Source organism: Gorilla gorilla, chromosome Y (genome assembly GCF_029281585.2).
Source record: "Gorilla gorilla gorilla isolate KB3781 chromosome Y, NHGRI_mGorGor1-v2.1_pri, whole genome shotgun sequence".
In the NCBI taxonomy this organism is placed as follows: domain Eukaryota; kingdom Metazoa; phylum Chordata; class Mammalia; order Primates; family Hominidae; genus Gorilla; species Gorilla gorilla.
Window position 1 is genome coordinate 59730245 of NC_073248.2, and position 576716 is coordinate 60306960.

Here is a 576716-nt window from a genome sequence, read left to right on the forward strand (position 1 = left end):
GTACATAAAATATCAAATTTCATCAAATATATATTATATACTGTACATAAAATATCAAATTTCACCAAATATGTATTATATACTGTACATAAAATATGACAATTCACTACATATATATTATATACTGTACACGAAATATCACATTTCACGAAATACATAGTTTATACTGTACATAAAATATCAAACTTCAAAAAATATATAATACACTGTACATAAAATATAAAATTACACAAAATATGTATTATATACTGTACATAAAGTATGAAAGAACACTAAATATATATTATATACTGTACATAAAATATCAAATTTCAACAAATATATATTACATTCGGTATGTAAAATATTAAATTTCACCAAATATACATTATATACTGTACATAAAATATCAAATTTCACAAACTATGTATTATATACTGTACGTAAAGTATGAAAGAACACTAAATATATATTACATACTGTACATAAAATATCAAATTTCACCAAATATGTACTAAATACTGTACATAAAATATCAAATTTCACCAAATATATATTATATACTGTATATAAAATATAAAATTTCATCAAATATGTATTATATACTATACATAAAATATGAAAGTACACTACATATATATTATATACTGTACATGAAATATCACATTTCACCAAATATATAGTTTATACTGTAGATAAAATATCAAACTTCAAAAAATATATAATATACTGTACATAAAATATCAAATTACACAAAATATGTATTATATACTGTACATAAAGTATGAAAGAACACTAAATATATATTATATACTGTACATAAAATAGCAAATTTCACCAAATATATATTACATACTGTCTGTAAAATATCAAATTTCACCAAATATATATTATATACTGTACATAGAATATCAAATTTCACCTAATATGTATTAAATACTATACATAAAATATGAAAGTACACTACATATATATTATATACTGTATATAAAATATCAAATTTCTCCATATATGTTATAGGACGTATATAAAATATGAAATTTCAGGAAATATGTATTATATACTGTACAAAAAGTATGAAAGAACACTAAATATATATTATATACTGTACATAAAATATCAAATTTCACCAAATATATATTACATACTGTACATAAAATATCATATTTCACCAAATATATATTATATACTGTACACAAAATATCAAATTTCACCAAATATATATTATATACTTTACATAAAATATCAAATTTCACCAAATATGTATTATATACTATACATAAAATATGACAATACACTACATATATATTATATACTTTACACGAAATGTCACAGTTCACCAAATATATAGTTTATACTGTACATAAAATATCAAACTTCACCTAATATGTATTAAATACTATACATGAAATATGAAAGTACACTACATATATATTATATACTGTATATAAAATATCAAATTTCTCCATATATGTTTTATGACGTATATAAAATATGAAATTTCACAAAATATGTATTATATACTGTACAAAAAGTATGAAAGAACACTAAATATATATTATATACTGTACATAAAATATCAAATTTCACCAAATATATATTACATACTGTACATAAAATATCAAATTTCACCAAATATATATTACATACTGTACATAAAATATCAAATTACACAAAATATGTATTATATACTGTACAGAAATTATGAAAAACACTAATTATATATTATATACTGTACATAAAATATCAAATTTCACCATATATATTATATAACGTACATATAATGTCAAATTTCACAAAATATATATGATATACTGTACATAAAGTATGAAAGAACACTAAATATATATTATATGCTGTACATAAAATATCGAATTTTACCAAATATATATTACACACTGTCCATAAAATATCAAATTTCACCAAATATATATTATATACTGTACATAAAATATCAAATTTCACCAAATATGTATTATATACTGTACATAAAATATGACAATTCACTACATATATATTATATACTGTACACGAAATATCACATTTCACAAAATATATAGTTTATACTGGGCATAAAATATCAAACTTCAAAAAATATATAATATACTGTACATAAAATATCAAATTACACAATATATGTATTATATACTGTACATAAAGTATGAAAGAACAATAAATATATATTATATGCTGTACATAAAATATCAAATTTCACCAAATATATATTACATACTGTACATAAAATATCAAATTTCACCAAATACATATTATATACTGTACACAAAATATCAAATTTTACCAAATATGTATTATATACTATACATAAAATATGACAGTACACTACATATATATTATATACTGTAAACGAAATATCACAGATCACCAAATACATAGTTTATACTGTACATAAAATATCAAACTTCAAAAAATATATAATATACTGTACATAAAATATCAAATTACACAAAATATGTATTATATACTGTACATAAAGTATGAAAGAACACTAAATATGTATTATATACTGTACATTAAATATCAAATTTAACCAAATATGTATTATATACTATACATAAAATATGAAAGTACACTACATATATATTATATACTGTACACGAAATATCACATTTCACCAAATATATAGTTTATACTGTACATAAAATATCAAACTTCAAAAAATATATAATATACTGTACATAAAATATCAAATTACACAAAATATGTATTATATACTGTACATAAAGTATGAAAGAACACTAAATATATATTATATACTGTACATAAAATAGCAAATTTCACCAAATATATATTACATACTGTCTGTAAAATATCAAATTTCACCAAATATATATTTTATACTGTACATAGAATATCAAATTTCACCTAATATGTATTAAATACTATACATAAAATATGAAACTACACTACATATATATTATATACTGTATATAAAATATCAAATTTCTCCATATATGTTATAGGACGTATATAAAATATGAAATTTCAGGAAATATGTATTATATACTGTACAAAAAGTATGAAAGAACACTAAATATATATTATATACTGTACATAAAATATCAAATTTCACCAAATATATATTACATACTGTACATAAAATATCATATTTCACCAAATATATATTATATACTGTACACAAAATATCAAATTTCACCAAATATATATTATATACTTTACATAAAATATCAAATTTCACCAAATATGTATTATATACTATACATAAAATATGACAATACACTACATATATATTATATACTTTACACGAAATGTCACAGTTCACCAAATATATAGTTTATACTGTACATAAAATATCAAACTTCACCTAATATGTATTAAATACTATACATAAAATATGAAAGTACACTACATATATATTATATACTGTATATAAAATATCAAATTTCTCCATATATGTTTTATGACGTATATAAAATATGAAATTTCACAAAATAAGTATTATATACTGTACAAAAAGTATGAAAGAACACTAAATATATATTATATACTGTACATAAAATATCAAATTTCACCAAATATATATTACATACTGTACATAAAATATCAAATTTCACCAAATATATATTACATACTGTACATAAAATATCAAATTACACAAAATATGTATTATATACTGTACAGAAATTATGAAAAACACTAAATATATATTATATACTGTACATAAAATATCAAATTTCACCATATATATTATATAACGTACATATAATGTCAAATTTCACAAAATATATATGATATACTGTACATAAAGTATGAAAGAACACTAAATATATATTATATGCTGTACATAAAATATCGAATTTTACCAAATATATATTACACACTGTCCATAAAATATCAAATTTCACCAAATATATATTATATACTGTACATAAAATATCAAATTTCACCAAATATGTATTATATACTGTACATAAAATATGACAATTCACTACATATATATTATATACTGTACACGAAATATCACATTTCACAAAATATATAGTTTATACTGGGCATAAAATATCAAACTTCAAAAAATATATAATATACTGTACATAAAATATCAAATTACACAATATATGTATTATATACTGTACATAAAGTATGAAAGAACAATAAATATATATTATATGCTGTACATAAAATATCAAATTTCACCAAATATATATTACATACTGTACATAAAATATCAAATTTCACCAAATACATATTATATACTGTACACAAAATATCAAATTTTACCAAATATGTATTATATACTATACATAAAATATGACAGTACACTACATATATATTATATACTGTAAACGAAATATCACAGATCACCAAATACATAGTTTATACTGTACATAAAATATCAAACTTCAAAAAATATATAATATACTGTACATAAAATATCAAATTACACAAAATATGTATTATATACTGTACATAAAGTATGAAAGAACACTAAATATGTATTATATACTGTACATTAAATATCAAATTTAACCAAATATGTATTATATACTATACATAAAATATGAAAGTACACTACATATATATTATATACTGTACACGAAATATCACATTTCACCAAATATATAGTTTATACTGTACATAAAATATCAAACTTCAAAAAATATATAATATACTGTACATAAAATATCAAATTACACAAAATATGTATTATATACTGTACATAAAGTATGAAAGAACACTAAATATATATTATATACTGTACATAAAATAGCAAATTTCACCAAATATATATTACATACTGTCTGTAAAATATCAAATTTCACCAAATATATATTATATACTGTACATAGAATATCAAATTTCACCTAATATGTATTAAATACTATACATAAAATATGAAAGTACACTACATATATATTATATACTGTATATAAAATATCAAATTTCTCCATATATGTTATAGGACGTATATAAAATATGAAATTTCAGGAAATATGTATTATATACTGTACAAAAAGTATGAAAGAACACTAAATATATATTATATACTGTACATAAAATATCAAATTTCACCAAATATATATTACATACTGTACATAAAATATCATATTTCACCAAATATATATTATATACTGTACACAAAATATCAAATTTCACCAAATATATATTATATACTTTACATAAAATATCAAATTTCACCAAATATGTATTATATACTATACATAAAATATGACAATACACTACATATATATTATATACTTTACACGAAATGTCACAGTTCACCAAATATATAGTTTATACTGTACATAAAATATCAAACTTCACCTAATATGTATTAAATACTATACATAAAATATGAAAGTACACTACATATATATTATATACTGTATATAAAATATCAAATTTCTCCATATATGTTTTATGACGTATATAAAATATGAAATTTCACAAAATAAGTATTATATACTGTACAAAAAGTATGAAAGAACACCAAATATATATTATATACTGTACATAAAATATCAAATTTCACCAAATATATATTACATACTGTACATAAAATATCAAATTTCACCAAATATATATTACATACTGTACATAAAATATCAAATTACACAAAATATGTATTATATACTGTACAGAAATTATGAAAAACACTAAATATATATTATATACTGTACATAAAATATCAAATTTCACCATATATATTATATAACGTACATATAATGTCAAATTTCACAAAATATATATGATATACTGTACATAAAGTATGAAAGAACACTAAATATATATTATATGCTGTACATAAAATATCGAATTTTACCAAATATATATTACACACTGTCCATAAAATATCAAATTTCACCAAATATATATTATATACTGTACATAAAATATCAAATTTCACCAAATATGTATTATATACTGTACATAAAATATGACAATTCACTACATATATATTATATACTGTACACGAAATATCACATTTCACAAAATATATAGTTTATACTGGGCATAAAATATCAAACTTCAAAAAATATATAATATACTGTACATAAAATATCAAATTACACAATATATGTATTATATACTGTACATAAAGCATGAAAGAACAATAAATATATATTATATGCTGTACATAAAATATCAAATTTCACCAAATATATATTACATACTGTACATAAAATATCAAATTTCACCAAATACATATTATATACTGTACACAAAATATCAAATTTTACCAAATATGTATTATATACTATACATAAAATATGACAGTACACTACATATATATTATATACTGTAAATGAAATATCACAGATCACCAAATACATAGTTTATACTGTACATAAAATATCAAACTTCAAAAAATATATAATATACTGTACATAAAATACCAAATTACACAAAATATGTATTATATACTGTACATAAAGTATGAAAGAACACTAAATATGTATTATATACTGTACATTAAATATCAAATTTAACCAAATATGTATTATATACTATACATAAAATATGAAAGTACACTACATATATATTATATACTGTACACGAAATATCACATTTCACCAAATATATAGTTTATACTGTACATAAAATATCAAACTTCAAAAAATATATAATATACTGTACATAAAATATCAAATTACACAAAATATGTATTATATACTGTACAGAAAGTATGAAAGAACACTAAATACATATTGTATACTGTACATAAAATATCAAATTTCAACAAATATATATTACATACTGTACATTAAATATCAAATTTCACCAAATATGTATTATACACTATACATAAAATATTACAATACACTACATATATATTATATACTGTACACGAAATATCACATTTCACGAAATATATAGTTTATACTGTACATAAAATATCAAAATTCAAAAAATATATAATATACTGTACATAAAATATCAAATTACACAAAACATGTATTATATACTGTACAGAATGTATGAAAGATCACTAAATATATATTATATACTGTACATAAATTATCAAATTTCAGCAAATATATATTACATTCGGTATGTAAAATATTAAATTTCTCCAAATATACATTATATACTGTACATAAAATATCAAATTTCACAAACTCTGTATTATATACTGTACGTAAAGTATGAAAGAACACTAAATATATATTACATACTGTGCATAAAATATCAAATTTCACCAAATATGTACTAAATACTGTGCATAAAATATCAAATTTCACCAAATATATATTATATACTGTATATAAAATATAAAATTTCATCAAATATGTATTATGTACTATACATAAAATATGAAAGTACACTACATATATATTATATACTGTACATGAAATATCACATTTCACCAAATATATAGTTTATACTGTAGATAAAATATCAAACTTCAAAAAATATATAATATACTGTACATAAAATATCAAATTACACAAAATATGTATTATATACTGTACATAAAGTATGAAAGAACACTAAATATATATTATATACTGTACATAAAATAGCAAATTTCACCAAATATATATTACATACTGTCTGTAAAATATCAAATTTCACCAAATATATATTATATACTGTATATAAAATATCAAATTTCACCTAATATGTATTAAATACTATACATAAAATATGAAAGTACACTAAATATATATTATATACTGTATATAAAATATCAAATTTCTCCATATATGTTATAGGACGTATATAAAATATGAAATTTCAGGAAATATGTATTATATACTGTACAAAAAGTATGAAAGAACACTAAATATATATTATATACTGTACATAAAATATCAAATTTCACCAAATATATATTACATACTGTACATAAAATATCAAATTTCACCAAATATATATTATATACTGTACACAAAATATCAAATTTCACCAAATATGTATTATATACTATACATAAAATATGACAGTACACTACATATATATTATATACTGTACACGAATTATCACAGTTCACCAAATACATAGTTTATACTGTACATAAAATATCAAACTTCAAAAAATATATAATATACTGTACATAAAATATCAAATTACACAAAATATGTATTATATACTGGACATAAAGTATGAAAGAACACTAAATATATATTATATACTGTACATAAAATATCAAATTTCACCAAATATATATTATATACTGTATGTAAAATATCAAATTTCACCAAATATATATTATATACTGTACATAAACTATCAAATTTCACCATATATATTATATAACGTACATATAATATCAAATTTCATAAAATATATATTATATACTGTACATAAAGTATGAAAGAACACTAAATATATATTATATGCTGTACATAAAATATCGAATTTTACCAAATATATATTACACACTGTACATAAAATATCAAATTTCATCAAATATATATTATATACTGTACATAAAATATCAAATTTCACCAAATATGTATTATATACTGTACATAAAATATGACAATTCACTACATATATATTATATACTGTACACGAAATATCACATTTCACGAAATATATAGTTTATACTGTACATAAAATATCAAACTTCAAAAAATATATAATACACTGTACATAAAATATAAAATTACACAAAATATGTATTATATACTGTACATAAAGTATGAAAGAACACTAAATATATATTATATACTGTACATAAAATATCAAATTTCAACAAATATATATTACATTCGGTATGTAAAATATTAAATTTCACCAAATATACATTATATACTGTACATAAAATATCAAATTTCACAAACTCTGTATTATATACAGTACGTAAAGTATGAAAGAACACTAAATATATATTACATACTGTGCATAAAATATCAAATTTCACCAAATATTTACTAAATACTGTACATAAAATATCAAATTTCACCAAATATATATTATATACTGTATATAAAATATAAAATTTCATCAAATATGTATTATGTACTATACATAAAATATGAAAGTACACTACATATATATTATATACTGTACATGAAATATCACATTTCACCAAATATATAGTTTATACTGTAGATAAAATATCAAACTTCAAAAAATATATAATATACTGTACATAAAATATCAAATTACACAAAATATGTATTATATACTGTACATAAAGTATGAAAGAACACTAAATATATATTATATATTGTACATAAAATAGCAAATTTCACCAAATATATATTACATACTGTCTGTAAAATATCAAATTTCACCAAATATATATTATATACTGTACATAAAATATCAAATTTCACCTAATATGTATTAAATACTATACATAAAATATGAAAGTACACTAAATATATATTATATACTGTATATAAAATATCAAATTTCTCCATATATGTTATAGGACGTATATAAAATATGAAATTTCAGGAAATATGTATTATATACTGTACAAAAAGTATGAAAGAACACTAAATATATATTATATACTGTACATAAAATATCAAATTTCACCAAATATATATTACATACTGTACATAAAATATCAAATTTCACCAAATATATATTATATACTGTACACAAAATATCAAATTTCACCAAATATGTATTATATACTATACATAAAATATGACAGTACACTACATATATATTATATACTGTACACGAATTATCACAGTTCACCAAATACATAGTTTATACTGTACATAAAATATCAAACTTCAAAAAATATATAATATACTGTACATAAAATATCAAATTACACAAAATATGTATTATATACAGGACATAAAGTATGAAAGAACACTAAATATGTATTATATACTGTACTTTAAATATCAAATTTAACCAAATATTTATTATATACTATACATAAAATATCACAGTACACTACATATATATTATATACTGTACACAAAATATCACATTTCACCAAATAAATAGTTTATACTGTACATAAAATATCAAACTTCAAGAAATATATAATATACTGTACATAAAATATCAAATTACACAAAATATGTATTATACACTATACAGAAAGTATGAAAGAACACTAAATATATATTATATACTGTACATAAAATATCAAATTTCAACAAATATATATTACATACTATACATAAAATATCAAATTTCACCAAATATGTATTATACACTATACATAAAATATTACAATACACTACGTATATATTATATACTGTACACGAAATATCACATTTCACCAAATATATAGTATACACTGTACATAAAATATCAAGCTTCAAAAAATATATAATATACTGCACATAAAATATCAAATTACACAAAGTATGTATTATATACAGTACAGATAGTATGAAAGAACACTAAATATATATTATATACTGTACATAAAATATAAAATTTCAGTAAATATATATTATATACTGTACATAAAATATCTAAATTCACTAAATATATATTATATACTGTACATAAAGTATCAAATTTCACCAAATATGTATTATATACTATACATAAAATACGACAGTACACTACATATATATTATATACTGTACACGAAATATCACATTTCACGAAATATATAGTTTATACTGTACATAAAATATCAAACTTCAAAAAATATATAATATACTGTACATAAAATATCAAATTACACAAAATATGTATTATATACTGTACAGAAAGTATGAAAGAACACTAAATATATATTATATACTGTACATAAAATATCAAATTTCACCAAATATATATTATATACTGCATTTAAAATATCAAATTTCACCAAATATATATTATATACTGTACATAAAATATCAAATTTCATCATATATATTATATAACATACATATAATATCAAATTTCACAAACTATATATTATATATTGTACATAAAGTATGAAAGAACACTAAATATATATTATATGCTGTACATAAAATATCGAATTTTACCAAATATATATTACACACTGTACATAAAATATCAAATTTCACCAAATATATATTATATACTGTACATAAAATATCAAATTTCACCAAATATGTATTATATACTGTACATAAAAAATGACAATTCACTACATATATATTATATACTGCACACGAAATATCACATTTCACGAAATATATAGTTTATACTGTACATAAAATATAAAACTTCAAAAAATATATAATATACTGTACATAAAATATCAAATTACACAAAATATGTATTATATACTGTACATAAAGTATGAAAAAATACTAGATATATATTATATACTGTACATAAAATATCAAATTTCACCAAATATATGTTACATTCTGTCGGTAAAATATCAAATTTCACCAAATATATATTATATACTGTACATAAAATATCAAATTTCACCTAATATGTATTAAATACTATACATAAAATATGAAAGTACAGTACATATATCTTATATACTGTATATAAAATATCAAATTTCTCCATATATGTTTTATGAAGTATATAAAATATGAAATTTCACAAAATATGTATTATATACTGTACAAAAATTATGAAAGAACACTAAATATATATTATATACTGTACATAAAACATCAAATTTCACCAAATATATGTTACATACTGTACATAAAATATCAAATTTCACCAAATATATATTATATACTGTACACAAAATAACAAATTTCACCAAATATGTATTATATACTATACATAAAATATGACAGTACACTACATATATATTATATACTGTACACGAAATATCACAGTTCACCAAATACATAGTTTATACTGTACATAAAATATCAAACTTCAAAAAATATATAATATACTGTACATAAAATATCAAATTACACAAAATATGTATTATATGCTGTAGATAAAGTATGAAAGAACACTAAATATATTTTATATACTGTAGATAAAATATCAAATTTCACCAAATATATATTATATACTTTACATAAAATATCAAATTTCACCTAATATGTATTAAATACTATACATAAAATATGAAAGTACAGTACATATATCTTATATACTGTATATAAAATTTCAAATTTCTCCAGATATGTTTTATGAAGTATATAAAATATGAAATTACACAAAATATGTATTATATACTGTACAAAAAGTATGAAAGAACACTAAATAAATATTATATACTGTACATAAAACATCAAATTTCACCAAATATATATTACATACTGTGCATAAAATATCAAATTTCACCAAATATATATTATATACTGTACACAAAATAACAAATTTCACCAAATATGTATTATATACTATACATAAAATATGACAGTACACTACATATATATTATATACTGTACACGAAATATCACAGTTCACCAAATACATAGTTTATACTGTAAATAAAATATCAAACTTCAAAAAATATACAATATACTGTACATAAAATATCAAATTACACACAATATGTATTATATGCTGTACATAAAGTATGAAAGAACACTAAATATATTTTATATACTGTAGATAAAATATCAAATTTCACCAAATATATATTATATACTGTACAAAAAATATCAAATTTCACCTAATATGTATTAAATACTATACATAAAATATGAAAGTACAGTACATATATCTTATATACTGTGTATAAAATATCAAATTTCTCCATATATGTTTTATGAAGTATATAAAATGTGAAATTTCACAAAATATGTATTATATACTGTACAAAAAGTATGAAAGAACACTAAATATATATTATATACTGTACATAAAACATCAAATTTCACCAAATAAATATTACATACTGTACATAAAATATCAAATTTCACCAAATATATATTATATACTGTACACAAAATAACAAATTTCACCAAATATGTATTATATACTATACATAAAATATGACAGTACACTACATATATATTATATACTGTACACGAAATATCACAGTTCACCAAATACATAGTTTATACTGTACATAAAATATCAAACTTCAAAAAATATATAATATACTGTACATAAAATATCAAATTACACAAAATATGTATTATATGCTGTACATAAAGTATGAAAGAACACTAAATATATTTTATATACTGTAGATAAAATATCAAATTTTACCAAATATATATTTCACACTGCACATAAAATATCAAATTTCACCAAATATATATTATATACTGTACATAAAATATCAAATTTCACCAAATATGTATTATATACTGTACATAAAATATGACAATTCACTACATATATATTATATACTGTACACGAAATATCACATTTCACGAAATTTATAGTTTATACTGTACATAAAATATCAAACTTCAAAAAATATGTAATATACTGTACATAAAATATCAAATTTCACAAAATATATATTATATGCTGTACATAAAGTATGAAAGAACACTAAATATATTATATATACTGTACATAAAATATCAAATTTCAGCAAATATATATTACATACTGTATGTAAAATATCAAATTTCACCAAATACATATTATATACTGTACATACAATATCAAATTTCACCAAATATGTATTATATACTACACATAAAATATGAAAGTACACTACATATGTATTTTATACTGTACATAAAATATCAAATTTCACCAAATATGTATTATATACTGTACATAAAATATGACAATTCACTAAATATATTTTATATACTCTACACAAAATATCACATTTCACCAAATATATAGTTTATACTGTACATAAAATAACAAACGTCAAAATATATATAATATACTGTACATAAAATATCAAATGACACAAAATATGTATTATATACTGTACATAAAGTATGAAAGAACACTAAATATATATTATATACTGTACATAAAATATCAAATTTCACCAAATATGTATTACATACTTTATGTAAAATATCCAATTTCACCAAATATATATTATATACTGTACATAAAATATCAAATATCACCAAATATGTATTATATACTATACATAAAATATGAAAGTACACTACATATATATTATATACTGTACATAAAATATCAAATTTCACCATATATATTATATAACGTATATAAAATATCAAATTTCACAAAATAGGTATTATATACTGTACATAAAGTATGAAAGAACACTAAATATATATTATATACTGTACATAAAATATCAAATTTCACCAAATATGTATTACATACTGTATGTAAAATATCAAATTTCACCAAATATATATTATATACTGTACATAAAATATCAAATTTCACATAATATGTACTATATACAATACATAAAATATGAAAGTACACTTCATATATAATATACTGTACATAAAATATCAAATTTCACCATATATATTATATAACATGCATAAAATATCAAATTTCACAAACTATGTATTATATACTGTACATAAAGTATGAAAGAACACTAAATATATATTATATACTGTACATAAAATATAAATTTAAACAAATATATATTACATACTGCACATAAAACAACAAATTTCACAAAATATATATTATATACTGTACATAAAATATCAAATTTCACCAAATATGTATTATATACTATGCATAAAATATGACAGTACACTACATATATATTATATACTGTACACGAAATATCACATTTCAACAAATATATATTACATTCGGTATGTAAAATATCAAATTTCACCAAATATATATTATATACTGTACGTAAAATATAAAATTTCACCAAATATGTATTATATACTATACATAAAATATGACAGTAGACTACATATACATTATATACTGTACACGAAATATCACATTTCACCAAATATATAGTTTATACTGTTCATAAACATAACTTCAAAAAATATATAATATACTGTACATAAAATATCAAATTACACAAAATATGTATTATATACTGTACATAAAGTATGAAAGAACACTAAATATATATTATATACTGTACATAAAATATCAAATTTCAACAAATATATATTACATACTGTATGTAAAATATCAAATTTCACCAAATATATATTATATACTGTACATAAAATATCAAATTTCACCTATTATGTACTATATACTATACATAAAATATGAAAGTACACTACATATATATTATATACTGTATATAAAATATCAAATTTCACCATATATGTTATATAACCTATATAAAATATCAAATTTCACAAAATATGTATTATATACTGTACAAAAAGTATGAAAGAACACTAAATATATATTACATACTGTACATAAAATATCAAATTTCACCAAATATATATTATATACTGTACATAAAATATCAAATTTCACCAAATATGTATTATATACTATACATAAAATATGAAAGTACACTACATATATATTATATACTGTACACAAAATATCACATTTCACCAAATATATAGTTTATACTGTACATAAAATAACAAACGTCAAAATATATATAATATACTGTACATAAAATATCAAATGACACAATATATGTATTATATACCGTACATAAAGTATGAAAGAACACTAAATATATATTATATACTGTACATAAAATATCAAATTTCACCAAATATGTATTACATACTTTATGTAAAATATCAAATTTCACCAAATATATATTATATACTGTACATAAAATATCAAATATCACCAAATATGTATTATATACTATACATAAAATATGAAAGTACACTACATATATATTATATACTGTACATAAAATAACAAATTTCACCATATATATTATATAACGTATATAAAATATCAAATTTCACAAAATAGGTATTATATACTGTACATAAAGTATGAAAGAACACTAAATATATATTATATACTGTACATAAAATATCAAATTTCACCAAATATGTATTACATACTGTATGTAAAATATCAAATTTCACCAAATATATATTATATACTGTACATAAAATATCAAATTTCTCATAATATGTATTATATACTATACATAAAATATGAAAGTACACTTCATATATAATATACTGTACATAAAATATCAAATTTCACCATATATATTATATAACATGCATAAAATATCAAATTTCACAAACTATGTATTATATACTGTACATAAAGTATGAAAGAACACTAAATACATATAATATACTGTACATAAAATATAAATTTAAACAAATATATATTACATACTGCACATAAAACAACAAATTTCACAAAATATATATTATATACTGTACATAAAATATCAAATTTCACCAAATATGTATTATATACTATACATAAAATATGACAGTACACTACATATATATTATATACTGTACACGAAATATCACATTTCAACAAATATATATTACATTCGGTATGTAAAATATCAAATTTCACCAAATATATATTATATACTGTACATAAAATATAAAATTTCACCAATTATGTATTATATACTATACATAAAATATGACAGTTGACTACATATACATTATATACTGTACACGAAATATCACATTTCACCAAATATATAGTTTATACTGTTCATAAACATAACTTCAAAAAATATATAATATACTGTACATAAAATATCAAATTAGACAAAATATGTATTATATACTGTACATAAAGTATGAAAGAACACTAAATATATATTATATACTGTACATAAAATATCAAATTTCAACAAATATATATTACATACTGTATGTAAAATATCAAATTTCACCAAATATATATTATATACTGTAAATAAAATATCAAATTTCACCTATTATGTACTATATACTATACATAAAATATGAAAGTACACTACATATATATTATATGCTGTATATAAAATATCAAATTTTACCATATATGTTATATAACGTATATAAAATATCAAATTACACAAAATATGTATTACATGCTGTACATAAAGTATGAAAGAACACTAAATATATATTATATACTGTACATAAAATATCAAATTTCACCAAATATATATTACATACCGTATGTAATATATCAAATTTCACCAAATACATATTATATACTGTACATAAAATATCAAATTTCACCAAATATGTATTATATACTATACATAAAATATGAAAGTACACTAGATATATATTATATACTGTACATAAAATATCAAATTTCACCATATATATTATATAATGTACATAAAATATCAAATTTCACAAACTATGTATTATATACTGTACATAAAGTATGAAAGAACACTAAATATGCATTATATACTGTACATAATATATAAATTTCAACAAATATATATTACATACTGTACATAAAATATCAAATTTCACCAAATATATATTATATACTGTACATAAATTATCAAATTTCACCAAATATGTATTATATACTATACATAAAATATGAAAGTACACTACTTATATATTATATACTGTACACGAAATATCACATTTCACCAAATATATAGTTTATACTGTACATAAAATATCAAAATTCAAAAAATATATAATATACTGTACATAAAATATCAAACTACACAAAATACGTATTACATACTGTACATAAAGTCTGAAAGAACACTAAATATATATTATATACTGTACATAAAATATCAAATTTCACCAAATATGTATTACATACTTTATGTAAAATATCAAATTTCACCTAATATGTACTATATACTATACATAAAATATGAAAGTACACTACATACATATTATATACTGTATATAAAATATCAAATTTCACCATATATGTTATATAACGTATATAAAATATCAAATTTCACAAAATATGTATTATATACTGTACAAAAAGTATGAAAGAACACTAAATATATATTACATACTGTACATAAAATATCAAATTTCACCAAATATATATTATATACTGTACATAAAATATCAAAATTCACCAAATATGTATTATATACTATAAATAAAATATGACAGTACACTACATATATATTATATACTGTACACGAAATATCACAGTTCACCAAATATATAGTTTACACTGTACATAAAATATCAAACTTCAAAAAATATATAATACACTGTACATAAAATATCAAATTACACAAAATATGTATTATATACTGTACATAAAGTATGAAAGAACACTAAATATGTATTATATACTGTACATAAAATAGCAAATTTCACCAAATATATATTACATTCGGTATGTAAAACATCAAATTTCACCAAATATATATTATATACTGTACATAAAATACTAAATTTCACCAAATATGTATTATATACTAAACCTAAAATATGAAAGTACACTACATATATATTATATACTGTACATAAAATATCAAATTTCACCATATATGTTATGTAAGGTACATAAAATATCAAATTACACAAAATATGTATTATATACTGTACATAAAGTATGAAAGAGCACTAAATATATCTTATATACTGTACATAAAATATCAAATCTCACCAAATATATAATACATACTGTAAGTAATATATCAAATTTCACCAATTACATATTATATACTGTACATAAAATATCAAATTTCACCAAATATGTATTATATACTATACATAAAATATGAAAGTACACTAGATATATATTATATACTGTACATAAAATATCAAATTTCACCTTATATATTATATAACGTACATAAAATATCAAATTTCACAAACTATGTATTATATACTGTACATAAAGTATGAAAGAACACTAAATATACATTATACACTGTACATAAAATATAAATTTCAACAAATATATATTACATACTGTACATAAAATATAAAATTACACCAAATATATATTATATACTGTACATAAAATATAAAATTTCACCAAATATGTATTATATACTATACATAAAATATGAAAGTACACTACATATATATTATATACTGTATATGAAATATCACATTTCACCAAATATATAGTTTATACTGTAGATAAAATGTCAAACTTCAAAAAATATATAATATACTGTACATAAAATATCAAATTACACAAAATATGTATTATATACTGTACATAAAGTATGAAAGAACACTAAATATATATTATATACTGTACATAAAATATCAAATTTCACCAAATATGTATTACATACTTTATGTAAAATATAAAATTTCACCAAATATATATTATATACTGTACAAAAAATATCAAATATCACCAAATATGTATTATATACTATACATAAAATATGAAAGTACACTAATATATATTATATACTGTACATAAAATATCAAATTTCACCATATATATTATATAACATACATAAAATATCAAATTTCACAAACTATGTAGTATATACTGTACATAAAGTTTGAAAGAACTCTAAATATATATTATATACTGTACATAAAATATAAATTTCAACAAATATATATTACATATTGTACATAAAATATCAAATTTCACCAAATATATATTATATACTGTACATAAAATATCAAATTTCACCAAATATGTATTATATACCATACATAAAATATGACAGTACACTACATATATATTATATAATGTACACGAAATATCACTTTTCACCAAATATATAGTTTATACTGTACATAAAATATCAAACTTCAAAAAATATATAATACACTGTACATAAAATATCAAATTACACAAAATATGTATTATATACTGTACAGAAAGTATGAAAGAACACTAAATATATATTATATACTGTACACAAAATATCAAATTTCACCAAATATATATTACGTACCGTATGTAAAATATCAAATTTCACCAAATATATATTATATACTGTACATAAAATATCAAATTTCACCAAATATGTATTATATACTAAACATAAAATATGAAAGTACACTACATATATATTATATACTGTACATAAGATATCAAATTTCACCATATATGTTATATAAGGTACATAAAATATCAAATTACACAAAATATGTATTATATGCTGTACATAAAGTATGAAAGAACACTAAATATATATTATACACTGTACATAAAATATCAAATTTCACCAAATATATATTACATACAGTATGTATTATATCAAATTTCACCAAATACATATTATATACTGTACATAAAATATCAAATTTCACCAAATATGTATTATATACTATACATATAAAATATGAAAGTACACTAGATATATATTATATACTGTACATAAAATATCAAATTTCACCATATATATTATATAACGTACATAAAATATCAAATTTCACAAACTATGTATTATATACTGTACATAAAGTATGAAAGAACACTAAATATGCATTATATACTGTACATAAAATATAAATTTCAACAAATATATATTACATACTGTACATAAAATATCAAATTTCACCAAATATATATTATATACTGTAGATAAATTATCAAATTTCACCAAATATGTATTATATACTATACATAAAATATGAAAGTACACTACTTATATATTATATACTGTACACGAAATATCACATTTCACCAAATATATAGTTTATACTGTACATAAAATATCAAAATTCAAAAAATATATAATATACTGTACATAAAATATCAAATTACACAAAATACGTATTATATATTGTACATAAAGTCTGAAAGAACACTAAATATATATTATGTACTGTACATAAAATACCAAATTTCACCATATATGTATTACATACTTTATGTAAAATATCAAATTTCACCAAATATATATTATATACTGTACAAAAAATATCAAATATCACCAAATATGTATTATATACTATACATAAAATATGAAAGTACACTAATATATATTATATACTGTACATAAAATATCAAATTTCACCATATATATTATATAACATACATAAAATATCAAATTTCACAAACTATGTAGTATATACTGTACATAAAGTTTGAAAGAACACTAAATATATATTATATACTGTACATAAAATATAAATTTCAACAAATATATATTACATATTGTACATAAAATATCAAATTTCACCAAATATATATTATATACTGTACATAAAATATCAAATTTCACCAAATATGTAATATATACTATACATAAAATGTGAAAGTGCACTACATATATATTATATACTGTACATAAAATATCAAATTTCACCAAATATATATTAAATACTGAGCACATAATATCAAATTTCACCAAATATATATTACATAATGTACATAAAATATCAAACATCACCAAATATATAATACACTGTACATAAAATATCAAATTACACAAAATATGTATTATATACTGTACAGAAAGTATGAAAGAACACTAAATATATATTATATACTGTACATAAAATATCAAATTTCACCAAATATATATTACGTACCGTATGTAAAATATCAAATTTCACCAAATATATATTATATACTGTACATAAAATATCAAATTTCACCAAATATGTATTATATACTATACATAAAATATGAAAGTACACTACATATATATTATATACTGTACATAAGATATCAAATTTCACCATATATGTTATATAAGGTACATAAAATATGAAATTTCACAAAATATGTATTATATACTGTACATAAAGTCTGAAAGAACACTAAATATATATTATATACTGTACATAAAATATCAAATATCACCAAATATGTATTATATACTATACATAAAATATGAAAGTACACTACATATATATTATATACTGTACATAAAATATCAAATTTCACCATATATATTATATAACATACATAAAATATCAAATTTCACAAACTATGTATTATATACTGTACATAAAGTATGAAAGAACACTAAATATATATTATATACTGTACATAAAATATAAATTTCAACAAATATATATTACATACTGTACATAAAATATCTAATTTCACCAAATATATATTATATACTGTACATAAAATATCAAATTTCACCAAATATGTATTATATACTATACATAAAATATGACAGTACACTACATATATATTATATAATGTACACGAAATATCACATTTCACCAAATATATAGTTTATACTGTACATAAAATATCAAACTTCTAAAAATATATAATACACTGTATATAAAATATTAAATTACACAAAATATGTATTATATACTGTACAGAAAGTATGAAAGAACACTAAATATATATTATATACTGTACATAAAATATCAAATTTCACCAAATATATATTATGTACCGTATGTAAAATATCAAATTTCACCAAATATATATTATATACTGTATATAAAATATCAAATTTCACAAAATATGTATTATATACTGTACAAAAAGTATGAAAGAACACTAAATATATATTACATACTGTACATAAAATATCAAATTTCACCAAATATATATTATATACTGTACATAAAATATCAAATTTCACCAAATATGTATTATATACTCAATATAAAATATGAAAGTACACTTCATATATATTGTATACTGTAGATGAAATATCACATTTCACCAAATATATAGTTTATACTGTACATAAAATATCAAACTTCAAAAAATATATAATATACTGTACATAACATATCAAATTACACAAAATATGTATTATATACTGTACATAAAGTATGAAAGAACACTAAATATATATTATATACTGTACCTATAATATCAAATTTCACCAAATATATATTACATACTGTATGTAAAATATCAAATTTCACCAAATATATATTATATACTGTACATAAAATATCAAATTTCACCAAATATGTATTATATACTATACATAAAATATGAAAGTACACTAGATATATATTATATACTGTACATAAAATATCAAATTTCACCACATATATTATGTAACATACATAAAATATCAAATTTCAGAAAATATATATTATATACTGTACATTAAGTATGAAAGCACACTAAATGTATATTATATACTGTACATAAAATATCAAATTTCACCAAATATATATTACATACTGTAGATAAAATAGGAAATTTCACCAAATATATATTATATACTGTACATAAAATATCAAATTTCACCAAATATATATTAAATACTGTGCACATAGTATCAAATTTCACCAAATATATATTATATAATGTACATAAAATATCAAACTTCACGAAATATATATTATATGCTGTACATAAAATATCAAACTTAACAAAATATATATTATTTAATGTACACAAAGTACCAAATTAAACAAAATATATAATATACTGTACATAAAATATCAAATTTCACCAAATATATATTATATACTGTACATAAAGTATGAAAGTGCCCTAAATATACATTATAAACTGTACATAAAATATCAAATTTCACCAAATACATATATTATACTGTACGTAAAATTTCTCATTTTAACAAATATATATTTAATACTGTATATAAAATATCAAATTTCAACAAATATTTATTATGTACTGCACATGAAATATCAAATTTCACCAAATATGTATTACATACTGTACATAATATATCAAATTTCACCAACTATGTATAATATACTGTACAAAAAATATGAAAGTACCGTAAATATATAATTTATACTGTATATAAAATATCACATTTCACCAAATATATATTATATACTGTACATAAAATATGAAATTTAAGCAAATATTTATTATATACTGTACATAAAATATCAAATTTCACCAAATACATAATATATACTCTACATAAAATATCAAACTTCACCAAATATATATTATATACTGTACATAAAATATCAAATTACACCAAATACATATTACATACTGTACATAAAATATCAAATTTGATCAAATATATATTATACACTGTACATAAAATATCAAAGTAAACCAAATATATATTATATGCTGTACACGAAATATCAAATTTCACCAAACATATAGTTTATACTGTACATAAAATATCACGTTTCATCAAATGTATATTAAATACTATACACAGAATATCAAATTTCAACAAATCTTTATTATATACTGTACATAAAATATCAAATTTCACCAAATATATATTATATACTGTACATGAAATATCATATTTCACCAAATATGTAATATATACTATACATAAAATATGAAAGTACACTACATATATATTATATACTGTACATAAAGTATCAAATTTCACCAAATATATATTAAATACTGTGCACATAATGTCAAATTTCACCAAATATATATTACATAATGTACATAAAATATCAGACTTCACCAAATATATATTATATGCTGTACATAAAATATCAAACTTCACAAAATATATATTATTTAATGTACATAAAGTACCAAATTTCACCAAATATATAATATACTGTACATAAAATATCAAATTTCACCACATATATATTATATACTGTACATAAAGTATGAAAGTGCGCTAAATATACATTATTAACTGTACATAATATATCAAATTTCACCAAATACATATTTTATACTGTACATAAAATTTCACATTTCAACAAATATATATTTAATTCTGTACACAAAATATCAAATTTCAACAGATATTTATTATATACTGTACATAAAATATGAAATTTCACCAAATATGTATTTCATACTGTACATAAAATATCAAATTTCACCAACTATGTATAATAAACTATACATAAAATATGAAACTATCATAAATATATAATTTATACTGTACATAAAATATCAAATTTCACCAAATATATAGTGTATACTGTACATAAAATATGAAATTTCACCAAATATGTATTATATACTGTACATAAAATATCAAATTTCACCAAATACATAATATATACTATACATAAAATTTCAAACTTCACCAAATAAATATTATACACTGTACATAAAATATCAAAGTACACCAAATACATATTACATACTGTACATAAAATATCAAATTTGACCAAATATATATTATATACTGTACATAAAATATCATAGTACACCAAATATATATTATATGCTGTACACGAAATATCAAATTTCACCAAATATATGGTTTATACTGTACATAAAATATCACGTTTCATCAAATGTATATTAAATACTATACATAAAATATCAAATTTCAACAAATATTTATTATATACTGTACATAAAATATCAAATTTCCCCAAACATATATTATATACTGTACATAAAATATCAAATTTCACCAAATATGTAATATATACTATACATAAAATGTGAAAGTGCACTACATATATATTATATACTGTACATAAAATATCAAATTTCACCAAATATATATTAAATACTGAGCACATAATATCAAATTTCACCAAATATATATTACATAGTGTACATAAAATATCAAACTTCACCAAATATATATTACATGCTGTACATAAAATATCAAACTTCACAAAATATATATTTTTTAATGTACATAAAGTACCAAATTTCACAAAATATATAATATACTGTACATAAAATATCAAACTTCACAAATATATATTATGTACTGTACATAAAATATGAAAGTGCACTAAATATACATTATAAACTGTACATAAAATATCAAATTTCAGCAAATACATATTTTATACTGTACATAAAATTTCACATTTCAACAAATATATACTTAATACTGTACATAAAATATCAAATTTCAACAGATATTTATTATATACTGTACATAAAATATCAAATTTCACCAAATATGTATTACATACTGTACATAAAATATCAAATTTCACCAACTATGTATAATAAACTGTACATAAAATATGAAAGTACCGTAAATATATAATTTATACTGTACATAAAATATCAAATTTCACCAAATATATATTATATACTGTACATAAAATATGAAATTTAAGCAAATATTTATTATATACTGTACAAAAAATATCAAATTTCACCAAATACATATTATATACTGTACATACAATATCAAATTTCACCAAATATGTATTATATACTACACATAAAATATGAAAGTACACTACATATGTATTTTATACTGTACATAAAATATCAAATTTCACCAAATATGTATAATATACTGTACATAAAATATGACAATTCACTACATATATATTATATACTGTACGCGAAATATCACATTTCATGAAATTTATAGTTTATACTGTACATAAAATATCAAACTTCAAAAAATATGTAATATACTGTACATAAAATATCAAATTTCACAAAATATGTATTATATGCTGTACATAAAGTATGAAAGAACACTAAATATATTTTATATACTGTACATAAAATATCAAATTTCAACAAATATATATTACATACTTTATGTAAAATATCAAATTTCACCAAATACATATTATATACTGTACATACAATATCAAATTTCACCAAATATGTATTATATACTACACATAAAATATGAAAGTACACTACATATGTATTTTATACTGTACATAAAATATCAAATTTCACCATATATATTATATAACGTACGTAAAATATCAAATTTCACAAAATATATATTATATACTGTACATAAAGTATGAAAGAACACTAAATATATACTATATACTGTACATAAAATATCAAATTTCACCAAATATATATTACATACTGTATATAAAATATCAAATTTCACCAAATATATATTATATACTGTACATAAAATATCAAATTACACCAAATATGCGTTATATACTATACATAAAGTATGACAGTACACTACATATATATTATATACTGTACACGAAATATCACAGTTCACCAAATACATAGTTTATACTGTACATAAAATATCAAACTTCAAAAAATATATAATACACTGTACATAAAATATCAAATTACACAAAATATACATTATATACTGTACATAAAGTTTGAAAGAACACAAAATATATATTATATACTGTACATAAAATATCTAATTTCAACAAATATATATTACATTCGGTATGTAAAATATCAAATTTCACCAAATATACATTATATACTGTACATAAAATATCAAATTTCACCAAATATGTATTATACACTATACATAAAATACGAAAGTACACTACATATATATTATATAGTGTACATAAAGAATCAAATTTCACCATATATATTATATAATGTACATAAAATATCAAATTTCACAAAATATATATTATATACTGTACATAAAGTATGAAAGAACACTAAATATATATTATATACTGTACATAAAATATCAAATTTCACCAAATATGCATTAGATACTGTACATAAAATATCAAAGTTCACCAAATATATATTATATACTGTTCATAAAATGTCAAAATTCACCAAATATGTATTATATACTATACATAAAATCTGAAAGTACACTACATATATATTATATACTGCATTGAAATATCACATTTCACTAAATATATAGTTTATACTGCACATAAAATATCAAACTTCAAAAAATATATAATATACAGTACATAAAATATCAAATTAAACAAAATATGTATTATATACTGTACATAAAGTATGAGAGAACACTAAATATATATTATATACTTTACATAAAATATCAAATTTCACCAAATATATATTACATACTGTCTGTAAAATATCAAATTTCACCAAATATATATTATATACTGTACATAAAATATCATATTTCACCAAATATGTGTTATATACTATACATAAAATATGAAAGTACACTACATATATATTATATACTGTATATAAAATATCAAATTTCACCATATATGTTATATAACGTATATAAAATATCAAATTTCACAAAATATGTATTATATACTGTACAAAAAGTATGAAAGAACACTAAATATATATTACATACTGTACATAAAATATCAAATTTCACCAAATATATATTATATACTGTACATAAAATATCAAATTTCACCAAATATGTATTATATACTCAACATAAAATATGAAAGTACACTTCATATATATTGTATACTGTAGATGAAATATCACATTTCACCAAATATATAGTTTATACTGTACATAAAATATCAAACTTCAAAAAATATATAATATACTGTACATAACATATCAAATTACACAAAATATGTATTATATACTGTACATAAAGTATGAAAGAACACTAAATATATATTATATACTGTACCTATAATATCAAATTTCACCAAATATATATTACATACTGTATGTAAAATATCAAATTTCACCAAATATATATTATATACTGTACATAAAATATCAAATTTCACCAAATATGTATTATATACTATACATAAAATATGAAAGTACACTACACATATATTATATACTGTACATAAAATATCAAATTTCACCACATATATTATGTAACATACATAAAATATCAAATTTCAGAAAATATATATTATATACTGTACATTAAGTATGAAAGCACACTAAATGTATATTATATACTGTACATAAAATATCAAATTTCACCAAATATATATTACATACTGTAGATAAAATAGGAAATTTCACCAAATATATATTATATACTGTACATAAAATATCAAATTTCACCAAATATATATTAAATACTGTGCACATAGTATCAAATTTCACCAAATATATATTACATAATGTACATAAAATATCAAACTTCACCAAATATATATTATATGCTGTACATAAAATATCAAACTTCACAAAATATATATTATTTAATGTACACAAAGTACCAAATTTCACAAAATATATAATATACTGTACATAAAATATCAAATTTCACCAAATATATATTATATACTGTACATAAAGTATGAAAGTGCCCTAAATATACATTATAAACTGTACATAAAATATCAAATTTCACCAAATACATATATTATACTGTACGTAAAATTTCACATTTCAACAAATATATATTTAATACTGTATATAAAATATCAAATTTCAACAAATATTTATTATGTACTGCCCATGAAATATCAAATTTCACCAAATATGTATTACATACTGTACATAATATATCAAATTTCACCAACTATGTATAGTATACTGTACAAAAAATATGAAAGTACCGTAAATATATAATTTATACTGTACATAAAATATCAAATTTCACCAAATATATATTATATACTGTACATAAAATATGAAATTTAAGCAAATATTTATTATATACTGTACATAAAATATCAAATTTCACCAAATACATAATATATACTCTACATAAAATATCAAACTTCACCAAATATATATTATATACTGTACATAAAATATCAAATTACACCAAATACATATTACATACTGTACATAAAATATCAAATTTGACCAAATATATATTATACACTGTACATAAAATATCAAAGTAAACCAAATATATATTATATGCTGTACACGAAATATCAAATTTCACCAAACATATAGTTTATACTGTACATAAAATATCACGTTTCATCAAATGTATATTAAATACTATACATAAAGTATCAAATTTCAACAAATCTTTATTATATACTGTACATAAAATATCAAATTTCACCAAATATATATTATGTACTGTACATGAAATATCATATTTCACCAAATATGTAATATATACTATACATAAAATATGAAAGTACACTACATATATATTATATACTGTACATAAAGTATCAAATTTCACCAAATATATATTAAATACTGTGCACATAATGTCAAATTTCACCAAAAATATATTACATAATGTACATAAAATATCAGACTTCACCAAATATATATTATATGCTGTACATAAAATATCAAACTTCACAAAATATATATTATTTAATGTACATAAAGTACCAAATTTCACCAAATATATAATATACTGTACATAAAATATCAAATTTCACCACATATATATTATATACTGTACATAAAGTATGAAAGTGCACTAAATATACATTATTAACTGTACATAATATATCAAATTTCACCAAATACATATTTTATACTGTACATAAAATTTCACATTTCAACAAATATATATTTAATTCTGTACATAAAATATCAAATTTCAACAGATATTTATTATATACTGTACATAAAATATCAAATTTCACCAAATATGTATTTCATACTGTACATAAAATATCAAATTTCACCAACTATGTATAATAAACTATACATAAAATATGAAACTATCATAAATATATAATTTATACTGTACATAAAATATCAAATTTCACCAAATATATAGTGTATACTGTACATAAAATATGAAATTTCACCAAATATGTATTATATACTGTACATAAAATATCAAATTTCACCAAATACATAATATATACTATACATAAAATATCAAACTTCACCAAATAAATATTATATACTGTACATAAAATATCAAAGTACACCAAATACATATTACATACTGTACATAAAATATCAAATTTGACCAAATATATATTATATACTGTACATAAAATATCATAGTACACCAAATATATATTATATGCTGTACACGAAATATCAAATTTCACCAAATATATAGTTTATACTGTACATAAAATATCACGTTTCATCAAATGTATATTAAATACTATACATAAAATATCAAATTTCAACAAATATTTATTATATACTGTACATAAAATATCAAATTTCACCAAACATATATTATATACTGTACATAAAATATCAAATTTCACCAAATATGTAATATATACTATACATAAAATGTGAAAGTGCACTACATATATATTATATACTGTACATAAAATATCAAATTTCACCAAATATATATTAAATACTGAGCACATAATATCAAATTTCACCAAATATATATTACATAATGTACATAAAATATCAAACTTCACCAAATATATATTACATGCTGTACATAAAATATCAAACTTCACAAAATATATATTTTTTAATGTACATAAAGTACCAAATTTCACAAAATATATAATATACTGTACATAAAATATCAAACTTCACAAATATATATTATGTACTGTACATAAAATATGAAAGTGCACTAAATATACATTATAAACTGTACATAAAATATCAAATTTCAGCAAATACATATTTTATACTGTACATAAAATTTCACATTTCAACAAATATATACTTAATACTGTACATAAAATATCAAATTTCAACAGATATTTATTATATACGGTACATAAAATATCAAATTTCACCAAATATGTATTACATACTGTACATAAAATATCAAATTTCACCAACTATGTATAATAAACTGTACATAAAATATGAAAGTACCGTAAATATATAATTTATACTGTACATAAAATATCAAATTTCACCAAATATATATTATATACTGTACATAAAATATGAAATTTAAGCAAATATTTATTATATACTGTACAAAAAATATCAAATTTCACCAAATACATATTATATACTGTACATACAATATCAAATTTCACCAAATATGTATTATATACTACACATAAAATATGAAAGTACACTACATATGTATTTTATACTGTACATAAAATATCAAATTTCACCAAATATGTATAATATACTGTACATAAAATATGACAATTCACTACATATATATTATATACTGTACACGAAATATCACATTTCACGAAATTTATAGTTTATACTGTACATAAAATATCAAACTTCAAAAAATATGTAATATACTGTACATAAAATATCAAATTTCACAAAATATGTATTATATGCTGTACATAAAGTATGAAAGAACACTAAATATATTTTATATACTGTACATAAAATATCAAATTTCAACAAATATATATTACATACTTTCTGTAAAATATCAAATTTCACCAAATACATATTATATACTGTACATACAATATCAAATTTCACCAAATATGTATTATATACTACACATAAAATATGAAAGTACACTACATATGTATTTTATACTGTACATAAAATATCAAATTTCACCATATATATTATATAACGTACGTAAAATATCAAATTTCACAAAATATATATTATATACTGTACATAAAGTATGAAAGAACACTAAATATATACTATATACTGTACATAAAATATCAAATTTCACCAAATATATATTACATACTGTATATAAAATATCAAATTTCACCAAATATATATTATATACTGTACATAAAATATCAAATTACACCAAATATGCATTATATACTATACATAAAGTATGACAGTACACTACATATATATTATATACTGTACACGAAATATCACAGTTCACCAAATACATAGTTTATACTGTACATAAAATATCAAACTTCAAAAAATATATAATACACTGTACATAAAATATCAAATTACACAAAATATACATTATATACTGTACATAAAGTTTGAAAGAACACAAAATATATATTATATACTGTACATAAAATATCTAATTTCAACAAATATATATTACATTCGGTATGTAAAATATCAAATTTCACCAAATATACATTATATACTGTACATAAAATATCGAATTTCACCAAATATGTATTATACACTATACATAAAATACGAAAGTACACTACATATATATTATATAGTGTGCATAAAGAATCAAATTTCAGCATATATATTATATAATGTACATAAAATATCAAATTTCACAAAATATATATTATATACTGTACATAAAGTATGAAAGAACACTAAATATATATTATATACTGTACATAAAATATCAAATTTCACCAAATATGCATTAGATACTGTACATAAAATATCAAAGTTCACCAAATATATATTATATACTGTTCATAAAATGTCAAAATTCACCAAATATGTATTATATACTATACATAAAATCTGAAAGTACACTACATATATATTATATACTGCATTGAAATATCACATTTCACTAAATATATAGTTTATACTGCACATAAAATATCAAACTTCAAAAAATATATAATATACTGTACATAAAATATCAAATTAAACAAAGTATGTATTATATACTGTACATAAAGTATGAGAGAACACTAAATATATATTATATACTTTACATAAAATATCAAATTTCACAAATATATATTACATACTGTCTGTAAAATATCAAATTTCACCAAATATATATTATATACTGTACATAAAATATCATATTTCACCAAATATGTATTATATACTATACATAAAATATGAAAGTACACTACATATATATTATATACTGTATATAAAATATCAAATTTCACCATATATGTTATATAACGTATATAAAATATCAAATTTCACAAAATATGTATTATATACTGTACAAAAAGTATGAAAGAACACTAAATATATATTACATACTGTACATAAAATATCAAATTTCACCAAATATATATTATATACTGTACATAAAATATCAAATTTCACCAAATATGTATTATATACTCAACATAAAATATGAAAGTACACTTCATATATATTGTATACTGTAGATGAAATATCACATTTCACCAAATATATAGTTTATACTGTACATAAAATATCAAACTTCAAAAAATATATAATATACTGTACATAACATATCAAATTACACAAAATATGTATTATATACTGTACATAAAGTATGAAAGAACACTAAATATATATTATATACTGTACCTATAATATCAAATTTCACCAAATATATATTACATACTGTATGTAAAATATCAAATTTCACCAAATATATATTATATACTGTACATAAAATATCAAATTTCACCAAATATGTATTATATACTATACATAAAATATGAAAGTACACTACATATATATTATATACTGTACATAAAATATCAAATTTCACCACATATATTATGTAACATACATAAAATATCAAATTTCAGAAAATATATATTATATACTGTACATTAAGTATGAAAGCACACTAAATGTATATTATATACTGTACATAAAATATCAAATTTCACCAAATATATATTACATACTGTAGATAAAATAGGAAATTTCACCAAATATATATTATATACTGTACATAAAATATCAAATTTCACCAAATATATATTAAATACTGTGCACATAGTATCAAATTTCACCAAATATATATTACATAATGTACATAAAATATCAAACTTCACCAAATATATATTATATGCTGTACATAAAATATCAAACTTCACAAAATATATATTATTTAATGTACACAAAGTACCAAATTTCACAAAATATATAATATACTGTACATAAAATATCAAATTTCACCAAATATATATTATATACTGTACATAAAGTATGAAAGTGCCCTAAATATACATTATAAACTGTACATAAAATATCAAATTTCACCAAATACATATATTATACTGTACGTAAAATTTCACATTTCAACAAATATATATTTAATACTGTATATAAAATATCAAATTTCAACAAATATTTATTATGTACTGCACATGAAATATCAAATTTCACCAAATATGTATTACATACTGTACATAATATATCAAATTTCACCAACTATGTATAGTATACTGTACAAAAAATATGAAAGTACCGTAAATATATAATTTATACTGTACATAAAATATCAAATTTCACCAAATATATATTATATACTGTACATAAAATATGAAATTTAAGCAAATATTTATTATATACTGTACATAAAATATCAAATTTCACCAAATACATAATATATACTCTACATAAAATATCAAACTTCACCAAATATATATTATATACTGTACATAAAATATCAAATTACACCAAATACATATTACATACTGTACATAAAATATCAAATTTGACCAAATATATATTATACACTGTACATAAAATATCAAAGTAAACCAAATATATATTATATGCTGTACACGAAATATCAAATTTCACCAAACATATAGTTTATACTGTACATAAAATATCACGTTTCATCAAATGTATATTAAATACTATACATAAAATATCAAATTTCAACAAATCTTTATTATATACTGTACATAAAATATCAAATTTCACCAAATATATATTATATACTGTACATGAAATATCATATTTCACCAAATATGTAATATATACTATACATAAAATATGAAAGTACACTACATATATATTATATACTGTACATAAAGTATCAAATTTCACCAAATATATATTAAATACTGTGCACATAATGTCAAATTTCACCAAATATATATTACATAATGTACATAAAATATCAGACTTCACCAAATATATATTATATGCTGTACATAAAATATCAAACTTCACAAAATATATATTATTTAATGTACATAAAGTACCAAATTTCACCAAATATATAATATACTGTACATAAAATATCAAATTTCACCACATATATATTATATACTGTACATAAAGTATGAAAGTGCACTAAATACACATTATTAACTGTACATAATATATCAAATTTCACCAAATACATATTTTATACTGTACATAAAATTTCACATTTCAACAAATATATATTTAATTCTGTACATAAATATCAAATTTCAACAGATATTTATTATATACTGTACATAAAATATGAAATTTCACCAAATATGTATTTCATACTGTACATAAAATATCAAATTTCACCAACAATGTATAATAAACTATACATAAAATATGAAACTATCATAAATATATAATTTATACTGTACATAAAATATCAAATTTCACCAAATATATAGTGTATACTGTACATAAAATATGAAATTTCACCAAATATGTATTATATACTGTACATAAAATATCAAATTTCACCAAATACATAATATATACTATACATAAAATATCAAACTTCACCAAATAAATATTATATACTGTACATAAAATATCAAAGTACACCAAATACATATTACATACTGTACATAAAATATCAAATTTGACCAAATATATATTATATACTGTACATAAAATATCATAGTACACCAAATATATATTATATGCTGTACACGAAATATCAAATTTCACCAAATATATAGTTTATACTGTACATAAAATATCACGTTTCATCAAATGTATATTAAATACTATACATAAAATATCAAATTTCAACAAATATTTATTATATACTGTACATAAAATATCAAATTTCACCAAACATATATTATATACTGTACATAAAATATCAAATTTCACCAAATATGTAATATATACTATACATAAAATGTGAAAGTGCACTACATATATATTATATACTGTACATAAAATATCAAATTTCACCAAATATATATTAAATACTGAGCACATAATATCAAATTTCACCAAATATATATTACATAATGTACATAAAATATCAAACTTCACCAAATATATATTACATGCTGTACATAAAATATCAAACTTCACAAAATATATATTTTTTAATGTACATAAAGTACCAAATTTCACAAAATATATAATATACTGTACATAAAATATCAAACTTCACAAATATATATTATGTACTGTACATAAAATATGAAAGTGCACTAAATATACATTATAAACTGTACATAAAATATCAAATTTCAGCAAATACATATTTTATACTGTACATAAAATTTCACATTTCAACAAATATATACTTAATACTGTACATAAAATATCAAATTTCAACAGATATTTATTATATACGGTACATAAAATATCAAATTTCACTAAATATGTATTACATACTGTACATAAAATATCAAATTTCACCAACTATGTATAATAAACTGTACATAAAATATGAAAGTACCATAAATATATAATTTATACTGTACATAAAATATCAAATTTCACCAAATATATATTATATACTGTACATAAAATATGAAATTTAAGCAAATATTTATTATATACTGTACAAAAAATATCAAATTTCACCAAATACATAATATATACTCTACATAAAATATCAAACTTCACCAAATATATATTATATACTGTACATAAAATATCAAAGTACACCAAATACATATTACATACTGTACATAAAATATCAAATTTGACCAAATATATATCATACACTGTACATAAAATATCAAAGTACACCAAATATATATTATATACCGTACATAAAATATCAAAGTACACCAAATATATACTATATACTGTACATAAAATATCAATGTACACCAAATATATGTTACATACTGTACATAAAATATCAAATTTCACCAAATATGTATTATATACTATACATAAAATATGAAAGTACACTACATATATATTTTATACTGTACATAAAATATCAAATTTTACCATATATATTATATAACGTACATAAAATATCAAATTTCACAAAATATGTATTATGTACTGTACATAAAGTATGAAAGAACACTAAATATATATTATATACTGTACATAAAATATCAAATTTCACCAAATATATATTACATACTGTACATAAAATATCAAATTTCACCAAATATATATTATATACTGTACACAAAATATCAAATTTCACCAAATATGTATTATATACTATACATAAAATATGACAGTTGACTACATATACATTATATACTGTACACGAAATATCACATTTCACCAAATATATAGTTTATACTGTTCATAAACATAACTTCAAAAAATATATAATATACTGTACATAAAATATCAAATTACACAAAATATGTATTATATACTGTACATAAAGTATGAAAGAACACTAAATATATATTATATACTGTACATAAAATATCAAATTTCAACAAATATATATTACATACTGTATGTAAAATATCAAATTTCACCAAATATATATTATATACTGTAAATAAAATATCAAATTTCACCTATTATGTACTATATACTATACATAAAATATGAAAGTACACTACATATATATTATATACTGTATATAAAATATCAAATTTCACCATATATGTTATATAACGTACATAAAATATCAAATTACACAAAATATGTATTACATGCTGTACATAAAGTATGAAAGAACACTAAATATATATTATATACTGTACATAAAATATAAATTTCAACAAATATATATTACATACTGTACATAAAATATCAAATTTCACCAAATATATATTATATACTGTACATAAAATATCAAATTTCACCAAATATGTATTATATACTATACATAAAATATGACAGTACACTACATATATATTATATACTGTACACAAAATATCACATTTCACCAAATATATAGTTTATACTGTACATAAAATAACAAACGTCAAAATATATATAATATACTGTACATAAAATATCAAATGACACAATATATGTATTATATACCGTACATAAAGTATGAAAGAACACTAAATATATATTATATACTGTACATAAAATATCAAATTTCACCAAATATGTATTACATACTTTATGTAAAATATCAAATTTCACCAAATATATATTATATACTGTACATAAAATATCAAATATCACCAAATATGTATTATATACTATACATAAAATATGAAAGTACACTACATATATATTATATACTGTACATAAAATATCAAATTTCACCATATATATTATATAACGTATATAAAATATCAAATTTCACAAAATAGGAATTATATACTGTACATAAAGTATGAAAGAACACTAAATACATATTATATACTGTACATAAAATATCAAATTTCACCAAATATGTATTACATACTGTATGTAAAATATCAAATTTCACCAAATATATATTATATACTGTACATAAAATATCAAATTTCACATAATATGTATTATATACTATACATAAAATATGAAAGTACACTTCATATATAATATACTGAACATAAAATATCAAATTTCACCATATATATTATATAACATGCATAAAATATCAAATTTCACAAACTATGTATTATATACTGTACATAAAGTATGAAAGAACACTAAATACATATTATATACTGTACATAAAATATAAATTTAAACAAATATATATTACATACTGCACATAAAACTACAAATTTCACAAAATATATATTATATACTGTACATAAAATATCAAATTTCACCAAATATGTATTATATACTATACATAAAATATGACAGTACACTACATATATATTATATACTGTACACGAAATATCACATATCAACAAATATATATTACATTCGGTATGTAAAATATCAAATTTCACCAAATATATATTATATACTGTACATAAAATATAAAATTTCACCAAATATGTATTATATACTATACATAAAATATGACAGTTGACTACATATACATTATATACTGTACACGAAATATCACATTTCACCAAATATATAGTTTATACTGTTCATAAACATAACTTCAAAAAATATATAATATACTGTACATAAAATATCAAATTAGACAAAATATGTATTATATACTGTACATAAAGTATGAAAGAACACTAAATATATATTATATACTGTACATAAAATATCAAATTTCAACAAATATATATTACATACTGTATGTAAAATATCAAATTTCACCAAATATATATCATATACTGTAAATAAAATATCAAATTTCACCTATTATGTACTATATACTATACATAAAATATGAAAGTACACTACATATATATTATATACTGTATATAAAATATCAAATTTCACCATATATGTTATATAACGTACATAAAATATCAAATTACACAAAATATGTATTACATGCTGTACATAAAGTATGAAAGAACACTAAATATATATTATATACTGTACATAAAATATAAATTTCAACAAATATATATTACATACTGTACATAAAATATCAAATTTCACCAAATATATATTATATACTGTACATAAATTATCAAATTTCACCAAATATGTATTATATACTATACATAAAATATGAAAGTACACTACTTATATATTATATACTGTACACGAAATATCACATTTCACCAAATATATAGTTTATACTGTACATAAAATATCAAAATTCATAAAATATATAATATACTGTACATAAAATATCAAACTACACAAAATACGTATTACATACTGTACATAAAGTCTGAAAGAACACTAAATATATATTATATACTGTACATAAAATATCAAATTTCACCAAATATGTATTACATACTTTATGTAAAATATCAAATTTCACCTAATATGTACTATATACTATACATAAAATATGAAAGTACACTACATACATATTATATACTGTTTATAAAATATCAAATTTCACCATATATGTTATATAACGTATATAAAATATCAAATTTCACAAAATATGTATTATATACTGTACAAAAAGTATGAAAGAACACTAAATATATATTACATACTGTACATAAAGTATCAAATTTCACCAAATATATATTATATACTGTACATAAAATATCAAATTTCACCAAATATGTATTATATACTATAAATAAAATATGACAATACACAACATATATATTATATACTGTACACGAAATATCACAGTTCACCAAATATATAGTTTACACTGTACATAAAATATCAAACTTCAAAAAATATATAATACACTGTACATAAAATATCAAATTACACAAAATATGTATTATATACTGTACATAAAGTATGAAAGAACACTAAATATGTATTATATACTGTACATAAAATAGCAAATTTCACCAAATATATATTACATTCGGTATGTAAAACATCAAATTTCACCAAATATATATTATATACTGTACATAAAATACTAAATTTCACCAAATATGTATTATATACTAAACCTAAAATATGAAAGTACACTACATATATATTATATACTGTACATAAAATATCAAATTTCACCATATATGTTATGTAAGGTACATAAAATAACAAATTACACAAAATATGTATTATATACTGTACATAAAGTATGAAAGAGCACTAAATATATATTATATACTGTACATAAAATATCAAATCTCACCAAATATATAATACATACTGTATGTAATATATCAAATTTCACCAATTACATATTATATACTGTACATAAAATATCAAATTTCACCAAATATGTATTATATACTATACATAAAATATGAAAGTACACTAGATATATATTATATACTGTAAATAAAATATCAAATTTCACCATATATATTATATAACGTACATAAAATATCAAATTTCACAAACTATGTATTATATACTGTACATAAAGTATGAAAGAACACTAAATATACATTATACACTGTACATAAAATATAAATTTCAACAAATATATATTACATACTGTACATAAAATATAAAATTACACCAAATATATATTATATACTGTACATAAAATATCAAATTTCACCAAATATGTATTATATACTATACATAAAATATGAAAGTACACTACATATATATTATATACTGTATATGAAATATCACATTTCACCAAATATATAGTTTATACTGTAGATAAAATGTCAAACTTCAAAAAATATATAATATACTGTACATAAAATATCAAATTACACAAAATATGTATTAAATACTGTACATAAAGTATGAAAGAACACTAAATATATATTATATACTGTACATAAAATATCAAATTTCACCAAATATGTATTACATACTTTATGTAAAATATAAAATTTCACCAAATATATATTATATACTGTACAAAAAATATCAAATATCACCAAATATGTATTATATACTATACATAAAATATGAAAGTACACTAATATATATTATATACTGTACATAAAATATCAAATTTCACCATATATATTATATAACATACATAAAATATCAAATTTCACAAACTATGTAGTATATACTGTACATAAAGTTTGAAAGAACTCTAAATATATATTATATACTGTACATAAAATATAAATTTCAACAAATATATATTACATATTGTACATAAAATATCAAATTTCACCAAATATATATTATATACTGTACATAAAATATCAAATTTCACCAAATATGTATTATATACCATACATAAAATATGACAGTACACTACATATATATTATATAATGTACACGAAATATCACTTTTCACCAAATATATAGTTTATACTGTACATAAAATATCAAACTTCAAAAAATATATAATACACTGTACATAAAATATCAAATTACACAAAATATGTACTATATACTGTACAGAAATTATGAAAGAACACTAAATATATATTATATACTGTACACAAAATATCAAATTTCACCAAATATATATTACGTACCGTATGTAAAATATCAAATTTCACCAAATATATATTATATACTGTACATAAAATATCAAATTTCACCAAATATGTATTATATACTATACATAAAATATGAAAGTACACTACATATATATTATATACTGTACATAAGATATCAAATTTCACCATATATGTTATACAAGGTACATAAAATATCAAATTACACAAAATATGTATTATATGCTGTACATAAAGTATGAAAGAACACTAAATATATATTATACACTGTACATAAAATATCAAATTTCACCAAATATATATTACATACAGTATGTAATATATCAAATTTCACCAAATACATATTATATACTGTACATAAAATATCAAATTTCACCAAATATGTATTATATACTATACATATAAAATATGAAAGTACACTAGATATATATTATATACTGTACATAAAATATCAAATTTCACCATATATATTATATAACGTACATAAAATATCAAATTTCACAAACTATGTATTATATACTGTACATAAAGTATGAAAGAACACTAAATATGCATTATATACTGTACATAAAATATAAATTTCAACAAATATATATTACATACTGTACATAAAATATCAAATTTCACCAAATATATATTATATACTGTAGATAAATTATCAAATTTCACCAAATATGTATTATATACTATACATAAAATATGAAAGTACACTACTTATATATTATATACTGTACACGAAATATCACATTTCACCAAATATATAGTTTATACTGTACATAAAATATCAAAATTAAAAAAATATATAATATACTGTACATAAAATATCAAATTACACAAAATACGTATTATATACTGTACATAAAGTCTGAAAGAACACTAAATATATATTATATACTGTACATAAAATATCAAATTTCACCAAATATGTATTACATACTTTATGTAAAATATCAAATTTCACCAAATATATATTATATACTGTACAAAAAATATCAAATTTCACCAAATATGTATTATACACTATACATAAAATATGAAAGTACACTACATATTTATTATATAGTGTACATAAAGAATCAAATTTCACCATATATATTATATAATGTACATAAAATATCAAATTTCACAAAATATGCATTAGATACTGTACATAAAATATCAAAGTTCACCAAATATATATTATATACTGTTCATAAAATGTCAAAATTCACCAAATATGTATTATATACTATACATAAAATATGAAAGTACACTACATATATATTATATACTGCATTGAAATATCACATTTCACTAAATATATAGTTTATACTGCACATAAAATATCAAACTTCAAAAAATATATAATATACTGTACATAAAATATCAAATTAAACAAAATATGTATTATATACTGTACATAAAGTATGAGAGAACACTAAATATATATTATATACTTTACATAAAATATCAAATTTCACCAAATATATATTACATACTGTCTGTAAAATATCAAATTTCACCAAATATATATTATATACTGTACATAAAATATCATATTTCACCTAATATGTATTATGTACTATACATAAAATATGAAAGTACACTAAATATATATTATATACTGTATATAAAATATCAAATTACACAAAATATATATTATATACTGTACAGAAAGTATGAAAGAACACTAAATATATATTATATACTGTACATAAAATATCAAATTTCAACAAATATATATTACATACTGTACATAAAATATCAAATTTCACCAAATATATATTATATACTTTACATAAAATATCAAATTTCACCAAATATGTATTATATACTATACATAAAATATGACAATACAATACATATATATTATATACTTTACACGAAATATCACAGTTCACCAAATATATAGTTTATACTGTACATAAAATATCAAATTTCACCTAATATGTATTAAATACTATACATAAAATATGAAAGTACTCTACATATATATTATATACTGTATATAAAATATCAAATTTCTCCATATATGTTTTATGACGTATATAAAATATGAAATTTCACAAAATATGTATTATATACTGTACAAAAAGTATGAAAGAACACTAAATATATATTATATACTGTACATAAAATATCAAATTTCACCATATATATATTACATACTGTACATAAAATATCAAATTTCACCAAATATATATTACATACTGTACATAAAATATCAAATTACACAAAATATGTATTATATACTGTACAGAAATTAGGAAAGAACACTAAATATATATTATATACTGTACATAAAATATCAAATTTCACCAAATATATATTACATACTGTATATAAAATATCAAATTTCACCAAATATATATTACATACTGTACATAAAATATCAAATTACACCAAATATGCATTATATACTATACATAAAATATGACAGTACACTACATATATATTATATACTGTACACGAAATATCACAGTTCACCAAATACATAGTTTATACTGTACATAAAATATCAAACTTCAAAAAATATATAATACACTGTACATAAAATATCAAATTACACAAAATATACATTATATACTGTACATAACGTATGAGAGAACACTAAATATATATTATATACTGTACATAAAATATCAAATTTCACCAAATATATATTACATACTGTCTGTAAAATATCAAATTTCACCAAATATATATTATATACTGTACATAAAATATCATATTTCACCTAATATGTATTATGTACTATACATAAAATATGAAAGTACACTAAATATATATTATATACTGTATATAAAATATCAAATTTCACCATATATGTTATATAACGTATATAAAATATCAAATTTCACAAAATATGTATTATATACTGTACAAAAAGTATGAAAGAACACTAAATATATATTACATACTGTACATAAAATATCAAATTTCACCAAATATATATTATATACTATACATAAAATATCAAATTTCACCAAATATGTATTATATACTATAAATAAAATATGACAATACACTACATATATATTATATACTGTACACGAAATATCACAGTTCACCAAATATATAGTTTATACTGTACATAAAATATCAAACTTCAAAAAATATATAATACACTGTACATAAAATATCAAATTACACAAAATATGTATTATATACTGTACATAAAGTATGAAAGAACACTAAATATGTATTATATACTCTACATAAAATAGCAAATTTCACCAAATATATATTACATTCGGTATGTAAAATATGAAATTTCACCAAATATATATTATATACTGAACATAAAATACCAAATTTCACCAAATATGTATTATATACTAAATATAAAATATGAAAGTACACTACATATATATTATATACTGTACATAAAATATCAAATTTCACCATATATGTTATATAAGGTATATAAAATATCAAATTACACAAAATATGTATTATATACTGTACATAAAGTACGAAAGAACACTAAATATATATTATATACTGTACATAAAATTTCAAATTTCACCAAATATATAATACATACTGTATGTAATATATCAAATTTCACCAAATACATATTATATACTGTACATAAAATATCAAATTTCACCAAATATGTATTATATACTATACATAAAATATGAAAGTACACTACATATATATTATATACTGTACATAAAATATCAAATTTCACCATATATTATATAACATACATAAAATATCAAATTTCACAAACTATGTATTATATACTGTACATAAAGTATGAAAGAACACTAAATATATATTATATACTGTACATAAAATATAAATTTCAACAAATATATATTACATACTCTACATAAAATATCAAATTTCACCAAATATATATTATATACTGTACATAAAATATCAAATTTCTCCAAATATATATAAAATACTGTGCACATAATATCAAATTTCACCAAATAAATATTACGTAATGTACATAAAATATCAAACTTCACCAAATATATATTATATACTGTACACGAAATATCACATTTCACCAACTATATAGTTTACACTGTACATAAAATATCAAACTTCAAAAAATATATAATATACTGTACATAAAATATCAAATTACAAAAAATATATATTAAATACTGTGCACATAATATCAAATTTCACCAAATATATATTACATAATGTACATAAAATATCAAACTTCACCAAATATATATTATATGCTGTACATAAAATATCAAACTTCACAAAATATATATTTTTTAATGTACATAAAGTACCAAATTTCACAAAATATATAATATAGTGTACATAAAATATCAAATTTCATGAAATATATTTTATATACTGTACATAAAGTATGAAAGTGCACTAAATATACATTATAAACTGTACATAAAATATCAAATTTCACCAAATACATATTTTATACTGTACATAAAATTACACATTTCATCAAATATATACTTAATTCTGTACATAAAATATCAAATTTCAACAAATATTTATTATATACTGTACATAAAATATCAAATTTCACCAAATATGTATTACATACTGTACATAAAATATCAAATTTCACCAACTATGTATAATATACTGTACATAAAATATGAAAGTACCATAAATAGATAATTTATACTGTACATAAAATATCAAATTTCACCAAATATATATTATATACTGTACATAAAATATGAAATTTAAGCAAATATTTATTATATACTGTACAAAAAATATCAAATTTCACCAAATACATAATATATACTCTACATAAAATATCAAACTTCACCAAATATATATTATATACTGTACATAGAATATCAAAGTACACCAAATACATATTACATACTGTACATAAAATATCAAATTTGACCAAATATATATTACATACTGTACATAAAATATCAAATTTAACCAAATATATTTTATATACTGTACATAAAATATCAAAGTACAACAAATATATATTATATGCTGTACACGAAATATCAAATTTCACCAAATATATAGTTTATGCTGTACATAAAATATCACGTTTCATCAAATGTATATTAAATACTATACATAAAATATCAAATTTCAACAAATATTTATTATATACTGTACATAAAATATCAAATTTCACCAAATATATATTATATACTGTACATAAAATATCAAATTTCACCATATATGTAATATATACTATACATAAAATATGAAAGTACACTACATAAATATTATATACTGTACATAAAATATCAAATTTCTCCAAATATATATTAAATACTGTGCACATAGTATCAAATTTCATCAAATATATATTACATAATGAACATAAAATATCAAATTTCACCCAATATGTATGACATATTGTTCATAAAATATCAAATTTCACCAACTATGTATAATATACTGTACATAAAATATGAAAGTACCGTAAATATTTAATTTATACTATACATAAAATATCAAATTTCACCAAATACATAACATATACTCTACATAAAATATCAAACTTCACCAAATATATATTATATACTGTACATAGAATATCAAAGTACCCAAATACATATTACATACTGTACATAAAATATCAAATTTGACCAAATATATATTATATACTGTACACAAAATATCAAAGTACACCAAATATATATTATATGCTGTACACGAAATATCAAATTTCACCTAATATATAGTTTATGCTGTACATAAAATATCACGTTTCATCAAATGTATATTAAATACTATACATAAAATATCAAATTTCAACAAATATTTATTATATACTGTACATAATATATCAAATTTCACCAAATATATATTATATACTGTACATAAAATATCAAATTTCACCAAATATGTATTATATACTATACATAATATATGAAAGTACACTGCTTATATATTATATACTGTACACGAAATATCACATTTCACCAAATATATAGATTATACTGTACATAAAATATCAAAATTCAAAAAATATGTAATACACTGTACATAAAATATCAAATTTCACCAAATATATATTATATACTGTACATAAAATATCAAATTTCTCCAAATATATATTAAATACTGTGCAAATAGTATCAAATTTCACCAAATATATATTACATAATGTACATAAAATATCAAACTTCACCAAATATATATTATATGCTGTACATAAAATATCCAACTTCAAAAAATATATATTATTTAATGTACATGAAGTACCAAATTTCACAAATATATAATATACTGTACATAAAATATCAAATTTCACCAAATATATATTATATACTGTACATAAAGTATTAAAGTGTACTAAATATACATTATAAACTGTACATAAAATATCAAATTTCACCAAATACATATTTTATACTGTACATAAAATTTCACATTTCAACAAATATATATTTAATACTGTACATAAAATATCAAATTTCAACACATATTTATTATATACTGTACATAAAATATCAAATTTCACCAAATATGTATTACATATTGTACATAAAATATCAAATTTCACCAACTATGTATAATATACTGTACATAAAATATGAAAGTACCGTAAATATTTAATTTATACTGTACATAAAATATCAAATTTGACCAAATATATATTATATACTGTACATAAAATATCAAAGTACACCAAATATATATTATATGCTGTACACGAAATATCAAATTTCACCAAATATATAGTGTATACTGTACATAAAATATGAAATTAAAGCAAATATGTATTATATACTGTACATAAAATATCAAATTTCACCAAATACATAATATATACTCTACATAAAATATGAAACTTCACCAAATATATATTATATACTCTACATAAAATATCAAAGTACACCAAATATATATTATATGCTGTACACGAAATATCAAATTTCACCAAACATATAGTTTATACTGTACATAAAATATCACGTTTCATCAAATGTATATTAAATACTATACATAAAATATCAAATTTCAACAAATATTTATTATATACTGTACATAAAATATCAAGTTTCACCAAATATATATTATATACTGTACATAAAATATCATATTTCACCAAATATGTAATATATACTATACATAAAATGTGAAAGTACACTACATATGTATTATATACTGTATATAAAATATCAAATTTCACCAAATATATATTAAATACTGTGCACATATTGTCAAATTTCACCAAATATATATTATATAATGTACATAAAATATCAAACTTCACCAAATATATGTTATAAGCTGTACATAAAATATCAAACTTCACAAAATATATATTATTTAAAGTACATAAAGTACCAAATTTCACCAAATACATAATATGCTGTACATAAAATATCAAATTTCTCCACATATATATTATATACTGTACATAAAGTATGAAAGTGTACTAAATATACATTATAAACTGTACATAAAATATCAAATTTCACCAAATACATATTTTATACTGTACATAAAATTTCACATTTCAACAAATATATATTTAATACTGTACATAAAATATCAAATTTCAACAGATATTTATTATATACTGTACATAAAATATCAAATTTCTCCAAATATGTATTTCATACTGTACATAAAATATCAAATTTCACCAACTATGAATAGTAAACTGTACATAAAATATGAAATTATCGTAAATATATAATTTCTACTGTACATAAAATATCAAATTTCACCAAATATATATTATATACTGTACATAAAATATGAAATTTAAGCAAATATGTATTATATACTGTACATAAAATATCAAATTTCACCAAATACATAATATACACTCTACATAAAATATCAAACTTCACCAAATATATATTATATACTGTTCATAAAATATCAAAGTACACCAAATACATACAGTACATAAAATATCAAATTTCACCAAATATATATCATATACTGTACATAAAATATCAAAGTACACAAAATATGTATTATATGCTGTACAGAAAGTATGAAAGAACACTAAATATATATTATATACTGTACATAAAATATCAAATTTCAACAAATATATATTACATACTGTATGTAAAATATCAAATTTCACCAAATACATATTAAATACTGTACATAAAATATCAAATTTCACCAAATATGTATTATATACTATACATAAAATATGAAAGTACACTACATATATATTATATACTGTACATAAAATATCAAATTTCACCATATGTATTATATAACGTACATAAAATATCAAATTTCACAAAATATGTATTATGTACTGTACATAAAGTATGAAAGAACACTAAATATATATTTTATACTGTACATAAAATATCAAATTTCACCAAATATATATAACACACTGTACTTAAAATAGAATATTTCACCAAATATATATTATATACTGTACATAAAATATCAAATTTCACCAAATATGTATTATATACTATACATAAATTACGACAGTACACTACATATATATTATATACTGTACACGAAATATCACATTTCACGAAGTATATAGATTATACTGTACATAAAATATCAAACTTCATAAAATATATAATATACTGTTCATAAAATATAAAATTACACAAAATATGTATTATATACTGTACAGAAAGTATGAAAGAACACTAAATATATATTATATACTGTACATACAATATCAAATTTCAGCAAATATATATTATATACTGTACATAAAATATCTAATTTCACCAAATATATATTATATACTGTACATAAAATATCAAATTTCACCAAATATATATTACATACTGTAGATAAAATAGGAAATTTCACCAAATATATATTATATACTGTACATAAAATATCAAATTTCACCAAATATATATTAAATACTGTGCACATAGTATCAAATTTCACCAAATATATATTTCATAATGTACATAAAATATCAAACTTCACCAAATATATATTATATGCTGTACATAAAATATAAAATTTCACCAAATATGTATTATATATTATACATAAAATATGAAAGTACACTACATATATATTTTATACTGTACATGAAATATCACATTTCACCAAATATATAGTTTATACTGTACATAAAATATCAAACTTCAAAAAATATATAATATACTGTATATAAAATATCAAATTACACAAAATATATATTATATACTGTACAGAAAGTATGAAAGAACACTAAATATATATTATATACTGTACGTAAAATATGAAATTTCACCAAATATATATTACATACTGTAGATAAAATAGGAAATTTCACCAAATATATATTATATACTGTACTTAAAATATCAACTTTCACCAAATATATATTAAATACTGTGCACATAGTATCAAATTTCACCGAATATATATTACATAATGTACATAAAATATCAAACTTCACCAAATATATATTATATGCTGTACATAAATTATAAAATTTCACCAAATATGTATTATATATTATACATAAAATATGAAAGTACACTACATATATATTATATACTGTACATGAAATATCACATTTCACCAAATATATAGTTTATACTGTACATAAAATATCAAACTTCAAAAAATATATAATATACTGTATATAAAATATCAAAATACACAAAATATATATTATACACTGTACAGAAAGTATGAAAGAACACTAAATATATATTATATACTGTACATAAAATATCAAATTTCAACAAATATATATTACATACTGTACATAAAATATCAAATTTCACCAAATATATATTATATACTTTACATAAAATATCAAATTTCACCAAATATGTATTATATACTATACATAAAATATGACAATACACTACATATATATTATATACTTTACACGAAATATCACAGTTCACCAAATATGTGGTTTATACTGTACATAAAATATCAAATTTCACCTAATATGTATTAAATACTATACATAAAATATGAAAGTACACTACATATATATTATATACTGTATATAAAATATCAAATTTCTCCATATATGTTTTATGACGTATATAAAATATGAAATTTCACAAAATATGTATTATATACTGTACAAAAAGTATGAAAGAACACTAAATATATATTATATACTGTACATAAAATATCAAATTTCACCAAATATACATTACATACTGTATGTAAAATATCAAATTTCACCAAATATATATTATATACTGTACATAAAATATCTAATTTCTCCAATTATGTATTATATACTATACATAAAATAGAAAGTACACTACATATATATTATACAGTGTACATAAAATATCAAATTTCACCATATATATTATATAATGTACATAAAATATCAAATTTCACAAAATATATATTATACACTGTACATAAAGTATGAAAGAACACTAAATTTATATTATATACTGTACATAAAATATCAAATTTCACCAAATATATATTACCTACTATACATAAAATAGAATATTTCACCAAATATATATTATATACTGTACATAAAATATCAAATTTCACCAAACATGTATTATATACTCAACATAAAATATGAAAGTACACTACATATATATTGTATACTGTAGATGAAATATCACATTTCACCAAATATATAGTTTATACGGTACATAAAATATCAAACTTCAAAAAATATATAATATACTGTACATAAAATATCAAATTACACAAAATATGTATTATATACTGTACATAAAGTATGAAAGAACACTAAATATATATTATATACTGTACCTATAATATCAAATTTCACCAAATATATATTACATACTGTATGTAAAATATCAAATTTCACCAAATATATATTATGTACTGTACATAAAATATCAAATTTCACCAAATATGTATTATATACTATACATAAAATATGAAAGTACACTACATATATATTATATACTGTACATAAAATATCAAATTTCACCGCATATATTATGTAACATACATAAAATATCAAATTTCAGAAAATATATATTATATACTGTACATTAAGTATGAAAGCACACTAAATGTATATTATATACTGTACATAAAATATATATTATATACTGTACATTAAGTATGAAAGCACACTAAATGTATATTATATACTGTACATAAAATATCAAATTTCACCAAATATATATTACATACTGTAGATAAAATAGGAAATTTCACCAAATATATATTATATACTGTACATAAAATATCAAATTTCACCAAATATATATTAAATACTGTGCACATAGCATCAAATTTCACCAAATATATATTACATAATGTACATAAAATATCAAACTTCACCAAAAATATATTATATGCTGTACATAAAATATCAAACTTCACAAAATATATATTATTTAATGTACATAAAGTACCAAATTTCACATAATATATATAATATACTGTACATAAAAATCAAATTTCACCAAATATATATTATATACTGTACATAAAGTATGAAAGTGCCCTAAATATACATTATAAACTGTACATAAAATATCAAATTTCACCAAATACATATATTATACTGTACATAAAATTTCACATTTCAACAAATATATATTTAATACTGTACATAAAATATCAAATTTCAACAAATATTTATTATGTACTGCACATAAAATAACAAATTTCACCAAATATGTATTACATACTGTACATAATATATCAAATTTCACCAACTATGTATAATATACTGTACATAAAATATGAAAGTACCGTAAATATATAATTTATACTGTACCTAAAATATCAAATTTCACCAAATATATATTATATACTGTACATAAAATATGAAATTTAAGCAAATATTTATTATATACTGTACATAAAATATCAAATTTCACCAAATACATAATATATACTCTACATAAAATATCAAACTTCACCAAATATATATTATATACTGTACATAAAATATCAAAGTACACCAAATACATATTACATACTCTACATAAAATATCAAATTTGACCAAATATATATTATATACTGTACATAAAATATCAAAGTACACCAAGTATATATTATATGCTGTACACGAAATATCAAATTTCACCAAACATATAGTTTATACTGTACATAAAATATCACGTTTCATCAAATGTATATTAAATACTATACATAAAATATCAAATTTCAACAAATCTTTATTATATACTGTACATAAAATATCAAATTTCACCAAATATATATTATATACTGTACATGAAATATCATATTTCACCAAATATGTAATATATACTATACATAAAATATGAAAGTACACTACATATATATTATATACTGTACATAAAATATCAAATTTCACCAAATATATATTAAATACTGTGCACATAATGTCAAATTTCACCAAATATATATTACATAATGTACATAAAATATCAGACTTCACCAAATATATATTATGTGCTGTACATAAAATATCAAACTTCACAAAATATATATTATTTAATGTACATAAAGTACCAAATTTCACCAAATATATAATATACTGTTCATAAAATATCAAATTTCACCACATATATATTATATACTGTACATAAAGTATGAAAGTGCACTAAATATACATTATTAACTGTACATAATATATCAAATTTCACCAAATACATATTTTATACTGTACATAAAATTTCACATTTCAACAAATATATATTTAATACTGTACATAAAATATCAAATTTCAACAAATATTTATTATGTACTGCACATAAAATAACAAATTTCACCAAATATGTATTACATACTGTACATAATATATCAAATTTCACCAACTATGTATAATATACTGTACATAAAATATGAAAGTACCGTAAATATATAATTTATACTGTACCTAAAATATCAAATTTCACCAAATATATATTATATACTGTACATAAAATATGAAATTTAAGCAAATATTTATTATATACTGTACATAAAATATCAAATTTCACCAAATACATAATATATACTCTACATAAAATATCAAACTTCACCAAATATATATTATATACTGTACATAAAATATCAAAGTACACCAAATACATATTACATACTCTACATAAAATATCAAATTTGACCAAATATATATTATATACTGTACATAAAATATCAAAGTACACCAAGTATATATTATATGCTGTACACGAAATATCAAATTTCACCAAACATATAGTTTATACTGTACATAAAATATCACGTTTCATCAAATGTATATTAAATACTATACATAAAATATCAAATTTCAACAAATCTTTATTATATACTGTACATAAAATATCAAATTTCACCAAATATATATTATATACTGTACATGAAATATCATATTTCACCAAATATGTAATATATACTATACATAAAATATGAAAGTACACTACATATATATTATATACTGTACATAAAATATCAAATTTCACCAAATATATATTAAATACTGTGCACATAATGTCAAATTTCACCAAATATATATTACATAATGTACATAAAATATCAGACTTCACCAAATATATATTATGTGCTGTACATAAAATATCAAACTTCACAAAATATATATTATTTAATGTACATAAAGTACCAAATTTCACCAAATATATAATATACTGTTCATAAAATATCAAATTTCACCACATATATATTATATACTGTACATAAAGTATGAAAGTGCACTAAATATACATTATTAACTGTACATAATATATCAAATTTCACCAAATACATATTTTATACTGTACATAAAATTTCACATTTCAACAAATATATATTTAATTCTGTACATAAAATATCAAATTTCAACAGATATTTATTATATACTGTACATAAAATATCAAATTTCACCAAATATGTAATTCATACTATACATAAAATATCAAATTTCACCAACTATGTATAATAAACTATACATAAAATATGAAAGTATCGTAAATATATAATTTATACTGTACATAAAATATCAAATTTCACCAAATATATAGTGTATACTGTACATAAAATATGAAATTTAAGCAAATATGTATTATATACTGTACATAAAATATCAAATTTCACCAAATACATAATATATACTCTACATAAAATATCAAACTTCACCAAATAAATATTATATACTGTACATAAAATATCAAACTACACCAAATACATATTACATACTGTACATAAAATATCAAATTTGACCAAATATATATTATATACTGTACATAAAATATCATAGTACTCCAAATATATATTATATGCTGTACACGAAATATCAAATTTCACCAAATATATAGTTTATACTGTACATACAATATCACGTTTCATCAAATGTATATTAAATACTATACATAAAATATCAAATTTCAACAAATATTTATTATATACTGTACATAAAATATCAAATTTCACCAAATATATATTATATACTGTACATAAAATATCAAATTTCACCAAATATGTAATATATACTATACATAAAATATGAAAGTGCACTACATATATATTATATACTGTACATAAAATATCAAATTTCACCAAATATATATTAAATACTGAGCACATAATATCAAATTTCACCAAATATATACTACATAATGTACATAAAATATCAAACTTCACCAAATATATATTACATGCTGTACATAAAATATCAAACTTCACAAAATATATATTTTTTAATGTACATAAAGTACCAAATTTCACAAAATATATAATATACTGTACATAAAATATCAAACTTCACAAATATATAATATGTACTGTACATAAAATATGAAAGTGCACTAAATATACATTATAAACTGTACATAAAATATCAAATTTCAGCAAATACATATTTTATACTGTACATAAAATTTCACATTTCAACAAATATATACTTAATACTGTACATAAAATAACAAATTTCAACAGATATTTATTATATACTGTACATAAAATATCAAATTTCACCAAATATGTATTACATACTGTACATAAAATATCAAATTTCAGCAACTATGTATAATAAACTGTACATAAAATATGAAAGTATCATAAATATATAATTTATACTGTACATAAAATATCAAATTTCACCAAATATATAGTGTATACTGTACATAAAATATGAAATTTAAGCAAATATGTACTATATACTCTACATAAAATATCAAATTTCACCAAATACATAATATATACTCTACATAAAATATCAAACTTCACCAAATAAATATTATATACTGTACATAAAATATCAAACTACACCAAATACATATTACATACTGTACATAAAATATCAAATTTGACCAAATATATATTATATACTGTACATAAAATATCATAGTACACCAATTATATATTATATGCTGTACAGGAAATATCAAATTTCACCAAATATATAGTTTATACTGTACATAAAATATCACGTTTCATCAAATGTATATTAAATACTATACATAAAATATCAAATTTCAACAAATATTTATTATATACTGTACATAAAATATCAAATTTCACCAAATATATATTATATACTGTACATAAAATACCAAATTTCACCAAATATGTAATATATACTATACATAAAATATGAAAGTGCACTACATATATATTATATACTGTACATAAAATATCAAATTTCACCAAATATATATTAAATACTGAGCACATAATATCAAATTTCACCAAATATATATTACATAATGTACATAAAATATCAAACTTCACCAAATATATATTACATGCTGTACATAAAATATCAAACTTCACAAAATATATATTTTTTAATGTACATAAAGTACCAAATTTCACAAAATATATAATATACTGTACATAAAATATCAAACTTCACAAATATATATTATGTACTGTACATAAAATATGAAAGTGCACTAAATATACATTATAAACTGTACATAAAATATCAAATTTCAGCAAATACATATTTTATACTGTACATAAAATTTCACATTTCAACAAATATATACTTAATACTGTACATAAAATATCAAATTTCAACAGATATTTATTATATACTGTACATAAAATATCAAAGTACACCAAATACATATTACATACTGTACATAAAATATCAAATTTCACCAACTATGTATAATAAACTGTACATAAAATATGAAAGTACCGTAAATATATAATTTATACTGTACATAAAATATCAAATTTCACCAAATATATATTATATACTGTACATAAAATATGAAATTTATGCAAATATTTATTATATACTGTACAAAAAATATCAAATTTCACCATATACATAATATATATTCTACATAAAATATCAAACTTCACCAAATATATATTATATACTGTACATAAAATATCAAAGTACACCAAATACATATTACATACTGTACATAAAATATCAAATTTGACCAAATATATATTATACACTGTACATAAAATATCAAAGTACACCAAATATATATTATATACTGTACATAAAATATCAAAGTACACCAAATATATACTATATACTGTACATAAAATATCAATGTACACCAAATATATGTTTCATACTTTACATAAAATACCAAATTTCACCAAATATGTATTATATACTATACATAAAATATGAAAGTACACTACATATATATTTTATACTGTACATAAAATATCAAATTTCACCATATATATTATATAACGTACATAAAATATCAAATTTCACAAAATATGTATTATGTACTGTACATAAAGTATGAAAGAACACTAAATATATATTATATACTGTACATAAAATATCAAATTTCACCAAATATATATTACATACTGTAAATAAAATATCAAATTTCACCAAATATATATTATATACTGTACACAATATATCAAATTTCACCAAATATGTATTATATACTCTACATAAAATATGACAGTGCACTGCATATATATTATATACTGTACACAAAATATCACATTTCACCAAATATATAGTTTATACTATACGTAAAATATCAAACTTCAAAAAATATGTAATATACTGTACATAAAATATCAAATTACACAAAAAATGTATTATATACTGTACATAAAGTACGAAATAACACTAAATATATTTTATATACTGTACATAAAATATCAAATTCCACCAAATATGTATTAAATACTGTACATAAAATATCAAATTTCACCAAATATATATTATATACTTTACATAAAATATCAAATTTCACCAAATATGTATTATATACTATACATAAAATATGACAATACAATACATATATATTATATACTTTACACGAAATATCACAGTTCACCAAATATATAGTTTATACTGTACATAAAATATCAAACTTCAAAAAATATATAATATACTGTATATAAAATATCAAATTACACAAAATATATATTATATACTGTACAGAAAGTATGAAAGAACACTAAATATATATTATATACTGTACATAAAATATCAAATTTCAACAAATATATATTACATACTGTACATAAAATATCAAATTTCACCAAATATATATTATATACTTTACATAAAATATCAAATTTCACCAAATATGTATTATATACTATACATAAAATATGACAATACAATACATATATATTATATACTTTACACGAAATATCACAGTTCACCAAATATATAGTTTATACTGTACATAAAATATCAAATTTCACCTAATATGTATTAAATACTATACATAAAATATGAAAGTACACTACATATATATTATATACTGTATATAAAATATCCAATTTCTCCATATATGTTTTATGACGTATATAAAATATGAAATTTCACAAAATATGTATTATATACTGTACAAAAAGTATGAAAGAACACTAAATATATATTATATACTGTACATAAAATATCAAATTTCACCAAATATATATTACATACTGTACATAAAATATCAAATTTCACCAAATATATATTACATACTGTACATAAAATATCAAATTACACAAAATATGTATTATATACTGTACAGAAATTAGGAAAGAACACTAAATATATATTATATACTGTACATAAAATATCAAATTTCACCATATATATTATATAACGTACATATAATGTCAAATTTCACAAAATATATATGATATACTGTACATAAAGTATGAATGAACACTAAATATATATTATATGCTGTACATAAAATATCGAATTTTACCAAATATATATTACACACTGTACATAAAATATCAAATTTCACCAAATATATATTATATACTGTACATAAAATATCAAATTTCACCAAATATGTATTCTATACTGTACATAAAATATGACAATTCGCTACATATATATTATATACTGTACACGAAATATCACATTTCACAAAATATATAGTTTATACTGGGCATAAAATATCAAACTTCAAAAAATATATAATATACTGTACATAAAATATCAAATTACACAATATATGTATTATATACTGTACATAATGTATGAAAGAACAATAAATATATATTATATGCTGTACATAAAATATCAAATTTCACCAAATATATATTACATACTGTACATAAAATATCAAATTTCACCAAATACATATTATATACTGTACACAAAATATCAAATTTCACCAAATATGTATTATATACTATACATAAAATATGACAGTACACTACATATATATTATATACTGTAAACGAAATATCACAGTTCACCAAATACATAGTTTATACTGTACATAAAATATCAAACTTCAAAAAATATATAATATACTGTACATAAAATATCAAATTACACAAAATATGTATTATACACTGTACATAAAGTATGAAAGAACACTAAATATGTATTATATACTGTACATTAAATATCAAATTTAACCAAATATGTATTATATACTATACATAAAATATGAAAGTACACTACATATATATTATATACTGTACACGAAATATCACATTTCACCAAATATATAGTTTATACTGTACATAAAATATCAAACTTCAAAAAATATATAATATACTGTACATAAAATATCAAATTACACAAAATATGTATTATATACTGTACATAAAGTATGAAAAAATACTAGATATATATTGTATACTGTACATAAAATATCAAATTTCACCAAATATATGTTACATTCTGTCTGTAAAATATCAAATTTCACCAAATATATATTATATACTGTACATAAAATATCAAATTTCACCTAATATGTATTAAATACTATACATAAAAGATGAAAGTACAGTACATATATCTTATATACTGTATATAAAATATCAAATTTCTCCATATACGTTTTAAAAGGATATAAAATATGAAATTTCACAAAATATGTATTATATACTGTACAAAAAGTATGAAAGAACACTAAATATATATTATATACTGTACATAATACATCAAATTTCACCAAATATATATTACATACTGTACATAAAATATCAAATTTCACCAAATATATATTATATACTGTACACAAAATAACAAATTTCACCAAATATGTATTATATACTGTACATAAAATATGACAATTCACTACATATATATTATATACTGTACACGAAATATCACTGTTCACCAAATACATAGTTTATACTGTACATAAAATATCAAACTTCAAAAAATATGTAATATACTGTACATAAAATATCAAATTACACAAAACATGTATTATATACTGTACATAAGGTATGAAAGAACACTAAATATGTATTATATACTGTACATTAAATATCAAATTTAACCAAATATGTATTATATACTATACTTAAAATATGACAGTACACTTCATATATATTATATACTGTACACGAAATATCACATTTCACCAAATATATAGTTTATACTGTACATAAAATATCAAACTTCAAAAAATATATAATATACTGTACATAAAATATCAAATTACTCAAAATATGTATTATATACTGTACAGAAAGTATGAAAGAACAGTAAATATATATTATATACTGTACATAAAATATCAAATTTCAACAAATATATATTACATACTGTACATAAAATATCAAATTTCACCAAATATATATTATATACTCTTCATAAAATATCAAATTTCACCAAATATGTATTATATACTATACATAAAATATGACAATACACTACATATATATTATATACTTTACACGAAATATCACAGTTCACCAAATATATAGTTTATACTGTACATAAAATATCAAATTTCACCTAATATGTATTAAATACTATACATAAAATATGAAAGTACACTACATATATATTATATACTGTATATAAAATATCAAATTTCTCCATATATGTTTTATGACGTATATAAAATATGAAATTTCACAAAATATGTATTATATACTGTACAAAAAGTATGAAAGAACACTAAATATATATTATATACTGTACATAAAATATCAAATTTCACCAAATATATATTACATACTGTACATAAAATATCAAATTACACAAAATATGTATTATATACTGTACAGAAATTATGAAAGAACACTAAATATATATTATATACTGTACAGAAATTAGGAAAGAACACTAAATATATATTATATACTGTACATAAAATATCAAATTTCACCAAATATATATTACATACTGTATATAAAATATCAAATTTCACCAAATATATATTACATACTGTACATAAAATATCAAATTACACCAAATATGCATTATATACTATACATAAAATATGACAGTACACTACATATATATTATATACTGTACACGAAATATCACAGTTCACCAAATACATAGTTTATACTGTACATAAAATATCAAACTTCAAAAAATATATAATACACTGTACATAAAATATCAAATTACACAAAATATACATTATATACTGTACATAACGTATGAGAGAACACTAAATATATATTATATACTGTACATAAAATATCAAATTTCACCAAATATATATTACATACTGTCTGTAAAATATCAAATTTCACCAAATATATATTATATACTGTACATAAAATATCATATTTCACCTAATATGTATTATGTACTATACATAAAATATGAAAGTACACTAAATATATATTATATACTGTATATAAAATATCAAATTTCACCATATATGTTATATAACGTATATAAAATATCAAATTTCACAAAATATGTATTATATACTGTACAAAAAGTATGAAAGAACACTAAATATATATTACATACTGTACATAAAATATCAAATTTCACCAAATATATATTATATACTATACATAAAATATCAAATTTCACCAAATATGTATTATATACTATAAATAAAATATGACAATACACTACATATATATTATATACTGTACACGAAATATCACAGTTCACCAAATATATAGTTTATACTGTACATAAAATATCAAACTTCAAAAAATATATAATACACTGTACATAAAATATCAAATTACACAAAATATGTATTATATACTGTACATAAAGTATGAAAGAACACTAAATATGTATTATATACTCTACATAAAATAGCAAATTTCACCAAATATATATTACATTCGGTATGTAAAATATGAAATTTCACCAAATATATATTATATACTGAACATAAAATACCAAATTTCACCAAATATGTATTATATACTAAATATAAAATATGAAAGTACACTACATATATATTATATACTGTACATAAAATATCAAATTTCACCATATATGTTATATAAGGTATATAAAATATCAAATTACACAAAATATGTATTATATACTGTACATAAAGTACGAAAGAACACTAAATATATATTATATACTGTACATAAAATTTCAAATTTCACCAAATATATAATACATACTGTATGTAATATATCAAATTTCACCAAATACATATTATATACTGTACATAAAATATCAAATTTCACCAAATATGTATTATATACTATACATAAAATATGAAAGTACACTACATATATATTATATACTGTACATAAAATATCAAATTTCACCATATATTATATAACATACATAAAATATCAAATTTCACAAACTATGTATTATATACTGTACATAAAGTATGAAAGAACACTAAATATATATTATATACTGTACATAAAATATAAATTTCAACAAATATATATTACATACTCTACATAAAATATCAAATTTCACCAAATATATATTATATACTGTACATAAAATATCAAATTTCTCCAAATATATATAAAATACTGTGCACATAATATCAAATTTCACCAAATAAATATTACGTAATGTACATAAAATATCAAACTTCACCAAATATATATTATATACTGTACACGAAATATCACATTTCACCAACTATATAGTTTACACTGTACATAAAATATCAAACTTCAAAAAATATATAATATACTGTACATAAAATATCAAATTACAAAAAATATATATTAAATACTGTGCACATAATATCAAATTTCACCAAATATATATTACATAATGTACATAAAATATCAAACTTCACCAAATATATATTATATGCTGTACATAAAATATCAAACTTCACAAAATATATATTTTTTAATGTACATAAAGTACCAAATTTCACAAAATATATAATATAGTGTACATAAAATATCAAATTTCATGAAATATATTTTATATACTGTACATAAAGTATGAAAGTGCACTAAATATACATTATAAACTGTACATAAAATATCAAATTTCACCAAATACATATTTTATACTGTACATAAAATTACACATTTCATCAAATATATACTTAATTCTGTACATAAAATATCAAATTTCAACAAATATTTATTATATACTGTACATAAAATATCAAATTTCACCAAATATGTATTACATACTGTACATAAAATATCAAATTTCACCAACTATGTATAATATACTGTACATAAAATATGAAAGTACCATAAATAGATAATTTATACTGTACATAAAATATCAAATTTCACCAAATATATATTATATACTGTACATAAAATATGAAATTTAAGCAAATATTTATTATATACTGTACAAAAAATATCAAATTTCACCAAATACATAATATATACTCTACATAAAATATCAAACTTCACCAAATATATATTATATACTGTACATAGAATATCAAAGTACACCAAATACATATTACATACTGTACATAAAATATCAAATTTGACCAAATATATATTACATACTGTACATAAAATATCAAATTTAACCAAATATATTTTATATACTGTACATAAAATATCAAAGTACAACAAATATATATTATATGCTGTACACGAAATATCAAATTTCACCAAATATATAGTTTATGCTGTACATAAAATATCACGTTTCATCAAATGTATATTAAATACTATACATAAAATATCAAATTTCAACAAATATTTATTATATACTGTACATAAAATATCAAATTTCACCAAATATATATTATATACTGTACATAAAATATCAAATTTCACCATATATGTAATATATACTATACATAAAATATGAAAGTACACTACATAAATATTATATACTGTACATAAAATATCAAATTTCTCCAAATATATATTAAATACTGTGCACATAGTATCAAATTTCATCAAATATATATTACATAATGAACATAAAATATCAAATTTCACCCAATATGTATGACATATTGTTCATAAAATATCAAATTTCACCAACTATGTATAATATACTGTACATAAAATATGAAAGTACCGTAAATATTTAATTTATACTATACATAAAATATCAAATTTCACCAAATACATAACATATACTCTACATAAAATATCAAACTTCACCAAATATATATTATATACTGTACATAGAATATCAAAGTACCCAAATACATATTACATACTGTACATAAAATATCAAATTTGACCAAATATATATTATATACTGTACACAAAATATCAAAGTACACCAAATATATATTATATGCTGTACACGAAATATCAAATTTCACCTAATATATAGTTTATGCTGTACATAAAATATCACGTTTCATCAAATGTATATTAAATACTATACATAAAATATCAAATTTCAACAAATATTTATTATATACTGTACATAATATATCAAATTTCACCAAATATATATTATATACTGTACATAAAATATCAAATTTCACCAAATATGTATTATATACTATACATAATATATGAAAGTACACTGCTTATATATTATATACTGTACACGAAATATCACATTTCACCAAATATATAGATTATACTGTACATAAAATATCAAAATTCAAAAAATATGTAATACACTGTACATAAAATATCAAATTTCACCAAATATATATTATATACTGTACATAAAATATCAAATTTCTCCAAATATATATTAAATACTGTGCAAATAGTATCAAATTTCACCAAATATATATTACATAATGTACATAAAATATCAAACTTCACCAAATATATATTATATGCTGTACATAAAATATCCAACTTCAAAAAATATATATTATTTAATGTACATGAAGTACCAAATTTCACAAATATATAATATACTGTACATAAAATATCAAATTTCACCAAATATATATTATATACTGTACATAAAGTATTAAAGTGTACTAAATATACATTATAAACTGTACATAAAATATCAAATTTCACCAAATACATATTTTATACTGTACATAAAATTTCACATTTCAACAAATATATATTTAATACTGTACATAAAATATCAAATTTCAACACATATTTATTATATACTGTACATAAAATATCAAATTTCACCAAATATGTATTACATATTGTACATAAAATATCAAATTTCACCAACTATGTATAATATACTGTACATAAAATATGAAAGTACCGTAAATATTTAATTTATACTGTACATAAAATATCAAATTTGACCAAATATATATTATATACTGTACATAAAATATCAAAGTACACCAAATATATATTATATGCTGTACACGAAATATCAAATTTCACCAAATATATAGTGTATACTGTACATAAAATATGAAATTAAAGCAAATATGTATTATATACTGTACATAAAATATCAAATTTCACCAAATACATAATATATACTCTACATAAAATATGAAACTTCACCAAATATATATTATATACTCTACATAAAATATCAAAGTACACCAAATATATATTATATGCTGTACACGAAATATCAAATTTCACCAAACATATAGTTTATACTGTACATAAAATATCACGTTTCATCAAATGTATATTAAATACTATACATAAAATATCAAATTTCAACAAATATTTATTATATACTGTACATAAAATATCAAGTTTCACCAAATATATATTATATACTGTACATAAAATATCATATTTCACCAAATATGTAATATATACTATACATAAAATGTGAAAGTACACTACATATGTATTATATACTGTATATAAAATATCAAATTTCACCAAATATATATTAAATACTGTGCACATATTGTCAAATTTCACCAAATATATATTATATAATGTACATAAAATATCAAACTTCACCAAATATATGTTATAAGCTGTACATAAAATATCAAACTTCACAAAATATATATTATTTAAAGTACATAAAGTACCAAATTTCACCAAATACATAATATGCTGTACATAAAATATCAAATTTCTCCACATATATATTATATACTGTACATAAAGTATGAAAGTGTACTAAATATACATTATAAACTGTACATAAAATATCAAATTTCACCAAATACATATTTTATACTGTACATAAAATTTCACATTTCAACAAATATATATTTAATACTGTACATAAAATATCAAATTTCAACAGATATTTATTATATACTGTACATAAAATATCAAATTTCTCCAAATATGTATTTCATACTGTACATAAAATATCAAATTTCACCAACTATGAATAGTAAACTGTACATAAAATATGAAATTATCGTAAATATATAATTTCTACTGTACATAAAATATCAAATTTCACCAAATATATATTATATACTGTACATAAAATATGAAATTTAAGCAAATATGTATTATATACTGTACATAAAATATCAAATTTCACCAAATACATAATATACACTCTACATAAAATATCAAACTTCACCAAATATATATTATATACTGTTCATAAAATATCAAAGTACACCAAATACATACAGTACATAAAATATCAAATTTCACCAAATATATATCATATACTGTACATAAAATATCAAAGTACACAAAATATGTATTATATGCTGTACAGAAAGTATGAAAGAACACTAAATATATATTATATACTGTACATAAAATATCAAATTTCAACAAATATATATTACATACTGTATGTAAAATATCAAATTTCACCAAATACATATTAAATACTGTACATAAAATATCAAATTTCACCAAATATGTATTATATACTATACATAAAATATGAAAGTACACTACATATATATTATATACTGTACATAAAATATCAAATTTCACCATATGTATTATATAACGTACATAAAATATCAAATTTCACAAAATATGTATTATGTACTGTACATAAAGTATGAAAGAACACTAAATATATATTTTATACTGTACATAAAATATCAAATTTCACCAAATATATATAACACACTGTACTTAAAATAGAATATTTCACCAAATATATATTATATACTGTACATAAAATATCAAATTTCACCAAATATGTATTATATACTATACATAAATTACGACAGTACACTACATATATATTATATACTGTACACGAAATATCACATTTCACGAAGTATATAGATTATACTGTACATAAAATATCAAACTTCATAAAATATATAATATACTGTTCATAAAATATAAAATTACACAAAATATGTATTATATACTGTACAGAAAGTATGAAAGAACACTAAATATATATTATATACTGTACATACAATATCAAATTTCAGCAAATATATATTATATACTGTACATAAAATATCTAATTTCACCAAATATATATTATATACTGTACATAAAATATCAAATTTCACCAAATATATATTACATACTGTAGATAAAATAGGAAATTTCACCAAATATATATTATATACTGTACATAAAATATCAAATTTCACCAAATATATATTAAATACTGTGCACATAGTATCAAATTTCACCAAATATATATTTCATAATGTACATAAAATATCAAACTTCACCAAATATATATTATATGCTGTACATAAAATATAAAATTTCACCAAATATGTATTATATATTATACATAAAATATGAAAGTACACTACATATATATTTTATACTGTACATGAAATATCACATTTCACCAAATATATAGTTTATACTGTACATAAAATATCAAACTTCAAAAAATATATAATATACTGTATATAAAATATCAAATTACACAAAATATATATTATATACTGTACAGAAAGTATGAAAGAACACTAAATATATATTATATACTGTACGTAAAATATGAAATTTCACCAAATATATATTACATACTGTAGATAAAATAGGAAATTTCACCAAATATATATTATATACTGTACTTAAAATATCAACTTTCACCAAATATATATTAAATACTGTGCACATAGTATCAAATTTCACCGAATATATATTACATAATGTACATAAAATATCAAACTTCACCAAATATATATTATATGCTGTACATAAATTATAAAATTTCACCAAATATGTATTATATATTATACATAAAATATGAAAGTACACTACATATATATTATATACTGTACATGAAATATCACATTTCACCAAATATATAGTTTATACTGTACATAAAATATCAAACTTCAAAAAATATATAATATACTGTATATAAAATATCAAAATACACAAAATATATATTATACACTGTACAGAAAGTATGAAAGAACACTAAATATATATTATATACTGTACATAAAATATCAAATTTCAACAAATATATATTACATACTGTACATAAAATATCAAATTTCACCAAATATATATTATATACTTTACATAAAATATCAAATTTCACCAAATATGTATTATATACTATACATAAAATATGACAATACACTACATATATATTATATACTTTACACGAAATATCACAGTTCACCAAATATGTGGTTTATACTGTACATAAAATATCAAATTTCACCTAATATGTATTAAATACTATACATAAAATATGAAAGTACACTACATATATATTATATACTGTATATAAAATATCAAATTTCTCCATATATGTTTTATGACGTATATAAAATATGAAATTTCACAAAATATGTATTATATACTGTACAAAAAGTATGAAAGAACACTAAATATATATTATATACTGTACATAAAATATCAAATTTCACCAAATATACATTACATACTGTATGTAAAATATCAAATTTCACCAAATATATATTATATACTGTACATAAAATATCTAATTTCTCCAATTATGTATTATATACTATACATAAAATAGAAAGTACACTACATATATATTATACAGTGTACATAAAATATCAAATTTCACCATATATATTATATAATGTACATAAAATATCAAATTTCACAAAATATATATTATACACTGTACATAAAGTATGAAAGAACACTAAATTTATATTATATACTGTACATAAAATATCAAATTTCACCAAATATATATTACCTACTATACATAAAATAGAATATTTCACCAAATATATATTATATACTGTACATAAAATATCAAATTTCACCAAACATGTATTATATACTCAACATAAAATATGAAAGTACACTACATATATATTGTATACTGTAGATGAAATATCACATTTCACCAAATATATAGTTTATACGGTACATAAAATATCAAACTTCAAAAAATATATAATATACTGTACATAAAATATCAAATTACACAAAATATGTATTATATACTGTACATAAAGTATGAAAGAACACTAAATATATATTATATACTGTACCTATAATATCAAATTTCACCAAATATATATTACATACTGTATGTAAAATATCAAATTTCACCAAATATATATTATGTACTGTACATAAAATATCAAATTTCACCAAATATGTATTATATACTATACATAAAATATGAAAGTACACTACATATATATTATATACTGTACATAAAATATCAAATTTCACCGCATATATTATGTAACATACATAAAATATCAAATTTCAGAAAATATATATTATATACTGTACATTAAGTATGAAAGCACACTAAATGTATATTATATACTGTACATAAAATATATATTATATACTGTACATTAAGTATGAAAGCACACTAAATGTATATTATATACTGTACATAAAATATCAAATTTCACCAAATATATATTACATACTGTAGATAAAATAGGAAATTTCACCAAATATATATTATATACTGTACATAAAATATCAAATTTCACCAAATATATATTAAATACTGTGCACATAGCATCAAATTTCACCAAATATATATTACATAATGTACATAAAATATCAAACTTCACCAAAAATATATTATATGCTGTACATAAAATATCAAACTTCACAAAATATATATTATTTAATGTACATAAAGTACCAAATTTCACATAATATATATAATATACTGTACATAAAAATCAAATTTCACCAAATATATATTATATACTGTACATAAAGTATGAAAGTGCCCTAAATATACATTATAAACTGTACATAAAATATCAAATTTCACCAAATACATATATTATACTGTACATAAAATTTCACATTTCAACAAATATATATTTAATACTGTACATAAAATATCAAATTTCAACAAATATTTATTATGTACTGCACATAAAATAACAAATTTCACCAAATATGTATTACATACTGTACATAATATATCAAATTTCACCAACTATGTATAATATACTGTACATAAAATATGAAAGTACCGTAAATATATAATTTATACTGTACCTAAAATATCAAATTTCACCAAATATATATTATATACTGTACATAAAATATGAAATTTAAGCAAATATTTATTATATACTGTACATAAAATATCAAATTTCACCAAATACATAATATATACTCTACATAAAATATCAAACTTCACCAAATATATATTATATACTGTACATAAAATATCAAAGTACACCAAATACATATTACATACTCTACATAAAATATCAAATTTGACCAAATATATATTATATACTGTACATAAAATATCAAAGTACACCAAGTATATATTATATGCTGTACACGAAATATCAAATTTCACCAAACATATAGTTTATACTGTACATAAAATATCACGTTTCATCAAATGTATATTAAATACTATACATAAAATATCAAATTTCAACAAATCTTTATTATATACTGTACATAAAATATCAAATTTCACCAAATATATATTATATACTGTACATGAAATATCATATTTCACCAAATATGTAATATATACTATACATAAAATATGAAAGTACACTACATATATATTATATACTGTACATAAAATATCAAATTTCACCAAATATATATTAAATACTGTGCACATAATGTCAAATTTCACCAAATATATATTACATAATGTACATAAAATATCAGACTTCACCAAATATATATTATGTGCTGTACATAAAATATCAAACTTCACAAAATATATATTATTTAATGTACATAAAGTACCAAATTTCACCAAATATATAATATACTGTTCATAAAATATCAAATTTCACCACATATATATTATATACTGTACATAAAGTATGAAAGTGCACTAAATATACATTATTAACTGTACATAATATATCAAATTTCACCAAATACATATTTTATACTGTACATAAAATTTCACATTTCAACAAATATATATTTAATTCTGTACATAAAATATCAAATTTCAACAGATATTTATTATATACTGTACATAAAATATCAAATTTCACCAAATATGTAATTCATACTATACATAAAATATCAAATTTCACCAACTATGTATAATAAACTATACATAAAATATGAAAGTATCGTAAATATATAATTTATACTGTACATAAAATATCAAATTTCACCAAATATATAGTGTATACTGTACATAAAATATGAAATTTAAGCAAATATGTATTATATACTGTACATAAAATATCAAATTTCACCAAATACATAATATATACTCTACATAAAATATCAAACTTCACCAAATAAATATTATATACTGTACATAAAATATCAAACTACACCAAATACATATTACATACTGTACATAAAATATCAAATTTGACCAAATATATATTATATACTGTACATAAAATATCATAGTACTCCAAATATATATTATATGCTGTACACGAAATATCAAATTTCACCAAATATATAGTTTATACTGTACATACAATATCACGTTTCATCAAATGTATATTAAATACTATACATAAAATATCAAATTTCAACAAATATTTATTATATACTGTACATAAAATATCAAATTTCACCAAATATATATTATATACTGTACATAAAATATCAAATTTCACCAAATATGTAATATATACTATACATAAAATATGAAAGTGCACTACATATATATTATATACTGTACATAAAATATCAAATTTCACCAAATATATATTAAATACTGAGCACATAATATCAAATTTCACCAAATATATACTACATAATGTACATAAAATATCAAACTTCACCAAATATATATTACATGCTGTACATAAAATATCAAACTTCACAAAATATATATTTTTTAATGTACATAAAGTACCAAATTTCACAAAATATATAATATACTGTACATAAAATATCAAACTTCACAAATATATAATATGTACTGTACATAAAATATGAAAGTGCACTAAATATACATTATAAACTGTACATAAAATATCAAATTTCAGCAAATACATATTTTATACTGTACATAAAATTTCACATTTCAACAAATATATACTTAATACTGTACATAAAATAACAAATTTCAACAGATATTTATTATATACTGTACATAAAATATCAAATTTCACCAAATATGTATTACATACTGTACATAAAATATCAAATTTCAGCAACTATGTATAATAAACTGTACATAAAATATGAAAGTATCATAAATATATAATTTATACTGTACATAAAATATCAAATTTCACCAAATATATAGTGTATACTGTACATAAAATATGAAATTTAAGCAAATATGTACTATATACTCTACATAAAATATCAAATTTCACCAAATACATAATATATACTCTACATAAAATATCAAACTTCACCAAATAAATATTATATACTGTACATAAAATATCAAACTACACCAAATACATATTACATACTGTACATAAAATATCAAATTTGACCAAATATATATTATATACTGTACATAAAATATCATAGTACACCAATTATATATTATATGCTGTACAGGAAATATCAAATTTCACCAAATATATAGTTTATACTGTACATAAAATATCACGTTTCATCAAATGTATATTAAATACTATACATAAAATATCAAATTTCAACAAATATTTATTATATACTGTACATAAAATATCAAATTTCACCAAATATATATTATATACTGTACATAAAATACCAAATTTCACCAAATATGTAATATATACTATACATAAAATATGAAAGTGCACTACATATATATTATATACTGTACATAAAATATCAAATTTCACCAAATATATATTAAATACTGAGCACATAATATCAAATTTCACCAAATATATATTACATAATGTACATAAAATATCAAACTTCACCAAATATATATTACATGCTGTACATAAAATATCAAACTTCACAAAATATATATTTTTTAATGTACATAAAGTACCAAATTTCACAAAATATATAATATACTGTACATAAAATATCAAACTTCACAAATATATATTATGTACTGTACATAAAATATGAAAGTGCACTAAATATACATTATAAACTGTACATAAAATATCAAATTTCAGCAAATACATATTTTATACTGTACATAAAATTTCACATTTCAACAAATATATACTTAATACTGTACATAAAATATCAAATTTCAACAGATATTTATTATATACTGTACATAAAATATCAAAGTACACCAAATACATATTACATACTGTACATAAAATATCAAATTTCACCAACTATGTATAATAAACTGTACATAAAATATGAAAGTACCGTAAATATATAATTTATACTGTACATAAAATATCAAATTTCACCAAATATATATTATATACTGTACATAAAATATGAAATTTATGCAAATATTTATTATATACTGTACAAAAAATATCAAATTTCACCATATACATAATATATATTCTACATAAAATATCAAACTTCACCAAATATATATTATATACTGTACATAAAATATCAAAGTACACCAAATACATATTACATACTGTACATAAAATATCAAATTTGACCAAATATATATTATACACTGTACATAAAATATCAAAGTACACCAAATATATATTATATACTGTACATAAAATATCAAAGTACACCAAATATATACTATATACTGTACATAAAATATCAATGTACACCAAATATATGTTTCATACTTTACATAAAATACCAAATTTCACCAAATATGTATTATATACTATACATAAAATATGAAAGTACACTACATATATATTTTATACTGTACATAAAATATCAAATTTCACCATATATATTATATAACGTACATAAAATATCAAATTTCACAAAATATGTATTATGTACTGTACATAAAGTATGAAAGAACACTAAATATATATTATATACTGTACATAAAATATCAAATTTCACCAAATATATATTACATACTGTAAATAAAATATCAAATTTCACCAAATATATATTATATACTGTACACAATATATCAAATTTCACCAAATATGTATTATATACTCTACATAAAATATGACAGTGCACTGCATATATATTATATACTGTACACAAAATATCACATTTCACCAAATATATAGTTTATACTATACGTAAAATATCAAACTTCAAAAAATATGTAATATACTGTACATAAAATATCAAATTACACAAAAAATGTATTATATACTGTACATAAAGTACGAAATAACACTAAATATATTTTATATACTGTACATAAAATATCAAATTCCACCAAATATGTATTAAATACTGTACATAAAATATCAAATTTCACCAAATATATATTATATACTTTACATAAAATATCAAATTTCACCAAATATGTATTATATACTATACATAAAATATGACAATACAATACATATATATTATATACTTTACACGAAATATCACAGTTCACCAAATATATAGTTTATACTGTACATAAAATATCAAACTTCAAAAAATATATAATATACTGTATATAAAATATCAAATTACACAAAATATATATTATATACTGTACAGAAAGTATGAAAGAACACTAAATATATATTATATACTGTACATAAAATATCAAATTTCAACAAATATATATTACATACTGTACATAAAATATCAAATTTCACCAAATATATATTATATACTTTACATAAAATATCAAATTTCACCAAATATGTATTATATACTATACATAAAATATGACAATACAATACATATATATTATATACTTTACACGAAATATCACAGTTCACCAAATATATAGTTTATACTGTACATAAAATATCAAATTTCACCTAATATGTATTAAATACTATACATAAAATATGAAAGTACACTACATATATATTATATACTGTATATAAAATATCCAATTTCTCCATATATGTTTTATGACGTATATAAAATATGAAATTTCACAAAATATGTATTATATACTGTACAAAAAGTATGAAAGAACACTAAATATATATTATATACTGTACATAAAATATCAAATTTCACCAAATATATATTACATACTGTACATAAAATATCAAATTTCACCAAATATATATTACATACTGTACATAAAATATCAAATTACACAAAATATGTATTATATACTGTACAGAAATTAGGAAAGAACACTAAATATATATTATATACTGTACATAAAATATCAAATTTCACCATATATATTATATAACGTACATATAATGTCAAATTTCACAAAATATATATGATATACTGTACATAAAGTATGAATGAACACTAAATATATATTATATGCTGTACATAAAATATCGAATTTTACCAAATATATATTACACACTGTACATAAAATATCAAATTTCACCAAATATATATTATATACTGTACATAAAATATCAAATTTCACCAAATATGTATTCTATACTGTACATAAAATATGACAATTCGCTACATATATATTATATACTGTACACGAAATATCACATTTCACAAAATATATAGTTTATACTGGGCATAAAATATCAAACTTCAAAAAATATATAATATACTGTACATAAAATATCAAATTACACAATATATGTATTATATACTGTACATAATGTATGAAAGAACAATAAATATATATTATATGCTGTACATAAAATATCAAATTTCACCAAATATATATTACATACTGTACATAAAATATCAAATTTCACCAAATACATATTATATACTGTACACAAAATATCAAATTTCACCAAATATGTATTATATACTATACATAAAATATGACAGTACACTACATATATATTATATACTGTAAACGAAATATCACAGTTCACCAAATACATAGTTTATACTGTACATAAAATATCAAACTTCAAAAAATATATAATATACTGTACATAAAATATCAAATTACACAAAATATGTATTATACACTGTACATAAAGTATGAAAGAACACTAAATATGTATTATATACTGTACATTAAATATCAAATTTAACCAAATATGTATTATATACTATACATAAAATATGAAAGTACACTACATATATATTATATACTGTACACGAAATATCACATTTCACCAAATATATAGTTTATACTGTACATAAAATATCAAACTTCAAAAAATATATAATATACTGTACATAAAATATCAAATTACACAAAATATGTATTATATACTGTACATAAAGTATGAAAAAATACTAGATATATATTGTATACTGTACATAAAATATCAAATTTCACCAAATATATGTTACATTCTGTCTGTAAAATATCAAATTTCACCAAATATATATTATATACTGTACATAAAATATCAAATTTCACCTAATATGTATTAAATACTATACATAAAAGATGAAAGTACAGTACATATATCTTATATACTGTATATAAAATATCAAATTTCTCCATATACGTTTTAAAAGGATATAAAATATGAAATTTCACAAAATATGTATTATATACTGTACAAAAAGTATGAAAGAACACTAAATATATATTATATACTGTACATAATACATCAAATTTCACCAAATATATATTACATACTGTACATAAAATATCAAATTTCACCAAATATATATTATATACTGTACACAAAATAACAAATTTCACCAAATATGTATTATATACTGTACATAAAATATGACAATTCACTACATATATATTATATACTGTACACGAAATATCACTGTTCACCAAATACATAGTTTATACTGTACATAAAATATCAAACTTCAAAAAATATGTAATATACTGTACATAAAATATCAAATTACACAAAACATGTATTATATACTGTACATAAGGTATGAAAGAACACTAAATATGTATTATATACTGTACATTAAATATCAAATTTAACCAAATATGTATTATATACTATACTTAAAATATGACAGTACACTTCATATATATTATATACTGTACACGAAATATCACATTTCACCAAATATATAGTTTATACTGTACATAAAATATCAAACTTCAAAAAATATATAATATACTGTACATAAAATATCAAATTACTCAAAATATGTATTATATACTGTACAGAAAGTATGAAAGAACAGTAAATATATATTATATACTGTACATAAAATATCAAATTTCAACAAATATATATTACATACTGTACATAAAATATCAAATTTCACCAAATATATATTATATACTCTTCATAAAATATCAAATTTCACCAAATATGTATTATATACTATACATAAAATATGACAATACACTACATATATATTATATACTTTACACGAAATATCACAGTTCACCAAATATATAGTTTATACTGTACATAGAATATCAAATTTCACCTAATATGTATTAAATACTATACATAAAATATGAAAGTACACTACATATATATTATATACTGTATATAAAATATCAAATTTCTCCATATATGTTTTATGACGTATATAAAATATGAAATTTCACAATATATGTATTATATACTGTACAAAAAGTATGAAAGAACACTAAATATATATTATATACTGTACATAAAATATCAAATTTCACCAAATATATATTACATACTGTACATAAAATATCAAATTACACAAAATATGTATTATATACTGTACAGAAATTATGAAAGAACACTAAATATATATTATATACTGTACATAAAATATCAAATTTCACCAAATATATATTACATACTGTCTGTAAAATATCAAATTTCACCAAATATATATTATATACTGTACATAAAATATCAAATTTCACCAAATATGTATTATATACTATACATAAAATATGAAAGTACACTACACATATATTATATACCGTACATAAAATATCAAATTTCACCGCATATATTATGTAACATACATAAAATATCAAATTTCAGAAAATATATATTATATACTGTACATTAAGTATGAAAGCACACTAAATGTATATTATATACTGTACATAAAATATCAAATTTCACCAAATATATATTACATACTGTAGATAAAATAGGAAATTTCACCAAATATATATTATATACTGTACATAAAATATCAAATTTCACCAAATATATATTAAATACTGTGCACATAGTATCAAATTTCACCAAATATATATTACATAATGTACATAAAATATCAAACTTCACCAAATATATATTATATGCTGTACATAAAATATAAAATTTCACCAAATATGTATTATATATTATACATAAAATATGAAAGTACACTACATATATATTATATACTGTACATGAAATATCACATTTCACCAAATATATAGTTTATACTGTACATAAAATATCAAACTTCAAAAAATATATAATATACTGTATATAAAATATCAAATTACACAAAATATATATTATATACTGTACAGAAAGTATGAAAGAACACTAAATATATATTATATACTGTACATAAAATATCAAATTTCAACAAATATATATTACATACTGTACATAAAATATCAAATTTCACCAAATATATATTATATACTCTTCATAAAATATCAAATTTCACCAAATATGTATTATACACTATACATAAAATATTACAAAACACTACATATATATTATATACTGTACACAAAATATCACATTTCACGAAATATATAGTTTATACTGTACATAAAATATCAAACTTCAAAAAATATATAATATACTGTACATAAAATATCAAATTACACAAAACATGTATTATATACTGTACAGAATGTATGAAAGAACACTAAATATATATTATATACTGTATATAAAATATCAAATTTCAGCAAATATATATTATATACTGTACTTAAAATATCTAATTTCACCAAATATATATTATATACTGTACATAAAGTATCAAATTTCACCAAATATGTATTATATACTACACATAAAATACGACATTACACTACATATATATTATGTACTGTACACGAAATATCACATTTAATGAAATATATAGTTTATACTGTACATAAAATATCAAACTTCAAAAAATATATAATATACTGTACATAAAATATCAAATTACACAAAATATGTATTATATACTGTACAGAACGTATGAAAGAACACTAAATATATATTATATACTGTACATAAAATATCAAATTTCACCAAATATATATTATATACTGTATGTAAAATATCAAATTTCACCAAATATATATTATATAGTGTACATAAAATATCAAATTTCACCATATATATTATATAACGTACATATAATATCAAATTTCACAAACTATATATTATATATTGTACATAAAGTATGAAAGAACACTAAATATATATTATATGCTGTATATAAAATATCGAATTTTACCAAATATATATTACAGACTGTACATAAAATATCAAATTTCACCAAATATATATTATATACTGTACATAAAATATCAAATTTCACCAAATATGTATTAAATACTGTACATAAAAAATGACAATTCACTACATATATATTATATACTGGACACGAAATATCACATTTCACGAAATATATAGTTTATACTGTACATAAAATATCAAACTTCAAAAAATATATAATATACTGTACATAAAATATCAAATTACACAAAATATGTTTTATATACTGTACATAAAGTATGAAAAAATACTAAATATATATTATATACTGTACATAAAATATCAAATTTCACCTAATATGTATTAAATACTATACATAACATATGAAAGTACAGTACATATATCTTATATACTGTATATAAAATATCAAATTTCTCCATATATGTATTATGAGGTATATAAAATATGAAATTTCACAAAATATGTCTTATATGCTGTACAAAAAGTATGAAAGAACACTAAATATATATTATATACTGTACATAAAACATCAAATTTCACCAAATATATATTACATACTGTACATAAAATATCAAATTTCTCCAAATATATATTATATACTGTACACAAAATAACAAATTTCACAAAATATGTATTATATACTATACATAAAATATGACAGTACACTACATATATATTATATACTGTACACGAAATATCACAGTTCACCAAATACATAGTTTATACTGTATATAAAATATCAAACTTCAAAAAATATATAATATACTGTACATAAAATATAAATTACACAAAATATGTATTATATGCTGTACATAAAGTATGAAAGAGCACTAAATATATTTTATATACTGTAGATAAAATATCAAATTTCACCAAATATATATTATATACTGTACATAAAATATCAAATTTCACCTAATATTTATTAAATACTATACATAAAAGATGAAAGTACAGTACATATATCTTATATACTGTATATAAAATATCAAATTTCTCCATATATGTTTTATGAAGTATATAAAATATGAAATTTCACTATATATGTATTATATACTGTTCAAAAAGTATGAAAGAACACTAAATATATATTATATACTGTACATAAAACATCAAATTTCACCAAATATATATTACATACTGTACATAAAATATCAAATTTCACCAAATATATATTATATACTGTACACAAAATAACAAATTTCACCAAATATGTATTATATACTATACATAAAATATGACAGTACACTACATATATATTATATACTGTACACGAAATATCACAGTTCACCAAATACATAGTTTATACTGTACATAAAATATCAAACTTCAAAAAATATATAATATACTGTACATAAAATATCAAATTACACAAAATATGTATTATATGCTGTACATAAAGTATGAAAGAACACTAAATGTATTTTATATACTGTAGATAAAATATCAAATTTCACCAAATATATATTATATACTGTACATAAAATATCAAATTTCACCTAATATGTATTAAATACTATACATAAAATATGAAAGTACAGTACATATATCTTATACACTGTATATAAAATATCAAATTTCTCCATATATGTTTTATGAAGTATATAAAATATGAAATTTCACAAAATATGTATTATATACTGTACAAAAAGTATGAAAGAACACTAAATATATATTATATACTGTACATAAAACATCAAATTTCACCAAATATATATTACATACTGTACATAAAATATCAAATTTCACCAAATATGTATTATATACTATACATAAAATATCAAATTTCACCACATATAACATATAACGCATATAAAATATCAAATTTCACAAAATAGGTATTATATAGTGTACATAAAGTATGAAATAACACTAAATATTTATTATATACTGTACATAAAATATCAAATTTCACCAAATATGTATTACATACTGTATGTAAAATATCAAATTTCACCAAATATATATTATATACTGTACATAAAATATCAAATTTCACCAAATATATATTATATACTATACATAAAATATGACAGTACACTACATATATATTATATACTGAACACGAAATATCACATTTCACCAAATATATAGTTTACACTGTACATAAAATATCAAACTTCCAAAAATATATAATACACGGTACATAAAATATCAAATTACACAAAATATGTATTATATACTGTACATAAAGTATGAAATAACACTAAATATATATTATATACTGTACATAAAATATCAAATTTCACCAAATATATGTTACTTACTGTATGTAAAATATCAAATTTCACCAAATATATATTATATACTGTACATAAAATATCAAATTTCACTAAACATGTATTATATACTATACAAAAAATATGAAAGTACACTACATATATATTATATACTGTACATAAAATATCAAATTTCACCATATATATTATATAACGTACATAAAATATCAAATTTCACAAATGATATATACTGTACATAAAGTATGAAAGAACACAACTTATATATTATATACTGTACATAAAATATCAAATTTCACCAAATATATATTACATACTGTAGATAAAATATCAAATTTCACAAAATATATATTATATACTGTACATAAAATATCAAATTTCACCAAATATGTATTATATACTATACATAAAATATGAAAGTACACTACTTATATATTATATACTGTACATAAAATATCAAATGTCACCCTATATATTATATAACGTACATAAAGTATCAAATTTCACAAAATATATATTATATACTGTACATAAAGTATGAAAAAACACTAAATATATATTATATACTGCACAAAATATATCAAATTTCCCCAAATATATATTACATTCAGTATGTAAAATATCAAATTTCACCAAATATATATCATATACTGTACATAAAATATAAAATTTCACCAAATATGTATTACATACTATACATAAATTATGACAGTACACTACATATATATTATATATTGTACACGAAATATCATAGTTCAAGAAATACATAGTTTATACTGAACATAAAATATCAAACTTCAAAAAATACATAATATACTGTACATAAAATATCAAATTACACAAAATATGTATTATATACTGCACATAAAGTATGAAACAACAATAAATATATATTATATACTGTACATAAAATATCAAATTTCCCCAAATATATATTACATTCAGTATGTAAAATATCAAATTTCACCTAATATATATTATATAGTGTACATAAAATATAAAATTTCACCAAATATGTATTATATACTATACATAAAATATGACAGTACACTACATATATATTATATACTGTACATGAAATATCACATTTCACCAAATATATAGTTTATACTGTAGATAAAATAACAAACTTCAAAAACATATAATATACTGTAAATAAAATATCAAATTACACAAAATATGTATTATATACTGTACATAAAGTATGAAAGAACACTAAATAAATATTATATACTGTACATAAAATATCAAATTTCAACAAATGTATACTACATACTGTACATAAAATATCAAATTTTACCAAATATATATTAAGTACTGTTCATAAAATATCAAATTTCACCAAATATGTATTATATACTATACATAAAATATGAAAGTACACTACATATATATTATATACTGTACACGAAATATCACATTTCACCAAATATATAGTTTATACTGTACATAAAATAACAAACTTCAAAAAATATATAATATACTGTACATAAAATTTCAAATTACACAAAATATGCATTATATACTGTACATAAAGTATGAAAGAACACAAAATATATATTATATACTGTACATAAAATATCTAATTTCACCAAATAAATATTACATACTGTATGTAAAATATCAAATTTCACCAAATATATATTATATACTGTACATAAAATATCAAATTTCACCTAATATGTATTATATACTATACATAAAATATGAAAGTACACTACATATATATTATATACTGTAAATGAAATATCAAATTTCACCATATATAACATATAACGTAAATAAAATATCAAATTTCACAAAATAGGTATTATATACTGTACATAAAGTATGAAAGAACACTAAGTATATATTATATACTGTACATAAAATATCAAATTTCACCAAATATGTATTACATACTGTATGTAAAATATCAAATTTCACCAAATATATATTATATACTGTATATAAAATATCAAATTTCACCAAATATGTATTATATACTATACATAAAATATGACAGTACACTACATATATATTATATACTGAACACGAAATATCACATTTCCCCAAATATATAGTTTATACTGTACATAAAATATCAAACTTCCAAAAATATATAATACACTGTACATAAAATATCAAATTACACAAAATATGTATTATATACTGTACATAAAGTATGAAAGAACACTAAATATATATTATATACTGTACATAAAATATCAAATTTCACCAAATATGTATTACATACTTTATGTAAAATATCAAATTTCACCAAATATATATTATATACTGTACATAAAATATCAAATTTCACTAAACATGTATTATATACTATACAAAAAATATGAAAGTACACTACATATATATTATATACTGCACATAAAATATCAAATTTCACCATATATATTATATAACGTACATAAAATATCAAATTTCACAAATGATATATTATATACTGTACATACAGTATGAAAGAACACTACATATATATTATATACTGTACATAAAATATAAAATTTTACCAAATATATATTACATACTGTAGATAAAATATCAAATTTCAACAAATATATATTATATACTGTATATAAAATATCAAATTTCACCAAATATGTATTATATACTATACATAAAATATGACAGTACACTACATATATAATATACTGTACACGAAATATCACAGTTCACCAAATACATAGTTTATCCTGTACATAAAATATCAAACTTCAAAAAATATATAATATACTGTACATAAAATATCAAATTACACAAAATATGTATTATATACTGTACATAAAGTATGAAAGAACACTAAATATATATTATATACTGTACATAAAATATCAAATTTCAACAAATATATATTATATACTGTACATAAAATATAAAATTTCACCAAATATGTATTATAAACTATACATAAAATATGAAAGTACACTACATATATATTTTATACTGTACATGAAATATCACATTTCACCAAATATATAGTTTATACTGTACATAAAATAATAAACTTAAAAACATATAATATACTGTACATAAAATATCAAATTACACAAAATATGTATTATATACTGTACATAAACTATGAAAGAACAGTAAATATATATTATATGCTGTACATAAAATATCATATTTCAACAAATATATATTACATACTGTACATAAAATATCAAAGTTCACCAAATATATATTATGTACTGTACATAAAATATCAAATTTCACCAAATATGTATTATATACTATACATAAAATATGAAACTACACTACATATATATTATATACTGTACACGAAATATCACATTTCACCAAATATATAGTTTATACTTTACATAAAATAACAAACTTCAAAATATATATAATATACTGTACATAAAATATCAAATTACAAAAAATATGTATTATATACTGTACATAAAGTATGAAAGAACACTAAATATATATTATATACTGTACATGAAATATCAAATTTCACCAAATATGTATTACATACTTTATGTAAAATATCAAATTTCACCAAATATATATTATATACTGTACATAAAATATCAAATATCACCAAATATGTATTATATACTATACATAAAATATGAAAGTACACTACATATATAATATACTATAAATAAAATATCAAATTTCACCAAATATATTATATAACGTATATAAAATATCAAATTTCACAAAATAGGTATTATATACTGTACATAAAATATGAAAGAACACTAAATATACATTATATACTGTACATAAAATATAAATTTCAACCAATATATATTACATACTGCACATAAAATATCAAATTTCACCAAATATATATTATATACTGTACATAAAATATCAAATTTCACCAAATATGTATTATATACTATACATAAAATATTAAAGTACACTACATATATATTATATACTGTAAATAAAATATCAAATTTCACCATATATAACATATAACGTATATAAAATATCAAATTTCACAAAATAGGTATTATATACTGTACATAAAGTATGAAAGAACACTAAATATATATTATATACTGTACATAAAATATCAAATTTCACCAAATATGTATTACATACTGTATGTAAAATATCAAATTTCACCAAATATATATTATATACTGTATATAAAATATCAAATTTCACCTAATATGTATTATATACTATACATAAAATATGAAAGTACACTACATATATATTATATACTGTACATAAAATATCAAATTTCACCATATATACTATGTAACATGCATAAAATATGAAATTTCACAAACTATGAATTATATACTGTGCATAAAGTATGAAAGAACACTAAATATATATTATATACTGTAGAAAAAATATAAATTTCAACAAATATATATTACATACTGCACATAAAATATCAAATTTCACCAAATATATATTATATACTGTACATAAAATATCAAAATTCACCAAATATGTATTATATACTATACATAAAATATGACAGTACACTACATATATATTATATACTGTACACGAAATATCACATTTCACCAAATATATAGTTTATACTGTACATAAAATATCAAACTTCAAAAAATATATAATACACTGTACATAAAATATCAAATTACACAAAATATGTATTATATACTGTACATAAAGTATGAAATAACACTAAATATATATTATATACTGTACATAAAATATCAAATTTCACCAAATATATATTACATACTGTATATAAAATATCAAATTTCACCAAATATATATTATATACTGTACATAAAATATCAAATTTCACCAAACATGTATTAAATACTATACAAATAATATGAAAGAACACTACATTTATATTATATACTGTACATAAAATATCAAATTTCACCATATATATTATATAACGTACATAAAATATCAAATTTCACAAATGATATATTATATACTGTACATAAAGTATGAAAGAACACTACATGTATATTATATACTGTACATAAAATATCAAATTTTACCAAATATATATTACATACTGTGCATAAAATATCAAATTTCACCAAACATGTATTACATACTTTATGTAAAATATCAAATTTCACCAAATATATATTATATACTCTACATAAAATATCAAATATCACCAAATATGTATTATATACTATACATAAAATATGAAAGTACACTACATATATATTATATACTGTAAATAAAATATCAAATTTCACCATATATATTATATGACGTATATAAAATATCAAATTTCACAAAATAGGTATTATATACTGTACATAAAGTATGAAAGAACACTAAATATATATTATATACTGTACATAAAATATCAAATTTCACCAAATATGTATTACATACCGTATGTAAAATATCAAATTTCACCAAATATATATTATATACTGTACATAAAATATCAAATTTCACCTAATATGTATTATATACTATACATAAAATATGAAAGTACACTACATATATATTATATACTGTACATAAAATATCAAATTTCACCATATATATTATATAACATGCATAAAATATCAAATTTCACAAACTATGTATTATATACTGTACATAAAGTATGAAAGAACACTAAATATATATTATATACTGTACATAAAATATAAATTTCAACAAATATATATTACATACTGCACGTAAAATATCAAATTTCACCAAATACATATTATATACTGTACATAAAATATCATTTTTCACCAAATATGTATTATATACTATACATAAAATATGGAAGTACACTACATATATATTACATACTGTACACGAAATATCACATTTCACCAAATATATAGTTTATACTGTACATAAAATAACAAACTTCAAAATATATATAATATACTGTACATAAAATATCAAATTACACAAAATATGTATTATATACTGTACATAAAGTACGAAAGAACACTAAATATATATTATATACTGTACATAAAATATCAAATTTCACTAAATATGTATAACATACTTTATGTAAAATATCAAATTTCACCAAATATATATTATATACTGTACATAAAATATCAAATATCTCCAAATAAGTATTATATACTATACATAAAATATGAAAGTACACTACATATATATTACATACTGTAAATAAAATATCAAATTTCACCATATATATTATATAACGTATATAAAATATCAAATTTCACAAAATAGGTATTATATACTGTACATAAAGTATGAAAGAACACTAAATATATATTATATACTGTACATAAAATATCAAATTTCAACAAATATGTATTACATACTATATGTGAAATATCAAATTTCACCAAATATATATTATATACTGTTCATAAATTATCAAATTTCACCATATATATTATATAACATGCATAAAATATCACATTTCACAAACTATGTATTATATACTGCACATAAATTATGAAAGAACACTAAATATATATTATATACTGTACATAAAATATAAATTTCAACAAATATATATTACATACTGCACATAAAATATCAAATTTCACCAAATATATATTCTATACTGTACATAAAATATCAAATTTCACCAAATATGTATTATATACTATACATAAAATATGACAGTACAGTACATATATATTATATACTGTACATGAAATATCACATTTCAACAAATATATATTACATTCGGTATGTAAAATATCAAATTTGACTGAATATATATTATATACTGTACATAAAATATCAAATATCACCAAATATGTGTTATATACTATACATAAAATATAAAAGTACACTACATATATATTATGTACTGTACATAAAATATCAAATTTCACCATATATTATATAACATACATAAAATATCAAATTTCACAAACAATATATTATATACTGTAGATAAAGTATGAAAGAACACTAAATATATATTATATACTGTACATAAAATATCAAATTTCACCAAATATGCATTAGATACTTTACATAAAATATCAAAGTTCACCCAATATATATTATATACTGTACATAAAATATCAAATTTCACCAAATATGTATTATATACTATACATAAAATATGAAAGTACACTACATATATATTATATACTGTACACGAAATATCACATTTCTCCAAATATATTGTTTATTCTGTACATAATATATCAAACTTAAAAATATATATAATATACTGTACATAAAATATCAAATTACACAAAATATGTATTATATACTGTACATAAAGTATGAGAGAACACTAAATATATATTATATACTGTACATAAAATATCAAATTTCACAAAATATGTATTATATACTGTACAAAAAGTATGAAAGAACACTAAATATATATTACATACTGTACATAAAATATCAAATTTCACCAAATATATATTATATACTGTACATAAAATATCAAATTTCACCAAATATGTATTATATACTATACATAAAATATGACAATACACTACATATATATTATACACTGTACAGGAAATATCACAGTTCACCAAATTCATAGTTTATCCTGTACATAAAACATCAAACTTCAAAAAATATATAATAAACTGTACATAAAATATCAAATTACACAAAATATGTATTATATACTGTACATAAAGTATGAAAGAACACTAAATATGTATTATATACTGTACATAACATACCAAATATCACCAAATATATAATACATTCGGTATGTAAAATATCAAATTTCACCAAATATATATTACATACTGTACATAAAATACCAAATTTCACCAAATATGTATTATATACTATAAATAAAATATGAAAGTACACTACATATATATTATATACTGTACATAAAATATCAAATTTCACCATATATGTTATATAAGGTACATAAAATATCAAATTACACAAAATATGTATTATATACTGTACATAAGGTATGAAAGAACACTTAATATATATTATTTACTGTACATAATATATCAAATTTCACCAAATATATATTACATACTGTCTGTAAAATATCAAATTTCACCAAATATATACTATATACTGTACATAAAATATCATATTTCACCTAATATGTATTATATACTATACATAAAATATGAAAGAACACTACATATATATTATATACCGTATATAAAATATCAAATTTCACCATATATGTTATATAACGTATATAAAATATCAAATTTCAAAAAATATGTATTATATACTGTACAAAAAGTATGAAAGAACACTAAATATATATTACATACTGTACATAAAATATCAAATTTCACCAAATATATATTATATACTGTACATAAAATATCAAATTTCACCAAATATGTATTATATACTATACATAAAATATGACAATACACTACATATATATTATACACTGTAAAGGAAATATCACAGTTCACCAAATTCATAGTTTATACTGTACATAAAATATCAAACTTCAAAAAATATATAATACACTGTACATAAAATATCAAATTACACAAAATATGTATTATATACTGTACATAAAGTATGAAAGAACACTAAATATGTATTATATACTGTACATAACATAGCAAATATCACCAAATATATAATACATTTGGTATGTAAAATATCAAATTTCACCAAATATATATTACATACTGTACATAAAATACCAAATTTCACCAAATATGTATTATATACTATACATAAAATATGAAAGTACACTACATATATATTATGTACTGTACATAAAATATCAAATTTCACCATATATGTTATATAAGGTACATAAAATATCAAATTACACAAAATATGTATTACATACTGTACATAAAGTATGAAAGAACACTAAATATATATTATATACTGTACATAATACATCAAATTTCACCAAATATATATTACATACTGTCTGTAAAATATCAAATTTCACCAAATATATATTATATACTGTACATAAAATATCATATTTCACCTAATATGTATTATATACTGTACATAAAATATGAAAGAACACTACATATATATTATATACTGTATATAAAATATCAAATTTCACCATATATGTTATATAACGTATATAAAATATCAAATTTCACAAAATATGTATTATATACTGTACAAAAAGTATGAAAGAACACTAAATATATATTACATACTGTACATAAAATATCAAATTTCACCAAGTATATATTATATGCTGTACATAAAATATCAAATTTCACCAAATATGTATTATTTACTATACATAAAATATGACAATTCACTACATATATATTATACACTGTAAAGGAAATATCACAGTTCACCAAATATATAGTTGATACTGTATATAAAATATCAAACTTCAAAAAATATATAATACACTGTACATAAAATATCAAATTACACAAAATATGTATTATATACTGTACATAAAGAATGAAAGAACACTAAATATTTATTATATACTGTACATAACATAGCAAATATCACCAAATATATAATACATTCGGTATGTAAAATATCAAATTTCACCAAATATATATTACATACTGTACATAAAATACCAAATTTCACCAAATATGTATTATATACTATACATAAAATATGAAAGTACACTACATATATATTATATACTGTACATAAAATATCAAATTTCACCATATATGTTATATAAGGTACATAAAATATCAAATTACACAAAATATGTATTATATACTGTACATAAAGTATGAAAGAACACTAAATATATATTATATACTGTACATAAAATATCAAATTTCAACAAATATATATTACATACTGTACATAAAATATGAAATTTCTCCAAATATATATTTCATACTGTACATAAAATATCAAATTTCACCGAATATGTATTATATACTATACATAAAATATGAAAGTACACTACATATATATTATATACTGTACATGAAATATCACATTTCACCAAATATATAGTTTATACTGTACATAAAATATCAAACTTCAAAAAATATATAATATACTGTACATAAAATATCAAATTACACAAAATATGTATTATATACTGTACATAAAGTATGAAAGAACACTAAATATATATTATATACTGTAGATAAAATATCAAATTTCACCAAATATGTATTACATACTTTATGTAAAATATCAAATTTCACCAAATATGTGTTATATACTGTACATAAAATATCAAATATCACCAAATATGTATTATATACTATTCATAAAATATGAAAGTACACTACATATATATTATATACTGTAAATAAAATATCAAATTTCACCATATATATTATATAACGTATATAAAATATCAAATTTCACAAAATAGGTGTTATATACTGTACATAAAGTATGAAAGAACACTAAATATATATTATATACTGTACATAAAATATCAAATTTCACCAAATATGTATTACATACTGTATGTAAAATATCAAATTTCACCAAATATATATTATATACTGTACATAAAATATCAAATTTCACCTAATATGTATTATATACTATACATAAAATATGAAAGTACACTACATATATATTATATACTGTACATAAAATATCAAATTTCACCATATATATTATATAACATGCATAAAATATCAAATTTCACAAACTATGTATTATGTACTGTACGTAAAGTATCAAAGAACACTAAATATATATTATATACTGTACATAAAATATAAATTTCAACAAATATATATTACATACTGCACATAAAACATCAAATTTCACAAAATATATATTATATACTGTACATAAAATATCAAATTTCACCAAATATGTATTATATACTATACCTAAAATATGACAGTACACTACATATATATTGTATACTGTACGGGAAATATCACATTTCAACAAATATATATTACATTCGGTATGTAAAATATCAAATTTCACCAAATATATATTATATACTGTACATAAAATATAAAATTTCACCAAATATGTATTATATACTATACATAAAATATGAAAGTGTACTACTTATATATTATATACTGTACACGAAACATCACATTTCACCAAATATATAGTTTATACTGTACATAAAATATCAAACTTCAAAAAATATATAATACACTGTACATAAAATATCAAATTACACAAAATATGTATTATATACTGTTCAGAAAGTATGAAAGAACACTAAATATATATTATATACTGCACATAAAATATCAAATTTCACCAAATATATATTACGTACAATATGTAAAATATCAAATTTCACCAAATATATATTATATACTGTACATAAAATATCAAATTTCACCAAATATGTATTATATACTATACATAAAATATGAAAGTACACTACATATATATTACATACTGTACATAAGATATCAAATTTCACCGTATATGTTATATAAGGTACATAAAATATCAAATTACACAAAATATGTATTATATGCTGTACATAAAGTATGAAAGAACACTAAATATATATTATATACTGTACATAAAATATCAAATTTCACCAAATATATATTACATACTGTATGAAATATATCAAATTTCACCAAATACATATTATATACTGTACATAAAATATCAAATTTCACCAAATATGTATTATATACTATACATAAAATATGAAAGAACACTACATATATATTATATACTGTACATAAAATATCAAATTTCACCATATATATCATATAACGTACATAAAATATCAAATTACACATAATATGTATTATATACTGTACATAAAGTATGAAAGAACACTAAATATGCATTATATACTGTACATTAAATATCTAATTTAACCAAATATGTATTATATACTATACATAAAATATGAAAGTACACTAAATATATATTATATACTGTACACGAAATATCACATTTCACAAAATATATAGTTTATACTGTACATAAAATATCAAACTTCAAAAAATATATAATATACTGTACATAAAATATCAAATTACACAAAATATGTATTATATACTGTACAGAAAGTATGAAAGAACACTAAATATATATTATATACTGTACATAAAATATCAAATTTCACAAACTATGTATTATATACTGTACATAAAGTATGAAAGAACACTAAATATGCATTATATACTGTACATAAAATATAAATTTCAACAAATATATATTACATACTGTACATAAAATATCAAATTTCACCAGATATATATTATATACTGTACATAAAATATCAAATTTCACCAAATATGTATTATATACTATACATAAAATATCACAGTACACTACATATATATTATATACTGTACACGAAATATCACATTTCAACAAATATATATTACATTCGGTATGTAAAATATCAAATTTCACCAAATATATATTATATACTGTACATAAAATATCAAATTTCACCAAATATGTATTATATACTATACATAAAATATGAAAGTACACTACATATATATTATATACTGTACATAAGATATCAAATTTCACCATAGATATTATATAACATACATAAAATATCAAATTTCACAAACTATGTATTATATACTGTACATAAAGTATGAAAGAACACTAAATATATATTATATACTGTACATAAAATATAAATTTCAACAAATATATATTACATACTGTACATAAAATATCAAATTTCACCAAATATATATTATATACTGTACATAAAATATCAAATTTCACCAAATATGTATTATATACTATACATAAAATATGACAGTACACTACATATATATTATATACTGTACACGAAATATCACATTTCACCAAATATATAGTATATACTGTACATAAAATATCAAACTTCAAGAAATATATAATACACTGTACATAAAATATAAAATTACACAACATATGTATTATATACTGTACATAAAGTATGAAAGAACACTAAATATATATTATATACTGTAAATAAAATATCAAATTTCAACAAATATATATTACATTCTGCATGTTTAATATCAAATTTCACCAAATATACATTATATACTGTACATAAAATATCAAATTTCACAAACTATGTATTATGTACTGTACATAAAGTATGAAAGAACACTAAATATATATTATATACTGTACATAAAATATCAAATTTCACCAAATATGTATTAAATACTGTACATAAAATATCAAATTTCACCAAATATATATTATATACTGTACATAAAATATAAAATTTAACCAAATATGTATTATATACTATACATAAAACATGAAAGTACACTACATATATATTATACACTGTACATGAAATATCAAATTTCACCAAATATATAGTTTATAATGTACATAAAATATCAAACTTCAAAAAATATATAATATACTGTACATAAAATATCAAATTACTCAAAATATGTATTATATACTGTACAGAAAGTATGAAAGAACACTAAATATATATTATATACTGTACAAAAAATATCAAATTTAACCAAATATATATTACATACTGTCTGTAAAATATCAAATTTCACCAAATATATATTATATACTGTACATAAAATATCAAATTTCACCTAATATGTATTAAATACTATACATGAAATATGAAAGTACACTACATGTATATTATATACTGTATAAAAAATTTCAAATTTCTCCATATATGTTATATGACATACATAAAATATGAAATTTCACAAAATATGTATTATACTCTGTACAAAAAGTATGAAAGAACACTATATATATATTATATACTGTACATAAAATATCAAATTTCACCAAATATATATTACATACTGTACATAAAATATCAAATTTCACCAAATATATATTATATACTGTACACAAAATATCAAACTTCACCAAATATGTATTATATACTATACATAAAATATGACAGTACACTACATATATATTATATACTGTACACAAAATATCACAGTTCACCAAATACATAGTTTTTACTGTACATAAAATATCAAACTTCAAAAAATATAAAATATACTGTACATAAAATATCAAATTACACAAAATATGTATTATATACTGTACATAAAGTATTAAAGAACACTAAATATGTATTATATACTGTACATTAAATATCTAATTTAACCAAATATGTATTATATACTATACATAAAATATGAAAGTACACTACATATATATTACATACTGTACATAAGATATCAAATTTCACCATATATGTTATATAAGGTACATAAAATATCAAATTACACAAAATATGTATTATATGCTGTACATAAAGTATGAAAGAACACTAAATATATATTATCTACTGTACATAAAATATCAAATTTCACCAAATATATATAAAATACTGTATGTAATATATCAAATTTCACCAAATACATATTATATACTGTACAAAAAATATCAAATTTCACCAAATATGTATTATATACTATACATAAAATATGAAAGTACACTAGATATATATTATATACTGTACATAAAATATCAAATTTCACCATATATATTATATAACGTACATAAAATATCAAATTTCACAAACTATGTATTATATACTGTACATAAAGTATGAAAGAACACTAAATATGCATTATATACTGTACATAAAATATAAATTTCAACAAATATATATTACATACTGTACATAAAATATCAAATTTCACCAAATATATATTATATACTGTACATAAAATATCAAATTTCACCAAATATGTATTATATACTATACATAAAATATGACAGTACACTACATATATATTATATACTGTACACGAAATATCACATTTCACCAAATATATAGTATATACTGTACATAAAATATCAAACTTCAAGAAATATATAATACACTGTACATAAAATATAAAATTACACAACATATGTATTATATACTGTACATAAAGTATGAAAGAACACTAAATATATATTATATACTGTAAATAAAATATCAAATTTCAACAAATATATATTACATTCTGTATGTTTAATATCAAATTTCACCAAATATACATTATATACTGTACATAAAATATCAAATTTCACAAACTATGTATTATGTACTGTACATAAAGTATGAAAGAACACTAAATATATATTATATACTGTACATAAAATATCAAATTTCACCAAATATGTATTAAATACTGTACATAAAATATCAAATTTCACCAAATATATATTATATACTGTACATAAAATATAAAATTTCACCAAATATGTATTATATACTATACATAAAACATGAAAGTACACTACATATATATTATACACTGTACATGAAATATCACATTTCACCAAATATATAGTTTATACTGTACATAAAATATCAAACTTCAAAAAATATATAATATACTGTACATAAAATATCAAATTACACAAAATATGTATTATATACTGTACAGAAAGTATGAAAGAACACTAAATATATATTATATACTGTACAAAAAATATCAAATTTCACCAAATATATATTACATACTGTCTGTAAAATATCAAATTTCACCAAATATATATTATATACTGTACATAAAATATCAAATTTCACCTAATATATATTAAATACTATACATGAAATATGAAAGTACGCTACATGTATATTATATACTGTATATAAAATATCAAATTTCTCCATATATGTTATATGACGTATATAAAATATGAAATTTCACAAAATATGTATTATACTCTGTACAAAAAGTATGAAAGAACACTATATATATATTATATACTGTACATAAAATATCAAATTTCACCAAATATATATTACATACTGTACATAAAATATCAAATTTCACCAAATATATATTATATACTGTACACAAAATATCAAACTTCACCAAATATGTATTATATACTATACATAAAATATGACAGTACACTACATATATATTATATACTGTACACGAAATATCACAGTTCACCAAATACATAGTTTTTACTGTACATAAAATATCAAACTTCAAAAAATATAAAATATACTGTACATAAAATATCAAATTACACAAAATATGTATTATATACTGTACATAAAGTATGAAAGAACACTAAATATGTATTATATACTGTACATTAAATATCTAATTTAACCAAATATGTATTATATACTATACATAAAATATGAAAGTACACTACATATATATTATATACTGTACACGAAATATCACATTTCACAAAATATATAGTTTATACTGTACATAAAATATCAAACTTCAAAAAATATATAATATACTGTACATAAAATATCAAATTACACAAAATATGTATTATATACTGTACAGAAAGTATGAAAGAACACTAAATATATATTATATACTGTACATAAAATATCAAATTTCACAAACTATGTATTATATACTGTACATAAAGTATGAAAGAACACTAAATATGCATTATATACTGTACATAAAATATAAATTTCAACAAATATATATTACATACTGTACATAAAATATCAAATTTCACCAGATATATATTATATACTGTACATAAAATATCAAATTTCACCAAATATGTATTATATACTATACATAAAATATGAAAGTACACTACTTATATATTATATACTGTACACGAAATATCACATTTCACCAAATATATAGTTTATACTCTACATAAAATATCAAAATTCAAAAAATATATAATATACTGTACATAAAATATCAAATTACACAAAATATGTATTATATACTGTACATAAAGTCTGAAAGAACACTAAATATATATTATATACTGTACATAAAATATCAAATTTCACCAAATATGTATTACATACTTTATGTAAAATATCAAATTTCACCAAATATATATTATATACTGTACATAAAATATCAAATACCACCAAATATGTATTATGTACTATACATAAAATATGAAAGTACACTACATATATATTATATACTGTACATAAGATATCAAATTTCACCATAGATATTATATAACATACATAAAATATCAAATTTCACAAACTATGTATTATATACTGTACATAAAGTATGAAAGAACACTAAATATATATTATATACTGTACATAAAATATAAATTTCAACAAATATATATTACATACTGTACATAAAATATCAAATTTCACCAAATATATATTATATACTGTACATAAAATATCAAATTTCACCAAATATGTATTATATACTATACATAAAATATGACAGTACACTACATATATATTATATACTGTACACGAAATATCACATTTCACAAAATATATAGTATATACTGTACATAAAATATCAAACTTCAAAAAATATATAATACACTGTACATAAAATATAAAGTTACACAAAATATGTATTATATACTGTACAGAAAGTATGAAAGAACACTAAATATATATTATATACTGTACATAAAATATCAAATTTCACAAACTATGTATTATATACTGTACATAAATTATGAAAGAACACTAAATATGCATTATATACTGTACATAAAATATAAATTTCAACAAATATATATTACATACCGTACATAAAATATCAAATTTCACCAGATATATATTATATACTGTACATAAAATATCAAATTTCACCAAATATGTATTATATACTATACATAAAATATGAAAGTACACTACTTATATATTATATACTGTACACGAAATATCACATTTCACCAAATATATAGTTTATACTGTACATAAAATATCAAAATTCAAAAAATATATAATATACTGCACATAAAATATCAAATTACACAAAATATGTATTATATACTGTACATAAAGTCTGAAAGAACACTAAATATATATTATATACTGTACATAAAATATCAAATTTCACCAAATATGTATTACATACTTTATGTAAAATATCAAATTTCACCAAATATATATTATATACTGTACATAAAATATCAAATATCACCAAATATGTATTATATACTATACATAAAATATGAAAGTACACTTCATATATATTATATACTGTATATAAGATATCAAATTTCACAATAGATATTATATAACATACATAAAATATCAAATTTCACAAACTATGTATTATATACTGTACATAAAGTATGAAAGAACACTAAATATATATTATATACTGTACATAAAATATAAATTTCAACAAATATATATTACATACTGTACATAAAATATCAAATTTCACCAAATATATATTATATACTGTACATAAAATATCAAATTTCACCAAATATTTATTATATACTATACATAAAATATGACAGTACACTACATATATATTATATACTGTGCACGAAATATCACATTTCACAAAATATATAGTTTATACTGTACATAAAATATCAAACTTCAAAAAATATATAATATACTGTAAATAAAATATCAAATTACACAACATATGTATTATATACTGTACATAAAGTATGAAAGAACACTAAATATATATTATATACTGTAAATAAAATATCAAATTTCAACAAATATATATTACATTCTGTATGTTTAATATCAAATTTCACCAAATATACATTATATACTGTACATAAAATATCAAATTTCACAAACTATGTATTATGTACTGTACATAAAGTATGAAAGAACACTAAATATATATTATGTACTGTACATAAAATATCAAATTTCACCAAATATGTATTAAATACTGTACATAAAATATCAAAATACACAAAATATGTATTATATACTGTACAGAAAGTATGAAAGAACACTAAATATATATTATATACTGTACAAAAAATATCAAATTTCACCAAATATATATTACATACTGTCTGTAAAATATCAAATTTCACCAAATATATATTATATACTGTACATAAAATATCAAATTTCACCTAATATGTATTAAACACTATACATGAAATATGAAAGTACACTACATGTATATTATATACTGTATATAAAATATCAAATTTCTCCATATATGTTATATGACGTATATAAAATATGAAATTTCACAACTTATGTATTATACTCTGTACAAAAAGTATGAAAGAACACTATATATATATTATATACTGTACATAAAATATCAAATTTCACCAAATATATATTACATACTGTACATAAAATATAAAATTTCACCAAATATATATTATATACTGTACACAAAATATCAAACTTCACCAAATATGTATTATATACTATACATAAAATATGACAGTACACTACATATATATTATATACTGTACACGAAATATCACAGTTCACCAAATACATAGTTTTTACTGTACATAAAATATCAAACTTCAAAAAATATAAAATATACTGTACATAAAATATCAAATTACACAAAATATGTATTATATACTGCACATAAAGTATGAAAGAACACTAAATATGTATTATATACTGTATATTAAATATCTAATTTAACCAAATATGTATTATATACTATACATAAAATATGAAAGTACACTACATATATGTTATATACTGTACACGAAATATCACATTTCACAAAATATATAGTTTATACTGTACATAAAATATCAAACTTCAAAAAATATATAATATACTGTACATAAAATATCAAATTACACAAAATATGTATTATATACTGTTCAGAAAGTATGAAAGAACACTAAATATATATTATATACTGTACATAAAATACCAAATTTCACAAACTATGTATTATATACTGTACATAAAGTATGAAAGAACACTAAATATGCATTATATACTGTACATAAAATATAAATTTCAACAAATATATATTACATACTGTACATAAAATATCAAATTTCACCAGATATATATTATATACTTTACATAAAATATCAAATTTCACCAAATATGTATTATATACTATACATAAAATATGAAAGTACACTACTTATATATTATATACTGTACACGAAATATCACATTTCACCAAATATATAGTTTATACTCTACATAAAATATCAAAATTCAAAAAATATATAATATACTGTACATAAAATATCAAATTACACAAAATATGTATTATATACTGTACATAAAGTCTGAAAGAACACTAAATATATATTATATACTGTACATAAAATATCAAATTTCACCAAATATGTATTACATACTTGATGTAAAATATCAAATTTCACCAAATATATATTATATACTGTACATAAAATATCAAATATCACCAAATATGTATTATATACTATACATAAAATATGAAAGTACACTACATATATATTATATACTGTACATAAGATATCAAATTTCACCATAGATATTATATAACATACATAAAATATCAAATTTCACAAACTATGTATTATATACTGTACATAAAGTATGAAAGAACACTAAATATATATTATATACTGTACATAAAATATAAATTTCAACAAATATATATTACATACTGTACATAAAATATCAAATTTCACCAAATATATATTATATACTGTACATAAAATATCAAATTCCACCAAATATGTATTATACACTATACATAAAATATGACAGTACACTACATATATATTATATACTGTACACGAAATATCACATTTCACCAAATATATAGTATATACTGTACATAAAATATCAAACTTCAAAAAATATATAATACACTGTACATAAAATATAAATTTACACAAAATATGTATTATATACTGTACAGAAAGTATGAAAGAACACTAAATATATATTATATACTGTACATAAAATATCAAATTTCACAAACTATGTATTATATACTGTACATAAATTATGAAAGAACACTAAATATGCATTATATACTGTACATAAAATATAAATTTCAACAAATATATATTACATACGGTACATAAAATATCAAATTTCACCAGATATATATTATATACTGTACATAAAATATCAAATTTCACCAAATATGTATTATATACTATACATAAAATATGAAAGTACACTACTTATATATTATATACTGTACACGAAATATCACATTTCACCAAATATATAGTTTATACTGTACATAAAATATCAAAATTCAAAAAATATATAATATACTGTACATAAAATATCAAATTACACAAAATATGTATTATATACTGTACATAAAGTCTGAAAGAACACTAAATATATATTATATACTGTACATAAAATATCAAATTTCACCAAATATGTATTACATACTTTATGTAAAATATCAAATTTCACCAAATATATATTATATACTGTACATAAAATATCAAATATCACCAAATATGTATTATATACTATACATAAAATATGAAAGTACACTACATATATATTATATACTGTACATAAGATATCAAATTTCACCATAGATATTATATAACATACATAAAATATCAAATTTCACAAACTATGTATTATATACTGTACATAAAGTATGAAAGAACACTAAATATATATTATATACTGTACATAAAATATAAATTTCAACAAATATATATTACATACTGTACATAAAATATCAAATTTCACCAAATATATATTATATACTCTACATAAAATATCAAATTTCACCAAATATTTATTATATACTATACATAAAATATGACAGTACACTACATATATATTATATACTGTACACGAAATATCACATTTCACAAAATATATAGTTTATACTGTACATAAAATATCAAACTTCAAAAAATATATAATATACTGTAAATAAAATATCAAATTACACAACATATGTATTATATACTGTACATAAAGTATGAAAGAACACTAAATATATATTATATACTGTAAATAAAATATCAAATTTCAACAAATATATATTACATTCTGTATGTTTAATATCAAATTTCACCAAATATACATTATATACTGTACATAAAATATCAAATTTCACAAACTATGTATTATGTACTGTACATAAAGTATGAAAGAACACTAAATATATATTATATACTGTACATAAAATATCAAATTTCACCAAATATGTATTAAATACTGTACATAAAATATCAAATTTCACCAAATATATATTATATACTGTACATAAAATATAAAATTTCACCAAATATGTATTATATACTATACATAAAACATGAAAGTACACTACATATATATTATACACTGTACATGAAATATCACATTTCACCAAATATATAGTTTATACTGTACATAAAATATCAAACTTCAATAATATATAATATACTGTACATAAAATATCAAATTACAAAAAATATGTATTATATACTGTACAGAAAGTATGAAAGAACACTAAATATATATTATATACTGTACAAAAAATATCAAATTTCACCAAATATATATTACATACTGTCTGTAAAATATCAAATTTCACCAAATATATATTATATACTGTACATAAAATATCAAATTTCACCTAATATGTATTAAATACTATACATGAAATATGAAAGTACACTACATGTATATTATATACTGTATATAAAATATCAAATTTCACCATATATGTTATATGACGTATATAAAATATGAAATTTCACAACATTTGTATTATACTCTGTACAAAAAGTATGAAAGAACACTATATATATATTATATACTGTACATAAAATATCAAATTTCACCAAATATATATTATATACTGTACACAAAATATCAAACTTCACCAAATATGTATTATATACTATACATAAAATATGACAGTACACTACATATATATTATATACTGTACAAGAAATATCACAGTTCACCAAATACATAGTTTTTACTGTACATAAAATATCAAACTTCAAAAAATATAAAATATACTGTACATAAAATATCAAATTACACAAAATATGTATTATATTCTGCACATAAAGTATGAAAGAACACTAAATATGTATTATATACTGTAAATTAAATATCTAATTTAACCAAATATGTATTATATACTATACATAAAATATGAAAGTACACTACATATATATTATATACTGTATACGAAATATCACATTTCACAAAATATATAGTTTATACTGTACATAAAATATCAAACTTCAAAAAATATATAATACACTGTACATAAAATATCAAATTACACAAAATATGTATTATATACTGTTCAGAAAGTATGAAAGAACACTAAATATATATTATATACTGTACATAAAATATCAAATTTCACAAACTATGTATTATATACTGTACATAAAGTATGAAAGAACACTAAATATGCATTATATACTGTACATAAAATATAAATTTCAACAAATATATATTACATACTGTACATAAAATATCAAATTTCACCAGATATATATTATATACTGTACATAAAATATCAAATTTCACCAAATATGTATTATATACTATACATAAAATATGAAAGTACACTACTTATATATTATATACTGTACACGAAATATCACATTTCACCAAATATATAGTTTATACTGAACATAAAATATCAAAATTCAAAAAATATATAATATACTGTACATAAAATATCAAATTACACAAAATATGTATTATATACTGTACATAAAGTCTGAAAGAACACTAAATATATATTATATACTGTACATAAAATATAAAATTTCACCAAATATGTATTACATACTTTATGTAAAATATCAAATTTCACCAAATATATATTATATACTGTACATAAAATATCAAATATCACCAAATATGTATTATATACTATACATAAAATATGAAAGTACACTACATATATATTATATACTGTACATAAGATATCAAATTTCACCATAGATATTATATAACATACATAAAATGTCAAATTTCACAAACTATGTATTATATACTGTACATAAAGTATGAAAGAACACTAAATATGTATTATATACTGTACATTAAATATCTAATTTAACCAAATATGTATTATATACTATACATAAAATATGAAAGTACACTACATATATATTATATACTGTACACGAAATATCACATTTCACAAAATATATAGTTTATACTGTACATAAAATATAAAACTTCAAAAAATATATAATATACTGTACATAAAATATCAAATTACACAAAATATGTATTATATACTGTACAGAAAGTATGAAAGAACACTAAATATATATTATATACTGTACATAAAATATCAAATTTCACAAACTATGTATTATATACTGTACATAAAGTATGAAAGAACACTAAATATGCATTATATACTGTACATAAAATATAAATTTCAACAAATATATATTACATACTGTACATAAAATATCAAATTTCACCAGATATATATTATATACTGTACATAAAATATCAAATTTCACCAAATATGTATTATATACTATAAATAAAATATGAAAATACACTACTTATATATCATATACTGTACACAAAATATCACATTTCACCAAATATATAGTTTATACTGTACATAAAATATCAAAATTCAAAAAATATATAATATACTGTACATAAAATATCAAATTACACAAAATATGTATTATATACTGTACATAAAGTCTGAAAGAACACTAAATATATATTATATACTGTACATAAAATATCAAATTTCACCAAGTATGTATTACATACTTTATGTAAAATATCAAATTTCACCAAATATATATTATATACTGTACATAAAATATCAAATATCACCAAATATGTATTATATACTATACATAAAATATGAAAGTACACTACATATATATTATATACTGTACATAAGATATCAAATTTCACCATAGATATTACATAACATACATAAAATATCAAATTTCACAAACTATGTATTATATACTGTACATAAAGTATGAAAGAACACTAAATATATATTATATACTGTACATAAAATATAAATTTCAACAAATATATATTACATACTGTACATAAAATATCAAATTTCACAAAATATATATTATATACTGTACATAAAATATCAAATTTCACCAAATATGTATTATGTACTATACATAAAATATGACAGTACACTACATATATATTATATACTGTACACGAAATATCACATTTCACAAAATATATAGTATATACTGTACATAAAATATCAAACTTCAAGAAATATATAATACACTGTACATAAAATATAAAATTACACAACATATGTATTATATACTGTACATAAAGTATGAAAGAACACTAAATATATATTATATACTGTAAATAAAATATCAAATTTCAACAAATATATATTACATTCTGTATGTTTAATATCAAATTACACCAAATATACATTATATACTGTACATAAAATATCAAATTTCACAAACTATGTATTATGTACTATACATAAAGTATGAAAGAACACTAAATATATATTATATACTGTACATAAAATATCAAATTTCACCAAATATGTATTAAATACTGTACATAAAATATCAAATTTCACCAAATATATATTATATACTGTACATAAAATATAAAATTTCACCAAATATGTTTTATATACTATACATAAAACATGAAAGTACACTACATATATATTATACACTGTACATGAAATATCACATTTCACCAAATATATAGTTTATACTGTACATAAAATATCAAACTTCAAAAAATATATAATATACTGTACATAAAATATCAAATTACACAAAATATGTATTATATACTGTACAGAAAGTATGAAAGAACACTAAATATATATTATATACTGTACAAAAAATATCAAATTTCACCAAATATATATTATTTACTGTACATAAAATATCAAATTTCACCTAATATGTATTAAATACTATACATGAAATATGAAAGTACACTACATGTATATTATATACTGTATATAAAATATCAAATTTCTCCATGAAATATGAAAGTACACTACATATATATTATATACTGTATATAAAATATCAAATTTCTCCATATATGTTATATGACGTATATAAAATATGAAATTTCACAAAATATGTATTATACTCTGTACAAAAAGTATGAAAGAACACTATATATATATTATATACTGTACATAAAATATCAAATTTCACCAAATATATATTACATACTGTACATAAAATATCAAATTTCACCAAATATATATTATATACTGTACACAAAATATCAAACTTCACCAAATATGTATTATATACTATACATAAAATATGACAGTACACTACATATATATTATATACTGTACACGAAATATCACAGTTCACCAAATACATAATTTTTACTGTACATAAAATATCAAACTTCAAAAAATATAAAATATACTGTACATAAAATATCAAATTACACAAAATATGTGTTATATACTGTACATAAAGTATGAAAGAACACTAAATATGAATTATATACTGTACATTAAGTATCTAATTTAACCAAATATGTATTATATACTATACATAAAATATGAAAGTACACTACATATATATTATAAACTGTACACGAAATATCACATTTCACAAAATATATAGTTTATACTGTACATAAAATATCAAACTTCAAAAAATATATAATATACTGTACATGAAATATCAAATTACACAAAATATGTATTATATACTGTACAGAAAGTATGAAAGAACACTAAATATATATTATATACAGTACATAAAATATCAAATTTCACAAACTATGTATTATATACTGTACATAAAGTATGAAAGAACACTAAATATGCATTATATACTGTACATAAAATATAAATTTCAACAAATATATATTACATACTGTACATAAAATATCAAATTTCACCAGATATATATTATATACTGTACATAAAATATCAAATTTCACCAAATATGTATTATATACTATACATAAAATATGAAAGTACACTACTTATATATTATACACTGTACACGAAATATCACATTTCACCAAATAAATAGTTTACACTGTACATAAAATATCAAAATTCAAAAAATATATAATATACTGTACATAAAATATCAAATTACACAAAATATGTATTATATACTGTACAGAAAGTATGAAAGAACACTAAATATATATTATATACTGTACAAAAAATATCAAATTTCACCAAATATGTATTACATGCTGTCTGTAAAATATCAAATTTCACCAAATATATATTATATACTGTACATAAAATATCAAATTTCACCTAATATGTATTAAATACTATACATGAAATATGAAAGTACACTACATGTATATTATATACTGTATATAAAATATCAAATTTCTCCATATATGTTATATGACGTATATAAAATATGAAATTTCACAAAATATGTATTATACTCTGTACAAAAAGTATGAAAGAACACTATATATATATTATATACTGTACATAAAATATCAAATTTCACCAAATATATATTACATACTGTACATAAAATATCAAATTTCACCAAATATATATTATATACTGTACACAAAATATCAAACTTCACCAAATATGTATTATATACTATACATAAAATATGACAGTACACTACATATATATTATATACTGTACACGAAATATCACAGTTCACCAAATACATAGTTTTTACTGTACATAAAATATCAAACTTCAAAAAATATAAAATATACTGTACATAAAATATCAAATTACACAAAATATGTATTATATACTGTACATAAAGTATGAAAGAACACTAAATATGTATTATATACTGTACATTAAATATCTAATTTTACCAAATATGTATTATATACTATACATAAAATATGAAAGTACACTACATATATATTATATACTGTACACGAAATATCACATTTCACAAAATATATAGTTTATACTGTACATAAAATATCAAACTTCAAAAAATATATAATATACTGAACATAAAATATCAAATTACACAAAATATGTATTATATACTGTACAGAAAGTATGAAAGAACACTAAATATATATTATATACTGTACATAAAATATCAAATTTCACAAACTATCTATTATATACTGTACATAAAGTATGAAAGAACACTAAATATGCATTATATACTGTACATAAAATATAAATTTCAACAAATATATATTACATACTGTACATAAAATATCAAATTTCACCAGATATATATTATATACTGTACATAAAATATCAAATTTCACCAAATATGTATTATATACTATACATAAAATATGAAAGTACACTACTTATATATTATATACTGTCCACGAAATATCACATTTCACCAAATATATAGTTTATACTGTACATAAAATATCAAAATTCAAAAAATATATAATATACTGCACATAAAATATCAAATTACACAAAATATGTATTATATACTGTACATAAAGTCTGAAAGAACACTAAATATATATTATATACTGTACATAAAATATCAAATTTCACCAAATATGTATTACATACTTTATGTAAAATATCAAATTTCACCAAATATATATTATATACTGTACATAAAATATCAAATATCACCAAATATGTATTATATACTATACATAAAATATGAAAGTACACTACATATATATTATATACTGTACATAAGATATCAAATTTCACCATAGATATAATATAACATACATAAAATATCAAATTTCACAAACTATGTATTATATACTGTACATAAAGTATGAAAGAACACTAAATATATATTATATACTGTACATAAAATATAAATTTCAACAAATATATATTACATACTGTACATAAAATATCAAATTTCACCAAATATATATTATATACTGTACATAAAATATCAAATTTCACCAAATATGTATTATATACTATACATAAAATATGACAGTACACTACATATATATTATATACTGTACACAAAATATCACATTTCACCAAATATATAGTATATACTGTACATAAAATATCAAACTTCAAGAAATATATAATACACTGTACATAAAATATAAAATTACACAACATATGTATTATATACTGTACATAAAGTATGAAAGAACACTAAATATATATTATATACTGTAAATAAAATATCAAATTTCAACAAATATATATTACATTCTGTATGATTAATATCAAATTTCACCATATATACATTATATACTGTACATAAAATATCAAATTTCACAAACTATGTATTATGTACTGTACATAAAGTATGAAAGAACACTAAATATATATTATATACTGTACATAAAATATCAAATTTCACCAAATATGTATTAAATACTGTACATAAAATATCAAATTTCACCAAATATATATTATATACTGTACATAAAATATAAAATTTAACCAAATATGTATTATATACTATACATAAAACATGAAAGTACACTACATATATATTATACACTGTACATGAAATATCACATTTCACCAAATATATAGTTTATACTGTACATAAAATATCACACTTCAAAAAATATATAATATACTGTACATAAAATATCAAATTACACAAAATATGTATTATATACTGTACAGAAAGTATGAAAGAACACTAAATATATATTATATACTGTACAAAAAATATCAAATTTCACCAAATATATATTACATACTGTCTGTAAAATATCTAATTTCACCAAATATATATTATATACTGTATATAAAATATCAAATTTCACCTAATATGTATTAAATACTATACATGAAATATGAAAGTACACTACATGTATATTATATACTGTATAAAAAATATCAAATTTCTCCATATATGTTATATGACATATATAAAATATGAAATTTCACAAAATATGTATTATACTCTGTACAAAAAGTATGAAAGAACACTATATATATATTATATACTGTACATAAAATATCAAATTTCACCAAATATATATTACATAATGTACATAAAATATCAAATTTCACCAAATATATATTATATACTGTACACAAAATATCAAACTTCACCAAATATGTATTATATACTATACATAAAATATGACAGTACACTACATATATATTATATACTGTACACGAAATATCACAGTTCACCAAATACATAGTTTTTACTGTACATAAAATATCAAACTTCAAAAAATATAAAATATACTGTACATAAAATATCAAATTACACAAAATATGTATTATATACTGTACATAAAGTATTAAAGAACACTAAATATGTATTATATACTGTACATTAAATATCTAATTTAACCAAATATGTATTATATACTATACATAAAATATGAAAGTACACTACATATATATTACATACGGTACATAAGATATCAAATTTCACCATATATGTTATATAAGGTACATAAAATATCAAATTACACCAAATATGTATTATATGCTGTACATAAAGTATGAAAGAACACTAAATATATATTATATACTGTACATAAAATATCAAATTTCACCAAATATATATTACATACTGTATGTAACATATCAAATTTCACCAAATACATATTATATACTGTACATAAAATATCAAATTTCACCAAATATGTATTATATACTGTACATAAAATATCAAATTTCACCTAATATGTATTAAATACTATACATGAAATATGAAAGTACACTACATGTATATTATATACTGTATATAAAATATCAAATTTCTCCATATGTGTTATATGACGTATATAAAATATGAAATTTCACAAAATATGTATTATACTCTGTACAAAAACTATGAAAGAACACTATATATATATTATATACTGTACATAAAATATCAAATTTCACCAAATATATATTACATACTGTACATAAAATATCAAATTTCACCAAATATATATTATATACTGTACACAAAATATCAAACTTCACCAAATATGTATTATATACTATACATAAAATATGACAGTACACTACATATATATTATATACTGTACACGAAATATCACAGTTCACCAAATACATAGTTTTTACTGTACATAAAATACCAAACTTCAAAAAATATAAAATATACTGTACATAAAATATCAAATTACACAAAATATGTATTATATACTGTACATAAAGTATGAAAGAACACTAAATATGTATTATATACTGTACATAAAATATCAAATTTCACAAACTATCTATTATATACTGTACATAAAGTATGAAAGAACACTAAATATGCATTATATACTGTACATAAAATATAAATTTCAACAAATATATATTACATACTGTACATAAAATATCAAATTTCACCAGATATATATTATATACTGTACATAAAATATCAAATTTCACCAAATATGTATTATATACTATACATAAAATATGAAAGTACACTACTTATATATTATATACTGTACACGAAATATCACATTTCAACAAATATATAGTTTATACTGTACATAAAATATCAAAATTCAAAAAATATATAATATACTGTACATAAAATATCAAATTACACAAAATATGTATTATATACTGTACATAAAGTCTGAAAGAACACTAAATATATATTATATACTGTACATAAAATATCAAATTTCACCAAATATGTATTACATACTTTATGTAAAATATCAAATTTCACCAAATATATATTATATACTGTACATAAAATATCAAATATCACCAAATATGTATTATATACTATACATAAAATATGAAAGTACACTACATATATATTATATACTGTACATAAGATATCAAATTTCACCATAGATATTATATAACATACATAAAATATCAAATTTCACAAACTATGTATTATATACTGTACATAAAGTATGAAAGAACACTAAATATATATTATATACTGTACATAAAATATAAATTTCAACAAATATATATTACATACTGTACATAAAATATCAAATTTCACCAAATATATATTATATACTGTACATAAAATATCAAATTTCACCAAATATGTATTATATACTATACATAAAATATGACAGTACACTACATATATATTATATACTGTACACGAAATATCACATTTCACCAAATATATAGTATATACTGTACATAAAATATCAAACTTCAAGAAATATATAATACACTGTACATAAAATATAAAATTACACAACATATGTATTATATACTGTACATAAAGTATGAAAGAACACTAAATATATATTATATACTGTAAATAAAATATCAAATTTCAACAAATATATATTACATTCTGTATGTTTAATATCAAATTTCACCAAATATACATTATATACTGTACATAAAATATCAAATTTCACAAACTATGTATTATGTACTGTACATAAAGTATGAAAGAACACTAAATATATATTATATACTGTACATAAAATATCAAATTTCACCAAATATGTATTAAATACTGTACATAAAATATCAAATTTCACCAAATATATATTATATACTGTACATAAAATATAAAATTTAACCAAATATGTATTATATACTATACATAAAACATGAAAGTACACTACATATATATTATACACTGTACATGAAATATCACATTTCACCAAATATATAGTTTATACTGTACATAAAATATCACACTTCAAAAAATATATAATATACTGTACATAAAATATCAAATTACACAAAATATGTATTATATACTGTACAGAAAGTATGAAAGAACACTAAATATATATTATATACTGTACAAAAAATATCAAATTTCACCAAATATATATTACATACTGTCTGTAAAATATCTAATTTCACCAAATATATATTATATACTGTATATAAAATATCAAATTTCACCTAATATGTATTAAATACTATACATGAAATATGAAAGTACACTACATGTATATTATATACTGTATAAAAAATATCAAATTTCTCCATATATGTTATATGACATATATAAAATATGAAATTTCACAAAATATGTATTATACTCTGTACAAAAAGTATGAAAGAACACTATATATATATTATATACTGTACATAAAATATCAAATTTCACCAAATATATATTACATAATGTACATAAAATATCAAATTTCACCAAATATATATTATATACTGTACACAAAATATCAAACTTCACCAAATATGTATTATATACTATACATAAAATATGACAGTACACTACATATATATTATATACTGTACACGAAATATCACAGTTCACCAAATACATAGTTTTTACTGTACATAAAATATCAAACTTCAAAAAATATAAAATATACTGTACATAAAATATCAAATTACACAAAATATGTATTATATACTGTACATAAAGTATTAAAGAACACTAAATATGTATTATATACTGTACATTAAATATCTAATTTAACCAAATATGTATTATATACTATACATAAAATATGAAAGTACACTACATATATATTACATACGGTACATAAGATATCAAATTTCACCATATATGTTATATAAGGTACATAAAATATCAAATTACACCAAATATGTATTATATGCTGTACATAAAGTATGAAAGAACACTAAATATATATTATATACTGTACATAAAATATCAAATTTCACCAAATATATATTACATACTGTATGTAACATATCAAATTTCACCAAATACATATTATATACTGTACATAAAATATCAAATTTCACCAAATATGTATTATATACTGTACATAAAATATCAAATTTCACCTAATATGTATTAAATACTATACATGAAATATGAAAGTACACTACATGTATATTATATACTGTATATAAAATATCAAATTTCTCCATATGTGTTATATGACGTATATAAAATATGAAATTTCACAAAATATGTATTATACTCTGTACAAAAACTATGAAAGAACACTATATATATATTATATACTGTACATAAAATATCAAATTTCACCAAATATATATTACATACTGTACATAAAATATCAAATTTCACCAAATATATATTATATACTGTACACAAAATATCAAACTTCACCAAATATGTATTATATACTATACATAAAATATGACAGTACACTACATATATATTATATACTGTACACGAAATATCACAGTTCACCAAATACATAGTTTTTACTGTACATAAAATACCAAACTTCAAAAAATATAAAATATACTGTACATAAAATATCAAATTACACAAAATATGTATTATATACTGTACATAAAGTATGAAAGAACACTAAATATGTATTATATACTGTACATTAAATATCTAATTTAACCAAATATGTATTATATACTATACATAAAATATGAAAGTACACTACATATATATTATATACTGTACACGAAATATCACATTTCACAAAATATATAGTTTATACTGTACATAAAATATCAAACTTCAAAAAATATATAATATACTGTACATAAAATATCAAATTACACAAAATATGTATTATATACTGTACAGAAAGTATGAAAGAACACTAAATATATATTATATAGTGTACATAAAATATCAAATTTCACAAACTATGTATTATATACTGTACATAAAGTATGAAAGAACACTAAATATGCATTATATACTGTACATAAAATATAAATTTCAACAAATATATATTACATACTGTACATAAAATATCAAATTTCACCAGATATATATTATATACTGTACATAAAATATCAAATTTCACCAAATATGTATTATATACTATACATAAAATATGAAAGTACACTACTTATATATTATATACTGTACACGAAATATCACATTTCACCAAATATATAGTTTATACTCTACATAAAATATCAAAATTCAAAAAATATATAATATACTGTACATAAAATATCAAATTACACAAAATATGTATTATATACTGTACATAAAGTCTGAAAGAACACTAAATATATATTATATACTGTACATAAAATATCAAATTTCACCAAATATGTATTACATACTTTATGTAGAATATCAAATTTCACCAAATATATATTATATACTGTACATAAAATATCAAATATCACCAAATATGTATTATATACTATACATAAAATATGAAAGTACACTAGATATATATTATATACTGTACATAAGATATCAAATTTCACCATAGATATTGTGTAACATACATAAAATATCAAATTTCACAAACTATGCATTATATACTGTACATAAAGTATGAAAGAACACTAAATATATATTATATACTGTACATAAAATATAAATTTCAACAAATATATATTACATACTGTACATAAAATATCAAATTTCACCAAATATATATTATATACTGTACATAAAATATCAAATTTCACCAAATATGTATTATATACTATACATAAAATATGACAGTACACTACATATATATTATATACTGTACACGAAATATCACATTTCACCAAATATATATTATATACTGTACATAAAATATCAAACTTCAAGAAATATATAATACACTGTACATAAAATATAAAATTACACAACATATGTATTATATACTGTACATAAAGTATGAAAGAACACTAAATATATATTATATACTATAAATAAAATATCAAATTTCAACAAATATATATTACATTCTGTATGTTTAATATCAAATTTCTCCAAATATACATTATATACTGTACATAAAATATCAAATTTCACAAACTATGTATTATGTACTGTACATAAAGTATGAAAGAACACTAAATATATATTATATACTGTACATAAAATATCAAATTTCACCAAATATGTATTAAATACTGTACATAAAATATCAAATTTCACCAAATATATATTATATACTGTACATAAAATATAAAATTTCACCAAATATGTATTATATACTATACATAAAACGTGAAAGTACACTACATATATATTATACACTGTACATGAAATATCACATTTCACCAAATATATAGTTTATACTGTACATAAAATATCAAACTTCAAAAAATATATAATATACTGTACATAAAATATCAAATTACACAAAATATGTATTATATACTGTACAGAAAGTATGAAAGAACACTAAATATATATTATATACTGTACAAAAAATATCAAATTTCACCAAATATATATTACATACTGTCTGTAAAATATCAAATTTCACCAAATATATATTATATACTGAACATAAAATATCAAATTTCACCTAATATGTATTAAATACTATACATGAAATATGAAAGTACCCTACATGTATATTATATACTGTATATAAAATATCAAATTTCTCCATATATGTTATATGACGTATATAAAATATGAAATTTCACAAAATATGTATTATACTCTGTACAAAAAGTATGAAAGAACACTATATATATATTATATACTGTACATAAAATATCAAATTTCACCAAATATATATTACATACTGTACATAAAATATCAAATTTCACCAAATATATATTTTATACTGTACACAAAATATCAAACTTCACCAAATATGTATAATATACTATACATAAAATATGACAGTACACTACATATATATTATATACTGTACACGAAATATCACATTTCACAAAATATATAGTTTATACTGTACATAAAATATCAAACTTCAAAAAATATATAATATACTGTACATAAAATATCAAATTACACAAAATATGTATTATATACTGTACATAAAGTATGAAAGAACACTAAATATATATTATATACTGTACATAAAATATCAAATTTCACAATCTATGTATTATATACTGTACATAAAGTATGAAAGAACACTAAATATGCATTATATACTGTACATAAAATATAAATTTCAACAAATATATATTACATACTGTACATAAAATATCAAATTTCACCAGATATATATTATATACTGTACATAAAATATCAAATTTCACCAAATATGTATTATATACTATACATAAAATATGAAAGTACACTACTTATATATTATACACTGTACACGAAATATCACATTTCACCAAATATATAGTTTATACTGTACATAAAATATCAAAATTCAAAAAATATATAATATACTGTTCATAAAATATCAAATTACACAAAATATGTATTATATACTGTACATAAAGTCTGAAAGAACACTAAATATATATTATATACTGTACATAAAATATGAAATTTCACCAAATATGTATTACATACTTTATGTAAAATATCAAATTTCACCAAATATATATTATATACTGTACATAAAATATCAAATATCACCAAATATGTATTATATACTATACATAAAATATGAAAGTACACTACATATATATTATATACTGTACATAAGATATCAAATTTCACCATAGATATTATATAACATACATAAAATATCAAATTTCACAAACTATGTATTATATACTGTACATAAAGTATGAAAGAACACTAAATATATATTATATACTGTACATAAAATATAAATTTCAACAAATATATATTACATACTGTACATAAAATATCAAATTTCACCAAATATATATTATATACTGTACATAAAATATCAAATTTCACCAAATATGTATTATATACTATACATAAAATATGACAGTACACTACATATATATTATATACTGTACACGAAATATCACATTTCACCAAATATATAGTATATACTGTACATAAAATATCAAACTTCAAGAAATATATAATACACTGTACATAAAATATAAAATTACACAACATATGTATTATATACTGTACATAAAGTATGAAAGAACACTAAGTATATATTATATACTGTAAATAAAATATCAAATTTCAACAAATATATATTACATTCTGTATGTTTAATATCAAATTTCACCAAATATACATTATATACTGTACATAAAATATCAAATTTCACAAACTATGCATTATGTACTGTACATAAAGTATGAAAGAACACTAAATATATATTATATACTGTACATAAAATATCAAATTTCACCAAATATGTATTAAATACTGTACATAAAATATCAAATTTCACAAAATATATATTATATACTGTACATAAAATATAAAATTTAACCAAATATGTATTATATACTATACATAAAACATGAAAGTACACTACATATATATTATACACTGTACATGAAATATCACATTTCACCAAATATATAGTTTATACTGTACATAAAATATCAAACTTCAAAAAATATATAATATACTGTACATAAAATATCAAATTACACAAAATATGTATTATATACTGTACAGAAAGTATGAAAGAACACTAAATATATATTATATACTGTACAAAAAATATCAAATTTCACCAAATATATATTACATACTGTCTGTAAAATATCAAATTTCACCAAATATATATTATATACTGTACATAAAATATCAAATTTCACCTAATATGTATTAAATACTATACATGAAATATGAAAGTACACTACATGTATATTATATACTGTATAAAAAATATCAAATTTCTCCATATATGTTATATGACATATATAAAATATGAAATTTCACAAAATATGTATTATACTCTGTACAAAAAGTATGAAAGAACACTATATATATATTATATACTGTACATAAAATATCAAATTTCACCAAATATATATTACATACTGTACATAAAATATCAAATTTCACCAGATATATATTATATACTGTACATAAAGTATCAAATTTCACCAAATATGTATTATATACTATACATAAAATATGAAAGTACACTACTTATATATTATATACTGTACACGAAATATCACATTTCACCAAATATATAGTTTATACTGAACATAAAATATGAAAATTCAAAAAATATATAATATACTGTACATAAAATATCAAATTACACAAAATATGTATTATATACTGTACATAAAGTCTGAAAGAACACTAAATATATATTATATACTGTACATAAAATATCAAATTTCACCAAATATGTATTACATACTTTATGTAGAATATCAAATTTCACCAAATATATATTATATACTGTACATAAAATATCAAATATCACCAAATATGTATTATATACTATACATAAAATATGAAAGTACACTACATATATATTATATACTGTACATAAGATATCAAATTTCACCATAGATATTATGTAACATACATAAAATATCAAATTTCACAAACTATGTATTATATACTGTACATAAAGTATGAAAGAACACTAAATATATATTATATACTGTACATAAAATATAAATTTCAACAAATATATATTACATACTGTACATAAAATATCAAATTTCACCAAATATATATTATATACTGTACATAAAATATCAAATTTCACCAAATATGTATTATATACTATACATAAAATATGACAGTACACTACATATATATTATATACTGTACACGAAATATTACATTTCACCAAATATATAGTATATACTGTACATAAAATATCAAACTTCAAGAAATATATAATACACTGTACATAAAATATAAAATTACACAACATATGTATTATATACTGTACATAAAGTATGAAAGAACACTAAGTATATATTATATACTGTAAATAAAATATCAAATTTCAACAAATATATATTACATTCTGTATGTTTAATATCAAATTTCAACAAATATACATTATATACTGTACATAAAATATCAAATTTCACAAACTATGTATTATGTACTGTACATAAAGTATGAAAGAACACTAAATATATATTATATACTGTACATAAAATATCAAATTTCACCAAATATGTATTAAATACTGTACATAAAATATCAAATTTCACCAAATATATATTATATACTGTACATAAAATATAAAATTTAACCAAATATGTATTATATACTATACATAAAACATGAAAGTACACTACATATATATTATACACTGTACATGAAATATCACATTTCACCAAATATATAGTTTATACTGTACATAAAATATCAAACTTCAAAAAATATATAATATACTGTACATAAAATATCAAATTACACAAAATATGTATTATATACTGTACAGAAAGTATGAAAGAACACTAAATATATATTATATACTGTACAAAAAATATCAAATTTCACCAAATATATATTACATACTGTCTGTAAAATATCAAATTTCACCAAATATATATTATATACTGTACATAAAATATCAAATTTCACCTAATATGTATTAAATACTATACATGAAATATGAAAGTACACTACATGTATATTATATACTGTATAAAAAATATCAAATTTCTCCATATATGTTATATGACATATATAAAATATGAAATTTCACAAAATATGTATTATACTCTGTACAAAAAGTATGAAAGAACACTATATATATATTATGTACTGTACATAAAATATCAAATTTCACCAAATATATATTACATACTGTACATAAAATATCAAATTTCACCAAATATATATTATATACTGTACACAAAATATCAAACTTCACCAAATATGTATTATATACTATACATAAAATATGACAGTACACTACATATATATTATATACTGTACACGAAATATCACATTTCACAAAATATATAGTTTATACTGTACATAAAATATCAAACTTCAAAAAATATATAATATACTGTACATAAAATATCAAATTACACAAAATATGTATTATATACTGTACATAAAGTATGAAAGAACACTAAATATATATTATATACTGTACATAAAATATCAAATTTCACAAACTATGTATTATATACTGTACATAAAGTATGAAAGAACACTAAATATGCATTATATACTGTACATAAAATATAAATTTCAACAAATATATATTACATACTGTACATAAAATATCAAATTTCACCAGATATATATTATATACTGTACATAAAATATCAAATTTCACCAAATATGTATTATATACTATACATAAAATATGAAAGTACACTACTTATATATTATATACTGTACACGAAATATCACATTTCACCAAATATATAGTTTATACTGTACATAAAATATCAAAATTCAAAAAATATATAATATACTGCACATAAAATATCAAATTACACAAAATATGTATTATATACTGTACATAAAGTCTGAAAGAACACTAAATATATATTATATACTGTACATAAAATATCAAATTTCACCAAATATGTATTACATACTTTATGTAGAATATCAAATTTCACCAAATATATATTATATACTGTACATAAAATATCAAATATCACCAAATATGTATTATATACTATACATAAAATATGAAAGTACACTACATATATATTATATACTGTACATAAGATATCAAATTTCACCATAGATATTATGTAACATACATAAAATATCAAATTTAACAAACTATGTATTATATACTGTACATAAAGTATGAAAGAACACTAAATATATATTATATACTGTACATAAAATATAAATTTCAACAAATATATATTACATACTGTACATAAAATATCAAATTTCACCAAATATATATTATATACTGTACATAAAATATCAAATTTCACCAAATATGTATTATATACTATACATAAAATATGACAGTACACTACATATACATTATATACTGTACACGAAATATTACATTTCACCAAATATATAGTATATACTGTACATAAAATATCAAACTTCAAGAAATATATAATACACTGTACATAAAATATAAAATTACACAACATATGTATTATATACTGTACATAAAGTATGAAAGAACACTAAGTATATATTATATACTGTAAATAAAATATCAAATTTCAACAAATATATATTACATTCTGTATGTTTAATATCAAATTTCACCAAATATACATTATATACTGTACATAAAATATCAAATTTCACAAACTATGTATTATGTACTGTACATAAAGTATGAAAGAACACTAAATATATATTATATACTGTACATAAAATATCAAATTTCACCAAATATGTATTAAATACTGTACATAAAATATCAAATTTCACCAAATATATATTATATACTGTACATAAAATATAAAATTTAACCAAATATGTATTATATACTATACATAAAACATGAAAGTACACTACATATATATTATACACTGTACATGAAATATCACATTTCACCAAATATATAGTTTATACTGTACATAAAATATCAAACTTCAAAAAATATATAATATACTGTACATAAAATATCAAATTACACAAAATATGTATTATATACTGTACAGAAAGTATGAAAGAACACTAAATATATATTATATACTGTACAAAAAATATCAAATTTCACCAAATATATATTACATACTGTCTGTAAAATATCAAATTTCACCAAATATATATTATATACTGTACATAAAATATCAAATTTCACCTAATATGTATTAAATACTATACATGAAATATGAAAGTACACTACATGTATATTACATACTGTATAAAAAATATCAAATTTCTCCATATATGTTATATGACATATATAAAATATGAAATTTCACAAAATATGTATTATACTCTGTACAAAAAGTATGAAAGAACACTATATATATATTATGTACTGTACATAAAATATCAAATTTCACCAAATATATATTACATACTGTACATAAAATATCAAATTTCACCAAATATATATTTTATACTGTACACAAAATATCAAACTTCACCAAATATGTATAATATACTATACATAAAATATGACAGTACACTACATATATATTATATACTGTACACGAAATATCACATTTCACAAAATATATAGTTTATACTGTACATAAAATATCAAACTTCAAAAAATATATAATATACTGTACATAAAATATCAAATTACACAAAATATGTATTATATACTGTACATAAAGTATGAAAGAACACTAAATATATATTATATACTGTACATAAAATATCAAATTTCACAATCCATGTATTATATACTGTACATAAAGTATGAAAGAACACTAAATATGCATTATATACTGTACATAAAATATAAATTTCAACAAATATATATTACATACTGTACATAAAATATCAAATTTCACCAGATATATATTATATACTGTACATAAAATATCAAATTTCACCAAATATGTATTATATACTATACATAAAATATGAAAGTACACTACTTATATATTATACACTGTACACGAAATATCACATTTCACCAAATATATAGTTTATACTGTACATAAAATATCAAAATTCAAAAAATATATAATATACTGTACATAAAATATCAAATTACACAAAATATGTATTATATACTGTACATAAAGTCTGAAAGAACACTAAATATATATTATATACTGTACATAAAATATGAAATTTCACCAAATATGTATTACATACTTTATGTAAAATATCAAATTTCACCAAATATATATTATATACTGTACATAAAATATCAAATATCACCAAATATGTATTATATACTATACATAAAATATGAAAGTACACTACATATATATTATATACTGTACATAAGATATCAAATTTCACCATAGATATTATATAACATACATAAAATATCAAATTTCACAAACTATGTATTATATACTGTACATAAAGTATGAAAGAACACTAAATATATATTATATACTGTACATAAAATATAAATTTCAACAAATATATATTACATACTGTACATAAAATATCAAATTTCACCAAATATATATTATATACTGTACATAAAATATCAAATTTCACCAAATATGTATTATATACTATACATAAAATATGACAGTACACTACATATATATTATATACTGTACACGAAATATCACATTTCACCAAATATATAGTATATACTGTACATAAAATATCAAACTTCAAGAAATATATAATACACTGTACATAAAATATAAAATTACACAACATATGTATTATATACTGTACATAAAGTATGAAAGAACACTAAGTATATATTATATACTGTAAATAAAATATGAAATTTCAACAAATATATATTACATTCTGTATGTTTAATATCAAATTTCACCAAATATACATTATATACTGTACATAAAATATCAAATTTCACAAACTATGTATTATGTACTGTACATAAAGTATGAAAGAACACTAAATATATATTATATACTGTACATAAAATATCAAATTTCACCAAATATGTATTAAATACTGTACATAAAATATCAAATTTCACCAAATATATATTATATACTGTACATAAAATATAAAATTTAACCAAATATGTATTATATACTATACATAAAACATGAAAGTACACTACATATATATTATACACTGTACATGAAATATCACATTTCACCAAATATATAGTTTATACTGTACATAAAATATCAAACTTCAAAAAATATATAATATACTGTACATAAAATATCAAATTACACAAAATATGTATTATATACTGTACAGAAAGTATGAAAGAACACTAAATATATATTATATACTGTACAAAAAATATCAAATTTCACCAAATATATATTACATACTGTCTGTAAAATATCAAATTTCACCAAATATATATTATATACTGTACATAAAATATCTAATTTCACCTAATATGTATTAAATACTATACATGAAATATGAAAGTACACTACATGTATATTACATACTGTATAAAAAATATCACATTTCTCCATATATGTTATATGACATATATAAAATATGAAATTTCACAAAATATGTATTATACTCTGTACAAAAAGTATGAAAGAACACTATATATATATTATGTACTGTACATAAAATATCAAATTTCACCAAATATATATTACATACTGTACATAAAATATCAAATTTCACCAAATATATATTTTATACTGTACACAAAATATCAAACTTCACCAAATATGTATAATATACTATACATAAAATATGACAGTACACTACATATATATTATATACTGTACACGAAATATCACATTTCACAAAATATATAGTTTATACTGTACATAAAATATCAAACTTCAAAAAATATATAATATACTGTACATAAAATATCAAATTACACAAAATATGTATTATATACTGTACATAAAGTATGAAAGAACACTAAATATATATTATATACTGTACATAAAATATCAAATTTCACAATCCATGTATTATATACTGTACATAAAGTATGAAAGAACACTAAATATGCATTATATACTGTACATAAAATATAAATTTCAACAAATATATATTACATACTGTACATAAAATATCAAATTTCACCAGATATATATTATATACTGTACATAAAATATCAAATTTCACCAAATATGTATTATATACTATACATAAAATATGAAAGTACACTACTTATATATTATACACTGTACACGAAATATCACATTTCACCAAATATATAGTTTATACTGTACATAAAATATCAAAATTCAAAAAATATATAATATACTGTACATAAAATATCAAATTACACAAAATATGTATTATATACTGTACATAAAGTCTGAAAGAACACTAAATATATATTATATACTGTACATAAAATATCAAATTTCACCAAATATGTATTACATACTTTATGTAGAATATCAAATTTCACCAAATATATATTATATACTGTACATAAAATATCAAATATCACCAAATATGTATTATATACTATACATAAAATATGAAAGTACACTACATATATATTATATACTGTACATAAGATATCAAATTTCACCATAGATATTATGTAACATACATAAAATATCAAATTTCACAAACTATGTATTATATACTGTACATAAAGTATGAAAGAACACTAAATATATATTATATACTGTACATAAAATATAAATTTCAACAAATATATATTACATACTGTACATAAAATATCAAATTTCACCAAATATATATTATATACTGTACATAAAATATCAAATTTCACCAAATATGTATTATATACTATATATAAAATATGACAGTACACTACATATATATTATATACTGTACACGAAATATCACATTTCACCAAATATATAGTATATACTGTACATAAAATATCAAACTTCAAGAAATATATAATACACTGTACATAAAATATAAAATTACACAACATATGTATTATATACTGTACATAAAGTATGAAAGAACACTAAGTATATATTATATACTGTAAATAAAATATCAAATTTCAACAAATATATATTACATTCTGTATGTTTAATATCAAATTTCACCAAATATACATTATATACTGTACATAAAATATCAAATTTCACAAACTATGTATTATGTACTGTACATAAAGTATGAAAGAACACTAAATATATATTATATACTGTACATAAAATATCAAATTTCACCAAATATGTATTAAATACTGTACATAAAATATCAAATTTCACCAAATATATATTATATACTGTACATAAAATATAAAATTTAACCAAATATGTATTATATACTATACATAAAACATGAAAGTACACTACATATATATTATACACTGTACATGAAATATCACATTTCACCAAATATATAGTTTATACTGTACATAAAATATCAAACTTCAAAAAATATATAATATACTGTACATAAAATATCAAATTACACAAAATATGTATTATATACTGTACAGAAAGTATGAAAGAACACTAAATATATATTATATACTGTACAAAAAATATCAAATTTCACCAAATATATATTACATACTGTCTGTAAAATATCAAATTTCACCAAATATATATTATATACTGTACATAAAATATCAAATTTCACCTAATATGTATTAAATACTATACATGAAATATGAAAGTACACTACATGTATATTATATACTGTATAAAAAATATCAAATTTCTCCATATATGTTATATGACATATATAAAATATGAAATTTCACAAAATATGTATTATACTCTGTACAAAAAGTATGAAAGAACACTATATATATATTATATACTGTACATAAAATATCAAATTTCACCAAATATATATTACATACTGTACATAAAATATCAAATTTCACCAGATATATATTATATACTGTACATAAAGTATCAAATTTCACCAAATATATATTATATACTATACATAAAATATGAAAGTACACTACTTATATATTATATACTGTACACGAAATATCACATTTCACCAAATATATAGTTTATACTGAACATAAAATATCAAAATTCAAAAAATATATAATATACTGTACATAAAATATCAAATTACACAAAATATGTATTATATACTGTACATAAAGTCTGAAAGAACACTAAATATATATTATATACTGTACATAAAATATCAAATTTCACCAAATATGTATTACATACTTTATGTAGAATATCAAATTTCACCAAATATATATTATATACTGTACATAAAATATCAAATATCACCAAATATGTATTATATACTATACATAAAATATGAAAGTACACTACATATATATTATATACTGTACATAAGATATCAAATTTCACCATAGATATTATGTAACATACATAAAATATCAAATTTAACAAACTATGTATTATATACTGTACATAAAGTATGAAAGAACACTAAATATATATTATATACTGTACATAAAATATAAATTTCAACAAATATATATTACATACTGTACATAAAATATCAAATTTCACCAAATATATATTATATACTGTACATAAAATATCAAATTTCACCAAATATGTATTATATACTATACATAAAATATGACAGTACACTACATATACATTATATACTGTACACGAAATATTACATTTCACCAAATATATAGTATATACTGTACATAAAATATCAAACTTCAAGAAATATATAATACACTGTACATAAAATATAAAATTACACAACATATGTATTATATACTGTACATAAAGTATGAAAGAACACTAAGTATATATTATATACTGTAAATAAAATATCAAATTTCAACAAATATATATTACATTCTGTATGTTTAATATCAAATTTCACCAAATATACATTATATACTGTACATAAAATATCAAATTTCACAAACTATGTATTATGTACTGTACATAAAGTATGAAAGAACACTAAATATATATTATATACTGTACATAAAATATCAAATTTCACCAAATATGTATTAAATACTGTACATAAAATATCAAATTTCACCAAATATATATTATATACTGTACATAAAATATAAAATTTAACCAAATATGTATTATATACTATACATAAAACATGAAAGTACACTACATATATATTATACACTGTACATGAAATATCACATTTCACCAAATATATAGTTTATACTGTACATAAAATATCAAACTTCAAAAAATATATAATATACTGTACATAAAATATCAAATTACACAAAATATGTATTATATACTGTACAGAAAGTATGAAAGAACACTAAATATATATTATATACTGTACAAAAAATATCAAATTTCACCAAATATATATTACATACTGTCTGTAAAATATCAAATTTCACCAAATATATATTATATACTGTACATAAAATATCAAATTTCACCTAATATGTATTAAATACTATACATGAAATATGAAAGTACACTACATGTATATTACATACTGTATAAAAAATATCAAATTTCTCCATATATGTTATATGACATATATAAAATATGAAATTTCACAAAATATGTATTATACTCTGTACAAAAAGTATGAAAGAACACTATATATATATTATGTACTGTACATAAAATATCAAATTTCACCAAATATATATTACATACTGTACATAAAATATCAAATTTCACCAAATATATATTTTATACTGTACACAAAATATCAAACTTCACCAAATATGTATAATATACTATACATAAAATATGACAGTACACTACATATATATTATATACTGTACACGAAATATCACATTTCACAAAATATATAGTTTATACTGTACATAAAATATCAAACTTCAAAAAATATATAATATACTGTACATAAAATATCAAATTACACAAAATATGTATTATATACTGTACATAAAGTATGAAAGAACACTAAATATATATTATATACTGTACATAAAATATCAAATTTCACAATCCATGTATTATATACTGTACATAAAGTATGAAAGAACACTAAATATGCATTATATACTGTACATAAAATATAAATTTCAACAAATATATATTACATACTGTACATAAAATATCAAATTTCACCAGATATATATTATATACTGTACATAAAATATCAAATTTCACCAAATATGTATTATATACTATACATAAAATATGAAAGTACACTACTTATATATTATACACTGTACACGAAATATCACATTTCACCAAATATATAGTTTATACTGTACATAAAATATCAAAATTCAAAAAATATATAATATACTGTACATAAAATATCAAATTACACAAAATATGTATTATATACTGTACATAAAGTCTGAAAGAACACTAAATATATATTATATACTGTACATAAAATATGAAATTTCACCAAATATGTATTACATACTTTATGTAAAATATCAAATTTCACCAAATATATATTATATACTGTACATAAAATATCAAATATCACCAAATATGTATTATATACTATACATAAAATATGAAAGTACACTACATATATATTATATACTGTACATAAGATATCAAATTTCACCATAGATATTATATAACATACATAAAATATCAAATTTCACAAACTATGTATTATATACTGTACATAAAGTATGAAAGAACACTAAATATATATTATATACTGTACATAAAATATAAATTTCAACAAATATATATTACATACTGTACATAAAATATCAAATTTCACCAAATATATATTATATACTGTACATAAAATATCAAATTTCACCAAATATGTATTATATACTATACATAAAATATGACAGTACACTACATATATATTATATACTGTACACGAAATATCACATTTCACCAAATATATAGTATATACTGTACATAAAATATCAAACTTCAAGAAATATATAATACACTGTACATAAAATATAAAATTACACAACATATGTATTATATACTGTACATAAAGTATGAAAGAACACTAAGTATATATTATATACTGTAAATAAAATATGAAATTTCAACAAATATATATTACATTCTGTATGTTTAATATCAAATTTCACCAAATATACATTATATACTGTACATAAAATATCAAATTTCACAAACTATGTATTATGTACTGTACATAAAGTATGAAAGAACACTAAATATATATTATATACTGTACATAAAATATCAAATTTCACCAAATATGTATTAAATACTGTACATAAAATATCAAATTTCACCAAATATATATTATATACTGTACATAAAATATAAAATTTAACCAAATATGTATTATATACTATACATAAAACATGAAAGTACACTACATATATATTATACACTGTACATGAAATATCACATTTCACCAAATATATAGTTTATACTGTACATAAAATATCAAACTTCAAAAAATATATAATATACTGTACATAAAATATCAAATTACACAAAATATGTATTATATACTGTACAGAAAGTATGAAAGAACACTAAATATATATTATATACTGTACAAAAAATATCAAATTTCACCAAATATATATTACATACTGTCTGTAAAATATCAAATTTCACCAAATATATATTATATACTGTACATAAAATATCAAATTTCACCTAATATGTATTAAATACTATACATGAAATATGAAAGTACACTACATGTATATTACATACTGTATAAAAAATATCACATTTCTCCATATATGTTATATGACATATATAAAATATGAAATTTCACAAAATATGTATTATACTCTGTACAAAAAGTATGAAAGAACACTATATATATATTATGTACTGTACATAAAATATCAAATTTCACCAAATATATATTACATACTGTACATAAAATATCAAATTTCACCAAATATATATTTTATACTGTACACAAAATATCAAACTTCACCAAATATGTATAATATACTATACATAAAATATGACAGTACACTACATATATATTATATACTGTACACGAAATATCACATTTCACAAAATATATAGTTTATACTGTACATAAAATATCAAACTTCAAAAAATATATAATATACTGTACATAAAATATCAAATTACACAAAATATGTATTATATACTGTACATAAAGTATGAAAGAACACTAAATATATATTATATACTGTACATAAAATATCAAATTTCACAATCCATGTATTATATACTGTACATAAAGTATGAAAGAACACTAAATATGCATTATATACTGTACATAAAATATAAATTTCAACAAATATATATTACATACTGTACATAAAATATCAAATTTCACCAGATATATATTATATACTGTACATAAAATATCAAATTTCACCAAATATGTATTATATACTATACATAAAATATGAAAGTACACTACTTATATATTATACACTGTACACGAAATATCACATTTCACCAAATATATAGTTTATACTGTACATAAAATATCAAAATTCAAAAAATATATAATATACTGTACATAAAATATCAAATTACACAAAATATGTATTATATACTGTACATAAAGTCTGAAAGAACACTAAATATATATTATATACTGTACATAAAATATCAAATTTCACCAAATATGTATTACATACTTTATGTAGAATATCAAATTTCACCAAATATATATTATATACTGTACATAAAATATCAAATATCACCAAATATGTATTATATACTATACATAAAATATGAAAGTACACTACATATATATTATATACTGTACATAAGATATCAAATTTCACCATAGATATTATGTAACATACATAAAATATCAAATTTCACAAACTATGTATTATATACTGTACATAAAGTATGAAAGAACACTAAATATATATTATATACTGTACATAAAATATAAATTTCAACAAATATATATTACATACTGTACATAAAATATCAAATTTCACCAAATATATATTATATACTGTACATAAAATATCAAATTTCACCAAATATGTATTATATACTATATATAAAATATGACAGTACACTACATATATATTATATACTGTACACGAAATATCACATTTCACCAAATATATAGTATATACTGTACATAAAATATCAAACTTCAAGAAATATATAATACACTGTACATAAAATATAAAATTACACAACATATGTATTATATACTGTACATAAAGTATGAAAGAACACTAAGTATATATTATATACTGTAAATAAAATATCAAATTTCAACAAATATATATTACATTCTGTATGTTTAATATCAAATTTCACCAAATATACATTATATACTGTACATAAAATATCAAATTTCACAAACTATGTATTATGTACTGTACATAAAGTATGAAAGAACACTAAATATATATTATATACTGTACATAAAATATCAAATTTCACCAAATATGTATTAAATACTGTACATAAAATATCAAATTTCACCAAATATATATTATATACTGTACATAAAATATAAAATTTAACCAAATATGTATTATATACTATACATAAAACATGAAAGTACACTACATATATATTATACACTGTACATGAAATATCACATTTCACCAAATATATAGTTTATACTGTACATAAAATATCAAACTTCAAAAAATATATAATATACTGTACATAAAATATCAAATTACACAAAATATGTATTATATACTGTACAGAAAGTATGAAAGAACACTAAATATATATTATATACTGTACAAAAAATATCAAATTTCACCAAATATATATTACATACTGTCTGTAAAATATCAAATTTCACCAAATATATATTATATACTGTACATAAAATATCAAATTTCACCTAATATGTATTAAATACTATACATGAAATATGAAAGTACACTACATGTATATTATATACTGTATAAAAAATATCAAATTTCTCCATATATGTTATATGACATATATAAAATATGAAATTTCACAAAATATGTATTATACTCTGTACAAAAAGTATGAAAGAACACTATATATATATTATATACTGTACATAAAATATCAAATTTCACCAAATATATATTACATACTGTACATAAAATATCAAATTTCACCAGATATATATTATATACTGTACATAAAGTATCAAATTTCACCAAATATATATTATATACTATACATAAAATATGAAAGTACACTACTTATATATTATATACTGTACACGAAATATCACATTTCACCAAATATACAGTTTATACTGAACATAAAATATCAAAATTCAAAAAATATATAATATACTGTACATAAAATATCAAATTACACAAAATATGTATTATATACTGTACATAAAGTCTGAAAGAACACTAAATATATATTATATACTGTACATAAAATATCAAATTTCACCAAATATGTATTACATACTTTATGTAGAATATCAAATTTCACCAAATATATATTATATACTGTACATAAAATATCAAATATCACCAAATATGTATTATATACTATACATAAAATATGAAAGTACACTACATATATATTATATACTGTACATAAGATATCAAATTTCACCATAGATATTATGTAACATACATAAAATATCAAATTTCACAAACTATGTATTATATACTGTACATAAAGTATGAAAGAACACTAAATATATATTATATACTGTACATAAAATATAAATTTCAACAAATATATATTACATACTGTACATAAAATATCAAATTTCACCAAATATATATTATATAGTGTACATAAAATATCAAATTTCACCAAATATGTATTATATACTATACATAAAATATGACAGTACACTACATATATATTATATACTGTACACGAAATATTACATTTCACCAAATATATAGTATATACTGTACATAAAATATCAAACTTCAAGAAATATATAATACACTGTACATAAAATATAAAATTACACAACATATGTATTATATACTGTACATAAAGTATGAAAGAACACTAAGTATATATTATAAGCTGTAAATAAAATATCAAATTTCAACAAATATATATTACATTCTGTATGTTTAATATCAAATTTCACCAAATATACATTATATACTGTACATAAAATATCAAATTTCACAAACTATGTATTATGTACTGTACATAAAGTATGAAAGAACACTAAATATATATTATATACTGTACATAAAATATCAAATTTCACCAAATATGTATTAAATACTGTACATAAAATATCAAATTTCACCAAATATATATTATATACTGTACATAAAATATAAAATTTAACCAAATATGTATTATATACTATACATAAAACATGAAAGTACACTACATATATATTATACACTGTACATGAAATATCACATTTCACCAAATATATAGTTTATACTGTACATAAAATATCAAACTTCAAAAAATATATAATATACTGTACATAAAATATCAAATTACACAAAATATGTATTATATACTGTACAGAAAGTATGAAAGAACACTAAATATATATTATATACTGTACAAAAAATATCAAATTTCACCAAATATATAATACATACTTTATGTAAAATATCAAATTTCACCATATATATATTATATACTGTACATAAAATATCAAATTTCACCTAATATGTATTAAATACTATACATGAAATATGAAAGTACACTACATGTATATTATATACTGTATAAAAAATATCAAATTTCTCCACATATGTTATATGACATATATAAAATATGAAATTTCACAAAATATGTATTATACTCTGTACAAAAAGTATGAAAGAACACTATATATATATTATGTACTGTACATAAAATATCAAATTTCACCAAATATATATTACATACTGTACATAAAATATCAAATTTCACCAAATATATATTATATACTGTACACAAAATATCAAACTTCACCAAATATGTATTATATACTATACATAAAATATGACAGTACACTACATATATATTATATACTGTACACGAAATATCACATTTCACAAAATATATAGTTTATACTGTACATAAAATATCAAACTTCAAAAAATATATAATATACTGTACATAAAATATCAAATTACACAAAATATGTATTATATACTGTACATAAAGTATGAAAGAACACTAAATATATATTATATACTGTACATAAAATATCAAATTTCACAAACTATGTATTATATACTGTACATAAAGTATGAAAGAACACTAAATATGCATTATATACTGTACATAAAATATAAATTTCAACAAATATATATTACATACTGTACATAAAATATCAAATTTCACCAGATATATATTATATACTGTACATAAAATATCAAATTTCACCAAATATGTATTATATACTATACATAAAATATGAAAGTACACTACTTATATATTATATACTGTACACGAAATATCACATTTCACCAAATATATAGTATATACTGTACATAAAATATCAAAATTCAAAAAATATATAATATACTGTACATAAAATATCAAATTACACAAAATATGTATTATATACTGTACATAAAGTCTGAAAGAACACTAAATATATATTATATACTGTACATAAAATATGAAATTTCACCAAATATGTATTACATACTTTATGTAAAATATCAAATTTCACCAAATATATATTATATACTGTACATAAAATATCAAATATCACCAAATATGTATTATATACTATACATAAAATATGAAAGTACACTACATATATATTATATACTGTACATAAGATATCAAATTTCACCATAGATATTATATAACATACATAAAATATCAAATTTCACAAACTATGTATTATATACTGTACATAAAGTATGAAAGAACACTAAATATATATTTTATACTGTACATAAAATATAAATTTCAACAAATATATATTACATACTGTACATAAAATATCAAATTTCACCAAATATATATTATATACTGTACATAAAATATCAAATTTCACCAAATATGTATTATATACTATATATAAAATATGACAGTACACTACATATATATTATATACTGTACACGAAATATCACATTTCACCAAATATATAGTATATACAGTACATAAAATATCAAACTTCAAGAAATATATAATACACTGTACATAAAATATAAAATTACACAACATATGTATTATATACTGTACATAAAGTATGAAAGAACACTAAATATATATTATATACTGTACATAAAATATCAAATTTCACCAAATATGTATTACATACTTTATGTAAAATATCAAATTTCACCAAATATATATTATATACTGTACATAAAATATCAAATATCACCAAATATGTATTATATACTATACATAAAATATGAAAGTACACTACATATATATTATATACTGTACATAAGATATCAAATTTCACCATAGATATTATATAACATACATAAAATATCAAATTTCACAAACTATGTATTATATACTGTACATAAAGTATGAAAGAACACTAAATATGTATTATATACTGTACATTAAATATCTAATTTAACCAAATATGTATTATATACTATACATAAAATATGAAAGTACACTACATATATATTATATACTGTACACGAAATATCACATTTCACAAAATATATAGTTTATACTGTACATAAAATATCAAACTTCAAAAAATATATAATATACTGTACATAAAATATCAAATTACACAAAATATGTATTATATACTGTACAGAAAGTATGAAAGAACACTAAATATATATTATATACTGTACATAAAATATCAAATTTCACAAACTATGTATTATATACTGTACATAATGTATGAAAGAACACTAAATATGCATTATATACTGTACATAAAATATAAATTTCAACAAATATATATTACATACTGTACATAAAATATCAAATTTCACCAGATATATATTATATACTGTACATAAAATATCAAATTTCACCAAATATGTATTATATACTATAAATAAAATATGAAAATACACTACTTATATATTATATACTGTACACGAAATATCACATTTCACCAAATATATAGTTTATACTGTACATAAAATATCAAAATTCAAAAAATATATAATATACTGTACATAAAATATCAAATTACACAAAATATGTATTATATACTGTACATAAAGTCTGAAAGAACACTAAATATATATTATATACTGTACATAAATTATCAAATTTCACCAAGTATGTATTACATACTTTATGTAAAATATCAAATTTCACCAAATATATATTATATACTGTACATAAAATATCAAATATCACCAAATATGTATTATATACTATACATAAAATATGAAAGTACACTACATATATATTATATACTGTACATAAGATATCAAATTTCACCATAGATATTACATAACATACATAAAATATCAAATTTCACAAACTATGTATTATATACTGTACATAAAGTATGAAAGAACACTAAATATATATTATATACTGTACATAAAATATAAATTTCAACAAATATATATTACATACTGTACATAAAATATCAAATTTCACCAAATATATATTATATACTGTACATAAAATATCAAATTTCACCAAATATGTATTATGTACTATACATAAAATATGACAGTACACTACATATATATTATATACTGTACACGAAATATCACATTTCAGAAAATATATAGTATATACTGTACATAAAATATCAGACTTCAAGAAATATATAATACACTGTACATAAAATATAAAATTACACAACATATGTATTATATACTGTACATAAAGTATGAAAGAACACTAAATATATATTATATACTGTAAATAAAATATCAAATTTCAACAAATATATATTACATTCTGTATGTTTAATATCAAATTACACCAAATATACATTATATACTGTACATAAAATATCAAATTTCACAAACTATGTATTATGTACTATACATAAAGTATGAAAGAACACTAAATATATATTATATACTGTACATAAAATATCAAATTTCACCAAATATGTATTAAATACTGTACATAAAATATCAAATTTCACCAAATATATATTATATACTGTACATAAAATATAAAATTTCACCAAATATGTATTATATACTATACATAAAACATGAAAGTACACTACATATATATTATACACTGTACATGAAATATCACATTTCACCAAATATATAGTTTATACTGTACATAAAATATCAAACTTCAAAAAATATATAATATACTGTACATAAAATATCAAATTACACAAAATATGTATTATATACTGTACAGAAAGTATGAAAGAACACTAAATATATATTATATACTGTACAAAAAATATCAAATTTCACCAAATATATATTATTTACTGTACATAAAATATCAAATTTCACCTAATATGTATTAAATACTATACATGAAATATGAAAGTACACTACATGTATATTATATACTGTATATAAAATATCAAATTTCTCCATGAAATATGAAAGTACACTACATATATATTATATACTGTATATAAAATATCAAATTTCTCCATATATGTTATATGACGTATATAAAATATGAAATTTCACAAAATATGTATTATACTCTGTACAAAAAGTATGAAAGAACACTATATATATATTATATACTGTACATAAAATATCAAATTTCACCAAATATATATTACATACTGTACATAAAATATCAAATTTCACCAAATATATATTATATACTGTACACAAAATATCAAACTTCACCAAATATGTATTATATACTATACATAAAATATGACAGTACACTACATATATATTATATACTGTACACGAAATATCACAGTTCACCAAATACATAGTTTTTACTATACATAAAATATCAAACTTCAAAAAATATAAAATATACTGTACATAAAATATCAAATTACACAAAATATGTATTATATACTGTACATAAAGTATGAAAGAACACTAAATATGTATTATATACTGTACATTAAATATCTAATTTCACCAAATATGTATTATATACTATACATAAAATATGAAAGTACACTACATATATATTATATACTGTACATGAAATATCACATTTCACAAAATATATAGTTTATACTGTACATAAAATATCAAACTTCAAAAAATATATAATATACTGTACATAAAATATCAAATTACACAAAATATGTATTATATACTGTACAGAAAGTATGAAAGAACACTAAATATATATTATATACTGTACATAAAATATCAAATTTCACAAACTATGTATTATATACTGTACATAAAGTATGAAAGAACACTAAATATGCATTATATACTGTACATAAAATATAAATTTCAACAAATATATATTACATACTGTACATAAAATATCAAATTTCACCAGATATATATTATATACTGTACATAAAATATCAAATTTCACCAAATATGTATTATATACTATACATAAAATATGAAAGTACACTACTGATATATTATATACTGTACACGAAATATCACATTTCACCAAATATATAGTTTACACTGTACATAAAATATCAAAATTCAAAAAATATATAATATACTGTACATAAAATATCAAATTACACAAAATATGTATTATATACTGTACATAAAGTCTGAAAGAACACTAAATATATATTATATACTGTACATAAAATATCAAATTTCACCAAATATGTATTACATACTTTATGTAAAATATCAAATTTCACCAAATATATATTATATACTGTACATAAAATATCAAATATCACCAAATATGTATTATATACTACACATAAAATATGAAAGTACACTACATATATATTATATACTGTACATAAGATATCAAATTTCACCATAGATATTATATAACATACATAAAATATCAAATTTCACAAACTATGTATTATATACTGTACATAAAGTATGAAAGAACACTAAATATATATTATATACTGTACATAAAATATAAATTTCAACAAATATATATTACATACTGTACATAAAATATCAAATTTCACCAAATATATATTATATACTGTACATAAAATATCAAATTTCACCAAATATGTATTATATACTATACATAAAATATGACAGTACACTACATATATATTATATACTGTACACGAAATATCACATTTCACCAAATATATAGTATATACTGTACATAAAATATCAAACTTCAAGAAATATATAATACACTGTACATAAAATATAAAATTACACAACATATGTATTATATACTGTACATAAAGTATGAAAGAACACTAAATATATATTATATACTGTAAATAAAATATCAAATTTCAACAAATATATATTACATTCTGTATGTTTAATATCAAATTTCTCCAAATATACATTATATACTGTACATAAAATATCAAATTTCACAAACTATGTATTATGTACTGTACATAAAGTATGAAAGAACACTAAATATATATTATATACTGTACATAAAATATCAAATTTCACCAAATATGTATTAAATACTGTACATAAAATATCAAATTTCACCAAATATATATTATATACTGTACATAAAATATAAAATTTCAACAAATATGTATTATATACTATACATAAAACATGAAAGTACACTACATATATATTATACACTGTACATGAAATATCACATTTCACCAAATATATAGTTTATACTGTACATAAAATATCAAACTTCAAAAAATATATAATATACTGTACATAAAATATCAAATTACACAAAATATGTATTATATACTGTACAGAAAGTATGAAAGAACACTAAATATATATTATATACTGTACATAAAATATCAAATTTCAGCAAATGTATATTACATACTGTCTGTAAAATAAAAAATTTCACCAAATATATATTATATACTGTACATAAAATATCAAATTTCACCTAATATGTATTAAATACTATACATGAAATATGAAAGTACACTACATGTATATTATATACTGTATATAAAATATCAAATTTCTCCATATATGTTATATGACGTATATAAAATATGAAATTTCACAAAATATGTATTATACTCTGTACAAAAAGTATGAAAGAACACTATATATATATTATATACTGTACATAAAATATCAAATTTCACCAAATATATATTACATACTGTACATAAAATATCAAATTTCACCAAATATATATTATATACTGTACACAAAATATCAAACTTCACCAAATATGTATTATATACTATACATAAAATATGACAGTACACTACATATATATTATATACTGTACACGAAATATCACAGTTCACCAAATACATAGTTTTTACTGTACATAAAATATCAAACTTCAAAAAATATAAAATATACTGTACATAAAATATCAAATTACACAAAATATGTATTATATACTGTACATAAAGTATGAAAGAACACTAAATATGTATTATATACTGTACATTAAATATCTAATTTAACCAAATATGTATTATATACTATACATAAAATATGAAAGTACACTACATATATATTATATACTGTACACGAAATATCACATTTCACCAAATATATAGTTTATACTGTACATAAAATATCAAACTTCAAAAAATATATAATATACTGTACATAAAATATCAAATTACACAAAATATGTATTATATACTGTACAGAAAGTATGAAAGAACACTAAATATATATTATATACTGTACAAAAAATATCAAATTACACAAAATATGTATTATATACTGTACATAAAGTCTGAAAGAACACTAAATATATATTATATACTGTACATAAAATATCAAATTTCACCAAATATGTATTACATACTTTATGTAAAATATCAAATTTCACCAAATATATATTATATACTGTACATAAAATATCAAATATCACCAAATATGTATTATATACTACACATAAAATATGAAAGTACACTACATATATATTATATACTGTACATAAGATATCAAATTTCACCATAGATATTATATAACATACATAAAATATCAAATTTCACAAACTATGTATTATATACTGTACATAAAGTATGAAAGAACACTAAATATATATTATATACTGTACATAAAATATAAATTTCAACAAATATATATTACATACTGTACATAAAATATCAAATTTCACCAAATATATATTATATACTGTACATAAAATATCAAATTTCACCAAATATGTATTATATACTATACATAAAATATGACAGTACACTACATATATATTATATACTGTACACGAAATATCACATTTCACCAAATATATAGTATATACTGTACATAAAATATCAAACTTCAAGAAATATATAATACACTGTACATAAAATATAAAATTACACAACATATGTATTATATACTGTACATAAAGTATGAAAGAACACTAAATATATATTATATACTGTAAATAAAATATCAAATTTCAACAAATATATATTACATTCTGTATGTTTAATATCAAATTTCTCCAAATATACATTATATACTGTACATAAAATATCAAATTTCACAAACTATGTATTATGTACTGTACATAAAGTATGAAAGAACACTAAATATATATTATATACTGTACATAAAATATCAAATTTCACCAAATATGTATTAAATACTGTACATAAAATACCAAATTTCACCAAATATATATTATATACTGTACATAAAATATAAAATTTAACCAAATATGTATTATATACTATACATAAAACATGAAAGTACACTACATATATATTATACACTGTACATGAAATATCACATTTCACCAAATATATAGTTTATACTGTACATAAAATATCAAACTTCAAAAAATATATAATATACTGTACATAAAATATCAAATTACACAAAATATGTATTATATACTGTACAGAAAGTATGAAAGAACACTAAATATATATTATATACTGTACAAAAAATATCAAATTTCTCCAAATATATATTACATACTGTCTGTAAAATATCAAATTTCAGCAAATATATATTATATACTGTACATAAAATATCAAATTTCACCTAATATGTATTAAATACTATACATGAAATATGAAAGTACACTACATGTATATTATATACTGTATAAAAAATATCAAATTTCTCCATATATGTTATATGACATATATAAAATATGAAATTTCACAAAATATGTATTATACTCTGTACAAAAAGTATGAAAGAACACTATATATATATTATATACTGTACATAAAATATCAAATTTCACCAAATATATATTACATACTGTACATAAAATATCAAATTTCACCAAATATATATTATATACTGTACACAAAATATCAAACTTCACCAAATATGTATTATATACTATACATAAAATATGACAGTACACTACATATATATTATATACTGTACACGAAATATCACATTTCACAAAATATATAGTTTATACTGTACATAAAATATCAAACTTCAAAAAATATATAATATACTGTACATAAAATATCAAATTACACAAAATATGTATTATATACTGTACAGAAAGTATGAAAGAACACTAAATATATATTATATACTGTACATAAAATATCAAATTTCACAAACTATGTATTATATACTGTACATAAAGTATGAAAGAACACTAAATATGCATTATATACTGTACATAAAATATAAATTTCAACAAATATATATTACATACTGTACATAAAATATCAAATTTCACCAGATATATATTATATACTGTACATAAAATATCAAATTTCACCAAATATGTATTATATACTATACATAAAATATGAAAGTACACTACTTATATATTATATACTGTACACGAAATATCACATTTCACCAAATATATAGTTTATACTGTACATAAAATATCAAAATTCAAAAAATATATAATATACTGTACATAAAATATCAAATTACACAAAATATGTATTATATACTGTACATAAAGTCTGAAAGAACACTAAATATATATTATATACTGTACATAAAATATCAAATTTCACCAAATATGTATTACATACTTTATGTAAAATATCAAATTTCACCAAATATATGTTATATACTGTACATATAATATCAAATATCACCAAATATGTATTATATACTATACATAAAATATGAAAGTACACTACGTATATATTATATACTGTACATAAGATATCAAATTTCACCATAGATATTATATAACATACATAAAATATCAAATTTCACAAACTATGTATTATATACTGTACATCAAGAATGAAAGAACACTAAATATATATTATATACTGTACATAAAATATAAATTTCAACAAATATATATTACATACTGTACATAAAATATCAAATTTCACCAAATATATATTATATACTGTACATAAAATATCAAATTTCACCAAATATGTATTATATACTATACATAAAATATGACAGTACACTACATATATATTATATACTGTACACGAAATATCACATTTCACCAAATATATAGTATATACTGTACATAAAATATCAAACTTCAAGAAATATATAATACACTGTACATAAAATATAAAATTACACAACATATGTATTATATACTGTACATAAAGTATGAAAGAACACTAAATATATATTATATACTGTAAATAAAATATCAAATTTCAACAAATATATATTACATTCTGTATGTTTAATATCAAATTTCACCAAATATACATTATATACTGTACATAAAATATCAAATTTCACAAACTATGTATTATGTACTGTACATAAAGTATGAAAGAACACTAAATATATATTATATACTGTACATAAAATATCAAATTTCACCAAATATGTATTAAATACTGTACATAAAATATCAAATTTCACCAAATATATATTATATACTGTACATAAAATATAAAATTTAACCAAATATGTATTATATACTATACATAAAACATGAAAGTACACTACATATATATTATACACTGTACATGAAATATCACATTTCACCAAATATATAGTTTATACTGTACATAAAATATCAAACTTCAAAAAATATATAATATACTGTACATAAAATATCAAATTACACAAAATATGTATTATATACTGTACAAAAAGTATGAAAGAACACTAAATATATATTATATACTGTACAAAAAATATCAAATTTCTCCAAATATATATTACATACTGTCTGTAAAATATCAAATTTCAGCAAATATATATTATATACTGTACATAAAATATCAAATTTCACCTAATATGTATTAAATACTATACATGAAATATGAAAGTACACTACATGTATATTATATACTGTATAAAAAATATCAAATTTCTCCATATATGTTATATGACATATATAAAATATGAAATTTCACAAAATATGTATTATACTCTGTACAAAAAGTATGAAAGAACACTATATATATATTATATACTGTACATAAAATATCAAATTTCACCAAATATATATTACATACTGTACATAAAATATCAAATTTCACCAAATATATATTATATACTGTACACAAAATATCAAACTTCACCAAATATGTATTATATACTATACATAAAATATGACAGTACACTACATATATATTATATACTGTACACGAAATATCACATTTCACAAAATATATAGTTTATACTGTACATAAAATATCAAACTTCAAAAAATATATAATATACTGTACATAAAATATCAAATTACACAAAATATGTATTATATACTGTACAGAAAGTATGAAAGAACACTAAATATATATTATATACTGTACATAAAATATCAAATTTCACAAACTATGTATTATATACTGTACATAAAGTATGAAAGAACACTAAATATGCATTATATACTGTACATAAAATATAAATTTCAACAAATATATATTTCATACTGTACATAAAATATCAAATTTCATCAGATATATATTATATACTGTACATAAAATATCAAATTTCACCAAATATGTATTATATACTATACATAAAATATGAAAGTACACTACTTATATATTATATACTGTACACGAAATATCACATTTCACCAAATATATAGTTTATACTGTACATAAAATATCAAAATTCAAAAAATATATAATATACTGTACATAAAATATCAAATTACACAAAATATGTATTATATACTGTACATAAAGTCTGAAAGAACACTAAACATATATTATATACTGTACATAAAATATCAAATTTCACCAAATATGTATTACATATTTTATGTAAAATATCAAATTTCACCAAATATATATTATATACTGTACATAAAATATCAAATATCACCAAATATGTATTATATACTATACATAAAATATGAAAGTACGCTCCATATATATTATATACTGTACATAAGATATCAAATTTCACCATAGATATTATATAACATACATAAAATATCAAATTTCACAAACTATGTATTATATACTGTACATAAAGTATGAAAGAACACTAAATATATATTATATACTGTATATAAAATATAAATTTCAACAAATATATATTACATACTGTACATAAAATATCAAATTTCACCAAATATATATTATATACTGTACATAAAATATCAAATTTCACCAAATATGTATTATATACTATACATAAAATATGACAGTACACTACATATATATTATATACTGTACACGAAATACCACATTTCACCAAATATATAGTATATACTGTACATAAAATATCAAACCTCAAAAAATATATAATACACTGTACATAAAATATAAAATTACTCAAAATATGTATTATATACTGTACAGAAAGTATGAAAGAACACTAAATATATATTATATACTGTAAATAAAATATCAAATTTCAACAAATATATATTACATTCTGTATGTTTAATATCAAATTTCAACAAATATACATTATATACTGTACATAAAATATCAAATTTCACAAACTATGTATTATGTACTGTACATAAAGTATGAAAGAACACTAAATATATATTATATACTGTACATAAAATATCAAATTTCACCAAATATGTATTAAATACTGTACATAAAATATCAAATTTCACCAAATATATATTATATACTGTACATAAAATATAAAATTTCACCAAATATGTATTATATACTATACATAAAACATGAAAGTACACTACATATATATTATACACTGTACATGAAATATCACATTTCACCAAATATATAGTTTATACTGTACATAAAATATCAAACTTCAAAAAATATATAATATACTGTACATAAAATATCAAATTACACAAAATATGTATTATATACTGTACAGAAAGTATGAAAGAACACTAAATATATATTATATACTGTACAAAAAATATCAAATTTCACCAAATATATATTATTTACTGTACATAAAATATCAAATTTCACCTAATATGTATTAAATACTATACATGAAATATGAAAGTACACTACATGTATATTATATACTGTATATATAATATCAAATTTCTCCATATATGTTATATGACGTATATAAAATATGAAATTTCACAAAATATGTATTATACTCTGTACAAAAAGTATGAAAGAACACTATATATATATTATATACTGTACATAAAATATCAAATTTCACCAAATATATATTACATACTGTACATAAAATATCAAATTTCACCAAATATATATTATATACTGTACACAAAATATCAAACTTCACCAAATATGTATTATATACTATACATAAAATATGACAGTACACTACGTATATATTATATACTGTACACGAAATATCACAGTTCACCAAATACATAGTTTTTACTGTACATAAAATATCAAACTTCAAAAAATATAAAATATACTGTACATAAAATATCAAATTACACAAAATATGTATTATATACTGTACATAAAGTATGAAAGAACACTAAATATGTATTATATACTGTACATTAAATATCTAATTTAACCAAATATGTATTATATACTATACATAAAATATGAAAGTACACTACATATATATTATATACTGTACACGAAATATCACATTTCACAAAATATATAGTTTATACTGTACATAAAATATCAAACTTCAAAAAATATATAATATACTGTACATAAAATATAAAACTACACAAAATATGTATTATATACTGTACAGAAAGTATGAAAGAACACTAAATATATATTATATACTGTACATAAAATATCAAATTTCACAAACTATGTATTATATACTGTACATAAAGTATGAAAGAACACTAAATATGCATTATATACTGTACATAAAATATAAATTTCAACAAATATATATTACATACTGTACATAAAATATCAAATTTCACCAGATATATATTATATACTGTACATAAAATATCAAATTTCACCAAATATGTATTATATACTATACATAAAATATGAAAGTACACTACTTATATATTATATACTGTACACGAAATATCACATTTCACCAAATATATAGTTTATACTGTACATAAAATATCAAAATTCAAAAAATATATAATATACTGTACATAAAATATCAAATTACACAAAATATGTATTATATACTCTACATAAAGTCTGAAAGAACACTAAATATATATTATATACTGTACATAAAATATCAAATTTCACCAAATATGTATTACATACTTTATGTAAAATATCAAATTTCACCAAATATATATTATATACTGTACATAAAATATCAAATATCACCAAATATGTATTATATACTATACATAAAATATGAAAGTACACTACACATATATTATATACTGTACATAAGATATCAAATTTCACCATAGATATTATATAACATACATAAAATATCAAATTTCACAAACTATGTATTATATACTGTACATAAAGTATGAAAGAACACTAAATATATATTATATACTGTACATAAAATATAAATTTCAACAAATATATATTACATACTGTACATAAAATATCAAATTTCACCAAATATATATTATATACAGTACATAAAATATCAAATTTCACCAAATATGTATTATATACTATACATAAAATATGACAGTACACTACATATATATTATATACTGTACACGAAATATCACATTTCACCAAATATATAGTATATACTGTACATAAAATATCAAACTTCAAGAAATATATAATACACTGTACATAAAATATAAAATTACACAACATATGTATTATATACTGTACATAAAGTATGAAAGAACACTAAATATATATTATATACTGTAAATAAAATATCAAATTTCAACAAATATATATTACATTCTGTATGTTTAATATCAAATTTCACCAAATATACATTATATACTGTACATAAAATATCAAATTTCACAAACTATGTATTATGTACTGTACATAAAGTATGAAAGAACACTAAACATATATTATATACTGTACATAAAATATCAAATTTCACCAAATATGTATTAAATACTGTACATAAAATATCAAATTTCACCAAATATATATTATATACTGTACATAAAATATAAAATTTAACCAAATATGTATTATATACTATACATAAAACATGAAAGTACACTACATATATATTATACACTGTACATGAAATATCACATTTCACCAAATATATAGTTTATACTGTACATAAAATATCAAACTTCAAAAAATATATAATATACTGTACATAAAATATCAAATTACACAAAATATGTATTATATACTGTACAGAAAGTATGAAAGAACACTAAATATATATTATATACTGTACAAAAAATATCAAATTTCACCAAATATATATTACATACTGTCTGTAAAATATCAAATTTCACCAAATATATATTATATACTGTACATAAAATATCAAATTTCACCTAATATGTATTAAATACTATACATGAAATATGAAAGTACACTACATGTATATTATATACTGTATAAAAAATATCAAATTTCTCCATATATGTTATATGACATATATAAAATATGAAATTTCACAAAATATGTATTATACTCTGTACAAAAAGTATGAAAGAACACTATATATATATTATATACTGTACATAAAATATCAAATTTCACCAAATATATATTACATACTGTACATAAAATATCAAATTTCACCAAATATATATTATATACTGTACACAAAATATCAAACTTCACCAAATATGTATTATATACTATACATAAAATATGACAGTACACTACATATATATTATATACTGTACACGAAATATCACATTTCACAAAATATATAGTTTATACTGTACATAAAATATCAAACTTCAAAAAATATATAATATACTGTACATAAAATATCAAATTACACAAAATATGTATTATATACTGTACAGAAAGTATGAAAGAACACTAAATATATATTATATACTGTACATAAAATATCAAATTTCACAAACTATGTATTATATACTGTACATAAAGTATGAAAGAACACTAAATATGCATTATATACTGTACATAAAATATAAATTTCAACAAATATATATTACATACTGTACATAAAATATCAAATTTCACCAGATATATATTATATACTGTACATAAAATATCAAATTTCACCAAATATGTATTATATACTATACATAAAATATGAAAGTACACTACTTATATATTATATACTGTACTCGAAATATCACATTTCACCAAATATATAGTTTATACTGTACATAAAATATCAAAATTCAAAAAATATATAATATACTGTACATAAAATATCAAATTACCCAAAATATGTATTATATACTGTACATAAAGTCTGAAAGAACACTAAATATATATTATATACTGTACATAAAATATCAAATTTCACCAAATATGTATTACATACTTTATGTAAAATATCAAATTTCACCAAATATATATTATATACTATAAATAAAATATCAAATATCACCAAATATGTATTATATACTATACATAAAATATGAAAGTACACTACATATATATTATATACTGTACATAAGATATCAAATTTCACCATAGATATTATATAACATACATAAAATATCAAATTTCACAAACTATGTATTATATACTGTACATAAAGTATGAAAGAACACTAAATATATATTATATACTGTAAATAAAATATAAATTTCAACAAATATATATTACATGCTGTACATAAAATATCAAATTTCACCAAATATATATTATATACTGTACATAAAATATCAAATTTCACCAAATATGTATTATATACTATACATAAAATATGACAGTACACTACATATATATTATATACTGTACACGAAATATCACATTTCACCAAATATATAGTATATACTGTACATAAAATATCAAACTTCAAGAAATATATAATACACTGTACATAAAATATAAAATTACACAACATATGTATTATAAACTGTACATAAAGTATGAAAGAACACTAAATATATATTATATACTGAAAATAAAATATCAAATTTCAACAAATATATATTACATTCTGTATGTTTAATATCAAATTTCACCAAATATACATTATATACTGTACATAAAATATCAAATTTCACAAACTATGTATTATGTACTGTACATAAAGTATGAAAGAACACTAAATATATATTATATACTGTACATAAAATATCAAATTTCACCAAATATGTATTAAATACTGTACATAAAATATCAAATTTCACCAAATATATATTATATACTGTACATAAAATATAAAATTTAACCAAATATGTATTATATACTATACATAAAACATGAAAGTACACTACATATATATTATACACTGTACATGAAATATCACATTTCACCAAATATATAGTTTATACTGTACATAAAATATCAAACTTCAAAAAATATAAAATATACTGTACATAAAATATCAAATTACACAAAATAAGTATTATATACTGTACAGAAAGTATGAAAGAACACTAAATATATATTATATACTGTACAAAAAATATCAAATTTCACCAAATATATATTACATACTGTCTGTAAAATATCAAATTTCACCAAATATATATTATATACTGTACATAAAATATCAAATTTCACCTAATATGTATGAAATACTATACATGAAATATGAAAGTACACTACATGTATATTATATACTGTATAAAAAATATCAAATTTCTCCATATATGTTATATGACATACATAAAATATGAAATTTCACAAAATATGTATTATACTCTGTACAAAAAGTATGAAAGAACACTATATATATATTATATACTGTACATAAAATATCAAATTTCACCAAATATATATTACATACTGTACATAAAATATCAAATTTCACCAAATATATATTATATACTGTACACAAAATATCAAACTTCACCAAATATGTATTATATACTATACATAAAATATGACAGTACACTACATATATATTATATACTGTACACGAAATATCACAGTTCACCAAATACATAGTTTTTACTGTACATAAAATATCAAACTTCAAAAAATATAAAATATACTGTACATAAAATATCAAATTACACAAAATATGTATTATATACTTTACATAAAGTATTAAAGAACACTAAATATGTATTATATACTGTACATTAAATATCTAATTTAACCAAATATGTATTATATACTATACATAAAATATGAAAGTACACTATATATATATTATATACTGTACACGAAATATCACATTTCACAAAATATATAGTTTATACTGTACATAAAATATCAAACTTCAAAAAATATATAATATACTGTACATAAAATATCAAATTACACAAAATATGTATTATATACTGTTCAGAAAGTATGAAAGAACACTAAATATATATTATATACTGTACATAAAATATCAAATTTCACAAACTATGTATTATATACTGTACATAAAGTATGAAAGAACACTAAATATGCATTATATACTGTACATAAAATATAAATTTCAACAAATATATATTACATACTGTACATAAAATATCAAATTTCACCAGATATAAATTATATACTGTACATAAAATATCAAATTTCACCAAATATGTATTATATACTTTACATAAAATATGAAAGTACACTACTTATATATTATATACTGTACACGAAATATCGCATTTCACCAAATATATAGTTTATACTCTACATAAAATATCAAAATTCAAAAAATATATAATATACTGTATATAAAATATCAAATTACACAAAATATGTATTATATACTGTACATAAAGTCTGAAAGAACACTAAATATATATTATATACTGTACATAAAATATCAAATTTCACCAAATATGTATTATATACTGTACATAAAATATCAAATTCCACCAAATATGTATTACATACTGTACATAAAATATCAAATTTCACCAAATATGTATTATATACTGTACATAAAATATCAAATTTCACCAAATATATATTACATACTGTACATAAAATATCAAATTTCACCAAATATATATTATATACTGTACACAAAATATCAAACTTCACCAAATATGTATTATATACTATACATAAAATATGACAGTACACTACATATATATTATATACTGTACACGAAATATCACATTTCACAAAATATATAGTTTATACTGTACATAAAATATCAAACTTCAAAAAATATATAATATACTGTACATAAAATATCAAATTACACAAAATATGTATTATATACTGTACAGAAAGTATGAAAGAACACTAAATATATATTATATACTGTACATAAAATATCAAATTTCACAAACTATGTATTATATACTGTACATAAATTATGAAAGAACACTAAATATGCATTATATACTGTACATAAAATATAAATTTCAACAAATATATATTACATACTGTACATAAAATATCAAATTTCACCAGATATATATTATATACTGTACATAAAATATCAAATTTCACCAAATATGTATTATATACTATACATAAAATATGAAAGTACACTACTTATATATTATATACTGTACTCGAAATATCACATTTCACCAAATATATAGTTTATACTGTACATAAAATATCAAAATTCAAAAAATATATAATATACTGTACATAAAATATCAAATTACCCAAAATATGTATTATATACTGTACATAAAGTCTGAAAGAACACTAAATATATATTATATACTGTACATAAAATATCAAATTTCACCAAATATGTATTACATACTTTATGTAAAATATCAAATTTCACCAAATATATATTTTATACTATACATAAAATATCAAATATCACCAAATATGTATTATATACTATACATAAAATATGAAAGTACACTACATATATATTATATACTGTACATAAGATATCAAATTTCACCATAGATATTATATAACATACATAAAATATCAAATTTCACAAACTATGTATTATATACTGTACATAAAGTATGAAAGAACACTAAATATATATTATATACTGTACATAAAATATAAATTTCAACAAATATATATTACATGCTGTACATAAAATATCAAATTTCACCAAATATATATTATATACTGTACATGAAATATCAAATTTCACCAAATATGTATTATATACTATACATAAAATATGACAGTACACTACATATATATTATATACTGTACACGAAATATCACATTTCACCAAATATATAGTATATACTGTACATAAAATATCAAACTTCAAGAAATATATAATACACTGTACATAAAATATAAAATTACACAACATATGTATTATAAACTGTACATAAAGTATGAAAGAACACTAAATATATATTATATACTGTAAATAAAATATCAAATTTCAACAAATATATATTACATTCTGTATGTTTAATATCAAATTTCACCAAATATACATTATATACTGTACATAAAATATCAAATTTCACAAACTATGTATTATGTACTGTACATAAAGTATGAAAGAACACTAAATATATATTATATACTGTACATAAAATATCAAATTTCACCAAATATGTATTAAATACTGTACATAAAATATCAAATTTCACCAAATATATATTATATACTGTACATAAAATATAAAATTTAACCAAATATGTATTATATACTATACATAAAACATGAAAGTACACTACATATATATTATACACTGTACATGAAATATCACATTTCACCAAATATATAGTTTATACTGTACATAAAATATCAAACTTCAAAAAATATAAAATATACTGTACATAAAATATCAAATTACACAAAATAAGTATTATATACTGTACAGAAAGTATGAAAGAACACTAAATATATATTATATACTGTACAAAAAATATCAAATTTCACCAAATATATATTACATACTGTCTGTAAAATATCAAATTTCACCAAATATATATTATATACTGTACATAAAATATCAAATTTCACCTAATATGTATTAAATACTATACATGAAATATGAAAGTACACTACATGTATATTATATACTGTATAAAAAATATCAAATTTCTCCATATATGTTATATGACATACATAAAATATGAAATTTCACAAAATATGTATTATACTCTGTACAAAAAGTATGAAAGAACACTATATATATATTATATACTGTACATAAAATATCAAATTTCACCAAATATATATTACATACTGTACATAAAATATCAAATTTCACCAAATATATATTATATACTGTACACAAAATATCAAACTTCACCAAATATGTATTATATACTATACATAAAATATGACAGTACACTACATATATATTATATACTGTACACGAAATATCACAGTTCACCAAATACATAGTTTTTACTGTACATAAAATATCAAACTTCAAAAAATATAAAATATACTGTACATAAAATATCAAATTACACAAAATATGTATTATATACTTTACATAAAGTATTAAAGAACACTAAATATGTATTATATACTGTACATTAAATATCTAATTTAACCAAATATGTATTATATACTATACATAAAATATGAAAGTACACTATATATATATTATATACTGTACACGAAATATCACATTTCACAAAATATATAGTTTATACTGTACATAAAATATCAAACTTCAAAAAATATATAATATACTGTACATAAAATATCAAATTACACAAAATATGTATTATATACTGTTCAGAAAGTATGAAAGAACACTAAATATATATTATATACTGTACATAAAATATCAAATTTCACAAACTATGTATTATATACTGTACATAAAGTATGAAAGAACACTAAATATGCATTATATACTGTACATAAAATATAAATTTCAACAAATATATATTACATACTGTACATAAAATATCAAAATTCACCAGATATAAATTATATACTGTACATAAAATATCAAATTTCACCAAATATGTATTATATACTTTACATAAAATATGAAAGTACACTACTTATATATTATATACAGTACACGAAATATCGCATTTCACCAAATATATAGTTTATACTCTACATAAAATATCAAAATTCAAAAAATATATAATATACTGTATATAAAATATCAAATTACACAAAATATGTATTATATACTGTACATAAAGTCTGAAAGAACACTAAATATATATTATATACTGTACATAAAATATCAAATTTCACCAAATATGTATTATATACTGTACATAAAATATCAAATTCCACCAAATATGTATTACATACTTTATGTAAAATATCAAATATCACCAAATATGTATTATATACTATACATAAAATATGAAAGTACACTACATATATATTATATACTGTACATAAGATATCAAATTTCACCATAGATATTATATAACATACATAAAATATCAAATTTCACAAACTATGTATTATATACTGTACATAAAGTATGAAAGAACACTAAATATATATTATATACTGTACATAAAATATAAATTTCAACAAATATATATTACATACTGTACATAAAATATCAAATTTCACCAAATATATAATATACTGTACATAAAATATCAAATTTCACCAAATATGTATTATATACTATACATAAAATATGACAGTACACTACATATATATTATATACTGTACACGAAATATCACATTTCACCAAATATATAGTATATACTGTACATAAAATATCAAACTTCAAAAAATATATAATACACTGTACATAAAATATAAAATTACACAAAATATGTATTATATACTGTACAGAAAGTATGAAAGAACACTAAATATATATTATATACTGTACATAAAATATCAAATTTCACAAACTATGTATTATATACTGTACATAAATTATGAAAGAACACTAAATATGCATTATATACTGTACATAAAATATAAATTTCAACAAATATATATTACATACGGTACATAAAATATCAAATTTCACCAGATATATATTATATACTGTACATAAAATATCAAATTTCACCAAATATGTATTATATACTATACATAAAATATGAAAGTACACTACTTATATATTATATACTGTACACGAAATATCACATTTCACCAAATATATAGTTTATACTGTACATAAAATATCAAAATTCAAAAAATATATAATATACTGTACATAAAATATCAAATTACACAAAATATGTATTATATACTGTACATAAAGTCTGAAAGAACACTAAATATATATTATATACTGTACATAAAATATCAAATTTCACCAAATATGTATTACATACTTTATGTAAAATATCAAATTTCACCAAATATATATTATATACTGTACATAAAATATCAAATATCACCAAATATGTATTATATACTATACATAAAATATGAAAGTACACTCCATATATATTATATACTGTACATAAGATATCAAATTTCACCATAGATATTATATAACATACATAAAATATCAAATTTCACAAACTATGTATTATATACTGTACATAAAGTATGAAAGAACACTAAATATATATTATATACTGTACATAAAATATAAATTTCAACAAATATATATTATATACTGTACATAAAATATCAAATTTCACCAAATATATATTATATACTGTACATAAAATATCAAATTTCACCAAATATGTATTATATACTATACATAAAATATGACAGTACACTACATATATATAATATACTGTACACGAAATATCACATTTCACAAAATATATAGTTTATACTGTACATAAAATATCAAACTTCAAAAAATATATAATATACTGTAAATAAAATATCAAATTACACAACATATGTATTATATACTGTACATAAAGTATGAAAGAACACTAAATATATTTTATATACTGTAAATAAAATATCAAATTTAAACAAATATATATTACATTCTGTATGTTTAATATCAAATTTCACCAAATATACATTATATACTGTACATAAAATATCAAATTTCACAAACTATGTATTATGTACTGTACATAAAGTATGAAAGAACACTAAATATATATTATATACTGTACATAAAATATCAAATTTCACCAAATATGTATTAAATACTGTACATAAAATATCAAATTTCACCAAATATATATTATATACTGTACATAAAATATAAAATTTAACCAAATATGTATTATATACTATACATGAAACATGAAAGTACACTCCATATATATTATACACTGTATATGAAATATCACATTTCACCAAATATATAGTTTATACTGTACATAAAATATCAAACTTCAAAAAATATATAATATACTGTACATAAAATATCAAATTACACAAAATATGTATTATATACTGTACAGAAAGTATGAAAGAACACTAAATATATATTATATACTGTACAAAAAATATCAAATTTCACCAAATATATATTACATACTGTCTGTAATATATCAAATTTCACCAAATATATATTATATACTGTACATAAAATATCAAATTTCACCTAATATGTATTAAATACTATACATGAAATATGAAAGTACACTACATGTATACTATATACTGTATATAAAATATCAAATTTCTCCATATATGTTATATGACGTATATAAAATATGAAATTTCACAAAATATGTATTATACTCTGTACAAAAAGTATGAAAGAACACTATATATATTATATACTGTACATTAAATATCTAATTTAACCAAATATGTATCATATACTATAAATAAAATATGAAAGTACACTACATATATATTATATACTGTACACGAAATATCACATTTCACAAAATATATAGTATATACTGTACATAAAATATCAAACTTCAAAAAATATATAATATACTGTACATAAAATATCAAATTACACAAAATATGTATTATATACTGTACAGAAAGTATGAAAGAACACTAAATATATATTATATACTGTACATAAAATATCAAATTTCACAAACTATGTATTATATACTGTACATAAAGTATGAAAGAACACTAAATATGCATTATATACTGTACATAAAATATAAATTTCAACAAATATATATTACATACTGTACATAAAATATCAAATTTCACCAGATATATATTATATACTGTACATAAAATATCAAATTTCACCAAATATGTATTATATACTATACATAAAATATGAAAGTACACTACTTATATATTATATACTGTACACGAAATATCACATTTCACCAAATATATAGTTTATACTGTACATAAAATATCAAAATTCAAAAAATATATAATATACTGTACATAAAATATCAAATTACACAAAATATGTATTATATACTGTACATAAAGTCTGAAAGAACACTAAATATATATTATATACTGTACATAAAATATCAAATTTCACCAAATATGTATTATATACTGTACATAAAATATCAAATTTCACCAAATATGTATTACATACTTTATGTAAAATATCAAATATCACCAAATATGTATTATATACTATACATAAAATATGAAAGTACACTACATATATATTATATACTGTACATAAGATATCAAATTTCACCATAGATATTATATAACATACATAAAATATCAAATTTCACAAACTATGTATTATATACTGTACATAAAGTATGAAAGAACACTAAATATATATTATATACTGTACATAAAATATAAATTTCAACATATATATATTACATACTGTACATAAAATATCAAATTTCACCAAATATATATTATATACTGTACATAAAATATCAAATTTCACCAAATATGAATTATATACTATACATAAAATATGACAGTACACTACATATATATTATATACTGTACACGAAATATCACATTTCACCAAATATATAGTATATAATGTACATAAAATATCAAACTTCAAAAAATATATAATACACTGTACATAAAATATCAAATTACACAAAATATGTATTATATACTGCACAGAAAGTATGAAAGAACACTAAATATATATTATATACTGTACATAAAATATCAAATTTCACAAACTATGTATTATATACTGTACATAAATTATGAAAGAACACTAAATATGCATTATATACTGTACATAAAATATAAATTTCAACAAATATATATTACATACGGTACATAAAATATCAAATTTCACCAGATATATATTATATACTGTACATAAAATATCAAATTTCACCAAATATGTATTATATACTATACATAAAATATGAAAGTACACTACTTATATATTATATACTGTACACGAAATATCACATTTCACCAAATATATAGTTTATACTGTACATAAAATATCAAAATTCAAAAAATATATCATATACTGTACATAAAATATCAAATTACACAAAATATGTATTATATACTGTACATAAAGTCTGAAAGAACACTAAATATATATTATATACTGTACATAAAATATCAAATTTCACCAAATATGTATTACATACTTTATGTAAAATATCAAATTTCACCAAATATATATTATATACTGTACATAAAATATCAAATATCACCAAATATGTATTATATACTATACATAAAATATGAAAGTACACTACATATATATTATATACTGTACATAAGATATCAAATTTCACCATAGATATTATATAACATACATAAAATATCAAATTTCACAAACTATGTATTATATACTGTACATAAAGTATGAAAGAACACTAAATATATATTATATACTGTACATAAAATATAAATTTCAACAAATATATATTATATACTGTACATAAAATATCAAATTTCACCAAATATATATTATATACTGTACATAAAATATCAAATTTCACCAAATATTTATTATATACTATACATAAAATATGACAGTACACTACATATATATTATATACTGTACACGAAATATCACATTTCACAAAATATATAGTTTATACTGTACATAAAATATCAAACTTCAAAAAATATATAATATACTGTAAATAAAATATCAAATTACACAACATATGTATTATATACTGTACATAAAGTATGAAAGAACACTAAATATATTTTATATACTGTAAATAAAATATGAAATTTCAACAAATATATATTACATTCTGTATGTTTAATATCAAATTTCACCAAATATACATTATATACTGTGCATAAAATATCAAATTTCACAAACTATGTATTATGTACTGTACATAAAGTATGAAAGAACACTAAATATATATTATATACTGTACATAAAATATCAAATTTCACCAAATATGTATTAAATACTGTACATAAAATATCAAATTTCACCAAATATATATTATATACTGTACATAAAATATAAAATTTCACCAAATATGTATTATATACTATACATAAAACATGAAAGTACACTACATATGTATTATACACTGTACATGAAATATCACATTTCACCAAATATATAGTTTATACTGTACATAAAATATCAAACTTCAAAAAATATATAATATACTGTACATAAAATATCAAATTACACAAAATATGTATTATATACTGTACAGAAAGTATGAAAGAACACTAAATATATATTATATACTGTACAAAAAATATCAAATTTCACCAAATATATATTACATACTGTCTGTAATATATCAAATTTCACCAAATATATATTATATACTGTACATAAAATATCAAATTTCACCTAATATGTATTAAATACTATACATGAAATATGAAAGTACACTACATGTATACTATATACTGTATATAAAATATCAAATTTCTCCATATATGTTATATGACGTATATAAAATATGAAATTTCACAAAATATGTATTATACTCTGTACAAAAAGTATGAAAGAACACTATATATATTATATACTGTACATTAAATATCTAATTTAACCAAATATGTATCATATACTATAAATAAAATATGAAAGTACACTACATATATATTATATACTGTACACGAAATATCACATTTCACAAAATATATAGTATATACTGTACATAAAATATCAAACTTCAAAAAATATATAATATACTGTACATAAAATATCAAATTACACAAAATATGTATTATATACTGTACAGAAAGTATGAAAGAACACTAAATATATATTATATACTGTACATAAAATATCAAATTTCACAAACTATGTATTATATACTGTACATAAAGTATGAAAGAACACTAAATATGCATTATATACTGTACATAAAATATAAATTTCAACAAATATATATTACATACTGTACATAAAATATCAAATTTCACCAGATATATATTATATACTGTACATAAAATATCAAATTTCACCAAATATGTATTATATACTATACATAAAATATGAAAGTACACTACTTATATATTATATACTGTACACGAAATATCACATTTCACCAAATATATAGTTTATACTGTACATAAAATATCAAAATTCAAAAAATATATAATATACTGTACATAAAATATCAAATTACACAAAATATGTATTATATACTGTACATAAAGTCTGAAAGAACACTAAATATATATTATATACTGTACATAAAATATCAAATTTCACCAAATATGTATTATATACTGTACATAAAATATCAAATTTCACCAAATATGTATTACATACTTTATGTAAAATATCAAATATCACCAAATATGTATTATATTCTATACATAAAATATGAAAGTACACTACATATATATTATATACTGTACATAAGATATCAAATTTCACCATAGATATTATATAACATACATAAAATATCAAATTTCACAAACTATGTATTATATACTGTACATAAAGTATGAAAGAACACTAAATATATATTATATACTGTACATAAAATATAAATTTCAACAAATATATATTACATACTGTACATAAAATATCAAATTTCACCAAATATATATTATATACTGTACATAAAATATCAAATTTCACCAAATATGTATTATATACTATACATAAAATATGACAGTACACTACATATATATTATATACTGTACACGAAATATCACATTTCACCAAATATATAGTATATACTGTACATAAAATATCAAACTTCAAAAAATATATAATACACTGTACATAAAATATCAAATTACACAAAATATGTATTATATACTGTACAGAAAGTATGAAAGAACACTAAATATATATTATATACTGTACATAAAATATCAAATTTCACAAACTATGTATTATATACTGTACATAAATTATGAAAGAACACTAAATATGCATTATATACTGTACATAAAATATAAATTTCAACAAATATATATTACATACGGTACATAAAATATCAAATTTCACCAGATATATATTATATACTGTACATAAAATATCAAATTTCACCAAATATGTATTATATACTATACATAAAATATGAAAGTACACTACTTATATATTATATACTGTACACGAAATATCACATTTCACCAAATATATAGTTTATACTGTACATAAAATATCAAAATTCAAAAAATATATAATATACTGTACATAAAATATCAAATTACACAAAATATGTATTATATACTGTACATAAAGTCTGAAAGAACACTAAATATATATTATATACTGTACATAAAATATCAAATTTCACCAAATATGTATTACATACTTTATGTAAAATATCAAATTTCACCAAATATATATTATATACTGTACATAAAATATCAAATATCACCAAATATGTATTATATACTATACATAAAATATGAAAGTACACTACATATATATTATATACTGTACATAAGATATCAAATTTCACCATAGATATTATATAACATACATAAAATATCAAATTTCACCAAATATGTATTAAATACTGTACATAAAGTATGAAAGAACACTAAATATATATTATATACTGTACATAAAATATAAATTTCAACAAATATATATTATATACTGTACATAAAATATCAAATTTCACCAAATATATATTATATACTGTACATAACATATCAAATTTCACCAAATATTTATTATATACTATACATAAAATATGACAGTACACTACATATGTATTATATACTGTACACGAAATATCACATTTCACAAAATATATAGTTTATACTGTACATAAAATATCAAACTTCAAAAAATATATAATATACTGTAAATAAAATATCAAATTACACAACATATGTATTATATACTGTACATAAAGTATGAAAGAACACTAAATATATCTTATATACTGTAAATAAAATATCAAATTTCAACAAATATATATTACATTCTGTATGTTTAATATCAAATTTCTCCAAATATACATTATATACTGTACATAAAATATCAAATTTCACAAACTATGTATTATGTACTGTACATAAAGTATGAAAGAACACTAAATATATATTATATACTGTACATAAAATACCAAATTTCACCAAATATGTATTAAATACTGTACATAAAATATCAAATTTCACCAAATATATATTATATACTGTACATAAAATATAAAATTTAACCAAATATGTATTATATACTATACATAAAACATGAAAGTACACTACATATATATTATACACTGTATATGAAATATCACATTTCACCAAATATATAGTTTATATTGTACATAAAATATCAAACTTCAAAAAATATATAATATACTGTACATAAAATATCAAATTACACAAAATATGTATTATATACTGTACAGAAAGTATGAAAGAACACTAAATATATATTATATACTGTACAAAAAATATCAAATTTCACCAAATATATATTACATACTGTCTGTAATATATCAAATTTCACCAAATATATATTATATACTGTACATAAAATATCAAATTTCACCTAATATGTATTAAATACTATACATGAAATATGAAAGTACACTACATGTATACTATATACTGTATATAAAATATCAAATTTCTCCATATATGTTATATGACGTATATAAAATATGAAATTTCACAAAATATGTATTATACTCTGTACAAAAAGTATGAAAGAACACTATATATATTATATACTGTACATTAAATATCTAATTTAACCAAATATGCATCATATACTATAAATAAAATATGAAAGTACACTACATATATATTATATACTGTACACGAAATATCACATTTAACAAAATATATAGTATATACTGTACATAAAATATCAAACTTCAAAAAATATATAATATACTGTACATAAAATATCACATTACACAAAATATGTATTATATACTGTACAGAAAGTATGAAAGAACACTAAATATATATTATATACTGTACATAAAATATCAAATTTCACAAACTATGTATTATATACTGTACATAAAGTATGAAAGAACACTAAATATGCATTATATACTGTACATAAAATATAAATTTCAACAAATATATATTACATACGGTACATAAAATATCAAATTTCACCAGATATATATTATATACTGTACATAAAATATCAAATTTCACCAAATATGTATTATATACTATACATAAAATATGAAAGTACACTACTTATATATTATATACTGTACACGAAATATCACATTTCACCAAATATATAGTTTATACTGTACATAAAATATCAAAATTCAAAAAATATATAATATACTGTACATAAAATATCAAATTACACAAAATATGTATTATATACTGTACATAAAGTCTGAAAGAACACTAAATATATATTATATACTGTACATAAAATATCAAATTTCACCAAATATGTATTACATACTTTATGTAAAATATCAAATTTCACCAAATATATATTATATACTGTACATAAAATATCAAATATCACCAAATATGTATTATATACTATACATAAAATATGAAAGTACACTACATATATATTATATACTGTACATAAGATATCAAATTTCACCATAGATATTATATAACATACATAAAATATCAAATTTCACCAAATATGTATTAAATACTGTACATAAAGTATGAAAGAACACTAAATATATATTATATACTGTACATAAAATATAAATTTCAACAAATATATATTATATACTGTACATAAAATATCAAATTTCACCAAATATATATTATATACTGTACATAACATATCAAATTTCACCAAATATTTATTATATACTATACATAAAATATGACAGTACACTACATATGTATTATATACTGTACACGAAATATCACATTTCACAAAATATATAGTTTATACTGTACATAAAATATCAAACTTCAAAAAATATATAATATACTGTAAATAAAATATCAAATTACACAACATATGTATTATATACTGTACATAAAGTATGAAAGAACACTAAATATATCTTATATACTGTAAATAAAATATCAAATTTCAACAAATATATATTACATTCTGTATGTTTAATATCAAATTTCTCCAAATATACATTATATACTGTACATAAAATATCAAATTTCACAAACTATGTATTATGTACTGTACATAAAGTATGAAAGAACACTAAATATATATTATATACTGTACATAAAATACCAAATTTCACCAAATATGTATTAAATACTGTACATAAAATATCAAATTTCACCAAATATATATTATATACTGTACATAAAATATAAAATTTAACCAAATATGTATTATATACTATACATAAAACATGAAAGTACACTACATATATATTATACACTGTATATGAAATATCACATTTCACCAAATATATAGTTTATATTGTACATAAAATATCAAACTTCAAAAAATATATAATATACTGTACATAAAATATCAAATTACACAAAATATGTATTATATACTGTACAGAAAGTATGAAAGAACACTAAATATATATTATATACTGTACAAAAAATATCAAATTTCACCAAATATATATTACATACTGTCTGTAATATATCAAATTTCACCAAATATATATTATATACTGTACATAAAATATCAAATTTCACCTAATATGTATTAAATACTATACATGAAATATGAAAGTACACTACATGTATACTATATACTGTATATAAAATATCAAATTTCTCCATATATGTTATATGACGTATATAAAATATGAAATTTCACAAAATATGTATTATACTCTGTACAAAAAGTATGAAAGAACACTATATATATTATATACTGTACATTAAATATCTAATTTAACCAAATATGCATCATATACTATAAATAAAATATGAAAGTACACTACATATATATTATATACTGTACACGAAATATCACATTTAACAAAATATATAGTATATACTGTACATAAAATATCAAACTTCAAAAAATATATAATATACTGTACATAAAATATCACATTACACAAAATATGTATTATATACTGTACAGAAAGTATGAAAGAACACTAAATATATATTATATACTGTACATAAAATATCAAATTTCACAAACTATGTATTATATACTGTACATAAAGTATGAAAGAACACTAAATATGCATTATATACTGTACATAAAATATAAATTTCAACAAATATATATTACATACTGTACATAAAATATCAAATTTCACGAGATATGTATTATATACTGTACATAAAATATCAAATTTCACCAAATATGTATTATATACTATACATAAAATATGAAAGTACACTACTTATATATTATATAATGTACACGAAATATCACATTTCACCAAATATATAGTTTATACTGTACATAAAATATCAAAATTCAAAAAATATATAATATACTGTACATAAAATATCAAATTACACAAAATATGTATTATATACTGTACATAAAGTCTGAAAGAACACTAAATATATATTATATACTGTACATAAAATATCAAATTTCACCAAATATGTATTATATACTGTACATAAAATATCAAATTTCACCAAATATGTATTACATACTTTATGTAAAATATCAAATATCACCAAATATGTATTATATTCTATACATAAAATATGAATGTACACTACATATATATTATATACTGTACATAAGATATCAAATTTCACCATAGATATTATATAACATACATAAAATATCAAATTTCACAAACTATGTATTATATACTGTACATAAAGTATGAAAGAACACTAAATATATATTATATACTGTACATAAAATATAAATTTCAACAAATATATATTACATACTGTACATAAAATATCAAATTTCACCAAATATATATTATATACTGTACATCAAATATCAAATTTCACCAAATATGTATTATATACTATACATAAAATATGACAGTACACTACATATATATTATATACTGTACACGAAATATCACATTTCACCAAATATATAGTATATACTGTACATAAAATATCAAACTTCAAAAAATATATAATACACTGTACATAAAATATCAAATTACACAAAATATGTATTATATACTGTACAGAAAGTATGAAAGAACACTAAATATATATTATATACTGTACATAAAATATCAAATTTCACAAACTATGTATTATATACTGTACATAAATTATGAAAGAACACTAAATATGCATTATATACTGTACATAAAATATAAATTTCAACAAATATATATTACATACGGTACATAAAATATCAAATTTCACCAGATATATATTATATACTGTACATAAAATATCAAATTTCACCAAATATGTATTATATACTATACATAAAATATGAAAGTACACTACTTATATATTATATACTGTACACGAAATATCACATTTCACCAAATATATAGTTTATACTGTACATAAAATATCAAAATTCAAAAAATATATAATATACTGTACATAAAATATCAAATTACACAAAATATGTATTATATACTGTACATAAAGTCTGAAAGAACACTAAATATATATTATATACTGTACATAAAATATCAAATTTCACCAAATATGTATTACATACTTTATGTAAAATATCAAATTTCACCAAATATATATTATATACTGTACATAAAATATCAAATATCACCAAATATGTATTATATACTATACATAAAATATGAAAGTACACTACATATATATTATATACTGTACATAAGATATCAAATTTCACCATAGATATTATATAACATACATAAAATATCAAATTTCACAAACTATGTATTATATACTGTACATAAAGTATGAAAGAACACTAAATATATATTATATACTGTACATAAAATATAAATTTCAACAAATATATATTATATACTGTACATAAAATATCAAATTTCACCAAATATATATTATATACTGTACATAACATATCAAATTTCACCAAATATTTATTATATACTATACATAAAATATGACAGTACACTACATATATATTATATACTGTACACGAAATATCACATTTCACAAAATATATAGTTTATACTGTACATAAAATATCAAACTTCAAAAAATATATAATATACTGTAAATAAAATATCAAATTACACAACATATGTATTATATACTGTACATAAAGTATGAAAGAACACTAAATATATCTTATATACTGTAAATAAAATATCAAATTTCAACAAATATATATTACATTCTGTATGTTTAATATCAAATTTCTCCAAATATACATTATATACTGTACATAAAATATCAAATTTCACAAACTATGTATTATGTACTGTACATAAAGTATGAAAGAACACTAAATATATATTATATACTGTACATAAAATATCAAATTTCACCAAATATGTATTAAATACTGTACATAAAATATCAAATTTCACCAAATATATATTATATACTGTACATAAAATATAAAATTTAACCAAATATGTATTATATACTATACATAAAACATGAAAGTACACTACATATATATTATACACTGTATATGAAATATCACATTTCACCAAATATATAGTTTATACTGTACATAAAATATCAAACTTCAAAAAATATATAATATACTGTACATAAAATATCAAATTACACAAAATATGTATTATATACTGTACAGAAAGTATGAAAGAACACTAAATATATATTATATACTGTACATAAAATATCAAATTTCACAAACTATGTATTATATACTGTACATAAAGTATGAAAGAACACTAAATATGCATTATATACTGTACATAAAATATAAATTTCAACAAATATATATTACATACTGTACATAAAATATCAAATTTCACCAGATATATATTATATACTGTACATAAAATATCAAATTTCACCAAATATGTATTATATACTATACATAAAATATGAAAGTACACTACTTATATATTATATACTGTACACGAAATATCACATTTCACCAAATATATAGTTTATACTGTACATAAAATATCAAAATTCAAAAAATATATAATATACTGTACATAAAATATCAAATTACACAAAATATGTATTATATACTGTACATAAAGTCTGAAAGAACACTAAATATATATTATATACTGTACATAAAATATCAAATTTCACCAAATATGTATTATATACTGTACATAAAATATCAAATTTCACCAAATATGTATTACATACTTTAAGTAAAATATCAAATATCACCAAATATGTATTATATTCTATACATAAAATATGAAAGTACACTACATATATATTATATACTGTACATAAGATATCAAATTTCACCATAGATATTATATAACATACATAAAATATCAAATTTCACAAACTATGTATTATATACTGTACATAAAGTATGAAAGAACACTAAATATATATTATATACTGTACATAAAATATAAATTTCAACAAATATATATTACATACTGTACATAAAATATCAAATTTCACCAAATATATATTATATACTGTACATCAAATATCAAATTTCACCAAATATGTATTATATACTATACATAAAATATGACAGTACACTACATATATATTATATACTGTACACGAAATATCACATTTCACCAAATATATAGTATATACTGTACATAAAATATCAAACTTCAAAAAATATATAATACACTGTACATAAAATATCAAATTACACAAAATATGTATTATATACTGTACAGAAAGTATGAAAGAACACTAAATATATATTATATACTGTACATAAAATATCAAATTTCACAAACTATGTATTATATACTGTACATAAATTATGAAAGAACACTAAATATGCATTATATACTGTACATAAAATATAAATTTCAACAAATATATATTACATACGGTAGATAAAATATCAAATTTCACCAGATATATATTATATACTGTACATAAAATATCAAATTTCACCAAATATGTATTATATACTATACATAAAATATGAAAGTACACTACTTATATATTATATACTGTACACGAAATATCACATTTCACCAAATATATAGTTTATACTGTACATAAAATATCAAAATTCAAAAAATATATAATATACTGTACATAAAATATCAAATTACACAAAATATGTATTATATACTGTACATAAAGTCTGAAAGAACACTAAATATATATTATATACTGTACATAAAATATCAAATTTCACCAAATATGTATTACATACTTTATGTAAAATATCAAATTTCACCAAATATATATTATATACTGTACATAAAATATCAAATATCACCAAATATGTATTATATACTATACATAAAATATGAAAGTACACTACATATATATTATATACTGTACATAAGATATCAAATTTCACCATAGATATTATATAACATACATAAAATATCAAATTTCACAAACTATGTATTATATACTGTACATAAAGTATGAAAGAACACTAAATATATATTATATACTGTACATAAAATATAAATTTCAACAAATATATATTATATACTGTACATAAAATATCAAATTTCACCAAATATATATTATATACTGTACATAACATATCAAATTTCACCAAATATTTATTATATACTATACATAAAATATGACAGTACACTACATATATATTATATACTGTACACGAAATATCACATTTCACAAAATATATAGTTTATACTGTACATAAAATATCAAACTTCAAAAAATATATAATATACTGTAAATAAAATATCAAATTACACAACATATGTATTATATACTGTACCTAAAGTATGAAAGAACACTAAATATATCTTATATACTGTAAATAAAATATCAAATTTCAACAAATATATATTACATTCTGTATGTTTAATATCAAATTTCTCCAAATATACATTATATACTGTACATAAAATATCAAATTTCACAAACTATGTATTATGTACTGTACATAAAGTATGAAAGAACACTAAATATATATTATATACTGTACATAAAATATCAAATTTCACCAAATATGTATTAAATACTGTACATAAAATATCAAATTTCACCAAATATATATTATATACTGTACATAAAATATAAAATTTCACCAAATATGTATTATATACTATACATAAAACATGAAAGTACACTACATATATATTATACACTGTACATGAAATATCACATTTCACCAAATACATAGTTTTTACTGTACATAAAATATGAAAATTCAAAAAATATAAAATATACTGTACATAAAATATCAAATTACACAAAATATGTATTATATACTGTACATAAAGTATGAAAGAACACTACATATGTATTATATACTGTACATTAAATATCTAATTTAACCAAATATGTATTATATACTATACATAAAATATGAAAGTACACTACATATATATTATATACTGTACACGAAATATCACATTTCACAAAATATATAGTTTATACTGTATATAAAATATCAAACTTCAAAAAATATATAATATACTGTACATAAAATATAAAATTACACAAATTATGTATTATATACTGTACAGAAAGTATGAAAGAACACTAAATATATATTATATACTGTACATAAAATATCAAATTTCACAAACTATGTATTATATACTGTACATAAAGTATGAAAGAACACTAAATATGCATTATATACTGTACATAAAATATAAATTTCAACAAATATATATTACATACTGTACATAAAATATCAAATTTCACCAGATATATATTATATACTGTACATAAAATATCAAATTTCACCAAATATGTATTATATACTATACATAAAATATGAAAGTACACTACTTATATATTATATACTGTACACGAAATATCACATTTCACCAAATATATAGTTTATACTGTACATAAAATATCAAAATTCAAAAAATATATAATATACTGTACATAAAATATCAAATTACACAAAATATGTATTATATACTGTACATAAAGTCTGAAAGAACACTAAATACATATTATATACTGTACATAAAATATCAAATTTCACCAAATATGTATTACATACTTTATGTAAAATATCAAATTTCACCAAATATATATTATATACTGTACATAAAATATCAAATATCACCAAATATGTATTATATACTATACATAAAATATGAAAGTACACTACATATATATTATATACTGTACATAAGATATCAAATTTCACCATAGATATTATATAACATACATAAAATATCAAATTTCACAAACTATGTATTATATACTGTACATAAAGTATGAAAGAACACTAAATATATATTATATACTGTACATAAAATATAAATTTCAACAAATATATATTACATACTGTACATAAAATATCAAATTTCACCAAATATATATTATATACTGAACATAAAATATCAAATTTCACCAAATATGTATTATATACTATACATAAAATATGACAGTACACTACATATATGTTATATACTGTACACGAAATATCACATTTCACCAAATATATAGTATATACTGTACATAAAATATCAAACTTCAAAAAATATATAATACACTGTACATAAAATATAAAATTACACAAAATATGTATTATATACTGTACAGAAAGTATGAAAGAACACTAAATATATATTATATACTGTACATAAAATATCAAATTTCACAAACTATGTATTATATACTGTACATAAATTATGAAAGAACACTAAATATGCATTATATACTGTACATAAAATATAAATTTCAACAAATATATATTACATACTGTACATAAAATATCAAATTTCACCAGATATATATTATATACTGTACATAAAATATCAAATTTCACCAAATATGTATTATATACTATACATAAAATATGAAAGTACACTACTTATATATTATATACTGTACACGAAATATCACATTTCACCAAATATATAGTTTATACTGTACATAAAATATCAAAATTCAAAAAATATATAATATACTGTACATAAAATATCAAATTACACAAAATATGTATTATATACTGTACATAAAGTCTGAAAGAACACTAAATATATATTATATACTGCACAAAATATATCAAATTTCACCAAATATGTATTACATACTTTATGTAAAATATCAAATTTCACCAAATATATATTATATACTGTACATAAAATATCAAATATCACCAAATATGTATTATATACCATACATAAAATATGAAAGTACACTGCATATATATTATATACTGTACATAAGATATCAAATTTCACCATAGATATTATATAACATACATAAAATATCAAATTTCACAAACTATGTATTATATACTGTACATAAAGTATGAAAGAACACTAAATATATATTATATACTGTACATAAAATATAAATTTCATCAAATATATATTACATACTGTACATAAAATATCAAATTTCACCAAATATATATTATATACTGTACATAAAATATCAAATTTCACCAAATATGTATTATATACTATACATAAAATATGACAGTACACTACATATATATTATATACTGTACACGAAATATCACATTTCACCAAATATATAGTATATACTGTACATAAAATATCAAACTTCAAAAAATATATAATACACTGTACATAAAATATAAAATTGCACAAAATATGTATTATATACTGTACAGAAAGTATGAAAGAACACTAAATATATATTATATACTGTACATAAAATATCAAATTTCACAAACTATGTATTATATACTGTACATAAATTATGAAAGAACACTAAATATGCATTATATACTGTACATAAAATATAAATTTCAACAAATATATATTACATACTGTACATAAAATATCAAATTTCACCAGATATATATTATATACTGTACATAAAATATCAAATTTCACCAAATATGTATTATATACTATACATAAAATATGAAGGTACACTACTTATATATTATATACTGTACACGAAATATCACATTTCACCAAATATATAGTTTATACTGTACATAAAATATCAAAATTCAAAAAATATATAATATACTGTACATAAAATATCAAATTACACAAAATATGTATTATATACTGTACATAAAGTCTGAAAGAACACTAAATATATATTATATACTGTACATAAAATATCAAATTTCACCAAATATGTATTACATACTTTATGTAAAATATCAAATTTCACCAAATATATATTATATACTGTACATAAAATATCAAATATCACCAAATATGTATTATATACTATACATAAAATATGAAAGTACACTACATATATATTATATACTGTACATAAGATATCAAATTTCACCATAGATATTATATAACATACATAAAATATCAAATTTCACAAACTATGTATTATATACTGTACATAAAGTATGAAAGAACACTAAATATATATTATATACTGTACATAAAATATAAATTTCAACAAATATATATTACATACTGTACATAAAATATCAAATTTCACCAAATATATATTATATACTGTACATAAAATATAAAATTTCACCAAATATGTATTATATACTATACGTAAAATATGACAGTACACTACATATATATTATATACTGTACACGAAATATCACATTTCACAAAATATTTAGTTTATACTGTACATAAAATATCAAACTTCAAAAAATATATAATATACTGTACATAAAATATCAAATTACACAACATATGTATTATATACTGTACATAAAGTATGAAAGAACACTAAATATATATTATATACTGTAAATAAAATATCAAATTTCAACAAATATATATTACATTCTGTATGTTTAATATCAAATTTCAGCAAATATACATTATATACTGTACATAAAATATCAAATTTCACAAACTATGTATTATGTACTGTACATAAAGTATGAAAGAACACTAAATATATATTATATACTGTACATAAAATATCAAATTTCACCAAATATGTATTAAATACTGTACATAAAATATCAAATTTCACCAAATATATATTATATACTGTACATAAAATATAAAATTTCACCAAATATGTATTATATACTATACATAAAACATGAAAGTACACTACATATATATTATACACTGTACATGAAATATCACATTTCACCAAATACATAGTTTTTACTGTACATAAAATATGAAAATTCAAAAAATATAAAATATACTGTACATAAAATATCAAATTACACAAAATATGTATTATATACTGTACATAAAGTATGAAAGAACACTACATATGTATTATATACTGTACATTAAATATCTAATTTAACCAAATATGTATTATATACTATACATAAAATATGAAAGTACACTACATATATATTATATACTGTACACGAAATATCACATTTCACAAAATATATAGTTTATACTGTATATAAAATATCAAACTTCAAAAAGTATATAATATACTGTACATAAAATATAAAATTACACAAATTATGTATTATATACTGTACAGAAAGTATGAAAGAACACTAAATATATATTATATACTGTACATAAAATATCAAATTTCACAAACTATGTATTATATACTGTACATAAAGTATGAAAGAACACTAAATGTGCATTATATACTGTACATAAAATATAAATTTCAACAAATATATATTACATACTGTACATAAAATATCAAATTTCACCAGATATATATTATATACTGTACATAAAATATCAAATTTCACCAAATATGTATTATATACTATACATAAAATATGAAAGTACACTACTTATATATTATATACTGTACACGAAATATCACATTTCACCAAATATATAGTTTATACTGTACATAAAATATCAAAATTCAAAAAATATATAATATACTGTACATAAAATATCAAATTACACAAAATATGTATTATATACTGTATATAAAGTCTGAAAGAACACTAAATACATATTATATACTGTACATAAAATATCAAATTTCGCCAAATATGTATTACATACTTTATGTAAAATATCAAATTTCACCAAATATATATTATATACTGTACATAAAATATCAAATATCACCAAATATGTATTATATACTATACATAAAATATGAAAGTACACTACATATATATTATATACTGTGCATAAGATATCAAATTTCACCATAGATATTATATAACATACATAAAATATCAAATTTCACAAACTATGTATTATATACTGTACATAAAGTATGAAAGAACACTAAATATATATTATATACTGTACATAAAATATAAATTTCAACAAATATATATTACATACTGTACATAAAATATCAAATTTCACCAAATATATATTATATACTGTACATAAAATATCAAATTTCACCAAATATGTATTATATACTATACATAAAATATGACAGTACACTACATATATATTATATACTGTACACGAAATATCACATTTCACAAAATATATAGTTTATACTGTACATAAAATATCAAACTTCAAAAAATAAATAATATACTGTACATAAAATATAAAATTACACAACATATGTATTATATACTGTACATAAAGTATGAAAGAACACTAAATATATATTATATACTGTAAATAAAATATCAAATTTCAACAAATATATATTACATTCTGTATGTTTAATATCAAATTTCACCAAATATACATTATATACTGTACATAAAATATCAAATTTCACAAACTATGTATTATGTACTGTACATAAAGTATGAAAGAACACTAAATATATATTATATACTGTACATAAAATATCAAATTTCACCAAATATGTATTAAATACTGTACATAAAATATCAAATTTCACCAAATATATATTATATACTGTACATAAAATATAAAATTTCACCAAATATGTATTATATACTATACATAAAACATGAAAGTACACTACATATATATTATACACTGTACATGAAATATCACAGTTCACCAAATACATAGTTTTTACTGTACATAAAATATCAAACTTCAAAAAATATAAAATATACTGTACATAAAATATCAAATTACACAAAATATGTATTATATACTGTACATAAAGTATGAAAGAACACTAAATATGTATTATATACTGTACATTAAATATCTAATTTAACCAAATATGTATTATATACTATACATAAAATATGAAAGTACACTACATATATATTATATACTGTACACGAAATATCACATTTCACAAAATATATAGTTTATACTGTACATAAAATATCAAACTTCAAAAAATATATAATATACTGTACATAAAATATCAAATTACACAAAATATGTATTATATACTGTACAGAAAGTATGAAAGAACACTAAATATATATTATATACTGTACATAAAATATCAAATTTCACAAACTATGTATTATATACTGTACATAAAGTATGAAAGAACACTAAATATGCATTATATACTGTACATAAAATATAAATTTCAACAAATATATATTACATACTGTACATAAAATATCAAATTTCACCAGATATATATTATATACTGTACATAAAATATCAAATTTCACCAAATATGTATTATATACTATACATAAAATATGAAAGTACACTACTTATATATTATATACTGTACACGAAATATCACATTTCACCAAATACATAGTTTATACTGTACATAAAATATCAAAATTCAAAAAATATATAATATACTGTACATAAAATATCAAATTACACAAAATATGTATTATATACTGTACATAAAGTCTGAAAGAACACTAAATACATATTATATACTGTACATAAAATATCGAATTTCACCAAATATGTATTACATACTTTATGTAAAATATCAAATTTCACCAAATATATATTATATACTGTACATAAAATATCAAATATCACCAAATATGTATTATATACTATACATAAAATATGAAAGTACACTACATATATATTATATACTGTACATAAGATATCAAATTTCACCATAGATATTATATAACATACATAAAATATCAAATTTCACAAACTATGTATTATATACTGTACATAAAGTATGAAAGAACACTAAATATATATTATATACTGTACATAAAATATAAATTTCAACAAATATATATTACATACTGTACATAAAATATCAAATTTCACCAAATATATATTATATACTGTACATAAAATATCAAATTTCACCAAATATGTATTATATACTATACATAAAATATGACAGTACACTACATATATATTATATACTGTACACGAAATATCACATTTCACCAAATATATAGTATATACTGTACATAAAATATCAAACTTCAAAAAATATATAATACACTGTACATAAAATATAAAATTACACAAAATATGTATTATATACTGTACAGAAAGTATGAAAGAACACTAAATATATATTATATACTGTACATAAAATATCAAATTTCACAAACTATGTATTATATACTGTACATAAAGTATGAAAGAACACTAAATATGCATTATATACTGTACATAAAATATAAATTTCAACAAATATATATTACATACTGTACATAAAATATCAAATTTCACCAGATATATATTATATACTGTACATAAAATATCAAATTTCACCAAATATGTATTATATACTATACATAAAATATGAAAGTACACTACTTATATATTATATACTGTACACGAAATATCACATTTCACCAAATATATAGTTTATACTGTACATAAAATATCAAAATTCAAAAAATATATAATATACTGTACATAAAATATCAAATTACACAAAATATGTATTATATACTGTACATAAAGTCTGAAAGAACACTAAATATATATTATATACTGTACATAAAATATCAAATTTCACCAAATATGTATTACATACTTTATGTAAAATATCAAATTTCACCAAATATATATTATATACTGTACATAAAATATCAAATATCTCCAAATATGTATTATATACTATACATAAAATATGAAAGTACACTACATATATATTATATACTGTACATAAGATATAAAATTTCACCATAGATATTATATAACATACATAAAATATCAAATTTCACAAACTATGTATTATATACTGTACATAAAGTATGAAAGAACACTAAATATATATTATATACTGTACATAAAATATAAATTTCAACAAATATATATTACATACTGTACATAAAATATCAAATTTCACCAAATATATATTATATACTGTACATAAAATATCAAATTTCACCAAATATGTATTATATACTATACATAAAATATGACAGTACACTACATATATATTATATACTGTACACGAAATATCACATTTCACCAAATATATAGTATATACTGTACATAAAATATCAAACTTCAAAAAATATATAATACACTGTACATAAAATATAAAATTACACAAAATATGTATTATATACTGTACAGAAAGTATGAAAGAACACTAAATATATATTATATACTGTACATAAAATATCAAATTTCACAAACTATGTATTATATACTGTACATAAATTATGAAAGAACACTAAATATGCATTATATACTGTACATAAAATATAAATTTCAACAAATATATATTACATACTGTACATAAAATATCAAATTTCACCAGATATATATTATATACTGTACATAAAATATCAAATTTCACCAAATATGTATTATATACTATACATAAAATATGAAAGTACACTACTTATATATTATATACTGTACACGAAATATCACATTTCACCAAATATATAGTTTATACTGTACATAAAATATCAAAATTCAAAAAATATATAATATACTGTACATAAAATATCAAATTACACAAAATATGTATTATATACTGTACATAAAGTCTGAAAGAACACTAAATATATATTATATACTGTACATAAAATATCAAATTTCACCAAATATGTATTACATACTTTATGTAAAATATCAAATTTCACCAAATATATATTATATACTGTACATAAAATATCAAATATCACCAAATATGTATTATATACTATACATAAAATATGAAAGTACACTACATATATATTATATACTGTACATAAGATATCAAATTTCACCATAGATATTATATAACATACATAAAATATCAAATTTCACAAACTATGTATTATATACTGTACATAAAGTATGAAAGAACACTAAATATATATTATATACTGTACATAAAATATAAATTTCAACAAATATATATTACATACTGTACATAAAATATCAAATTTCACCAAATATATATTATATACTGTACATAAAATATCAAATTTCACCAAATATGTATTATATACTATACATAAAATATGACAGTACACTACATATATATTATATACTGTACACGAAATATCACATTTCACCAAATATATAGTATATACTGTACATAAAATATCAAACTTCAAAAAATATATAATACACTGTACATAAAATATAAAATTACACAAAATATGTATTATATACTGTACAGAAAGTATGAAAGAACACTAAATATATATTGTATACTGTACATAAAATATCAAATTTCACAAACTATGTATTATATACTGTACATAAATTATGAAAGAACACTAAATATGCATTATATACTGTACATAAAATATAAATTTCAACAAATATATATTACACACTGTACATAAAATATCAAATTTCACCAGATATATATTATATACTGTACATAAAATATCAAATTTCACCAAATATGAATTATATACTATACATAAAATATGAAAGTACACTACTTATATATTATATACTGTACACGAAATATCACATTTCACCAAATATATAGTTTATACTGTACATAAAATATCAAAATTCAAAAAATATATAATATACTGTACATAAAATATCAAATTACACAAAATATGTATTATATACTGTACATAAAGTCTGAAAGAACACTAAATATATATTATATACTGTACATAAAATATCAAATTTCACGAAATATGTATTACATACTTTATGTAAAATATCAAATTTCACCAAATATATATTATATACTGTACATAAAATATCAAATATCACCAAATATGTATTATATACTATACATAAAATATGAAAGTACACTACATATATATTATATACTGTACATAAGATATCAAATTTCACCATAGATATTATATAACATACATAAAATATCAAATTTCACAAACTATGTATTATATACTGTACATAAAATATGAAAGAACACTAAATATATATTATATACTGTACATAAAATATAAATTTCAACAAATATATATTACATACTGTACATAAAATATCAAATTTCACCAAATATATATTATATACTGAACATAAAATATCAAATTTCACCAAATATGTATTATATACTATACATAAAATATGACAGTACACTACATATATGTTATATACTGTACACGAAATATCACATTTCACCAAATATATAGTATATACTGTACATAAAATATCAAACTTCAAAAAATATATAATACACTGTACATAAAATATAAAATTACACAAAATATGTATTATATACTGTACAGAAAGTATGTAAGAACACTAAATATATATTATATACTGTACATAAAATATCAAATTTCACCAAATATGTATTACATACTTTATGTAAAATATCAAATTTCACCAAATATATATTATATACTGTACATAAAATATCAAATATCACCAAATATGTATTATATACTATACATAAAATATGAAAGTATACTACATATATATTATATACTGTACATAAGATATCAAATTTCACCATAGATATTATATAACATACATAAAATATCAAATTTCACAAACTATGTATTATATACTGTACATAAAGTATGAAAGAACACTAAATATATATTATATACTGTACATAAAATATAAATTTCAACAAATATATATTACATACTGTACATAAAATATCAAATTTCACCAAATATATATTATATACTGTACATAAAATATCAAATTTCACCAAATATGTATTATATACTATACATAAAATATGACAGTACACTACATATATATTATATACTGTACACGAAATATCACATTTCACCAAATATATACTTTATACTGTACATAAAATATCAAACTTCAAAAAATATATAATACACTGTACATAAAATATCAAATTACACAACATATGTATTATATACTGTACATAAAGTATGAAAGAACACTAAATAAGCATTATATACTGTACATAAAATATAAATTTCAACAAATATATATTACACACTGTACATAAAATATCAAATTTCACCAGATATATATTATATACTGTACATAAAATATCAAATTTCACCAAATAGGTATTATATACTATACATAAAATATGAAAGTACACTACTTATATATTATATACTGTACACGAAATATCACATTTCACCAAATATATAGTTTATACTGTACATAAAATATCAAAATTCAAAAAATATATAATATACTGTACATAAAATATCAAATTACACAAAATATGTATTATATACTGTACATAAAGTCTGAAAGAACACTAAATACATATTATATACTGTACATAAAATATCAAATTTCACCAAATATGTATTACATACTTTATGTAAAATATCAAATTTCACCAAATATATATTATATACTGTACATAAAATATCAAATATCACCAAATATGTATTATATACTATACATAAAATATGAAAGTACACTACATATATATTATATACTGTACATAAGATATCAAATTTCACCATAGATATTATATAACATACATAAAATATCAAATTTCACAAACTATGTATTATATACTGTACATAAAGTATGAAAGAACACTAAATATATATTATATACTGTACATAAAATATAAATTTCAACAAATATATATTACATACTGTACATAAAATATCAAATTTCACCAAATATATATTATATACTGTACATAAAATATCAAATTTCACCAAATATGTATTATATACTATACATAAAATATGACAGTACACTACATATATATTATATACTGTACACGAAATATCACATTTCACCAAATATATAGTATATACTGTACATAAAATATCAAACTTCAAAAAATATATAATACACTGTACATAAAATATAAAATTACACAAAATATGTATTATATACTGTACAGAAAGTATGAAAGAACACTAAATATATATTGTATACTGTACATAAAATATCAAATTTCACAAACTATGTATTATATACTGTACATAAATTATGAAAGAACACTAAATATGCATTATATACTGTACATAAAATATAAATTTCAACAAATATATATTACACACTGTACATAAAATATCAAATTTCACCAGATATATATTATATACTGTACATAAAATATCAAATTTCACCAAATATGTATTATATACTATACATAAAATATGAAAGTACACTACTTATATATTATATACTGTACACAAAATATCACATTTCACCAAATATATAGTTTATACTGTACATAAAATATCAAAATTCAAAAAATATATAATATACTGTACATAAAATATCAAATTACACAAAATATGTATTATAGACTGTACATAAAGTCTGAAAGAACACTAAATATATATTATATACTGTACATAAAATATCAAATTTCACCAAATATGTATTACATACTTTATGTAAAATATCAAATTTCACCAAATATATATTATATACTGTACATAAAATATCAAATATCACCAAATATGTATTATATACTATACATAAAATATGAAAGTACACTACATATATATTATATACTGTACATAAGATATCAAATTTCACCATAGATATTATATAACATACATAAAATATCAAATTTCACAAACTATGTATTATATACTGTACATAAAATATGAAAGAACACTAAATATATATTATATACTGTACATAAAATATAAATTTCAACAAATATATATTACATACTGTACATAAAATATCAAATTTCACCAAATATATATTATATACTGAACATAAAATATCAAATTTCACCAAATATGTATTATATACTATACATAAAATATGACAGTACACTACATATATGTTATATACTGTACACGAAATATCACATTTCACCAAATATATAGTATATACTGTACATAAAATATCAAACTTCAAAAAATATATAATACACTGTACATAAAATATAAAATTACACAAAATATGTATTATATACTGTACAGAAAGTATGAAAGAACACTAAATATATATTATATACTGTACATAAAATATCAAATTTCACCAAATATGTATTACATACTTTATGTAAAATATCAAATTTCACCAAATATATATTATATACTGTACATAAAATATCAAATATCACCAAATATGTATTATATACTATACATAAAATATGAAAGTATACTACATATATATTATATACTGTACATAAGATATCAAATTTCACCATAGATATTATATAACATACATAAAATATCAAATTTCACAAACTATGTATTATATACTGTACATAAAGTATGAAAGAACACTAAATATATATTATATACTGTACATAAAATATAAATTTCAACAAATATATATTACATACTGTACATAAAATATCAAATTTCACCAAATATATATTATATACTGTACATAAAATATCAAATTTCACCAAATATGTATTATATACTATACATAAAATATGACAGTACACTACATATATATTATATACTGTACACGAAATATCACATTTCACCAAATATATAGTTTATACTGTACATAAAATATCAAACTTCAAAAAATATATAATACACTGTACATAAAATATCAAATTACACAACATATGTATTATATACTGTACATAAAGTATGAAAGAACACTAAATATGCATTATATACTGTACATAAAATATAAATTTCAACAAATATATATTACACACTGTACATAAAATATCAAATTTCACCAGATATATATTATATACTGTACATAAAATATCAAATTTCACCAAATAGGTATTATATACTATACATAAAATATGAAAGTACACTACTTATATATTATATACTGTACACGAAATATCACATTTCACCAAATATATAGTTTATACTGTACATAAAATATCAAAATTCAAAAAATATATAATATACTGTACATAAAATATCAAATTACACAAAATATGTATTATATACTGTACATAAAGTCTGAAAGAACACTAAATACATATTATATACTGTACATAAAATATCAAATTTCACCAAATATGTATTACATACTTTATGTAAAATATCAAATTTCACCAAATATATATTATATACTGTACATAAAATATCAAATATCACCAAATATGTATTATATACTATACATAAAATATGAAAGTACACTACATATATATTATATACTGTACATAAGATATCAAATTTCACCATAGATATTATATAACATACATAAAATATCAAATTTCACAAACTATGTATTATATACTGTACATAAAGTATGAAAGAACACTAAATATATATTATATACTGTACATAAAATATAAATTTCAACAAATATATATTACATTCTGTACATAAAATATCAAATTTCACCAAATATATATTATATACTGAACATAAAATATCAAATTTCACCAAATATGTATTATATACTATACATAAAATATGACAGTACACTACATATATGTTATATACCGTACACGAAATATCACATTTCACCAAATATATAGTATATACTGTACATAAAATATCAAACTTCAAAAAATATATAATACACTGTACATAAAATATAAAATTACACAAAATATGTATTTTATACTGTACAGAAAGTATAAAAGAGCACTAAATATATATTATATACTGTACATAAAATATCAAATTTCACAAACTATGTATTATATACTGTACATAAATTATGAAAGAACACTAAATATGCATTATATACTGTACATAAAATATAAATTTCAACAAATATATATTACATATTGTACATAAAATATCAAATTTCACCAGATATATATTATATACTGTACATAAAATATCAAATTTCACCAAATATGTATTATATACTATACATAAAATATGAAAGTACACTACTTATATATTATATACTGTACACGAAATATCACATTTCACCAAATATATAGTTTATACTGTACATAAAATATCAAAATTCAAAAAATATATAATATACTGTACATAAAATATCAAATTACACAAAATATGTATTATATACTGTACATAAAGTCTGAAAGAACACTAAATATATATTATATACTGTACATAAAATATCAAATTTCACCAAATATGTATTACATACTTTATGTAAAATATCAAATTTCACCAAATATATATTATATACTGTACATAAAATATCAAATATCACCAAATATGTATTATATACTATACATAAAATATGAAAGTACACTACATATATATTATATACTGTACATAAGATATCAAATTTCACCATAGATATTATATAACATACATAAAATATCAAATTTCACAAACTATGTATTATATACTGTACATAAAGTATGAAAGAACACTAAATATATATTATATACTGTACATAAAATATAAATTTCCACAAATATATATTACATACTGTACATAAAATATCAAATTTCACCAAATATATATTATATACTGTACATAAAATATCAAATTTCACCAAATATGTATTATATACTATACATAAAATATGACAGTACACTACATATATATTATATACTGTACACGAAATATCACATTTCACCAAATATATAGTATATACTGAACATAAAATATCAAACTTCAAAAAATATATAATACACTGTACATAAAATATAAAATTGCACAAAATATGTAATATATACTGTACAGAAAGTATGAAAGAACACTAAATATATATTATATACTGTACATAAAATATCAAATTTCACAAACTATGTATTATATACTGTACATAAATTATGAAAGAACACTAAATATGCATTATATACTGTACATAAAATATAAATTTCAACAAATATATATTACATACTGTACATAAAATATCAAATTTCACCAGATATATAATATACTGTACATAAAATATCAAATTTCACCAAATATGTATTACATACTATACATAAAATATGAAGGTACACTACTTATATATTATATACTGTACATGAAATATCACATTTCACCAAATATATAGTTTATACTGTACATAAAATATCAAAATTCAAAAAATATATAATATACTGTACATAAAATATCAAATTACACAAAATATGTATTATATACTGTACATAAAGTCTGAAAGAACACTAAATATATATTATATACTGTACATAAAATATCTAATTTCACCAAATATGTATTACATTCTTTATGTAAAATATCAAATTTCACCAAATATATATTATATACTGTACATAAAATATCAAATATCACCAAATATGTATTATATACTATACATAAAATATGAAAGTACACTACACATATATTATATACTGTACGTAAGATATCAAATTTCACCATAGATATTATATAACATACATAAAATATCAAATTTCACAAACTATGTATTATATACTGTACATAAAGTATGAAAGAACACTAAATATATATTATATACTGTACATAAAATATAAATTTCAACAAATATATATTACATACTGTACATAAAATATCAAATTTCACCAAATATATATTATATACTGTACATAAAATATAAAATTTCACCAAATATGTATTATATACTATACATAAAATATGACAGTACACTACATATATATTATATACTGTACACGAAATATCACATTTCACAAAATATATAGTTTATACTGTACATAAAATATCAAACTTCAAAAAATATATAATATACTGTACATAAAATATCAAATTACACAACATATGTATTATATACTGTACATAAAGTATGAAAGAACACTAAATATGCATTATATACTGTACATAAAATATAAATTTCAACAAATGTATATTACATACTGTACATAAAATATCAAATTTCACCAGATATATATTATATACTGTACATAAAATATCAAATTTCACCAAATAGGTATTATATACTATACATAAAATATGAAAGTACACTACTTATATATTATATACTGTACACGAAATATCACATTTCACCAAATATATAGTTTATACTGTACATAAAATATCAAAATTCAAAAAATATATAATATACTGTACATAAAATATCAAATTACACAAAATATGTATTATATACTGTACATAAAGTCTGAAAGAACACTAAATACATATTATATACTGTACATAAAATATCAAATTTCACCAAATATGTATTACATACTTTATGTAAAATATCAAATTTCACCAAATATATATTATATACTGTACATAAAATATCAAATATCACCAAATATGTATTATATACTATACATAAAATATGAAAGTACACTACATATATATTATATACTGTACATAAGATATCAAATTTCACCATAGATATCATATAACATACATAAAATATCAAATTTCACAAACTATGTATTATATACTGTACATAAAGTATGAAAGAACACTAAATATATATTATATACTGTACATAAAATATAAATTTCAACAAATATATATTACATACTGTACATAAAATATCAAATTTCACCAAATATATATTATATACTGAACATAAAATATCAAATTTCACCAAATATGTATTATATACTATACATAAAATATGACAGTACACTACATATATGTTATATACTGTACACGAAATATCACATTTCACCAAATATATAGTATATACTGTACATGAAATATCAAACTTCAAAAAATATATAATACACTGTACATAAAATATAAAATTACACAAAATATGTATTATATACTGTACAGAAAGTATGAAAGAACACTAAATATATATTATATATTGTACATAAAATATCAAATTTCACAAACTATGTATTATATACTGTACATAAATTATGAAAGAACACTAAATATGCATTATATACTGTACATAAAATATAAATTTCAACAAATATATATTACATATTGTACATAAAATATCAAATTTCACCAGATATATATTATATACTGTACATAAAATATCAAATTTCACCAAATATGTATTATATACTATACATAAAATATGAAAGTACACTACTTATATATTATATACTGTACACGAAATATCACATTTCACCAAATATATAGTTTATACTGTACATAAAATATCAAAATTCAAAAAATATATAATATACTGTACATAAAATATCAAATTACACAAAATATGTATTATATACTGTACATAAAGCCTGAAAGAACACTAAATATATATTATATACTGTACATAAAATATCAAATTTCACCAAATATGTATTACATACTTTATGTAAAATATCAAATTTCACCAAATATATATTATATACTGTACATAAAATATCAAATATCACCAAATATGTATTATATACTATACATAAAATATGAAAGTACACTACATATATATTATATACTGTACATAAGATATCAAAATTCACCATAGATACTATATAACATACATAAAATATCAAATTTCACAAACTATGTATTATATACTGTACATAAAGTATGAAAGAACACTAAATATATATTATATACTGTACATAAAATATAAATTTCAACAAATATATATTACATACTGTACATAAAATATCAAATTTCACCAAATATATATTATATACTGAACATAAATTATCAAATTTCACCAAATATGTATTATATACTATACATAAAATATGACAGTACACTACATATATGTTATATACTGTACACGAAATATCACATTTCACCAAATATATAGTATATACTGTACATAAAATATCAAACTTCAAAAAATATATAATACACTGTACATAAAATATAAAATTACACAAAATATGTATTATATACTGTACAGAAAGTATGAAAGAACACTAAATATATATTATATACTGTACATAAAATATCAAATTTCACAAACTATGTATTATATACTGTACATAAATTATGAAAGAACACTAAATATGCATTATATACTGTACATAAAATATAAATTTCAACAAATATATATTACATATTGTACATAAAATATCAAATTTCACCAGATATATATTATATACTGTACATAAAATATCAAATTTCACCAAATATGTATTATATACTATACATAAAATATGAAAGTACACTACTTATATATTATATACTGTACACGAAATATCACATTTCACCAAATATATAGTTTATACTGTACATAAAATATCAAAATTCAAAAAATATATAATATACTGTACATAAAATATCAAATTACACAAAATATGTATTATATACTGTACATAAAGTCTGAAAGAACACTAAATATATATTATATACTGTACATAAAATATCAAATTTCACCAAATATGTATTACATACTTTATGTAAAATATCAAATTTCACCAAATATATATTATATACTGTACATAAAATATCAAATATCACCAAATATGTATTATATACTATACATAAAATATGAAAGTACACTACATATATATTATATACTGTACATAAGATATCAAATTTCACCATAGATATTATATAACATACATAAAATATCAAATTTCACAAACTATGTATTATATACTGTACATAAAGTATGAAAGAACACTAAATATATATTATATACTGTACATAAAATATAAATTTCAACAAATATATATTACATACTGTACATAAAATATCAAATTTCACCAAATATATATTATATACTGTACATAAAATATCAAATTTCACCAAATATGTATTATATACTATACATAAAATATGACAGTACACTACATATATATTATATACTGTACACGAAATATCACATTTCTCCAAATATATAGTATATACTGTACATAAAATATCAAACTTCAAAAAATATATAATACACTGTACATAAAATATAAAATTACACAAAATATGTATTATATACTGTACAGAAAGTATGAAAGAACACTAAATATATATTGTATACTGTACATAAAATATCAAATTTCACAAACTATGTATTATATACTGTACATAAATTATGAAAGAACACTAAATATGCATTATATACTGTACATAAAATATAAATTTCAACAAATATATATTACACACTGTACATAAAATATCAAATTTCACCAGATATATATTATATACTGTACATAAAATATCAAATTTCACCAAATATGTATTATATACTATACATAAAATATGAAAGTACACTACTTATATATTATATACTGTACACGAAATATCACATTTCACCAAATATATAGTTTATACTGTACATAAAATATCAAAATTCAAAAAATATATAATATACTGTACATAAAATATCAAATTACACAAAATATGTATTATATACTGTACATAAAGTCTGAAAGAACACTAAATATATATTATATACTGTACATAAAATATCAAATTTCACCAAATATGTATTACATACTTTATGTAAAATATCAAATTTCACCAAATATATATTATATACTGTACATAAAATATCAAATATCACCAAATATGTATTATATACTATACATAAAATATGAAAGTACACTACATATATATTATATACTGTACATAAGATATCAAATTTCACCATAGATATTATATAACATACATAAAATATCAAATTTCACAAACTATGTATTATATACTGTACATAAAATATGAAAGAACACTAAATATATATTATATACTGTACATAAAATATAAATTTCAACAAATATATATTACATACTGTACATAAAATATCAAATTTCACCAAATATATATTATATACTGAACATAAAATATCAAATTTCACCAAATATGTATTATATACTATACATAAAATATGACAGTACACTACATATATGTTATATACTGTACACGAAATATCACATTTCACCAAATATATAGTATATACTGTACATAAAATATCAAACTTCAAAAAATATATAATACACTGTACATAAAATATAAAATTACACAAAATATGTATTATATACTGTACAGAAAGTATGAAAGAACACTAAATATATATTATATACTGTACATAAAATATCAAATTTCACCAAATATGTATTACATACTTTATGTAAAATATCAAATTTCACCAAATATATATTATATACTGTACATAAAATATCAAATATCACCAAATATGTATTATATACTATACATAAAATATGAAAGTATACTACATATATATTATATACTGTACATAAGATATCAAATTTCACCATAGATATTATATAACATACATAAAATATCAAATTTCACAAACTATGTATTATATACTGTACATAAAGTATGAAAGAACACTAAATATATATTATATACTGTACATAAAATATAAATTTCAACAAATATATATTACATACTGTACATAAAATATCAAATTTCACCAAATATATATTATATACTGTACATAAAATATCAAATTTCACCAAATATGTATTATATACTATACATAAAATATGACAGTACACTACATATATATTATATACTGTACACGAAATAACACATTTCACCAAATATATAGTTTATACTGTACATAAAATATCAAACTTCAAAAAATATATAATACACTGTACATAAAATATCAAATTACACAACATATGTATTATATACTGTACATAAAGTATGAAAGAACACTAAATATGCATTATATACTGTACATAAAATATAAATTTCAACAAATATATATTACACACTGTACATAAAATATCAAATTTCACCAGATATATATTATATACTGTACATAAAATATCAAATTTCACCAAATAGGTATTATATACTATACATAAAATATGAAAGTACACTACTTATATATTATATACTGTACACGAAATATCACATTTCACCAAATATATAGTTTATACTGTACATAAAATATCAAAATTCAAAAAATATATAATATACTGTACATAAAATATCAAATTACACAAAATATGTATTATATACTGTACATAAAGTCTGAAAGAACACTAAATACATATTATATACTGTACATAAAATATCAAATTTCACCAAATATGTATTACATACTTTATGTAAAATATCAAATTTCACCAAATATATATTATATACTGTACATAAAATATCAAATATCACCAAATATGTATTATATACTATACATAAAATATGAAAGTACACTACATATATATTATATACTGTACATAAGATATCAAATTTCACCATAGATATTATATAACATACATAAAATATCAAATTTCACAAACTATGTATTATATACTGTACATAAAGTATGAAAGAACACTAAATATATATTATATACTGTACATAAAATATAAATTTCAACAAATATATATTACATACTGTACATAAAATATCAAATTTCACCAAATATATATTATATACTGAACAAAAAATATCAAATTTCACCAAATATGTATTATATACTATACATAAAATATGACAGTACACTACATATATGTTATATACTGTACACGAAATATCACATTTCACCAAATATATAGTATATACTGTACATAAAATATCAAACTTCAAAAAATATATAATACACTGTACATAAAATATAAAATTACACAAAATATGTATTTTATACTGTACAGAAAGTATCAAAGAGCACTAAATATATATTATATACTGTACATAAAATATCAAATTTCACAAACTATGTATTATATACTGTACATAAATTATGAAAGAACACTAAATATGCATTATATACTGTACATAAAATATAAATTTCAACAAATATATATTACATATTGTACATAAAATATCAAATTTCACCAGATATATATTATATACTGTACATAAAATATCAAATTTCACCAAATATGTATTATATACTATACATAAAATATGAAAGTACACTACTTATATATTATATACTGTACACGAAATATCACATTTCACCAAATATATAGTTTATACTGTACATAAAATATCAAAATTCAAAAAATATATAATATACTGTACATAAAATATCAAATTACACAAAATATGTATTATATACTGTACATAAAGTCTGAAAGAACACTAAATATATATTATATACTGTACATAAAATATCAAATTTCACCAAATATGTATTACATACTTTATGTAAAATATCAAATTTCACCAAATATATATTATATACTGTACATAAAATATCAAATATCACCAAATATGTATTATATACTATACATAAAATATGAAAGTACACTACATATATATTATATACTGTACATAAGATATCAAATTTCACCATAGATATTATATAACATACATAAAATATCAAATTTCACAAACTATGTATTATATACTGTACATAAAGTATGAAAGAACACTAAATATATATTATATACTGTACATAAAATATAAATTTCAACAAATATATATTACATACTGTACATAAAATATCAAATTTCACCAAATATATATTATATACTGTACATAAAATATCAAATTTCACCAAATATGTATTATATACTATACATAAAATATGACAGTACACTACATATATATTATATACTGTACACGAAATATCACATTTCACCAAATATATAGTATATACTGTACATAAAATATCAAACTTCAAAAAATATATAATACACTGTACATAAAATATAAAATTGCACAAAATATGTAATATATACTGTACAGAAAGTATGAAAGAACACTAAATATATATTATATACTGTACATAAAATATCAAATTTCACAAACTATGTATTATATACTGTACATAAATTATGAAAGAACACTAAATATGCATTATATACTGTACATAAAATATAAATTTCAACAAATATATATTACATACTGTACATAAAATATCAAATTTCACCAGATATATATTATATACTGTACATAAAATATCAAATTTCACCAAATATGTATTACATACTATACATAAAATATGAAGGTACACTACTTATATATTATATACTGTACATGAAATATCACATTTCACCAAATATATAGTTTATACTGTACATAAAATATCAAAATTCAAAAAATATATAATATACTGTACATAAAATATCAAATTACACAAAATATGTATTATATACTGTACATAAAGTCTGAAAGAACACTAAATATATATTATATACTGTACATAAAATATCTAATTTCACCAAATATGTATTACATACTTTATGTAAAATATCAAATTTCACCAAATATATATTATATACTGTACATAAAATATCAAATATCACCAAATATGTATTATATACTATACATAAAATATGAAAGTACACTACACATATATTATATACTGTACGTAAGATATCAAATTTCACCATAGATATTATATAACATACATAAAATATCAAATTTCACAAACTATGTATTATATACTGTACATAAAGTATGAAAGAACACTAAATATATATTATATACTGTACATAAAATATAAATTTCAACAAATATATATTACATACTGTACATAAAATATCAAATTTCACCAAATATATATTATATACTGTACATAAAATATAAAATTTCACCAAATATGTATTATATACTATACATAAAATATGACAGTACACTACATATATATTATATACTGTACACGAAATATCACATTTCACAAAATATATAGTTTATACTGTACATAAAATATCAAACTTCAAAAAATATATAATATACTGTACATAAAATATCAAATTACACAACATATGTATTATATACTGTACATAAAGTATGAAAGAACACTAAATATGCATTATATACTGTACATAAAATATAAATTTCAACAAATATATATTACATACTGTACATAAAATATCAAATTTCACCAGATATATATTATATACTGTACATAAAATATCAAATTTCACCAAATAGGTATTATATACTATACATAAAATATGAAAGTACACTACTTATATATTATATACTGTACACGAAATATCACATTTCACCAAATATATAGTTTATACTGTACATAAAATATCAAAATTCAAAAAATATATAATATACTGTACATAAAATATCAAATTACACAAAATATGTATTATATACTGTACATAAAGTCTGAAAGAACACTAAATACATATTATATACTGTACATAAAATATCAAATTTCACCAAATATGTATTACATACTTTATGTAAAATATCAAATTTCACCAAATATATATTATATACTGTACATAAAATATCAAATATCACCAAATATGTATTATATACTATACATAAAATATGAAAGTACACTACATATATATTATATACTGTACATAAGATCAAATTTCACCATAGATATTATATAACATACATAAAATATCAAATTTCACAAACTATGTATTATATACTGTACATAAAGTATGAAAGAACACTAAATATATATTATATACTGTACATAAAATATAAATTTCAACAAATATATATTACATACTGTACATAAAATATCAAATTTCATCAAATATATATTATATACTGAACATAAAATATCAAATTTCACCAAATATGTATTATATACTATACATAAAATATGACAGTACACTACATATATGTTATATACTGTACACGAAATATCACATTTCACCAAATATATAGTATATACTGTACATGAAATATCAAACTTCAAAAAATATATAATACACTGTACATAAAATATAAAATTACACAAAATATGTATTATATACTGTACAGAAAGTATGAAAGAACACTAAATATATATTATATATTGTACATAAAATATCAAATTTCACAAACTATGTATTATATACTGTACATAAATTATGAAAGAACACTAAATATGCATTATATACTGTACATAAAATATAAATTTCAACAAATATATATTACATATTGTACATAAAATATCAAATTTCACCAGATATATATTATATACTGTACATAAAATATCAAATTTCACCAAATATGTATTATATACTATACATAAAATATGAAAGTACACTACTTATATATTATATACTGTACACGAAATATCACATTTCACCAAATATATAGTTTATACTGTACATAAAATATCAAAATTCAAAAAATATATAATATACTGTACATAAAATATCAAATTACACAAAATATGTATTATATACTGTACATAAAGCCTGAAAGAACACTAAATATATATTATATACTGTACATAAAATATCAAATTTCACCAAATATGTATTACATACTTTATGTAAAATATCAAATTTCACCAAATATATATTATATACTGTACATAAAATATCAAATATCACCAAATATGTATTATATACTATACATAAAATATGAAAGTACACTACATATATATTATATACTGTACATAAGATATCAAATTTCACCATAGATATTATATAACATACATAAAATATCAAATTTCACAAACTATGTATTATATACTGTACATAAAGTATGAAAGAACACTAAATATATATTATATACTGTACATAAAATATAAATTTCAACAAATATATATTACATACTGTACATAAAATATCAAATTTCACCAAATATATATTATATACTGAACATAAAATATCAAATTTCACCAAATATGTATTATATACTATACATAAAATATGACAGTACACTACATATATGTTATATACTGTACACGAAATATCACATTTCACCAAATATATAGTATATACTGTACATAAAATATCAAACTTCAAAAAATATATAATACACTGTACATAAAATATAAAATTACACAAAATATGTATTATATACTGTACAGAAAGTATGAAAGAACACTAAATATATATTATATACTGTACATAAAATATCAAATTTCACAAACTATGTATTATATACTGTACATAAATTATGAAAGAACACTAAATATGCATTATATACTGTACATAAAATATAAATTTCAACAAATATATATTACATATTGTACATAAAATATCAAATTTCACCAGATATATATTATATACTGTACATAAAATATCAAATTTCACCAAATATGTATTATATACTATACATAAAATATGAAAGTACACTACTTATATATTATATACTGTACACGAAATATCACATTTCACCAAATATATAGTTTATACTGTACATAAAATATCAAAATTCAAAAAATATATAATATACTGTACATAAAATATCAAATTACACAAAATATGTATTATATACTGTACATAAAGTCTGAAAGAACACTAAATATATATTATATACTGTACATAAAATATCAAATTTCACCAAATATGTATTACATACTTTATGTAAAATATCAAATTTCACCAAATATATATTATATACTGTACATAAAATATCAAATATCACCAAATATGTATTATATACTATACATAAAATATGAAAGTACACTACATATATATTATATACTGTACATAAGATATCAAATTTCACCATAGATATTATATAACATACATAAAATATCAAATTTCACAAACTATGTATTATATACTGTACATAAAGTATGAAAGAACACTAAATATATATTATATACTGTACATAAAATATAAATTTCAACAAATATATATTACATACTGTACATAAAATATCAAATTTCACCAAATATATATTATATACTGTACATAAAATATCAAATTTCACCAAATATGTATTATATACTATACATAAAATATGACAGTACACTACATATATATTATATACTGTACACGAAATATCACATTTCACCAAATATATAGTATATACTGTACATAAAATATCAAACTTCAAAAAATATATAATACACTGTACATAAAATATAAAATTGCACAAAATATGTAATATATACTGTACAGAAAGTATGAAAGAACACTAAATATATATTATATACTGTACATAAAATATCAAATTTCACAAACTATGTATTATATACTGTACATAAATTATGAAAGAACACCAAATATGCATTATATACTGTACATAAAATATAAATTTCAACAAATATATATTACATACTGTACATAAAATATCAAATTTCACCAGATATATATTATATACTGTACATAAAATATCAAATTTCACCAAATATGTATTATATACTATACATAATATATGAAGGTACACTACTTATATATTATATACTGTACATGAAATATCACATTTCACCAAATATATAGTTTATACTGTACATAAAATATCAAAATTCAAAAAATATATAATATACTGTACATAAAATATCAAATTACACAAAATATGTATTATATACTGTACATAAAGTCTGAAAGAACACTAAATATATATTATATACTGTACATAAAATATCTAATTTCACCAAATATGTATTACATACTGTCTGTAAAATATCAAATTTCACCAAATATATATTATATACTGTACATAAAATATCAAATATCACCAAACATGTATTATATACTATACATAAAATATGAAAGTACACTACATATATATTATATACTGTACATAAGATATCAAATTTCACCATAGATATTATATAACATACATAAAATATCAAATTTCACAAACTATGTATTATATACTGTACATAAAGTATGAAAGAACACTAAATATATATTATATACTGTACATAAAATATAAATTTCAACAAATATATATTACATACTGTACATAAAATATCAAATTTCACCAAATATATATTATATACTGTACATAAAATATCAAATTTCACCAAATATGTATTATATACTGTACATAAAATATGACAGTACACCACATATATATTATATACTGTACACGAAATATCGCACTTCACCAAATATATAGTATATACTGTACATAAAATATCAAACTTCAAGAAATATATAATACACTGTACATAAAATATAAAATTACACAACATATGTATTATATGCTGTACATAAAGTATGAAAGAACACTAAATATATATTATATACTGTAAATAAAATATCAAATTTCAACAAATATATATTACATTCTGTATGTTTAATATCAAATTTCACCAAATATACATTATATACTGTACATAAAATATCAAATTTCACAAACTATGTATTATGTACTGTACATAAAGTCTGAAAGAACACTAAATATATATTATATACTGTACATAAAATATCAAATTTCACCAAATATGTATTACATACTTTATGTAAAATATCAAATTTCACCAAATATATATTATATACTGTACATAAAATATAAAATTTCACCAAATATGTATTATATACTATACATAAAACATGAAAGTACACTACATATATATTATACACTGTACATGAAATATCACATTTCACCAAATATATAGTTTATACTGTACATAAAATATCAAACTTCAAAAAATATATAATATACTGTACATAAAATATCAAATTACACAAAATATGTATTATACACTATACAGAAAGTATGAAAGAACACTAAATATATATTATATACTGTACAAAAAATATCAAATTTCACCAAATATATATTACATACTGTCTGTAAAATATCAAATTTCACCAACTATATATTATATACTGTACATAAAATATCAAATTTCACCTAATATGTATTAAATACTATACATGAAATATGAAAGTACACTACATGTATATTATATACTGTATATAAAATATCAAATTTCTCCATATATGTTATATGACGTATATAAAATATGAAATTTCACAAAATATGTATTATACTCTGTACAAAAAGTATGAAAGAACACTATATATATTATATACTGTACATAAAATATCAAATTTCACCAAATATATATTACATACTGTACATAAAATATCAAATTTCACCAAATATGTATTATATACTGTACACAAAATATCAAACTTCACCAAATGTGTATTATATACTATACATAAAATATGACAGTACACTACATATATATTATATACTGTACACGAAATATCACAGTTCACCAAATACATAGTTTTTACTGTACATAAAATATCAAACTTCAAAAAATATAAAATATACTGTACATAAAATATCAAATTACACAAAATATGTATTATATACTGTACATAAAGTATGAAAGAACACTAAATATGTATTATATACTGTACATTAAATATCTAATTTAACCAAATATGTATTATATACTATACATAAAATATGAAAGTACACTACATATATATTATATACTGTACACGAAATATCACATTTCACCAAATATATAGTTTATACTGTACATAAAATATCAAACTTCAAAAAATATATAATATACTGTACATAAAATATCAAATTACACAAAATATGTATTATATACTGTACAGAAAGTATGAAAGAACACTAAATATATATTATATACTTTACAAAAAATATCAAATTTCACAAACTATGTATTATATACTGTACATAAATTATGAAAGAACACTAAATATGCATTATATACTGTACATAAAATATAAATTTCAACTAATATATATTACATACTGTACATAAAATATCAAATTTCACCAAATAGGTATTATATACTATACATAAAATATGAAAGTACACTACTTATATATTATATACTGTACACGAAATATCACATTTCACCAAATATATAGTTTATACTGTACATAAAATATCAAAATTCAAAAAATATATAATATACTGTACATAAAATATCAAATTACACAAAATATGTATTATATACTGTACATAAAGTCTGAAAGAACACTAAATATATATTATATACTGTACATAAAATATCAAATTTCACCAAATATGTATTACATACTTTATGTAAAATATCAAATTTCACCAAATATATATTATATACTGTACATAAAATATCAAATATCACCAAATATGTATTATATACTATACATAAAATATGAAAGTACACTACATATATATTATATACTGTACATAAGATATCAAATTTCACCATAGATATTATATAACATACATAAAATATCAAATTTCACAAACTATGTATTATATACTGTACATAAAGTATGAAAGAACACTAAATATACTTTATATACTGTACATAAAATATAAATTTCAACAAATATATATTACATACTGTACATAAAATATCAAATTTCACCAAATATATATTATATACTGTACATAAAATATCAAATTTCACCAAATATGTATTATGTACTATACATAAAATATGACAGTACACTACATATATATTATATACTGTACACGAAATATCACATTTCACCAAATATATAGTATATACTGTACATAAAATATCAAACTTCAAGAAATATATAATACACTGTACATAAAATATAAAATTACACAACATATGTATTATATACTGTACATAAAGTATGAAAGAACACTAAATATATATTATATACTGTAAATAAAATATCAAATTTCAACAAATGTATATTACATTCTGTATGTTTAATATCAAATTTCACCAAATATACATTATATACTGTACATAAAATATCAAATTTCACAAACTATGTATTATGTACTGTACATAAAGTATGAAAGAACACTAAATATATATTATATACTGTACATAAAATATCAAATTTCACCAAATATGTATTAAATACTGTACATAAAATATCAAATTTCACGAAATATATATTATATACTGTACATAAAATATAAAATTTCACCAAATATGTATTATATACTATACATAAAACATGAAAGTACACTACATATATATTATACACTGTACATGAAATATCACATTTCACCAAATATATAGTTTATACTGTACATAAAATATCAAACTTCAAAAAATATATAATATACTGTACATAAAATATCAAATTACACAAAATATGTATTATATACTGTACAGAAAGTATGAAAGAACACTAAATATATATTGTATACTGTACAAAAAATATCAAATTTCACCAAATATATATTATATACTGTACATAAAATATCAAATTTCACCTAATATGTATTAAATACTATACATGAAATATGAAAGTACACTACATGTATATTATATACTGTATATAAAATATCAAATTTCTCCATATATGTTATATGACGTATATAAAATATGAAATTTCACAAAATATGTATTATACTGTGTACAAAAAGTATGAAAGAACACTATATATATTATATTCTGTACATAAAATATCAAATTTCACCAAATATATATTACATACTGTACATAAAATATCAAATTTCACCAAATATATATTATATACTGTGCACAAAATATCAAACTTCACCAAATATGTATTATATACTATACATAAAATATGACAGTACACTACATATATATTATATACTGTACACGAAATATCACAGTTCACCAAATACATAGTTTTTACTGTACATAAAATATCAAACTTCAAAAAATATAAAATATACTGTACATAAAATATCAAATTACACAAAATATGTATTATATACTGTACATATAGTATGAAAGAACACTAAATATGTATTATATACTGTACATTAAATATCTAATTTAACCAAATATGTATTATATACTATACATAAAATATGAAAGTACACTACATATATATTATATACTGTACATGAAATATCACATTTCACAAAATATATAGTTTATACTGTACATAAAATATCAAACTTCAAAAATATATAATATACTGTACATAAAATATCAAATTACACAAAATATGTATTATATACTGTACAGAAAGTATGAAAGAACACTAAATATATATTATATACTGTACATAAAATATCAAATTTCACAAACTATGTATTATATACTGTACATAAAGTATGAAAGAACACTAAATATGCATTATATACTGTACATAAAATATAAATTTCAACAAATATATATTACATACTGTACATAAAATATCAAATTTCACCAAATATATATTATATACTGTACATAAAATATCAAATTTCACCAAATATGTATTATATACTATACATAAAATATGACAGTACACCACATATATAATATATACTGTACACGAAATATCACACTTCACCAAATATATAGTATATACTGTACATAAAATATCAAACTTCAAGAAATATATAATACACTGTACATAAAATATAAAATTACACAACATATGTATTATATACTGTACATAAAGTATGAAAGAACACTAAATATATATTATATACTGTAAATAAAATATCAAATTTCAACAAATATATATTACATTCTGTATGTTTAATATCAAATTTCACCAAATATACATTATATACTGTACATAAAATATCAAATTTCACAAACTATGTATTATGTACTGTACATAAAGTATGAAAGAACACTAAATATATATTATATACTGTACATAAAATATCAAATTTCACCAAATATGTATTAAATACTGTACATAAAATATCAAATTTCACCAAATATATATTATATACTGTACATAAAATATAAAATTTCACCAAATATGTATTATATACTATACATAAAACATGAAAGTACACTACATATATATTATACACTGTACATGAAATATCACATTTCACCAAATATATAGTTTATACTGTACATAAAATATCAAACTTCAAAAAATATATAATATACTGTACATAAAATATCAAATTACACAAAATATGTATTATATACTCTACAGAAAGTATGAAAGAACACTAAATATATATTATATACTGTACAAAAAATATCAAATTTCACCAAATATATATTACATACTGTCTGTAAAATATCAAATTTCAACAAATATATATTATATACTGTACATAAAATATCAAATTTCACCTAATATGTATTAAATACTATACATGAAATATGAAAGTACACTACAGGTATATTATATACTGTATATAAAATATCAAATTTCTCCATATATGTTATATGACGTATATAAAATATGAAATTTCACAAAATATGTATTATACTCTGTACAAAAAGTATGAAAGAACACTATATATATTATATACTGTACATAAAATATCAAATTTCACCAAATATATATTACATACTGTACATAAAATATCAAATTTCACCAAATATATATTATATACTGTACACAAAATATCAAACTTCACCAAATATGTATTATATACTATACATAAAATATGACAGTACACTACATATATATTATATACTGTACACGAAATATCACAGTTCACCAAATACATAGTTTTTACTGTACATAAAATATCAAACTTCAAAATATATAAAATATACTGTACATAAAATATCAAATTACACAAAATATGTATTATATACTGTACATAAAGTATGAAAGAACACTAAATATGTATTATATACTGTACATTAAATATCTAATTTAACCAAATATGTATTATATACTATACATAAAATATGAAAGTACACTACATATATATTATATACTGTACATGAAATATCACATTTCACAAAATATATAGTTTATACTGTACATAAAATATCAAACTTCAAAAAATATATAATATACTGTACATAAAATATCAAATTACACAAAATATGTATTATATACTGTACAGAAAGTATGAAAGAACACTAAATATATATTATATACTGTACATAAAATATCAAATTTCACCAACTATGTATTATATACTGTACATAAAGTATGAAAGAACACTAAATATGAATATATACTGTACATAAAATATAAATTTCAACAAATATATATTACATACTGTACATAAAATATCAAATTTCACCAGATATATATTATATACTGTACATAAAATATCAAATTTCACCAAATAGGTATTATATACTATACAGAAAATATGAAAGTACACTACTTATATATTATATACTGTACACGAAATATCACATTTCACCAAATATATAGTTTATACTGTACATAAAATATCAAAATTCAAAAAATATATAATATACTGTACATAAAATATCAAATTACACAAAATATGTATTATATACTGTACATAAAGTCTGAAAGAACACTAAATATACATTATATACTGTACATAAAATATCAAATTTCACCAAATATGTATTACATACTTTATGTAAAATATCAAATTTCACCAAATATATATTATATACTGTACATAAAATATCAAATATCACCAAATATGTATTATATACTATACATAAAATATGAAAGTACACTACATATATATTATATACTGTACATAAGATATCAAATTTCACCATAGAGATTATATAACATACATAAAATATCAAATTTCACAAACTATGTATTATATACTGTACATAAAGTATGAAAGAACACTAAATATATATTATATACTGTACATAAAATATAAATTTCAACAAATATATATTACATACTGTACATAAAATATCAAATTTCACCAAATATATATTATATACTGTACATAAAATATCAAATTTCACCAAATATGTATTATGTACTATACATAAAATATGACAGTACACTACATATATATTATATACTGTACACGAAATATCACATTTCACCAAATATATAGTATATACTGTACATAAAATATCAAACTTCAAGAAATATATAATACACTGTACATAAAATATAAAATTACACAACATATGTATTATATACTGTACATAAAGTATGAAAGAACACTAAATATATATTATATACTGTAAATAAAATATCAAATTTCAACAAATGTATGTTACATTCTGTATGTTTAATATCAAATTTCACCAAATATACATTATATACTGTACATAAAATATCAAATTTCACAAACTATGTATTATGTACTGTACATAAAGTATGAAAGAACACTAAATATATATTATATACTGTACATAAAATATCAAATTTCACCAAATATGTATTAAATACTGTACATAAAATATCAAATTTCACCAAATATATATTATATACTGTACATAAAATATAAAATTTCACCAAATATGTATTATATACTATACATAAAACATGAAAGTACACTACATATATATTATACAATGTACATGAAATATCACATTTCACCAAATATATAGTTTATACTGTACATAAAATATCAAACTTCAAAATATATATAATATACTGTACATAAAATATCAAATTACACAAAATATGTATTATATACTGTACAGAAAGTATGAAAGAACACTAAATATATATTGTATACTGTACAAAAAATATCAAATTTCACGAAATATATATTATATACTGTACATAAAATATCAAATTTCACCTAATATGTATTAAATACTATACATGAAATATGAAAGTACACTACATGTATATTATATACTGTATATAAAATATCAAATTTCTCCATATATGTTATATGACGTATATAAAATATGAAATTTCACAAAATATGTATTATACTGTGTACAAAAAGTATGAAAGAACACTATATATATATTATATACTGTACATAAAATATCAAATTTCACCAAATATATATTACATACTGTACATAAAATATCAAATTTCACCAAATATATATTATATACTGTGCACAAAATATCAAACTTCACCAAATATGTATTATATACTATACATAAAATATGACAGTACACTACATATATATTATATACTGTACACGAAATATCACAGTTCACCAAATACATAGTTTTTACTGTACATAAAATATCAAACTTCAAAAAATATAAAATATACTGTACATAAAATATCAAATTACACAAAATATGTATTATATACTGTACATATAGTATGAAAGAACACTAAATATGTATTATATACTGTACATTAAATATCTAATTTAACCAAATATGTATTATATACTATACATAAAATATGAAAGTACACTACATATATATTATATACTGTACACGAAATATCACATTTCACAAAATATATAGTTTATACTGTACATAAAATATCAAACTTCAAAAATATATAATATACTGTACATAAAATATCAAATTACACAAAATATGTATTATATACTGTACAGAAAGTATGAAAGAACACTAAATATATATTATATACTGTACATAAAATATCAAATTTCACAAACTATGTATTATATACTGTACATAAAGTATGAAAGAACACTAAATATGCATTATATACTGTACATAAAATATAAATTTCAACAAATATATATTACATACTGTACATAAAATATCAAATTTCACCAAATATATATTATATACTGTACATAAAATATCAAATTTCACCAAATATGTATTATATACTATACATAAAATATGACAGTACACCACATATATATTATATACTGTACACGAAATATCACACTTCACCAAATATATAGTATATACTGTACATAAAATATCAAACTTCAAGAAATATATAATACACTGTACATAAAATATAAAATTACACAACATATGTATTATATACTGTACATAAAGTATGAAAGAACACTAAATATATATTATATACTGTAAATAAAATATCAAATTTCAACAAATATATATTACATTCTGTATGTTTAATATCAAATTTCACCAAATATACATTATATACTGTACATAAAATATCAAATTTCACAAACTATGTATTATGTACTGTACATAAAGTATGAAAGAACACTAAATATATATTATATACTGTACATAAAATATCAAATTTCACCAAATATGTATTAAATACTGTACATAAAATATCAAATTTCACCAAATATATATTATATACTGTACATAAAATATAAAATTTCACCAAATATGTATTATATACTATACATAAAACATGAAAGTACACTACATATATATTATACACTGTACATGAAATATCACATTTCACCAAATATATAGTTTATACTGTACATAAAATATCAAACTTCAAAAAATATATAATATACTGTACATAAAATATCAAATTACACAAAATATGTATTATATACTGTACAGAAAGTATGAAAGAACACTAAATATATATTATATACTGTACAAAAAATATCAAATTTCACCAAATATATATTACATACTGTCTGTAAAATATCAAATTTCACCAAATATATATTATATACTGTACATAAAATATCAAATTTCACCTAATATGTATTAAATACTATACATGAAATATGAAAGTACACTACAGGTATATTATATACTGTATATAAAATATCAAATTTCTCCATATATGTTATATGACGTATATAAAATATGAAATTTCACAAAATATGTATTATACTCTGTACAAAAAGTATGAAAGAACACTATATATATATTATATACTGTACATAAAATATCAAATTTCACCAAATATATATTACATACTGTACATAAAATATCAAATTTCACCAAATATATATTATATACTGTACACAAAATATCAAACTTCACCAAATATGTATTATATACTATACATAAAATATGACAGTACACTACATATATATTATATACTGTACACGAAATATCACAGTTCACCAAATACATAGTTTTTACTGTACATAAAATATCAAACTTCAAAAAATATAAAATATACTGTACATAAAATATCAAATTACACAAAATATGTATTATATACTGTACATAAAGTATGAAAGAACACTAAATATGTATTATATACTGTACATTAAATATCTAATTTAACCAAATATGTATTATATACTATACATAAAATATGAAAGTACACTACATATATATTATATACTGTACACGAAATATCACATTTCACCAAATATATAGTTTATACTGTACATAAAATATCAAACTTCAAAAAATATATAATATACTGTACATAAAATATCAAATTACACAAAATATGTATTATATACTGTACAGAAAGTATGAAAGAACACTAAATATATATTATATACTGTACATAAAATATCAAATTATACCAACTATGTATTATATACTGTACATAAAGTATGAAAGAACACTAAATATGAATATATACTGTACATAAAATATAAATTTCAACAAATATATATTACATACTGTACATAAAATATCAAATTTCACCAGATATATATTATATACTGTACATAAAATATCAAATTTCACCAAATAGGTATTATATACTATACATAAAATATGAAAGTACACTACTTATATATTATATACTGTACACGAAATATCACATTTCACCAAATATATAGTTTATAGTGTACATAAAATATCAAAATTCAAAAAATATATAATATACTGTACATAAAATATCAAATTACACAAAATATGTATTATATACTGTACATAAAGTCTGAAAGAACACTAAATATATATTATATACTGTACATAAAATATCAAATTTCACCAAATATGTATTACATACTTTATGTAAAATATCAAATTTCACCAAATATATATTATATACTGTACATAAAATATCAAATATCACCAAATATGTATTATATACTATACATAAAATATGAAAGTACACTACATATATATTATATACTGTACATAAGATATCAAATTTCACCATAGATATTATATAACATACATAAAATATCAAATTTCACAAACTATGTATTATATACTGTACATAAAGTATGAAAGAACACTAAATATATATTATATACTGTACATAAAATATAAATTTCAACAAATATATATTACATACTGTACATAAAATATCAAATTTCACCAAATATATATTATATACTGTACATAAAATATCAAATTTCACCAAATATGTATTATGTACTATACATAAAATATGACAGTACACTACATATATATTATATACTGTACACGAAATATCACATTTCACCAAATATATAGTATATACTGTACATAAAATATCAAACTTCAAGAAATATATAATACACTGTACATAAAATATAAAATTACACAACATATGTATTATATACTGTACATAAAGTATGAAAGAACACTAAATATATATTATATACTGTAAATAAAATATCAAATTTCAACAAATGTATATTACATTCTGTATGTTTAATATCAAATTTCACCAAATATACATTATATACTGTACATAAAATATCAAATTTCACAAACTATGTATTATGTACTGTACATAAAGTATGAAAGAACACTAAATATATATTATATACTGTACATAAAATATCAAATTTCACCAAATATGTATTAAATACTGTACATAAAATATCAAATTTCACCAAATATATATTATATACTGTACATAAAATATAAAATTTCACCAAATATGTATTATATACTATACATAAAACATGAAAGTACACTACATATATATTATACACTGTACATGAAATATCACATTTCACCAAATATATAGTTTATACTGTACATAAAATATCAAACTTCAAAATATATATAATATACTGTACATAAAATATCAAATTACACAAAATATGTATTATATACTGTACAGAAAGTATGAAAGAACACTAAATATATATTGTATACTGTACAAAAAATATCAAATTTCACGAAATATATATTATATACTGTACATAAAATATCAAATTTCACCTAATATGTATTAAATACTATACATGAAATATGAAAGTACACTACATGTATATTATATACTGTATATAAAATATCAAATTTCTCCATATATGTTATATGACGTATATAAAATATGAAATTTCACAAAATATGTATTATACTGTGTACAAAAAGTATGAAAGAACACTATATATATATTATATACTGTACATAAAATATCAAATTTCACCAAATATATATTACATACTGTACATAAAATATCAAATTTCACCAAATATATATTATATACTGTGCACAAAATATCAAACTTCACCAAATATGTATTATATACTATACATAAAATATGACAGTACAATACATATATATTATATACTGTACACGAAATATCACAGTTCACCAAATACATAGTTTTTACTGTACATAAAATATCAAACGTCAAAAAATATAAAATATACTGTACATAAAATATCAAATTACACAAAATATGTATTATATACTGTACATATAGTATGAAAGAACACTAAATATGTATTATATACTGTACATTAAATATCTAATTTAACCAAATATGTATTATATACTATACATAAAATATGAAAGTACACTACATATATATTATATACTGTACATGAAATATCACATTTCACAAAATATATAGTTTATACTGTACATAAAATATCAAACTTCAAAAATATATAATATACTGTACATAAAATATCAAATTACACAAAATATGTATTATATACTGTACAGAAAGTATGAAAGAACACTAAATATATATTATATACTGTACATAAAATATCAAATTTCACAAACTATGTATTATATACTGTACATAAAGTATGAAAGAACACTAAATATGCATTATATACTGTACATAAAATATAAATTTCAACAAATATATATTACATACTGTACATAAAATATCAAATTTCACCAAATATATATTATATACTGTACATAAAATATCAAATTTCACCAAATATGTATTATATACTATACATAAAATATGACAGTACACCACATATATATTATATACTGTACACGAAATATCACACTTCACCAAATATATAGTATATACTGTACATAAAATATCAAACTTCAAGAAATATATAATACACTGTACACAAAATATAAAATTACACAACATATGTATTATATACTGTACATAAAGTATGAAAGAACACTAAATATATATTATATACTGTAAATAAAATATCAAATTTCAACAAATATATATTACATTCTGTATGTTTAATATTAAATTTCACCAAATATACATTATATACTGTACATAAAATATCAAATTTCACAAACTATATATTATGTACTGTACATAAAGTATGAAAGAACACTAAATATATATTATATACTGTACATAAAATATCAAATTTCACCAAATATGTATTAAATACTGTACATAAAATATCAAATTTCACCAAATATATATTATATACTGTACATAAAATATAAAATTTCACCAAATATGTATTATATACTATACATAAAACATGAAAGTACACTACATATATATTATACACTGTACATGAAATATCACATTTCACCAAATATATAGTTTATACTGTACATAAAATATCAAACTTCAAAAAATATATAATATACTGTACATAAAATATCAAATTACACAAAATATGTATTATATACTGTACAGAAAGTATGAAAGAACACTAAATATATATTATATACTGTACAAAAAATATCAAATTTCACCAAATATATATTACATACTGTCTGTAAAATATCAAATTTCACCAAATATATATTATATACTGTACATAAAATATCAAATTTCACCTAATATGTATTAAATACTATACATGAAATATGAAAGTACACTACAGGTATATTATATACTGTATATAAAATATCAAATTTCTCCATATATGTTATATGACGTATATTAAATATGAAATTTCACAAAATATGTATTATACTCTGTACAAAAAGTATGAAAGAACACTATATATATATTATATACTGTACATAAAATATCAAATTTCAACAAATATATATTACATACTGTACATAAAATATCAAATTTCACCAAATATATATTATATACTGTGCACAAAATATCAAACTTCACCAAATATGTATTATATACTATACATAAAATATGACAGTACACTACATATATATTATATACTGTACACGAAATATCACAGTTCACCAAATACATAGTTTTTACTGTGCATAAAATATCAAACGTCAAAAAATATAAAATATACTGTACATAAAATATCAAATTACACAAAATATGTATTATATACTGTACATATAGTATGAAAGAACACTAAATATGTATTATATACTGTACATTAAATATCTAATTTAACCAAATATGTATTATATACTATACATAAAATATGAAAGTACACTACATATATATTATATACTGTACATGAAATATCACATTTCACAAAATATATAGTTTATACTGTACATAAAATATCAAACTTCAAAAATATATAATATACTGTACATAAAATATCAAATTACACAAAATATGTATTATATACTGTACAGAAAGTATGAAAGAACACTAAATATATATTATATACTGTACATAAAATATCAAATTTCACAAACTATGTATTATATACTGTACATAAAGTATGAAAGAACACTAAATATGCATTATATACTGTACATAAAATATAAATTTCAACAAATATATATTACATACTGTACATAAAATATCAAATTTCACCAAATATATATTATATACTGTACATAAAATATCAAATTTCACCAAATATGTATTATATACTATACATAAAATATGACAGTACACCAAATATATATTATATACTGTACACGAAATATCACACTTCACCAAATATATAGTATATACTGTACATAAAATATCAAACTTCAAGAAATATATAATACACTGTACATAAAATATAAAATTACACAACATATGTATTATATACTGTACATAAAGTATGAAAGAACACTAAATATATATTATATACTGTAAATAAAATATCAAATTTCAACAAATATATATTACATTCTGTATGTTTAATATTAAATTTCACCAAATATACATTATATACTGTACATAAAATATCAAATTTCACAAACTATGTATTATGTACTGTACATAAAGTATGAAAGAACACTAAATATATATTATATACTGTACATAAAATATCAAATTTCACCAAATATGTATTAAATACTGTACATAAAATATCAAATTTCACCAAATATATATTATATACTGTACATAAAATATAAAATTTCACCAAATATGTATTATATACTATACATAAAACATGAAAGTACACTACATATATATTATACACTGTACATGAAATATCACATTTCACCAAATATATAGTTTATACTGTACATAAAATATCAAACTTCAAAAAATATATAATATACTGTACATAAAATATCAAATTACACAAAATATGTATTATATACTGTACAGAAAGTATGAAAGAACACTAAATATATATTATATACGGTACAAAAAATATCAAATTTCACCAAATATATATTACATACTGTCTGTAAAATATCAAATTTCACCAAATATATATTATATACTGTACATAAAATATCAAATTTCACCTAATATGTATTAAATACTATACATGAAATATGAAAGTACACTACAGGTATATTATATACTGTATATAAAATATCAAATTTCTCCATATATGTTATATGACGTATATAAAATATGAAATTTCACAAAATATGTATTATACTCTGTACAAAAAGTATGAAAGAACACTATATATATATTATATACTGTACATAAAATATCAAATTTCACCAAATATATATTACATACTGTACATAAAATATCAAATTTCACCAAATATATATTATATACTGTACACAAAATATCAAACTTCACCAAATATATATTATATACTATACATAAAATATGACAGTACACTACATATATATTATATACTGTACACGAAATATCACAGTTCACCAAATACATAGTTTTTACTGTACATAAAATATCAAACTTCAAAAAATATAAAATATACTGTACATAAAATATCAAATTACACAAAATATGTATTATATACTGTACATAAAGTATGAAAGAACACTAAATATGTATTATATACTGTACATTAAATATCTAATTTAACCAAATATGTATTATATACTATACATAAAATATGAAAGTACACTACATATATATTATATACTGTACACGAAATATCACATTTCACCAAATATATAGTTTATACTGTACATAAAATATCAAACTTCAAAAAATATATAATATACTGTACATAAAATATCAAATTACACAAAATATGTATTATATACTGTACAGAAAGTATGAAAGAACACTAAATATATATTATATACTGTACATAAAATATCAAATTTCACCAACTATGTATTATATACTGTACATAAAGTATGAAAGAACACTAAATATGAATATATACTGTACATAAAATATAAATTTCAACAAATATATATTACATACTGTACATAAAATATCAAATTTCACCAGATATATATTATATACTGTACATAAAATATCAAATTTCACCAAATAGGTATTATATACTATACAGAAAATATGAAAGTACACTACTTATATATTATATACTGTACACGAAATATCACATTTCACCAAATATATAGTTTATACTGTACATAAAATATCAAAATTCAAAAAATATAAAATATACTGTAAATAAAATATCAAATTACACAAAATATGTATTATATACTGTACATATAGTATGAAAGAACACTAAATATGTATTATATACTGTACATTAAATATCTAATTTAACCAAATATGTATTATATACTATACATAAAATATGAAAGTACACTACATATATATTATATACTGTACATGAAATATCACATTTCACAAAATATACAGTTTATACTGTACATAAAATATCAAAATTCAAAAAATATAAAATATACTGTACATAAAATATCAAATTACACAAAATATGTATTATATACTGTACATAAAGTATGAAAGAACACTAAATATGTATTATATACTGTACATTAAATATCTAATTTAACCAAATATGTATTATATACTATACATAAAATATGAAAGTACACTACATATATATTATATACTGTACACGAAATATCACATTTCACCAAATATATAGTTTATACTGTACATAAAATATCAAACTTCAAAAAATATATAATATACTGTACATAAAATATCAAATTACACAAAATATGTATTATATACTGTACAGAAAGTATGAAAGAACACTAAATATATATTATATACTGTACATAAAATATCAAATTTCACCAACTATGTATTATATACTGTACATAAAGTATGAAAGAACACTAAATATGAATATATACTGTACATAAAATATAAATTTCAACAAATATATATTACATACTGTACATAAAATATCAAATTTCACCAGATATATATTATATACTGTACATAAAATATCAAATTTCACCAAATAGGTATTATATACTATACAGAAAATATGAAAGTACACTACTTATATATTATATACTGTACACGAAATATCACATTTCACCAAATATATAGTTTATACTGTACATAAAATATCAAAATTCAAAAAATATAAAATATACTGTAAATAAAATATCAAATTACACAAAATATGTATTATATACTGTACATATAGTATGAAAGAACACTAAATATGTATTATATACTGTACATTAAATATCTAATTTAACCAAATATGTATTATATACTATACATAAAATATGAAAGTACACTACATATATATTATATACTGTACATGAAATATCACATTTCACAAAATATACAGTTTATACTGTACATAAAATATCAAAATTCAAAAAATATAAAATATACTGTAAATAAAATATCAAATTACACAAAATATGTATTATATACTGTACATATAGTATGAAAGAACACTAAATATGTATTATATACTGTACATTAAATATCTAATTTAACCAAATATGTATTATATACTATACATAAAATATGAAAGTACACTACATATATATTATATACTGTACATGAAATATCACATTTCACAAAATATACAGTTTATACTGTACATAAAATATCAAAATTCAAAAAATATAAAATATACTGTACATAAAATAGCAAATTACACAAAATATGTATTATATACTGTACATATAGTATGAAAGAACACTAAATATGTATTATATACTGTACATTAAATATCTAATTTAACCAAATATGTATTATATACTATACATAAAATATGAAAGTACACTACATATATATTATATACTGTACATGAAATATCACATTTCACAAAATATATAGTTTATACTATACATAAAATATCAAACTTCAAAAATATATAATATACTGTACATAAAATATCAAATTACACAAAATATGTATTATATACTGTACAGAAAGTATGAAAGAACACTAAATATATATTATATACTGTACATAAAATATCAAATTTCACAAACTATGTATTATATACTGTACATAAAGTATGAAAGAACACTAAATATGCATTATATACTGTACATAAAATATAAATTTCAACAAATATATATTACATACTGTACATAAAATATCAAATTTCACCAAATATATATTATATACTGTACATAAAATATCAAATTTCACCAAATATGTATTATATACTATACATAAAATATGACAGTACACCACATATATATTATATACTGTACACGAAATATCACACTTCACCAAATATATAGTATATACTGTACATAAAATATCAAACTTCAAGAAATATATAATACACTGTACATAAAATATAAAATTACACAACATATGTATTATATACTGTACATAAAGTATGAAAGAACACTAAATATATATTATATACTGTAAATAAAATATCAAATTTCAACAAATATATATTACATTCTGTATGTTTAATATTAAATTTCACCAAATATACATTATATACTGTACATAAAATATCAAATTTCACAAACTATGTATTATGTACTGTACATAAAGTATGAAAGAACACTAAATATATATTATATACTGTACATAAAATATCAAATTTCACCAAATGTGTATTAAATACTGTACATAAAATATCAAATTTCACCAAATATATATTATATACTGTACATAAAATATAAAATTTCACCAAATATGTATTATATACTATACATAAAACATGAAAGTACACTACATATATATTATACACTGTACATGAAATATCACATTTCACCAAATATATAGTTTATACTGTACATAAAATATCAAACTTCAAAAAATATATAATATACTGTACATAAAATATCAAATTACACAAAATATGTATTATATACTGTACAGAAAGTATGAAAGAACACTAAATATATATTATATACTGTACAAAAAATATCAAATTTCACCAAATATATATTACATACTGTCTGTTAAATATCAAATTTCACCAAATATATATTATATACTGTACATAAAATATCAAATTTCACCTAATATGTATTAAATACTATACATGAAATATGAAAGTACACTACAGGTATATTATATACTGTATATAAAATATCAAATTTCTCCATATATGTTATATGACGTATATAAAATATGAAATTTCACAAAATATGTATTATACTCTGTACAAAAAGTATGAAAGAACACTATATATATATTATATACTGTACATAAAATATCAAATTTCACCAAATATATATTACATACTGTACATAAAATATCAAATTTCACCAAATATATATTATATACTGTACACAAAATATCAAACTTCACCAAATATGTATTATATACTATACATAAAATATGACAGTACACTACATATATATTATATACTGTACACGAAATATCACAGTTCACCAAATACATAGTTTTTACTGTACATAAAATATCACACTTCAAAAAATATAAAATATACTGTACATAAAATATCAAATTACACAAAATATGTATTATATACTGTACATAAAGTATGAAAGAACACTAAATATGTATTATATACTGTACATTAAATATCTAATTTAACCAAATATGTATTATATACTATACATAAAATATGAAAGTACACTACATATATATTATATACTGTACACGAAATATCACATTTCACCAAATATATAGTTTATACTGTACATAAAATATCAAACTTCAAAAAATATATAATATACTGTACATAAAATATCAAATTACACAAAATATGTATTATATACTGTACAGAAAGTATGAAAGAACACTAAATATATATTATATACTGTACATAAAATATCAAATTTCACCAACTATGTATTATATACTGTACATAAAGTATGAAAGAACACTAAATATGAATATATACTGTACATAAAATATAAATTTCAACAAATATATATTACATACTGTACATAAAATATCAAATTTCACCAGATATATATTATATACTGTACATAAAATATCAAATTTCACCAAATAGGTATTATATACTATACATAAAATATGAAAGTACACTACTTATATATTATATACTGTACAGGAAATATCACATTTCACCAAATATATAGTTTATACTGTACATAAAATATCAAAATTCAAAAAATATAAAATATACTGTAAATAAAATATCAAATTACACAAAATATGTATTATATACTGTACATATAGTATGAAAGAACACTAAATATGTATTATATACTGTACATTAAATATCTAATTTAACCAAATATGTATTATATACTATACATAAAATATGAAAGTACACTACATATATGTTATATACTGTACATGAAATATCACATTTCACAAAATATATAGTTTATACTGTACATAAAATATCAAAATTCAAAAAATATAAAATATACTGTACATAAAATATCAAATTACACAAAATATGTATTATATACTGTACATATAGTATGAAAGAACACTAAATATGTATTATATACTGTACATTAAATATCTAATTTAACCAAATATGTATTATATACTATACATAAAATATGAAAGTACACTACATATATATTATATACTGTACATGAAATATCACATTTCACAAAATATATAGTTTATACTGTACATAAAATATCAAACTTCAAAAATATATAATATACTGTACATAAAATGTCAAATTACACAAAATATGTATTATATACTGTACAGAAAGTATGAAAGAACACTAAATATATATTATATACTGTACATAAAATATCAAATTTCACAAACTATGTATTATATACTGTACATAAAGTATGAAAGAACACTAAATATGCATTATATACTGTACATAAAATATAAATTTCAACAAATATATATTACATACTGTACAAAAAATATCAAATTTCACCAAATATATATTATATACTGTACATAAAATATCAAATTTCACCAAATATGTATTATATACTATACATAAAATATGACAGTACACCACATATATATTATATACTGTACACGAAATATCACACTTCACCAAATATATAGTATATACTGTACATAAAATATCAAACTTCAAGAAATATTTAATACACTGTACATAAAATATAAAATTACACAACATATGTATTATATACTGTACATAAAGTATGAAAGAACACTAAATATATATTATATACTGTAAATAAAATATCAAATTTCAACAAATATATATTACATTCTGTATGTTTAATATTAAATTTCACCAAATATACATTATATACTGTACATAAAATATCAAATTTCACAAACTATGTATTATGTACTGTACATAAAGTATGAAAGAACACTAAATATATATTATATACTGTACATAAAATATCAAATTTCACCAAATATGTATTAAATACTGTACATAAAATATCAAATTTCACCAAATATATATTATATACTGTACATAAAATATCAAATTTCACCAAATATGTATTATATACTATACATAAAACATGAAAGTACACTACATATATATTATACACTGTACATGAAATATCACATTTCACCAAATATATAGTTTATACTGTACATAAAATATCAAACTTCAAAAAATATATAATATACTGTACATAAAATATCAAATTACACAAAATATGTATTATATACTGTACAGAAAGTATGAAAGAACACTAAATATATATTATATACTGTACAAAAAATATCAAATTTCACCAAATATATATTACATACTGTCTGTAAAATATCAAATTTCACCAAATATATATTATATACTGTACATAAAATATCAAATTTCACCTAATATGTATTAAATACTATACATGAAATATGAAAGTACACTACAGGTATATTATATACTGTATATAAAATATCAAATTTCTCCATATATGTTATATGACGTATATAAAATATGAAATTTCACAAAATATGTATTATACTCTGTACAATAAGTATGAAAGAACACTATATATATTATATACTGTACATAAAATATCAAATTTCACCAAATATATATTACATACTGTACATAAAATATCAAATTTCACCAAATATATATTATATACTGTACACAAAATATCAAACTTCACCAAATATGTATTATATACTATACATAAAATATGACAGTACACTACATATATATTATATACTGTACACGAAATATCACAGTTCACCAAATACATAGTTTTTACTGTACATAAAATATCAAACTTCAAAAAATATAAAATATACTGTACATAAAATATCAAATTACACAAAATATGTATTATATACTGTACATAAAGTATGAAAGAACACTAAATATGTATTATATACTGTACATTAAATATCTAATTTAACCAAATATGTATTATATACTATACATAAAATATGAAAGTACACTACATATATATTATATACTGTACACGAAATATCACATTTCACCAAATATATAGTTTATACTGTACATAAAATATCAAACTTCAAAAAATATATAATATACTGTACATAAAATATCAAATTACACAAAATATGTATTATATACTGTACAGAAAGTATGAAAGAACACTAAATATATATTATATACTGTACATAAAATATCAAATTTCACCAACTATGTATTATATACTGTACATAAAGTATGAAAGAACACTAAATATGAATATATACTGTACATAAAATATAAATTTCAACAAATATATATTACATACTGTACATAAAATATCAAATTTCACCAGATATATATTATATACTGTACATAAAATATCAAATTTCACCAAATAGGTATTATATACTATACATAAAATATGAAAGTACACTACTTATATATTATATACTGTACACGAAATATCACATTTCACCAAATATATAGTTTATACTGTACATAAAATATCAAAATTCAAAAAATATATAATATACTGTACATAAAATATCAAATTACACAAAATATGTATTATATACTGTACATAAAGTCTGAAAGAACACTAAATATATATTATATACTGTACATAAAATATCAAATTTCACCAAATATGTATTACATACTTTATGTAAAATATCAAATTTCACCAAATATATATTATATACTGTACATAAAATATCAAATATCACCAAATATGTATTATATACTATACATAAAATATGAAAGTACACTACATATATATTATATACTGTACATAAGATATCAAATTTCACCATAGATATTATATAACATACATAAAATATCAAATTTCACAAACTATGTATTATATACTGTACATAAAGTATGAAAGAACACTAAATATATATTATATACTGTACATAAAATATAAATTTCAACAAATATATATTACATACTGTACATAAAATATCAAATTTCACCAAATATATTTTATATACTGTACATAAAATATCAAATTTCACCAAATATGTATTATGTACTATACATAAAATATGACAGTACACTACATATATATTATATACTGTACACGAAATATCACATTTCACCAAATATATAGTATATACTGTACATAAAATATCAAACTTCAAGAAATATATAATACACTGTACATAAAATATAAAATTACACAACATATGTATTATATACTGTACATAAAGTATGAAAGAACACTAAATATATATTATATACTGTAAATAAAATATCAAATTTCAACAAATGTATATTACATTCTGTATGTTTAATATCAAATTTCACCAAATATACATTATATACTGTACATAAAATATCAAATTTCACAAACTATGTATTATGTACTGTACATAAAGTATGAAAGAACACTAAATATATATTATATACTGTACATAAAATATCAAATTTCACCAAATATGTATTAAATACTGTACATAAAATATCAAATTTCACCAAATATATATTATATACTGTACATAAAATATAAAATTTCACCAAATATGTATTATATACTATACATAAAACATGAAAGTACACTACATATATATTATACACTGTACATGAAATATCACATTTCACCAAATATATAGTTTATACTGTACATAAAATATCAAACTTCAAAAAATATATAATATACTGTACATAAAATATCAAATTACACAAAATATGTATTATATACTGTACAGAAAGTATGAAAGAACACTAAATATATATTATATACTGTACAAAAAATATCAAATTTCACCAAATATATATTACATACTGTCTGTAAAATATCAAATTTCACCAAATATATATTATATACTGTACATAAAATATCAAATTTCACCTAATATATATTAAATACTATACATGAAATATGAAAGTACACTACATGTATATTATATACTGTATAAAAAATATCAAATTTCTCCATATATGTTATATGACATATATAAAATATGAAATTTCACAAAATATGTATTATACTCTGTACAAAAAGTATGAAAGAACACTATATATATATTATATACTGTACATAAAATATCAAATTTCACCAAATATATATTATATACTGAACATAAAATATCAAATTTCACCAAATATGTATTATATACTATACATAAAATATGACAGTACACTACATATATGTTATATACTGTACACGAAATATCACATTTCACCAAATATATAGTATATACTGTACATAAAATATCAAACTTCAAAAAATATATAATACACTGTACATAAAATATAAAATTACACAAAATATGTATTATATACTGTACAGAAAGTATGAAAGAACACAAAATATATATTATATACTGTACATAAAATATCAAATTTCACAAACTATGTATTATATACTGTACATAAATTATGAAAGAACACTAAATATGCATTATATACTGTACATAAAATATAAATTTCAACAAATATATATTACATATTGTACATAAAATATCAAATTTCACCAGATATATATTATATACTGTACATAAAATATCAAATTTCACCAAATATGTATTATATACTATACATAAAATATGAAAGTACACTACTTATATATTATATACTGTACACGAAATATCACATTTCACCAAATATATAGTTTATACTGTACATAAAATATCAAAATTCAAAAAATATATAATATACTGTACATAAAATATCAAATTACACAAAATATGTATTATATACTGTACATAAAGTCTGAAAGAACACTAAATATATATTATATACTGTACATAAAATATCAAATTTCACCAAATATGTATTACATACTTTATGTAAAATATCAAATTTCACCAAATATATATTATATACTGTACATAAAATATCAAATATCACCAAATATGTATTATATACTATACATAAAATATGAAAGTACACTACATATATATTATATACTGTACATAAGATATCAAATTTCACCATAGATATTATATAACATACATAAAATATCAAATTTCACAAACTATGTATTATATACTGTACATAAAGTATGAAAGAACACTAAATATATATTATATACTGTACATAAAATATAAATTTCAACAAATATATATTACATACTGTACATAAAATATCAAATTTCACCAAATATATATTATATACTGTACATAAAATATCAAATTTCACCAAATATGTATTATATACTATACATAAAATATGACAGTACACTACATATATATTATATACTGTACACGAAATATCACATTTCACCAAATATATAGTATATACTGTACATAAAATATCAAACTTCAAAAAATATATAATACACTGTACATAAAATATAAAATTGCACAAAATATGTAATATATACTGTACAGAAAGTATGAAAGAACACTAAATATATATTATATACTGTACATAAATTATCAAATTTCACAAACTATGTATTATATACTGTACATAAATTATGAAAGAACACTAAATATGCATTATATACTGTACATAAAATATAAATTTCAACAAATATATATTACATACTGTACATAAAATATCAAATTTCACCAGATATATATTATATACTGTACATAAAATATCAAATTTCACCAAATATGTATTATATACTATACATAAAATATGAAGGTACACTACTTATATATTATATACTGTACATGAAATATCACATTTCACCAAATATATAGTTTATACTGTACATAAAATATCAAAATTCCAAAAATATATAATATACTGTACATAAAATATCAAATTACACAAAATATGTATTATATACTGTACATAAAGTCTGAAAGAACACTAAATATATATTATATACTGTACATAAAATATCAAATTTCACCAAATATGTATTACATACTTTATGTAAAATATCAAATTTCACCAAATATATATTATATACTGTACATAAAATATCAAATATCACCAAATATGTATTATATACTATACATAAAATATGAAAGTACACTACATATATATTATATACTGTACATAAGATATCAAATTTCACCATAGATATTATATAACATACATAAAATATCAAATTTCACAAACTATGTATTATATACTGTACATAAAGTATGAAAGAACACTAAATATATATTATATACTGTACATAAAATATAAATTTCAACAAATATATATTACATACTGTACATAAAATATCAAATTTCACCAAATATATATTATATACTGAACATAAAATATCAAATTTCACCAAATATGTATTATATACTATACATAAAATATGACAGTACACTACATATATGTTATATACTGTACACGAAATATCACATTTCACCAAATATATAGTATATACTGTACATAAAATATCAAACTTCAAAAAATATATAATACACTGTACATAAAATATAAAATTACACAAAATATGTATTATATACTGTACAGAAAGTATGAAAGAACACTAAATATATATTATATACTGTACATAAAATATCAAATTTCACAAACTATGTATTATATACTGTACATAAATTATGAAAGAACACTAAATATGCATTATATACTGTACATAAAATATAAATTTCAACAAATATATATTACATATTGTACATAAAATATCAAATTTCACCAGATATATATTATATACTGTACATAAAATATCAAATTTCACCAAATATGTATTATATACTATACATAAAATATGAAAGTACACTACTTATATATTATATACTGTACACGAAATATCACATTTCACCAAATATATAGTTTATACTGTACATAAAATATCAAAATTCAAAAAATATATAATATACTGTACATAAAATATCAAATTACACAAAATATGTATTATATACTGTACATAAAGTCTGAAAGAACACTAAATATATATTATATACTGTACATAAAATATCAAATTTCACCAAATATGTATTACATACTTTATGTAAAATATCAAATTTCACCAAATATATATTATATACTGTACATAAAATATCAAATATCACCAAATATGTATTATATACTATACATAAAATATGAAAGTACACTACATATATATTATATACTGTACATAAGATATCAAATTTCACCATAGATATTATATAACATACATAAAATATCAAATTTCACAAACTATGTATTATATACTGTACATAAAGTATGAAAGAACACTAAATATATATTATATACTGTACATAAAATATAAATTTCAACAAATATATATTACATACTGTACATAAAATATCAAATTTCACCAAATATATATTATATACTGAACATAAAATATCAAATTTCACCAAATATGTATTATATACTATACATAAAATATGACAGTACACTACATATATGTTATATACTGTACACGAAATATCACATTTCACCAAATATATAGTATATACTGTACATAAAATATCAAACTTCAAAAAATATATAATACACTGTACATAAAATATAAAATTACACAAAATATGTATTATATACTGTACAGAAAGTATGAAAGAACACTAAATATATATTATATACTGTACAGAAAATATCAAATTTCACAAACTATGTATTATATACTGTACATAAATTATGAAAGAACACTAAATATGCATTATATACTGTACATAAAATATAAATTTCAACAAATATATATTACATATTGTACATAAAATATCAAATTTCACCAGATATATATTATATACTGTACATAAAATATCAAATTTCACCAAATATGTATTATATACTATACATAAAATATGAAAGTACACTACTTATATATTATATACTGTACACGAAATATCACATTTCACCAAATATATAGTTTATACTGTACATAAAATATCAAAATTCAAAAAATATATAATATACTGTACATAAAATATCAAATTACACAAAATATGTATTATATACTGTACATAAAGTCTGAAAGAACACTAAATATATATTATATACTGTACATAAAATATCAAATTTCACCAAATATGTATTACATACTTTATGTAAAATATCAAATTTCACCAAATATATATTATATACTGTACATAAAATATCAAATATCACCAAATATGTATTATATACTATACATAAAATATGAAAGTACACAACATATATATTATATACTGTACATAAGATATCAAATTTCACCATAGATATTATATAACATAAATAAAATATCAAATTTCACAAACTATGTATTATATACTGTACATAAAGTATGAAAGAACACTAAATATATATTATATACTGTACATAAAATATAAATTTCAACAAATATATATTACATACTGTACATAAAATATCAAATTTCACCAAATATATATTATATACTGTACATAAAATATCAAATTTCACCAAATATTTATTATATACTATACATAAAATATGACAGTACACTACATATATATTATATACTGTACACGAAATATCACATTTCACCAAATATATAGTATATACTGTACATAAAATATCAAACTTCAAAAAATATATAATACACTGTACATAAAATATAAAATTGCACAAAATATGTAATATATACTGTACAGAAAGTATGAAAGAACACTAAATATATATTATATACTGTACATAAAATATCAAATTTCACAAACTATGTATTATATACTGTACATAAATTATGAAAGAACACTAAATATGCATTATATACTGTACATAAAATATAAATTTCAACAAATATATATTACATACTGTACATAAAATATCAAATTTCACCAGATATATATTATATACTGTACATAAAATATCAAATTTCACCAAATATGTATTATATACTATACATAAAATATGAAGGTACACTACTTATATATTATATACTGTACATGAAATATCACATTTCACCAAATATATAGTTTATACTGTACATAAAATATCAAAATTCAAAAAATATATAATATACTGTACATAAAATATCAAATTACACAAAATATGTATTATATACTGTACATAAAGTCTGAAAGAACACTAAATATATATTATATACTGTACATAAAATATCTAATTTCACCAAATATGTATTACATACTTTATGTAAAATATCAAATTTCACCAAATATATATTATATACTGTACATAAAATATCAAATATCACCAAATATGTATTATATACTATACATAAAACATGAAAGTACACTACATATATATTATATACTGTACATAAGATATCAAATTTCACCATAGATATTATATAACATACATAAAATATCAAATTTCACAAACTATGTATTATATACTGTACATAAAGTATGAAAGAACACTAAATATATATTATATACTGTACATAAAATATAAATTTCAACAAATATATATTACATACTGTACATAAAATATCAAATTTCACCAAATATATATTATATACTGTACATAAAATATCAAATTTCACCAAATATGTATTATATACTATACATAAAATATGACAGTACACCACATATATATTATATACTGTACACGAAATATCACACTTCACCAAATATATAGTATATACTGTACATAAAATATCAAACTTCAAGAAATATATAATACACTGTACATAAAATATAAAATTACACAACATATGTATTATATACTGTACATAAAGTATGAAAGAACACTAAATATATATTATATACTGTAAATAAAATATCAAATTTCAACAAATATATATTACATTCTGTATGTTTAATATCAAATTTCACCAAATATACATTATATACTGTACATAAAATATCAAATTTCACAAACTATGTATTATGTACTGTACATAAAGTCTGAAAGAACACTAAATATATATTATATACTGTACATAAAATATCAAATTTCACCAAATATGTATTACATACTTTATGTAAAATATCAAATTTCACCAAATATATATTATATACTGTACATAAAATATAAAATTTCACCAAATATGTATTATATACTATACATAAAACATGAAAGTACACTACATATATATTATACACTGTACATGAAATATCACATTTCACCAAATATATAGTTTATACTGTACATAAAATATCAAACTTCAAAAAATATATAATATACTGTACATAAAATATCAAATTACACAAAATATGTATTATATACTGTACAGAAAGTATGAAAGAACACTAAATATATATTATATACTGTACAAAAAATATCAAATTTCACCAAATATATATTACATACTGTCTGTAAAATATCAAATTTCACCAACTATATATTATATACTGTACATAAAATATCAAATTTCACCTAATATGTATTAAATACTATACATGAAATATGAAAGTACACTACATGTATATTATATACTGTATATAAAATATCAAATTTCTCCATATATGTTATATGACGTATATAAAATATGAAATTTCACAAAATATGTATTATACTCTGTACAAAAAGTATGAAAGAACACTATATATATTATATACTGTACATAAAATATCAAATTTCACCAAATATATATTACATACTGTACATAAAATATCAAATTTCACCAAATATGTATTATATACTGTACACAAAATATCAAACTTCACCAAATGTGTATTATATACTATACATAAAATATGACAGTACACTACATATATATTATATACTGTACACGAAATATCACAGTTCACCAAATACATAGTTTTTACTGAACATAAAATATCAAACTTCAAAAAATATAAAATATACTGTACATAAAATATCAAATTACACAAAATATGTATTATATACTGTACATAAAGTATGAAAGAACACTAAATATGTATTATATACTGTACATTAAATATCTAATTTAACCAAATATGTATTATATACTATACATAAAATATGAAAGTACACTACATATATATTATATACTGTACACGAAATATCACATTTCACCAAATATATAGTTTATACTGTACATAAAATATCAAACTTCAAAAAATATATAATATACTGTACATAAAATATCAAATTACACAAAATATGTATTATATACTGTACAGAAAGTATGAAAGAACACTAAATATATATTATATACTTTACAAAAAATATCAAATTTCACAAACTATGTATTATACATGTACATAAATTATGAAAGAACACTAAATATGCATTATATACTGTACATAAAATATAAATTTCAACAAATATATATTACATACTGTACATAAAATATCAAATTTCACCAAATAGGTATTATATACTATACATAAAATATGAAAGTACACTACTTATATATTATATACTGTACATGAAATATCACATTTCACCAAATATATAGTTTATACTGTACATAAAATATCAAAATTCAAAAAATATATAATATACTGTACATAAAATATCAAATTACACAAAATATGTATTATATACTGTACATAAAGTCTGAAAGAACACTAAATATATATTATATACTGTACATAAAATATCTAATTTCACCAAATATGTATTACATACTTTATGTAAAATATCAAATTTCACCAAATATATATTATATACTGTACATAAAATATCAAATATCACCAAATATGTATTATATACTATACATAAAATATGAAAGTACACTACATATATATTATATACTGTACATAAGATATCAAATTTCACCATAGATATTATATAACATACATAAAATATCAAATTTCACAAACTATGTATTATATACTGTACATAAAGTATGAAAGAACACTAAATATATATTATATACTGTACATAAAATATAAATTTCAACAAATATATATTACATACTGTACATAAAATATCAAATTTCACCAAATATATATTATATACTGTACATAAAATATCAAATTTCACCAAATATGTATTATATACTATACATAAAATATGACAGTACACCACATATATATTATATACTGTACACGAAATATCACACTTCACCAAATATATAGTATATACTGTACATAAAATATCAAACTTCAAGAAATATATAATACACTGTACACAAAATATAAAATTACACAACATATGTATTATATACTGTACATAAAGTATGAAAGAACACTAAATATATATTATATACTGTAAATAAAATATCAAATTTCAACAAATATATATTACATTCTGTATGTTTAATATCAAATTTCACCAAATATACATTATATACTGTACATAAAATATCAAATTTCACAAACTATGTATTATGTACTGTACATAAAGTCTGAAAGAACACTAAATATATATTATATACTGTACATAAAATATCAAATTTCACCAAATATGTATTACATACTTTATGTAAAATATCAAATTTCACCAAATATATATTATATACTGTACATAAAATATAAAATTTCACCAAATATGTATTATATACTATACATAAAACATGAAAGTACACTACATATATATTATACACTGTACATGAAATATCACATTTCACCAAATATATAGTTTACACTGTACATAAAATATCAAACTTCAAAAAATATATAATATACTGTACATAAAATATCAAATTACACAAAATATGTATTATATACTGTACAGAAAGTATGAAAGAACACTAAATATATATTATATACTGTACAAAAAATATCAAATTTCACCAAATATATATTACATACTGTCTGTAAAATATCAAATTTCACCAACTATATATTATATACTGTACATAAAATATCAAATTTCACCTAATATGTATTAAATACTATACATGAAATATGAAAGTACACTACATGTATATTATATACTGTATATAAAATATCAAATTTCTCCATATATGTTATATGACGTATATAAAATATGAAATTTCACAAAATATGTATTATACTCTGTACAAAAAGTATGAAAGAACACTATATATATTATATACTGTACATAAAATATCAAATTTCACCAAATATATATTACATACTGTACATAAAATATCAAATTTCACCAAATATGTATTATATACTGTACACAAAATATCAAACTTCACCAAATGTGTATTATATTCTATACATAAAATATGACAGTACACTACATATATATTATATAATGTACACGAGATATCACAGTTCACCAAATACATAGTTTTTACTGTACATAAAATATCAAACTTCAAAAAATATAAAATATACTGTACATAAAATATCAAATTACACAAAATATGTATTATATACTGTACATAAAGTATGAAAGAACACTAAATATGTATTATATACTGTACATTAAATATCTAATTTAACCAAATATGTATTATATACTATACATAAAATATGAAAGTACACTACATATATATTATATACTGTACACGAAATATCACATTTCACCAAATATATAGTTTATACTGTACATAAAATATCAAACTTCAAAAAATATATAATATACTGTACATAAAATATCAAATTACACAAAATATGTATTATATACTGTACATAAAGTCTGAAAGAACACTAAATATACATTATATACTGTACATAAAATATCAAATTTCACCAAATATGTATTACATACTTTATGTAAAATATCAAATTTCACCAAATATATATTATATACTGTACATAAAATATCAAATATCACCAAATATGTATTATATACTATACATAAAATATGAAAGTACACTACATATATATTATATACTGTACATAAGATATCAAATTTCACCATAGAGATTATATAACATACATAAAATATCAAATTTCACAAACTATGTATTATATACTGTACATAAAGTATGAAAGAACACTAAATATATATTATATACTGTACATAAAATATAAATTTCAACAAATATATATTACATACTGTACATAAAATATCAAATTTCACCAAATATATATTATATACTGTACATAAAATATCAAATTTCACCAAATATGTATTATGTACTATACATAAAATATGACAGTACACTACATATATATTATATACTGTACACGAAATATCACATTTCACCAAATATATAGTATATACTGTACATAAAATATCAAACTTCAAGAAATATATAATACACTGTACACAAAATATAAAATTACACAACATATGTATTATATACTGTACATAAAGTATGAAAGAACACTAAATATATATTATATACTGTAAATAAAATATCAAATTTCAACAAATATATATTACATTCTGTATGTTTAATATCAAATTTCACCAAATATACATTATATACTGTACATAAAATATCAAATTTCACAAACTATGTATTATGTACTGTACATAAAGTCTGAAAGAACACTAAATATATATTATATACTGTACATAAAATATCAAATTTCACCAAATATGTATTACATACTTTATGTAAAATATCAAATTTCACCAAATATATATTATATACTGTACATAAAATATAAAATTTCACCAAATATGTATTATATACTATACATAAAACATGAAAGTACACTACATATATATTATACACTGTACATGAAATATCACATTTCACCAAATATATAGTTTACACTGTACATAAAATATCAAACTTCAAAAAATATATAATATACTGTACATAAAATATCAAATTACACAAAATATGTATTATATACTGTACAGAAAGTATGAAAGAACACTAAATATATATTATATACTGTACAAAAAATATCAAATTTCACCAAATATATATTACATACTGTCTGTAAAATATCAAATTTCACCAACTATATATTATATACTGTACATAAAATATCAAATTTCACCTAATATGTATTAAATACTATACATGAAATATGAAAGTACACTACATGTATATTATATACTGTATATAAAATATCAAATTTCTCCATATATGTTATATGACGTATATAAAATATGAAATTTCACAAAATATGTATTATACTCTGTACAAAAAGTATGAAAGAACACTATATATATTATATACTGTACATAAAATATCAAATTTCACCAAATATATATTACATACTGTACATAAAATATCAAATTTCACCAAATATGTATTATATACTGTACACAAAATATCAAACTTCACCAAATGTGTATTATATTCTATACATAAAATATGACAGTACACTACATATATATTATATAATGTACACGAGATATCACAGTTCACCAAATACATAGTTTTTACTGTACATAAAATATCAAACTTCAAAAAATATAAAATATACTGTACATAAAATATCAAATTACACAAAATATGTATTATATACTGTACATAAAGTATGAAAGAACACTAAATATGTATTATATACTGTACATTAAATATCTAATTTAACCAAATATGTATTATATACTATACATAAAATATGAAAGTACACTACATATATATTATATACTGTACACGAAATATCACATTTCACCAAATATATAGTTTATACTGTACATAAAATATCAAACTTCAAAAAATATATAATATACTGTACATAAAATATCAAATTACACAAAATATGTATTATATACTGTACATAAAGTCTGAAAGAACACTAAATATACATTATATACTGTACATAAAATATCAAATTTCACCAAATATGTATTACATACTTTATGTAAAATATCAAATTTCACCAAATATATATTATATACTGTACATAAAATATCAAATATCACCAAATATGTATTATATACTATACATAAAATATGAAAGTACACTACATATATATTATATACTGTACATAAGATATCAAATTTCACCATAGAGATTATATAACATACATAAAATATCAAATTTCACAAACTATGTATTATATACTGTACATAAAGTATGAAAGAACACTAAATATATATTATATACTGTACATAAAATATAAATTTCAACAAATATATATTACATACTGTACATAAAATATCAAATTTCACCAAATATATATTATATACTGTACATAAAATATCAAATTTCACCAAATATGTATTATGTACTATACATAAAATATGACAGTACACTACATATATATTATATACTGTACACGAAATATCACATTTCACCAAATATATAGTATATACTGTACATAAAATATCAAACTTCAAGAAATATATAATACACTGTACATAAAATATAAAATTACACAACATATGTATTATATACTGTACATAAAGTATGAAAGAACACTAAATATATATTATATACTGTAAATAAAATATCAAATTTCAACAAATGTATATTACATTCTGTATGTTTAATATCAAATTTCACCAAATATACATTATATACTGTACATAAAATATCAAATTTCACAAACTATGTATTATGTACTGTACATAAAGTATGAAAGAACACTAAATATATATTATATACTGTACATAAAATATCAAATTTCACCAAATATGTATTAAATACTGTACATAAAATATCAAATTTCACGAAATATATATTATATACTGTACATAAAATATAAAATTTCACCAAATATGTATTATATACTATACATAAAACATGAAAGTACACTACATATATATTATACACTGTACATGAAATATCACATTTCACCAAATATATAGTTTATACTGTACATAAAATATCAAACTTCAAAAAATATATAATATACTGTACATAAAATATCAAATTACACAAAATATGTATTATATACTGTACAGAAAGTATGAAAGAACACTAAATATATATTGTATACTGTACAAAAAATATCAAATTTCACCAAATATATATTATATACTGTACATAAAATATCAAATTTCACCTAATATGTATTAAATACTATACATGAAATATGAAAGTACACTACATGTATATTATATACTGTATAAAAAATATCAAATTTCTCCATATATGTTATATGACATATATAAAATATGAAATTTCACAAAATATGTATTATACTCTGTACAAAAAGTATGAAAGAACACTATATATATATTATATACTGTACATAAAATATCAAATTTCACCAAATATATATTACATAATGTACATAAAATATCAAATTTCACCAAATATATATTATATACTGTACACAAAATATCAAACTTCACCAAATATGTATTATATACTATACATAAAATATGACAGTACACTACATATATATTATATACTGTACACGAAATATCACAGTTCACCAAATACATAGTTTTTACTGTACATAAAATATCAAACTTCAAAAAATATAAAATATACTGTACATAAAATATCAAATTACACAAAATATGTATTATATACTGTACATATAGTATGAAAGAACACTAAATATGTATTATATACTGTACATTAAATATCTAATTTAACCAAATATGTATTATATACTATACATAAAATATGAAAGTACACTACATATATATTATATACTGTACATGAAATATCACATTTCACAAAATATATAGTTTATACTGTACATAAAATATCAAACTTCAAAAATATATAATATACTGTACATAAAATATCAAATTACACAAAATATGTATTATATACTGTACAGAAAGTATGAAAGAACACTAAATATATATTATATACTGTACATAAGATATCAAATTTCACCATAGATATTATATAACATACATAAAATATCAAATTTCACAAACTATGTATTATATACTGTACATAAAGTATGAAAGAACACTAAATATATATTATATACTGTACATAAAATATAAATTTCAACAAATATATATTACATACTGTACATAAAATATCAAATTTCACCAAATATATATTATATACTGTACATAAAATATCAAATTTCACCAAATATGTATTATGTACTATACATAAAATATGACAGTACACCGCATATATATTATATACTGTACACGAAATATCACATTTCACCAAATATATAGTATATACTGTACATAAAATATCAAACTTCAAGAAATATATAATACACTGTACATAAAATATAAAATTACACAACATATGTATTATATACTGTACATAAAGTATGAAAGAACACTAAATATATATTATAAACTGTAAATAAAATATCAAATTTCAACAAATGTATATTACATTCTGTATGTTTAATATCAAATTTCACCAAATATACATTATATACTGTACATAAAATATCAAATTTCACAAACTATGTATTATGTACTGTACATAAAGTATGAAAGAACACTAAATATATATTATATACTGTACAAAAAATATCAAATTTCACCAAATATATATTACATACTGTCTGTAAAATATCAAATTTCACCAAATATATATTATATACTGTACATAAAATATCAAATTTCACCTAATATGTATTAAATACTATACATGAAATATGAAAGTACACTACAGGTATATTATATACTGTATATAAAATATCAAATTTCTCCATAAATGTTATATGACGTATATAAAATATGAAATTTCACAAAATATGTATTATACTCTGTACAAAAAGTATGAAAGAACACTATATATATATTATATACTGTACATAAAATATCAAATTTCACCAAATATATATTACATACTGTACATAAAATATCAAATTTCACCAAATATATATTATATACTGTACACAAAATATCAAACTTCACCAAATATGTATTATATACTATACATAAAATATGACAGTACACTACATATATATTATATACTGTACACGAAATATCACAGTTCACCAAATACATAGTTTTTACTGTACATAAAATATCAAACTTCAAAATATATAAAATATACTGTACATAAAATATCAAATTACACAAAATATGTATTATATACTGTACATAAAGTATGAAAGAACACTAAATATGTATTATATACTGTACATTAAATATCTAATTTAACCAAATATGTATTATATACTATACATAAAATATGAAAGTACACTACATATATATTATATACTGTACACGAAATATCACATTTCACAAAATATATAGTTTATACTGTACATAAAATATCAAACTTCAAAAAATATATAATATACTGTACATAAAATATCAAATTACACAAAATATGTATTATATACTGTACAGAAAGTATGAAAGAACACTAAATATATATTATATACTGTACATAAAATATCAAATTTCACCAACTATGTATTATATACTGTACATAAAGTATGAAAGAACACTAAATATGAATATATACTGTACATAAAATATAAATTTCAACAAATATATATTACATACTGTACATAAAATATCAAATTTCACCAGATATATATTATATACTGTACATAAAATATCAAATTTCACCAAATAGGTATTATATACTATACATAAAATATGAAAGTACACTACTTATATATTATATACTGTACACGAAATATCACATTTCACCAAATATATAGTTTATACTGTACATAAAATATCAAAATTCAAAAAATATATAATATACTGTACATAAAATATCAAATTACACAAAATATGTATTATATACTGTACATAAAGTCTGAAAGAACACTAAATATATATTATATACTGTACATAAAATATCAAATTTCACCAAATATGTATTACATACTTTATGTAAAATATCAAATTTCACCAAATATATATTATATACTGTACATAAAATATCAAATATCACCAAATATGTATTATATACTATACATAAAATATGAAAGTACACTACATATATATTATATACTGTACATAAGATATCAAATTTCACCATAGATATTATATAACATACATAAAATATCAAATTTCACAAACTATGTATTATATACTGTACATAAAGTATGAAAGAACACTAAATATATATTATATACTGTACATAAAATATAAATTTCAACAAATATATATTACATACTGTACATAAAATATCAAATTTCACCAAATATATATTATATACTGTACATAAAATATCAAATTTCACCAAATATGTATTATGTACTATACATAAAATATGACAGTACACCACATATATATTATATACTGTACACGAAATATCATTTCACCAAATATATAGTATATACTGTACATAAAATATCAAACTTCAAGAAATATATAATACACTGTACATAAAATATAAAATTACACAACATATGTATTATATACTGTACATAAAGTATGAAAGAACACTAAATATATATTATATACTGTAAATAAAATATCAAATTTCAACAAATGTATATTACATTCTGTATGTTTAATATCAAATTTCACCAAATATACATTATATACTGTACATAAAATATCAAATTTCACAAACTATGTATTATGTACTGTACATAAAGTATGAAAGAACACTAAATATATATTATATACTGTACATAAAATATCAAATTTCACCAAATATGTATTAAATACTGTACATAAAATATCAAATTTCACCAAATATATATTATATACTGTACATAAAATATAAAATTTCACCAAATATGTATTATATACTATACATAAAACATGAAAGTACACTACATATATATTATACACTGTACATGAAATATCACATTTCACCAAATATATAGTTTATACTGTACATAAAATATCAAACTTCAAAATATATATAATATACTGTACATAAAATATCAAATTACACAAAATATGTATTATATACTGTACAGAAAGTATGAAAGAACACTAAATATATATTGTATACTGTACAAAAAATATCAAATTTCACGAAATATATATTATATACTGTACATAAAATATCAAATTTCACCTAATATGTATTAAATACTATACATGAAATATGAAAGTACACTACATGTATATTATATACTGTATATAAAATATCAAATTTCTCCATATATGTTATATGACGTATATAAAATATGAAATTTCACAAAATATGTATTATACTGTGTACAAAAAGTATGAAAGAACACTATATATATATTAAATACTGTACATAAAATATCAAATTTCACCAAATATATATTACATACTGTACATAAAATATCAAATTTCACCAAATATATATTATATACTGTGCACAAAATATCAAACTTCACCAAATATGTATTATATACTATACATAAAATATGACAGTACACTACATATATATTATATACTGTACACGAAATATCACAGTTCACCAAATACATAGTTTTTACTGTACATAAAATATCAAACTTCAAAAAATATAAAATATACTGTACATAAAATATCAAATTACACAAAATATGTATTATATACTGTACATATAGTATGAAAGAACACTAAATATGTATTATATACTGTACATTAAATATCTAATTTAACCAAATATGTATTATATACTATACATAAAATATGAAAGTACACTACATATATATTATATACTGTACATGAAATATCACATTTCACAAAATATATAGTTTATACTGTACATAAAATATCAAACTTCAAAAATATATAATATACTGTACATAAAATATCAAATTACACAAAATATGTATTATATACTGTACAGAAAGTATGAAAGAACACTAAATATATATTATATACTGTACATAAAATATCAAATTTCACAAACTATGTATTATATACTGTACATAAAGTATGAAAGAACACTAAATATGCATTATATACTGTACATAAAATATAAATTTCAACAAATATATATTACATACTGTACATAAAATATCAAATTTCACCAAATATATATTATATACTGTACATAAAATATCAAATTTCACCAAATATGTATTATATACTATACATAAAATATGACAGTACACCACATATATATTATATACTGTACACGAAATATCACACTTCACCAAATATATAGTATATACTGTACATAAAATATCAAACTTCAAGAAATATATAATACACTGTACATAAAATATAAAATTACACAACATATGTATTATATACTGTACATAAAGTATGAAAGAACACTAAATATATATTATATACTGTAAATAAAATATCAAATTTCAACAAATATATATTACATTCTGTATGTTTAATATTAAATTTCACCAAATATACATTATATACTGTACATAAAATATCAAATTTCACAAACTATGTATTATGTACTGTACATAAAGTATGAAAGAACACTAAATATATATTATATACTGTACATAAAATATCAAATTTCACCAAATATGTATTAAATACTGTACATAAAATATCAAATTTCACCAAATATATATTATATACTGTACATAAAATATAAAATTTCACCAAATATATATTATATACTATACATAAAACATGAAAGTACACTACATATATATTATACACTGTACATGAAATATCACATTTCACCAAATATATAGTTTATACTGTACATAAAATATCAAACTTCAAAAAATATATAATATACTGTACATAAAATATCAAATTACACAAAATATGTATTATATACTGTACAGAAAGTATGAAAGAACACTAAATATATATTATATACTGTACAAAAAATATCAAATTTCACCAAATATATATTACATACTGTCTGTAAAATATCAAATTTCACCAAATATATATTATATACTGTACATAAAATATCAAATTTCACCTAATATGTATTAAATACTATACATGAAATATGAAAGTACACTACAGGTATATTATATACTGTATATAAAATATCAAATTTCTCCATATATGTTATATGACGTATATAAAATATGAAATTTCACAAAATATGTATTATACTCTGTACAAAAAGTATGAAAGAACACTATATATATATTATATACTGTACATAAAATATCAAATTTCACCAAATATATATTACATACTGTACATAAAATATCAAATTTCACCAAATATATATTATATACTGTACACAAAATATCAAACTTCACCAAATATGTATTATATACTATACATAAAATATGACAGTACACTACATATATATTATATACTGTACACGAAATATCACAGTTCACCAAATACATAGTTTTTACTGTACATAAAATATCAAACTTCAAAAAATATAAAATATACTGTACATAAAATATCAAATTACACAAAATATGTATTATATACTGTACATAAAGTATTAAAGAACACTAAATATGTATTATATACTGTACATTAAATATCTAATTTAACCAAATATGTATTATATACTATACATAAAATATGAAAGTACACTACATATATATTACATACTGTACATAAGATATCAAATTTCACCATATATGTTATATAAGGTACATAAAATATCAAATTACACAAAATATGTATTATATGCTGTACATAAAGTATGAAAGAACACTAAATATATATTATATACTGTACATAAAATATCAAATTTCACCAAATATATATTAAATACTGTATGTAATATATCAAATTTCACCAAATACATATTATATACTGTACATAAAATATCAAATTTCACCAAATATGTATTATATACTATACATAAAATATGAAAGTACACTAGATATATATTATATACTGTACATAAAATATCAAATTTCACCATATATATTATATAACGTACATAAAATATCAAATTTCACAAACTATGTATTATATACTGTACATAAAGTATGAAAGAACACTAAATATGCATTATATACTGTACATAAAATATAAATTTCAACAAATATATATTACATACTGTACATAAAATATCAAATTTCACCAAATATATATTATATACTGTACATAAAATATCAAATTTCACCAAATATGTATTATATACTATACATAAAATATGACAGTACACTACATATATATTATATACTGTACACGAAATATCACATTTCACCAAATATATAGTATATACTGTACATAAAATATCAAACTTCAAGAAATATATAATACACTGTACATAAAATATAAAATTACACAACATATGTATTATATACTGTACATAAAGTATGAAAGAACACTAAATATATATTATATACTGTAAATAAAATATCAAATTTCAACAAATATATATTACATTTTGTATGTTTAATATCAAATTTCACCAAATATACATTATATACTGTACATAAAATATCAAATTTCACAAACTATGTATTATGTACTGTACATAAAGTATGAAAGAACACTAAATATATATTATATACTGTACATAAAATATCAAATTTCACCAAATATGTATTAAATACTGTACATAAAATATCAAATTTCACCAAATATATATTATATACTGTACATAAAATATAAAATTTCACCAAATTTGTATTATATACTATACATAAAACATGAAAGTACACTACATATATATTATACACTGTACATGAAATATCACATTTCACCAAATATATAGTTTATACTGTACATAAAATATCAAACTTCAAAAAATATATAATATACTGTACATAAAATATCAAATTACACAAAATATGTATTATATACTGTACAGAAAGTATGAAAGAACACTAAATATATATTATATACTGTACAAAAAATATCAAATTTCACCAAATATATATTACATACTGTCTGTAAAATATCAAATTTCACCAAATATATATTATATACTGTACATAAAATATCAAATTTCACCTAATATGTATTAAATACTATACATGAAATATGAAAGTACACTACATGTATATTATATACTGTATATAAAATATCAAATTTCTCCATATATGTTATAAGACGTATATAAAATATGAAATTTCACAAAATATGTATTATACTCTGTACAAAAAGTATGAAAGAACACTATATATATAATATACTGTACATAAAATATCAAATTTCACCAAATATATATTACATACTGTACATAAAATATCAAATTTCACCAAATATATATTATATACTGTACACAAAATATCAAACTTCACCAAATATGTATTATATACTATACATAAAATATGACAGTACACTACGTATATATTATATACTGTACACGAAATATCACAGTTCACCAAATACATAGTTTTTACTGTACATAAAATATCAAACTTCAAAAAATATAAAATATACTGTACATAAAATATCAAATTACACAAAATATGTATTATATACTGTACATAAAGTATGAAAGAACACTAAATATGTATTATATACTGTACATTAAATATCTAATTTAACCAAATATGTATTATATACTATAGATAAAATATGAAAGTACACTACATATATATTATATACTGTACACGAAATATCACATTTCACCAAATATATAGTTTATACTGTACATAAAATATCAAACTTCAAAAAATATATAATATACTGTACATAAAATATCAAATTACACAAAATATGTATTATATACTGTACAGAAAGTATGAAAGAACACTAAATATATATTATATACTGTACATAAAATATCAAATTTCACCAACTATGTATTATATACTGTACATAAAGTATGAAAGAACACTAAATATGAATATATACTGTACATAAAATATAAATTTCAACAAATATATATTACATACTGTACATAAAATATCAAATTTCACCAGATATATATTATATACTGTACATAAAATATCAAATTTCACCAAATAGGTATTATATACTATACATAAAATATGAAAGTACACTACTTATATATTATATACTGTACACGAAATATCACATTTCACCAAATATATAGTTTATACTGTACATAAAATATCAAAATTCAAAAAATATATAATATACTGTACATAAAATATCAAATTACACAAAATATGTATTATATACTGTACATAAAGTCTGAAAGAACACTAAATATATATTATATACTGTACATAAAATATCAAATTTCACCAAATATGTATTACATACTTTATGTAAAATATCTAATTTCACCAAATATATATTATATACTGTACATAAAATATCAAATATCACCAAATATGTATTATATACTATACATAAAATATGAAAGTACACTACATATATATTATATACTGTACATAAGATATCAAATTTCACCATAGATATTATATAACATACATAAAATATCAAATTTCACAAACTATGTATTATATACTGTACATAAAGTATGAAAGAACACTAAATATATATTATATACTGTACATAAAATATAAATTTCAACAAATATATATTACATACTGTACATAAAATATCAAATTTCACCAAATATATATTATATACTGTACATAAAATATCAAATTTCACCAAATATGTATTATGTACTATACATAAAATATGACAGTACACTACACATATATTATATACTGTACACGAAATATCACATTTCACCAAATATATAGTATATACTGTACATAAAATATCAAACTTCAAGAAATATATAATACACTGTACATAAAATATAAAATTACACAACATATGTATTATATACTGTACATAAAGTATGAAAGAACACTAAATATATATTATATACTGTAAATAAAATATCAAATTTCAACAAATGTATATTACATTCTGTATGTTTAATATCAAATTTCACCAAATATACATTATATACTGTACATAAAATATGAAATTTCACAAACTATGTATTATGTACTGTACATAAAGTATGAAAGAACACTAAATATATATTATATACTGTACATAAAATATCAAATTTCACCAAATATGTATTAAATACTGTACATAAAATATCAAATTTCACCAAATATATATTATATACTGTACATAAAATATAAAATTTCACCAAATATGTATTATATACTATACATAAAACATGAAAGTACACTACATATATATTATACACTGTACATGAAATATCACATTTCACCAAATATATAGTTTATACTGTACATAAAATATCAAACTTCAAAAAATATATAATATACTGTACATAAAATATCAAATTACACAAAATATGTATTATATACCGTACAGAAAGTATGAAAGAACACTAAATATATATTGTATACTGTACAAAAAATATCAAATTTCACCAAATATATATTATTTACTGTACATAAAATATCAAATTTCACCTAATATGTATTAAATACTATACATGAAATATGAAAGTACACTACATGTATATTATATACTGTATATAAAATATCAAATTTCTCCATATATGTTATATGACGTATATAAAATATGAAATTTCACAAAATATGTATTATACTGTGTACAAAAAGTATGAAAGAACACTATATATATATTATATACTGTACATAAAATATCAAATTTCACCAAATATATATTACATACTGTACATAAAATATCAAATTTCACCAAATATATATTATATACTGTACACAAAATATCAAACTTCACCAAATATGTATTATATACTATACATAAAATATGACAGTACACTACATATATATTATATACTGTACACGAAATATCACAGTTCACCAAATACATAGTTTTTACTGTACATAAAATATCAAACTTCAAAAAATATAAAATATACTGTACATAAAATATCAAATTACACAAAATATGTATTATATACTGTACATATAGTATGAAAGAACACTAAATATGTATTATATACTGTACATTAAATATCTAATTTAACCAAATATGTATTATATACGATACATAAAATATGAAAGTACACTACATATATATTATATACTGTACATGAAATATCACATTTCACAAAATATATAGTTTATACTGTACATAAAATATCAAACTTCAAAAAATATATAATATACTGTACATAAAATATCAAATTACACAAAATATGTATTATATACTGTACAGAAAGTATGAAAGAACACTAAATATATATTATATACTCTACATAAAATATCAAATTTCACAAACTATGTATTATATACTGTACATAAAGTATGAAAGAACACTAAATATGCATTATATACTGTACATAAAATATAAATTTCAACAAATATATATTACATACTGTACATAAAATATCAAATTTCACCAAATATATATTATATACTGTACATAAAATATCAAATTTCACCAAATATGTATTATATACTATACATAAAATATGACAGTACACCACATATATATTATATACTGTACACGAAATATCACACTTCACCAAATATATAGTATATACTGTACATAAAATATCAAACTTCAAGAAATATATAATACACTGTACATAAAATATAAAATTACACAACATATGTATTATATACTGTACATAAAGTATGAAAGAACACTAAATATATATTATATACTGTAAATAAAATATCAAATTTCAACAAATATATATTACATTCTGTATGTTTAATATCAAATTTCACCAAATATACATTATATACTGTACATAAAATATGAAATTTCACAAACTATGTATTATGTACTGTACATAAAGTATGAAAGAACACTAAATATATATTATATACTGTACATAAAATATCAAATTTCACCAAATATGTATTAAATACTGTACATAAAATATCAAATTTCACCAAATATATATTATATACTGTACATAAAATATAAAATTTCACCAAATATGTATTATATACTATACATAAAACATGAAAGTACACTACATATATATTATACACTGTACATGAAATATCACATTTCACCAAATATATAGTTTATACTGTACATAAAATATCAAACTTCAAAAAATATATAATATACTGTACATAAAATATCAAATTACACAAAATATGTATTATATACTGTACAGAAAGTATGAAAGAACACTAAATATATATTGTATACTGTACAAAAAATATCAAATTTCACCAAATATATATTATTTACTGTACATAAAATATCAAATTTCACCTAATATGTATTAAATACTATACATGAAATATGAAAGTACACTACATGTATATTATATACTGTATATAAAATATCAAATTTCTCCATATATGTTATATGACGTATATAAAATATGAAATTTCACAAAATATGTATTATACTGTGTACAAAAAGTATGAAAGAACACTATATATATATTATATACTGTACATAAAATATCAAATTTCACCAAATATATATTACATACTGTACATAAAATATCAAATTTCACCAAATATATATTATATACTGTGCACAAAATATCAAACTTCACCAAATATGTATTATATACTAAACATAAAATATGACAGTACACTACATATATATTATATACTGTACACGAAATATCACAGTTCACCAAATACATAGTTTTTACTGTACATAAAATATCAAACTTCAAAAAATATAAAATATACTGTACATAAAATATCAAATTACACAAAATATATATTATATACTGTACATATAGTATGAAAGAACACTAAATATGTATTATATACTGTACATTAAATATCTAATTTAACCAAATATGTATTATATAGTATACATAAAATATGAAAGTACACTACATATATATTATATACTGTACATGAAATATCACATTTCACAAAATATATAGTTTATACTGTACATAAAATATCAAACTTCAAAAATATATAATATACTGTACATAAAATATCAAATTACACAAAATATGTATTATATACTGTACAGAAAGTATGAAAGAACACTAAATATATATTATATACTGTACATAAAATATCAAATTTCACAAACTATGTATTATATACTGTACATAAAGTATGAAAGAACACTAAATAAGCATTATATACTGTACATAAAATATAAATTTCAACAAATATATATTACATACTGTACATAAAATATCAAATTTCACCAAATATATATTATATACTGTACATAAAATATCAAATTTCACCAAATATGTATTATATACTATACATAAAATATGACAGTACACCACATATATATTATATACTGTACACGAAATATCACACTTCACCAAATATATAGAATATACTGTACATAAAATATCAAACTTCAAGAAATATATAATACACTGTACATAAAATATAAAATTACACAACATATGTATTATATACTGTACATAAAGTATGAAAGAACACTAAATATATATTATATACTGTAAATAAAATATCAAATTTCAACAAATATATATTACATTCTGTATGTTTAATATCAAATTTCACCAAATATACATTATATACTGTACATAAAATATCAAATTTCACAAACTATGTATTATGTACTGTACATAAAGTATGAAAGAACACTAAATATATATTATATACTGTACATAAAATATCAAATTTCACCAAATATGTATTAAATACTGTACATAAAATATCAAATTTCACCAAATATATATTATATACTGTACATAAAATATAAAATTTCACCAAATATGTATTATATACTATACATAAAACATGAAAGTACACTACATATATATTATACACTGTACATGAAATATCACATTTCACCAAATATATAGTTTATACTGTACATAAAATATCAAACTTCAAAAAATATATAATATACTGTACATAAAATATCAAATTACACAAAATATGTATTATATACTGTACAGAAAGTATGAAAGAACACTAAATATATATTATATACTGTACAAAAAATATCAAATTTCACCAAATATATATTACATACTGTCTGTAAAATATCAAATTTCACCAAATATATATTATATACTGTACATAAAATATCAAATTTCACCTAATATGTATTAAATACTATACATGAAATATGAAAGTACACTACAGGTATATTATATACTGTATATAAAATATCAAATTTCTCCATATATGTTATATGACGTATATAAAATATGAAATTTCACAAAATATGTATTATACTCTGTACAAAAAGTATGAAAGAACACTATATATATATTATATACTGTACATAAAATATCAAATTTCACCAAATATATATTACATACTGTACATAAAATATCAAATTTCACCAAATATATATTATATACTGTACACAAAATATCAAACTTCACCAAATATGTATTATATACTATACATAAAATATGACAGTACACTACATATATATTATATACTGTACACGAAATATCACAGTTCACCAAATACATAGTTTTTACTGTACATAAAATATCAAACTTCAAAATATATAAAATATACTGTACATAAAATATCAAATTACACAAAATATGTATTATATACTGTACATAAAGTATGAAAGAACACTAAATATGTATTATATACTGTACATTAAATATCTAATTTAACCAAATATGTATTATATACTATACATAAAATATGAAAGTACACTACATATATATTATATACTGTACACGAAATATCACATTTCACAAAATATATAGTTTATACTGTACATAAAATATCAAACTTCAAAAAATATATAATATACTGTACATAAAATATCAAATTACACAAAATATGTATTATATACTGTACAGAAAGTATGAAAGAACACTAAATATATATTATATACTGTACATAAAATATCAAATTTCACCAACTATGTATTATATACTGTACATAAAGTATGAAAGAACACTAAATATGCATTATATACTGTACATAAAATATAAATTTCAACAAATATATATTACATACTGTACATAAAATATCAAATTTCACCAGATATATATTATATACTGTACATAAAATATCAAATTTCACCAAATAGGTATTATATACTATACATAAAATATGAAAGTACACTACTTATATATTATATACTGTACACGAAATATCACATTTCACCAAATATATAGTTTATACTGTACATAAAATATCAAAATTCAAAAAATATATAATATACTGTACATAAAATATCAAATTACACAAAATATGTATTATATACTGTACATAAAGTCTGAAAGAACACTAAATATATATTATATACTGTACATAAAATATCAAATTTCACCAAATATGTATTACATACTTTATGTAAAATATCAAATTTCACCAAATATATATTATATACTGTACATAAAATATCAAATATCACCAAATATGTATTATATACTATACATAAAATATGAAAGTACACTACATATATATTATATACTGTACATAAGATATCAAATTTCACCATAGATGTTATATAACATACATAAAATATCAAATTTCACAAACTATGTATTATATACTGTACATAAAGTATGAAAGAACACTAAATATATATTATATACTGTACATAAAATATAAATTTCAACAAATATATATTACATACTGTACATAAAATATCAAATTTCACCAAACATATATTATATACTGTACATAAAATATCAAATTTCACCAAATATGTATTATATACTATACATAAAATATGACAGTACACTACATATATATTATATACTGTACACGAAATATCACATTTCACCAAATATATAGTATATACTGTACATAAAATATCAAACTTCAAGAAATATATAATACACTGTACATAAAATATAAAATTACACAACATATGTATTATATACTGTACATAAAGTATGAAAGAACACTAAATATATATTATATACTGTAAATAAAATATCAAATTTCAACAAATATATATTACATTCTGTATGTTTAATATCAAATTTCACCAAATATACATTATATACTGTACATAAAATATCAAATTTCACAAACTATGTATTATGTACAGTACATAAAGTATGAAAGAACACTAAATATATATTATATACTGTACATAAAATATCAAATTTCACCAAATATGTATTAAATACTGTACATAAAATATCAAATTTCACCAAATATATATTATATACTGTACATAAAATATAAAATTTCACCAAATATGTATTATATACTATACATAAAACATGAAAGTACACTACATATATATTATACACTGTACATGAAATATCACATTTCACCAAATATATAGTTTATACTGTACATAATATATCAAACTTCAAAAAATATATAATATACTGTACATAAAATATCAAATTACACAAAATATGTATTATATACTGTACAGAAAGTATGAAAGAACACTAAATATATATTATATACTGTACAAAAAATATCAAATTTCACCAAATATATATTACATACTGTCTGTAAAATATCAAATTTCACCAAATATATATTATATACTGTACATAAAATATCAAATTTCACCTAATATGTATTAAATACTATACATGAAATATGAAAGTACACTACATGTATATTATATACTGTATATAAAATATCAAATTTCTCCATATATGTTATAAGACGTATATAAAATATGAAATTCACAAAATATGTATTATACTCTGTACAAAAAGTATGAAAGAACACTATATATATATTATATACTGTACATAAAATATCAAATTTCACCAAATATATATTACATACTGTACATAAAATATCAAATTTCACCAAATATATATTATATACTGTACACAAAATATCAAACTTCACCAAATATGTATTATATACTATACATAAAATATGACAGTACACTACATATATATTATATACTGTACACGAAATATCACAGTTCACCAAATACATAGTTTTTACTGTACATAAAATATCAAACTTCAAAAAATATAAAATATACTGTACATAAAATATCAAATTACACAAAATATGTATTATATACTGTACATATAGTATGAAAGAACACTAAATATGTATTATATACTGTACATTAAATATCTAATTTAACCAAATATGTATTATATACTATACATAAAATATGAAAGTACACTACATATATATTATATACTGTACATGAAATATCACATTTCACAAAATATATAGTTTATACTGTACATAAAATATCAAACTTCAAAAAATATATAATATACTGTACATAAAATATCAAATTACACAAAATATGTATTATATACTGTACAGAAAGTATGAAAGAACACTAAATATATATTATATACTGTACATAAAATATCAAATTTCACAAACTATGTATTATATACTGTACATAAAGTATGAAAGAACACTAAATATGCATTATATACTGTACATAAAATATAAATTTCAACAAATATATATTACATACTGTACATAAAATATCAAATTTCACCAAATATATATTATATACTGTACATAAAATATCAAATTTCACCAAATATGTATTATATACTATACATAAAATATGACAGTACACCACATATATATTATATACTGTACACGAAATATCACACTTCACCAAATATATAGTATATACTGTACATAAAATATCAAACTTCAAGAAATATATAATACACTGTACATAAAATATAAAATTACACAACATATGTATTATATACTGTACATAAAGTATGAAAGAACACTAAATATATATTATATACTGTAAATAAAATATCAAATTTCAACAAATATATATTACATTCTGTATGTTTAATATCAAATTTCACCAAATATACATTATATACTGTACATAAAATATCAAATTTCACAAACTATGTATTATGTACTGTACATAAAGTATGAAAGAACACTAAATATATATTATATACTGTACATAAAATATCAAATTTCACCAAATATGTATTAAATACTGTACATAAAATATCAAATTTCACCAAATATATATTATATACTGTACATAAAATATAAAATTTCACCAAATATGTATTATATACTATACATAAAACATGAAAGTACACTACATATATATTATACACTGTTCATGAAATATCACATTTCACCAAATATATAGTTTATACTGTACATAAAATATCAAACTTCAAAAAATATATAATATACTGTACATAAAATATCAAATTACACAAAATATGTATTATATACTGTACAGAAAATATGAAAGAACACTAAATATATATTATATACTGTACAAAAAATATCAAATTTCACCAAATATATATTACATACTGTCTGTAAAATATCAAATTTCACCAAATATATATTATATACTGTACATAAAATATCAAATTTCACCTAATATGTATTAAATACTATACATGAAATATGAAAGTACACTACAGGTATATTATATACTGTATATAAAATATCAAATTTCTCCATATATGTTATATGACGTATATAAAATATGAAATTTCACAAAATATGTATTATACTCTGTACAAAAAGTATGAAAGAACACTATATATATATTATATACTGTACATAAAATATCAAATTTCACCAAATATATATTACATACTGTACATAAAATATCAAATTTCACCAAATATATATTATATACTGTACACAAAATATCAAACTTCACCAAATATGTATTATATACTATACATAAAATATGACAGTACACTACATATATATTATAAACTGTACACGAAATATCACAGTTCACCAAATACATAGTTTTTACTGTACATAAAATATCAAACTTCAAAATATATAAAATATACTGTACATAAAATATCAAATTACACAAAATATGTATTATATACTGTACATAAAGTATGAAAGAACACTAAATATGTATTATATACTGTACATTAAATATCTAATTTAACCAAATATGTATTATATACTATACATAAAATATGAAAGTACACTACATATATATTATATACTGTACACGAAATATCACATTTCACAAAATATATAGTTTATACTGTACATAAAATATCAAACTTCAAAAAATATATAATATACTGTACATAAAATATCAAATTACACAAAATATGTATTATATACTGTACAGAAAGTATGAAAGAACACTAAATATATATTATATACTGTACATAAAATATCAAATTTCACCAACTATGTATTATATACTGTACATAAAGTATGAAAGAACACTAAATATGCATTATATACTGTACATAAAATATAAATTTCAACAAATATATATTACATACTGTACATAAAATATCAAATTTCACCAGATATATATTATATACTGTACATAAAATATCAAATTTCACCAAATAGGTATTATATACTATACATAAAATATGAAAGTACACTACTTATATATTATATACTGTACACGAAATATCACATTTCACCAAATATATAGTTTATACTGTACATAAAATATCAAAATTCAAAAAATATATAATATACTGTACATAAAATATCAAATTACACAAAATATGTATTATATACTGTACATAAAGTCTGAAAGAACACTAAATATATATTATATACTGTACATAAAATATCAAATTTCACCAAATATGTATTACATACTTTATGTAAAATATGAAAGTACACTACATATATATTATATACTGTACATAAGATATCAAATTTCACCATAGATATTATATAACATACATAAAATATCAAATTTCACAAACTATGTATTATATACTGTACATAAAGTATGAAAGAACACTAAATATATATTATATACTGTACATAAAATATAAATTTCAACAAATATATATTACATACTGTACATAAAATATCAAATTTCACCAAATATATATTATATACTGTACATAAAATATCAAATTTCACCAAATATGTATTATATACTATACATAAAATATGACAGTACACTACATATATATTATATACTGTACACGAAATATCACATTTCACCAAATATATAGTATATACTGTACATAAAATATCAAACTTCAAGAAATATATAATACACTGTACATAAAATATAAAATTACACAACATATGTATTATATACTGTACATAAAGTATGAAAGAACACTAAATATATATTATATACTGTAAATAAAATATCAAATTTCAACAAATATATATTACATTCTGTATGTTTAATATCAAATTTCACCAAATATACATTATATACTGTACATAAAATATCAAATTTCACAAACTATGTATTATGTACAGTACAAAAGTATGAAAGAACACTAAATATATATTATATACTGTACATAAAATATCAAATTTCACCAAATATGTATTAAATACTGTACATAAAATATCAAATTTCACCAAATATATATTATATACTGTACATAAAATATAAAATTTCACCAAATATGTATTATATACTATACATAAAACATGAAAGTACACTACATATATATTATACACTGTACATGAAATATCACATTTCACCAAATATATAGTTTATACTGTACATAAAATATCAAACTTCAAAAAATATATAATATACTGTACATAAAATATCAAATTACACAAAATATGTATTATATACTGTACAGAATGTATGAAAGAACACTAAATATATATTATATACTGTACAAAAAATATCAAATTTCACCAAATATATATTACATACTGTCTGTAAAATATCAAATTTCACCAAATATATATTATATACTGTACATAAAATATAAAATTTCACCTAATATGTATTAAATACTATACATGAAATATGAAAGTACACTACATGTATATTATATACTGTATATAAAATATCAAATTTCTCCATATATGTTATATGACGTATATAAAATATGAAATTTCACAAAATATGTATTATACTCTGTACAAAAAGTATGAAAGAACACTATATATATATTATATACTGTACATAAAATATCAAATTTCACCAAATATATATTACATACTGTACATAAAATATCAAATTTCACCAAATATATATTATATACTGTACACAAAATATCAAACTTCACCAAATATGTATTATATACTATACATAAAATATGACAGTACACTACGTATATATTATATACTGTACACGAAATATCACAGTTCACCAAATACATAGTTTTTACTGTACATAAAATATCAAACTTCAAAAAATATAAAATATACTGTACATAAAATATCAAATTACACAAAATATGTATTATATACTGTACATAAAGTATGAAAGAACACTAAATATGTATTATATACTGTACATTAAATATCTAATTTAACCAAATATGTATTATATACTATACATAAAATATGAAAGTACACTACATATATATTATATACTGTACACGAAATATCACATTTCACAAAATATATAGTTTATACTGTACATAAAATATCAAACTTCAAAAAATATATAATATACTGTACATAAAATATCAAATTACACAAAATATGTATTATATACTGTACAGAAAGTATGAAAGAACACTAAATATATATTATATACTGTACATAAAATATCAAATTTCACCAACTATGTATTATATACTGTACATAAAGTATGAAAGAACACTAAATATGCATTATATACTGTACATAAAATATAAATTTCAACAAATATATATTACATACTGTACATAAAATATCAAATTTCACCAGATATATATTATATACTGTACATAAAATATCAAATTTCACCAAATATGTATTATATACTATACATAAAATATGAAAGTACACTACTTATATATTATATACTGTACACGAAATATCACATTTCACCAAATATATAGTTTATACTGTACATAAAATATCAAAATTCAAAAATATATACTATACTGTACATAAAATATCAAATTACACAAAATATGTATTATATACTGTACATAAAGTCTGAAAGAACACTAAATATATATTATATACTGTACATAAAATATCAAATTTCACCAAATATGTATTACATACTTTATGTAAAATATCAAATTTCACCAAATATATATTATATACTGTACATAAAATATCAAATATCACCAAATATGTATTATATACTATACATAAAATATGAAAGTACACTACATATATATTATATACTGTACATAAGATATCAAATTTCACCATAGATATTATATAACATACATAAAATATCAAATTTCACAAACTATGTATTATATACTGTACATAAAGTATGAAAGAACACTAAATATATATTATATACTGTACATAAAATGTAAATTTCAACAAATATATATTACATACTGTACATAAAATATCAAATTTCACCAAATATATATTATATACTGTACATAAAATATCAAATTTCACCAAATATGTATTATATACTATACATAAAATATGACAGTACACTACATATATATTATATACTGTACACGAAATATCACATTTCACCAAATATATAGTATATACTGTACATAAAATATCAAACTTCAAGAAATATATAATACACTGTACATAAAATATAAAATTACACAACATATGTATTATATACTGTACATAAAGTATGAAAGAACACTAAATATATATTATATACTGTAAATAAAATATCAAATTTCAACAAATATATATTACATTCTGTATGTTTAATATCAAATTTCACCAAATATACATTATATACTGTACATAAAATATCAAATTTCACAAACTATGTATTATGTACTGTACATAAAGTATGAAAGAACACTAAATATATATTATATACTGTACATAAAATATCAAATTTCACCAAATATGTATTAAATACTGTACATAAAATATCAAATTTCACCAAATATATATTATATACTGTACATAAAATATAAAATTTCACCAAATATGTATTATATACTATACATAAAACATGAAAGTACACTACATATATATTATACACTGTACATGAAATATCACATTTCACCAAATATATAGTTTATACTGTACATAAAATATCAAACTTCAAAAAATATATAATATACTGTACATAAAATATCAAATTACACAAAATATGTATTATATACTGTACAGAAAGTATGAAAGAACACTAAATATATATTATATACTGTACAAAAAATATCAAATTTCACCAAATATATATTACATACTGTCTGTAAAATATCAAATTTCACCAAATATATATTATATACTGTACATAAAATATCAAATTTCACCTAATATGTATTAAATACTATACATGAAATATGAAAGTACACTACATATATATTATATACTGTATATAAAATATCAAATTTCTCCATATATGTTATACGACGTATATAAAATATGAAATTTCACAAAATATGTATTATACTCTGTACAAAAAGTATGAAAGAACACTAAATATGTATTATATACTGTACATTAAATATCTAATTTAACCAAATATGTATTATATACTATACATAAAATATGAAAGTACACTACATATATATTATATACTGTACACGAAATATCACATTTCACAAAATATATAGTTTATACTGTACATAAAATATCAAACTTCAAAAAATATATAATATACTGTACATAAAATATCAAATTACACAAAATATGTATTATATACTGTACAGAAAGTATGAAAGAACACTAAATATATATTATATACTGTACATAAAATATCAAATTTCACAAACTATGTATTATATACTGTACATAAAGTATGAAAGAACACTAAATATGCATTATATACTGTACATAAAATATAAATTTCAACAAATATATATTACATACTGTACATAAAATATCAAATTTCACCAGATATATATTATATACTGTACATAAAATATCAAATTTCACCAAATATGTATTATATACTATACATAAAATATGAAAGTACACTACTGATATATTATATACTGTACATGAAATATCACATTTCACCAAATATATAGTTTATACTGTACATAAAAAATCAAAATTCAAAAAATATATAATATACTGTACATAAAATATCAAATTACACAAAATATGTATTATATACTGTACATAAAGTCTGAAAGAACACTAAATATATATTATATACTGTACATAAAATATCAAATTTCACCAAATATGTATTACATACTTTATGTAAAATATCAAATTTCACCAAATATATATTATATACTGTACATAAAATATCAAATATCACCAAATATGTATTATATACTATACATAAAATATGAAAGTACACTACATATATATTATATACTGTACATAAGATATCAAATTTCACCATAGATATTATATATCATACCTAAAATATCAAATTTCACAAACTATGTATTATATACTGTACATAAAGTATGAAAGAACACTAAATGTATATTATATACTGTACATAACATATAAATTTCAACAAATATATATTACATACTGTACATAAAATATCAAATTTCACCAAATATATATTATATACTGTACATAAAATATCAAATTTCACCAAATATGTATTATATACTATACATAAAATATGACAGTACACTACATATATATTATATACTGTACACGAAATATCACATTTCACCAAATATATAGTATATATTGTACATAAAATATCAAACTTCAAGAAATATATATTACACTGTACATAAAATATAAAATTACACAACATATGCATTATATACTGTACATAAAGTATGAAAGAACACTAAATATATATTATATACTGTAAATAAAATATCAAATTTCAACAAATATATATTACATTCTGTATGTTTAATATCAAATTTCTCCAAATATACATTATATACTGTACATAAAATATCAAATTTCACAAACTATGTATTATGTTCTGTACATAAAGTATGAAAGAACACTAAATATATATTATATACTGTACATAAAATATCAAATTTCACCAAATATGTATTAAATACTGTACATAAAATATCAAATTTCACCAAATATATATTATATACTGTACATAAAATATAAAATTTCACCAAATATGTATTACATACTATACATAAAACATGAAAGTACACTACATATATATTATACACTGTACATGAAATATCACATTTCACCAAATATATAGTTTATACTGTACATAAAATATCAAACTTCAAAAAATAAATAATATACTGTACATAAAATATCAAATTACACAAAATATGTATTATATACTGTACAGAAAGTATGAAAGAACACTAAATATATATTATATACTGTACAAAAAATATCAAATTTCACCAAATATATATTACATACTGTCTGTAAAATATCAAATTTCACCAAATATATATTATATACTGTACATAAAATATCAAATTTCACCTAATATGTATTAAATACTATACATGAAATATGAAAGTACACTACATGTATATTATATACTGTATATAAAATATCAAATTTCTCCATATATGTTAGATGACGTATATAAAATATGAAATTTCCCAAAATATGTATTATACTCTGTGCAAAAAGTATGAAAGAACACTATATATATATTATATACTGTACATAAAATATCAAATTTCACCAAATATATATTACATACTGTACATAATATATCAAATTTCACCAAATATATATTATATACTGTACACAAAATATCAAACTTCACCAAATATGTATTATATACTATACATAAAATATGACAGTACACTACATATATCTTATATACTGTACACGAAATATCACAGTTCACCAAATACATAGTTTTTACTGTACATAAAATATCAAACTTCAAAAAATATAAAATATACTGTACATAAAATATCAAATTACACAAAATATGTATTATATACTGTACATAAAGTATGAAAGAACACTAAATACGTATTATATACTGTACATTAAATATCTAATTTAACCAAATATGTATTATATACTATACATAAAATATGAAAGTACACTACATATATATTATATACTGTACACGAAATATCACATTTCACAAAATATATAGTTTATACTGTACATAAAATATCAAACTTCAAAAAATATATAATATACTGTACATAAAATATCAAATTACACAAAATATGTATTATATACTGTACAGAAAGTATGAAAGAACACTAAATATATATTATATACAGTACATAAAATATCAAATTTCACAAACTATGTATTATATACTGTACATAAAGTATGAAAGAACACTAAATATGTATTATATACTGTACATAAAATATAAATTTCAACAAATATATATTACATACTGTACATAAAATATCAAATTTCACCAGATATATATTATATACTGTACATAAAATATCAAATTTCACCAAATATGTATTATATACTATACATAAAATATGAAAGTACACTACTTATATATTATATACTGTACACGAAATATCACATTTCACCAAATAAATAGTTTACACTGTACATAAAATATCAAAATTCAAAAAATATATAATATACTGTACATAAAATATCAAATTACACAAAAATATGTATTATATACTGTACAGAAAGTATGAAAGAACACTAAATATATATTATATACTGTACAAAAAATATCAAATTTCACCAAATATATATTACATACTGTCTGTAAAATATCAAATTTCACCAAATATATATTATATACTGTACATAAAATATCAAATTTCACCTAATATGTATTAAATACTATACATGAAATATGAAAGTACACTACATGTATATTATATACTGTATATAAAATATCAAATTTCTCCATATATGTTATATGACGTATATAAAATATGAAATTTCACAAAATATGTATTATACTCTGTACAAAAAGTATGAAAGAACACTATATATATTATATACTGTACATAAAATATCAAATTTCACCAAATATATATTACATACTGTACATAAAATATCAAATTTCACCAAATATATATTATATACTGTACACAAAATATCAAACTTCACCAAATATGTATTATATACTATACATAAAATATGACAGTACACTACATATATATTATATACTGTACACGAAATATCACAGTTCACCAAATACATAGTTTTTACTGTACATAAAATATCAAACTTCAAAAAATATAAAATATACTGTACATCAATTATCAAATTACACAAAATATGTATTATATACTGTACATAAAGTATGAAAGAACACTAAATATGTATTATATACTGTACATTAAATATCTAATTTAACCAAATATGTATTATATACTATACATAAAATATGAAAGTACACTACATATATATTATATACTGTACACGAAATATCACATTTCACAAAATATATAGTTTATACTGTACATAAAATATCAAACTTCAAAAAATATATAATATACTGTACATAAAATATCAAATTACACAAAATATGTATTATATACTGTACAGAAAGTATGAAAGAACACTAAATATATATTATATACTGTACATAAAATATCAAATTTCACAAACTATGTATTATATACTGTACATAAAGTATGAAAGAACACTAAATATGCATTATATACTGTACATAAAATATAAATTTCAACAAATATATATTACATACTGTACATAAGATATCAAATTTCACCAGATATATATTATATACTGTACATAAAATACCAAATTTCACCAAATATGTATTATATACTATACATAAAATATGAAAGTACACTACTTATATATTATATACTGTACACGAAATATCACATTTCACCAAATATATAGTTTATACTGTACATAAAATATCAAAATTCAAAAAATATATAATATACTGTACATAAAATATCAAATTACACAAAATATGTATTATATACTGTCTATAAAGTCTGAAAGAACACTAAATATATATTATATACTGTACATAAAATATCAAATTTCACCAAATATGTATTACGTACTTCAAGTAAAATATCAAATTTCACCAAATATATATTATATACTGTACATAAAATATCAAATATCACCAAATATGTATTATATACTATACATAAAATATGAAAGTACACTACATATATATTATATACTGTACATAAGATATCAAATTTCACCATAGATATTATATAACATACATAAAATATAAAATTTCACAAACTATGTATTATATACTGTACATAAAGTATGAAAGAACACTAAATATATATTATATACTGTACATAAAATATAAATTTCAGCAAATATATATTACATACTGTACATAAAATATCAAATTTCACCAAATATATATTATATACTGTACATAAAATATCAAATTTCACCAAATATGTATTATATACTATACATAAAATATGACAGTACACCACATATATATTATATACTGTACACGAAATATCACATTTCACCAAATATATAGTTTATACTGTACATAAAATATCAAAATTCAAAAAATATATAATATACTGTACATAAAATATCAAATTACACAAAATATGTATTATATACTGTACATAAAATCTGAAAGAACACTAAATATATATTATATACTGTACATAAAATATCAAATTTCACCAAATATGTATTACATACTTTATGTAAAATATCAAATTTCACCAAATATATATTATATACTGTACATAAAATATCAAATATCACCAAATATGTATTATATACTATACATAAAATATGAAAGTACACTACATATATATTATATACTGTACATAAGATATCAAATTTCACCATAGATATTATATAACATACATAAAATATCAAATTTCACAAACTATGTATTATATACTGTACATAAAGTATGAAAGAACACTAAATATATATTATATACTGTACATAAAATATAAATTTCAACAAATATATATTACATACTGTACATAAAATATCAAATTTCACCAAATATATATTATATACTGTACATAAAATATCAAATTTCACCAAATATGTATTATATACTATACATAAAATATGACAGTACACTACATATATATTATATACTGTACACGAAATATCACATTTCACCAAATATATAGTATATACTGTACATAAAATATCAAACTTCAAGAAATATATAATACACTGTACATAAAATATAAAATTACACAACATATGTATTATATACTGTACATAAAGTATGAAAGAACACTAAATATATATTATATACTGTAAATAAAATATCAAATTTCAACAAATGTATATTACATTCTGTATGTTTAATATCAAATTTCACCAAATATACATTATATACTGTACATAAAATATCAAATTTCACAAACTATGTATTATGTACTGTACATAAAGTATGAAAGAACACTAAATATATATTATATACTGTACATAAAATATCAAATTTCACCAAATATGTATTAAATACTGTACATAAAATATCAAATTTCACCAAATATATATTATATACTGTACATAAAATATAAAATTTAACCAAATATGTATTATATACTATACATAAAACATGAAAGTACACTACATATATATTATACACTGTACATGAAATATCACATTTCACCAAATATATAGTTTATACTGTACATAAAATATCAAACTTCAAAAAATATATAATATACTGTACATAAAATATCAAATTACACAAAATATGTATTATATACTGTACAGAAAGTATGAAAGAACACTAAATATATATTATATACTGTACAAAAAATATCAAATTTCACCAAATATATATTACATACTGTCTGTAAAATATCAAATTTAACCAAATATATATTATATACTGCACATAAAATATCAAATTTCACCTAATATGTATTAAATACTATACATGAAATATGAAAGTACACTACATGTATATTATATACTGTATATAAAATATCAAATTTCTCCAAATATGTTATATGACGTATATAAAATATGAAATTTCACAAAATATGTATTATACTCTGTACAAAAAGTATGAAAGAACACTATATATATATTATATACTGTACATAAAATATCAAATTTCACCAAATCTATATTACATACTGTACATAAAATATCAAATTTCACCAAATATATATTATATACTGTACACAAAATATCAAACTTCACCAAATATGTATTATATACTATACATAAAATATGACAGTACACTACATATATATTATATACTGTACACGAAATATCACAGTTCACCAAATACATAGTTTTTACTGTACATAAAATATCAAACTTCAAAAAATATAAAATATACTGTACATAAAATATCAAATTACACAAAATATGTATTATATACTGTACAAAAAGTATGAAAGAACACTAAATACGTATTATATACTGTACATTAAATATCTAATTAACCAAATATGTATTATATACTATACATAAAATATGAAAGTACACTACATATATATTATATACTGTACACGAAATATCACATTTCACAAAATATATAGTTTATACTGTACATAAAATATCAAACTTCAAAAAATATATAATATACTGTACATAAAATATCAAATTACACAAAATATGTATTATATACTGTACAGAAAGTATGAAAGAACACTAAATATATATTATATACTGTACATAAAATATCAAATTTCACAAACTATGTATTATATACTGTACATAAAGTATGAAAGAACACTAAATATGCATTATATACTGTACATAAAATATAAATTTCAACAAATATATATTACATACTGTACATAAAATATCAAATTTCACCAGATATATATTATATACTGTACATAAAATATCAAATTTCACCAAATATGTATTATATACTACACATAAAATATGAAAGTACACCACTTATATATTATATACTGTACACGAAATATCACATTTCACTAAATATATAGTTTATACTGTACATAAAATATCAAAATTCGAAAAATATATAATATACTGTACATAAAATATCAAATTACACAAAATATGTATTATATACTGTACATAAAGTCTGAAAGAACACTAAATATATATTATATACTGTACATAAAATATCAAATTTCACCAAATATGTATTACATACTTTATGTAAAATATCAAATTTCACCAAATATATATTATATACTGTACATAAAATATCAAATATCACCAAATATGTATTATATACTATACATAAAATATGAAAGTACACTACATATATATTATATACTGTACATAAGATATCAAATTTCACCATAGATATTATATAACTTACATAAAATATCAAATTTCACAAACTATGTATTATATACTGTACATAAAGTATGAAAGAACACTAAATATATATTATATACTGTACATAAAATATAAATTTCAACAAATATATATTACATACTGTACATAAAATATCAAATTTCACCAAATATATATTATATACTGTACATAAAATATCAAATTTCACCAAATATGTATTATATACTATACATAAAATATGACAGTACACTACATATATATTATATACTGTACACGAAATATCACATTTCACCAAATATATAGTATATACTGTACATAAAATATCAAACTTCAAGAAATATATAATACACTGTACATAAAATATAAAATTACACAACATATGTATTATATACTGTACATAAAGTATGAAAGAACACTAAATATATATTATATACTGTAAATAAAATATCAAATTTCAACAAATATATATTACATTCTGTATGTTTAATATCAAATTTCACCAAATATACATTATATACTGTACATAAAATATCAAATTTCACAAACTATGTATTATGTACTGTACATAAAGTATGAAAGAACACTAAATATATATTATATACTGTACATAAAATATCAAATTTCACCAAATATGTATTAAATACTGTACATAAAATATCAAATTTCCCCAAATATATATTATATACTGTACATAAAATATAAAATTTCACCAAATATGTATTATATACTATACATAAAACATGAAAGTACACTACATATATATTATACACTGTACATGAAATATCACATTTCACCAAATATATAGTTTATACTGTACATAAAATATCAAAATTCAAAAAATATATAATATACTGTACATAAAATATCAAATTACACAAAATATGTATTATATACTGTACAGAAAGTATGAAAGAACACTAAATATATATTATATACTGTACAAAAAATATCAAATTTCACCAAATATATATTACATACTGTCTGTAAAATATCAAATTTAACCAAATATATATCATATACTGCACATAAAATATCAAATTTCACCTAGTATGTATTAAATACTATACATGAAATATGAAAGTACACTACATGTATATTATATACTGTATATAAAATATCAAATTTCTCCATATATGTTATATGACGTATATAAAATATGAAATTTCACAAAATATGTATTATACTCTGTACAAAAAGTATGAAAGAACACTATATATATATTATATACTGTACATAAAATATCAAATTTCACCAAATATATATTACATACTGTACATAAAATATCAAATTTCACCAAATATATATTATATACTGTACACAAAATATCAAACTTCACCAAATATGTATTATATACTATACATAAAATATGACAGTACACTACATATATATTATATACTGTACACGAAATATCACAGTTCACCAAATACATAGTTTTTACTGTACATAAAATATCAAACTTCAAAAAATATAAAATATACTGTACATAAAATATCAAATTACACAAAATATGTATTATATACTGTACATAAAGTATGAAAGAACACTAAATATGTATTATATACTGTACATTAAATATCTAATTTAACCAAATATGTATTATATACTATACATAAAATATGAAAGTACACTACATATATATTATATACTGTACACGAAATATCACATTTCACAAAATATATAGTTTATACTGTACATAAAATATCAAACTTCAAAAAATATATAATATACTGTACATAAAATATCAAATTACACATAATATGTATTATATACTGTACAGAAAGTATGAAAGAACACTAAATATATATTATATACTGTACATAAAATATCAAATTTCACAAACTATGTATTATATACTGTACATAAAGTATGAAAGAACACTAAATATGCATTATATACTGTACATAAAATATAAATTTCAACAAATATATATTACAGACTGTACATAAAATATCAAATTCACCAGATATATATTATATACTGTACATAAAATATCAAATTTCACCAAATATGTATTATATACTACACATAAAATATGAAAGTACACTACTTATATATTATATACTGTACACGAAATATCAGATTACACCAAATATATAGTTTATACTGTACATAAAATATCAAAATTCAAAAAATATATAATATACTGTACATAAAATATCAAATTACACAAAATATGTATTATATACTGTACATAAAGTCTGAAAGAACACTAAATATATATTATATACTGTACATAAAATATCAAATTTCACCAAATATGTATTACATACTTTATGTAAAATATCAAATTTCACCAAATATATATTATATACTGTACATAAAATATCAAATATCACCAAATATGTATTATATACTATACATAAAATATGAAAGTACACTACATATATATTATATACTGTACATAAGATATCAAATTTCACCATAGATATTATATAACATACATAAAATATCAAATTTCACAAACTATGTATTATATACTGTACATAAAGTATGAAAGAACACTAAATATATATTATATACTGTACATAAAATATAAATTTCAGCAAATATATATTACATACTGTACATAAAATATCAAATTTCACCAAATATATATTATATACTGTACATAAAATATCAAATTTCACCAAATATGTATTATATACTATACATAAAATATGACAGTACACTACATATATATTATATACTGTACACGAAATATCACATTTCACCAAATATATAGTATATACTGTACATAAAATATCAAACTTCAAGAAATATATAATACACTGTACATAAAATATAATATTACCAAACATATGTATTATATACTGTACATAAAGTATGAAAGAACACTAAATATATATTATATACTGTAAATAAAATATCAAATTTCAACAACTATATATTACATTCTGTATGTTTAATATCAAATTTCACCAAATATACATTATATACTGTACATAAAATATCAAATTTCACAAACTATGTATTATGTACTGTACATAAAGTATGAAAGAACACTAAATATATATTATATACTGTACATAAAATATCAAATTTCACCAAATATGTATTAAATACTGTACATAAAATATCAAATTTCACCAAATATATATTATATACTGTACATAAAATATGAAATTTCACCAAATATGTATTATATACTATACATAAAACATGAAAGTACACTACATATATATTATACACTGTACATGAAATATCACATTTCACCAAATATATAGTTTATACTGTACATAAAATATCAAACTTCAAAAAATATATAATATACTGTACATAAAATATCAAATTACACAAAATATGTATTATATACTGTACAGAAAGTATGAAAGAACACTAAATATATATTATATACTGTACAAAAAATATCAAATTTCACCAAATATATATTACATACTGTCTGTAAAATATCAAATTTCACCAACTATATATTATATACTGTACATAAAATATCAAATTTCACCTAATATGTATTAAATACTATACATGAAATATGAAAGTACACTACATGTATATTATATACTGTATATAAAATATCAAATTTCTCCATATATGTTATATGACGTATATAAAATATGAAATTTCACAAAATATGTATTATACTCTGTACAAAAAGTATGAAAGAACACTATATATATATTATATACTGTACATAAAATATCAAATTTCACCAAATATATATTACATACTGTACATAAAATATCAAATTTCACCAAATATATATTATATACTGTACACAAAATATCAAACTTCACCAAATATGTATTATATACTACACATAAAATATGACAGTACACTACATATATATTATATACTGTACACGAAATATCACAGTTCACCAAATACATAGTTTTTACTGTACATAAAATATCAAACTTCAAAAAATATAAAATATACTGTACATAAAATATCAAATTACACAAAATATGTATTTTATACTGTACATAAATTATGAAAGAACACTAAATATGTATTATATACTGTACATTAAATATCTAATTTAACCAAATATGTATTATATACTATACATAAAATATGAAAGTACACTACATATATATTATATACTGTACACGAAATATCACATTTCACAAAATATATAGTTAATACTGTACATAAAATATCAAACTTCAAAAAATATATAATATACTGTACATAAAATATCAAATTACACAAAATATGTATTATATACTGTACAGAAAGTATGAGAGAACACTAAATATATATTATATACTGTACATAAAATATCAAATTTCACAAACTATGTATTATATACTGTACATAAAGTATGAAAGAACACTAAATATGCATTATATACTGTACATAAAATATAAATTTCAACAAATATATATTACATACTGTACATAAAATATCAAATTTCACCAGATATATATTATATACTGTACATAAAATATCAAATTTCATCAAATATGTATTATATACTATACATAAAATATGAAAGTACACTACTTATATATTATATACTGTACACGAAATATCACATTTCACCAAATATATAGTTTATACTGTATATAAAATATCAAAATTCAAAAAATATATAATATACTGTACATAAAATATCAAATTACACAAAATATGTATTATATACTGTACATAAAGTCTGAAAGAACACTAAATATATATTATATACTGTACATAAAATATCAAATTTCACCAAATATGTATTACATACTTTATGTAAAATATCAAATTTCACCAAATATATTATACTGTACATAAAATATCAAATATCAACAAATATGTATTATATACTATACATAAAATATGAAAGTACACTACATATATATTATATACTGTACATAAGATATCAAATTTCACCATAGATATTATATAACATACATAAAATATCAAATTTCACAAACTATGTATTATATACTGTACATAAAGTATGAAAGAACACTAAATATATATTATATACTGTACATAAAATATAAATTTCAACAAATATATATTACATACTGTACATAAAATATCAAATTTCACCAAATATATATTATATACTGTACATAAAATATCAAATTTCACCAAATATGTATTATATACTATACATAAAATATGACAGTACACCACATATATATTATATACTGTACACGAAATATCACATTTCACCAAATATATAGTATATACTGTACATAAAATATCAAACTTCAAGAAATATATAATACACTGTACATAAAATATAAAATTACACAACATATGTATTATATACTGTACATAAAGTATGAAAGAACACTAAATATATATTATATACTGTAAATAAAATATCAAATTTCAACAAATATATATTACATTCTGTATGTTTAATATCAAATTTCACCAAATATACATTATATACTGTACATAAAATATCAAATTTCACAAACTATGTATTATGTACTGTACATAAAGTATGAAAGAACACTAAATATATATTATATACTGTACATAAAATATCAAATTTCACCAAATATGTATTAAATACTGTACATAAAATATCAAATTTCACCAAATATATATTATATACTGTACATAAAATATAAAATTTCACCAAATATGTATTATATACTATACATAAAACATGAAAGTACACTACATATATATTATACACTGTACATGAAATATCACATTTCACCAAATATATAGTTTATACTGTACATAAAATATCAAACTTCAAAAAATATATAATATACTGTACATAAAATATCAAATTACACAAAATATGTATTATATACTGTACAGAAAGTATGAAAGAACACTAAATATATATTATATACTGTACAAAAAATATCAAATTTCACCAAATATATATTACATACTGTCTGTAAAATATCAAATTTCACCAAATATATATTATATACTGTACATAAAATATCAAATTTCACCTAATATGTATTAAATACTATACATGAAATATGAAAGTACACTACAGGTATATTATATACTGTATATAAAATATCAAATTTCTCCATATATGTTATATGACGTATATAAAATATGAAATTTCACAAAATATGTATTATACTCTGTACAAAAAGTATGAAAGAACACTATATATATATTATATACTGTACATAAAATATCAAATTTCACCAAATATATATTATATACTGTACACAAAATATCAAACTTCACCAAATATGTATTATATACTATACATAAAATATGACAGTACACTACATATATATTATATACTGTACACGAAATATCACAGTTCACCAAATACATAGTTTTTACTGTACATAAAATATCAAAATTCAAAAATATAAAATATACTGTACATAAAATATCAAATTACACAAAATATGTATTATATACTGTACATAAAGTATGAAAGAACACTAAATATGTATTATATACTGTACATTAAATATCTAATTTAACCAAATATGTATTATATACTATACATAAAATATGAAAGTACACTACATATATATTATATACTGTACACGAAATATCACATTTCACAAAATATATAGTTTATACTGTACATAAAATATCAAACTTCAAAAAATATATAATATACTGTACATAAAATATCAAATTACACAAAATAAGTATTATATACTGTACAGAAAGTATGAAAGAACACTAAATATATATTATATACTGTACATAAAATATCAAATTTCACAAACTATGTATTATATACTGTACATAAAGTATGAAAGAACACTAAATATGCATTATATACTGTACATAAAATATAAATTTCAACAAATATATATTACATACTGTACATAAAATATCAAATTTCACCAGATATATATTATATACTGTACATAAAATATCAAATTTCACCAAATATGTATTATATACTATACATAAAATATGAAAGTACACTACTTATATATTATATACTGTACACGAAATATCACATTTCACCAAATATATAGTTTATACTGTATATAAAATATCAAAATTCAAAAAATATATAATATACTGTACATAAAATATCAAATTACACAAAATATGTATTATATACTGTACATAAAGTCTGAAAGAACACTAAATATATATTATATACTGTACATAAAATATCAAATTTCACCAAATATGTATTACATACTTTATGTAAAATATCAAATTTCACCAAATATATATTATATACTGTACATAAAATACCAAATTTCACCATATATATTATATAACATACATAAAATATCAAATTTCACAAACTATGTATTATATACTGTACATAAAGTATGAAAGAACACTAAATATATATTATATACTGTACATAAAATATAAATTTCAACAAATATATATTACATACTGTACATAAAATATCTAATTTCACCAAATATATATTATATACTGTACATAAAATATCAAATTTCACCAAATATGTATTATATACTATACAAAAAATATGAAAGTACACTTCATATATATTATATACTGTACATAAGATATCAAATTTCACCATATATGTTATATAAGGTACATAAAATATCAAATTACACAAAATATGTATTATATGCTGTACATAAAGTATGAAAGAACACTAAATATATATTATATACTGTACATAAAATATCAAATTTCACCAAATATATATTACATACTGTATGTAATATATCAAATTTCACCAAATATATATTATATACTGTACATAAAATTTCAAATATCACCAAATATGTATTATATACTATACATAAAATATGAAAGTACACTACATATATATTATATACTGTACATAAAATATCAAATTTCACAAAATATGTATTATATACTATACATAAAATATGAAAGTACACTACATATATATTATATACTGTATATAAAATATCAAATTTCTCCATATATGTTTCATGACGTATATAAAATATGAAATTTCACAAAATATGTATTATATACTGTACAAAAAGTATGAAAGAACACTATATATATATTATATACTGTACATAAAATATCAAATTTAACCAAATATATATTACATACTGTACATAAAATATCAAATTTCACCAAATATATATTACATACTGTACATAAAATATCAAATTACACAAAATATGTATTATATACTGTACAGAAATTATGAAAGAACACTAAATATATATTATATACTGTACATAAAATATCAAATTTCACCATATATATTATATAACGTACATATAATGTCAAATTTCACAAAATATATATAATATACTGTACATAAAGTATGAAAGAACACTAAATATATATTATATGCTGTACATAAAATATCGAATTTTACCAAATATATATTACACACTGTACATAAAATATCAAATTTCACCAAATATATATTATATACTGTACATAAAATATCAAATTTCACCAAATATGTATTATATACTGTACATAAAATATGACAATTCACTACATATATATTATATACTGTACACGAAATATCACATTTCACAAAATATATAGTTTATCCTGGGCATAAAATATCAAACTTCAAAAAATATATAATATACTGTACATAAAATATGAAATTACACAATATATGTATTATATACTGTACATAATGTATGAGAGAACAATAAATATATATTATATGCTGTACATAAAATATCAAATTTCACCAAATATATATTACATACTGTACATAAAATATCAAATTTCACCAAATACATATTATATACTGTTCACAAAACATCAAATTTTACCAAATATGTATTATATACTATACATAAAATATGACAGTACACTACATATATATTATATACTGTAAACGAAATATCACAGTTCACCAAATACATAGTTTATACTGTACATAAAATATCAAACTTCAAAAAATATATAATATACTGTACATAAAATATCAAATTACACAAAATATGTATTATATACTGTATATAAAGTATGAAAGAACACTAAATATGTATTATATACTGTACATTAAATATCAAATTCAACCAAATATGTATTATATACTATACATAAAATAGGAAAGTACACTACATATATATTATATACTGTACACGAAATATCACATTTCACCAAATATATAGTTTATACTGTACATAAAATATCAAACTTCAAAAGATATATAATATACTGTACATAAAATATCAAATTACACAAAATATGTATTATATACTGTACAGAAAGTATGAAAGAACACTAAATATATATTATATACTGTACATAAAATATCACATTTCAACAAATATATATTACATTCTGTACATAAAATATCAAATTTCACCAAATATATATTATATACTCTTCATAAAATATCAAATTTCACCAAATATGTATTATACACTATGCATAAAATATTACAATACACTACATATATATTATATACTGTACACGAAATATCACATTTCAAGAAATATATAGTTTATACTGTACCTAAAATATCAAACTTCAAAAAATATATAATATACTGTACATAAAATATCAAATTACACAAAATATGTATTATATACTGTACAGAAAGTACGAAAGAACACTAAATATATATTATATACTGTACATAAAATATCAAATTTCACCAAATATATATTATATACTGTATGTAAAATATCAAATTTCACCAAATATATATTATATACTGTACATAAAATATCAAATTTCACCATATATATTATATAACGTTCATATTATATCAAATTTCATAAATTATATCTTATATACTGTACATAAAGTATGAAAAAACACTAAATATATATTATATGCTGTACATAAAATATCGAATTTTACCAAATATATATTACACACTGTACATAAAATATCAAATTTCACCAAATATATATTATATACAGTACATAAAATATCAAATTTCACCAAATATGTATTATATACTGTACATAAAATATGACAATTCACTACATATATATTATATACTGTACACGAAATATCACATTTCACGAAATATATAATTTACACTGTACATAAAATATCAAACTTCAAAAAATATGTAATATACTGTACATAAACTATCAAATTACACAAAATATGTATTATATGCTGTACATAAAGTATGAAAGAACACTAAATATATTTTGTATACTGTACATAAAATATCAAATTTCACCAAATATATATTACATACTGTACATAAAATATCAAATTTCATCAAATATGTATTATATACTATACATAAAATATGAAAGTACACTACATATATATTATATACTGTACATAAAATATCAAATTTCACCATATATATTATATAACGTACTTAAAATATCAAATTTCACAAAATATGAATTATGTACTGTACATGAAGTATGAAAGAACACTAAATATATATTATATACTGTACATAAAATATCAAATTTCACCAAATATAAATTATATACTGTACATAAAATATCAAATTTCACCAAATATATATTATATACTGTACACAAAATATCAAATTTCACCAAATATGTATTATATACTGTACATAAAACATGACAGTACACTACATATATATTATATACTGTACACGAAATATCACATTTCACCAAATATATAGTATATACTGTACATAAAATATCAAACTTCAAAAAATATATAATGCACTGTACATAAAATATAAAATTACACAAAATAGGTATTATATACTGTACATAAAGTATGAAAGAACACTAAATATATATTATATACTGTACATAAAATATCAAATTTCAACAAATATATATTACATTCGGTATGTAAAATATCAAATTTCACCAAATATACATTATATACTGTACATAAAATATCAAATTTCACAAACTATGTATTATATACTGTTCATAAAGTATGAAAGAACACTAAATATATATTACATATTTTACATAAAATATCAAATTTCACCAAATATGTATTAAATACTGTACATAAAATATCAAATTTCACCAAATATATATTATATACTGTACATAAAATATAAAATTTCACCAAATATGTATTATATACTATACATAAAATATGTAAGTACACTACATATATATTATATACTGTACATGAAATATCACATTTCACCAAATATATAGTTTATACTGTAGATAAAATATCAAACTTCAAAAAATATATAATATACTGTACATAAAATATCAAATTACACAAAATATGTATTATATACTGTACATAAAGTATGAAAGGACACTAAATATATATTATATACTGTACATAAAATATCAAATTTCACCAAATATTTATTACATACTGTCTGTAAAATATCAAATTTCATCAAATACATATTATATACTGTACATGAAATATCAAATTTCACCAAATATGTATTAAATACTACATATAAAATATGAAAGTACAGTAGATATATATTATATACTGTATATAAAATATCAAATTTCTCCGTATATGTTTTATGAAGTATATAAAATATGAAATTTCACAAAATATGTATTATATACTGTACAAAAAGTATGAAAGAACACTAAAAATATATTATATACTGTACATAAAACATCAAATTTCACCAAATATATATTACATACTGTACATAAAATATCAAATTTCACCAAATATATATTATATACTGTACATAAAATATAAAATTTCACCAAATATGTATTATATACTATACATAAAATATGACAGTACACTACATATATATTATATACTGTACACGAAATATCACAGTTCACCAAATACATAGTTTATCCAGTACATAAAATTTCGAACTTCAAAAAATATATAATATACTGTACATAAAATATCAAATTACACAAAATATGTATTATATACTGTACATAAAGTATGAAAGAACACTGAATATATATTTTATACTGTACATAAAATATCAAATTTCAACAAATATATATTACATTCGGTATGTAAAATATCAAATTTTACCAAATATATATTATATACTGTACATAAAATATCAAATTTCACCAAATATGTATTATATACTATACATAAAATATGAAAGTACACTACATATATATTATATACTGTAAATAAAATATCAAATTTCACCATATATATTATATAACGTATATAAAATATCAAATTTCACAAAATAGGTATTATATACTGTACATAAAGTATGAAAGAGCACTAAATATATATTATATACTGTACATAAAATATCAAATTTCACCAAATATGTATTACATACCGTTTGTAAAATATCAAATTTCACCAAATATATATTATATACAGTACATAAAATATCAAATTTCACCTAATATGTATTATATACTATACATAAAATATGAAAGTACACTAAATATATATTATATACTGTACATAAAATATCAAATTTCACCATATATATTATGTAAGATGCATAAAATATCAAATTTCACAAACTATGTATTATATACTGTACATAAAGTATGAAATCACAATAAATATATATTATATACTGTACATAAAATATAAATTTCAACAAATATATATTACATACTGCACATAAAATATCAAATTTCACCAAATACATATTATATACTGTACATAAAATATCAAATTTCACCAAATATGTATTATATACTATTCATAAAATATGGAAGTACACTACATATATATTATATACTGTACACGAAATATCACATTTCACCAAATATATAGTTTATACTGTACATAAAATAACAAACTTCAAAATATATATAATATACTGTACATAAAATATCAAATTTCACAAAATAGGTATTATATACAGTACATAAAGTAAGAAAGAACACTAAATATATAATATACTGTACATAAAATATCAAATTACAAAAAATATATATTAAATACTGTGCACATAATATCAAATTTCACCAAATATATATTACATAATGTACATAAAATATCAAACTTCACCAAATATATATTATATGCTGTACATAAAATATCAAACTTCACAAAATATATATTTTTTAATGTACATAAAGTACCAAATTTCACAAAATATATAATATACTGTACATAAAATATCAAATTTCATGAAATATATATTATATACTGTACATAAAGTATGAAAGTGCACTAAATATACATTATAAACTGTACATAAAATATCAAATTTAACCAAATACATATTTTATACTGTACATAAAATTTCACATTTCAACAAATATATACTTAATACTGTACATAAAATATCAAATTTCAACAAATATTTATTATATACTGTACATAAAATATCAAATTTCACCAAATATGTATTACATACTGTACATAAAATATCAAATTTCACCAGCTATGTATAATATACTGTACATAAAATATGAAAGTACCATAAATAGATAATTTATACTGTGCATAAAATATCAAATTTCACCAAATATATATTATATACTGTACATAAAATATGAAATTTAAGCAAATATTTATTATATACTGTACAAAAAATATCAAATTTCACCAAATACATAATATATACTCTACATAAAATATCAAACTTCACCAAATATATATTATATACTGTACATAGAATATCAAAGTACACCAAATACATATTACATACTGTACATAAAATATCAAATTTGACCAAATATATATTACATACTGTACATAAAATATCAAATTTAACCAAATATATTTTATATACTGTACATAAAATATCAAAGTACAACAAATATACATTATATGCTGTACACGAAACATCAAATTTCACCAAATATATAGTTTATGCTGTACATAAAATATCACGTTTCATCAAATGTATATTAAATACTATACATAAAATATCAAATTTCAACAAATATTTATTATATAGTGTACATAAAATATCAAATTTCATCAAATATATATTATATACTGTACATAAAATATCAAATTTCACCATATATGTAATATATACTATACATAAAATATGAAAGTACTCTACATAAATATTATATACTGTACATAAAATATCAAATTTCTCCAAATATATATTAAATACTGTGCACATAGTATCAAATTTCATCAAATATATATTACATAAAGTACATAAAATATCAAACTTCACCAAATATGTATTATATGCTGTACATAAAATATCCAACTTCACAAAGTAAATATTATTTAATGTACATAAAGTACCAAATTTCACAAAATATATAATATACTGTACATAAAATATCAAATTTGACCAAATATATATTATATACTGTATATAAAGTATGAAAGTGCACTAAATATACATTATAAACTGTACATAAAATATCAAATTTCACCAAATACATATTTTATACTGTACATAAAATTTCACATTTCAACAAATATATTTTTAATACTGTACATAAAATATCAAATTTCAACAGATATTTATTATATACTGTACATAAAATATCAAATTTCACCAAATACATAACATATACTCTACATAAAATATCAAACTTCACCAAATATATATTATATACTGTACATAGAATATCAAAGTACCCAAATACATATTACATACTGTACATAAAATATCAAATTTGACCAAATATATATTACATACTCTACATAAAATATCAAAGTACACCAAATATATATTATATGCTGTACACGAAATATCAAATTTCACCTAATATATAGTTTATGCTGTACATAAAATATCACGTTTCATCAAATGTATATTAAATACTATACATAAAATATCAAATTTCAACAAATATTTATTATATACTGTACATAATATATCAAATTTCACCAAATATATATTATATACTGTACATAAAATATCAAATTTCACCAAATATGTATTATATACTATACATAATATATGAAAGTACACTGCTTATGTATTATATACTGTACACGAAATATCACATTTCACCAAATATATAGATTATACTGTACATAAAATATCAAAATTCAAAAAATATGTAATATACTGTACATAAAATATCAAATTTCACCAAATATATATTATATACTGTACATAAAATATCAAATTTCTCCAAATATATATTAAATACTGTGCAAATAGTATCAAATTTCACCAAATATATATTACATAATGTACATAAAATATCAAACTTCACCAAATATATATTATATGCTGTACATAAAATATCCAACTTCAAAAAATATATATTATTTAATGTACATGAAGTACCAAATTTCAGAAAATATATAATATACTGTACATAAAATATCAAATTTCACCAAATATATATTATATACTGTACATAAAGTATGAAAGTGCACTAAATATACATTATAAACTGTACATAAAATATCAAATTTCACCAAATACATATTTTATACTGTACATAAAATTTCACATTTCAACAAATATATATTTAATACTGTACATAAAATATCAAATTTCAACAAATATTTATTATATGCTGTACATAAAATATCAAATTTCACCAAATATGTATTACATATTGTACATAAAATATCAAATTTCAACAACTATGTATAATATACTGTACATAAAATATGAAAGTACCGTAAATATTTAATTTATACTGTACATAAAATATCAAATTTGACCAAATATATATTATATACTGTACATAAAATATCAAAGTACACCAAATATATATTATATACTGTACACAAAATATCAAATTTCACCAAATATATAGTGTATACTGTACATAAAATATGAAATTTAAGCAAATATGTATTATATACTGTACATAAAATATCAAATTTCACCAAATACATAATATATACTCTACATAAAATATCAAACTTCACCAAATATATATTATATACTGTACATAAAATATCAAAGTACACCAAATACATATTACATACTGTACATAAAATATCAAATTTGACAAAATATATATTATATACTGTACATAAAATATCAAAGTACACCAAATATATATTATATGCTGTACACGAAATATCAAATTTCACCAAATATACAGTTTATACTGTACATAAAATATCAATTTTCATCAAATGTATATTAAATACTACACATAAAATATCAAATTTCAACAAATATTTATTATATACTGTACATAAAATATCAAGTTTCACCAAATATATATTATATACCGTACATAAAATATCATATTTCACCAAATATGTAATATATACTATACATAAAATATGAATGTACACTACATATATATTATATACTGTATATAAAATATCAAATTTCACCAAATATATATTAAATACTGTGCACATATTGTCAAATTTCACCAAATATATATTATATAATGTACATAAAATATCAAACTTCACCAAATATATGTTATAAGCTGTACATAAAATATCAAACTTCACAAAATATATATTATTTAAAGTACATAAAGTACCATATTTCACCAAATATATAATATGCTGTACATAAAATATCAAATTTCTCCACATATATATTATATACTGTACATAAAGTATGAAAGTGCACTAAATATACATTATAAACTGTACATAAAATATCAAATTTCACCAAATACATATTTTATACTGTACATAAAATTTCACATTTCAACAAATATATATTTAATACTGTACATAAAATATCAAATTTCAACAGATATTTATTATATACTGTACAAAAAATATCAAATTTCTCCAAATATGTATTTCATACTGTACATAAAATATCAAATTTCACCAACTGTGAATAGTAAACTGTACATAAAATATGAAAGTATCGTAAATATATAATTTATACTGTACATAAAATATCAAATTTCACCAAATATATATTATATACTGTACATAAAATATGAAATTTAAGCAAAGATGTATTATATACTGTACATAAAATATCAAATTTCACCAAATACATAATATATACTCTACATAAAATATCAAACTTCACCAAATATATATTATATACTGTTCATAAAATATCAAAGTACACCAAATACATAGTGTACATAAAATATCAAATTTCACCAAATATATATTATATACTGTACATAAAATATCAAAGTACACCAAATATATATTATATGCTGTACACGAAACATCAAATTTCACCAAATATATAGTTTATACTGTACATAAAATATGAAATTTAAACAAATATGTATTATATACTGTACTTAAAATATCAAATTTCACCAAATACATAATATATACTCTACATAAAATATCAAACTTCACCAAATATATATTATATACTATACATAAAATATCAAAGTACACCAAATACATATTACATACTCTACATAAAATATCAAATTTGACCAAATATATATTATATACTGTACATAATATATCAAAGTACACCAAATATATATTATATGCTGTACACGAAATATCAAATTTCACCAAACTTATAGATTATACTGTACATAAAATATCACGTTTCATCAAATGTATATTAAATACTATACATAAAATATCAAATTTCAACAAATATTTATTATATACTGTACATAAAATATCAAGTTTCACCAAATATATATTATATACTGTACATAAAATATCATATTTCACCAAATATGTAATATATACTATACATAAAATATGAAAGTACACTACATATATATTATATACTGTATATAAAATATCAAATTTCACCAAATATATATTAAATACTGTGCACATAATGTCAAATTTCACCAAATATATATTACATAATGTACATAAAATATCAAACTTCACCAAATATATATTATAAGCAGTACATAAAATATCAAACTTCATAAAATATATATTATTTAAAGTACATAAAGTACCAAATTTCACCAAATATATAATATGCTGTACATAAAATATCAAATTTCTCCACATATATATTATATACTGTACATAAAGTATGAAAGTGCACTAAATATACATTATAAACTCTACATAAAATATCAAATTTCAGCAAATACATATTTTATACTGTACATAAAATTTCACATTTCAACAAATATATATTTAATACTGTACGTAAAATATCAAATTTCAACAGATATTTATTATATACTGCACATAAAATATCAAATTTCTCCAAATATGTATTTCATACTGTACCTAATATATCAAATTTCACCAACTATGTATAATAAACTGAACATAAAATATGAAAGTATCGTAAATATATAATTTATACTGTACATAAAATATCAAATTTCACCAAATATATATTATATACTGTACATAAAATATGAAATTTAAGCAAATATGTATTATATACTGTACATAAAATATCAAATTTCACCAAATACATAATATATACTCTACATAAAATATCAAACTTCACCAAATATATATTATATACTGTTCATAAAATATCAAAGTACACCAAATACATACTGTACATAAAATATCAAATTTGACCAAATATATATTATATACTGTAAATAAAATATCAAATTTCTCCAAATATATATTAAATACTGTGCAAATAGTATCAAATTTCACCAAATATATATTACATAATGTACATAAAATATCAAACTTCACCAAATATATATTATATGCTGTACGTAAAATATCCAACTTCACAAAATATATATTATTTATTGTACATGAAGTACCAAATTTCACAAAATATATAATATACTGTACATAAAATATCAAATTTCACCAAATATATATTATATACTGTACATAAAGTATTAAAGTGCACTAAATATACATTATAAACTGTACATAAAATATCAAATTTCACCAAATACATATTTTATACTGTACATATAATTTCACATTTCAACAAATATATATTTAATACTGTACATAAAATATCAAATTTCAACAAATATTTATTATATACTGTGCATAAAATATGAAATTTCACCAAATATGTATTACATATTGTACATAAAATATCAAATTTCACCAACTATGTATAATATACTGTACATAAAATATGAAAGTACCGTAAATATTTAATTTATACTGTACATAAAATATCAAATTTCACCAAAGATATATTATATACTGTACATAAAATATGAAATTTAAGCAAATATGTATTATATACTGTACATAAAATATCAAATTTCACCAAATACATAATATATACACTACATAAAATATCAAACTTCACCAAATATATATTTTATACTGTACATAAAATATCAAAGTACACCAAATACATATTACATACTGTACATTAAATATCAAATTTGACCAAATATATATTATATACTATACATAAAATATCAAAGTACACCAAATATATATTATATGCTGTACACGAAATATCAAATTTCACCAAACATATAGTTTATACTGTACATAAAATATCACGTTTCATCAAATGTATATTAAATACTATACATAAAATATCAAATTTCAAAAAATATTTATTATATACTGTACATAAAATATCAAGTTTCACCAAATATATATTATATACTGTACATAATATATCATATTTCACCAAATATGTAATATATACTATACATAAAATATGAAAGTACACTACATATATATTATATACTGTATATAAAATATCATATTTCACCAAATATATATTAAATACTGTGCACATAATGTCAAATTTCACCAAATATATATTACATAATGTACATAAAATATCAAACTTCACTAAATATATATTATATGCTGTACATAAAATATCAAACTTCACAAAATATATATTATTTAATGTACATACAGTACCAAATTTCACAAAATATATAATATACTGTACTTAAAATGACAAATTTCATCAAAAATATATTATATACTGTACATAGAGTACGAAAGTGCACTAAATATACATTTTAAACTGTACATAAAATATCAAATTTAACCAAATACATATTTTATACTGTACATAAAATTTCACATTTCAACAGATATTTATTATATACTGTACATAAAATACCAAATTTCTCCAAATATCTATTTCATACTGTACCTAAAATATCAAATTTCACCAACTATGTATAATAAACTGTACATAAAATATGAAAGTATCGTAAATATATAATTTATACTGTACATAAAATATCAAATTTCACCAAATATATATTATATACTGTACATAAAATATGATATTTAAGCAAATATGTATTATATACTGTACATAAAATATCAAATTTCACCAAATACATATTATGTACTCTACATAAAATATCAAACTTCACCAAATATATATTATATACTGTACATAAAACATCAAAGTACACCAAATACATATTACATACCGTACATATAATATCAAATTTGACCAAATATATATTATATACTGTACATAAAATATCAAAGTACACAAATATACATTATATGCTGTACAAGAAATATCAAATTTCTCCAAACATATGCTTTATACTGTACATAAAATATCACGTTTCATCAAATGTATATTAAATACTATACATAAAATATCAAATTTCAACAAATATTTATAATATACTGTACATAAAATGTCAAATTTCACCAAATATATATTATATACTGTACATAAAATATCAAATTTCACCAAATATGTAATATATACTATACATAAAATACGAAAGTACACTACATATATATTATATACTGTACATAAAATATCAAATTTCACCAAATATATATTAAATACTGTGCACATAATGTCAAATTTCACCAATTATATATTATATAATGTACATAAAATATCAAACTTCACCAAATATATATTAAATGCTGTACATAAAATATCAAACTTCACAAAATATATATTATTTAATGTACATAAAGTACCAAATTTCACCAAATATATAATATACTGTACATAAAATACCAAATTTCACCTCATATATATTATATACTGTACATAAAGTATGAAAGAGCCCTAAATATACATTATAAACTGTACATAAAATATCAAATTTCACCAAATACATATTTTATACTGTACATAAAATTTCACATTTCAACAAATATATATTTAATACTGTACATATAATATCAAATTTCAACAGATATTTATTATATACTGTACATAAAATATCAAATTTCACCAAATATGTATTTCATACTGTACATAAAATATCAAATTTCACCAACTATGAATAATATACTGTACATAAAATATGAAAGTACCGTAAATATATAATTTATACTGTACATAAAATATCAAATTTCACCAAATATATATTATATACTGTATATAAAATATGAAATTTAAGCAAATATGTATTATATACTGTACATAAAATATCAAATTTCAACAAATACATATTATAAACTGTACATAAAATATCAAAGTACACCAAATATATATTATATGCTGTACACGAAATATCAAATTTCACCAAATATATAGTTTATACTGTACATAAAACATCACGTTTCATCAAATGTATATTAAATACTATACATAAAATATCAAATTTCAACAAATATTTATTATATACAGTACATAAAATATCAAATTTCACCAGATATATATTATATACTGTACATAAAATATCAAATTTAACCAAATATATTTTATATACTGTACATAAAATATCAAAGTACGCCAAATATATATTATATAGTGTACACGAAATATCACATTTCACCAACTATATAGTTTATACTGTACATAAAATATCAAACTTCAAAAAATATATAATATACTGTACATAAAATATCAAATTACAAAAAATATACATTAAATACTGTGCACATAATATGAAATTTCACCAAATATATATAACATAATGTACATAAAATATCAAACTTCACAAAATATATATTATTTAATGTACATAAAGGACCAAATTTCACAAAATATATAATATACTGTACATAAAATATCAAATTTCACCAAATATATATTATATACTGTACATAAAGTATGAAAGTGCACTAAATATACATTATAAACTGTACATAAAATATCAAATTTCACCAAATACATATTTTATACTGTACATAAAATTTCACATTTCAACAAATATATATTTAATACTGTACATAAAATATCAAATTTCAACAGATATTTATTATATACTGTACATAAAATATCAAATTTCACCAAATATGTATTTCATACTGTACATAAAATATCAAATTTCACCAACTATGTATAATAAACTGTACATAAAATATGAAAGTACCGTAAATATATAATTTATACTGTACATAAAATATCAAATTTCACCAAATATATATTCTATACTGTACATAAAATATGAAATTTAAGCAAATATGTATTATATACTGTACATAAAATATCAAATTTCACCAAATACGTAATATATACTCTACATAAAATATCAAACTTCACCAAATATATATTATATACTGTACATAAAATATCAAAGTACACCAAATACATATTACATACTGTACATAAAATATCAAATTTGACCAAATATATATTATATACTGTACATAAAATATCAAAGTACAGCAAATATATATTATATGCTGTACACGAAATATCAAATTTCACCAAATTTATAGTTTATACTGTACATAAAATATCACGTTTCATCAAATGTATATTAAATACTATATATAAAATATCAAATTTAAACAAATATTTATTATATTCTGTACATAAAATATCAAATTTCACCAAATATATATTATATACTGTACACAAAATATCAAATTTCACCAAATATGTAATATATACTATACATAAAATATGAAAGTACACTACATTTATATTATATACTGTACATAAAATATCAAATTTCACCAAATAAATATTAAAAACTGTGCACATAATATCAAATTTCACCAAATATATATTACATTATGTACATAAAATATCAAACTTCACCAAATATATATTATATGCTGTACATAAAATATCAAACTTCACAAAATATATATTATTTAATGTACATAAAGTACCAAATTTCACCAAATATATAATATGCTGTACATAAAATATCAAATTTCACCAAATACATATTTTATACTGTACATAATATATCACGTTTCATCAAATGTATCTTAAATACTATACATAAAATATCAAATTTCAACAAATATTTATTATATACTGTACATAAAATATCAAACTTCACCAAATATATATTATATACTGTACATAAAACATCAAAGTACACCAAATACATATTACATACCGTACATAAAATATCAAATTTGACCAAATATATTTTATATACTGTACATAAAATATCAAAGTACACCAAATATATATTATATACTGTACACAAAATATCACATTTCACCAAATATATAGTTTACACAGTACATAAAATATCAAACTTCAAAAAATATATAATATACTGTACATAAAATATCAAGTTACAAAAAATATATATTATATACTGTACATAAAGTATGAAAGAACACTAAATATATATTATATACTGTACATATAATATCAAATTTCACCAAATATATATTACATACTGTATGTTAAATATCAAATTTCACCAAATATATATTATATACTGTACATAAAATATCAAATTTCACCAAATGTGTATTATATACTATACATAAAATACGAAAGTACACTACATATATATTATATACTGTACATAAAATATCAAATTTCACCATATATTTTATATAACGTACATAAAATATCAAATTTCACAAAATGTATATTATACACTGTACATAAAGTATGAAAGAACACTAAATATATGTTATATACTGTACATAAAATATCAAATTTCACCAAATATACATTACATAGTGTACCTTAAATATCAAATTTCACCAAATATGTATTATATACTATACATAAAATATGACAGTACACTACATATATATTTTATACTGTACACGAAATATCACATACATAAAATATCAAACTTCACAAAATATATATTTTTTAATGTACATAAAGTACCAAATTTCACAAAATATATAATATAGTGTACATAAAATATCAAATTTCATGAAATATATATTATATACTGTACATAAAGTATGAAAGTGCACTAAATATACATTATAAACTGTACATAAAATATCAAATTTCACCAAATACATATTTTATACTGTACATAAAATTACACATTTCATCAAATATATACTTAATACTGTACATAAAATATCAAATTTCAACAAATATTTATTATATACTGTACATAAAATATCAAATTTCACCAAATATGTATTACATACTGTACATAAAATATCAAATTTCACCAACTATGTATAATATACTGTACATAAAATATGAAAGTACCATAAATAGATAATTTATACTGTACATAAAATATCAAATTTCACCAAATATATATTATATACTGTACATAAAATATGAAATTTAAGCAAATATTTATTATATACTGTACAAAAGATATCAAATTTCACCAAATACATAATATATACACTACATAAAATATCAAACTTCACCAAATATATATTATATACTGTACATAGAATATCAAAGTACACCAAATACATATTACATACTGTACATAAATATCAAATTTGACCAAATATATATTACATACTGTACATAAAATATCAAATTTAACCAAATATATTTTATATACTGTACATAAAATATCAAAGTACAACAAATATATATTATATGCTGTACACGAAATATCAAATTTCACCAAATATATAGTTTATGCTGTACATAAAATATCACGTTTCATCAAATGTGTATTAAATACTATACATAAAATATCAAATTTCAACAAATATTTATTATATACTGTACATAAAATATCAAATTTCACCAAATATATATTATATACTGTACATAAAATATCAAATTTCACCATATATGTAATATATACTATACATAAAATATGAAAGTACACTACATAAATATTATATACTGTACATAAAATATCAAATTTCTCCAAATATATATTAAATACTGTGCACATAGTATCAAATTTCATCAAATATATATTACATAATGAACATAAAATATCAAATTTCACCAAATATGTATTACATATTGTTCATAAAATATCAAATTTCACCAACTATGTATAATATACTGTACATAAAATATGAAAGTACCGTAAATATTTAATTTATACTGTACATAAAATATCAAATTTCACCAAATACATAACATATACTCTACATAAAATATCAAACTTCACCAAATATATATTATATACTGTACATAGAATATCAAAGTACCCAAATACATATTACATACTGTACATAAAATATCAAATTTGACCAAATATATATTATATACTGTACATAAAATATCAAAGTACACCAAATATATATTATATGCTGTACACGAAATATCAAATTTCACCTAATATATAGTTTATGCTGTACATAAAATATCACGTTTCATCAAATGTATATTAAATACTAGACATAAAATATCAAATTTCAACAAATATTTATTATATACTGTACATAATATATCAAATTTCACCAAATATATATTATATACTGTACATAAAATATCAAATTTCACCAAATATGTATTATATACTATACATAATATATGAAAGTACACTGCTTATATATTATATACTGTACACGAAATATCACATTTCACCAAATATATAGATTATACTGTACATAAAATATCAAAATTCAAAAAATATGTAATACACTGTACATAAAATATCAAATTTCACCAAATATATATTATATACTGTACATAAAATATCAAATTTCTCCAAATATATATTAAATACTGTGCAAATAGTATCAAATTTCACCAAATATATATTACATAATGTACATAAAATATCAAACTTCACCAAATATATATTATATGCTGTACATAAAATATCCAACTTCAAAAAATATATATTATTTAATGTACATGAAGTACCAAATTTCACAAATATATAATATACTGTACATAAAATATCAAATTTCACCAAATATATATTATATACTGTACATAAAGTATTAAAGTGTACTAAATATACATTATAAACTGTACATAAAATATCAAATTTCACCAAATACATATTTTATACTGTACATAAAATTTCACATTTCAACAAATATATATTTAATACTGTACATAAAATATCAAATTTCAACACATATTTATTATATACTGTACATAAAATATCAAATTTCACCAAATATGTATTACATATTGTACATAAAATATCAAATTTCACCAACTATGTATAATATACTGTACATAAAATATGAAAGTACCGTAAATATTTAATTTATACTGTACATAAAATATCAAATTTGACCAAATATATATTATATACTGTACATAAAATATCAAAGTACACCAAATATATATTATATGCGGTACACGAAATATCAAATTTCACCAAATATATAGTGTATACTGTACATAAAATATGAAATTAAAGCAAATATGTATTATATACTGTACATAAAATATCAAATTTCACCAAATACATAATATATACTCTACATAAAATATGAAACTTCACCAAATATATATTATATACTGTACATAAAATATCAAAGTACACCAAATATATATTATATGCTGTACACGAAATATCAAATTTCACCAAACATATAGTTTATACTGTACATAAAATATCACGTTTCATCAAATGTATATTAAATACTATACATAAAATATCAAATTTCAACAAATATTTATTATATACTGTACATAAAATATCAAGTTTCACCAAATATATATTATATACTGTACATAAAATATCATATTTCACCAAATATGTAATATATACTATACATAAAATGTGAAAGTACACTACATATGTATTATATACTGTATATAAAATATCAAATTTCACCAAATATATATTAAATACTGTGCACATATTGTCAAATTTCACCAAATATATATTATATAATGTACATAAAATATCAAACTTCACCAAATATATGTTATAAGCTGTACATAAAATATCAAACTTCACAAAATATATATTATTTAAAGTACATAAAGTACCAAATTTCACCAAATACATAATATGCTGTACATAAAATATCAAATTTCTCCACATATATATTATATACTGTACATAAAGTATGAAAGTGTACTAAATATACATTATAAACTGTACATAAAATATCAAATTTCACCAAATACATATTTTATACTGTACATAAAATTTCACATTTCAACAAATATATATTTAATACTGTACATAAAATATCAAATTTCAACAGATATTTATTATATACTGTACATAAAATATCAAATTTCTCCAAATATGTATTTCATACTGTACATAAAATATCAAATTTCACCAACTATGAATAGTAAACTGTACATAAAATATGAAAGTATTGTAAATATATAATTTCTACTGTACATAAAATATCAAATTTCACCAAATATATATTATATACTGTACATAAAATATGAAATTTAAGCAAATATGTATTATATACTGTACATAAAATATCAAATTTCACCAAATACATAATATACACTCTACATAAAATATCAAACTTCACCAAATATATATTATATACTGTTCATAAAATATCAAAGTACACCAAATACATACAGTACATAAAATATCAAATTTCACCAAATATATATCATATACTGTACATAAAATATCAAAGTACACAAAATATGTATTATATACTGTACAGAAAGTATGAAAGAACACTAAATATATATTATATACTGTACATAAAATATCAAATTTCAACAAATATATATTACATACTGTATGTAAAATATCAAATTTCACCAAATACATATTAAATACTGTACATAAAATATCAAATTTCACCAAATATGTATTACATACTATACATAAAATATGAAAGTACACTACATATATATTATATACTGTACATAAAATATCAAATTTCACCATATGTATTATATAACGTACATAAAATATCAAATTTCACAAAATATGTATTATGTACTGTACATAAAGTATGAAAGAACACTAAATATATATTTTATACTGTACATAAAATATCAAATTTCACCAAATATATATAACATACTGTACTTAAAATAGAATATTTCACCAAATATATATTATATACTGTACATAAAATATCAAATTTCACCAAATATGTATTATATACTATACATAAATTACGACAGTACACTACATATATATTACATACTGTACACGAAATATCACATTTCACGAAGTATATAGATTATACTGTACATAAAATATCAAACTTCAAAAAATATATAATATACTGTTCATAAAATATAAAATTACACAAAATATGTATTATATACTGTACAGAAAGTATGAAAGAACACTAAATATATATTATATACTGTACATACAATATCAAATTTCAGCAAATATATATTATATACTGTACATAAAATATCTAATTTCACCAAATATATATTATATACTGTACATAAAATATCAAATTTCACCAAATATATATTAAATACTGTGCACATAGTATCAAATTTCACCAAATATATATTTCATAATGTACATAAAATATCAAACTTCACCAAATATATATTATATGCTGTACATAAAATATAAAATTTCACCAAATATGTATTATATATTATACATAAAATATGAAAGTACACTACATATATATTTTATACTGTACATGAAATATCACATTTCACCAAATATATAGTTTATACTGTACATAAAATATCAAACTTCAAAAAATATATAATATACTGTATATAAAATATCAAATTACACAAAATATATATTATATACTGTACAGAAAGTATGAAAGAACACTAAATATATATTATATACTGTACATAAAATATCAAGTTTCACCAAATATATATTACATACTGTAGATAAAATAGGAAATTTCACCAAATATATATTATATACTGTACTTAAAATATCAACTTTCACCAAATATATATTAAATACTGTGCACATACTATCAAATTTCACCGAATATATATTACATAATGTACATAAAATATCAAACTTCACCAAATATATATTATATGCTGTACATAAAATATAAAATTTCACCAAATATGTATTATATATTATACATAAAATATGAAAGTACACTACATATATATTATATACTGTACATGAAATATCACATTTCACCAAATATATAGTTTATACTGTACATAAAATATCAAACTTCAAAAAATATATAATATACTGTATATAAAATATCAAATTACACAAAATATATATTATACACTGTACAGAAAGTATGAAAGAACACTAAATATATATTATATACTGTACATAAAATATCAAATTTCAACAAATATATATTACATACTGTACATAAAATATCAAATTTCACCAAATATATATTATATACTTTACATAAAATATCAAATTTCACCAAATATGTATTATATACTATACATAAAATATGACAATACACTACATATATATTATATACTTTACACGAAATATCACAGTTCACCAAATATATGGTTTATACTGTACATAAAATATCAAATTTCACCTAATATGCATTAAATACTATACAGAAAATATGAAAGTACACTACATATATATTATATACTGTATATAAAATATCAAATTTCTCCATATATGTTTTATGACGTATATAAAATATGAAATTTCACAAAATATGTATTATATACTGTACAAAAAGTATGAAAGAACACTAAATATATATTATATACTGTACATAAAATATCAAATTTCACCAAATATACATTACATACTGTATGTAAAATATCAAATTTCACCAAATATATATTATATACTGTACATAAAATGTCAAATTTCTCCAATTATGTATTATATACTATACATAAAATAGAAAGTACACTACATATATATTATACAGTATACATAAAATATCAAATTTCACCATATATATTATATAATGTACATAAAATATCAAATTTCACAAAATATATATTATACACTGTACATAAAGTATGAAAGAACACTAAATATATATTATATACTGTACATAAAATATCAAATTTCACCAAATATATATTACCTACTATACATAAAATAGAATATTTCACCAAATATATATTATATACTGTACATAAAATATCAAATTTCACCAAACATGTATTATATACTCAACATAAAATATGAAAGTACACTACATATATATTGTATACTGTAGATGAAATATCACATTTCACCAAATATATAGTTTATACGGTACATAAAATATCAAACTTCAAAAAATATATAATATACTGTACATAAAATATCAAATTACACAAAATATGTATTATATACTGTACATAAAGTATGAAAGAACACTAAATATATATTATATACTGTACCTATAATATCAAATTTCACCAAATATATATTACATACTGTATGTAAAATATCAAATTTCACCAAATATATATTATGTACTGTACATAAAATATCAAATTTCACCAAATATGTATTATATACTCTTCATAAAATATCAAATTTCACCAAATATGTATTATATACTATACATAAAATATGACAATACACTACATATATATTATATACTTTACACGAAATATCACAGTTCACCAAATATATAGTTTATACTGTACATAAAATATCAAATTTCACCTAATATGTATTAAATACTATACATAAAATATAAAAGTACACTACATATATATTATATACTGTATATAAAATATCAAATTTCCATATATATATTTTATGACGTATATAAAATATGAAATTTCACGAAATATGTATTATATACTGTACAAAAAGTATGAAAGAACACTAAATATATATTATATACTGTACATAAAATATCAAATTTCACCAAATATATTACATACTGTAGATAAAATAGGAAATTTCACCAAATATATATTATATACTGTACATAAAATATCAAATTTCACCAAATATATATTAAATACTGTGCACATAGTATCAAATTTCACCAAATATATATTACATAATGTACATAAAATATCAAACTTCACCAAATATATATTATATGCTGTACATAAAATATAAAATTTCACCAAATATGTATTATATATTATACATAAAATATGAAAGTACACTACATATATATTATATACTGTACATGAAATATCACATTTCACCAAATATATAGTTTATACTGTACATAAAATATCAAACTTCAAAAAATATATAATATACTGTATATAAAATATCAAATTACACAAAATATATATTATATACTGTACAGAAAGTATGAAAGAACACTAAATATATATTATATACTGTACATAAAATATCAAATTTCAACAAATATATATTACATACTGTACATAAAATATCAAATTTCACCAAATATATATTATATACTCTTCATAAAATATCAAATTTCACCAAATATGTATTATACACTATACATAAAATATTACAAAACACTACATATATATTATATACTGTACACAAAATATCACATTTCACGAAATATATAGTTTATACTGTACATAAAATATCAAACTTCAAAAAATATATAATATACTGTACATAAAATATCAAATTACACAAAACATGTATTATATACTGTACAGAATGTATGAAAGAACACTAAATATATATTATATACTGTATATAAAATATCAAATTTCAGCAAATATATATTATATACTGTACTTAAAATATCTAATTTCACCAAATATATATTATATACTGTACATAAAGTATCAAATTTCACCAAATATGTATTATATACTATACATAAAATACGACATTACACTACATATATATTATGTACTGTACACGAAATATCACATTTAATGAAATATATAGTTTATACTGTACATAAAATATCAAACTTCAAAAAATATATAATATACTGTACATAAAATATCAAATTACACAAAATATGTATTATATACTGTACAGAACGTATGAAAGAACACTAAATATATATTATATACTGTACATAAAATATCAAATTTCACCAAATATATATTATATACTGTATGTAAAATATCAAATTTCACCAAATATATATTATATAGTGTACATAAAATATCAAATTTCACCTAATATTTATTAAATACTATACATAAAAGATGAAAGTACAGTACATATATCTTATATACTGTATATAAAATATCAAATTTCTCCATATATGTTTTATGAAGTATATAAAATATGAAATTTCACAATATATGTATTATATACTGTTCAAAAAGTATGAAAGAACACTAAATACATATTATATACTGTACAAAAAACATCAAATTTCACCAAATATATATTACATACTGTACATAAAATATCAAATTTCACCAAATATATATTATATACTGTACACAAAATAACAAATTTCACCAAATATGTATTATATACTATACATAAAATATGACAGTACACTACATATATATTATATACTGTACACGAAATATCACAGTTCACCAAATACATAGTTTATACTGTACATAAAATATCAAACTTCAAAAAATATATAATATACTGTACATAAAATATCAAATTACACAAAATATGTATTATATGCTGTACATAAAGTATGAAAGAACACTAAATGTATTTTATATACTGTAGATAAAATATCAAATTTCACCAAATATATATTATATACTGTACATAAAATATCAAATTTCACCTAATATGTATTAAATACTATACATAAAATATGAAAGTACAGTACATATATCTTATATACTGTATATAAAATATCAAATTTCTCCATATATGTTTTATGAAGTATATAAAATATGAAATTTCACAAAATATGTATTATATACTGTACAAAAAGTATGAAAGAACACTAAATATATATTATATACTGTACATAAAACATCAAATTTCACCAAATATATATTACATACTGTACATAAAATATCAAATTTCACCAAATATGTATTATATACTATACATAAAATATCAAATTTCACCACATATAACATATAACGCATATAAAATATCAAATTTCACAAAATAGGTATTATATAGTTTACATAAAGTATGAAATAACACTAAATATTTATTATATACTGTACATAAAATATCAAATTTCACCAAATATGTATTACATACTGTATGTAAAATATCAAATTTCACCAAATATATATTATATACTGTACATAAAATATCAAATTTCACCAAATATATATTATATACTATACATAAAATATGACAGTACACTACATATATATTATATACTGAACACGAAATATCACATTTCACCAAATATATAGTTTATACTGTACATAAAATATCAAACTTCCAAAAATATATAATACACGGTACATAAAATATCAAATTACACAAAATATGTATTATATACTGTACATAAAGTATGAAATAACACTAAATATATATTATATACTGTACATAAAATATCAAATTTCACCAAATATATGTTACTTACTGTATGTAAAATATCAAATTTCACCAAATATATATTATATACTGTACATAAAATATCAAATTTCACTAAACATGTATTATATACTATACAAAAAATATGAAAGTACACTACATATATATTATATACTGTACATAAAATATCAAATTTCACCATATATATTATATAACGTACATAAAATATCAAATTTCACAAATGATATATACTGTACATAAAGTATGAAAGAACACAACTTATATATTATATACTGTACATAAAATATCAAATTTCACCAAATATATATTACATACTGTAGATAAAATATCAAATTTCACAAAATATATATTATATACTGTACATAAAATATCAAATTTCACCAAATATGTATTATATACTATACATAAAATATGAAAGTACACTACTTATATATTATATACTGTACATAAAATATCAAATGTCACCCTATATATTATATAACGTACATAAAGTATCAAATTTCACAAAATATATATTATATACTGTACATAAAGTATGAAAAAACACTAAATATATATTATATACTGCACAAAATATATCAAATTTCCCCAAATATATATTACATTCAGTATGTAAAATATCAAATTTCACCAAATATATATCATATACTGTACATAAAATATAAAATTTCACCAAATATGTATTATATACTATACATAAATTATGACAGTACACTACATATATATTATATATTGTACACGAAATATCGTAGTTCACCAAATACATAGTTTATACTGAACATAAAATATCAAACTTCAAAAAATATATAATATACTGTACATAAAATATCAAATTACACAAAATATGTATTATATACTGCACATAAAGTATGAAACAACAATAAATATATATTATATACTGTACATAAAATATCAAATTTCCCCAAATATATATTACATTCAGTATGTAAAATATCAAATTTCACCTAATATATATTATATAGTGTACATAAAATATAAAATTTCACCAAATATGTATTATATACTATACATAAAATATGACAGTACACTACATATATATTATATACTGTACATGAAATATCACATTTCACCAAATATATAGTTTATACTGTAGATAAAATAACAAACTTCAAAAACATATAATATACTGTAAATAAAATATCAAATTACACAAAATATGTATTATATACTGTACATAAAGTATGAAAGAACACTAAATAAATATTATATACTGTACATAAAATATCAAATTTCAACAAATGTATACTACATACTGTACATAAAATATCAAATTTTACCAAATATATATTAAGTACTGTACATAAAATATCAAATTTCACCAAATATGTATTATATACTATACATAAAATATGAAAGTACACTACATATATATTATATACTGTACACGAAATATCACATTTCACCAAATATATAGTTTATACTGTACATAAAATAACAAACTTCAAAAAATATATAATATACTGTACATAAAATTTCAAATTACACAAAATATGCATTATATACTGTACATAAAGTATGAAAGAACACAAAATATATATTATATACTGTACATAAAATATCTAATTTCACCAAATAAGTATTACATACTGTATGTAAAATATCAAATTTCACCAAATATATATTATGTACTGTACATAAAATATCAAATTTCACCAAATATGTATTATATACTCTTCATAAAATATCAAATTTCACCAAATATGTATTATATACTATACATAAAATATGACAATACACTACATATATATTATATACTTTACACGAAATATCACAGTTCACCAAATATATAGTTTATACTGTACATAAAATATCAAATTTCACCTAATATGTATTAAATACTATACATAAAATATAAAAGTACACTACATATATATTATATACTGTATATAAAATATCAAATTTCCATATATATATTTTATGACGTATATAAAATATGAAATTTCACGAAATATGTATTATATACTGTACAAAAAGTATGAAAGAACACTAAATATATATTATATACTGTACATAAAATATCAAATTTCACCAAATATATTACATACTGTAGATAAAATAGGAAATTTCACCAAATATATATTATATACTGTACATAAAATATCAAATTTCACCAAATATATATTAAATACTGTGCACATAGTATCAAATTTCACCAAATATATATTACATAATGTACATAAAATATCAAACTTCACCAAATATATATTATATGCTGTACATAAAATATAAAATTTCACCAAATATGTATTATATATTATACATAAAATATGAAAGTACACTACATATATATTATATACTGTACATGAAATATCACATTTCACCAAATATATAGTTTATACTGTACATAAAATATCAAACTTCAAAAAATATATAATATACTGTATATAAAATATCAAATTACACAAAATATATATTATATACTGTACAGAAAGTATGAAAGAACACTAAATATATATTATATACTGTACATAAAATATCAAATTTCAACAAATATATATTACATACTGTACATAAAATATCAAATTTCACCAAATATATATTATATACTCTTCATAAAATATCAAATTTCACCAAATATGTATTATACACTATACATAAAATATTACAAAACACTACATATATATTATATACTGTACACAAAATATCACATTTCACGAAATATATAGTTTATACTGTACATAAAATATCAAACTTCAAAAAATATATAATATACTGTACATAAAATATCAAATTACACAAAACATGTATTATATACTGTACAGAATGTATGAAAGAACACTAAATATATATTATATACTGTATATAAAATATCAAATTTCAGCAAATATATATTATATACTGTACTTAAAATATCTAATTTCACCAAATATATATTATATACTGTACATAAAGTATCAAATTTCACCAAATATGTATTATATACTATACATAAAATACGACATTACACTACATATATATTATGTACTGTACACGAAATATCACATTTAATGAAATATATAGTTTATACTGTACATAAAATATCAAACTTCAAAAAATATATAATATACTGTACATAAAATATCAAATTACACAAAATATGTATTATATACTGTACAGAACGTATGAAAGAACACTAAATATATATTATATACTGTACATAAAATATCAAATTTCACCAAATATATATTATATACTGTATGTAAAATATCAAATTTCACCAAATATATATTATATAGTGTACATAAAATATCAAATTTCACCTAATATTTATTAAATACTATACATAAAAGATGAAAGTACAGTACATATATCTTATATACTGTATATAAAATATCAAATTTCTCCATATATGTTTTATGAAGTATATAAAATATGAAATTTCACAATATATGTATTATATACTGTTCAAAAAGTATGAAAGAACACTAAATACATATTATATACTGTACAAAAAACATCAAATTTCACCAAATATATATTACATACTGTACATAAAATATCAAATTTCACCAAATATATATTATATACTGTACACAAAATAACAAATTTCACCAAATATGTATTATATACTATACATAAAATATGACAGTACACTACATATATATTATATACTGTACACGAAATATCACAGTTCACCAAATACATAGTTTATACTGTACATAAAATATCAAACTTCAAAAAATATATAATATACTGTACATAAAATATCAAATTACACAAAATATGTATTATATGCTGTACATAAAGTATGAAAGAACACTAAATGTATTTTATATACTGTAGATAAAATATCAAATTTCACCAAATATATATTATATACTGTACATAAAATATCAAATTTCACCTAATATGTATTAAATACTATACATAAAATATGAAAGTACAGTACATATATCTTATATACTGTATATAAAATATCAAATTTCTCCATATATGTTTTATGAAGTATATAAAATATGAAATTTCACAAAATATGTATTATATACTGTACAAAAAGTATGAAAGAACACTAAATATATATTATATACTGTACATAAAACATCAAATTTCACCAAATATATATTACATACTGTACATAAAATATCAAATTTCACCAAATATGTATTATATACTATACATAAAATATCAAATTTCACCACATATAACATATAACGCATATAAAATATCAAATTTCACAAAATAGGTATTATATAGTTTACATAAAGTATGAAATAACACTAAATATTTATTATATACTGTACATAAAATATCAAATTTCACCAAATATGTATTACATACTGTATGTAAAATATCAAATTTCACCAAATATATATTATATACTGTACATAAAATATCAAATTTCACCAAATATATATTATATACTATACATAAAATATGACAGTACACTACATATATATTATATACTGAACACGAAATATCACATTTCACCAAATATATAGTTTATACTGTACATAAAATATCAAACTTCCAAAAATATATAATACACGGTACATAAAATATCAAATTACACAAAATATGTATTATATACTGTACATAAAGTATGAAATAACACTAAATATATATTATATACTGTACATAAAATATCAAATTTCACCAAATATATGTTACTTACTGTATGTAAAATATCAAATTTCACCAAATATATATTATATACTGTACATAAAATATCAAATTTCACTAAACATGTATTATATACTATACAAAAAATATGAAAGTACACTACATATATATTATATACTGTACATAAAATATCAAATTTCACCATATATATTATATAACGTACATAAAATATCAAATTTCACAAATGATATATACTGTACATAAAGTATGAAAGAAAACAACTTATATATTATATACTGTACATAAAATATCAAATTTCACCAAATATATATTACATACTGTAGATAAAATACCAAATTTCACAAAATATATATTATATACTGTACATAAAATATCAAATTTCACCAAATATGTATTATATACTATACATAAAATATGAAAGTACACTACTTATATATTATATACTGTACATAAAATATCAAATGTCACCCTATATATTATATAACGTACATAAAGTATCAAATTTCACAAAATATATATTATATACTGTACATAAAGTATGAAAAAACACTAAATATATATTATATACTGCACAAAATATATCAAATTTCCCCAAATATATATTACATTCAGTATGTAAAATATCAAATTTCACCAAATGTATATCATATACTGTACATAAAATATAAAATTTCACCAAATATGTATTATATACTATACATAAATTATGACAGTACACTACATATATATTATATATTGTACACGAAATATCGTAGTTCACCAAATACATAGTTTATACTGAACATAAAATATCAAACTTCAAAAAATATATAATATACTGTACATAAAATATCAAATTACACAAAATATGTATTATATACTGCACATAAAGTATGAAACAACAATAAATATATATTATATACTGTACATAAAATATCAAATTTCCCCAAATATATATTACATTCAGTATGTAAAATATCAAATTTCACCTAATATATATTATATAGTGTACATAAAATATAAAATTTCACCAAATATGTATTATATACTATACATAAAATATGACAGTACACTACATATATATTATATACTGTACATGAAATATCACATTTCACCAAATATATAGTTTATACTGTAGATAAAATAACAAACTTCAAAAACATATAATATACTGTAAATAAAATATCAAATTACACAAAATATGTATTATATACTGTACATAAAGTATGAAAGAACACTAAATAAATATTATATACTGTACATAAAATATCAAATTTCAACAAATGTATACTACATACTGTACATAAAATATCAAATTTTACCAAATATATATTAAGTACTGTACATAAAATATCAAATTTCACCAAATATGTATTATATACTATACATAAAATATGAAAGTACACTACATATATATTATATACTGTACACGAAATATCACATTTCACCAAATATATAGTTTATACTGTACATAAAATAACAAACTTCAAAAAATATATAATATACTGTACATAAAATTTCAAATTACACAAAATATGCATTATATACTGTACATAAAGTATGAAAGAACACAAAATATATATTATATACTGTACATAAAATATCTAATTTCACCAAATAAGTATTACATACTGTATGTAAAATATCAAATTTCACCAAATATATATTATATACTGTACATAAAATATCAAATTTCACCTAATATGTATTATATACTATACATAAAATATGAAAGTACACTACATATATATTATATACTGTAAATGAAATATCAAATTTCACCATATATAACATATAACGTAAATAAAATATCAAATTTCACAAAATAGGTATTATATACTGTACATAAAGTATGAAAGAACACTAAGTATATATTATATACTGTACATAAAATATCAAATTTCACCAAATATGTATTACATACTGTATGTAAAATATCAAATTTCACCAAATATATATTATATACTGTATATAAAATATCAAATTTCACCAAATATGTATTATATACTATACATAAAATATGACAGTACACTACATATATATTATATACTGAACACGAAATATCACATTTCCCCAAATATATAGTTTATACTGTACATAAAATATCAAACTTCCAAAAATATATAATACACTGTACATAAAATATCAAATTACACAAAATATGTATTATATACTGTACAGAATGTATGAAAGAACACTAAATATATATTATATACTGTACATATAATATCAAATTTCACCAAATATGTATTACATACTTTATGTAAAATATCAAATTTCACCAAATATATATTATATACTGTACATAAAATATCAAATTTCACTAAACATGTATTATATACTATACAAAAAATATGAAAGTACACTACATATATATTATATACTGTACATAAAATATCAAATTTCACCATATATATTATATAACGTACATAAAATATCAAATTTCACAAATGATATATTATATACTGTACATACAGTATGAAAGAACACTACATATATGTTATATACTGTACATAAAATATAAAATTTTACCAAATATATATTACATACTGTAGATAAAATATCAAATTTCACCAAATATATATTATATACTGTATATAAAATATCAAATTTCACCAAATATGTATTATATACTATACATAAAATATGACAGTACACTACATATATATTATATACTGTACACGAAATATCACAGTTCACCAAATACATAGTTTATCCTGTACATAAAATATCAAACTTCAAAAAATATATAATATACTGTACATAAAATATCAAATTACACAAAATATGTATTATATACTGTACATAAAGTATGAAAGAACACTAAATATATATTATATACTGTACATAAAATATCAAATTTCAACAAATATATATTATATACTGTACATAAAATATAAAATTTCACCAAATATGTATTATATACTATACATAAAATATGAAAGTACACTACATATATATTTTATACTGTACATGAAATATCACATTTCACCAAATATATAGTTTATACTGTACATAAAATAATAAACTTAAAAACATATAATATACTGTACATAAAATATCAAATTACACAAAATATGTATTATATACTGTACATAAACTATGAAAGAACAGTAAATATATATTACATACTGTATATAAAATATCAAAGTTCACCAAATATATATTATGTACTGTACATAAAATATCAAATTTCACCAAATATGTATTATATACTATACATAAAATATGAAACTACACTACATATATATTATATACTGTACACGAAATATCACATTTCACCAAATATATAGTTTATACTTTACATAAAATAACAAACTTCAAAATATATATAATATACTGTACATAAAATATCAAATTACAAAAAATATGTATTATATACTGTACATAAAGTATGAAAGAACACTAAATATATATTATATACTGTACATGAAATATCAAATTTCACCAAATATGTATTACATACTTTATGTAAAATATCAAATTTCACCAAATATATATTATATACTGTACATAAAATATCAAATATCACCAAATATGTATTATATACTATACATAAAATATGAAAGTACACTACATATATAATATACTATAAATAAAATATCAAATTTCACCAAATATATTATATAACGTATATAAAATATCAAATTTCACAAAATAGGTATTATATACTGTACATAAAATATGAAAGAACACTAAATATTCATTATATACTGTACATAAAATATAAATTTCAACAAATATATATTACATACTGCACATAAAATATCAAATTTCACCAAATATATATTATATACTGTACATAAAATATCAAATTTCACCAAATATGTATTATATACTATACATAAAATATGACAGTACACTACATATATATTATATACTGTACACGAAATATCACATTTCACCAAATATATAGTATGTACTGTACATAAAATATCAAACTTCAAGAAATATATAATACACTGTACATAAAATATAAAATTACACAACATATGTATTATATACTGTACATAAAGTATGAAAGAACACTAAATATATATTATATACTGTAAATAAAATATCAAATTTCAACAAATATATATTACATTCTGTATGTTTAATATCAAATTTCACCAAATATACATTATATACTGTACATAAAATATCAAATTTCACAAACTATGTATTATGTACTGTACATAAAGTATGAAAGAACACTAAATATATATTATATACTGTACATAAAATATCAAATTTCACCAAATATGTATTAAATACTGTACATAAAATATCAAATTTCACCAAATATATATTATATACTGTACACAAAATATAAAATTTCACCAAATATGTATTATATACTATACATAAAACATGAAAGTACACTACATATATATTATACACTGTACATGAAATATCACATTTCACCAAATATATAGTTTATACTGTACATAAAATATCAAACTTCAAAAAATATATAATATACTGTACATAAAATATCAAATTACACAAAATATGTATTATATACTATACAGAAAGTATGAAAGAACACTAAATATGTATTATATACTGTACAAAAAATATCAAATTTCACCAAATATATATTACATACTGTCTGTAAAATATCAAATTTCACCAAATATATATTATATACTGTACATAAAATATCAAATTTCACCTAATATGTATTAAATACCATACATGAAATATGAAAGTACACTACATGTATATTATATACTGTATAAAAAATATCAAATTTCTCCATATATGTTATATGACATATATAAAATATGAAATTTCACAAAATATGTATTATACTCTGTACAAAAAGTATGAAAGAACACTATATATATATTATATACTGTACATAAAATATCAAATTTCACCAAATATATATTACATACTGTACATAAAATATCAAATTTCACCAAATATATATTATATACTGTACACAAAATATCAAACTTCACCAAATATGTATTATATACTATACATAAAATATGACAGTACACTACATATATATTATATACTGTACACGAAATATCACAGTTCACCAAATACATAGTTTTTACTGTACATAAAATATCAAACTTCAAAAAATATAAAATATACTGTACATAAAATATCAAATTACACAAAATATGTATTATATACTGTACATAAAGTATTAAAGAACACTAAATATGTATTATATACTGTACATTAAATATCTAATTTAACCAAATATGTATTATATACTATACATAAAATATGAAAGTACACTACATATATATTACATACTGTACATAAGATATCAAATTTCACCATATATGTTATATAAGGTACATAAAATATCAAATTACACAAAATATGTATTATATGCTGTACATAAAGTATGAAAGAACACTAAATATATATTATATACTGTACATAAAATATCAAATTTCACCAAATATATATTACATACTGTATGTAATATATCAAATTTCACCAAATACATATTATATACTGTACATAAAATATCAAATTTCACCAAATATGTATTATATACTATACATAAAATATGAAAGTACACTAGATATATATTATATACTGTACATAAAATATCAAATTTCACCATATATATTATATAACGTACATAAAATATCAAATTTCAAAAACTATGTATTATATACTCTACATAAAGTATGAAAGAACACTAAATATGCATTATATACTGTACATAAAATATAAATTTCAACAAATATATATTACATACTGTACATAAAATATCAAATTTCACCAAATATATATTATATACTGTACATAAAGTATCAAATTTCACCAAATAGGTACTATATACTATACATAAAATATGAAAGTACACTGCTTATATATTATATACTGTACACGAAATATCACATTTCACCAAATATATAGTTTATACTGTACATAAAATATCAAAATTCAAAAAATATATAATATACTGTACATAAAATATCAAATTACACAAAACATGTATTATATACTGTACATAAAGTCTGAAAGAACACTAAATATATATTATATACTGTAAATAAAATATCAAATTTCAACATATATATATTACATTCTGTATGTTTAATATCAAATTTCACCAAATATACATTATATAGTGTACATAAAATATCAAATTTCACAAACTATGTATTATGTACTGTACATAAAGTATGAAAGAACACTAAATATATATTATATACTGTACATAAAATATCAAATTTCACCAAATATGTATTAAATACTGTTCATAAAATATCAAATTTCACCAAATATATATTATATACTGTACATAAAATATAAAATTTCACCAAATATGTATTATATACTATACATAAAACATGAAAGTACACTACATATCTATTATACACTGTACATGAAATATCACATTTCACCAAATATATAGTTTATACTGTACATAAAATATCAAACTTCAAAAAATATATAATATACTGTACATAAAATATCAAATTACACAAAATATGTATTATATACTGTACAGAAAGTATGAAAGAACACTAAATATATATTATATACTGTACAAAAAATATCAAATTTCACCAAATATATATTACATACTCTCTGTAAAATATCAAATTTCACCAAATATATATTATATACTGTACATAAAATATCAAATTTCACCTAATATGTATTAAATACTATACATGAAATATGAAAGTACACTACAAGTATATTATATACTGTATATAAAATATCAAATTTCTCCATATATGTTATATGACGTATATAAAATATGAAATTTCACAAAATATGTATTATACTCTGTACAAAAAGTATGAAAGAACACTATATATATATTATATACTGTACATAAAATATCAAATTTCACCAAATATATATTACATACTGTACATAAAATATCAAACTTCACCAAATATATATTATATACTGCACACAAAATATCAAACTTCGCCAAATATGTATTATATACTATACATAAAATATGACAGTACACTACATATATATTATATACTGTACACGAAATATCACAGTTCACCAAATACATAGTTTTTACTGTACATAAAATACCAAACTTCAAAAAATATAAAATATACTGTACATAAAATATCAAATTACACAAAATATGTATTATATACTGTACATAAAGTATGAAAGAACACTAAATATGTATTATATACTGTACATTAAATATCTAATTTAACCAAATATGTATTATATACTATACATAAAATATGAAAGTACACTACATATATATTATATACTGTACACGAAATATCACATTTCACAAAATATATAGTTTATACTGTACATAAAATATCAAACTTCAAAAAATATATAATATACTGTACATAAAATATCAAATTACACAAAATATGTATTATATACTGTACAGAAAGTATGAAAGAACACTAAATATATATTATATATTGTACATAAAATATCAAATTTCACAAACTATGTATTATATACTGTACATAAAGTATGAAAGAACAATAAATATGCATTATATACTGTACATAAAATATAAATTTCAACAAATATATATTACATACTGTACATAAAATATCAAATTTCACCAGATATATATTATATACTGTACATAAAATATCAAATTTCACCAAATATGTATTATATACTATACATAAAATATGAAAGTACACTACTTATATATTATATACTGTACACGAAATATCACATTTCACCAAATATATAGTTTATACTGTACATAAAATATCAAAATTCAAAAAATATATAATATACTGTACATAAAATATCAAATTACACAAAATATGTATTATATACTGTACATAAAGTCTGAAAGAACACTAAATATATATTATATACTGTACATAAAATATCAAATTTCACCAAATATGTATTACATACTTTATGTAAAATATCAAATTTCACCAAATATATATTATATACTGTACATAAAATATCAAATATCACCAAATATGTATTATATACTATACATAAAATATGAAAGTACACTACATATATATTATATACTGTACATAAGATATCAAATTTCACCATAGATATTATATAACATACATAAAATATCAAATTTCACAAACTATGTATTATATACTGTACATAAAGTATGAAAGAACACTAAATATATATTCTATACTGTACATAAAATATAAATTTCAACAAATATATATTACATACTGTACATAAAATATCAAATTTCACCAAATATATATTATATACTGTACATAAAATATCAAATTTCACCAAATATGTATTATATACTATACATAAAATATGACAGTACACTACATATATATTATATACTGTACACGAAATATCACATTTCACCAAATATATAGTATGTACTGTACATAAAATATCAAACTTCAAGAAATATATAATACACTGTACATAAAATATAAAATTACACAACATATGTATTATATACTGTACATAAAGTATGAAAGAACACTAAATATATATTATATACTGTAAATAAAATATCAAATTTCAACAAATATATATTACATTCTGTATGTTTAATATCAAATTTCACCAAATATACATTATATACTGTACATAAAATATCAAATTTCACAAACTATGTATTATGTACTGTACATAAAGTATGAAAGAACACTAAATATATATTACATACTGTACATAAAATATCAAATTTCACCAAATATGTATTAAATACTGTACATAAAATATCAAATTTCACCAAATATATATTATATACTGTACATAAAATATAAAATTTCACCAAATATGTATTATATACTATACATAAAACATGAAAGTACACTACATATATATTATACACTGTACATGAAATATCACATTTCACCAAATATATAGTTTATACTGTACATAAAATATCAAACTTCAAAAAATATATAATATACTGTACATAAAATATCAAATTACACAAAATATGTATTATATACTGTACAGAAAGTATGAAAGAACACTAAATATATATTATATACTGTACAAAAAATATCAAATTTCACCAAATATATATTACATACTGTCTGTAAAATATCAAATTTCACCAAATATATATTATATACTGTACATAAAATATCAAATTTCACCTAATATGTATTAAATACTATACATGAAATATGAAAGTACACTACATGTATATTATATACTGTATAAAAAATATCAAATTTCTCCATATATGTTATATGACATATATAAAATATGAAATTTCACAAAATATGTATTACACTCTGTACAAAAAGTATGAAAGAACACTATATATATATTATATACTGTACATAAAATATCAAATTTCACCAAATATATATTACATACTGTACATAAAATATCAAATTTCACCAAATATATATTATATACTGTACACAAAATATCAAACTTCACCAAATATGTATTATATACTATACATAAAATATGACAGTACACTACATATATATTATATACTGTACCCGAAATAACACATTTCACAAAATATATAGTTTATACTGTACATAAAATATCAAACTTCAAAAAATATATAATATACTGTACATAAAATATCAAATTACACAAAATATGTATTATATACTGTACAGAAAGTATGAAAGAACACTAAATATATATTATATACTGTACATAAAATATCAAATTTCACAAACTATGTATTATATACTGTACATAAAGTATGAAAGAACACTAAATATGCATTATATACTGTACATAAAATATAAATTTCAACAAATATATATTACATACTGTACATAAAATATCAAATTTCACCAGATATATATTATATACTGTACATAAAATATCAAATTTCACCAAATATGTATTATATACTATACATAAAATATGAAAGTACACTACTTATATATTATATACTGTACACGAAATATCACATTTCACCAAATATATACTTTCTACTGTACATAAAATATCAAAATTCAAATAATATATAATATACTGTACATAAAATATCAAATTACACAAAATATGTATTATATACTGTACATAAAGTCTGAAAGAACACTAAATATATATTATATACTGTACATAAAATATCAAATTTCACCAAATATGTATTACATACTTTATGTAAAATATCAAATTTCACCAAATATATATTATATACTGTACATAAAATATCAAATATCACCAAATATGTATTATATACTATACATAAAATATGAAAGTACACTACATATATATTATATACTGTACATAAGATATCAAATTTCACCATAGATATTATATAACATACATAAAATATCAAATTTCACAAACTATGTATTATATACTGTACATAAAGTATGAAAGAACACTAAATATATATTATATACTGTACATAAAATATAAATTTCAACAAATATATATTACATACTGTACATAAAATATCAAATTTCACCAAATATATATTATATACTGTACATAAAATATCAAATTTCACCAAATATGTATTATATACTATACATAAAATATGACAGTACACTACATATATATTATATACTGTACACGAAATATCACATTTCACCAAATATATAGTATGTACTGTACATAAAATATCAAACTTCAAGAAATATATAATACACTGTACATAAAATATAAAATTACACAACATATGTATTATATACTGTACATAAAGTATGAAAGAACACTAAATATATATTATATACTGTAAATAAAATATCAAATTTCAACAAATATATATTACATTCTGTATGTTTAATATCAAATTTCACCAAATATACATTATATACTGTACATAAAATATCAAATTTCACAAACTATGTATTATGTACTGTACATAAAGTATGAAAGAACACTAAATATATATTATATACTGTACATAAAATATCAAATTTCACCAAATATGTATTAAATACTGTACATAAAATATCAAATTTCACCAAATATATATTATATACTGTACATAAAATATAAAATTTCACCAAATATGTATTATATACTATACATAAAACATGAAAGTACACTACATATATATTATACACTGTACATGAAATATCACATTTCACCAAATATATAGTTTATACTGTACATAAAATATCAAACTTCAAAAAATATATAATATACTGTACATAAAATATCAAATTACACAAAATATGTATTATATACTGTACAGAAAGTATGAAAGAACACTAAATATATATTATATACTGTACAAAAAATATCAAATTTCACCAAATATATATTACATACTGTCTGTAAAATATCAAATTTCACCAAATATATATTATATACTGTACATAAAATATCAAATTTCACCTAATATGTATTAAATACTATACATGAAATATGAAAGTACACTACATGTATATTATATACTGTATAAAAAATATCAAATTTCTCCATATATGTTATATGACATATATAAAATATGAAATTTCACAAAATATGTATTACACTCTGTACAAAAAGTATGAAAGAACACTATATATATATTATATACTGTACATAAAATATCAAATTTCACCAAATATATATTACATACTGTACATAAAATATCAAATTTCACCAAATATATATTATATACTGTACACAAAATATCAAACTTCACCAAATATGTATTATATACTATACATAAAATATGACAGTACACTACATATATATTATATACTGTACCCGAAATAACACATTTCACAAAATATATAGTTTATACTGTACATAAAATATCAAACTTCAAAAAATATATAATATACTGTACATAAAATATCAAATTACACAAAATATGTATTATATACTGTACAGAAAGTATGAAAGAACACTAAATATATATTATATACTGTACATAAAATATCAAATTTCACAAACTATGTATTATATACTGTACATAAAGTATGAAAGAACACTAAATATGCATTATATACTGTACATAAAATATAAATTTCAACAAATATATATTACATACTGTACATAAAATATCAAATTTCACCAGATATATATTATATACTGTACATAAAATATCAAATTTCACCAAATATGTATTATATACTATACATAAAATATGAAAGTACACTACTTATATATTATATACTGTACACGAAATATCACATTTCACCAAATATATAGTTTCTACTGTACATAAAATATCAAAATTCAAAAAATATATAATATACTGTACATAAAATATCAAATTACACAAAATATGTATTATATACTGTACATAAAGTCTGAAAGAACACTAAATATATATTATATACTGTACATAAAATATCAAATTTCACCAAATATGTATTACATACTTTATGTAAAATATCAAATTTCACCAAATATATATTATATACTGTACATAAAATATCAAATATCACCAAATATGTATTATATACTATACATAAAATATGAAAGTACACTACATATATATTATATACTGTACATAAGATATCAAATTTCACCATAGATATTATATAACATACATAAAATATCAAATTTCACAAACTATGTATTATATACTGTACATAAAGTATGAAATAACACTAAATATATATTATATACTGTACATAAAATATAAATTTCAACAAATATATATTACATACTGTACATAAAATATCAAATTTCACCAAATATATATTATATACTGTACATAAAATATCAAATTTCACCAAATATGTATTATATACTATACATAAAATATGACAGTACACTACATATATATTATATACTGTACACGAAATATCACATTTCACCAAATATATAGTATATACTGTACATAAAATATCAAACTTCAAGAAATATATAATACACTGTACATAAAATATAAAATTACACAACATATGTATTATATACTGTACATAAAGTATGAAAGAACACTAAATATATATTATATACTGTAAATAAAATATCAAATTTCAACAAATATATATTACATTCTGCATGTTTAATATCAAATTTCACCAAATATACATTATATACTGTACATAAAATATCAAATTTCACAAACTATGTATTATGTACTGTACATAAAGTATGAAAGAACACTAAATATATATTATATACTGTACATAAAATATCAAATTTCACCAAATATGTATTAAATACTGTACATAAAATATCAAATTTCACCAAATATATATTATATACTGTACATAAAATATAAAATTTAACCAAATATGTATTATATACTATACATAAAACATGAAAGTACACTACATATATATTATACACTGTACATGAAATATCAAATTTCACCAAATATATAGTTTATAATGTACATAAAATATCAAACTTCAAAAAATATATAATATACTGTACATAAAATATCAAATTACACAAAATATGTATTATATACTGTACAGAAAGTATGAAAGAACACTAAATATATATTATATACTGTACAAAAAATATCAAATTTCACCAAATATATATTACATACTGTCTGTAAAATATCAAATTTCACCAAATATATATTATATACTGTACATAAAATATCAAATTTCACCTAATATGTATTAAATACTATACATGAAATATGAAAGTACACTACATGTATATTATATACTGTATAAAAAATATCAAATTTCTCCATATATGTTATATGACATATATAAAATATGAAATTTCACAAAATATGTATTACACTCTGTACAAAAAGTATGAAAGAACACTATATATATATTATATACTGTACATAAAATATCAAATTTCACCAAATATATATTACATACTGTACATAAAATATCAAATTTCACCAAATATATATTATATACTGTACACAAAATATCAAACTTCACCAAATATGTATTATATACTATACATAAAATATGACAGTACACTACATATATATTATATACTGTACCCGAAATAACACATTTCACAAAATATATAGTTTATACTGTACATAAAATATCAAACTTCAAAAAATATATAATATACTGTACATAAAATATCAAATTACACAAAATATGTATTATATACTGTACAGAAAGTATGAAAGAACACTAAATATATATTATATACTTTACATAAAATATCAAATTTCACAAACTATGTATTATATACTGTACATAAAGTATGAAAGAACACTAAATATGCATTATATACTGTACATAAAATATAAATTTCAACAAATATATATTACATACTGTACATAAAATATCAAATTTCACCAGATATATATTATATACTGTACATAAAATATCAAATTTCACCAAATATGTATTATATACTATACATAAAATATGAAAGTACACTATTTATATATTATATACTGTACACGAAATATCACATTTCACCAAATATATAGTTTCTACTGTACATCAAATATCAAAATTCAAAAAATATATAATATACTGTACATAAAATATCAAATTACACAAAATATGTATTATATACTGTACATAAAGTCTGAAAGAACACTAAATATATATTATATACTGTACATAAAATATCAAATTTCACCAAATATGTATTACATACTTTATGTAAAATATCAAATTTCACCAAATATATATTATATACTGTACATAAAATATCAAATATCACCAAATATGTATTATATACTATACATAAAATATGAAAGTACACTACATATATATTATATACTGTACATAAGATATCAAATTTCACCATAGATATTATATAACATACATAAAATATCAAATTTCACAAACTATGTATTATATACTGTACATAAAGTATGAAATAACACTAAATATATATTATATACTGTACATAAAATATAAATTTCAACAAATATATATTACATACTGTACATAAAATATCAAATTTCACCAAATATATATTATATACTGTACATAAAATATCAAATTTCACCAAATATGTATTATATACTATACATAAAATATGACAGTACACTACATATATATTATATACTGTACACGAAATATCACATTTCACCAAATATATAGTATATACTGTACATAAAATATCAAACTTCAAGAAATATATAATACACTGTACATAAAATATAAAATTACACAACATATGTATTATATACTGTACATAAAGTATGAAAGAACACTAAATATATATTATATACTGTAAATAAAATATCAAATTTCAACAAATATATATTACATTCTGCATGTTTAATATCAAATTTCACCAAATATACATTATATACTGTACATAAAATATCAAATTTCACAAACTATGTATTATGTACTGTACATAAAGTATGAAAGAACACTAAATATATATTATATACTGTACATAAAATATCAAATTTCACCAAATATGTATTAAATACTGTACATAAAATATCAAATTTCACCAAATATATATTATATACTGTACATAAAATATAAAATTTAACCAAATATGTATTATATACTATACATAAAACATGAAAGTACACTACATATATATTATACACTGTACATGAAATATCAAATTTCACCAAATATATAGTTTATAATGTACATAAAATATCAAACTTCAAAAAATATATAATATACTGTACATAAAATATCAAATTACACAAAATATGTATTATATACTGTACAGAAAGTATGAAAGAACACTAAGTATATATTATATACTGTACAAAAAATATCAAATTTCACCAAATATATATTACATACTGTCTGTAAAATATCAAATTTCACCAAATATATATTATATACTGAACATAAAATATCAAATTTCACCTAATATGTATTAAATACTATACATGAAATATGAAAGTACACTACATGTATATTATATACTGTATAAAAAATTTCAAATTTCTCCATATATGTTATATGACTTACATAAAATATGAAATTTCACAAAATATGTATTATACTCTGTACAAAAAGTATGAAAGAACACTATATATATATTATATACTGTACATAAAATATCAAATTTCACCAAATATATATTACATACTGTACATAAAATATCAAATTTCACCAAATATATATTATATACTGTACACAAAATATCAAACTTCACCAAATATGTATTATATACTATACATAAAATATGACAGTACACTACATATATATTATATACTGTACACGAAATATCACAGTTCACCAAATACATAGTTTTTACTGTACATAAAATATCAAACTTCAAAAAATATAAAATATACTGTACATAAAATATCAAATTACACAAAATATGTATTATATACTGTACATAAAGTATTAAAGAACACTAAATATGTATTATATACTGTACATTAAATATCTAATTTAACCAAATATGTATTATATACTATACATAAAATATGAAAGTACACTACATATATATTACATACTGTACATAAGATATCAAATTTCACCATATATGTTATATAAGGTACATAAAATATCAAATTACACAAAATATGTATTATATGCTGTACATAAAGTATGAAAGAACACTAAATATATATTATATACTGTACATAAAATATCAAATTTCACCAAATATATATTAAATACTGTATGTAATATATCAAATTTCACCAAATACATATTATATACTGTACATAAAATATCAAATTTCACCAAATATGTATTATATACTATACATAAAATATGAAAGTACACTAGATATATATTATATACTGTACATAAAATATCAAATTTCACCATATATATTATATAACGTACATAAAATATCAAATTTCACAAACTATGTATTATATACTGTACATAAAGTATGAAAGAACACTAAATATGCATTATATACTGTACATAAAATATAAATTTCAACAAATATATATTACATACTGTACATAAAATATCAAATTTCACCAAATATATATTATATACTGTACATAAAATATCAAATTTCACCAAATATGTATTATATACTATACATAAAATATGACAGTACACTACATATATATTATATACTGTACACGAAATATCACATTTCACCAAATATATAGTATATACTGTACATAAAATATCAAACTTCAAGAAATATATAATACACTGTACATAAAATATAAAATTACACAACATATGTATTATATACTGTACATAAAGTATGAAAGAACACTAAATATATATTATATACTGTAAATAAAATATCAAATTTCAACAAATATATATTACATTCTGTATGTTTAATATCAAATTTCACCAAATATACATTATATACTGTACATAAAATATCAAATTTCACAAACTATGTATTATGTACTGTACATAAAGTATGAAAGAACACTAAATATATATTATATACTGTACATAAAATATCAAATTTCACCAAATATGTATTAAATACTGTACATAAAATATCAAATTTCACCAAATATATATTATATACTGTACATAAAATATAAAATTTCACCAAATATGTATTATATACTATACATAAAACATGAAAGTACACTACATATATATTATACACTGTACATGAAATATCACATTTCACCAAATATATAGTTTATACTGTACATAAAATATCAAACTTCAAAAAATATATAATATACTGTACATAAAATATCAAATTACACAAAATATGTATTATATACTGTACAGAAAGTATGAAAGAACACTAAATATATATTATATACTGTACAAAAAATATCAAATTTCACCAAATATATATTACATACTGTCTGTAAAATATCAAATTTCACCAAATATATATTATATACTGTACATAAAATATCAAATTTCACCTAATATGTATTAAATACTATACATGAAATATGAAAGTACGCTACATGTATATTATATACTGTATATAAAATATCAAATTTCTCCATATATGTTATATGACGTATATAAAATATGAAATTTCACAAAATATGTATTATACTCTGTACAAAAAGTATGAAAGAACACTATATATATATTATATACTGTACATAAAATATCAAATTTCACCAAATATATATTACATACTGTACATAAAATATCAAATTTCACCAAATATATATTATATACTGTACACAAAATATCAAACTTCACCAAATATGTATTATATACTATACATAAAATATGACAGTACACTACATATATATTATATACTGTACACGAAATATCACAGTTCACCAAATACATAGTTTTTACTGTACATAAAATATCAAACTTCAAAAAATATAAAATATACTGTACATAAAATATCAAATTACACAAAATATGTATTATATACTGTACATAAAGTATGAAAGAACACTAAATATGTATTATATACTGTACATTAAATATCTAATTTAACCAAATATGTATTATATACTATACATAAAATATGAAAGTACACTACATATATATTATATACTGTACACGAAATATCACATTTCACAAAATATATAGTTTATACTGTACATAAAATATCAAACTTCAAAAAATATATAATATACTGTACATAAAATATCAAATTACACAAAATATGTATTATATACTGTACAGAAAGTATGAAAGAACACTAAATATATATTATATACTGTACATAAAATATCAAATTTCACAAACTATGTATTATATACTGTACATAAAGTATGAAAGAACACTAAATATGCATTATATACTGTACATAAAATATAAATTTCAACAAATATATATTACATACTGTACATAAAATATCAAATTTCACCAGATATATATTATATACTGTACATAAAATATCAAATTTCACCAAATATGTATTATATACTATACATAAAATATGAAAGTACACTACTTATATATTATATACTGTACACGAAATATCACATTTCACCAAATATATAGTTTATACTCTACATAAAATATCAAAATTCAAAAAATATATAATATACTGTACATAAAATATCAAATTACACAAAATATGTATTATATACTGTACATAAAGTCTGAAAGAACACTAAATACATATTATATACTGTACATAAAATATCAAATTTCACCAAATATGTATTACATACTTTATGTAAAATATCAAATTTCACCAAATATATATTATATACTGTACATAAAATATCAAATACCACCAAATATGTATTATATACTATACATAAAATATGAAAGTACACTACATATATATTATATACTGTACATAAGATATCAAATTTCACCATAGATATTATATAACATACATAAAATATCAAATTTCACAAACTATGTATTATATACTGTACATAAAGTATGAAAGAACACTAAATATATATTATATACTGTACATAAAATATAAATTTCAACAAATATATATTACATACTGTACATAAAATATCAAATTTCACCAAATATATATTATATACTGTACATAAAATATCAAATTTCACCAAATATGTATTATATACTATACATAAAATATGACAGTACACTACATATATATTATATACTGTACACGAAATATCACATTTCACAAAATATATAGTATATACTGTACATAAAATATCAAACTTCAAAAAATATATAATACACTGTACATAAAATATAAAATTACACAACATATGTATTATATACTGTACATAAAGTATGAAAGAACACTAAATATATATTATATACTGTACATAAAATATCAAATTTCACAAACTATGTATTATATACTGTACATAAATTATGAAAGAACACTAAATATGCATTATATACTGTACATAAAATATAAATTTCAACAAATATATATTACATACCGTACATAAAATATCAAATTTCACCAGATATATATTATATACTGTACATAAAATATCAAATTTCACCAAATATGTATTATATACTATACATAAAATATGAAAGTACACTACTTATATATTATATACTGTACACGAAATATCACATTTCACCAAATATATAGTTTATACTGTACATAAAATATCAAAATTCAAAAAATATATAATATACTGCACATAAAATATCAAATTACACAAAATATGTATTATATACTATACATAAAGTCTGAAAGAACACTAAATATATATTATATACTGTACATAAAATATCAAATTTCACCAAATATGTATTACATACTTTATGTAAAATATCAAATTTCACCAAATATATATTATATACTGTACATAAAATATCAAATATCACCAAATATGTATTATATACTATACATAAAATATGAAAGTACACTACATATATATTATATACTGTACATAAGATATCAAATTTCACAATAGATATTATATAACATACATAAAATATCAAATTTCACAAACTATGTATTATATACTGTACATAAAGTATGAAAGAACACTAAATATATATTATATACTGTACATAAAATATAAATTTCAACAAATATATATTACATACTGTACATAAAATATCAAATTTCACCAAATATATATTATATACTGTACATAAAATATCAAATTTCACCAAATATTTATTATATACTATACATAAAATATGACAGTACACTACATATATATTATATACTGTGCACGAAATATCACATTTCACAAAATATATAGTTTATACTGTACATAAAATATCAAACTTCAAAAAATATACAATATACTGTAAATAAAATATCAAATTACACAACATATGTATTATATACCGTACATAAAGTATGAAAGAACACTAAATATATATTATATACTGTAAATAAAATATCAAATTTCTACAAATATATATTACATTCTGTATGTTTAATATCAAATTTCACCAAATATACATTATATACTGTACATAAAATATCAAATTTCACAAACTATGTATTATGTACTGTACATAAAGTATGAAAGAACACTAAATATATATTATGTACTGTACATAAAATATCAAATTTCACCAAATATGTATTAAATACTGTACATAAAATATCAAATTTCACCATATATATATTATATACTGTACATAAAATATGAAATTTCACCGAATATGTATTATATACTATACATAAAACATGAAAGTACACTACATATATATTATACACTGTACATGAAATATCACATTTCACCAAATATATAGTTTATACTGTACATAAAATATCAAACTTCAAAAAATATATAATATACTGTACATAAAATATCAAATTACACAAAATATGTATTATATACTGTACAGAAAGTATGAAAGAACACTAAATATATATTATATACTGTACAAAAAATATCAAATTTCACCAAATATATATTACATACTGTCTGTAAAATATCAAATTTCACCAAATATATATTATATACTGTACATAAAATATCAAATTTCACCTAATATGTATTAAACACTATACATGAAATATGAAAGTACACTACATGTATATTATATACTGTATATAAAATATCAAATTTCTCCATATATGTTATATGACGTATATAAAATATGAAATTTCACAACATATGTATTATACTCTGTACAAAAAGTATGAAAGAACACTATATATATATTATATACTGTACATAAAATATCAAATTTCACCAAATATATATTACATACTGTACATAAAATATCAAATTTCACCAAATATATATTATATACTGTACACAAAATATCAAATTTCACCAAATATGTATTATATACTATACATAAAATATGACAGTACACTACATATATATTATATACTGTACACGAAATATCACAGTTCACCAAATACATATTTTTTACAGTACATAAAATATCACACTTCAAAAAATATAAAATATACTGTACATAAAATATCAAATTACACAAAATATGTATTATATACTGTACATAAAGTATGAAAGAACACTAAATATGTATTATATACTGTACATTAAATATCTAATTTAACCAAATAGGTATTATATACTATACATAAAATATGAAAGTACACTACATATATATTATTTACTGTACACGAAATATCACATTTCACAAAATATATAGTTTATACTGTACATAAAATATCAAACTTCAAAAAATATATAATATACTGTACATAAAATATCAAATTACTCAAAATATGTATTATATACTGTTCAGAAAGTATGAAAGAACACTAAATATATATTATATACTGTACATAAAATACGAAATTTCACAAACTATGTATTATATACTGTACATAAAGTATGAAAGAACACTAAATATGCATTATATACTGTACATAAAATATAAATTTCAACAAATATATATTACATACTGTACATAAAATATAAAATTTCACCAGATATATATTATATACTTTACATAAAATATCAAATTTCACCAAATATGTATTATATACTATACATAAAATATGAAAGTACACTACTTATATATTATATACTGTACACGAAATATCACATTTCACCAAATATATAGTTTATACTCTACATAAAATTTCAAAATTCAAAAAATATATAACATACTGTACATAAAATATCAAATTACACAAAATATGTATTATATACTGTACATAAAGTCTGAAAGAACACTAAATATATATTATATACTGTACATAAAATATCAAATTTCACCAAATATGTATTACATACTTTATGTAAAATATCAAATTTCACCAAATATATATTATATACTGTACATAAAATATCAAATATCACCAAATATGTATTATATACTATACATAAAATATGAAAGTACACTACATATATATTATATACTGTACATAAGATATCAAATTTCACCATAGATATTATATAACATACATAAAATATCAAATTTCACAAACTATGTATTATATACTGTACATAAAGTATGAAAGAACACTAAATATATATTATATACTGTACATAAAATATAAATTTCAACAAATATATATTACATACTGTACATAAAATATCAAATTTCACCAAATATATATTATATACTGTACATAAAATATCAAATTTCACCAAATATGTATTATACACTATACATAAAATATGACAGTACACTACATATATATTATATACTGTACACGAAATATCACATTTCACCAAATATATAGTATATACTGTACATAAAATATCAAACTTCAAAAAATATATAATACACTGTACATAAAATATAAAATTACACAAAATATGTATTATATACTGTACAGAAAGTATGAAAGAACACTAAATATATATTATATACTGTACATAAAATATCAAATTTCACAAACTATGTATTATATACTGTACATAAATTATGAAAGAACACTAAATATGCATTATATACTGTACATAAAATATAAATTTCAACAAATATATATTACATACGGTACATAAAATATCAAATTTCACCAGATATATATTATATACTGTACATAAAATATCAAATTTCACCAAATATGTATTATATACTATACATAAAATATGAAAGTACACTACTTATATATTATATACTGTACACGAAATATCACATTTCACCAAATATATAGTTTATACTGTACATAAAATATCAAAATTCAAAAAATATATAATATACTGTACATAAAATATCAAATTACACAAAATATGTATTATATACTGTACATAAAGTCTGAAAGAACACTAAATATATATTATATACTGTACATAAAATATCAAATTTCACCAAATATGTATTACATACTTTATGTAAAATATCAAATTTCACCAAATATATATTATATACTGTACATAAAATATCAAATATCACCAAATATGTATTATATACTATACATAAAATATGAAAGTACACTACATATATATTATATACTGTACATAAGATATCAAATTTCACCATAGATATTATATAACATACATAAAATATCAAATTTCACAAACTATGTATTATATACTGTACATAAAGTATGAAAGAACACTAAATATATATTATATACTGTACATAAAATATAAATTTCTACAAATATATATTACATACTGTACATAAAATATCAAATTTCACCAAATATATATTATATACTCTACATAAAATATCAAATTTCACCAAATATTTATTATATACTATACATAAAATATGACAGTACACTACATATATATTATATACTGTACACGAAATATCACATTTCACAAAATATATAGTTTATACTGTACATAAAATATCAAACTTCAAAAAATATATAATATACTGTAAATAAAATATCAAATTACACAACATATGTATTATATACTGTACATAAAGTATGAAAGAACACTAAATATATATTATATACTGTAAATAAAATATCAAATTTCAACAAATATATATTACATTCTGTATGTTTAATATCAAATTTCACCAAATATACATTATATACTGTACATAAAATATCAAATTTCACAAACTATGTATTATGTACTGTACATAAAGTATGAAAGAACACTAAATATATATTATATACTGTACATAAAATATCAAATTTCACCAAATATGTATTAAATACTGTACATAAAATATCAAATTTCACCAAATATATATTATATACTGTACATAAAATATAAAATTTCACCAAATATGTATTATATACTATACATAAAACATGAAAGTACACTACATATATATTATACACTGTACATGAAATATCACATTTCACCAAATATATAGTTTATACTGTACATAAAATATCAAACTTCAATAATATATAATATACTGTACATAAAATATCAAATTACAAAAAATATGTATTATATACTGTACAGAAAGTATGAAAGAACACAATATATATTATATACTGTACAAAAAATATCAAATTTCACCAAATATATATTACATAGTGTCTGTAAAATATCAAATTTCACCAAATATATATTATATACTGTACATAAAATATGAAATTTCACCTAATATGTATTAAATACTATACATGAAATATGAAAGTACACTACATGTATATTATATACTGTATATAAAATATCAAATTTCACCATATATGTTATATGACGTATATAAAATATGAAATTTCACAACATATGTATTATACTCTGTACAAAAAGTATGAAAGAACACTATATATATATTATATACTGTACATAAAATATCAAATTTCACCAAATATATATTACATACTGTACATAAAATATCAAATTTCACCAAATATATATTATATACTGTACACAAAATATCAAACTTCGCCAAATATGTATTATATACTATACATAAAATATGACAGTACACTACATATATATTATATACTGTACAAGAAATATCACAGTTCACCAAATACATAGTTTTTACTGTACATAAAATATCAAACTTCAAAAAATATAAAATATACTGTACATAAAATATCAAATTACACAAAATATGTATTATATACTGTACATAAAGTATGAAAGAACACTAAATATGTATTATATACTGTACATTAAATATCTAATTTAACCAAATATGTATTATATACTATACATAAAATATGAAAGTACACTACATATATATTATATACTGTACACAAAATATCACATTTCACAAAATATATAGTTTATACTGTACATAAAATATCAAACTTCAAAAAATATATAATATACTGTACATAAAATATCAAATTACACAAAATATGTATTATATACTGTTCAGAAAGTATGAAAGAACACTAAATATATATTATATACTGTACATAAAATATCAAATTTCACAAACTATGTATTATATACTGTACATAAAGTATGAAAGAACACTAAATATGCATTATATACTGTACATAAAATATAAATTTCAAAAAATATATATTACATACTGTACATAAAATATCAAATTTCACCAGATATATATTATATACTGTACATAAAATATCAAATTTCACCAAATATGTATTATATACTATACATAAAATATGAAAGTACACTACTTATATATTATATACTGTACACGAAATATCACATTTCACCAAATATATAGTTTATACTCTACATAAAATATCAAAATTCAAAAAATATATAATATACTGTACATAAAATATCAAATTACACAAAATATGTATTATATACTGTACATAAAGTCTGAAAGAACACTAAATATATATTATATACTGTACATAAAATATCAAATTTCACCAAATATGTATTACATACTTTATGTAAAATATCAAATTTCACCAAATATATATTATATACTGTACATAAAATATCAAATATCACCAAATATGTATTATATACTATACATAAAATATGAAAGTACACTACATATATATTATATACTGTACATAAGATATCAAATTTCACCATAGATATTATATAACATACATAAAATATCAAATTTCACAAACTATGTATTATATACTGTACATAAAGTATGAAAGAACACTAAATATATATTATATACTGTACATAAAATATAAATTTCAACAAATATATATTACATACTGTACATAAAATATCAAATTTCACCAAATATATATTATATACTGTACATAAAATATCAAATTCCACCAAATATGTATTATACACTATACATAAAATATGACAGTACACTACATATATATTATATACTGTACAGGAAATATCACATTTCACCAAATATATAGTATATACTGTACATAAAATATCAAACTTCAAAAAATATATAATACACTGTACATAAAATATAAAATTACACAAAATATGTATTATATACTGTACAGAAAGTATGAAAGAACACTAAATATATATTATATACTGTACATAAAATATCAAATTTCACAAACTATGTATTATATACTGTACATAAATTATGAAAGAACACTAAATATGCATTATATACTGTACATAAAATATAAATTTCAACAAATATATATTACATACGGTACATAAAATATCAAATTTCACCAGATATATATTATATACTGTACATAAAATATCAAATTTCACCAAATATGTATTATATACTATACATAAAATATGAAAGTACACTACTTATATATTATATACTGTACACGAAATATCACATTTCACCAAATATATAGTTTATACTGTACATAAAATATCAAAATTCAAAAAATATATAATATACTGTACATAAAATATCAAATTACACAAAATATGTATTATATACTGTACATAAAGTCTGAAAGAACACTAAATATATATTATATACTGTACATAAAATATCAAATTTCACCAAATATGTATTACATACTTTATGTAAAATATCAAATTTCACCAAATATATATTATATACTGTACATAAAATATCAAATATCACCAAATATGTATTATATACTATACATAAAATATGAAAGTACACTACATATATATTATATACTGTACATAAGATATCAAATTTCACCATAGATATTATATAACATACATAAAATATCAAATTTCACAAACTATGTATTATATACTGTACATAAAGTATGAAAGAACACTAAATATATATTATATACTGTACATAAAATATAAATTTCAACAAATATATATTACATACTGTACATAAAATATCAAATTTCACAAAATATATATTATATACTGTACATAAAATATCAAATTTCACCAAATATTTATTATATACTATACATAAAATATGACAGTACACTACATATATATTATATACAGTACACGAAATATCACATTTCACAAAATATATAGTTTATACTGTACATAAAATATCAAACTTCAAAAAATATATAATATACTGTAAATAAAATATCAAATTACACAACATATGTATTATATACTGTACATAAAGTATGAAAGAACACTAAATATATATTATATACTGTAAATAAAATATCAAATTTCAACAAATATATATTACATTCTGTATGTTTAATATCAAATTTCACCAAATATACATTATATACTGTACATAAAATATCAAATTTCACAAACTATGTATTATGTACTGTACATAAAGTATGAAAGAACACTAAATATATATTATATACTGTACATAAAATATCAAATTTCACCAAATATGTATTAAATACTGTACATAAAATATCAAATTTCACCAAATATATATTATATACTGTACATAAAATATAAAATTTCACCAAATATGTATTATATACTATACATAAAACATGAAAGTACACTACATATATATTATACACTGTACATGAAATATCACATTTCACCAAATATATAGTTTATACTGTACATAAAATATCAAACTTCAAAAAATATATAATATACTGTACATAAAATATCAAATTACACAAAATATGTATTATATACTGTACAGAAAGTATGAAAGAACACTAAATATATATTATATACTGTACAAAAAATATCAAATTTCACCAAATATATATTACATACTGTCTGTAAAATATCAAATTTCACCAAATATATATTATATACTGTACATAAAATATCAAATTTCACCTAATATGTATTAAATACTATACATGAAATATGAAAGTACACTACATGTATATTACATACTGTATAAAAAATATCAAATTTCTCCATATATGTTATATGACATATATAAAATATGAAATTTCACAAAATATGTATTATACTCTGTACAAAAAGTATGAAAGAACACTATATATATATTATGTACTGTACATAAAATATCAAATTTCACCAAATATATATTACATACTGTACATAAAATATCAAATTTCACCAAATATATATTTTATACTGTACACAAAATATCAAACTTCACCAAATATGTATAATATACTATACATAAAATATGACAGTACACTACATATATATTATATACTGTACACGAAATATCACATTTCACAAAATATATAGTTTATACTGTACATAAAATATCAAACTTCAAAAAATATATAATATACTGTACATAAAATATCAAATTACACAAAATATGTATTATATACTGTACATAAAGTATGAAAGAACACTAAATATATATTATATACTGTACATAAAATATCAAATATCACCAAATATGTATTATATACTATACATAAAATATGAAAGTACACTACATATATATTATATACTGTACATAAGATATCAAATTTCACCATAGATATTATATAACATATATAAAATATCAAATTTCACAAACTATGTATTATATACTGTACATAAAGTATGAAAGAACACTAAATATGTATTATATACTGTACATTAAATATCTAATTTAACCAAATATGTATTATATACTATACATAAAATATGAAAGTACACTACATATATATTATATACTGTACACGAAATATCACATTTCACAAAATATATAGTTTATACTGTACATAAAATATAAAACTTCAAAAAATATATAATATACTGTACATAAAATATCAAATTACACAAAATATGTATTATATACTGTACAGAAAGTATGAAAGAACACTAAATATATATTATATACTGTACATAAAATATCAAATTTCACAAACTATGTATTATATACTGTACATAAAGTATGAAAGAACACTAAATATGCATTATATACTGTACATAAAATATAAATTTCAACAAATATATATTACATACTGTACATAAAATATCAAATTTCACCAGATATATATTATATACTGTACATAAAATATCAAATTTCACCAAATATGTATTATATACTATAAATAAAATATGAAAATACACTACTTATATATTATATACTGTACACAAAATATCACATTTCACCAAATATATAGTTTATACTGTACATAAAATATCAAAATTCAAAAAATATATAATATACTGTACATAAAATATCAAATTACACAAAATATGTATTATATACTGTACATAAAGTCTGAAAGAACACTAAATATATATTATATACTGTACATAAAATATCAAATTTCACCAAGTATGTATTACATACTTTATGTAAAATATCAAATTTCACCAAATATATATTATATACTGTACATAAAATATCAAATATCACCAAATATGTGTTATATACTATACATAAAATATGAAAGTACACTACATATATATTATATACTGTACATAAGATATCAAATTTCACCATAGATATTACATAACATACATAAAATATCAAATTTCACAAACTATGTATTATATACTGTACATAAAGTATGAAAGAACACTAAATATATATTATATACTGTACATAAAATATAAATTTCAACAAATATATATTACATACTGTACATAAAATATCAAATTTCACCAAATATATATTATATACTGTACATAAAATATCAAATTTCACCAAATATGTATTATGTACTATACATAAAATATGACAGTACACTACATATATATTATATACTGTACACGAAATATCACATTTCACAAAATATATAGTATATACTGTACATAAAATATCAAACTTCAAGAAATATATAATACACTGTACATAAAATATAAAATTACACAACATATGTATTATATACTGTAGATAAAGTATGAAAGAACACTAAATATATATTATATACTGTAAATAAAATATCAAATTTTAACAAATATATATTACATTCTGTATGTTTAATATCAAATTACACCAAATATACATTATATACTGTACATAAAATATCAAATTTCACAAACTATGTATTATGTACTATACATAAAGTATGAAAGAACACTAAATATATATTATATACTGTACATAAAATATCAAATTTCACCAAATATGTATTAAATACTGTATATAAAATATCAAATTTCACCAAATATATATTATATACTGTACATAAAATATAAAATTTCACCAAATATGTTTTATATACTATACATAAAACATGAAAGTACACTACATATATATTATACACTGTACATGAAATATCACATTTCACCAAATATATAGTTTATACTGTACATAAAATATCAAACTTCAAAAAATATATAATATACTGTACATAAAATATCAAATTACACAAAATATGTATTATATACTGTACAGAAAGTATGAAAGAACACTAAATATATATTATATACTGTACAAAAAATATCAAATTTCACCAAATATATATTATTTACTGTACATAAAATATCAAATTTCACCTAATATGTATTAAATACTATAGATGAAATATGAAAGTACACTACATGTATATTATATACTGTATATAAAATATCAAATTTCTCCATGAAATATGAAAGTACACTACATATATATTATATACTGTATATAAAATATCAAATTTCTCCATATATGTTATATGACGTATATAAAATATGAAATTTCACAAAATATGTATTATACTCTGTACAAAAAGTATGAAAGAACACTATATATATATTATATACTGTACATAAAATATCAAATTTCACCAAATATATATTACATACTGTACATAAAATATCAAATTTCACCAAATATATATTATATACTGTACACAAAATATCAAACTTCACCAAATATGTATTATATACTATACATAAAATATGACAGTACACTACATATATATTATATACTGTACACGAAATATCACTGTTCACCAAATACATAGTTTTTACTATACATAAAATATCAAACTTCAAAAAATATAAAATATACTGTACATAAAATATCAAATTACACAAAATATGTATTATATACTGTACATAAAGTATGAAAGAACACTAAATATGTATTATATACTGTACATTAAATATCTAATTTCACCAAATATGTATTATATACTATACATAAAATATGAAAGTACACTACATATATATTATATACTGTACATGAAATATCACATTTCACAAAATATATAGTTTATACTGTACATAAAATATCAAACTTCAAAAAATATATAATATACTGTACATAAAATGTCAAATTACACAAAATATGTATTATATACTGTACAGAAAGTATGAAAGAACACTAAATATATATTATATACTGTACATAAAATATCAAATTTCACAAACTATGTATTATATACTGTACATAAAGTATGAAAGAACACTAAATATGCATTATATACTGTACATAAAATATAAATTTCAACAAATATATATTACATACTGTACATAAAATATCAAATTTCACCAGATATATATTATATACTGTACATAAAATATCAAATTTCACCAAATATGTATTATATACTATACATAAAATATGAAAGTACACTACTGATATATTATATACTGTACACGAAATATCACATTTCACCAAATATATAGTTTACACTGTACATAAAATATCAAAATTCAAAAAATATATAATATACTGTACATAAAATATCAAATTACACAAAATATGTATTATATACTGTATATAAAGTCTGAAAAAACACTAAATATATATTATATACTGTACATAAAATATCAAATTTCACCAAATATGTATTACATACTTTATGTAAAATATCAAATTTCACCAAATATATATTATATACTGTACATAAAATATCAAATATCACCAAATATGTATTATATACTATACATAAAATATGAAAGTACACTACATATATATTATATACTGTACATAAGATATCAAATTTCACCATAGATATTATATATCATACATAAAATATCAAATTTCACAAACTATGTATTATATACTGTACATAAAGTATGAAAGAACACTAAATATATATTATATACTGTACATAAAATATAAATTTCAACAAATATATATTACATACTGTACATAAAATATCAAATTTCACCAAATATATATTATATACTGTACATAAAATATCAAATTTCACCAAATATGTATTATATACTATACATAAAATATGACAGTACACTACATATATATTATATACTGTACACGAAATATCACATTTCACCAAATATATAGTATATACTGTACATAAAATATCAAACTTCAAGAAATATATAATACACTGTACATAAAATATAAAATTACACAACATATGTATTATATACTGTACATAAAGTATGAAAGAACACTAAATATATATTATATACTATAAATAAAATATCAAATTTCAACAAATATATATTACATTCTGTATGTTTAATATCAAATTTCTCCAAATATACATTATATACTGTACATAAAATATCAAATTTCACAAACTATGTATTATGTACTGTACATAAAGTATGAAAGAACACTAAATATATATTATATACTGTACATAAAATATCAAATTTCACCAAATATGTATTAAATACTGTACATAAAATATCAAATTTCACCAAATATATATTATATACTGTACATAAAATATAAAATTTCACCAAATATGTATTATACACTATACATAAAACGTGAAAGTACACTACATATATATTATACACTGTACATGAAATATCACATTTCACCAAATATATAGTTTATACTGTACATAAAATATCAAACTTCAAAAAATATATAATATACTGTACATAAAATATCAAATTACACAAAATATGTATTATATACTGTACAGAAAGTATGAAAGAACACTAAATATATATTATATACTGTACAAAAAATATCAAATTTCACCAAATATATATTACATACTGTCTGTAAAATATCAAATTTCACCAAATATATATTATATACTGAACATAAAATATCAAATTTCACCTAATATGTATTAAATACTATACATGAAATATGAAAGTACCCTACATGTATATTATATACTGTATATAAAATATCAAATTTCTCCATATATGTTATATGACGTATATAAAATATGAAATTTCACAAAATATATATTATACTCTGTACAAAAAGTATGAAAGAACACTATATATATATTATATACTGTACATAAAATATCAAATTTCACCAAATATATATTACATACTGTACATAAAATATCAAATTTCACCAAATATATATTATATACTGTACACAAAATATCAAACTTCACCAAATATATATTATATATTATACATAAAATTTGACAGTACACTACATATATATTATATACTGTACACGAAATATCACAGTTCACCAAATACATAGTTTTTAATGTACATAAAATATCAAACTTCAAAAAATATAAAATATACTGTACATAAAATATCAAATTACACAAAATATGTATTATATACTGTACATAAAGTATGAAAGAACACTAAATATGAATTATATACTGTACATTAAATATCTAATTTAACCAAATATGTATTATATACTATACATAAAATATGAAAGTACACTACATATATATTATATACTGTACACGAAATATCACATTTCACAAAATATATAGTTTATACTGTACATAAAATATCAAACTTCAAAAAATATATAATATACTGTACATGAAATATCAAATTACACAAAATATGTATTATATACTGTACAGAAAGTATGAAAGAACACTAAATATATATTATATACAGTACATAAAATATCAAATTTCACAAACTATGTATTATATACTGTACATAAAGTATGAAAGAACACTAAATATGCATTATATAGTGTACATAAAATATAAATTTCAACAAATATATATTACATACTGTACATAAAATATCAAATTTCACCAGATATATATTATATACTGTACATAAAATATCAAATTTCACCAAATATGTATTATATACTATACATAAAATATGAAAGTACACTACTTATATATTATACACTGTACACGAAATATCACATTTCACCAAATAAATAGTTTACACTGTACATAAAATATCAAAATTCAAAAAATATATAATATACTGTACATAAAATATCAAATTACACAAAATATGTATTATATACTGTACAGAAAGTATGAAAGAACACTAAATATATATTATATACTGTACAAAAAATATCAAATTTCACCAAATATGTATTACATACTGTCTGTAAAATATCAAATTTCACCAAATATATATTATATACTGTACATAAAATATCAAATTTCACCTAATATGTATTAAATACTATACATGAAATATGAAAGTACACTACATGTATATTATATACTGTATATAAAATATCAAATTTCTCCATATATGTTATATGACGTATATAAAATATGAAATTTCACAAAATATGTATTATACTCTGTACAAAAAGTATGAAAGAACACTATATATATATTATATACTGTACATAAAATATCAAATTTCACCAAATATATATTACATACTGTACATAAAATATCAAATTTCACCAAATATATATTATATACTGTACACAAAATATCAAACTTCACCAAATATGTATTATATACTATACATAAAATATGACAGTACACTACATATATATTATATACTGTACACGAAATATCACAGTTCACCAAATACATAGTTTTTACTGTACATAAAATATCAAACTTCAAAAAATATAAAATATACTGTACATAAAATATCAAATTACACAAAATATGTATTATATACTGTACATAAAGTATGAAAGAACACTAAATATGTATTATATACTGTACATTAAATATCTAATTTAACCAAATATGTATTATATACTATACATAAAATATGAAAGTACACTACATATATATTATATACTGTACACGAAATATCACATTTCAACAAATATATAGTTTATACTGTACATAAAATATCAAAATTCAAAAAATATATAATATACTGTACATAAAATATCAAATTACACAAAATATGTATTATATACTGTACATAAAGTCTGAAAGAACACTAAATATATATTATATACTGTACATAAAATATCAAATTTCACCAAATATGTATTACATACTTTATGTAAAATATCAAATTTCACCAAATATATATTATATACTGTACATAAAATATCAAATATCACCAAATATGTATTATATACTATACATAAAATATGAAAGTACACTACATATATATTATATACTGTACATAAGATATCAAATTTCACCATAGATATTATATAACATACATAAAATATCAAATTTCACAAACTATGTATTATATACTGTACATAAAGTATGAAAGAACACTAAATATATATTATATACTGTACATAAAATATAAATTTCAACAAATATATATTACATACTGTACATAAAATATCAAATTTCACCAAATATATATTATATACTGTACATAAAATATCAAATTTCACCAAATATGTATTATATACTATACATAAAATATGACAGTACACTACATATATATTATATACTGTACACGAAATATCACATTTCACCAAATATATAGTATATACTGTACATAAAATATCAAACTTCAAGAAATATATAATACACTGTACATAAAATATAAAATTACACAACATATGTATTATATACTGTACATAAAGTATGAAAGAACACTAAATATATATTATATACTGTAAATAAAATATCAAATTTCAACAAATATATATTACATTCTGTATGTTTAATATCAAATTTCACCAAATATACATTATATACTGTACATAAAATATCAAATTTCACAAACTATGTATTTTGTACTGTACATAAAGTATGAAAGAACACTAAATATATATTATATACTGTACATAAAATATCAAATTTCACCAAATATGTATTAAATACTGTACATAAAATATCAAATTTCACCAAATATATATTATATACTGTACATAAAATATAAAATTTAACCAAATATGTATTATATACTATACATAAAACATGAAAGTACACTACATATATATTATACACTGTACATGAAATATCACATTTCACCAAATATATAGTTTATACTGTACATAAAATATCAAACTTCAAAAAATATATAATATACTGTACATAAAATATCAAATTACACAAAATATGTATTATATACTGTACAGAAAGTATGAAAGAACACTAAATATATATTATATACTGTACAAAAAATATCAAATTTCACCAAATATATATTACATACTGTCTGTAAAATATCAAATTTCACCAAATATATATTATATACTGTATATAAAATATCAAATTTCACCTAATATGTATTAAATACTATACATGAAATATGAAAGTACACTACATGTATATTATATACTGTATAAAAAATATCAAATTTCTCCATATATGTTATATGACATATATAAAATATGAAATTTCACAAAATATGTATTATACTCTGTACAAAAAGTATGAAAGAACACTATATATATATTATATACTGTACATAAAATATCAAATTTCTCCAAATATATATTACATAATGTACATAAAATATCAAATTTCACCAAATATATATTATATACTGTACACAAAATATCAAACTTCACCAAATATGTATTATATACTATACATAAAATATGACAGTACACTACATATATATTATATACTGTACACGAAATATCACAGTTCACCAAAAACATAGTTTTTACTGTACATAAAATATCAAACTTCAAAAAATATAAAATATACTGTACATAAAATATCAAATTACACAAAATATGTATTATATACTGTACATAAAGTATTAAAGAACACTAAATATGTATTATATACTGTACATTAAATATCTAATTTAACCAAATATGTATTATATACTATACATAAAATATGAAAATACACTACATATATATTACATACGGTACATAAGATATCAAATTTCACCATATATGTTATATAAGGTACATAAAATATCAAATTACACAAAATATGTATTATATGCTGTACATAAAGTATGAAAGAACACTAAATATATATTATATACTGTACATAAAATATCAAATTTCACCAAATATATATTACATACTGTATGTAATATATCAAATTTCACCAAATACATATTATATACTGTACATAAAATATCAAATTTCACCAAATATGTATTATATACTATACATAAAATATGAAAGTACACTACATATATATTATATACTGTACATAAAATATCAAATTTCACCATATATATTATATAACGTACATAAAATATCAAATTTCAAAAACTATGTATTATATACTCTACATAAAGTATGAAAGAACACTAAATATGCATTATATACTGTACATAAAATATAAATTTCAACAAATATATATTACATACTGTACATAAAATATCAAATTTCACCAAATATATATTATATACTGTACATAAAATATCAAATTTCACCAAATATGTATTATATACTATACATAAATTATGAAAGTACACTGCTTATATATTATATACTGTACACGAAATATCACATTTCACCAAATATATAGTTTATACTGTACATAAAATATCAAAATTCAAAAAATATATAATATACTGTACATAAAATATCAAATTACACAAAACATGTATTATATACTGTACATAAAGTCTGAAAGAACACTAAATATATATTATATACTGTAAATAAAATATCAAATTTCAACAAATATATATTACATTCTGTATGTTTAATATCAAATTTCACCAAATATACATTATATACTGTACATAAAATATCAAATTTCACAAACTATGTATTATGTACTGTACATAAAGTATGAAAGAACACTAAATATATATTATATACTGTACATAAAATATCAAATTTCACCAAATATGTATTAAATACTGTACATAAAATATCAAATTTCACCAAATATATATTATATACTGTACATAAAATATAAAATTTCACCAAATATGTATTATATACTATACATAAAACATGAAAGTACACTACATATATATTATACACTGTACATGAAATATCACATTTCACCAAATATATAGTTTATACTGTACATAAAATATCAAACTTCAAAAAATATATAATATACTGTACATAAAATATCAAATTACACAAAATATGTATTATATACTGTACAGAAAGTATGAAAGAACACTAAATATATATTATATACTGTACAAAAAATATCAAATTTCACCAAATATATATTACATACTGTCTGTAAAATATCAAATTTCACCAAATATATATTATATACTGTACATAAAATATCAAATTTCACCTAATATGTATTAAATACTATACATGAAATATGAAAGTACACTACATGTAGATTATATACTGTATATAAAATATCAAATTTCTCCATATGTGTTATATGACGTATATAAAATATGAAATTTCACAAAATATGTATTATACTCTGTACAAAAAGTATGAAAGAACACTATATATATATTATATACTGTACATAAAATATCAAATTTCACCAAATATATATTACATACTGTACATAAAATATCAAATTTCACCAAATATATACTATATACTGTACACAAAATATCAAACTTCACCAAATATGTATTATATACTATACATAAAATATGACAGTACACTACATATATATTATATACTGTACACGAAATATCACAGTTCACCAAATACATAGTTTTTACTGTACATAAAATACCAAACTTCAAAAAATATAAAATATACTGTACATAAAATATCAAATTACACAAAATATGTATTATATACTGTACATAAAGTATGAAAGAACACTAAATATGTATTATATACTGTACATTAAATATCTAATTTAACCAAATATGTATTATATACTATACATAAAATATGAAAGTACACTACATATATATTATATTCTGTACACGAAATATCACATTTCACAAAATATATAGTTTATACTGTACATAAAATATCAAACTTCAAAAAATATATAATATACTGTACATAAAATATCAAATTACACAAAATATGTATTATATACTGTACAGAAAGTATGAAAGAACACTAAATATATATTATATGGTGTACATAAAATATCAAATTTCACAAACTATGTATTATATACTGTACATAAAGTATGAAAGAACACTAAATATGCATTATATACTGTACATAAAATATAAATTTCAACAAATATATATTACATACTGTACATAAAATATCAAATTTCACCAGATATATATTATATACTATACATAAAATATCAAATTTCACCAAATATGTATTATATACTATACATAAAATATGAAAGTACACTACTTATATATTATATACTGTACACGAAATATCACATTTCACCAAATATATAGTTTATACTGTACATAAAATATCAAAATTCAAAAAATATATAATATACTGTACATAAAATATCAAATTACACAAAATATGTATTATATACTGTACATAAAGTCTGAAAGAACACTAAATATATATTATATACTGTACATAAAATATCAAATTTCACCAAATATGTATTACATACTTTATGTAGAATATCAAATTTCACCAAATATATATTATATACTGTACATAAAATATCAAATATCACCAAATATGTATTATATACTATACATAAAATATGAAAGTACACTACATATATATTATATACTGTACATAAGATATCAAATTTCACCATAGATATTATGTAACATACATAAAATATCAAATTTCACAAACTATGTATTATATACTGTACATAAAGTATGAAAGAACACTAAATATATATTATATACTGTACATAAAATATAAATTTCAACAAATATATATTACATACTGTACATAAAATATCAAATTTCACCAAATATATATTATATAGTGTACATAAAATATCAAATTTCACCAAATATGTATTATATACTATACATAAAATATGACAGTACACTACATATATATTATATACTGTACACGAAATATTACATTTCACCAAATATATAGTATATACTGTACATAAAATATCAAACTTCAAGAAATATATAATACACTGTACATAAAATATAAAATTACACAACATATGTATTATATACTGTACATAAAGTATGAAAGAACACTAAGTATATATTATATACTGTAAATAAAATATCAAATTTCAACAAATATATATTACATTCTGTATGTTTAATATCAAATTTCACCAAATATACATTATATACTGTACATAAAATATCAAATTTCACAAACTATGTATTATGTACTGTACATAAAGTATGAAAGAACACTAAATATATATTATATACTGTACATAAAATATCAAATTTCACCAAATATGTATTAAATACTGTACATAAAATATCAAATTTCACCAAATATATATTATATACTGTACATAAAATATAAAATTTAACCAAATATGTATTATATACTATACATAAAACATGAAAGTACACTACATATATATTATACACTGTACATGAAATATCACATTTCACCAAATATACAGTTTATACTGTACATAAAATATCAAACTTCAAAAAATATATAATATACTGTACATAAAATATCAAATTACACAAAATATGTATTATATACTGTACAGAAAGTATGAAAGAACACTAAATATATATTATATACTGTACAAAAAATATCAAATTTCACCAAATATATATTACATACTGTCTGTAAAATATCAAATTTCACCAAATATATATTATATACTGTACATAAAATATCAAATTTCACCTAATATGTATTAAATACTATACATGAAATATGAAAGTACACTACATGTATATTATATACTGTATAAAAAATATCAAATTTCTCCATATATGTTATATGACATATATAAAATATTAAATTTCACAAAATATGTATTATACTCTGTACAAAAAGTATGAAAGAACACTATATATATATTATGTACTGTACATAAAATATCAAATTTCACCAAATATATATTACATACTGTACATAAAATATCAAATTTCACCAAATATATATTTTATACTGTACACAAAATATCAAACTTCACCAAATATGTATAATATACTATACATAAAATATGACAGTACACTACATATATATTATATACTGTACACGAAATATCACATTTCACAAAATATATAGTTTATACTGTACATAAAATATCAAACTTCAAAAAATATATAATATACTGTACATAAAATATCAAATTACACAAAATATGTATTATATACTGTACATAAAGTATGAAAGAACACTAAATATATATTATATACTGTACATAAAATATCAAATTTCACAAACTATGTATTATATACTGTACATAAAGTATGAAAGAACACTAAATATGCATTATATACTGTACATAAAATATAAATTTCAACAAATATATATTACATACTGTACATAAAATATCAAATTTCAAGAGATATATATTATATACTGTACATAAAATATCAAATTTCACCAAATATGTATTATATACTATACATAAAATATGAAAGTACACTACTTATATATTATATACTGTACACGAAATATCACATTTCACCAAATATATAGTTTATTCTGTACATAAAATATCAAAATTCAAAAAATATATAATATACTGTACATAAAATATCAAATTACACAAAATATGTATTATATACTGTACATAAAGTCTGAAAGAACACTAAATATATATTATATACTGTACATAAAATATGAAATTTCACCAAATATGTATTACATACTTTATGTAAAATATCAAATTTCACCAAATATATATTATATACTGTACATAAAATATCAAATATCACCAAATATGTATTATATACTATACATAAAATATGAAAGTACACTACATATATATTATATACTGTACATAAGATATCAAATTTCACCATAGATATTATATAACATACATAAAATATCAAATTTCACAAACTATGTATTATATACTGTACATAAAGTATGAAAGAACACTAAATATATATTATATACTGTACATAAAATATAAATTTCAACAAATATATATTACATACTGTACATAAAATATCAAATTTCACCAAATATATATTATGTACTGTACATAAAATATCAAATTTCACCAAATATGTAATATATACTATACATAAAATATGACAGTACACTACATATATATTATATACTGTACACGAAATATCACATTTCACCAAATATATAGTATATACTGTACATAAAATATCAAACTTCAAGAAATATATAATACACTGTACATAAAATATAAAATTACACAACATATGTATTATATACTGTACATAAAGTATGAAAGAACACTAAATATATATTATATACTGTAAATAAAATATCAAATTTCAACAAATATATATTACATTCTGTATGTTTAATATCAAATTTCACCAAATATACATTATATACTGTACATAAAATATCAAATTTCACAAACTATGTATTATGTACTGTACATAAAGTATGAAAGAACACTAAATATATATTATATACTGTACATAAAATATCAAATTTCACCAAATATGTATTAAATACTGTACATAAAATATCAAATTTCACCAAATATATATTATATACTGTACATAAAATATAAAATTTAACCAAATATGTATTATATACTATACATAAAACATGAAAGTACACTACATATATATTATACACTGTACATGAAATATCACATTTCACCAAATATATAGTTTATACTGTACATAAAATATCAAACTTCAAAAAATATATAATATACTGTACATAAAATATCAAATTACACAAAATATGTATTATATACTGTACAGAAAGTATGAAAGAACACTAAATATATATTATATACTGTACAAAAAATATCAAATTTCACCAAATATATATTACATACTGTCTGTAAAATATCAAATTTCACCAAATATATATTATATACTGTACATAAAATATCAAATTTCACCTAATATGTATTAAATACTATACATGAAATATGAAAGTACACTACATGTATATTATATACTGTATAAAAAATATCAAATTTCTCCATATATGTTATATGACATATATAAAATATGAAATTTCACAAAATATGTATTATACTCTGTACAAAAAGTATGAAAGAACACTATATATATATTATATACTGTACATAAAATATCAAATTTCACCAAATATATATTACATACTGTACATAAAATATCAAATTTCACCAGATATATATTATATACTGTACATAAAGTATCAAATTTCACCAAATATGTATTATATACTATACATAAAATATGAAAGTACACTACTTATATATTATATACTGTACACGAAATATCATATTTCACCAAATATATAGTTTATACTGAACATAAAATATCAAAATTCAAAAAATATATAATATACTGTACATAAAATATCAAATTACACAAAATATGTATTATATACTGTACATAAAGTCTGAAAGAACACTAAATATATATTATATACTGTACATAAAATATCAAATTTCACCAAATATGTATTACATACTTTATGTAGAATATCAAATTTCACCAAATATATATTATATACTGTACATAAAATATCAAATATCACCAAATATGTATTATATACTATACATAAAATATGAAAGTACACTACATATATATTATATACTGTACATAAGATATCAAATTTCACCATAGATATTATGTAACATACATAAAATATCAAATTTCACAAACTATGTATTATATACTGTACATAAAGTATGAAAGAACACTAAATATATATTATATACTGTACATAAAATATAAATTTCACCAAATATATATTACATACTGTACATAAAATATCAAATTTCACCAAATATATATTATATACTGTACATAAAATATCAAATTTCACCAAATATGTATTATATACTATACATAAAATATGACAGTACACTACATATATATTATATACTGTACACGAAATATTACATTTCACCAAATATATAGTATATACATAAAATATCAAACTTCAAGAAATATATAATACACTGTACATAAAATATAAAATTACACAACATATGTATTATATACTGTACATAAAGTATGAAAGAACACTAAGTATATATTATATACTGTAAATAAAATATCAAATTTCAACAAATATATATTACATTCTGTATGTTTAATATCAAATTTCACCAAATATACATTATATACTGTACATAAAATATCAAATTTCACAAACTATGTATTATGTACTGTACATAAAGTATGAAAGAACACTAAATATATATTATATACTGTACATAAAATATCAAATTTCACCAAATATATATTATATACTGTACATAAAATATAAAATTTAACCAAATATGTATTATATACTATACATAAAACATGAAAGTACACTACATATATATTATACACTGTACATGAAATATCACATTTCACCAAATATATAGTTTATACTGTACATAAAATATCAAACTTCAAAAAATATATAATATACTGTACATAAAATATCAAATTACACAAAATATGTATTATATACTGTACAGAAAGTATGAAAGAACACTAAATATATATTATTTACTGTACAAAAAATATCAAATTTCACCAAATATATATTACATACTGTCTGTAAAATATCAAATTTCACCAAATATATATTATATACTGTACATAAAATATCAAATTTCACCTAATATGTATTAAATACTATACATGAAATATGAAAGTACACTACATGTATATTATATACTGTATAAAAAATATCAAATTTCTCCATATACGTTATATGACATATATAAAATATGAAATTTCACAAAATATGTATTATACTCTGTACAAAAAGTATGAAAGAACACTATATATATATTATATACTGTACATAAAATATCAAATTTCACCAAATATATATTACATACTGTACATAAAATATCAAATTTCACCAAATATATATTATATACTGTACACAAAATATCAAACTTCACCAAATATGTATTATATACTATACATAAAATATGACAGTACACTACATATATATTATATACTGTACACGAAATATCACATTTCACAAAATATATAGTTTATACTGTACATAAAATATCAAACTTCAAAAAATATATAATATACTGTACATAAAATATCAAATTACACAAAATATGTATTATATACTGTACATAAAGTATGAAAGAACACTAAATATATATTATATACTGTACATAAAATATCAAATTTCACAAACTATCTATTATATACTGTACATAAAGTATGAAAGAACACTAAATATGCATTATATACTGTACATAAAATATAAATTTCAACAAATATATATTACATACTGTACATAAAATATCAAATTTCACCAGATATATATTATATACTGTACATAAAATATCAAATTTCACCAAATATGTATTATATACTATACATAAAATATGAAAGTACACTACTTATATATTATATACTGTACACGAAATATCACATTTCACCAAATATATAGTTTATACTGTACATAAAATATCAAAATTCAAAAAATATATAATATACTGTACATAAAATATCAAATTACACAAAATATGTATTATATACTGTACATAAAGTCTGAAAGAACACTAAATATATATTATATACTGTACATAAAATATGAAATTTCACCAAATATGTATTACATACTTTATGTAAAATATCAAATTTCACCAAATATATATTATATACTGTACATAAAATATCAAATATCACCAAATATGTATTATATACTATACATAAAATATGAAAGTACACTACATATATATTATATACTGTACATAAGATATCAAATTTCACCATAGATATTATATAACATACATAAAATATCAAATTTCACAAACTATGTATTATATACTGTACATAAAGTATGAAAGAACACTAAATATATATTATATACTGTACATAAAATATAAATTTCAACAAATATATATTACATACTGTACATAAAATATCAAATTTCACCAAATATATATTATATACTGTACATAAAATTTCAAATTTCACCAAATATGTATTATATACTATACATAAAATATGACAGTACACTACATATATATTATATACTGTACACGAAATATCACATTTCACCAAATATATAGTATATACTGTACATAAAATATCAAACTTCAAGAAATATATAATACACTGTACATAAAATATAAAATTACACAACATATGTATTATATACTGTACATAAAGTATGAAAGAACACTAAATATATATTATATACTGTAAATAAAATATCAAATTTCAACAAATATATATTACATTCTGTATGTTTAATATCAAATTTCACCAAATATACATTATATACTGTACATAAAATATCAAATTTCACAAACTATGTATTATGTACTGTACATAAAGTATGAAAGAACACTAAATATATATTATATACTGTACATAAAATATCAAATTTCACCAAATATGTATTAAATACTGTACATAAAATATCAAATTTCACCAAATATATATTATATACTGTACATAAAATATAAAATTTCACCAAATATGTATTATATACTATACATAAAACATGAAAGTACACTACATATATATTATACACTGTACATGAAATATCACATTTCACCAAATATATAGTTTATACTGTACATAAAATATCAAACTTCAAAAAATATATAATATACTGTACATAAAATATCAAATTACACAAAATATGTATTATATACTGTACAGAAAGTATGAAAGAACACTAAATATATATTATATACTGTACAAAAAATATCAAATTTCACCAAATATATATTACATACTGTCTGTAAAATATCAAATTTCACCAAATATATATTATATACTGTACATAAAATATCAAATTTCACCTAATATGTATTAAATACTACACATGAAATATGAAAGTACACTACATGTATATTAGATACTGTATAAAAAATATCAAATTTCTCCATATATGTTATATGACATATATAAAATATGAAATTTAACAAAATATGTATTATACTCTGTACAAAAAGTATGAAAGAACACTATATATATATTATATACTGTACATAAAATATCAAATTTCACCAAATATATATTACATACTGTACATAAAATATCAAATTTCACCAGATATATATTATATACTGTACATAAAGTATCAAATTTCACCAAATATGTATTATATACTATACATAAAATATGAAAGTACACTACTTATATATTATATACTGTACACGAAATATCACATTTCACCAAATATATAGTTTATACTGAACATAAAATATCAAAATTCAAAAAATATATAATATACTGTACATAAAATATCAAATTACACAAAATATGTATTATATACTGTACATAAAGTCTGAAAGAACACTAAATATATATTATATACTGTACATAAAATATCAAATTTCACCAAATATGTATTACATACTTTATGTAAAATATCAAATTTCACCAAATATATATTATATACTGTACATAAAATATCAAATATCACCAAATATGTATTATATACTATACATAAAATATGAAAGTACACTACATATATATTATATACTGTACATAAGATATCAAATTTCACCATAGATATTATATAACATACATAAAATATCAAATTTCACAAACTATGTATTATATACTGTACATAAAGTATGAAAGAACACTAAATATGTATTATATACTGTACATTAAATATCTAATTTAACCAAATATGTATTATATACTATACATAAAATATGAAAGTACACTACATATATATTATATACTGTACACGAAATATCACATTTCACAAAATATATAGTTTATACTGTACATAAAATATCAAACTTCAAAAAATATATAATATACTGTACATAAAATATCAAATTACACAAAATATGTATTATATACTGTACAGAAAGTATGAAAGAACACTAAATATATATTATATACTGTACATAAAATATCAAATTTCACAAACTATGTATTATATACTGTACATAAAGTATGAAAGAACACTAAATATGCATTATATACTGTACATAAAATATAAATTTCAACAAATATATATTACATACTGTACATAAAATATCAAATTTCACCAGATATATATTATATACTGTACATAAAATATCAAATTTCACCAAATATGTATTATATACTATAAATAAAATATGAAAATACACTACTTATATATTATATACTGTACACGAAATATCACATTTCACCAAATATATAGTTTATACTGTACATAAAATATCAAAATTCAAAAAATATATAATATACTGTACATAAAATATCAAATTACACAAAATATGTATTATATACTGTACATAAAGTCTGAAAGAACACTAAATATATATTATATACTGTACATAAATTATCAAATTTCACCAAGTATGTATTACATACTTTATGTAAAATATCAAATTTCACCAAATATATATTATATACTGTACATAAAATATCAAATATCACCAAATATGTATTATATACTATACATAAAATATGAAAGTACACTACATATATGTTATATACTGTACATAAGATATCAAATTTCACCATAGATATTACATAACATACATAAAATATCAAATTTCACAAACTATGTATTATATACTGTACATAAAGTATGAAAGAACACTAAATATATATTATATACTGTACATAAAATATAAATTTCAACAAATATATATTACATACTGTACATAAAATATCAAATTTCACCAAATATATATTATATACTGTACATAAAATATCAAATTTCACCAAATATGTATTATGTACTATACATAAAATATGACAGTACACAACATATATATTATATACTGTACACGAAATATCACATTTCACAAAATATATAGTATATACTGTACATAAAATATCAGACTTCAAGAAATATATAATACACTGTACATAAAATATAAAATTACACAACATATGTATTATATACTGTACATAAAGTATGAAAGAACACTAAATATATATTATATACTGTAAATAAAATATCAAATTTCAACAAATATATATTACATTCTGTATGTTTAATATCAAATTACACCAAATATACATTATATACTGTACATAAAATATCAAATTTCACAAACTATGTATTATGTACTATACATAAAGTATGAAAGAACACTAAATATATATTATATACTGTACATAAAATATCAAATTTCACCAAATATGTATTAAATACTGTACATAAAATATCAAATTTCACCAAATATATATTATGTACTGTACATAAAATATAAAATTTCACCAAATATGTATTATATACTATACATAAAACATGAAAGTACACTACATATATATTATACACTGTACATGAAATATCACATTTCACCAAATATATAGTTTATACTGTACATAAAATATCAAACTTCAAAAAATATATAATATACTGTACATAAAATATCAAATTACACAAAATATGTATTATATACTGTACAGAAAGTATGAAAGAACACTAAATATATATTATATACTGTACAAAAAATATCAAATTTCACCAAATATATATTATTTACTGTACATAAAATATCAAATTTCACCTAATATGTATTAAATACTATACATGAAATATGAAAGTACACTACATGTATATTATATACTGTATATAAAATATCAAATTTCTCCATGAAATATGAAAGTACACTACATATATATTATATACTGTATATAAAATATCAAATTTCTCCATATATGTTATATGACGTATATAAAATATGAAATTTCACAAAATATGTATTATACTCTGTACAAAAAGTATGAAAGAACACTATATATATTATATACTGTACATAAAATATCAAATTTCACCAAATATATATTACATACTGTACATAAAATATCAAATTTCACCAAATATATATTATATACTGTACACAAAATATCAAACTTCACCAAATATGTATTATATACTATACATAAAATATGACAGTACACTACATATATATTATATACTGTACCCGAAATATCACAGTTCACCAAATACATAGTTTTTACTATACATAAAATATCAAACTTCAAAAAATATAAAATATACTGTACATAAAATATCAAATTACACAAAATATGTATTATATACTGTACATAAAGTATGAAAGAACACTAAATATGTATTATATACTGTACATTAAATATCTAATTTCACCAAATATGTATTATATACTATACATAAAATATGAAAGTACACTACATATATATTATATACTGTACATGAAATATCACATTTCACAAAATATATAGTTTATACTGTACATAAAATATCAAACTTCAAAAAATATATAATATACTGTACATAAAATATCAAATTACACAAAATATGTATTATATACTGTACAGAAAGTATGAAAGAACACTAAATATATATTATATACTGTACATAAAATATCAAATTTCACAAACTATCTATTATATACTGTACATAAAGTATGAAAGAACACTAAATATGCATTATATACTGTACATAAAATATAAATTTCAACAAATATATATTACATACTGTACATAAAATATCAAATTTCACCAGATATATATTATATACTGTACATAAAATGTCAAATTTCACCAAATATGTATTATATACTATACATAAAATATGAAAGTACACTACTGATATATTATATACTGTACACGAAATATCACATTTCACCAAATATATAGTTTACACTGTACATAAAATATCAAAATTCAAAAAATATATAATATACTGTACATAAAATATCAAATTACACAAAATATGTATTATATACTGTACATAAAGTCTGAAAGAACACTAAATATATATTATATACTGTACATAAAATATCAAATTTCACCAAATATGTATTACATACTTTATGTAAAATATCAAATTTCACCAAATATATATTATATACTGTACATAAAATATCAAATATCACCAAATATGTATTATATACTACACATAAAATATGAAAGTACACTACATATATATTATATACTGTACATAAGATATCAAATTTCTCCATAGATATTATATAACATACATAAAATATCAAATTTCACAAACTATGTATTATATACTGTACATAAAGTATGAAAGAACACTAAATATATATTATATACTGTACATAAAATATAAATTTCAACAAATATATATTACATACTGTACATAAAATATCAAATTTCACCAAATATATATTATATACTGTACATAAAATATCAAATTTCACCAAATATGTATTATATACTATACATAAAATATGACAGTACACTACATATATATTATATACTGTACACGAAATATCACATTTCACCAAATATATAGTATATACTGTACATAAAATATCAAACTTCAAGAAATATATAATACACTGTACATAAAATATAAAATTACACAACATATGTATTATATACTGTACATAAAGTATGAAAGAACACTAAATATATATTATATACTGTAAATAAAATATCAAATTTCAACAAATATATATTACATTCTGTATGTTTAATATCAAATTTCTCCAAATATACATTATATACTGTACATAAAATATCAAATTTCACAAACTATGTATTATGTACTGTACATAAAATATGAAAGAACACTAAATATATATTATATACTGTACATAAAATATCAAATTTCACCAAATATGTATTAAATACTGTACATAAAATATCAAATTTCACCAAATATATATTATATACTGTACATAAAATATAAAATTTCAACAAATATGTATTATATACTATACATAAAACATGAAAGTACACTACATATATATTATACACTGTACATGAAATATCACATTTCACCAAATATATAGTTTATACTGTACATAAAATATCAAACTTCAAAAAATATAAAATATACTGTACATAAAATATCAAATTACACAAAATATGTATTATATACTGTACATAAAGTATTAAAGAACACTAAATATGTATTATATACTGTACATTAAATATCTAATTTAACCAAATATGTATTATATACTATACATAAAATATGAAAATACACTACATATATATTACATACGGTACATAAGATATCAAATTTCACCATATATGTTATATAAGGTACATAAAATATCAAATTACACAAAATATGTATTATATGCTGTACATAAAGTATGAAAGAACACTAAATATATATTATATACTGTACATAAAATATCAAATTTCACCAAATATATATTACGTACTGTATGGAAAATATCAAATTTCACCAAATACATATTATATACTGTACATAAAATATCAAATTTCACCAAATATGTATTATATACTATACATAAAATATGAAAGTACACTACATATATATTATATACTGTACATAAAATATCAAATTTCACCATATATATTATATAACGTACATAAAATATCAAATTTCAAAAACTATGTATTATATACTCTACATAAAGTATGAAAGAACACTAAATATGCATTATATACTGTACATAAAATATAAATTTCAACAAATACATATTACATACTGTACATAAAATATCAAATTTCACCAAATATATATTATATACTGTACATAAAATATCAAATTTCACCAAATATGTATTATATACTATACATAAATTATGAAAGTACACTGCTTATATATTATATACTGTACACGAAATATCACATTTCACCAAATATATAGTTTATACTGTACATAAAATATCAAAATTCAAAAAATATATAATATACTGTACATAAAATATCAAATTACACAAAACATGTATTATATACTGTACATAAAGTCTGAAAGAACACTAAATATATATTATATACTGTAAATAAAATATCAAATTTCAACAAATATATATTACATTCTGTATGTTTAATATCAAATTTCACCAAATATACATTATATACTGTACATAAAATATCAAATTTCACAAACTATGTATTATGTACTGTACATAAAGTATGAAAGAACACTAAATATATATTATATACTGTACATAAAATATCAAATTTCACCAAATATGTATTAAATACTGTACATAAAATATCAAATTTCACCAAATATATATTATATACTGTACATAAAATATAAAATTTCACCAAATATGTATTATATACTATACATAAAACATGAAAGTACACTACATATATATTATACACTGTACATGAAATATCACATTTCACCAAATATATAGTTTATACTGTACATAAAATATCAAACTTCGAAAAATATATAATATACTGTACATAAAATATCAAATTACACAAAATATGTATTATACACTGTACAGAAAGTATGAAAGAACACTAAATATATATTATATACTGTACAAAAAATATCAAATTTCACCAAATATATATTACATACTGTCTGTAAAATATCAAATTTCACCAAATATATATTATATACTGTACATAAAATATCAAATTTCACCTAATATGTATTAAATACTATACATGAAATATGAAAGTACACTACATGTATATTATATACTGTATATAAAATATCAAATTTCTCCATATGTGTTATATGACGTATATAAAATATGAAATTTCACAAAATATGTATTATACTCTGTACAAAAAGTATGAAAGAACACTATATATATATTATATACTGTACATAAAATATCAAATTTCACCAAATATATATTACATACTGTACATAAAATATCAAATTTCACCAAATATATATTATATACTGTACACAAAATATCAAACTTCACCAAATATGTATTATATACTATACATAAAATATGACAGTACACTACATATATATTATATACTGTACACGAAATATCACAGTTCACCAAATACATAGTTTTTACTGTACATAAAATACCAAACTTCAAAAAATATAAAATATACTGTACAAAAAATATCAAATTACACAAAATATGTATTATATACTGTACATAAAGTATGAAAGAACACTAAAAATGTATTATATACTGTACATTAAATATCTAATTTAACCAAATATGTATTATATACTATACATAAAATATGAAAGTACACTACATACATATTATATACTGTACACGAAATATCACATTTCACAAAATATATAGTTTATACTGTACATAAAATATCAAACTTCAAAAAATATATAATATACTGTACATAAAATATCAAATTACACAAAATATGTATTATATACTGTACAGAAAGTATGAAAGAACACTAAATATATATTATATAGTGTACATAAAATATCAAATTTCACAAACTATGTATTATATACTGTACATAAAGTATGAAAGAACACTAAATATGCATTATATACTGTACATAAAATATAAATTTCAACAAATATATATTACATACTGTACATAAAATATCAAATTTCACCAGATATATATTATATACTGTACATAAAATATCAAATTTCACCAAATATGTATTATATACTATACATAAAATATGAAAGTACACTACTTATATATTATATACTGTACATAAAATATCAAATTTCACCATATATATTATATAACGTACATAAAATATCAAATTTCAAAAACTATGTATTATATACTCTACATAAAGTATGAAAGAACACTAAATATGCATTATATACTGTACATAAAATATAAATTTCAACAAATATATATTACATACTGTACATAAAATATCAAATTTCACCAAATATATATTATATACTGTACATAAAATATCAAATTTCACCAAATATGTATTATATACTATACATAAATTATGAAAGTACACTGCTTATATATTATATACTGTACACGAAATATCACATTTCACCAAATATATAGTTTATACTGTACATAAAATATCAAAATTCAAAAAATATATAATATACTGTACATAAAATATCAAATTACACAAAACATGTATTATATACTGTACATAAAGTCTGAAAGAACACTAAATATATATTATATACTGTAAATAAAATATCAAATTTCAACAAATATATATTACATTCTGTATGTTTAATATCAAATTTCACCAAATATACATTATATACTGTACATAAAATATCAAATTTCACAAACTATGTATTATGTACTGTACATAAAGTATGAAAGAACACTAAATATATATTATATACTGTACATAAAATATCAAATTTCACCAAATATGTATTAAATACTGTACATAAAATATCAAATTTCACCAAATATATATTATATACTGTACATAAAATATAAAATTTCAACAAATATGTATTATATACTATACATAAAACATGAAAGTACACTACATATATATTATACACTGTACATGAAATATCACATTTCACCAAATATATAGTTTATACTGTACATAAAATATCAAACTTCAAAAAATATAAAATATACTGTACATAAAATATCAAATTACACAAAATATGTATTATATACTGTACATAAAGTATTAAAGAACACTAAATATGTATTATATACTGTACATTAAATATCTAATTTAACCAAATATGTATTATATACTATACATAAAATATGAAAATACACTACATATATATTACATACGGTACATAAGATATCAAATTTCACCATATATGTTATATAAGGTACATAAAATATCAAATTACACAAAATATGTATTATATGCTGTACATAAAGTATGAAAGAACACTAAATATATATTATATACTGTACATAAAATATCAAATTTCACCAAATATATATTACGTACTGTATGGAAAATATCAAATTTCACCAAATACATATTATATACTGTACATAAAATATCAAATTTCACCAAATATGTATTATATACTATACATAAAATATGAAAGTACACTACATATATATTATATACTGTACATAAAATATCAAATTTCACCATATATATTATATAACGTACATAAAATATCAAATTTCAAAAACTATGTATTATATACTCTACATAAAGTATGAAAGAACACTAAATATGCATTATATACTGTACATAAAATATAAATTTCAACAAATATATATTACATACTGTACATAAAATATCAAATTTCACCAAATATATATTATATACTGTACATAAAATATCAAATTTCACCAAATATGTATTATATACTATACATAAATTATGAAAGTACACTGCTTATATATTATATACTGTACACGAAATATCACATTTCACCAAATATATAGTTTATACTGTACATAAAATATCAAAATTCAAAAAATATATAATATACTGTACATAAAATATCAAATTACACAAAACATGTATTATATACTGTACATAAAGTCTGAAAGAACACTAAATATATATTATATACTGTAAATAAAATATCAAATTTCAACAAATATATATTACATTCTGTATGTTTAATATCAAATTTCACCAAATATACATTATATACTGTACATAAAATATCAAATTTCACAAACTATGTATTATGTACTGTACATAAAGTATGAAAGAACACTAAATATATATTATATACTGTACATAAAATATCAAATTTCACCAAATATGTATTAAATACTGTACATAAAATATCAAATTTCACCAAATATATATTATATACTGTACATAAAATATAAAATTTCACCAAATATGTATTATATACTATACATAAAACATGAAAGTACACTACATATATATTATACACTGTACATGAAATATCACATTTCACCAAATATATAGTTTATACTGTACATAAAATATCAAACTTCAAAAAATATATAATATACTGTACATAAAATATCAAATTACACAAAATATGTATTATACACTGTACAGAAAGTATGAAAGAACACTAAATATATATTATATACTGTACAAAAAATATCAAATTTCACCAAATATATATTACATACTGTCTGTAAAATATCAAATTTCACCAAATATATATTATATACTGTACATAAAATATCAAATTTCACCTAATATGTATTAAATACTATACATGAAATATGAAAGTACACTACATGTATATTATATACTGTATATAAAATATCAAATTTCTCCATATGTGTTATATGACGTATATAAAATATGAAATTTCACAAAATATGTATTATACTCTGTACAAAAAGTATGAAAGAACACTATATATATATTATATACTGTACATAAAATATCAAATTTCACCAAATATATATTACATACTGTACATAAAATATCAAATTTCACCAAATATATATTATATACTGTACACAAAATATCAAACTTCACCAAATATGTATTATATACTATACATAAAATATGACAGTACACTACATATATATTATATACTGTACACGAAATATCACAGTTCACCAAATACATAGTTTTTACTGTACATAAAATACCAAACTTCAAAAAATATAAAATATACAGTACATAAAATATCAAATTACACAAAATATGTATTATATACTGTACATAAAGTATGAAAGAACACTAAAAATGTATTATATACTGTACATTAAATATCTAATTTAACCAAATATGTATTATATACTATACATAAAATATGAAAGTACACTACATACATATTATATACTGTACACGAAATATCACATTTCACAAAATATATAGTTTATACTGTACATAAAATATCAAACTTCAAAAAATATATAATATACTGTACATAAAATATCAAATTACACAAAATATGTATTATATACTGTACAGAAAGTATGAAAGAACACTAAATATATATTATATAGTGTACATAAAATATCAAATTTCACAAACTATGTATTATATACTGTACATAAAGTATGAAAGAACACTAAATATGCATTATATACTGTACATAAAATATAAATTTCAACAAATATATATTACATACTGTACATAAAATATCAAATTTCACCAGATATATATTATATACTGTACATAAAATATCAAATTTCACCAAATATGTATTATATACTATACATAAAATATGAAAGTACACTAATTATATATTATATACTGTACGCGAAATATCACATTTCACCAAATATATAGTTTATACTGTACATAAAATATCAAAATTCAAAAAATATATAATATACTGTACATAAAATATCAAATTACACAAAATATGTATTATATACTGTACATAAAGTCTGAAAGAACACTAAATATATATTATATACTGTACATAAAATATCAAATTTCACCAAATATGTATTACATACTTTATGTAGAATATCAAATTTCACCAAATATATATTATATACTGTACATAAAATATCAAATATCACCAAATATGTATTATATACTATACATAAAATATGAAAGTACACTACATATATATTATATACTGTACATAAGATATCAAATTTCACCATAGATATTATGTAACATACATAAAATATCAAATTTCACAAACTATGTATTATATACTGTACATAAAGTATGAAAGAACACTAAATATATATTATATACTGTACATAAAATATAAATTTCAACAAATATATATTACATACTGTACATAAAATATCAAATTTCACCAAATATATATTATATACTGTACATAAAATATCAAATTTCACCAAATATGTATTATATACTATACATAAAATATGACAGTACACTACATATATATTATATACTGTACACGAAATATTACATTTCACCAAATATATAGTATATACTGTACATAAAATATCAAACTTCAAGAAATATATAATACACTGTACATAAAATATAAAATTACACAACATATGTATTATATACTGTACATAAAGTATGAAAGAACACTAAGTATATATTATATACTGTAAATAAAATATCAAATTTCAACAAATATATATTACATTCTGTATGTTTAATATCAAATTTCACCAAATATACATTATATACTGTACATAAAATATCAAATTTCACAAACTATGTATTATGTACTGTACATAAAGTATGAAAGAACACTAAATATATATTATATACTGTACATAAAATATCAAATTTCACCAAATATGTATTAAATACTGTACATAAAATATCAAATTTCACCAAATATATATTATATACTGTACATAAAATATAAAATTTAACCAAATATGTATTATATACTATACATAAAACATGAAAGTACACTACATATATATTATACACTGTACATGAAATATCACATTTCACCAAATATACAGTTTATACTGTACATAAAATATCAAACTTCAAAAAATATATAATATACTGTACATAAAATATCAAATTACACAAAATATGTATTATATACTGTACAGAAAGTATGAAAGAACACTAAATATATATTATATACTGTACAAAAAATATCAAATTTCACCAAATATATATTACATACTGTCTGTAAAATATCAAATTTCACCAAATATATATTATATACTGTACATAAATTATCAAATTTCACCTAATATGTATTAAATACTATACATGAAATATGAAAGTACACTACATGTATATTATATACTGTATAAAAAATATCAAATTTCTCCATATATGTTATATGACATATATAAAATATGAAATTTCACAAAATATGTATTATACTCTGTACAAAAAGTATGAAAGAACACTATATATATATTATGTACTGTACATAAAATATCAAATTTCACCAAATATATATTACATACTGTACATAAAATATCAAATTTCACCAAATATATATTTTATACTGTACACAAAATATCAAACTTCACCAAATATGTATAATATACTATACATAAAATATGACAGTACACTACATATATATTATATACTGTACACGAAATATCACATTTCACAAAATATATAGTTTATACTGTACATAAAATATCAAACTTCAAAAAATATATAATATACTGTACATAAAATATCAAATTACACAAAATATGTATTATATACTGTACATAAAGTATGAAAGAACACTAAATATATATTATATACTGTACATAAAATATCAAATTTCACAAACTATGTATTATATACTGTACATAAAGTATGAAAGAACACTAAATATGCATTATATACTGTACATAAAATATAAATTTCAACAAATATATATTACATACTGTACATAAAATATCAAATTTCACCAGATATATATTATATACTGTACATAAAATATCAAATTTCACCAAATATGTATTATATACTATACATAAAATATGAAAGTACACTACTTATATATTATATACTGTACACGAAATATCACATTTCACCAAATATATAGTTTATACTGTACATAAAATATCAAAATTCAAAAAATATATAATATACTGTACATAAAATATCAAATTACACAAAATATGTATTATATACTGTACATAAAGTCTGAAAGAACACTAAATATATATTATATACTGTACATAAAATATGAAATTTCACCAAATATGTATTACATACTTTATGTAAAATATCAAATTTCACCAAATATATATTATATACTGTACATAAAATATCAAATATCACCAAATATGTATTATATACTATACATAAAATATGAAAGTACACTACATATATATTATATACTGTACATAAGATATCAAATTTCACCATAGATATTATATAACATACATAAAATATCAAATTTCACAAACTATGTATTATATACTGTACATAAAGTATGAAAGAACACTAAATATATATTATATACTGTACATAAAATATAAATTTCAACAAATATATATTACATACTGTACATAAAATATCAAATTTCACCAAATATATATTATATACTGTACATAAAATATCAAATTTCACCAAATATGTATTAAATACTGTACATAAAATATCAAATTTCACCAAATATATATTATATACTGTACATAAAATATAAAATTTCACCAAATATGTATTATATACTATACATAAAACATGAAAGTACACTACATATATATTATACACTGTACATGAAATATCACATTTCACCAAATATATAGTTTATACTGTACATAAAATATCAAACTTCAAAAAATATAAAATATACTGTACATAAAATATCAAATTACACAAAATATGTATTATATGCTGTACATAAAGTATGAAAGAACACTAAATATATATTATATACTGTACATAAAATATCAAATTTCACCAAATATATATTACGTACTGTATGGAAAATATCAAATTTCACCAAATACATATTATATACTGTACATAAAATATCAAATTTCACCAAATATGTATTATATACTATACATAAAATATGAAAGTACACTACATATATATTATATACTGTACATAAAATATCAAATTTCACCATATATATTATATAACGTACATAAAATATCAAATTTCACAAACTATGTATTATATACTGTACATAAAGTATGAAAGAACACTAAATATATATTATATACTGTACATAAAATATAAATTTCAACAAATATATATTACATACTGTACATAAAATATCAAATTTCACCAAATATATATTATATACTGTACATAAAATATCAAATTTCACCAAATATGTATTATATACTATACATAAAATATGACAGTACACTACATATATATTATATACTGTACACGAAATATCACATTTCACCAAATATATAGTATATACTGTACATAAAATATCAAACTTCAAGAAATATATAATACACTGTACATAAAATATAAAATTACACAACATATGTATTATATACTGTACATAAAGTATGAAAGAACACTAAATATATATTATATACTGTAAATAAAATATCAAATTTCAACAAATATATATTACATTCTGTATGTTTAATATCAAATTTCTCCAAATATACATTATATACTGTACATAAAATATCAAATTTCACAAACTATGTATTATGTACTGTACATAAAGTATGAAAGAACACTAAATATATATTATATACTGTACATAAAATATCAAATTTCACCAAATATGTATTAAATACTGTACATAAAATATCAAATTTCACCAAATATATATTATATACTGTACATAAAATATAAAATTTCAACAAATATGTATTATATACTATACATAAAACATGAAAGTACACTACATATATATTATACACTGTACATGAAATATCACATTTCACCAAATATATAGTTTATACTGTACATAAAATATCAAACTTCAAAAAATATAAAATATACTGTACATAAAATATCAAATTACACAAAATATGTATTATATACTGTACATAAAGTATTAAAGAACACTAAATATGTATTATATACTGTACATTAAATATCTAATTTAACCAAATATGTATTATATACTATACATAAAATATGAAAATACACTACATATATATTACATACGGTACATAAGATATCAAATTTCACCATATATGTTATATAAGGTACATAAAATATCAAATTACACAAAATATGTATTATATGCTGTACATAAAGTATGAAAGAACACTAAATATATATTATATACTGTACATAAAATATCAAATTTCACCAAATATATATTACGTACTGTATGGAAAATATCAAATTTCACCAAATACATATTATATACTGTACATAAAATATCAAATTTCACCAAATATGTATTATATACTATACATAAAATATGAAAGTACACTACATATATATTATATACTGTACATAAAATATCAAATTTCACCATATATATTATATAACGTACATAAAATATCAAATTTCAAAAACTATGTATTATATACTGTACATAAAGTATGAAAGAACACTAAATATATATTATATACTGTACATAAAATATAAATTTCAACAAATATATATTACATACTGTACATAAAATATCAAATTTCACCAAATATATATTATATACTGTACATAAAATATCAAATTTCACCAAATATGTATTAAATACTGTACATAAAATATCAAATTTCACCAAATATATATTATATACTGTACATAAAACATAAAATTTCACCAAATATGTATTATATACTATACATAAAACATGAAAGTACACTACATATATATTATACACTGTACATGAAATATCACATTTCACCAAATATATAGTTTATACTGTACATAAAATATCAAACTTCAAAAAATATATAATATACTGTACATAAAATATCAAATTACACAAAATATGTATTATATACTGTACAGAAAGTATGAAAGAACACTAAATATATATTATATACTGTACAAAAAATATCAAATTTCACCAAATATATATTATTTACTGTACATAAAATATCAAATTTCACCTAATATGTATTAAATACTATACATGAAATATGAAAGTACACTACATGTATATTATATACTGTATATAAAATATCAAATTTCTCCATGAAATATGAAAGTACACTACATATATATTATATACTGTATATAAAATATCAAATTTCTCCATATATGTTATATGACGTATATAAAATATGAAATTTCACAAAATATGTATTATACTCTGTACAAAAAGTATGAAAGAACACTATATATATTATATACTGTACATAAAATATCAAATTTCACCAAATATATATTACATACTGTACATAAAATATCAAATTTCACCAAATATATATTATATACTGTACACAAAATATCAAACTTCACCAAATATGTATTATATACTATACATAAAATATGACAGTACACTACATATATATTATATACTGTACCCGAAATATCACAGTTCACCAAATACATAGTTTTTACTATACATAAAATATCAAACTTCAAAAAATATAAAATATACTGTACATAAAATATCAAATTACACAAAATATGTATTATATACTGTACATAAAGTATGAAAGAACACTAAATATGTATTATATACTGTACATTAAATATCTAATTTCACCAAATATGTATTATATACTATACATAAAATATGAAAGTACACTACATATATATTATATACTGTACATGAAATATCACATTTCACAAAATATATAGTTTATACTGTACATAAAATATCAAACTTCAAAAAATATATAATATACTGTACATAAAATATCAAATTACACAAAATATGTATTATATACTGTACAGAAAGTATGAAAGAACACTAAATATATATTATATACTGTACATAAAATATCAAATTTCACAAACTATCTATTATATACTGTACATAAAGTATGAAAGAACACTAAATATGCATTATATACTGTACATAAAATATAAATTTCAACAAATATATATTACATACTGTACATAAAATATCAAATTTCACCAGATATATATTATATACTGTACATAAAATATCAAATTTCACCAAATATGTATTATATACTATACATAAAATATGAAAGTACACTACTGATATATTATATACTGTACACGAAATATCACATTTCACCAAATATATAGTTTACACTGTACATAAAATATCAAAATTCAAAAAATATATAATATACTGTACATAAAATATCAAATTACACAAAATATGTATTATATACTGTACATAAAGTCTGAAAGAACACTAAATATATATTATATACTGTACATAAAATATCAAATTTCACCAAATATGTATTACATACTTTATGTAAAATATCAAATTTCACCAAATATATATTATATACTGTACATAAAATATCAAATATCACCAAATATGTATTATATACTACACATAAAATATGAAAGTACACTACATATATATTATATACTGTACATAAGATATCAAATTTCTCCATAGATATTATATAACATACATAAAATATCAAATTTCACAAACTATGTATTATATACTGTACATAAAGTATGAAAGAACACTAAATATATATTATATACTGTACATAAAATATAAATTTCAACAAATATATATTACATACTGTACATAAAATATCAAATTTCACCAAATATATATTATATACTGTACATAAAATATCAAATTTCACCAAATATGTATTATATACTATACATAAAATATGACAGTACACTACATATATATTATATACTGTACACGAAATATCACATTTCACCAAATATATAGTATATACTGTACATAAAATATCAAACTTCAAGAAATATATAATACACTGTACATAAAATATAAAATTACACAACATATGTATTATATACTGTACATAAAGTATGAAAGAACACTAAATATATATTATATACTGTAAATAAAATATCAAATTTCAACAAATATATATTACATTCTGTATGTTTAATATCAAATTTCTCCAAATATACATTATATACTGTACATAAAATATCAAATTTCACAAACTATGTATTATGTACTGTACATAAAGTATGAAAGAACACTAAATATATATTATATACTGTACATAAAATATCAAATTTCACCAAATATGTATTAAATACTGTACATAAAATATCAAATTTCACCAAATATATATTATATACTGTACATAAAATATAAAATTTCAACAAATATGTATTATATACTATACATAAAACATGAAAGTACACTACATATATATTATACACTGTACATGAAATATCACATTTCACCAAATATATAGTTTATACTGTACATAAAATATCAAACTTCAAAAAATATAAAATATACTGTACATAAAATATCAAATTACACAAAATATGTATTATATACTGTACATAAAGTATTAAAGAACACTAAATATGTATTATATACTGTACATTAAATATCTAATTTAACCAAATATGTATTATATACTATACATAAAATATGAAAATACACTACATATATATTACATACGGTACATAAGATATCAAATTTCACCATATATGTTATATAAGGTACATAAAATATCAAATTACACAAAATATGTATTATATGCTGTACATAAAGTATGAAAGAACACTAAATATATATTATATACTGTACATAAAATATCAAATTTCACCAAATATATATTACGTACTGTATGGAAAATATCAAATTTCACCAAATACATATTATATACTGTACATAAAATATCAAATTTCACCAAATATGTATTATATACTATACATAAAATATGAAAGTACACTACATATATATTATATACTGTACATAAAATATCAAATTTCACCATATATATTATATAACGTACATAAAATATCAAATTTCAAAAACTATGTATTATATACTCTACATAAAGTATGAAAGAACACTAAATATGCATTATATACTGTACATAAAATATAAATTTCAACAAATATATATTACATACTGTACATAAAATATCAAATTTCACCAAATATATATTATATACTGTACATAAAATATCAAATTTCACCAAATATGTATTATATACTATACATAAATTATGAAAGTACACTGCTTATATATTATATACTGTACACGAAATATCACATTTCACCAAATATATAGTTTATACTGTACATAAAATATCAAACTTCAAAAAATATAAAATATACTGTACATAAAATATCAAATTACACAAAATATGTATTATATGCTGTACATAAAGTATGAAAGAACACTAAATATATATTATATACTGTACATAAAATATCAAATTTCACCAAATATATATTACGTACTGTATGGAAAATATCAAATTTCACCAAATACATATTATATACTGTACATAAAATATCAAATTTCACCAAATATGTATTATATACTATACATAAAATATGAAAGTACACTACATATATATTATATACTGTACATAAAATATCAAATTTCACCATATATATTATATAACGTACATAAAATATCAAATTTCAAAAACTATGTATTATATACTGTACATAAAGTATGAAAGAACACTAAATATATATTATATACTGTACATAAAATATAAATTTCAACAAATATATATTACATACTGTACATAAAATATCAAATTTCACCAAATATATATTATATACTGTACATAAAATATCAAATTTCACCAAATATGTATTAAATACTGTACATAAAATATCAAATTTCACCAAATATATATTATATACTGTACATAAAATATAAAATTTCACCAAATATGTATTATATACTATACATAAAACATGAAAGTACACTACATATATATTATACACTGTACATGAAATATCACATTTCACCAAATATATAGTTTATACTGTACATAAAATATCAAACTTCAAAAAATATATAATATACTGTACATAAAATATCAAATTACACAAAATATGTATTATATACTGTACAGAAAGTATGAAAGAACACTAAATATATATTATATACTGTACAAAAAATATCAAATTTCACCAAATATATATTATTTACTGTACATAAAATATCAAATTTCACCTAATATGTATTAAATACTATACATGAAATATGAAAGTACACTACATGTATATTATATACTGTATATAAAATATCAAATTTCTCCATGAAATATGAAAGTACACTACATATATATTATATACTGTATATAAAATATCAAATTTCTCCATATATGTTATATGACGTATATAAAATATGAAATTTCACAAAATATGTATTATACTCTGTACAAAAAGTATGAAAGAACACTATATATATTATATACTGTACATAAAATATCAAATTTCACCAAATATATATTACATACTGTACATAAAATATCAAATTTCACCAAATATATATTATATACTGTACACAAAATATCAAACTTCACCAAATATGTATTATATACTATACATAAAATATGACAGTACACTACATATATATTATATACTGTACCCGAAATATCACAGTTCACCAAATACATAGTTTTTACTATACATAAAATATCAAACTTCAAAAAATATAAAATATACTGTACATAAAATATCAAATTACACAAAATATGTATTATATACTGTACATAAAGTATGAAAGAACACTAAATATGTATTATATACTGTACATTAAATATCTAATTTCACCAAATATGTATTATATACTATACATAAAATATGAAAGTACACTACATATATATTATATACTGTACATGAAATATCACATTTCACAAAATATATAGTTTATACTGTACATAAAATATCAAACTTCAAAAAATATATAATATACTGTACATAAAATATCAAATTACACAAAATATGTATTATATACTGTACAGAAAGTATGAAAGAACACTAAATATATATTATATACTGTACATAAAATATCAAATTTCACAAACTATCTATTATATACTGTACATAAAGTATGAAAGAACACTAAATATGCATTATATACTGTACATAAAATATAAATTTCAACAAATATATATTACATACTGTACATAAAATATCAAATTTCACCAGATATATATTATATACTGTACATAAAATATCAAATTTCACCAAATATGTATTATATACTATACATAAAATATGAAAGTACACTACTGATATATTATATACTGTACACGAAATATCACATTTCACCAAATATATAGTTTACACTGTACATAAAATATCAAAATTCAAAAAATATATAATATACTGTACATAAAATATCAAATTACACAAAATATGTATTATATACTGTACATAAAGTCTGAAAGAACACTAAATATATATTATATACTGTACATAAAATATCAAATTTCACCAAATATGTATTACATACTTTATGTAAAATATCAAATTTCACCAAATATATATTATATACTGTACATAAAATATCAAATATCACCAAATATGTATTATATACTACACATAAAATATGAAAGTACACTACATATATATTATATACTGTACATAAGATATCAAATTTCTCCATAGATATTATATAACATACATAAAATATCAAATTTCACAAACTATGTATTATATACTGTACATAAAGTATGAAAGAACACTAAATATATATTATATACTGTACATAAAATATAAATTTCAACAAATATATATTACATACTGTACATAAAATATCAAATTTCACCAAATATATATTATATACTGTACATAAAATATCAAATTTCACCAAATATGTATTATATACTATACATAAAATATGACAGTACACTACATATATATTATATACTGTACACGAAATATCACATTTCACCAAATATATAGTATATACTGTACATAAAATATCAAACTTCAAGAAATATATAATACACTGTACATAAAATATAAAATTACACAACATATGTATTATATACTGTACATAAAGTATGAAAGAACACTAAATATATATTATATACTGTAAATAAAATATCAAATTTCAACAAATATATATTACATTCTGTATGTTTAATATCAAATTTCTCCAAATATACATTATATACTGTACATAAAATATCAAATTTCACAAACTATGTATTATGTACTGTACATAAAGTATGAAAGAACACTAAATATATATTATATACTGTACATAAAATATCAAATTTCACCAAATATGTATTAAATACTGTACATAAAATATCAAATTTCACCAAATATATATTATATACTGTACATAAAATATAAAATTTCAACAAATATGTATTATATACTATACATAAAACATGAAAGTACACTACATATATATTATACACTGTACATGAAATATCACATTTCACCAAATATATAGTTTATACTGTACATAAAATATCAAACTTCAAAAAATATAAAATATACTGTACATAAAATATCAAATTACACAAAATATGTATTATATACTGTACATAAAGTATTAAAGAACACTAAATATGTATTATATACTGTACATTAAATATCTAATTTAACCAAATATGTATTATATACTATACATAAAATATGAAAATACACTACATATATATTACATACGGTACATAAGATATCAAATTTCACCATATATGTTATATAAGGTACATAAAATATCAAATTACACAAAATATGTATTATATGCTGTACATAAAGTATGAAAGAACACTAAATATATATTATATACTGTACATAAAATATCAAATTTCACCAAATATATATTACGTACTGTATGGAAAATATCAAATTTCACCAAATACATATTATATACTGTACATAAAATATCAAATTTCACCAAATATGTATTATATACTATACATAAAATATGAAAGTACACTACATATATATTATATACTGTACATAAAATATCAAATTTCACCATATATATTATATAACGTACATAAAATATCAAATTTCAAAAACTATGTATTATATACTCTACATAAAGTATGAAAGAATACTAAATATGCATTATATACTGTACATAAAATATAAATTTCAACAAATATATATTACATACTGTACATAAAATATCAAATTTCACCAAATATATATTATATACTGTACATAAAATATCAAATTTCACCAAATATGTATTATATACTATACATAAATTATGAAAGTACACTGCTTATATATTATATACTGTACACGAAATATCACATTTCACCAAATATATAGTTTATACTGTACATAAAATATCAAACTTCAAAAAATATAAAATATACTGTACATAAAATATCAAATTACACAAAATATGTATTATATGCTGTACATAAAGTATGAAAGAACACTAAATATATATTATATACTGTACATAAAATATCAAATTTCACCAAATATATATTACGTACTGTATGGAAAATATCAAATTTCACCAAATACATATTATATACTGTACATAAAATATCAAATTTCACCAAATATGTATTATATACTATACATAAAATATGAAAGTACACTACTGATATATTATATACTGTACACGAAATATCACATTTCACCAAATATATAGTTTACACTGTACATAAAATATCAAAATTCAAAAAATATATAATATACTGTACATAAAATATCAAATTACACAAAATATGTATTATATACTGTACATAAAGTCTGAAAGAACACTAAATATATATTATATACTGTACATAAAATATCAAATTTCACCAAATATGTATTACATACTTTATGTAAAATATCAAATTTCACCAAATATATATTATATACTGTACATAAAATATCAAATATCACCAAATATGTATTATATACTACACATAAAATATGAAAGTACACTACATATATATTATATACTGTACATAAGATATCAAATTTCTCCATAGATATTATATAACATACATAAAATATCAAATTTCACAAACTATGTATTATATACTGTACATAAAGTATGAAAGAACACTAAATATATATTATATACTGTACATAAAATATAAATTTCAACAAATATATATTACATACTGTACATAAAATATCAAATTTCACCAAATATATATTATATACTGTACATAAAATATCAAATTTCACCAAATATGTATTATATACTATACATAAAATATGACAGTACACTACATATATATTATATACTGTACACGAAATATCACATTTCACCAAATATATAGTATATACTGTACATAAAATATCAAACTTCAAGAAATATATAATACACTGTACATAAAATATAAAATTACACAACATATGTATTATATACTGTACATAAAGTATGAAAGAACACTAAATATATATTATATACTGTAAATAAAATATCAAATTTCAACAAATATATATTACATTCTGTATGTTTAATATCAAATTTCTCCAAATATACATTATATACTGTACATAAAATATCAAATTTCACAAACTATGTATTATGTACTGTACATAAAGTATGAAAGAACACTAAATATATATTATATACTGTACATAAAATATCAAATTTCACCAAATATGTATTAAATACTGTACATAAAATATCAAATTTCACCAAATATATATTATATACTGTACATAAAATATAAAATTTCAACAAATATGTATTATATACTATACATAAAACATGAAAGTACACTACATATATATTATACACTGTACATGAAATATCACATTTCACCAAATATATAGTTTATACTGTACATAAAATATCAAACTTCAAAAAATATAAAATATACTGTACATAAAATATCAAATTACACAAAATATGTATTATATACTGTACATAAAGTATTAAAGAACACTAAATATGTATTATATACTGTACATTAAATATCTAATTTAACCAAATATGTATTATATACTATACATAAAATATGAAAATACACTACATATATATTACATACGGTACATAAGATATCAAATTTCACCATATATGTTATATAAGGTACATAAAATATCAAATTACACAAAATATGTATTATATGCTGTACATAAAGTATGAAAGAACACTAAATATATATTATATACTGTACATAAAATATCAAATTTCACCAAATATATATTACGTACTGTATGGAAAATATCAAATTTCACCAAATACATATTATATACTGTACATAAAATATCAAATTTCACCAAATATGTATTATATACTATACATAAAATATGAAAGTACACTACATATATATTATATACTGTACATAAAATATCAAATTTCACCATATATATTATATAACGTACATAAAATATCAAATTTCAAAAACTATGTATTATATACTCTACATAAAGTATGAAAGAACACTAAATATGCATTATATACTGTACATAAAATATAAATTTCAACAAATATATATTACATACTGTACATAAAATATCAAATTTCACCAAATATATATTATATACTGTACATAAAATATCAAATTTCACCAAATATGTATTATATACTATACATAAATTATGAAAGTACACTGCTTATATATTATATACTGTACACGAAATATCACATTTCACCAAATATATAGTTTATACTGTACATAAAATATCAAAATTCAAAAAATATAAAATATACTGTACATAAAATATCAAATTACACAAAATATGTATTATATGCTGTACATAAAGTATGAAAGAACACTAAATATATATTATATACTGTACATAAAATATCAAATTTCACCAAATATATATTACGTACTGTATGGAAAATATCAAATTTCACCAAATACATATTATATACTGTACATAAAATATCAAATTTCACCAAATATGTATTATATACTATACATAAAATATGAAAGTACACTACATATATATTATATACTGTACATAAAATATCAAATTTCACCATATATATTATATAACGTACATAAAATATCAAATTTCAAAAACTATGTATTATATACTGTACATAAAGTATGAAAGAACACTAAATATATATTATATACTGTACATAAAATATAAATTTCAACAAATATATATTACATACTGTACATAAAATATCAAATTTCACCAAATATATATTATATACTGTACATAAAATATCAAATTTCACCAAATATGTATTAAATACTGTACATAAAATATCAAATTTCACCAAATATATATTATATACTGTACATAAAATATAAAATTTCACCAAATATGTATTATATACTATACATAAAACATGAAAGTACACTACATATATATTATACACTGTACATGAAATATCACATTTCACCAAATATATAGTTTATACTGTACATAAAATATCAAACTTCAAAAAATATATAATATACTGTACATAAAATATCAAATTACACAAAATATGTATTATATACTGTACAGAAAGTATGAAAGAACACTAAATATATATTATATACTGTACATAAAATATCAAATTTCACAAACTATGTATTATATACTGTACATAAAGTATGAAAGAACACTAAATATGCATTATATACTGTACATAAAATATAAATTTCAACAAATATATATTACATACTGTACATAAAATATCAAATTTCACCAGATATATATTATATACTGTACATAAAATATCAAATTTCACCAAATATGTATTATATACTATACATAAAATATGAAAGTACACTACTGATATATTATATACTGTACACGAAATATCACATTTCACCAAATATATAGTTTACACTGTACATAAAATATCAAAATTCAAAAAATATATAATATACTGTACATAAAATATCAAATTACACAAAATATGTATTATATACTGTACATAAAGTCTGAAAGAACACTAAATATATATTATATACTGTACATAAAATATCAAATTTCACCAAATATGTATTACATACTTTATGTAAAATATCAAATTTCACCAAATATATATTATATACTGTACATAAAATATCAAATTTCACCAAATATGTATTATATACTACACATAAAATATGAAAGTACACTACATATATATTATATACTGTACATAAGATATCAAATTTCTCCATAGATATTATATAACATACATAAAATATCAAATTTCACAAACTATGTATTATATACTGTACATAAAGTATGAAAGAACACTAAATATATATTATATACTGTACATAAAATATAAATTTCAACAAATATATATTACATACTGTACATAAAATATCAAATTTCACCAAATATATATTATATACTGTACATAAAATATCAAATTTCACCAAATATGTATTATATACTATACATAAAATATGACAGTACACTACATATATATTATATACTGTACACGAAATATCACATTTCACCAAATATATAGTATATACTGTACATAAAATATCAAACTTCAAGAAATATATAATACACTGTACATAAAATATAAAATTACACAACATATGTATTATATACTGTACATAAAGTATGAAAGAACACTAAATATATATTATATACTGTAAATAAAATATCAAATTTCAACAAATATATATTACATTCTGTATGTTTAATATCAAATTTCTCCAAATATACATTATATACTGTACATAAAATATCAAATTTCACAAACTATGTATTATGTACTGTACATAAAGTATGAAAGAACACTAAATATATATTATATACTGTACATAAAATATCAAATTTCACCAAATATGTATTAAATACTGTACATAAAATATCAAATTTCACCAAATATATATTATATACTGTACATAAAATATAAAATTTCAACAAATATGTATTATATACTATACATAAAACATGAAAGTACACTACATATATATTATACACTGTACATGAAATATCACATTTCACCAAATATATAGTTTATACTGTACATAAAATATCAAACTTCAAAAAATATATAATATACTGTACATAAAATATCAAATTACACAAAATATGTATTATATACTGTACAGAAAGTATGAAAGAACACTAAATATATATTATATACTGTACAAAAAATATCAAATTTCACCAAATATATATTACATACTGTCTGTAAAATATCAAATTTCACCAAATATATATTATATACTGAACATAAAATATCAAATTTCACCTAATATGTATTAAATACTATACATGAAATATGAAAGTACCCTACATGTATATTATATACTGTATATAAAATATCAAATTTCTCCATATATGTTATATGACGTATATAAAATATGAAATTTCACAAAATATGTATTATACTCTGTACAAAAAGTATGAAAGAACACTATATATATATTATATACTGTACATAAAATATCAAATTTCACCAAATATATATTACATACTGTACATAAAATATCAAATTTCACCAAATATATATTATATACTGTACACAAAATATCAAACTTCACCAAATATATATTATATACTATACATAAAATATGACAGTACACTACATATATATTATATACTGTACACGAAATATCACAGTTCACCAAATACATAGTTTTTACTGTACATAAAATATCAAACTTCAAAAAATATAAAATATACTGTACATAAAATATCAAATTACACAAAATAAGTATTATATACTGTACATAAAGTATGAAAGAACACTAAATATGTATTATATACTGTACATTAAATATCTAATTTAACCAAATATGTATTATACACTATACATAAAATATGAAAGTACACTACATATATATTATATACTGTACACGAAATATCACATTTCACAAAATATATAGTTTATACTGTACATAAAATATCAAACTTCAAAAAATATATAATATACTGTACATGAAATATCAAATTACACAAAATATGTATTATATACTGTACATAAAGTATGAAAGAACACTAAATATGTATTATATACTGTACATTAAATATCTAATTTCACCAAATATGTATTATATACTATACATAAAATATGAAAGTACACTACATATATATTATATACTGTACATGAAATATCACATTTCACAAAATATATAGTTTATACTGTACATAAAATATCAAACTTCAAAAAATATATAATATACTGTACATAAAATATCAAATTACACAAAATATGTATTATATACTGTACAGAAAGTATGAAAGAACACTAAATATATATTATATACTGTACATAAAATATCAAATTTCACAAACTATGTATTATATACTGTACATAAAGTATGAAAGAACACTAAATATGCATTATATACTGTACATAAAATATAAATTTCAACAAATATATATTACATACTGTACATAAAATATCAAATTTCACCAGATATATATTATATACTGTACATAAAATATCAAATTTCACCAAATATGTATTATATACTATACATAAAATATGAAAGTACACTACTGATATATTATATACTGTACACGAAATATCACATTTCACCAAATATATAGTTTACACTGTACATAAAATATCAAAATTCAAAAAATATATAATATACTGTACATAAAATATCAAATTACACAAAATATGTATTATATACTGTACATAAAGTCTGAAAGAACACTAAATATATATTATATACTGTACATAAAATATCAAATTTCACCAAATATGTATTACATACTTTATGTAAAATATCAAATTTCACCAAATATATATTATATACTGTACATAAAATATCAAATTTCACCAAATATGTATTATATACTACGCATAAAATATGAAAGTACACTACATATATATTATATACTGTACATAAGATATCAAATTTCTCCATAGATATTATATAACATACATAAAATATCAAATTTCACAAACTATGTATTATATACTGTACATAAAGTATGAAAGAACACTAAATATATATTATATACTGTACATAAAATATAAATTTCAACAAATATATATTACATACTGTACATAAAATATCAAATTTCACCAAATATATATTATATACTGTACATAAAATATCAAATTTCACCAAATATGTATTATATACTATACATAAAATATGACAGTACACTACATATATATTATATACTGTACACGAAATATCACATTTCACCAAATATATAGTATATACTGTACATAAAATATCAAACTTCAAGAAATATATAATACACTGTACATAAAATATAAAATTACACAACATATGTATTATATACTGTACATAAAGTATGAAAGAACACTAAATATATATTATATACTGTAAATAAAATATCAAATTTCAACAAATATATATTACATTCTGTATGTTTAATATCAAATTTCTCCAAATATACATTATATACTGTACATAAAATATCAAATTTCACAAACTATGTATTATGTACTGTACATAAAGTATGAAAGAACACTAAATATATATTATATGCTGTACATAAAATATCAAATTTCACCAAATATGTATTAAATACTGTACATAAAATATCAAATTTCACCAAATATATATTATATACTGTACATAAAATATAAAATTTCAACAAATATGTATTATATACTATACATAAAACATGAAAGTACACTACATATATATTATACACTGTACATGAAATATCACATTTCACCAAATATATAGTTTATACTGTACATAAAATATCAAACTTCAAAAAATATATAATATACTGTACATAAAATATCAAATTACACAAAATATGTATTATATACTGTACAGAAAGTATGAAAGAACACTAAATATATATTATATACTGTACAAAAAATATCAAATTTCACCAAATATATATTACATACTGTCTGTAAAATATCAAATTTCACCAAATATATATTATATACTGAACATAAAATATCAAATTTCACCTAATATGTATTAAATACTATACATGAAATATGAAAGTACCCTACATGTATATTATATACTGTATATAAAATATCAAATTTCTCCATATATGTTATATGACGTATATAAAATATGAAATTTCACAAAATATGTATTATACTCTGTACAAAAAGTATGAAAGAACACTATATATATATTATATACTGTACATAAAATATCAAATTTCACCAAATATATATTACATACTGTACATAAAATATCAAATTTCACCAAATATATATTATATACTGTACACAAAATATCAAACTTCACCAAATATATATTATATACTATACATAAAATATGACAGTACACTACATATATATTATATACTGTACACGAAATATCACAGTTCACCAAATACATAGTTTTTACTGTACATAAAATATCAAACTTCAAAAAATATAAAATATACTGTACATAAAATATCAAATTACACAAAATAAGTATTATATACTGTACATAAAGTATGAAAGAACACTAAATATGTATTATATACTGTACATTAAATATCTAATTTAACCAAATATGTATTATACACTATACATAAAATATGAAAGTACACTACATATATATTATATACTGTACACGAAATATCACATTTCACAAAATATATAGTTTATACTGTACATAAAATATCAAACTTCAAAAAATATATAATATACTGTACATGAAATATCAAATTACACAAAATATGTATTATATACTGTACAGAAAGTATGAAAGAACACTAAATATATATTATATACAGTACATAAAATATCAAATTTCACAAACTATGTATTATATACTGTACATAAAGTATGAAAGAACACTAAATATGCATTATATACTGTACATAAAATATAAATTTCAACAAATATATATTACATACTGTACATAAAATATCAAATTTCACCAGATATATATTATATACTGTACATAAAATATCAAATTTCACCAAATATGTATTATATACTATACATAAAATATGAAAGTACACTACTTATATATTATACACTGTACACGAAATATCACATTTCACCAAATAAATAGTTTACACTGTACATAAAATATCAAAATTCAAAAAATATATAATATACTGTACATAAAATATCAAATTACACAAAATATGTATTATATACTGTACAGAAAGTATGAAAGAACACTAAATATATATTATATATTGTACAAAAAATATCAAATTTCACCAAATATGTATTACATACTGTCTGTAAAATATCAAATTTCACCAAATATATATTATATACTGTACATAAAATATCAAATTTCACCTATTATGTATTAAATACTATACATGAAATATGAAAGTACACTACATGTATATTATATACTGTATATAAAATATAAAATTTCTCCATATATGTTATATGACGTATATAAAATATGAAATTTCACAAAATATGTATTATACTCTGTACAAAAAGTATGAAAGAACACTATATATATATTATATACTGTACATAAAATATCAAATTTCACCAAATATATATTACATACTGTACATAAAATATCAAATTTCACCAAATATATATTATATACTGTACACAAAATATCAAACTTCACCAAATATGTATTATATACTATACATAAAATATGACAGTACACTACATATATATTATATACTGTACACGAAATATCACAGTTCACCAAATACATAGTTTTTACTGTACATAAAATATCAAACTTCAAAAAATATAAAATATACTGTACATAAAATATCAAATTACACAAAATATGTATTATATACTGTACATAAAGTATGAAAGAACACTAAATATGTATTATATACTGTACATTAAATATCTAATTTAACCAAATATGTATTATATACTATACATAAAATATGAAAGTACACTACATATATATTATATACTGTACACGAAATATCACATTTCACAAAATATATAGTTTATACTGTACATAAAATATCAAACTTCAAAAAATATATAATATACTGAACATAAAATATCAAATTACACAAAATATGTATTATATACTGTACAGAAAGTATGAAAGAACACTAAATATATATTATATACTGTACATAAAATATCAAATTTCACAAACTATCTATTATATACTGTACATAAAGTATGAAAGAACACTAAATATGCATTATATACTGTACATAAAATATAAATTTCAACAAATATATATTACATACTGTACATAAGATATCAAATTTCACCAGATATATATTATATACTGTACATAAAATATCAAATTTCACCAAATATGTATTATATACTATACATAAAATATGAAAGTACACTACTTATATATTATATACTGTACACGAAATATCACATTTCAACAAATATATAGTTTATACTGTACATAAAATATCAAAATTCAAAAAATATATAATATACTGTACATAAAATATCAAATTACACAAAATATGTATTATATACTGTACATAAAGTCTGAAAGAACACTAAATATATATTATATACAGTACATAAAATATCAAATTTCACCAAATATGTATTACATACTTTATTTAAAATATCAAATTTCACCAAATATATATTATATACTGTACATAAAATATCAAATATCACCAAATATGTATTATATACTATACATAAAATATGAAAGTACACTACATATATATTATATACTGTACATAAGATATCAAATTTCACCATAGATATTATATAACATACATAAAATATCAAATTTCACAAACTATGTATTATATACTGTACATAAAGTATGAAAGAACACTAAATATATATTATATACTGTACATAAAATATAAATTTCAACAAATATATATTACATACTGTACATAAAATAACAAATTTCACCAAATATATATTATATACTGTACATAAAATATCAAATTTCACCAAATATGTATTATGTACTATACATAAAATATGACACTACACTACATATATATTATATACTGTACACGAAATATCACATTTCACCAAATATATAGTATATACTGTACATAAAATATCACACTTCAAGAAATATATAATACACTGTACATAAAATATAAAATTACACAACATATGTATTATATACTGTACATAAAGTATGAAAGAACACTAAATATATATTATATACTGTAAATAAAATATCAAATTTCAACAAATATATATTACATTCTGTATGTTTAATATCAAATTTCACCAAATATACATTATATACTGTACATAAAATATCAAATTTCACAAACTATGTATTATGTACTGTACATAAAGTATGAAAGAACACTAAATATATATTATATACTGTACATAAAATATCAAATTTCACCAAATATGTATTAAATACTGTACATAAAATATCAAATTTAACCAAATATATATTATATACTGTACATAAAATATAAAATTTCACCAAATATGTATTATATACTATACATAAAACATGAAAGTACACTACATATATATTATACACTGTACATGAAATATCACATTTCACCAAATATATAGTTTATACTGTACATAAAATATCAAACTTCAAAAAATATATAATATACTGTACATAAAATATCAAATTACACAAAATATGTATTATATACTGTACAGAAAGTATGAAAGAACACTAAATATATATTATATACTGTACAAAAAATATCAAATTTCACCAAATATATATTACATACTGTCTGTAAAATATCAAATTTCACCAAATATATATTATATACTGTACATAAAATATCAAATTTCACCTAATATGTATTAAATACTATACATGAAATATGAAAGTACACTACATGTATATTATATACTGTATAAAAAATATCAAATTTCTCCATATATGTTATATGACATATATAAAATATGAAATTTCACAAAATATGTATTATACTCTGTACAAAAAGTATGAAAGAACACTATATATATTATATACTGTACATAAAATATCAAATTTCACCAAATATATATTACATACTGTACATAAAATATCAAATTTCACCAAATGTATATTATATACTGTACACAAAATATCAAACTTCACCAAATATGTATTATATACTATACATAAAATATGACAGTACACTACATATATATTATATACTGTACACGAAATATCACAGTTCACCAAATACATAGTTTTTACTGTACATAAAATATCAAACTTCAAAAAATATAAAATATACTGTACATAAAATATCAAATTACACAAAATATGTATTATATACTGTACATAAAGTATTAAAGAACACTAAATATGTATTATATACTGTACATTAAATATCTAATTTAACCAAATATGTATTATATACTATACATAAAATATGAAAGTACACTACATATATATTATATACTGTACACGAAATATCACATTTCACAAAATATATAGTTTATACTGTACATAAAATATCAAACTTCAAAAAATATATAATATACTGTACATGAAATATCAAATTACACAAAATATGTATTACATACTGTACAGAAAGTATGAAAGAACACTAAATATATATTATATACAGTACATAAAATATCAAATTTCACAAACTATGTATTATATACTGTACATAAAGTATGAAGGAACACTAAATATGCATTATATACTGTACATAAAATATAAATTTCAACAAATATATATTACATACTGTACATAAAATATCAAATTTCACCAGATATATATTATATACTGTACATAAAATATCAAATTTCACCAAATATGTATTATATACTATACATAAAATATGAAAGTACACTACTTATATATTATACACTGTACACGAAATATCACATTTCACCAAATAAATAGTTTACACTGTACATAAAATATCAAAATTCAAAAAATATATAATATACTGTACATAAAATATCAAATTACACAAAATATGTATTATATACTGTACAGAAAGTATGAAAGAACACTAAATATATATTATATACTGTACAAAAAATATCAAATTTCACCAAATATGTATTACATACTGTCTGTAAAATATCAAATTTCACCAAATATATATTATATACTGTACATAAAATATCAAATTTCACCTAATATGTATTAAATACTATACATGAAATATGAAAGTACACTACATGTATATTATATACTGTATATAAAATATCAAATTTCTCCATATATGTTATATGACGTATATAAAATATGAAATTTCACAAAATATGTATTATACTCTGTACAAAAAGTATGAAAGAACACTATATATATATTATATACTGTACATAAAATATCAAATTTCACCAAATATATATTACATACTGTACATAAAATATCAAATTTCACCAAATATATATTATATACTGTACACAAAATATCAAACTTCACCAAATATGTATTATATACTATACATAAAATATGACAGTACACTACATATATATTATATACTGTACACGAAATATCACAGTTCACCAAATACATAGTTTTTACTGTACATAAAATATCAAACTTCAAAAAATATAAAATATACTGTACATAAAATATCAAATTACACAAAATATGTATTATATACTGTACATAAAGTATGAAAGAACACTAAATATGTATTATATACTGTACACTAAATATCTAATTTAACCAAATATGTATTATATACTATACATAAAATATGAAAGTACACTACATATATATTATATACTGTACACGAAATATCACATTTCACAAAATATATAGTTTATACTGTACATAAAATATCAAACTTCAAAAAATATATAATATACTGAACATAAAATATCAAATTACACAAAATATGTATTATATACTGTACAGAAAGTATGAAAGAACACTAAATATATATTATATACTGTACATAAAATATCAAATTTCACAAACTATCTATTATATACTGTACATAAAGTATGAAAGAACACTAAATATGCATTATATACTGTACATAAAATATAAATTTCAACAAATATATATTACATACTGTACATAAAATATCAAATTTCACCAGATATATATTATATACTGTACATAAAATATCAAATTTCACCAAATATGTATTATATACTATACATAAAATATGAAAGTACACTACTTATATATTATATACTGTACACGAAATATCACATTTCAACAAATATATAGTTTATACTGTACATAAAATATCAAAATTCAAAAAATATATAATATACTGTACATAAAATATCAAATTACACAAAATATGTATTATATACTGTACATAAAGTCTGAAAGAACACTAAATATATATTATATACTGTACATAAAATATCAAATTTCACCAAATATGTATTACATACTTTATGTAAAATATCAAATTTCACCAAATATATATTATATACTGTACATAAAATATCAAATATCACCAAATATGTATTATATACTATACATAAAATATGAAAGTACACTACATATATATTATATACTGTACATAAGATATCAAATTTCACCATAGATATTATATAACATACATAAAATATCAAATTTCACAAACTATGTATTATATACTGTACATAAAGTATGAAAGAACACTAAATATATATTATATACTGTACATAAAATATAAATTTCAACAAATATATATTACATACTGTACATAAAATATCAAATTTCACCAAATATATATTATATACTGTACATAAAATATCAAATTTCACCAAATATGTATTATATACTATACATAAAATATGACAGTACACTACATATATATTATATACTGCACACGAAATATCACATTTCACCAAATATATAGTATATACTGTACATAAAATATCAAACTTCAAGAAATATATAATACACTGTACATAAAATATAAAATTACACAACATATGTATTATAAACTGTACATAAAGTATGAAAGAACACTAAATATATATTATATACTGTAAATAAAATATCAAATTTCAACAAATATATATTACATTCTGTATGTTTAATATCAAATTTCACCAAATATACATTATATACTGTACATAAAATATCAAATTTCACAAACTATGTATTATGTACTGTACATAAAGTATGAAAGAACACTAAATATATATTATATACTGTACATAAAATATCAAATTTCACCAAATATGTATTAAATACTGTACATAAAATATCAAATTTCACCAAATATATATTATATACTGTACATAAAATATAAAATTTCACCAAATATGTATTATATACTATACATAAAACATGAAAGTACACTACATATATATTATACACTGTACATGAAATATCACATTTCACCAAATATATAGTTTATACTGTACATAAAATATCAAACTTCAAAAAATATATAATATACTGTACATAAAATATCAAATTACACAAAATATGTATTATATACTGTACAGAAAGTATGAAAGAACACTAAATATATATTATATACTGTACAAAAAATATCAAATTTCACCAAATATATATTACATACTGTCTGTAAAATATCAAATTTCACCAAATATATATTATATACTGTACATAAAATATCAAATTTCACCTAATATGTATTAAATACTATACATGAAATATGAAAGTACACTACATGTATATTATATACTGTATAAAAATTATCAAATTTCTCCATATATGTTATATGACATATATAAAATATGAAATTTCACAAAATATGTATTATACTCTGTACAAAAAGTATGAAAGAACACTATATATACATTATATACTGTACATAAAATATCAAATTTCACCAAATATATATTATATAATGTACACAAAATATCAAACTTCACCAAATATGTATTATATACTATACATAAAATATGACAGTACACTACATATATATTATATACTGTACACGAAATATCACAGTTCACCAAATACATAGTTTTTACTGTACATAAAATATCAAACTTCAAAAAATATAAAATATACTGTGCATAAAATATCAAATTACACAAAATATGTATTATATACTGTACATAAAGTATTAAAGAACACTAAATATGTATTATATACTGTACATTAAATATCTAATTTAACCAAATATGTATTATATACCATACATAAAATATGAAAGTACACTACATATATATTACATACGGTACATAAGATATCAAATTTCACCATATATGTTATATAAGGTACATAAAATATCAAATTACACAAAATATGTATTATATGCTGTACATAAAGTATGAAAGAACACTAAATATATATTATATACTGTACATAAAATATCAAATTTCACCAAATATATATTACATACTGTATGTAATATATCAAATTTCACCAAATACATATTATATACTGTACATAAAATATCAAATTTCACCAAATATGTATTATATACTATACATAAAATATGAAAGTACACTACATATATATTATATACTGTACATAAAATATCAAATTTCACCATATATATTATATAACGTACATAAAATATCAAATTTCAAAAACTATGTATTATATACTCTACATAAAGTATGAAAGAACACTAAATATGCATTATATACTGTACATAAAATATAAATTTCAACAAATATATATTACATACTATACATAAAATATCAAATTTCACCAAATATATATTATATACTGTACATAAAATATCAAATTTCACCAAATATGTATTATATACTATACATAAAATATGAAAGTACACTGCTTATATATTATATACTGTACACGAAATATCACATTTCACCAAATATATAGTTTATACTGTACATAAAATATCAAAATTCAAAAAATATATAATATACTGTACATAAAATATCAAATTACACAAAACATGTATTATATACTGTACATAAAGTCTGAAAGAACACTAAATATATATTATATACTGTAAATAAAATATCAAATTTCAACAAATATATATTACAATCTGTATGTTTAATATCAAATTTCACCAAATATACATTATATACTGTACATAAAATATCAAATTTCACAAACTATGTATTATGTACTGTACATAAAGTATGAAAGAACACTAAATATATATTATATACTGTACATAAAATATCAAATTTCACCAAATATGTATTAAATACTGTACATAAAATATCAAATTTCACCAAATATATATTATATACTGTACATAAAATATAAAATTTCACCAAATATGTATTATATACTATACATAAAACATGAAAGTACACTACATATATATTATACACTGTACATGAAATATCACATTTCACCAAATATATAGTTTATACTGTACATAAAATATCAAACTTCAAAAAATATATAATATACTGTACATAAAATATCAAATTACACAAAATATGTATTATATACTGTACAGAAAGTATGAAAGAACACTAAATATATATTATATACTGTACAAAAAATATCAAATTTCACCAAATATATATTACATACTGTCTGTAAAATATCAAATTTCACCAAATATATATTATATACTGTACATAAAATATCAAATTTCACCTAATATGTATTAAATACTATACATGAAATATGAAAGTACACTACATGTATATTATATACTGTATATAAAATATCAAATTTCTCCATATATGTTATATGACGTATATAAAATATGAAATTTCACAAAATATGTATTATACTCTGTACAAAAAGTATGAAAGAACACTATATATATATTATATACTGTACATAAAATATCAAATTTCACCAAATATATATTACATACTGTACATAAAATATCAAATTTCACCAAATATATATTATATACTGTACACAAAATATCAAACTTCACCAAATATGTATTATATACTATACATAAAATATGACAGTACACTACATATATATTATATACTGTACACGAAATATCACAGTTCACCAAATACATAGTTTTTACTGTACATAAAATATCAAACTTCAAAAAATATAAAATATACTGTACATAAAATATCAAATTACACAAAATATGTATTATATACTGTACATAAAGTATGAAAGAACACTAAATATGTATTATATACTGTACATTAAATATCTAATTTAACCAAATATGTATTATATACTATAAATAAAATATGAAAGTACACTACATATATATTATATACTGTACACGAAATATCACATTTCACAAAATATATAGTTTATACTGTACATAAAATATCAAACTTCAAAAAATATATAATATACTGTACATAAAATATAAAACTACACAAAATATGTATTATATACTGTACAGAAAGTATGAAAGAACACTAAATATATATTATATACTGTACAAAAAATATCAAATTTCACCAAATATATATTACATACTGTCTGTAAAATATCAAATTTCACCAAATATATATTATATACTGTACATAAAATATCAAATTTCACCTAATATGTATTAAATACTATACATGAAATATGAAAGTACACTACATGTATATTATATACTGTATATAAAATATCAAATTTCTCCATATATGTTATATGACGTATATAAAATATGAAATTTCACAAAATATGTATTATACTCTGTACAAAAAGTATGAAAGAACACTATATATATATTATATACTGTACATAAAATATCAAATTTCACCAAATATATATTACATACTGTACATAAAATATCAAATTTCACCAAATATATATTATATACTGTACACAAAATATCAAACTTCACCAAATATGTATTATATACTATACATAAAATATGACAGTACACTACTTATATATTATATACTGTACACGAAATATCACATTTCACCAAATATATAGTTTATACTGTACATAAAATATCAAACTTCAAAAAATATATAATATACTGTACATAAAATATCAAATTACACAAAATATGTATTATATACTGTACAGAAAGTATGAAAGAACACTAAATATATATTATATACTGTACAAAAAATATCAAATTTCACAAACTATGTATTATATACTGTACATAAATTATGAAAGAACACTAAATATGCATTATATACTGTACATAAAATATAAATTTCAACAAATATATATTACATACTGTACATAAAATATCAAATTTCACCAGATATATATTATATACTGTACATAAAATATCAAATTTCACCAAATATGTATTATATACTATACATAAAATATGAAAGTACACTACTTATATATTATATACTGTACACGAAATATCACATTTCACCAAATATATAGTTTATACTGTACATAAAATATGAAAATTCAAAAAATATATAATATACTGTACATAAAATATCAAATTTCACAAACTATGTATTATATACTGTACATAAAGTATGAAAGAACACTAAATATATATTATATACTGTACATAAAATATAAATTTCAACAAATATATATTACATACTGTACATAAAATATCAAATTTCACCAAATATATATTATATACTGTACATAAAATATCAAATTTCACCAAATATGTATTATGTACTATACATAAAATATGACAGTACACCACATATATATTATATACTGTACACGAAATATCACATTTCACAAAATATATAGCATATACTGTACATAAAATATCAAACTTCAAGAAAAATATAATACACTGTACATAAAATATAAAATTACACAACATATGTATTACATACTGTACATAAAGTATGAAAGAACACTAAATATATATTATATACTGTAAATAAAATATCAAATTTCAACAAATATATATTACATTCTGTATGTTTAATATCAAATTTCACCAAATATACATTATATACTGTACATAAAATATCAAATTTCACAAACTATGTATTATGTACTGTACATAAAGTATGAAAGAACACTAAATATATATTATATACTGTACATAAAATATCAAATTTCACCAAATATGTATTAAATACTGTACATAAAATATCAAATTTCACCAAATATATATTATATACTGTACATAAAATATAAAATTTCACCAAATATGTATTATATACTATACATAAAACATGAAAGTACACTACATATATATTATACACTGTACATGAAATATCACATTTCACCAAATATATAGTTTATACTGTACATAAAATATCAAACTTCAAAAAATATATAATATACTGTACATAAAATATCAAATTACACAAAATATGTATTATATACTGTACAGAAAGTATGAAAGAACACTAAATATATATTATATACTGTACAAAAAATATCAAATTTCACCAAATATATATTATTTACTGTACATAAAACATCAAATTTCACCTAATATGTATTAAATACTATACATGAAATATGAAAGTACACTACATGTATATTATATACTGTATATAAAATATCAAATTTCTCCATATATGTTATATGACGTATATAAAATATGAAATTTCACAAAATATGTATTATACTCTGTACAAAAAGTATGAAAGAACACTATATATATATTATATACTGTACATAAAATATCAAATTTCACCAAATATATATTACATACTGTACATAAAATATCAAATTTAACCAAATATATATTATATACTGTACACAAAATATCAAACTTCACCAAATATGTATTATATACTATACATAAAATATGACAGTACACTACATATATATTATATACTGTACACGAAATATCACAGTTCACCAAATACATAGTTTTTACTGTACATAAAATATCAAACTTCAAAAAATATAAAATACACTGTACATAAAATATCAAATTACACAAAACATGTATTATATACTGTACATAAAGTATGAAAGAACACTAAATATGTATTATATACTGTACATTAAATATCTAATTTAACCAAATATGTATTATATACTATACATAAAATATGAAAGTACACTACATATATATTATATACTGTACACGAAATATCACATTTCACCAAATATATAGTTTATACTGTACATAAAATATCAAACTTCAAAAAATATATAATATACTGTACATAAAATATCAAATTACACAAAATATGTATTATATACTGTTCAGAAAGTATGAAAGAACACTAAATATATATTATATACTGTACATAAAATATCAAATTTCACAAACTATGTATTATATACTGTACATAAAGTATGAAAGAACACTAAATATGCATTATATACTGTACATAAAATATAAATTTCAACAAATATATATTACATACTGTACATAAAATATCAAATTTCACCAGATATATATTATATACTGTACATAAAATATCAAATTTCACCAAATATGTATTATATACTATACATAAAATATGACAGTACACTACTTATATATTATATACTGTACACGAAATATCACATTTCACCAAATATATAGTTTATACTGTACATAAAATATCAAAATTCAAAAAATATATAATATACTGTACATAAAATATCAAATTACACAAAATATGTATTATATACTGTACATAAAGTCTGAAAGAACACTAAATATATATTATATACTGTACATAAAATATCAAATTTCACCAAATATGTATTACATATTTTATGTAAAATATCAAATTTCTCCAAATATATATTATATACTGTACATAAAATATCAAATATCACCAAATATGTATTATATACTATACATAAAATATGAAAGTACACTCCATATATATTATATACTGTACATAAGATATCAAATTTCACCATAGATATTATATAACATACATAAAATATCAAATTTCAAAAACTATGTATTATATACTGTACATAAAGTATGAAAGAACACTAAATATATATTATATACTGTATATAAAATATAAATTTCAACAAATATATATTACATACTGTACATAAAATATCAAATTTCACCAAATATATATTATATACTGTACATAAAATATCAAATTTCACCAAATATGTATTATATACTATACATAAAATATGACAGTACACTACATATATATTATATACTGTACACGAAATACCACATTTCACCAAATATATAGTATATACTGTACATAAAATATCAAACTTCAAAAAATATATAATACACTGTACATAAAATATAAAATTACTCAAAATATGTATTATATACTGTACAGAAAGTATGAAAGAACACTAAATATATATTATATACTGTAAATAAAATATCAAATTTCAACAAATATATATTACATTCTGTATGTTTAATATCAAATTTCACCAAATATACATTATATACTGTACATAAAATATCAAATTTCACAAACTATGTATTATGTACTGTACATAAAGTATGAAAGAACACTAAATATATATTATATACTGTACATAAAATATCAAATTTCACCAAATATGTATTAAATACTGTACATAAAATATCAAATTTCACCAAATATATATTATATACTGTACATAAAATATAAAATTTCACCAAATATGTATTATATACTATACATAAAACATGAAAGTACACTACATATATATTATACACTGTACATGAAATATCACATTTCACCAAATATATAGTTTATACTGTACATAAAATATCAAACTTCAAAAAATATATAATATACTGTACATAAAATATCAAATTACACAAAATATGTATTATATACTGTACAGAAAGTATGAAAGAACACTAAATATATATTATATACTGTACAAAAAATATCAAATTTCACCAAATATATATTATTTACTGTACATAAAATATCAAATTTCACCTAATATGTATTAAATACGATACATGAAATATGAAAGTACACTACATGTATATTATATACTGTATATATAATATCAAATTTCTCCATATATGTTATATGACGTATATAAAATATGAAATTTCACAAAATATGTATTATACTCTGTACAAAAAGTATGAAAGAACACTATATATATATTATATACTGTACATAAAATATCAAATTTCACCAAATATATATTACATACTGTACATAAAATATCAAATTTCACCAAATATATATTATATACTGTACACAAAATATCAAACTTCACCAAATATGTATTATATACTATACATAAAATATGACAGTACACTACATATATATTATATACTGTACACGAAATATCACAGTTCACCAAATACATAGTTTTTACTGTACATAAAATATCAAACTTCAAAAAATATAAAATATACTGTACATAAAATATCAAATTACACAAAATATGTATTATATACTGTACATAAAGTATGAAAGAACACTAAATATGTATTATATACTGTACATTAAATATCTAATTTAACCAAATATGTATTATATACTATACATAAAATATGAAAGTACACTACATATATATTATATACTGTACACGAAATATCACATTTCACAAAATATATAGTTTATACTGTACATAAAATATCAAACTTCAAAAAATATATAATATACTGTACATAAAATATAAAACTACACAAAATATGTATTATATACTGTACAGAAAGTATGAAAGAACACTAAATATATATTATATACTGTACATAAAATATCAAATTTCACAAACTATGTATTATATACTGTACATAAAGTATGAAAGAACACTAAATATGCATTATATACTGTACATAAAATATAAATTTCAACAAATATATATTACATACTGTACATAAAATATCAAATTTCACCAGATATATATTATATACTGTACATAAAATATCAAATTTCACCAAATATGTATTATATACTATACATAAAATATGAAAGTACACTACTTATATATTATATACTGTACATGAAATATCACATTTCACCAAATATATAGTTTATACTGTACATAAAATATCAAAATTCAAAAAAATATATAATATACTGTACATAAAATATCAAATTACACAAAATATGTATTATATACTGTACATAAAGTCTGAAAGAACACTAAATATATATTATATACTGTACATAAAATATCAAATTTCACCAAATATGTATTACATACTTTATGTAAAATATCAAATTTCACCAAATATATATTATATACTGTACATAAAATATCAAATATCACCAAATATGTATTATATACTATACATAAAATATGAAAGTACACTACATATATATTATATACTGTACATAAGATATCAAATTTCACCATAGATATTATATAACATACATAAAATATCAAATTTTACAAACTATGTATTATATACTGTACATAAAGTATGAAAGAACACTAAATATATATTATATACTGTACATAAAATATAAATTTCAACAAATATGTATTACATACTGTACATAAAATATCAAATTTCATCAAATATATATTATATACTGTACATAAAATATCAAATTTCACCAAATATGTATTATATACTATACATAAAAGATGACAGTACACTACATATATATTATATACTGTACACGAAATATCACATTTCACCAAATATATAGTATATACTGTACATAAAATATCAAACTTCAAGAAATATATAATACACTGTACATAAAATATAAAATTACACAACATATGTATTATATACTGTACATAAAGTATGAATGAACACTAAATATATATTATATAGTGTAAATAAAATATCAAATTTCAACAAATATATATTACATTCTGTATGTTTAATATCAAATTTCACCAAATATACGTTATATACTGTACATAAAATATCAAATTTCACAAACTATGTATTATGTACTGTACATAAAGTATGAAAGAACACTAAATATATATTATATACTGTACATAAAATATCAAATTTCACCAAATATGTATTAAATACTGTACATAAAATATCAAATTTCACCAAATATATATTATATACTGTACATAAAATATAAAATTTCACCAAATATGTATTATATACTATACATAAAACATGAAAGTACACTACATATATATTATACACTGTACATGAAATATCTCATTTCACCAAATATATAGTTTATACTGTACATAAAATATCAAACTTCAAAAAATATATAATATACTGTACATAAAATATCAAATTACACAAAATATGTATTATATACTGTACAGAAAGTATGAAAGAACACTAAATATATATTATATACTGTACAAAAAATATCAAATTTCACCAAATATATATTACATACTGTCTGTAAAATATCAAATTTCACCAAATATATATTATATACTGTACATAAAATATCAAATTTCACCTAATATGTATTAAATACTATACATGAAATATGAAAGTACACTACATGTATATTATATACTGTATAAAAAATATCAAATTTCTCCATATATGTTATATGACATATATAAAATATGAAATTTCACAAAATATGTATTATACTCTGTACAAAAAGTATGAAAGAACACTATATATATATTATATACTGTACATAAAATATCAAATTTCACCAAATATATATTACATACTGTACATAAAATATCAAATTTCACCAAATATATATTATATACTGTACACAAAATATCAAACTTCACCAAATATGTATTATATACTGTACATAAAATATGACAGTACACTACATATATATTATATACTGTACACGAAATATCACATTTCACAAAATATATAGTTTATACTGTACATAAAATATCAAACTTCAAAAAATATATAATATACTGTACATAAAATATCAAATTACACAAAATATGTATTATATACTGTACAGAAAGTATGAAAGAACACTAAATATATATTATATACTGTACATAAAATATCAAATTTCACAAACTATGTATTATATACTGTACATAAAGTATGAAAGAACACTAAATATGCATTATATACTGTACATAAAATATAAATTTCAACAAATATATATTACATACGGTACATAAAATATCAAATTTCACCAGATATATATTATATACTGTACATAAAATATCAAATTTCACCAAATATGTATTATATACTATACATAAAATATGAAAGTACACTACTTATATATTATATACTGTACACGAAATATCACATTTCACCAAATATATAGTTTATACTGTACATAAAATATCAAAATTCAAAAAATATATAATATACTGTACATAAAATATCAAATTACACAAAATATGTATTATATACTGTACATAAAGTCTGAAAGAACACTAAATATATATTATATACTGTACATAAAATATCAAATTTCACCAAATATGTATTACATACTTTATGTAAAATATCAAATTTCACCAAATATATATTATATACTGTACATAAAATATCAAATATCACCAAATATGTATTATATACTATACATAAAATATGAAAGTACACTACATATATATTATATACTGTACATAAGATATCAAATTTCACCATAGATATTATATAACATACATAAAATATCAAATTTCACAAACTATGTATTATATACTGTACATAAAGTATGAAAGAACACTAAATATATATTATATACTGTACATAAAATATAAATTTCAACAAATATATATTACATACTGTACATAAAATATCAAATTTCACCAAATATATATTATATACTGTACATAAAATATCAAATTTCACCAAATATGTATTATATACTATACATAAAATATGACAGTACACTACATATATATTATATACTGTACACGAAATATCACATTTCACCAAATATATAGTATATACTGTACATAAAATATCAAACTTCAAGAAATATATAATACACTGTACATAAAATATAAAATTACACAACATACGTATTATATACTGTACATAAAGTATTAAAGAACACTAAATATATATTATATACTGTAAATAAAATATCAAATTTCAACAAATATATATTACATTCTGTATGTTTAATATCAAATTTCACCAAATATACATTATATACTGTACATAAAATATCAAATTTCACAAACTATGTATTATGTACTGTACATAAAGTATGAAAGAACACTAAATATATATTATATACTGTACATAAAATATCAAATTTCACCAAATATGTATTAAATACTGTACATAAAATATCAAATTTCACCAAATATATATTATATACTGTACATAAAATATAAAATTTCACCAAATATTTATTATATACTATACATAAAACATGAAAGTACACTACATATATATTATACACTGTACATGAAATATCACATTTCACCAAATATATAGTTTATACTGTACATAAAATATCAAACTTCAAAAAATATATAATATACTGTACATAAAATATCAAATTACACAAAATATGTATTATATACTGTACAGAAAGTATGAAAGAACACTAAATATATATTATATACTGTACAAAAAATATCAAATTTCACCAAATATATATTACATACTGTCTGTAAAATATCAAATTTCACCAAATATATATTATATACTGTACATAAAATATCAAATTTCACCTAATATGTATTAAATACTATACATGAAATATGAAAGTACACTACATGTATACTATATACTGTATATAAAATATCAAATTTCTCCATATATGTTATATGACGTATATAAAATATGAAATTTCACAAAATATGTATTATACTCTGTACAAAAAGTATGAAAGAACACTATATATATTATATACTGTACATTAAATATCTAATTTAACCAAATATGTATCATATACTATAAATAAATTATGAAAGTACACTACATATATATTATATACTGTACACGAAATATCACATTTCACAAAATATATAGTATATACTGTACATAAAATATCAAACTTCAAAAAATATATAATATACTGTACATAAAATATCAAATTACACAAAATATGTATTATATACTGTACAGAAAGTATGAAAGAACACTAAATATATATTATATACTGTACATAAAATATCAAATTTCACCAAATATGTATTACATACTTTATGTAAAATATCAAATTTCACCAAATATATATTATATACTGTACATAAAATATCAAATATCACCAAATATGTATTATATACTATACATAAAATATGAAAGTACACTACATATATATTATATACTGTACATAAGATATCAAATTTCACCAAATATGTATTATATACTATACATTAAATATGAAAGTACACTACTTATATATTATATACTGTACACGAAATATCACATTTCACCAAATATATAGTTTATACTGTACATAAAATATCAAAATTCAAAAAATATATAATATACTGTACATAAAATATCAAATTACACAAAATATGTATTATATACTGTACATAAAGTCTGAAAGAACACTAAATATATATTATATACTGTACATAAAATATCAAATTTCACCAAATATGTATTATATACTGTACATAAAATATCAAATTTCACCAAATATGTATTACATACTTTATGTAAAATATCAAATATCACCAAATATGTATTATATACTATACATAAAATATGAAAGTACACTACATATATATTATATACTGTACATAAGATATCAAATTTCACCATAGATATTATATAACATACATAAAATATCAAATTTCACAAACTATGTATTACATACTGTACATAAAGTATGAAAGAACACTATATATATATTATATACTGTACATAAAATATAAATTTCAACAAATATATATTACATACTGTACATAAAATATCAAATTTCACCAAATATATATTATATACTGTACATCAAATATCAAATTTCACCAAATATGTATTATATACTATACATAAAATATGACAGTACACTACATATATATTATATACTGTACACGAAATATCACATTTCACCAAATATATAGTATATACTGTACATAAAATATCAAACTTCAAAAAATATATAATACACTGTACATAAAATATCAAATTACACAAAATATGTATTATATACTGTACAGAAAGTATGAAAGAACACTAAATATATATTATATACTGTACATAAAATATCAAATTTCACAAACTATGTATTATATACTGTACATAAATTATGAAAGAACACTAAATATGCATTATATACTGTACATAAAATATAAATTTCAACAAATATATATTACATACGGTACATAAAATATCAAATTTCACCAGATATATATTATATACTGTACATAAAATATCAAATTTCACCAAATATGTATTATATACTATACATAAAATATGAAAGTACACTACTTATATATTATATACTGTACACGAAATATCACATTTCACCAAATATATAGTTTATACTGTACATAAAATATCAAAATTCAAAAAATATATAATATACTGTACATAAAATATCAAATTACACAAAATATGTATTATATACTGTACATAAAGTCTGAAAGAACACTAAATATATATTATATACTGTACATAAAATATCAAATTTCACCAAATATGTATTACATACTTTATGTAAAATATCAAATTTCACCAAATATATATTATATACTGTACATAAAATATCAAATATCACCAAATATGTATTATATACTATACATAAAATATGAAAGTACACTACATATATATTATATACTGTACATAAGATATCAAATTTCACCATAGATATTATATAACATACATAAAATATCAAATTTCACAAACTATGTATTATATACTGTACATAAAGTATGAAAGAACACTAAATATATATTATATACTGTACATAAAATATAAATTTCAACAAATATATATTATATACTGTACATAAAATATCAAATTTCACCAAATATATATTATATACTGTACATAACATATCAAATTTCACCAAATATTTATTATATACTATACATAAAATATGACAGTACACTACATATATATTATATACTGTACACGAAATATCACATTTCACAAAATATATAGTTTATACTGTACATAAAATATCAAACTTCAAAAAATATATAATATACTGTAAAAAAAATATTAAATTACACAACATATGTATTATATACTGTACATAAAGTATGAAAGAACACTAAATATATTTTATATACTGTAAATAAAATACCAAATTTCAACAAATATATATTACATTCTGTATGTTTAATATCAAATTTCTCCAAATATACATTATATACTGTACATAAAATATCAAATTTCACAAACTATGTATTATGTACTGTACATAAAGTATGAAAGAACACTAAATATATATTATATACTGTACATAAAATATCAAATTTCACCAAATATGTATTAAATACTGTACATAATATATCAAATTTCACCAAATATATATTATATACTGTACATAAAATATAAAATTTAACCAAATATGTATTATATACTTTACATAAAACATGAAAGTACACTACATATATATTATACACTGTATATGAAATATCACATTTCACCAAATATATAGTTTATACTGTACATAAAATATCAAACTTCAAAAAATATATAATATACTGTACATAAAATATCAAATTACACAAAATATGTATTATATACTGTACAGAAAGTATGAAAGAACACTAAATATATATTATATACTGTACAAAAAATATCAAATTTCACCAAATATATATTACATACTGTCTGTAATATATCAAATTTCACCAAATATATATTATATACTGTACATAAAATATCAAATTTCACCTAATATGTATTAAATACTATACATGAAATATGAAAGTACACTACATGTATACTATATACTGTATATAAAATATCAAATTTCTCCATATATGTTATATGACGTATATAAAATATGAAATTTCACAAAATATGTATTATACTCTGTACAAAAAGTATGAAAGAACACTATATATATTATATACTGTACATTAAATATCTAATTTAACCAAATATGTATCATATACTATAAATAAAATATGAAAGTACACTACATATATATTATATACTGTACACGAAATATCACATTTCACAAAATATATAGTATATACTGTACATAAAATATCAAACTTCAAAAAATATATAATATACTGTACATAAAATATCAAATTACACAAAATATGTATTATATACTGTACAGAAAGTATGAAAGAACACTAAATATATATTATATACTGTACATAAAATATCAAATTTCACAAACTATGTATTATATACTGTACATAAAGTATGAAAGAACACTAAATATGCATTATATACTGTACATAAAATATAAATTTCAACAAATATATATTACATACTGTACATAAAATATCAAATTTCACCAGATATATATTATATACTGTACATAAAATATCAAATTTCACCAAATATGTATTATATACTATACATAAAATATGAAAGTACACTACTTATATATTATATACTGTACACGAAATATCACATTTCACCAAATATATAGTTTATACTGTACATAAAATATCAAAATTCAAAAAATATATAATATACTGTACATAAAATATCAAATTACACAAAATATGTATTATATACTGTACATAAAGTCTGAAAGAACACTAAATATATATTATATACTGTACATAAAATATCAAATTTCACCAAATATGTATTACATACTTTATGTAAAATATCAAATTTCACCAAATATATATTATATACTGTACATAAAATATCAAATATCACCAAATATGTATTATATACTATACATAAAATATGAAAGTACACTACATATATATTATATACTGTACATAAGATATCAAATTTCACCATAGATATTATATAACATACATAAAATATCAAATTTCACAAACTATGTATTATATACTGTACATAAAGTATGAAAGAACACTAAATATATATTATATACTGTACATAAAATATAAATTTCAACAAATATATATTACATACTGTACATAAAATATCAAATTTCACCAAATATATATTATATACTGTACATAAAATATCAAATTTCACCAAATATGTATTATATACTATACATAAAACATGACAGTACACTACATATATATTATATACTGTACACGAAATATCACATTTCACCAAATATATAGTATATACTGTACATAAAATATCAAACTTCAAAAAATATATAATACACTGTACATAAAATATCAAATTACACAAAATATGTATTATATACTGTACAGAAAGTATGAAAGAACACTAAATATATATTATATACTGTACATAAAATATCAAATTTCACAAACTATGTATTATATACTGTACATAAATTATGAAAGAACACTAAATATGCATTATATACTGTACATAAAATATAAATTTCAACAAATACATATTACATACTGTACATAAAATATCAAATTTCACCAGATATATATTATATACTGTACATGAAATATCAAATTTCACCAAATATGTATTATATACTATACATAAAATATGAAGGTACACTACTTATATATTATATACTGTACATGAAATATCACATTTCACCAAATATATAGTTTATACTGTACATAAAATATCAAAATTCAAAAAATATATAATATACTGTACATATAATATCAAATTACACAAAATATGTATTATATACTGTACATAAAGTCTGAAAGAACACTAAATATATATTATATAGTGTACATAAAATATCAAATTTCACCAAATATGTATTACATACTTTATGTAAAATATCAAATTTCACCAAATATATATTATATACTGTACATAAAATATCAAATATCACTACATATGTATTATATACTATACATAAAATATGAAAGTACACTACATATATATTATATACTGTACATAAGATATCAAATTTCACCCTAGATATTATATAACATACATAAAATATCAAATTTCACAAACTATGTATTGTATACTGTACATAAAGTATGAAAGAACACTAAATATATATTATATACTGTACATAAAATATAAATTTCAACAAATATATATTACATACTGTACATAAAATATCAAATTTCACCAAATATATATTATATACTGTACATAAAATATAAAATTTCACCAAATATGTATTATATACTATACATAAAATATGACAGTACACTACATATATATTATATACTGTACACGAAATATCACATTTCACAAAATATATAGTTTATACTGTACATAAAATATCAAACTTCAAAAAATATATAATATACTGTACATAAAATATCAAATTACACAACATATGTATTATATACTGTACATAAAGTATGAAAGAACACTAAATACATATTATATACTGTAAATAAAATATCAAATTTCAACAAATATATATTACATTCTGTATGTTTAATATCAAATTTCACCAAATATACATTATATACTGTACATAAAATATCAAATTTCACAAACTATGTATTATGTACTGTACATAAAGTATGAAAGAACACTAAATATATATTATATACTGTACATAAAATATCAAATTTCACCAAATATGTATTAAATACTGTACATAAAATATCAAATTTCACCAAATATATATTATATACTGTACATAAAATATAAAATTTCACCAAATATGTATTATATACTATACATAAAACATGAAAGTACACTACATATATATTATACACTGTACATGAAATATCACAGTTCACCAAATACATAGTTTTTACTGTACATAAAATATCAAACTTCAAAAAATATAAAATATACTGTACATAAAATATCAAATTACACAAAATATGTATTATATACTGTACATAAAGTATGAAAGAACACTAAATATGTATTATATACTGTACATTAAATATCTAATTTAACCAAATATGTATTATATACTATACATAAAATATGAAAGTACACTACATATATATTATATACTGTACATGAAATATCACATTTCACAAAATATATAGTTTATACTGTACATAAAATATCAAACTTCAAAAAATATATAATATACTGTACATAAAATATCAAATTACACAAAATATGTATTATATACTGTACAGAAAGTATGAAAGAACACTAAATATATATTATATACTTTACAAAAAATATCAAATTTCACAAACTATGTATTATATACTGTACATAAAGTATGAAAGAACACTAAATATGCATTATATACTGTACATAAAATATAAATTTCAACAAATATATATTACATACTGTACATAAAATATCAAATTTCACCAGATATATATTATATACTGTACATAAAATATCAAATTTCACCAAATATGTATTATATACTATACATAAAATATGAAAGTACACTACTTATATATTATATACTGTACACGAAATATCACATTTCACCAAATATATAGTTTATACTGTACATAAAATATCAAAATTCAAAAAATATATAATATACTGTACATAAAATATCAAATTACACAAAATATGTATTATATACTGTACATAAAGTCTGAAAGAACACTAAATACATATTATATACTGTACATAAAATATCAAATTTCACCAAATATGTATTACATACTTTATGTAAAATATCAAATTTCACCAAATATATATTATATACTGTACATAAAATATCAAATATCACCAAATATGTATTATATACTATACATAAAATATGAAAGTACACTACATATATATTATATACTGTACATAAGATATCAAATTTCACCATAGATATTATATAACATACATAAAATATCAAATTTCACAAACTATGTATTATATACTGTACATAAAGTATGAAAGAACACTAAATATATATTATATACTGTACATAAAATATAAATTTCAACAAATATATATTACATACTGTACATAAAATATCAAATTTCACCAAATATATATTATATACTGAACATAAAATATCAAATTTCACCAAATATGTATTATATACTATACATAAAATATGACAGTACACTACATATATGTTATATACTGTACACGAAATATCACATTTCACCAAATATATAGTATATACTGTACATAAAATATCAAACTTCAAAAAATATATAATACACTGTACATAAAATATAAAATTACACAAAATATGTATTATATACTGTACAGAAAGTATGAAAGAACACTAAATATATATTATATACTGTACATAAAATATCAAATTTCACAAACTATGTATTATATACTGTACATAAATTATGAAAGAACACTAAATATGCATTATATACTGTACATAAAATATAAATTTCAACAAATATATATTACATACTGTACATAAAATATCAAATTTCGCCAGATATATATTATATACTGTACATAAAATATCAAATTTCACCAAATATGTATTATATACTATACATAAAATATGAAAGTACACTACTTATATATTATATACTGTACACGAAATATCACATTTCACCAAATATATAGTTTATACTGTACATAAAATATCAAAATTCAAAAAATATATAATATACTGTACATAAAATATCAAATTACACAAAATATGTATTATATACTGTACATAAAGTCTGAAAGAACACTAAATATATATTATATACTGTACAAAAAATATCAAATTTCACCAAATATGTATTACATACTTTATGTAAAATATCAAATTTCACCAAATATATATTATATACTGTACATAAAATATCAAATATCACCAAATATGTATTATATACCATACATAAAATATGAAAGTACACTACATATATATTATATACTGTACATAAGATATCAAATTTCACCATAGATATTATATAACATACATAAAATATCAAATTTCACAAACTATGTATTATATACTGTACATAAAGTATGAAAGAACACTAAATATATATTATATACTGTACATAAAATATAAATTTCATCAAATATATATTACATACTGTACATAAAATATCAAATTTCACCAAATATATATTATATACTGTACATAAAATATCAAATTTCACCAAATATGTATTATATACTATACATAAAATATGACAGTACACTACATATATATTATATACTGTACACGAAATATCACATTTCACCAAATATATAGTATATACTGTACATAAAATATCAAACTTCAAAAAATATATAATACACTGTACATAAAATATAAAATTGCACAAAATATGTATTATATACTGTACAGAAAGTATGAAAGAACACTAAATATATATTATATACTGTACATAAAATATCAAATTTCACAAACTGTGTATTATATACTGTACATAAATTATGAAAGAACACTAAATATGCATTATATACTGTACATAAAATATAAATTTCAACAAATATATATTACATACTGTACATAAAATATCAAATTTCACCAGATATATATTATATACTGTACATAAAATATCAAATTTCACCAAATATGTATTATATACTATACATAAAATATGAAGGTACACTACTTATATATTATATACTGTACACGAAATATCACATTTCACCAAATATATAGTTTATACTGTACATAAAATATCAAAATTCAAAAAATATATAATATACTGTACATAAAATATCAAATTACACAAAATATGTATTATATACTGTACATAAAGTCTGAAAGAACACTAAATATATATTATATACTGTACATAAAATATCAAATTTCACCAAATATGTATTACATACTTTATGTAAAATATCAAATTTCACCAAATATATATTATATACTGTACATAAAATATCAAATATCACCAAATATGTATTATATACTATACATAAAATATGAAAGTACACTACATATATATTATATACTGTACATAAGATATCAAATTTCACCATAGATATTATATAACATACATAAAATATCAAATTTCACAAACTATGTATTATATACTGTACATAAAGTATGAAAGAACACTAAATATATATTATATACTGTACATAAAATATAAATTTCAACAAATATATATTACATACTGTACATAAAATATCAAATTTCACCAAATATATATTATATACTGAACATAAAATATCAAATTTCACCAAATATGTATTAAATACTATACATAAAATATGACAGTACACTACATATATGTTATATACTGTACACGAAATATCACATTTCACCAAATATATAGTATATACTGTACATAAAATATCAAACTTCAAAAAATATATAATACACTGTACATAAAATATAAAATTACACAAAATATGTATTATATACTGTACAGAAAGTATGAAAGAACACTAAATATATATTATATACTGTACATAAAATATAAAATTTCACAAACTATGTATTATATACTGTACATAAATTATGAAAGAACACTAAATATGCATTATATACTGTACATAAAATATAAATTTCAACAAATATATATTACATATTGTACATAAAATATCAAATTTCACCAGATATATATTATATACTGTACATAAAATATCAAATTTCACCAAATATGTATTATATACTATACATAAAATATGAAAGTACACTACTTATATATTATATACTGTACACGAAATATCACATTTCACCAAATATATAGTTTATACTGTACATAAAATATCAAAATTCAAAAAATATATAATATACTGTACATAAAATATCAAATTACACAAAATATGTATTATATACTGTACATAAAGTCTGAAAGAACACTAAATATATATTATATACTGTACATAAAATATCAAATTTCACCAAATATGTATTACATACTTTATGTAAAATATCAAATTTCACCAAATATATATTATATACTGTACATAAAATATCAAATATCACCAAATATGTATTATATACTATACATAAAATTTGAAAGTACACTACATATATATTATATACTGTACATAAGATATCAAATTTCACCATAGATATTATATAACATACATAAAATATCAAATTTCACAAACTATGTATTATATACTGTACATAAAGTATGAAAGAACACTAAATATATATTATATACTGTACATAAAATATAAATTTCAACAAATATATATTACATACTGTACATAAAATATCAAATTTCACCAAATATATATTATATACTGAACATAAAATATCAAATTTCACCAAATATGTATTATATACTATACATAAAATATGACAGTACACTACATATATGTTATATACTGTACACGAAATATCACATTTCACCAAATATATAGTATATACTGTACATAAAATATCAAACTTCAAAAAATATATAATACACTGTACATAAAATATAAAATTACACAAAATATGTATTATATACTGTACAGAAAGTATGAAACAACACTAAATATATATTATATACTGTACATAAAATATCAAATTTCACAAACTATGTATTATATACTGTACATAAATTATGAAAGAACACTAAATATGCATTATATACTGTACATAAAATATAAATTTCAACAAATATATATTACATATTGTACATAAAATATCAAATTTCACCAGATATATATTATATACTGTACATAAAATATCAAATTTCACCAAATATGTATTATATACTATACATAAAATATGAAAGTACACTACTTATATATTATATACTGTACACGAAATATCACATTTCACCAAATATATAGTTTATACTGTACATAAAATATCAAAATTCAAAAAATATATAATATACTGTACATAAAATATCAAATTACACAAAATATGTATTATATACTGTACATAAAGTCTGAAAGAACACTAAATATATATTATATACTGTACATAAAATATCAAATTTCACCAAATATGTATTACATACTTTATGTAAAATATCAAATTTCACCAAATATATATTATATACTGTACATAAAATATCAAATATCACCAAATATGTATTATATACTATACATAAAATATGAAAGTACACTACATATATATTATATACTGTACATAAGATATCAAATTTCACCATAGATATTATATAACATACATAAAATATCAAATTTCACAAACTATGTATTATATACTGTACATAAAGTATGAAAGAACACTAAATATATATTATATACTGTACATAAAATATAAATTTCAACAAATATATATTACATACTGTACATAAAATATCAAATTTCACCAAATATATATTATATACTGTACATAAAATATCAAATTTCACCAAATATGTATTATATACTATACATAAAATATGACAGTACACTACATATATATTATATACTGTACACGAAATATCACATTTCACCAAATATATAGTATATACTGTACATAAAATATCAAACTTCAAAAAATATATAATACACTGTACATAAAATATCAAATTACACAAAATATGTATTATATACTGTACAGAAAGTATGAAAGAACACTAAATATATATTATATACTGTACATAAAATATCAAATTTCACAAACTATGTATTATATACTGTACATAAATTATGAAAGAACACTAAATATGCATTATATACTGTACATAAAATATAAATTTCAACAAATACATATTACATACTGTACATAAAATATCAAATTTCACCAGATATATATTATATACTGTACATGAAATATCAAATTTCACCAAATATGTATTATATACTATACATAAAATATGAAGGTACACTACTTATATATTATATACTGTACATGAAATATCACATTTCACCAAATATATAGTTTATACTGTACATAAAATATCAAAATTCAAAAAATATATAATATACTGTACATAAAATATCAAATTACACAAAATATGTATTATATACTGTACATAAAGTCTGAAAGAACACTAAATATATATTATATAGTGTACATAAAATATCAAATTTCACCAAATATGTATTACATACTTTATGTAAAATATCAAATTTCACCAAATATATATTATATACTGTACATAAAATATCAAATATCACTAAATATGTATTATATACTATACATAAAATATGAAAGTACACTACATATATATTATATACTGTACATAAGATATCAAATTTCACCCTAGATATTATATAACATACATAAAATATCAAATTTCACAAACTATGTATTGTATACTGTACATAAAGTATGAAAGAACACTAAATATATATTATATACTGTACATAAAATATAAATTTCAACAAATATATATTACATACTGTACATAAAATATCAAATTTCACCAAATATATATTATATACTGTACATAAAATATAAAATTTCACCAAATATGTATTATATACTATACATAAAATATGACAGTACACTACATATATATTATATACTGTACACGAAATATCACATTTCACAAAATATATAGTTTATACTGTACATAAAATATCAAACTTCAAAAAATATATAATATACTGTACATAAAATATCAAATTACACAACATATGTATTATATACTGTACATAAAGTATGAAAGAACACTAAATACATATTATATACTGTAAATAAAATATCAAATTTCAACAAATATATATTACATTCTGTATGTTTAATATCAAATTTCACCAAATATACATTATATACTGTACATAAAATATCAAATTTCACAAACTATGTATTATGTACTGTACATAAAGTATGAAAGAACACTAAATATATATTATATACTGTACATAAAATATCAAATTTCACCAAATATGTATTAAATACTGTACATAAAATATCAAATTTCACCAAATATATATTATATACTGTACATAAAATATAAAATTTCACCAAATATGTATTATATACTATACATAAAACATGAAAGTACACTACATATATATTATACACTGTACATGAAATATCACAGTTCACCAAATACATAGTTTTTACTGTACATAAAATATCAAACTTCAAAAAATATAAAATATACTGTACATAAAATATCAAATTACACAAAATATGTATTATATACTGTACATAAAGTATGAAAGAACACTAAATATGTATTATATACTGTACATTAAATATCTAATTTAACCAAATATGTATTATATACTATACATAAAATATGAAAGTACACTACATATATATTATATACTGTACACGAAATATCACATTTCACAAAATATATAGTTTATACTGTACATAAAATATCAAACTTCAAAAAATATATAATATACTGTACATAAAATATCAAATTACACAAAATATGTATTATATACTGTACAGAAAGTATGAAAGAACACTAAATATATATTATATACTTTACAAAAAATATCAAATTTCACAAACTATGTATTATATACTGTACATAAAGTATGAAAGAACACTAAATATGCATTATATACTGTACATAAAATATAAATTTCAACAAATATATATTACATACTGTACATAAAATATCAAATTTCACCAGATATATATTATATACTGTACATAAAATATCAAATTTCACCAAATATGTATTATATACTATACATAAAATATGAAAGTACACTACTTATATATTATATACTGTACACGAAATATCACATTTCACCAAATATATAGTTTATACTGTACATAAAATATCAAAATTCAAAAAATATATAATATACTGTACATAAAATATCAAATTACACAAAATATGTATTATATACTGTACATAAAGTCTGAAAGAACACTAAATACATATTATATACTGTACATAAAATATCAAATTTCACCAAATATGTATTACATACTTTATGTAAAATATCAAATTTCACCAAATATATATTATATACTGTACATAAAATATCAAATATCACCAAATATGTATTATATACTATACATAAAATATGAAAGTACACTACATATATATTATATACTGTACATAAGATATCAAATTTCACCATAGATATTATATAACATACATAAAATATCAAATTTCACAAACTATGTATTATATACTGTACATAAAGTATGAAAGAACACTAAATATATATTATATACTGTACATAAAATATAAATTTCAACAAATATATATTACATACTGTACATAAAATATCAAATTTCACCAAATATATATTATATACTGAACATAAAATATCAAATTTCACCAAATATGTATTATATACTATACATAAAATATGACAGTACACTACATATATGTTATATACTGTACACGAAATATCACATTTCACCAAATATATAGTATATACTGTACATAAAATATCAAACTTCAAAAAATATATAATACACTGTACATAAAATATAAAATTACACAAAATATGTATTATATACTGTACAGAAAGTATGAAAGAACACTAAATATATATTATATACTGTACATAAAATATCAAATTTCACAAACTATGTATTATATACTGTACATAAATTATGAAAGAACACTAAATATGCATTATATACTGTACATAAAATATAAATTTCAACAAATATATATTACATACTGTACATAAAATATCAAATTTCACCAGATATATATTATATACTGTACATAAAATATCAAATTTCACCAAATATGTATTATATACTATACATAAAATATGAAAGTACACTACTTATATATTATATACTGTACACGAAATATCACATTTCACCAAATATATAGTTTATACTGTACATAAAATATCAAAATTCAAAAAATATATAATATACTGTACATAAAATATCAAATTACACAAAATATGTATTATATACTGTACATAAAGTCTGAAAGAACACTAAATATATATTATATACTGTACAAAAAATATCAAATTTCACCAAATATGTATTACATACTTTATGTAAAATATCAAATTTCACCAAATATATATTATATACTGTACATAAAATATCAAATATCACCAAATATGTATTATATACCATACATAAAATATGAAAGTACACTACATATATATTATATACTGTACATAAGATATCAAATTTCACCATAGATATTATATAACATACATAAAATATCAAATTTCACAAACTATGTATTATATACTGTACATAAAGTATGAAAGAACACTAAATATATATTATATACTGTACATAAAATATAAATTTCATCAAATATATATTACATACTGTACATAAAATATCAAATTTCACCAAATATATATTATATACTGTACATAAAATATCAAATTTCACCAAATATGTATTATATACTATACATAAAATATGACAGTACACTACATATATATTATATACTGTACACGAAATATCACATTTCACCAAATATATAGTATATACTGTACATAAAATATCAAACTTCAAAAAATATATAATACACTGTACATAAAATATAAAATTGCACAAAATATGTATTATATACTGTACAGAAAGTATGAAAGAACACTAAATATATATTATATACTGTACATAAAATATCAAATTTCACAAACTATGTATTATATACTGTACATAAATTATGAAAGAACACTAAATATGCATTATATACTGTACATAAAATATAAATTTCAACAAATATATATTACATACTGTACATAAAATATCAAATTTCACCAGATATATATTATATACTGTACATAAAATATCAAATTTCACCAAATATGTATTATATACTATACATAAAATATGAAGGTACACTACTTATATATTATATACTGTACACGAAATATCACATTTCACCAAATATATAGTTTATACTGTACATAAAATATCAAAATTCAAAAAATATATAATATACTGTACATAAAATATCAAATTACACAAAATATGTATTATATACTGTACATAAAGTCTGAAAGAACACTAAATATATATTATATACTGTACATAAAATATCAAATTTCACCAAATATGTATTACATACTTTATGTAAAATATCAAATTTCACCAAATATATATTATATACTGTACATAAAATATCAAATATCACCAAATATGTATTATATACTATACATAAAATATGAAAGTACACTACATATATATTATATACTGTACATAAGATATCAAATTTCACCATAGATATTATATAACATACATAAAATATCAAATTTCACAAACTATGTATTATATACTGTACATAAAGTATGAAAGAACACTAAATATATATTATATACTGTACATAAAATATAAATTTCAACAAATATATATTACATACTGTACATAAAATATCAAATTTCACCAAATATATATTATATACTGAACATAAAATATCAAATTTCACCAAATATGTATTAAATACTATACATAAAATATGACAGTACACTACATATATGTTATATACTGTACACGAAATATCACATTTCACCAAATATATAGTATATACTGTACATAAAATATCAAACTTCAAAAAATATATAATACACTGTACATAAAATATAAAATTACACAAAATATGTATTATATACTGTACAGAAAGTATGAAAGAACACTAAATATATATTATATACTGTACATAAAATATCAAATTTCACAAACAATGTATTATATACTGTACATAAATTATGAAAGAACACTAAATATGCATTATATACTGTACATAAAATATAAATTTCAACAAATATATATTACATATTGTACATAAAATATCAAATTTCACCAGATATATATTATATACTGTACATAAAATATCAAATTTCACCAAATATGTATTATATACTATACATAAAATATGAAAGTACACTACTTATATATTATATACTGTACACGAAATATCACATTTCACCAAATATATAGTTTATACTGTACATAAAATATCAAAATTCAAAAAATATATAATATACTGTACATAAAATATCAAATTACACAAAATATGTATTATATACTGTACATAAAGTCTGAAAGAACACTAAATATATATTATATACTGTACATAAAATATCAAATTTCACCAAATATGTATTACATACTTTATGTAAAATATCAAATTTCACCAAATATATATTATATACTGTACATAAAATATCAAATATCACCAAATATGTATTATATACTATACATAAAATTTGAAAGTACACTACATATATATTATATACTGTACATAAGATATCAAATTTCACCATAGATATTATATAACATACATAAAATATCAAATTTCACAAACTATGTATTATATACTGTACATAAAGTATGAAAGAACACTAAATATATATTATATACTGTACATAAAATATAAATTTCAACAAATATATATTACATACTGTCCATAAAATATCAAATTTCACCAAATATATATTATATACTGAATATAAAATATCAAATTTCACCAAATATGTATTATATACTATACATAAAATATGACAGTACACTACATATATGTTATATACTGTACACGAAATATCACATTTCACCAAATATATAGTATATACTGTACATAAAATATCAAACTTCAAAAAATATATAATACACTGTACATAAAATATAAAATTACACAAAATATGTATTATATACTGTACAGAAAGTATGAAAGAACACTAAATATATATTATATACTGTACATAAAATATCAAATTTCACAAACTATGTATTATATACTGTACATAAATTATGAAAGAACACTAAATATGCATTATATACTGTACGTAAAATATAAATTTCAACAAATATATATTACATATTGTACATAAAATATCAAATTTCACCAGATATATATTATATACTGTACATAAAATATCAAATTTCACCAAATATGTATTATATACTATACATAAAATATGAAAGTACACTACTTATATATTATATACTGTACACGAAATATAACATTTCACCAAATATATAGTTTATACTGTACATAAAATATCAAAATTCAAAAAATATATAATATACTGTACATAAAATATCAAATTACACAAAATATGTATTATATACTGTACATAAAGTCTGAAAGAACACTAAATATATATTATATACTGTACATAAAATATCAAATTTCACCAAATATGTATTACATACTTTATGTAAAATATCAAATTTCACCAAATATATATTATATACTGTACATAAAATATCAAATATCACCAAATATGTATTATATACTATACATAAAATTTGAAAGTACACTACATATATATTATATACTGTACATAAGATATCAAATTTCACCATAGATATTATATAACATACATAAAATATCAAATTTCACAAACTATGTATTATATACTGTACATAAAGTATGAAAGAACACTAAATATATATTATATACTGTACATAAAATATAAATTTCAACAAATATATATTACATACTGTCCATAAAATATCAAATTTCACCAAATATATATTATATACTGAATATAAAATATCAAATTTCACCAAATATGTATTATATACTATACATAAAATATGACAGTACACTACATATATGTTATATACTGTACACGAAATATCACATTTCAACAAATATATAGTATATACTGTACATAAAATATCAAACTTCAAAAAATATATAATACACTGTACATAAAATATAAAATTACACAAAATATGTATTATATACTGTACAGAAAGTATGAAAGAACACTAAATATATATTATATACTGTACATAAAATATCAAATTTCACAAACTATGTATTATATACTGTACATAAAGTATGAAAGAACACTAAATATATATTATATACTGTACATAAAATATAAATTTCAACAAATATATATTACATACTGTACATAAAATATCAAATTTCACCAAATATATATTATATACTGTACATAAAATATCAAATTTCACCAAATATGTATTATATACTATACATAAAATATGACAGTACACCACATATATATTATATACTGTACACGAAATATCACACTTCACCAAATATATAGTATATACTGTACATAAAATATCAAACTTCAAGAAATATATAATACACTGTACATAAAATATAAAATTACACAACATATGTATTATATACTGTACATAAAGTATGAAAGAACACTAAATATATATTATATACTGTAAATAAAATATCAAATTTCAACAAATATATATTACATTCTGTATGTTTAATATCAAATTTCACCAAATATACATTATATACTGTACATAAAATATCAAATTTCACAAACTATGTATTATGTACTGTACATAAAGTCTGAAAGAACACTAAATATATATTATATACTGTACATAAAATATCAAATTTCACCAAATATGTATTACATACTTTATGTAAAATATCAAATTTCACCAAATATATATTATATACTGTACATAAAATATAAAATTTCACCAAATATGTATTATATACTATACATAAAACATGAAAGTACACTACATATATATTATACACTGTACATGAAATATCACATTTCACCAAATATATAGTTTATACTGTACATAAAATATCAAACTTCAAAAAATATATAATATACTGTACATAAAATATCAAATTACACAAAATATGTATTATATACTGTACAGAAAGTATGAAAGAACACTAAATATATATTATATACTGTACAAAAAATATCAAATTTCACCAAATATGTATTACATACTTTATGTAAAATATCAAATTTCACCAAATATATATTATATACTGTACATAAAATATCAAATCTCACCAAATATGTATTATATACTATACATAAAATATGAAAGTACACTACATATATATTATATACTGTACATAAGATATCAAATTTCACCATAGATATTATATAACATACATAAAATATCAAATTTCACAAACTATGTATTATATACTGTACATAAAGTATGAAAGAACACTAAATATATATTATATACTGTACATAAAATATAAATTTCAACAAATATATATTACATACTGTACATAAAATATCAAATTTCACCAAATATATATTATATACTGTACATAAAATATCAAATTTCACCAAATATGTATTATATACTATACATAAAATATGACAGTACACTACATATATATTATATACTGTACACGAAATATCACATTTCACCAAATATATAGTATATACTGTACATAAAATATCAAACTTCAAAAAATATATAATACACTGTACATAAAATATCAAATTACACAAAATATGTATTATATACTGTACAGAAAGTATGAAAGAACACTAAATATATATTATATACTGTACATAAAATATCAAATTTCACAAACTATGTATTATATACTGTACATAAATTATGAAAGAACACTAAATATGCATTATATACTGTACATAAAATATAAATTTCAACAAATACATATTACATACTGTACATAAAATATCAAATTTCACCAGATATATATTATATACTGTACATAAATTATCAAATTTCACCAAATATGTATTATATACTATACATAAAATATGAAGGTACACTACTTATATATTATATACTGTACATGAAATATCACATTTCACCAAATATATAGTTTATACTGTACATAAAATATCAAAATTCAAAAAATATATAATATACTGTACATAAAATATCAAATTACACAAAATATGTATTATATACTGTACATAAAGTCTGAAAGAACACTAAATATATATTATATAGTGTACATAAAATATCAAATTTCACCAAATATGTATTACATACTTTATGTAAAATATCAAATTTCACCAAATATATATTATATACTGTACATAAAATATCAAATATCACTAAATATGTATTATATACTATACATAAAATATGAAAGTACACTACATATATATTATATACTGTACATAAGATATCAAATTTCACGAAATATATATTATATACTGTACATAAAATATAAAATTTCACCAAATATGTATTATATACTATACATAAAACATGAAAGTACACTACATATATATTATACACTGTACATGAAATATCACATTTCACCAAATATATAGTTTATACTGTACATAAAATATCAAACTTCAAAAAATATATAATATACTGTACATAAAATATCAAATTACACAAAATATGTATTATATACTGTACAGAAAGTATGAAAGAACACTAAATATATATTGTATACTGTACAAAAAATATCAAATTTCACCAAATATATATTATATACTGTACATAAAATATCAAATTTCACCTAATATGTATTAAATACTATACATGAAATATGAAAGTACACTACATGTATATTATATACTGTATATAAAATATCAAATTTCTCCATATATGTTATATGACGTATATAAAATATGAAATTTCACAAAATATGTATTATACTGTGTACAAAAAGTATGAAAGAACACTATATATATATTATATTCTGTACATAAAATATCAAATTTCACCAAATATATATTACATACTGTACATAAAATATCAAATTTCACCAAATATATATTATATACTGTGCACAAAATATCAAACTTCACCAAATATGTATTATATACTATACATAAAATATGACAGTACACTACACATATATTATATACTGTACACGAAATATCACAGTTCACCAAATACATAGATTTTACTGTACATAAAATATCAAACTTCAAAAAATATAAAATATACTGTACATAAAATATCAAATTACACAAAATATGTATTATATACTGTACATATAGTATGAAAGAACACTAAATATGTATTATATACTGTACATTAAATATCTAATTTAACCAAATATGTATTATATACTATACATAAAATATGAAAGTACACTACATATATATTATATACTGTACATGAAATATCACATTTCACAAAATATATAGTTTATACTGTACATAAAATATCAAACTTGAAAAATATATAATATACTGTACATAAAATATCAAATTACACAAAATATGTATTATATACTGTACAGAAAGTATGAAAGAACACTAAATATATATTATATACTGTACATAAATTATCAAATTTCACAAACTATGTATTATATACTGTACATAAAGTATGAAAGAACACTAAATATGCATTATATACTGTACATAAAATATAAATTTCAACAAATATATATTACATACTGTACATAAAATATCAAATTTCACCAAATATATATTGTATACTGTACATAAAATATCAAATTTCACCAAATATGTATTATATACTATACATAAAATATGACAGTACACCACATATATATTATATACTGTACACGAAATATCACACTTCACCAAATATATAGTATATACTGTACATAAAATATCAAACTTCAAGAAATATATAATACACTGTACATAAAATATAAAATTACACAACATATGTATTATATACTGTACATAAAGTATGAAAGAACACTAAATATATATTATATACTGTACATAAAATATCAAATTTCAACAAATATATATTACATTCTGTATGTTTAATATCAAATTTCACCAAATATACATTATATACTGTACATAAAATATCAAATTTCACAAACTATGTATTATGTACTGTACATAAAGTATGAAAGAACACTAAATATATATTATATACTGTACATAAAATATCAAATTTCACCAAATATGTATTAAATACTGTACATAAAATATCAAATTTCACCAAATATATATTATATACTGTACATAAAATATAAAATTTCACCAAATATGTATTATATACTATACATAAAACATGAAAGTACACTACATATATATTATACACTGTACATGAAATATCACATTTCACCAAATATATAGTTTATACTGTACATAAAATATCAAACTTCAAAAAATATATAATATACTGTACATAAAATATCAAATTACACAAAATATGTATTATATACTGTACAGAAAGTATGAAAGAACACTAAATATATATTATATACTGTACAAAAAATATCAAATTTCACCAAATATATATTACATACTGTCTGTAAAATATCAAATTTCACCAAATATATATTATATACTCTACATAAAATATCAAATTTCACCTAATATGTATTAAATACTATACATGAAATATGAAAGTACACTACAGGTATATTATATACTGTATATAAAATATCAAATTTCTCCATATATGTTATATGACGTATATAAAATATGAAATTTCACAAAATATGTATTATACTCTGTACAAAAAGTATGAAAGAACACTATATATATATTATATACTGTACATAAAATATCAAATTTCACCAAATATATATTACATACTGTACATAAAATATCAAATTTCACCAAATATATATTATATACTGTACACAAAATATCAAACTTCACCAAATATGTATTATATACTATATATAAAATATGACAGTACACAACATATATATTATATACTGTACACGAAATATCACAGTTCACCAAATACATAGTTTTTACTGTACATAAAATATCAAACTTCAAAATATATAAAATATACTGTACATAAAATATCAAATTACACAAAATATGTATTATATACTGTACATAAAGTATGAAAGAACACTAAATATGTATTATATACTGTACATTAAATATCTAATTTAACCAAATATGTATTATATACTATACATAAAATATGAAAGTACACTACATATATATTATATACTGTACACGAAATATCACATTTCACCAAATATATAGTTTATACTGTACATAAAATATCAAACTTCAAAAAATATATAATATACTGTACATAAAATATCAAATTACACAAAATATGTATTATATACTGTACAGAAAGTATGAAAGAACACTAAATATATATTATATACTGTACAAAAAATATCAAATTTCACCAAATATATATTACATACTGTCTGTAAAATATCAAATTTCACCAAATATATATTATATACTGTACATAAAATATCAAATTACACAAAATATGTATTATATACTGTACAGAAAGTATGAAAGAACACTAAATATATATTATATACTGTACATAAAATATCAAATTTCACAAACTATGTATTATATACTGTACATAAAGTATGAAAGAACACTAAATATATATTATATACTGTACATAAAATATAAATTTCAACAAATATATATTACATACTGTACATAAAATATCAAATTTCACCAAATATATATTATATACTGTACATAAAATATCAAATTTCACCAAATATGTATTATATACTATACATAAAATATGACAGTACACTACATATATATTATATACTGTACACGAAATATCACATTTCACCAAATATATAGTATATACTGTACATAAAATATCAAACTTCAAGAAATATATAATACACTGTACATAAAATATAAAATTACACAACATATGTATTATATACTGTACATAAAGTATGAAAGAACACTAAATATATATTATATACTGTAAATAAAATATCAAATTTCAACAAATATATATTACATTCTGTATGTTTAATATCAAATTTCACCAAATATACATTATATACTGTACATAAAATATCAAATTTCACAAACTATGTATTATGTACAGTACATAAAGTATGAAAGAACACTAAATATATATTATATACTGTACATAAAATATCAAATTTCACCAAATATGTATTAAATACTGTACATAAAATATCAAATTTCACCAAATATATATTATATACTGTACATAAAATATAAAATTTCACCAAATATGTATTATATACTATACATAAAACATGAAAGTACACTACATATATATTATACACTGTACATGAAATATCACATTTCACCAAATATATAGTTTATACTGTACATAAAATATCAAACTTCAAAAAATATATAATATACTGTACATAAAATATCAAATTACACAAAATATGTATTATATACTGTACAGAAAGTATGAAAGAACACTAAATATATATTATATACTGTACAAAAAATATCAAATTTCACCAAATATATATTACATACTGTCTGTAAAATATCAAATTTCACCAAATATATATTATATACTGTACATAAAATATCAAATTTCACCTAATATGTATTAAATACTATACATGAAATATGAAAGTACACTACAGGTATATTATATACTGTATATAAAATATCAAATTTCTCCATATATGTTATATGACGTATATAAAATATGAAATTTCACAAAATATGTATTATACTCTGTACAAAAAGTATGAAAGAACACTATATATATATTATATACTGTACATAAAATATCAAATTTCACCAAATATATATTACATACTGTACATAAAATATCAAATTTCACCAAATATATATTATATACTGTACACAAAATATCAAACTTCACCAAATATGTATTATATACTATACATAAAATATGACAGTACACTACATATATATTATATACTGTACACGAAATATCACAGTTCACCAAATACATAGTTTTTACTGTACATAAAATATCAAACTTCAAAATATATAAAATATACTGTACATAAAATATCAAATTACACAAAATATGTATTATATACTGTACATAAAGTATGAAAGAACACTAAATATGTATTATATACTGTACATTAAATATCTAATTTAACCAAATATGTATTATATACTATACATAAAATATGAAAGTACACTACATATATATTATATACTTTACACGAAATATCACATTTCACAAAATATATAGTTTATACTGTACATAAAATATCAAACTTCAAAAAATATATAATATACTGTACATAAAATATCAAATTACACAAAATATGTATTATATACTGTACAGAAAGTATGAAAGAACACTAAATATATATTATATACTGTACATAAAATATCAAATTTCACCAACTATGTATTATATACTGTACATAAAGTATGAAAGAACACTAAATATGCATTATATACTGTACATAAAATATAAATTTCAACAAATATATATTACATACTGTACATAAAATATCAAATTTCACCAGATATATATTATATACTGTACATAAAATATCAAATTTCACCAAATATGTATTATATACTATACATAAAATATGAAAGTACACTACTTATATATTATATACTGTACACGAAATATCACATTTCACCAAATATATAGTTTATACTGTACATAAAATATCAAAATTCAAAAAATATATAATATACTGTACATAAAATATCAAATTACACAAAATATGTATTATATACTGTACATAAAGTCTGAAAGAACACTAAATATATATTATATACTGTACATAAAATATCAAATTTCACCAAATATGTATTACATACTTTATGTAAAATATCAAATTTCACCAAATATATATTATATACTGTACATAAAATATCAAATATCACCAAATATGTATTATATACTATACATAAAATATGAAAGTACACTACATATATATTATATACTGTACATAAGATATCAAATTTCACCATAGATGTTATATAACATACATAAAATATCAAATTTCACAAACTATGTATTATATACTGTACATAAAGTATGAAAGAACACTAAATATATATTATATACTGTACATAAAATATAAATTTCAACAAATATATATTACATACTGTACATAAAATATCAAATTTCACCAAATATATATTATATACTGTACATAAAATATCAAATTTCACCAAATATGTATTATATACTATACATAAAATATGACAGTACACTACATATATATTATATACTGTACACGAAATATCACATTTCACCAAATATATAGTATATACTGTACATAAAATATCAAACTTCAAGAAATATATAATACACTGTACATAAAATATAAAATTAAACAACATATGTATTATATACTGTACATAAAGTATGAAAGAACACTAAATATATATTATATACTGTAAATAAAATATCAAATTTCAACAAATATATATTACATTCTGTATGTTTAATATCAAATTTCACCAAATATACATTATATACTGTACATAAAATATCAAATTTCACAAACTATGTATTATGTACAGTACATAAAGTATGAAAGAACACTAAATATATATTATATACTGTACATAAAATATCAAATTTCACCAAATATGTATTAAATACTGTACATAAAATATCAAATTTCACCAAATATATATTATATACTGTACACAAAATATCAAACTTCACCAAATATGTATTATATACTATACATAAAATATGACAGTACACTACGTATATATTATATACTGTACACGAAATATCACAGTTCACCAAATACATAGTTTTTACTGTACATAAAATATCAAACTTCAAAAAATATAAAATATACTGTACATAAAATATCAAATTACACAAAATATGTATTATATACTGTACATAAAGTATGAAAGAACACTAAATATGTATTATATACTGTACATTAAATATCTAATTTAACCAAATATGTATTATATACTATACATAAAACATGAAAGTACACTACATATATATTATACACTGTACATGAAATATCACATTTCACCAAATATATAGTTTATACTGTACATAAAATATCAAACTTCAAAAAATATATAATATACTGTACATAAAATATCAAATTACACAAAATATGTATTATATACTGTACAGAAAGTATGAAAGAACACTAAATATATATTATATACTGTACAAAAAATATCAAATTTCACCAAATATATATTACATACTGTCTGTAAAATATCAAATTTCACCAAATATATATTATATACTGTACATAAAATATCAAATTTCACCTAATATGTATTAAATACTATACATGAAATATGAAAGTACACTACATGTATATTATATACTGTATATAAAATATCAAATTTCTCCATATATGTTATAAGACGTATATAAAATATGAAATTTCACAAAATATGTATTATACTCTGTACAAAAAGTATGAAAGAACACTATATATATTATATACTGTACATAAAATATCAAATTTCACCAAATATATATTACATACTGTACATAAAATATCAAATTTCACCAAATATATATTATATACTGTACACAAAATATCAAACTTCACCAAATATGTATTATATACTATACATAAAATATGACAGTACACTACGTATATATTATATACTGTACACGAAATATCACAGTTCACCAAATACATAGTTTTTACTGTACATAAAATATCAAACTTCAAAAAATATAAAATATACTGTACATAAAATATCAAATTACACAAAATATGTATTATATACTGTACATAAAGTATGAAAGAACACTAAATATGTATTATATACTGTACATTAAATATCTAATTTAACCAAATATGTATTATATACTATACATAAAATATGAAAGTACACTACATATATATTATATACTGTACACGAAATATCACATTTCACAAAATATATAGTTTATACTGTACATAAAATATCAAACTTCAAAAAATATATAATATACTGTACATAAAATATCAAATTACACAAAATATGTATTATATACTGTACAGAAAGTATGAAAGAACACTAAATATATATTATATACTGTACATAAAATATCAAATTTCACAAATTATGTATTATATACTGTACATAAAGTATGAAAGAACACTAAATATGCATTATATACTGTACATAAAATATAAATTTCAACAAATATATATTACATACTGTACATAAAATATCAAATTTCACCAGATATATATTATATACTGTACATAAAATATCAAATTTCACCAAATATGTATTATATACTATACATAAAATATGAAAGTACACTACTTATATATTATATACTGTACACGAAATATCACATTTCACCAAATATATAGTTTATACTGTACATAAAATATCAAAATTCAAAAAATATATAATATACTGTACATAAAATATCAAATTACACAAAATATGTATTATATACTGTACATAAAGTCTGAAAGAACACTAAATATATATTATATACTGTACATAAAATATCAAATTTCACCAAATATCTATTACATACTTTATGTAAAATATCAAATTTCACCAAATATATATTATATACTGTACATAAAATATCAAATATCACCAAATATGTATTATATACTGTACATAAAATATGAAAGTACACTACATATATATTATATACTGTACATAAGATATCAAATTTCACCATAGATATTATATAACATACATAAAATATCAAATTTCACAAACTATGTATTGTATACTGTACATAAAGTATGAAAGAACACTAAATATATATTATATACTGTACATAAAATATAAATTTCAAGAAATATATATTACATACTGTACATAAAATATCAAATTTCACCAAATATATATTATATACTGTACATAAAATATCAAATTTCACCAAATATGTATTATATACTATACATAAAATATGACAGTACACTACATATATATTATATACTGTACACGAAATATCACATTTCACCAAATATATAGTATATACTGTACATAAAATATCAAACTTCAAGAAATATATAATACACTGTACATAAAATATAAAATTACACAACATATGTATTATATACTGTACATAAAGTATGAAAGAACACTAAATATATATTATATACTGTAAATAAAATATCAAATTTCAACAAATATATATTACATTCTGTATGTTTAATATCAAATTTCACCAAATATACATTATATACTGTACATAAAATATCAAATTTCACAAACTATGTATTATGTACTGTACATAAAGTATGAAAGAACACTAAATATATATTATATACTGTACATAAAATATCAAATTTCACCAAATATGTATTAAATACTGTACATAAAATATCAAATTTCACCAAATATATATTATATACTGTACATAAAATATAAAATTTCACCAAATATGTATTATATACTATACATAAAACATGAAAGTACACTACATATATATTATACACTGTACATGAAATATCACATTTCACCAAATATATAGTTTATACTGTACATAAAATATCAAACTTCAAAAAATATATAATATACTGTACATAAAATATCAAATTACACAAAATATGTATTATATACTGTACAGAAAGTATGAAAGAACACTAAATATATATTATATACTGTACAAAAAATATCAAATTTCACCAAATATATATTACATACTGTCTGTAAAATATCAAATTTCACCAAATATATATTATATACTGTACATAAAATATCAAATTTCACCTAATATGTATTAAATACTATACATGAAATATGAAAGTACACTACAGGTATATTATATACTGTATATAAAATATCAAATTTCTCCATATATGTTATATGACGTATATAAAATATGAAATTTCACAAAATATGTATTATACTCTGTACAAAAAGTATGAAAGAACACTATATATATTATATACTGTACATAAAATATCAAATTTCACCAAATATATATTACATACTGTACATAAAATATCAAATTTCACCAAATATATATTATATACTGTACACAAAATATCAAACTTCACCAAATATGTATTATATACTATACATAAAATATGACAGTACACTACGTATATATTATATACTGTACACGAAATATCACAGTTCACCAAATACATGGTTTTTACTGTACATAAAATATCAAACTTCAAAATATATAAAATATACTGTACATAAAATATCAAATTACACAAAATATGTATTATATACTGTACATAAAGTATGAAAGAACACTAAATATGTATTATATACTGTACATTAAATATCTAATTTAACCAAATATGTATTATATACTATACATAAAATATGAAAGTACACTACATATATATTATATACTGTACACAAAATATCACATTTCACCAAATATATAGTTTATACTGTACATAAAATATCAAACTTCAAAAAATATATAATATACTGTACATAAAATATCAAATTACACAAAATATGTATTATATACTGTACAGAAAGTATGAAAGAACACTAAATATATATTATATACTGTACATAAAATATCAAATTTCACAAATTATGTATTATATACTGTACATAAAGTATGAAAGAACACTAAATATGCATTATATACTGTACATAAAATATAAATTTCAACAAATATATATTACATACTGTACATAAAATATCAAATTTCACCAGATATATATTATATACTGTACATAAAATATCAAATTTCACCAAATATGTATTATATACTATACATAAAATATGAAAGTACACTACTTATATATTATATACTGTACACGAAATATCACATTTCACCAAATATATAGTTTATACTGTACATAAAATATCAAAATTCAAAAAATATATAATATACTGTACATAAAATATCAAATTACACAAAATATGTATTATATACTGTACATAAAGTCTGAAAGAACACTAAATATATATTATATACTGTACATAAAATATCAAATTTCACCAAATATCTATTACATACTTTATGTAAAATATCAAATTTCACCAAATATATATTATATACTGTACATAAAATATCAAATATCACCAAATATGTATTATATACTGTACATAAAATATGAAAGTACACTACATATATATTATATACTGTACATAAGATATCAAATTTCACCATAGATATTATATAACATACATAAAATATCAAATTTCACAAACTATGTATTGTATACTGTACATAAAGTATGAAAGAACACTAAATATATATTATATACTGTACATAAAATATAAATTTCAAGAAATATATATTACATACTGTACATAAAATATCAAATTTCACCAAATATATATTATATACTGTACATAAAATATCAAATTTCACCAAATATGTATTATATACTATACATAAAATATGACAGTACACTACATATATATTATATACTGTACACGAAATATCACATTTCACCAAATATATAGTATATACTGTACATAAAATATCAAACTTCAAGAAATATATAATACACTGTACATAAAATATAAAATTACACAACATATGTATTATATACTGTACATAAAGTATGAAAGAACACTAAATATATATTATATACTGTAAATAAAATATCAAATTTCAACAAATATATATTACATTCTGTATGTTTAATATCAAATTTCACCAAATATACATTATATACTGTACATAAAATATCAAATTTCACAAACTATGTATTATGTACTGTACATAAAGTATGAAAGAACACTAAATATATATTATATACTGTACATAAAATATCAAATTTCACCAAATATGTATTAAATACTGTACATAAAATATCAAATTTCACCAAATATATATTATATACTGTACATAAAATATAAAATTTCACCAAATATGTATTATATACTATACATAAAACATGAAAGTACACTACATATATATTATACACTGTACATGAAATATCACATTTCACCAAATATATAGTTTATACTGTACATAAAATATCAAACTTCAAAAAATATATAATATACTGTACATAAAATATCAAATTACACAAAATATGTATTATATACTGTACAGAAAGTATGAAAGAACACTAAATATATATTATATACTGTACAAAAAATATCAAATTTCACCAAATATATATTACATACTGTCTGTAAAATATCAAATTTCACCAAATATATATTATATACTGTACATAAAATATCAAATTTCACCTAATATGTATTAAATACTATACATGAAATATGAAAGTACACTACAGGTATATTATATACTGTATATAAAATATCAAATTTCTCCATATATGTTATATGACGTATATAAAATATGAAATTTCACAAAATATGTATTATACTCTGTACAAAAAGTATGAAAGAACACTATATATATTATATACTGTACATAAAATATCAAATTTCACCAAATATATATTACATACTGTACATAAAATATCAAATTTCACCAAATATATATTATATACTGTACACAAAATATCAAACTTCACCAAATATGTATTATATACTATACATAAAATATGACAGTACACTACGTATATATTATATACTGTACACGAAATATCACAGTTCACCAAATACATGGTTTTTACTGTACATAAAATATCAAACTTCAAAATATATAAAATATACTGTACATAAAATATCAAATTACACAAAATATGTATTATATACTGTACATAAAGTATGAAAGAACACTAAATATGTATTATATACTGTACATTAAATATCTAATTTAACCAAATATGTATTATATACTATACATAAAATATGAAAGTACACTACATATATATTATATACTGTACACAAAATATCACATTTCACCAAATATATAGTTTATACTGTACATAAAATATCAAACTTCAAAAAATATATAATATACTGTACATAAAATATCAAATTACACAAAATATGTATTATATACTGTACAGAAAGTATGAAAGAACACTAAATATATATTATATACTGTACAAAAAATATCAAATTTCACCAAATATATATTACATACTGTCTGTAAAATATCAAATTTCACCAAATATATATTATATACTGTACATAAAATATCAAATTACACAAAATATGTATTATATACTGTACAGAAAGTATGAAAGAACACTAAATATATATTATATACTGTACATAAAATATCAAATTTCACAAACTATGTATTATATACTGTACATAAAGTATGAAAGAACACTAAATATATATTATATACTGTACATAAAATATAAATTTCAACAAATATATATTACATACTGTACATAAAATATCAAATTTCACCAAATATATATTATATACTGTACATAAAATATCAAATTTCACCAAATATGTATTATATACTATACATAAAATATGACAGTACACTACATATATATTATATACTGTACACGAAATATCACATTTCACCAAATATATAGTATATACTGTACATAAAATATCAAACTTCAAGAAATATATAATACACTGTACATAAAATATAAAATTACACAACATATGTATTATATACTGTACATAAAGTATGAAAGAACACTAAATATATATTATATACTGTAAATAAAATATCAAATTACAACAAATATATATTACATTCTGTATGTTTAATATCAAATTTCACCAAATATACATTATATACTGTACATAAAATATCAAATTTCACAAACTATGTATTATGTACAGTACATAAAGTATGAAAGAACACTAAATATATATTATATACTGTACATAAAATATCAAATTTCACCAAATATGTATTAAATACTGTACATAAAATATCAAATTTCACCAAATATATATTATATACTGTACATAAAATATAAAATTTCACCAAATATGTATTATATACTATACATAAAACATGAAAGTACACTACATATATATTATACACTGTACATGAAATATCACATTTCACCAAATATATAGTTTATACTGTACATAAAATATCAAACTTCAAAAAATATATAATATACTGTACATAAAATATCAAATTACACAAAATATGTATTATATACTGTGCAGAAAGTATGAAAGAACACTAAATATATATTATATACTGTACAAAAAATATCAAATTTCACCAAATATATATTACATACTGTCTGTAAAATATCAAATTTCACCAAATATATATTATATACTGTACATAAAATATCAAATTTCACCTAATATGTATTAAATACTATACATGAAATATGAAAGTACACTACAGGTATATTATATACTGTATATAAAATATCAAATTTCTCCATATATGTTATATGACGTATATAAAATATGAAATTTCACAAAATATGTATTATACTCTGTACAAAAAGTATGAAAGAACACTATATATATATTATATACTGTACATAAAATATCAAATTTCACCAAATATATATTACATACTGTACATAAAATATCAAATTTCACCAAATATATATTATATACTGTACACAAAATATCAAATTTCACCAAATATGTATTATATACTATACATAAAATATGAAAGTACACTACTTATATATTATATACTGTACACGAAATATCACATTTCACCAAATATATAGTTTATACTGTACATAAAATATCAAAATTCAAAAAATATATAATATACTGTACATAAAATATCAAATTACACAAAATATGTATTATATACTGTACATAAAGTCTGAAAGAACACTAAATATATATTATATACTGTACATAAAATATCAAATTTCACCAAATATCTATTACATACTTTATGTAAAATATCAAATTTCACCAAATATATATTATATACTGTACATAAAATATCAAATATCACCAAATATGTATTATATACTGTACATAAAATATGAAAGTACACTACATATATATTATATACTGTACATAAGATATCAAATTTCACCATAGATATTATATAACATACATAAAATATCAAATTTCACAAACTATGTATTGTATACTGTACATAAAGTATGAAAGAACACTAAATATATATTATATACTGTACATAAAATATAAATTTCAACAAATATATATTACATACTGTACATAAAATATCAAATTTCACCAAATATATATTATATACTGTACATAAAATATCAAATTTCACCTAATATGTATTAAATACTATACATGAAATATGAAAGTACACTACATGTATATTATATACTGTATATAAAATATCAAATTTCTCCATATATGTTATAAGACGTATATAAAATATGAAATTTCACAAAATATGTATTATACTCTGTACAAAAAGTATGAAAGAACACTATATATATTATATACTGTACATAAAATATCAAATTTCACCAAATATATATTACATACTGTACATAAAATATCAAATTTCACCAAATATATATTATATACTGTACACAAAATATCAAACTTCACCAAATATGTATTATATACTATACATAAAATATGACAGTACACTACGTATATATTATATACTGTACACGAAATATCACAGTTCACCAAATACATAGTTTTTACTGTACATAAAATATCAAACTTCAAAAAATATAAAATATACTGTACATAAAATATCAAATTACACAAAATATGTATTATATACTGTACATAAAGTATGAAAGAACACTAAATATGTATTATATACTGTACATTAAATATCTAATTTAACCAAATATGTATTATATACTATACATAAAATATGAAAGTACACTACATATATATTATATACTGTACACAAAATATCACATTTCACCAAATATATAGTTTATACTGTACATAAAATATCAAACTTCAAAAAATATATAATATACTGTACATAAAATATCAAATTACACAAAATATGTATTATATACTGTACAGAAAGTATGAAAGAACACTAAATATATATTATATACTGTACAAAAAATATCAAATTTCACCAAATATATATTACATACTGTCTGTAAAATATCAAATTTCACCAAATATATATTATATACTGTACATAAAATATCAAATTACACAAAATATGTATTATATACTGTACAGAAAGTATGAAAGAACACTAAATATATATTATATACTGTACATAAAATATCAAATTTCACAAACTATGTATTATATACTGTACATAAAGTATGAAAGAACACTAAATATATATTATATACTGTACATAAAATATAAATTTCAACAAATATATATTACATACTGTACATAAAATATCAAATTTCACCAAATATATATTATATACTGTACATAAAATATCAAATTTCACCAAATATGTATTATATACTATACATAAAATATGACAGTACACTACATATATATTATATACTGTACACGAAATATCACATTTCACCAAATATATAGTATATACTGTACATAAAATATCAAACTTCAAGAAATATATAATACACTGTACATAAAATATAAAATTACACAACATATGTATTATATACTGTACATAAAGTATGAAAGAACACTAAATATATATTATATACTGTAAATAAAATATCAAATTACAACAAATATATATTACATTCTGTATGTTTAATATCAAATTTCACCAAATATACATTATATACTGTACATAAAATATCAAATTTCACAAACTATGTATTATGTACAGTACATAAAGTATGAAAGAACACTAAATATATATTATATACTGTACATAAAATATCAAATTTCACCAAATATGTATTAAATACTGTACATAAAATATCAAATTTCACCAAATATATATTATATACTGTACATAAAATATAAAATTTCACCAAATATGTATTATATACTATACATAAAACATGAAAGTACACTACATATATATTATACACTGTACATGAAATATCACATTTCACCAAATATATAGTTTATACTGTACATAAAATATCAAACTTCAAAAAATATATAATATACTGTACATAAAATATCAAATTACACAAAATATGTATTATATACTGTGCAGAAAGTATGAAAGAACACTAAATATATATTATATACTGTACAAAAAATATCAAATTTCACCAAATATATATTACATACTGTCTGTAAAATATCAAATTTCACCAAATATATATTATATACTGTACATAAAATATCAAATTTCACCTAATATGTATTAAATACTATACATGAAATATGAAAGTACACTACAGGTATATTATATACTGTATATAAAATATCAAATTTCTCCATATATGTTATATGACGTATATAAAATATGAAATTTCACAAAATATGTATTATACTCTGTACAAAAAGTATGAAAGAACACTATATATATATTATATACTGTACATAAAATATCAAATTTCACCAAATATATATTACATACTGTACATAAAATATCAAATTTCACCAAATATATATTATATACTGTACACAAAATATCAAATTTCACCAAATATGTATTATATACTATACATAAAATATGAAAGTACACTACTTATATATTATATACTGTACACGAAATATCACATTTCACCAAATATATAGTTTATACTGTACATAAAATATCAAAATTCAAAAAATATATAATATACTGTACATAAAATATCAAATTACACAAAATATGTATTATATACTGTACATAAAGTCTGAAAGAACACTAAATATATATTATATACTGTACATAAAATATCAAATTTCACCAAATATCTATTACATACTTTATGTAAAATATCAAATTTCACCAAATATATATTATATACTGTACATAAAATATCAAATATCACCAAATATGTATTATATACTGTACATAAAATATGAAAGTACACTACATATATATTATATACTGTACATAAGATATCAAATTTCACCATAGATATTATATAACATACATAAAATATCAAATTTCACAAACTATGTATTGTATACTGTACATAAAGTATGAAAGAACACTAAATATATATTATATACTGTACATAAAATATAAATTTCAACAAATATATATTACATACTGTACATAAAATATCAAATTTCACCAAATATATATTATATACTGTACATAAAATATCAAATTTCACCTAATATGTATTAAATACTATACATGAAATATGAAAGTACACTACATGTATATTATATACTGTATATAAAATATCAAATTTCTCCATATATGTTATAAGACGTATATAAAATATGAAATTTCACAAAATATGTATTATACTCTGTACAAAAAGTATGAAAGAACACTATATATATTATATACTGTACATAAAATATCAAATTTCACCAAATATATATTACATACTGTACATAAAATATCAAATTTCACCAAATATATATTATATACTGTACACAAAATATCAAACTTCACCAAATATGTATTATATACTATACATAAAATATGACAGTACACTACGTATATATTATATACTGTACACGAAATATCACAGTTCACCAAATACATAGTTTTTACTGTACATAAAATATCAAACTTCAAAAAATATAAAATATACTGTACATAAAATATCAAATTACACAAAATATGTATTATATACTGTACATAAAGTATGAAAGAACACTAAATATGTATTATATACTGTACATTAAATATCTAATTTAACCAAATATGTATTATATACTATACATAAAATATGAAAGTACACTACATATATATTATATACTGTACACAAAATATCACATTTCACCAAATATATAGTTTATACTGTACATAAAATATCAAACTTCAAAAAATATATAATATACTGTACATAAAATATCAAATTACACAAAATATGTATTATATACTGTACAGAAAGTATGAAAGAACACTAAATATATATTATATACTGTACAAAAAATATCAAATTTCACCAAATATATATTACATACTGTCTGTAAAATATCAAATTTCACCAAATATATATTATATACTGTACATAAAATATCAAATTACACAAAATATGTATTATATACTGTACAGAAAGTATGAAAGAACACTAAATATATATTATATACTGTACATAAAATATCAAATTTCACAAACTATGTATTATATACTGTACATAAAGTATGAAAGAACACTAAATATATATTATATACTGTACATAAAATATAAATTTCAACAAATATATATTACATACTGTACATAAAATATCAAATTTCACCAAATATATATTATATACTGTACATAAAATATCAAATTTCACCAAATATGTATTATATACTATACATAAAATATGACAGTACACTACATATATATTATATACTGTACACGAAATATCACATTTCACCAAATATATAGTATATACTGTACATAAAATATCAAACTTCAAGAAATATATAATACACTGTACATAAAATATAAAATTACACAACATATGTATTATATACTGTACATAAAGTATGAAAGAACACTAAATATATATTATATACTGTAAATAAAATATCAAATTACAACAAATATATATTACATTCTGTATGTTTAATATCAAATTTCACCAAATATACATTATATACTGTACATAAAATATCAAATTTCACAAACTATGTATTATGTACAGTACATAAAGTATGAAAGAACACTAAATATATATTATATACTGTACATAAAATATCAAATTTCACCAAATATGTATTAAATACTGTACATAAAATATCAAATTTCACCAAATATATATTATATACTGTACATAAAATATAAAATTTCACCAAATATGTATTATATACTATACATAAAACATGAAAGTACACTACATATATATTATACACTGTACATGAAATATCACATTTCACCAAATATATAGTTTATACTGTACATAAAATATCAAACTTCAAAAAATATATAATATACTGTACATAAAATATCAAATTACACAAAATATGTATTATATACTGTGCAGAAAGTATGAAAGAACACTAAATATATATTATATACTGTACAAAAAATATCAAATTTCACCAAATATATATTATATACTGTCTGTAAAATATCAAATTTCACCAAATATATATTATATACTGTACATAAAATATCAAATTTCACCTAATATGTATTAAATACTATACATGAAATATGAAAGTACACTACAGGTATATTATATACTGTATATAAAATATCAAATTTCTCCATATATGTTATATGACGTATATAAAATATGAAATTTCACAAAATATGTATTATACTCTGTACAAAAAGTATGAAAGAACACTATATATATATTATATACTGTACATAAAATATCAAATTTCACCAAATATATATTACATACTGTACATAAAATATCAAATTTCACCAAATATATATTATATACTGTACACAAAATATCAAATTTCACCAAATATGTATTATATACTATACATAAAATATGAAAGTACACTACTTATATATTATATACTGTACACGAAATATCACATTTCACCAAATATATAGTTTATACTGTACATAAAATATCAAAATTCAAAAAATATATAATATACTGTACATAAAATATCAAATTACACAAAATATGTATTATATACTGTACATAAAGTCTGAAAGAACACTAAATATATATTATATACTGTACATAAAATATCAAATTTCACCAAATATCTATTACATACTTTATGTAAAATATCAAATTTCACCAAATATATATTATATACTGTACATAAAATATCAAATATCACCAAATATGTATTATATACTGTACATAAAATATGAAAGTACACTACATATATATTATATACTGTACATAAGATATCAAATTTCACCATAGATATTATATAACATACATAAAATATCAAATTTCACAAACTATGTATTATATACTGTACATAAAGTATGAAAGAACACTAAATATATATTATATACTGTACATAAAATATAAATTTCAACAAATATATATTACATACTGTACATAAAATATCAAATTTCACCAAATATATATTATATACTGTACATAAAATATCAAATTTCACCAAATATGTATTATATACTATACATAAAATATGACAGTACACTACATATATATTATATACTGTACACGAAATATCACATTTCACCAAATATATAGTATATACTGTACATAAAATATCAAACTTCAAGAAATATATAATACACTGTACATAAAATATAAAATTACACAACATATGTATTATATACTGTACATAAAGTATGAAAGAACACTAAATATATATTATATACTGTAAATAAAATATCAAATTACAACAAATATATATTACATTCTGTATGTTTAATATCAAATTTCACCAAATATACATTATATACTGTACATAAAATATCAAATTTCACAAACTATGTATTATGTACAGTACATAAAGTATGAAAGAACACTAAATATATATTATATACTGTACATAAAATATCAAATTTCACCAAATATGTATTAAATACAGTACATAAAATATCAAATTTCACCAAATATATATTATATACTGTACATAAAATATAAAATTTCACCAAATATGTATTATATACTATACATAAAACATGAAAGTACACTACATATATATTATACACTGTACATGAAATATCACATTTCACCAAATATATAGTTTATACTGTACATAAAATATCAAACTTCAAAAAATATATAATATACTGTACATAAAATATCAAATTACACAAAATATGTATTATATACTGTGCAGAAAGTATGAAAGAACACTAAATATATATTATATACTGTACAAAAAATATCAAATTTCACCAAATATATATTACATACTGTCTGTAAAATATCAAATTTCACCAAATATATATTATATACTGTACATAAAATATCAAATTTCACCTAATATGTATTAAATACTATACATGAAATATGAAAGTACACTACAGGTATATTATATACTGTATATAAAATATCAAATTTCTCCATATATGTTATATGACGTATATAAAATATGAAATTTCACAAAATATGTATTATACTCTGTACAAAAAGTATGAAAGAACACTATATATATATTATATACTGTACATAAAATATCAAATTTCACCAAATATATATTACATACTGTACATAAAATATCAAATTTCACCAAATATATATTATATACTGTACACAAAATATCAAACTTCACCAAATATGTATTATATACTATACATAAAATATGACAGTACACTACATATATATTATATACTGTACACGAAATATCACAGTTCACCAAATACATAGTTTTTACTGTACATAAAATATCAAACTTCAAAATATATAAAATATACTGTACATAAAATATCAAATTACACAAAATATGTATTATATACTGTACATAAAGTATGAAAGAACACTAAATATGTATTATATACTGTACATTAAATATCTAATTTAACCAAATATGTATTATATACTATACATAAAATATGAAAGTACACTACATATATATTATATACTGTACACGAAATATCACATTTCACAAAATATATAGTTTATACTGTACATAAAATATCAAACTTCAAAAAATATATAATATACTGTACATAAAATATCAAATTACACAAAATATGTATTATATACTGTACAGAAAGTATGAAAGAACACTAAATATATATTATATACTGTACATAAAATATCAAATTTCACCAACTATGTATTATATACTGTACATAAAGTATGAAAGAACACTAAATATGCATTATATACTGTACATAAAATATAAATTTCAACAAATATATATTACATACTGTACATAAAATATCAAATTTCACCAGATATATATTATATACTGTACATAAAATATCAAATTTCACCAAATAGGTATTATATACTATACATAAAATATGAAAGTACACTACTTATATATTATATACTGTACACGAAATATCACATTTCACCAAATATATAGTTTATACTGTACATAAAATATCAAAATTCAAAAAATATATAATATACTGTACATAAAATATCAAATTACACAAAATATGTATTATATACTGTACATAAAGTCTGAAAGAACACTAAATATATATTATATACTGTACATAAAATATCAAATTTCACCAAATATGTATTACATACTTTATGTAAAATATCAAATTTCACCAAATATATATTATATACTGTACATAAAATATCAAATATCACCAAATATGTATTATATACTATACATAAAATATGAAAGTACACTACATATATATTATATACTGTACATAAGATATCAAATTTCACCATAGATGTTATATAACATACATAAAATATCAAATTTCACAAACTATGTATTATATACTGTACATAAAGTATGAAAGAACACTAAATATATATTATATACTGTACATAAAATATAAATTTCAACAAATATATATTACATACTGCACATAAAATATCAAATTTCACCAAATATATATTATATACTGTACATAAAATATCAAATTTCACCAAATATGTATTATATACTATACATAAAATATGACAGTACACTACATATATATTATATACTGTACACGAAATATCACATTTCGCCAAATATATAGTATATACTGTACATAAAATATCAAACTTCAAGAAATATATAATACACTGTACATAAAATATAAAATTACACAACATATGTATTATATACTGTACATAAAGTATGAAAGAACACTAAATATATATTATATACTGTAAATAAAATATCAAATTTCAACAAATATATATTACATTCTGTATGTTTAATATCAAATTTCACCAAATATACATTATATACTGTACATAAAATATCAAATTTCACAAACTATGTATTATGAACAGTTCATAAAGTATGAAAGAACACTAAATATATATTATATACTGTACATAAAATATCAAATTTCACCAAATATGTATTAAATACTGTACATAAAATATCAAATTTCACCAAATATATATTATATACTGTACATAAAATATAAAATTTCACCAAATATGTATTATATACTATACATAAAACATGAAAGTACACTACATATATATTATACACTGTACATGAAATATCACATTTCACCAAATATATAGTTTATACTGTACATAAAATATCAAACTTCAAAAAATATATAATATACTGTACATAAAATATCAAATTACACAAAATATGTATTATATACTGTACAGAAAGTATGAAAGAACACTAAATATATATTATATACTGTACAAAAAATATCAAATTTCACCAAATATATATTACATACTGTCTGTAAAATATCAAATTTCACCAAATATATATTATATACTGTACATAAAATATCAAATTTCACCTAATATGTATTAAATACTATACATGAAATATGAAAGTACACTACATGTATATTATATACTGTATATAAAATATCAAATTTCTCCATATATGTTATAAGACGTATATAAAATATGAAATTTCACAAAATATGTATTATACTCTGTACAAAAAGTATGAAAGAACACTATATATATATTATATACTGTACATAAAATATCAAATTTCACCAAATATATATTACATACTGTACATAAAATATCAAATTTCACCAAATATATATTATATACTGTACACAAAATATCAAACTTCACCAAATATGTATTATATACTATACATAAAATATGACAGTACACTACATATATATTATATACTGTACACGAAATATCACAGTTCACCAAATACATAGTTTTTACTGTACATAAAATATCAAACTTCAAAAAATATAAAATATACTGTACATAAAATATCAAATTACACAAAATATGTATTATATACTGTACATATAGTATGAAAGAACACTAAATATGTATTATATACTGTACATTAAATATCTAATTTAACCAAATATGTTTTATATACTATACATAAAATATGAAAGTACACTACATATATATTATATACTGTACATGAAATATCACATTTCACAAAATATATAGTTTATACTGTACATAAAATATCAAACTTCAAAAAATATATAATATACTGTACATAAAATATCAAATTACACAAAATATGTATTATATACTGTACAGAAAGTATGAAAGAACACTAAATATATATTATATACTGTACATAAAATATCAAATTTCACAAACTATGTATTATATACTGTACATAAAGTATGAAAGAACACTTAATATGCATTATATACTGTACATAAAATATAAATTTCAACAAATATATATTACATACTGTACATAAAATATCAAATTTCACCAAATATATATTATATACTGTACATAAAATATCAAATTTCACCAAATATGTATTATATACTATACATAAAATATGACAGTACACCACATATATATTATATACTGTACACGAAATATCACACTTCACCAAATATATAGTATATACTGTACATAAAATATCAAACTTCAAGAAATATATAATACACTGTACATAAAATATAAAATTACACAACATATGTATTATATACTGTACATAAAGTATGAAAGAACACTAAATATATATTATATACTGTAAATAAAATATCAAATTTCAACAAATATATATTACATTCTGTATGTTTAATATCAAATTTCACCAAATATACATTATATACTGTACATAAAATATCAAATTTCACAAACTATGTATTATGTACTGTACATAAAGTATGAAAGAACACTAAATATATATTATATACTGTACATAAAATATCAAATTTCACCAAATATGTATTAAATACTGTACATAAAATATCAAATTTCACCAAATATATATTATATACTGTAAATAAAATATAAAATTTCACCAAATATGTATTATATACTATACATAAAACATGAAAGTACACTACATATATATTATACACTGTACATGAAATATCACATTTCACCAAATATATAGTTTATACTGTACATAAAATATCAAACTTCAAAAAATATATAATATACTGTACATAAAATATCAAATTACACAAAATATGTATTATATACTGTACAGAAAGTATGAAAGAACACTAAATATATATTATATACTGTACAAAAAATATCAAATTTCACCAAATATATATTACATACTGTCTGTAAAATATCAAATTTCACCAAATATATATTATATACTGTACATAAAATATCAAATTTCACCTAATATGTATTAAATACTATACATGAAATATGAAAGTACACTACAGGTATATTATATACTGTATATAAAATATCAAATTTCTCCATATATGTTATATGACGTATATAAAATATGAAATTTCACAAAATATGTATTATACTCTGTACAAAAAGTATGAAAGAACACTATATATATATTATATACTGTACATAAAATATCAAATTTCACCAAATATATATTACATACTGTACATAAAATATCAAATTTCACCAAATATATATTATATACTGTACACAAAATATCAAACTTCACCAAATATGTATTATATACTATACATAAAATATGACAGTACACAACATATATATTATATACTGTACACGAAATATCACAGTTCACCAAATACATAGTTTTTACTGTACATAAAATATCAAACTTCAAAATATATAAAATATACTGTACATAAAATATCAAATTACACAAAATATGTATTATATACTGTACATAAAGTATGAAAGAACACTAAATATGTATTATATACTGTACATTAAATATCTAATTTAACCAAATATGTATTATATACTATACATAAAATATGACAGTACACAACATATATATTATATACTGTACACGAAATATCACAGTTCACCAAATACATAGTTTTTACTGTACATAAAATATCAAACTTCAAAATATATAAAATATACTGTACATAAAATATCAAATTACACAAAATATGTATTATATACTGTACATAAAGTATGAAAGAACACTAAATATGTATTATATACTGTACATTAAATATCTAATTTAACCAAATATGTATTATATACTATACATAAAATATGAAAGTACACTACATATATATTATATACTGTACATAAGATATCAAATTTCACCATAGATATTATATAACATACATAAAATATCAAATTTCACAAACTATGTATTATATACTGTACATAAAGTATGAAAGAACACTAAATATGCATTATATACTGTACATAAAATATAAATTTCAACAAATATATATTACATACTGTACATAAAATATCAAATTTCACCAGATATATATTATATACTGTACATAAAATATCAAATTTCACCAAATATGTATTATATACTATACATAAAATATGAAAGTACACTACTTATATATTATATACTGTACACGAAATATCACATTTCACCAAATATATAGTTTATACTGTACATAAAATATCAAAATTCAAAAAATATATAATATACTGTACATAAAATATCAAATTACACATAATATGTATTATATACTGTACATAAAGTCTGAAAGAACACTAAATATATATTATATACTGTACATAAAATATCAAATTTCACCAAATATGTATTACATACTTTATGTAAAATATCAAATTTCACCAAATATATATTATATACTGTACATAAAATATCAAATATCACCAAATATGTATTATATACTATACATAAAATATGAAAGTACACTACATATATATTATATACTGTACATAAGATATCAAATTTCACCATAGATATTATATAACATACATAAAATATCAAATTTCACAAACTATGTATTATATACTGTACATAAAGTATGAAAGAACACTAAATATATATTATATACTGTACATAAAATATAAATTTCAACAAATATATATTACATACTGTACATAAAATATCAAATTTCACCAAATATATATTATATACTGTACATAAAATATCAAATTTCACCAAATATGTATTATATACTATACATAAAATATGACAGTACACTACATATATATTATATACTGTACACGAAATATCACATTTCACCAAATATATAGTATATACTGTACATAAAATATCAAACTTCAAGAAATATATAATACACTGTACATAAAATATAAAATTACACAACATATGTATTATATACTGTACATAAAGTATGAAAGAACACTAAATATATATTATATACTGTAAATAAAATATCAAATTTCAACAAATATATATTACATTCTGTATGTTTAATATCAAATTTCACCAAATATACATTATATACTGTACATAAAATATCAAATTTCACAAACTATGTATTATGTACTGTACATAAAGTATGAAAGAACACTAAATATATATTATATACTGTACATAAAATATCAAATTTCACCAAATATGTATTAAATACTGTACATAAAATATCAAATTTCACCAAATATATATTATATACTGTACATAAAATATAAAATTTCACCAAATATGTATTATATACTATACATAAAACATGAAAGTACACTACATATATATTATACACTGTACATGAAATATCACATTTCACCAAATATATAGTTTATACTGTACATAAAATATCAAACTTCAAAAAATATATAATATACTGTACATAAAATATCAAATTACACAAAATATGTATTATATACTGTACAGAAAGTATGAAAGAACACTAAATATATATTATATACTGTACAAAAAATATCAAATTTCACCAAATATATATTACATACTGTCTGTAAAATATCAAATTTCACCAAATATATATTATATACTGTACATAAAATATCAAATTTCACCTAATATGTATTAAATACTATACATGAAATATGAAAGTACACTACATGTATACTATATACTGTATATAAAATATCAAATTTCTCCATATATGTTATATGACGTATATAAAATATGAAATTTCACAAAATATGTATTATACTCTGTACAAAAAGTATGAAAGAACACTATATATATTATATACTGTACATTAAATATCTAATTTAACCAAATATGTGTCATATACTATAAATAAAATATGAAAGTACACTACATATATATTATATACTGTACACGAAATATCACATTTCACAAAATATATAGTATATACTGTACATAAAATATCAAACTTCAAAAAATATATAATATACTGTACATAAAATATCAAATTACACAAAATATGTATTATATACTGTACAGAAAGTATGAAAGAACACTAAATATATATTATATACTGTACATAAAATATCAAATTTCACAAACTATGTATTATATACTGTACATAAAGTATGAAAGAACACTAAATATGCATTATATACTGTACATAAAATATAAATTTCAACAAATATATATTACATACTGTACATAAAATATCAAATTTCACCAGATATATATTATATACTGTTCATAAAATATCAAATTTCACCAAATATGTATTATATACTATACATTAAATATGAAAGTACACTACTTATATATTATATACTGTACACGAAATATCACATTTCACCAAATATATAGTTTATACTGTACATAAAATATCAAAATTCAAAAAATATATAATATACTGTACATAAAATATCAAATTACACAAAATATGTATTATATACTGTACATAAAGTCTGAAAGAACACTAAATATATATTATACACTGTACATAAAATATAAAATTTCACCAAATATGTATTATATACTGTACATAAAATATCAAATTTCACCAAATATGTATTACATACTTTATGTAAAATATCAAATATCACCAAATATGTATTATATACTATACATAAAATATGAAAGTACACTACATATATATTATATACTGTACATAAGATATCAAATTTCACCATAGATATTATATAACATACATAAAATATCAAATTTCACAAACTATGTATTACATACTGTACATAAAGTATGAAAGAACACTAAATATATATTATATACTGTACATAAAATATAAATTTCAACAAATATATATTACATACTGTACATAAAATATCAAATTTCACCAAATATATATTATATACTGTACATCAAATATCAAATTTCACCAAATATGTATTATATACTATACATAAAATATGACAGTACACTACATATATATTATATACTGTACACGAAATATCACATTTCACCAAATATATAGTATATACTGTACATAAAATATCAAACTTCAAAAAATATATAATACACTGTACATAAAATATCAAATTACACAAAATATGTATTATATACTGTACAGAAAGTATGAAAGAACACTAAATATATATTATATACTGTACATAAAATATCAAATTTCACAAACTATGTATTATATACTGTACATAAATTATGAAAGAACACTAAATATGCATTATATACTGTACATAAAATATAAATTTCAACAAATATATATTACATACGGTACATAAAATATCAAATTTCACCAGATATATATTATATACTGTACATAAAATATCAAATTTCACCAAATATGTATTATATACTATACATAAAATATGAAAGTACACTACTTATATATTATATACTGTACACGAAATATCACATTTCACCAAATATATAGTTTATACTGTACATAAAATATCAAAATTCAAAAAATATATAATATACTGTACATAAAATATCAAATTACACAAAATATGTATTATATACTGTACATAAAGTCTGAAAGAACACTAAATATATATTATATACTGTACATAAAATATCAAATTTCACCAAATATGTATTACATACTTTATGTAAAATATCAAATTTCACCAAATATATATTATATACTGTACATAAAATATCAAATATCACCAAATATGTATTATATACTATACATAAAATATGAAAGTACACTACATATATATTATATACTGTACATAAGATATCAAATTTCACCATAGATATTATATAACATACATAAAATATCAAATTTCACAAACTATGTATTATATACTGTACATAAAGTATGAAAGAACACTAAATATATATTATATACTGTACATAAAATATAAATTTCAACAAATATATATTATATACTGTACATAAAATATCAAATTTCACCAAATATATATTATATACTGTACATAACATATCAAATTTCACCAAATATTTATTATATACTATACATAAAATATGACAGTACACTACATATATATTATATACTGTACACGAAATATCACATTTCACAAAATATATAGTTTATACTGTACATAAAATATCAAACTTCAAAAAATATATAATATACTGTAAATAAAATATTAAATTACACAACATATGTATTATATACTGTACATAAAGTATGAAAGAACACTAAATATATTTTATATACTGTAAATAAAATATCAAATTTCAACAAATATATATTACATTCTGTATGTTTAATATCAAATTTCTCCAAATATACATTATATACTGTACATAAAATATCAAATTTCACAAACTATGTATTATGTACTGTACATAAAGTATGAAAGAACACTAAATATATATTATATACTGTACATAAAATATCAAATTTCACCAAATATGTATTAAATACTGTACATAAAATATCAAATTTCACCAAATATATATTATATACTGTACATAAAATATAAAATTTAACCAAATATGTATTATATACTTTACATAAAACATGAAAGTACACTACATATATATTATACACTGTATATGAAATATCACATTTCACCAAATATATAGTTTATACTGTACATAAAATATCAAACTTCAAAAAATATATAATATACTGTACATAAAATATCAAATTACACAAAATATGTATTATATACTGTACAGAAAGTATGAAAGAACACTAAATATATATTATATACTGTACAAAAAATATCAAATTTCACCAAATATATATTACATACTGTCTGTAATATATCAAATTTCACCAAATATATATTATATACTGTACATAAAATATCAAATTTCACCTAATATGTATTAAATACTATACATGAAATATGAAAGTACACTACATGTATACTATATACTGTATATAAAATATCAAATTTCTCCATATATGTTATATGACGTATATAAAATATGAAATTTCACAAAATATGTATTATACTCTGTACAAAAAGTATGAAAGAACACTATATATATTATATACTGTACATTAAATATCTAATTTAACCAAATATGTATCATATACTATAAATAAAATATGAAAGTACACTACATATATATTATATACTGTACACGAAATATCACATTTCACAAAATATATAGTATATACTGTACATAAAATATCAAACTTCAAAAAATATATAATATACTGTACATAAAATATCAAATTACACAAAATATGTATTATATACTGTACAGAAAGTATGAAAGAACACTAAATATATATTATATACTGTACATAAAATATCAAATTTCACAAACTATGTATTATATACTGTACATAAAGTATGAAAGAACACTAAATATGCATTATATACTGTACATAAAATATAAATTTCAACAAATATATATTACATACTGTACATAAAATATCAAATTTCACCAGATATATATTATATACTGTACATAAAATATCAAATTTCACCAAATATGTATTATATACTATACATAAAATATGAAAGTACACTACTTATATATTATATACTGTACACGAAATATCACATTTCACCAAATATATAGTTTATACTGTACATAAAATATCAAAATTCAAAAAATATATAATATACTGTACATAAAATATCAAATTACACAAAATATGTATTATATACTGTACATAAAGTCTGAAAGAACACTAAATATATATTATATACTGTACATAAAATATCAAATTTCACCAAATATGTATTACATACTTTATGTAAAATATCAAATTTCACCAAATATATATTATATACTGTACATAAAATATCAAATATCACCAAATATGTATTATATACTATACATAAAATATGAAAGTACACTACATATATATTATATACTGTACATAAGATATCAAATTTCACCATAGATATTATATAACATACATAAAATATCAAATTTCACAAACTATGTATTATATACTGTACATAAAGTATGAAAGAACACTAAATATATATTATATACTGTACATAAAATATAAATTTCAACAAATATATATTACATACTGTACATAAAATATCAAATTTCACCAAATATATATTATATACTGTACATAAAATATCAAATTTCACCAAATATGTATTATATACTATACATAAAACATGACAGTACACTACATATATATTATATACTGTACACGAAATATCACATTTCGCCAAATATATAGTATATACTGTACATAAAATATCAAACTTCAAAAAATATATAATACACTGTACATAAAATATCAAATTACACAAAATATGTATTATATACTGTACAGAAAGTATGAAAGAACACTAAATATATATTATATACTGTACATAAAATATCAAATTTCACAAACTATGTATTATATACTGTACATAAATTATGAAAGAACACTAAATATGCATTATATACTGTACATAAAATATAAATTTCAACAAATACATATTACATACTGTACATAAAATATCAAATTTCACCAGATATATATTATATACTGTACATGAAATATCAAATTTCACCAAATATGTATTATATACTATACATAAAATATGAAGGTACACTACTTATATATTATATACTGTACATGAAATATCACATTTCACCAAATATATAGTTTATACTGTACATAAAATATCAAAATTCAAAAAATATATAATATACTGTACATATAATATCAAATTACACAAAATATGTATTATATACTGTACATAAAGTCTGAAAGAACACTAAATATATATTATATAGTGTACATAAAATATCAAATTTCACCAAATATGTATTACATACTTTATGTAAAATATCAAATTTCACCAAATATATATTATATACTGTACATAAAATATCAAATATCACTACATATGTATTATATACTATACATAAAATATGAAAGTACACTACATATATATTATATACTGTACATAAGATATCAAATTTCACCCTAGATATTATATAACATACATAAAATATCAAATTTCACAAACTATGTATTGTATACTGTACATAAAGTATGAAAGAACACTAAATATATATTATATACTGTACATAAAATATAAATTTCAACAAATATATATTACATACTGTACATAAAATATCAAATTTCACCAAATATATATTATATACTGTACATAAAATATAAAATTTCACCAAATATGTATTATATACTATACATAAAATATGACAGTACACTACATATATATTATATACTGTACACGAAATATCACATTTCACAAAATATATAGTTTATACTGTACATAAAATATCAAACTTCAAAAAATATATAATATACTGTACATAAAATATCAAATTACACAACATATGTATTATATACTGTACATAAAGTATGAAAGAACACTAAATACATATTATATACTGTAAATAAATATCAAATTTCAACAAATATATATTACATTCTGTATGTTTAATATCAAATTTCACCAAATATACATTATATACTGTACATAAAATATCAAATTTCACAAACTATGTATTATGTACTGTACATAAAGTATGAAAGAACACTAAATATATATTATATACTGTACATAAAATATCAAATTTCACCAAATATGTATTAAATACTGTACATAAAATATCAAATTTCACCAAATATATATTATATACTGTACATAAAATATAAAATTTCACCAAATATGTATTATATACTATACATAAAACATGAAAGTACACTACATATATATTATACACTGTACATGAAATATCACAGTTCACCAAATACATAGTTTTTACTGTACATAAAATATCAAACTTCAAAAAATATAAAATATACTGTACATAAAATATCAAATTACACAAAATATGTATTATATACTGTACATAAAGTATGAAAGAACACTAAATATGTATTATATACTGTACATTAAATATCTAATTTAACCAAATATGTATTATATACTATACATAAAATATGAAAGTACACTACATATATATTATATACTGTACACGAAATATCACATTTCACAAAATATATAGTTTATACTGTACATAAAATATCAAACTTCAAAAAATATATAATATACTGTACATAAAATATCAAATTACACAAAATATGTATTATATACTGTACAGAAAGTATGAAAGAACACTAAATATATATTATATACTTTACAAAAAATATCAAATTTCACAAACTATGTATTATATACTGTACATAAAGTATGAAAGAACACTAAATATGCATTATATACTGTACATAAAATATAAATTTCAACAAATATATATTACATACTGTACATAAAATATCAAATTTCACCAGATATATATTATATACTGTACATAAAATATCAAATTTCACCAAATATGTATTATATACTATACATAAAATATGAAAGTACACTACTTATATATTATATACTGTACACGAAATATCACATTTCACCAAATATATAGTTTATACTGTACATAAAATATCAAAATTCAAAAAATATATAATATACTGTACATAAAATATCAAATTACACAAAATATGTATTATATACTGTACATAAAGTCTGAAAGAACACTAAATATATATTATATACTGTACATAAAATATCAAATTTCACCAAATATGTATTACATACTTTATGTAAAATATCAAATTTCACCAAATATATATTATATACTGTACATAAAATATCAAATATCACCAAATATGTATTATATACTATACATAAAATATGAAAGTACACTACATATATATTATATACTGTACATAAGATATCAAATTTCACCATAGATATTATATAACATACATAAAATATCAAATTTCACAAACTATGTATTATATACTGTACATAAAGTATGAAAGAACACTAAATATATATTATATACTGTACATAAAATATAAATTTCAACAAATATATATTACATACTGTACATAAAATATCAAATTTCACCAAATATATATTATATACTGAACATAAAATATCAAATTTCACCAAATATGTATTATATACTATACATAAAATATGACAGTACACTACATATATGTTATATACTGTACACGAAATATCACATTTCACCAAATATATAGTATATACTGTACATAAAATATCAAACTTCAAAAAATATATAATACACTGTACATAAAATATAAAATTACACAAAATATGTATTATATACTGTACAGAAAGTGTGAAAGAACACTAAATATATATTATATACTCTACATAAAATATCAAATTTCACAAACTATGTATTATATACTGTACATAAATTATGAAAGAACACTAAATATGCATTATATACTGTACATAAAATATAAATTTCAACAAATATATATTACATACTGTACATAAAATATCAAATTTCACCAGATATATATTATATACTGTACATAAAATATCAAATTTCACCAAATATGTATTATATACTATACATAAAATATGAAAGTACACTACTTATATATTATATACTGTACACGAAATATCACATTTCACCAAATATATAGTTTATACTGTACATAAAATATCAAAATTCAAAAAATATATAATACACTGTACATAAAATATCAAATTACACAAAATATGTATTATATACTGTACATAAAGTCTGAAAGAACACTAAATATATATTATATACTGTACAAAAAATATCAAATTTCACCAAATATGTATTACATACTTTATGTAAAATATCAAATTTCACCAAATATATATTATATACTGTACATAAAATATCAAATATCACCAAATATGTATTATATACCATACATAAAATATGAAAGTACACTACATATATATTATATACTGTACATAAGATATCAAATTTCACCATAGATATTATATAACATACATAAAATATCAAATTTCACAAACTATGTATTATATACTGTACATAAAGTATGAAAGAACACTAAATATATATTATATACTGTACATAAAATATAAATTTCATCAAATATATATTACATACTGTACATAAAATATCAAATTTCACCAAATATATATTATATACTGTACATAAAATATCAAATTTCACCAAATATGTATTATATACTATACATAAAATATGACAGTACACTACATATATATTATATACTGTACACGAAATATCACATTTCACCAAATATATAGTATATACTGTACATAAAATATCAAACTTCAAAAAATATATAATACACTGTACATAAAATATAAAATTGCACAAAATATGTATTATATACTGTACAGAAAGTATGAAAGAACACTAAATATATATTATATACTGTACATAAAATATCAAATTTCACAAACTATGTATTATATACTGTACATAAATTATGAAAGAACACTAAATATGCATTATATACTGTACATAAAATATAAATTTCAACAAATATATATTACATACTGTACATAAAATATCAAATTTCACCAGATATATATTATATACTGTACATAAAATATCAAATTTCACCAAATATGTATTATATACTATACATAAAATATGAAGGTACACTACTTATATATTATATACTGTACACAAAATATCACATTTCACCAAATATATAGTTTATACTGTACATAAAATATCAAAATTCAAAAAATATATAATATACTGTACATAAAATATCAAATTACACAAAATATGTATTATATACTGTACATAAAGTCTGAAAGAACACTAAATATATATTATATACTGTACATAAAATATCAAATTTCACCAAATATGTATTACATACTTTATGTAAAATATCAAATTTCACCAAATATATATTATATACTGTACATAAAATATCAAATATCACCAAATATGTATTATATACTATACATAAAATATGAAAGTACACTACATATATATTATATACTGTACATAAGATATCAAATTTCACCATAGATATTATATAACATACATAAAATATCAAATTTCACAAACTATGTATTATATACTGTACATAAAGTATGAAAGAACACTAAATATATATTATATACTGTACATAAAATATAAATTTCAACAAATATATATTACATACTGTACATAAAATATCAAATTTCACCAAATATATATTATATACTGAACATAAAATATCAAATTTCACCAAATATGTATTAAATACTATACATAAAATATGACAGTACACTACATATATGTTATATACTGTACACGAAATATCACATTTCACCAAATATATAGTATATACTGTACATAAAATATCAAACTTCAAAAAATATATAATACACTGTACATAAAATATAAAATTACACAAAATATGTATTATATACTGTACAGAAAGTATGAAAGAACACTAAATATATATTATATACTGTACATAAAATATCAAATTTCACAAACTATGTATTATATACTGTACATAAATTATGAAAGAACACTAAATATGCATTATATACTGTACATAAAATATAAATTTCAACAAATATATATTACATATTGTACATAAAATATCAAATTTCACCAGATATATATTATATACTGTACATAAAATATCAAATTTCACCAAATATGTATTATATACTATACATAAAATATGAAAGTACACTACTTATATATTATATACTGTACACGAAATATCACATTTCACCAAATATATAGTTTATACTGTACATAAAATATCAAAATTCAAAAAATATATAATATACTGTACATAAAATATCAAATTACACAAAATATGTATTATATACTGTACATAAAGTCTGAAAGAACACTAAATATATATTATATACTGTACATAAAATATCAAATTTCACCAAATATGTATTACATACTTTATGTAAAATATCAAATTTCACCAAATATATATTATATACTGTACATAAAATATCAAATATCACCAAATATGTATTATATACTATACATAAAATTTGAAAGTACACTACATATATATTATATACTGTACATAAGATATCAAATTTCACCATAGATATTATATAACATACATAAAATATCAAATTTCACAAACTATGTATTATATACTGTACATAAAGTATGAAAGAACACTAAATATATATTATATACTGTACATAAAATATAAATTTCAACAAATATATATTACATACTGTACATAAAATATCAAATTTCACCAAATATATATTATATACTGAACATAAAATATCAAATTTCACCAAATATGTATTATATACTATACATAAAATATGACAGTACACTACATATATGTTATATACTGTACACGAAATATCACATTTCACCAAATATATAGTATATACTGTACATAAAATATCAAACTTCAAAAAATATATAATACACTGTACATAAAATATAAAATTACACAAAATATGTATTATATACTGTACAGAAAGTATGAAAGAACACTAAATATATATTATATACTGTACATAAAATATCAAATTTCACAAACTATGTATTATATACTGTACATAAATTATGAAAGAACACTAAATATGCATTATATACTGTACATAAAATATAAATTTCAACAAATATATATTACATATTGTACATAAAATATCAAATTTCACCAGATATATATTATATACTGTACATAAAATATCAAATGTCACCAAATATGTATTATATACTATACATAAAATATGAAAGTACACTACTTATATATTATATACTGTACACGAAATATCACATTTCACCAAATATATAGTTTATACTGTACATAAAATATCAAAATTCAAAAAATATATAATATACTGTACATAAAATATCAAATTACACAAAATATGTATTATATACTGTACATAAAGTCTGAAAGAACACTAAATATATATTATATACTGTACATAAATTATCAAATTTCACCAAATATGTATTACATACTTTATGTAAAATATCAAATTTCACCAAATATATATTATATACTGTACATAAAATATCAAATATCACCAAATATGTATTATATACTATACATAAAATATGAAAGTACACTACATATATATTATATACTGTACATAAGATATCAAATTTCACCATAGATATTATATAACATACATAAAATATCAAATTTCACAAACTATGTATTATATACTGTACATAAAGTATGAAAGAACACTAAATATATATTATATACTGTACATAAAATATAAATTTCAACAAATATATATTACATACTGTACATAAAATATCAAATTTCACCAAATATATATTATATACTGTACATAAAATATCAAATTTCACCAAATATGTATTATATACTATACATAAAATATGACAGTACACTACATATATATTATATACTGTACACGAAATATCACATTTCACCAAATATATAGTATATACTGTACATAAAATATCAAACTTCAAAAAATATATAATACACTGTACATAAAATATCAAATTACACAAAATATGTATTATATACTGTACAGAAAGTATGAAAGAACACTAAATATATATTATATACTGTACATAAAATATCAAATTTCACAAACTATGTATTATATACTGTACATAAATTATGAAAGAACACTAAATATGCATTATATACTGTACATAAAATATAAATTTCAACAAATACATATTACATACTGTACATAAAATATCAAATTTCACCAGATATATATTATATACTGTACATGAAATATCAAATTTCACCAAATATGTATTATATATTATACATAAAATATGAAGGTACACTACTTATATATTATATACTGTACATGAAATATCACATTTCACCAAATATATAGTTTATACTGTACATAAAATATCAAAATTCAAAAAATATATAATATACTGTACATAAAATATCAAATTACACAAAATATGTATTATATACTGTACATAAAGTCTGAAAGAACACTAAATATATATTATATAGTGTACATAAAATATCAAATTTCACCAAATATGTATTACATACTTTATGTAAAATATCAAATTTCACCAAATATATATTATATACTGTACATAAAATATCAAATATCACTAAATATGTATTATATACTATACATAAAATATGAAAGTACACTACATATATATTATATACTGTACATAAGATATCAAATTTCACCCTAGATATTATATAACATACATAAAATATCAAATTTCACAAACTATGTATTGTATACTGTACATAAAGTATGAAAGAACACTAAATATATATTATATACTGTACATAAAATATAAATTTCAACAAATATATATTACATACTGTACATAAAATATCAAATTTCACCAAATATATATTATATACTGTACATAAAATATAAAATTTCACCAAATATGTATTATATACTATACATAAAATATGACAGTACACTACATATATATTATATACTGTACACGAAATATCACATTTCACAAAATATATAGTTTATACTGTACATAAAATATCAAACTTCAAAAAATATATAATATACTGTACATAAAATATCAAATTACACAACATATGTATTATATACTGTACATAAAGTATGAAAGAACACTAAATACATATTATATACTGTAAATAAAATATCAAATTTCAACAAATATATATTACATTCTGTATGTTTAATATCAAATTTCACCAAATATACATTATATACTGTACATAAAATATCAAATTTCACAAACTATGTATTATGTACTGTACATAAAGTATGAAAGAACACTAAATATATATTATATACTGTACATAAAATATCAAATTTCACCAAATATGTATTAAATACTGTACATAAAATATCAAATTTCACCAAATATATATTATATACTGTACATAAAATATAAAATTTCACCAAATATGTATTATATACTATACATAAAACATGAAAGTACACTACATATATATTATACACTGTACATGAAATATCACAGTTCACCAAATACATAGTTTTTACTGTACATAAAATATCAAACTTCAAAAAATATAAAATATACTGTACATAAAATATCAAATTACACAAAATATGTATTATATACTGTACATAAAGTATGAAAGAACACTAAATATGTATTATATACTGTACATTAAATATCTAATTTAACCAAATATGTATTATATACTATACATAAAATATGAAAGTACACTACATATATATTATATACTGTACACGAAATATCACATTTCACAAAATATACAGTTTATACTGTACATAAAATATCAAACTTCAAAAAATATATAATATACTGTACATAAAATATCAAATTACACAAAATATGTATTATATACTGTACAGAAAGTATGAAAGAACACTAAATATATATTATATACTTTACAAAAAATATCAAATTTCACAAACTATGTATTATATACTGTACATAAAGTATGAAAGAACACTAAATATGCATTATATACTGTACATAAAATATAAATTTCAACAAATATATATTACATACTGTACATAAAATATCAAATTTCACCAGATATATATTATATACTGTACATAAAATATCAAATTTCACCAAATATGTATTATATACTATACATAAAATATGAAAGTACACTACTTATATATTATATACTGTACACGAAATATCACATTTCACCAAATATATAGTTTATACTGTACATAAAATATCAAAATTCAAAAAATATATAATATACTGTACATAAAATATCAAATTACACAAAATATGTATTATATACTGTACATAAAGTCTGAAAGAACACTAAATACATATTATATACTGTACATAAAATATCAAATTTCACCAAATATGTATTACATACTTTATGTAAAATATCAAATTTCACCAAATATATATTATATACTGTACATAAAATATCAAATATCACCAAATATGTATTATATACTATACATAAAATATGAAAGTACACTACGTATATATTATATACTGTACATAAGATATCAAATTTCACCATAGATATTATATAACATACATAAAATATCAAATTTCACAAACTATGTATTATATACTGTACATAAAGTATGAAAGAACACTAAATATATATTATATACTGTACATAAAATATAAATTTCAACAAATATATATTACATACTGTACATAAAATATCAAATTTCACCAAATATATATTATATACTGAACATAAAATATCAAATTTCACCAAATATGTATTATATACTATACATAAAATATGACAGTACACTACATATATGTTATATACTGTACACGAAATATCACATTTCACCAAATATATAGTATATACTGTACATAAAATATCAAACTTCAAAAAATATATAATACACTGTACATAAAATATAAAATTACACAAAATATGTATTATATACTGTACAGAAAGTATGAAAGAACACTAAATATATATTATATACTGTACATAAAATATCAAATTTCACAAACTATGTATTATATACTGTACATAAATTATGAAAGAACACTAAATATGCATTATATACTGTACATAAAATATAAATTTCAACAAATATATATTACATACTGTACATAAAATATCAAATTTCACCAGATATATATTATATACTGTACATAAAATATCAAATTTCACCAAATATGTATTATATACTATACATAAAATATGAAAGTACACTACTTATATATTATATACTGTACACGAAATATCACATTTCACCAAATATATAGTTTATACTGTACATAAAATATCAAAATTCAAAAAATATATAATATACTGTACATAAAATATCAAATTACACAAAATATGTATTATATACTGTACATAAAGTCTGAAAGAACACTAAATATATATTATATACTGTACAAAAAATATCAAATTTCACCAAATATGTATTACATACTTTATGTAAAATATCAAATTTCACCAAATATATATTATATACTGTACATAAAATATCAAATATCACCAAATATGTATTATATACCATACATAAAATATGAAAGTACACTACATATATATTATATACTGTACATAAGATATCAAATTTCACCATAGATATTATATAACATACATAAAATATCAAATTTCACAAACTATGTATTATATACTGTACATTAAGTATGAAAGAACACTAAATATATATTATATACTGTACATAAAATATAAATTTCATCAAATACATATTACATACTGTACATAAAATATCAAATTTCACCAAATATATATTATATACTGTACATAAAATATCAAATTTCACCAAATATGTATTATATACTATACATAAAATATGACAGTACACTACATATATATTATATACTGTACACGAAATATCACATTTCACCAAATATATAGTATATACTGTACATAAAATATCAAACTTCAAAAAATATATAATACACTGTACATAAAATATAAAATTGCACAAAATATGTATTATATACTGTACAGAAAGTATGAAAGAACACTAAATATATATTATATACTGTACATAAAATATCAAATTTCACAAACTATGTATTATATACTGTACATAAATTATGAAAGAACACTAAATATGCATTATATACTGTACATAAAATATAAATTTCAACAAATATATATTACATACTGTACATAAAATATCAAATTTCACCAGATATATATTATATACTGTACATAAAATATCAAATTTCACCAAATATGTATTATATACTATACATAAAATATGAAGGTACACTACTTATATATTATATACTGTACACGAAATATCACATTTCACCAAATATATAGTTTATACTGTACATAAAATATCAAAATTCAAAAAATATATAATATACTGTACATAAAATATCAAATTACACAAAATATGTATTATATACTGTACATAAAGTCTGAAAGAACACTAAATATATATTATATACTGTACATAAAATATCAAATTTCACCAAATATGTATTACATACTTTATGTAAAATATCAAATTTCACCAAATATATATTATATACTGTACATAAAATATCAAATATCACCAAATATGTATTATATACTATACATAAAATATGAAAGTACACTACATATATATTATATACTGTACATAAGATATCAAATTTCACCATAGATATTATATAACATACATAAAATATCAAATTTCACAAACTATGTATTATATACTGTACATAAAGTATGAAAGAACACTAAATATATATTATATACTGTACATAAAATATAAATTTCAACAAATATATATTACATACTGTACATAAAATATCAAATTTCACCAAATATATATTATATACTGAACATAAAATATCAAATTTCACCAAATATGTATTAAATACTATACATAAAATATGACAGTACACTACATATATGTTATATACTGTACACGAAATATCACATTTCACCAAATATATAGTATATACTGTACATAAAATATCAAACTTCAAAAAATATATAATACACTGTACATAAAATATAAAATTACACAAAATATGTATTATATACTGTACAGAAAGTATGAAAGAACACTAAATATATATTATATACTGTACATAAAATATCAAATTTCACAAACTATGTATTATATACTGTACATAAATTATGAAAGAACACTAAATATGCATTATATACTGTACATAAAATATAAATTTCAACAAATATATATTACATATTGTACATAAAATATCAAATTTCACCAGATATATATTATATACTGTACATAAAATATCAAATTTCACCAAATATGTATTATATACTATACATAAAATATGAAAGTACACTACTTATATATTATATACTGTACACGAAATATCACATTTCACCAAATATATAGTTTATACTGTACATAAAATATCAAAATTCAAAAAATATATAATATACTGTACATAAAATATCAAATTACACAAAATATGTATTATATACTGTACATAAAGTCTGAAAGAACACTAAATATATATTATATACTGTACATAAAATATCAAATTTCACCAAATATGTATTACATACTTTATGTAAAATATCAAATTTCACCAAATATATATTATATACTGTACATAAAATATCAAATATCACCAAATATGTATTATATACTATACATAAAATTTGAAAGTACACTACATATATATTATATACTGTACATAAGATATCAAATTTCACCATAGATATTATATAACATACATAAAATATCAAATTTCACAAACTATGTATTATATACTGTACATAAAGTATGAAAGAACACTAAATATATATTATATACTGTACATAAAATATAAATTTCAACAAATATATATTACATCCTGTACATAAAATATCAAATTTCACCAAATATATATTATATACTGAACATAAAATATCAAATTTCACCAAATATGTATTATATACTATACATAAAATATGACAGTACACTACATATATGTTATATACTGTACACGAAATATCACATTTCACCAAATATATAGTATATACTGTACATAAAATATCAAACTTCAAAAAATATATAATACACTGTACATAAAATATAAAATTACACAAAATATGTATTATATACTGTACAGAAAGTATGAAAGAACACTAAATATATATTATATACTGTACATAAAATATCAAATTTCACAAACTATGTATTATATACTGTACATAAATTATGAAAGAACACTAAATATGCATTATATACTGTACATAAAATATAAATTTCAACAAATATATATTACATATTGTACATAAAATATCAAATTTCACCAGATATATATTATATACTGTACATAAAATATCAAATTTCACCAAATATGTATTATATACTATACATAAAATATGAAAGTACACTACTTATATATTATATACTGTACACGAAATATCACATTTCACCAAATATATAGTTTATACTGTACATAAAATATCAAAATTCAAAAAATATATAATATACTGTACATAAAATATCAAATTACACAAAATATGTATTATATACTGTACATAAAGTCTGAAAGAATACTAAATATATATTATATACTGTACATAAAATATCAAATTTCACCAAATATGTATTACATACTTTATGTAAAATATCAAATTTCACCAAATATATATTATATACTGTACATAAAATATCAAATATCACCAAATATGTATTATATACTATACATAAAATATGAAAGTACACTACATATATATTATATACTGTACATAAGATATCAAATTTCACCATAGATATTATATAACATACATAAAATATCAAATTTCACAAACTATGTATTATATACTGTACATAAAGTATGAAAGAACACTAAATATATATTATATACTGTACATAAAATATAAATTTCAACAAATATATATTACATACTGTACATAAAATATCAAATTTCACCAAATATATATTATATACTGTACATAAAATATAAAATTTCACCAAATATGTATTATATACTATAAATAAAATATGACAGTACACTACATATATATTATATACTGTACACGAAATATCACATTTCACAAAATATATAGTTTATACTGTACATAAAATATCAAACTTCAAAAAATATATAATATACTGTACATAAAATATCAAATTACACAACATATGTATTATATACTGTACATAAAGTATGAAAGAACACTAAATACATATTATATACTGTAAATAAAATATCAAATTTCAACAAATATATATTACATTCTGTATGTTTAATATCAAATTTCACCAAATATACATTATATACTGTACATAAAATATCAAATTTCACAAACTATGTATTATGTACTGTACATAAAGTATGAAAGAACACTAAATATATATTATATACTGTACATAAAATATCAAATTTCACCAAATATGTATTAAATACTGTACATAAAATATCAAATTTCACCAAATATATATTATATACTGTACATAAAATATAAAATTTCACCAAATATGTATTATATACTATACATAAAACATGAAAGTACACTACATATATATTATACACTGTACATGAAATATCACAGTTCACCAAATACATAGTTTTTACTGTACATAAAATATCAAACTTCAAAAAATATAAAATATACTGTACATAAAATATCAAATTACACAAAATATGTATTATATACTGTACATAAAGTATGAAAGAACACTAAATATGTATTATATACTGTACATTAAATATCTAATTTAACCAAATATGTATTATATACTATACATAAAATATGAAAGTACACTACATATATATTATATACTGTACACGAAATATCACATTTCACAAAATATACAGTTTATACTGTACATAAAATATCAAACTTCAAAAAATATATAATATACTGTACATAAAATATCAAATTACACAAAATATGTATTATATACTGTACAGAAAGTATGAAAGAACACTAAATATATATTATATACTTTACAAAAAATATCAAATTTCACAAACTATGTATTATATACTGTACATAAAGTATGAAAGAACACTAAATATGCATTATATACTGTACATAAAATATAAATTTCAACAAATATATATTACATACTGTACATAAAATATCAAATTTCACCAGATATATATTATATACTGTACATAAAATATCAAATTTCACCAAATATGTATTATATACTATACATAAAATATGAAAGTACACTACTTATATATTATATACTGTACACGAAATATCACATTTCACCAAATATATAGTTTATACTGTACATAAAATATCAAAATTCAAAAAATATATAATATACTGTACATAAAATATCAAATTACACAAAATATGTATTATATACTGTACATAAAGTCTGAAAGAACACTAAATACATATTATATACTGTACATAAAATATCAAATTTCACCAAATATGTATTACATACTTTATGTAAAATATCAAATTTCACCAAATATATATTATATACTGTACATAAAATATCAAATATCACCAAATATGTATTATATACTATACATAAAATATGAAAGTACACTACGTATATATTATATACTGTACATAAGATATCAAATTTCACCATAGATATTATATAACATACATAAAATATCAAATTTCACAAACTATGTATTATATACTGTACATAAAGTATGAAAGAACACTAAATATATATTATATACTGTACATAAAATATAAATTTCAACAAATATATATTACATACTGTACATAAAATATCAAATTTCACCAAATATATATTATATACTGAACATAAAATATCAAATTTCACCAAATATGTATTATATACTATACATAAAATATGACAGTACACTACATATATGTTATATACTGTACACGAAATATCACATTTCACCAAATATATAGTATATACTGTACATAAAATATCAAACTTCAAAAAATATATAATACACTGTACATAAAATATAAAATTACACAAAATATGTATTATATACTGTACAGAAAGTATGAAAGAACACTAAATATATATTATATACTGTACATAAAATATCAAATTTCACAAACTATGTATTATATACTGTACATAAATTATGAAAGAACACTAAATATGCATTATATACTGTACATAAAATATAAATTTCAACAAATATATATTACATACTGTACATAAAATATCAAATTTCACCAGATATATATTATATACTGTACATAAAATATCAAATTTCACCAATTATGTATTATATACTATACATAAAATATGAAAGTACACTACTTATATATTATATACTGTACACGAAATATCACATTTCACCAAATATATAGTTTATACTGTACATAAAATATCAAAATTCAAAAAATATATAATATACTGTACATAAAATATCAAATTACACAAAATATGTATTATATACTGTACATAAAGTCTGAAAGAACACTAAATATATATTATATACTGTACAAAAATATCAAATTTCACCAAATATGTATTACATACTTTATGTAAAATATCAAATTTCACCAAATATATATTATATACTGTACATAAAATATCAAATATCACCAAATATGTATTATATACCATACATAAAATATGAAAGTACACTACATATATATTATATACTGTACATAAGATATCAAATTTCACCATAGATATTATATAACATACATAAAATATCAAATTTCACAAACTATGTATTATATACTGTACATTAAGTATGAAAGAACACTAAATATATATTATATACTGTACATAAAATATAAATTTCATCAAATACATATTACATACTGTACATAAAATATCAAATTTCACCAAATATATATTATATACTGTACATAAAATATCAAATTTCACCAAATATGTATTATATACTATACATAAAATATGACAGTACACTACATATATATTATATACTGTACACGAAATATCACATTTCACCAAATATATAGTATATACTGTACATAAAATATCAAACTTCAAAAAATATATAATACACTGTACATAAAATATAAAATTGCACAAAATATGTATTATCTACTGTACAGAAAGTATGAAAGAACACTAAATATATATTATATACTGTACATAAAATATCAAATTTCACAAACTATGTATTATATACTGTACATAAATTATGAAAGAACACTAAATATGCATTATATACTGTACATAAAATATAAATTTCAACAAATATATATTACATACTGTACATAAAATATCAAATTTCACCAGATATATATTATATACTGTACATAAAATATCAAATTTCACCAAATATGTATTATATACTATACATAAAATATGAAGGTACACTACTTATATATTATATACTGTACACGAAATATCACATTTCACCAAATATATAGTTTATACTGTACATAAAATATCAAAATTCAAAAAATATATAATATACTGTACATAAAATATCAAATTACACAAAATATGTATTATATACTGTACATAAAGTCTGAAAGAACACTAAATATATATTATATACTGTACATAAAATATCAAATTTCACCAAATATGTATTACATACTTTATGTAAAATATCAAATTTCACCAAATATATATTATATACTGTACATAAAATATCAAATATCACCAAATATGTATTATATACTATACATAAAATATGAAAGTACACTACATATATATTATATACTGTACATAAGATATCAAATTTCACCATAGATATTATATAACATACATAAAATATCAAATTTCACAAACTATGTATTATATACTGTACATAAAGTATGAAAGAACACTAAATATATATTATATACTGTACATAAAATATAAATTTCAACAAATATATATTACATACTGTACATAAAATATCAAATTTCACCAAATATATATTATATACTGAACATAAAATATCAAATTTCACCAAATATGTATTAAATACTATACATAAAATATGACAGTACACTACATATATGTTATATACTGTACACGAAATATCACATTTCACCAAATATATAGTATATACTGTACATAAAATATCAAACTTCAAAAAATATATAATACACTGTACATAAAATATAAAATTACACAAAATATGTATTATATACTGTACAGAAAGTATGAAAGAACACTAAATATATATTATATACTGTACATAAAATATCAAATTTCACAAACTATGTATTATATACTGTACATAAATTATGAAAGAACACTAAATATGCATTATATACTGTACATAAAATATAAATTTCAACAAATATATATTACATATTGTACATAAAATATCAAATTTCACCAGATATATATTATATACTGTACATAAAATATCAAATTTCACCAAATATGTATTATATACTATACATAAAATATGAAAGTACACTACTTATATATTATATACTGTACACGAAATATCACATTTCACCAAATATATAGTTTATACTGTACATAAAATATCAAAATTCAAAAAATATATAATATACTGTACATAAAATATCAAATTACACAAAATATGTATTATATACTGTACATAAAGTCTGAAAGAACACTAAATATATATTATATACTGTACATAAAATATCAAATTTCACCAAATATATATTACATACTTTATGTAAAATATCAAATTTCACCAACTATATATTATATACTGTACATAAAATATCAAATATCACCAAATATGTATTATATACTATACATAAAATTTGAAAGTACACTACATATATATTATATACTGTACATAAGATATCAAATTTCACCATAGATATTATATAACATACATAAAATATCAAATTTCACAAACTATGTATTATATACTGTACATAAAGTATGAAAGAACACTAAATATATATTATATACTGTACATAAAATATAAATTTCAACAAATATATATTACATCCTGTACATAAAATATCAAATTTCACCAAATATATATTATATACTGAACATAAAATATCAAATTTCACCAAATATGTATTATATACTATACATAAAATATGACAGTACACTACATATATGTTATATACTGTACACGAAATATCACATTTCACCAAATATATAGTATATACTGTACATAAAATATCAAACTTCAAAAAATATATAATACACTGTACATAAAATATAAAATTACACAAAATATGTATTATATACTGTACAGAAAGTATGAAAGAACACTAAATATATATTATATACTGTACATAAAATATCAAATTTCACAAACTATTTATTATATACTGTACATAAATTATGAAAGAACACTAAATATGCATTATATACTGTACATAAAATATAAATTTCAACAAATATATATTACATATTGTACATAAAATATCAAATTTCACCAGATATATATTATATACTGTACATAAAATATCAAATTTCACCAAATATGTATTATATACTATACATAAAATATGAAAGTACACTACTTATATATTATATACTGTACACGAAATATCACATTTCACCAAATATATAGTTTATACTGTACATAAAATATCAAAATTCAAAAAATATATAATATACTGTACATAAAATATCAAATTACACAAAATATGTATTATATACTGTACATAAAGTCTGAAAGAACACTAAATATATATTATATACTGTACATAAAATATCAAATTTCACCAAATATGTATTACATACTTTATGTAAAATATCAAATTTCACCAAATATATATTATATACTGTACATAAAATATCAAATATCACCAAATATGTATTATATACTATACATAAAATATGAAAGTACACTACATATATATTATATACTGTACATAAGATATCAAATTTCACCATAGATATTATATAACATACATAAAATATCAAATTTCACAAACTATGTATTATATACTGTACATAAAGTATGAAAGAACACTAAATATATATTATATACTGTACATAAAATATAAATTTCAACAAATATATATTACATACTGTACATAAAATATCAAATTTCACCAAATATATATTATATACTGTACATAAAATATCAAATTTCACCAAATATGTATTATATACTATACATAAAATATGAAAGTACACTACTTATATATTATATACTGTACACGAAATATCACATTTCACCAAATATATAGTTTATACTGTACATAAAATATCAAAATTCAAAAAATATATAATATACTGTACATAAAATATCAAATTACACAAAATATGTATTATATACTGTACATAAAGTCTGAAAGAACACTAAATATATATTATATACTGTACATAAAATATCAAATTTCACCAAATATGTATTACATACTTTATGTAAAATATCAAATTTCACCAAATATATATTATATACTGTACATAAAATATCAAATATCACCAAATATGTATTATATACTATACATAAAATATGAAAGTACACTACATATATATTATATACTGTACATAAGATATCAAATTTCACCATAGATATTATATAACATACATAAAATATCAAATTTCACAAACTATGTATTATATACTGTACATAAAGTATGAAAGAACACTAAATATATATTATATACTGTACATAAAATATAAATTTCAACAAATATATATTACATACTGTACATAAAATATCAAATTTCACCAAATATATATTATATACTGTACATAAAATATCAAATTTCACCAAATATGTATTATATACTATACATAAAATATGACAGTACACTACATATATATTATATACTGTACACGAAATATCACATTTCACCAAATATATAGTATATACTGTACATAAAATATCAAACTTCAAAAAATATATAATACACTGTACATAAAATATAAAATTGCACAAAATATGTAATATATACTGTACAGAAAGTATGAAAGAACACTAAATATATATTATATACTGTACATAAAATATCAAATTTCACAAACTATGTATTATATACTGTACATAAATTATGAAAGAACACTAAATATGCATTATATACTGTACATAAAATATAAATTTCAACAAATATATATTACATACTGTACATAAAATATCAAATTTCACCAGATATATATTATATACTGTACATAAAATATCAAATTTCACCAAATATGTATTATATACTATACATAAAATATGAAGGTACACTACTTATATATTATATACTGTACATGAAATATCACATTTCACCAAATATATAGTTTATAATGTACATAAAATATCAAAATTCAAAAAATATATAATATACTGTACATAAAATATCAAATTACACAAAATATGTATTATATACTGTACATAAAGTCTGAAAGAACACTAAATATATATTATATACTGTACATAAAATATCTAATTTCACCAAATATGTATTACATACTTTATGTAAAATATCAAATTTCACCAAATATATATTATATACTGTACATAAAATATCAAATATCACCAAATATGTATTATATACTATACATAAAATATGAAAGTACACTACATATATATTATATACTGTACATAAGATATCAAATTTCACCATAGATATTATATAACATACATAAAATATCAAATTTCACAAACTATGTATTATATACTGTACATAAAGTATGAAAGAACACTAAATATATATTATATACTGTACATAAAATATAAATTTCAACAAATATATATTACATACTGTACATAAAATATCAAATTTCACCAAATATATATTATATACTGTACATAAAATATCAAATTTCACCAAATATGTATTATATACTATACATAAAATATGACAGTACACCACATATATATTATATACTGTACACGAAATATCACACTTCACCAAATATATAGTATATACTGTACATAAAATATCAAACTTCAAGAAATATATAATACACTGTACATAAAATATAAAATTACACAACATATGTATTATATACTGTACATAAAGTATGAAAGAACACTAAATATATATTATATACTGTAAATAAAATATCAAATTTCAACAAATATATATTACATTCTGTATGTTTAATATCAAATTTCACCAAATATACATTATATACTGTACATAAAATATCAAATTTCACAAACTATGTATTATGTACTGTACATAAAGTCTGAAAGAACACTAAATATATATTATATACTGTACATAAAATATCAAATTTCACCAAATATGTATTACATACTTTATGTAAAATATCAAATTTCACCAAATGTATATTATATACTGTACATAAAATATAAAATTTCACCAAATATGTATTATATACTATACATAAAACATGAAAGTACACTACATATATATTATACACTGTACATGAAATATCACATTTCACCACATATATAGTTTATACTGTACATAAAATATCAAACTTCAAAAAATATATAATATACTGTACATAAAATATCAAATTACACAAAATATGTATTATATACTGTACAGAAAGTATGAAAGAACACTAAATATATATTATATACTGTACAAAAAATATCAAATTTCACCAAATATGTATTACATACTTTATGTAAAATATCAAATTTCACCAAATATATATTATATACTGTACATAAAATATCAAATCTCACCAAATATGTATTATATACTATACATAAAATATGAAAGTACACTACATATATATTATATACTGTACATAAGATATTAAATTTCACCATAGATATTATATAACATACATAAAATATCAAATTTCACAAACTATGTATTATATACTGTACATAAAGTATGAAAGAACACTAAATATATATTATATACTGTACATAAAATATAAATTTCAACAAATATATTATACATACTGTACATAAAATATCAAATTTCACCAAATATATATTATATACTGTACATAAAATATCAAATTTCACCAAATATGTATTATATACTATACATAAAATATGACAGTACACTACATATATATTATATACTGTACACGAAATATCACATTTCACCAAATATATAGTATATACTGTACATAAAATATCAAACTTCAAAAAATATATAATACACTGTACATAAAATATCAAATTACACAAAATATGTATTATATACTGTACAGAAAGTATGAAAGAACACTAAGTATATATTATATACTGTACATAAAATATCAAATTTCACAAACTATGTATTATATACTGTACATAAATTATGAAAGAACACTAAATATGCATTATATACTGTACATAAAATATAAATTTCAACAAATACATATTACATACTGTACATAAAATATCAAATTTCACCAGATATATATTATATACTGTACATAAAATATCAAATTTCACCAAATATGTATTATATACTATACATAAAATATGAAGGTACACTACTTATATATTATATACTGTACATGAAATATCACATTTCACCAAATATATAGTTTATACTGTACATAAAATATCAAAATTCAAAAAATATATAATATACTGTACATAAAATATCAAATTACACAAAATATGTATTATATACTGTACATAAAGTCTGAAAGAACACTAAATATATATTATATAGTGTACATAAAATATCAAATTTCACCAAATATGTATTACATACTTTATGTAAAATATCAAATTTCACCAAATATATATTATATACTGTACATAAAATATCAAATATCACTAAATATGTATTATATACTATACATAAAATATGAAAGTACACTACATATATATTATATACTATACATAAGATATCAAATTTCACGAAATATATATTATATACTGTACATAAAATATAAAATTTCACCAAATATGTATTATATACTATACATAAAACATGAAAGTACACTACATATATATTATACACTGTACATGAAATATCACATTTCACCAAATATATAGTTTATACTGTACATAAAATATCAAACTTCAAAAAATATATAATATACTGTACATAAAATATCAAATTACACAAAATATGTATTATATACTGTACAGAAAGTATGAAAGAACACTAAATATATATTGTATACTGTACAAAAAATATCAAATTTCACCAAATATATATTATATACTGTACATAAAATATCAAATTTCACCTAATATGTATTAAATACTATACATGAAATATGAAAGTACACTACATGTATATTATATACTGTATATAAAATATCAAATTTCTCCATATATGTTATATGACGTATATAAAATATGAAATTTCACAAAATATGTATTATACTGTGTACAAAAAGTATGAAAGAACACTATATATATATTATATTCTGTACATAAAATATCAAATTTCACCAAATATATATTACATACTGTACATAAAATATCAAATTTCACCAAATATATATTATATACTGTGCACAAAATATCAAACTTCACCAAATATGTATTATATACTATACATAAAATATGACAGTACACTACACATATATTATATACTGTACACGAAATATCACAGTTCACCAAATACATAGTTTTTACTGTACATAAAATATCAAACTTCAAAAAATATAAAATATACTGTACATAAAATATCAAATTACACAAAATATGTATTATATACTGTACATATAGTATGAAAGAACACTAAATATGTATTATATACTGTACATTAAATATCTAATTTAACCAAATATGTATTATATACTATACATAAAATATGAAAGTACACTACATATATATTATATACTGTACATGAAATATCACATTTCACAAAATATATAGTTTATACTGTACATAAAATATCAAACTTGAAAAATATATAATATACTGTACATAAAATATCAAATTACACAAAATATGTATTATATACTGTACAGAAAGTATGAAAGAACACTAAATATATATTATATACTGTACATAAATTATCAAATTTCACAAACTATGTATTATATACTGTACATAAAGTATGAAAGAACACTAAATATGCATTATATACTGTACATAAAATATAAATTTCAACAAATATATATTACATACTGTACATAAAATATCAAATTTCACCAAATATATATTGTATACTGTACATAAAATATCAAATTTCACCAAATATGTATTATATACTATACATAAAATATGACAGTACACCACATATATATTATATACTGTACACGAAATATCACACTTCACCAAATATATAGTATATACTGTACATAAAATATCAAACTTCAAGAAATATATAATACACTGTACATAAAATATAAAATTACACAACATATGTATTATATACTGTACATAAAGTATGAAAGAACACTAAATATATATTATATACTGTAAATAAAATATCAAATTTCAACAAATATATATTACATTCTGTATGTTTAATATCAAATTTCACCAAATATACATTATATACTGTACATAAAATATCAAATTTCACAAACTATGTATTATGTACTGTACATAAAGTATGAAAGAACACTAAATATATATTATATACTGTACATAAAATATCAAATTTCACCAAATATGTATTAAATACTGTACATAAAATATCAAATTTCACCAAATATATATTATATACTGTACATAAAATATAAAATTTCACCAAATATGTATTATATACTATACATAAAACATGAAAGTACACTACATATATATTATACACTGTACATGAAATATCACATTTCACCAAATATATAGTTTATACTGTACATAAAATATCAAACTTCAAAAAATATATAATATACTGTACATAAAATATCAAATTACACAAAATATGTATTATATACTGTACAGAAAGTATGAAAGAACACTAAATATATATTATATACTGTACAAAAAATATCAAATTTCACCAAATATATATTACATACTGTCTGTAAAATATCAAATTTCACCAAATATATATTATATACTCTACATAAAATATCAAATTTCACCTAATATGTATTAAATACTATACATGAAATATGAAAGTACACTACAGGTATATTATATACTGTATATAAAATATCAAATTTCTCCATATATGTTATATGACGTATATAAAATATGAAATTTCACAAAATATGTATTATACTCTGTACAAAAAGTATGAAAGAACACTATATATATATTATATACTGTACATAAAATATCAAATTTCACCAAATATATATTACATACTGTACATAAAATATCAAATTTCACCAAATATATATTATATACTGTGCACAAAATATCAAACTTCACCAAATATGTATTATATACTATACATAAAATATGACAGTACACTACACATATATTATATACTGTACACGAAATATCACAGTTCACCAAATACATAGTTTTTACTGTACATAAAATATCAAACTTCAAAAAATATAAAATATACTGTACATAAAATATCAAATTACACAAAATATGTATTATATACTGTACATATAGTATGAAAGAACACTAAATATGTATTATATACTGTACATTAAATATCTAATTTAACCAAATATGTATTATATACTATACATAAAATATGAAAGTACACTACATATATATAATATACTGTACATGAAATATCACATTTCACAAAATATATAGTTTATACTGTACATAAAATATCAAACTTGAAAAATATATAATATACTGTACATAAAATATCAAATTACACAAAATATGTATTATATACTGTACAGAAAGTATGAAAGAACACTAAATATATATTATATACTGTACATAAATTATCAAATTTCACAAACTATGTATTATATACTGTACATAAAGTATGAAAGAACACTAAATATGCATTATATACTGTACATAAAATATAAATTTCAACAAATATATATTACATACTGTACATAAAATATCAAATTTCACCAAATATATATTGTATACTGTACATAAAATATCAAATTTCACCAAATATGTATTATATACTATACATAAAATATGACAGTACACCACATATATATTATATACTGTACACGAAATATCACACTTCACCAAATATATAGTATATACTGTACATAAAATATCAAACTTCAAGAAATATATAATACACTGTACATAAAATATAAAATTACACAACATATGTATTATATACTGTACATAAAGTATGAAAGAACACTAAATATATATTATATACTGTAAATAAAATATCAAATTTCAACAAATATATATTACATTCTGTATGTTTAATATCAAATTTCACCAAATATACATTATATACTGTACATAAAATATCAAATTTCACAAACTATGTATTATGTACTGTACATAAAGTATGAAAGAACACTAAATATATATTATATACTGTACATAAAATATCAAATTTCACCAAATATGTATTAAATACTGTACATAAAATATCAAATTTCACCAAATATATATTATATACTGTACATAAAATATAAAATTTCACCAAATATGTATTATATACTATACATAAAACATGAAAGTACACTACATATATATTATACACTGTACATGAAATATCACATTTCACCAAATATATAGTTTATACTGTACATAAAATATCAAACTTCAAAAAATATATAATATACTGTACATAAAATATCAAATTACACAAAATATGTATTATATACTGTACAGAAAGTATGAAAGAACACTAAATATATATTATATACTGTACAAAAAATATCAAATTTCACCAAATATATATTACATACTGTCTGTAAAATATCAAATTTCACCAAATATATATTATATACTCTACATAAAATATCAAATTTCACCTAATATGTATTAAATACTATACATGAAATATGAAAGTACACTACAGGTATATTATATACTGTATATAAAATATCAAATTTCTCCATATATGTTATATGACGTATATAAAATATGAAATTTCACAAAATATGTATTATACTCTGTACAAAAAGTATGAAAGAACACTATATATATATTATATACTGTACATAAAATATCAAATTTCACCAAATATATATTACATACTGTACATAAAATATCAAATTTCACCAAATATATATTATATACTGTACACAAAATATCAAACTTCACCAAATATGTATTATATACTATACATAAAATATGACAGTACACAACATATATATTATATACTGTACACGAAATATCACAGTTCACCAAATACATAGTTTTTACTGTACATAAAATATCAAACTTCAAAATATATAAAATATACTGTACATAAAATATCAAATTACACAAAATATGTATTATATACTGTACATAAAGTATGAAAGAACACTAAATATGTATTATATACTGTACATTAAATATCTAATTTAACCAAATATGTATTATATACTATACATAAAATATGAAAGTACACTACATATATATTATATACTGTACACGAAATATCACATTTCACCAAATATATAGTTTATACTGTACATAAAATATCAAACTTCAAAAAATATATAATATACTGTACATAAAATATCAAATTACACAAAATATGTATTATATACTGTACAGAAAGTATGAAAGAACACTAAATATATATTATATACTGTACAAAAAATATCAAATTTCACCAAATATATATTACATACTGTCTGTAAAATATCAAATTTCACCAAATATATATTATATACTGTACATAAAATATCAAATTACACAAAATATGTATTATATACTGTACAGAAAGTATGAAAGAACACTAAATATATATTATATACTGTACATAAAATATCAAATTTCACAAACTATGTATTATATACTGTACATAAAGTATGAAAGAACACTAAATATATATTATATACTGTACATAAAATATAAATTTCAACAAATATATATTACATACTGTACATAAAATATCAAATTTCACCAAATATATATTATATACTGTACATAAAATATCAAATTTCACCAAATATGTATTATATACTATACATAAAATATGACAGTACACTACATATATATTATATACTGTACACGAAATATCACATTTCACCAAATATATAGTATATACTGTACATAAAATATCAAACTTCAAGAAATATATAATACACTGTACATAAAATATAAAATTACACAACATATGTATTATATACTGTACATAAAGTATGAAAGAACACTAAATATATATTATATACTGTAAATAAAATATCAAATTTCAACAAATATATATTACATTCTGTATGTTTAATATCAAATTTCACCAAATATACATTATATACTGTACATAAAATATCAAATTTCACAAACTATGTATTATGTACAGTACATAAAGTATGAAAGAACACTAAATATATATTATATACTGTACATAAAATATCAAATTTCACCAAATATGTATTAAATACTGTACATAAAATATCAAATTTCACCAAATATATATTATATACTGTACATAAAATATAAAATTTCACCAAATATGTATTATATACTATACATAAAACATGAAAGTACACTACATATATATTATACACTGTACATGAAATATCACATTTCACCAAATATATAGTTTATACTGTACATAAAATATCAAACTTCAAAAAATATATAATATACTGTACATAAAATATCAAATTACACAAAATATGTATTATATACTGTACAGAAAGTATGAAAGAACACTAAATATATATTATATACTGTACAAAAAATATCAAATTTCACCAAATATATATTACATACTGTCTGTAAAATATCAAATTTCACCAAATATATATTATATACTGTACATAAAATATCAAATTTCACCTAATATGTATTAAATACTATACATGAAATATGAAAGTACACTACAGGTATATTATATACTGTATATAAAATATCAAATTTCTCCATATATGTTATATGACGTATATAAAATATGAAATTTCACAAAATATGTATTATACTCTGTACAAAAAGTATGAAAGAACACTATATATATATTATATACTGTACATAAAATATCAAATTTCACCAAATATATATTACATACTGTACATAAAATATCAAATTTCACCAAATATATATTATATACTGTACACAAAATATCAAACTTCACCAAATATGTATTATATACTATACATAAAATATGACAGTACACTACATATATATTATATACTGTACACGAAATATCACAGTTCACCAAATACATAGTTTTTACTGTACATAAAATATCAAACTTCAAAATATATAAAATATACTGTACATAAAATATCAAATTACACAAAATATGTATTATATACTGTACATAAAGTATGAAAGAACACTAAATATGTATTATATACTGTACATTAAATATCTAATTTAACCAAATATGTATTATATACTATACATAAAATATGAAAGTACACTACATATATATTATATACTGTACACGAAATATCACATTTCACAAAATATACAGTTTATACTGTACATAAAATATCAAACTTCAAAAAATATATAATATACTGTACATAAAATATCAAATTACACAAAATATGTATTATATACTGTACAGAAAGTATGAAAGAACACTAAATATATATTATATACTGTACATAAAATATCAAATTTCACCAACTATGTATTATATACTGTACATAAAGTATGAAAGAACACTAAATATGCATTATATACTGTACATAAAATATAAATTTCAACAAATATATATTACATACTGTACATAAAATATCAAATTTCACCAGATATATATTATATACTGTACATAAAATATCAAATTTCACCAAATATGTATTATATACTATACATAAAATATGAAAGTACACTACTTATATATTATATACTGTACACGAAATATCACATTTCACCAAATATATAGTTTATACTGTACATAAAATATCAAAATTCAAAAAATATATAATATACTGTACATAAAATATCAAATTACACAAAATATGTATTATATACTGTACATAAAGTCTGAAAGAACACTAAATATATATTATATACTGTACATAAAATATCAAATTTCACCAAATATGTATTACATACTTTATGTAAAATATCAAATTTCACCAAATGTATATTATATACTGTACATAAAATATCAAATATCACCAAATATGTATTATATACTATACATAAAATATGAAAGTACACTACATATATATTATATACTGTACATAAGATATCAAATTTCACCATAGATGTTATATAACATACATAAAATATCAAATTTCACAAACTATGTATTATATACTGTACATAAAGTATGAAAGAACACTAAATATATATTATATACTGTACATAAAATATAAATTTCAACAAATATATATTACATACTGTACATAAAATATCAAATTTCACCAAATATATATTATATACTGTACATGAAATATCAAATTTCACCAAATATGTATTATATACTATACATAAAATATGACAGTACACTACATATATATTATATACTGTACACGAAATATCACATTTCACCAAATATATAGTATATACTGTACATAAAATATCAAACTTCAAGAAATATATAATACACTGTACATAAAATATAAAATTAAACAACATATGTATTATATACTGTACATAAAGTATGAAAGAACACTAAATATATATTATATACTGTAAATAAAATATCAAATTTCAACAAATATATATTACATTCTGTATGTTTAATATCAAATTTCACCAAATATACATTATATACTGTACATAAAATATCAAATTTCACAAACTATGTATTATGTACAGTACATAAAGTATGAAAGAACACTAAATATATATTATATACTGTACATAAAATATCAAATTTCACCAAATATGTATTAAATACTGTACATAAAATATCAAATTTCACCAAATATATATTATATACTGTACATAAAATATAAAATTTCACCAAATATGTATTATATACTATACATAAAACATGAAAGTACACTACATATATATTATACACTGTACATGAAATATCACATTTCACCAAATATATAGTTTATACTGTACATAAAATATCAAACTTCAAAAAATATATAATATACTGTACATAAAATATCAAATTACACAAAATATGTATTATATACTGTACAGAAAGTATGAAAGAACACTAAATATATATTATATACTGTACAAAAAATATCAAATTTCACCAAATATATATTACATACTGTCTGTAAAATATCAAATTTCACCAAATATATATTATATACTGTACATAAAATATCAAATTTCAACTAATATGTATTAAATACTATACATGAAATATGAAAGTACACTACATGTATATTATATACTGTATATAAAATATCAAATTTCTCCATATATGTTATAAGACGTATATAAAATATGAAATTTCACAAAATATGTATTATACTCTGTACAAAAAGTATGAAAGAACACTATATATATTATATACTGTACATAAAATATCAAATTTCACCAAATATATATTACATACTGTACATAAAATATCAAATTTCACCAAATATATATTATATACTGTACACAAAATATCAAACTTCACCAAATATGTATTATATACTATACATAAAATATGACAGTACACTACGTATATATTATATACTGTACACGAAATATCACAGTTCACCAAATACATAGTTTTTACTGTACATAAAATATCAAACTTCAAAAAATATAAAATATACTGTACATAAAATATCAAATTACACAAAATATGTATTATATACTGTACATAAAGTATGAAAGAACACTAAATATGTATTATATACTGTACATTAAATATCTAATTTAACCAAATATGTATTATATACTATACATAAAATATGAAAGTACACTACATATATATTATATACTGTACACGAAATATCACATTTCACAAAATATATAGTTTATACTGTACATAAAATATCAAACTTCAAAAAATATATAATATACTGTACATAAAATATCAAATTACACAAAATATGTATTATATACTGTACAGAAAGTATGAAAGAACACTAAATATATATTATATACTGTACATAAAATATCAAATTTCACAAACTATGTATTATATACTGTACATAAAGTATGAAAGAACACTAAATATGCATTATATACTGTACATAAAATATAAATTTCAACAAATATATATTACATACTGTACATAAAATATCAAATTTCACCAGATATATATTATATACTGTACATAAAATATCAAATTTCACCAAATATGTATTATATACTATACATAAAATATGAAAGTACACTACTTATATATTATATACTGTACACGAAATATCACATTTCACCAAATATATAGTTTATACTGTACATAAAATATCAAAATTCAAAAAATATATAATATACTGTACATAAAATATCAAATTACACAAAATATGTATTATATACTGTACATAAAGTCTGAAAGAACACTAAATATATATTATATACTGTACATAAAATATCAAATTTCACCAAATATCTATTACATACTTTATGTAAAATATCAAATTTCACCAAATATATATTATATACTGTACATAAAATATCAAATATCACCAAATATGTATTATATACTGTACATAAAATATGAAAGTACACTACATATATATTATATACTGTACATAAGATATCAAATTTCACCATAGATATTATATAACATACATAAAATATCAAATTTCACAAACTATGTATTGTATACTGTACATAAAGTATGAAAGAACACTAAATATATATTATATACTGTACATAAAATATAAATTTCAACAAATATATATTACATACTGTACATAAAATATCAAATTTCACCAAATATATATTATATACTGTACATAAAATATCAAATTTCACCAAATATGTATTATATACTATACATAAAATATGACAGTACACTACATATATATTATATACTGTACACGAAATATCACATTTCACCAAATATATAGTATATACTGTACATAAAATATCAAACTTCAAGAAATATATAATACACTGTACATAAAATATAAAATTACACAACATATGTATTATATACTGTACATAAAGTATGAAAGAACACTAAATATATATTATATACTGTAAATAAAATATCAAATTTCAACAAATATATATTACATTCTGTATGTTTAATATCAAATTTCACCAAATATACATTATATACTGTACATAAAATATCAAATTTCACAAACTATGTATTATGTACTGTACATAAAGTATGAAAGAACACTAAATATATATTATATACTGTACATAAAATATCAAATTTCACCAAATATGTATTAAATACTGTACATAAAATATCAAATTTCACCAAATATATATTATATACTGTACATAAAATATAAAATTTCACCAAATATGTATTATATACTATACATAAAACATGAAAGTACACTACATATATATTATACACTGTACATGAAATATCACATTTCACCAAATATATAGTTTATACTGTACATAAAATATCAAACTTCAAAAAATATATAATATACTGTACATAAAATATCAAATTACACAAAATATGTATTATATACTGTACAGAAAGTATGAAAGAACACTAAATATATATTATATACTGTACAAAAAATATCAAATTTCACCAAATATATATTACATACTGTCTGTAAAATATCAAATTTCACCAAATATATATTATATACTGTACATAAAATATCAAATTTCACCTAATATGTATTAAATACTATACATGAAATATGAAAGTACACTACAGGTATATTATATGCTGTATATAAAATATCAAATTTCTCCATATATGTTATATGACGTATATAAAATATGAAATTTCACAAAATATGTATTATACTCTGTACAAAAAGTATGAAAGAACACTATATATATATTATATACTGTACATAAAATATCAAATTTCACCAAATATATATTACATACTGTACATAAAATATCAAATTTCACCAAATATATATTATATACTGTACACAAAATATCAAACTTCACCAAATATGTATTATATACTATACATAAAATATGACAGTACACTACATATATATTATATACTGTACACGAAATATCACAGTTCACCAAATACATAGTTTTTACTGTACATAAAATATCAAACTTCAAAATATATAAAATATACTGTACATAAAATATCAAATTACACAAAATATGTATTATATACTGTACATAAAGTATGAAAGAACACTAAATATGTATTATATACTGTACATTAAATATCTAATTGAACCAAATATGTATTATATACTATACATAAAATATGAAAGTACACTACATATATATTATATACTGTACACAAAATATCACATTTCACCAAATATATAGTTTATACTGTACATAAAATATCAAACTTCAAAAAATATATAATATACTGTACATAAAATATCAAATTACACAAAATATGTATTATATACTGTACAGAAAGTATGAAAGAACACTAAATATATATTATATACTGTAGAAAAAATATCAAATTTCACCAAATATATATTACATACTGTCTGTAAAATATCAAATTTCACCAAATATATATTATATACTGTACATAAAATATCAAATTACACAAAATATGTATTATATACTGTACAGAAAGTATGAAAGAACACTAAATATATATTATATACTGTACATAAAATATCAAATTTCACAAACTATGTATTATATACTGTACATAAAGTATGAAAGAACACTAAATATATATTATATACTGTACATAAAATATAAATTTCAACAAATATATATTACATACTGTACATAAAATATCAAATTTCACCAAATATATATTATATACTGTACATAAAATATCAAATTTCACCAAATATGTATTATATACTATACATAAAATATGACAGTACACTACATATATATTATATACTGTACACGAAATATCACATTTCACCAAATATATAGTATATACTGTACATAAAATATCAAACTTCAAGAAATATATAATACACTGTACATAAAATATAAAATTACACAACATATGTATTATATACTGTACATAAAGTATGAAAGAACACTAAATATATATTATATACTGTAAATAAAATATCAAATTTCAACAAATATATATTACATTCTGTATGTTTAATATCAAATTTCACCAAATATACATTATATACTGTACATAAAATATCAAATTTCACAAACTATGTATTATGTACAGTACATAAAGTATGAAAGAACACTAAATATATATTATATACTGTACATAAAATATCAAATTTCACCAAATATGTATTAAATACTGTACATAAAATATCAAATTTCACCAAATATATATTATATACTGTACATAAAATATAAAATTTCACCAAATATGTATTATATACTATACATAAAACATGAAAGTACACTACATATATATTATACACTGTACATGAAATATCACATTTCACCAAATATATAGTTTATACTGTACATAAAATATCAATCTTCAAAAAATATATAATATACTGTACATAAAATATCAAATTACACAAAATATGTATTATATACTGTACAGAAAGTATGAAAGAACACTAAATATATATTATATACTGTACAAAAAATATCAAATTTCACCAAATATATATTACATACTGTCTGTAAAATATCAAATTTCACCAAATATATATTATATACTGTACATAAAATATCAAATTTCACCTAATATGTATTAAATACTATACATGAAATATGAAAGTACACTACATGTATATTATATACTGTATATAAAATATCAAATTTCTCCATATATGTTATAAGACGTATATAAAATATGAAATTTCACAAAATATGTATTATACTCTGTACAAAAAGTATGAAAGAACACTATATATATTATATACTGTACATAAAATATCAAATTTCACCAAATATATATTACATACTGTACATAAAATATCAAATTTCACCAAATATATATTATATACTGTACACAAAATATCAAACTTCACCAAATATGTATTATATACTATACATAAAATATGACAGTACACTACGTATATATTATATACTGTACACGAAATATCACAGTTCACCAAATACATAGTTTTTACTGTACATAAAATATCAAACTTCAAAAAATATAAAATATACTGTACATAAAATATCAAATTACACAAAATATGTATTATATACTGTACATAAAGTATGAAAGAACACTAAATATGTATTATATACTGTACATTAAATATCTAATTTAACCAAATATGTATTATATACTATACATAAAATATGAAAGTACACTACATATATATTATATACTGTACACGAAATATCACATTTCACAAAATATATAGTTTATACTGTACATAAAATATCAAACTTCAAAAAATATATAATATACTGTACATAAAATATCAAATTACACAAAATATGTATTATATACTGTACAGAAAGTATGAAAGAACACTAAATATATATTATATACTGTACATAAAATATCAAATTTCACCAACTATGTATTATATACTGTACATAAAGTATGAAAGAACACTAAATATGCATTATATACTGTACATAAAATATAAATTTCAACAAATATATATTACATACTGTACATAAAATATCAAATTTCACCAGATATATATTATATACTGTACATAAAATATCAAATTTCACCAAATATGTATTATATACTATACATAAAATATGAAAGTACACTACTTATATATTATATACTGTACACGAAATATCACATTTCACCAAATATATAGTTTATACTGTACATAAAATATCAAAATTCAAAAAATATATAATATACTGTACATAAAATATCAAATTACACAAAATATGTATTATATACTGTACATAAAGTCTGAAAGAACACTAAATATATATTATATACTGTACATAAAATATCAAATTTCACCAAATATCTATTACATACTTTATGTAAAATATCAAATTTCACCAAATATATATTATATACTGTACATAAAATATCAAATATCACCAAATATGTATTATATACTGTACATAAAATATGAAAGTACACTACATATATATTATATACTGTACATAAGATATCAAATTTCACCATAGATATTATATAACATACATAAAATATCAAATTTCACAAACTATGTATTGTATACTGTACATAAAGTATGAAAGAACACTAAATATATATTATATACTGTACATAAAATATAAATTTCAACAAATATATATTACATACTGTACATAAAATATCAAATTTCACCAAATATATATTATATACTGTACATAAAATATCAAATTTCACCAAATATGTATTATATACTATACATAAAATATGACAGTACACTACATATATATTATATACTGTACACGAAATATCACATTTCACCAAATATATAGTATATACTGTACATAAAATATCAAACTTCAAGAAATATATAATACACTGTACATAAAATATAAAATTACACAACATATGTATTATATACTGTACATAAAGTATGAAAGAACACTAAATATATATTATATACTGTAAATAAAATATCAAATTTCAACAAATATATATTACATTCTGTATGTTTAATATCAAATTTCACCAAATATACATTATATACTGTACATAAAATATCAAATTTCACAAACTATGTATTATGTACTGTACATAAAGTATGAAAGAACACTAAATATATATTATATACTGTACATAAAATATCAAATTTCACCAAATATGTATTAAGTACTGTACATAAAATATCAAATTTCACCAAATATATATTACATACTGTACATAAAATATCAAATTTCACCAAATATATATTATATACTGTACACAAAATATCAAACTTCACCAAATATGTATTATATACTATACATAAAATATGACAGTACACTACATATATATTATATACTGTACACGAAATATCACAGTTCACCAAATACATAGTTTTTACTGTACATAAAATATCAAACTTCAAAATATATAAAATATACTGTACATAAAATATCAAATTACACAAAATATGTATTATATACTGTACATAAAGTATGAAAGAACACTAAATATGTATTATATACTGTACATTAAATATCTAATTTAACCAAATATGTATTATATACTATACATAAAATATGAAAGTACACTACATATATATTATATACTGTACACGAAATATCACATTTCACCAAATATATAGTTTATACTGTACATAAAATATCAAACTTCAAAAAATATATAATATACTGTACATAAAATATCAAATTACACAAAATATGTATTATATACTGTACAGAAAGTATGAAAGAACACTAAATATATATTATATACTGTACATAAAATATCAAATTTCACCAACTATGTATTATATACTGTACATAAAGTATGAAAGAACACTAAATATGAATATATACTGTACATAAAATATAAATTTCAACAAATATATATTACATACTGTACATAAAATATCAAATTTCACCAGATATATATTATATACTGTACATAAAATATCAAATTTCACCAAATAGGTATTATATACTATACATAAAATATGAAAGTACACTACTTATATATTATATACTGTACACGAAATATCACATTTCACCAAATATATAGTTTATACTGTACATAAAATATCAAAATTCAATAAATATATAATATACTGTACATAAAATATCAAATTACACAAAATATGTATTATATACTGTACATAAAGTCTGAAAGAACACTAAATATATATTATATACTGTACATAAAATATCAAATTTCACCAAATATGTATTACATACTTTATGTAAAATATCAAATTTCACCAAATATATATTATATACTGTACATAAAATATCAAATATCACCAAATATGTATTATATACTATACATAAAATATGAAAGTACACTACATATATATTATATACTGTACATAAGATATCAAATTTCACCATAGATATTATATAACATACATAAAATATCAAATTTCACAAACTATGTATTATATACTGTACATAAAGTATGAAAGAACACTAAATATATATTATATACTGTACATAAAATATAAATTTCAACAAATATATATTACATACTGTACATAAAATATCAAATTTCACCAAATATGTATTATGTACTATACATAAAATATGACAGTACACTACATATATATTATATACTGTACACGAAATATCACATTTCACCAAATATATAGCATATACTGTACATAAAATATCAAACTTCAAGAAATATATAATACACTGTACATAAAATATAAAATTACACAACATATGTATTATATACTGTACATAAAGTATGAAAGAACACTAAATATATATTATATACTGTAAATAAAATATCAAATTTCAACAAATGTATATTACATTCTGTATGTTTAATATCAAATTTCACCAAATATACATTATACACTGTACATAAAATATCAAATTTCACAAACTATGTATTATGTACTGTACATAAAGTATGAAAGAACACTAAATATATATTATATACTGTACATAAAATATCAAATTTCACCAAATATGTATTAAATACTGTACATAAAATATCAAATTTCACCAAATATATATTATATACTGTACATAAAATATAAAATTTCACCAAATATGTATTATATACTATACATAAAACATGAAAGTACACTACATATATATTATACACTGTACATGAAATATCACATTTCACCAAATATATAGTTTATACTGTACATAAAATATCAAACTTCAAAAAATATATAATATACTGTACATAAAATATCAAATTACACAAAATATGTATTATATACCGTACAGAAAGTATGAAAGAACACTAAATATATATTATATACTGTACAAAAAATATCAAATTTCACCAAATATATATTACATACTGTCTGTAAAATATCAAATTTCACCAAATATATATTATATACTGTACATAAAATATCAAATTTCACCTAATATGTATTAAATACTATACATGAAATATGAAAGTACACTACATGTATATTATATACTGTATATAAAATATCAAATTTCTCCATATATGTTATAAGACGTATATAAAATATGAAATTTCACAAAATATGTATTATACTCTGTACAAAAAGTATGAAAGAACACTATATATATATTATATACTGTACATAAAATATCAAATTTCACCAAATATATATTACATACTGTACATAAAATATCAAATTTCACCAAATATATATTATATACTGTACACAAAATATCAAACTTCACCAAATATGTATTATATACTATACATAAAATATGACAGTACACTACATATATATTATATACTGTACACGAAATATCACAGTTCACCAAATACATAGTTTTTACTGTACATAAAATATCAAACTTCAAAAAATATAAAATATACTGTACATAAAATATCAAATTACACAAAATATGTATTATATACTGTACATATAGTATGAAAGAACACTAAATATGTATTATATACTGTACATTAAATATCTAATTTAACCAAATATGTATTATATACTATACATAAAATATGAAAGTACACTACATATATATTTTATACTGTACATGAAATATCACATTTCACAAAATATATAGTTTATACTGTACATAAAATATCAAACTTCAAAAAATGTATAATATACTGTACATAAAATATCAAATTACACAAAATATGTATTATATACTGTACAGAAAGTATGAAAGAACACTAAATATATATTATATACTGTACATAAAATATCAAATTTCACAAACTATGTATTATATACTGTACATAAAGTATGAAAGAACACTAAATATGCATTATATACTGTACATAAAATGTAAATTTCAACAAATATATATTACATACTGTACATAAAATATCAAATTTCACCAAATATATATTATATACTGTACATAAAATATCAAATTTCACCAAATATGTATTATATACTATACATAAAATATGACAGTACACCACATATATATTATATACTGTACACGAAATATCACACTTCACCAAATATATAGTATATACTGTACATAAAATATCAAACTTCAAGAAATATATAATACACTGTACATAAAATATAAAATTACACAACATATGTATTATATACTGTACATAAAGTATGAAAGAACACTAAATATATATTATATACTGTAAATAAAATATCAAATTTCAACAAATATATATTACATTCTGTATGTTTAATATCAAATTTCACCAAATATACATTATATACTGTACATAAAATATCAAATTTCACAAACTATGTATTATGTACTGTACATAAAGTATGAAAGAACACTAAATATATATTATATACTGTACATAAAATATCAAATTTCACCAAATATGTATTAAATACTGTACATAAAATATCAAATTTCACCAAATATATATTATATACTGTACATAAAATATAAAATTTCACCAAATATGTATTATATACTATACATAAAACATGAAAGTACACTACATATATATTATACACTGTACATGAAATATCACATTTCACCAAATATATAGTTTATACTGTACATAAAATATCAAACTTCAAAAAATATATAATATACTGTACATAAAATATCAAATTACACAAAATATGTATTATATACTGTACAGAAAGTATGAAAGAACACTAAATATATATTGTATACTGTACAAAAAATATCAAATTTCACCAAATATATATTATTTACTGTACATAAAATATCAAATTTCACCTAATATGTATTAAATACTATACATGAAATATGAAAGTACACTACATGTATATTATATACTGTATATAAAATATCAAATTTCTCCATATATGTTATATGACGTATATAAAATATGAAATTTCACAAAATATGTATTATACTGTGTACAAAAAGTATGAAAGAACACTATATATATATTATATACTGTACATAAAATATCAAATTTCACCAAATATATATTACATACTGTACATAAAATATCAAATTTCACCAAATATATATTATATACTGTGCACAAAATATCAAACTTCACCAAATATGTATTATATACTATACATAAAATATGACAGTACACTACATATATATTATATACTGTACAGGAAATATCACAGTTCACCAAATACATAGTTTTTACTGTACATAAAATATCAAACTTCAAAAAATATAAAATATACTGTACATAAAATATCAAATTACACAAAATATGTATTATATACTGTACATATAGTATGAAAGAACACTAAATATGTATTATATACTGTACATTAAATATCTAATTTAACCAAATATGTATTATATACTATACATAAAATATGAAAGTACACTACATATATATTATATACTGTACATGAAATATCACATTTCACCAAATATATAGTTTATACTGTACATAAAATATCAAACTTCAAAAATATATAATATACTGTACATAAAATATCAAATTACACAAAATATGTATTATATACTGTACAGAAAGTATGAAAGAACACTAAATATATATTATATACTGTACATAAAATATCAAATTTCACAAACTATGTATTATATACTGTACATAAAGTATGAAAGAACACTAAATATGCATTATATACTGTACATAAAATATAAATTTCAACAAATATATATTACATACTGTACATAAAATATCAAATTTCACCAAATATATATTATATACTGTACATAAAATATCAAATTTCACCAAATATGTATTATATACTATACATAAAATATGACAGTACACCACATATATATTATATACTGTACACGAAATATCACACTTCACCAAATATATAGTATATACTGTACATAAAATATCAAACTTCAAGAAATATATAATACACTGTACATAAAATATAAAATTACACAACATATGTATTATATACTGTACATAAAGTATGAAAGAACACTAAATATATATTATATACTGTAAATAAAATATCAAATTTCAACAAATATATATTACATTCTGTATGTTTAATATCAAATTTCACCAAATATACATTATATACTGTACATAAAATATCAAATTTCACAAACTATGTATTATGTACAGTACATAAAGTATGAAAGAACACTAAATATATATTATATACTGTACATAAAATATCAAATTTCACCAAATATGTATTAAATACTGTACATAAAATATCAAATTTCACCAAATATATATTATATACTGTACATAAAATATAAAATTTCACCAAATATGTATTATATACTATACATAAAACATGAAAGTACACTACATATATATTATACACTGTACATGAAATATCACATTTCACCAAATATATAGTTTATACTGTACATAAAATATCAAACTTCAAAAAATATATAATATACTGTACATAAAATATCAAATTACACAAAATATGTATTATATACTGTACAGAAAGTATGAAAGAACACTAAATATATATTATATACTGTACAAAAAATATCAAATTTCACCAAATATATATTACATACTGTCTGTAAAATATCAAATTTCACCAAATATATATTATATACTGTACATAAAATATCAAATTTCACCTAATATGTATTAAATACTATACATGAAATATGAAAGTACACTACAGGTATATTATATACTGTATATAAAATATCAAATTTCTCCATATATGTTATATGACGTATATAAAATATGAAATTTCACAAAATATGTATTATACTCTGTACAAAAAGTATGAAAGAACACTATATATATATTATATACTGTACATAAAATATCAAATTTCACCAAATATATATTACATACTGTACATAAAATATCAAATTTCACCAAATATATATTATATACTGTACACAAAATATCAAACTTCACCAAATATGTATTATATACTATACATAAAATATGACAGTACACTACATATATATTATATACTGTACACGAAATATCACAGTTCACCAAATACATAGTTTTTACTGTACATAAAATATCAAACTTCAAAATATATAAAATATACTGTACATAAAATATCAAATTACACAAAATATGTATTATATACTGTACATAAAGTATGAAAGAACACTAAATATGTATTATATACTGTACATTAAATATCTAATTTAACCAAATATGTATTATATACTATACATAAAATATGAAAGTACACTACATATATATTATATACTGTACACGAAATATCACATTTCACCAAATATATAGTTTATACTGTACATAAAATATCAAACTTCAAAAAATATATAATATACTGTACATAAAATATCAAATTACACAAAATATGTATTATATACTGTACAGAAAGTATGAAAGAACACTAAATATATATTATATACTGTACATAAAATATCAAATTTCACCAACTATGTATTATATACTGTACATAAAGTATGAAAGAACACTAAATATGAATATATACTGTACATAAAATATAAATTTCAACAAATATATATTACATACTGTACATAAAATATCAAATTTCACCAGATATATATTATATACTGTACATAAAATATCAAATTTCACCAAATAGGTATTATATACTATACATAAAATATGAAAGTACACTACTTATATATTATATACTGTACACGAAATATCACATTTCACCAAATATATAGTTTATACTGTACATAAAATATCAAAATTCAATAAATATATAATATACTGTACATAAAATATCAAATTACACAAAATATGTATTATATACTGTACATAAAGTCTGAAAGAACACTAAATATATATTATATACTGTACATAAAATATCAAATTTCACCAAATATGTATTACATACTTTATGTAAAATATCAAATTTCACCAAATATATATTATATACTGTACATAAAATATCAAATATCACCAAATATGTATTATATACTATACATAAAATGTGAAAGTACACTACATATATATTATATACTGTACATAAGATATCAAATTTCACCATAGATATTATATAACATACATAAAATATCAAATTTCACAAACTATGTATTATATACTGTACATAAAGTATGAAAGAACACTAAATATATATTATATACTGTACATAAAATATAAATTTCAACAAATATATATTACATACTGTACATAAAATAACAAATTTCACCAAATATATATTATATACTGTACATAAAATATCAAATTTCACCAAATATGTATTATGTACTATACATAAAATATGACAGTACACTACATATATATTATATACTGTACACGAAATATCACATTTCACCAAATATATAGTATATACTGTACATAAAATATCAAACTTCAAGAAATATATAATACACTGTACATAAAATATAAAATTACACAACATATGTATTATATACTGTACATAAAGTATGAAAGAACACTAAATATATATTATATACTGTAAATAAAATATCAAATTTCAACAAATGTATATTACATTCTGTATGTTTAATATCAAATTTCACCAAATATACATTATACACTGTACATAAAATATCAAATTTCACAAACTATGTATTATGTACTGTACATAAAGTATGAAAGAACACTAAATATATATTATATACTGTACATAAAATATCAAATTTCACCAAATATGTATTAAATACTGTACATAAAATATCAAATTTCACCAAATATATATTATATACTGTACATAAAATATAAAATTTCACCAAATATGTATTATATACTATACATAAAACATGAAAGTACACTACATATATATTATACACTGTACATGAAATATCACATTTCACCAAATATATAGTTTATACTGTACATAAAATATCAAACTTCAAAAAATATATAATATACTGTACATAAAATATCAAATTACACAAAATATGTATTATATACCGTACAGAAAGTATGAAAGAACACTAAATATATATTATATACTGTACAAAAAATATCAAATTTCACCAAATATATATTACATACTGTCTGTAAAATATCAAATTTCACCAAATATATATTATATACTGTACATAAAATATCAAATTTCACCTAATATGTATTAAATACTATACATGAAATATGAAAGTACACTACATGTATATTATATACTGTATATAAAATATCAAATTTCTCCATATATGTTATAAGACGTATATAAAATATGAAATTTCACAAAATATGTATTATACTCTGTACAAAAAGTATGAAAGAACACTATATATATATTATATACTGTACATAAAATATCAAATTTCACCAAATATATATTACATACTGTACATAAAATATCAAATTTCACCAAATATATATTATATACTGTACACAAAATATCAAACTTCACCAAATATGTATTATATACTATACATAAAATATGACAGTACACTACATATATATTATATACTGTACACGAAATATCACAGTTCACCAAATACATAGTTTTTACTGTACATAATATATCAAACTTCAAAAAATATAAAATATACTGTACATAAAATATCAAATTACACAAAATATGTATTATATACTGTACATATAGTATGAAAGAACACTAAATATGTATTATATACTGTACATTAAATATCTAATTTAACCAAATATGTATTATATACTATACATAAAATATGAAAGTACACTACATATATATTTTATACTGTACATGAAATATCACATTTCACAAAATATATAGTTTATACTGTACATAAAATATCAAACTTCAAAAAATGTATAATATACTGTACATAAAATATCAAATTACACAAAATATGTATTATATACTGTACAGAAAGTATGAAAGAACACTAAATATATATTATATACTGTACATAAAATATCAAATTTCACAAACTATGTATTATATACTGTACATAAAGTATGAAAGAACACTAAATATGCATTATATACTGTACATAAAATGTAAATTTCAACAAATATATATTACATACTGTACATAAAATATCAAATTTCACCAAATATATATTATATACTGTACATAAAATATCAAATTTCACCAAATATGTATTATATACTATACATAAAATATGACAGTACACCACATATATATTATATACTGTACACGAAATATCACACTTCACCAAATATATAGTATATACTGTACATAAAATATCAAACTTCAAGAAATATATAATACACTGTACATAAAATATAAAATTACACAACATATGTATTATATACTGTACATAAAGTATGAAAGAACACTAAATATATATTATATACTGTAAATAAAATATCAAATTTCAACAAATATATATTACATTCTGTATGTTTAATATCAAATTTCACCAAATATACATTATATACTGTACATAAAATATCAAATTTCACAAACTATGTATTATGTACTGTACATAAAGTATGAAAGAACACTAAATATATATTATATACTGTACATAAAATATCAAATTTCACCAAATATGTATTAAATACTGTACATAAAATATCAAATTTCACCAAATATATATTATATACTGTACATAAAATATAAAATTTCACCAAATATGTATTATATACTATACATAAAACATGAAAGTACACTACATATATATTATACACTGTACATGAAATATCACATTTCACCAAATATATAGTTTATACTGTACATAAAATATCAAACTTCAAAAAATATATAATATACTGTACATAAAATATCAAATTACACAAAATATGTATTATATACTGTACAGAAAGTATGAAAGAACACTAAATATATATTGTATACTGTACAAAAAATATCAAATTTCACCAAATATATATTATTTACTGTACATAAAATATCAAATTTCACCTAATATGTATTAAATACTATACATGAAATATGAAAGTACACTACATGTATATTATATACTGTATATAAAATATCAAATTTCTCCATATATGTTATATGACGTATATAAAATATGAAATTTCACAAAATATGTATTATACTGTGTACAAAAAGTATGAAAGAACACTATATATATATTATATACTGTACATAAAATATCAAATTTCACCAAATATATATTACATACTGTACATAAAATATCAAATTTCACCAAATATATATTATATACTGTGCACAAAATATCAAACTTCACCAAATATGTATTATATACTATACATAAAATATGACAGTACACTACATATATATTATATACTGTACAGGAAATATCACAGTTCACCAAATACATAGTTTTTACTGTACATAAAATATCAAACTTCAAAAAATATAAAATATACTGTACATAAAATATCAAATTACACAAAATATGTATTATATACTGTACATATAGTATGAAAGAACACTAAATATGTATTATATACTGTACATTAAATATCTAATTTAACCAAATATGTATTATATACTATACATAAAATATGAAAGTACACTACATATATATTATATACTGTACATGAAATATCACATTTCACAAAATATATAGTTTATACTGTACATAAAATATCAAACTTCAAAAATATATAATATACTGTACATAAAATATCAAATTACACAAAATATGTATTATATACTGTACAGAAAGTATGAAAGAACACTAAATATATATTATATACTGTACATAAAATATCAAATTTCACAAACTATGTATTATATACTGTACATAAAGTATGAAAGAACACTAAATATGCATTATATACTGTACATAAAATATAAATTTCAACAAATATATATTACATACTGTACATAAAATATCAAATTTCACCAAATATATATTATATACTGTACATAAAATATCAAATTTCACCAAATATGTATTATATACTATACATAAAATATGACAGTACACCACATATATATTATATACTGTACACGAAATATCACACTTCACCAAATATATAGTATATACTGTACATAAAATATCAAACTTCAAGAAATATATAATACACTGTACATAAAATATAAAATTACACAACATATGTATTATATACTGTACATAAAGTATGAAAGAACACTAAATATATATTATATACTGTAAATAAAATATCAAATTTCAACAAATATATATTACATTCTGTATGTTTAATATCAAATTTCACCAAATATACATTATATACTGTACATAAAATATCAAATTTCACAAACTATGTATTATGTACAGTACATAAAGTATGAAAGAACACTAAATATATATTATATACTGTACATAAAATATCAAATTTCACCAAATATGTATTAAATACTGTACATAAAATATCAAATTTCACCAAATATATATTATATACTGTACATAAAATATAAAATTTCACCAAATATGTATTATATACTATACATAAAACATGAAAGTACACTACATATATATTATACACTGTACATGAAATATCACATTTCACCAAATATATAGTTTATACTGTACATAAAATATCAAACTTCAAAAAATATATAATATACTGTACATAAAATATCAAATTACACAAAATATGTATTATATACTGTACAGAAAGTATGAAAGAACACTAAATATATATTATATACTGTACAAAAAATATCAAATTTCACCAAATATATATTACATACTGTCTGTAAAATATCAAATTTCACCAAATATATATTATATACTGTACATAAAATATCAAATTTCACCTAATATGTATTAAATACTATACATGAAATATGAAAGTACACTACAGGTATATTATATACTGTATATAAAATATCAAATTTCTCCATATATGTTATATGACGTATATAAAATATGAAATTTCACAAAATATGTATTATACTCTGTACAAAAAGTATGAAAGAACACTATATATATATTATATACTGTACATAAAATATCAAATTTCACCAAATATATATTACATACTGTACATAAAATATCAAATTTCACCAAATATATATTATATACTGTACACAAAATATCAAACTTCACCAAATATGTATTATATACTATACATAAAATATGACAGTACACTACATATATATTATATACTGTACACGAAATATCACAGTTCACCAAATACATAGTTTTTACTGTACATAAAATATCAAACTTCAAAATATATAAAATATACTGTACATAAAATATCAAATTACACAAAATATGTATTATATACTGTACATAAAGTATGAAAGAACACTAAATATGTATTATATACTGTACATTAAATATCTAATTTAACCAAATATGTATTATATACTATACATAAAATATGAAAGTACACTACATATATATTATATACTGTACACGAAATATCACATTTCACCAAATATATAGTTTATACTGTACATAAAATATCAAACTTCAAAAAATATATAATATACTGTACATAAAATATCAAATTACACAAAATATGTATTATATACTGTACAGAAAGTATGAAAGAACACTAAATATATATTATATACTGTACATAAAATATCAAATTTCACCAACTATGTATTATATACTGTACATAAAGTATGAAAGAACACTAAATATGAATATATACTGTACATAAAATATAAATTTCAACAAATATATATTACATACTGTACATAAAATATCAAATTTCACCAGATATATATTATATACTGTACATAAAATATCAAATTTCACCAAATAGGTATTATATACTATACATAAAATATGAAAGTACACTACTTATATATTATATACTGTACACGAAATATCACATTTCACCAAATATATAGTTTATACTGTACATAAAATATCAAAATTCAATAAATATATAATATACTGTACATAAAATATCAAATTACACAAAATATGTATTATATACTGTACATAAAGTCTGAAAGAACACTAAATATATATTATATACTGTACATAAAATATCAAATTTCACCAAATATGTATTACATACTTTATGTAAAATATCAAATTTCACCAAATATATATTATATACTGTACATAAAATATCAAATATCACCAAATATGTATTATATACTATACATAAAATATGAAAGTACACTACATATATATTATATACTGTACATAAGATATCAAATTTCACCATAGATATTATATAACATACATAAAATATCAAATTTCACAAACTATGTATTATATACTGTACATAAAGTATGAAAGAACACTAAATATATATTATATACTGTACATAAAATATAAATTTCAACAAATATATATTACATACTGTACATAAAATAACAAATTTCACCAAATATATATTATATACTGTACATAAAATATCAAATTTCACCAAATATGTATTATGTACTATACATAAAATATGACAGTACACTACATATATATTATATACTGTACACGAAATATCACATTTCACCAAATATATAGTATATACTGTACATAAAATATCAAACTTCAAGAAATATATAATACACTGTACATAAAATATAAAATTACACAACATATGTATTATATACTGTACATAAAGTATGAAAGAACACTAAATATATATTATATACTGTAAATAAAATATCAAATTTCAACAAATGTATATTACATTCTGTATGTTTAATATCAAATTTCACCAAATATACATTATACACTGTACATAAAATATCAAATTTCACAAACTATGTATTATGTACTGTACATAAAGTATGAAAGAACACTAAATATATATTATATACTGTACATAAAATATCAAATTTCACCAAATATGTATTAAATACTGTACATAAAATATCAAATTTCACCAAATATATATTATATACTGTACATAAAATATAAAATTTCACCAAATATGTATTATATACTATACATAAAACATGAAAGTACACTACATATATATTATACACTGTACATGAAATATCACATTTCACCAAATATATAGTTTATACTGTACATAAAATATCAAACTTCAAAAAATATATAATATACTGTACATAAAATATCAAATTACACAAAATATGTATTATATACCGTACAGAAAGTATGAAAGAACACTAAATATATATTATATACTGTACAAAAAATATCAAATTTCACCAAATATATATTACATACTGTCTGTAAAATATCAAATTTCACCAAATATATATTATATACTGTACATAAAATATCAAATTTCACCTAATATGTATTAAATACTATACATGAAATATGAAAGTACACTACATGTATATTATATACTGTATATAAAATATCAAATTTCTCCATATATGTTATAAGACGTATATAAAATATGAAATTTCACAAAATATGTATTATACTCTGTACAAAAAGTATGAAAGAACACTATATATATATTATATACTGTACATAAAATATCAAATTTCACCAAATATATATTACATACTGTACATAAAATATCAAATTTCACCAAATATATATTATATACTGTACACAAAATATCAAACTTCACCAAATATGTATTATATACTATACATAAAATATGACAGTACACTACATATATATTATATACTGTACACGAAATATCACAGTTCACCAAATACATAGTTTTTACTGTACATAAAATATCAAACTTCAAAAAATATAAAATATACTGTACATAAAATATCAAATTACACAAAATATGTATTATATACTGTACATATAGTATGAAAGAACACTAAATATGTATTATATACTGTACATTAAATATCTAATTTAACCAAATATGTATTATATACTATACATAAAATATGAAAGTACACTACATATATATTTTATACTGTACATGAAATATCACATTTCACAAAATATATAGTTTATACTGTACATAAAATATCAAACTTCAAAAAATGTATAATATACTGTACATAAAATATCAAATTACACAAAATATGTATTATATACTGTACAGAAAGTATGAAAGAACACTAAATATATATTATATACTGTACATAAAATATCAAATTTCACAAACTATGTATTATATACTGTACATAAAGTATGAAAGAACACTAAATATGCATTATATACTGTACATAAAATGTAAATTTCAACAAATATATATTACATACTGTACATAAAATATCAAATTTCACCAAATATATATTATATACTGTACATAAAATATCAAATTTCACCAAATATGTATTATATACTATACATAAAATATGACAGTACACCACATATATATTATATACTGTACACGAAATATCACACTTCACCAAATATATAGTATATACTGTACATAAAATATCAAACTTCAAGAAATATATAATACACTGTACATAAAATATAAAATTACACAACATATGTATTATATACTGTACATAAAGTATGAAAGAACACTAAATATATATTATATACTGTAAATAAAATATCAAATTTCAACAAATATATATTACATTCTGTATGTTTAATATCAAATTTCACCAAATATACATTATATACTGTACATAAAATATCAAATTTCACAAACTATGTATTATGTACTGTACATAAAGTATGAAAGAACACTAAATATATATTATATACTGTACATAAAATATCAAATTTCACCAAATATGTATTAAATACTGTACATAAAATATCAAATTTCACCAAATATATATTATATACTGTACATAAAATATAAAATTTCACCAAATATGTATTATATACTATACATAAAACATGAAAGTACACTACATATATATTATACACTGTACATGAAATATCACATTTCACCAAATATATAGTTTATACTGTACATAAAATATCAAACTTCAAAAAATATATAATATACTGTACATAAAATATCAAATTACACAAAATATGTATTATATACTGTACAGAAAGTATGAAAGAACACTAAATATATATTGTATACTGTACAAAAAATATCAAATTTCACCAAATATATATTATTTACTGTACATAAAATATCAAATTTCACCTAATATGTATTAAATACTATACATGAAATATGAAAGTACACTACATGTATATTATATACTGTATATAAAATATCAAATTTCTCCATATATGTTATATGACGTATATAAAATATGAAATTTCACAAAATATGTATTATACTGTGTACAAAAAGTATGAAAGAACACTATATATATATTATATACTGTACATAAAATATCAAATTTCACCAAATATATATTACATACTGTACATAAAATATCAAATTTCACCAAATATATATTATATACTGTGCACAAAATATCAAACTTCACCAAATATGTATTATATACTATACATAAAATATGACAGTACACTACATATATATTATATACTGTACAGGAAATATCACAGTTCACCAAATACATAGTTTTTACTGTACATAAAATATCAAACTTCAAAAAATATAAAATATACTGTACATAAAATATCAAATTACACAAAATATGTATTATATACTGTACATATAGTATGAAAGAACACTAAATATGTATTATATACTGTACATTAAATATCTAATTTAACCAAATATGTATTATATACTATACATAAAATATGAAAGTACACTACATATATATTATATACTGTACATGAAATATCACATTTCACAAAATATATAGTTTATACTGTACATAAAATATCAAACTTCAAAAATATATAATATACTGTACATAAAATATCAAATTACACAAAATATGTATTATATACTGTACAGAAAGTATGAAAGAACACTAAATATATATTATATACTGTACATAAAATATCAAATTTCACAAACTATGTATTATATACTGTACATAAAGTATGAAAGAACACTAAATATGCATTATATACTGTACATAAAATATAAATTTCAACAAATATATATTACATACTGTACATAAAATATCAAATTTCACCAAATATATATTATATACTGTACATAAAATATCAAATTTCACCAAATATGTATTATATACTATACATAAAATATGACAGTACACCACATATATATTATATACTGTACACGAAATATCACACTTCACCAAATATATAGTATATACTGTACATAAAATATCAAACTTCAAGAAATATATAATACACTGTACATAAAATATAAAATTACACAACATATGTATTATATACTGTACATAAAGTATGAAAGAACACTAAATATATATTATATACTGTAAATAAAATATCAAATTTCAACAAATATATATTACATTCTGTATGTTTAATATCAAATTTCACCAAATATACATTATATACTGTACATAAAATATCAAATTTCACAAACTATGTATTATGTACTGTACATAAAGTATGAAAGAACACTAAATATATATTATATACTGTACATAAAATATCAAATTTCACCAAATATGTATTAAATACTGTACATAAAATATCAAATTTCACCAAATATATATTATATACTGTACATAAAATATAAAATTTCACCAAATATGTATTATATACTATACATAAAACATGAAAGTACACTACATATATATTATACACTGTACATGAAATATCACATTTCACCAAATATATAGTTTATACTGTACATAAAATATCAAACTTCAAAAAATATATAATGTACTGTACATAAAATATCAAATTACACAAAATATGTATTATATACTGTACAGAAAGTATGAAAGAACACTAAATATATATTATATACTGTACAAAAAATATCAAATTTCACCAAATATATATTACATACTGTCTGTAAAATATCAAATTTCACCAAATATATATTATATACTGTACATAAAATATCAAATTTCACCTAATATGTATTAAATACTATACATGAAATATGAAAGTACACTACAGGTATATTATATACTGTATATAAAATATCAAATTTCTCCATATATGTTATATGACGTATATAAAATATGAAATTTCACAAAATATGTATTATACTCTGTACAAAAAGTATGAAAGAACACTATATATATATTATATACTGTACATAAAATATCAAATTTCACCAAATATATATTACATACTGTACATAAAATATCAAATTTCACCAAATATATATTATATACTGTACACAAAATATCAAACTTCACCAAATATGTATTATATACTATACATAAAATATGACAGTACACTACATATATATTATATACTGTACACGAAATATCACAGTTCACCAAATACATAGTTTTTACTGTACATAAAATATCAAACTTCAAAATATATAAAATATACTGTACATAAAATATCAAATTACACAAAATATGTATTATATACTGTACATAAAGTATGAAAGAACACTAAATATGTATTATATACTGTACATTAAATATCTAATTTAACCAAATATGTATTATATACTATACATAAAATATGAAAGTACACTACATATATATTATATACTGTACACGAAATATCACATTTCACAAAATATATAGTTTATACTGTACATAAAATATCAAACTTCAAAAAATATATAATATACTGTACATAAAATATCAAATTACACAAAATATGTATTATATACTGTACAGAAAGTATGAAAGAACACTAAATATATATTATATACTGTACATAAAATATCAAATTTCACCAACTATGTATTATATACTGTACATAAAGTATGAAAGAACACTAAATATGCATTATATACTGTACATAAAATATAAATTTCAACAAATATATATTACATACTGTACATAAAATATCAAATTTCACCAGATATATATTATATACTGTACATAAAATATCAAATTTCACCAAATAGGTATTATATACTATACATAAAATATGAAAGTACACTACTTATATATTATATACTGTACACGAAATATCACATTTCACCAAATATATAGTTTATACTGTACATAAAATATCAAAATTCAAAAAATATATAATATACTGTACATAAAATATCAAATTACACAAAATATGTATTATATACTGTACATAAAGTCTGAAAGAACACTAAATATATATTATATACTGTACATAAAATATCAAATTTCACCAAAATGTATTACATACTTTATGTAAAATATCAAATTTCACCAAATATATATTATATACTGTACATAAAATATCAAATATCACCAAATATGTATTATATACTATACATAAAATATGAAAGTACACTACATATATATTATATACTGTACATAAGATATCAAATTTCACCATAGATGTTATATAACATACATAAAATATCAAATTTCACAAACTATGTATTATATACTGTACATAAAGTATGAAAGAACACTAAATATATATTATATACTGTACATAAAATATAAATTTCAACAAATATATATTACATACTGTACATAAAATATCAAATTTCACCAAATATATATTATATACTGTACATAAAATATCAAATTTCACCAAATATGTATTATATACTATACATAAAATATGAGAGTACACTACATATATATTATATACTGTACACGAAATATCACATTTCACCAAATATATAGTATATACTGTACATAAAATATCAAACTTCAAGAAATATATAATACACTGTACATAAAATATAAAATTACACAACATATGTATTATATACTGTACATAAAGTATGAAAGAACACTAAATATATATTATATACTGTAAATAAAATATCAAATTTCAACAAATATATATTACATTCTGTATGTTTAATATCAAATTTCACCAAATATACATTATATACTGTACATAAAATATCAAATTTCACAAACTATGTATTATGTACAGTACATAAAGTATGAAAGAACACTAAATATATATTATATACTGTACATAAAATATCAAATTTCACCAAATATGTATTAAATACTGTACATAAAATATCAAATTTCACCAAATATATATTATATACTGTACATAAAATATAAAATTTCACCAAATATGTATTATATACTATACATAAAACATGAAAGTACACTACATATATATTATACACTGTACATGAAATATCACATTTCACCAAATATATAGTTTATACTGTACATAAAATATCAAACTTCAAAAAATATATAATATACTGTACATAAAATATCAAATTACACAAAATATGTATTATATACTGTACAGAAAGTATGAAAGAACACTAAATATATATTATATACTGTACAAAAAATATCAAATTTCACCAAATATATATTACATACTGTCTGTAAAATATCAAATTTCACCAAATATATATTATATACTGTACATAAAATATCAAATTTCACCTAATATGTATTAAATACTATACATGAAATATGAAAGTACACTACAGGTATATTATATACTGTATATAAAATATCAAATTTCTCCATATATGTTATATGACGTATATAAAATATGAAATTTCACAAAATATGTATTATACTCTGTACAAAAAGTATGAAAGAACACTATATATATATTATATACTGTACATAAAATATCAAATTTCACCAAATATATATTACATACTGTACATAAAATATCAAATTTCACCAAATATATATTATATACTGTACACAAAATATCAAACTTCACCAAATATGTATTATATACTATACATAAAATATGACAGTACACTACATATATATTATATACTGTACACGAAATATCACAGTTCACCAAATACATAGTTTTTACTGTACATAAAATATCAAACTTCAAAATATATAAAATATACTGTACATAAAATATCAAATTACACAAAATATGTATTATATACTGTACATAAAGTATGAAAGAACACTAAATATGTATTATATACTGTACATTAAATATCTAATTTAACCAAATATGTATTATATACTATACATAAAATATGAAAGTACACTACATATATATTATATACTGTACACGAAATATCACATTTCACAAAATATATAGTTTATACTGTACATAAAATATCAAACTTCAAAAAATATATAATATACTGTACATAAAATATCAAATTACACAAAATATGTATTATATACTGTACAGAAAGTATGAAAGAACACTAAATATATATTATATACTGTACATAAAATATCAAATTTCACCAACTATGTATTATATACTGTACATAAAGTATGAAAGAACACTAAATATGCATTATATACTGTACATAAAATATAAATTTCAACAAATATATATTACATACTTTACATAAAATATCAAATTTCACCAGATATATATTATATACTGTACATAAAATATCAAATTTCACCAAATAGGTATTATATACTATACATAAAATATGAAAGTACACTACTTATATATTATATACTGTACACGAAATATCACATTTCACCAAATATATAGTTTATACTGTACATAAAATATCAAAATTCAAAAAATATATAATATACTGTACATAAAATATCAAATTACACAAAATATGTATTATATACTGTACATAAAGTCTGAAAGAACACTAAATATATATTATATACTGTACATAAAATATCAAATTTCACCAAACATGTATTACATACTTTATGTAAAATATCAAATTTCACCAAATATATATTATATACTGTACATAAAATATCAAATATCACCAAATATGTATTATATACTATACATAAAATATGAAAGTACACTACATATATATTATATACTGTACATAAGATATCAAATTTCACCATAGATGTTATATAACATACATAAAATATCAAATTTCACAAACTATGTATTATATACTGTACATAAAGTATGAAAGAACACTAAATATATATTATATACTGTACATAAAATATAAATTTCAACAAATATATATTACATACTGTACATAAAATATCAAATTTCACCAAATATATATTATATACTGTACATAAAATATCAAATTTCACCAAATATGTATTATATACTATACATAAAATATGACAGTACACTACATATATATTATATACTGTACACGAAATATCACATTTCACCAAATATATAGTATATACTGTACATAAAATATCAAACTTCAAGAAATATATAATACACTGTACATAAAATATAAAATTACACAACATATGTATTATATACTGTACATAAAGTATGAAAGAACACTAAATATATATTATATACTGTAAATAAAATATCAAATTTCAACAAATATATATTACATTCTGTATGTTTAATATCAAATTTCACCAAATATACATTATATACTGTACATAAAATATCAAATTTCACAAACTATGTATTATGTACAGTACATAAAGTATGAAAGAACACTAAATATATATTATATACTGTACATAAAATATCAAATTTCACCAAATATGTATTAAATACTGTACATAAAATATCAAATTTCACCAAATATATATTATATACTGTACATAAAATATAAAATTTCACCAAATTTGTATTATATACTATACATAAAACATGAAAGTACACTACATATATATTATACACTGTACATGAAATATCACATTTCACCAAATATATAGTTTATACTGTACATAAAATATCAAACTTCAAAAAATATATAATATACTGTACATAAAATATCAAATTACACAAAATATGTATTATATACTGTACAGAAAGTATGAAAGAACACTAAATATATATTATATACTGTACAAAAAATATCAAATTTCACCAAATATATATTACATACTGTCTGTAAAATATCAAATTTCACCAAATATATATTATATACTGTACATAAAATATCAAATTTCACCTAATATGTATTAAATACTATACATGAAATATGAAAGTACACTACAGGTATATTATATACTGTATATAAAATATCAAATTTCTCCATATATGTTATATGACGTATATAAAATATGAAATTTCACAAAATATGTATTATACTCTGTACAAAAAGTATGAAAGAACACTATATATATATTATATACTGTACATAAAATATCAAATTTCACCAAATATATATTACATACTGTACATAAAATATCAAATTTCACCAAATATATATTATATACTGTACACAAAATATCAAACTTCACCAAATATGTATTATATACTATACATAAAATATGACAGTACACTACATATATATTATATACTGTACACGAAATATCACAGTTCACCAAATACATAGTTTTTACTGTACATAAAATATCAAACTTCAAAATATATAAAATATACTGTACATAAAATATCAAATTACACAAAATATGTATTATATACTGTACATAAAGTATGAAAGAACACTAAATATGTATTATATACTGTACATTAAATATCTAATTTAACCAAATATGTATTATATACTATACATAAAATATGAAAGTACACTACATATATATTATATACTGTACACGAAATATCACATTTCACAAAATATATAGTTTATACTGTACATAAAATATCAAACTTCAAAAAATATATAATATACTGTACATAAAATATCAAATTACACAAAATATGTATTATATACTGTACAGAAAGTATGAAAGAACACTAAATATATATTATATACTGTACATAAAATATCAAATTTCACCAACTATGTATTATATACTGTACATAAAGTATGAAAGAACACTAAATATGCATTATATACTGTACATAAAATATAAATTTCAACAAATATATATTACATACTGTACATAAAATATCAAATTTCACCAGATATATATTATATACTGTACATAAAATATCAAATTTCACCAAATAGGTATTATATACTATACATAAAATATGAAAGTACACTACTTATATATTATATACTGTACACGAAATATCACATTTCACCAAATATATAGTTTATACTGTACATAAAATATCAAAATTCAAAAAATATATAATATACTGTACATAAAATATCAAATTACACAAAATATGTATTATATACTGTACATAAAGTCTGAAAGAACACTAAATATATATTATATACTGTACATAAAATATCAAATTTCACCAAACATGTATTACATACTTTATGTAAAATATCAAATTTCACCAAATATATATTATATACTGTACATAAAATATCAAATATCACCAAATATGTATTATATACTATACATAAAATATGAAAGTACACTACATATATATTATATACTGTACATAAGATATCAAATTTCACCATAGATGTTATATAACATACATAAAATATCAAATTTCACAAACTATGTATTATATACTGTACATAAAGTATGAAAGAACACTAAATATATATTATATACTGTACATAAAATATAAATTTCAACAAATATATATTACATACTGTACATAAAATATCAAATTTCACCAAATATAGATTATATACTGTACATAAAATATCAAATTTCACCAAATATGTATTATATACTATACATAAAATATGACAGTACACTACATATATATTATATACTGTACACGAAATATCACATTTCACCAAATATATAGTATATACTGTACATAAAATATCAAACTTCAAGAAATATATAATACACTGTACATAAAATATAAAATTACACAACATATGTATTATATACTGTACATAAAGTATGAAAGAACACTAAATATATATTATATACTGTAAATAAAATATCAAATTTCAACAAATATATATTACATTCTGTATGTTTAATATCAAATTTCACCAAATATACATTATATACTGTACATAAAATATCAAATTTCACAAACTATGTATTATGTACAGTACATAAAGTATGAAAGAACACTAAATATATATTATATACTGTACATAAAATATCAAATTTCACCAAATATGTATTAAATACTGTACATAAAATATCAAATTTCACCAAATATATATTATATACTGTACATAAAATATAAAATTTCACCAAATATGTATTATATACTATACATAAAACATGAAAGTACACTACATATATATTATACACTGTACATGAAATATCACATTTCACCAAATATATAGTTTATACTGTACATAAAATATCAAACTTCAAAAAATATATAATATACTGTACATAAAATATCAAATTACACAAAATATGTATTATATACTGTACAGAAAGTATGAAAGAACACTAAATATATATTATATACTGTACAAAAAATATCAAATTTCACCAAATATATATTACATACTGTCTGTAAAATATCAAATTTCACCAAATATATATTATATACTGTACATAAAATATCAAATTTCACCTAATATGTATTAAATACTATACATGAAATATGAAAGTACACTACAGGTATATTATATACTGTATATAAAATATCAAATTTCTCCATATATGTTATATGACGTATATAAAATATGAAATTTCACAAAATATGTATTATACTCTGTACAAAAAGTATGAAAGAACACTATATATATATTATATACTGTACATAAAATATCAAATTTCACCAAATATATATTACATACTGTACATAAAATATCAAATTTCACCAAATATATATTATATACTGTACACAAAATATCAAACTTCACCAAATATGTATTATATACTATACATAAAATATGACAGTACACTACATATATATTATATACTGTACACGAAATATCACAGTTCACCAAATACATAGTTTTTACTGTACATAAAATATCAAACTTCAAAATATATAAAATATACTGTACATAAAATATCAAATTACACAAAATATGTATTATATACTGTACATAAAGTATGAAAGAACACTAAATATGTATTATATACTGTACATTAAATATCTAATTTAACCAAATATGTATTATATACTATACATAAAATATGAAAGTACACTACATATATATTATATACTGTACACGAAATATCACATTTCACAAAATATATAGTTTATACTGTACATAAAATATCAAACTTCAAAAAATATATAATATACTGTACATAAAATATCAAATTACACAAAATATGTATTATATACTGTACAGAAAGTATGAAAGAACACTAAATATATATTATATACTGTACATAAAATATCAAATTTCACCAACTATGTATTATATACTGTACATAAAGTATGAAAGAACACTAAATATGCATTATATACTGTACATAAAATATAAATTTCAACAAATATATATTACATACTGTACATAAAATATCAAATTTCACCAGATATATATTATATACTGTACATAAAATATCAAATTTCACCAAATAGGTATTATATACTATACATAAAATATGAAAGTACACTACTTATATATTATATACTGTACACGAAATATCACATTTCACCAAATATATAGTTTATACTGTACATAAAATATCAAAATTCAAAAAATATATAATATACTGTACATAAAATATCAAATTACACAAAATATGTATTATATACTGTACATAAAGTCTGAAAGAACACTAAATATATATTATATACTGTACATAAAATATCAAATTTCACCAAACATGTATTACATACTTTATGTAAAATATCAAATTTCACCAAATATATATTATATACTGTACATAAAATATCAAATATCACCAAATATGTATTATATACTATACATAAAATATGAAAGTACACTACATATATATTATATACTGTACATAAGATATCAAATTTCACCATAGATGTTATATAACATACATAAAATATCAAATTTCACAAACTATGTATTATATACTGTACATAAAGTATGAAAGAACACTAAATATATATTATATACTGTACATAAAATATAAATTTCAACAAATATATATTACATACTGTACATAAAATATCAAATTTCACCAAATATATATTATATACTGTAAATAAAATATCAAATTTCACCAAATATGTATTATATACTATACATAAAATATGACAGTACACTACATATATATTATATACTGTACACGAAATATCACATTTCACCAAATATATAGTATATACTGTACATAAAATATCAAACTTCAAGAAATATATAATACACTGTACATAAAATACAAAATTACACAACATATGTATTATATACTGTACATAAAGTATGAAAGAACACTAAATATATATTATATACTGTAAATAAAATATCAAATTTCAACAAATATATATTACATTCTGTATATTTAATATCAAATTTCACCAAATATACATTATATACTGTACATAAAATATCAAATTTCACAAACTATGTATTATGTACTGTACATAAAGTATGAAAGAACACTAAATATATATTATATACTGTACATAAAATATCAAATTTCACCAAATATGTATTAAATAATGTACATAAAATATCAAATTTCACCAAATATATATTATATACTGTACATAAAATATAAAATTTAACCAAATATGTATTATATACTATACATAAAACATGAAAGTACACTACATATATATTATACACTGTACATGAAATATCACATTTCACCAAATATATAGTTTATACTGTACATAAAATATCAAACTTCAAAAAATATATAATATACTGTACATAAAATATCAAATTACACAAAATATGTATTATATACTGTACAGAAAGTATGAAAGAACACTAAATATATATTATATACTGTACAAAAAATATCAAATTTCACCAAATATATATTACATACTGTCTGTAAAATATCAAATTTCACCAAATATATATTATATACTGTACATAAAATATCAAATTTCACCTAATATGTATTAAATACTATACATGAAATATGAAAGTACACTACATATATATTATATACTGTATATAAAATATCAAATTTCTCCATATATGTTATACGACGTATATAAAATATGAAATTTCACAAAATATGTATTATACTCTGTACAAAAAGAATGAAAGAACACTAAATATGTATTATATACTGTACATTAAATATCTAATTTAACCAAATATGTATTATATACTATACATAAAATATGAAAGTACACTACATATATATTATATACTGTACACGAAATATCACATTTCACAAAATATATAGTTTATACTGTACATAAAATATCAAACTTCAAAAAATATATAATATACTGTACATAAAATGTCAAATTACACAAAATATGTATTATATACTGTACAGAAACTATGAAAGAACACTAAATATATATTATATACTGTACATAAAATATCAAATTTCACAAACTATGTATTATATACTGTACATAAAGTATGAAAGAACACTAAATATGCATTATATACTGTACATAAAATATAAATTTCAACAAATATATATTACATACTGTACATAAAATATCAAATTTCACCAGATATATATTATATACTGTACATAAAATATCAAATTTCACCAAATATGTATTATATACTATACATAAAATATGAAAGCACACTACTGATATATTATATACTTTACACGAAATATCACATTTCACCAAATATATAGTTTATACTGTACATAAAATATCAAAATTCAAAAAATATATAATATACTGTACATAAAATATCAAATTACACAAAATATGTATTATATACTGTACATAAAGTCTGAAAGAACACTAAATATATATTATATACTGTACATAAAATATCAAATTTCACCAAATATGTATTACATACTTTATGTAAAATATCAAATTTCACCAAATATATATTATATACTGTACATAAAATATCAAATATCACCAAATATGTATTATATACTATACATAAAATATGAAAGTACACTACATATATATTATATACTGTACATAAGATATCAAATTTCACCATAGATATTATATATCATACCTAAAATATCAAATTTCACAAACTATGTATTATATACTGTACATAAAGTATGAAAGAACACTAAATATATATTATATACTGTACATAACATATAAATTTCAACAAATATATATTACATACTGTACATAAAATATCAAATTTCACCAAATATATATTATATACTGTACATAAAATATCAAATTTCACCAAATATGTATTATATACTATACATAAAACATGAAAGTACACTACATATATATTATACACTGTACATGAAATATCACATTTCACCAAATATATAGTTTATACTGTACATAAAATATCAAACTTCAAAAAATATATAATATACTGTACATAAAATATCAAATTACACAAAATATGTATTATATACTGTACAGAAAGTATGAAAGAACACTAAATATATATTATATACTGTACAAAAAATATCAAATTTCACCAAATATATATTACATACTGTCTGTAAAATATCAAATTTCACCAAATATATATTATATACTGTACATAAAATATCAAATTTCACCTAATATGTATTAAATACTATACTTGAAATATGAAAGTACACTACAGGTATATTATATACTGCATATAAAATATCAAATTTCTCCATATATGTTATATGACGTATATAAAATATGAAATTTCACAAAATATGTATTATACTCTGTACAAAAAGTATGAAAGAACACTATATATATATTATATACTGTACATAAAATATCAAATTTCACCAAATATATATTACATACTGTACATAAAATATCAAATTTCACCAAATATATATTATATACTGTACACAAAATATCAAACTTCACCAAATATGTATTATATACTATACATAAAATATGACAGTACACTACGTATATATTATATACTGTACACGAAATATCACAGTTCACCAAATACATAGTTTTTACTGTACATAAAATATCAAACTTCAAAAAATATAAAATATACTGTACATAAAATATCAAATTACACAAAATATGTATTATATACTGTACATAAAGTATGAAAGAACACTAAATATGTATTATATACTGTACATTAAATATCTAATTTAACCAAATATGTATTATATACTATACATAAAATATGAAAGTACACTACATATATATTATATACTGTACACGAAATATCACATTTCACAAAATATATAGTTTATACTGTACATAAAATATCAAACTTCAAAAAATATATAATATACTGTACATAAAATATCAAATTACACAAAATATGTATTATATACTGTACAGAAAGTATGAAAGAACACTAAATATATATTATATACTGTACATAAAATATCAAATTTCACCAACTATGTATTATATACTCTACATAAAGTATGACAGAACACTAAATATGAATATATACTGTACATAAAATATAAATTTCAACAAATATATATTACATACTGTACATAAAATATCAAATTTCACCAGATATATATTATATACTGTACATAAAATATCAAATTTCACCAAATAGGTATTATATACTATACATAAAATATGAAAGTACACTACTTATATATTATATACTGTACACGAAATATCACATTTCACCAAATATATAGTTTATACTGTACATAAAATATCAAAATTCAAAAAATATATAATATACTGTACATAAAATATCAAATTACACAAAATATGTATTATATACTGTACATAAAGTCTGAAAGAACACTAAATATATATTATATACTGTACATAAAATATCAAATTTCACCAAATATGTATTACATACTTTATGTAAAATATCAAATTTCACCAAATATATATTATATACTGTACATAAAATATCAAATATCACCAAAAATGTATTATATACTATACATAAAATATGAAAGTACACTACATATATATTATATACTGTACATAAGATATCAAATTTCACCATAGATATTATATAACATACATAAAATATCAAATTTCACAAACTATGTATTATATACTGTACATAAAGTATGAAAGAACACTAAATATATATTATATACTGTACATAAAATATCAAATTTCACCAAATATGTATTACATACTTTATGTAAAATATCAAATTTCACCAAATATATATTATATACTGTACATAAAATATCAAATATCACCAAATATGTATTATATACTATACATAAAATATGAAAGTACACTACATATATATTATATACTGTACATAAGATATCAAATTTCACCATAGATATTATATAACATACATAAAATATCAAATTTCACAAACTATGTATTATATACTGTACATAAAGTATGAAAGAACACTAAATATATATTATATACTGTAAATAAAATATGAATTTCAACAAATATATATTACATACTGTACATAAAATATCAAATTTCACCAAATATATATTATATACTGTACATAAAATATCAAATTTCACCAAATATGTATTATATACTATGCATAAAATATGACAGTACACTACATATATATTATATACTGTACACGAAATATCACATTTCACCAAATATATAGTATATACTGTACATAAAATATCAAACTTCAAGAAATATATAATACACTGTACATAAAATATAAAATTACACAACATATGTATTATATACTGTACATAAAGTATGAAAGAACACTAAATATATATTATATACTGTAAATAAAATATCAAATTTCAACAAATATATATTACATTCTGTATGTTTAATATCAAATTTCACCAAATATACATTATATACTGTACATAAAATATCAAATTTCACAAACTATGTATTATGTACTGTACATAAAGTATGAAAGAACACTAAATATATATTATATACTGTACATAAAATATCAAATTTCACCAAGTATGTATTAAATACTGTACATAAAATATCAAATTTCACCAAATATATATTATATACTGTACATAAAATATAAAATTTCACCAAATATGTATTATATACTATACATAAAACATGAAAGTACACTACATATATATTATACACTGTACATGAAATATCACATTTCACCAAATATATAGTTTATACTGTACATAAAATATCAAACTTCAAAAAATATATAATATACTGTACATAAAATATCAAATTACACAAAATATGTATTATATACTGTACAGAAAGTATGAAAGAACACTAAATATATATTATATACTGTACAAAAAATATCAAATTTCACCAAATATATATTACATACTGTCTGTAAAATATCAAATTTCACCAAATATATATTATATACTGTACATAAAATATCAAATTTCACCTAATATGTATTAAATACTATACATGAAATATGAAAGTACACTACAGGTATATTATATACTGCATATAAAATATCAAATTTCTCCATATATGTTATATGACGTATATAAAATATGAAATTTCACAAAATATGTATTATACTCTGTACAAAAAGTATGAAAGAACACTATATATATATTATATACTGTACATAAAATATCAAATTTCACCAAATATATATTACATACTGTACATAAAATATCAAACTTCACCAAATATATATTATATACTGTACACAAAATATCAAACTTCACCAAATATGTATTATATACTATACATAAAATATGACAGTACACTACATATATATTATATACTGTACACGAAATATCACAGTTCACCAAATACATAGTTTTACTGGACATAAAATATCAAACTTCAAAAAATATAAAATATAATGTACATAAAATATCAAATTACACAAAATATGTATTATATACTGTACATATAGTATGAAAGAACACTAAATATGTATTATATACTGTACATTAAATATCTAATTTAACCAAATATGTATTATATACTATACATAAAATATGAAAGTACACTACATATATATTATATACTGTACACGAAATATCACATTTCACAATATATATAGTTTATACTGTACATAAAATATCAAACTTCAAAAAATATATAATATACTGTACATAAAATATCAAATTACACAAAATATGTATTATATACTGTACAGAAAGTATGAAAGAACACTAAATATATATTATATACTGTACATAAAATATCAAATTTCACAAACTATGTATTATATACTGTACATAAAGTATGAAAGAACACTAAATATGCATTATATACTGTACATAAAATATAAATTTCAACAAATATATATTACATACTGTACATAAAATATCAAATTTCACCAGATATATATTATATACTGTACATAAAATATCAAATTTCACCAAATATGTATTATATACTATACATAAAATATGACAGTACACCACATATATATTATATACTGTACACGAAATATCACATTTCACCAAATATATAGTTTATACTGTACATAAAATATCAAAATTCGAAAAATATATAATATACTGTACATAAAATATCAAATTACACAAAATATTTATTATATACTGTACATAAAGTCTGAAAGAACACTAAATATATATTATATACTGTACATAAAATATCAAATTTCACCAAATATGTATTACATACTTTATGTAAAATATCAAATTTCACCAAATATATATTATATACTGTACATAAAATATCAAATATCACCAAATATGTATTATATACTATACATAAAATATGAAAGTACACTACATATATATTATATACTGTACATAAGATATCAAATTTCACCATAGATATTATATAACATACATAAAATATCAAATTTCACAAACTATGTATTATATACTGTACATAAAGTATGAAAGAACACTAAATATATATTATATACTGTACATAAAATATAAATTTCAACAAATATATATTACATACTGTACATAAAATATCAAATTTCACCAAATATATATTATATACTGTACATAAAATATCATATTTCACCAAATATGTATTATATACTATACATAAAATATGACAGTACACTACATATATATTATATACTGTACACAAAATATCACATTTCACCAAATATATAGTATATACTGTACATAAAATATCAAACTTCAAGAAATATATAATACACTGTACATAAAATATAAAATTACACAACATATGTATTATATACTGTACATAAATTATGAAAGAACACTAAATATATATTATATACTGTAAATAAAATATCAAATTTCAACAAATATATATTACATTCTGTATGTTTAATATCAAATTTCACCAAATATACATTATATACTGTACATAAAATATCAAATTTCACAAACTATGTATTATGTACTGTACATAAAGTATGAAAGAACACTAAATATATATTATATACTGTACATAAAATATCAAATTTCACCAAATATGTATTAAATACTGTACATAAAATATCAAATTTCACCAAATATATATTATATACTGTACATAAAATATAAAATTTCACCAAATATGTATTATATACTATACATAAAACATGAAAGTACACTACATATATATTATACACTGTACATGAAATATCACATTTCACCAAATATATAGTTTATACTGTACATAAAATATCAAACTTCAAAAAATATATAATATACTGTACATAAAATATCAAATTACACAAAATATGTATTATACACTATACAGAAAGTATGAAAGAACACTAAATATATATTATATACTGTACAAAAAATATCAAATTTGACCAAATATATATTACATACTGTCTGTAAAATATCAAATTTCACCAAATATATATTATATACTGTACATAAAATATCAAATTTCACCTAATATGTATTAAATACTATACATGAAATATGAAAGTACACTACATGTATATTATATACTGTATATAAAATATCAAATTTCTCCATATATGTTATATGACGTATATAAAATATGAAATTTCACAAAATATGTATTATACTCTGTACAAAAAGTATGAAAGAACACTATATATATATTATATACTGTACATAAAATATCAAATTTCACCAAATATATATTACATACTGTACATAAAATATCAAATTTAACCAAATATATATTATATACTGTACACAAAATATCAAACTTCACCAAATATGTATTATATACTATACATAAAATATGACAGTACACTACATATATATTATATACTGTACACGAAATATCACAGTTCACCAAATACATAGTTTTACTGGACATAAAATATCAAACTTCAAAAAATATAAAATATAATGTACATAAAATATCAAATTACACAAAATATGTATTATATACTGTACATATAGTATGAAAGAACACTAAATATGTATTATATACTGTACATTAAATATCTAATTTAACCAAATATGTATTATATACTATACATAAAATATGAAAGTACACTACATATATATTATATACTGTACACGAAATATCACATTTCACAAAATATATAGTTTATACTGTACATAAAATATCAAACTTCAAGAAATATATAATATACTGTACATAAAATATCAAATTACACAAAATATGTATTATATACTGTACAGAAAGTATGAAAGAACACTAAATATATATTATATACTGTACATAAAATATCAAATTTCACAAACTATGTATTATATACTGTACATAAAGTATGAAAGAACACTAAATATGCATTATATACTGTACATAAAATATAAATTTCAACAAATATATATTACATACTGTACATAAAATATCAAATTTCACCAGATATATATTATATACTGTACATAAAATATCAAATTTCACCAAATATGTATTATATACTACACATAAAATATGAAAGTACACCACTTATATATTATATACTGTACACGAAATATCACATTTCACCAAATATATAGTTTATACTGTACATAAAATATCAAAATTCGAAAAATATATAATATACTGTACATAAAATATCAAATTACACAAAATATGTATTATATACTGTACATAAAGTCTGAAAGAACACTAAATATATATTATATACTGTACATAAAATATCAAATTTCACCAAATATGTATTACATACTTTATGTAAAATATCAAATTTCACCAAATATATATTATATACTGTACATAAAATATCAAATATCACCAAATATGTATTATATACTATACATAAAATATGAAAGTACACTACATATATATTATATACTGTACATAAGATATCAAATTTCACCATAGATATTATATAACATACATAAAATATCAAATTTCACAAACTATGTATTATATACTGTACATAAAGTATGAAAGAACACTAAATATATATTATATACTGTACATAAAATATAAATTTCAACAAATATATATTACATACTGTACATAAAATATCAAATTTCACCAAATATATATTATATACTGTACATAAAATATCAAATTTCACCAAATATGTATTATATACTATACATAAAATATGACAGTACACTACATATATATTATATACTGTACACGAAATATCACATTTCACCAAATATATAGTATATACTGTACATAAAATATCAAACTTCAAGAAATATATAATACACTGTACATAAAATATAAAATTACACAACATATGTATTATATACTGTACATAAAGTATGAAAGAACACTAAATATATATTATATACTGTAAATAAAATATCAAATTTCAACAAATATATATTACATTCTGTATGTTTAATATCAAATTTCACCAAATATACATTATATACTGTACATAAAATATCAAATTTCACAAACTATGTATTATGTACTGTACATAAAGTATGAAAGAACACTAAATATATATTATATACTGTACATAAAATATCAAATTTCACCAAATATGTATTAAATACTGTACATAAAATATCAAATTTCACCAAATATATATTATATACTGTACATAAAATATAAAATTTCACCAAATATGTATTATATACTATACATAAAACATGAAAGTACACTACATATATATTATACACTGTACATGAAATATCACATTTCACCAAATATATAGTTTATACTGTACATAAAATATCAAACTTCAAAAAATATATAATATACTGTACATAAAATATCAAATTACACAAAATATGTATTATATACTGTACAGAAAGTATGAAAGAACACTAAATATATATTATATACTCTACAAAAAATATCAAATTTCACCAAATATATATTACATACTGTCTGTAAAATATCAAATTTAACCAAATATATATTATATACTGCACATAAAATATCAAATTTCACCTAATATGTATTAAATACTATACATGAAATATGAAAGTACACTACATGTATATTATATACTGTATATAAAATATCAAATTTCTACATATATGTTATATGACGTATATAAAATATGAAATTTCACAAAATATGTATTATAGTCTGTACAAAAAGTATGAAAGAACACTATATATATATTATATACTGTACATAAAATATCAAATTTCACCAAATATATATTACATACTGTACATAAAATATCAAATTTCACCAAATATATATTATATACTGTACACAAAATATCAAACTTCACCAAATATGTATTATATACTATACATAAAATATGACAGTACACTACATATATATTATATACTGTACACGAAATATCACAGTTCACCAAATACATAGTTTTTACTGTACATAAAATATCAAACTTCAAAAAATATAAAATATACTGTACATAAAATATCAAATTACACAAAATATGTATTATATACTGTACATAAAGTATGAAAGAACACTAAATACGTATTATATACTGTACATTAAATATCTAATTTAACCAAATATGTATTATATACTATACATAAAATATGAAAGTACACTACATATATATTATATACTGTACACGAAATATCACATTTCACAAAATATATAGTTTATACTGTACATAAAATATCAAACTTCAAAAAATATATAATATACTGTACATAAAATATCAAATTACACAAAATATGTATTATATACTGTACAGAAAGTATGAAAGAACACTAAATATATATTATATACTGTACATAAAATATCAAATTTCACAAACTATGTATTATATACTGGACATAAAGTATGAAAGAACACTAAATATGCATTATATACTGTACATAAAATATAAATTTCAACAAATATATATTACATACTGTACATAAAATATCAAATTTCACCAGATATATATTATATACTGTACATAAAATATCAAATTTCACCAAATATGTATTATATACTACACATAAAATATGAAAGTACACCACTTATATATTATATACTGTACACGAAATATCACATTTCACCAAATATATAGTTTATACTGTACATAAAATATCAAAATTCGAAAAATATATAATATACTGTACATAAAATATCAAATTACACAAAATATGTATTATATACTGTACATAAAGTCTGAAAGAACACTAAATATATATTATACACTGTACATAAAATATCAAATTTCACCAAATATGTATTACATACTTTATGTAAAATATCAAATTTCACCAAATATATATTATATACTGTACATAAAATATCAAATATCACCAAATATGTATTATATACTATACATAAAATATGAAAGTACACTACATATATATTATATACTGTACATAAGATATCAAATTTCACCATAGATATTATATAACATACATAAAATATCAAATTTCACAAACTATGTATTATATACTGTACATAAAGTATGAAAGAACACTAAATATATATTATATACTGTACATAAAATATAAATTTCAACAAATATATATTACATACTGTACATAAAATATCAAATTTCACCAAATATATATTATATACTGTACATAAAATATCAAATTTCACCAAATATGTATTATATACTATACATAAAATATGACAGTACACTACATATATATTATATACTGTACACGAAATATCACATTTCACCAAATATATAGTATATACTGTACATAAAATATCAAACTTCAAGAAATATATAATACACTGTACATAAAATATAAAATTACACAACATATGTATTATATACTGTACATAAAGTATGAAAGAACACTAAATATATATTATATACTGTAAATAAAATATCAAATTTCAACAAATATATATTACATTCTGTATGTTTAATATCAAATTTCACCAAATATACATTATATACTGTACATAAAATATCAAATTTCACAAACTATGTATTAAGTACTGTACATAAAGTATGAAAGAACACTAAATATATATTATATACTGTACATAAAATATCAAATTTCACCAAATATGTATTAAATACTGTACATAAAATATCAAATTTCACCAAATATATATTATATACTGTACATAAAATATAAAATTTCACCAAATATGTATTATATACTATACATAAAACATGAAAGTACACTACATATATATTATACACTGTACATGAAATATCACATTTCACCAAATATATAGTTTATACTGTACATAAAATATCAAAATTCAAAAAATATATAATATACTGTACATAAAATATCAAATTACACAAAATATGTATTATATACTGTACAGAAAGTATGAAAGAACACTAAATATATATTATATACTGTACAAAAAATATCAAATTTCACCAAATATATATTACATACTGTCTGTAAAATATCAAATTTCACCAAATATATATTATATACTGTACATAAAATATCAAATATCACCTAATATGTATTAAATACTATACATGAAATATGAAAGTACACTACAGGTATATTATATACTGTATATAAAATATCAAATTTCTCCATATATGTTATATGACGTATATAAAATATGAAATTTCACAAAATATGTATTATACTCTGTACAAAAAGTATGAAAGAACACTATATATATTATATACTGTACATAAAATATCAAATTTCACCAAATATGTATTACATACTTTATGTAAAATATCAAATTTCACCAAATATATATTATATACTGTACATAAAATATCAAATATCACCAAATATGTATTATATACTATACATAAAATATGAAAGTACACTACATATATATTATATACTGTACATAAGATATCAAATTTCACCATAGATATTATATAACATACATAAAATATCAAATTTCACAAACTATGTATTATATACTGTACATAAAGTATGAAAGAACACTAAATATATATTATATACTGTACATAAAATATAAATTTCAACAAATATATATTACATACTGTACATAAAATATCAAATTTCACCAAATATATATTATATACTGTACATAAAATATCAAATTTCACCAAATATGTATTATATACTATGCATAAAATATGACAGTACACTACATATATATTATATACTGTACACGAAATATCACATTTCACCAAATATATAGTATATACTGTACATAAAATATCAAACTTCAAGAAATATATAATACACTGTACATAAAATATAAAATTACACAACATATGTATTATATACTGTACATAAAGTATGAAAGAACACTAAATATATATTATATACTGTAAATAAAATATCAAATTTCAACAAATATATATTACATTCTGTATGTTTAATATCAAATTTCACCAAATATACATTATATACTGTACATAAAATATCAAATTTCACAAACTATGTATTATGTACTGTACATAAAGTATGAAAGAACACTAAATATATATTATATACTGTACATAAAATATCAAATTTCACCAAATATGTATTAAATACTGTACATAAAATATCAAATTTCACCAAATATATATTATATACTGTACATAAAATATAAAATTTCACCAAATATGTATTACATACTATACATAAAACATGAAAGTACACTACATATATATTATACACTGTACATGAAATATCACATTTCACCAAATATATAGTTTATACTGTACATAAAATATCAAACTTCAAAAAATATATAATATACTGTACATAAAATATCAAATTACACAAAATATGTATTATATACTGTACAGAAAGTATGAAAGAACACTAAATATATATTATATACTGTACAAAAAATATCAAATTTCACCAAATATATATTACATACTGTCTGTAAAATATCAAATTTCACCAAATATATATTATATACTGTACATAAAATATAAAATTTCACCTAATATGTATTAAATACTATACATGAAATATGAAAGTACACTACATGTATATTATATACTGTATATAAAATATCAAATTTCTCCATATATGTTATATGACGTATATAAAATATGAAATTTCACAAAATATGTATTATACTCTGTACAAAAAGTATGAAAGAACACTATATATATATTATATACTGTACATAAAATATCAAATTTCACCAAATATATATTACATACTGTACATAAAATATCAAATTTCACCAAATATATATTATATACTGTACACAAAATATCAAACTTCACCAAATATGTATTATATACTACACATAAAATATGACAGTACACTACATATATATTATATACTGTACACGAAATATCACAGTTCACCAAATACATAGTTTTTACTGTACATAAAATATCAAACTTCAAAAAATATAAAATATACTGTACATAAAATATCAAATTACACAAAATATGTATTTTATACTGTACATAAATTATGAAAGAACACTAAATATGTATTATATACTGTACATTAAATATCTAATTTAACCAAATATGTATTATATACTATACATAAAATATGAAAGTACACTACATATATATTATATACTGTACACGAAATATCACATTTCACAAAATATATAGTTAATACTGTACATAAAATATCAAACTTCAAAAAATATATAATATACTGTACATAAAATATCAAATTAAACAAAATATGTATCATATACTGTACAGAAAGTATGAGAGAACACTAAATATATATTACATACTGTACATAAAATATCAAATTTCACAAACTATGTATTATATACTGTACATAAAGTATGAAAGAACACTAAATATGCATTATATACAGTACATAAAATATAAATTTCAACAAATATATATTACATACTGTACATAAAATATCATTTCACCAGATATATATTATATACTGTACATAAAACATCAAATTTCATCAAATATGTATTATATACTATACATAAAATATGAAAGTACACTACTTATATATTATATACTGTACACGAAATATCACATTTCACCAAATATATAGTTTATACTGTATATAAAATATCAAAATTCAAAAAATATATAATATACTGTACATAAAATATCAAATTACACAAAATATGTATTATATAGTGTACATAAAGTCTGAAAGAACACTAAATATATATTATATACTGTACATAAAATATCAAATTTCACCAAATATGTATTACATACTTTATGTAAAATATCAAATTTCACCAAATATATATTATATACTGTACATAAAATATCAAATATCACCAAATATGTATTATATACTATACATAAAATATGAAAGTACACTACATATATATTATATACTGTACATAAGATATCAAATTTCACCATAGATATTATATAACATACATAAAATATCAAATTTCACAAACTATGTATTATATACTGTACATAAAGTATGAAAGAACACTAAATATATATTATATACTGTACATAAAATATAAATTTCAACAAATATATATTACATACTGTACATAAAATATCAAATTTCACCAAATATATATTATATACTGTACATAAAATATCAAATTTCACCAAATATGTATTATATACTATACATAAAATATGACAGTACACCACATATATATTATATACTGTACACGAAATATCACATTTCACCAAATATATAGTATATACTGTACATAAAATATCAAACTTCAAGAAATATATAATACACTGTACATAAAATATAAAATTACACAAAATATGTATTATATACTGTACATAAAGTCTGAAAGAACACTAAATATATATTATATACTCTAAATAAAATATCAAATTTCACCAAATATGTATTACATACTTTATGTAAAATATCAAATTTCACCAAATATATATTATATACTGTACATAAAATATCAAATATCACCAAATATGTATTATATACTATACATAAAATATGAAAGTACACTACATGTATATTATATACTGTACATAAGATATCAAATTTCACCACAGAAATTATATAACATACATAAAATATAAAATTTCACAAACTATGTATTATATACTGTACATAAAGTATGAAAGAACACTAAATATATATTATATACTGTACATAAAATATAAATTTCAACAAATATATATTACATACTGTACATAAAATATCAAATTTCACCAAATATATATTATATACTGTACATAAAATATCAAATTTCACCAAATGTGTATTATATACTATACATAAAATATGACAGTACACTACATATATATTATATACTGTACACGAAATATCACATTTCACCAAATATACAGTATATACTGTACATAAAATATCAAACTTCAAGAAATATATAATACACTGTACATAAAATATAAAATTACACAACATGTGTATTATATACTGTACATAAAGTATGAAAGAACACTAAATATATATTATATACTGTAAATAAAATATCAAATTTCAACAAATATATATTACATTCTGTATGTTTAATATCAAATTTCACCAAATATACATTATATACTGTACATAAAATATCAAATTTCACAAACTATGTATTATGTACTGTACATAAAGTATGAAAGAACACTAAATATATATTATATACTGTACATAAAATATCAAATTTCACCAAATATGTATTAAATACTGTACATAAAATATCAAATTTCACCAAATATATATTATATACTGTACATAAAATATAAAATTTCACCAAATATGTATTATATACTATACATAAAACATGAAAGTACACTACATATATATTATACACTGTACATGAAATATCACATTTCACCAAATATATAGTTTATACTGTACATAAAATATCAAACTTCAAAAAATATATAATATACTGTACATAAAATATCAAATTACACAAAATATGTATTATATACTGTACAGAAAGTATGAAAGAACACTAAATATATATTATATACTGTACAAAAAATATCAAATTTCACCAAATATATATTACATACTGTCTGTAAAATATCAAATTTCACCAAATATATATTATATACTGTACATAAAATATCAAATTTCACCTAATATGTATTAAATACTATACATGAAATATGAAAGTACACTACATGTATATTATATACTGTATATAAAATACCAAATTTCTCCATATATGTTATATGACGTATATAAAATATGAAATTTCACAAAATATGTATTATACTCTGTACAAAAAGTATGAAAGAACACTATATATATATTATATACTGTACATAAAATATCAAATTTCACCAAATATATATTACATACTGTACATAAAATATCAAATTTCACCAAATATATATTATATACTGTACACAAAATATCAAACTTCACCAAATATGTATTATATACTATACATAAAATATGACAGTACACTACATATATATTATATACTGTACACGAAATATCACAGTTCACCAAATACATAGTTTTTACTGTACATAAAATATCAAACTTCAAAAAATATAAAATATACTGTACATAAAATATCAAATTACACAAAATATGTATTATATACTGTACATAAAGTATGAAAGAACACTAAATATGTATTATATACTGTACATTAAATATCTAATTTAACCAAATATGTATTATATACTATACATAAAATATGAAAGTACAGTACATATATATTATATACTGTACACGAAATATCACATTTCACAAAATATATAGTTTATACTGTACATAAAATATCAAACTTCAAAAAATATATAATATACTGTACATAAAATATCAAATTACACAAAATATGTATTATATACTGTACAGAAAGTATGAAAGAACACTAAATATATATTATATACTGTACATAAAATATCAAATTTCACAAACTATGTATTATATACTGTACATAAAGTATGAAAGAACACTAAATATGCATTATATACTGTACATAAAATATAAATTTCAACAAATATATATTACATACTGTACATAAAATATCAAATTTCACCAGATATATATTATATACTGTACATAAAATATCAAATTTCACCAAATATGTATTATATACTATGCATAAAATATGAAAGTACACTACTTATATATTATATACTGTACACGAAATATCACATTTCACCAAATGTATAGTTTATACTGTACATAAAATATCAAAATTCAAAAAATATATAATATACTGTACATAAAATATCAAATTACACAAAATATGTATTATATACTGTACATAAAGTCTGAAAGAACACTAAATATATATTATATACTGTACATAAAATATCAAATTTCACCAAATATGTATTACATACTTTATGTAAAATATCAAATTTCACCAAATATATATTATATACTGTACAGAAAATATCAAATATCACCAAATATGTATTATATACTATACATAAAATATGAAAGTACACTACATATATATTATATACTGTACATAAGATATCAAATTTCACCATAGATATTATATAACATACATAAAATATCAAATTTCACAAACTAGGTATTATATACTGTACATAAAGTATGAAAGAACACTAAATATATATTATATACTGTACATAAAATATAAATTTCAACAAATATATATTACATACTGTACATAAAATATCAAATTTCACCAAATATATATTATATACTGTACATAAAATATCAAATTTCACCAAATATGTATTATATACTATACATAAAATATGACAGTACACTACATATATATTATATACTATACACGAAATATCACATTTCACCAAATATATAGTATATACTGTACATAAAATATCAAACTTCAAGAAATATATAATACACTGTACATAAAATATAAAATTACACAACATATGTATTATATACTGTACATAAAGTATGAAAGAACACTAAATATATATTATATACTGTAAATAAAATATCAAATTTCAACAAATATATATTACATTCTGTATGTTTAATATCAATTTTCACCAAATATACATTATATACTGTACATAAAATATCAAATTTCACAAACTATGTATTATGTACTGTACATAAAGTATGAAAGAACACTAAATATATATTATATACTGTACATAAAATATCAAATTTCACCAAATATGTATTAAATACTATACATAAAATATCAAATTTCACCAAGTATATATTATATACTGTACATAAAATATAAAATTTCACCAAATATGTATTACATACTATACATAAAACATGAAAGTACACTACATATATATTATACACTGTACATGAAATATCACATTTCACCAAATATATAGTTTATACTGTACATAAAATATCAAACTTCAAAAAATATATAATATACTGTACATAAAATATCAAATTACACAAAATATGTATTATATACTGTACAGAAAGTATGAAAGAACACTAAATATATATTATATACTGTACAAAAAATATCAAATTTCACCAAATATATATTACATACTGTCTGTAAAATATCAAATTTCACCAAATATATATTATATACTGTACATAAAATATAAAATTTCACCTAATATGTATTAAATACTATACATGAAATATGAAAGTACACTACATGTATATTATATACTGTATATAAAATATCAAATTTCTCCATATATGTTATATGACGTATATAAAATATGAAATTTCACAAAATATGTATTATACTCTGTACAAAAAGTATGAAAGAACACTATATATATATTATATACTGTACATAAAATATCAAATTTCACCAAATATATATTACATACTGTACATAAAATATCAAATTTCACCAAATATATATTATATACTGTACACAAAATATCAAACTTCACCAAATATGTATTATATACTACACATAAAATATGACAGTACACTACATATATATTATATACTGTACACGAAATATCACAGTTCACCAAATACATAGTTTTTACTGTACATAAAATATCAAACTTCAAAAAATATAAAATATACTGTACATAAAATATCAAATTACACAAAATATGTATTTTATACTGTACATAAATTATGAAAGAACACTAAATATGTATTATATACTGTACATTAAATATCTAATTTAACCAAATATGTATTATATACTATACATAAAATATGAAAGTACACTACATATATATTATATACTGTACACGAAATATCACATTTCACAAAATATATAGTTAATACTGTACATAAAATATCAAACTTCAAAAAATATATAATATACTGTACATAAAATATCAAATTAAACAAAATATGTATCATATACTGTACAGAAAGTATGAGAGAACACTAAATATATATTACATACTGTACATAAAATATCAAATTTCACAAACTATGTATTATATACTGTACATAAAGTATGAAAGAACACTAAATATGCATTATATACTGTACATAAAATATAAATTTCAACAAATATATATTACATACTGTACATAAAATATCATTTCACCAGATATATATTATATACTGTACATAAAACATCAAATTTCATCAAATATGTATTATATACTATACATAAAATATGAAAGTACACTACTTATATATTATATACTGTACACGAAATATCACATTTCACCAAATATATAGTTTATACTGTATATAAAATATCAAAATTCAAAAAATATATAATATACTGTACATAAAATATCAAATTACACAAAATATGTATTATATAGTGTACATAAAGTCTGAAAGAACACTAAATATATATTATATACTGTACATAAAATATCAAATTTCACCAAATATGTATTACATACTTTATGTAAAATATCAAATTTCACCAAATATATATTATATACTGTACATAAAATATCAAATATCACCAAATATGTATTATATACTATACATAAAATATGAAAGTACACTACATATATATTATATACTGTACATAAGATATCAAATTTCACCATAGATATTATATAACATACATAAAATATCAAATTTCACAAACTATGTATTATATACTGTACATAAAGTATGAAAGAACACTAAATATATATTATATACTGTACATAAAATATAAATTTCAACAAATATATATTACATACTGTACATAAAATATCAAATTTCACCAAATATATATTATATACTGTACATAAAATATCAAATTTCACCAAATATGTATTATATACTATACATAAAATATGACAGTACACTACATATATATTATATACTGTACACGAAATATCACATTTCACCAAATATATAGTATATACTGTACATAAAATATCAAACTTCAAGAAATATATAATACACTGTACATAAAATATAAAATTACACAACATATGTATTATATACTGTACATAAAGTATGAAAGAACACTAAATATATATTATATACTGTAAATAAAATATCAAATTTCAACAAATATATATTACATTCTGTATGTTTAATATCAAATTTCACCAAATATACATTATATACTGTACATAAAATATCAAATTTGACAAACTATGTATTATGTACTGTACATAAAGTATGAAAGAACACTAAATATATATTATATACTGTACATAAAATATCAAATTTCACCAAATATGTATTAAATAATGTACATAAAATATCAAATTTCACCAAATATATATTATATACTGTACATAAAATATAAAATTTCACCAAATATGTATTATATACTATACATAAAACATGAAAGTACACTACATATATATTATACACTGTACATGAAATATCACATTTCACCAAATATATAGTTTATACTGTACATAAAATATCAAACTTCAAAAAATATATAATATACTGTACATAAAATATCAAATTACACAAAATATGTATTATATACTGTACAGAAAGTATGAAAGAACACTAAATATATATTATATACTGTACAAAAAATATCAAATTTCACCAAATGTATATTACATACTGTCTGTAAAATATCAAATTTCACCAAATATATATTATATACTGCACATAAAATATCAAATTTCACCTAATATGTATTAAATACTATACATGAAATATGAAAGTACACTACATGTATATTATATACTGTATATAAAATATCAAATTTCTCCATATATGTTATATGACGTATATAAAATATGAAATTTCACAAAATATGTATTATACTCTGTACAAAAAGTATGAAAGAACACTATATATATATTATATACTGTACATAAAATATCAAATTTCACCAAATATATATTACATACTGTACATAAAATATCAAATTTCACCAAATATATATTATATACTGTACACAAAATATCAAACTTCACCAAATATGTATTATATACTATACATAAAATATGACAGTACACTACATATATATTATATACTGTACACGAAATATCACAGTTCACCAAATACATAGTTTTTACTGTACATAAAATATCAAACTTCAAAAAATATAAAATATACTGTACATAAAATATCAAATTACACAAAATATGTATTATATACTGTACATAAAGTATGAAAGAACACTAAATATGTATTATATACTGTACATTAAATATCTAATTTAACCAAATATGTATTATATACTATACATAAAATATGAAAGTACACTACATATATATTATATACTGTACATGAAATATCACATTTCACAAAATATATAGTTTATACTGTACATAAAATATCAAACTTCAAAAAATATATAATATACTGTACATAAAATATCAAATTACACAAAATATGTATTATATACTGTACAGAAAGTATGAAAGAACACTAAATATATATTATATACTGTACATAAAATATCAAATTTCTCAAACTATGTATTATATACTGTACATAAAGTATGAAAGAACACTAAATATGCATTATATACTGTACATAAAATATAAATTTCAACAAATATATATTACAGACTGTACATAAAATATCAAATTTCACCAGATATATATTATATACTGTACATAAAATATCAAATTTCACCAAATATGTATTATATACTACACATAAAATATGAAAGTACACTACTTATATATTATATACTGTACACGAAATATCACATTTCACCAAATATATAGTTTATACTGTACATAAAATATCAAAATTCGAAAAATATATAATATACTGTACATAAAATATCAAATTACACAAAATATGTATTATATACTGTACATAAAGTCTGAAAGAACACTAAATATATATTATATACTGTACATAAAATATCAAATTCCACCAAATATGTATTACATACTTTATGTAAAATATCAAATTTCACCAAATATATATTATATACTGTACATAAAATATCAAATATCACCAAATATGTATTATATACTATACATAAAATATGAAAGTACACTACATATATATTATATACTGTACATAAGATATCAAATTTCACCATAGATATTATATAACATACATAAAATATCAAATTTCACAAACTATGTATTATATACTGTACATAAAGTATGAAAGAACACTAAATATATATTATATACTGTACATAAAATATAAATTTCAACAAATATATATTACATACTGTACATAAAATATCAAATTTCACCAAATATATATTATATACTGTACATAAAATATCAAATTTCACCAAATATGTATTATATACTATACATAAAATATGACAGTACACTACATATATATTATATACTGTACACGAAATATCACATTTCACCAAATATATAGTATATACTCTACATAAAATATCAAACTTCAAGAAATATATAATACACTGTACATAAAATATAAAATTACACAACATATGTATTATATACTGTACATAAAGTATGAAAGAACACTAAATATATATTATATACTGTAAATAAAATATCAAATTTCAACAAATATATATTACATTCTGTATGTTTAATATCAAATTTCACCAAATATACATTATATACTGTACATAAAATATCAAATTTCACAAACTATGTATTATGTACTGTACATAAAGTATGAAAGAACACTAAATATATATTATATACTGTACATAAAATATCAAATTTCACCAAATATGTATTAAATACTGTACATAAAATATCAAATTTCACCAAATATATATTATATACTGTACATAAAATATAAAATTTCACCAAATATGTATTATATACTATACATAAAACATGAAAGTACACTACATATATATTATACACTGTACATGAAATATCACATTTCACCAAATATATAGTTTATACTGTACATAAAATATCAAACTTCAAAAAATATATAATATACTGTACATAAAATATCAAATTACACAAAATATGTATTATATACTGTACAGAAAGTATGAAAGAACACTAAATATATATTATATACTGTACAAAAAATATCAAATTTCACCAAATATATATTACATACTGTCTGTAAAATATCAAATTTCACCAAATATATATTATATACTGTACATAAAATATCAAATATCACCTAATATGTATTAAATACTATACATGAAATATCAAATTTCACCAAATATATATTATATACTGTACACAAAATATCAAACTTCACCAAATATATATTATATACTATACATAAAATATGACAGTACACTACATATATATTATATACTGTACACGAAATATCACAGTTCACCAAATACATAGTTTTTACTGTACATAAAATATCAAACTTCACAAAATATAAAATATACTGTACATAAAATATCAAATTACACAAAATATGTATTATATACTGTACATAAAGTATGAAAGAACACTAAATATGAATTATATAGTGTACATTAAATATCTAATTTAACCAAATATGTATTATATACTATACATAAAATATGAAAGTACACTACATATATATTATATACTGTACACGAAATATCACATTTCACAAAATATATAGTTTATACTGTACATAAAATATCAAACTTCAAAAAATATATAATATACTGTACATGAAATATCAAATTACACAAAATATGTATTATATAGTGTACATAAAGTCTGAAAGAACACTAAATATATATTATATACTGTACATAAAATATCAAATTTCACCAAATATGTATTACATACTTTATGTAAAATATCAAATTTCACCAAATATATATTATATACTGTACATAAAATATCAAATATCACCAAATATGTATTATATACTATACATAAAATATGAAAGTACACTACATATATATTATATACTGTACATAAGATATCAAATTTCACCATAGATATTATATAACATACATAAAATATCAAATTTCACAAACTATGTATTATATACTGTACATAAAGTATGAAAGAACACTAAATATATATTATATACTGTACATAAAATATAAATTTCAACAAATATATATTACATACTGTACATAAAATATCAAATTTCACCAAATATATATTATATACTGTACATAAAATATCAAATTTCACCAAATATGTATTATATACTATACATAAAATATGACAGTACACTACATATATATTATATACTGTACACGAAATATCACATTTCACCAAATATATAGTATATACTGTACATAAAATATCAAACTTCAAGAAATATATAATACACTGTACATAAAATATAAAATTACACAACATATGTATTATATACTGTACATAAAGTATGAAAGAACACTAAATATATATTATATACTGTAAATAAAATATCAAATTTCAACAAATATATATTACATTCTGTATGTTTAATATCAAATTTCACCAAATATACATTATATACTGTACATAAAATATCAAATTTGACAAACTATGTATTATGTACTGTACATAAAGTATGAAAGAACACTAAATATATATTATATACTGTACATAAAATATCAAATTTCACCAAATATGTATTAAATAATGTACATAAAATATCAAATTTCACCAAATATATATTATATACTGTACATAAAATATAAAATTTCACCAAATATGTATTATATACTATACATAAAACATGAAAGTACACTACATATATATTATACACTGTACATGAAATATCACATTTCACCAAATATATAGTTTATACTGTACATAAAATATCAAACTTCAAAAAATATATAATATACTGTACATAAAATATCAAATTACACAAAATATGTATTATATACTGTACAGAAAGTATGAAAGAACACTAAATATATATTATATACTGTACAAAAAATATCAAATTTCACCAAATGTATATTACATACTGTCTGTAAAATATCAAATTTCACCAAATATATATTATATACTGCACATAAAATATCAAATTTCACCTAATATGTATTAAATACTATACATGAAATATGAAAGTACACTACATGTATATTATATACTGTATATAAAATATCAAATTTCTCCATATATGTTATATGACGTATATAAAATATGAAATTTCACAAAATATGTATTATACTCTGTACAAAAAGTATGAAAGAACACTATATATATATTATATACTGTACATAAAATATCAAATTTCACCAAATATATATTACATACTGTACATAAAATATCAAATTTCACCAAATATATATTATATACTGTACACAAAATATCAAACTTCACCAAATATGTATTATATACTATACATAAAATATGACAGTACACTACATATATATTATATACTGTACACGAAATATCACAGTTCACCAAATACATAGTTTTTACTGTACATAAAATATCAAACTTCAAAAAATATAAAATATACTGTACATAAAATATCAAATTACACAAAATATGTATTATATACTGTACATAAAGTATGAAAGAACACTAAATATGTATTATATACTGTACATTAAATATCTAATTTAACCAAATATGTATTATATACTATACATAAAATATGAAAGTACACTACATATATATTATATACTGTACATGAAATATCACATTTCACAAAATATATAGTTTATACTGTACATAAAATATCAAACTTCAAAAAATATATAATATACTGTACATAAAATATCAAATTACACAAAATATGTATTATATACTGTACAGAAAGTATGAAAGAACACTAAATATATATTATATACTGTACATAAAATATCAAATTTCTCAAACTATGTATTATATACTGTACATAAAGTATGAAAGAACACTAAATATGCATTATATACTGTACATAAAATATAAATTTCAACAAATATATATTACAGACTGTACATAAAATATCAAATTTCACCAGATATATATTATATACTGTACATAAAATATCAAATTTCACCAAATATGTATTATATACTACACATAAAATATGAAAGTACACTACTTATATATTATATACTGTACACGAAATATCACATTTCACCAAATATATAGTTTATACTGTACATAAAATATCAAAATTCGAAAAATATATAATATACTGTACATAAAATATCAAATTACACAAAATATGTATTATATACTGTACATAAAGTCTGAAAGAACACTAAATATATATTATATACTGTACATAAAATATCAAATTCCACCAAATATGTATTACATACTTTATGTAAAATATCAAATTTCACCAAATATATATTATATACTGTACATAAAATATCAAATATCACCAAATATGTATTATATACTATACATAAAATATGAAAGTACACTACATATATATTATATACTGTACATAAGATATCAAATTTCACCATAGATATTATATAACATACATAAAATATCAAATTTCACAAACTATGTATTATATACTGTACATAAAGTATGAAAGAACACTAAATATATATTATATACTGTACATAAAATATAAATTTCAACAAATATATATTACATACTGTACATAAAATATCAAATTTCACCAAATATATATTATATACTGTACATAAAATATCAAATTTCACCAAATATGTATTATATACTATACATAAAATATGACAGTACACTACATATATATTATATACTGTACACGAAATATCACATTTCACCAAATATATAGTATATACTCTACATAAAATATCAAACTTCAAGAAATATATAATACACTGTACATAAAATATAAAATTACACAACATATGTATTATATACTGTACATAAAGTATGAAAGAACACTAAATATATATTATATACTGTAAATAAAATATCAAATTTCAACAAATATATATTACATTCTGTATGTTTAATATCAAATTTCACCAAATATACATTATATACTGTACATAAAATATCAAATTTCACAAACTATGTATTATGTACTGTACATAAAGTATGAAAGAACACTAAATATATATTATATACTGTACATAAAATATCAAATTTCACCAAATATGTATTAAATACTGTACATAAAATATCAAATTTCACCAAATATATATTATATACTGTACATAAAATATAAAATTTCACCAAATATGTATTATATACTATACATAAAACATGAAAGTACACTACATATATATTATACACTGTACATGAAATATCACATTTCACCAAATATATAGTTTATACTGTACATAAAATATCAAACTTCAAAAAATATATAATATACTGTACATAAAATATCAAATTACACAAAATATGTATTATATACTGTACAGAAAGTATGAAAGAACACTAAATATATATTATATACTGTACAAAAAATATCAAATTTCACCAAATATATATTACATACTGTCTGTAAAATATCAAATTTCACCAAATATATATTATATACTGTACATAAAATATCAAATATCACCTAATATGTATTAAATACTATACATGAAATATCAAATTTCACCAAATATATATTATATACTGTACACAAAATATCAAACTTCACCAAATATATATTATATACTATACATAAAATATGACAGTACACTACATATATATTATATACTGTACACGAAATATCACAGTTCACCAAATACATAGTTTTTACTGTACATAAAATATCAAACTTCACAAAATATAAAATATACTGTACATAAAATATCAAATTACACAAAATATGTATTATATACTGTACATAAAGTATGAAAGAACACTAAATATGAATTATATAGTGTACATTAAATATCTAATTTAACCAAATATGTATTATATACTATACATAAAATATGAAAGTACACTACATATATATTATATACTGTACACGAAATATCACATTTCACAAAATATATAGTTTATACTGTACATAAAATATCAAACTTCAAAAAATATATAATATACTGTACATGAAATATCAAATTACACAAAATATGTATTATATACTGTACAGAAAGTATGAAAGAACACTAAATATATATTATATACAGTACATAAAATATCAAATTTCACAAACTATGTATTATATACTGTACATAAAGTATGAAAGAACACTAAATATGCATTATATACTGTACATAAAATATAAATTTCAACAAATATATATTACATACTGTACATAAAATATCAAATTTCACCAGATATATATTATATACTGTACATAAAATATCAAATTTCACCAAATATGTATTATATACTATACATAAAATATGAAAGTACACTACTTATATATTATACACTGTACACGAAATATCACATTTCACCAAATAAATAGTTTACACTGTACATAAAATATCAAAATTCAAAAAATATATAATATACTGTACATAAAATATCAAATTACACAAAATATGTATTATATACTGTACAGAAAGTATGAAAGAACACTAAATATATATTATATACTGTACAAAAAATATCAAATTTCACCAAATATGTATTACATACTGTCTGTAAAATATCAAATTTCACCAAATATATATTATATACTGTACATAAAATATCAAATTTCACCTAATATGTATTAAATACTATACATGAAATATGAAAGTACACTACATGTATATTATATACTGTATATAAAATATCAAATTTCTCCATATATGTTATATGACGTATATAAAATATGAAATTTCACAAAATATGTATTATACTCTGTACAAAAAGTATGAAAGAACACTATATATATATTATATACTGTACATAAAATATCAAATTTCACCAAATATATATTACATACTGTACATAAAATATCAAATTTCACCAGATATATATTATATACAGTACATAAAATATCAAATTTCACCAAATATGTATTATATACTATACATAAAATATGACAGTACACTACATATATATTCTATACTGTACACGAAATATCACAGTTCACCAAATACATAGTTTTTACTGTACATAAAATATCAAAATTCAAAAATATAAAATATACTGTACATAAAATATCAAATTACACAAAATATGTATTATATACTGTACATAAAGTATGAAAGAACACTAAATATGTATTATATACTGTACATTAAATATCTAATTTAACCAAATATGTATTATATACTATACATAAAATATGAAAGTACACTACATATATATTATATACTGTACACGAAATATCACATTTCACAAAATATATAGTTTATACTGTACATAATATATCAAACTTCAAAAAATATATAATATACTGTACATAAAATATCAAATTACACAAAATATGTATTATATACTGTACAGAAAGTATGAAAGAACACTAAATATATATTATATACTGTACATAAAATATCAAATTTCACAAACTATGTATTATATACTGTACATAAAGTATGAAAGAACACTAAATATGCATTATATACTGTACATAAAATATAAATTTCAACAAATATATATTACATACTGTACATAAAATATCAAATTTCACCAGATATATATTATATACTGTACATAAAATATCAAATTTCACCAAATATGTATTATATACTATACATAAAATATGAAAGTACACTACTTATATATTATATACTGTACACGAAATATCACATTTCACCAAATATATAGTTTATACTGTACATAAAATATCAAAATTCAAAAAATATAAAATATACTGTACATAAAATATCAACTTACACAAAATATGTATTATATACTGTACATAAAGTCTGAAAGAACACTAAATATATATTATATACTGTAAATAAAATATCAAATTTCACCAAATATGTATTACATACTTTATGTAAAATATCAAATTTCACCAAATATATATTATATACTGTACATAAAATATCAAATATCACCAAATATGTATTATATACTATACATAAAATATGAAAGTACACTACATGTATATTATATACTGTACATAAGATATCAAATTTCACCATAGATATTATATAACATACATAAAATATCAAATTTCACAAACTATGTATTATATACTGTACATAAAGTATGAAAGAACACTAAATATATATTATATACTGTACATAAAATATAAATTTCAACAAATATATATTACATACTGTACATAAAATATCAAATTTCACCAAATATATATTATATACTGTACATAAAATATCAAATTTCACCAAATATGTATTATATACTATACATAAAATATGACAGTACACTACATATATATTATATACTGTACACGAAATATCACATTTCACCAAATATATAGTATATACTCTACATAAAATATCAAACTTCAAGAAATATATAATACACTGTACATAAAATATAAAATTACACAACATGTGTATTATATACTGTACATAAAGTATGAAAGAACACTAAATATATATTATATACTGTAAATAAAATATCAAATTTCAACAAATATATATTACATTCTGTATGTTTAATATCAAATTTCACCAAATATACATTATATACTGTACATAAAATATCAAATTTCACAAACTATGTATTATGTACTGTACATAAAGTATGAAAGAACACTAAATATATATTATATACTGTACATAAAATATCAAATTTCACCAAATATGTATTTAATACTGTACATAAAATATCAAATTTCACCAAATATATATTATATACTGTACATAAAATATAAAATTTCACCAAATATGTATTATATACTATACATAAAACATGAAAGTACACTACATATATATTATACACTGTACATGAAATATCACATTTCACCAAATATATAGTTTATACTGTACATAAAATATCAAACTTCAAAAAATATATAATATACTGTACATAAAATATCAAATTACACAAAATATGTATTATATACTGTACAGAAAGTATGAAAGAACACTAAATATATATTATATACTGTACAAAAAATATCAAATTTCACCAAATATATATTACATACTGTCTGTAAAATATCAAATTTCACCAAATATATATTATATACTGTACATAAAATATCAAATTTCACCTAATATGTATTAAATACTATACATGAAATATGAAAGTACACTATATGTATATTATATACTGTATATAAAATATCAAATTTCTCCATATATGTTATATGACGTATATAAAATATGAAATTTCACAAAATATGTATTATACTCTGTACAAAAAGTATGAAAGAACACTATATATATATTATATACTGTACATAAAATATCAAATTTCACAAACTATGTATTATATACTGTACATAAAGTATGAAAGAACACTAAATATGCATTATATACTGTACATAAAATATAAATTTCAAGAAATATATATTACATACTGTACATAAAATATCAAATTTCACCAGATATATATTATATACTGTACATAAAATATCAAATTTCACCAAATATGTATTATATACTATACATAAAATATGAAAGTACACTACTTATATATTATATACTGTACACGAAATATCACATTTCACCAAATATATAGTTTATACTGTACATAAAATATCAAAATTCAAAAAATATATAATATACTGTACATAAAATATCAAATTACACAAAATATGTATTATATACTGTACATAAAGTCTGAAAGAACACTAAATATATATTATATACTGTACATAAAATATCAAATTTCACCAAATATGTATTATATACTTTATGTAAAATATCAAATTTCACCAAATATATATTATATACTGTACATAAAATATCAAATATCACCAAATATGTATTATATACTATACATAAAATATGAAAGTACACTACATATATATTATATACTGTACATAAGATATCAAATTTCACCATAGATATTATATAACATACATAAAATATCAAATTTCACAAACTATGTATTATATACTGTACATAAAGTATGAAAGAACACTAAATATATATTATATACTGTACATAAAATATAAATTTCAACAAATATATATTACATACTGTACATAAAATATCAAATTTCACCAAATATATATTATACACTGTATATAAAATATCAAATTTCACCAAATATGTATTATATACTATACATAAAATATGAAAGTACACTACATATATATTATATACTGTACACGAAATATCACATTTCACAAAATATATAGTTTATACTGTACATAAAATATCAAACTTCAAAAAATATATAATATACTGTACATAAAATATGAAATTACACAAAATATGTATTATATACTGTACAGAAAGTATGAAAGAACACTAAATATATATTATATACTGTACATAAAATATCAAATTTCAACAAATATATATTACATACTGTACATAAAATATCAAATTTCAAAAAATATATATTATATACTCTTCATAAAATATCAAATTTCACCAAATATGTATTATACACTGTACATAAAATATTACAATACACTACATATATATTATGTACTGTACACGAAATATCACATTTCACGAAATATATAGTTTATACTGTACATAAAATATCAAACTTCAAAAAATATATAATATACTGTACATAAAATATCAAATTACACAAAATATGTATTATATACTGTACAGAAAGTATGAAAGAACACTAAATATATATTATATACTGTACATAAAATATCAAATTTCAGCAAATATATATTATATACTCTACATAAAATATCTAATTTCACCAGATATATATTATATACTGTAGATAAAGTATCAAATTTCACCAAATATGTATTATATACTATACATAAAATATGAAAGTACACTACATATATATTATATACTGTACATAAAATATCACATTTCACCAAATATATAGTTTATACTGTACATAAAATATCAAACTTCAAAAAATATATAATATACTGTATATAAAATATCAAATTACACAAAATATATATTATATACTGTACAGAAAGTATGAAAGAACACTAAATATATATTATATACTGTACATAAAATATCAAATTTCAACAAATATATATTACATACTGTACATAAAATATCAAATATCACCAAATATATATTATATACTGTACATAAAACAGCAAAGTACACCAAATATGTATTATACACTGTACATAAAATATCAAATTTCACAAATATATATAATATACTGTACATAGATTATCAAAGTACTACAAATACACATTATATACTGTACATAAAATATCAAAGTACACCAAATATATATTATATACTGTACATAAAATATCAAAGTACACCAAATATATACTATATACTGTACATAAAATATCAAAGTACACCAAATATGTTACATACTGTACATAAAATATCAAATATCACCAAATATATATTATATACAGTACATAAAACAGCAAAGTACACCAAATATATATTATATAGTGTACATAAAATATCAAATTTCACAAATATATATTATATACTGTACATAAAATATCAAAGTACAACAAATATACATTATGTACTGTACATAAAATATCAAAGTACACCAAATATATATTATATACTGTACATAAAATATCAAATTTCACAAATATATATTATACACTGTACATAAAATATCAAAGTACACCAAATATATATTATATACTGTACATAAAAAACCAAATTTCACCAAATATATAACATACTGAACATAAAATATGAAATTTCACCAAATATATATTCTGTACTGTACATGGAATATGAAAGTACACCTAATATATATTATATACTGTACATAAAATACCAAATTTCACCAAATATACACTATATACTGTACATATAATATCAAATTTCACCAAATATTCATTATATACCGTACAAAAAATATCTAATTTCACCAATTATATACTATATACTCTACATAAAATATGAAAGTACACCAAATATGCATTAGATACTGTACATAAAATATCAAAGTACACCAAACATATATTATATACTGGACATAATATAACAAATTTCACCAAATGTATATTATATACTGTACATAAAATACCAAATTTCACCAAATATATATTACATACTGTACATAAAATATCAAATTTCACCAAATATGTATTATATACTGTAAATAAAATATCAAAGTAAACCAAATATATATTATATACTGTACATAAAATATCAAATTTCACCTAATATGTATTAAATACTATACATAAAATATGAAAGTACACTACATATATATTATATACTGTATATAAAATATCAAATTTCTCCATATATGTTATATGACGTATATAAAATATCAAATTACACAAAATATATATTATATACTGTACATAAAGTATGAAAGAACACTAAATATATATTATATTCTGTACATAAAATATAAATTTCAAGAAATAAATATTACACACTATACATAAAATATCAAATTTCACCAAATATATATTATATACTGTACATAAAATATCAAAATTCACCAAATATGTATTATATACTATACATAAAATATGAAAGTACACTACATATATATTATATACTGTACATAAAATATCAAATTTCACCCTATATATTATATAACGTACATAAAATATCAAATTTCACAAACTATATATTATATATGGTACATAAAGTATGAAAGAACACTAAATATATATTATACACTGCACAAAAAATATCAAATTTCCCCGAATATATATTACATTCAGTATGTAATATATCAAATTTCATCAAATATATATTATATACTGTACATAAAATATAAAATTTCACCAAATATGTATTATATACCATACATAAAATATGACAGTACACTACATATATATTATATATTGTACACGAAATATCGCAGTTCACCAAATACATAGTTTATACTGTACATAAAATATCAAACTTCAAAAAATATATAATATACTGTACATAAAATATCAAATTACACAAAATATGTATTATATACTGTACATAAAGTCTGAAAGAACACTAAATATATATTATATACTGTACATAAGATATCAAATTTCCCCAAATATATATTACATTCAGTATGTAAAATATCTAATTTCACCTAATATATATTATATACTGTACATAAAATATAAAATTTCACCAAATATGTATTATATACTATACATAAAATATGACAGCACACTACATATATATTATATACTGTACATGAAATATCACATTTCACCCAATATATAGTTTATACTGTTCATGAAATAACAAACTTAGAAAACATATAATATACTGTACATAAAATATCAAATTACACAAAATATGTATTATATACTGTAAATAAAGTATGAAAGAACACTAAATAAACATTATATACTGTACATAAAATATCAAATTTCAACAAATGTATATTACATACTGTACATAAAATATCAAATTTCACCAAATATATATTATGTACTGTACATAAAATATCAAATTACACCAAATATGTATTATATACTATACATAAAATATAAAAGTACACTACATATATATTATATACTGTACACGAAATATCACATTTCACCAAATATATAGTTTATACTGAACATAAAATAACAAACTTCAAAAAATATATAATATACTGTACATAAAATATCAAATTACACAAAATATGCATTATATACTGTACATAAAGTATTAAAGATCACAAAATATATATTATATACTGTACATAAAATATCTAAATTCACCAAATAAATATTACATACTGTATGTAAAATATCAAATTTCACCAAATATATATTTTATACTGTACATAAAATATCAAATTTCACCTAATATGTATTATATACTATACATAAATTATGAAAGTACACTACATATATATTATATACTGTAAATAAAATATCAAATTTCACCACATATAACATATAACGTGTATAAAATATCAAATTTCACAAAATAGGTATTATATACTGTACATAAAGTATGAAAGAACACTAAATATTTATTATATACTGTACATAAAATATCAAATTTCATCAAATATGTATTACATACTGTATGTAAAATATCAAATTTCACCAAATATATATTATATACTGTACATAAAATATCAAATTTCACCAAATATATATTATATACTATACATAAAATATGACAGTACACTACATATATATTATATACTGAACACGAAATATCACATTTCACCAAATATATAGTTTATACTGTACATAAAATATCAAACTTCCAAAAATATATAATACACTGTACATAAAATATCAAATTACACAAAATATGTATTATATACTGTACATAAAGTATGAAATAACACTAAATATATATTATATACTGTACATAAAATATCAAATTTCACGAAATATATGTTACTTACTGTATGTAAAATATCAAATTTCACCAAATATATATTATATACTGTACATAAAATATCAAATTTCACTAAACATGTATTATATACTATACAAAAAATATGAAAGTACACTACATATATATTATATACTGTACATAAAATATCAAATTTCACCATATATATTATATAACGTACATAAAATATCAAATTTCACAAATGATATATTATATACTGTACATAAAGTATGAAAGAACACCACTTACATATTATATACTGTACATAAAATATCAAATTTCACCAAATATATATTACATACTGTAGATAAAATATCAAATTTCACAAAATATATATTATATACTGTACATAAAATATCAAATTTCACCAAATATGTATTATATACTATACATAAAATATGAAAGTACACTACTTATATATTATATACTATACATAAAATATCAAATTTCACCCTATATATTATATAACGTACATAAAATGTCAAATTTCACAAAATATATATTATATACTGTACATAAAGTATGAAAAAACACTAAATATATATTATATACTGCACAAAAAATATCAAATTTCCCCAAATATATATTACATTCAGTATGTAAAATATCAAATTTCACCAAATATATATTATATACTGCACATAAAATATAAAATTTCACCAAATATGTATTATATACTATACATAAAATATGACAGTACACTACTTATATATTATATATTGTACACGAAATATCGCAGTTCACCAAATACATAGTTTATACTGTACATAAAATAACAAACTTCAAAAACATATAATATACTGTACATAAAATATTAAATTACACAAAATATGTATTATATACTGTACATAAAGTATGAAAGAACACTAAATAAATATTATATACTGTACATAAAATATCAAATTTCAACAAATGTATATTACATACTGTACATAAAATACCAAATTTTACCATATATATATTATGTACTGTACATAAAATATCAAATTTCACCTAATATGTATTATATACTATACATAAAATATGAAAGTACACTACATATATATTATATACTGTAAATAAAATATCAAATTTCACCATATAGCATATAACGTATATAAAATATCAAATTTCACAAAATATGTATTATATACTGTACAGAAAGTATGAAAGAACACTAAATATATATTACATACTGCACATAAAATATCAAACTTCACCAAATATATATTATACACTGTACATAAAATATAAAACTACACAAAATATGTATTATATACTGTACATAAAGTATGAAAGAACACAAAATATATATTATATACTGTACATAAAATATCAAATTTCAAGAAATATATATTACATTCGGTATGTAAAATATCAAATTTCACCAAATATACATTATATACTGTACATAAAATATCAAATTTCACAAACTATGTATTATATACTGTACATAAAGTATGAAAGAACACTAAATGTATATTATATACTGTACATAAAATATAAATTTCAACAAATATATATTACATACTGCACATTAAATATCAAATTTCACCAAATATATATTATATACTGTACATAAAATATCAAATTTCACCAAATATGTATTATGTACTATACATAAAATATGACAGTACACTACATATATATTATATACTGTACACCAAATATCACATTTCAACAAATATATATTACATTCGGTATGTAAAATATCAAATTTGACCAAATATATATTATATACTGTACATAAAATATAAAATTTCACCAAATATATATTATATACTATACATAAAATATGAAAGTACACTACATATATATTTTATACTGTACATGAAATATCACATTTCACCAAATATATAGTTTATACAGTACATGAAATAACAAACTTCAAAAAACATATAATATACTGTACATAAGATACCAAATTACACAAAATATGTATTATATACTGTACTTAAACAATGAAAGAACAGTAAATATATATTATATACTGTACATAAAATATCAAATTTCACCAAATATGTATTACATACTGTATGTAAAATATCAAATTTCACCAAATATATATTATATACTGTACATAAAATATCAAATTTCACCAAATATGTATTATATACTATACATAAAATATGACAGTACACTACATATATATTATATACTGAACACGAAATATCACATTTCACCAAATATATAGTTTATACTGGACATAAAATATCAAACTTCCAAAAATATATAATACACTGTACATAAAATATCAAATTACACAAAATATGTATTATATACTGTACATAAAGTATGAAAGAACACTAAATATATATTATATACTGTACATAAAATATCAAATTTCAACAGATATATATTACATTCGGTATGTAAAATATCAAATTTCACCAAATATTCATTATATACTGTACATAAAATATCAAATTTCACCAAATATGTATTACACACTATTCAGAAAATATGAAAGTACACTACATATATATTATATACTGTACATAAAAAATCAAATTTCACCATATATATTATATAACGTACATAAAATATCAAATTTCACATAATATATGTTATATTCTGTATATAAAGTATGAAAGAACACTAAATATATATTAAATACTGTACATAAAATATCAAATTTCACCAAATATGCATTAAATACTGTACATAAAATATCAAAGTTCACCAAATATATATTATATACTGTACATAAAATATCAAATTTCACCAAATATGTATTATATACTGTACATAAAATATGACTATTCACTACATATATATTATATACTGTACACGAAATATCACATTTCACGAAATATATAGTTTATACTGTACATAAAATATCAAACTTCAAAAAATATATAATATACTGTACATAAAATATCAAATTACACAAAATATGTATTATATACTGTACATAAATTATGAAAGAATACTAAATATATATTATATACTGTACATAAAATATCAAATTTAACCAAATATATATTACATACTGTCTGTAAAATATCAAATTTCAGCAAATATATATTATATACTGTACATAAAATATCAAATTTCACCTATATATATTATATACTGTATATATTATATACTGTACATAAAATATCAAAGTACACCAAATATATACAAAATACTGTACATAAAATATCAAAGTACACCAAATATATGTTACATACTGTACATAAAATATCAAATATCACCAAATATATATTATATACTGTACATAAAACAGCAAAGTTCACCAAATATATATTATACACTGTACATAAAATATCAAATTTCACAAATATACATTATATACTGTACATAGATTATCAAAGTACTACAAATACACATTATATACTGTACATAAAATATCAAAGTACACCAAATATATATTATATACTGTACATGAAATATCAAAGTACACCAAGTATATACCATATACTGTACATAAAATATCAAATTACACCAAATATGTTACATACTGTACATAAAATATCAAATATCACCAAATATATATTATATACAGTACATAAAACAGCAAAGTACACCAAATATATATTATATACTGTACATAAAATATCAAATTTCACAAATATATATTATACACTGTACATAAAATATCAAAGTACACCAAATGTATATTATATACTGTACATAAAAAACCAAATTTCACCAAATATATAACATACTGAACATAAAACATGAAATTTCACCAAATATATATTCTGTACTGTACATGGAATATGAAAGTACACCTAATATATATTATATACTGTACATAAAATACCAAATTTCACCAAATATACACTATATACTGTACATATAATATCAAATTCCACCAAATATTCCTTATATACCGTACAAAAAATATCTAATTTCACCAATTATATACTATATACTCTACATAAAATGTGAAAGAACACCAAATATATATTATATACGGTACATAAAATATCAAAGTACACCAAACATATATTATACTCTGGACATAATTTATCAAATTTCACCAAATGTATATTATATACTGTACATAAAATACGAAATTTCACCAAATATATATTACATACTGTACATAAAATATCAAATGTCACCAAATATATATTATATACTGTAAATAAATTATTAAAGTACACCAAATATATATTATATACTGTACATAAAATATTAAAGTACACCAAATATATACTATATACTGTACATAAAATATCAATGTACACCAAATATATGTTTCATACTGTACATAAAATATCAAATATCACCAAATATATATTATATACTGTACATAAAACAGCAAAGTACACCAAATATATACTATACACTGTACATAAAATATCAAATTTCACAAATATATATTATATACTGTACATAAAATATCAAAGTACTACAAATACACATTATATACTGTACATAAAATTTCGAAGTACACCAAATATATATTATATACTGTACATAAAATATGAAAGTACAACAAATATATACTATATACTGTAAATAAAATATCAAAGTACACCAAATATATGTTACACACTGTACATAAAATATAAAATATCACCAAATATATATTATATACAGTACATAAAACAGCAAAGTACACCAAATACATATTATATACTGTACATAATATATCAAATTTCACAAATATATATTATATACTGTACATAAATTATCAAAGTACAACAAATACACATTATGTGCTGTACATAAAATATCAAAGTACACCAAGTATATATTATATACTGAACATAAAATATCAAATTTAACAAATATATATTATATACTGTACATAAAATATCAAAGTACACCAAATATATATTATATACTGTACATAAAAAACCAAATTTCACCAAATACATAACATACTGTACATAAAATATCAAATTTCACCAAATATATATTCTATACTGTACGTGGAATATGAAAGTACACTTAATATATATTATATACTGTACATAAAATACCAAATTTCACCAAATATACACTATATACTGTACATATAACATCAAATTTCACCAAATATTCATTATGTACCGTACATAAAATATCTAATTTCACCAATTATATACTATATACTCTACATAAAATTTGAAAGTACACCAAATATATATTATATACGGTAAATAAAATACCAAAGTACACCAAACATATATTATATACTGGACATAATATATCAAATTTCACCAAATGTATATTATATACTGTACATAAAATACCAAATTTCACCAAATATATATTACATACTGTATATAAAATATCAAATTTCACCAAATATATATTATATACTCTACATAAAATATCAAAGAACACCAAATATATATTATATACTGTACATAAAATATCAAAGTACACCAAATATATACTATATACTGTACATAAAATATCAAAGTACAACAAATATATATTATATACTGTACATAAAATATCAAAGTACACCAAGTATATACTATATACTGTACATAAAATATCAAAGTACACCAAATATATGTTACATACTGCGCACAATATATCAAATATCACCAAATATATATTATATACTGTACATAAAACAGCAATGTACACCAAACATATATTATATACTGTACATAAAATATCAAATTTAACAAATATATATTATATATTGTACATAAAATATCAAAGTACACCAAATATATGTTACATACTGTACATAAAATATCAAATATCACCAAATATATATTATATACTGTACATAAAACAGCAAAGTACACCAAATATATATTATATACTGTACATAAAATATCAAATTTCACAAATATATATTATATACTGTTCATAAAATATCAAAGTACAACAAATACACATTATGTACTGTACATAAAATATCAAAGTACAACAAATATATATTATATAATGTACATGAAATATCAAATTTAACAAATATATATTATATACCGTACATAAAATATAAAAGTACACCAAATATATATATTATATACTGTATGTAAAAAACCAAATTTCACCAAATACATAACATACTGTACATAAAATATCAAATTTCACCAAATATATATTCTATACTGTACATGGAATATGAAAGTACACCTAATATATATTATATACTGTACATAAAATACCAAATTTCACCAAATATACACTATATACTGTGTATATATTCTATACTGTATATAAAATATCAAATTTCTCCATATATGTTTTATGACGTTTATAAAATATGAAATTTCACAAAATATGTATTATATACTGTACAAAAAGTATGAAAGAACACTAAATATATATTATATACTGTACATAAAATATCAAATTTCACCAAATATATATTACATACTGTACATAAAATATCAAATTTCACCAAATATATATTATATACTGTACACAAAATATCAAATTTGACCAAATATGTATTATATACTATACATAAAATATGACAGTACACTACATATATATTATATACTGTACACGAAATATCACGGTTCACCAAATACATAGTTTATACTGTACATAAAATATCAAACTTCAAAAAATATATAATATAGTGTACATAAAATATCAAATTACACAAAATATGTATTATATACTGTACATAATGTATGAAAGAACACTAAATATATTTTATATACTGTACATAAAATATCAAATTTCACCAAATATGTATTACATACCGTATGTAAAATATCAAATTTCACCAAATACATATTAAATACTGTGCATAAAATATCAAATTTCACCAAATATGTATTATATACTATACATAAAATATGAAAGTACACTACATATATATTATATACTGTACATAAAATATCTAATTTCACCATGTGTATTATATAACGTACATAAAATATCAAATTTCACAAAATATGTATTATATACTGTACATAAAGTATGAAAGAACACTAAATATATATTACATACTGTACATAAAATATCAAATTTCACCAAATATATATTATATACTGTACACAAAATATCAAATTTCAACACATATGTATTATATACTATACATAAAATATGACAGTACACTACATATATATTATATACTGTACACGAAATATCACAGTTCACCAAATATATAGTATATACTGTACATAAAATATCAAACTTCAAAAAATATATAATACACTGTACATAAAATATAAAATTACACAAAATATGTATTATATACTGTACATAAAGTATGAAAGAACACTAAATATATATTATATACTGTACATAAAATATCAAATTTCAACAAATATATATTACATTCGGTATGTAAAATATCAAATTTCACCAAATATACATTATATACTGCACATAATATATCAAATTTCACCTAATATGTATTAAATACTAAACATAAAATATGAAAGTACACTACATATATATTATATACTGTATATAAAATACCAAATTTCTCCATATATGTTATATGACGTATATAAAATATGAAATTTCAGAAAATATGTATTATATACTGTACAAAAAGCATGAAAGAACACTAAATATATATTATATACTGTACATAAAACATCAAATTTCACCAAATATATATTATATACTGTATTTAAAATATCAAATTTCACAAAATATATATTATATACTGTACTTAAAGTATGAAAGAACACTAAATATATATTATATGCTGTACATAAAATATAAATTTCAAGAAATAAATATTACACACTATACATAAAATATCAAATTTCACCAAATATATATTATATACTGTACATAAAATATCAAAATTCACCAAATATGTATTATATACTATACATAAAATATGAAAGTACACTACATATATATTATATACTGTACATAAAATATCAAATTTCACCCTATATATTATATAACGTACATAAAATATCAAATTTCACAAACTATATATTATATACTGTACATAAAGTATGAAAGAACACTAAATATATATTATACACTGCACAAAAAATATCAAATTTCCCCGAATATATATTACATTCAGTATGTAATATATCAAATTTCATCAAATATTTATTATATACTGTACATAAAATATAAAATTTCACCAAATATGTATTATATACCATACATAAAATATGACAGTACACTACATATATATTATATATTGTACACGAAATATCGCAGTTCACCAAATACATAGTTTATACTGTACATAAAATATCAAACTTCAAAAAATATATAATATACTGTACATAAAATATCAAATTACACAAAATATGTATTATATACTGTACATAAAGTCTGAAAGAACACTAAATATATATTATATACTGTACATAAGATATCAAATTTCCCCAAATATATATTACATTCAGTATGTAAAATATCTAATTTCACCTAATATATATTATATACTGTACATAAAATATAAAATTTCACCAAATATGTATTATATACTATACATAAAATATGACAGCACACTACATATATATTACATACTGTACATGAAATATCACATTTCACCCAATATATAGTTTATACTGTTCATGAAATAACAAACTTAGAAAACATATAATATACTGTACATAAAATATCAAATTACACAAAATATGTATTATATACTGTAAATAAAGTATGAAAGAACACTAAATAAACATTATATACTGTACATAAAATATCAAATTTCAACAAATGTATATTACATACTGTACATAAAATATCAAATTTCACCAAATATATATTATGTACTGTACATAAAATATCAAATTACACCAAATATGTATTATATACTATACATAAAATATGACAGTACACTACATATATATTATATACTGTACACGAAATATCACATTTCAACAAATATATATTACGTTCGGTATGTAAAATATCAAATTTCACCAAATATATATTATATACTGTACATAAAATATAAAATTTCACAAAATATGTATTATATAATATACATAAAATATGAAAGTACACTACATATATATTTTATACTGTACATGAAATATCACATTTCACCAAATATATAGTTTATACTGTACATAAACTAACAAACTACAAAAAACATATAATATACTATATATAAAATATCAAATTACACAAAATATGTATTATATACTGTACATAAACTATGAAAGAACAGTAAATATATATTATATACTGTACATAAAATATCATATTTCAACAAATATATATTACATACTGTACATAAAATATCAAAGTTCACCAAATATATATTATGTACTGTACATAAAATATCACATTTCACCAAATATGTATTATATACTATACATAAAATATGAAAGTACGCTACATATATATTATATACTGTACACGAAATATCACATTTCACCAAATATATAGTTTATACTGTACATAAAATAACAAACTTCAAAATATATTTAATATACTGTACATAAAATATCAAATTACACAAAATATGTATTATATACTGGACATAAAGTATGAAAGAACACGAAATATATATTATATACTGTACATAAAATATCAAATTTCACCAAATATGTATTACATTCTTTATGTAAAATATCAAATTTCACCAAATATATATTATATACTGTACATAAAATATCAAATATCACCAAATATGTATTATATACTATACATAAAATATGAAAGTACACTACATATATATTATATACTGTACATAAAATATCAAATATCACCATATATTATATAACATACATAAAATATCAAATTTCACAAACTATCTATTATATACTGTACATAAAGTATGAAAGAACACTAAATATATATTATATACTGTACATAAAATATAAATTTCAACAAATATATATTACATACTCTACATAAAATATCAAATTTCACCAAATACATATTATATACTGTACACAAAATATAAAATTTCACCAAATATGTATTGTATACTATACGTAGAATATGACAGTACACTACCTATATATTATATACTGTACACGAAATATCACATTTCACCAAATATATAGTTTATACTGTACATAAAATATCAAACTTCAAAAAATATATAATACACTGAACATAAAATATCAAATTACCCAAAATATGTATTATATACTGTACATAAAGTATGAAAGAACACTAAATATGTACTATATACTGTACATAAAATAGCAAATTTCACCAAATATATATTACATTCTGTATGTAAAATATCAAATTTCACCAAATATATATCATATACTGTACATAAAATACCAAATTTCACCAAATATATATTATATACTAAACATAAAATATGAAAGTACACTACATATATATTATATACTGTACATAAAATATCAAATTTCACCATATATGTTATATAAGGTACATAAAATATCAAATTACACAAAATATGTATAATATACTGTACATAAAGTATGAAATAACACTAAATATATATTATATACTGTACATAAAATATCAAATCTCACCAAATATATAATACATACTGTAAGTAATATATCAAATTTCACCAATTACATATTATATACTGTACATAAAATATCAAATTTCACCAAATATGTATTATATACTATACATAAAATATGAAAGTACACTAGATATATATTATATACTGTACATAAAATATCAAATTTCACCATATATATTATATAACGTACATAAAATATCAAATTACACAAACTATGTATTATATACTGTACATAAAGTATGAAAGAACACTAAATATACATTATACACTGTACATAAAGTATAAATTTCAACAAATATATATTACAAACTGTACATAAAATATAAAATTTCACCAAATATATATTATATACTGTACATAAAATATAAAATTTCCCCAAATATGTATTATATACTATACATAAAATATGAAAGTACAATACATATATATTATATACTGTACATGAAATATCACATTTCACCAAATATATAGTTTATACTGTACATAAAATATAAAACTTCAAAAAATATATAATATACTGTACATAGAATATCAAATTACACAAAATATGTATTATATACTGTTCATAAAGTATGAAAGAACACTAAATATATATTATATACTGTACATAAAATATCAAATTTCACCAAATATGTATTACATACTTTATGTAAAATATCAAATTTCACCAAATATATATTATATACTGTACATAAAATATCAAATTTCACCAAATATGTATTATAGACTATACATAAAATATGACAGTACACTACATATATATTATATAATGTACACGAAAAATCACATTTCACCAAATATATAGTTTATACTGTACATAAAATATCAAACTTCAAAAAATATATAATACTCTCTACATAAAATATCAAATTACACAAAATATGTATTATATACTGTACAGAAAGTATGAAAGAACACTAAATATATATTATATACTGTACATAAAATATCAAATTTCACCAAATATATATTACGTACCGTATGTAAAATATCAAATTTCATCAAATATATATTATATGCTGTTCATAAAATATCAAATTTCACCAAATATGTATTATATACTATACATAAAATATGAAAGTACACTACATATATATTATATACTGTACATAAGATATCAAATTTCACCATATATGTTATATAAGGTACATAAAATATCAAATTACACAAAATATGTATTATATGCTGTACATAAAGTATGAAAGAACACTAAATATATATTATATACTGTACATAAAATATCAAATTTCACCAAATATATATTACATACTGTCTGTAATATATCAAATTTCACCAAATACATATTATATACTGTACATAAAATATCAAATTTCACCAAATATGTATTATATACTATACATAAAATATGAAAGTACACTAGATATATATTATATACTGTACATAAAATATGAAATTTCACCATATATATTATATAACGTACATAAAATATCATCTTTCACAAACTATGTATTATATACTGTACATAAAGTATGAAAGAACACTAAATATGCATTATATACTGTACATAAAATATAAATTTCAACAAATATATATTACATACTGTACATAAAATATCAAATTTCACCAAATATATATTATATACTATACATAAAATATCAAATTTCACCAAATATGTATTATATACTATACATAAAATATGAAAGTACACTACTTATATATTATATACTGTACACGAAATATCACATTTCACCAAATATATAGTTTATACTGTACATAAAATAGCAAAATTCAAACAATATATAATATACTGTACATAAAATATCAAATTACACAAAATACGTATTATATACTGTAGATAAAGTCTGAAAGAACACTAAATATATATTATATACTGTACATAAAATATCAAATTTCAACAAATATATATTACATTCGGTATGTAAAATATCAAATTTCACCAAATATATATTTTATCCTGTACATAAAATATCAAATTTCACCAAATATGTATTATATACAATACATAAAATATGAAAGTTCACTACATATATATTATATACTGTAAATAAAATATCAAATTTAACCATATATATTATATAACGTATATAAAATATCAAATTTCACAAAATAGGTATTACATACTGTACATAAAGTATGAAAGAACACTAAATATATATTATATACTGTACATAAAATATCAAATTTCACCAAATATGCATTACATACCGTATGTAAAATATGAAATTTCACCAAATAAATATTATATACTGTATATAAAATATCCAATTTCACCTAATATGTATTATATACTATACATAAAATATGAAATTACACTACATATATATTATATATTGTACATAAAATATCAAATTTCAACATATATGTTATATAACGTATATAAAATATCAAATTTCACAAAATATGTATTATATACTGTACAAAAAGTATGAAAGAACACTAAATATATATTACATACTGTACATAAAATATCAAATTTCACCAAATATATATTATATACTGTACATAAAATATCAAATTTCACCAAATATGTATTATATACTATACATAAAATATGACAATACACTAGATATATATTATATACTGTACATAAAATATCAAATTTCACTATATATATTATATAACGTACATAAAATATCAAATTTCACACACTATGTATTATATACTGTACATAAAGTATGAAAGAACACTAAATATACATTATACACTGTACATAAAATATAAATTTCAACAAATATATATTACATACTGTACATAAAATATCAAATTTCACCAAATATATATTACATACTGTACATAAAATATCAAATTTCACCAAATATGTATTATATACTATACATAAAATATGAAAGTACACTACATATATATTATATACTGTACACAAAATATCACATTTCACCAAATATATAGTTTATACTGCACATAAAATATCAAACTTCAAAAAATATATAATATACTGTACATAAAATATCAAATTACACAAAATATGTATTATATACTGTACATAAAGTATGAAAGAACACTAAATATATATTATATACTGTACATAAAATATCAAATTTCACCAAATATGTATTACATACATTATGTAAAATATCAAATTTCACCAAATATGTATTATATACTGTACATAAAATATCAAATATCACCAAATATGTATTATATACTATACATAAAATATGAAACTACACAACATATATATTTTATACTGTACATGAAATATCACATTTCACCAAATATATAGTTTATATAGTACATGAAATAACAAACCTCAAAAAACATATAATATACTGTAAATAAAATATCAAATTACACAAAATATGTATTATATATTGTACTTAAACTATGAAAGAACAGTAAATATATATTATATACTGTACATAAAATATCATATTTAAACAAATATATATTACATACTGTACATAAAATATCAAAGTTCACCAAATATATATTATGTACTGTTCATAAAATATGAAATTTCACCAAATATGTATTATATACTATACATAAAATATGAAAGTACACTACATATATATTATATACTGTACACAAAATATCACATTTCACCAAATATGTAGTTTATACTCCACATAAAATAACAAACTTCAAAATATATTTAATATACTGTACATAAAATATCAAATTACACAAAATATGTATTATATACTGTAGATAAAGTATGATAGAACACTAAATATATATTATATACTGTACATAAAATATCAAATTTCACCAAATATGTATTACATTCTTTATGTAAAATATCAAATTTCACCAAATATTTATTATATAATTATACATAAAATATCAAATATCACCAAATATGTATTATATACTATACATAAAATATAAAAGTACACTACATATATATTATATACTGTACTTAAAATATCAAATTTCACCATATATTATATAACGTTCATAAAATATCAAATTTCACAAACTATGAATTATATACTGTACATAAAGTATGAAAGAACACTAAATATATATTATATACTGTACATAAAATATAAATTTCAACAAATATATATTACATACTGTACATAAAATATAAAATTTCACCAAATATATATTATATACTGTACATAAAATATCAAATTTCACAAAATATGTATTATATACTATACATAAAATATGACAGTACACTACATATATATTATATACTGTACACAAAATATCACATTTCACCAAATATATAGTTTATACTGTACATAAAATATCAAACTTCAAAAAATATATAATACACTGTACATAAAATATCAAATTACACAAAATATGTATTATATACTGTACATAAAGTATGAAAGAACACTAAATATATATTATATACTGTACATAAAATATCAAACTTCAACAAATATATATTACATTCGGTACGTAAAATATCAAATTTCACCAAATATACATTATATACTGTACAAAAAATATCAAATTTCACGAAATATGTATTATACACTATACATAAAATATGAAAGTACACTACATATATATTATATACTGTACATAAAAAATCAAATTTCACCATATATATTATATAATGTATATAAAATATTAAATTTCACAAAATATATATTATATACTGTACATAAAGTATGAAAGAACACTAAATATATATTAAATACTGTACATAAAATATCAAATTTCACCAAATATGCATTAGATACTGTACATAAAATATCAAAGTTCACCAAATATATATTACATACTGTACATAAAATATAAAATTTCACCAAATATGTATTATATACTATACATAAAATATGAAAGTACACTACATATGTATTATATACTGTACATGAAATATCACATTTCACCAAATATATAGTTTATACTGTACATAAAATATCAAACGTAAAAAATATATAATATACTGTACATAAAATATCAAATTACACAAAATATGTATTATATACTGTACAGAAAGTATGAAAGAACACTAAATATATATTACATACTGTACATAAAATATCAAACTTCACCAAATATATATTATATACTGTACATAAAATATCAAATTTCACCAAATATGTATTATATACTATACATAAAATATGACAATACACTACATATATATTATACACTGTACAGGAAATATCACAGTTCACCAAATTCATAGTTTATACTGTACATAAAATATCAAACTTCAAAAAATATATAATACACTGTACATAAAATATCAAATTACACAAAATATGTATTATATACTGTACATAAAGTTTGAAAGAACACTAAATATGTATTATATACTGTACATAACATAGCAAATATCACCAAATATATAATACATTCGGTATGTAAAATATTAAATTTCACCAAATATATATTACATACTGTACATAAAATACCAAATTTCACCAAATATGTATTATATACTATACATAAAATATGAAAGTACACTACATATATATTATATACTGTACATAAAATATAAAATTTCACCATATATGTTTTATAAGGTACATAAAATATCATACTACACAAAATATGTATTATATACTGTACATAAAGTTTGAAAGAACACTAAATATATATTATATACTGTACGTAAAATATCAAATTTCACCAAATATGTATTATATACTATACATAAAATATGAAAGTACACTAGATATATATTATATACTGTACATAAAATATCAAATTTCACCATATATATTATATAACGTACATAAAATATCAAATTTCACAAACTATGTATTATATACTGTACATAAAGTATGAAAGAACACTAAATATGCATTATATACTGTACATAAAATATAAATTTCAACAAATATATATTACATACTGTACATAAAATATCAAATTTCACCATATATATTATATAACATACATAAAATATCAAATTTCACAAACTATGTAGTATATACTGTACATAAAGTTTGAAAGAACACTAAATATATATTATATACTGTACATAAAATATAAATTTCAACAAATATATATTACATACTGTACATAAAATATCAAATTTCACCAAATATGTATTACATACTTTATGTAAAATACCAAATTTCACCAAATATATACTATATACTGTACAAAAAATATCAAATATCAGCAAATATGTATTATATACTATACATAAAATATGAATGTACACTAATATATATTATATACTGTACATAAAATATCAAATTTCACCATATATATTATATAACATACATAAAATATCAAATTTCACAAACTATGTAGTATATACTGTACATAAAGTTTGAAAGAACACTAAATATATATTATATACTGTACATAAAATATAAATTTCAACAAATATATATTACATAATGTACAAAAAATATCAAATTTCACCAAATATATATTATATACTGTACATAAAATATCAAATTTCACCAAATATGTATTATATACTATACATAAAATATGACAGTACACTACATATATATTATACAATGTACACGAAATATCACTTTTCACCAAATATATAGTTTATACTGTACATAAAATATCAAACTTCAAAAAATATATAATACACTGTACATAAAATATCAAATTAAACAAAATATGTATTATATACTATACAGAATGTATGAAAGAACACTAAATATATATTATATACTGTACATAAAATATCAAATTTCACCAAATATATATTACGTACCATATGTAAAATATCAAATTTCACCAAATATATATTATATACTGTACATAAAATATCAAATTTCACCAAATATGTATTATATACTATACATAAAATATGAAAGTACACTACATATATATTATATACTGTACATAAGATATCAAATTTCACCATATATGTTATATAAGGTACATAAAATATCAAATTACACAAAATATGTATTATATGCTGTACATAAAGTATGAAAGAACACTAAATATATATTATATACTGTACATAAAATATCAAATTTCACCAAATATATATTACATACAGTATGTAATATATCAAATTTCACCAAATATATATTATATACTGAACATAAAATATCAAATTTCACCAAATATGTATTATATACTATACATAAAATATGAAAGTACACTAGATATATATTATATACTGTACATAAAATATCAAATTTCACCATATATATTATATAACGTACATAAAATATCAAATTTCACAAACTATGTATTATGTACTGTACATAAAGTATGAAAGAACACTAAATATGCATTATATACTGTACATAAAATATAAATTTCAACAAATATATATTACATACTGTACATAAAATATCAAATTTCACCAAATATATATTATATACTGTACATAAAATATCAAATTTCACCAAATATGTATTATATACTATAAATAAAATATGAAAGTACACTACTTATATATTATATACTGTACACAAAATATCACATTTCACCAAATATATAGTTTAAACTGTACATAAAATATCAAAATTCAAAAAATATATAATATACTGTACATAAAATATCAAATTACACAAAATACCTATTATATACTGTACATAAAGTCTGAAAGAACACTAAATATATATTACATACTGTACATAAAATATCAAATTTCACCAAATATGTATTACATACTTTATGTAAAATATCAAATTTCACCAAATATATATTATATACTGTACATAAAATATCAAATTTCACCAAATATATATTACATACTGTCTGTTAAATATCAAATTTCACCAAATATATATTATATACTGTACATAAACTATCAAATTTCACCAAATATGTATTATATACTATACATAAAATATGAAAGTACACTACATATATATTATATACTGTACATAAGATATCAAATTTCACCATATATGTTATATAAGGTACATAAAATATCAAATTACACAAAATATGTATTATATGCTATACATAAAGTATGAAAGAACACTAAATATATATTATATACTGTACATAAAATATCACATTTCACCAAATATATATTACTTACTGTATGTAATATATCAAATTTCACCAAATACATATTATATACTGTACATAAAATATCAAATTTCACCAAATATGTATTATATACTATACATAAAATATGAAAGTACACTAGATATATATTATATACTGTACATAAAATATCAAATTTCACCATATATATTATATAACGTACATAAAATATCAAATTTCACAAACTTTGTATTATATACTGTACGTAAAGTATGAAAGAACACTAAATATGCATTATATACTGTACATAAAATATAAATTTCAACAAATATATATTACATACTGTACATAAAATATCAAATTTCACCAAATATATATTATATACTGTACATAAAATATCAAATTTCACCAAATATGTATTATATACTATATATAAAATATGAAAGTACACTACTTATATATTATATACTGTACACGAAATATCACATTTCACCAAATATATAGTTTATACTGTACATAAAATATCAAAATTCAAAAAATATATAATATACTGTACATAAAATATCAAATTACACAAAATATGTATTATATACTGTACATAAAGTCTGAAAGAACACTAAATATATATTATATACTGTACATAAAATATCAAATTTCACCAAATATGTATTACATACTTTATGTAAAATACCAAATTTCACCAAATATATATTATATACTGTACATAAAATATCAAATATCACCAAATATGTATTATATACTATACATAAAATATGAAAGTACACTACATATATATTATATACTGTACATAAAATATCAAATTTCACCATAT